We start from the raw sequence: 576,716 nt of genomic DNA on the forward strand, positions 1-576,716 counted from the left end.
TTCCATTGTTACTCAGAATAGCAACTTGGTTTCATAAATGCTTCTGGGCTTTCTGAGACTACAATTACACAGCTGAGCAGCTTTTCTTTGGGATATCTGGATCTTTAGCATGAGATCAAAATTCCAGATGTAAAGTGTAAGTAACCTATGGACAGACATGCTTTACTCCAACCTTCTGCCTCACAGATCTGAGAACATGGAGAATCAATCAAGGAACAATAACGTGAGCTTCACTACACACTGTGGGGCCAATAATCCTCCAGTCTGATTGGCAACAGGTTGGGAAGTTGCCAGACTGGATGGCATGACAGGATTTCCAAGGGAAGGGAGAGGCCACTTCCATGTCTGGACAGGAGTTTCTCCGATGCACAACATATTAAGGAAATACCACATACTTGGATATGACCACAATCCTCTAGAAAGCTGATAATAGCCATCAGCGGGGCATGTCCATTCCCTGAAAAGCCTTGGTGGTGGCCAGCCGGATCAGCTGCTTACCTCTGCTGCCCCATCACCTGGGAAAGGTTGGATTGCTCTTCTCTCAACCCTGCCTGATGAATTCCTATTCATCCTCTAGGTGTAACCGCAAAGAAAAGACTTCCCTGACCACCCAATTCAAATTCAAATTAGGCCTCCCCTACTATTTCTCTCAGAACACCCTGTTCTTTCCTTTCATGACAATCACAACTAGCATTCAAATAGTTGTGTCTTTAACTTTTAATACCTGGCTCCCCCAGTGCACTGCAATCACCATGATGCAAGGACCATATCTAGCTTGTTGGTCACTATTTCCCAGACTGAACACAGTGCCTGGCATATAGTAGGGGTTAAATAATCATTGAACTAATCAATGAAAACGCTACCATTTCACATGCTCACGTCAAGGAAAGAGCTTCGGAGTCAGGCAGACCTGGACTACATCTATTGTATCTGTAATTTACTCTGTGTGACCTGGGCAATTTATTTCATGTCTCTGAACTTCACTTTCCTCATCTCTAAAATGGGGAAAAATAATACTTAATAGGGAGATATTATATATACACAGTATCTGGCACAAGGTACATAATGAATGAATGCTTTCTGTTGGTTCCTTCCCACCCACAATCATCACGACTATTAGACTGTTTTATAGAGTTATTTGCAGTGAGGAAGCAAAGTCACAGAACAGTTAAGTAACTTGTACAGCTGTGGCTAGCAGACAACACTAGAATCCTGGTCTCTTGGCCCCAATTTGTGCAATTTCTAATATACGACACATTATTTTTCATAGTTCACCTTCTGATTGCAATTGCATTAAAGAAGATAAACAGAAATGAAGGAAACATCACAAACACCATCGGAGTAGACACAGACCTTAGGGTGTATTTGAAATGAAGCTTTGACAGGTAATAAAAAAGTTTGGTGACCTTGAGCTATGCAGACAGTTCTCAATGTACTTCCACAACTGAAATAGCTAACATCAGGATCTGTGGATGCTTCATTGCCTCTTCCCAGGAAAATGAAAGGGTTTTTTTTCAATAAGTCAAGCTTGTTCAATTTAATTTTATTTTTTTTAGACACACTTATAGCAGAACAAAAAAGAAAACCAAACAGGCAAAACAAGCAAACAAGACACTTGGCTGACATTTCATTTTCTATTGTCTGCTTTTGCAGTTACAAAATTAAAAAAAAAAATCTATAGGCAATAATAAAAGTCTTGGAGACTGATTAGCAAAAATAACAATTCTACCATAAACAGATTTTACACACAAGAGGTCAATTTCATAAATATTAGTAAAAGCTTTATGTGCGTTTGTTTTTTTTTACCACTTTTATGATATACCCCAAGCCAAAATCAAAGCTGTGTCCCAATACTTATGTGTAAGGGAATCCCTGGCATATTTGTTGATAATAATCACAACCTGGAAATAAGCTGTGATGCTTTGGAGGTTTTATGAACCCCCAAAACAGATTATGTTCTTAAAACATGAATTCATTCCTGTGGGTGTAGACCTGTTATGAGTGGGACCTTTTGATTAGGTTATTTCAGCTGAGGCATGCCCCAGGTGGGTCTTTATCCTGTTACTAGAGTCCTTTATAAGAGAATGACACTCACACAAAAGAGAGAAAAAGACACAGAAGGTCAGAAAGAAAGTCTCAGATGGAGCAGCCAGAAGCTGAAAGCAATGAAACGAGGGTGAGAAGGACCAGCAGGTGCCATGTTCCCTCCCATCTGACAGAGGAGTTCAGGTATCATCTGATAATGCCTTAATTTGGACGTTTTCATGGCCTCAGAACTGGAAGTTTATAAGCTAATAAATCCCCACTGTTAAAAGCCAGTCCATTTCTAGCATTTTGCCTCTTGACAACTTTAGCAAACTAGATACAAGCTATCAAAAATGGTATACATAAATCACGGTACACATTGGAATGCCAGATAAATGTTAAATGATGTGGTGGCAGCACATTGACATGAAAAGATGCTTATGGTATATTGTAGAACGAGAAGAAACAATTTGAAATGTATATATTTCATAAACAGCGTATATTGATAAACAGCGTGAAATATATACATATATATACAGTGTACATATATACATATACCACAAATGTACACCAAAATATTAAAAGTGATTATTTTCTTGGTTATTGGGAAACTGTTATGATTTTTCCTTGTTATTGTTTTCTATAATTTCAGCATATATATATATATATATACACACGAAAAATATTAGGGGAAATCTTTGAGACAGTTGACCCAGGACAGTAGATGTGCATTAGAAGACCCACTGGTAAATAAGAAACAGGATCCAAGCGAACCTCAGCTTGCACAAGGTGAGCAAACAAATCAGGGTGCCAACTGTCCACAGTGTATCTTTAACATTCTGCATTTTGCAGGGCTGTGGGCACTGACCCTTTAGAGCCACCACGTCTGGCTTCTTAAAGAGTATCATGAACATTTTTGTGGGCTGCTGTACTTAACAGTGGCTGGGAAAGAAAGGAAAGATCATCAACAATTAAGTCCTGGCTGTAAGCCAGGGTGCCACATTTAAGTTGGCAACACCCACTCTGATCTAGAGCAGATGACTGTGGAAAATACCTGACCTTCTTTGAAACTGATTGACTTCAATCCACCTCAGTGATTGCAGCTTTTTTTTCAGCATCTAAGTTTTAGCCACTAAGATACATTGATATGGGGGAGACACAGAAATAGAAGACATGATCTCTGCTTTTGAAGCTCACAATTACACAATCCCCATGTGGAGACAATGCATCAAAACAGGAAAAGTTAAGTAACAAAATCTGGCATCATGTGGTCAAACATAGTATCTGTTTTAGTAGTCTTTGCTTCTGGCTGCCCTATGACCATTTGACAACAATTTGCATTCCTTTCTTCCTTCTCCCGGTATTTCTTTGGCGCATGTGATATCTTTCCAGATAAGCTGTAAGCCTCTTAAGGCAAGAGCTCTGTACTCTCTTCCAGATGATCCAATGCAATTTTCTCATAGGCTTAAGGAAAAGAATAACCACTATGAAACTATGTAACCAGAGGGAGAACAGGCTAGAGGAGGGAAAAAGGCATTTGGGTCAAACCAATTTATATTCTCTTGCAAACTGAAAGATGGTGGTGTGAAGGTTATGTTCTGGTGTCAGCTTTGTCAGGTAATGGTGTCCAGTTTTCTGGTCAGGCAAGCACTGGCTAACCATTGCTACAAAGATATTTTGTGGCTGGCTAACAAACTGGAAGGCTGGTTTATTAAATCATCAGTCAGTTGATTGTAGCTGTGGCTCATTACATACACGATCGACTAAGGGCGTGTCTACTGCAATAAGATAATTTAATCAGTTGAAGAATTTTAAGGGAGAAGAGAGACTCTTCACTGTTTCTTCACCAGCAAACTTCCTGTGAAGTTTGTCGAGACCCCTCATTGAAGCTGCCAGCTTCACAGCCTGCCCTACGGATTTTGACTTTGGCATTCCCACAGGTGTGTGAGACACCTTTATAAATCTCATATTTACAGGTATCTCCAATTGGTTCTGTTTCTCTAGAGAACTCTGACTAGTACAGGTGACAACAATGACAGAATGAGCAGGAAAAATGATGGTGGCTCCCACACTGCACCAAGCATCTCCATTCAGGCCCCACCTTCTCATACCCAAACAATTGCAATAGTGTCCTTGCTTTTTAAGTTTTTAACTTCTTCCAGTCCAGACTCTGCATCAGCCATAGGAAACTTTCAGAAATGCAGATCTGATGGTGTCCACTATTGTCCCCATTTAAAATTATCTTGATATTGTGCAAGGCCTTTATAATCTACCCTGACTTTACTTAGCAGCCTTTTATCCAGCCAAATAATCCCACGTGCCCCATATGCCAGTTATTCTGAACACTTGCAAGTGTCTGAATGGAGTATAATCTTACTCGCTGTTGAATTTTTATTTAAATACTGTTCTTACTTTGAGTAATGCCTGTTTCAGTTCTTTCTCCCCTCAAATAAAGAACTAGAGAAAAAGATTAAAATAAGAAAAATAAAGTCAGGTCCTTTCATTCTTCAAAATACTGTTAAAATGTTATCTACTCGAATACAGTTCAAATGAAACCTTCCCATAGTAGTTATTGATACCCAACAAACCACCTCATAACTTAGTAGCTTAAAACAACAAATATTTATACAACTCTTGATTCTGTGGGCCAACATTTTGGACTCAACTGGACAGGTCTTTTGATCTTGGTTGGGCTCATTCACACACCTGAAGACAGATGGAGGTCACTAAGGTGGTTCAGGTTCAGGAGTGAGCTAATGGTTTGCATGGCAACCAGGGTTGACTAAGCCCCAAGCTTCTCTTCCTCCAGCAAGCTAGCCTGGCTTGTTAGTATGGCAGGCTCGGAGTCCAAAGGAGTGAGTGGAGATATATAAGTCATCTTGAGGTCTGGGCTTAGAATTGGCATACCATTATTTCTGCCACATTCTGTTGGCCAAATCAAGTCACAAGTTTAAAACAAGTTGCAAGTGGTGGGAAAATGGACTTTACCTCTTGATTAAGACTTCTGAAGTCAAAATACAAAGGGCAAGAATTTTAAAAATGAAGAATTTTTTTGTCACTTTAATAAAAATCATGTTTACTGAGATATTATTAACATGTAAAAAAATTCACATCTTTTAGTACATAGTTCTGAGTTTTGAGAAAGGCACTCTATGGTAGATTGAGTTATGTGCTCCCCTAAAAACACGTTCTTAATCTCATTCCTGTGAACCCATCATAAATAGAACTGTTTGAAAATTTTATTTTTCGTTAAGGTGAGAACAACTGACTCACAATGGGTCTTAATCCTATTTCTGGAGTCCTTTGTAAACAGAAGAATTTCAGGCATAGTCAGAAAAAGCCACAGGGAAGAGCCAAAACCTGGAAGTGAGCAGGAACCCAGAAGAGAATGGAGAGGACATGCTGTGTGACTGGAAAGGTCAGGAACCCCAAAGCCTGCCAACAGTCAGAATATGACTGACCTGGGAAGAAGCAAGTCTTCTAGCTTCTGAAACCGTGAGCCAATACACTCCTGTTGCTTAAGCCAACCCATTTTGTGTATTTGTCATAGCAGCATGGGAAACCTAAGACACATGCTGTATTAGCTTCTGGGCTGCTAAAATACCATACAGTGGGTTGACTTAAACAATGGCAATTTACTGGCTCCTGATTTTGAGAACAAGAGAAGTCCAAAATAGGCAACAGCAAGGCAACACTTTCTCCCTGAAGACTGTGGTGTTTTCTGGGACTGGCTGATAGAGACCCTTGACTTTTTCTCATAGGGCAATGCACATGGTGGTATCTTCTCCTTTCTCTTCCAGGTTCCATTGGCCTCCAGCTTCTGGCTGCTCTCTTGTGGATTCCCTCTATATTCAATTCCCTTTGCTTATAAGAACTTTTCCAATTCTACACTGCCTTGATTACTGTCATTTATAGTAAGTTCTTCTATTTCAAACTTGTTTTAGTTATTCGAGCTCCTACGCATCCCTCTTCTTACACTGGATTTAATTTTTCTGTTTTTTAAGATGGAAATTTATATCACTAATTTGAGACCTTTTTACTTTTTTAGTATAAGCTTTTAATACTATAAATTTCTCCCTAAGCACTATTCTAGCAGCACCCTACAAATTTTGACATGCTAAATATTCATTTTCAGGTAATTCAAAATATTTTCTAGTTTATTTTGAGACTTCCTCTATAACCCGGTGAGTTTCTGTTAAGGATTTTTAGTTTAATTATGTTATGGTCAGAGAGCATGGTTTGTATGATTTCAATTATTTTAAATTTGTTAAAGTTTGTTTTATGCCACAGAATATGGTTTATCCAGGTGAATGTTCCATGCATATGAAACAAATGTGTATTATGATATTGTTGGATAGCATATTCTAAATCAATTAGGTCTGGTTGTTTTATAGTGTTGTCCAGTCCTTCTTTATCCCTACTGAAGTCCAGTATAATTGTTCTATCAATTTCTGAAAGCAAAGTGTTGAAGCTTCTAAACATAATTACAGATTTGTCTATTTACCTTTTCAAATATATCAATTTTAGCTTCATGTATTTCAAAGGTCTTTGTTAGGTTCATTTGTATTTAGAGCTGATATTGTCTTCTGGGTAAATTGACACAACTATCTTTATCTTCCTCTGTACCTTTGGTATTATTCCTTATTCTGAAGTCTACTTTGATATTAATTGTGGTAATTTTTGAAGTTTACAAGTCAACAAGTTATAAGTTGTACAAGTCAACAAGTTATAAGTTGACTTATTTTCTCCTTTTCTTCATAGGTACTTATTTATTCATAATCCTACCCTAGAAAGTGCCATATAGAAGAAAAGAATCTTGAGTTAGGTACTGAAAGCAGAGGTGCTTACCAGGTGAAACATGACACTGGAAAGGAGGCATTTTTGGGAAATGAACCAGTAGTCTGAGCCAAAACCAGAAGGTGTGAAATAATACACCTCATTAGGGAAAGCATAAGTATTGAGGAAAGCTGAAATAACAGTGAGAAAGGGTGTGGCCAGAGACAAAGTGGCAGTTAATAAACTGTGTCCAGATTTTGTTATACCCTACTAAGATTTATAAAAATGGGAAATAAAAGTTTTTAAATGAGGGCGGGCCGCGGTGGCTCAGCGGGCAAGAGTGCTTGCCTGCCGTGCCGGAGGACCCCGGTTCGATTCCCGGCCCCAGCCCATGTAAAAAACAAACAAACAAACAAAATATAATAAAACAAGAAAATGTTTAAAAATGTTTCCCTTCCTTCCATCCTTCCTTCCTTCTCTGTCTTTCCTTCCTTTCCTCCCTCTCTCTTAAAAAAAAAAAAAAAAAAAAAAAAAAAAAAAAAAAAATTTTTTAAATGAGAGAGAGTCATGATCAAGTTTTCATTTTAAGACTATCACTCTGACAGAAATGTACATGCTAAATTTATAGGAAATAAGGACAGGAAAACTCAAAATAGATGAATACTGTAATGTGGCATTGAAGGATGATGAGAGGCTGAACTAAGATTATAGTAGCATCAGAGATGGAGAGAATACCAAGTGTTAAAGTGATAAAAATATTGATTTTGATGACTCTTGGGGCTTTGCACAGAGAAGGAGACTAGGAGAAATCTAAGGCTGCTATTTTGTGTAACAATGTGGCATATGGTGTACTCATTGTGAAAGGGTCACCGAACATGAAGTTCTTGGTGGTGAAATAGAAGAAATGCACTTACAGATATTTAGGTCTGGGGTAGGCATGGGAAATCCAAGTCTAGAGGGATACTCAGTAGTCAGCGGAGACATTAGTAGGAAATTCATGAGAAGGCATCTTAGAATTGCTGTGGAGATGAATGAGATCACCCAGGTGGCCTGAAGAAAAGAAGGAACACAAGGCAGCCTGGGATATAATAAGATGGAATAAGTGTCAGTAGAGGGGTCTGAGAGGAATGGTTCAGAAAGGCAGAAAGAGAGCTTTTTGAAATGACTCTGAGTATTTGCTACTCTGCCTTATAGTTCATTATTTCCCACCTGTGCTGAGTTCTTTAGCATTAAGAACCATGTCTGAGTTATCTTTATGTCTTCAGTATCTAGCACAGTATGTCATTCACAGATGCTCCATGAAGTTTCCAGTAAAAAAATACAGAAGGGCCCACATTTTAGAGAAGACTTATGAGCATTCAAACAAAAGTGGTGAAAATGTTTTCACAAGGCTGCTGGAATAGTAGTTGTCAAATTTTCTCTGATTTAAACTAGGTAAACATCATAGAAATTGGTCTTTAAGGAGTTGATTTGTAGAAAAGCAAGAAGCCCAGGACTTTGGAACCACTGGCTTGGGAATCTTACTAACCCTCCTCACTAACTATTTCAGCTTGGGCCAACTCAGTTCTCTGAAGCTTAGTTTTCTCATCTCCTAAATGGCATTAGGAAAAATAACCTCTATTTTGAAATAACACTGCAAAGCATTTAGCATAGTTAGTGATAACGATGATAGATATTTTTATCATGCTATCAAATATAATTCACAAATTTTATGGGTTAAAAAGCAACAATGTGTGTGGCCTCATAGAAGAAGCTGAATCAGACCTGTACTGGGGACTCTAACATGCTTTGTTGTAGAAAAGTTGATCTGCTGTCTTTCTCTCATACTAGACTGTGAGCTCCCCGAGGGCAGGAATTGTGTCATTAAATGCAGAGTTAACTTTATCTCTGCATCTCCAGCCGCTATCCCTTTAAATGTTTACGGAATAGAAACATGAAAATCAGGGCCTTTAAACAGTATTTAGGAGACATCCCAGTTTGGAGAACTTTATTCTGATATCATAGAAAACCAAATAAAGGTAGCTCAACTAGTTACTACATGAGGCAGGAGTTTGTTCAGGTCAGCACTATAAGAACTGATGGTTTAAATGCCTAGGAAAAGCTCTCTGAATAGAGGCTGGATTTTGCACATAGGCTTTATAATGTCCACATGAATGTGTCCATAAATAAAATTGAGAATATCCCCACCAAGCCAGTTAGGAATTCAGGCATGTCATTATAAAAAAACAAAACATTAATCTTTTTGACTTCCAAACACTACCATAAAACCGTTGAAAATTAAATCACTCCCTTTTGATTTCTTGGGGGTAAAAGTAGGGGCTAAAATCCAGACCATGGTCCAGAAAAGTCCTGAAACCTAGAGGGCCCAACCTCTCCAGAACATCAGATAGTTCCATCTCCCTACCCCATATTAGTGACAGCCCTTCCAACCTGAAAAAGTTAGAATGGCCATAGCTCAAATATCCCTAAAGAATGGGATAGAAAGGTCAAAGGTGATGGTGAAGTTATACAGAAAAGGTAGGGTTTAACATATGAGTACATTGCTGAATCATTATATTGATATTTCTTCTAGTCTCCTATATCTTAGAGCATCTAAGAATAAAAACCTAATATTGTGGAATTTTAACCCATACCAAACTCTGAAATATGTTCTACAACTAATTGTTGTGCTGTGCATTGAAATTTATTGCTTTTTTGTATAGATGTTATTTTTCACAAAAAAAAAAAAAAACAAAGACGATTGTGATGACGAAAGGAATATTTATTCCTTCTAGCCTCCAATGTTCTGGAACAGCTGGAAGAAAAAAATCTGAGATGAGGTATGGTAGCCCAGGGCAAGTTCTTGGATCTGTCCTGTAACAACTTGTTGAAGAGTGCTTTGAAAACTATTGCTTTTTTCCTTTCTTTGCTTTGTATATATGTTATACTATACATTAGAAAAATCCAGGCCACGGGGTACTGTCTTGCAGATGGCATCAGCCACATGGAAGTGCTCTGCCATTTGTAACCCGTGGCCTTCATCAGCCCTGTATCTTGCACTCCTTGGCCTGGCCTGCAGGGCCCTGCATGATCAGCCCTGCCAAACTCTCCAGTTCTGTCTGGAGCTGTCATCACCTTGCCCTTTGTTCTTAAGGCACAATGAACTCCTTACTGTTCCTGGAACACTCCACTCTCACAGCCCATAAGACATTCCAACTCCATCTTTGGGACCTTTGTAATGAGTTTTCCTTTTGTCTTGAAGAATCTTTTTGTTCATCACTTCACTAAAGTGAAAGTGATGGAGAAGGAGTACAAAATAAACTTAGATAGAACATTAGATCATGTGTCATCTATTCAGCCACACTCAGCACTGAGATAGCAATCACAGTCCCTCTTGTCAGATACAGAAACAAACAAAACACACAATTGCAAAGAGGAATTTAAAAGAAACAACTCAAAATAGATGCTAATTTTTTTTTCTTAAAAATTATAAGAATATATTTTCTCCTGCATTTGATAATGTATTTTTTTAAGTCAGGGTAATGGGATCTGTGTTACAGGTTTTTTTGATGACTGGAAAATTTGAACTGACTTCTAAAACTGGCATTCCAGTACACGTAAATAATGTTACTTGATAATAATTTTCTGTACTTTAACTGGCTTGAAGTACAGAAAATGCAAAAGCAGAAAAACTTATTTAATCATTTATGGGTTTAATGTAAATGTAGGTACATGTTAATACTGTATTAACATATATCTACACATGCACATTGAATAAACACACAAACATACAAGTCATGCTGTTCTAGTTTGCTAGCTGCCAGAATGCAATATACCAGGAACGGAATGGCTTTTTAAAAGGGGAATTTAATAAATTGCTAGTTTACACTTCTAAGGCTGAGAAAATGTCCCAATTAAAACAAGTCTATAGAAATGTACAATCAAAGGCATCCAGGGAAAGATACCTTCATTCAAGAAGGCCGATGAAGTTCAGGGTTTCTCTCTCAAGTGAGAAGGCACATGGTGAACACAGTCAGTTTCTCACTCGTCTGGAAAGGAACATAGTGAACATGCTCAGGGTTCATCTCTCATCTGGAAGGGCACATGGCGAGCATGGCATCATCTGCTAGCTTTCTCTCCTGGCTTCCTGTTTCATGAAGCTCCCTGGGAGGTGTTTTTCTTCTTCATCTCCAAAGGTTGCTGGCTGGTGGACTCTCTGCTTCGTGTGGCTATGTCATTCTTCTCTGCTCTCTCTGAATCTCTTTCATTCTCCAAAATGTTTCCTGTTTTACAGGATTTCAGTAAACTAATCAGGACCCACCCAAATTGGTGGAGACACATCTCCACCTAATCCATCTTAACAACCACTCTTGATTGAGTCACATCTCCAGGAAAATGATCTAATTATAGCTTCAAACATACAGTACTGAATAGAGATGAGAAGAAATGGCTGCCTTTACAAAATGGAATTAGGATTAAAACATGGCTTTTCTAAGGTACATAAATCATTTCAAACCAGCACACATGCTATGACAGGTCTGACTAACCTGGCCTGTCTACAGATTTAACAAATCAGTATCCAGTGTCCCAAAGTATAGTATAAAATGTTACTAAGAGAACAGGCATTGGAGTTGGAAAAGCAAGCATAAGTGCCTGAGCTCACCATTTCCTAGCATGTTATGTCAAATGCCTTAGTTCCTCAACTGAAATAGTATTTTGACAGTATTTACCACCAGAGCTTATTAAAATATTATATGAGATAATGTATGTATATCACATAGCATGGTATCTGGGGGAGTATATGTTTCAAATGATTATTACCCTTATTATTGTAAAGTTTTAAAAATGAAATAATAACTATCATTTTTATGAAATTTGAAATAATTTATCTCTGTGATTTAAAAGATGGAAACTATTGATACCATAAAGCTTATAAAAAATTTCAGGAGGACTTCCTGGAAGATGGTGGCTTAGTAAGACGTGCGGATCTTAGTTTCTTCTCCAGGACAGCTACTAGGGGAGTAGAAACGATACAGAAAGCGCCCAAAGCCACAACAGAGATAAAAAAGACAGCGTACCCCATCCTGGAACGGCTGGCTGGCTGAGAGAAGCAGCTCGGGTGAGATCGCCGAGGCGTGTGGGCCTCACCGGGCGGGGCGGGAAGCGGCCGGAGTTACTCCCTTCCCCCTTCCCGGGCTGGCTGGGAGAATTGGAGAGGCGGTCCCCTGAAACCAAGGCGGCTGGCGCCCACACCACGCGCAGCCCCCCGGACCAACTGAGAGAATTGGATCAGAAATCCCCAGGCCGCGGAGAACGGTGACGGGTGGGGGAGGCCCCTTCCAAACCCGTGACTCCCGGGGAACGTGCACTCTCCCGGGCGGGCCGCTGCCGCTGGCGTCCTCCCGCCACGCTTGTCGCCCCAGGCCGACTAGGAAATTCGGACGGGCTCTTTCCTGGGCTGCGTTCGGACCCCGGGCCGGCTCAAGCCGCTTCGGCTAGCGAACCCCCCAGACGGCGAGAGTTTTCCAAAGTTTAAGGTCCCACAGCACCTTTTACTGGTGGGACCCGCTGACAAACGTGTGCCACGAGCGCCACCTACTGGGCGGGATAAGAAAAACAGAACCCAGAGATTTCACAGAAAAATCTTCCAAACTTTTGGATCCAAAACCCAGGGAAATCTGTCTAAATGCGCAGACGCCAACAGAAGATAACGGATCACGCTCAAATAATTGAAAATATGGCCCAGTCAAAGGAACAAACCAATAGTTCAAATGAGATACAGGAGCTGAGACAACTAATGCTAAATATACGAACAGAAATGGAAAACCTCTTCAAAAACGAAATCGATAAATTGAGGGAGGACATGAAGAAGACATGGGCGGAACATAAAGAAGAAATAGAAAAACTGAAAAAACAAATCACAGAACTTATGGAAGTGAAGGACAAAGTAGAAAAGATAGAAAAACAATGGATACCTACAATGATAGATTCAAAGAGAGAGAAGATAGAATTAGTGATTTGGAGGATGGAACATCTGAATTCCAAAAACAAACAAAAACTATCGGGAAAAGAATGGAAAAATTTGAACAGGGTATCAGGGAACTCAAGGACAATATGAACCGCACAAATATACGTGTTGTGGGTGTCCCAGAAGGAGAAGAGAAGGGAAAAGGAGGAGAAAAACTAAAGGAAGAAATTTTCACTGAAAATTTCCCAACTCTTATGAAAGACCTAAAATTACAGATCCAAGAAGTGCAGCGCACCCCAAAGAGATTAGGCACAAATAGGCATTCTCCAAGACACTTACTAGTTAGAATGTCAGAGGTCAAAGAGAAAGAGAGGATCTTGAAAGCAGCAAGAGAAAAACAATCCATCACATACAAGGGAAACCCAATAAGACTATGTGTAGATTTCTCAGCAGAAACCATGGAGGCTAGAAGACAGTGGGATGATATATTTAACTTACTAAAAGAGAAAAACTGCCAACCAAGACTCCTATATCCAGCAAAATTGTCCTTCAAAAATGAGGGAGAAATTAAAACATTCTCAGACAAAAAGTCACTGAGAGAATTTGTGACCAAGAGACCAGCTCTACAAGAAATACTAAAGGGAGCACTAGAGTCAGATACGAAAAGACAGAAGAGAGAGGTATGAAGAAGAGTGTAGAAAGAAGGAAAGTCAGGTATGATATATATAATACAAAAGGCAAAATGGCAGAGGAAAATATTATCCAAACAGTAATAACACTAAATGTTAATGGATTGAATTCCCCAATCAAAAGACATAGATTGGCAGAATGGATTAAAAAACAGGATCCTTCTATATGCTGTCTACAGGAAACACATCTTAGACCCAAAGATAAACATAGGTTGAAAGTGAAAGGTTGGGAGAAGATATTTCATGCAAATAACAACCAGAAAATAGCAGGAGTGGCTATACTAATATCCAACAAGTTAGACTTCAAATGTAAAACAGTTAAAAGACACAAAGAAGGACACTATATACTAATAAAAGGAACAATTAAACAAGAAGACATAACAATCATGAATATTTATGCACCAAACCAGAATGCCCCAAAATACGTGAGGAATACACTGCAAACACTGAAAAGGGAAATAGACACAAATACCATAATAGTTGGAGACTTCAATTCCCCACTCTCATCAATGGACAGAACATCTAGACAGAGGATCAATAAAGAAATAGAGAATCTGAATATTACTATAAAGGAGCTAGACTTAACAGACATTTATAGGACATTACATCCCACAACAGCAGGATACACCTTTTCTCAAGTGCTCATGGATCATTCTCAAAGATAGACCATATGCTGGGTCACAAAGCAAGTCTTAACAAATTTAAAAAGATTGAAATCATACACAACACTTTCTCGGATCATAAAGGAATGAAGTTGGAAATCAATAATAGGTGGTGTGCGAGAAAATTCACAAATACCTGGAGGCTCAACAACACACTCTTAAACAACGAGTGGGTCAAAGAAGAAATTGCAAGAGAAATTAGTAAGTACCTCGAGGCAAATGAAAATGAAAACACAACATATCAAAACTTATGGGATGCAGCAAAGGCAGTGCTAAGAGGGAAATTTATTGCCCTAAATGCCTATATCAGAAAAGAAGAAAAGGAAAAAATGCAGGAATTAACTGTTCAATTGGAAGAACTGGAGAAAGAACAGCAAACTAATCCCAAAGCAAGCAAAAGGAAAGAAATAACAAAGAGCAGAGCAGAAATAAATGAAATTGAAAATATGAAAACAGTAGAGAAAATCAATAAGACCAGAAGTTGGTTCTATGAGAAAATCAATAAGATTGATGGGCCCCTATCAAGATTGACAAAAAGAAGAAGAGAGAGGATGCAAATAAATAAGATCAGAAATGGAAGAGGAGACATAACTACTGACCTCACAGAAATAAAGGAGGTAATAACAGGATACTATGAACAACTTTACACTAATAAATACAACAATTTAGAGGAAATGGACGGGTTCCTGGAAAGACATGAACAACCAACTTTGACTCAAGAAGACATAGATGACCTCAACAAACCAATCACAAGTAAAGAAATTGAATTAGTCATTCAAAAGCTTCCTAAAAAGAAAAGTCCAGGACCAGATGGCTTCACATGTGAATTCTACCAAACGTTCCAGAAAGAATTAGTACCAACTCTCCTCAAACTCTTCAAAAAATTCGAAGTGGAGGGAAAACTGCCTAATTCATTCTATGAAGCCAACATCACCCTCATACCAAAACCAGGCAAAGATATTACAAAAAAAGAAAACTACAGACCAATCTCTCTAATGAATACAGATGCAAAAATCCTCAATAAAATTCTAGCAAATCGTATCCAACAACACATTAAAAGAATTATACATCATGACCAAGTAGGATTCATCCCAGGTATGCAAGGATGGTTCAACATAAGAAAATCAATTAATGTAATACACCATATCAACAAATCAAAGCAGAAAAATCACATGATCATCTCAATTGATGCAGAGAAGGCATTTGACAAGATTCAACATCCTTTCCTGTTGAAAACACTTCAAAAGATAGGAATACAAGGGAACTTCCTTAAAATGATAGAGGGAATATATGAAAAACCCACAGCTAATATCATCCTCAATGGGGAAAAATTGAAAACTTTCCCCCTAAGATCAGGAACAAGACAATGATGTCCACTATCACCACTATTATTCAACATTGTGTTGGAGGTTCTAGCCAGAGCAATTAGACAAGAAAAAGAAATACAAGGCATCAAAATTGGAAAGGAAGAAGTAAAACTATCACTGTTTGCAGACGATATGATACTATACGTCGAAAACCTGGAAAAATCCACAACAAAACTACTAGAGCTAATAAATGAGTACAGCAAAGTAGCAGGTTACAAGATCAACATTCAAAAATCTGTAGCATTTCTATACACTAGTAATGAACAAGCTGAGGGGGAAATCAAGAAACGAATTCCATTTACAATTGCAACTAAAAGAATAAAATACCTAGGAATAAATTTAACTAAAGAGACAAAAAACCTATATAAAGAAAACTACAAAAAACTGCTAAAAGAAATCACAGAAGACCTAAATAGATGGAAGGGCATACCGTGTTCATGGACTGGAAGACTAAATATAGTTAAGATGTCAATCCTACCTAAATTGATTTACAGATTCAATGCAATACCAATAAAAATCCCAACAACTTATTTTTCAGAAATAGAAAAACCAATAAGCAAATTTATCTGGAAGGGCAGGGTGCCCCGAATTGCTATAAACATCTTGAGGAAAAAAAACGAAGCTGGAGGTCTTGCGCTGCCTGACTTTAAGGCATATTATGAAGCCACAGTGGTCAAAACAGCATGGTATTGGCATAAAGATAGATATATCGACCAATGGAATCGAATAGAGTGCTCAGACATAGACCCTCTCATCTATGGGCATTTGATCTTTGATAAGGCAGTCAAGCCAACTCACCCGGGACAGAGCAGTCTCTTCAATAAATGGTGCCTAGAGAACTGGATATCCATATACAAAAGAATGAAAGAAGACCCATCTCTCACACCCTATACAAAAGTTAACTCAAAATGGATCAAAGATCTAAACATTAGGTCTAAGACCATAAAACAGTTAGAGGAAAATGTTGGGAGATATCTTATGGATCTTACAACTGGAGGCGGTTTTATGGACCTTAAACCTAAAGCAAGAGCACTGAAGAAGGAAATAAATAAATGGGAACTCCTCAAAATTAAACACTTTTGTGCATCAAAGAACTTCATCAAGAAAGTAGAAAGACAGCCTTCACAATGGGAGACAATATTTGGAAATGATATATCAGATAAAGGTCTAGTATCCAGAATTTATAAAGAGATTGTTCATCTCAACAACAAAAAGACAGCCAACCCAATTACAAAATGGGAAAAAGACTTGAACAGACACCTCTCAGAAGAGGAAATACAAATGGCCAAAAGGCACATGAAGAGATGCTCAATGTCCCTGGCCATTAGAGAAATGCAAATCAAAACCACAATGAGATATCATCTCACACCCACCAGAATGGCCATTATCAACAAAACAGAAAATGACAAGTGCTGGAGAGGATGCGGAGAAAGAGGCACACTTATCCACTGTTGGTGGGAATGTCAAATGGTGCAACCACTGTGGAAGGCAGTTTGGCGGTTCCTCATAAAGCTGAATATAGAATTGCCATATGACCCAGCAATACCATTGCTGGGAATATACTCAAAGGACTTAAGGGCAAAGACACAAACGGACATTTGCACACCAATGTTTATAGCAGCGTTATTTACAATTGCAAAGAGATGGAAACAGCTGAAATCTCCATCGACAGAAGAGTGGCTAAACAAACTGTGGTATATACATACGATGGAATATTATGCAGCTTTAAGACAGGATAAACTTATGAAGCATCTAATAACATGGATGGACCTAGAGAACATTATGCTGAGTGAGTCTAGCCAAAAACTAAAGGACAAATACTGTATGGTCCCACTGATGTGAACAGACATTCGAGAATAAATTTGGAATATGTCCTTGATAACAGAGTCCAGCAGGAGGTAGAAACTGGGTAAGATAATGGCCAATTGGAGTTGAAGGGATACAGATGGTATAACAGGACTAGATACAAAAACTCAAAAATGGACAGCACAATAATACCTAATTGTAAAGTAATCATGTTAAAACACTGAATTAAGCTGCATCTGAGTTATAGGTTTTTGTTTTGTTTTGTTTTGTTTTGTTTTGATTTTACTATTATTACTTTTATTTTTTTCTCTATATTAACATTCTATATCTTTTTCAGTTATGTTGCTAGTTCTTCTAAACCAATGCATATGTACTAAGAAATGATGATCATGCATCTATGTGATGATGTTAAGAATTAATGATTGCATATGTAGAATGGTATGATCTCTAAATGTTGGGTTAATTTCTTTTTTTCCGTTAATTAAAAAAATAAAAAAGAGAAGGGATAATTGGAGCTGAAGGGATACAGACTGTACAACGGGACTGGATATAAAAACTCAGAAATGGACAGCAGAATACTACCCAATTGTAATGCAATTATGTTAAAACACTGAATGAAGCTGCATGTGAGGTATAGGTTTTTTGTTTTTTTTGTTTGTTTGTTTGTTTGTTTTTCTTTCTATTATTGTTTTAATTCTTATTCTGTTGTCTTTTTATTTCTTTTTCTAAATCGATGCAAATGTACTAAGAAATGATGAATATGCAACTATGTGATGTTATTAAGAATTACTGATTGTACATGTAGATTGGAATGATTTCTAATTGTTTTGTTAATTTTTTTTTAATTAATTAAAAAAATGCTAAGCAATAAAAAAAAAAATTTCAGTGATTAAACAGAAAAGAAGCATGATAAATAACAAGTGCACTTCTGTTTTATTTCCAAAGTAACATCTTACTTGAATATGGCTTAGACTTTGATGACCTCTTTTAGAAACAGGAAATATTTGTTAAACCTCATTCTCTTAAAAAGAAACACCACAAAGTGCAAATGGAAAAGAAAATGAACCTTCAGTTTAGAGATGGTAGATTGATCAAATGCATCAGTCACTTCTCTAAAGCAAATTAATTGTGTGAGGACATAAAGCCAATCCAAAAAAGAAAATGGGAAACAATATAGAAAACACAAAATTTTGGAAGCTGGAAAACTGTTAGACGAGTTAATTAATACAGAGGATACAAAAATATAACAGCTAAGCTATCAGTGGGGAAAGCAATATACCCTGCAAAACCTCTAAAAAGATGGTAAATCAGTGGCAACTTCCTCTAGAATAGGAATAACATGAGATTAATAATAAAAGGACTGCATGAAAATATGTTTAAAAACCAGATATGTGGACTTGCGGGAAGATGGCCGACTAGACTAGCTCAAGCTAGGCCCTGCTCCATGGAAAAGTTAGAGAAGGGACAGGAGGGCCACCGAGGTGGCAGTTCAGGAGTGAAGCTGACCTGGGAGAGCCTTCTGCACCACATGGGCAGCCCTGGTTGCAGAGGCCGAGAAACTGAGAGGCAGAAAGCTGGAGCCTGGCGCAGAGGCATGGAGCAGTGGAGTCTGCGGGAGTGCACCAATGGGAGCACGGGACTAGGAAGTAAGCCAGGCCAAGTTCCTTGGGCATGCTACCCTCACCAGCACAGCCCTGTGACCAGTAACTCACCCCACACCCCACGCACCTGAACCCTGTCATCTGCTCCCATTCCCTGTGCTCCAGGTGACCCCATCCCACCAGCCCCCAGTGCATATACCTGCTCCCCACCCCCACCCCAAGTGCAGCCCAACCCACCTCTCCTGCACTCCTCCCGAGCACCAGCTCCCCGTCTCTGTTCCCTGCAGGCTGTTGCCAGCGCATAAATATTACGGCCACTAACCTCCACACCCAGGCTACCTCTGCCCCCACCCCCACCCCTGCCCATAGTGTCACACAGCCTCACTTTGCCAGCCTGAGCTCTGCACATCCGTTTACAGTAATCCCAAGCCCACACACGTGCACAGGTCCCCAATCACATATTTCAGGTCTGGGAACCACACTTTACAGCAGTCCTAAAACTGTGCATGCACACAGCCCTCAGCCTTACTTCCCAACTCTGAGAAAGTGCTGACCTGTGCAGCTGGGTCACATCTGCCCCCAATCCGTGAAGGCATATTGCCAACCTGCTGCCACAGCTGTATGCGTGCACACAAAGGGCCCCATGCCTTAAACCAGTGCACACCAGGGTTATGCCTCCCAGACCAGTGCACCCACACAACTACATCCTCCCTGGCTGCTGGGCACCTACATTCACAAGTATCAGTGTAACATCCCCAATGTGCACCTATACCTGCCCTGAAACAAATCACCGCACTGAGTGCCCACCCCATGCCCTCCTACCTGCTTTACAAACAACCATCCCACAAACACAAGGCCTTATACTACTGAAAGAAATCTACTCCCAAAGTAAATCAATCAAGACATTTACATGCCATGAAGACAGGAGAAGATCACTAAGCATATCATAATGCAGACAGATATAGCCCTGCCCAATGACTACATTAAAACAACAGAGGAGACACAGCTGTTGGAACAATTAATCAGATGTTCATACAACTCTACTTAATAAAATGAGTGGGATAGCAAATAACATAAAAGAGATCAAGAAGACAGTAGAAGAGCATCATAAAGAGGAAATTGAAAAAATAAACAGAAAAATAGCAGAAATCATAGAGATTAAAGACTCTGTTGACCAAATAAAAAAACATACCAGAGGCACACAACACCAGATTTGAAGAGACAGAAGAAAAAGTGATATAGAGGACAGGATAAGAGGTACACAACAACAGATTTGAAGAGACAGAAGAAAGAATAAGTGATATAGAGGGCAGGATAACTGACTTCAAAGACTCAAAACAACAGATGGCAAAAAAAAAAGATGGAAAAAATTGGATGGGAACTCAGGGAAATGACAGAAAAAACAAAGTGCACAAATAAAAGAATCATTGGTGTCCCAGAAAGAGAAGAGAAAGAAATAAAGGGCTGGGAAGAGTAGTTGACAATATAATGGGGGGATACTTCCCAACCCTCATGAAGGACATAAATATACAAATCAAAGAAGCTCAAAGAACTCCAAACAGAATAAATCCAAATCAGCTTTCCCCAAGGCACATACTAATTAGTCTGTTGAATGTTGAAGAGAAGCAGAAAATCCTGAAAGCAGCAAAAGAAAAACAATCTACTGCATACAAGGGAAAACAAGTAAAACTGAGTCCAATCTACTCAACTAGTACCTTGGAGGTGAGAAAGCAGTGGTATGATATATTCAAGATCAGGAAAGAGAAAGACTTCCAGCCAGGAATTCTGAACCCAGCCACATTGTCCTTCAAAATTGAGGGAGAGATTAAAGCTTCCACAGATAAAGAGGTCCTGAAAGAATTTATGAACAAGAGACCAGCCCTACAAGAAATACTATAAGGAGTTCTGCCAGATGAAAGAAAAAAAAAAAAAGGGACAGGAGAGGGAGGTCAGAGGAGGGCACAGAATTAAAGAGTAATACTAAGGGTAATCCAAAGAATACAAAGAGAAAGAGGGGAAAAAATATATATAGTGATCTGCCAAATAAAATTTAAAAGATTAGATAGTGGAATCAAAAAACACATATTCTGTAATAAATTTGAATGTTAACAGACTAAACTTATCAATTAAGAGATACAGATTGGCAGAATGGATTAAGAAACATATAGCATAATCCAAGTATATGATGCTTACAAGAGACTCATCTTAGACAAAAGGATATGGATGAGCCTTCAGGACATAATGCTGAGTGAAATTAGCCACACACAAAAGGATAGATACTGTATCTTTTATGACCAGCATAAAGGTATAATCAGAAGCTTATAGTACAAAATATAGGGGACTTAGAGATACATAGAAGCTAGAGATGGGTGAACCGTTAGCTAATGAGGTTGAACTCCAATGTAAGGGAATAGATAGAAGCAAAGGTGATTCCCTAGTGGGTCTAGAAGTAATATTACCATATTGAAGATGAACAAGATTGAAAGGGGTTGTATAGACCTATGTGTCTCACTGATTCACACTAGAAATATGAATTATTTCTAAGAAGAATTACTTCAAAGATATGATTCTTGTATAAAGAGGGTTTGAGTCCAGGGTGCAGGGGGAGGACTGCTATTGCATACTATGAGCTATGTTCAAAAGAAAACCATCAGCACTACCACAGCAATACCAGAGGTAGATGACGGGGTGAGGGACAGGAGTTAAGAAGAGGTTTGGATTTCCATTTTGGCAAGGGTGTGTTTGTTGGTTTTTTTTTCTCTTGGGAAGAATGGGATTATCTAGAATTGAGGGTGTTGATGGACTGTGGACTTTGGGTCTTCTACATAATGTCTGATGAATGCAGGTGGTGGAAGGATGCACTGACAGAGAAGTAGATTGGCGAACGATGGTGTATACTTATGAACGAAGGTTGTGCTGCTACAAAAAGCAAAAAAATTTTGAGGCATACTACGATGTGAATGAACATGTGGAACATTTGGTAAGACAAAATAAGCCAGAAACAAAAGAAAAAGAATGGTATGGTCACCTTTAGAAAATGCTTATGAGAAAACAGGGGCCTCGATTGTAAACTTTTAGAGCAGACACAGTAAGTCCTGAGTGGTGATTATTATTTCTGGATTTTGAGAGGCTGTTTTATATATAACCTGATATTTAGAGATAAGAATGAAGCTGAACAAATTGGGGTTAAAGTAATTCAGAACATAGGAGTAAGGAAGAAAGTGTCTGTATTTTAGAACCATAATACTCTTTAAGACCGATGGAAGAAAGGTTTATTTGGTCTGGAACTGAAATTTTCTGTAGTGCATAATCTAATTCAACTTATCTGTATAGCTCATTTGAACAATTGAATCAAATGGAGCCCAGAATAAGAAAGAGGTCCTTTAATTTAGTTACTTCTGGAGGACCTCTTTTGTTGCTCAGATGTAGCCTCAGACTCTCTTAGCTGAACTCTGTAAGTGAAATCATTGCCTCCCCCTTACATGGGACATGACATCCATGGGTGAAAGTCTCCCTGGTGATATGGGAGATGACTCCCAGGGATGAATCCAGACTTGGCACCATGGGATCAACAATTACATGCTGACCAAAAAGGGGAAAAGAAGTGTAATTAATGAAGTATCAGTGGCAGGGAGAGTTCAAATAGAGTCACGAGGCTACTCTGGAAGTTGCTCTTACACAAGCTTCAAGTAGACCTTGCTACCTATCATAAGCTGCCAACTCCCAACCAGCACCATTCCAGCCAATCCTAAAGAATTACTAGGACAATATATAAGAATCCACAAAGGTTCCATGCACTAGAGCAACTTTCCAGAGAGCTACAACCTCCAGATGGGACCCTGGTTCAGATAAGCCCTGAAACCTAGCCCAGCCTTTCTGGAATATCAGATCGTTTCATCTCCTTACTCCATACTAATGACAGAGCCTTTCAATATGAAAAATTTAGAATGCCATAGCCCAAACAATCCAAAAGAGAGGTTTGGAAAGATCAGAGGTGATGGTGGAGTTATACGTAGAAGATAGGATTTAACAAATGAATATGAATGCTGAATCATTAAATTGATATCTCTTTTACTCTCTGGTATTTTAGAGCAGCTAGAAGTAAAAACCTAAAATTGTGAAATTGTAACCCATGTCAAACTCTGAAATATGTTCTATAACTGATTGTGGTGCTGTGCTTTGAAATTTATAGATTTTTTGTATGTATGTGATTTTTCACACAAAAAGAAGGAAAAAAAGTCTATTGTGATGATAAAATATTTAAGCCCTCTAGCGTTCTATACTCTGGAGTAGCTAGAAGGAAAAATATGAGAGGATCATATGGTAGCCCATGACAAACTCTGGGATCTGTCCTGTAACCACTTGTTGAAGAGTGCTTTGAAAACTATTGCTTTTTTATTTCTTTGCTTTGTATATATGTTATACTATGCAATAAAAAAAGTTAAAATGTGTTTGGAAAAAAAAAAAAAGGCCAGTCATGTGCACTGAGAATCTTCTTCACACACACCAAAAAGGTTAAAATAAAAAAATCAGGTAATGGGCGGGCCACAGTGGCTCAGCAGGTAAGAGTGCTTGCCTGCCATGCCCGAGGACCTGGGTTCGATTCCCAGTGCCTGCCCATGTTAAAAAAAAAAAAATCAGGTAATAATAATTATTGGTGAAGATGTAGAGAAATTGGAATCCTCATGGATTACTGGTGGTAATGCAAAATGGTGCAGGCACTTTAGAAAACAGTCTGAAAGCTTCTCAAATGAGATTTAACATAGAGTTACCATATGGTCCAGTGATTCCTCACTTAAGCATATACCCAAGAGATATAAAGTTATATGTTCTCACAAAAACTTGCACACAAATGTTAGTAGCATCATTGTTTGTAATAACCCCAAAGCTAAAACAACCCAAATTTCCATCAACTAATAAATGGATAAAATGTGGTGTATCTACACAAGGTGGTATTATTCAGTCATAAAAAGGAAAGAAGTACTAAAACATGCTACAACATGGATAAACCTTGAAAACATTATGTTACATGAAAGAAGCCAAATACAAAAGACCAAATAGTATGTGATTCCATTTACATGAAATATCCAGAAAAGGAAAATTCGTAGTGATAGGCAGATCCCTGGTTGCCTAGGGCTGGGGGGGAGGATGGGAGCAATGGGGATGTCTGCTAAAAATATTGGGGTTTCTTTTGGGGGTGATGAAAGTGCTTTGAAATTGATATGGTAATGTTTCACAACTCTGAATATACTCAATATTGCTGAAGTATATACTTTAAATGGGTGAATTTTATGGTGTGTGAATTATATCTCAATAAAGCTGTAAAAAACACACACACACAGTTTTACCTCAGTCACATTCCCCATAGTGCACAGTGTGGTGACCACCCCTCACTTTTCCACCCCATGTAAGGCTGGTAGTCTTTCTCTAGAGGGAGTAAAAGAGAGTCCCTGCCCTGTGCAGGTATGGGCAGTAGGATTAGACTAAAATTTCTGAACTGAATGTGAGACTTTGGGACTTCTTCCTTTTGAGTCCAGAAAGCCAGCAAAAGTTTATCCTCTATGTAGAATATAGTAGAGCATTCTCAGAGAATGTGAACAGCTGAAGTGAATAGGCCTGAAGACCTGCACATTTTCCCAACAGATAGGTCAGTAGGACCTTTCTCCAACAAACCATTCCTCTAGTTTTGCGACAGAGGTTGAGTTCATTGAGCCTCAGAGTCAATGAACTCAACTCACGTGCAGAGCACTCAGTTACCTTTTTGGTGCCTTACTCTGAAACAGATAGCACAAACAACCAAATATGCAGAAAAGCCTCTAATGTGAAAGCAGAGACCCAAACAAATAGCCAAAAGAGAAGCAACTTGGAGGAAATAGATACTACTTGTGAAGAAGGAAGTCAAAGTGGAAAAAGGACTAATGTTAATATAAGAAATATGTGAGAAGATATTACATGCATGAAACAAGAATATGATACTATTTTTTAAATATTCACCTGTAGCCATATATATGATAAAAAGGAATGAGCTATCAAGCCATACAAAGACATAGTGAATCTTAAATGTATATTGCTAAGTGAAAGCTGCCCATCTTAAAAGGCTACATACTGTATGAATTCAACTATATAATATTTTGGAAAAGGTAAAATTATACAGACAATAAAAAGATCACTCATTGTCAGGTGTTAGGGAAGGGGAGAGTATTGAATAGGTGAAATATAGGGGTTTTTTTAGGGTGGTGAATCTATTTTATATGGTACTGCAATGGATTCATACACTATACACTGGATACATGACATCATGCATTTGTTAAAATGCATAGAATTTGGGCAGGCAATGGTGGCTCAGTAGCAGGGTTCTCACCTGCCATGCCGGAGACCAAAGTTAGATTCCCTGAGCCTGCCAATGTCAAAAATGAAAAATGCATAGAACTTTACAGCACAAACAGTAAACCTTAATATGTACAAATTTTATAAACTATTTGTTTGGTTGAGGGATTCCAGGATGGAATACAGAATGTGACAAAAAAAAAATCTGTCTTACAAATGTATAGAAAAACCTCACTAAAGAGGTTGGGGCAAAAAATCCTGACCTAAATAATTTTGGAAATGGAGTCTTTAAGACAAAAGACAAAAACTGTACATAAACACTGTACTCTAGCAGATAAATTTGTTTTCCATGTAGGTATGGAACAATTCTGATACTGCTATATATTTATAATTAAGGAAACAGATGGCAGATGTTGGGATCCAAATATCTCACTATAGTAGTGGGAGTATACAGATGAGCAATGGAAGGAGTTTAGAATAATCCATGTATACACACATATATTTCCTTGCTCTTCAGCTAAGAGGACATGAGGCAATAATACCCAAGGACCAACCACAAACTCATCTCCCTTATCTTGATTTCTAATTCTGTTCCCCAGTAAGAAAGAGCAGGGCTCCTTGAAGTAATGGCTAATTCTAGAACCGTGGCAGGAAATATGCAATATGAGCCTGGTGCATCTTATAATACCAGAATGTAAGGAAGTGCTCAAACAAGCAGTGATGGGGGTATGTCAATTCTACATAGGAGCCAACTGAAAGAGCTTCCAAGAGTCATAACTGGAACAATTTGAGTAACAAAATAAGTAAACCTGTATTGGATTATAAACTAAAGAATAAAATAATAGCCCTGAATCTATACTGATATAAATAAATTATTGAATAAATGGCAAAGAGAACACAAATCTCTCAGGCAGCGGAATTAAAAATAACCTATGTACCTGGTCATTCCTGGAAACTTTATGTGACACCTGAGAATCAGAGTTAGAATTCTGAAGCTATGAAAATCAGCATTAACCCATACAGGAAATGTTTAAAAAGTTGGAAAAGGGATCAGACTTCAACTAAAGATATGAATGAAGCTGATCTGGATAGGACTAAGATAAATCAGAATAATGGGTAAAAGATGATTGTCGTTCATATTTTAAAACTTTAAATTCTGTGTGAGACCAAAGGGAGAGATGTTTGTTTGGTGGAAAATTTATATTTTGGGTAGCACATTATCTAATTTAACTTGCATGGTCAGTTTAGTTGAACACCATAAGTACATGGAATCTTGTGGTTTGTTCAGGTTAGTGTGATGCCCCAATATATCCCAGAGTAATTTGGGCAGAGAATAAAAAAGTACTTGCAAAATTCCCTTGGAGGACTCAGAAGAAAGGAGGAAACATTCAACTTCCCCATCTGGGGAATTCCTCATATTCCTTCAAGCAGTGGGTACAACCAAATAAATAGGCTGAGTCTTTGATCTTGAGGTTAACCCCTATGAAACTTATTCCTGCAAAAGGTAGGTTAAGCCTACTGAAAATTGGGCCTAAGAATCACTGCTGGAGAACCTCTTTTGTTGCTCAGATGTGGACTTTCTCTAAGCCAACTCAGCAGGTGAACTCATTGCCCTCCCCTCTACATGGGATATGACTCCCAGGGGTATAAATCTCACTGGCAATGTGGGACAAAAATTCTGGGTGAACTTGGACCCAACATCAAGGGATTGAGAAAGCCTTCTTGACCAAAATGGGGGTAAGAGAAATGAGATAAAAATAAAGTTTCAGTGACTGAGATATTTCAAACAGAGTCTAGAGGTTATCCTGGAGGTTATTCTTATGCATTATATAGATATCCCCTTTTAGTTTATGGTGTATTAGAGAGGCTGGAGGGAAGTACCTGAAACTGTTGAGCTTTGTTCCAGTAGCCTTGTTTCTTGAAGATAATTGTATAATGATACAGCTTTCACAACGTGACTGTGTGATTGTGAAAACCTGTGTCTGATGCTCCTTTTATCCAGAGTATGGACAGATAAGTAAAAAAAATATATGGATTAAATAAATAAATAAATAATAGTGGAATTAAGGGGTAAAATAAATTGGGTAGATTGAAATATTAGTGATCAATGAGAAGGAGGGGTAAGGGGAATAGGATGTATGAGTTTTTTCTTTTTATTTCTTTTTCAGGAGTGATGCAAATGTTCTAAAAATTATCATAATGACGAATACACAACTATGTGATGATATTGTGAGCCATTGATTGTACACCATATATGGACTATATGTGTGTAAAGATCTTTCAATTTGGCTTTTCAAAAGGGGACTTTATTAAGTTGCAAGTTTACATGTTCTAAGGCTGTGAATACGTCCAAATTAAAAATTAAAAATATTAAAAAAAATAATTTATGTACATACTCTGCCCTCAAAGAGGTGGAGTATAACTCATACTCCTTAAGGATGGGCTGCACTTAGTGGTTTCCTTCCAAAGAGTACATTATGGAAAGAGGTGGGGTGGGGGGTTAAATGGGAGAGTAGGTTTATGGTGGGAAAAACTGACAAATATTACCTCAGTCAAGTGTCAAGGTTAACATCAACAGTGATGTCATGTTGGTAGGATATGATGGGAATGGCTCTTTACCCATGTGGTCTTTCTCCACAAAATCCATAACTTCAATATAACCATGAGAAAAACATAAGACAAATTCCAGTGGAAGGGCATCCTACAAAATACTTGACCAGTGCTCCTCAAAACTGTCAAGTTTATAAAACATGAAGAATAACTGAGAAACTATCACAGGTGAGAAGTGCCTAAAGAGAAATGATGACTAAATCTAATATAGTAACCTAGATGGGATCCTGAAACAGAAAAAGGACAGTAATTAAAAATTGAGGGAGCATGGGTGGTTCAGTGGGAGAATGCTGGCTTACCTTGCAGGAGGCGTGGGTTTGATTCCTGGCCCATGTAGTCAAAAACAAACAAACAAACAAACAAATTGTGTACTTTAGTTAACAATACATAATGTATCAATATTGGTTCATTAATTATTCAAAACGTAGCAGACTAAAAAATTGTGTGTGGGTTATATGGGAACTCTATACTAGCAACACAAGACTTTTCTATAAAATGAAACAATTCTAAAATTAAAAGTTTATTAAAAATAAAAGAAGTATATGGTATTCAAAAATCAGAGAACAAACAAGAACTCCTGATATTAAAAAAAGGAAAAAATTTTAAAACATCTGATGATATAGAAGATTAAATTGAAAAAAAAAAACTCCTAGATTGTAGAACAGAAGACAAAGAAATGGAATATAAGAGAAAGAAGATAAGCAAAAATTTTAAAATAAAATAAAGAAGTTAAGGAAATTAAAGGACCAGTCAAGAAGGGCCAATTTTAAATAATCAGAGTCACTGAAACAGTGGCTAAAACAGGGAAATGAAAATCACCAAAGAGGTAATTCAGGAAACTTTTCTAGAAGAATGCTCTGAGTTCCAATCTGCTTGGGGAAAAATAGACTACAGTAAGGGAATCACCACCATGAAATTTCAAAATAATGGGGATAAAAAAGAAGGTCAAATGAGCTTCCCAAGAGGGGAAAAAAAACAAACCTAGTTTGATAAAATCAGAATGACATCAGGTTTCTAAACAGTAATGCTGGCAAACACAAGGAAGTGAACCAATATAACAAAAATTCTGAGGGAAAATTATTTCCAAACTAGAATTCCATACTGGGCTAAACAACCTATTTATTGTGTAACCAGACATAGATGTTAACAGATAAGTAGTATCTCAAAAGTTTACCTCAGGCATCCCCTTTCAATAGCCATTTACAGGACAGTCAACCAAGAAAATGGAAAAAAGAATTTTGTTCTTATCCAAGTTGTTATCCAAGAAACATGAGATCCAGTTTAAAGCAGTAGAAAGGAATCCCCCAGAACGGTGTTAAAAAGGGGGAACCCAAGACAACAGCAATGGAGTAGGTCTGAAGATCAACCAATTCATATTATAGCTGGTCAGAATGCTCTGGGAGAAATATCTCTGAGAATAGGAAATTGATAGAATGCCAGTTGTGTTAGAATACACTGAGAAGACATTTACACAACATTTACACGGATTTATTTGGGGATAAATCAGTGATAAAATAAAACAAATTACAAAGTGCAAAATATCAGTTGATGAAAACTATAATCACTACCAAAAAACACAATCATTAACTCCAAGAGGAAATGAAACAATTTTCAAGAAATGAAATCACTAATCATGGTATATTACATGATTCAATGTACAATCACATTTAAAAAAAATGATTAGCCTTTATTTTTTAGAGCAGGTTTAGATATACAGAAAAATTAGCAGCCATATTGCACCCATATACCACCCTCTTCCCACAGTTTCTCCTATTAACATTTTGTATTAGTGTAGCACATTTGATACATTGATGAACCAATATTGATATATTATTAACTAAATACCATAGCTGTGAGTGGTGAGAGGAGACAGCCTTGTCTTTCTCTTGATCTTAAATGAAAAGTATCCAGTTTCTCACAGTTAAGATGTTAATTATAGGTTTTTTGCAGACTTTTTTTAAAAAAAAAATAAATTGAGGAAGTTCTTTATTCCTAGTTTCCCAAGATTTTTTATTGTGAATGGGTGTTGGATTTTGTCAAATGCATTTCTACATCTATTAATTTGATTATATTATTTTTCTTCTTTAGCCTGTTGATGTGGTGAACTACATTAATTGATTTTTTTTTTTGCATGGGTAGGCACTGGGAATCAAACCTAGGTCTCCAGCATAGTAGGCAAGAACTCTGCCACTGTGCCACAATTGCCCGCCCCATTAATTGATTTTTGAGTGTTCAGTCAGCCATGCATATTTGGAATAAATCCCACTTGGCCATGGTGTATAATTCATTTCATACATTGCTTGATTTGATTTGCTAATACTTTGCTGAGTTTGATAGCATTTCATAGTTATAATTATACAACTCTAAGTTATGAGCTAACCAAAATTATGATATAACAATATTGGGAGTATAGGGAAATAGGAATTGTGCTATATATTCAAGTTAGATCTTCACTTTCAATAATCGATCTCAATAGATATTGTGAAAGGGAGGGAGCGAGGGAGGGACTCATTCTAAAGATTTGACCATCAAATTCCATTAATGTTATAAAGGGTAGACAACTTTTCCAAGTAGCATCTCCAAGTGGACACTAAAATATTACAAGTAAGACAACAGTGCTAGTTCTATATGATTCTTGTGACAAAGAAACACAGCTTCCCTGAGAGGATATCCCTGCTTCTTGAGAATAAGTTAAGAAATCCATTTTTTATATTTTTCCATAAAATACCTGGCTTCAAAAGAGAAAGAAAAATGGGCATTTATGCCATAATATAGGCCAGGCACTTGCATATATGTTATCTTATTCAATCTTCTCCAACTGTGAAAGATAGGACTTTTCATTCTTAATTCAGAGAAAAGTTACATAAATAATGTCCAAGATCACAGAGTATGTACTAGATTTTCAATGAGTATTTATTGAAAATAAAGAAAAGAATGAATAATTTAAACACAAATAGCATGCTTTACATCCTTAAAGTGTGGAAATACATAAGAAATACAATTATTAATTAATCAGAGAGTTCAATTATTGTTCAATGTTCACTGGAATTATCAGACAGGCTTCAGTGAGGAGATGAGAGTTGACTTGAACTTTGAAGTATGGACAGAATGTAGATAAATGGCTAGAAGAGAACAGAACATCTCAGGCAGAGGCAGCTAAAGGCACATTCACTAAGGCAGGCAATAACACAGTTGCATAGAAAGTCAAGTGAATTAAAGCACTATTCCCAGGAGGCTTTCAACTCTAAATATTTTTGTATAATATATACAAGCTCTGCCATCTACATCTACTAAGTTTATGGGTCTCAAAGTTAATTAATTTTTCGATATAGTAACAAACATGGAAATCTCAGAATTTAAGAACTAGGAGACTTTATTGCAGATAGGTTAATAAAATTTCCAGAATAACACACAAGTTGCAGAGCTGGGATGTGAACAGATGTTTCTGGTTTCCAAGTTCTGTATTCTTTTTACCTATGTGGTTTGATTTCTTATTTACAAATAAGGAACCAATGTCAGGAGATGTTATTGTACATAGTTTTTACTAAAGAATTAATTTGGTGGGGTTTTTCTATTCCGATTTCTTTAAAAATACACATATAAAAATATGTGATAACAGAATACAAAATATATTATACAAAAACTAGACCAGGGAGGAAGATGATGGCTTGTTTATGTTAACTTTGAGTTGCTACTACATAAGCTTTGGATTTCCAGGACACTTTTCTCATCTCAGGAGTTTCTCCAAATTCTGGAGAAAACCACTTGGAGTTTTGCCAGATTTTGCATAACTGTTTATATATATGTTTGTGCGTATTCTACTTCGCAAGCTGCTGGAATGTGATATACCAGAAATAGAACGACTTTTAAAAAGGGGAATTTATTAAGTTGCAAGTTTACATGTTCTAAGGCTGTGAATATGTCCAAATTAAAGCCTGGCTTTAGAAATGTCCAGTCTAAGGCATCCAAGAAAAGATACCTTGGTTCAAGAAGGCCGATGATGTTCAGGGTTTCTCTCTCAACTGGAAGGGCACATGGCAAACATGACGATGTCTGCTAGCTTTCTCTCCAGGCTTCTTGTTTCATGAAGTTCCCCAGGGGGCATTTTCCTTCTTCATCTCCAAAGGTCTCTGGCTACATGAGTTCTAAAGCTTTTTCCAAAATGGTTCTCTCTTCAAGTGTTCCAGTAAGCAATCCCACCTTGAATGGGTACAGACACATCTCCTTGGAAATCATCTAATCAAAATTTACCTTCCACAATTGGGTGGACCACATTTCCAAGAAAAGAATCAAAAAGCTCTCACCCAGCAATACTGAATGAGGATTTAAAAACTTGGCTTTTCTGGGGTTCACAACAGATTCAAACCAGCACAGTATGTTTATACTAATTCCAAAGATTCCTTTTCTCCTCCAGTTATGTGGTCACGTTGTGAATCATCCCTTTGACAGTAAGATATTAGGTGTATGCATTTACTCGGCTTGATAGTTTAAGTTACCCTCGAATCATTTACTGTCTTTGAAGATTTAGACTTAAAAGAAAAGATAGGGCCTTCCTTAGTCACTCCCATGCTTGGAGATATGCCTGATCTCTACCTTTACCCCCTACTTTTCAGTTCATTAGACACCTGACAAAGTCCAGGCCCAGGAGTTACCGAAATGTAGAAATGATGAAGAAAGGCAATCCAATCTTACAGGAAGAAAATATTTTATATCCTTCCCCCTGACTTTTCCTAGGAATTAAGGAATAGTTTCTCTTTTTATGAACATATTACCCACTTAATTTGGGTTAATGCTCTATTTTTCAAAAAATAAAAGCGAGTCTGTTTAGTCCTTTAAAAAGATGACAAAATCCTTTGTAAAAGATATACAGGGCGGGCCACTGTAGCTCAGCAGGTAAGAATGCTTGCCTGCCATGCCCGAGGACCCAGGTTTGATTCCCGGCGCCTGCCCATGTAATTAAAAAAAAAAAAAAGATATACAAACATTTTCCAAACTATTCTCTTCTTAAACACAATAGTTGTGATGAAGCACAATAGTTGTGATGAAAGAAATAAGAAAAAGAAAACTAAAAAAATCAAAGAAGGATTCTCATTGCCTAAGTTTTTCAAATGGTTAAGAAAGCAAGCTAATAAGAAAACTCGGACAAACTTAAGTTGAAAAAATACATTTTCATGTTTAATGAAATGTGTTTATAGGAGAGTTTTATTTTATTATTGAAAAATTTTAAAGTGTACATGTACTTTGCTTCAAATTTCATCTTTTTCATCTATGTCAATCGCTCTTATTTATTATGTATCTATAATATGCGGAGCTCATATTCCTTCATGGAAATGCCTAATACAGAAAAATTTTAAATGTTGACTAGCTTCTACTAGTATTCTTCCAGTGAACTGACAAATTAACAGGACTATAAATTACAGTTTACAGTTTGTAAGGTTAGTAGGAAATGCCACTTGTAAGTCATGTTTATGTGGCAAGTTGGGCATTCTATTCTGCTCCCTATAGAGAAGCACTAGGGCATTATCTGACAAATATTCTGTGAAAGTATTTTTTCATTCTAACTTCGAAATCGGGGCATTTTATTCTGCTCCCTATAGAGAAGCACTGAACATTTAGCAAATTGAGGAATTAATTCTGTTAAGTCTTGTTTAAGCACGTGTTTAAGGTCTTGATCCATCACCCATGTTCACAGGATGATCCTTTGTTCTTGGAACTTCCTCCCCTTCCTCCACTCCCTACGACAGAGAAGTGGAGAAAAATATTCAATGGTGAGTATTAGTATGCTGCACACTACAAAGCATTTAACCAAAGGAATAAGAAACGAATGAGTTTGCAAGGGAAAGTGTGTGACAGCCACCGTGCTGTATATTACCAAGCTGCTCAGACATCCTGTTTTAGGACAGCTCTGTTATAGAGAAGAAAGTCACCTACTGATGAAAGTGAACTTGGGAAGATTTCTATTTCAGTATCCTTTCTTCTTGAAGTATCCTGTCCCCTGTCCCCAACCCAACTTCACTTCCCAATTACAGTAATTAAAAAGGAGGACGTATCCCAGTGGAATGCTCCTTTGTTTGGAACTTCCTTACTAGAAGTTTATTGTTCTTGTTTTTTTAAAGAACATATCACCCTTCTTGCCACATAAACATGACTTACAAGTGGCATTTCCTACTAACCTTACAGAAAATGTTTTTATATTTCTTTCTGCTAGTGAGAAAGATTTATCAATATCCATTAAAATAAAAAGACACATATCCTCTGAACTAGTTAAATTTGGAGATTTAACCCAAAGAATGAAACATCAGTAGATATGGACACACAAGCATGTATATCGCAGCATTATTTGAAGTGCTCCAAATGGAAACAAAACAAATGCTCACAAGTGGCTAAATAATGTTACATTCAAATCATGGAATATCATACTAAATGTAAAAATAAGAACTCAAGATGTACCCAAATGAATTGGAGAGATTTCCATTGTGCATTATTGGGCAAAAAAAAAAGCAATATGCTTAATAATATGGTTTCATTTTAAAAATCAATGATCAAAAAACCCGGCACTTAATCCTGACCAAAAGAGGGAAAAAGAAGTGTAACAAATAAGGTATCAGTGGCTGAAAGAGTTCAATTAGAGTTGAGAGGCTACTCTGGAGGTCACTCTTACGCACGCTTCAGTTAGACATTATTATCTATCATAACTTGCCAAACCCCACAAAAACCATTCCTGCCAATCCTAAAGAACAGCTAGGGTATTATATAAGAGTCTATAAAGATTCCATGCACTAGGGTAACTTTCCAGAAACCTACAATCTCCAGATGGGTTCCTAGACCAGGTAAGTCCTGAAACGCAGAGGGGTCAGCCTCTCCAGAACATCAACTAGTTCCAACAGTCCTTCCAACATGAAAAAGTTAGAATGGGCATAGCCCAAATATCCCTAATGAGTGGGAGAACAATAAAAGGTGATCATGGAGTTAAACAGAGAAGGTAGGCTTTAACAAATGCATGTGATTACTGAATCATTACATTGATATTTCTTTTAATCTCCAGTATTCTGGAGCAGCTAGTAGTAAAAACATAAAAATGTGGAATTTTAACCCATATGAAACTCTGAAATCTGTTCTACAATTAATTGTTGTGATGTGCTTTGAAATTTATTGTTTTTTTATATATGTTATTTTTCACAAAAAAAGAAAAAAGTTGTGATGATAAAATAAAAACTTGTGGGCGGGTGATGGTGGCTCAGTGGCAGAGTTCTCACTTGCCATGCCAGAGACCCAGGTTCGATTCCTGGTACCTTCCCTACGCAAAAAACAAACAAAAACAAAAAAAACCCTGCACTTATATATGTATGTAAGTATACGTATGAATAGGTATGCAGAGAATTATATAAATATAGAGAAAAAATAGATGAATACACGTTAGACTGTTAATATGGATTAACATAGAAATAGGGTATAAATGGGCTGAAATGATGGAGAGCAGGGGATGATATTTTTTTTAATTTCACTATGAAAGCATGCATATGATCACGTGTGCATTATCTAAAACTACATATGTATATACGAATAAATAAAGATTAAAAAATAAAGGCTTAGTCAATGATACTTCAAATTTGTATGAATCTATAATAATCTATCAATAGAAACCAGAGATTAAAATAAGAAATAAATCATCTCAAGCAATTAGCTCTTATAATAAAAAAGATATTACTTAGTATACTGTAACCATACTTTAATCTTCACAGTATGTGTAATCTTCACATTTTAAATTTCTAATGTTCATAAAAGCATTATTCACAATTGCCAAAAGATGAACATAACCCATGTGGCCATTGAATGGAATGAATGAATGGATAAATAAAATGTGGTAAATACATACAATGGGATATTATTCAATTGTGAAAAGCAATGACATCCTGGTGAAGTCCTGATACATGCAACAACATGCATAACCTTGAAGTCATTATGTTATATGAAATAAGCCAGACACAAAAGGACAAATATTGCATGATCTTACTGATTTGAAACAATTATAATAAGCAAACTCATAGAGTCAAATCTAGACTATAGGTTACCAGGGTGAGGATAGGGAATGGGAAGTTAAGGCTTAAAATGTATGGGGTTCCTGTTTGGAATCATGGAAATCTTTAGGTAATAGATGGTTGTACAACATTGTGAACACAATTAAAAGCACTGAAATATATATATATATGAATATTATTTAAAAGGGAAATGTTAGCTTGTATATAAATAGTAACAGAAGAAATTAAAAAAATAATCCATAGAACTACACTACACAAACAAGGAAACCTAAGTTAAGCCATGGACTTTAATTAATAGTACAATTATAAAAATGTGCTATCATCAATTGTAACAAATGTTCCCTCAATGTAAAGTATAGGTGGTGGGGAGGTGTATAAAAATCTTATATTTTATGCATGATTGTTCTGTAAACCAACAATTTCTCTAATAAAAATATAAAACATTTAATATCTCTGATGGTAAAATCTTTACATTTCCATTAGATACCTGAAATATATAACTTCCATTTTATAATTCTGCTATCATTTATTGAGAATTGTGCAGATACTTTGCTAATTAGTCATTTAATCTTCATGCTCTGAGGGAGACATGCTATTTCTTATTTCATAGTTGCTAAAATTCAAAATTAAAGGTGGTAAGTCATCCAAAGTTACCCAGGTAACAGGTGGTAGACCTATAGTTAAAATCCAGATATGTCTGACTCCAGCATCCATACTCTCAACCTAGAACCTTACTTTGGGATGTTGGCAGAACATGACCCTCCCTCTTATAAGGATACTGAGATTTCAGTGTGCACACATAGACATTCTAGGACTACCTCCGTGTTTCATGATCCTTAATCACCATCTGCAAAGTTCCTTTTGCCATGTAAGACAACATATTCACAGGTTCTGGGGATTAGGGTGTGGGCATCTCAAATTGAAGTTTTTACTATTTGCTCATTCACTATGTTGTTGCTCCAAAATAAAAAAATCTGAAGAAATTTTGAAAAGTCAAAGGCATACAGCAGTTCAGCTTGAATCAACAAAAGTGGAAATTTATTTTTATCTTTGCCAAGAAGTCCTCCACATTAGCTTTTGATAATAGTTGAGAGCAAGGGGAATGCTATGTCCCTATTTTTAAAAAAATATAACAACAAACACAAACATTCTTATGATCATTCTGTTTTACATATATAGTCAGTAATTCACAATATTATCACATAGTTGCATATTCATCACCATGATCACTTCTTAGAACATTTGCATCAATTCAGAAAAAGACAACAGACAAAAATTCATACATACCATACCCCTTACCCCTCGCTTTTATTGATTACTAGCATTTCAATCTAAATTTATTTCAACATTTGTTCCCCCTATTATTTATTTTTATTCCATATGTTTTACTTGTCTGTTGATAAGGTAGATAAAAGGAGCATCAGACACAAGGTTTTCACAATCACACAGTCACATTGTGACAGCTATGTCATTATTCAATCATCATCAAGAAACATGGCTACTGGAACACAGCTCTACATTTTCAGGCAGTTCCCTCCAGCCTCTCCATTACATCTTGACTAGCAAGGTGATATCTATTTAATGCGTAAGAATAACCTCCGGGATAACCTCTTGACTCTGTTTGTGCCATTGACACTTTATTTCGTGTCATTTCATTCTTCCCCCTTTTGGTCGAGAAGGTTTCCTCAATCCCTTGATGCTGAGTCCCAGGTCATTCCAGGATTTCTTTCCCATGTTGCCAGGAAGGTCCACACCCCCGGGAGTCATGTCCCACATAGAGAGGGGGAGGGCAGTGAGTTTGCTTGTTGTGTTGGCTGGAGAGAGAGGGGAATGCTATGTTTTTTATCAGCTATTTTTAAAGTTTTGTTATATGATTTATTCCTGGTGATTTTCAAGAAGTAGAACTGATCTCCTTCTCACCCTCATCCCTCTCCTTCCAACACACCGACATCTACTTTACAATTACATTCAAATGTGTATTGTGCTTCAAGGTAGTAAATTGGATAGATCAGGCTCTTACTTAGTCTAAGGATGTTACCTTTATTGTAAAAACATAGCTTCTTTTATGGAATTGCCTTTAGAGATAGTTAACCAGACACAGGAAAACACGGCTGTTATTTTAAGGTCACAAGGCACTTTGCCTGCTCTGTCTTCTTCCCTTCCCTATTGTTTTCATCCACTTAGCTTCATCCTCACTCCTTCCTCTGCCGGTATTAGTGCCAGAGATCTGTGAGGTTGAGAAGAAGGAGGCCTGGGGGCTATCATGTGGCTGGGAAAGGGGCAGGGAATGCCTCATGCAGATCACACAGTAACAGACATAGTAGATAGACGTAAGTTTGAGTGATCCAATCTATTTCAAATATTAAGTAATGATATTTGATAATTTTCTCAGTGTCAAAGTCATATGGCATTAAAATAAATCTATAATGAGAAATGTATATAATGCAATCTAAATTATTAATTCCCAATGTAAATATTATTTTAAATATATAAAATATTCTCAGTCAAATAGACTTTTAGATGTTTTCTTTTGGGGCAGGGGGTGTGGGGGCATTGGAGCAGAGGCTGGGAAAACACTCCTGCACTGATTCTTCCTAAAGGAGGTTTCAGTGTAGAGGCTTTCTTAGAACAGGTCTATATTTCAAACCTTTACAATTTCAGTAATGATAGTTTATTATTTAGGTACATGAACAGCTGAAGAAAATATAGATAATGGAATTATGTGAAATATTTATACCATATAATATAGGATGCAAAATGCTTTGCATATTGCAGTTATTAAATGTAAATATGATGTAAATATAATTCACAAATTCACTGACATTTTTACTTATTGAATTTACAGAATATTTGGTCAGATTCTTTCAGATTCCATTCATAAGAAAGTATCTAAAATATTCCTGTTAAATATATACTTTCCATTGGGCCAATAAAAATTACTCTTAACAAAATATGTCTATTACTTAAGAATAATTAAAGGATGTTGCAAAAAGTTCTACTTTAGTTGTAATTTCATAAAAGAAAGGTTTCTCTTTTTTTCCCTTATAGGACACACTTCCTCTGTTTAACAAAACTGCCAATTGTCTTCCGGTGGTGGCTCATCCTCCTGCTGTAATCAGAATAAAAAAGCTCTCAATTCTAAATCTTTGCAATCTAATATATACCATGAGCCACATGTTGCTATTGAACACTTGAAATGTGGCTAGTCCAAATTGAGATGTGCACTGGATTTGAAAGACTGATGAAAAAAAGATGACGTAAAATTTCTCATAATTTTTTATTGGTTACATGTTGAAATTGTTTTATTTCAGATATATTGTTGTATTATTAAGCTAAAATCACCTGTTCTTTTTACTTTTTCAACATAGGTGCTAGGAAATTTAAAATGACGTATTTGGCTCACATTTGTGGCTCAAATTATATTTCTGTAGACAGCACAGGACTTTTTTATATCACCAGGGCAGTATAGTCTCAGGATCAGATAGCATCACCTCTGAATATTTCAATCAACCTTTGAGATATGAAAGACTGAGGCCAGGATTCCAACTCAGGACTGCTACAACAGGAGCTCAACGTTGAAAGATTTCTTCCCCTTAAAAACTAAAAACAAATATTAAGTGTAAGAGTAATTCAATTCCCCAGTAAACTCTGTACTGCAGTAATATTGTATATACATTTCCTACCATTGTTCTGTGGTTTGTAGCCATTTTCTTTGTACACTCACTTTACTTCTTTTTAACATTTTTTTATTGTGAAAAATAACATATATACAAAAAAGCAATGAATTTCCAAGTATATTTTAACAAGTAGTTATTCAGCACATTTTAAAGTTTGATATGGGTTACAGTTCCACGATTTTTCATTTTTTCTTCTAGCTGCTTCAAGACACTGGAGACCAAAAGAAATAGGAATATAATAATTCAGCAATTACAGCCATTTGTTAAATCCTATTTTCTCTGTTTATACTCTTCCTTCTCTTTTTGTTTCTTGTGAAAAATAACATATATACAAAAAAGTAATAAATTCAAAGTACATTGCAAAAATTAGTTATAGAACAGATTTCAGAGTTTGGTATGGGTTACAATCCCACAATTTTAGGTTTTTATTTCTAGATGCTCTAAGGTACGAGATACTAAAATAAATATCAATGATTCAGCAATCATATGCGTTTCTTGAACCTGACCTTCTCTGTATAACTCCACCAACACCTTTGATCTTTCTATTCCACTCTTTAAGGGTATTTGGGCTATAGCCATTCTAACATTTTCATGTTGGAAGGGGCTGTCAATAATATGGGATAGGGGGAGGGAACTAGTTGATGTTCTAGAGAGGCTGGCCCTCCTGTTAGGACTTATCTGGTCCAGGGACCTATCTGGAGGTTGTAAGTTTCTGAAAAGTTACCCTAGTGCATGGAACCTTTGAAAAATCTTACATAATGCCCTTGGTGTTTAGGATTGGCAGGAATGGTTTTGGCTGTGGTTTGGTAAGCTATGACAGTAGCAATGTCTAACTGAGGCTTGTGTAAGAGTGACCGGCAGAGTAGTCTCTCAACTCTATTTGAACTCTTTCAGCTACTGATACCTTATTTGTTATACTTTTTCCTCCTTTTAGTCAGGATGGCATTGTTGATCCCATGGTGCCAGGGCCAGGTTCCTCCCTGGAGGTCATCTCCCATGCTGGAAGGGAGACCTACATCCCTGGATTTTCCTTTCTTCTACAAATTCTCTCTTCAAGGATTATTTATCTAGCATCCAAATAACCTGAACACTAACTGCCATTTTTTTTTAATATTATACAAAAACAATTGATAATTATGTGGTTTTACAAGATTCTGAAGTTACCTTCTGAATCATCAAATGTTAAAGTAGGTTTCCTTAGAAAGTATGTTTTATTGCATTCTAATTCTTTGACAATCAGTCTTTAAAATATTCTCGGTTACTCAATTAATCAGAATATGGACCTAATCAGAACATCTTGCTCCCCAGCAGTGCTGAATAAAGAATGTATCACAAGATTTTTGTTAGACTTTAATATAAATTATATTTTCTCACACTAAATTTCTTCTCAAATATTAAATTTTAAAAAGAGGTAAATCAGGTAATATAACTAAAAATAACCATTATATTCTCACTCTAAGAATCAACTGTTATTATATACAATAATGCCCTGGGAAACATGACTTGATGCGTAATCTGGTCAAACTTTTGTAAAGGAACTATGTGTGAATGAGTTGTAGTATATTTGTGTATTAAAGTATCTTCAATTCATAATACTTTTAAAGCATTATCCATTTAGTGCTCTTTTTAAAAATTGAGATATACTTCACATACCATAAAATTCACTGATTGAAAGTGTAATTAAATGGTTTTAGCATAATCATAGAGTTGTAAACCATTAACACAATCAATTTTAGAAATTTTCATCACTCCAAAAAGAAATTCCATACTTCATAGATATCACCCACAATCTCTCGTCTACTCCATCCTTAGGCAACCATTAATCTAATTTCTCTCTCTATGGATTTGCCTATTCTGGGTATTTCATATGCATGGACTCATATAACATGTGGCCTTTTGTGTCTGGTTTCTTTCAATTAGCATAATGATTTCAAGGTTATTCCATGTTGTAACATGTCTCAGTAATTTCTTTTTGTAGCCAAATAAAGTTCCATTGTTAGGGATTTACCACATTTCATTTATCACTTCATCGGTTGATGGACATTTGGGCTGTTTTCACTTTAGGCTATCATGAATAATGCTGCTAAAAACATTCATGTACATGTTGTGTAAACATATGTTTTCAGTACTTTGGGATATACCTAGGAGTGGAATTGCTAGGTTATGTGGTACCATTTTAAACATTTTTAGGAACTTTCAAAATGTTCTCCAATGCAGGTCCCTTGCCCTTTAAAGTTGATTTAATTCTTAAGAGTTACTGGTTGTGTCCATCCCACCCCAAACTACTTCAATTCAATAAGCATTCACTCAGAGCTTATGTGCCAGGTGGTCTGCTTAGCAGAGAAAATAGAGATGACTAAGACATCAACCCTGTCTGCTCTGAAGCCCATGGTATGGTGAAAGACCTCATAGTATGGTAGAAACAAGTAAAAAGTTCTTCCTCCCACCTGGCATCTGCCTTAATAAGGAAGGAAATATTTGTGGCCTAGCAAGTATTGGATGATAGGATGCTCAGATGACTCTGGTAGTTTAAAATCACACAACCAATATTCAGAAAATGCTAGTTTGGGAATTTTTGTTGTTTTTTGCTGCTGCTTTTTATACCTTTACATGAGGCTCAAACTAATTCTACTTTAGCTGTTACTAAAAATTATCTACACCTATTGACACTTTATGGGAAGTTAGTTATGGCCCAATTTTCATTATACAGTCATCCCAGCCACAAATCCTCTATCACAGCCTGACACATAGGGATCTTTGAGATGATTCCGATAGCCAAAGGCAAGCTAAAACTCCCTAAGCCTCTTGTAGAAACTGAAGAGATGCCTAGGGAAAAGAATGAAGAGTATACAAAAAATTTCAGTGAAAGTGATATCATAAAACGCAAGGGAAGAGAATGTTTCGAGAAAGATATAGTTAATAATGTTAAACACTGCATAGAATTTTTACTAGAATAAACCAAAAAGGGTCCACAAACTTAAGTAATTATCACTGGAGATGTTATTAAGAACAATTTCAGTGGTGTACAGGGAGCAGTAGGTAGAAAAGAGGACGGGATGTGAAGCAAACTATCTTTTAAAATTTTTGTGAAAGTAATGGAACAGATGGACATGTTTCTATGTTGAGAGGAAGAAATTAATGGAGGAAAGGCTAAAATGATAGGAGAAAGAGAGTAAGAGAGGTTCCTCTGGAATGGATATGATAAGCAGCAATGGAGTAGAGTTAACCTTGGACAAGAGAGGGGATTTCTCTAAGAGGAATTTAAGACATGTTTCTGAGAGAGAAGAATGTATACCAATGCAGAAGTTCAGGTGCATGAATTCGTGATGGAGAAGAGTTAAAGAAATATAATAACTACTCCTTTGTATAGCACTTTATATGTTAAAGCAATTTTATACTCTTGATGTATTTGAGTCTCATATTTACCCTGAAAATAGGCTCAAGAAGACCGAATGACTTCCCCGAAGTCTTGCAGCTAGTAAGCAGCAGAGGTGCTTCTTCCAACACAAAATCCCGGGCCCTTTCACTTATGCCACATGCCTCAAAAATTATGTAGAAGCAGGGGAGTAAGAAGGTGAAGGGACTATGGGAAGTGTGACAAGCTTGGCAATATCAAGGAACATATCTCTTCCAGTAACTGAAGGAAATTTTTGCAGATATTAGATTTCTGTGGTTACTTCAATAAAGAAAGGTTAAAGAATGTTTTCCATATGTGTGATGGGTGCTTTTATCAAGACGGATAAAATAGGCATAAAGTCATCTTATTAGAATTCAGGACAAATGGTCTGACTTATATGGTGGTCTATTTCTCTGTAGTGAAGACCACTGAGGCCATTCTGTTAGAATTAACTCAGCATGCAATATCATGACACAAAATGGCTATTACTCAAATAAGATAGACAAAATATATAAACACAATAGGCCATTACTGATAAGAATACATCCGATTGCTGGTGACTTAATCTTCTCCATTGGGATGCGAAAAACAATTCTTACAATTGATAATTTTTGAGGATTCTATCTGATGCAATGTTTCTTAACACAACACTCCACTTCAATTTTGAATGTCATCAGTCAAAATCCCAGGGAATTCTTCTACTGGAATGCAAGTGTACCCCAAACAGAATAGATCCAAATAGACGTACTCCAAGACATTTACTAATCAGAATGTCAGAGGTCAAAGAGGAAGAAAGAACCTTGAAAGGAGCAAGAGAAAAGCAATCCATCATGTACACAGGAAGCCCAATAAGACTATGCGTAGATCTCTCAGCAGAAACCATGGAGGCGAGAAGAGTGGGATGATACATTTAAATTATTAAAAGAGAAAAACTGCCAACCAAGAATTCTGTATCCAGCAAAATTGCCCTTCAAATATGAGGGAGAACGAAAACATTTTCAGACAAAAAAATCACTGAGAGAATTTGTGACCAAGAGACCAGCTCTGCAAGAAATACTAAAGGGAGCACTAGAGACAGGTATGAAAAGACAGAAGAGAGAGGTGTGGGGAAGGGTGTAGAAAGGAAGACTATGAATAAATGTAAAAAGAAGGAAAATCAAATATTTTGATTTGGTAAGATATTGGGTAACTGGAGCTGAAGGGATACAGACTGTGCAACAGGACTGATATAAAAACTCAGAAATGGACAGCACAACACTACCTAACTGTAATACAAGTATGTTAAAACACTGAATGAAGCTGAATGTGAGAATGATAGAGGGAGGAGGTCTGGGACATAAATGAAATCACAAAGAAAGATAGACAATAAAGGTTGAGATGGTATAATCTAGGAATGCCTAGAGTATATAATGATAGTGACTAAATGTACAAATTTAAAAAATGTTTTTGCATGAGGAAGAAAAGGAATGTCATTACTGCAGGGTGCTTAAAATAGATGGTAATTAATATTTTTAAAATTTCGACTTATGTGTGAGACTAAAGCAAAAAAATGTTTATTTGGTACAAAATTTATATTTTGACTAGTGCATCTCCTAATATAACTTATGTAGATAGTTGGCATGGAACTTTGGGTAGGACGTGAGATTTTGTTGGTTTGTCCAGGTGACGCCCTGATGAATCCCAGAGTGATCTGATCAGTGAGTGGAAAAGTATTTGCAAAGTCCCCTTTTGGGGAATGGTGAGAATGGGTGAAAATTTAACCTCCCCAAGTTGAATTCCTGATATTCTCACAAGCAGTGTGGACAACCAAATTTATAGGCTGAACCCCCAGTCTTGGGGTTTGTTCACATGAAATTTAACCCCACTTAAAATTAGGCCTAAGAGTCACCCCCAAGAGAACCTTTTTTGTTGCTCAGATGTGGCCTCTGTCTCCAGCCAATACAACAAGCAAACTCACCACTCTCCCTTGTCTATGTGGGACATGACTCCCAGGGGTTCTTCCTGGCAACGTGGGACAGAAATCCTAGAATGAGCTGAGACCCAGCATCAAGGGATTGAGAAAACCTTCTCAACCAAAAGGGGGAAGAGTGAAATGAGAAAAAGTGTCAATGGCTGTGAAATTCCAAACAGAGCTGAGAGGTTATCATGGAGGTTATTCTTACGCATTAAGTGGATATCACCTTGTTATCCAAGATGTAATGGAGAGGCTGGAGGAAACTGCCTGAAAATGTAGAGCTGTGTTCCAGTAGCCATGTTTCTTGATGATGATTGTATAATGATATAGCTTTCACAATGTGACTGTGATTGTGATAACCTTGTGTCTGATGTTCCTTTTATCTACCTTGTCAACAGACGAGTAGAACATATGAAATAAAAATAAATAATAGGGGGCGGGCCATGGTGGCTCAGCAGGCAAGAACGCTTGCCTGCCATGCCAGAGGACCCAGGTTCAATTCCCGGTGCCTGCCCATGTAAAAAAAAAAATAAATAAAATAAAATAAAGCATGTTTCTAAAAATAAATAAATAAATAAATAAATAAATAAATAAATAATAGGGGGAACAAATGTTAAAATAAATTCAGTTTGAAATGCTAGTGATCAATGAAAGGGAGGGGTAAGTGGTATGGTATGTAAAATTTTTTTTCTTTTTGTTTTTGTTTTATTTTTCTGTTGTCTATTTCTGAATTGATGCAAATGTTCTAAGAAATGATCATGATGATGAATATGCAACTATGTGATGATATTTTGAATTACTGATTATATATATAGAATGGAATGATCATATATTAAGGATGTTTGTGTTTCTTTCTTGTAATTTTTTTAATTAATAAAAAATTATTTTTAAAAACATTATCTTGAAATTTATATTTAAATCATTTAATATGCTCTTTTCAAAAATTCTTATCATCATTTAAACCCCAAGTCTTACTAAGAAGGTAATTGAGAGAGACAGCCATAATATTTGCAGTGTTCATTGAGGTCATTGTTGAGGAAAGTAGATGGCAGCACACAGTAATGTTATGCAATAACTTAGGAATCAAAAATCTCTGCGGTATCATTAGATCAAAGAACAAATTGCAAAGGAAATCAGTAAACACCTTGTGATGAACGAAAACAAGAATGCAATATTTCAAAATACATGGGATGCAGCAAAGATAAAACTCAGAGAAATTCATAGCACTAAATGCTTACATTAAGAAAGAAAGAGCTAAAATCAAAGCCCTAAATGCACACATAGAGGAGCCAGAAAAAGCACAGCAAACTAAACTCAAAGCAAACAGAAGGAAAGAAATAACAAAGATTAGCATAGAAATTAATGAAATAGAGAATAATAATAATAATAAAAACAGCATTAATAAAACCCAAAGTTACTTCCTTGAAAAGATTAATAAAGTTGACAGATCCTTAACTAGACCGACAAAAAAAAAGAGAGAAAAGATACAAATAAACAGAATCAGAAATGAGAGGTGGGAGCATTACTACTGACCCCATAGAAATAAAAAGGATCCTAAGAGAATACTATGAACAACTGTATACCAACAAATTAGATAATGTGGATGAAATGGACAAATTCCTAGAAACACATGAAAAACCTACACTGATTCTAGAATAAATTGAAGATCCTGACTAACCAATAACTAGTAAAGAAATTGTATCAATAATCGAAACCTCCACAAAGAAAAGCCCAGGACCCAGAAGGCTTTACAGGTGAATTCTACCAAACATTCCAAGAAGAATTAATACTATTCCTGCTCAAATTCTTCCAAAAATTTCAAGAGGAGGGAACACTCGCTAATTCATTCTATGAGGCCAGTATCACCCTGATATCAAATCCAATAAAGATACTATAAGAAAAGAAAATTACAGACCAATTTCTCTTATGAATATAGTTACAAAAATCCTCAACAAAATACTTGCAAATAGAATTGAACAGTACATTAAAAGAATTATAAACCATGATCAAGTTGGTTTTATCCCAAAGTTACGCAAGGATGGTTCAACATAAGAAAATCAATTAACGTAATACACCACATTAATGAAGCTAAAAGAAAAAAATACATAATTATCTCCACTGATGCAGAAAGGCATTTGACAAAATCCAGCATCTTTTCTTGATAAAAACACTTCACAAAATAGGAATAGAGGGAAACTTCCTTAACATGATAAAGGGCATATATGAAAAAACCAACAGTTGCCATCATACACAAGAGTGAAAGACTGGAAGCTTTCCTTCTAGGATTTGGAACTGGACAAGGATGCCCACTATCACTGCTGTTACTCAACATTGTATTAGAATTTCTAGCCAGAGCACTTAGACAAGCAAAATAAAATGCATCCAGAATGGAAAGGAAGAAGTTAACCTTTCACTATATTCAGAGAGTCTATAGGTAGAAGGTACTGAAAAATCTACCACAGAGCAAATTCAGCGAGGTGGCAAGGTACAAAATCAACACACAAAAATCAGCAGAGTTTCTATACACTAGTAATGAGCAAGCTGAGGAAAAAATTAAGAAAAAAACACCATTTACAACTGCAACTAATAGAGCCAAATTATCGTGAAGTAATTTAATAAAGAATGTAAATGTCTTACACACAACTGCAAAACTTCGCTAAAAGAAATTATAAAATATCTTAATAAATGGAAGGACATTCCATGCTCATGGATTGCAAGACTAAATATTGTTAAGATTTATACTCAAAATGATTTCTAGATTAAATACAGTCCCGATAAAAATTCCAATAACCTACTTTGTAAAAATGGAAAAACTAATTATCAAATTCATTTGGAAGGGAAGGGGCCCCACATAGGTAAAAACATCTTTAAAAAGAAGAACAATGTTGGAGGACTCACTGACTTTAAAGTTTATTAAAAGTGACAGTGGTCAAAACAGCATGGTACCAACACAAGGACAGATATATAGACCATGTAATAGAACTGGGAGTTCAGAAATAGACCTTCACAAACTACAGACAATTGATTTTTTTTTTTTATGAATTCATTAATTATTTATTTTACTTTAAAGCTTTAACACATAAAAGTAATTAACTTTTAGTTTTAAAAATAGTTGGTCGAACTGATGGGGGGAGAGAGAGAGAGAGAGACAGACAGAGAGAGAAAGGGATAGAGAGAGAGAGAGAGAGGCAGAAAAGGAGAGACAGAGATAGGGAGACACAGAGACACACACACAGAGAAAGAGAGGCTGAGAGAGAGAGAAAGGGATAAAGAGAGAGAGAGGTAACACAGAGAGACTGAGAGAGAGAGGCAGAGAGGGAGAGAGTAATGGAGAGAGAAAGATAGAGAGACAGAGACAAAGAGAGAAAGAGAGAGAGGCAGAAAGGGGGAGAGACAGAGAGAGGTCGAGAGAGAGATAGGGATAAAGAGAGAGAGACACACACAGAAAGAGAGCCTGAGAGAGAGAAAGGGATGAGAGAGAGAGAGACACAGACAGAGGCAGAGAGGGAGCGCAATAGGAGAGAGAAAGAGATAGAGAGACAAAGAGAGAAAGAGGCAGAAAGGGGGAGAGGCAGAGAGAGGGAGAGAGACAGGGATAAAGAGAGAGAGGGACAGAGAGAGAGAGCGATGGAGAGAGAGAGAGAGAGAGAGAGAGAGAGAGAGAGAGAGAGAGAGAGAGAGAGAGAGAGGTAACACAGAGACTGACAGAGAGAGAGAGACAGAGACAGAGAGGCAGAGTCAGAGAGAGAGAGAGCAATGGGGAAAGAGAGACAGAAGAAAGACAGACTGAGCGACACAGAGAGACAGAGAGAGACAGAAAGAAAGAGACAGACATAGAGAGACAGAGAGGAAGACAGAAAGAGATGAGAGAGAGAGAGAGAATTATCAAAATGCAAAGTGACCCACCACAGTGAACTAGAAAGAAAAGTATCGGGCCCAGACTGAGAATACATTCCATCTCAGGAAGGAAAATCACCAACTTTAGCAATTGCATGAAATGTAAATTGACATTAAATAGTGGAGGTGGAGGCCTGGGCCTTGCCAGAAGTATCAGACAATTGATTTTTAACAAGGTTGCTAAGTTCACTCAATTGGGAAAGAAGTGTCACTCCAACAAATGGTCTAGGAGAATCAGATATTTATATGCAAAAGAATGGAGGAGGATCCCTATCTCACACTACATACAAAAACTAACTCAAAATGGATCAAAGATCTAAATATAAGAACTGTGACTTGGGGCTGACATCATGGGATCAACAATGCCAACCTGACCAAAAGGGGGTAAGGAAGTATAACAAATAAGCTGTCATTGGCTGACAGAGTTCAAATAGAGTCAAGAGGCTACTGTGAAGGTCATTCTTATGCGTCAGTTAGACATTACTACCCATCATAGCTTGCCAACCTCCAACCAAAATCACTCCTGCCAATCTCAAAGAACACCAAGGGCATTATTCAAGATTCTGCAAAGGTTCCATGCACTAGGGTAACTTTCTGGGGGCCTGCAACCTCCAGATGGGTCCCTGGACTGGTTAAGTCCTGAAATGCAGAGGGGCAAGCTTCTCCAGAACATTGGGTAGTTCCATCCCCTTATCCCATATTACTGACAACCTCTTCCAACATGGAAAAGTTAGAATGGGCACAGCCCAAATATCTGTAAAGAGTGGGAAAAGGATCAAAGGTGATTGTGGAGTTATACAGGGAGGATAGGGCTTGCTAAATGAGTACAATTGCTGAATCATGATGTTGATATTTTTTTTAGTCTCCAGTATCTTAAAGCAGCTAGAAGTAAAAACCTAAAATTGTGGAATTGTAACCCATACCAAACTCTGAAATCTGTTCTACAACTAAATGTTGCAATGCACTTTGAAATTTATTGCTTTTTTGTATATATGTTATTTTTCACAAAAAAGAAAAAGTTGATGGCAATGTTAAATGCACAGCTATATGATGATACTGTGAACGATTGATTGTACACTTTGGATGATTACATGGTATGTGAATATATAATACATGTCAATAAGAATGAAAGAAAAAGAGCTAAGACTATAAAACTCCCAGAAGAAAACGCAGGGGTGCATCTTCAGGACCTTGAACTTGTGTCAGCTGATAATTTTTTAATACTTGACACCCAAAGCACAAGCAACGAAAGAAAAAACAGATAAATGGGATCTTTTCAAATTTTGTGTATCAAAGGACTTTATCACAAAAGTAGAAAGACAACCTACTCAATGGGAGAAAATATTTGGAAACCACATATCTGACGAGTGTTTACTATCCCGAATATATAAAGAAATCCTACAATTCAACAATAAAAAGACAAAAAAAATCAATTTGAAAGTGGGCAAAAGACTTGAATAGACATTTTTCCAGAAGGGATATACAAATGGCTAAACAGTACATGAAGAGATGCTCAACAACACTAGCTATTAGGGAAATGGAAATCAAAATCACAATGAGATATCATTTCACACCTACCAGAATGCCTACTATTAAAAAAAAAAACAACAGAAAATACGAGTATTGGGAATTAGGAACACACATCCATTGCTGGTGAGAATAAAATGGTGCAGCCACTGTGGAGGACAGATTGGCAATTCCTCAGGAAGCTAAGTTAGAATTACCATATGACCTGGCAATGCTTCTATTAGGTATATACCCAAAAGAACTGAAAGCAGGGACTTGAACAGATGATATCTGCACACCAATGTTCACAGCCTCATTATTCACAACTGTCAAAAGATGGGAAGCAACCCAGGTGTCCATCAACCAATTAATGGATAAACAAAATATGGTATTTACATACAATGGATTATTCAGCATTAAAAAGGAATGAAGTTCTGGTTTATGCAACAACATGGATGAACCTGAAGACATTATGTTGAGTGAAATAAGCCAGACACAAAAGGACAAATATTGTATGATCTCAATGATATGAAATAGAATAAGCAAACTCGTAGAGTTAGAATCTAGCATATAGGTTACCAGGGGCAGGGTTGGAGGTAGGGTATGGGGAGCTAAAGCTTAATTTGTACAGAATTTCTGTTTGGTTGATTGTAAAGTTTTGGAAATGGATGGTGTAATGGCAGCACAACATTGTGAATGTAATTAACAGCACTGAATTATACATGTGAATGTGCTTAAAAAAGGGAAATTTTAGGTCACATACATGTTACTAGAATAAAAATTAAAAGATAAAACATAACACCATATTTATAACACAGTGAACCCTATTGTAAATGATGGACTGTAGTTAATAGTACAATTATAAAAAAAAATCTGTGTGGTAAGGCAAATCTGCTTTAGAAATAAGTCTACACTCAATGAAAAGGCATTAGTCCACAGAAACTTTGAATCTTTATTTTTTTCTGGAGCTTTTTTAATTTTTGTTGAGGCAGGGACCTCCTTTGAGGTGACAGTAGTGAGTGGTTTTGTAAGCATTGACTTGCTTATCTTTTTTTTGCCTGACGCTCACTTCAATAAGCTCTGAATGTCTCAATGACCAGTTCTTATGATCTACCTGGCCACTTCAAGTATAACTTGTGCCTTAGGAAAAGGGAACAAGGCAACTAGTCTTTTATAGCTTCACCAAACCCCCTTCTATGACTTTGATAATCCTCGCAGGAAAAGGAACTGAGCCAAGGAAGAGCTTCAAAGGTAGAGGTCTCCAGGCGCGTAGGGCAAGACTGTAAATGTCCATCTGGACTTCTGATAACCACATGATTAAGGGACAAGAGCTGTGTGACATTATGAAGGCAGAAACTCTAGTACACTGCAGGGATGCAGGCTTTATCCATCCATCTACTGTTTGGCACTTTTGTTATTTCCTCCCAAGGGATGGTTGCTTTTCTCTGTAGGCTACATGGGAAGTTAGAGAAGCTGGAAAAGCAATTTATTTTCTTTTCCTCTCCTTCTTAACCATTTCCCCTAATCCTGAGACACAAGGTCCCTGCTTTGTCCTTGGCAGTGGGGGATGGGGGTGGGGATTGTCAGCCTCTAGAGCAACTTCCCCCAACCCTTCCAGTAAACGAAGAGAAAGTTAATTTTAACAAGAAGCCAACTAAGAATCCAGAGAAGTTTTTTAAAATGAACAATATTTTCCTTTGATTAAAATGTCAAGTTGAGCTTATGCACTGTATCATATATTTTCACTTTCATGTCAGTCTGTACTTTCTCTAACAGAATGAGTTTATCTGTTGAAAATGACAACACAGAAAATGAAATAATATTTCAGTTTGGTTATTTAGCCCAAATAGAAGCTATTGTCTTCTAACCTTAAATGGCTAGTTTGGTAATAGTTCTTTCTTGATCCTATGCCAAATATAATTTTAACTGATTAAATCTGCCTTTATTCCTTCACGTTACCATGTTGTAAGAATATGTTTTACAGCAAGATTCAGAAATTAAGAAATTTTGAAAGCCTCATTTCAGTTTTTATATTTCCCTTATAAAAAGCTTATCTAGTGTGTCTGAACCTCTTTTAGGTAGTAGAACACTCAACTAATGACTCACGTTTCCTCCAAATGCTCTTGTGCACACAGCTTCTACTTTATGTGTAAATCACTCTGAGTTGGAGGAAATAGAGAAAATGAAGAAGTTTTGGAACAGGATTACCAAATAGGTTATTCATGTAGGTTATTCCTATTCCTTTTAAGGCAATAAGTCAGATTTTCAGAGCAGTCAATCATCACAATACATTATGAGAACATATTGAGGAAGCACAGTATAATCTAATATTTAAAAAAAATTAACATTAAACATTAAGCTTCTATTGCTTATTCCAAAGCTATAACAAGTATTTTAAAAATGCTCAGATTTTCAGAGCAGTCAATCATCACAATACATTATGAGAGAACATATTGAGGAAGCACAGTATAATCTAATATTTAAAAAAAATTAATATTAAACATTAGGCTTCTATTGCTTATTCCAAAGCTATAACAAGTATTTTAAAAATGAAATTTTAAAGTCAGATTTTTATTTTTTTAGTACGAAATACCCTAAATATTCTTAGTTAAAACACAATAAAAGTTTCCAAAAGTAATGAAGTTTGGTTTATTTTTAAAAGAAATTAAAACAAAATAGTGCATTGTCAACCTAGATACGGGCACTCTCGCCACCTTTCCGAGAGCAATGTGTTAAAAACCTTAGACTCTATACATTTTGACCCATTCTTAAAATTACATATTATTTCATTTTACAGATGAAGAAACAGAAACTTAGATTAAGTTACTTCCCAAGTTCAAATAACAATTTAGCAGCAGAGATAGTATTCAAATCTATGCTTCTCTGATTCAAAGCTTACACTTAATTCCTATATTATAAAGTTCACTCAACAATATTGGATTTGTTTTTAAAAAGTATATCCATAATGGAATGATATGCAGCAATTAAATATGCTGTTAGTACAAGCATATTAAATGATGAGATCATAAATAGTAAAAGTAAGTTTAAAAATATGATTTTAATTTTATTAAAATATATAAACATTTAAATAAAGCAGATATATGTGATAGATATTCAGATGTGTATCAAAAGAGACTGGTGAGATTATAGGTAACTTCTTTTCTTCATTTTGTTTATCTGTTTTTCTAAATTTTCTTTTTTTTGCATTAAATGTTTTCCTAAAATGTCAAATTTCAGTTCTCCACCTTAATCTGTAATTTTAAGACACAATCTACTTTCATTTAAAAAGGTACATGAAAATGAAAGATACATCAATTTAAAAACAGAATACTTCAGGGGGGTATAAGGGAGAATTCAGTGGTAGAATTCTCGCCTGCCATGCAGAAAACTCAGGTTCAATTCCCAGCCCATGCACTCCACCCCACCCCAAATCAACAAATGGTGCTGCAATAACGGGATATTCACATGGAAAAAGAAAGAAATGTGACCCCCACCGTATCACACACACACACACAAAAATAGATTTCTACAATTCTATAGGGGTCCATTCTTGATTTCTTTTTATTTGAAAGAAGAAACACTATAATTTATAGCAAAAGGAAAGAACAACAGACATACTGGGCTGGGACAGCAAGTGTCCCTGGGGTTACCACCAACTGGCCTTTCATCTGTAGGGTGAATGGCTTTACCCCACACTCTAATCCTGGCACTGAATTTTGCACCTTAACATGAGAGAAGACTACAGTCCAAAACAGAGACTCCCAAGCTGGTGAAAAATAGTGTCAAGAACTCATGTTTATTTATTGATAAAGGATAAGGATAGGAAAAACACAGACTTCCTAACTTTCCCATGTTGATCTTTATTAGTAAAACTGCTCAGCATGTTTATTCAGTCTGCAGCTTCTTTCCACGTGACTTACAAGGTGTTATTTTAACACGAATGGAACTCACTGAGCGATGCGACTAACTGAGGTTCATGCAATTATTAGCCATGAGTTCTAGCCCAGCAAAGAGAATATATTCTTGGTAGATTTGTTAAAAGGCTCTGAGAGGAAGGAAGAGACTTAAGTGAGAATTTCCCTCAGATAACAACATTTTAGTTTAAAGAAATCCTGCTTAGTTATAGTCCCCAAATATTATATATGAATAATTTAGAACGAAGTTGGAACCTTGCATTTTTTAAAAGAAATTCTCAATGTTTTGTTTTCCTGCTAAACTCCCCATTGTCATAAGGCAAACACATTTAATACATTTAATGGATAAGCTAATCCTTTTACTCTTCTTTCTGGGTAAGACTGGTTGAGTTTTAGTTAGAGCCAATGACTGTTGAGTTCTCTTACTACAATACAAATCCTTGTTTTATTACAATATATATTCTTTCCACAAGTTAAAGTACCAGCTACTTTAAAGACTTTACTTGAATTTGTATTACTTTTCTACGTATATGTACATCATAGATAATTTTGAAAATATCAAAAAGCACAATGAAGATTAAAATCACCCACGATCCCACCACCCAGAGAAAACCCCTATTATTAATAGTAAAAATTATTTGGGAAGTAGTTTGAAAGGGTACAGTAAAAGGACTATAACATTTAAATAGAAATAGAAGAAAAAAAGAAAACAAAGACATTTGAATTCTCTTTGAAATAGTGGAAATAAAGATAACTTGTTCACAAATATGTTTCCCTTCCTCTTTGGAATTATCTGAGAAGTAGAATCAGTGTAATTAATAAACTGTGAGAGTCAATTCTCTAGCCTAAATCAAATACTCACTTATACCTGTGGTGGTCACTGTATAGAAAAGGAACATTTTCCAACCATCAGGCATTTGCAGAAAAAGGCTCCAAATCACCAAATTATGGTGACACATGAATGAACAAAGGGTTAGGCAAACTATCATCAAAATCCATTACTTACTTCTACTGAATTTCAGATTTCATTCTCCTTAATCCCCAAAAGAATAAAGATAAAAAATTGCTATTTTTCTTGTGGCATTTATATGTGATAAATATTTTGTGCTCCTAATTTTCAAAGAAAACATACAATCATGGGAAAAGAAACCCATGGTTGTTAGAAAGGGACATACTCAGGAGTCACCTGGAGAAGGCCAAAAAGCTATCGAACAGATTTGAGAAGATAGCATTTTTTTAGTCTATAAAAGATATTTAGTTTCAGATCTATTTCTCAGAACACAAGTCTCCTGTGACTATGAAAATAAGGGTTCTGTGAACAAATATGTTTGGAAAATGCTTTTTAGTAGATACTCCTCTTGAGCTTATTGCTCACTAGCATATTAAGGGCTCTGAGCAGTCAAGGAGAAAGAAAACAATTTACCTTTGTTTCAAACAATGCTTCCAAACTTATTTGAACATAAATCCTTTGGTATTATAGCACCTATTAATAACCTGAGGAACTCAGAATCCAAGGAATGCATTTCAGGAAGGTCATTAGCCTTATTAGTGATCCATAGTTCACCAAGATAAACAATGCTATATTTAAACTTACACAGACTCAAGGTGAATGATTTATAGTGAGAAATATTTACTTATAGAAAGCAGAATGCATGGGTGAATTTTACAGTATGCAAATTAAATCTCAATAAAGCTGGGTTTTTTTTTTTTTTTTTTAAGAAATCAATATGCTTGTGCTTCAGATATACTGAGACGTAGAGTTAGAGTTACTTGGTGAACAAAAGATCATAGCAAAAGGACTGTTTGAAAGAAAATTTTTGCTGGCCAAAATGACTAATCTCTGGCCCACAAGGGGCAATATATCTTTAGAATGTTTTCCAGATTCTGTGCTATAATGTTTTCCAGATTCTGTGCTTCTCTTCTCTCAACAATGCTGGATAAATACTATACAATTCTATCCCTTCTAGCTTTTCCTTTCAAACATTCTGGGTAAAACTTATAAATTAATCCAATTAAGTTCTCCTAACAGTATAAGAAAGTGAATTCAGACTCCAGGGTGAGAATGAACAGCAGCAGTCATTGTCTAAACAGGCCAGCATTAGCAAAGCATTTTTTAAACCTCATGTTTTTCCTGACATACATATATGACAAAATATTTTAAAAAGGAAAAGATAAAGATGTTTTAATTGCAAATCTTTAGAAATAACATATAAAGAATATGTGTTATATATATATTTGTAGTCTTATATGCCCTAAAACACATCAAATATACCCTACTTGAGAAATCTCAAAGCTAAACATCTCTCTTCTAAGAACAGATATAAAAATTGACAAGATAGATACAAGCACTAAAATCAGAACCACACTGTAAGCTTTCTTACTAAAGCTGACAGATAAAAGAATGATCTCATTTGCTACCATAGATTATACTAGCCTAAATGAAGTCTCAATAGTCATTTTATCTCAGTTCTTTTAGACATTTTTATCACCCCTAAAAACAAATACAGATATCATAAAAAGAAAACGACAATTTTATTCGCAAACTGTTTAATGAACTATTATGCTAAAAATATCAATCTTTAAAAATGTATAAGGCCAAAATAATTATGGCATTAAGAAATTTTAAGTAAAAGTTTCAAAGATAAACTACTTTTAATAGTCATTTTCAACAGTTTAGCAGCAAGAGGTTACTTCCTTAAAGACCAGCAACTGTTTTAGATTCAGTTTCTGCTAGTGCTATGCAGAGCATCCACGATGGTTTTATTGTATTCTGCAATCTGCTTGGTCACATTCTTCATAACTGGCCGGTAATCACTCTCTTGACTCTTGGTTGCTATGTCTAATTACGTGAGTTAGGGGGAACACTGTCAGTAAAAACATTAATCTATTATGGCCCCAAAAGGAACTGAATCATGCTGATATTTTTCTTACTGAAAAACGAAGATGGTAAAGAAATAGTACAATTAAAAAAGATTTTTTCAAAAAATATATTTTAACAAATTAAGAATCAATTGAAAATCGAAAAGACCAAGCAAAACTCATTTCAAAATATTTACTTTTAGTACAATTTTTTTTACATTTAGTATACTATGCATCGCAATCCAATTCTGGTCTTAGAATAATCTAATGCTCAGAAGGACACTGGACTTCAGCAAATTGTGATTGTGAGTCTTCCGTTTTTAAACTAAATTTCACTGCCTCTGGGAACAGACCCTTAAAACATCTGGAGGTAAATGGAGTCCATGTTGTCTCTGAGCTATAGTGATAAGAATTCTATATACATCCTAATTCTTGTAGAGTGGAAACTATGTTTTATTCATTAATTCCCCACATAGTTTAGTGTTTTGCATATATTAGCAAGCATTTGATAAGTGTGTTAAATTGAGTTTCACTTGAGTAAAGAAATTCTTACCAAAAAAAAAAAAAACTCAGTCAAATTCATTTGCAGCTTTTTAAAGGATACACTCTTTCATCACAAAGTTATTTTGCTCATGGTGTTGCCACTTCCTCTCCAAATTTGTAAGCTAAAAACACAAAAAAGTTAATATCCAAATTAAAAACATTATACACCCTTTAAGAGAATAAGAAAAAATTAAATCTCATCAACTTCAATTTCATTGAGATAAAGCCAAGACAAACAAAAAATAAATTGAGGAAAGATAAAACACTAGTAAATACATTAATAAATACAATGTTGAATTATATAATAGGCTTTAATTATACATTTATTTCAATTAGAAAATATTTATTATATGAATGAACATGCCAACTGAAAGGCAATTTATGATTTTTTCCTTTTCTAAAAGAAATTTAAAAAGAAAAATGGTACATTATAGGAATATCTCCTAGAAATCTGTAAGTCTAATGCCAGAAATGTAATATATATTCTAACACTGACAAAGGTTCAGCTGTATAGGAGAAACTTCCTTATTTCCAGGGCTAAATTTCCTGTCTAGTTCCACAAGCTGTGATAAGAGCAGAGCTGCAGTGTAAAGATTATAAGAGGGTTGGTAAAAAGTTGGCACTGTTACAATAATTTCTGCATCAACAGGAAGCTAATGTGGATATTATATTGATGGTTGCTTCCTGAGAAGACAATTTTACTGTTATAGAATTAAACTGTTTTTATGATTTAATTAACCTTGTAACTCTGGGTTACAGTCTTTCTTTTTTAAGATGCACCTATTTCTTTTTTTTCCTAAGCAAGGGGCCATGTGAAAAATGAAACACTAAAATAATGTTTAGGCTGTACTTTTCAAAGACCTTAAAAATCAGGTAACTTGATGCAGCAATAATAATTCTTTATACTATTATACTAAAATTATTTTCAGGGTATAAGTCTGGTCTTGGGGTAGCTTCCAATTCCATTGCTTCCTCCAAAGAGATAACTCTAGATAGTAGAATGATCTGTAACTAATTAATTATGTAAACTGTATCTGCTATGAATTAACACTACTAAATCATATCTAGCACCTTCAGACAGGACCTTGAAGTTAGGAGGGTCTTAAGGAAGTAGTCAGCACTTTTTGGCAGTAAATCTTCAATAACCTTTTACAAAGTCAAGTACCAGATTATTTTCTCTTTGTCTCATACAAAGAGTTGGCCTTCTTATAATGCAGCCAAATTCTTAGGTACTGTATAAATAATGCTAAAACAGCAGTATCTATTTATGCCAGATGGTCAAATTCCTTCAAGTTATTATGGTATTTCAAATGAAAATTTCTAGAATAAATATAAGTAGAGAGGTTACAATTCTACTTGTATGGTAGAAACTTATTTAAGGTCTAACACTAACTTTGAAAGATAAATAAGGTTACAGCAAAATTTTTTTTCAAATTTATTGATATTTATATCATTGTCTTGCTTTTGAACCTCTAAGAACATTATGAAACACAAACTAGTTTTAGAAAATCTGTTTTTACCCACAAACTTATTTAAAGAATCTGTTATATACAATTACTTACAGTTTTCAAAAACTAGTCTTTAAGAAAAGCTGCAAAAAATAGGAGACCAGGATTTGATTTTTATCAGTTGGGATTCATAAAAGGCAACAAGTATTATGGAGGATTATAAGTTTTGACTTATGCTATGATTTCTTATTATCAATATATGGATTTTAGAATACGATTAGTACCTAATGTGCGAAAAAAACAAGGTAATCATTGACTGGCTCTAAAAAATGTTTGTCTGGTATTTTTCATTTAAGTATCTGCTCAGTGGAAGAAGAAGGCCAATATTCCATGAGAAATGTCAATTTTTTTTTCTAAGAACTATTTAAGACAATGACTTCACCAACTTTTACTTACGGTTCTTCACTAGCACCCATCATCACTCTGTTTAGAGTGGATTATGTTAACACTTTCAAGTCTATAGCTAGGTTTGTATATTATGAAATAGCGACAGAATAACTGATAAATCTGAATTATGTAGAGCAGTGATTTCTAAGCTTATAGCATAAGACTTCACCTCTTTGAAAAAGAATATAAAGTACATCTTTTTTTAATGGAGAACCATGCAGTGTTTATGTCATAAATATATCATCAAAAGAGAAAAGAGGCTGAAAGCATTTAAGAAAATAAGTATTTAAAGACCATATGCATAGTATGATTTCATTTTTTTGAAAAGAATACACTATGTATGTCTAATCACAAAGGAAAAATGTCTGCAAGGATAGTATACCAAAACATTAATATAAGTTATTTCTGGATAATAAGAAATCAAGTGGCATTATTTTTTTCCCCACCATAATCACAGTACTATAGAAAAAAAAGGACATTTTTAATATATTTAATATTTATAAATCAGAGTTTAGAATTGCTAAAATAGATTAATTAGATATGGGAATGGCTGATCGTTTTCATATGATTTTGAAATGATTTTGAAATTGATTTTGCTATGATAAAACACTTCATTCAACAATCCAACAAATTCCAACTGAACACTTACTATGTGCCTACCACTTGCACAATGCTGGGTATAGAGTGAATGAGACAGACATCGTCTCTGTCCTCACAAAGCTCACAAACTAGAAGACTTCAGGCACCATTCAGGTATTTTCCAATGTGATGAATGATATTAAAAAGGGGGTGTTGGGTATAAGTATGTGCAGCCTGAGTAAAAAGCCATAGACTTGAATCAAGATGTTCATGGATAAGACTGTTCTTTTTTATTTGAATAATCTTAAAACTAGAAATAACCTAAATGCCCAACAAAGGAACCAGTTACATAAATTAGACTATGTCAATGTAATCAAATATTATATAGCTATAAAGCATCATATTTTAAAATATATCCATTGACAAGGGAAACTACTTACAATGTATAGTTAAATGATAAAAGCAAGCTTAAATTACTATGTGGAATATAGTGTCATTTCTGTAAAATAAAGAAAAATAAATGTATATTTATGTATATGTACAAACGTGTGTGTACATATAACACACCCAAACAGACTAGAAGGACCCAAAGCAAAATGACAAGAGTTATTTCTTCTGGGTGTTGAGATATGTATGCATCCTTAGTGTTTATTTTCTTTCTTTGTGATTTATAGATTTCCTAACCTTCTGCATCAGAAGTGCTTTATTTTCAATTGTTTTGGAAAGCTATTACCCAGCGTATCATAATGGTTGTGCCTAGAACAATACATAGCAGATAGCAGGCTTTTAATATAGGTTTTTAGAATACAGGAGCTAATTCATTCTGAGTGAAGGTAATAAAGAATATGGCTTTCTACCAAGCCAAAAGAACCTTGGAAGGTATGTAAAGTGATTAAAAAAAAAAAAAAGCATTTTTTCGGGGTGAAAAGAACAGATCAAGTAGTCTTTGATAATAATGAATTCCAAAAGGCATTATTTTTCTTTTTACCTGAGAATGTGTCTCATTTTCTTGCAATTGTGTTTTTAGTGTCTCATATTCTATGCTTAGCTTCTCCATGATTTTCTTAAAGGCATTTCTGCGAGTTGATAATACTGTTCTCTCTTGATGTAGTTTCTATACAGACCCAAATAGAAGTAAATAACAGACTTCAGCAAATATCTAGTAAATAAATGCAAATTGTATTTGACTTAAATAATTTCAACAACCATATTATGATAAAATTCTACCCAAGCCATAAGCACCTTTTTTTTTTTTTTTACATGGGCAGGCAAACCATAAGCACTTTAAAACATGTTTGTAAAAATATCCTTAGAATTGTAATAAGCTGTGTTAATATTAACTCTGTTAATGGTGCCATATCTATCCCACATCCCACCAAATTTTTAATTATAAATGTACATGACAATTAAAAGCCAGTGACAAGTTTTGACTAGGGAAATATCATAATCAAATCTGTATTTTACAAAGAAAATATTTGGTGAAATGCTTTATACTAATCAATAGCTTATCCCTTGCTTTTCAATTTTGGTTTAAAATTTTAAGTCACTCTAAATTCCTAATATATGAATATATTTATTCATTTTTCCTAGCTTAGATATCAATCAACTGAAATACATATTCAATAGACCATAGATATATATTAAATTTGATTAAGAAAAAACTATTTGAATTGTAATGTTGCAAGACACTATTTAGTATTTACCTTTTTCTTCTCTTCACCTGATGATTTCAAAGCAGGTAAATCACTGTATGTCTCCAGATCAGTTGTCATTTGTTTAATTTTACTTTTTAGAGAATGCTGTTCCTCAGTCATCTTACTTTCTAGAAGCTCCATTTTCTGTAGATCCAACTGTAGCCGTTGACTATCTGAAACAAAGGAATTAAATAATAAAATTAATAAAAACCTTATTGCTTTAATAAAGGAAATGCAATGCAACCACTGAAGACCATGTTTTAGAACAATATCCACAAAAGTAATATACATACACTGTAAACAGTGAGATAATATGAAGATGAATTAAGAAAAAAAAAAATTCTCCCATTCTTAGGTAGCCAATATTATCTGATGTATAGTAGCCACACCTATTTCCCTGCTCATACAGACATATAAGAAGACCATACATAAGGCTTTTTTCCTCACTTAATATAACATGAGATAAAGACTCATTATTTTAAATAGAGGCATAATAAACACATAGTTATGTTAAAGAGAAGTTACAAAGCATTATATATATTTTGAGCACAATTTTATAATTATATATACATATGTGTATAAGGCTCATTCTTTTCTTTTTTTTTTTTTTTTACTTTTTAGGATTCCCTCAAGTATGAATCTTTGGTAATAAATTTTCTCAAATTTGTCTGTCTGAAAATCACCTTGAATCTTTATATTTTGCTGACCATAAAATTCTAGGTTGCCAGTTATTTTCTTCCAACTGTTTTAATGACATTATTCCATTATCTTCTGGCTTCCCTAATTTTATTGACCATTTAGATTTTAGTCTACTTTTCTCATTTGTGTGTACTCTGACAATTTTCTCTGGTTAATATTTGATTTATTTTTGTCTTTGGCTCTTTGAACTGTTTTTTTTTTTTTTAACGTTTTTATTGTATTGTATAAGATATATACAGAACAAAGGAATAAAAAACACTAGTTTTCAAAGCACTTTTCAACAAGTAGTTGCAGGACAGATCCCAGAGTTTGTTATGGGCTACATTCTAGTTTGCTAGCTGCCAGAATGCAATATACCAGAAATAGAATGGCTTTTAAAAAGGGGAATTTAATGAGTTGCTAGTTTACAGTTCTAAGGCCGAGAAAATGTCCCAATTAAAACAAGTCTATAGAAATGTCCAATCTAAGGCATCCAGGGAAAGATACGTTGGTTCAAAAGGGCCGATGAAGTTCAGGGTTTCTTTCTCAAGTGAAAAGGCACATGGCAAACAGAGTCAGGGTTTCTCTCTCATCTGGTAAGGCATATGGTGAACATGGCATCATCTGCTAGCTTTCTCTCCTGGCTTCCCTTTATGAAGCTCCCCGGGAAGTGTTTTCCTTCTTCATTTCCAAAGGTTGCTGGCTGGTGGAGTCTCTGCTTCTCGTGGCTATGTCATCTTGCTCTCTGCCAATCTCCTGCCTTCTCCAAAATGTTTCCTCTTTTATAGGATTCCAGTAAACTAATCAAGACCCACCCGAATGGCTGGAGACACATCTCCACCTAATCCAGTTTAATAACCACTCTTGATTGAATCACATCTCAGGGAGATTATCTGATTACAGTTTAAACATACACTACTAAATAAGGATTAGAAAAAATGGCTGCCTTTACAAAATGGGATTAGGATTAAAACATGGCTTTTCTAGGGTACACACCCTTTCAAACTGGCACAGCTACCGTACTATCCTCTCAGATTTTTCCTCCTAACTGCTCCAGAATATAAGAGGCTAAAGGACTTAAATATATTTTTTTTATCCTCACAATCAAATTTTCTTCTTTCCTTTTTTTTTTTATATAGATCCACATATTTATTATACCCAACATAGTAACACTATCCTATCTTATATTTTTTATATTTAATAAATAACATGATGTATTTTGTTAAATACAGCCTTCATTAAAACATAGATACTGAAATATACTGTTTTCTCAAAATTAGGTTATTCATAATTTAGAACGCATGAAGAAAATCAATTACTTTATTACTAAGCTGCTTAGAGAAAGGTTTGTTTCGCAAAGTTATCCTACCATATGTATAGGCTCATGAGATTTATCAGAGCGCTGGGTTGCCTGCTCTTTATTCCAAGCTTTTCTGGGCTGTCTATTATTGCCATACTAATATGCTCTTTGCTATCATTCATTGCCTAATCTTTTTTTTTATTAATTAAAGATAAAAAGAAATTAGCCCAACATTTAGAAATCATTCCATTCTACATATGCAATCAGGAATTCTTAATATCATCACATAGATGCATGATCATCATTTCTTAGTACATTTGCTTTGATTTAGAAGAAGAACTAGCAAAACAACAGAAAAAGATATAGAATGTTAATATAGAGAAAAAATAAAAATAATAATAATAGTACAAAAAAAAAAGACAAACAAACAAACAGACAGACAAAAAAAACCCTATAGCTCAGATGCAGCTTCATTCAGTGTTTTAACATGATTACTTTACAATTAGGTATTATTGTGCTGTCCATTTTTGAGTTTTTGTATCTAGTCCTGTTGCACAGTCTGTATCCCTTCAGCTCCAATCACCCATTATCTTACCCTGTTTCTAACTCCTGCTGGACTCTGTTACCAATGACATATTCCAAGTTTATTCTCGAATGTCGGTTCACATCAGTGGGACCATACAGTATTTGTCCTTTAGTTTTTGGCTAGACTCACTCAGCATAATGTTCTCTAGGTCCATCCATGTTATTACATGCTTCATAAGTTTATCCTGTCTTAAAGCTGCATAATATTCCATCGTATGTATATAACACAGTTTGTTTAGTCACTCCTCTGTTGATGGACATTTTGGCTGTTTCCATCTCTTTGCAATTGTAAATAACGCTGCTATAAACATTGGTGTGCAAATGTCCGTTTGTGTCTTTGCCCTTAAGTCCTTTGAGTAGATACCCAGCAATGGTATTGCTTGGTCGTATGGCAATTCTATATTCAGCTTTTTGAGGAACCGCCAAATTGCCTTCCACAGTGGTTGCACCATTTGACATTCCCACCAACAGTGGATAAGTGTGCCTCTTTCTCCGCATCCTCTCCAGCACTTGTCATTTTCTGTTTTGTTGATAATGGCCATTCTGGTGGGTATGAGATGATATCTCATTGTGGTTTTGATTTGCATTTCTCTAATGGCCAGGGACATTGAGCATCTCTTCATGTGCCTTTTGGCCATTTGTATTTCCTCTTCTGATAGGTACCTGTTCAAGTCTTTTTCTCATTTTGTAATTGGGTTGGCTGTCTTTTTGTTGTTGAGTTGAACAATCTCTTTATAAATTCCTGATACTAGACCTTTATCTGATATGTCGTTTCCAGATATTGTCTCCCATTGTGTAGGCTGTCTTTCTACTTTCTTGATGAAGTTCTTTGATGCACAGAAGTGTTTAATTTTGAGGAGCTCCCATTTATTTATTTCCTTCTTCAGTGCTCTTGCTTTAGGTTTAAGGTCCATAAAACCGCCTCCAATTGTAAGTTTCATAAGATATCTCCCTACATTTTCCTCTAACTGTTTTATGGTCTTAGACCTAATGTTTAGATCTTTGATCCATTTTGAGTTAACTTTTGTATAGGGTGTGAGATACGGGTCTTCTTTCATTCTTTTGCATATGGATATCCAGTTCTCTAGGCACCATTTATTGAAGACACTGTTCTGTCCCAGGTGAGTTGGCTTGACTGCCTTATCAAAGATCAAATGTCCACAGATGAGAGGGTCTATATCTAAGCACTCTGTTCGATTCCATTGGTCGATATATCTATCTTTATGCCAGTACCATGCTGTTTTGACCACTGTGGCTTCATAATATGCCTTAAAGTCAGGCAGTGCAAGACCTCCAGCTTCGTTTTTTTTCCTCAAGATGTTTTTAGCAATTCGGGGCACCCTGCCCTTCCAGATAAATTTGCTTATTGGTTTTTCTATTTCTGAAAAATAAGTTGTTGGGATTTTGATTGGTATTGCATTGAATCTGTAAATCAATTTAGGTAAGATTGACATCTTAACTATATTTAGTCTTCCAATCCATGAACACGGTATGCCCTTTCATCTATTTGGGTCTTCTGTGATTTCTTTTAACAGTTTTTTGTAGTTTTCTTTATATAGGTTTTTTGTCTCTTTAGTTAAATTTATTCCTAGGTATTTTATTCTTTTAGTTGCAATTGTAAATGGGATTCGTTTCTTGATTTCCCGCTCAGCTTGTTCATTACTAGTATATAGAAATGCTACAGATTTTTGAATGTTGATCTTGTAACCTGTTACATTGCTGTACTCATTTATTAGCTCTAGTAGTTTTGTTGTGGATTTTTCCGGGTTTTCGACGTATAGTATCATATCGTCTGCAAACAGTGATAGTTTTACTTCTTCCTTTCCAATTTTGATGCCTTGTATTTCTTTTTCTTGTCTAATTGCTCTGGCTAGAACCTCCAACACAATGTTGAATAATAGTGGTGATAATGGACATCCTTGTCTTGTTCCTGATCTTAGGGGGAAAGTTTTCAATTTTTCCCCATTGAGGATGATATTAGCTGTGGGTTTTTCATATATTCCCAAGGCTCATTCTTTCATTGAAAAGTATCGAGCATTTACCATGTGCTAAGTGCTGATATTATGGAAATCAAAACAAAATATTCATTGAAGTAGCTATATTCTAGAGGTAGAACCACACAATTAAATAAGCACTTAGAGTAAACTGGAAAACTATGAGGAAGAGTGCTAGAGAGCATCATAAATAACAGCACAGGCAGAGGACAAGAGAGTTCTCTAAAGACACAGAAAGACACAGGTAGACAGAGGACAAGAGTTCTCTAAAGACTAAAGATTAGTCTTTTAGCTAAGCCTTAAGGATGGAAATGAAGCAAAGGAGAAGGCAAAAGTTTTCCAGAGAAAATACTCAGCATATGCAAATCAAGGTCAGAAACCACAACATCTTGGAGCAAATAACAAAAGTTCAAAATTACTATAACTCAGAATTCAAAGGAGGAGGTGGTATGAAAGAAAACCAAAAATGTAGAGAGATTTCAACTAATGAAGGGCTTTTACGTCCTGACAAGGAGTCTTACTTTACCCTAAGGGCTACGGCAAGTCATCAATGAGTTTTAAAAAGGACTGTGGCATGATTTGTTAAAGTTCACTTGTTGCAATATGGACAATTGATTCAAGTAGCACACTAGATGAAGGAAGATCGGTTCAAGATTAATTCAATGACCTAGGCAAGAATTCCTGGACTAGCTTCATGACTTTGGGGATTTTTTTTTCATTAAACAATATTTATTGAATGTTTCTATGTACTAGACAAAGTTCTAGGCATGGGGGTTACAGCAATGAACAGAGCATATGAAAATCCCTGTCCTTTCAGAACGTATGTTTCAGTGGAAGAAGCTACATATATAAAATACATATCTATGTCAGATGAAAATACGTATGAGGAAAAAAACAACATAGGGGAAATTGGGAGGGATTCAAGAAATATAAGGGATTTCAGATTAACAAAACAGGTTGGAGAATGCTGGGTGCAGGGGCTGAGCAAGGAGGAGTCAATGAAGATCCAACTTCCAACTTGAGCAAATGAGTGGATGGAGTGTAGAAAGAAGTATAAATTTTGTTTATGGGAGGGGGTGAGATGATGGGTGAGGTCAGTTTAGAGTATGTTGAGTTGAGGTACCTTAGAAACATCCACATAGAAATGTCCAAGCATATGAGTCTGAGGCCAGAGGGAAATGCATGTCTGAAGATAGAGATTTTTAAATCACCAGCATAGAAATAGTAACTGAAGCCACAGAAGTGACTGAAACCATTGAGAGAAGTTGAGTTCATGATAGAACCTGGAAGAATATCATTCTTAAAAAATAAATTGACATAAAGGAGACCACAGAGGAAAATAGGAAATGAACAGAAAACTAAGAGGTGAATCAGAGGCCATGGTGAGGGAAAAAAAAAAAAAAACATTTCAAGAATAAAGAAGTGGTTTGGAGATCTCAAAAAAAAAAAAAAAAAGACCATGCAATGTATGTTGGATTTGCTGGTGAGGAGGTTGCTGTTCTGTTGAGAGTAAATGTAGTAGAAAGATAAAGAGATCAGGAGTGGAAAGAAGGTTTTAAGAAATAAGACTGTGAAACTTTTGAAAGGACAGATGATAGCTCCAGATAATACCCAGTGAAGCCTTTCTGTTTTTCTCAAGATTTGAGAAAGCAAAGAAAAAAATAAAAAGATTTGAAAGATAATACTAACATTTTAATATTAATGAACTCTTAGTTGTGGAATTATAAATGTTTTAAATTTTTATTATTTTCTATATCTTCCTCTATCATGAATATGAATATTTCCTATAATCAGAAAATATTTGAAACAATATTCCTTTTTGATAGTATTATATAATCCCTATCTTTCCACTTCAGAGACTTCCTAGCTTTGTGATTCTAACTTTAAAAGTCCTTTTTTAAAGGGAGAAAAAGTTAAAGAAAGAAACCAGTACTACTAAGTACCTAAATGTACCTCGTTTCATATGCTATCTGATTTACTTTTCTTAACAGCCCTAGGAGTAAATGTTATACTCATTGTGAATGTAGAAAGAAAAGCTTAGAAAGTAATTTGCCCAAGATCACACAACCAGTCAGTGGTGGAGTCGGGCTTTCAGAACTCAGTGACACGATCCATCTATATAAAATGTTCATTTTAAAGATAATCAATGTTAGTACACAATTAAAAAACAAAACAACAACAAAAAAAACCTCTCTGAGCAAGCCTGAGTTATGGGAACAGGAATAATAATACTTAGTCAACTTTTCTATTTCAGGCTTTTTTCCCCCTGGCATCCCTCTTTGTTTTGATTTCCTTATAGCTTACTGAAGTCAAATCCGATTAGTGCTAACTAAAAAATGGATACTAAAATGGAATTATTATAAATGAGTATCCTGCATATTCAGATTAAGAAATCTGAATTCAAACGTGCCTTGGCTGGTTTTAACTCTCCTGTGTTCCTTAGATTAGGCAGTTATAATTCTATCCAGTATTATATAGAGAGATGAAGTCATATAGAGATGTTTCCATCTTAGAACTTTTTGCCCTCACTTTCCCTCTATTTTAAACTAGGGATATGAACTCCCTCAGAAATATATGGTGGTATTTCAGAGTAATGAAAGACATGAACATCTCCTTCTTACTATTTAGAAATTTAAGGGTAAGATGGTCTTATAACAAAATAAACATATCTTGGTTACACTATGAAATTTTTGTATGAAATGTGTATGGCATTTATGTACAGAGGCCTTTTGGTTTCTTTATATACAGTTTAAAAAAATTATTTTTAATTGTTTTACAATCTGTGCCTAGTCACTAATGGGAAAATAAAGTACCACATTGCTACTAAGCCTGTCTCTTCTATGTATGACATTGGAAAGATTATTGATTAATATATGCTTTGAAGGTGATGTTATATAAAAATCTCATGTTCAAGAAATGGAGGATCTCTATTCATGAATACAATGATTATTACATGAGTATAAAATATCAGATTGTATAAAAGAGTGCTTCCAGTTATTGATTTAAGAGAGGAGATGGTTATTCAACATCTAATTATTTAAGTTGGTTGGTATAATTGAACCAGTATTTCTTGAATAATTCCTTTTATCTTTTTATCCCTTTATTCCTATGTACATCTCAAATATATGTCAGGATTTAAATGCTGTTGAAAGGTTTTGTTTTGTTGGGTTCATGTCTCTACTAGAGTTAGGAATAGTTAAGATGAGAATCAAAGTGGTGAACAAATCGTGAGGCTTACGGTATTTTAACTCTCTGAACAGGAAATGTGCTTAGCTTGTAGATATTTTGACTGGTGAAATTAGCTATATAAATATAATTGCAAACTTAATTTTAAGATCTATTAGGGAAATAGATTTAGGAACTATACAAACTTTTTTTTTAGAGGAAGGGAGAACATGATTGGTTGACATAGGGTAAAGTTTATCTTCCTTTAACAACAGGCCCTTATGTAAAACTTCTCCAAGGGAAGAGACAGGAAGAGGATGTAGTCAAGTTCCTTCTGATATGCTAGGAAGTTGTGAAGTTTACCAAACAGTGTGTACATAGTGGCAAAATCTCAGAAGGAACCACTCTGAGCTAGGGAAGTATTTCTGAAATATTCTGCCATTAGCACATCTGTTTACTACCTGGAGTTTCCTTTCTAAAAACATAAATAAAAACTACTGCTGACAGATTCCTTGCCTCTTCACTGATGCATTACAACATTTCTCAACATTTAAAAAATTATCACCCTCCTAAGGAGCCCTTTTTATTCTTTTTATCCCTAATTGTCTCCCCCTGCCATGAAATTTTTATATGAAATATACACTGTATTTATGTACAATGGCCTTTTGGAGGGCCACAAACCATTATAATAGCTAAGATGTTTTTCATTCACACCCCCCCCACCCCGCCACCAGAACCAATGTGGTCCTCTCGGGGGCGACACTGCCTTTTTAAGAATGCATTCTAAACACAGAAAATCAGGTGAGTTCCAATTATAACCTCAAGGGTAGAACTTCACAAATAAAATATGCTAATTCTGAGTTTGAGAAGCAATTCATAAAAGAGGAATTTAAAATCCATTATCTCTAAAGCTGAATAAGAATATTTTCAAACTTCTTATGGTGATTCCCAGACATAAGATATTTCTTGGTGGTGGGAGATGATATCAGGGAAAGAGAAAGGAGCAATTTATGAGCTTGGCTTGAATTGACACTTAAAAATCAAAGGTTTCAAGCCTTAAAAAGAAAAATTTTCAGTAGAATGTTTATCATAGTAATAAATTGATTTTTTTTTTTAATTTCTGAAGACAGCAATTTATTTTTATGCAGTTGTTTAAATTCATTGTTAAAAAATGTTCAAAAACTTCTGGGCCAAGATGGCGGCTTAACAATGTGTGCATTTTAGTTCATCTCCAGAACAGCTACTAAATAACCAGGAACAGTACAGAACAGCTCCTGGGGCCACATCAGTGACTGGACACACAGCGTACCCCAGTCTGGAACAGCTGGACCGCTACAAGTTCCCCCAGAACTGTGATTCCCCAAGCCTCAGCAGCTGGTGCCCCTCCCCCACAGGCTGCTTCCCAGAGGGGAAAGGAAAGAGACTTTACCAGCAGCAGGGGCTGAACCCAACCAAATGTCAATTGTGGAATTAAATAACAAATTCTGACTATTAAAATTAGGCTCCCTGTGCTCGCTTGGGCAGCACATATGCTAAAATTGGAACACTACAGAGAAGATTAGCATAGGACCCTGCGCAAGGATGACACGCAAATTCGTGAAGCATTCCATATTTCTGCACTGGGCCACTTCTGGGTGGGGCAGCAGGTTCCAGCTCGGCTCTCACAGAATGTAAAAATAACAAACAAAAGTTCTATTAAATTCAGTTTTCTGTCTTAAAAAAAAAAAAAAGGAACCCAGCTCAGGTGAACCTGGTCAAAGAGGAGGTTGCTCATTTTTGCCCCAATACCAAGGGGGCAGGGCTGACGGAAAAAGGAAAAAAAAAGAATGAAACAGAGGTTCTTGTGGCTGTGTTTCTACAAAGGCTTGACTGCCTTTGGATACAGCAGCAGGGCTCCTCGGGCTGCAACTGCCCCAGGCATAGGCAGAAACAAACTCATTTGAGGGCTTGTCTGGAGACTGTGCCTTCCCCAGGGAGGGGTGAAGCCCAGCTCAGGTGGAATCCCTCTCTCAAGGAATTCAGACACCAGGGCTTGGTAATTTGAAACCATTAAAACCAGCCTACAACCTCTCCTCTGTCTCCACCACGCCCCCAGTAGGGACAGTCTGCCAAAGTTAAAGGTACCACATCATCTTATGCTGGTGGGACCTACAGCAGACAAGCGCCACATACTGGACAGGATAAGAAAAACAGAGTCGAGAGACTTCACAGGAAAGTCTTTCAACCTGCTGGGTCTCACCCTCGGGAATAACTGACGCAGGTGACTCTTTCCTCCTGATAGGAGGCCAGTTTGGTTTGGGAAAATCCAGCTGCAGTCTATAATACCTAAGTAGACCCTCCTAAGTGTGGGGGGGAAAAGGCACCATACAAGCAAGGCAAGAAATAAGAAAACAAGAACTGAAAAATTCTTCTCTGTTAAACAAAACTTAAGCTAGAGATCCAGAAAAAGCTGAACTGAATGTCAAAGAACAGATAGACAACAAATTCATCCAGCAAGAAAACCCTAGGAAAAAGAAGTGAAAGCAATCTCCAGAATAAATTAATTAAGGTAATTAAATGCCTAGATGCCAGCAAAAAATAACAAATCATACTAGGAAAATTGAAGATACAGCCTAGTCAAAGGAACAAACCAACAATTCAAATGAGATACAGGAGCTGAAACATTTAATTCAGAATATATGAACAGACATGGAAAACCTCATCAAAAACCAAATCAATGAATTGAGGGAGGATATAAAGCAGGCAAGAAATGAACAAAAAGAAGAAATTGAAAGTCTGAAAAAACAAATCACAGAACTTATGGGAATGAAAGCCACAGTAGAAGAGATAAAAAAAACAATAGAAACCTACAATGGTAGATTTCGAGAGACAGAACATAGGATTTCTGAACTGGAGGATGGAACATCTGAAATCCAGCAAGACAAAGAAAATATACGAAAAAAATGGAAAAATATGAGTAGGCACTCAGGGAACTGAAAGACAATATGAAGCACACGAATATACGTGTCGTGGGTGTCCCAGCAGGAGAAGAGAAGGGAAAAGGAGGAGAAAAACTAATGGAGGAAATTATCACTGAAAATTTCACAACTCTTATGAAAGACTTAAAATTATAGATCCAAGAAGTGCAGCGTAATCCAAAGAGAACAGATCCAAATATACGTACTCTAAGACATTTACTAATCAGAATGTCAGAGGTCAAAGAGGAAGAAAGAACCTTGAAAGGAGCAAGAGAAAAGCAATCCATCAAGTACATGGGAAGCCCAATAAAACTATGCATAGATCTCTCAGCAGAAACCATGGAGGCGAGAAGACAGTGGGATGATATATTTAAATTATTAAAAGAGAAAAACTGCCAACCGAGAATTCTATATCCAGCAAAACTGTCCTTCAAAAATGAGGGAGAAATTAAACCATTTTCAGACAAAAAAATCACTGAGAGAATTTGTGACCAAGAGACCAGCTCTGCAAGAAATACTAAAGGGAGCACTAGAGACAGGTATGAAAAGACAGAAGAGAGAGGTGTGGGGAAGGGTGTAGAAAGGAAGATTATGAGTAAAGGTAAAAAGAAGGAAAATTAGATGTGACATATAAAATCCAGAAGGCAAAATAGTAGAAGAAAGCACTACCCGTGAAGTAATAACACTAAATATTAATGGATTAAACTCCCCAGTCAAAAGACATAGACTGGCAGAATGGATTAAAAAAACAGGACCCATCTATATGCTGTCTCTACTCAAAGGACATGAGGGCAAGGACACAAACGCACATTTGCACACCAATGTTTATAGCAGCATTATTTACAATTACTAAGAGATGGAAACAGCCAAGATGTCCATCAACAGACGGGTGGCTAAACAAACTGTGGCATATACATACGATGGAATATTATGCAGCTGTAAGACAGAATAAAGTTATGAAGTATGCAAAACATGGATGAACCTTAAGGACATTATGCTGAGTGAGACTGGCCAAAAACAGAAAGATGAATGCTGTGTGGTCTCATTGATATGAACTGACATTAATGAATAAACCTGGAACAATTCGTTGGTAATGTAGACCATCAGGAGATAGAAATAGGACATTTGCACACCAATGTTTATAGCAGCATTATTTACATTTACCAAGAGATGGAAACAGCTAAAATGTCCATCAACAGATGGCTAAACAAACTGTGGCATATATATATATGATGGAATATTACGCAGCTGTAAGACAGAATAAGTTATGAAGTATGTAACAACATGGATGGACCTTCAGAACATTATGCTGAGTGTGATTAGTCAAAAGCAAAAGGCAAATACTGTATGGTCTCACTGATATGAACTGACATTAGTGAATAAACTTGGAATATTTTGTTGGTAACGGAGACCATCAGGACACAGACTAGGGTAAGATATTGGGTAACTGGAGCTGAAGGGATACAGATTGTGCAACAGGACTGAATATAAAAACTCAGAAATGGATAGTACAACACTACCTAATACAATTAAGTTAAAATACTGAATGAAGCTGAATGTGAGAATGATAGAGGGAGGAGGGCTGGGGCATAAATGAAATCACAAAGAAAGATAGACGATAAAGATTAGATGGTATAATCTAGGAATGCCTAGAGTGTATAACGATAGTGACTAAATGTACAAATTTAAAAAATGTTTTTGCATGAGGAAAAACAGGAATGTCATTACTGCAGGGTGCTGAAAATAGATGTAATTAATATTTTTAAAATTTCAACATATATGTGAGACAAAAGCAAAAAATGTTTATTTGGTACAAAATTTAGATTTCAACTAGTGCATCTCCTAATATAACTTATGTAGATAGTTGGCATGGAGCTTTGGGTAGGACATGAGATTTTGTTGGTTTGTCCAGGTGATGCCCTGATGAATCCCAGAGTGATTTGATCGTAAGTGGAAAAGTATTTGCAAAGTCCCCTTCGGGGAATGGTGAAAATTTAACTTTCCCAAGTTGAATTCTTGATATTCTCACAAGCAGTGTGGACAACCAAAGCTATAGGCTGAGCCCCCAGTCTTGGGGTTTGTTCACATGAAACTTAACCCCACAAAGGATATGTTAAGCCTACTTAAAATTAGGCCTAAGAGTCACCCCCAAGAGAACCTCTTCTGTTGCTCAGATGTGGCCTCTCTCTCCAGTCAACACAACAAGCGAACTCACCATCCTCCCCCTGTCTACATGGGACATGACTCCCAGGAGTGTGGATCTTCCTGGTAATGTGGGACAGAAATCCCAGAATGAGCTGAGATTCAGCATCAAGGGATTGAGGAAACCTTCTCGACTAAAAGGGGGAAGAGTGAAAAAGGCAAAGTGTCAATGGCTGAGAGATTCCAAACAGAGTTGAGAGGTTATCATAGACGTTATTCTTACGCATTAAGTAGATATCACCTTGTTATCCTAGATGTAATGGAGAGGCTGGAAGGAACTGCCTGAAAATGTAGAGCTGCGTTCCAGTAGCCATGTTTCTTGATGATGATTGTATAATGATATAGCTTTCACAATGTGACTGTGTGATCAATGAAAGGGAGGGGTAAGGGTATAGTATGTAAATTTTTTTGTTTTCTGTTTTTGTTTTATTTTTCTGTGGTCTTTTTATTTGATGATGAATATGGAACTATGTGATGATATCATGAATTACTGACTATATATGTAGAATGGAATGAGCATACATTAAGAATGTTTGTGTTTCTTTCTTGTAATTTTTAAAATTAATAAAAAATCTAAAAAAATGTTCAAAAGGCACTTTAAAAATTTTTTTATTAATAAAACCAATCAACATACAATATGAACATTCATTTTTCATCACATAGAGAGGGGGAGGGCAGAGAGTTTGCTTATCTTGTTGGCTGAGAGAGAGAGCCACATCTGAGCCACAAAAGAGGTTCTCTTGGGGGTGACTCTTAAGCCTAATTTTAAGTAGGTTTAGCCTATCCTTTGCAGGGTTAAGTTTCATATGAACAAACCCCAAGATTGGGGCCTCAGCCTATTGCTTTGGTTGTCCCCACAGCTTATAAGAATATCAAGAATTCTCCACTTGGGGAAGCTGAATTTTCCTCCTTTCTCACCATGCCCCCAGGGGGACTTTGCAAATACTCAAAGAGCATTTTTAAAAACTTATTTAAAAATGCACTTTTCTGAGTTTAAGGTGATCCACTTAAAATAAGCAAGTCACGGGACATCTTTTAAACCATTCATGACAGTATCATCTTACAAAATTTTGGGTTTTTTTTCTTGGCTTGTATCTTTTTTTTTTAATGTTTCTTTTTATTGTGAAATATAGCATACATATATGAAAGCAATAAATTACCATGTACATTTTAACAAGTAGTTATACAACAGACTTTAAAGTTTGGTATGGGTTGCAGTTCCAAGATTTTTCATTTTCTCTTGTAGCTGCTTCAAGACACTGGAGATTAACAGAAGTATCAATATGATCATTCAGCAGTCATACTCATTTCTTAAATCCTATCTTCTCTGTTACACTCCTCCTTCTCTTTAAATAACATATATTCATAAGAGCAATAAACTTTAAAGTACATTACAACAATTAGTTTAGAATAGATTTCAGAGTTTGGAATGGGTTACAATCCCACAATTTTAGGTTTTTATTTCTAGGTGCTCTAAGGTACTGGAGGCTGAAAGAAATAAAGCATAGTGATTCAGCACTCATACTCATTTGTTAAGCCTGACCTTCTCTGTATAACTTCACCATCACCTTTGATCTTTTTCCCACAATTTAGGGGTATTTGGGCTATGCCCATTCTAACTTTTTAATATTGGAAGGGGCTGTTGATAATATGGGATAGGGGGACAGAACTAGAAAATGGTCTGGAAAAGCTAGCCCCTCTGTATTTCAGGACCTATCTGGTTCAGGCACCCATCTGAAGGTTGTAGGTGTTGGAAAGTTACCTTAGTGCATGGAACCTTTGCAGAATCTTACATAATGCCCTAGGTATTCTTTAGTATTGGCAAGAATGGTTTTGGTTGGGTTTGGCAAGTTATGATAGGTGGCCATATCTAACTGAAGCATGCATAAGAGTGACCTCCAATATAGCTTCTCAACTCTATTTGAACTTTCTCAGCCACTGATACGTTACGTCTTTCCCCCCTTTTTATCAGGATGGCTTTGTTGATACCACAGTGCCAAGGCCAGGCTCATCCCTGGGACTCATCTCCCATGCCGCCTGGGATACATTCATCCCTGGATGTCATGTCCCACATAGGGTGGAGGGCAACAGTTTCACTTGCAGAGTTCGGCTTAAGAGAGAGAAGCCACATCTGAGCAAAAAAAGAGGTACTCTGGAGGTACTTATTCTTAGGCATATCTACAGGTAGGCTAAGCTTCTCTGCTACATACATAAGCTTCCCAAGAGCAAGCCTCAAGATCCAGGGCCTATTGATTTGGTAGTCCCTAATGATTGGCACAGTATCTGGGGTTTCCCCAGTGGTAATGTTTAATAGTTTCATAATGAATATACTGAATTTTTGTCTCCACTAATATCAGTTCTTATTCTTTTTCAACTGTACATTTCAGGAGAAAACATAAATGGCTAGATTTTTAAAAGGAAATGTAAAACAGAGTATAAAAGTATGGAAGGAATACAAAGTTCAGATTATTTAATTTGGTTCCTGGTTCTTACCATTTAAAAAAATGTATGTTTTTTGACAGCCAATATATAAAGACAGCTTAAAGGAGGCAAAAATCTGTTGAATTAATATTAGCCTCAGGTAAATGAAAAACTTAGGTACTATGGTATAAAACAGAAAACAGGTTTTTTAGTTGGAATAATTAAACCAAAATTATTCAACTTGTTAAAAAAGAGAAAATAAGAATTTTAAAATACTCATGGTCAATCCACAGGCATAAATCAAGGTTAGAATGTACTTCCTCTAGTTGCCTGACATATAATTCAGAGACACAAATAACACCATGGCAAAAAAACTCTAAACAAATCTGAACAAATCTTATTTCAAATAAGAAAATATACTTAAATGTATAGAATAACAGCAATTATCCACTTATATCCCCAATCTAAATTCAATGATACATTGTTATCATTCTGTATGAATCTATATGTCCATAATCCTGTATCTGAAACTCTCAGGCACTTATGTTTTAGAATTCAGGATTCTTTGAAGTTTAGAAAATATACTGTTATATACTGATTATTACATAACTCTCCTAACAGGGTCTGAGGCAGCACCCTATAATCAAGTATTCTGCAGCAAAAAGTATGAAAAATCACACTAGGGGGGATAATTAAAGACTATAAATAGTCTCATGTCAGTTCAGGTCAGGTTATGTTTTGCTGCCAAGATCTTTTTGGATTTTAGAATTTCAGATAAACTACTGTGGATTCACTATTCCATTTCAAGAATCTTTTAACATTCTTAAGTTAATAGATCCTAAGTAACCTTTCATTTCCCATAATCTCACTCACTGCCAGTGAGCAATTCCAAGAAGACAAATAAAAGGTAGCTAATTCAAGTAACCACACACCAATATCTTCTCATTAAATAGCACCCATAGCTAGTATCAACTAGTGCAAAAACCAAAGACTCCACATTAAATTTTTATATGATTTTATCCTAGGTTCTTTATGCTTAGCCTTATATACATACATATGTTTCTAATCTCTATCTGCACTGTACAAACAGCAGCCACTAGTCACATCTGGCTTTGAGCCCTCAAAATATGTCTAGGTTTGAACTGAGATATATTGTAAGTATAAAATACCTCGTTAATAACTTTTACATTTATTACATGTTGAAATGATAATAGATATACTTATTTAAATAAAATATATTATTAAAATTCATTTCATCTGTACCTTTTTACTTTTTTAATGCGACTACTTGAAAATTTAAAACTATATATGTGGTTGCATTATATTTCTACTGGACAGCTTTGCTCTACTCTCATGCTAGTGAGCATGGCTGAAACTAATTAAAACATTATCTCATCTAGGATACCTCCCCTGACTGGGCTGGATATGTGTCCTATGAATTTCCATTACACCTTATGTTTACCTTTATCATAGCACTGATTCATTGTATAATAATTGGTTATTTGCTGGTTTGCAGGTTGAAAGGTTGTTTTTCATTTTGCTTTGTTTTGTTTTTGTTTTTTTTACCACTGTATGACCAGATTAGTTATAGCACAAGTATGGAGCAATTATTCAATAAATGTTGTGAAATGAATGAAAACATCCCACTGTGACACAAATAATAAGTAAAAAGAAACCGTTAAAATTCTGAGACTAAAAATGATCAAGACAATTGGCAATTTTAATTTATACCCTCAATCAAATGCCTTAAAAAAATTAAAGAGAATAATACTAATAAATATTTTCAATTCCTCTTTACTACAGAAAAAGAAAAATAGAATATTAAAAATCTATATTCTTTTCTTACCTGAAGTCAAATTCCTAGCTGTACTTTGTGATTTCTGCATTTCAGTAGATTTGAAATTGAGGTCATCCTGCATCATTTTTAGCTCTTGATTGGTAATAGAGGATATCTGTTTCATACGATTTATGTTCTGTATTTGCAGAGAAATAAAAATGGAAAATATTCTAATAACAAACTTGCAATAAAATTCCTGAAAAATAATGTTAAAGGATGGATATTTTGAATACATCATTCACTATAGACGTTTTATAGTTGAATACAGCAAGATTCCAAGTCAGGCTGCCTCAGAAAGTAGAGACTAAATTAAAATTCAGAACTGCTTCTTTTTCATTTGTTTTATGTCACTGCAGAAAAAATTCAACTACACTATTTTAGGAACTGATTTGGAGCTTTCAAATGCTTAGAATCTTGAAAAGGGACATGTATTTTTCTTTCTACAATGCCACACAAAGTGGATTCTCAATCAATAATGAATCCAGATAGTCATTAGAAATATCTACAAGAAAAAGAACCTCCTTGAGGCTTTTCTGACCTTCGAAAGTAGTGCTGAATTGGACTGAGAGATTTTAGGTATACTACAAATAATCATTTTTGTGTTCTGAGTATAAAGTATATAAACATCTGGCTATGTTCCAAACCCAAACAGAAATTTCTTCCTTCTCCATTATTTTGTAATATCTCTGACATTTCCCCCCTTCATGAATACTGTTATTGAAGGAAGTATGCAGCTTCAAAAGCTTTGTGTATCATATATTTTTAAAAAAGAAAGCTTTTGTGTTAAAGCTGAGTATTCATACAAAACTACAGTTTAGTTTTCTTCCTGCTAAAATAATGTGGATTAACTTCCGGAGAAGATGGCGGCTTAGTAAGACGCGCGGATCTTAGGTCCTCCTCCAGAACAGCTACTAGGGGAGTAGAAACGATACAGAACAGCTCCCAGAGCCACGACAGAGATCAAAAAGACAGCGAACCCCATCCTGGAACGGCTGACTGTCTGGGAGAACCAGCTCCGGTGAGATCGTCGAGGGGCGCGGGCTTCCCCGGGTGGGGCGGCAAGCGGCCGGAGTCCCTCCCTTCCTCCTTCCCGGGCCAGCTGGCAGAATTGGGCAGGTGGTCCCCTCAAGCCACGGCGGCTGGTGCCCCCACCATGCGCGGCGCCCCGGACCAACTAAGAGAATTGGATCAGAAATCCCCAGGCCGCGGAGAACGGTGACCTGGGGGGGCCCCTTCCAAACATGTGACTCCCCGGTCCAGCTGGGAACGGTGCACTCTCTCGGGCCGCACCCTCCCGCCATGCTTGGTGCCCCGGGCCGACTAGGAAATTCAGACGGGCGCTCTCACGGGCTGCGGCGGCCGGCGACCCTCCCCACTTTCGGACCCCCAGGCCAGCTGGCACTCTTCCAAGCCGCTTCGGCTGGCGAACCCCCCCCCCCACGGCGATAGTTTTCCAAAGTTAAAGGACCCACAGCACCTTTTACTGGTGGGACCCGCAGACAAACGTGTGCCACGAGCGCCGCCTACTGGGCAGGATAAGAAAAACAGAACCTAGAGATTTCACAGAAAAATCTTTCAACCTGATCGGTCCAATACCCAGGGAAATCTGACTAAATGCCCAGAAGCCAGCAGAAGATAACGGATCACAATAAAAAAATTAAAAATATGGCCCAGTCAAAGGAACAAACCAATAGTTCAAATGAGATACAGGAGTTGAGACAATTAATGCTGAATATACGAACAGAAATGGAAAACCTCTTCAAAAACCAAATCAATAAATTGAGGGAGGACATGAAGAAGACATGGGCTGAACAAAAAGAAGAAATAGAAAAACTGAAAAAACAAATCACAGAACTTATGGAAGTGAAGGATAAAGTAGAAAAGATGGAAAAAACAATGGATACCTACAATGATAGATTTAAAGAGACAGAAGATAGAATTAGTGATTTCGAGGATGGAACATCTGAAATCCAAAAGGAAACAGAAACTATAGGGAAAAGAATGGAAAAATTTGAACAGGGTATCAGGGAACTCAAGGACAATATGAACCGCACAAATATACATGTTGTGGGTGTCCCCGAAGGAGAAGAGAAGGGAAAAGGTGGACAAAAACTAATGGAAGAAATTATCACTGAAAATTTCCCAACTCTAATGAAAAACCTAAAATTACAGATCCAAGAAGTGCAGCACAGTCCAAAGAGATTAGACCCAAATAGGCGTTCTCCAAGACACTTACTAGTTAGAATGTCAGAGGTCAAAGAGAAAGAGAGGATCTTGAAAGCAGCAAGAGAAAAACAATCCATCACATACAAGGGAAACCCAATAAGACTATGTGTAGATTTCTCAGCAGAAACCATGGAAGCTAGAAGACAGTGAGATGATATATTTAAATTACTAAAAGAGAAAAACTGCCAAACAAGACTCCTATATCCAGCAAAATTGTCCTTCAAAAATGAGGGAGAAATTAAAACATTTTCAGACAAAAAGTCACTGAGAGAATTTGTGACCAAGAGACCAGCTCTGCAAGAAATACTAAAGGGAGCACTAGAGTCAGATACGAAAAGACAGAAGAGAGAGGTATTGAGAAGAGTGTAGAAAGAAGGAAAGTCAGATATGATATATATAATACAAAAGGCAAAAGTTAGAGGAAAATATTATCCAAACAGTAATAACTCTAAATGTTAATGGACTGAATTAACATTTAATTAATCATCAATGGACAGAACATCTACACAGAGGATCAATAAAGAAATAGAGAATCTGAATATTACTATAAATGAGCTAGACTTAACAGACATTTATAGGACATTACATCCCACAACAGCAGGATACTCCTTTTTCTCAAGTGCTCATGGATCATTCTCAAAGATAGACCATATGCTGGGTCACAAAGCAAGTCTTAACAAATTTAAAAAGATTGAAATCATACACAACACTTTCTCGGATCATAAGGGAATGAAGTTGGAAATCAATAATAGGCAGAGTGTCAGAAAATTCACAAATACGTGGAGGCTCAACAACACACTCTTAAACAACAAGTGGGTCAAAGAAGAAGTTGCAAGAGAAATTAGTAAATACCTCGAGGGGAATGAAAATGAAAACACAACATATCAAAACTTATGGGACGCAGCAAAGGCAGTGCTAAGAGGGAAATTTATTGCCCTAAATGCCTATATCAGAAAAGAAGAAAAGGCAAAAATGCAGGAATTAACTGTCCACTTGGAAGAACTGGAGAAAGAACAGTAAACTAACCCCAAAGCAAGCAAAAGGAAAGAAATAACAAAGATTAGAGCAGAAATAAATGAAATTGAAAACATGAAAACAATAGAGAAAATCAATAAGACCAGAAGTTGGTTCTATGAGAAAATCAATAAGATTGATGGGCCCTTATCAGGATTGACAAAAAGAAGAAGAGAGAGGATGCAAATAAATAAGATCAAAAATGGAAGAGGAGACATAACTACTGACCTCACAGAAATAAAGGAGGTAATAACAGGATACTATGAACAACTTCACGCTAATAAATACAACAATTTAGATGAAATGGACAACTTCCTAGAAAGGCATGAACAACCAACTTTGACTCAAGAAGAAATAGATGACCTCAACAAACCAATCACAAGTAAAGAAATTGAATTAGTCATTCAAAAGCTTCCTAAAAAGAAAAGTCCAGGACCAGACGACTACACATGTGAATTCTATCAAACATTCCAGAAAGAATTAGTACCAACTCTCCTCAAACTCTTCAAAAAAATCGAAGTGGAGGGAAAACTACCTAATTCATTCTATGAAGCCAACATCACCCTCATACCAAAACCAGGCAAAGGTATTACAAAAAAAGAAAACTACAGACCAATCTCTCTAATGAACATAGATGCAAAAATCCTCAATAAAATTCTAGCAAATCGTATCCAACAACACATTAAAAGAATTATACATCATGACCAAGTAGGATTCATCCCAGGTATGCAAGGATGGTTCAACATAAGAAAATCAATTAATGTAATACACCATATCAACAAATCAAAGCAGAAAAATCACATGATCATCTCAATTGATGCAGAGAAGGCATTTGACAAGATTCAACATCCTTTCCTGTTGAAAACACTTCAAAAGATAGGAATACAAGGGAACTTCCTTAAAATGATAGAGGGAATATATGAAAAACCCACAGCTAATATCATCCTCAATGGGGAAAAATTGAAAACTTTCCCCCTAAGATCAGGAACAAGACAAGGATGTCCATTATCACCACTATTATTCAACATCGTGTTGGAGGTTCTAGCCAGAGCAATTAGACAAGAAAAAGAAATACAAGGCATCAAAATTGGAAAGGAAGAAGTAAAACTATCACTGTTTGCAGACGATATGATACTATACGTCGAAAACCCGGAAAAATCCACAACAAAACTACTAGAGCTAATAAATGAGTACAGCAAAGTAGCAAGTTACAAGATCAACATTCAAAAATCTGTAGCATTTCTATACACTAGCAATGAACAAGCTGAGGGGGAAATCAAGAAACAAATCCCATTTACAATTGCAACTAAAAGAATAAAATACCTAGGAATAAATTTAACTAAAGAGACAAAAAACCTACATAAAGAAAACTACAAAAAATTGTTAAAAGAAATCATTGAAGACCTAAATAGATGGAAGGGCATACCGTGTTCATGGATTGGAAGACTAAATATAGTTAAGATGTCAATCTTACCTAAATTGATTTACAGATTCAATGCAATACCAATCAAAATCCCAACAACTTATTTTTCAGAAACAGAAAAACCAATAAGCAAATTTATCTGGAAGGGCAGGGTGCCCCGAATTGCTAAAAACATCTTGAGGAAAAAAAACGAAGCTGGAGGTCTCGCGCTGCCTGACTTTAAGGTATATTATGAACCCACAGTGGTCAAAACAGCATGGTATTGGCATAAAGATAGATATATCGACCAATGGAATCGAATAGAGTGCTCAGATATAGACCCTCTCATCTATGGACATTTGATCTTTGATAAGGCAGTCAAGCCAACTCACCTGGGACAGAATAGTCTCTTCAATAAATGGTGCCTAGAGAACTGGATATCCATATGCAAAAGAATGAAAGAGGACCCGTATCTCACACCCTATACAAAAGTTAACTGAAAATGTATCAAAGATCTAAACATTAGGTCTAAGACCATAAAACAGTTAGAGGAAAATGTAGGGAGATATCTTATGAAACTTACAATTGGAGGCGGTTTTATGGACCTTAAACCTAAAGCAAGAGCACTGAAGAAGGAAATAAATAAATGGGAGCTCCTCAAAATTAAACACTTTTGTGCATCAAAGAACTTTATCAAGAAAGTAGAAAGACAGCCTACACAATGGGAGACAATATCTGGAAACGACATATCAGATAAAGGTCTAGTATCCAGAATTTATAAAGAGATTGTTCAACTCAACAACAACAAAAAGACAGCCAACCGAATTACAAAATGGGAAAAATACTTGAACAGACACCTCTCAGAAGAGGAAATACAAATGGCCAAAAGGCACATGAAGAGATGCTCAATGTCCCTGGCCATTAGAGAAATGCAAATCAAAACCACAATGAGATATCATCTCACACCCACCAGAATGGCCATTATCAACAAAACAAAAAATGACAAGTGCTGGAGAGGATGCGGAGAAAGAAGCACACTTATCCACTGTTGGTGGGAATGTCAAATGGTGCAACCACTGTGGAAGGCAATTTGGCGGTTCCTCAAAAAGCTCAATATAGAATTGCCATACGACCTAGCAATACCATTGCTGGGTATCTACTCAAAGGACTTAAGGGCAAAGACACAAACGGATATTTGCACACCAATGTTTATAGCAGCATTATTTACAATTGCAAAGAGATGGAAACAGCCAAAATGTCCATCAACAGATGAGTGACTAAACAAACTGTGGTATATACATACGATGGAATATTATGCAGCTTTAAGACAGGATAAACTTATGAAGCATGTAATAACATGGATGGACCTAGAGAACATTATGCTGAGTGAGTCTAGCCAAAAACTAAAGGACAAATACTGTATGGTCCCACTGATGTGAACCGACATTCGAGAATAAACTTGGAATATGTCATTGGTAACAGAGTCCAGCAGGAGTTAGAAACAGGGTAAGATAATGGGTAATTGGAGCTGAAGGGATACAGACTGTACAGCAGGACTAGATACAAAAACTCAAAAATGGACAGCACAATAATACCTAATTGTAAAGTAATCATGTTAAAAACACTGAATGAAGCTGCATCTGAGCTATAGGTTTTTTTTTTTTTACTATTATTATTACTTTTATTTTTTTTCTCTATATTAACATTCTATATCTTCTTCTGTTGTGTTGCTAGTTCTTCTAAACCGATGCAAATGTACTAAGAAATGATGATCATGCATCTATGTGATGATGTTAAGAATTACTGATTGCATATGTAGAATGGTATGATTTTTAAATGTTGGGTTAATATCTTTTTTCCATTAATTAATAATAATAAAAAATAACGTGGATTATTAGTCTGCTCTTAATGTAAAGTTTTTAAAAAAGTTTTGCTTAACCTTCTGAGTACTCTGCTTACAAAACAAAGATCTTACATTGGAATAATATCCTTGGCCTTCTCCTCCTTCATTTCAGAAGACAAGTCTTCTCACTGTTAAGGGAAAAACTATTACAAATAATTTGTTCTTTCACCTTGTGTTAGGTGTTCTTTCACCTTGTGCTGAAATAGTTTAACTTATTGCATAAGAGGTGTTTGGGAAGCATAAAAAGGATTTTCTATCCTGTTGTTGGTTAAAATCGTATAGGAAAAATATTATTCATATATTTAGAGATTGTAAAAAATTCGACACTGTTCTCACTGTCCATGTTATATGCTGATACTAATCTGTATGATATCAAGCAGCAGTATGGTGTTGTTAGTCATGGTTTTAGTTATTCTTAAAAGGCTATGTAGCATAGAAACAGCCAAATTGTCACTTGCACTGCTTTGCTCTAATGCTTCTCTAAAAGTATATGGGTTAGCTATAGGTCAGAGCTCCATCTCTAAAAAGGAAAAACTTAAAAAGAAAATTAAGACAAATATATATATTATATTTTATCTGTTAAATAACTCTGGCAAATGGGTAAAAGGGAAACAGAACAAAACCTCTGCTATGGTTTCTTAATATAAAACGACTGTCTAATGTTTTTAACTCTGAAAGCAGCTTCATTTAAAAATGCTTATAAAATTAAAGCTCAGATTACATTAACTGCTATCTTTAAAGTTTGAAATGCTTTGCTCTTTATATAACCTAGTAGTTTCTGAAACTCTGAATAATTGTGTGACACCTGAGACTCAAATTTAGTTCTCCAGCTCTGAGAATCAGCATAAGTCCATATAGCAACATTTAAAAAAAATGGAGAGATCAAACTCCCATTAAAGATTTGATGACTGATCTGGTTACAACTAAGGTAAATTAACATACCTTAAAATATTGTCTGTATTTAAACCTTTAACTTTTGTGTGAGACAAAAAGAAAAATGTTTATTTTGTCCAAAATTTACACTAATTTAATCTGTCTCGTCAGTTAAACAGCCTAATAATTCAGCTTTATGTGATATACAACCTGGAATAAAAAACAAAATTTTAATGTTCAATACAACCTAATGCTATGCACTGATGCATTTCAGAGTATTTTGGCAGAAAATGAAAAATGGTTTGCAAAGTCCCTTGAGGAGACTGAGAAAAATAAAATAATTAAGCTTTCCCACCTAGGGAATTCCTGACATTTTCTTAGGCAAGAGGGGCTCCCAATTTAAAAAGCCAAGGCCTCAATTTTGAGGCTTGCCCTTATGAAACTTAATTTCTATAATAGTAAACTGAACTACTTAGGCTTAGTCCCTTAAAGCCATCTTCAGAAAATCTCTGCTATTTCTCAAATGTGGTATCTGTCTAAGCCAAACTCTGAGTTTCCCCCTCAACATGGGACATAATTTCCAGGTGTGTAATCCTGGTCCTGGCAGCATGAAATATAACTAGCCCTGGCATTGTGGGACACTGGCCCTGGCATCACAGGACATAGCTGGCCCTGGCATTATGAGACTTAAGTTCCAAGGATGAGCCTGGCCCTGGCATCGTGTATTAGCAGACCAAAAGGGGGTAAAGAAATCTAATTTCAATGGCTAAGAGATTTCAAATCAAGTCAAGAGGTCATTTCTGGTGGTTGCTCTTATGTAAGTTCCAGCCAGATATGGCAAACTGTCACAATATGGTAAACTCCAACCAACAGTGTTTCTGGAAACCCTGAAAGATATCCTGTGCTTTGTAAAATTTTACTTACTAAATTTGTTTCTCAGAGACTTGAAACCTTCAGATTATTCCAATGCCAGAGAAGCTCTCAAACTGAGAGATACTAGACTCTCAGTTTGTCCAGTATTTCATTGTTACATCCCTTTGCTCCTTAGTAACAATGCCCCTTTTCAGTCTTGAAGCAGTTAGAGTCATCCAGCTATCCATCAAGATTGAGAGATAATTATCAAATGAGAAGGAGGAATGGTAACTGAGAAATTAGGACTTAAGGGATGATTTTGATTACTGAATCATATTCTTCTTTGCTTACTGGGATACTGGAGTAGACAGAGGGGAATACTTGAAATCCCTAAACTATAATTCAGCTGCCCTAATATCTGAAATGACTGTAAAAGCCCTTATCTTGTGCCTTTGGGTCTGTAAAAGCTGTTACTCCCTTTATCATTTTCTCGTAGGGCAAAGGCCCTAACGCTGATGAAATCAGCCCTGGACATTTGTAAATCCTTATCAGGTAGATTCTGCTATTGAAAGATAACTTGTCTTCCTTCCTTTTGGCTTATACCTTTAGTACTTAAGTGATAGCTCTACTCCCCTCCTTTCAGCTTATGTTCTCCTACTGAAATGATAATGATAACACTGTCTCCTTTTGAGCTTTGAACTTGCTATATGAAATGACCTCATCTCCCCATACTAAAATAAAAACTTGAAACCCCTAAACTTTGGGAGACAGATTTTGGGCTGCTAGGCCATCTGCTCTCCTACTACGTACCTAGTAATAAACTCCTTCTTTCTTTGGAAAAAAAAAAAAAGAAGCTCTTCTATTTACAATGTAAATTACACTATAAAAATAAACATGGAAAAAGAATGAAATGTGATGCCTACCACACAGCATACTAATATAGCAAAACAAAAAAAATGAGCCTTTAAAAATATATTATTTACAATGTAAATTACACTATAAAATATATAACATTTTTAATATACTATACTGACATTTTTTAATGTCTAGATTTTGAAATTATCTGTGCTAGTATCATATCTACAAGTTCAGAAAGACTAACAATGGAAGAAAACCACTCTGAATTAATGCCTAGTTTTACTGTTGAATATTGATGCTACATGTATGTCATACTTTTCAACTATAACCCTATTAACTGACAGTTTCTAGAGAGATACAAATTAATAACAAAGAATAAAATAACAAGCAAAGGAAATTTAACGTAAATAGATTAAATGAGCAGACATAATGGTGACACATTCCATTTACTGTGCTGTATTTGGAAAGGTAGTCACAGTAAAAACAACCCGGACACCAAGTGCATGGTACTTACTCACCAAGCACATGGTACTTACTCGACTACAGTGCTCCAAAAGTGCAACAATGTTGACTTCTATCTTTGCCTTCCTTTCCAGTTCTTGATTCTTAGTTTCCTCAAAAGTCTCAATAAAAGCTGTCAATTGAAAAACATGATTAAGTGAGATTACTTACTGTTCATATAGTTAGCACTATAAATTCTATGATTGCCTTAAGAATACCTTTTAGAAATCAATGCAAATATAAATTTAAATTATCACTGTTAAATTTTTTTATTAACCCAAGGGTAATCTACTCAATAAGAACATTTCTATGTACTTTCAAACTCCTAAAGCCTAATTGTTATGCTCACAACAATTTTAGATAAACTAAAATTTACAAGTAAAGGCTCAGACGTAACAGCTGATAAAATAAAGATCAGAATAAAATGTCTTCACATAGGATATCCTTGATGTATCTACAATTATTAACATAATAATTAGCCTCTAACTTCACTTATGAAAATACTTCTAAATACCTATATGATCTGAAAATTAGTATTTTACATATAGTGCTGCATTAATCTCAACTAAATAAATGGAATAATTTAATCAAATTATAAAAATTTGAATAAAGCCTCTTTTTTCTTGTCTAATATAGAACGAGCCCAGAATTTGCTTTACATTCTTGAAAGTATTGCTATGGCTCTTCCCAAAATAAAAACTTCCCAAAAAAATAATTTTACTTTTAGTATGAAATAAACATAAATATGGCTTGTAGTTTGTAACGGATTTTCATTAGTTTCCACCCCCCCCATTTACACTTTATAATATACATTCTAATTGAAATGGTCTTCAAGAATATATTTTTTATTTCAATATGGTGACAGATGACCACAATGGACATTTTAAAAGAAGACAGAATTTCTTTTAAAGTTGTCTTCCTTCAAGATCTTAACACATCTTAGCTTTGAATTTCCTGCTTCTATATCTGTTGGTCTTATATTAAGTGGTCATGTAAAATTTTTACACACAAAGGCATAAATGAACACTGCCTTTCAGAGGTTATTTGTTAGAAAAACAAACCATAATGAACATTTGGGAAGGATTCTGGGATAGGTGACCTTCAATTCTATGAGTCTGTGGTAACACAGGAATTACTTTAATTCATTCAGTAAATATTTATTAATGATAGCTAAGTGCCAGATGCCATACTACATGGTATTCAGGGATTGCCAATATTTTGGAGCTGTGAAATATCATTCCTTGGTTTTACACCTTATAAGGATTACTTGTTTATTTGTTATTAAATAATGAATTAATTGGGGAAGAATTTTTGATACTTGCTGAAATTTCAAAGAAATCTTGTGATGTTGTGAAATCAGTGTTCGGCAATTAACTGCTTTATAACACGCCTCCATGAAAGTAACATTTGATCTCCAGAACTTGAGAGTCCACAAAATAAATGATAAAGGAAACGAGGATAGATGTCAATTTTGAAAATTCTCTGAATGTACAACATAAGTTGAAATGAAGATCTATTCATAAAGTCAAGTTGAGATTTTTTAAAAAGTAAATGAAGGGTGCACGGGTGGTTCAGTGGAAGAATGCTCGCCTTCCATGTGGGATATCTGGGTTCGATTACTGGACTATGCACCCCCCAAAAAAGTGAATGAAAAGTGTAAGAGAAGGCAACTAAAGTTGTGGTTGGTGACAGAACAAAGTAACAAGGTCTGAGGTGAGGGCTAATGAATAATGAGATAAGGATTATGAAGTTTAAAAAGAGTGAAAGATATTAAAGGTGAACAAAGTGATACATGTAAAAAAAAAGCATTCAACAGTCAATTAGTGGTCTACAAATTCTTTCTATATAGACTATGAATATGAATATTAGGCTTGACAATCAATCCCCAACATACAAACACGTACATACACAGGTCTTCCCAGAATTCTCTATCCATGCTGAAATTATTCTAGATATTTAGCAATTATCTTCAAGGTAAAATGTTTTGAATGCTCAAATTTCTATATTTAATACTAAACATTATATCTCCCCCAAAGGAGATCTATGATTTGGTATAAATAGACAGTAATCTGAGAATATATTATCTTTACATCTATAAGATTAAAACTTACTGTCCATATTTTCCTCCCTTTTTTTTAGTTCCTTATACTTCTGATTCATTTCACCTATAAAAAATACAAAATAAAACATTACTTTAAAAAAACTCCAGATACAGTACTCTAAATTAGAAAGAAATATATTTTAGTTTTTCTATATGCCATTAGGAAATGAGTATTCAATGTTTTCAATCAGGAAAAATTCACTCATATTGAATTACAGAGTCTTTGAAAACATCTATATACGTGTGCCTTGACTATTTGGAGGGAAAAGAAGACAACTGGAAAGGATTTAAAGGTTTTCCAATACTTATCTATTTCAGACTTAACTTGGGACTATTCACCCAATGCATGAACACTACTGGTGATGGGAAATATTAAGTTCTCATGCAAGTCTGTTCCATCTTTGAATAGGTTACAACAGCAAGATAGTAGAGCGACTTTACTCACAGAGCGCAAAGTCTAATGATTTAAAATGAAAATGTATTAAGTGCTAGCATAAGAAAACATACTGCAAAAAAAAAAAAAATTACAAGAAAACATACTGCAATAGGAGCACACAGCAAGGCAATTAACCTAGTTTGAGGACCTAGGGAAAATTTCCCTAATGAAGTAATATTAAAGATGCAGTATAAAGAATGGGTAAGAGTTACTTGATTAAAACATAGGAGGAGGGATTCAAAGCCAAAGCATTAAAAATACAGGGCTCTGCAAGTGAGAATGAATATGGTAGTGGCACAAGGAATCAAAACAGTGCTATGGCTGAGTGAGAGAATGCATTTTGTGAAAAAATGGCACAAAAATGAGGCAGGTTATGAAAGATATCATAATATCTATGTTAAAGAGTTTAGAACTTTCTTCCAAGGTCAATAGCAAATTTGAAGAATTTTAATCAAGGGAATCAAATGCTCGGTTTGCATTTTATAATGACCTAACTTACAAAGATCTTTATTAAAGTTAATTTAGAGTTCAAATTAACTCTAAACCTGTCTCACCAAGATAGTTTGGCAGTGAATCAAAAGAATACTTTTGAATGTTCTTGAGAAAATTCTAATAAATGTCACACCCCTCACTATTTTTTAAATAATTACACTGAGAAATCTCCGCACACATACAGTTCATCCATAGTATACAATCAATGGCTCACAATATCATCACATAGTCGAGTATTCATCACTATGATCATTTTTGGAACATTTGCATCACTCCAGTAAACGAAATAAAAAGAAAAGAGAAAAAACTCATGCATCCCATACCTCTTACCCCTCCCTCTCATTGACCACTAGTATTTCAATCTACCCAATTTTTTTAACCCCTTATCCCCCCTATTATTTATTTTTTTTTTATCTTTAATTTTCTACTCATCTATCCATACCCTGGATATAAGGAGCATCAAACACAAGGTTTTCACAATCACATGGTCACATTGTAAAAGCTATATAGTTATACAATCATCTTCAAGAATCAAGGCTACTGAAACAAAGCTCAACAGTTTCAGGTACTTCCCTCTAACCATTCCAATACAACATAAACCAAAAAGGGATATCTTTATAAAGCATAAGAATAACCTCCAGGATAACCTCTCAACTTTGTTTGAAATCTCTCAGCCACTGAAAGTTTATTTTGTTTCATTTCTCTGTTTCCCCTTTTGGTCACAAAGGCTTTCTCAATCCCATGATGCTTGGTCCTGACTCATCCTGGGAGTCCTGTCTCACGTTCCAGGGATATATTTACATGTCCAGGGATATTTATATATGTCCTTGTAGAGGGGACAGCAGTGAGTTCACATGCCAAGTTGGTTTAAGAGAGAGGCTACCTCTGAGCAACAAAAGAATTTTTCTGGGGGTGACTCTTAGGCATTATTATAAGTAGGCTTAGGTTGTTCTTTGCAGAAATAAGTTTCATAGTAACAAACCCTTGTTGGGGCTCAGACTATTGAATTGGTTGTCCCCACTGCTTGTAAGAATATGAGGAATTCCCCAGATGGGGAAGGTGAGCATTTCCTCCTTACTTCCCAGACTCCCAAAAGGACTTTGCAAATACCTTTTATTCTCTGCCCAAATTATTCTGGGTTATAAATGTGGCATCACACTAATCTGTACAAACCAAAAAGATCTCACAGCTTATTCAAGATTCCATGTAATTACGGTATTCAAATAAACTGACCATACAAGTTAAATTAGATAATGCACTACCCAAAATATAAATTTGGTACCAAATAAACATCTCTCCCATCTGGCCTCACACAGATGTTGAAGTATTAAAATATGGATCATAACATCCTTTATCCTGTATTCTGATTTATCTTAACCCTATCCAGATCCTATTGACATCTCTAGTTGAAGTCTGATCCCTTTTTCAACTTTAATAGTTGCTGTATGGGGTAATGCTGACTTTCATAGCTTTAGAGCTCTAACCCCAAGCTTCAGAGATCACATAAATACCCAAAGTTTCATGAAACACAAATAACTCAATACCTCAGAATTTAGAAATAACAGCTATAACTCGAGAATATATGTGAGTGCTGTAAAAGCTTACTCTAGGATCCTTTACAATAAGTCCCAATCTGATAACCCATGCTCTCGACTTCAATTCTCCAAGTCTGTATATTATAGTTAGTCCATATGAGTGAGGCATGATAATATTTGTCCTTTTGTTTCTGACAGTTCAACATACTGTCCTTAAAGTTCATTCACCTAGATGCATGCCTCACAATTTCATTTCTTCCTGCAGCTGCTCAGTCTGCTGTATGTATACACCATAGATCCCCTCTTCCATTTGTCAGTGGTTGTACCCCTAGGCCACCTCCATCCATTGCAAATAGTGAACACTGTCACCATAAACACCAGCGTGCAAATGTCCATTCATGTCCCCATTCTCAGTTCCTCCAGGTAAATGACTAACAATGAGACTGCAGGATCATATGGCAACCCTATCCCTAGCCTCCTGTGGAATCACTACACCTTCCTCCAGAGAAGCTGTGCTGCTCAGCCTCCGTAGTAACAGTGAATAGGTACATCTCTTTCTCCACATTTTGTCTAGAACTTGTTTCTCTCTGTTCATTTTCAAGCAGTTTTATTCGCATATCATACAATCTAACCTAAGTAAATAGCCATACCTTTGCCACCATAATCTATGAGGATATTTCCTTTCCTTCTGCAAAGAATCCATATCCCTCCTTTATATCACCACTTGTTGACATTTAGTTTTGGCATAATGCCTTTGTTACATTCAGTGGAAACATATTACAATGTTACTGTTGACTAAGGACCCTAGCTTGGATTGATTATATTTTTTCCTGTGTATCATCCCATTTTCAACACCTTGTAATGCTGACATTCATTTGTTCTCTCTCATGCAAAAAACATTCTTATATTTGTACATTTAATTACCATCAATGTCCCCTCCAGGCATTCCTAAGTCTTTACCCTCTATCTTTTCTTCTGGTGTCATACGTGCCCCTAGCCCTTCTCCCTCAACCATACTCACCTTCAGCGTCATTCAGTGTCCTTATATTACTGTGTTCTTCACATCATTCAGTGTCCTTATGTTATTGTGCTACCATCAGATAGTATTGTGCTACCCATTTCTGAATTTTTTTTTACAATCAATCCTGTTACACATTCTGTATTCCTTCAGCACCAAATGCTCAATTTCTATCCTCTATCTCCTGATAACCCTTGATCTTAACTCTCAAAATTGACTCATTAATGTTAATGCATATTAGTGAAATCATACAGCATTTGTCCTTTTGTTTCTGGCTAATTTCACTCAGCATAATGTCCTCAAGGTTCATCCACACGCTTTATTACATGCTTTGACTTTATTCAGTTTTACAGATGCTTAATAGTCCATTGTTTGTATATACCATAGCTTCTTTAGCCACTTGTCCATTGATGGATATTTGAGTTGTTTCCATCTCTTGGCAATTGTGAATAATGCTGCTATAAACATCAGTGTTCAAATTTGTGTCCTTGCCTTCAGTTCCTCTGAATATATATCAAGTAATGGGATTGCTAGATCATATGGTAATTCTATACTTAGCTTCCTGAGGAACCACCAAACTGCCTTCCAGAGTGGTTGCACCATTCTACATTCTCACCAACAGTGGATAAGTGTGCCTCTTCATCCAAATCCTCACTTGTTGTTTTCTGTGTTTTTGATAAAGGCCAATGTAGCAGGTGTGAGATGACATCTCATTGTAGTTTTTGATTTGCATTTCCCTAATAGCCAGTGAAGTTAAGCGTCTTTTCACGGTCTTTTAGCCATTTGTCTGTTCCTTTGAAGCATACAAGTGTTTAATGCATATATCTCTTTCTTTTTTCAGTGCTTGTGCTTTGGGTGTAAGGTCTAGAAAACCATCTCCTATCACAAGATTTTTAAGATATCTCCCTACATTTTCTTCTAAAACTTTTATGGTCTTAACTCTAATGTTTAGGTCTTTGATCCATTTTGAGTTAATTTTTGTATAGGGTGTAAGATATGGATCCTCTTTTATCCTTTTGCATATGGATATTCAGTTCTCCAAACACCATTTATTGAAGAGGCTGGTCTGTCCCAGGTGGGCTGGCTTAACTGCCTTATCAAAGATCAATTGTCCATAGATTAGTCTATTTCTGAACACTCAATTCTATTCCATGCTGTCAGCATATCTATTTATGCCAGTACCATGCTGTTTTGACCACTGAAGCTTTGTAATATGCTTTAAAGTCAGGTAGCATAAGACATCCCACTTCATTTTGCTCCCTCAAGATAGTTTTAGTTATTCAGGGCACCCTGCCATTCCAAAAAAAAAAAAATTGGTTACTGGCTTTTCTATTTCTGCAAAATAACTTGTTGAGATTTTAATTGGTATTGTATGGAATCTATAAATCAATTTGGGCAGAACTGACATCTAACCTATAGTCTTCCAATCCATGAATACAGTATGCCCATCTATTTTTAGGTCTTAGAATTTCTTCTAGTAATTCCTTGTAGTTTTCTGTGTACAGGTCTTTCATATCCTTAGTTAAATTTATTCCTAAATATTTGATTCTTCTGGTTGTTATCTTAAATGGAGTTTTTTTTCTGGATTTCCTCATAAGATTGCTCATTACTAGTGTATAGAAACACTACTGATTTGAGGTGTTGCTCTTGTAACCTGCCACCTTGCTGTGCTCATTATTAGCTCTAGCAGCTTTGCTGTAGATATTTCAGGATCCAGAAGATCTCCTATAATCCAGAAAAACTCTACCGCCATTGTGTAGATGCAGTTCTATTTCCCCTTGATAGTCAAGATCAATCACCCCAAACAGAACAGTAATCCCCTTTTGTGCCTGTTGATTCAGTGGCATAAGAAGCCTACATGGCCAGGTGGCAGTCTTAACTTCCAGTTCAATGGAATCATTGTTTTGTCTCCTGGTAGGAGAACTCCTCCTTTTGGAACTAAGATCTGTAGAGAACTAGCCACAAGTGGCTAGTTCTTAAGGTGTCAGGGACAGGAAGCAAAAATTTTCCTTGTGGATCACTAAGGGTGACAGTGAGAAGTGCCACTCCAATTTCCCCCCTTGATTCCTAGACCCTTGAATCATGGCTATCGGAGAAATAGCACCACAGAGTACACACCGATTCAGAATATACACAGCCTCCTGGAGAACATCGCCCCAGCCCTGCAAGGTATTGCCACCTAGTTGGCAATGTAATTGGGTCTTCAAAAAGCAACTGCACGGTTCCATCAATTCAGATGCCTCTAGATGATGGAGAATATGGTAAAACCAGAGAATTCCATGAGCACGTGCCCATTCCATACTTCATTTGCTATGAAGTGGATTCCTTGATCAGAAGCAATGCTGAGTGGAATACCGTGACAGTGGATAAGGCATTCTGTAAGCCCACAGATGGTAGTTTTTGCAGAAGCACTGCATGCAAGTAAGGCAAACCCATATCAAGAGTATATGTCTATTCCATTAGAATAAATTGTTGCCCCTTCCATGTTGGAAATGGTCCAATGTAATCAGCCTGCCACCAGGTAGCAGGCTGATCACCTCAGGGAATGGTGCCAGATTGGGGGCTGAGTGTGGGTCTCTGCTGTTGGCAGATTAGGCACTCAGCTATGGCTGCACACAGGTTGGCCTTGGTGAGTGGAAGTCTATGTTGCTGAGTTCACGCATAACCTCCATCCTACCACCATGCCCACTTTCTTCATGAGCCCATTGGACAATAGCAAGACTGGCTGAGGAAAGAGGATGACTTGTATTCAAAGAACACATCATCTTATCCACTTGATTATTCCTCTGCTGAAGTCACCCTCTGGTGAGCATTCACAGGGGACACAAATATCTTCAAGTTCTTGGTCCACTCAGAAAGGTCTATCCACATCCTCTTCATCACCAATTTTCCAATTATGTTCCTTCCAAGTCCCTGACCACCCAGCCAAGCCATTAGCAACGGCCCATGAGTCAGTATACAAACCCACTTGTGGCTAGTTCTCTGTCCAAGCAAAATGAACAATCAGGTGCACTGCTCAAAGTTTCACCTACAGGGAGGATTTCCCCTCACCACTGCCCTTTAAGGACATCCCAAAACAGTGTTGTAGTGCTGCAGCTGTCCACTTGTGGGTAGTCTCTGCTTATCGTGCAGAACCATCTGTAAACCAGGCCCAAGTTTTCTCTTCCTCAATCAACTCACCATAAGGAATGCCCCAAGAAGCCATAGCTCTAGTCTGGGAAAGAGAAGGTAATGTGGCAGGAGTGGGGGCCATGGGCATTTGGGCCACTTCCACATGTAACTTACTTGTGCCTTCAGGTCCTGCTGAAGCCCTTTATCTTGTATACTGTCTCCATTTTATGATGGAGTGCTGTTGTGCACACCCAACTTTATGGCTTGCTGAGTGAGACAAAACCCAGCTCATGATGGGCAACTCAAGTCTCAAGGTAACTTGGTGGCCCATGGTTAAGTGTTCAGTCTCAACTAAGGATGAGCAGCAGGCTAAAAGCTGTTTCTCACAAGGAGAGTAGTTATCTGCAGCAGATGGTAAGGCTTTGCTTCAATATCCTAAGAGTCTACGTTGTGATTCTCCTATAGGGGCCTGCCAAAGGCTCCAGATAGCATCCCTATTTGCCACTGACACTTCCAGCACCATTGGATCTGCTGGATCACATGACCCAAGTGGCAGAGCAGCTTGCACAGCAGCGTGGACTTGAAGAGCTTCCTCTTGTTCTGGTTCCCACTCACAACTAGCAGCTTTTCCTTGGTCACTCAGTAAATGGAATGGATTAGGACACCAAAATGAGGAATATGTTGCCCCCAAAATCCAAAGATGTCAATTAGGCGTTCGGCTTCTTTTTAGGTTGTAGGAGGGGCCAGGTGCAACAGCTTATCCTTCACTTTAGAAGCGATATCTAAACATGCCCCACACCACTGGATACCTAGAAATTCCACTGAGTTGGAAGGACCCTGTATTTTTGTTGGATTTATCTCCCATCCCCTGACATGCAAATGCCTTACCAATAAGTCTAGAGTAGTTGCTACTCAACTTGCTTACTAGGTCCAATCAACATGATATCATCAATATAAAAACCAGTGTGATATTTTATGGGAGGAAGAACCAATTAGGTGCCTCTGGACAAGATTGTAAGGTAGGGCTGGAGAGCTGATACACCCCTAAGGCAGGACACTGAAGGTATACTGCTGGCCTGGCTAGCTGAATGCAAATTATTTCTGGTGATCCTTACTTACAGCAATTGAAAAAAAAAACATTTGCCAGATCAATAGTTGCATACCAGGTACCAGGGGATGTGCTGATTTGCTCAAGCAATGATACTACATTTGGGACAGCAGCTGCAACTGGATCACTACAATAATCCACTGTCATCCTCCAAGACCCATCTGTTTTCTGCACATGCCAAATAGGAGAGTTGAATGGGATGTGTTGGGAATCACCATTCCTGCATCTTTACAGTGGCACTAATCTCTGCAATCCCTCCAGGAATACAGTATTGTTTCTACTTCACTACTTTGCTACAAAAGGGTAGTTCCAGTGGCTTCCACTTGACCTTTCCTACAATAATAGCTCTCACTCTTTGAGTCAGAGAACCAATATGGGGATTCTGCCACTTGCTGAGTATGTCAATTCCAATTATACATTCTGGAACTGGGGAAATGATCACAGAATGGGTCGTGGGACCCACTGGACCCACTGTGAGCCAGACCTGAGTTAAAATTCTATCAATCAATTTACATCCATAAGCCCCTACTCTGTGGACCAGAGTAACGTTTTCGGTCTCTCAGAATTAGTATCACTTCTGAGCCAGTGTCTAATAATCCCCCAAACACCTGATCATTTCTTTTTCCCCAATGCACAGTCACCCTGTAAAAGGTCATCATAGGTCGGGAATCCTGGAAGGAAGATTAACATGTAAATTTTGAGCAGTGTAAAGGGTCCTTCCCAATGGGTACCTGGCCCTCCCCTCACACAAGTGGGTCTCAGTCTGTAAACTGTCTCAAGTCTTGGAATTGATTAAGGGGCCATGATTCTCTGGTTTTGTAATTCAAGTTAGATTTCTGTTCATTTGACCTAGAATTCTTCTGCTTATACAATTCAAACAAGAATTTAGTAGACTGGCCCTCTATTTTACTTCTAGGTATCCTATGATCTACTAGCCAATGCCACAAGTCTCTGCAAATCAGATTTTGACAGACACTTTGAGTCTGCTGTCCATTCTAGTGGCCATGCCCACCTTGTCTATGATGATTAACTGTTATCACATGGCTTCTACCAACTTGAGATCTGGTCATGACCATTCTGTTTAATGATTCCAGACTGTGACAGCAATTCCCACAGTAATATCTGACCTACAGACAAGGGCAACTATAGAGTTCTTCAGGGATGATGGAGCTAGTCTCACGAATTCTGGTGAAAGATGTGTCCTCTGGACATTCCTGGGATATGGGAGCAGGCCTTACATGATAAATCCACTCTACCATTCCAATCTCTCTAAGTGTCTAGATCCCCTCAAATACATTATACCAGGGCAGTTCTGGCGTTTTGACCTCAGGTAATGTTGGCCACCTTTTGATCCATGTTTCAGTCAACCATCCAAACAAACTGTTATGCCCTTTCTAACCTCTCAAGCTACAACACTGAATGGAGAATCTCTGCTTAGTGGGCCCAGATCAATACATTCAGCTTGATCCAATTTTATATTCCTCCCACATTATCTTATACCCTCAATATCTATTCCCACACATATTCCCCCGATTTCTCTCTATACAGATCAGAAAACTCCTGCAATTCTTTAGAAGTATAGTATACCTCCTCATGGGTCACACTTTGTACCTCCCCTTCTAGGGCCTGTTGGGACTTTAGTCGAGTTATTGGTCTTGAAGAAAAGAGGGGTGGTGGGAGTGGGTCATGAAAACAAACAGAAATGTCTTCCTAGCCAATTACCGAGGCATCCTGTTGTTTCATCTGTAAAATAGGATTAGTTGCTCCAGGCAGAGAAGTGAGGGCTGTTTACCCATGAGGGCTGTTTCCCCACAGGAGGTGGTTTAGCAAACACTGAAGGGTTAACCTTTTTAGGTGGAGGTTGGATGGCAGACTGGAGGCCAGGAAGCTGTTTCCTCAACGTAGGCTGGAGGTCCAGAAGTTCTTTCCTCAGGACAGTCCATTACAGGTCTTTCAAGCAAAGGCTCAGGAGATTCCAAGGATTCCAAAAAGCTCAGGAGATTCCAAGGATTCCATCTCCCCATCGTTATCATTATCAAGCCATACATTCCCATTCCACATTTCAGAATCCCATTCTTTTCCAATCAAAGTTCTTACTTCAACAGCAGACACCTGGCAAGGTTGAGATTTTAGTTTTCATTGTAAATCTGCTAATCGCACAATGAGAGTCTGTATCTGGTTTTCAGGGACAGAATATAAAATTTTCTTTCAAGGCACACGTGGAAACTTTTATATCATTCACAGGATGCTTAAGTTGCAAATTTGAAGCCTTCAGATCATCACTGTATCCTTTCCCTCATCATGTATCCAGTGTATCTAACAACAACCAACATCACTATTCCTCTTAATCACACAAAACTCTGTAGAGGTGTTAAAAACACTCTCATCCAGAGCCTTGCCTCATATAGGTGTACAATTAGCAGAACTTAATGGTGATATTCTGCATTTCTCTCTTGCCAACTCACCCTATGGACTGTCAGTGCCATCTTGATTATTGGAAAGAGTCATTAGTGCCTCTGAGTCTAATCAGAGCAGAAAACCAATTGTAAAAACCCATTTTTAAGATTCTCTTTCTCAAAAACAACTCCTGTACTAAGCTGTATTAGTCAGGGTTCTGTAGAGAAGCAGAGCCAACAGCAGATGTCTGTAAATATGAGATTTATAAAGGTGTCTCATGCAACTGTGAGAATGGAAGAGTCCAAAATCTGTGGGGCAGGCTGTGAAGCTGGCACTTCTGATGAAAGTTCTGGACAAACTCCACAGTAGAGATTCATTAGCTGAAGAAGCAGTGAAAAAGTCTCTGGTCTTCCTTCAAAGTCTTCAACTGATTGTATTATCTCATTTGTAGGACACATACCTCAGTTGATCACGGATATAATCAGCCACAGCTGCAATCAACTGACTGATAATTTAATATACCAGCTTTCTGGTTTATCATGCAGGTACAAAATATTGTGGATATTATAAAAAGGACACCGTTACTTTCTTATATTCTCTGCTACGACCAGCTAGTGTTCTTCTTACCCTACCTGACCCCACATGGGTGTCTTTTAGACATTCTCTAAATGAGCTCCAGTTTTTATTCTTTTTTAAGTTTAATGCCAAGTAATTTAAGGCTCCAAGAAAACTATCACTTCTCATAGTGACATATACTTCTGTTAATGCAACCTTTTATTTCAGCTATACCGGAGGCTATATCACATTAACTAACTCATACTGTACTACTATTGAAACACTCATCTAAGATTTTCTCATGTGTTAGTAAGCTAGAACACTTTCCCCTCCCTCATTCCTACTTCAATTTTACTTAGTTTTGGGGTCCTATTAGATTCCATCTTGTTACATTCAGCCTCTCTCTCCCACCTACTTTCCATACAGCATTAAATAAGGAAGCATTAAAGTAATATATTAAATACTACCAAATTGGTACACTAAAATAAATACACTTAAGCCTAATGTTTTAAACTAACTTTTGGCTAAGGGCTTCACCCCACTTACCAATCACACATTCTCTGCAAAATATTTTAAATTTTGGCAGGAAAGTTTCTTTATAGGTCAGATAACTTTATTTCTCAACACTAGAGGTAACTTTTAAATAAAAATCCTTTAGCTATATAAAAGTTAAATTTTTGCCACAAAGCCTTCACATTTCTGAAGAAGAAAAAAGTTCTATGTTGAAGCTTGTTTTAACAGAGTAATGCTACTAAAATCAGATGTCATAATTAGTGTCCTTGGCAGTTCTAAATACACATAAGATCCTTAATTCTTTTTAAAACCAGTGTTTCTCATATTTTTGTGTGCACCAGAAGCATCAGGAGGGCTTGCTGAAACAAACTGGTGACCTATTCTCAGGGTTTCAAATTAGGTAGGTCTTGGGTGGGACCCGAGAATGTACATTTCTAGCAAGTTTCTAGGTAGCACCAATACTCCTGGTTCAGGGATACTACTTCCAATGAAAGTATTAATGAAAGACATAAAGTGGAATTTAACCAATTTCCAAATTTAATAATGAATATTCTTCTTCACTGATATGTATCGGGAAACTACAAAACAGCCATAGATACATACCATTTGAAATCTCAGATAACAGAAAATAACTGATTTTGAAATTGAAAAAATTAGATTGTATCCGGGGAAAATACTGAAGGGGAAAATTATTCAAGTTTCAGTTTATAAAGCAATAGCATCAATAATAACAGCAAATAGCTAACATTCATTGAGTACTTTTTAAATTGAGCACTGTTCTGAGATTATATATAGAGGTATCATTCATAGATTTAATCCTCACAATAACCCTAAGAGGTAGTTACTATTATTATCTCCATTTTAAAAGATAAAAAAAAAAGATAAGGGAACTTAGTTACAGAAAGATTAAGTAATACGTCCAATTTCAAATGGCCTGTAAAGGAGCCTAACAAGGATGTGTCTCCAGACATTCTGCCTGTAGGACCTATATTTTTAAACTAAACTGTTCTGGCTTTTAAAAATTTATTTACTTGACATAACCAACACATAAAAACTCCTAACTCAGGTCTTGGAGCTCTGATTATGATTGAAATATCCTACAGACCAGATAAAGAAAAGTGTTGTGTTTTGTATCTTATTATTCTTGAAAGAAGCATATAAAGTCATGAATAAGTTGCCATGAATTCACCCAGAGTTTAAGAGAGTAAAACATACACAACGTTCCTATAATATTTTATGTGTACTTCTACTATAATACGTATATATTACATTATAGTAGGTAGTTGTTTACCTATGGTGTATTCACAATCACATGTTACTCAGTTTTACGATCTAATCAATCTTTGGGAAGACACTGAATTCTGTGAATAAAGAAATAACTTCTAGTGAGATATATGACTGTGAATATTTTTACTACTTTATTAATTGTATCCCTCCATCCCAGTCTGTGTAATTTGGACTCACAGAAAATTAGCCCCACCTTGTGGATCACAGTAGTACTACAAATTCAGGCCTTTGAGAACAATTACAAAATTTTAGAACTGGTAGAGATGTGTATATTAGTTTAACTGAAAACACTAAAAACATTTCTGATAGCCAGGATGGGGGGGGTGGGGTGGAATAACTCTCACATACAGTTGTTCCTTTTTTTGGAAAGAAATTGTGCAAAATCAATCAAAATTGAAAACAGTCTTCTATTCAAAACGTCACTTCTAGAAATCTATACTATAGAAATACCCTGATTAACAAACATGTCTGTACAAGATTATTTATTGTAGCATAGTTTTTGGTAGTGAAAAACTAGAAACACCCTAAAGTCAAAGAGGATACAATGGAATATTATATAGCAATAACAAAAACAAAGACAGCTAACAGTTATTTCGAGTGCTTAATATGAGCCAGGCACAATCCTAAATTTGGCTTCAGAGTCCCTGACTTGTATGTTCTTCTACACCATTCTCAGTATGAAGTATTCACTTTCATATGGAAGAATGTACATTACCTATAAAGGAAAAGACTCAAGTGAAGAAGACCTATATAGTGTTACTTCAGTACTGACAATGTTTGCATATTTATAGGAAAAAACCTAAGAGGCTAAACATTAAACTGCAGTGATTCTCTTTTAAGACTGGGTTAATGTGAGGAAAAAGGAGGTTACTTTTTATTTTATATACTTTTGTATTGCTAGAACTTTTCACATAAAGTAAATACCAAATTTGTATACAAAAAAAGCATACGTTTTTTAAAAATAAATTAATCTGGGTCTTTAACAAATTGAGGAAAAACTTTTTAAAGCAGGAAGGAACATATGCTGAGGCTAACTATATGGTTAATAAAAGCACCTGAGGACATTCGAGAATAAACTTGGAATATGTCATTGGTAACAGAGTCCAGCAGGAGTTAGAAACAGGGTAAGATAATGGGTAATTGGAGCTGAAGGGATACAGACTGTGCAACAGGACTAGATAAAAAACTCAAAAATGGACAGCACAATAATACCTAATTGTAAAGTAATCATGTTAAAACACTGAATGAAGCTGCATCCGAGCTATAGGTTTTTGTTTTGTTTTGTTTTGTTTTTTACTATTATTACTTTTATTTTTTTCTCTATATTAACATTCTATATCTTTTTCTGTTGTGTTGCTAGTTCTTCTAAACCGATGCAAATGTACTAAGAAACGATGATCATGCATCTATGTGATGATGTTAAGAATTACTGATTGCATGTGTAGAATGGTATGATTTCTAAATGTTGGGTTAATTTCTTTTTTTCCGTTAATTAATAAAAAAAAAAGCACCTGAGAATCATTTGAGGAAAATGACAAACAGTAAACAAAAACAAAACAGTAAAATGGAGTATATTTAATATGACTAAAATTCTTAGAGATTTTTGTTAAGCAAAGTGAGGTTTATAATTGGTCATTTTTTGGTAAAGATGGAAGATTGAATATGCACATCTAACTTTTATTCTTCTCCAAAACCAACTAAAATTATAGTAAAAGAAGTGTTAAGAGATAAAAGCTCCCAATAATACAGAAAATAGAAGAGGAAACAAAACAATATAATTTAGAAACTGGAAGCAGATGAACAACTGGTAACAAACTTAGTACATGTAAGAAAGCCTAAACCTAAGCCAGCATAGGGTAAAGCTGAGACCCAATTTCAAGAGGCTCCAGCATTCATACTACTTTGCATAGGAAATTAATCACTTATTTTGTGCTCCCATTCCATGACATATTTTGCTATGCTTTCAATAGCAACACTGTGTTCTTCTTCATATTTATTTAATCTGAGGTTGTAAAGAGCATAGTAAGGGCCTGATTTGAGCTAAATGGATCAAAGAGCATTATTTACTTGGAGTAACTTCAATATGAACTATAAACCTTCAGGGATTAATTTGTGGCGAGAATAAAAAATTTCTTAATCAACAATTACCTTATCAAAAACAAAATTACTTAATCATATGTTAGAAGTAAGACTTGGGGGCAAAAGGTTTTTTTAAAAAGTGATATTCTCTGCTGAGTGAGAATACAAGCTACTGTTGTTTATGCTGTCTGCTCTCATTGGGGCAATAATTTTTTTATTACTTTACCTCACACATATAGAAGCATTTTAACAGCAACATTTAAACAAGTATTCAGTAGTTGGCAATTCAACTGAGGGAAAATCAGGATGGGTTCAAGCTTTTCTGAAAACTAGCATGGCATCAACCTATACTGCTCTGCTTACTAATGATGCACTGTGCTGGTTTGAAAGGATGTATGTACCCTAGAAAAGCCATGTTTTAATCAAAATCCCATTTCATAAAGGTAGAATAATCCCTACTCAATACTGTATGTTTGAAACTGTAATCAGATCATCTCCCTGGAGATGTGATTTAATCAAGAGTGGCTGTTAAACTGGATTAAGTGATGACATGTCTCCACCCATGTGCGTGGGTCTTGAGAAGTTTCTGGAGACCTATAAAAGAGGAAATATTTTGGAGAATGAGGATTCAGAGAGCAAAGCAAAACGATACAGCCACAAGAAGCAGAGTGCACTAGTCAGCGACCTTTGGAGATGAAGGAAAATGCCTCCCAGGGAGCGTCATGAAACAGGAAGCCAGGAGAAGAAGCTAGAAGATGAGGCCATGCTCACCATGTGCCCTTCCAGATAACAGAGGAACCCTGACTGTGTTCACCATGTGCTTTTCCAGATGACAGAGAAACTCGGACTGCGTTTGCCATGTGCCCTTCCACTTGAGAGAGAAACCCTGAACTTCATCAGCCTTCTTGAATCAAGATATCTTTCCCTGGATGTCTTAGATTGGACATTTCTATAGACTTGCTTTAACTGGTACATTTTCTCAGCCTCAGAACTGTAAACTAGCAACCTATTAAATTCCCCTTTTTAAAAGCCATTCCCATTTCTGGCATATTGCATTCCAGCAGCTAGCAAACTACAACATGCACAGTCTGCAACAAAATTCTGACCATCTAACTTTTACTACAGCTATTTCTCACCACTTCTAATTAGCAAAAAATAATTTCTTCCCAGCTAAAATACAGACTGTTTTTTCAATTTTTAAATGGTACATTTTTAAACAAATAACTTTAGAACTCACATAATAAAATTACCTGATCCATCAATAAAGTAAAAACTACTATGTGGGATGAAGCCTAGAAGACATTTAACATGAGAGAATGAAATTATCCAGTAGTATTAAAAGAGTAATGATGCTTTTTTATAATGAACATTTTCTGTTATGAAATTTAAAAAAAAAACACTTACAGAGGCTAAGGAAAGTATGTTTTTTGGGGGGGCACGTGGTCCAGGAATCGAACCCAGGTCTCCTTCATGGAGACCAAGCACTCTACCACTGAAACACCATGCACCCATAAGTAAAGCTTTGAGAGCAAAGAAGCCCAATTAGAATTAATTAAAAGTCTAAGTTTATTATAGGATTTTTTCTGCTTTATTCTACATTGGCACAGAAACTAGTAACTTAATATCCATGAACAATTAAGACTTTCATAGAATAGCCAGTGATTTTATTTAGTAAACGTTGGAGCTGATTATTCAATGTAATTTTTGGAGAACTATAATTTAAAGAACCTGTTAAAATGAATAAACGTGATACACTCAAGGAGGCTGCTGGATTACAGGGTCACTATTAATATCTAGTAGAGAATACAACTTTACCCAACCCAGTATTCTAACAATACCTTTCAATTTAGGATAAATTATGTACTATTGTAAAAGCGTATTTGAAAACTGAGAGTCAGGACAACTACTAAGTCAGACATGTATAAACATCACTTGGTTTGTATGCTATCTTAACTAGAACCACTTCAAGGTAAAAGGTGGTCCAGCTGGATGATGCACAGAGGTGGCATTAATGGATAGAAATCAAATAGCATCTAAGAAATGAATAAAATGGGACAAAGATGGACTAAAGTCAGAAGGCAGAGCTAACAAAGGACCAGAGAGACAAACCAGCTTGATTATCTTCCGTATCCTAAGGAATAGATTATCCACAATCTTGAGTCAAGGGATTGCTGAGAATGCAAACGTAGATAAGAATTCACCACTCTCCTGGAAAACATGAATCTAAGCTAGAACTGTTATGGAATAAAAACATTACTAGCCATACAAGTTTTCTATGGGTAAGAGTCACACACCTGTCTTAAGAACTAGAGGGGCCCCAAAGCAACTAGAGTTCAGTTTTTACCTTTAATTTCACTTCCTTCACAAACATTTACTGAGTGCTTACTTTTGCAGGTATTGTTTTGATGAAAGGTGTTGCCAAAGTATGATAGCCTGTGTCCTTGAAAACTAATTGTAATATAAGGTGGTCAATGCAGTGATTCATTTATGCACAGGATGTTCTAACAACACGGAGTGGGGCACAGCTAGCCCAGCCCAGAAACATGCAGGAAAGGAACTTAGGGTTATAAGGCTGAATGAGAGGATATCTGAGTTAGATGTTAAAGGATAAGAAGCTAGCCAGGAAAATGATATTGAAAAGAACACTGAATACGATGAAACAAATAGTAAGATCAAATGTTTGGGGCATGAAACAGTTTGCTGTATGGCAAAAGGGGTGTAATATGAGAGTACTACAAGTACATTATCATTATTATATATTAGAACATAAGGATTGAGGTGGTGAGGAGTGGAGAGGCTGAAGACATAGAGGCCAGACTACAGGGATTATAGGGACTAGTGTGTCATGCAAAAATTATTGACCTTTTTATTGTAGGTCATGGGGAACCACTGGTAATCAAGAGTATGACAGAGTCAGAATCACACTGTACTAATACACTCTGGCAACACTGTGGTGGATGAAACAACAGAGCCCACAAAGCCAGATACCTCTGCAGATGAAAGAAAACACCTGGCCGGGAAGCTACTGAAGAAGCTGGGAGAGAAAGCTAGCAGATGTTGCCATGTGCCTATACAGCTGACACAGGTGTTCTGGACCCATCGGTCTTTCTTGAATCAAGTTATCTTTCCCTGAATGCCTTAGTTTGGACATTTTCATGGCCTTGGAACTGTAAACCTGCAACTTAATAAATTCCTCCTTTTTTAAAGCCATTCTGTTTCTGGTATATTGCATTCTGGCAGCTTTTATAAACTAAAACAAGAGGTTACTGTAATAGTTCTGGCAAGAAATACTAAAGTCCTGAATTAGCAAGTAAACTTCAGATCCATGTTCTCAGTCTCTGACTGAAGAGGAGACTGTAACATTCGAGAAGATCGTGAGATACATCAGGGAGAACCTTCAGCTGCTCATAAATAGGCCCAATGGCACATACTGTTTCAGGGGTGAAAGAGTCTACTACATGAGTGAGAATATCCTGAAGTTGGCTGCCAACATCTCCAGTGACAAGCTGGTATCGCTAGGAACCTGCTTTGGGAAATTCACTAGACCCACAAATTCCAATTGCACATCACATCTCTGGATTATCTTGCATCCTATGCAAGTATAAAGTCTGCATAAAGCCTGGAGCAGAACAGTCTTTCTTGTATGGGAACTGTATGTTAAAATCTGGTCTGGGTCAAAATACGGAAAATACTTCTCAGTATCACAGAACGGTGGTGTACTCCATGGCAGACATCCCTTGGGGTTTTGGAGTGGCAGCAAAGTCTACACAAGACTGCAGGAAAGTTGATCCCATGGTGATTGTGGTTTTTTCACAAAGCAGTCATGGGAGAATTTGTGTGACATGAAGAATCACTGACTTAAAATGGAATCATCACGAGGACATAAAGCTATGTGGAAAGGCCTAAACTTGTTTCCTGTGTCTGCATAAGTTCCATTATCGTGTTGAGTTTTGTCAACACTGCACCTCTTCAGGGTCTTCTTATTTTAATATTCTCTGTTACTGGCAAGTGCAGGCTGAATTCTTAGTGTATTAGTTAGGGTTCTCTAGAGAAACACATTCAACAGAAAACATTCGTAAATATAAAATTTATAAAAGTGTCTCACGTAACCGTGGGAATGTTGAGTTCAAAGTCTGTAGGGTGGGCTGTGAAGCTAATGATTCCAATGGAGGGTCTGGATGAACTCCACAGAAGAGGCTCGTCGGCTGAAGCAGGAAGAGAGCCTGTCTCTTCTGAATCCTCCTTAAAAGGCTTCCAGTGATTATATTAAGCATCACTTATTAGAGAAGACACTCCCCTTGGCTGATTGCAAGTGGAATCAGCTGTGCATGTAGCTGATGTGATCATGCTTTAATTCTATGAAATGTCCTCATAACAAAAGACAGGGAGCACCTGTCCAACCAAACAGGTACCACCAACTGGCCAAGTTGACACATGAACCTGACCATGACATTTACTATACAGAAATGGTTCAAATAAGGAGTTTGTGTTTGTGACTAAGCAGAATACCATGTTTTATATTTGAATCAGAGAGTTTCCTGTTCTCAGTAACAGGTTCTAAATCTTTGGAACCAAGGATGAGACTAGCTTATTAGTGTTAAATAGCTTATTGTTATCTGTGATTAACACCTTGCTTTCCAAACTCATGATAATGCAATGGATTTTCTACCTTATTTATTAATATTGTGAAAGAAAGAAAGATATTGCTATATCAGAACACTAGGCCATACCTGGGGTTTTAAAGATGAGATTTAGCTAAATTTTAAGGGAAATTTATTCTGCTATTTTACAAAATGGTAAGTGCTGTATGGTGTGGGAAAAAGAAACCTGGATTCAAGCCTCAGTTCTTGAAAAGTCACTTACAGTTTTATGCCCTAGGATGAAATTATTCAATTTTTTCTAAGCTTCATTTTCTACTTCAGTGAAAAAAACAGCCTCAACTGTCAACCTAAGAATGGTTTCGAGAATTAGAGATCCATGATTGTAAAGTATCTAGCACAGTACCCTGATGAATGATGGGTGTTCAATAATGGTAAGAATTATTTTTATATTGCTAAAAAAAACAAAAAACAAAAAACAAGTAACCTTCAAACACGTAACCTTCTAACAAAAACTCCTTGGGTTGTTGCACCAATAATCCAGGATGGTAACAGTATAGCAGGACAAAACAACTAATTCCCTAATATATATAAATGCCTTTTGCCACTATTAAACTGCACTATAGAATGTCTTTTTCTATATTAATAAAAAAGGACAAGGGAAGATTAAAAACCAAAAAAAGAAAAAGCAAGTTAAAAATCAAAGCATTCTATTTATTTTAGAATATTAGCAATAAACAATAAATTATTGCTCAAAAATTAGTTATTTTATGGTATAGAAAAGGAATGCTATTATAAATTTAAATTAGGAAGAAGAAAATTATTTAGAATATAACATATGAAACATCAAAAATAAAGAACATTATAAGATTCCTCAGAATAGTTTCATAGACATTAACAAAGAAAATCTAGAATACTAGACCTATACAAGTTAAAAGCAATAAAATAATTTATTAAATAAAATGACCCTAGTCTCAACAATTTATTGGAAGCCTACCTCAATATGCACATCATTTAATATTCATAAAACTTAACAAAATAGGATTATTGCATTCATTTTGCAAATAAGAAAACTAAAGCTCAGTTAAGTCATACAAAAGCTGGTAGGCGGGGGGGCCAAGATGGCGGCTTAGTAAGGTACGTGCGTCTTACTTCCTTCTCCTCCAAATCAACTACTAGGTGAACTGAAACAGTGCAGAACAGCTCCCGGGGCTACGGCAGGGAATGGACACACAGCGTACCCCAGTCTGGACTGGCTAGTCTGACTGCGAGACTCGGCTGCGGTGAGATCCCCGAGCAGCGCGCGATTTCCCGAGCAGCGGCAGCTGCGGCGGCCGGAGCTACTCCCTCCCTCCTTCCCGGGCCGGCTGAGAGTCTCGGAGAGGCAAGTTTCCCAAGCCGAGGTGGCCGGCGCCCCTCTTTTGTGGGCGGCTTCGAGTCTTGGCTTCGAGTCCACGGCTACGAGTCTCGGATCAGAGGGCTATCCAAGCCGCGGTGCCCCCCACCCCCCCACGGGCGGCTTCCTGGTTCGGTGGGAAATTCCCCAGGCCGCGCCGGCCGGTGACCGACGCCCCTCCCCCGCGGGCGACTTCCTGGTCCGGTGGCGAATTCCCCGGGCCTGCTGCAGCCGGCGACCAGCCACAGGGTCCCCTCAAGCCGCAGCAGCTGACGCCCCCACCACGCGCGGCCCCTGAACCAACGGAGAGAATTGGATCGGAAATCCCCAGGCCGCGGAGATCGGTGACTGGGGGGGATCCATTCCAAACACGTGAGACAAACGTGTGCCACGAGCGCCACCTACTGGGCAAGATAAGAAAAACAGAACCCAGAGATTTCACAGAAAAATCTTACAACCTTGTTGGGTCCGACACCCAGGGAAATCTGACTAAATGCCCAGACACCAGCAGCAGAAGATAACGGTCCACGCTCAGAAGACTGAGAATATGGCCCAATCAAAGGAACAAACCAATAGTTCAAATGAGATACAAGAGCTGAGACAACTAATGCTGAATATACGAACAGAAATGGAAAACCTCTTCAAAAACCAAATCAATAAATTGAGGGAGGACATGAAGAAGACATGGGCTGAACAAAAAGAAGAAATAGAAAAACTGAAAAAACAAATCACAGAACTTATGGAAGTGAAGGATAAAGTAGAAAAGATGGAAAAAACAATGGATACCTACAATGATAGATTTAAAGAGACAGAAGATAGAATTAGTGATTTGGAGGATGGAACATCTGAATTCCAAAAAGAAACAGAAACTATCAGGAAAAGAATGGAAAAATTTGAACAGGGTATCAGGGAACTCAAGGACAATATGAACCGCACAAATATACATGTTGTGGGTGTCCCAGAAGGAGAAGAGAAGGGAAAAGGAGGAGAAAAACTAATGGAAGAAATTATCACTGAAAATTTCCCAACTCTTATGAAAGACCTAAAATTACAGATCCAAGAAGTGCAGCGCACCCCAAAGAGATTAGACCCAAATAGGCGTTCTCCAAGACACTTACTAGTTAGAATGTCAGAGGTCAAAGAGAAAGAGAGGATCTTGAAAGCAGCAAGAGAAAAACAATCCATCACATACAAGGGAAACCCAATAAGACTATGTGTAGATTTCTCAGCAGAAACCATGGAAGCTAGAAGACAGTGGGATGATATATTTAAATTACTAAAAGAGAAAAACTGCCAACCAAGACTCCTATATCCAGCAAAATTATGACAAGTGCTGGAGAGGATGCGGTGAAAGAGGCACACTTATCCACTGTTGGTGGGAATGTCAAATGGTGCAACCACTGTGGAAGGAAGTTTGGCGGTTCCTCAAAAAGCTGAATATAGAATTGCCATACGACCCACCAATACCATTGCTGGGAATCTACTCAAAGGAATTAAGGGCAAAAACTCAAACGGACATTTGCACACCAATGTATATAGCAGCGTTATTTACAATTGCAAAGAGATGGAAACAGCCAAAGTGTCCATCAACAGAAGAGTGGCTAAACAAACTGTGGTATATACATACGATGGAATATTATGCAGCTTTAAGGCAGGATAAACTTATGAAGCATGTAATAACATGGATGGACCTAGAGAACATTATGCTGAGTGAGTCTAGCCAAAAACTAAAAGACAAATACTGTATGGTCCCAATGATGTGAATCGACACTCAAGAATAAACTTGGAATATGTCATTGGTAACAGAGTTTAGCAGGAGTTAGAAACAGGGTAAGATAATGGGTAATTGGAGCTGAAGGGATACAGACTGTGCAACAGGACTAGATACAAAAACTCAAAAATAGACAGCACAATAATACCCAATTGTAAAGTAATCATGTTAAAACACTGAATGAAGCTGCATCCGAGCTATAGGTTTTTGTTTTGTTTTGTTTTGTTTTGTTCTTACTATTACTACTTTTATTTTTTTTCTCTATATTAACATTCTATATCTTTTTCGGTTGTATTGCTACTTCTTCTAAACCGATGCAAATGTACTAAGAAACGATGATCGTGCATCTATGTGATGACGTTAAGAATTACTGATTGCATATGTAGAATGGTATGATTTCTAAAAAAAAATGGACAGCACAATACTACCTAATTGTAATGTAATTATGTTAAAACACTGAATGAAGCTGCATCTGAGCTATAGTTTTTTTTTCTTATATATTTTTGTATTTTTTATTTTTATTTTTTCTCTATATTATCATTTTATTTCTTTTTCTGTTGCCTTGCTATTTCTTTTTCTAAATCGATGCATATGTACTAAGAAATGATGATCATACATCTATGTGATGATATTAAGAATTACTGATTGCATATGTAGAATGGAATGATTTCTAAATGTTGTGTTAGTTAATTTTTTTTAATTAATAATAAAAAAAAGCTGGTAGGCCTTTAAATGACTTTGTAAGGCCATTAGTAGTTATATGTAAACGAAACTGTAAGCATTGCATAAGAAAATTTTTATTTCATAAGTGCAGCACTTCATATCAGAATGCCAAGCTTAAGCTTGGGCAATGGAAACAATAAGACTTCTGAGTCAGAGACCTTGGTTCAAATCTAGACTTTATCACTTATTAGATAATGTGGGAACTTGAGTAAATTACATAATATCTCTGAATCTCAACATCCATAACAAGGAGTTAACAAGGCTTTAAAGATTCTTACAGAGATTGTGAAGTACTCAACCCAGGTAAGAATTCAATCAATGGCAGCTAATGTTATTATTCACAAATCAAGAAAAAATACAAATAAAACTAATACAACACCAGAAAAAGTGAAATAAAAAAAACCATTTACGAATAAAACAATTACTCCGTTCACTGGATTCTTTATTCAGAATAGGTACACATGTACACAGTCACTATTTATAATAACATACTAACTCATAAGAATATACAGCCAATTCTTGATAGTCCAAAAGCATATTAATTTGTTTGCAGTTAAACTACGATTAAAGTGCTGCATGGAACCCATTTTTCTCTCCATCATTAGACAGAAGCTGGTTAGCAAATTATTATGCCAACCCATTCTCTCAACAAGCATACACTGTAGTTCAAGAATCTCCACCACAACATTTCCACTTGTTCACACCCCAAGCTCCCACAGGTGTTCTTGACCCTGACTTAGGTCTTCAAATCCCACTGTCAAGAAAGTTGGGGGCAGATCAGAATAATCAGTATTTGCTATCTGCTTTTTATTATTATTCCTCCTGGGAATTAATTCTTTCTGGGTTATTTTTGATATTTGTGCCTTGATCCTCACTTCACAACTCTACCAGTTACTCTAGTTAATTAAAAGTTCACCATATTGAGGAAATATAATTTAGGAATATATATGAACTTTAAATCATTTGACTTCAGTTTTGTTAAAAAAAATTGCCTTGCAAGATCAAGTAAATCCATCAAAATTGAAACCTTTTGCATCAAAGGACACTCTGAGAAGAGTGAAAGAACAATCCTGAGAATAGGAGAAACATTTTTTTTGAATCATGTATAAGAAAAAGGGCAAGCAACCCAATTTTAAAATGGGCAAAGATTTGGACAATGAATAAAGGAATATCTGCAAAGTACCCTTGGGGGAATGGGGAGAAAGGGGGAAAATTCAACTTCACCATTTGGAGAATTTCTGATATTCTTTCTCACAAGCAGTGGGGACAACCAAATCAATAGGCCGAACTCTCAATCTTGGGGTTTGCCCTTAGACACTTTATCCTGCAAAGAATAGGCTAAGCCTACTTAAAATTAAGCCTAAAACTCACTCCCAGAGAACCTCTTTTGTTGTTCAGATGTGGCCTCTCTCTCTCTCAGCCAACAAGGCAAGTGAATTCACTTCCCTCCCCTGCTATGTGGGACTCGACTCCAAGGGGTATAAATCTCCCTGGCAACATGGGACAGAAATCCTGGGATGAAACAGGACCCAACATCAAGGGATTGAGAAAACCTTCTTGACCAAAAAGGGGAAGAGAGAAATGAGAAAAAATAAAGTGTCAGTGGCTGAGAGATTTCAAACAGAGTCAAGAGGTTACTCTGGAGGTTATTCTTAATTCATTACATAGATATCCCATTTTTGGTTTATGGTATATTGGAGTGGCTAGAGGGAAGTAACTGAAACTGTAGAGCTGTGTTCCAGTAGCCTTGTTTCTTGAAGATGATTGTATAATGATATAGCTTTTACAATGTGACTGTGTGATGGTGATACTCCTTTTATCTAGGGTATGGACAGAAAAGTTTAAAAAAAGGATAAAAAGTAAACAAATAATAGGGAGAACAAAGGTTAAAATAAATTGGGTTGATGGAAATGCTAGTGGTCAATGAGAGGGAAGGGTAAGGGGTATGGAATGTGTGAGTTTTTTCTTTATTTCCTTTTCTGGAGTGATGCAAATGCTCAAAAAAATGATCATGGTGATGACTACAAAACTATGTGATGATAATGTGAACCACTGATTGTATGCCATGTATGGAATGTTTGTATGTTAATATTATTTGTATGTTTGTATGTTCAGTTTTACCAATAAAAATATTTTTTAAAAACAAGGAAAGGACTTGAATAGATATTTCTTCAGAGAAAATACACAGATGGACAATAAGCAAGTGCAAAGATGCTCAACATCATTAGTTGTCTGGGAACTGTAAGTCAAAACCTCAATAAGATACTACTTCACATCTAACCAGGATGGCTACTACTAAAAAACTTGTAAAAATTTTTTAAAAAGGAAGAGTAAGTGCCCACAAAGATGTGGACAAACTGGAATTCTTATACTTTGCTCATGGGAATGTAAAATGCTGCAGGTGCTACAGAAAAAATTTCAGCAGTTCCTCAATAAGTTATACATAGAATTACTATATGAGCCAACCACTTTACTCTTAGGTATAAACCCCCCCAAATGAAAATATATGACCACTCAAAAAACTTGTACATGACTGTTAATAGCAACTCTGTTCACTATAGCCAAAAGTAGAAACATACCAAATAGTCAGATGAATGGATAACAAAATACGGGTATCTATACAATGGAATATTGTTCAGCTATAAAAAGTAGTGAAGTATTAAGGCATGCTACAACATAGATGAACTCTTGAAAACATGTTTCTTGAAAGAAGCTAGGTACACAAGACCACATATTCTATGATTCCATTTATAAGAAATATCAGAATAGTCGAATCCATAAAGCCAGAAAGCAAACTAGTTTGCCAGGGGCTGGAGTGGGGAGGGTAGTACGAAATCACTGCTTAATGGGTAGATGAAAAGTGATGGTGAAAAAGTTATGAAACTAGATAGTAGTGATGGTTGTACAACACTGTGAATGTACTTAATGCCAATGATTTGTACACTTTAAAATGGTTACAATGGTAAATTTTATGTTACACAAATTTTACCACAATTTAAAAAAATTGAATAAATTCTCATCATTAAGCAACCATTTCAAGTTTTTGTTCATTTAAAGTAATTGTGTTATTACTACTTATAGAATTTAGCATATATTTTGGGAGCTAAAATGAATAACACTGTAAAGAATTAAATAAACATGCATGAAATGGCAGCTTAGTGAAGTATGGAGTTTAGTTCGTTCTCCAGAGCAGCTAGGAAATATTCAGGAACAGTACAGAACAACTGCTGGGGCCACATCAGTTACCGGACACACAGCATACAGCAGACTGGACATGCTGGACCAGCTCCAATCCCACCCAGAACCTTGAGTCCCCCATGCCTGGAGGCCAACATCCCTCCCCCACAGGCTGGTTCCCAGAGGGGAAAGGAAAGAGACTTTACTAACAGCAAGGGGCTGAGCTCAACCAAGCTCCAACTGTAGAATTAATTATCAAATTCTGACTACTTAAAATAGGACCCCAGCTTAGCTAAACCTCAAATAAAAGCTAAAGGTACTAGTTTTTGCCCCAGTGCAGAGAGGGCAGGGCTGATGAAATAAAACAAAACAAAAAACAGAGGTTTTTTGGATCAGACAGCACAAAATACTTGAAAAGTCTGGATCCTAAAAAAAAAAAAAAAGACAGAGCACACAGGACCTGGAGATACACAGAGTAACATACCAACTTAAGATCTTGATTAACAAACCTGAGGAATGGGGGACCTGTTCTGAAAAGGACTTTTTTTTTCTTTGTTTCTACAGCTTAACTGCTCTCAAGCTCCAGCTGCCCAGGTAAGGGTGGAATTAAGTTTGTCTGGGAGACAGAGGCTAGACAGGTGAAAGGAGGTAATTCCCCAGAAGCTGTGCCTTTCCCAGAAGAGGGGTGGGCCCAGCTCAGGTGGAATCCCTCCCTCAAGGAATTCAGACCCTAGGCACTGGAAAACTGAAGCTATTAAAGCCAGCCTACAATCTCTCCTCTGTTTCAATCACATCCCCAGCAGAGAGAGTCAGTTGAACTTAAGGCACAGCATTAAGTTTATGCTGGTGTTACTCACAAGCAGACAAGCACCATATACTGGGCAGGACAGGAAAAGCACAGAGTCTAGAGGCTTCATAGAAAAGCTTCAACCTGCTGCATCTCACCCTCAGGGAAAACTGATGCAGATGACTCTTTCCTCCTGAGAGAAGGCCAGTCTGGTCTTCTGGTCTGGGAAAATCTGATTGGAGTCCATAATACCTAAGTAGACCCTTCTAAAAAAAAAAAAAAAAAAAGCACCACACAGGTAGGGCAAGAAACAAGAAAACAAGAACTGAAAAATTCTGATTCGTTAGACAAAATCTATGCTAGAGGTCTAGAACAAGCTGAACTGAATGTCAAAGAACAGAGAACAAAGCCATCCAGCAAGAAAATCCTAGGTAAAAGAGTGAAAACAATCTCCAGAATAAACTAACTAAGGAAATTAAATGCCTAGACGCCAGCAAAAAATAACGAATCATATTAGGAAAATTGAAGATATGGCCCAGTCAAAGGAACAAATCAACAATTCAAATAAGATACAAGAGTTGAAACAATTAATTCAGGATGTTCAAACAGACATGAAAAATCTCATAAAAAATCAAATACGGCGGGCCACGGTGGCTCAGTGGCAAGAACGCTTGCCTGCCATGCCAGAGGACCCAGGTTCAATTCCCAGTGCCTGCCCATGTAACAAATAAAAAAAATTTTAAAAATCAAATAAATGAATTGAGGGAAGATATAAAGAAGGCAAGGAACAAACAAAAAGGAGAAATCTAAAGTCTGAAAAAACAAATCACAGAACTAATGAGTATGAAAGGCACAGTAGAACAGATGAAAAAAACAAAGGAAACCTACAATGTTAGATTTCAAGAGGCAGAAGAGAGGATTAATGAACTGGAGGATGGGACATCTGAAATATGACAAGCAAAAGAAAATATAGGGAAAAGAATGGAAAAATATGAATAGGGACACAGAGAATTGAATGACAACATGAAGCACATGAATACGCGTGTTGTGGGTGTCCCAGAAAGAGAAAAGCAGGGAAAAGGAGTAGAAAAACTAATGGAGGAAATTATCACTGAAAATTTCCCAGCTCTGATGAAAGACTTAAAATTACCGATCCAAGAAGGGCAGCATACTCCAAATAGAACAGATTCAAACAGACATTCTCAAAGACACTTACTAATCAGAATGTCAGATGTCAAAGAGAAAGACAGAATTTTGAAAGGAGCAAGAAAAAAGCAATACATCACATACAAGGAAAGCCCAGTAAGACTACGCACAGATTTCTCAGCAGAAACCACAGAGGCAAGAAGATAGTGGCATGATGTATTTAAGGTTCTAAAAGAAAAACTTACCAAACAAGAATTCTATATTCAGCAAAACTGTCCTTCAAATATAAGAGGGAGGTTTAAACATTTTTAGACAAAAATATCACTGAGAGAATCTGTGACCAAGAGACCTGCTCTGCAAGAAATACTAAAGGCAGCACTAGAGACAGATACAAAAAGCAGGAGAGAGAGATGTGGATAAGGGTGTAGAAATGAAGACTATCAGTAAAGGTAAAAAGAGAAAAAATTAAATATGACATATAAAACCCAAAAGGCAAAAGGATAGAAGAAAGTACTGCCCTTATAGTAATAACACTAAATGTTAATGCATTAAACTCCCTAATCAAAAGACACAGGCTGGCAGAATGGATTAAAAAACAGGACCTATCTATATGCTGTCTACAGGAGAAACAGTTTAGACCCAAGGACAAACATAGGTTGAAAGTGAAAGGCTGGGAAAAGATATTTCATGCAAGCAACAATCAGAAAAGAGCAGGATTAGCTATACTAATATCCAACAAATTAGACTTCAAATGTAAAACAAAAGAGACAGAGAAGGACACTATGTATTCATAAAAGGAACAATTCAACAAGAAGACATAACAATCATAAATATTTATGCACCAACTCAGAGTGCTCCAAAATACGTGAGGCAAACACTAAAAAGAAAAATAGACACATCTACCATAAAAGGTAGAGACCTCAATTTCCTGCTTTCACCAATGAACAGAACATCTAGACAGAGGATCAATAAAGAAATGGTAGTATTTGAATAATACAATAAACAAACTAGACTTAACAGACATTTATAGAACATTATACTCCACAATAGCAGGATACACCTTTTTCTCAAGTGCTCACGGATCATACTCAAGGATAGACCATATGCTGGGTCACAAAGGAAGTCTCAATAAATTTAAAAAGATTAAAATCATATAAAACACTTTCTCAGAGCATAAAGGAATAAAGTTGGGAATCAACAGGTAGAAAGCCAAAAATTCACAAATATATGGAGGCTCAATAACACACTCTAAACAACCAGTGGGTCAAGGAAGAAATTACAAAAAAATCAGTAAATATCTCGAAGCAAATGAAAATACAACATGTCAAAATTTATGGGATGCAGCAAAGGCAGTGCTAAGAGGTAAATTTATTGCCCTAAATGCCTATATCAAAAAAGAAGAAAGAGCAAAAATCGAGGAATTAACTGTTCACTTGGAAGATCTAGAAAAAGAACAGCAAACTAACCCCAAAGCAAGCAAAAGGAAAGAAATAAAGATTAGAGCAGAAACATATGAAATTGAGAATATGAAAACAATTGAGAAAATCAACAAAAACAGAAGTTGGTTCTATGAGAAAATCAATAAAATTGATGGGCCCTTAGCAAGGCTGACAAAAAGAAGAGAGAGGGTGCAAATACATAAAATCAGAAATGGAAGAGGAGACATAACCACTGATCCCGCAGAAATAAAGGCAGTAAGGAGAGGAAACTATGAACAACTTTATCCTAATAAACTAGACAACATAGGTGAAATGGGCAATATACTAGAAAGGCATGAACAACCAACACTGACTCGAGAACAAATAGGCGACCTCAACAAACCAATCACAAGTAAAGAGTTAAATAATAAACCTAAGGTATTTAAACAATCTCTGAGATTCCAATTATTACAGCATCAATAGTACTATGTAACTGTTAATCTACATTATTAAAATACCAGAAACATTACCTTGGTGTTCCTCTAAATCCATGTCAAGTTGTCTAATTTCTTCATTAAACTGATTTATTTTTTCTTTTATATCTGTTAACCTGTTGAAAATAATGAACTTATGACAGATAATGTGGACTTTCAGTAAAACCATTTAATAATGATGTTGGGAATTCTTTTCTCAGTTCATTAACAGTATCTAGAAACAGAGATGCCCTATTTTAAGGACAATACTACAAATTTAAAGAGGATATTCTTCCTTTGACCTCTTTTTATTATTCATAGAGCACAAGTATGCATATTCGAACATTAGGTTGCTTAACTTCAACAGCAGGACCTTCCCCATCCTACTTTTGAATTTGACTTGCTATTATTAGGAAAGTAAATAATCTATAGGAACCTTCTTTTGGTAGATTTGTATAAACTAAAATAAGTTGGCAAATTAGTCTCAAAAATTAGAAAATAAAGAAAAATCAATCACTGATAGAAGATCATATGATTTAAAAATTTAACAAAAGTAATTACAATTACCTAAAGCTACAGTAATTAGGATAGCAGAGTACTGAAATAAGGATAGGCACATACACCAATGAAATAGAATGAAGAGTCCAGAAAATAAACTCATACATCAAGGACTGGGAGGCCTGAGATGACTGGAAAGTGAATAAGAGGAACAGGGTTTCTTATTAGGGTGAATGAAATGTTCTAAAATTGAATGTGATGGTGTTGCACAATTCTGTGGCTACACTAAAAGTCACTGAACTGTACATACTAAATGGATAAATTATATAGTAGGTAAACTATATCTTAGTAAAGTCATGGAAAAAAGCAATAATACTATGCAGTAACTCAACTACACACTCAAAAAATATTTAAACTTGTAAATAAGAAGATTGAAAGCTACATCAGTATTATCAGTGAGAACCATGGAAAGTGTGGCTCTAACGATATGTACCTCACACATTTAGAATGTAATTTAAAAAATGAGAAATGGATATAACATAGTCAAGTAAAAAAGTACTTACTGTCTCTCCATGCTGGCTATTTCCTGGTTATCTTCTTTAACCTATAAAGGCATTAAAAATAAAACAGTGTTTATAGAATAACTTATTAGACTTTCTTAAAGAGAATTTCCTTCTAAGGTATACTGAACAAAACTGTTAAAATCTACTCCTTTTATTGAAACCTATTTCTTAGAATTTAATCTCTGATGATAAGGAAATATCACTAAGGAACTGTTCATGGATTCTTCCCTTCTTCCTCAAAGGAAGGGTTGTGAATTATAGACCTATCTGTAAGGTTTAGGAGGCAAAAGAGAGAAGAGGCAGACCAAAAAACCTTAGAATGAGTGAGCTGATTCCTGCGCTCCCCAGCAGAGCTCACAGAACTCCAGGTAGAGTTGTGAGCTCGCCGCTGGGTCCTGGTGCAGGCAGTTTTTAAGCAAGGGGATTAGGTGACATCTAGAAGGGGTGGGATATTTTACACAGCTCATGATGACCTTCCCTGATCCCCCAACCTAACACTATCCACATGTACAATCAGGCTAACATATCTTCAGGTCTCAATCAATTTATTTAACCATCTAGGAATTCTAAAAAAAACCCAGTTAAATATGAATTTCAGATAAAAAAAATTACTATAAACATATCCCATGCAATATTTGGAATATATTTATCCATATCTATACTTATACTACTAAAAGATTATTCACTGCTGATTTGAAATTCAAATTTAACTTGGCATTCAGTATTTTATCTTGCAATCCTACCCCCAAATCATTCTTCCTTCTCCCAACTCTATCTCTTTCTGGAACGTCAGATATTCTTGTACCTTTCTGAAATGATTTTAATAGTTTAATAGCCCTTGAATTGATTCCTCGGGTTCTTCCATATCCATTGGGCCATTTGTAGGTTCCTGACTGGAGTTGTTTGCAAATGTATATGCAGTTCTCCTAAGGTCCCTATAGTTAGGGTGTCTAAGGATGAACAATAACCTAACTATAATTCACAGTTACATTAAACCCAGGCTTGGGGTAGTAAGAAAACTACTGAATACATGTGAAATGACTTTGTGACAAACTATGATTTCAGAAGACATTTGAAATCTTTTCCCTTTAGCCAGACATTCATAGTACGAAAAATCACCAAAAGTTATTAGTCTTCCGGCACTTAATGTTTTAGACACAAAGTACAAAACAAAGAATAGAATATCATCTTCAATAAGATTATCTAACTATTTAATGACAAATAAAGACGTATTTTAAGTTTTCTAATATGGATCTAAACCATTAAAAAATAGCCAAAATATGTACAAAGGTCATATAAAATGAAAATCTAAGCCAAAAAAATCAGCTTATCTGAGAAAATGATTTTTAACTAGATTTTCTTCATCAAATATTTCCTTAGTTTAGGTGAAATTAATGTCATTTTTTTAATAATAAATTTATTGTCTGATTTCAATTTATATACTTTAAATAAACAAAATAACACATTTACTAAATCCTAAAATATTAAACTTTGTTGTTTCTACCTGCTTAAGCAATCTCTCTCTCTCTTCCATTGGAGATCCCATACTTTTGTCTTCTGCAATCATTTGATCTCGATGGGACTCCAACTCATAAAGTTTTTCATGCAGCAATATAGCCTCCTGTTTTACCTGGGAGTGTGCTATTTCCTGCAGAGAACAAAAAAGGAAAAAATTTAATTACTACTTTATCAAAAATTATTCTCAAATAGGTTTAGTTTATAAGAATAAGGACAAATTTAAACCACTAGCACCTTTAAATACTTTACTTAAATAGAAGTATCAAATACCTATTGTATTCAATGCTACATAGCACATTTCTAAACTGAAGAGTCAAAATAAATTCCTGAAAGAATAAGCAAATTCAGAGTCAGAAACTAGAATACAGGTTACCATGGGGCCTGGTGAGGTTAGGGAATGGGGAGTTAATGCTTGATACAGGGTTTCTGTTTGGGGGGACGGAAAGTTTTGGTAATGGACGGTGAATGAAGGCAGCACAATACTGTGAATGCAATTAACAGCACTAGATTATATACTTGAATGTGGTTAAAGGGAGAATTTTAGCTATATACGTGTTATGAAAATAAAAATTTTAAAACACATAGGACTGTACAAACAGTGAATTTCAATGTAAACTATGGGCTACAATTAAAAGTATAATTATAATATTGTGTCATTAGTTGTAACAAAGATACCACACTAATGCAAAGTGTTAATAATAGGGAAAACTGTGTCTATGGGGGGAAGCAGTTTGTGGAAACTCTTAGTTCTGCATGATTTTTCTGTAAACCTATAACTTTCCTAATAAAAATAATTTTTTTAAACAATTATGGTATACTTTCTTAAGCTATTTTCAACCTAAGATTTACAAGCAATTTGTAGTCTTAGTTTATTTTATTTTCCAAATATAAGATCTGAACAAAAATAGGATATCTCTATCAATGGATGGATAATGAAAAAAAGAAAATGTCACAATGCATGTAAAAAACCTTTAACTACGATGTCCAATAGAGTTTAAATAACTGATCTTTGGAGGGAAAATATTTTCCCCCTCAAATGGGTAATATATATATATATTTTTTTCCATAAATAGAATAGTTATTGTGCATTCACCGTTATTCCATGTTCACAAAGAGAAAATACGAAAGAACATGATCAAAATTTTATGAGCTAAGCAAAAAAGGTAAGGATGGAAGTGGTGATGATGATGATGATTGTTCTAGTTTGCTAGCTGCCGGAATGCAATATACCAGAAACAGAACAGCTTTTAAAAAGGGGAATTTAGTAAGTTTCTAATTCACAGTTCTAATGCCAAGAAAATGTTCCAATTAAAACAAGTCCACAGGTATATCCAATCAAAGGCATCCAGAGAAAGATACTTTGGTTCAAGGCCGATGGTTCAGGGTTTCTCTCTCAAGTGAGAAGGCACATGGCTAACACAGTCATGGTTTCTCTCTCGGCTGGAAGGGCACATGGCAAGCATGGCGTGATCTGCTAGCTTTCTCTCCTGGCTTCCTGTTTCATGAAGCTCCCGGGAGACATTTTCCTTCTTCATCTCCAAAGCACTGGCTGATGGACTCTCTGCTTCACGGTGCTGCAGCATTTCTCTGCGCTTTCTGAATCTACCTCATTCTCCAAAATGTTTCCTCTTTTATAGGACTCCAGAAACTTATCAAGACCCACCCAAATGGGTGGAGATATGTGTCGTCACCTAATCCAGTTTAACGACCACTCTTGATTAAATCACATCATACAGAGAGATGATCTGATTACAGTTTCAAACATACAGTATTGAACACGGATTATTCTGCCCTTAGGAAATGGGATTTATATTAAAACATGGCCATCAACAGACGAGTGGCTAAACAAACTGTGGTATATACATACGATGGAATATTATGCAGCTTTAAGGCAGGATAAACTTATGAAGCATGTAATAACATGGATGGACCTAGAGAACATTATGCTGAGTGAGTCTAGCCAAAAACTAAAAGACAAATACTGTATGGTCCCAATGATGTGAATTGACATTCGAGAATAAACTTGGAATATGTCATTGGTAACAGAGTTCAGCAGGAGTTAGAAACAGGGTAAGATAATGGGTAATTGGAGCTGAAGGGATACAGACTGTGCAACAGGACTAGATACAAAAACTCAAAAATGGACAGCACAATAATACCTAATTGTAAAGTAATCATGTTAAAACACTGAATGAAGCTGCATCCGAGCTATAGGTTTTTGTTTTGTTTTGTTTTTACTACTATTACTTTTATTTTTTTCTCTATATTAACATTCTATATCTTTTTCGGTTGGGTTGCTAGTTCTTCTAAACCGATGCAAATGTACTAAGAAACGATGATCACCATCTATGTGATGATGTTAAGAATTACTGATTGCATATGTAGAATGGTATGATTTCTAAATGTTGGGTTAATTTCTTTTTTTCTGTTAATTAATAAAAAAAAAAAGAAAACACGGATTTTCTAGGGGACAGACATCCTTTCAAACCAGCACAGAAGGGTAATCTGGCAATCTTACATTTCAGAAATGTACACCTTTATATTATGATATATAGCATACACACTCATGTAACTGTGCATAAAATATATTTTCATTGCACTGTTTAAAATTCAAAAACACTATAAATGACTACCTACTCATCTACAAAACTGTACATAATTATACAGTGTACTTTCAAAGGCAGTAATTCAAAAAAAGGAAAATCTCTAAGAACTGATATGAATTAATATTCAAAACACAATTTTAGTTAGGCCTAAGAGTCACCCCCAAGAGAACCTCTTTTGTTGCTCAGATGTGGCCTCTCTCAGTCAATACAAGCAAACTCACTGCCCTCTCCCTCTCTACATGGGATACAACTCCCAGGAGTGTGGACCTTCCTGGCAGCGTGGGACAGAAATCCTAGAATGAGCTGGGACTAAGCGTCAAGGGATTGAGAAAACCTTCTTGACCAAAAGGGGGAGGAGAGAAATGAGATAAAGTGTCAATGTGTGACTGTGAAAACCTTGTGTCTGATGCTCCTTTTATCTACCCTTATCAACAAACAAGTAAAACATATGGAATAAAAATAAATAAGAGGGGGAACAAATGTTAAATTTAGATTGAAATGCTAGTGATCAATGAAAGGGAGGGGTTAAGGATGTGGTATGTATGAATTTTTTTCTGTTGTCTTTTTATTTCTTTTTTGAATTGATATAAATGTTCTAAGAAATGATAATGGTGATGAATATGCAACTATGTGATGATACTGCGAATTATTGATTATATATGTAGAACAGAATGATCATAAATTAAGAACGTTGTGTTTTATTTTTTAAAAAAATTAAAAATAAATAAGTAAATAAATTAAGTGTCAATGGCTGAGAGATTCCAAACAGAGTCCAGAGTTTATCCTGGAGGTTATTCTTACGCATTAAATAGATATCACCTTTTTAGTTAAGGTATAACAGAGAGGCCAGTGGGAACTGCCTGAAAATGGAGAGCTGTGTTCCAAAAGACATGTTTCTTAAAGATGATTGTATAATGATATAACTTTCGCAATGTAACTGTGTGACTGTGAAAATCTTGTCTGATGCTTCTTTTATCTACCTTATGGACAGATGAGTAAAACATATGGATTAAAAATAAATAAATAATAGAGGGAACAAATGTTAAAATAATTTAGTAGATTGAAATGCCAGTGATCAATGAAAAGGAGGGGTTAGGGGTATGGTACGTATGAATTTTTTTCTGTTTTCTTTTTATTTCTTTTTCTGAATTGATGCAAATGTTCTAAGAAATGATCGTGATGATGAATACACAACTATGTGATGATATTGTGAATTACTGATTATATTTGCAGAATGGAATGATCATATGGTAAGAATGTTTGTGTTTGTATGTTGGGATATTTAATAAATAAAAGAAATTCTTTAAAAATACAATTTTAGATAAAAAAATAAAAACTACAGAACAGCATATTCAGTATGATTCCCACACCAGGTTTTGTATAACTATAAAACTGAGATAGGTTTCTACAACTATAAAACTGAGATAGGATTATAGGATTGTTGTGAGGATTAAATGACAATGTTGATGATAAACGTAAAGACCTTTAAAAAGCAAACAGTAAACACTCAATAAATTTTAAGAGTAGTTCTGTCTAGTGAGAGGGCAAGAGACAGGCATTTTTACTTTTTATTTCATTCAATTTTTAATGCCATAAACATACTTTGTTTTGTGAATTAAATTTTTAAATAAATAAATAAGAAAACAAATACAAGCATTTACATCCTTAAAGTGAGAAAAGTGATCTCTCTTCCTCTTGATTTGTTTTTATTTTTACAGTCTTTCAAAAATATGTCTTTAAATTAACATTAGATTTTAGAATGCCATAGCAGGGCAAAATAATTTATTTTGTATACAGCAGATACTCAATAATTGAAGTAATTGTTTCTCAAACTAGGACATTTGTGATCCAGAATGTAAAGAAAAATTACTGAACTGTTAATAAACTACTAAATAAATTATGTGCTTGAGTGAGTTTTATATATAAATTTAGCAGAATTATTTTTTGTAGCTCCCAAGAAAATTCTTATTTGATTCTATACTTACAGCTTCCAGGCTCTCTTTTTTCATGTTTAGTGAATCTAGTTGCTGTTGAAGTGTATCTAATTCCTAAGAGGAAAAAAAAGTAAATATAAATGCAAACTACATTAAGAATAATTTGTTTCTCTGTCCCTTAATCTTTCAAATATGGATATGACAAAGCAAATTTTGCAAACATCTCCAATTTGTAGCTTGCATTTTAACTAGAATTTATTAATACCTCACATAATTTGTTTTTGCTGCTTTCTTACATTCCTCCTAAAAGCTTTGCATAATCTACCTTCAGAAAAATTTTATGAACCTATTCAAGGTATCAGACCTATCCACAGTGAATCACCACTACTTTCTGAGAACGTTAAATTATAAGAAGCCTTCATATTAATGATGTCACTGTTGAAAGTCATAATTTTTCATTTTTATTTTTTAACCATGTTTTCATACCTCTCGCTTTATTTCTTTTAGGGCAAAGACCTATGGCAATATACTTGGATCAGTCCTAAGACAAGATTAGTTTTGTTATACTAAACTGTCAGTGAAGAGACATCTGAGAAACTAAATTATATTCATCACTGGCACTTTGGGGCCTAATTCTCTGCTGATCATTTAATTAAGGGCAATCTGGACATGAAAGAGGACTAACTTACAAATCTCACTGAGTCACTATCATGGAAGATCGGAAGAATTCTCAATAACCCCTCAGAAAGTACCCAAATTGCTTATTCAAGCAAAATGATTAGAGGACAATAGCTGTTCAAGTCAGGGACCCAGAAAGTAAAAGATTTGCTGCTTATTAGGCAGGAAGGAAAAGGAAAGAAGGTAGCTATTCATATGGTTCTAGTCTATGAGGCCTTTTAATGTTTCCATTTAAGGTCCATAAAAAATGAAAGTGTCCTCATTTTTCTTTATGACATACAAAAAAAAAAAGGATGTACAGAATAAATTTTAAAAATATAGTAAAATCTAAACATATATATAGGAATCATCTAAGTGAAGACTTCGATCAGAGGGTCTGGGATGGGGCCTAAGAGTCTGCATTTCTGTCAAGCTCTGAGGGGATACTGATAGGCCACGTTCAATCATACTTTTAGTACCAAGACATTTGGCACATAATAGAAATTGTTATTACCTGCAACAATTTCTCATTTGCAGTTTTCATCTCTACGTACTTGAGTTGTTTTTCAGGAGACATATTTTTGACAATGCCATCTGCTGCTTGCTTTTCCTGTTCAATTTCTTCTTCTACATTTCTAATTTGTTTTTCTTTTCTGAAATTAAAAATATGCAATGTTTCTCTTGCCATTTAGAGGAGAAAAACATCAATTATTTTTACTCAAGTTCCAGTCTCAATACTTTCAGTTAAAGTTACTAAACCATAGTTTGTGATTCAAAAGTCTTTATTTTTTTGTGCAAAAAAAATTATATTTGGCTTATATGAAATTTGCTTGGCCCCCTTCAGCACACATTACTTTATGTCTTCTGCTCCAACCTTAAATTCTTCTATTTCCTTACTTTCCAATTCATTTTACTAAGAGAACACAAAGATTATCACAGAAAATCCTTAAGTCCTTGTATATATGAGAATATATTTGCACTTTTTCATAGTTATACTCCCACAAAAGACAAATAAATTTTAGAATAGCAGTTTTCAACACCCTTTAGCCACATTCTTCTTCAAACAAAAGAACTCTTGTGTGGAAGTCTACCATGTAAGTCATATAATGCAATGCAGCTCTGACTGACTTAGAGAGTAGAGAGATCTGTGGTGCAATTTGATTAAAAAAACCACAGCTTTAGATAAATAATATAATTTGCTTAAATTCTCTTTTACCTTCTCTACTTAAAATGGATAATACGCCAGTTATTGCTATATTTTAGCACTGCAAAATTATAAGCTAATAATCACTAAAAACATAATTGGAACATTAGAAATCTAATCATATAGAAGTAGAAAGTGAAATTAATTATGAGCAATAACCATCTTTATCATATAATCGTAAGATATACATTCAATGTAGCACTTTTTACCCATGAAAAGCTAATTATATAGGAAAAAAAATTCTGAAAAATAGTAAATAGATAAGATACCACTTATCATACAAATATTTCAAGATTCATTTATAAAAAACTTGCTTGTACATAAATTTCCAGTCCTCAAATCATAAATTTCTATTTGAGACTTCTATTTGGGTCTCAAAACCAAATATTTAATCTCTTTCATTTCAAGATATTAACTTCGTAGATAAGAATTCTCAGTCATCAGCTATGTCCCAGAGGTACACATATTTCCCATAAGTCCCCTATAAAAACTCATACCCTATTACTAGAGTAAGATAACTAAACTTGGAAATTTTCCTACAAGTAATATCCTATAACAACCAAAAAAGATTAATATAAGTAAGCAACCTGGAATTTCTATTTATTTTTGTCTCACTGTTGAGAGGGGGTGATATCTTCACTTTGAGCATCAATTACTGTAGTATAACAAATGTGTTTGTTGCTGCTACAACTCACACAAGTATATGCAATCATAGCACAGTAGCAGAAAAAATCATCTACTTCAATCTCTTTGATTCACAGATCAAGGATACTGAGGCCCAGAAAAGTAAATCTTTTGGAACTAACTCATTCTGAACCTCATGATTATTCATTATGAACAATGAATCTTCATCCACATTTCTACCTAATATGACTATCAGAGTTACATGGGAATTTTTGTTATATATTATTCTACTTTACAAGGTGAAAACTGCAGCATAAGGAAGTCAACTGATTTTCTGGCGGCTACATAACGGCCAAATGTCAGGTCTTTTAAAGCTCTGTCATAACTTAAGGCTGTCATAAAATCACCAATGGTGGTATCATAAAAATGAGTAAATATCAAAGCTGGAACTCAATGAAATATAAAACTTGGTGGTATCTTTTCAATTTGAATCTTATAGAAATTTTCAGGATTCACACTTAATCCCTTGGGTAATATTGTACCTTTTAAAAGCACACATTCTCAATATTATACATTTAAATGCACAAAGTAAATTTGTTATTATTTAAAATAAATTTTTCAAGAGCAAGAAACAAAAAGATTAAGCATACCACTATACTGGTTATACTAAAAAAGTCAAAGATGACTTTAAGAAATGATTCTTCTAGTCAATCTTTTGCTAAGGAAGTCTAGCCTTTTTTTTTTTTAATCAACTATTCATTGGGTACAAAGGTTAAAATGAGTGAAATGCAATCATATGAGTTACTCTTTTTTTTAATGGCGTAGAAGAAACTAATAGATTCCTTTAGCATACCAGAACAGAGGGAAAAGAGAAAGGTAAGATCTTATATATCTATAGGCTTTTTTTGTAGCAAATCATAATTAAGCTTAAGACAGAGGAACAGTGCTTTGTCTAAAGTGATGAAATAAAGTGAACCTAGGATATGGCTAAAGATTCTTTCGCAAATAAAGTTATATTACAAAGAAATTACTTTTCTCTTGGAAAAAAAGAGTTTTTATCTAACCAATCAAAAGTTTTATTTTCAAGTATGTTACTCCTAGGACATTATATGAAATCACCTTAATTTAAAAACAAATCTGTAAGATGGAAAAAGATTGGACATCAGTTGATAATTGTTAAGCAGGCAATGAGCATTCTCCGTACTTTTGTTTTCCTTGAAATTTCCATTATAACATGTTAAAAAAATTTTTAATTTTATAAAATGCTTACACTTACAGACATGAAGCTCGCTGTGAATTATTAACATCTTAGTTACAGTGTAATTCCATTATACTGAATTCTGGCATAAATACCTAAATATTTAATGGTAAAACTACATATTTATTTTCATTTAATAAAATCAATATATGTGCAGCATCTTTTTATTTCATAGCATAAAATAGTCACATAAAGGAAATAGCCAAAATCCCTAAGTAATTTGTATTTGAATCTGTATTTAAAAGAATAGTTTATTTTTCAAAATAGACCATTTTCTTTTGTGTAAACTTTTCTTTTTCTTTCATATAAGTTGTAAGCTATATAAAAGAGTACTTAATTTTGTGAAATAAAAGAAACTGCTATTCTATTTGTTCTCTATTTTTATTAGTTCTCAAGTTATCACTAAATTCAAATCCAAATATTATTTCATAACAAATTTCAAATTGAGAAAAAATTTCAAAGAATTCTGAAGCAACAATCACTGCCTTTAAAGAAACAAACAAAAATCCTTTTTATACAGGGAAAATGGACTCAAGAACAATTTCTGCATAATTTACTGGCTAGCTGTTCTACTAATTGGATTTCCATAGGAGATCTGGTAATGCTAGCAAATGATTATGTCTAGAAATTTATCCATTCAGTGTTATAATGAAAAATCCACCTTTTCTCTCAATCTTTCCCTTCTCAAAAGTCACATATATATATGAAAACTCCCACGGGTATGTGGCTCAATCCATATATTTCATGGTTTTAGATCTAATAATTCTTTGGATCATTTAACAACTTTCTTGTACAAAATCTAAATGAGCTAAGTATCCTGCTTCTAACTTTAAAATTTATCAAGTAGAAAGAAAAAAAAAACCTTTTCTAAAAATTGTAATTTTATTTCTTTTTGCACACTAGTGAAAAAAAATTATTAAACAGACGATAAAGATAATAATTTCCACAGAGGTTCACAGTCCTCTCTCATGTCTGTTACCTTCCTCAGCTGTCCCTACTCCATCCTCAACTCTTTACCTGAATCCAGTTAAATTTCTTTGTAACATATATGCTTCCTTTAACTGTTCCCATTCTATTTATTTCTCGAAAAAATGACACTTCTCCCTTAGTCACCTCTCCTCAACCATATCTGCATCCCAGGATTAAAGACCTCAGTAACAACTTCATTATACTACGAGAAATACTGAAACAAATCATTAAAGAAGCTTCACACCTATCCCTACAGATTATTAAACACAAGTAAACTACCCTTTGTAAATGACTTAGGCATACCCCTTTTATGAAATAGATGTGAAATAGGTGATAGCTTGAACTCATTCCTGGCTCTAAAAGGGTTTCTATCATGACTGTATCCAAGTTGGGTCAAATCAGGGACAGCAATTTTTTATTTGATTTAAGTATGGAAAGGAACAGGGGTTAAGAAAGTGGAAGTGGATAAACTTAAATAGATCAAGAATTTGAAGGCTACCAGGAAGTTGACTAGAATAAACCAGTACTGAAATAACAATAAATTCCTTGTTGCTAGTAAGGCAACAGACTTTAATACACTGAAATGAGTCTTGCTAATAACTCTATTCTTCTACTTTCTGCTCTGATGGAATAATTTTTTTATTAATAATAAATAAGCAACTAATTGTAACACTGCTTTTAGGTTTCAAAAGACTAAAGTTTAAAGATCCCAAAGGATAATGACAGACTATTTACATCCTCTCAAACAGATCAATTTGTTTGAAGCAAGGTTTCTAATGTTAACCCTGAGAAAACAGAGGAAAGAAAAAGAAACACACTGAAATTGGGAACACCTGGCATTCCAGAAGTAGAGAAGGAGGAGCTGAAACATAATTAAAAGTCTTCCTTTCTCTACCTAGCCAGGTAAAGTTCCTCCACTACTTGAGCTGAGGACTAGAGGATTTTTTCCTCTGGGGAGAATAAAACAAATGGAATCCAGGCACAAATGAATAGAGGGATATTGTTCTAAAACAGGGAGATTAAGTTAAAATTAACATACTAACTACAGTAATAAACCCATCTTTAGAGTCACCCGGCTCTCAGAATGGGCTACCAGGCTTTATCTGTGCAGATAGATTAGAAAGCCACTCTGGGAAATCAAACAAGGCAAAGAGAAATGATAAAAACATGACATTAGGGATTCTTCCAAGAAAAGGGTCCAGAGAGTTCACCTTACAGTGAGGCCTACAGTCAACAAAACCCACACAAATGCAAAATTTTCAATCAACTTTTTAGTTTCCCACTCTTATACATTAACCCAAAACCAAATATTAAAACATATAGGGAACACCTCTGATATAAAAGACACGGGCCTAAATAAACTGGAAAAGCAGTATCTGAGGACACAGAGACTATTCAAGTATTCAAGGATAAAGCAAACGACAAAGAGAGAGACTGGGAAATAAAACAGGCATGAAAAAAGATACTATTAAAGTAATCAGAGAACAAAAAGAGCTCTTAGACAAAAATTGAGAGGAAAAAGAAACTTAAAGATAAAGTCGATGCTGTCCCCCAGAGAACAAAGCAAAGCATACAAAGATGAAAAGTAGGAGAGTAAATATAGAAAATCAGAAAATCACTCCAAAAGAGCCAACACCCTATTAAGGAAGTTCTAGAAAGAGAAGAGAGATTTTAAAAAAAGGAAGAAGAAAATCACCAATATCATTTATGAAATAATTCAGAAAATTTCCCAGAACTAAGGGACATAGTTTCCAGGTTGAAGTGACCTACCCAGTGTCCAGCTTAACAGATATAAACGGATTCTCATGAAGACACAGTCATAAAATTTCAGAATATTGATCCTAAAAGCTTTGGGGGTTAGGAAGAGGCAGATCACATTAAAGGATAAAGAATTAGAAGTGTATAGTTTACACTTCTTAATCATAAGACAAGAAACCAAGACAATGGGGCAATATGACGTTCATTTTGAGAGGAAAATTATTTCCAATCTAGAATTGCATTTCTAGCTAGAGTATAATCCAAGACCTCGAAAAATTTCTCTTCTATGCATCTTTTCTCAGGTATCTACTGGAGAAAGCTCCATCAAAACAAGACAATAAACTAAGACAGGACATCTAGAAATTGGTAATTCAGTAATAAAGGCAAAAGGGAATCTACCATGAGGGTGAAGGGAGACTGGAAATCAGTAACTAAAAGGTTTAGAGATCAGCTTATACAGATTACAACATGGCAGTAGGCTCTAGGAAAGACTTCTTCAAGTAGATGAAACTGATTAAATATTTTGTATGCACATACTATGAAGAATTTGGGTTTAAATTCATGTTAAAAACAGAAAACATAGTACATGAGAAAACAGTACAATTAATTTGGAGGGAAAAAAACTGTGCAGGAACAGAAAAGTAATGTTACATGATTCAGTTACTGATTGCTCTTAAACATCTGTGACATTACAAAACTAAAATGCTGATCTAATCAAAATTACACATAGCTATGAAATGAGAATGAAAGGATAGGAAGTATTCATTTAATGTGCTGAAGATATAGGTATGTCGTGTTTGAAAGAGCTGAAAAGATACCTTCCATGGCTGTGTATCAACAGAAAATATTAATAGGTTATAATTAAAAGTGAAAATTTAAGAAATTACAGGATAAGTATATACTTAAAATGCATATATACCAAAAAACCCAAAACATTTACAAACTAAAAATTTAAAACAAATAAAAATATTAAAAATATATACACACATAAATATATATTCTTCTAGACTTTCTTCTGTGCATATATATTAAAATTTTTAAATGTACAATCACTTTAATTATTTTAAAACTCCTGTCAACAGTTCTATGAACTAGTAAAAGCCACCCCTAGAAAAAATATTAGTTTCCCATCCTTCAAATCTTTAGCTTAAAATCAGAGTGTAGGAATGGTGAAGAGCCCTATGCTTGTCACATATATTACGGATTTTAAGAAAAAAACAGATTTAGAAGGTGTAAAAAAGGAAATCAAAATGTCCTTATTAATTGCTAAAGCTCTAGTTACCTATTGAGATGAAAATACTCTCTTTTCTATCAGGCCTGCAATATGAAAATCATATGCATCACAATCTTGTTTTGGCCCCTCTCCATGCTATTATTATCAGTTGAAAGCCAGACTTCTAAAACAGTAAGTCTTTACAATCAAGGTAATAAAAATTTTATCAAAGTTAAACTTTGTGCACATTTAGTAAAATATTCCACAACAACAAATAAAAACAATAAAAATCAAGTTACTGACACTAATTCTTTAGTTAGCTATGTATATTCAAAATCAGATTTCTGAGTCAGATTCAAATTTGACAAAAGCAATCTTTACTTTTTAACTGTGAATTCTTTAAAAGTTTATTATAAGGAGAAATCTGTAAATTTTCACAATAAACTCAGAGGTTAATTTCAAGACATAAAAATAACATTTTAAAAAGGAACTTTTTAAAAAAAAATCACATATTTATGAGGGAAATTATTATTGTATGATTATTATTATTGGAGATATATTTTAACTGAAAAAAACAGTCAAAACAGGAACTATTTCTTTGGATTTTTAGTCACATAAAGGCATTTCTTCAGGTTGTCCGGCTCTTTTTCAATACATGGCTCAATTTCTATTACAAGATAAATATTTCCTTTGAAAACACCAAACACTGACTGTTAACCCATTAGAGCTATATATAAGATATAATTTCTTAATTATTTAATAGTCCTAGATATAGCATTGGTAGCTCTGCTAATTAAAAAAATTACATATTTTAAAATAATTGCCTCATAATAAATGCCAATCTTGTGCACTGGATATTTAATAAGGTAAAAGAATTATTACTTACCATTTATTTCCACATATATAAATGGGAATATATCAATATTCTTTCTCTTTGTAATGATTATGTAATAACTGCTGGAAGATACCTATATGCCAAAGTAGAATCTCCTTGCTCAATATTATGTATCAGAATTTCCTTAATCATTTTCCATCCCAAGAAAGAAAGAAAAACATTGCTCTATTTTTTTCACACTATAACACCAAAAATTTAGACATCAGATTTTTCTCCAAAAAAATCTTCCAATGCTTAAGTGCCTGAACATAAAATTTTGGAAAATTCTGTTGATATTTTTCCTAATTAATGCGTTTCTAATTTTGTTCTTTTTTAGGAAGTCAAATGTAATTTCACTGAAAAGAATTATTCTTTGATTCCAGCTGATATCAATAAATATGTTACTACACTTGATCTCAGTTATAACCAAATTACTCTGAATGTCACCGACATAAGTGTCCTACAGACATATTTTTTACTCACTGAGCTCTATTTTATTAAGAACAGTGTTTTTATCTTATATAGTAACAGTTTCAGTAACCTCTCTAATCTAGAAATTTTAAATATCTGTAGAAATTCCATCTATATAATTCAAAAGGGTGCTTTTGAAGGCTTACATAAACTGAAACAGTTACATCTCTGTAAAAACAAAATATTTCAACTGAATCCTGACATATTTGTGCCTCTAAAATACCTGATACTTCTGAATCTGCAAGGCAATGTGATAAGCTATTTTGATGTTCCACAACTATTTCATCTGGAATTAATAATTTTATATGGAAATCCATGGAACTGCTCTTGTAGTCTATTCAATTTGCAGACGTGGCTCAACACTTCAAATGTGACACTAGGTAAGCTATCATAATTTAAATTAATCAAAACCAAAATGTGATTAATCTTGTTGTTTCACCCCAGAGAAACCCCTCATTTCATATTTAAAGAAAGAAAACTATCCCTGATTAAAGGAAACAGGAAGAAACAACGAAAAATAATTGCTGTATAGATGCCTTTCTTCCCCATCCCCAGGAAAAAAAAAAGAAATAAAAATGTTTTATGTGTGTGAGATGATTCTGTCACCTCATGTATTAAACTTACAATTTCACTATATAAGACTGTTTTCTTCAGATACTTTCCCCATTCTCTGAATAACCTGCTACACAAAAGGTGAAAAGAGGTACCTTACATTGTCAACTGCAAACCATGTTCTGCCTGAGATCCACGTTTTAACTAAAATCTTAACCACAAAATCTTTACGACACAAGCTAAACAATAAAAAAACACTGCATTTAAACTATACTTAAAAAATAACAATAAATAAATGAGAACGTGAATCGTTCCTTCATTATATTGCACGGCAAACACAACTAGTTTCTTTTCTTATAATATATATAATAATGAGAAACAGCTATGTCAATAAAATTCAAGATACAATTAATTATAATATAAAATCTTGTTCATTCTTATTCTCTAAAATAATTTATTCTTTCTGATTCACCAGAAAATGAGAACATCACCATGTGTAACTATCCAGATATCCTGAAGAGCTACAGTATCAAAACAGCACCTTTTAAGGCTGAATGTGACTCAAAATTTCCTTCACCTATAACTGAAGATCTTTACAGCCATTTTAAGTCCACTGGCAATTGGACAGTTAACAAGTCTTTGAACTTAACAAATGCAGGTAATGTACTGATTCTGAATATTAAAAATCACTAAAGATATCATACTAAATAAACCAAGGTAGTTCTCATCATTTTTCTTCACTTTAAATTTATAAAATCAATGTGAAAGAACAATTCCTCCTTTCAGTAAAAGATTTACAAAACACTGCCTTTCCAAACTAGTCTGTTAGTTATCAGCCAACCACCACTGTGTAAATTATTTAACTTCTCTGAGCCTCGGTTTTAACTAGTAAAGTTAGAATTCTTAACTGGCATAAACACTGTATAGGTGAGTAGATAAATTAGCAAAGACAGTTATTTTGAGAAAAGATATTCTTTCAACAGACTATAAAATATCTTTTATTTATTGTAGCTTTAGTAACTTATGCCTTAAAAAATGCTGTGATGTATGTTTTGGGATTATTAGGGCATGTTGCTTTAATTTTGTTAATTTAACAAAATTTTCACTCTCTCTCTCTCTGTATTCTACTTAAGGACATGAATCTATTGGAAAAAGTTGGACTTTTCTTGTGGGTGTTGTCGTTACCGTATTGATGACCTCATTCCTCATTTTTATTGCTGTCAAATGCCCAATATGGTATAATTTTCTACTTAATTATAATCATCATCGCTTGGAAGAGCATGAAGCAGAAACCTATGAAGACAGTTTTACTAGCAATCCAAGTTCTCTTTCACAGACATTAGATACAAACTTTGAAGAAGCTACAGTAATATTTGAACAATTACATTCATTTGTGGTTGATGATGATGGATTTATTGAAGACAAATATATAGATACCCATGAATTACATGAAGAAAATTAATTTCTTTCAAGGTCTGATTCTTAAAAAAAAGTCAGTCCACTCACAATTTAGACATAGAGATTCTGATATGTGCATACCACATTATAGCTAGCAGACATTCATTTTAATCATAATACACATAAATACCCCCAAATTATGTTTTTCTCATTGGTATTGAGCAAGCAGGTTCAAATACAGTAACTGACACTTCCTGATAACTAAGAATTACATGATTAGTCTTCAATATTTTCATTACTATTCTCAGCAGTCTTCATGAAACTAAATGTACTAGTAAGAAGTCCCAAAGTAACTTATTTATTAATTAAAATGAACTGATTCTCATAGTAACTCAGAAATTTAAATGTAATAAATATTAAATTATATTAAAGTTCCAATCAGTGAAAAAATAAAGGTTTTTGGTTTTATATCATGAGTCAAAATGAAGAACAGTGATAGTTTAAACTGACAATACACTAAAATTGATTTTATGCTAACAGAGTAAATTTAAGACTTAGAAAATATATATTTTTTAAATGGTTCCTGAGCCAGCACAACAGATTACCTTAAAATTTAGCAACCTTTAAAGCACAGACACAATGTTCAGGCATAATCCTTAGTGAGTTACTAATGATTTTGGTTATAAAGAAAGGCTTTCATTATAACACATGATTGCCATATTGAAGAGGATGGTGGCCTCCAGAATGAGTATCAGACGTATCTATGAACCTTCTTTAAAAAAAAAATACATATTTTTGTCTCTGTCTGGGTGATTTCTAATAAAATCGATCAGGGCTGTGGCTAAGGCATCTTCATTTGGTCTATGGACAGTTGTTTGGGATCTGGTAGTTAAGGAAATGTCTCCCAAATCGTTTTCCTAGAACACTACTTTCCCAAGATATTCAGAAAAACTCCAGAGGGAAAAAGGTTCATGGCCAAATGAAAAAAAAAAGGGTTTAAACAAAGTGGAAAGATATTCTTTTACATAAGAGTTTTATAAGATACTAAGCAAGACCGCTCTCTGATCATTCAAGAGAAAAGTATACTATTAAGTACTTTTCAAATCTATTTGTCAACAAAACTCTTTCTTTAAGGTACACCTACTAAGAGCTCATAGCACAATAACGGTCCCAAGAATATAGTTTACAAAAAACTGGCCTTGAAATTAAGACCTTGAATTAAGACACACCTTGTCTTGAATTAAGACATACCTTGTACCAGTACAAAGTAAATTATCTGTCAATTCTTTATAATCAATTAGCTATAATCATAATTTTTTAAACTTATCAATGCAAACTGCAGCAAAATCTATAATACTTTCCTAATGTGTGGGAAATTAAGTATATTTATCCACATCTGAATGCTGAAACATAATCATGGATGAAATAATACGATGTCTGGAATTTTCTTCATCACTACAAGGAGGAAAACCATAGCTAGAGGTGTGCCTGGAGGAGGACTAGAGATGAACTGATAGTACGTGGGGGTTGGAAGATGGTACACTGGGGTATTTTATACTATTCTATTTTTCTATATGTTCAAATTTCTCTATTATAATGTTTTTTAATTGTTTATTTACTAATGATATCTTAGAAAAGAAAAAAATGTAGATCTATGTAATAAACCATAGAACAGTCATTTAAAAAAGTCATGCAGAAAAAGAAAAAAGTCATGTAAATCGTAAATTCAGTCTAAGTATGTAATGAGGGAAAATTAAAAAATGGTTTAGGATGATGGGCCCTGTAAAACAGAAAAAATGACTCATATTTATAATGCATATTGCCTGTATGTATAGAAACATGTTTTCAATAAGACATAAATAATGCTTTGTCTAATACTTCCTAATAGATAGTATCAGCTATACTTTATTGTTTTAAGTCTCAATAAGAATGAGACAAAATTACAAGAACATATAGGCATAATTTTCTAAGTAATCTACCATTTCTCAAAATACAATTTCTTAATTATAATATGTGTGCTGGTTTGAAGTTGTTATTTACCCCAAAAAATGCCAAGTCCTTTTAATTCATTCCTGTGGGTGCAGACCTACTGTGGGTGGGACCATTTTGATTAAGTTGTTTTAATTGATATGTGAACCACCCAATTCAAGTTGTGTCTTAATCCTTTTTACTGGAGTCCTTTATAAGAGAATAACGAACAGAAAAAGCTGAGAGAGCTCAGAAAGAGAAAAGCCCTGGAGATGCTAAGAAAGGACACACAGAAGCTCGGAGAGGAGGCCACTGGAATCAGGAGCTGAAAGCAATGAAACCTAGGAGCGAAGGACCAGCAGATGCTGGCCATGTGCCTTGCTACCAGAAAGAGGAACCCCAGATGCCAGCAGCCTTTCTTGAGAGAAGGTATCAATCTGTTGATGACTTAACTAGGATATTCTCATGGCCTCAGAACTGTAAATTTGTAAACTAATAACCCCCCATTTGTAAAAGCCAACCCATTTCTGGTGTACTGCATGCATTCTGGCAGCTTAAGCAAACCAAAATAACATGCAAATATTAACATCTGAGAAATGTAATAAAACACAATAAACATATGAATAAGCAAAGACTATTACCTAACTACACATATTCAAGAGTCTCTTATAAACTCACACTTTTAATATTAAAGTATAGATTGGAATACTTTGTTTAGTATTCTGACTAAACCAAGAAAAATGGCTTTAAAATTATAGTTACATGTTTTAAAGGATGACTGATTTTGATTAATAAACTAGAAAGTACAGACATAAGAATTTGAATTGAAGAAGTAGTTCAAGCAAGCACATGAAATTGAATTAAAGCAGGGTGTATTTTTGCATTAATATATAAAGCTATACAGTATAGCCAACTTATTATGGATAGATGCTCCACAGTAAACCACACTAAATGGTACTAAAAGAGTGAAAATAATTTAGTTTTACATGTGCCTTCTTAAGACACAGCTTTTCTTGCTCCCATTGAAAATTTAAAGTTTTGGTAAATCCTTTTTGTTACTGAGATGTTGAACATCTGATTAACATGAAATAATTCTTTCCTTGTGCTGCATATAAAAGAGAACTTCAGAAAAACAACTTTTGTTCTTAGTTTAAGTTTTTGCTTAAACAGGCAACATATTTCACTCAGAAAAACTCAATTACAAACTACAAATATTAAGTTTTGAAATTGGTGATATTTTCAGGACAGACTACCACATTTTAAGAATTTTTCCTCAATAAATAGCCCAATTTTCATAAAAAAGTATTACATTCTTAAACTTAAGATCTGGGAATTATCTTTCTGGATGAAATATCTGAAAAACATGCATCTAAAGTATTTATAAATCTGACCTGAGTATTATATAACTTTGTAAACAAATGATGACATAAATGAAGACTTAAATGTTCTAAGCTTCATAAGGTCTTCAAGATTTATGGCTTTCGTATATCTGTTCTTTAGGTGTATCTAGCAGATAATCTTGTAAATATTAAATGATAAATCTTCACTAAATGTTTAAAACCAGAATTGCAAAGAAAAGGAAAGTTTTAAAGCAAGAGTTAGCCCACTTACTTGAATGGCATTTTCTCTGTATATTTCTTTCAGTATTTTCAACTTTCTAGAACAATATTTTATACCAGCATCAAATTATAGATGGAGAAAAGGACATTCCTTTGTTTTTAACCAGCAGAAGAATCAAAATATTTACTTTTCAATGCTTTACCACTATATTTTAACATCTTCTTCATCAAACATCAACTGGGGTGCAAGGGTAGTTCAGTGGTAGAATTCTCGACTGCCATGTGGGAGACCCAGATTTGATTCCCAACCCACACACTTCACAAACAAAAAATTGAACAAATGTGCTACAATAAGGGGATACTCACATGGAAAAAGAATGAAATGTGACCCCTATCATATAGTATACAAAAAAACCAACATTAAATGTACTATATGCCAGTTAATAACTTACTATACCCAGTTAATAACTGGGTGCTATAAAATTTAGGTAATTTTGGCTAATTAATATACTTGATCTCAAGAAGATCAATATTATTAAAAAGTTTCTGGGACAAAAAGTGCTCATGTGTGTGTGTATAATGTATGAGACAGCTCATCCTCTATCTTTATTTGCATTGCCCTTAGACAATATTTAATAAAGGTCTAAAATGATGAAGAATTATTATGAACTACATGAAATCTGCTTACTATCTTTGTAGGCATTACCGTCACTACTACTGTATTACCAAAGCCAAGGACAGTTGGTATTTGGTCTTTAGCCAGGTTGTATGTACAGACACACAAATAATCTATATATACGATATAGATTTATAATGTAACTATGTATTATTAAGGTTAAGGAAATAATGTAAATCCCCAATGACTAATAATGACTAATAATGTGCTTTTTATTAGAATAGTGCTGAAATCACGTAATTCAAATTTGTTAAAATACAAAGTGTTGGAGATGAAGATGTTCTTATCCACCTTAGATTTGAAGCACCTAGAAGCTGAAATTCTATTTATCCATCTATGTAGTATTAATATTATTCTTTGTGTAGGATTTAAGTACTTAAATGTTTTATTAATGGTAAATGAAGATTATAGATGTATAAACAAAATCTGTAGTCCAAATACCCAGCTTTTTTAAATAGAAGAAGACAACATGGAAAAATAATTAAGAACATTTGTACTGGAATAAATGAGTCAGAAGTTAAATAATTAACAAAGCTCACTTGTTAATCTGCTTGATATTTTAATATATAATACTTACGTCTGTCTTTCAGTAAAAATGATATCCATGCTTTGTGTTTCTCGATCATTTTGAGCTTTGAGCTAAATAAAAGTTAACCATAGAAGTTAGTTGGAAAAAACACCATTAAACAAAACTATTTAAGGGTTATTATTCTGGTTATAAGCTGTATGAGAAATTATTATAATAACCTAAATGCCACATTAAATTTTTTTAAAAAAATACAATAATTGTTTCATTTAACAACCCACACAACATTAGATAAAGAGGAAAATTATTTTTCAAGGTTTCATAACCTCTCCCCCCAAATATTTCTTTTTATTTATTTATTTTTTAATCTTTATTTTCTTTTTTTTTTCTCCGCCAAAATATTAATTTTAGTGATCAGTCAAATAATGTATCATAAACTTATATAAACAGCATTTTACATATTGGGTGTTCAATAAATTTTTGGTCATTAATATGCTGAATTTAAACCCAAGACAAGTTTTATTCTTAAGTCATTCAGGATTTTACATGAGTACACCTAGTTGCTGCTATTTAAGCATACACAGGCAAGAATTTGGATCTAATTCAAGTAACTTACAAAACACATAAAGAGTTTTTATTTTACATCTGGCACTAAAAATACAGTGTTTAATTTGTGAATTCTCCTGAATTCTAAAGCTAAGAATAATTTTACTAAATTATCATGATTTTAGAACCCCAACTTTGGGAAAGAACGGTCAAATTACAAATTCTATGTTTTTTTATAAAACCATCTTTGATCATGTAAATAAATAAATTTATTTATATTATTATAAATAAATAATAAGTTTCATGTTGTATATTTTGTTATTAATTTTCTTTCAAACATTTATAATCCAAATAAGCTAGCTACTAACATATTTTATTATTTTCTACCAAATAAACTAAGAATATTGAAACCAAATTGTTATTAATCGATAAGAAATTTGTATTATATTAAACATCATATTACGCTTCATATTTCTCTTCTTATGAGAACTATGTAGAGTTGTCCTTTATCTTCATTGAATACTTAGCTTCATTTGCACAAAAATTAAACCAGAAATACTATAAACTAATGTATACACACAGAAATGCAGACGACACTTTCTAACTAACACTGTGTTACACCAGTTCAAGTGGAGCTCTCTAGACAGATACTAAGCATCTCTGTGAAAAGACACTTGAAAAAACCAACAAATAGGAGAAAAATTTTAATAAGCAAATGAAGGAATTCAACTATAATAGTATTTAGGACCAGAGTAATATCCATCTCTAAAATTCATAAGGTTTTAGCAAACTATTTCTAGATATAAATGTTTTGTTTCAGAGGATATGATTTATGTAGATCTATGCTTATATATAAAAATTTTCTTACCATATTGTAATCATTCATTACTTCTTCCATTTCAGTATTGGTATTAAGTTTATCTACCAACTAAGACAAAAATACAAGAAAAAATTTTATTAGTTTTTACAAAGAAGGCCCAGAGAAGACGAAAGTTTTAGTAAAAATCTCTCTTAATCTCTTTCTCTTTTAAAGAAGAGAGGAGTATTAACAGATTTATAAGTTTATAACAGTGAAAATATAAAAAGATTATCTTAGTCTTCTAAAAATAAAAATAAAAAAGTCAACAGGGCAAGGCACAGGCAAAATGCTAGTAAGTCTACTAACATTTGAAGGAAATAATAGTAACAGCTAACATTTTTTGAGTATTCACCTTATGCCAAACACTGTTCACAGCACTTTATATGTATTAATTCATTTAATTTTCACAGTTACTCTATGTAATAGATATTACTGTCCACATTTTATAGATGAGAAAATTTAGTACAGAATTTTAACAGGAGGTCTATTAAAAACAAATCATTTGGGTGTTATTCGAAAGCATTGAGCTTTATTAATTTGATATGTATTGGTATATCTCACATTTTACTTGTGATATAATCACTAATAAAATCTAACATTTATTAAGTGCTTTCTATGTGTTAAGATACCTAAGTAATTTTTCTATATCAGGTACTAACTCATAAAACCTAAAAATAACACATTAAATGTTATTAATATTTTTATACTAAAATAAATTGGTCAATGAATTGCAGTATAACTAAAAAACTCTTTCACCTAATGTCATTTCATATTTTATGAAAACTATTTTCCTCACATTTAGTACAGGACATCATTAACCAAAGAAAATCCCACTAAATATTAGGCTCTATAAAATGTTAAGCTATAAATTACGTAGTCTAACAAATTTGAGAATTACAGTAGAAGTATAATGAGCAGAATTTTGTTTATAAGACAGTATTATAATATCAAATTGGTATATCATAATGTACCTAACCATTATGGTTGAATGTTTCTTATTTTTTTCTCACAATCAGAATACCTAAATTAGGAATGGTGAGATAAAAGTCTGTCACCTTCATTAAATCCAGAACCCACTTGTTATTAATTGAACAACACTTTCTACAAAGATATGTTCAAATCCTAAATCCTACTCCTGTGGGCATGAAATCATCTGTAAATAGGATCTTCAAAGATCCCCTACTAAGATAAAGCCAAACTGAATAAGAATGGGCCTAATTCAATGACTGTAGTCTTTGTAAGTAGAGGAAATTTGTAAACAGGAGGAGGAGCAGGGGACAGAGAGGACAGATGGCTATGTGACAAAGGTAGAGACTGAGTTATAGATTGCCAGCAAGCATCTGCAAGAGCACTACAGACTTCAGAGAAAGGATGATACTGTCAACACCTTGACTGTGGATCATTAGTATACAAACTGTGAAACAAATTCCTATTGTTTAAGCCAACCAGTCTGCGGTATTTGTTACTGCAGCCCTGGCAAACTAAGAGACTTTTGCTGCCAAAAGTATCTATGAATCTGGAAGAACGAAACTTCTGACACCAGAAATTTTCAAGAGGCTAAATCAACCAAAGAATTGAGGTAATTATCAACACTGCCAAGGTGGCAGTTTCTTCTAAAATCCACACTAGGAAGCATCCACATATATCAATAGACTATCCATGTATAGGTAGAACTATATTTTGTTATGAACTCTATTCTGATAGAATGCAAATATTTTATTTGAATGAACCATACAGATAGAGGCAATCTGCTTTTAATTCTTACTTTTTTAAATTATGAAATATAACATACATACAAAAAAGCAACACATCTCCAAGTACATTTTAATAAGCAGTTATAGAACAGATTTTCAAGTTTTGTATGGATTACAGTTCCATTTTTTGCTTTTTCTTCTAGCAGCTCAAAAACACTGGAGACCAACAGAAATATCAATATAATGATTCAGCAGTCACACTCATTTGTTAAATCCTATCTTCTCTGTTATACTTCTCCTTCTCTTTAAATAACATATTATTTTAAAAATGTAAAAAGTAACATACACACAAAAGCAAAAAATTTCAAAGTACATGCAACAATTAGTTGTAGAACAGATTTCAGAGTTTGTATGGGTTACAATTCCATAGGTTTTTATTTCTAGCTGCTCTAAGATACTGGAGGCTAAAAAAAATAGTATAATGATTCAGCACTCATACTGATTTGTTAAGCCCAACCTTCACTGAGTAACTCCACCATCACCTTTGATCATTCTCCCTCTCTTTAGGGGTATTTGGGCTATGCCCATTCTAACTTTTTAATGTTGGAAGGGGCTGTTGATCATATGGGATAGGGGGACAGAACTTGTTGATGTTCTAGAAGGCTGGCCCCTGTGCATTTCAGGACTTATCTGGTCCAGTGACCCATCTGGAGGTTGGAGAGTTATCCCAGTGCACAGAAACTTTGTAGAATCTTATCTAATGCCCTAGGTGTTCTTTAGAAAGAATGGTATTGGTTAGAGTTTGGCAAGTTATGAAAGATAGCAATGTCTAAGTGATCTATGCACAAGAGTGACCTCTGCTCTTATGCAAGCTTCAGTTAGATATTGCTACCTATCACAACGTGATAAATCCCAACCAAAAGCATTCCGGTTAATCCTAAATAACACCTAGGGCAATACATAAGATTCTACAAAGTTCCACGCACTAAGGTAACTTTCCAGAAACCTACAACCTCCAGATGGGTCCCTGGACTAGATAAGTCCCGAAACCTAGAAAGCCCAATCTCTTCAGAATATCAGCTAGTTTCATCTCCCTACCCCCATATTACTGACCTTCCAACACGAAAAATTTAGTATGGCCATAGCCCAAATACCCCTAATAAGTGGGAGAGAAAAATTAAAGGTGATGATGGAGTTATACAGAGCAGCTAGGATTTAACAAACGAGTATGACTACTGAATCACTGTACTGATTTTCCTTTAGTCTCCATTATCTTAGAGCAGTTAGGAGTAAAAACCTAAAGTTGTGGAATTGTAACCCACCCAAACTCTGAAATCTGTTCTACAACTAATTGCTGTGCTGTGCTTTGAAATTCATTGTTTTTTAAATATATGTGTTATTCTTTACAAGAAAGAAATAAGGAGGCCAATGTTCTGGAACAGTTAGAAGGAAAACTCTGAGATGGTCTGGTAGTCCATGACAAACTTTGGGATCTATCTTATAACTACTTGTTGAAAAGTGCTTTGAAAACTATTGCTTTTTTTTTCTTTGCTTTGTATGTATGTTGTATGTACAATAAAAAAAGGTAAAAAAAAAAAAAAAAAGAGTGACCTCTAGTGCAGTCTCTCGACTCTATTTGACCTCTCTCAGCCACTGATACCTTATTTATTACACATCTTTTCCCCCTTGTGGATGGCATTGTTGATACCATGGTGCCTGGGCCAGTCTCATCCCTGAGGGTCACATCTGATGCCACCAAGGAGACTTTCATCCTTGGATGTCATGTCCCACATAGCGGGTAGGGCAACAGTTTCACTTACAGAGTTGGCCACAACTGAGCAACAAAACAGGTCCTCTGGAGGTGACTCTTAGGCATACCTATAGGTAGGCTAAGCTTCTCCACTATATACATAAGCTTCACAAAAGTAAGCCTCAAGATCAAGGGCTTGGCCTATTGATTTGGGTGTCCCTAATGTTTGGCACAGTATGTGGGGTTTCCCTGGTGGTAAAGTTTAATAATTTCATAATTTTTCCCCCATCCCTCAAGGAATTGTGCCAATACTTTTTGATTATATGCTTAATATACTCTTAATGTAATGCTGGAAGACAGGCATTACATTAAGCTATACAGAATTAAAGGCCCTCATTTTTATTCTGGGCTCCCTGTGTATGGATTTTTTAAATGATCTATCAAGACAAAGTGAGTTATATTACATGCTACAGAAAACTTAAGTTCTGGGCATAATAAAACTATCTTCTTTTGGTATCAAAGAGTAGGTAAAACACACAGATGGAAATAATGTACCTTTTTAAAGAAGCAATATGTTAGTATACAAGAAATTTTATCTACTTTCAAAATTACTTTATTGTTTTGACATTCTTAAGGGTAAAAGCAAGTGTTTGTGTTTATTAGTAAATGCATATATATTTATATATATTTTTTTAAAAGACTGGAAGAATACATATCAATCTGCTGAGCCAAGTTATTTTGGGGGAGGAAAATGAAAGAGAAAGGAAAGTATCAAATTATTTTCTGCACTTATTTTTGTTTGAATATTTCACATTAAGTATATATTCATGTATTATTTGGTATTTAAAATAGTAAAATTTTTAGGTGTCAAAAAGCATGAAAATATACCAAAAAATTTTCTAAGAAAAGAGCAAATACCATGTTGTAGTCTGCCAATTGTCCTTGAAACTCTTTTATTTCAACAGCTAAAGTCTCAGCCCTGCAACACATAAATATATCATAAGCAGATACAGTTATGAACAATGATAGGGACGAATTCAGTATTAAACACACCTGTAACACACTAAATGTCATTCATTTGAAAAAGGATTTTGCACCTTTTAACTTCAAAATAACTCACCTTTTTTCATATGACAAATATACTGAATTCTCTTGATTGTACATTTCTATTTCTTTCTGAAGTTTATTAATTTCGGTTGTAAGTTCACTTATTTTACTTCTAAATGAAAGGAAATAAGAAAGTCATAAATACTTCCAATCCATAAAAAGGACTTTTTCTAATAAAATAAAATTTAAACTCATCACAAATGTGTAACAATGATAAAAAGAATTTTATGAAATTTTACACACACACAAAAGAAAAAAGTTTGACTAATTTGGTCAAGAATAAGGTATACCCCATTCTATTATATTCAATTGATGAAACTGATAGACCTTCAGAAAAAATGAAATGGGTCAGGAATGGAAACCTGGTTAAAGTGGTATGTATAATCCACCATAAACAGGAGCAAATGCCTAACTGTCACGCTTCTAGCTCCTGCTACCCTCTATGGCAGGATTTCTCAACAGTACCACTACTCATATTTTAGGCCACTGAATAATTCTTTATAATGAGGGCCTGTCCTGCACAATGTAGGATTATGACAGCATGCCTGGTCTGGATGCCAGTTATGCACTCCCCAGTTCTGATAACCAAGTGTCTCCAAAAATAACAAAGTGTTCCCTGGGGGCCAAAATCACCATGGGTTGAGGAACACTGCTCTATGGTGAAACAATTAAAAAAAAATAAGTAGCACTATTCTTTGATACAAAAGCACAAATCCTGAAGAGAGATAATGTAATAATCATAAACAGCCTATTTCCTTTCTTCCTTTTGATCAAAAAGCAACTGGATAACAGAGATGTTATGTAACTAATGGCCTCTGTCTTTCTTATCAAGTTTTGAAGACAGATGGGGGTAAACCTACACTTCTGTTTCTTGCATTCCAGGAGTCTGAGAATTAAAAGGATCCAGGTAACTAAGAAAAAAATAATCAAGGAGTAAGAAAGAAAACAAAGCTGACCATGATAGCAGAATGGCTTAAATGCAACGGAAATGAGAAAGAAGATGTAGATAGTAAGGTAAAAAGAAAATAATGCAAAACAGGAAAAAAGAAATAGGATGTTAGGACATCTGAGTGTCAAGATGAGTCAAGAAAATGAGAAGAAATTCTTAGTTTAGAGCAATATACATAGGAAAATATAATAAAGCTCATGACTCAATTTAAATTAGGCCACATTTGAAGTGATTGACCAGATACATATTTATGTAAATTCTATACTGAATTCATTTATCATAAATAAGTATATACATTTTTCCTTTCATATTAGATGTAATTGGTGACATTTCAATGATATGAATCTGACATTTCAGAATTATTAGTGAATAAAACATAAAATACTGTTCTTAACATTAGATTAAAAAGTGAACTTGAAATATATAGCTAATGTGCATGAAAGCACATAAAATTAAGAATCTGAGATTAATCATATTATCACATCTATTTTTCAACATAGCAAACTAACAGGAAATTATATCAGAAAACAAAATACTTCTTAGAAATAACAGATATTTCATTACCTAACTGGCATCATAACTAAAACTTTGTGATCACCCATTGAAAAGATCTGTTTATTTAACATACCTAAGAAGCCCAAGATAATAAGACTTGTCTAAAATTTGCCTCTGGGGACCTAAAAAAAAAAAATGTTAAAAGTGTCAGTGCTAGTATTCTGTTTGAAAATGTCACCAAAATGCTTTTCTAAAACTCAACCAGAATTACACCCCACAATTCTCAGACAATCTTCATGAATGTCCCAGCAAATCAACCAAGAAGATCACGGAAAAGGAAAAGACAATTTATGCCTTAGAATCAGGACATAACGGAAGCTCAAATTAAGACCATATAGATGGGACTAGAGGTGGGACTGTTAACAGTAGACTATAGAGCAGGCTGACTGAACAGATATTGAGTCTAAGAAAGTTTGGAATAGTGCTGTCTAAAAGAATTTTCTGCAATGATGGAAACATTCTGTATCAGTGCTATACAATAAAATAGCCACATATGACTACTGACCACTTGAAATTTGGCTGTACATTGGGGAACTGAATTTTTACTTTAATTTAAACCAGCTTAAATTTAAGTAGCCACATGTGACTAGTGGCTATTATATTGGCTAATGCACATTTAGACTGAACTTCTCAATGCAAACAAGAGATTATGATTTTTCATAACTTGTTGCAGAGACTTTTTAAAAACATGATCTTACACTTCAGTAGGACCAAGAGAGTATTCCTAGAGTTAATGTTGCAAACTTTCAGAAAGACGAAATGCCCTGAAAAGTGTGAGAGGTAAGGCTAGGGAGTATTGACTATGAGGTCTATACTGAGAAGATGAAAGGAATTTCCTTAATTAGCATAGGACATAGGGTACCAGAACAAACAAGAACAAAAGTTGCCACAGGTAGAGAGGCACAGTGGTAACAATCAGAACTCTTTCAAATAAGTCTTTGAAGTATATTAGTAGAAACTATCATAAATGCTATTAGTTCTTTTTTGAAGAATTGAATACAGTAATAAGCATTTGAAGGAATTCCATAGACTTTCAGTAAGTTTCTACCCTTAGTATTTTTAATAAATAATTTTTAAGTCTAAACTACTGTATAATTTTGCCTCATTTTTCAAAATATGGATAAATATTAAGCATTTCTAAATAGTCAATTGTCTTTTATTTGTTCTGCATCTCTCATTATGCTTCTTGTTGAGTATTTAGAAAAACGTTAACACGGTTCAGTATATGTTGTTATTTACAAATTTGTACTGTGGTAAATACAAATCAAAGCATAGTGAACTGTTTAGTTTTCTGAGTTACTGACAAATGATTTACTAGGCATTTAGTAAGCTAAATGGTATTACAATATAAGAAACTTTAAGACTCCTGAAATGCCTGACATACTATATTATACTATACTATATTATATATTTTAATACTTATATAGTATTACATAACTTTTATATATATTATAAATACTGTATATAGTATTACATAATATGTTTAAACTATTTTTATTGTATAATATAACATATATAAAAAGCAAAGAGAAAAAAGCAATAGTCTTCAAAGTATTCTTCAACAAGTGATTATAGGACAAATCCCATAGTTTGTCATAGGCTATCATACCATCATCTCAGATTTTTCCTTCTAGCTGCTCTGAAATACTGGAGGCTAGAAGGAATATATATATATTTTTTTTTATCGTTACTTTTTTTTCTTTTTTGTGAAAAATAATATATATACAAAAAAGCAATACATTTCATTTCACAGCGCAACAAATAGTTATGGGACAGATTTCAGAGTTTAGAATGGGTTACAATTCCACAGTTTTAGGATTTTACTTCTAGCTGCTCTAAGATACTGGAGACTAGAAGAAATATCAATATAATGATTTAGCAGTCCTACTCATTTTCTAAATCCTACCTTCCCTGTATAACTCTACCATCACCTTTGATCTCTCTCTCTCTTTAAGGGTATTTGGGCTATGCCCATTCTAACCTTTTCATGCTGGAAAGGCTGTCAATAATAGGGGTAGGGAGATGGAACTAGCTGATGTTCTGGAAAGTCTGGCCCCTCTAGATTTCAGGATTATCTGATCCAGGGACACATCTGGAGGTTGTAGGTTTCTGGAAAGTTACCCTAGTGCATGGAACATCTGCAGAATCTTACATATTGCCCTAGGTGTTACTTAGGATTGGCTAGAATGGTTTCCCAGTTGGGGTTTGGCAAGTTATGATAGGTAACAATATCTAATTGAAACATGGAAAAGAGTGACCTGCAGAGTAGCCTCTCAACTGTATTTGAATTCTCTCAGTCACTGATACCTTATGTGTTACACTTCTTTTCCTCATTTTAGTCAGGATGGCATTGTTAATCCCACAGTGCCAAGGCCAGAGTCATCTCCCACGCCATGCAGAAGACATTCACCCCTGGATTTCATGTACAACATAAGAAGGAGGACAATGATTTCACTTGCAGAATTGGGTTTAGAGAGAGTGAGGCCACCTGTGAGTAAAAAAGAGGTCCTCTGGAGGTGACTCTCGGGCACACCTGTAGGTAGGCTAAGCTTTTCCACTATATACATAAGCCTCACAGGAGCAAGTCTCAAGATGAAGGGCTTGGCCTATTGAATTAGGTGTCCTTAATGTCTGACACATTATCAGGAGTTTTTTTGGTGTTAAGTTTCATAGTTTCACATTTTTTCTCCCATCCTTCAAGGAACTTTGCTAATACTTTTTGATTATCTGCATAATACATTCTGGGCTTTATCCAGGCATTACATTAAGTTTACAGGATTAAAGGTTTTCATTCCTATTCTGGGTTCCCTGTGTTTAGATTGTTTAAATGATCTATCCGGATGGTTGGGTTAGATTATGCGCTACAGAAAATTTAGGTTCTGGACAAAATAAACCTTTCTTCCTTTGATCTCAAAGAGTACATGAAGTTCTAAAATATAGTCAATGTCTTCCTTACCTTATTTTTTGAATTACCTTAATCCTGACGTGATCACCTTCGTTCTTATCTCTAAATATTAGGCTCTACATATATAAAACAGCCTCTCAAAACCCAGAAATAATTATTACTACTACGGACAAAATGTGACTGCAACAAGAGCTTACAATCTAAGCCCCTGTTTTCTTATAAACATTTTCTAAATGAAACCATACAATAATTGTTGTTTGTTTCTGGCTTATTTTGCCTCACCAAATGTCCCACAGGTTCATTCACAGTGTTGCATGCCTCAGAACTTCGTTCCTTTTTGTAGCAGCACAATACCTAATCATATAATACACCATCATTTACCAATCTACTTTTCAGTCAGTGCATCCTTCAGTCTACTACATTCCTTAGGCATCATGTATAATGTCCAAAGTTCACAGTCCATTAGCACTCTCAATTTTAGATAATTTCATTGTTCCCAAGAGAAAGATAACCAATAAAGACACTCTTACCAAACAGAAGTCTACACTTTCCCTTAATTCTTGTCCCTTCCCCCATTATTTACCTCTAGTGTTGCTGTGGTACTACTGATGCTTTCCTGTTAGAAAATATACCATAGCATGCAACAGCAGTTTTCCCCCTACACCCTGAACTTAAACACTTTTTGTACAAGAATCATACCTCTGAAGTACTTCATGCAAGGACTTATTTATATTCGTAGTGCTAATCAGTGGAACCCATAGTCTATACAACCCCTTTCAATCATGTTTACCTTCAATATGGTACTATTACTTATAGACCTACTAATGAACTGCCTTCACTTCTAATCTGTTCCCTTACATTTGAGTTCAACTTCATCACTAATGGTTCACCCATCTCCAGCTTCTATGTATCTCTAAATCCTCTATATTCTATATTATAAACTCTGATTTTACCTTTACCATGGCCATAAGAGTGGAGTCATACAGTATCTATCCTTTTGTGTCTGGTTTATTTCACTCAGCTTTATGACCTCAAGACTCATCCATCTTGTCATGTCTTCAGAACGTTATTTCATCTTACTGCTACATAAGATCCCATCGTATGTTTATGCCACATTTTGTTAATCCACTCGTCTGTTGATGGGCACTTGGATTGTTTCCATCGTTTGGTGACTGTGAATAATGCTGCTATGAACATCAGTGTGAAAATGTCTGTTTGTATCACTGCTTTTAGCTCCTCTGGGTATAAACCGAGTAGTGCTATTGCTGGGTCATAGGGCGACTCAATACTTAGTTTCCTAAGGAACCACCATTATGCATTCCCAGCAGCAATGCATAAGTGTGCCAATTTCTCCACATCCTCTCCAATATTTATCGTTCCCTGTTTGTTTAATAGCAGGCATTCTTATAGGTCTGAGGTAGTATCTCGTTGTAGTCTTGATCTGCATTTCCCTTATAGCTAATGAAAATGAGCATCTCTTCATGTGCTTTTGAGCCTGCTGTATTTGTTCTTCAGAAAAATGCCTATTCTTAGCTCTAGCCCATTTTATAATTGGGTTGTTTGTTCTTTTGTTGTTGAGCTGTATGATTTCTTTATGTATACCAGGTATCAAATCTTTCTCCAATGTATGAGTTCCAAATATTTTCTCCCATTAAGTTAGCTGCCTCTTCACCTTTTTGACAAAATCTTTTGAGGTGCAAAAGTATTTGACTTGAAGAGTTTCCATTTAGCTATTTTTTCTCTTGTTGTTTGTGCTTTGGGTGTAAAATTTAAGAAGCTACCTCCTATTATTAGGTCTTGAAGATGTTTCCCTACATTTACTTTTAGAAGCTTTATGGTACTAGTTCTTATATTTAGGTGTCTGACCTACTTTGTATAGGGTAAATTTTGTATAGGGTGTGAGTTAAGAGTCCTCTTTCATTCTTCTGGCTATTGTCTCCCAGACAGACTTACTGGAAAGCCAATTTAGTGGATTTGGAGGCCTTGTTAAAAATAAGTTGACCATAGATTTGGTGGTCTATTTCTGCACTCTCAATTCAATTCCATTGCTCAATACTTTTCTTTGTGTCAGTACCATGCTGTTTTGACCACTGTAGCTTTATAATAAGTTTTAAAATTAGGAAGTGTTAATTTTAAACTTCATTCCCACTTCATTCTTCTTTTTAGGATACTTTTAGCTATTCGAGGTCTCTTTACCTTCCAGATGAATTTGGTAACTAGCTTTTTCAAGTCTTTAAAGTAGGTTGTTAGAATTTTTATTGGTACTGAGTTGAATCTGTAGATCAGTTTGGGTAGAAATGACATTTTAACTATATTTAACCCACCTATCCATGAGTAGGGACTGCCTTTCCACCTAATCAGATTTTCTTTGATTTCTTTTAGCAATGTTATCTAGTTTTCAGTGTACAAGTCCTTTATGCCCCTAGTTAAGTTCATTCCTAGGTACTAGATTCTTTTAGTTGCCATTTTGAATGGAATTTTTTCCTTAACTGACTCTTCAATTGCTTGTGTATAGAAATGTTACTGATTTTTGCACATTAATTTTATATCCCACCACATTGCTGAATTTGTCTATTGGATCAAATAGCTTTCTTATAGATTTCTCAGGATTTTCCAACTATAGTATCATGTCATCTGCAAATAATGAAAGTTTTACTTCCTTTTTCCCCATCTGGATGTCTTTTATTTCTTAGTCCTGCCTGTCTACCTCTACCTTCCAGTACAATGTTGGATAATAGTGATAGAGGGCATCCTTGTCTAGTTTCCAACCTTAGGGGGAAAGCTTTCAGTCTCTCTCCATTGAGTAGGATGCTGGCTATGGGTTTTTCATATATGCCCTTTATCATATTGAGGAAGTTACCTTTGATTCCTATCTTTTGAAGTGTTTTTATCAGAAAAGGATGTTGGATTTTGTCAAATGCTTTTTCGGCATCAACCTAGATGACCATGTGATCTTTTTCCTTTCAATTTCTTAATGTGCTGTATTATATTAATTAATTTTCTTGTATTGAACCATTCTTGCATTCCTGGTATAAACCCCACTTGGTCATGATGTTTAATTCTTCTAATGTATTGTTGGATTCAATTTGCTACTAGGTTGTTGAGTATTTTGGCATTCATACTCATAATGGAGACTGGCCTGTAGTTTTCCTTTCTTGTAGCAACTTTACCCGGTTTAAGTATTAAAGTGATATTAGCTCCATAAAATGAGTTAGGTAGTGTTCCTTTTTCCTCAACTTTTTGGAAAGTTTGAGCAGGACTGGTGTTAGTTCTTTCTAGAATGTTTGATAAAATTCCCCTGTGAAGTCATCTGGCCCTGGACTTTTCTTTGTAGGAAGATTTTTGATGACTGAATCTCTTTACTTGTGATTGGTTTGTTAAGGACTTTCATTCTTCTTGAGTCAGTGTAGTTTGTTTGAGTGTTTCCAGGAATTTGTCCACTTCATCTAAGTTGTCTAGTTTGTTGGCATGTAGTTGTTCATAGTATTGTCCTATGCTTTCTTTTATTTCTTCAGGGTCTGTGGTAATGACCCCCTCTCATTTCTGATTTTTTTTTTTTTTTTTGCATCCTCTTTTTTTGTCAGTCTTGGTAGTGGCCCATCGATTTTATTGATTTTTCTCAAAGAACCACTTTTGGCTTTATGAATTCTTTCTATTGTTCTTTTGTCCTTCCATTCATTTAACTCGGCTTTAATCTTTGTTATTTCTCTTCTTCTAACTGCTTTGGGGTTAGTATGGCTGTTCTTTCTCAAGTTCCTCCAGGTGAGCAGTTAAGTTCTCGATTTTCGCTCTTTCTTGTTTCTTAATACAGGCATTAAGGGCAATAAATCTCTCTCTCAGCACAGCCTTTGCTGCATCCTGTACATTCTGATATGCTGTATTCTCATTTTCCTTTGTCTCCAGATAGCAACTGATTTCTCTAACAATTTCTTCTTTGACCCAATGGTAGTTTAAAAGTGTGTTATGTACGCTTCATATGTTTATGAAAGTTCTCATTCTTTGGTGGTTATTGATAGCCAGCTCCATTCTATTGTGATCAGAACAGGTGCTTTGAATAATTTCGATATTTTGAATTTATAAAGACCTGATTTGGGTCTCAGCATATGATCAATCCTGGAGAATGTTCTATGAGCACTACAGAAGAATGTATATCCTGGTACTCGGGGTATAATGACCTATATATGACTGTTAGGTCTAATTCATTTGTCAAGTTGTTTAACTTCTCTATTTCCTTCTTGATCCTCCTTCTGGTTTTCTACTATAGAGGAGAGTGGTATATTGAAGTCTCCTGCTATTATTGTTGAAACATATATTACTCCCTTTAGTTCTGCCAATGTCTGTCTCATGTACTTTGGGGCTCCTTGACTGGGAGCATAAACACTTATGATTGTTATTTCTTCTTGGTGAATTGTTCCTTTTATTAATATATAGTGCCTTTCTTTGTCTCTTATGATGTCTTTACATTTAAGTCTATTTTGTCCAATATTAGTATACTAATACATAGTATAGTATATATTATTATATCGGACTCCTGCGTTCTTTTGGTTACAACTTACATGAAACATCTTTTTCCATCCTTTTACTTTCAATCAATATGTATCCTGGTATCTAAAATGAGTCTCTTGCAAGCAGCATAAAGCTGGATTATATTTCTTAATTCATTCTGCCAATCTGTATCTTTTAACTGGAAAGTTTAGTCCATTAACATTTAAAGTTAATACTGAAAAGGGTTTCTTAAATCTATCATCTTATCCTTTGGATTTTGTTTGTCCCATCTATATATATTCTTTTTCCCTCTATCTCTTTTTATCCTTTAAGTTACCCTTACTTGTACTCTTCAAGTCTCCAGACCTCCCTCTCCTGTCTTTTTTTTTCCCAATAAGCAGAGCTCTCTTAAGTATTTTTTGTAGGGCCAGTCTCTTGTTGATAAATTCTTTCAGGATCTGTTTGTCTGTGAAAACTTTAATCTCTCCCTCAGTTTTGAAGGACAATTTGGCTGGGTACAGAATTCTTGGCTGGAAGTCTTTCTCTTTCAGGATCTTAAATATATCATATCACTGCCTTCTACCCTCCATGATGCCAGCTGAGTAGTCTGAATTCAGTCTTATGTAGCTCCCTTGTATGTAATTGATTGTTTTTCTCCTGCTGCTTTCAGGATTTTCTGCTTCTCTTCACCATTTGACAGACTGAATTGTATGTGTCTTGGAGAAGGTTTATTTGGATTTATTCTGTTTGGCATTTGTTGGGCTTCTTGTGTCCTTTATAAGGGTTGGGAAGTTTCCCCCAATATTTCCTCAACTAATCTTCCTAGCCCTTTACTCTTCTCCTTCTGGGACATCAATGATTCTTATATTTTTGTGCTTGTTTCGTCCATCATTTCCTTGAGATCCAGTTCAAATTTTTCCATCTTTTTTGCTACTTGCTGGGGTTTTTTTTGTTGTTTGTTTTTTTTAACATGGGGAGGCACCGGGAATCGAACCTGGGTCTCCGGCATGGCAGGCAAGAACTCTGCCTGCTGAACCACCATGACCCACCCACCACTTGTTTTGAGTGGTCGAAATTAGTTGTTCTACTCTAGTTCGCTTATTCTTTCTTCTGCCTCTTCAAATATGCTGTTGTGTGTCTCTAGTATATTTATGATTTTGTCTACAGCATCTTTAATCTCTGTGATATATGCTATTTTTCTATTTATTCATTCCAATTCCTCTTTATGCTCTCGTAGTGTCTTCTTGATCTCCTTTATGTCATTATTCAACCCCCTTATTTTACTTAGTAGAGTTATATGAACATTTTTAATGAATTGTTCCAAAGTCTGTGTCTCCGCCAGTGTTTTAATTTGGTCATTAGGCTGGGCTATATCTGTCTGCATCTTGATACGCTCAGTGATCGATCTTCTACTGTCTTCCAGGCATGCAAATATCTTGATAAGTTTACTTTGGAGGTTGATTCCCTTCAATAGTCTAAAGCTTTGTATTTACAGGATGGATGTGGAGCAGGATGCAGGGTGCGGAGTGGGGCACAACAGTGATGCATTGCTGTGCATATCTAGGCACAGGTTGGGGACGCGACACTGGTGCCTGTGAGCATGAGGTGTAGGTCTTAGAGTTACAGAGGTGAGGTGCAGGGCCTGTAGGTATGTGGTATAGTTCAGGCAAACACTAGGGTGCAGGAACGGGGGTAGCGTTGGGGACACAGAGGTAGAGTGCTGTGGGATCCATAGGGCCCTGGATGCAGATATTGGAGTGTGCAGGGGTGGTCACAGGGTTTGAGGGATGTGGGTGGGTGGGTGGGATGGCGTCGGCCCCAGGTATGGAGAGGGCTGGAGCAGGTGTTCACGTGTATTCAGGGTGGGGTCTATATAGCACAGATGCGCACAGGAGTACCTGCCAGGTATAGGAACAGGGCGCTTGTGCCCGGGGGCGGGGGTGACATGTTTGCAGGGCTAGGGGTTGGGGTACAGAGTAAAGAAGTCGGTGCACAAATGTGAGGGTGCCCATCGATGGGGAGGATGTGGTTGTGCAGGTACACGGGTCTGGGGGGCCTGGTGTATGCTGGTCTAGAGGGCAGGGCCCTTATGTGTGCATGAGCAGAGTGGCAGAGCTCAGTGGCAGCAGGCCGGAGTTGTACCTGTGGGTGTGGCCCAGATGCATAGGTCAGCAGTTGCCCAAAGCTGGGGGGTGTGAATGGGGGAACATGTACGTCCATAGATCTGGGTGGGCCATAAACTGATGTACACATGAGCAGAGCCCAGGGTGGGGTTGCACAACAGTAAGAGTCGGGGTCAGGTGTAGCTTGGGTATGAAGGTAAGCACCTGCAGCCTTCATGTGCTGGCAACCGCTTGCAGGAGGCAGGAAGGGAGAGGTGGGTCTTGGGAGGGCTGGGGCAAGACTGCTATTATGCAGGAGATGTAGGTTGGGCATGGGGAGGGTGCGGGGGCATCTGGAGCAGGGGTATAGGTCATGGCATTCAGTGCATGGGGTGTGGGGTGAGTCACGGTTTGTGGGGCTGAGCCGGTAAAGGAAGCACATTCAAGGAACGTGGCTTGGCTTATTTTCTACTCCCAGTCTCCCCATGTGCACTCCTGAGGGCTCCAGGCTTCCGTGTGGAAAGGGGCATGCTAGGCTGCTTGCACCAGCTGGATGGTCTCTGGTTCTCCGTGTCTCAATTCTTCACTTTTGCAACCAGGGCCCCCCTATGTGGTACAGAAGACCCTCCCGGGTCACTTACACACTGGAATCACCATCTCAGATGCCTTCCCATCCCTTCTCTAGCTGTCCCTTGGAGCAAGGGTGAACTCGATCTATTCTATTCATCCATCTTCCAGGAACTTCCCTCTACATAGTATATATTATATTCAATTTTGTATGGAGAATATCTTCATGCCAAATAAATCATTTGTCAATAACACATTAAACAAAAAACTTCATAAAACAGTTCACCATATTTGGTTTATATTTACCACAGTACAATTTTTTTAATAACAACATAAAGTGTACCTGTTATACCTTTCCAAATACATAGAGAAGCATAATGAGAGATGCAGAACAAATCTGTAAGCCTCATTTCCTTACTTAAGCATTACTATGGAGTACTAAATATTACAAAAAGGAACATATCTTCACTTTTCTGATAAGTACACAAATATTTTGAGTCATTTTGATATTTAAAAAATCATAAAGTTTATAGAATAGAAATCTAATTTTCAATCCTGAGTGTTTCTTCAAATTATTTCAAATTTCTTCAAGTTCTAGCAAAGTTACATGTTCGGAAAAATGAACATCAAAATGACTCCTATAAGTATATAGCTTTCTAGTTCACAAAGCATTTTCACATTCATTCTCTCTTTAACCCCCAAAACAATTTTGTGAATCAAGGAATAAGGAATGAATAAAACAGCCTCTTTCATACCATAATACTGATTTAGTAATATAATTCTGTACTATTTCTTGTACAAAATATTCTCATCTTAAAACAGATACCTTTCATCCCAGTTTTCATTCCACTCAAACCTTGCTGTGTTACAGGACGATCTGCAACTTTGATTTGAGAAGAAAGAACTCCTCCTGTCCCTATGGGACCACCACGAGAGCCTGGTCTTGCTGTTCCAGGTGGCATCTAAATGAAAAACAAGATTTCCCCTGTATTAAGCTGGGAAAATCCCATACCTCCATTATTGTAAGACTGCAAAGAGTATTTTAAAAAACAATAAAATTCTGCACAATGTATTGAATATTCCTTATATTGTCTGAATGTCTGAAATAATAAATAATATTCACCACTGCTAACTAATAAATTTCTTTAATATTTAAAATTCTTTGTATATATTACAAAGCTACAGTGGTCAAAACAGCATGGTACTGGTACAGGATAGATGTACTGACCAATGGAATCGAACTGAGAACTCAGAAAAGAGTCCCACATCTATGGCCAATTGATTTTTGACGAGGCTGCCAAGTAGACTCAATTAGGAAAGAATAGACTCTTCAACAAATAGTACTGGGAGAACTCGATATCTAGATGCAAAAGAATGAAAGAGGACCCCTATCTCACAGCATATTTAAAATTAACTCAAAATAGATCAAGCCCTAAATAAAAGAGCCAGGACTATAAAACTACTAGAAGAAAATGTAGGGAAGGATCTTCAGGATCTTGTGTTAGGCAATGAGCTTTTTATACTACACACCCAAAGCACAAGTAACAAAAGAAAAAAACGGATAAATGGGACTGCCTCAAAATTTAAAATTTTTGTACATCAAAGCACTTTAAAACAGAAATGAAAACACAACCTATTCAATGGGAGAAAATATTTGAAAACTACATATTTGATAAGGGTTTAATATTGAGAATATATAAAGAAATCCTACAACTCAATAATAAAATGACAAAGAATTCAGTTTAAAAACTGGCAAAACATTTGACTAGACATTTCTACAAAGAGGATATACGAATGACTAAAAGCACATAGAAAATGCTGAATATCACTAGCTATTTGATTGCAAATCAAAACCACAATGAGGTATCATTTCACACCCACTAGAATGGTTACTATTTTAAAAAAAAACAGAAAATTACAAGGTTAGAGAGGACATGGAGAAATAGGGACACTCATTCATTGTCGGTGGGAACATAAAATGTGCAGCTGCTGTGGAAGACAGATTGGGAATTCCTCAGGAAGCTAAGTATAGAATTACCATATAACCCGGCAACGCCTCTACTGGGCATATACCAAAAACGATGGAAATCAGGGACTCGAACCGGTATTTGCATACTGACATTTACAACAGCGTAATTCACAATTGCCAAAAGATGGAAGCAACCCAAGTGTTCATCAACCAACAAATGGATAAAGAAAATGCGGTATATACACATGATGGAATATTATTCAGCCATGAAAAAGAATGAAGTCATGATGCATGTGACAACATGGATGAACCTTAAGAACATTGTACTGAGTGAAATGGTAGACAAAAGGAAGAATACTGATTGATCTCACTGATATAAACTAATTATAATAAGCAAACTTATAGAATTAGAATCTAGAATATGTTACCAGGGGATAGAATGGGGTAGAGAATGGAGAGTTTATACTTAATTTGCACAGAATTTCAATTTAGGTTTATTGTAAAGGTTTAGAAGTGGATGATGGTGATGGTAGCACATTATTGCGAGTATAATTAACAGTGCTGAACTATGTACGTGAATGTGGTTGTAGGGCAAAGTTTGGGGTCTTGTATGTTACTAGAATGAAAGAAGATAAAACATGGGAATGTATAACACAGTGAACCCTGTTGAGGATGATGGACTGGAGTTAGTAGTATAAGAGTGTCTTTCATGAATTATAACAAATATACAACATTAATTGGTGTTAACAAATACACAACATTAAAAAGGTGTTAAAAACAAGGAGGTATATAGGAAAAAATACATCTAAGGTAAACTATGAACTGTAGTTAATATGGCTAATTTAATATTCTTTCATTAGTTTTAACAAAGGTACAACACTAATACACAGTGTCAATAATGGAGGGTATATGGAAATGCTATATTTTCCACATGATTTTTCTATAAACCTATAACCTTTCTAATTAGGAATAATAATTAAAACATTTTAAGTATAGACATTATTTATAATACCCCAAACTGGAAAGGAGCTAAATGTGCACCACAGGAAATGGTTAAATAAGTTAAAAAAACAAAAGTAGTTTACAAAACATTATTTATGATTCCATTTTTTCAAAACAAAAAAAGTCTAGAAGACCATACAGAAAAATAGTAATAGAGTTATCTCTCTACATAATGAGATTGTAGTTGATTTTTATTTTGTTCTTTATAAAATTCGGTGTTTTCAGCATTATTTTGAGTATATATAACTTTAAAAATCAGAGGAAAAATAAGAATTATTTTCATTTAAAAAAAAAGGGATAGAATTCCACCCACAAGATGGCCTGTAAATGTTAAAGGGCTTACATAATTCAGCAAGCATTACTATTATTGCTGATTCTCTACATGATTCTCTACTTCAGGCGTCCAAATTACAATATAACATTATTGTGCCTGAGGAAAGGATAAAAAGGTTTCTTCTCATCATTTCATAAAATATGTACAGGTATGGGAAAGTATAAAAACCTGAAACTATTCTAAGATATCGCTCCCTTCTCTATTTATCTTTCTTTTCCCCTTTTCCATTCTTTTCTCCACCTCATCAGCTCCCCCGCCACTTCTCTCCCAAAAAGCAAAGAAGTAATATGAGAATGTGGTAGAAGTTTATTAGATACTGGTTGGCTACAACCATTTCTATTCAATTTTACATATTGTTAATCTTGTTAGCTTACAGTCTCTAATCCTATCAATTTAAACAGCATTTAAGTGATTCTGAGAATTACTTGGGAATTAAAAAAAATTTTTAATGCAATTCCATTTACTGCTTAAAAATATGGAACACTTCATGAATTTGTGTGTCATCCTCGTACAGGGGCCATGCTAATCTTCTCTGTATCGTTCCAATTTTAGTATATGTGCTGTCGAAACAAGCACTAAAAAATTTCTGAGTTTACAACAGTAATGCATTCCAGAGAATAATGACACAGGGACACTGTCAACTACAAATTCTAAAAAGAGTTCAGAATTATCCTTAGTGATCCTTGGGAGAGAATGCTACCTTTCCCCCTAGTTAAACTCTGAATAATTTCCTCTTCAACTATATGTAAACATAATTCTTGCATCTACTTAAATAACTGTGCTATTATTTTTTCATTTGCTAGATGAAACCATAGAGAAGAAAATAAAAATTAAAACTGTACACATTAAATGTATAAAGTTCTTATCTGAACAACAGAAATGTTTTGGCAATAGATGGTGGTGATGGTAGCATAACATTGTGAATGTTAATTAACAGAATTGAAATAGATATCTGAATATGATTAAAAGGGGAAACATTATTGTATATATGGTAATGGAATACAAATATTTTTAAAAATCCATGAACCTGTACCACACAAATAATAACCCTAAGTTAAATCATGAACTGTAATTAATAGCACAATTGTAAAAATGTGCTTTCATCAATTTTAACAAAGGTATCATACCAACACAAAGTATTAATAATAGGGTTGGGTTCTAGTTTGCTAGCTGCTGGAATGCAGTATATCAGAAACAGAATGGCTTTTAAAAACGGGAATTTAGCAAGTTACTAGTTTATAGTTCTAAGGCTGAGAAAATATCCCAATTAAAGCAAGTCTATAGAAATGTCCAATCAAAGGCACCCATCCAGGGAAAGATACCTTGGTTCAAGAAGACTGATGAAGTTCAGGGTTTCTCTCTCAAGTGAGAAGGCACATGGTGAACACAGTCAGGGTTTCTCACTCAGCTGGAAGGGCATATGGCAAGCATGGCGTTATTTGTTAGCTTTCTCTCCTGGCTTCCTGTTTCACGAAGCTCCCCGGGAGGTGTTTTCAATCTTCATCTCCAAAGGTCGCTGGCTAGTGGACTCTCTGCTTTGTGGTGCTGCAGAATTCTCTGCTTTCTCTGAATCTCCTTCATTCTCCAGAGTGTTTCCTCTTTTATGGAACTTCAGAAACTAATAAAGACCCACCCAAATGAGTGGAGACATGCCTCTATCTAATCCAGTTTAACAATCACTCTTGATTAAATCGTATCTCCAGGGAAATGATCTGATTACAGTTTCAAATTTATAGTATTGAATAGGGATTATTCTACCTTTATTAAATGGGATTTAGATTAAAACATGGCTTTTCTAGGGTACATACATTCTTTCAAACCAGCACAGGTGGTACATGGGAATCCTGTATTTTATGCATAAAGGTTCTGTAAATCCACAATTTCTCTAATAAAAACAATATTTTAACTGCACACATTAAAAAGAGTGAAGTATATTTTCAAACTTCAACTTCTGTGCAAGACCAAAGAGAGAGATGTTTATTTGGTGTAAAACTTATATTCTGAGTAGTACATTATCTAATTTAACTTGCATGGTCATTTTACTTGAACACCATAATTATACAGAATCTTGAATAGGGTATGAGATCTTGTTTGTACAGGTTAGTGTGATGCCCCGATATAGCCCAGAGAAATTTGGACAGAGAATAAAAAATATTGACAAATTTCCCCTGAGGGACTGGGGAGAAAGGAGGAAATATTAAACTTCCCCATCTGGGGAATTCCTGATATTCTCATAAGCAGTGGGGACAACCAACTCAACAGGTTGAGCCCTTGTTCTCAGGGCTCACCCACATGAAGCTTATTCCTGCAAAGGAGAACCTAAGCCTACTTATAATTATGCCTAAGAATCACCCCAAAGAACCTCTTTTGTTGCTCAGATGTGGCCTCTCTCTAAGCCAACTCAATAGTTGAACTCACTGCCCTTTCTACTACATGGGATCCGACTCCCAGAGGTGTAAATCTCCTTGGTAATGTGGATGCGTCTTGATTGTTTTACTGGTGTCCTATAAAAGAGGAAACATTTTGGAGAATGAGAGATCTCTGAGAGAGCAGAGAATGACATAGCCACGAGAAGCAGAGTTTACCAGCCAGCAAACTTTGGAGATGAAGAAGGAAAACACCTCCCGGAGAGCTTCATGCAACAGAAAGTCAGGAGAGAAAGCTAGAAGATGACGCCATACTTGCCATGTGCCCTTCCAGTTGAGAGAGAAACCTTGACTTTGTTCACCATGTGCCTTCTCACTTGAGAGAGAGACCCTGAACGTCATCAGCCTTCTTGAACCAAGGTATCTTTCCCTGAATGCCTTTGATTGGACATTTCTACAAGCTTGCTTTAATTGGGACATTTTCTTGGCCTTAGAACTGTAAACTAGCAACTTATTAAATTCCCCTTTTAAAAAGCCATTCCGTTCCTGATATATTGCATTCTGGTAGCTAGCAAACTAGAACATGTGCTAACAGAATAAAGGGACAACAAAGAAAAATCTCATAGTAGAGAGGATTTTCAACTTCTACAAGAACACATACACAAACATTAAATTGATTTGTTTTAAACTTACTCCAGTTGCCACTCGAATATTTCCTGATGGGGGTCGTATTCCAGAAGGAGGTCTTCCTAGTAATCCAATTCCACCTCGTGAAATGGGGCGAGCTGCTGAAGATTTGTGATTACTGGCCATTGCTTGTTCAATTAACCACTGTTTGGAAAAAAATATTTTAAATTCTCCTTTGATTCTTCTCTTCCCTCAAACGTTTAATTCATGGTGAATTTTCTTGCAAACTGCCATTCCAGGTACTTGGAATGAACTAAACCTGCTCAAATTTTATTCATATTTGACATTAATGTTCCATTTAGAACCATGAGATCATTGATTACAGCATGTGTTCCTCATCTTCCTATTATCTAACCAAAATTTAGGCCCCTGTAGGGGGACTTCCGGAGAAGATGGCGGCTTAGTAAGACACGCGGGTCTTAGTTCCTCCTCCAGAACAGCTATTAAAGAAATAGAAACGGTACAGAACAGTTCCCAAAGCCACGACAGAGACCAAAAAGACAGCGTACCCAATTGTGGAAAGGGTGAGCCGGCAGGGAGAATCCGCTGCGGTGAGATACCCGAGGGGCGCACGCTTCCCCGGGCCGGGGCGGCTGGCGGCTGGAGTCCCTCCCTCCCTCCTTCCCGGGCTGGCTGGGAGAATTGGACAGGCGGTCCCCTCAAGCCATGGTGGACGGCGCCCCCCCCCCCATGCGGGGCCACCCGGGCAGGCTGGGAGAATTGGATACGAGGTCCCCTACCCGTGGAGGCCGGCGACCGGGGTCCCTTCCACACACGTGGCTTCCCGGTCCGGCTGGTAATGTTGGACCGGCATTCCCCCAAGTCGTGGCGGCCGGTGCCCCACCCCACGCTTGGCTCCCCGGGCCAGCTGGGAGATTTGGACCAGCACTCCCCCAAGCTGCTTCGACTGGCGACCCTCCCCCACAGCGAGTTTCCCAAAGTTAAAGGAGCCACAGCATCCTTTACTGGTGGGACCTGCAGACAGACGAGTGCCACGAGCGCCACATACTGGGCAGGATAAGAAAAACAGAGCCCAGAGATTTCACAGGAAAATCTTTCACCCTGCTGGGTCCCACACCCAGGGAAACTGATTAAATGCTCAGACACCAGCAGAAAATAACAGAACACGCTAGGAAAATTGAAGATATGGCCCAGTCAAAGGAACAAACCAATAGTTCAAATGAGATACAGGAGCTGAGACAACTAATTCTCAATATACGAACAGAAATGGAAAACCTCTTCAAAAACCAAATCAATAAATTGAGGGAGGACATGAAGAAGACATGGGCTGAACAAAAAGAAGAAGCAGAAAAGCTGAAAAAACAAATCACAGAACTTATGGGAGTGAAGGACAAAGTAGAAAAAATGGAAAAAACAATGGATACCTACAATGATAGACTTAAAGAGACTGAAGCTACAATTAGTGAACTGGAGGATGGAACATCTGAATTCCAAAAAGAAACAGAAACTATAGGGAAAAGAATGGAAAAATTTGAGCAGGGGATCAGGGAACTGAATGATAATATGAAGCGCACGAATATACGTGCTGGGGGTGTCCCAGAAGGAGAAGAGAAGGGAAAAAGAGAAAAACTAATGGAAGAAATTATCACTGAAAATTTGCCAACTCTTATGAAAGACATAAAATTACAGATCCAAGAAGTGCAGCGCACCCCAAAGAGAATAGACCCAAATAGGCGTTCTCCAAGACACTTACTAGTTAGAATGTCAGAGGTCAAAGAGAAAGAAAGGATCTTGAAAGCAGCAAGAGAAAAACAATCCATCATATACAAGGGAAACCCAATAAGACTATGTGTAGATTTCTCAGCAGAAACCATGGAAGTTAGAAGACAGTGGGATGATACATTTAAATTACTAAAAGAGAAAAACTGCCAACCAAGACTTCTATATCCAGCAAAATTGTCCTTCAAAAATGAGGGAGAAATTAAAACATTCTCAGACAAAAAGTCACTGAGAGAATTTGTGACCAAGAGACCAGCTCTGCAAGAAATACTAAAGGGAGCACTAGAGTCAGATACGAAAAGACAGAAGAGAGAGGTATGGAGAAGAGTGAAGAAAGAAGGTAAATCAGATATGATATATATAATACAAAAGGCAAAATGGTAGAGTAAAATATTATCCAAACAGTAATAACACTAAATGTTAATGGACTGAATTACCCAATCAAAAGACATAGACTGGCAGAATGGATTAAAAAACAGGATCCTTCTATATGCTGTCTACAGGAAACACATTTTAGCCCCAAAGATAAACATAGGTTGAAAGTGAAAGGTTGGGAAAAGATATTTCATGCAAATAACAACCAGAAAAGAGTAGGAGTAGCTATACTAATATCCAACAAATTGGACTTCAAATGTAAAACAGTTAAAAGAGACAAAGAAGGACACTATCTACTAATAAAAGGAACAATGAAACAAGAAGACATAACAATCATAAATATTTATGCACCAAACCAGAATGCCCCAAAATACGTGAGGAATACACTGCAAACACTGTAAAGGGAAATAGACACATATACCATAATAGTGGGAGACTTCAATTCACCACTCTCATCAATGGACAGAACATCTAGACAGAGGATCAACAAAGAAATAGAGAATCTGAATATTACTATAAATGAGCTAGACTTAACAGACATTTATAGGACATTACATCCCACAACAGCAGGACACACCGTTTTTTCAAGTGCTCATGGATCATTCTCAAAGATAGACCATATGCTGGGTCACAAAGCAAGTCTTAACAAACTTAAAAAGATTGAAATCATACACAACACTTTCTCGGATCGTAAAGGAATGAAGTTGGAAATCAATAACAGGCGGAGTGCGAGAAAATTCACAAATACGTGGAGGCTCAACAACACTCTCTTAAATAACGAGTGGGTCAAGGAAGAAATTGCAAGAGAAATTAGTAAATATCTTGAGGCGAATGAAAACGAAAACACAACATATCAAAACCTATGGGATGCAGCAAAGGCAGTGCTAAGAGGGAAATTTATTGCCCTAAATGCCTATATCAGAAAAGAAGAAAAGACAAAAATTCAGGAATTCACTGTCCACTTGGAAGAACTGGAGAAAAAACAGCAAACTAACCCCAAAGCAAGCAAAAGGAAAGAAATAACAAAGATTAGAGCAGAAATAAATGAAATTGAAAACATGAAAACAATAGAGAAAATCAATAAGGCCAGAAGTTGGTTCTATGAGAAAATCAATAAGATTGATGGGCCCTTAGCAAGATTGACAAAAAGAAGAAGAGAGAGGATGCAAATAAATAAGATCAGAAATGGAAAAGGAGACATAACCACTGACCTCACAGAAATAAAGGAAGTAATAACAGGATACTATGAACAACTTTACGCTAATAAATACAACAATTTAGATGAAATGGACGGGTTCCTGGAAAGGCATGAACAACCAACTTTGACTCAAGAAGAAATAGATACCTCAACAAACCAATCACAAGTAAAGAAATTGAATCAGTCATTCAAAAGCTTCCTAAAAAGAAAAGTCCAGGACCAGACAGCTTCACATGTGAATTCTACCAAACATTACAGAAAGAATTAGTACCAACTCTCCTCAAACTCTTCAAATAATTCGAAGTGGAGGGAAAGCTACCTAATTCATTCTATGAAGCCAACATCACCCTCATACCAAAACCAGGCAAAGGTACTACAAAAAAAGAAAACTACAGACCAATCTCTCTAATGAATATAGATGCAAAAATCCTCAACAAAATTCTAGCAAATCGAATCCAACAACACATTAAAAGAATTATACATCATGACCAAGTAGGATTCATCCCAGGTGTGCAAGGATGGTTCAACATAAGAAAATCAATTAATGTAATACACCATATCAACAAATCAAAGCAGAAAAATCACATGATCATCTCAATTGATGCAGAGAAGGCATTTGACAAGATTCAACATCCTTTCCTGTTGAAAACACTTCAAAAGATAGGAATACAAGGGAACTTCCTTAAAATGATAGAGGGAATATATGAAAAACCCACAGCTAATATCATCCTCAATGGGGAAAAATTGAAAACTTTCCCCCTAAGATCAGGAACAAGACAAGGATGTCCATTATCACCACTATTATTCAACATCGTGTTGGAGGTTCTAGCCAGAGCAATTAGACAAGAAAAAGAAATACAAGGCATCAAAATTGGAAAGGAAGAAGTAAAACTATCACTGTTTGCAGACGATATGATACTATATGTCGAAAACCCGGAAAAATCCACAACAATACTACTAGAGCTAATAAATGAGTACAGCAAAGTAGCAGGTTACAAGATCAACATTCAAAAATCTATAGCATTTCTATACATGAGCAATGAACAAGCTGAGGGGGAAATCAAGAAACGAATTCCATTTACAATTGCAACTAAAAGAACAAAATATCTAGGAATAAATTTAACTAAAGAGACAAAAAACCTATACAAAGAAAACTACAAAAAACTGTTAAAAGAAATCACAGAAGACCTAAATAGATGGAAGGGCATACCGTGTTCATGGATTGGAAGACTAAATATAGTTAAGATGTCAATCCTACCTAAACTGATCTACAGATTCAATGCAATACCAATCAAAATCCCAACAACTTATTTTTCAGAATTAGAAAAACCAATAAGCAAATTTATCTGGAAGGGCAGGTTGCCCTGAATTGCTAAAAACATCTTGAGGAAAAAAAACGAAGCTGGAGGTCTCGCACTGCCAGACTTTAAGGCATATTATGAAGCCACAGTGTTTAAAACAGCATGGTATTGGCATAAAGATAGATATATCGATCAATGGAATCGAATAGAGTGCTCAGAAATAGACCCTCTCATCTATGGACATTTGATCTTTGATAAGGCAGTCAAGCCAACTCACCTGGGACAGAACAGTCTCTTCAATAAATGGTGCCTAGAGAACTGGATATCCATATGCAAAAGAATGAAAGAGGACCCGTATCTCACACCCTATACAAAAGTTAACTCAAAATGGATCAAAGATCTAAACATTAGATCTAAGACCATAAAACAGAGGAAAATGTAGGGAGATATCTTATGAAACTTACAATTGGAGGCGGTTTTATGGACCTTAAACCTAAAGCAAGAGCACTGAAGAAGGAAATAAATAAATGGGAGCTCCTCAAAATTAAACACTTTTGTGCATCAAAGAACTTCATCAAGAAAGTAGAAAGAGAGCCTACACAATGGGAGACAATATCTGGAAACGACATATCAGATAAACGTCTAGTATCCAGAATTTATAAAGAGATTGTTCAACTCAACAACAACAAAAAGACAGCCAACCCAATTACAAAATGGGAAAAAGACTTGAACAGATACCTATCAGAAGAGGAAATACAAATGGCCAAAAGGCACATGAAGAGATGCTCAATGTCCCTGGCCATTAGAGAAATGCAAATCAAAACCACAATGAGATATCATCTCACACCCACCAGAATGGCCATTATCAACAAAACAGAAAATGACAAGTGCTGGAGAGGATGCGGAGAAAGAGGCACACTTATCCACTGTTGGTGGGAATGTCAAATGGTGCAACCACTGTGGAAGGCAGTTTGGCGGTTCCTCAAAAAGCTGAACATAGAATAGCCATACGACCCAGCAATACCATTGCTGGAATATACTCAAAGGACTTAAGGGCAAAGACACAAACGGACATTTGCACACCAATGTTTATAGCAGCGTTATTTACAATTGCAAAGAGATGGAAACAGCCGAAATCTCCATCAACAGAAGAGTGGCTAAACAAACTGTGGTATATACATACGATGGAATACTATGCAGCTTTAAGACAGGATAAACTTATGAAGCATGTAATAACATGGATGGACCTAGAGAACATTATGCTGAGTGAGTCTAGCCAAAAACTAAAGGACAAATACTGTATGGTCCCACTGATGTGAACAGACATTCGAGAATAAATTTGGAATATGTCCTTGATAACAGAGTCCAGCAGGAGGTAGAAACAGGGTAAGATAATGGCCAATTGGAGTTGAAGGGATACAGACGGTGTAACAGGACTAGATACAAAAACTCAAAAATGGACAGCACAATAATACCTAATCGTAAAGTAATCATGTTAAAACACTGAATGAAGCTGCATCTGAGCTATAGGTTTTTGTTTTGTTTTGTTTTGTTTTGTTTTGATTTTACTATTATTACTTTTATTTTTTTCTCTATATTAACATTCTATATCTTTTTCGGTTATGTTGCTAGTTCTTCTAAACCAATGCATATGTACTAAGAAATGATGATCATGCATCTATGTGATGATGTTAAGAATTAATGATTGCATATGTAGAATGGTATGATCTCTAAATGTAGGGTTAATTTCTTTTTTTCCGTTAATTAAAAAAAAAAAAGATAAGGGATAATTGGAGCTGAAGGGATACAGACTGTACAACGGGACTGGATATAAAAACTCAGAAATGGACAGCACAATACTACCCAATTGTAATGCAATTATGTTAAAATACTGAATGAAGCTGCATGTGAGGTATAGGGTTGTTTTTGTTTTTGTTTTTTTTTTTTCTTTCTATTATTGTTTTAATTCTTATTCTGTTGTCTTTTTATTTCTTTTCCTAAATCGATGCAAATGTACTAAGAAATGATGCATATGCAACTATGTGATGTTATTAAGAATTACTGATTGTACATGTAGATTGGAATGATTTCTAATTGTTTTGTTAATTCTTTTTTAATTAATAATTAATAAATAAATAAATAAATAAATAAATAAATAAAAAGCTGAATATAGAATTGCCATATGACCCAGCAATACCATTGCTAGGTATCTACTCCAAGGACTTAAGGGCAAAGACACAAACGGACATTTGCACAGTAATGTCTATAGCAGCGTTATTTACAATTGCAAAGAGATGGAAACAGCCGAAATGTCCATCAACAGAAGAGTGGCTAAACAAACTGTGGTATATACATACGATGGAATATTATGCAGCTTTAAGACAAGATAAACTTATGAAGCATGTAATAACATGGATGGACCTGGAGAACATTATGCTGAGTGAGTCCAGCCAAAAACTAAAGGACAAATACTGTATGGTCCCATTGATGTGAACGGACATTCGAGAATAAACTTGGAATACGTCATTGGTAACAGAGTCCAGCAGGAGTTAGAAACAGGGTAAGATAATGGGTAACTGGAGCTGAAGGGATACAGACTGTGCAACAGGATTAGATACAAAAACTCAAAAATGGACAGCAGAATAATACCTAAGTGTAAAGTAATCATGTTAAAACACTGAATGAAGCTGCATCTGAGCTATAGGGTTTTTTTTTGTTTGTTTGTTTTTTACTATTATTATTACTTTTATTTCTTTTCTCTATATTAGCATTCTATATCTTTTTCTGTTGTGTTGCTAGTTCCTCTAAACCGATGCAAATGTACTAAGAAAGGATGATCATGCATCTATGTGATGACGTTAAGAATTACTGATTGCATATGTAGAATGGTATGATTTCTAAATGTTGTGTTAATTTCTTTTTTTCCGTTAATTAATAAAAAAAAAATTAAACACTTTTGTGCATCAAAGAACTTCATCAAGAAAGTAGAAAGACAGCCTACACAATGGGAGACAATATTTGGAAACGACATATCAGATAAAGGTCTAGTATCCAGAATTTATAAAGAGATTGTTCAACTCAACAACAAAAAGACAGCCAACCCAATTACAAAATGAGAAAAAGACTTGAACAGACACTTCTCAGAAGAGGAAATACAAATGGCCAAAAGGCACATGAAGAGATGCTCAATGTCCCTGGCCATTGGAGAAATGCAAATCAAAACCACAATGAGATATCATCTCACACCCATCAGAATGGCCATTATCAACAAAACAGAAAATGACAAGTGCTGGAGAGGATGCGGAGAAAGAGGCACACTTATCCACTGTTGGTGGGAATGTCAAATGGTGCAACCACTGTGGAAGGCAGTTTGGCAGTTCCTCAAAAAACTGAATATAGAATTGCCATACGACCCAGCAATACCATTGCTAGGTATCTACTCAAAGGACTTAAGGGCAAAGACACAAACGGACATTTGTACACCAATGTTTATAGCAGCATTATTTACAATTGCAAAGAGATGGAAACAGCCAAAATGTCCGTCAACAGATGAGTGGCTAAACAAACTGTGGTATATACATACAATGGAATATTATGCAGCTTTAACACAGAATAAACTTATGAAGCATGTAATAACATGGATGGACCTAGAGAACATTATGCTGAGTGAGTCTAGCCAAAAACTAAAGGACAAATACTGTATGGTCCCACTGATGTGAACCGACATTCGAGAATAAACTTGGAGTATGTCATTGGTAACAGAGACCAGCAGGAGTTAGAAACAGGGTAAGATAATGGGTAATTGGAGCTGAAGGGATACAGACCGTGCAACAGGACTAGATACAAAAACTCAAAAATGGACAGCACAATACTACCTAATTTTAATGTAATTATGTTAAAACACTGAATGAAGCTGCATCTGAGCTATAGTTTTTTTTGTTTGTTTGTGTTTTTTTGTTTATATATATATATATTTTTATTATTTTTATTTTTTTCTCTATATTATCATTCTATATCTTTTTTCTGTTGTTTTGCTAGTTCTTTTCCTAAATCGATGCAAATGTACTAAGAAATGATGATCATACATCTATGTGATGATATTAAGAATTACTGATTGCATATGTAGAATGGAATGATTTCTAAATGTTGTGTTAATTTTTTTAATTAATTAAAAAATAAATAAATAAATAAATAATAGGGGGAACAAATGTTAAAAATAAATTTAGTTGAAGTGCTAGTGGTAAATGAAAGCAAGGGGTAAGGGGTGTGGCATGTATAATCTTTTTTTTGTTATCGTTTTATTTCTTTTTCTGTTGTCTTTTTTATTTTTTTCTAAATCGATGCAAATGTTCTAGAAATGATGAATATGCAACTATGTGATGATATTAAGAATTACTGATTGTATATGTAGAATGGAATGATATCTTAATGTTTTGTCTGTTAATTTTTTTTAATTAATAAAAAAATTACAAAAAAAAAAATTTAGGCCCCTGTAGTTACCTGTCTCTCCTGTTCTCTCATCCTATACCATGGTTTAAATTTTCTCTTCTCTGACATATCCAGTGTCTTCTTTCTTTCCCAATCTTTTCTCTGTTCTTTCTGTTTCATGGCTATCTCCCTTATATTCTCAGTCTTATCAAATACTTTAACTCCTTGCCTTAACAGAATTCTGATTTTCCCCTGACAGAGTGAAAGCTGTTTCTAGCTTACTGTCCCACAATTTAAAGCAAAGGAGATGTACTCTCTATGCTCCCTAGTGTCACCTTTGAAACATTCTTCTCTGTCTTTAAAAATAAATAATAAACAAACAAACAAATAGGACTCTTTCTTTGAGGACCAGGGAATGCAACCCTGTATTTTTCATGGCTGCTGTTACCTAGTGACCTCCTGATCACTTTTTAAATCTTTATTAAGGTCCTTTACCTAGTGTTTGTACCTTTTAAATCTAGTTATTGTCTTTTTACCCCAAGTCCCACCATCATCATAGACAATTTCAATATCTAACATTCTAGCTTCACAGTTCCCTGACCTCAATTTCAGTAACCATTTTAACTTCTTTTCAGTCTTTCTTAGCCAGGGTCAGAACCTGAAGCTAGTTTACCACCTGGAATTGTTTCATCTCAAACATCTCAACTGGAATAAACTGTTCTCTTACCTTAATCTCCTCTCCTTCTACCTTTTTCCCAGCTTTATTTCCTCTACACCTACCTTTAACCACTTATTTAATTCAACTATTTTTTCTCAGTTTATCAGGCCCCTGATAAATAGATATCATTTAACATTTTGGCTGATAGAGTATTTTTCAAATTGTGGATTATGCAGGTCATATGCTTCAGACATGAAACAGAATACAAAATATAAGAGTTTACTGCCCACAGGAAGGGCAAATATTGTTTCATTAAATTTTTGTTTCAGTTGCATTTATATAAATTCACATGTATGTGCATACTGGGCTGTGAAGTAAAATATATATCCTATTGTACGTCACACTAAAAAGAGTTTTAAAGATATGCATCTAGACAGAGACTATGCAGACAAAGAGAAGAGTGTCCAAGACTCTGCCTGGAGGAATGTCAAGGCATACAAGTCAGATAACTGAGGAGAAATTAGCACAAGAGAATGAAAAGGAAGTTCCCCAGAAACCAAAGAGGAAAACTAGGAGCTTAAGTCAGAAATGCCAAGACAAGCAAGGAATGATCAACATACCATTTACTACTGAGAATTCAAGAAAGATGAAAACCAAAATGTCCAATAGAATCCTCATCCAAAAAAGCTGTTTGTGACCTTGGCAAGAGCAGTTTCAAAGACTCCCTACTTTCCCTACACTAAACTACTGTCTCATAAGTACCCTCAACTAATTTGTACACTTGAACTACTCTCTAGTGTACTGGTCGGTACTGCAGACATAGAAAGGGGGGGAGAAATTTAAAGAAAAACAACAACAACAAAAAACACAGAAAACATTTAGTAGTAAAATCAGAAGGTCTATGTGATTAATTATAAGAAATGAGCCAGAGGGAGAAATCAATGACAAAGTTGCTGACTTGTGGGTCTAGGAGGTGGTACAAAGAGCAAGAGCAAATTTGGGGTGATGATAACGAGCCTATATCTATATGTATTTATTTTGAGACATCTGTGTATATCCAAATGGAGATGTCAAGTAATTATTTTGATATAAATACCTGATTTTACTACTAAATGTTTTCTGTGTTTTTTTTTTGTTGTTGTTGTTTTTCTTTAAATTCCTCCCCCCTTTCTATGTCTGCAGTACCGACCAGTTCAGGGCCTCAGTGATTCCAGTGGGTTATCACACCAGCCTCCTCACTGGTCCCCTTGCCTGACAAAAAATCATACCTGTTATCTTCTATAGAAATCCTTTCATGAACATCCATAACCACCCCCACCTTCTTCAATTTGTGTTTACAGACCAATCCTATGTGTTGCCAACCTGTGTATACCTCTATCCATACACATCACACCAAATGAAATTATCTGCTTAAGTATTTCTCTATCTTGAGGGCAAGAGATGGATTGTATTCTTTTTTTTTTTTTTGTATGCTGTATGGTGGGGATCTCATTTCATTCTTTTTCCATGTGAGTACGCCCTTATTGCAGCACCATTTGTTGAATTTTTGTGTGGTTAGTTTTTCATTTGTTCGTTTGCTTGTTTCTTTGGAGGTGCATGGGACAGGAATGGAACCACGTCTCCTGCATGGCAGGCAAGACTTCTACCACTGAATTACCACATTCATTTTTATATTCCCAACATTTACCTCAGTGCCAGGCAGAAACTTTATTTCTTTTTGTACCTTTTGAATTTCCTCCCACATGAAGGTATTGCCAATTAACAACAAAATTATATATATTAAATTGTTGAAAACAAAACAAACCATTTGTTGAACTAAAATAGTTTACTGCTATACCCCATGACCCTTATGCTCTGGCTTTTCTTGGCATTCCCTCATAGCCATTTCTTGGATTGCTTCTATTCGCTCTACAAACTTGCACCCTTTCTTATAACTACACTATTGTGATGATACATAAATCAATGTTTTCAGTTCTGTCCTTTTAACGGGACACCAATTCTGAATTTTCAACTTTTACTGGAAGTTTTTATATAGAAGTCTCAAAATCACCTCATACTGAGTATTTCACACCAAATTTATAATATTCCCATTCGGAGTAGCTCCCTGATTCTGTTTCTGCTTTGAGTTCCGTAAACAAAGAGAATTATTTCAAACGGAAAGAGAGTTTCAATGAAATTGCTCTCTGAAAGAAGACAAGATCTATGATCAAAACAGTTTCTCCAAGAAAAATCTGCTACAATAAATCTTTGTGTTCACTGGAATTAGCCACTGTTAAGAGAGCTTTCCTGATAACTTCAAGAAAATGTACAAACACAGAAACGCTAAATTAAAACTCTTCATTCGATTTTGTCACTCCTTTACTACAGTGGAGAAAAGGTTGGCATTAGATCGCTCCCAAGGGAAAAAAGGAAGGGACACTAGTAATAAACATGCCAGGAGCACCGGGATTGTTCGCGCTACACGGAAAGGCAGCCTGGCCTCTGGTTCCAGAAAGATTAAGGTTCCAACTCTCTGCTACTGGCTGCATAATCGAAACACTCGCTAAACATCTCAGGATCTGTTTCTCATCTGTAACATGGAAGTATGTCAACGGAACCCTTTATTTTCCCTAAGCCGGCCATTCAGAGTGAAAAGTTGCTAAGTCCGTCCAACAGGCCAACGGACAGAAATCCAGTATTTGGGGATTTGAGTAAATTCCCTCGGCCCAGAGACTTCTGATGCTCTTGGATCCTTCCCGCCATTTCGGTTTAGCGGGTCTCCTCAGCCGGGTATCTGCAAGGTCTTTGCGTACCCTTTACCCGACTGGAGTTGGGAATCTCCTTCCTCTGGCGAGGGGCACTAGGGTTATAGCTAGGGGCAGAGGAGTTAGAACTTGTTTTCTTCGGGGCTTTATCAGCACCCCTAAGGTACGATAACCAAAGCAGGAGGAAGAGAGGAAGAAATGGAACCTGGGACTTCTCACCTCCGCCGGCGCGGAAGGAGAGCGGTCGCACGACTCGGGGACGCACGAACCTCGATCCGAAGCCGCCACAACGGTTGAGCCCACCAGCGGCTGCAGCTAGCCTATGGGCTACTTTCCTGGATCAGAAGGCCTAAACCCGAGCAACGGCGCGCCGCCGCGTCTCCCGGCAACAGGGGCGGGGCCAGTAGGACGTTCCTTCTGGCTGGCCAATCGTCCGCCTCCGGCTCCGGGTCCTAACTAAGGGAGTGAGAGAAAAATGCTGTCGCGAGAGTTGAGAACTATCGTTTGCCTAGGACTGTTTTCTGAAAGATGTGAAAAACCGCGAGTTAGGTAGAAAATGCAAGGTAACTTTTAGCTGAAGACTTTGGTTTTCTAAGAATTCACAGCACCCTTTTTGAGTGTTGCAAGATAAGTCTCTGGAGTGTAACTGACCAGAATTCACTTTAGCAAGTTTTATTATATCGCCATGTAACCTGCCTCACATATGCTACCGTGTAATGGGTTAGACTTTTTAAAGACTTGTTTTAAGTTATTCCATAATAGGCAGTATTGTATAGTCTTTTTGCTCATATTATTGATAGTTTTTACTTCTGTTAGGACAACAAGACGTTTTACACAGTTCAGTATTAAGTATCGATGCAGTTCTGGCAGCTTTCGTTTTGTTCTTTATTTCAGTTTGGATGTTGCACATGTTTAGGCTTCCGTTCAGAGTAAGTTGTAGTTTATGTGTTCTTCCAGTTTTCATATAAACAGAGTTTAAATGTTATTACAGCTATAATCATCGCATGCATAAATATTGTTTGGGTTTTTTTTAATTTTTCACTTGCATGCATTCTTTACACTCGGATTTTTCTTGTATGCCTGCTTCTAAGGAGTTTAAAATCAATACAATACAAGATGAAAAAATGTCATATGATTGAGTTATCCCTTAAAGTTTTAAAACGTTTTCATGTAATCCCATTTGTGCCTAAAATATTTGTAGTGTCTTACTCACTGTCTTACTCTCATCCGTTTGATCACATTGTGGCTAAACTTTCCACCTGTGGCAGAGTTCCTCCACTCTTCCTACTATAGGAAATGGAAATAACTAATATTGTCATTCTCCGTCTTCCTTGTAACAAGGGCAAGGGCACATTGTTTACTAGACTCTCCAGTCTGATCTGATGCACCCATTCGGGACTCGAACAGGAATCTGAAGATAACCAGAACCAAAACTTCAGGGAGTTCATTTAAGTAAGGGTGACAGTGGCAAGAACTACATCAAGCTTCCAAGTTTGCAAAGCTCTAGCAGCAGCAACCGTGTCCAACATCCGTGTTTTGGTGCAGTGTTTGTGCTCAGGGCTTTGTAAGGAGCAGGGCCTCTAGGCTGTTTCTTGAGCCCTCCTGGAGATTCTGTGAGCTGCTTAAATTCTGTTGCAACTAAGGATCCTGACAGATATAACCAATGAAGTTGACAGAACAGATGCTATTATCCTGGTTTTAAAGAGGTTAAATGATTTGCTTAAAATCACTTGGTGAATAAGTAGTGATTCCCTTTACCATAGTCTTTTCATAATGAAAAAGGAATAAAAAATAGGAATCTATTACTCCTTTTAGCCTTGTAGCCTCAGGATAGGCACCATATCTTATTTAACTTTAGATAAATTTTGGTTAGTCTTTCTTGTTTTTAATATTCAGGGACTAAGGCCACATTAAATAATTGGAGGTTTATTGTAAGGGTACTTGTGTGCTTAGTTCCTTACTCTCTCTAGGCCTTTGCACTGCTATTCCCTTTCCTGGGATTCTTGTCCCTCTGCTTTTCACTGCCAAAGTCCTGTTCATCCTTCAAGTCCCAGCCCAAATGCTTCTTCAGGAAGATCTTCTCTGGCGCTCCGGACTAGATTACTATTCCAACTCCCCCTGCTCCCCCAGTATATATCCTCAAAACATCCTGTATTTTTCCTACATAAAAACCGTTATATTTTACAGTTACATATTTTTTGTCTCTCCTTGCTTATTATCTTTTCAGTAAGACTGGGCATTCATTGAGAAAAGGATCATCTTTATTTTATTACCTCAGTACTTACCAATGTCTCTTGTAGTACTCATTAAATGAATAGACTCAAAGACAGCAATTAAATCAAGGGACCTATCACAAATGGTTAGGCACCTGAGTCCTACAGAGCTTCCAAGTAGTTTTGGAATTGGAAAGAAGTTCAGTATCCAAGGCTAGGCACCACCCTCTTTTATTGGGGGTTAATTAATGCCTGCTGATGTGCCAACTCCTTTTTTTTATTTTATTTTTTTTTGCTTTTTTTATTGTAATATTCTGGCTACCTACATCTTCTAGTCTATATACATATTTTATCTTAAGGCTTCTTGCTATTCATAATGTCTGCTTATTTATGATTGCCACTTAACACCTCTGCTGTTTCATACTATTTATGAATTACCTTCTCTCTGTGGATCTTTTGGTTTCTATTTCCTATTGCCAGGTTCTCCTACCACATTCAAATTTCTGAATGAGAGAAAACCTGATTCAGCCAGTTAATTGCAGCTACTTTATAAGCCACTAATCTTGTTGGACCATTGATAATTTATCTACCTCTGGTACAGTAAATGTCTGAACAAGAAGAGATTATGCCTAAATTAACAGAAGAAAAATGTTAACCAAGTAACATAAAAATGCGTTTGCAGCAGGCTTACAGAATTTTTAGAGTATACAATTTGAGGAATGACTTCATTAAATTATTCTAGGTTGATAAAAAGATGACCAATTGGTCATCTTAATAACATCAAGACAATCTAAGTCTGTCTAGGTTCCATAGGCTTTGAATACCTATAAGAAAGGTTAATGAGCTTACTGTTGAATATTTATATCAAAGGAAAGAAGATATTAACTACACTGATGGCAGTGACTGAAAAAACTGCTATGAAATTTGTAAATGCACATGTCCTTTGGTCCAGCAATTCCACTTCTAGGAAATTAGCATATATTCATACTTAATTTATACATACACTGTACACACACATGCACACTAGATTATTTGAGTAGTGCTTGCTATAGCAGAAGACTGGGAAAATTTAAGAACACTGATTAAATAATGCCTTAGTCATAAAATTACATACTATTTGGCCATTAACCTAGATATATAGCTAAAACAAAATGAAGAACAGTGTATAGAATGCTAACATCTTATTGCATCCTGCATAAACACTCTTTGAGAAATATATAAGAAATTGATAACAATGGGTGCTTCCAGCAAGAAGAACTGGGTGGCTAGGGATGGAAAATTTACGCTGTTTATCCATTAGATCTTTTGAATTTTAAACCCAAGAATATATTATGACTACTTTCAAAAATAAACATTATTTTCAAATGTTGATGGACTGAGGGCTTTTTTTAAATTTTTGAATGTTGATGGATTGTTGATGGACTGTGGACTTTGGGCCCTCTATGTGATTCCTGATGAATGCAGGTGGCTGAAGGATGCACTGATGGAGAAGATGGGTGAACGATGGTGTATACTTATGAACGAAGGTTGTGCTATTACAAAAAGGAAAAAATTTGTGAGGCGTGCAATGATGTGAATGAACATGTGGGACATTTGGTGAGACAAAATAACCCAGAAACAAAAGAACAAGAATGCTATGGTCACCTTTACAAAATGCTTATAAGAAAACAAAGGCCTAGATTGTAAGCTTTTAGAGCAGACATAGTAAGTCCACAGTGGTGATTATTATTTCTGGATTTTGAGAGATTGTTTTATATATATACATACATATATATATATATACAATCTGATGTTTAGAGATAAGAACGAAGCCGAACAGGTTGGGGTTAAAGTAATTCAGAACATAGGGGTAAGGAAGATAGTGTTTATGTTTTAGAATCACACATAATCTTTGAGACCATTGGAAGAAAGGTCTGGAACTGAAATTTTCTGTAGTGCTTAGTCAAATTCAACCTATCTGTACAGCTCATTTGAACAACTGAAACACAGGGAGCACAGAATAAGAAAGAGGACCTTTAATCCTGTATAGATTATTGTAATGACTGGATACATCCTAGAGTATATTAAGCAGATAATTAAAAAGTATTGGCAAAATTTCCTAATATAACTTATATGAACAGCTTAATTGAACACCATAAGTACATGGAACCTTGAGTGGGACATAAGATTTTGTAGGTTTGTCCGGAGTGATGCACCAATAAATCTCAGAGTGATTTGAACAGTGAGTAAAAAAGTATTTGCAAAGTCCCCTTGGGGGAATAGTGAGAAAGGGTGAAAATTCAACTTCCCTAAGTGGAGAATTCTTGATATTCTCACAAGCAGTGGGGACAACCAAAGCAATAGGCTGAGCCCCCAATCTTGGAGTTTGTTCACATGAAACTTTACCCCGCAAAGGAGAGGTCAAACCTACTTAAAACTAGGCCTAAGAGTCAGCCTCAAGAGAACCTCTTTTATTGCTCAGATGTGGCCTCTCTCCAGCTAACACAACAAGCAAACTCACCGCCCTTCCCTTCTCTACGTGGCACATAACTCCCAGGGGTGTGGACATTCCTGGCAATGTGGGACAGAAATCCTAGAATAAGCTGGGACTCAGCAGCAAGGGATTGAGAAAACTTTCTTGACCAAAAGAGGGAAGAGCAAAATGAGACAAAATAAAGTGTCAGTGGCTGAGAGATTCCAAACAGAGTTGAGAGGTTATCCTGGAGGTTATTCTTATGCATTAAACAGATATCACCTTGTTAGTCAAGATGTAATGGAGAGGCTGGAGGGAACTGCCAGAAAATGTAGAGCTGTGTTCCAGCAGCCATGTTTCTTGAAGATGATTGTATAATGATATAGCTTTCACAATGTGATTGTGTGATTGTGAAAACCTTGTGTCTGATGGTCCTCTTATCTACCTTATCAACATACGAGTAAAACATATGGAATAAAAATAAATAATAGGGGGAACAAATGTTAAATTTAGATTGAAATGTTAGTGATCAAGAGAGGGAGGGGTAAGGGGTATGGTATGTATAAATTTTTTTCTGTTGTCTTTTTCTTTTTCTGAATTGATGCAAATATTCTAAGAAATGATCATGATGATGAATATGCAACTATGTGATGATATTGTGAATTACTGATTATATATGTAGAATGGATTGATCATATGTTAAGAATGTTTGCATCTGTTTTTGTTATATTTTTTATAAAAGTTTTTAACAAAAAGATCAGTTCTAGCTCTATTATATTCTAGTTCTGAGATTTGTAGAAATTAACAAACATCCAAATGAGAACAAACAAAGGCTATTTATTCAGAGCTTGCTATATTAATACAGTTAGCCACTATCGTCTGCATCTGACAGAGACTTAAAGGCAAGCAAAGAAGTGGGAAAGCTTTTACAGTGGGGAAAAAGGGGATGACTTCAGACTTCATGTATACCCTGCTTGGAGCTGTTGACATGGGGAAGCTTGAGGCAGACTAACTAGAAGTGGGTTAGAGGAGCATATTTCCTTTTCCTGGTTGGTCTTAAATTTGAAGGGGGAGGGTGTGTGTGTGGTACAGACAGATGACGAAAGTCACAGGTGTCAATTAAATCCTGGCTATTTTGGGGTCAATTGTTACACTGATTATGATTTGATTTCCTAAGAAGTATGCTGTAGATAATGGCCAGTGTTTTGGATCAATTGTTATATGTAGTTTACCAGACATTCCAGGTTATTTGTATATTCAGTATCTCAGACTTAAGAATGTTGTTTTTTTAGCTGCAATTTAACCAATAAATTTTATAGCCTGCTAACCATTTATGAGGCAAGGTCTTCATCTGTTAAATGGGGATAATAATGTGACCTACCTAAAAGGGGTATTGTGATACCTGCATAGTTACGAAAAATATTCAGTATAGTCCTTTAGCTGGAAAATGCTCTGTATAGTCTTCAGTAGCTAGAAAAGTGTTTATTATGATTACTTCACTCAAGCAGTCTTGACTTATTTTAAGCCTAAAGGCCCTTGTTGAAATAGCTTGCTGTTGATCTAATCTTAAAAGTTAACTCTCCCTTTCCTTTTCTGTTACGTTAATAAGATCCTCTCCAGCTCTATTTGCAGGGATGAAACACCTTATGGACTTAATTAGCACCTTCCTCCCTTTGAAGGTCAAGATCAAAAGCCTGAATAGTCAACAAAAAGAGAATATGTTGACCGAATAGCTTTTCCTCTGCTATTTTCTTACTTTTTAAAAAAATTAATTTATTTTGTATTATCAAAACAAGACAACATACAAACATGAACACTCTTAACATACAAACATTCTATGTATGGTGTACAGTTAATGGCTCACAATATCATCAACCAGTAGAATGTTCGTCACCATGTACTTTTTTTAGAACATTTGCATAAAAAGAAAAAAAGTAAAAAACTCACACATATTCACACACCCCTTATCCCTCCCTCTCATTGACCATTAGTATTTCCATCTACTCAATAGAGTTTCACCTTTGTTCCCCCTATTATTTATTTTATTTTTAATCCATACTTTTTACTCATCTGTCAATATCATAGATAAAGGTTTTCACAGTCACATAGTTACACTGCAAAAGCTATATCATTACACATTCATCTTCAAGAAAGATGGCTACTGGAACACAGCTCTACAATTGCAGGTGCTTCCCACTAGCCTCTCTAATACACCTTAAACTAAAAAGGGGATATTTATAAAATGTGTAAGAATAACCTCCAGGGACTTCCGGGTCAAGATGGCAGCTTAACAACGTGCGCATTTTAGTTCATCCTCCAGAACAACTACTAAATAACCAGAAACAGTACAGAACAGCTCCTGGAGCCATGATAGTGACTGGACACACAGCGTACCCCAGTCTGGACCAGCTGGACTGGCTGCGAGCACTCCCCAGAACCGTGAGTTCCCAAAGCTGCAGCAGCCAGTGCCCCTCCCCCACAGGCCACTTCCCAGAGCGGAAAGGAAAGAATGTTACCAGCAGCAGGGACTGGGCACAATCAAACGCCAATTGTGGAACTAATTAACAAATTCTAACTATTAAAAATAGGCCCCCAGCTTAGGTGAACCTGATCAAAGCGGAGGTTGCTCATTTTTGCCCCGGCGCCAAGGGGACAAGACTGAGAAAAAGGGGGGGGGGAAAAAAGAAGGAAACAGAGGTTTTTGTGGCTGTGTATCTACAAAGGCTTAACTGCCTCTGGATACAGCGGCAGGACTTTTCAGGCTGCAACTGCCCCAGGCATAGGCAGAAGTGAGCTCTTTTGGGGGCTTATCTGGAGCTTGTGCCTTCCCCAGGGGAGGGGTGAAGCCCCACCCAGGTGGAATCCCTCCATCAAGGAATTCAGACACCAGGGCTTGGTAATTTGAAGCCATTAACACCAGCCTACAACCTCTCCTCTGTCTCCACCACACCCCCAGCAGGGAGAGTCTGCCAAAGTTAAAGGTACCACATCATCTTATGCTGGTGGGACCTGCAATCAGACAAGCGCCACATACTGGGCAGGATAAGAAAAACAGAGTCCAGAGACTTCACAGGAAAGTCTTTCAACCTGCTGGGTCTCACCCTCAGGGAAAACCGATGCAGGTGACTCTTTCCTCCTGAAAGGAGGCCAGTTTTGTCTGGGAAAATTTGGCTGGGGTCTATAATATCTAAGTAGACCTTCCTTAGTGTGTGTGGGGAAAAGGCACCACACAAGCAGGGCAAGCAACAAGAAAACAAGAACTGAAAAATTCGCCTCTGTTAAAAAAAAAACTTAAGCTAAAGGTCCAGATAAAGCTGAAAGGAATGTCAAAGAACAGATAGACAACAAATTCATCCAGCAAGAAAACTTTAGGAAAAAGAAGTGAAAGCAATCTCCAGAATAAACTAATTAAGGTAATTAAATGCCTAGATGCCAGCAAACAATAACAAATCACACTAGGAAAATTGAAGATATGGCCAGTCAAAGGAACAAACCAACAATTCAAATGACATACAGGAGCTGAAACAATTAATTCAGAATGTACGAACAGACATGGAAAACCTCATCAAAAACCAAATCAATGAATTGAGGGAGGATATAAAAGAAGGCAAGGAAAGAACAAAAAGAAGAAACTGAAAGTCTAAAAAAACAAACCACAGAACTTATGGGAATGAAAGACACAGTAGAAGAGATGAAAAAAACAATGGAAACCTACAATGGTAGATTTTGAGAGACAGAACATAGGATTTCTGAACTGGAGGGTGGAACATCTGAAATCCGACAAGAAACAGAAACTATAGGGAAAAAATGGAAAAATATGAGTAGGGACTCAGGGAATTGAAAGACAATATGAAGTGCATGAATATACATGTTGTGGGTATCCCAGAAGGAGAAGAGAAGAGAAAACGAGGAGAAAAACTAATGGAGGAAATTATCACTGCAAATTTCACAACTCTTATGAAAGATTTAAAATTACAGACCCAAGAAGTACAGCGTACCCCAAAGAGAATAGATCCAAATAGTCATACTCCAAGACATTTAATAATCAGAATGTCAGAGGTCAAAGAGAAAGAGAGGATCTTGAAAGCAGCAAGAGAAAAGCAATCCATCACATACATGGGAAGCCCAATAAGACTATGCGCAGATCTCTCAACAGAAACCATGGAGGCGAGAAGACAGTGGGATAATATATTTAAATTATTAAAAGAGAAAAACTGTCAACCAAGAATTCTATATCCAGCAAAACTGTCCTTCAAAAATTAGGGAGAAATTAAAACATTTTCAGACAAAAAAAATCACTGAGTGAATTTGTGACCAAGAGACCAGCTCTGCAAGAAATACTAAAGGGAACACTAGAGACAGATACGAAGACAGAAGAGAGAGGTGTGGAGAAGAGTGTAGAAAGGAAGACTATGAGTAAAGGTAAAAAGAAGGAAAATTAGATATGACATATAAAATCCAGAAGGCAAAATAGTAGAAGAAAGTACTACCCATGCAGTAATAACACTGAATATTAATGGATTAAACTCTCCAATAAAAAGACATAGTCTGGCAGAATGGGTTAAAAAACAGGACCCATCTATATGCTGTCTCTACTCAAAGGACACGAGGCCAAGGACACAAATGGACATTTACACACCAATGTTTATAGCAGCATTATTAACAATTACCAAGAGATGGAAACAGCCAAAATGTCCATCAACAGACAGTTGGCTAAACAAACTGTGACATTTACATACAATGGAATATTATGCAGCTGTAAGACAGAATAAAGTTATGAAGTATGTAACAACATGAATGGACCTTAAACACATTATGCTGAGTGTGATTAGCCAGAAACAAAAGGACAAATATTGTATGGTTACACTGATATGAGCTGACATTAGTGAATAAACTTGGAATGTTTCTTTGGTAACAGAGACTATCAGGAGATAGAAATAGGGTAAGATACTGGTAATTGGAGGTGAAGGGTTACAGATTGTGCAACAGGACTGAATATAAAAACTCAGAAATGGACAGCACAATATTACCTAACTGTAATACAGTTATGTTAAAACACTGAATGAAGCTGCATATGAGAATGATAGAGGGAGGAGGGCTGGGGCATAAATGAAATCACAAAGAAAGATAGATGATAAAGATTGAGATGGTGTAATCTAGGAATGCCTAGAGTGTATAATGATAGTGACTAAATGTAAAAATTTAAAAACTGTTTTTGCATGAGGAAGAACAAAAGAATGTCATTACTGCAGTGTGCTGAAAATAGATGGCAATTAATATTTTAAAATTTCAACTTATGTGTGAGACTAAAGCAAAAAATGTTTATTTGGTACAAATCAATACTTTGACTAGTGCATCTCCTAATATAACTTATGTAAATAGTTGATTGAACACCTTAAGTATATGGAACTTTGTATAGGACATGAGATTTTGTTGGTTTGTCCAGGTGATGCCCTGATGAATCCCAGAGTGATTTGATCAGTGAGTGGAAAAGTATTTGCAAAGTCCCCTTCAGGGAATGGTGAGAACGGGGGAAATCTCAACCTCCCCAAGTTGAATTCTTGATATTCTCACAAGCAGTGTGGACAACCAAAGCTATAGGCTGAGCCCCCAGTCTTGGGGTTTGTTCATATGAAACTTAACCCCACAGGGGATAGGTCAAGCCTACTTAAAATTAAGCCTAAGAGTCATCCCCAAGAGAACCTCTATTGTTGCTCAGATGTGGCCTCTCTCTCCAGCCAACACAGCAAGCAGACTCACCACCCTCCCCCTGTCTACGTGGGACATGACTACCAGGGGTGTGGATCTTCCTGGCAGTGTGGGACAGAAATCCCAGAATGAGCTGAGATTCAGCATCAAGGGATTGAGAAAAACTCTAGAATGAGCTGAGACCCAGCATCAAGGGATTGAGAAAACCTTCTTGACCAAAAGGGGGAAGAGTGAAATGAGACAAAGTGTCAATGGCTGAGAGATTCCAAACAGAGTCGAGAGGTTATCCTGGAGGTTATTCTTATGCATTAAGTAGATGTCAACTTGTTATCCAAGATGTAATGGAGAGGCTGGAGTGAACTGCCTGAAAATGTAGAGCTGTGTTCCAGTAGCCATGTTTATGATGATGATTGTATAATGATATAGCTTTCACAATGTGATTGTGTGAAAGTGAAAACCTTGTGTCTGATGCTCCTTTTATCTACCTTGTCAACAGATGAGAGGAACATATGGAATAAAAATAAATAATGGGGGAACAAATGTTAAAATAGATTTAATTTGAAATGCTAGTGATCAATGAAAGGGATCAGTAAGGGGTATGGCCTGTAAAATTTTTTTTTTCTGTTTATTATATTTTTCTGTTGTCTTTTTATTTCTTTTTCTGAATTGATGCTAATGTTCTGGAAAATGATCATGATGAATATGCACTATGTGATGATATTGTGAATTGCTGAGTGTATGTGTTGGGAATGTTTCTTTCTTGTAATTTTTTTAATTAATAAAATTTAAAAAAAAAGAATAACCTCCAGATTAACCTCTTGTATCTGTTTGAAATCTCTCAGCCCTTGATACTTTATTTTGTCTCATTTCTATCTTTCTGATTTTTATAATGAATCCTGTTACAGAATCTGTATCCCTTCAGCTCCAATTACCCAAAATCTACCCTATTTCTAAATCTTGATGGTCTCTCTTTCTAACTGAAATTCTCCTAGTTCATTCATTAATGTGAGTTCATATCAGTGAGACCATACGGTATTTGTTCTTTTGTTTCTGGCTAATCTCACTCAGCATAATTTCCTCAACGTCCTTCCATGTTGTTACTTGCTTCATGACTTTATTCCCTCTTATAGATGCATAATATTCTATCATATTATTCTATCATAATATTATCATATATATATACTGCAGTTTGTTTAGCCACTCATCTGTTGATGGACATTTGGGCTGTTTCCATCTCTTGGCAATTGTAAATAATGCTGCTATAAACATTGGCATGCAAATGTCCATTTGTGTTCTTGCCCTCATGTCCTCTGAATAGATACCTAGCAATGGTATTGCCGGATCATATGGCAGTTCTATACTTAGCTTCCTGAGGAATCGCCAAACTGCCTTCCACAGCATTTGTACCATTTTACATTCCCACCAACAGTAGATAAGTGTGCCTCTTTCACCACATCCTCTCCAGCACTTGTCATATTCTGTTTTATTGATAATGGCCATTCTGGTGGGGTGAGATGATATCTCATTGTGGTTTTGATTTGCCTTTCCAAATAGCTAGGGAAGCTGAGCATCTTTTCATGTGCCTTTTAGCCTTTTGTATTTCCTCTTCTGAGAAGTTTCTGTTCATGCCTTTACCCATTTTGTAATTGGGATGTTTGTCTTTTTGTTGTTGACTTGAACAATCTCTTTATATATTCTGGATACTGGACCCTTATCTGATATATCATTTCCAAATATTGTCTCCCATTGTGTAGGCTGTCTTTTTACTTTCTTGATGAAGTTCTTTAATGCACAAAAGTGTTTAATTTTGAGGAGTTCCCACTTACCTATTTCTTTCTTCAGTGCTTGTGCTTTGGGTGTAAGATCAAGGAAACTGCCTCCTATTATAAGATTTAAAAGACATTTCCCTATATTTTCTTCTAAAAATTTAATGGTCTTTGATACAATGTTTAGGTTTTTGATCCATTTTTTAGTTAATTTTTGTATAGGGTGTGAGATATGGATCCTCTTTCATTCTTTTGCATGTAGATATCCAGTTTTCCAGGCACCATTTATTGAAGAGACTGTTCTATCCAAGGAGAGTTGGCTTGACTGCCTTATTAAAGATCAACTGTCCACAGAGGAGAGGGTCTATATCTGAACACTCTATTCTATTCCATTGGTCAGTATATCTATCTTTATGCCAGTACCATGCTGTTTTGACCACGGCAGCCTTGTAATACACCTTAAAGTCAGGCGTATTTTTTTTCTTTAGGATATTTTTAGCTATTTGGGGCACCTTGCCTTTCCAGATAAATTTGCTTATTATTTTTTCTGTTTCTGAAAAGTAAGTTTTTGGGAATTTTAATTGTTATTGCATTGAATCTGTAAATCAACTTAGGTAGAATTGACATCTTAACTATATTTAGTCTTCCAGTCCATGAACATGGTATGCCCGTCCATCTATTTAGGTCTTCTGTGATTTCTTTTAGCAATTTCTTGTAGTTTTCATCATATAGGTCCTTTCTATCCTTGGTTAAATTTATTCCTAAATATTTTATTCTTTTGGTTGCAATTGTATGTGGAACTTTTTTCTTGATTTCCCCCTCAGATTGCTCACTACTTGTATATAGAAACACTACAGATTTTTGAGTGTGGACCTTGTAACCTGCCACTTTGTTGTACTCATTTATTAGCTTTAGTAGTTTTGCTGTGGATTTTTTGGGGGTTTCGACATATAATATCATATCATCTGCAAACAGTGAGATGTCTTCCTTTCCAATTTTGATGCCTTGTATTTCTTTTTCTTGTCTAATTGCTCTGACTAGAACTTCCAACACCATTTTGAATAACATTGGTGACAGTTCACATACTTGTCTTCTTCCTGATCTTCAGGGGAAAGTTTTCAGTTTTTCCCCATTGAGGATGATATTAGATGTGGGTTTTTCATATATTCCGTTTATCATGTTGAGGAAGTTCCCTTCTATTCCTATTCTTTGAAATGTTTTCAACAAGAAAGGATATTGAATTTTGCCAAATGCCTTTTCTGCATCAATCGAGATGATCATGTGGTTTTTCTGCTTTGATTTGTTGATATGGTGTATTACATTAATTGATTTTCTTGTGTTGACCCAAACTTGCATACCTGGGATGAATCCTTGGTCATTGTGTATAATTCTTTTAATGTGCTGCTGGATTCGATTTGCAAGGATTTTGTTGAGGATTTTTGCATCTATATTCATAAGAGAGATTAGTCTGTAATTTTCTTTTTTTGGTAGTATCTTTGTCTGGCTTTGATATGAGGGTGACATTGGCTCCATAAAATGAGTTAGGTAGCCTTCCCTGCTCTTCAATTTTTTTTGAAGAGTTTAAGCATGACTGGTATTAATTCTTTCTTGAATGTTTCGTAGAATTCACATGTGAAGCCATCTAGTCCTGGACTTTTCTTTTTTGGGAGTGTTTTAATGACTAATTCAGTTTATTTACTTGTGATTGGTTTGTTGATGTCATCTGTTTCTTCTTGAGTCTATGTTGATTGTTCATGCCTTTCTAGGAAGTTGTCCATTTCATCTCCAATAGCATAAACTTATTCATAGTATCCTCTCATTACCTCCTTTATTTCTGTGGGCTCAGTGGTTATGTGTCCTCTTCCATTTTTTACTTTAGTTGCATCCTCTCTCATCTTCCTTTTGTTAACCTTGATAAGGGACCATCAATCTTATTTTCTCATAGAATCAACTTCTGTTTTTTTTTTTTCTCTCTATTGTTTTCATGTTCTCAATTTCATTTATTTTTGCTCTAATCTTTGTTATTTCTTTCCTTTTGCTTGCTTTGGGGTTAGTTTGCTGTTCTTTCTTTAGTTTTTCCAATTGAACAGTTAAATCCTCGATTTTTGCTCTTCTTTTTTTGATAGAGGCATTTAGGACAATAAATTTCCCTGTTAGCTCTGCCTTGCTGCATCCCATAAATTTTGATGTTGTGTTTTCATTTTCATTTGCCTCAAGATATTTGCTGATTTTTCTTGTAATTTCTTCCTTGACCCACTGGTCATTTAAGAGTGTGTTGTTGAGCTTCCATATATTTGTGAATTTTCTGGCACTCTGCCTATTATTGATTTCCAACTTCATTCTTTTGTGATCTGAGAAAGTGTTTTGTATGATTTTAATCTTTTTAAATTTATTGAGACTTGCTTTGTGACCCAGCATATGGTTTACCCTTGAGAATGATCCATGAGCACTTGAAAGAAAGGTGTATCCTGCTGTTGTTGGGTGGTAATATTCTCTAAATGTCAGTTATATCTAGTTCATTTGTTGTATTATTCAAATTCTCTGTTTCTTTATTGATCCTCTGTCTAGATGTTCTTTCCATTGATGTAGTGGGGAACTGAAGTCTCCAAATATTATGGTAGATGTGTTTATTTCTCTTTTCAATGTTTTCAGTGTTTGCCTCATGTATTTTGGAGCATTCTGGCTTGGTGCATAAATATTTATGATTGTTATGTGTTCTTATTGAATTGTTCCTTTTATTAATACATAGTTTCCTTCTTTGTCTCTTTTAATTGTTTTATATTTGAAATCTAATTTGTTGGGTATTCGTATAGCTATACCTGCTCTTTTCTGATTGTTGTTTGCATAAAATATCTTTTCCAAACCTTTCACTTTCAACCTACGTTTGTCTGGGTCTCAAATGCATCTCCTATAGACAAGATACAGATAGGTCCTGTTTTTAAATCCATTCTGCTAGTCTATGTCTTTTGATTGGGGAGTTTAATCCATTAATATTTAATGTTATTACTGTAAGGGCAGTGCTTTCTTCTACCATTTTGCCTTTTGGATTTTATATGTCATATCTAATTTTTCCTCTTTTTACCTTTACTGATAGTCTTCATTTCTACACTCTTCTCCACACGTTTCTCTGCTGTCTTTTCCTATCTGTCTCTAGTGCTCCCTTTAGTATTTCTTGCAGAGCCAGTCTCTTTTCACATATTCTCTCAGTGACTTTTTGTCTGAAAATATTTTAATTTCCCCTTCATTTTTAGGACAATTTTGTTGGATATAGAATTCTTGTCTGGCAGTTTTTCTCTTTTAGTATCTTAAATATATCATACCACTGTCTTCTCACCTCCATTGGTTTCCGCTGAGAAATCTACGCATAGTCTTATTGAGCTTCCTTTGTATGTAATGGATTCTATTCTCTTGCTGCTTTCAAATTCTTTCTTTCTCTTTGACATTTGACATTCTGGCTAGTAAGTGTCCTGGAGTACATCTATTTGGAGCTATTCTGTTTGGGATACACTGCACTTCTTGGATCTATAATTTTAAGTCTTTCATAAGGGTTGGGAAATTTTCAGTGATAATTTCCTCTATTGGTTTTTCTCTTTTTCCCTTCTCTTTTCCTTCTGGGACATCCACAACACATATATTAATATGCATCATGTTGTCATTCAGTTCCCTGTGTCCCTGTTCATATTTTTCCATTCTTTTCCCTATATTTTCTTTTGATTGTCATATTTCAGATGTCCCCTCCTCCAGCTCACTAATCCTATCTTCTGCCTCTTGAAATCTAACATTGTAAGTTTCCTTTTTTTTTTAAATCTCTTCTACTGTCCCTTTCATTCTCATAAATTCTGTGATTTTTTTTCAGACTTTTGATTTCTTTTTGTTCATCCCTTAACTTTTTTATATTCTTCTTCAATTTGTTGATTTGATTTTTATGAGGTTTTTCCATGTCTGTTCGTACATTCTGAATTAATTGTTTCAGCTCCTGTATGTCATTTGAATTGTTGGTTTGTTCCTTTGACTGGGCCATATCTTCAATTTTCCTAGTATGTTTCACTATTTTTTGCTGGTGTCTAGACATTCAATTTCCTTAATTAGTTTATTCTGGAGTTGTTTTCACTTTTTTACCTAGAATTTTCTTGATGGATGACTTTGTTGTTTATCTGTTCTTTGACATTTAGTTCTGCTTTATTCTGGACCTCTAACTTAGGTTTTGTTGTTTAACAGATCACAATTTTTCAGTTCTTGTTTCTTGCCCTGCCTGTATGGTGCCTTTTTTTCCCCCTTAGGAAGGTCCACTTAGGTATTATTGACCCGTCAGATTGTCCCATACCAGACTGGCCTCTTCTCAGGAGGAAAGAGTCATCTGCATCAGTTTCTCCTGAGGATGAGACCCAGTGGGTTGAAAATCCTTCCCAGGAAGCCTCTAGACTCTGTGTTTTTCCTGTCCTGTCCAGTATGTGGTGCTTGTCTGCCTGCAGGTCCCACCAGCATAAAGTGATGAAGTTAAGTACCTTTAACTTCAGCAGACTCTTCTTTCTGGAGCATGGTTGATACAGAGAAGAGATTTTAGTCTGACTTTAATGGCTTCAGTTTTCCAGACCCTGGGGGCCTTAATTCCTTGGGCGAGGGATTCCACCTGTGCTGTGCCCCACCCTCTCCTGGGGAAGGCACAGCCTCCAGGGAATTACTTCCTTTCACCTGACCAGCCTCTTTGCCTCTTAGATAAATTTAATTCCACCCTTGCCTGGGGCAGTTGTATCCAAAGAGCAGTCAAGCCATAGAAACACAGCCACATAAAAGAAAACAAAATATAATCCTTTTCAGAGCTGGACCCCCATTCCTTGGGTTTGCCAGTCAAGACCTTAAATTGGTATGTTACTCTCTGTATCTCCAGTCCTATGTGCCCCCTCCTTTCCTTCAGGACCCAGATCCTTTCAAGTATTTTGTGTTGTCCAACCTGAAAAGACCTCTGTTTTTTCTTTTTTCTTTTTCGTTTTTCTGATAGCCCTGTCCCCTCTGTGCCAGGGCAAAAACCAGCAGCCTCAGCTTTTACTGGAGGTTCAGCTAAGCTGAGGTTCTATTTAGTAGTCAGAATTTGTTAATTAATTCCACAACTGGAGATAAGTTGAGCTCAGCCCTTTGCTGTTAGTAAAGTCTTTTTCCCCTCTAGAAGCCAGCCTGTGGGGGAGGGTCACCGGCTGCCGCAGCTTGGGGGTCTCATGATTCTGGGTGGGATTGCAGCTGGTCCAGCTTGTCCAGGCTGGTCACTGATGTGGCCCCAGCTCTTGTTCTGTACTGTCCCTGGCTGTTTACTAACTGCTCTGGAGGACGAACTAAATTCCACACCTCACTAAGCCACCATCTTGGGCCTAACTCCTATTTTCTTGTTGTTCTAGTTTGCTAGCCATCAGAATGCAATATACCGGGACAGGAATGGCTTTTAAAAAGGGAAATTTAATGAGTTGCTAGTTTACAGTTCCAAGGTTGAGAAAATGTCCCAATTCAAGCAAGTCTATAAAAATGTCCAAATTAAGGCACTAAGAAGAGGCCACTTTCACTCAAGGAAGGCTGTCGAAGTTCAGAGTTTCTTTCGCAACTGTAAAGGCACATGGTGAACATGGCTACATCTTCTAGCTTCCCCTCCAGGCCTCTTGCTTCATGAAGCTCCCCTAGGAGCATTTTCCTTCACTTCAAAAGGTCGCTGGTTGGTGGCCTCTGTAGTTCTAGTGTCTCTGCTGCTCTCATCATTCTCAAGCTTTCTCCAAAATGCTTCCTCTTTTAAAGGATTCCAGTAAGGTAATCAAGCCCCACCTGTAATGGGTGGAGTCACCTCTCTATTTAAAAGTTAATACTCACAATTGGGTGAGTCACATCTCTGTGGAGATAACTTAAACAAGTTTCCAACGTACAGTACTGAATAGGGATTAGAAGAAACTCTTACTCCCACAAGATTGATTAGATTAAAACATGGCTTTTCTAGGGTACATAAATCCTTTTAAACTGGTACATTTGCTTTCTTTCCTTTTCCTCCCTCCCTTCCTTCCTTCCTACCTGCCTCACTCCCACCCTTCCTCCCTTCTTTTTTTTTTCTTTTCCCTGCTTTCTTCTTGATCCTGGGTATTTCTTTGTCTGTATAGGGTTATAAAAGCCAAAACTGGTCTTGGAAAAAAATATCTCCTCCAGTTCCTCCTGTAATAAAACACACCTTCTCACCAAAACAAAGAAACTTGTTTCTCTGTTTGATGCAGGATCAGGTGGGCCTAACTATTGAAAACCTCATTTTCTGATGGTAACAATTCTAAGGATTAAATGAGAGACTGTGAAAATTGCCTTTACACTAAATACTGTACAAAGTGGAAAACATTTGCTGAGGACTTGTTATGTGTGAGTCACTAAACTGGATGCTGCGAATTCAAAGGAAAGAAAGCCATTACTGATCCTCAGAAAAATTTAGTCTGATAGGAAAGACAAAGACAGAAATGAATGTATTAGAATACAGTAAATGCTATAACAAAGATACAGGAAATTAGATTGGGTTCCACAGAGAAACCAGAAGGAACCATATGATAATTAAACTGGTGTTGAAATAAGCCAGGTAGAGAAAGAGTGGCATTCCAGTTTAAAAAAGAGAAAAAGAGGATGTACAAAGAGCCTGGAGACATGAAAGAGCATAATATGCTTAGAGAATGGGAGAAATTTAATGTGGCTGGGATAAGGGGTTCAGTAGAGAAAATGGAGGGAGATGAATCTAGTAAAATATTTGGGGAGATAGTGTTAAAGGTCTTGTATACTGTTTAACATAAGAATGGGCAGACATGAGAAGTTATTGAGAAGAGAAAAATTAAATTTAGTTTCTAGAAAGATAATCTTATTTTAATGTGCAGGATTGGTTGGAGAGAAGGGGCAGAAAGGCTAGAGAATGTTGAAATAATTCAAGAGCTAGAGAGTAGTAAAATAATTGACGCAAGAGATAACCAAGGAAGATTTTTGATAGCTGGAAATACAGGTCTGGAGGTATAGCTTTAGAATATGCAAAGTAGTAAATGGTCTACCCAGGGAGAGTAAAATGACAGAAGTTAGGTAGTAAAAGGTCAACATTTCAGAGTTCACGTCAGAGGAACAGAAACCAAAGTAGCAGTGGGCTGCAATCTAAAGAAGTTTCAAGAAGGGAAAGGTCAGAAAAGTGCGTTGGATTTAGTGATTAAGAGGGGTTTGTGGAGAAGTGTACTTGAATGCAAGAGAACAGTGGACAGAATGGTAAGTGGAAATTGGAAATATGGAGACAGGTGATGTATATTTTCCCTATTTAGCACGGTCCATTAAGCAGCAACATTTACTGAGGCTGGTTAAAAATATATATTCACAGCCCGGTGCAGGTTTACAAAATCAGTGTCTGTATTTTAATAAGCCTCTAGAGGATTTAAGCCTGCACATTTGAAAAGAACTGGTGTCTACTGCTGAATTATTCTCTAAACTTGATGGAGGGCAGAAAATGGGATAACAAAGCTGTACCGGTTTGAAAGTATCATGTACTCCAGAAAAGCCATGTCTTAATATTGATTCAATCTTGGAGGAGGAGGGGGCAGTCATTTCTTATAATACTAATTCTCTATTGTACAAAATTCTCTACTTCTGATTTGATTATCTCCATAGAGATGTTACATGTCTAATTGTGGAGATGTGACTCCACCCATTCAAGGTGGGTTTGATTAGTTTCCTAGAACTCTTTAAAAGAGGAAATATTTTGGAGCAATTCAGAAATGACAGAAGCCTCAGAACTGACAGAGAAAGCAGATGTAGATGCTTGGACAAAAGTTGCTTCAGAGAACAGAGATACAGATGTTTGAAGATGTCTGAAGTCCAGCAGACATCATCATGCAATATTAAGCAAGTCAGAACCTAGAAAGAGCCAAGGGAACCCAAGAGATGAAAGCCAGCCCCAGAGAAGCAAAGTGAGGAACCCTCAGAGGAACAGAAGCTGAAAGCAACAGAGCCCAGGAGCAAGGGACCAGCAGATGCCAGCCTCCTGACTACCAGCTGACTTAGGTGTCCAGACACATCACCTCTTATTGGTGCCTTAATTTGGACACTTAAGACTTCCTTAGAACTGTAAATTTGTAATTTATTACATTCCCTCTTTAAAGGTCATTCTGTTTCCGATTTATGAGTTCGGGAAGCATACAACTAACAGAAGGCAAGCGATTAATGGTTCTCAAGATTTCTCGTTGTAACCGAAAAGCAACGTTTAATTAGTGACAATTTCTGTAAGACAGGGAGAGAAGCATTGGGGAAACCGAACTAACCAAATAATCTCACTCCGCCACTCCGCGGTACGCAGCGCAGGACCCCAAGATTTAAAAGAGCGGAACTCGTAGCTCCGGATGCGTATGCCCTACCAGCGCGTGGCATTGTGGGATCTGTAGTCCTGGCTCGCGATTTACAACAAACAGCGCTGCTCCGGGTCGGGAAGGACCCCGGGCTTGGGCGTCTAGGCTGGACAAACAGTGACCTCATCTCTTCCTCCGCTGACGGTCCCAAGCTCTGGAGAGAACCGAGCCTCAGACGGGGGCGCACACGCTTTGCGTCACGGAGGACTGAGGCCGACGATAAATTCCGGTGTGCATGTCAGGGTTGCTGTGTCACTGGGCCTATTCGAGGCGCCCCCTTCCCGCTGCCCTTCCGCACCGGCTTTCGGTCTCTTCCGGTCTCCACCGCCCTCACCTGCAGCTCCCTCTCCCACTGCTGCTCGGCGCAGGCCCGGCATCCCCTGCGGACTGATCTCGCGCGTTATCCGGACCTCGCGGTGCGGGACCGAAGCAGGCCATGGCGAGCGGGGCCGCCAGGTACCGGCTGAGCTGCTCGCTCCGGGGCCACGAGCTGGACGTGCGGGGCCTGGTGTGCTGCCTCTATCCGCCGGGGGCCTTTGTGTCCGTGTCCCGAGACCGCACCACCCGCCTCTGGACCCCAGACAGGTGAGCGCTGCGTGTCGAGCTGCCCCAAACCCTGCCCTCCTCTCTCCTGTCCTCTCCCTCTCTCCTAAACCAGTAAAGTTTCCTTTGCCTGCAACTTGCTCCCTCCCAGGTTTGAGAGCACTGGCTGGCTGAGCATGCAGTGTAAGAAACCAGCGAAATTTAAGTGGATAGATCACATTAGATGGGGGTACCAGAGACCTGCCTTCTTTTCCTAACTTTGCTACTAACGAGTGGGTGTTCTTGGACGAGCCTTTTATTTTGGGGGGCCTTATTTGAAAGTGAGGGACTTCTGGGTTGTGAGCTCCCAAATTTCTTTTAGAGTCGAAGATTTATTGATGCCAGGTGATCCTTCCAAAATGAAACTTTGTGAAAACCCCCGGCATATAATTGCCTCTAGAATTTTTTCTGCAGTTTCCTCTCACATTTAATTTTTGAAAACCTTAGTTGTCAAAAACTGCATTGCAAAAAGTTGCATTGTCGCTTCTAGGTGTGCAGGTGAGAGTATCTTAATCTGGATTTTGTGATGGGCTTGGGAGTAGATGAAACCCTTGAAATATTATGAATATGTGGGGATGTGCTGTTTGCTTGAGAGTGTCCCTTGCTATTAAAAGATTGTTGAAGACTTCGGTGAATCAAAAAAGCTTAACTGCTCTAGTCCAGGTCAGGTTAAGAGGTTCAGCCCTTATTTGGCTGACGGTTGTTGGAAATTTAAGATATAGAAGGCAGATTTTAGTTCAGGGGAAAAAAAAAGAGGTGAACAACTAAAATTGGCATGAGTTACTTTGTCATGTAGCAAATCTCCCGTCACTATAGAGGTTTCATTAAAGGTCACTCAGCGTTTGTGAGACCTTTAATGAGTTCAGCTGAAAACGTCTTCATTGAATGTCTCTTATTTCCTCGTTTTGAGATGGCGACAAGAAATAATAAGATACATAAGGTCCCTGTGTTTATGGGGCTAGCGTATGGTTTGGTAGGGGAAAAGGATCAAAAAACAAGCAAATAATAGTTATAGGTTGACATATATACTTTGTAGAAAACAAATATATCTATAATTAAGGATGCAAGTCTCTTTAAGCTAGCACCTGAAGGATGAGGTGGAGCTGATCATGGAAGTGAGAATGGGGAGAATCATTATGAAAGAGCACTTTTGACAGCAGTAGCAAACATGGAAATATCAGATTAGGAAAGAGGGAAGTTCCTGTGTGACTGGAGGGAAATGAATGGTGAGGTGAGGGCAGGTCTTAGAAGCTGGCAGGAACCATGTCATGCCATAGTATGGGGACTAATGGGAGGGAGGAGAGGAGTATGTAAGGGGAAGCCTTCAAAGAGTTTTAAGCAGGGAGCAGCATGATCTAATTTACCTGCTGAAAAGTTTCTGCTAGCTGCTGGAAGTGTAGAAGCAGATATGTTTGGAGGTTTTTTGGAGTGAGTGCGTCCAAGACATGATTGTAGACTAAATTAGCATTATAGAACAGACTCCTGTATTGAATTGGACAAGATGACTTGTAAAAGTCTCTTCCATTCCAACTCTAAGATTCTATGATATTCCAAACCACTAGTAATACCAGTACCTAATTTTTTGTGTGTATTTGAATACAATTATTAATTAAACATGTACTTTTGAAATTGAGCCTAGTAAAAGAATATTTAATAACAAAGAATGCCTATTGTAGTTGATTCCTCTCATTAAACTTTTACATATTTCGTGGTACTGTGCTAGATTGACAAAGAGTTTAAATCACTGAAGTGGTTGCATTTACCAAGGACTTGAGAACTTTCAGCTGAAATGAGCCTTTATTTGCAAATTGGTTCTTTTCATTTAATTAGTATTGTTTGTTTGTTTTAGTTTTCAAAATTCATTCCTGTATTTATTGTACTAACACCTACTGAAAGCCTGCATTGTATCAGGCACAGTGCTAGATAGTAGATGATGTGAAAGTTAGCAAGATAAGACTTTTAACCTCATTTCCAACTGCTCAGGTTAAGAAGTCTCAGAGTCCCTGGGTAATGGACGGCTTGTGCATCCCATCTAGAGTATCCTAATCATATCTTCAGTGTTGTGACAAGTGTCATCAAGACGATAGCCTGACAATTTTTATTTCATGTTGTATTAATAAAGTTGATGATGTCCTATAAAATGTTCGGAGACAAGTAGTAAATGAAATTTGTTTTCCTATGTATATTGTTGATGTGTTTCTAGATCAGGGTAGTAAGTATAGGGATGAACTGGGAATGATGGAATTTGGTTTCAGCAAAGCAGAAATAGTCTATTCTAGGATAGACTAACCTGGATACCTAGTATTGCATAAACCACTGAAAACCCAAACAGTCTCTGAACTTCCAAAGTTCCTTCAGAATGGAGAGACATAAGTTTTTTTTTTTTTTTTAATTAACGGAAAGAAAAAAAAATTAACACAACATTTAGAAATCATTCCATTCTACATATGCAATCAGTAATTCTTAATATCATCATATAGATGTATGATCATCATTCCTTAGTACATTTGCATCGATTTAGGAAAAGAACTAGCAAAACAACAGAAAAAGATACAGAATGTTAATATAGAGAAAAAATAAAATAATAATAATAATAATAAAAAATAAAAAAATTTATATAAAAAAGGAAAAAGAAAAAACAAAAGACACAAACAAACAAACAAAAAAACTATAGCTCAGATGCAGCTTCATTCAGTGTTTTAACATAATTACATTACAATTAAGTATTATTGTGCGGTCCATTTTTGAGTTTTTGTATCTAGTCCTGTTGCACAGTCTGTATCCCTTCAGCTCCAATTACCCATTATCCTACCCTGTTTCTAACTCCTGCTGGTCTCTGTTACCAATGACATATTCCAAGTTTATTCTCTAATGTCGGTTCACATCAGTGGGACCATACAGTATTTGTCCTTTAGTTTTGGCTAGACTCACTCAACATAATGTTTTCTAGGTTCATCCATGTTATTACATGCTTCATAGGTTTATTCTGTCTTAAAGCTGCATAATATTCCATCGTATGTATATACCACAGTTTGTTTAGCCACTCGTCTGTTGATGGAGATTTCGGCTGTTTCCATCTCTTTGCAATTGTAAATAATGCTGCTATAAACATTGGTGTGCAAATGTCCGTTTGTGTCTTTGCCCTTAAGTCCTTTGAGTAGATACCTAGCAATGGTATTGCTGGGTCGTATGGCAATTCTATATTCAGTTTTTTGAAGAACCGCCAAACTGCCTTCCACAGTGGTTGCACCATTTGACATTCCCACCAACAGTGGATAAGTGTGCCTCTTTCTCCGCATCCTCTCCAGCACTTGTCATTTTCTGTTTTGTTGATAATGGCCATTCTGGTGGGTGTGAGATGATATCTCATTGTGGTTTTGATTTGCATTTCTCTAATGGCCAGGGACATTGAGCATCTCTTCATGTGCCTTTTGGCCCTTTGTATTTCCTCTTCTGGTAAGTGTCTGTTCAAGTCTTTTTCCCATTTTGTAATTGGGTTGGCTGTCTTTTTGTTGTTGAGTTGAACAATCTCTTTATAAATTCTGGATACTAGACCTTTATCTGATATGTCATTTCCAAATATTGTCTCCCATTGTATAGGCTGTCTTTCTACTTTCTTGATGAAGTTCTTTGATGCACAAAAGTGTTTAATTTTGAGGAGCTCCCATTTATTTATTTCCTTCTTCAGTGCTCTTGCTTTAGGTTTAAGGTCCATAAAACCGCCTCCAATTGTAAGTTTCATAAGATATCTCCCTACATTTTCCTCTGTTTTATGGTCTTAGATCTAATGTTTAGATCTTCGATCCATTTTGAGTTAACTTTTGTATAGGGTGTGAGATACGGGTCCTCTTTCATTCTTTTGCATATGGATATCCAGTTCTCTAGGCACCATTTATTGAAGAGACTGTTCTGTCCCAGGTGAATTGGCTTGACTGCCTTATCAAAGATCAAATGTCCGTAGATGAGAGGGTCTATTTCTGAGCACTCTATTCGATTCCATTGGTCGATATATCTATCTTTATGCCAATACCATGCTGTTTTGACCACTGTGGCTTCATAATATGCCTTAAAGTCCTGCTGCGTGAGACCTCCAGCTTCGTTTTTTTTCCTCAAGATACTTTTAACAATTCGGGGCACCCTGCCCTTCCAGATAAATTTGCTTATTGGTGTTTCTGTTTCTGAAAAATAAGTTGTTGGGATTTTGATTGGTATTGCATTGAATCTGTAAATCAATTTAGGTAGGATTGACATCTTAACTATATTTAGTCTTCCAATCCATGAACACGGTATGCCCTTCCATCTATTTAGGTCTTCTGTGATTTCTTTTAACAGTTTTTTGTAGTTTTCTTTGTATAGATGTTTTGTCTCTTTAGTTAAATTTGTTCCTAGGTATTTTATTCTTTTAGTTGCAATTGTAAATGGAATTTGTTTCTTGATTTCCCCCTCAGCTTGTTCATTGCTCGTGTATAGAAATGCTACAGATTTTTGAATGTTGATCTTGTAACCTGCTACTTTGCTGTACTCATTTATTAGCTCTAGTAGTTTTGTTGTGGATTTTTCCGGGTTTTCGACGTATAGTATCATATCATCTGCAAACAGTGATAGTTTTACTTCTTCCTTTCCAATTTTGATGCCTTGTATTTCTTTTTCTTGTCTAATTGCTCTGGCTAGAACCTCCAACACGATGTTGAATAATAGTGGTGATAATGGACATCCTTGTCTTGTTCCTGATCTTAGGGGGAAAGTTTTCAATTTTTCCCCATTGAGGATGATATTAGCTGTGGGTTTTTCATATATTCCCTCTATCATTTTAAGGAAGTTCCCTTGTATTCCTATCTTTTGAAGTGTTTTCAACAGGAAAGGATGTTGAATCTTGTCAAATGCCTTCTCTGCATCAATTGAGATGATCATGTGATTTTTCTGCTTTGATTTGTTGATATGGTGTATTACATTAATTGATTTTCTTATGTTGAACCATCCTTGCATACCTGGGAAGAATTCTACTTGGTCATGATGTATAACTCTTTTAATGTGTTGTTGGATTCGATTTGCTAGAATTTTGTTGAGGATTTTTGCATCTATATTCATTAGAGAGATTGATCTGTAGTTTTCTTTTTTTGTAATATCTTTGCCTGGTTTTGATATGAGGGTGATGTTGGCTTCATAGAATGCATTATGTAGCTTTCCCTCCACTTCGATTTTTTTAAAGAGGTGAGGAGAGTTGGTACTAATTCTTTCTGGAATGTTTGGTAGAATTCACATGTGAAGCCATCTGGTCCTGGACTTTTCTTGTTAGGAAGCTTTTGAATGACTGATTCAGTTTCTTTACTTGTGATTGGTTTGTTGAGGTCATCTATTTCTTCTTGAGTCAAAGTTGGTTGTTCATGCCTTTCCAGGAACCCGTCCATTTCATCTAAATTGTTGTATTTATTAGCATAAAGTTGTTCATAGTATCCTGTTATTACCTCCTTTATTTCTGTGAGGTCAGTGGTTATGTCTCCTCTTCCATTTCTGATCTTATTTATTTGCATCCTCTCTCTTTTTCTTTTTGTCAGTCTTGCTAAGGGCCCATCAATCTTATTGATTTTCTCATAGAACCAACTTCTGGTCTTATTGATTTTCTCTATTGTTTTCAATTTCATTTATTTCTGCTCTAATCTTTGTTATTTCTTTCTTTTTGCTTGCTTTGGGGTTAGTTTGCTATTCTTTCTCCAGTTCTTCCAAGTGGACAGTTAATTCCTGAATTTTTGTCTTTTCTTTTTTTCTGATATAGGCATTTAGGGCAATAAATTTCCCTCTTAGCACTGCCTTTGCTGCATCCCATAGGTTTTGATATGTTGTGTTTTCATTTTCATTCACCTCGAGATATTTACTAATTTCTCTTGCAAGTTCTTCCTTGACCCACTCGTTGTTTAGGAGTGTGTTGTTGAGCCGCCACATATTTGTGAATTTTCTCGCACTCCGCCTATTATTGATTTCCAACTTCATTCCTTTATGATCCGAGAAAGTGTTGTGTATGATTTCAATCTTTTTAAGTGTGTTAAGACTTGCTTTGTGACCCAACATATGGTCTATCTTTGAGAATGATCCATGAGCACTTGAGAAAAAGGTGTATCCTACTGTTGTGGGATGTAATGTCCTATAAATGTCTGTTAAGTCTAGCTCATTTATTGTAATATTCAAATTCTCTATTTCTTTATTGATCCTCTGTCTAGATGTTCTGTCCATTGATGAGAGTGGTGAATTGAAGTCTCCAGCTATTATGGTATATGTGTCTGTTTCCCTTTTCAGTGTTTGCAGTGTATTCCTCACGTATTTGGGGGTATTCTGGTTTGGTGCATAAATATTTATGATTGTTATGTCTTCTTGTTTCATTGTTCCTTTTATTAGTAGATAGTGTCCTTCTTTGTCTCTTTTAACTGTTTTACATTTGAAGTCTAATTTGTTAGATATTAGTATAGCTACTCCTGCTCTTTTCTGGTTGTTATTTGCATGAAATATCTTTTCCCAACCTTTCACTTTCAACCTATGTTTATCTTTGGGTCTAAGATGTGTTTCCTGTAGACAACATATAGAAGGATCCTGTTTTTTAATCCATTCTGCCAGTCTATGTCTTTTGATTGGGGAATTCAATCCATTAACATTTAGTGTTATTACTGTTTGGATAATATTTTCCTCTACCATTTTGCCTTTTGTATTATATATATCATATCTGATTTTCCTTCTTTCTACACTCTTCTCCATACCTCTCTCTTCTGTCTTTTCGTATCTGACTCTAGTGCTCCCTTTAGTATTTCTTGCAGAGCTGGTCTCTTGGTCACAAATTCTCTCAGTGACTTTTTGTCTGAAAATGTTTTAATTTCTCCCTCATTTTTGAAGGACAATTTTGCTGGATATAGGAGTCCTGGTTGGCAGTTTTTCTCTTTTAGTAATTTAAGTATGTCATCCCACTGTCTTCTAGCGTCCATGGTTTCTGCTGAGAAATCTACACATAGTCTTATTGGCTTTCCCTTGTGTGTGATGGGTTGTTTTTCTCTTGCTGCTTTCAAGATCCTTTCTTTCTCTTTGACCTCTGACATTCTAACTAGTAAGTGTCTTGGAGAACGCCTATTTGGGTCTATTCTCTTTGGGGTGCGCTGCACTTCTTGGATCTGTAATTTAGGTCTTTCATAAGAGTTGGGAAATTTTCAGTGATAATTTCTTCCATTAGTTTTTCTCCTCCTTTTCCCTTCTCTTCTCCTTCTGGGACACCCACAACACGTATATTTGTGCACTTCATATTGTCATTCAGTTCCCTGATCCCCTGTTCGAATTTTTCCATTCTTTTCCCTATAGTTTCTGTTACTTTTTGGAATTCAGATGTTCCATCCTCCAGTTCACTAATTGTAGCTTCAGTCTCTTTAAATCTATCATGTAGGTATCCATTGTTTTTTCCATTTTTTCTACTTTGTCCTTCACTCCCATAAGTTCTGTGATTTGTTTTTTCAGCTTTTTTATTTCTTCTTTTTGTTCAGCCCATGTCTTCTTCATGTCCTCCCTCAATTTATTGATTTGGTTTTTGAAGAGGTTTTCCATTTCTGTTTGTATATTGAGAATTAGTTGTCTCAGCTCCTGTATCTCATTTGAACTATTGGTTTGTTCCTTTGACTGGGCCATATCTTCAATTTTCTGAGCGTGATCCGTTATTTTCTGCTGGCGTCTGGGCATTTAATCAGATTTCCCTGGGTCTGAGACCCAGCAGGTTGAAAGATTTTTCTGTGAAATCTCTGGGCTCTGTTTTTCTTATCCTGCCCAGTAGGTGGTGCTTGTGGTGCTCATCTGTCTGCGGGTCCCACCAGTAAAAGAGACTGTGGCTCCTTTAACTTTGGAAAACTCTCACTGTGGGGGAGGTTCGCCAGCCGAAGTGGCTTGGGGGAGTGCCAATACGAATCTCCCAGGTGGCCCGGGAATCCGCGTGTGGGGAGGATCGCCGCCCTCCGCGACTTGGGGGAGTGCCAGTCCAAATCTCCCAGCCGGCCCGGGACGCCAAGCGTGGCAGGGGGGCACCGGCCGCCACGGCTTGGGCTCGTGCCTATCCAACGTTCCCAGCCGGACCAGGAAGCCACTTGTGTGGAAGGGACCCCTGTCGCCGGTCTCCGCGGCTTTGGAGACCTCCAATCCAATTCCCCCAGCCGGAGAGACACTTTTTAATTGTACTTTGAATTCAGTCAGTTAATACGACATTGTTTCAGACTGCTTCAGGCCTCTATAAACCCTCTGAAATAAACTGAATTTCCACAGTCTGTAACGGACCTACTTTAGGGTTGGATGAGGTAAAGTAAGGCTTCAGCAGCTTTGCCTTTTGAAAACAACCCAGTTAAAGACACAACATAAGATTTCAGGTCATGTGTTGTATATTCCCTGAACATACCAAGGCTGAAAATGACCTCTCCTTAGTCAAATAGTTCTGTGAGATTTTTTGTTTGTTTGTTTTTTTTTTTTGAGAAAACAGCAATTCCCATCTCATCCCCCATTTCCTTTCTGGAAGGTAAACATTTTCATCTAATTATTTTTGCATTTTACTTCCATGTCTATATATAGAATGGTTGTGTGACTATTTGTTTTTCTTTTTTTCCTTTTATAATTATTAGTTCTTACTATTTAATGTGAAAATTTACATGTCTTTCTGCCTTCCACACACCTCCATCACACATGCATCTTTTCTGTGCCCTGATCCTTATAATATAATGTAGCTCAACGTAATTTTGACTAAACCATTATGTTGCATTTGCCTAATTATGATTGTGTCAATTCTGTCTATACTTAGCTGCAGAACAAGCTATGGTAATTTTTCCTGTACATTTAATTTAATCCAATTTTATTTAATTTTCCCTGAAACTATTACCTTATTTTTGTTTTTCTAATTTGCTGATTTTCTATATATTTGTGTATTTATCATTAATTGAACTTCAAATTCTTTGCTAGTTGTCTAAATTTCCACTCTAGGCATTTGAACGTATCAACTATCTTACAATTTCATCCAGACTTTAGACTTAGTCTTTCTGTCCCTGATAAACAGTAATCATGGAATCTCTCTTCATCCTCATTTCTACTATCAACATCCTATAACTGTAACTTCGTCTTTGTTGGTTTTGTCATTGCCTTTTTGAAGCAGATCCTCTGGGAGCTTCCTGAAATATTGACAACTTATATATTAAGACCTTGTAAATCTAAAAATGCTTTTATTCTGCCTTAGTACTTAAATAATAATTTGAATAGTTATAGCGTTCTGATTTGAAAATAATTTTCTTTCAGAACTTTGAACTCATGCTCCATTGTAATTCTAGCATCTGGTGTTGCTGTTGAGAATTCTGAAGCTGTTTTGAATCTTGACCTTTTATTTTTTTATTTTTTCTGTCTGTTTTCAGGCCCTAACTAGTTAGTCCTTTTAATCTGAAAACTGATGTCAGTGAGTTCTGGGAAATTTTCTTAAATAAATTCCTTTGTTTCTGCCTCTGCATTTTCTCTGTACTTTTTTTTTTCTGAAAGTGTTTTTATCTGCATGTATGTCCTATTTTTATAAATCTCACTTTCAATCTTTTTTCCTATACTTTCTGGGAGATTGCCTTGCTTTTTGTAAAATTGTGTTCTTTTATGGTTACAGTATCTTCTTTTATATCCCTAAGGATGTTAATGACATTATTTTTAAGTTAGTTTTTCTATAAGTTGTTCTAGTTTGCAAGCTGCTGGAGTGCTGTATACCAGAACTGGAATGGCTTTTTAAAAGGGAATTTGATAATTTACAAGTTTGCAGTTCTCAGGAAGGGAAAGTGTCCAAATTAAGGCACCAACAGGAGAATTACCTTCACTCAAAAAAGATGGATGGGTCAGGAGCACCTCTATCAGCTGAGAAGTCACGTGGCTGGCAACTGCTAGTCCCTGGCTCGTGGGCTCCATTGCTTTCAACCTCTGTTCCTGTGAGGGTTCTTCACTTTGCTTCTCTGGGCTGGCTTCTTTCATCTCTTGGCTTCCCTTGGTTCTCTCCAGGTTCTGGCTTGCTTAACATCTCATGGTGATGTCTGCTGGGCTCCAGGCATCTCCAAATATGGATGTCCCTGTTCTCTGAAGCAGCCATTCTCCAGGCATCTACATTTGCTCTCTCTGTTGGCTCTGAAGCATCTGTCATTTCTCCAAAATGTTTCCTCTTTTAAAGGACTCCAATAAACTAATCAAGACCCACCTGGACTGGGTGGAATCACAGCTCCATCTAATCAAAATGTCACAGACATAATTGGGCACACCACATCTCTAGGGTGATAATCTAATGAAAATTCCCACCCTATGGTATTGAATGAGGATTAAAAGAAATGGCTGTTCCCACAAGATTGGGTCAGGATTAAAACATGGCTTTTGTGAAGTACATTATACTTTCAGACCAGCACATTCCATCCTCTGAACCACTCAAAAAGACATGTTTTTTTTCCACATACAAAATTCATTCATTCCATCACAATATTACAAAGGCCTTAAACCATTTCGGTTATAATACAAATCAAAATCAATACAAAATCTCATCAAAGTTTGTTACAGGTATGTCTGTTCTAAGGCAAAATTCTCCACTGGGTCTGGACTTGTGAATACAAAACAATTTATTTGTTGCCAGTATATAAAGGAGAAACAGTCATAGAATACATGTTCTTATTGCCATGGGGAAAAATCAGATCCAAACAATTCTGAAAACCTTTGGGACAAAACTCCATTGGATTTCAAAGTTCAAGAGCCACTTATCCTTGCAGCTTTAGAAAGCGGCTGTCCCATCCTTTCAAAGGGCCTGTGCAATGGCCTTATTCTCTCTCCAAATGTTCGGGTGAGTTGCAACACTAGGGCTTGTTGGGGGACCACCTTTTTCTCAGCTCCACCCTCTTCATATATTGGGGCTGCATCCAGGCTCTCTGCAATCTTGGGGCACATGCTCAAGCCCCCCAGAACAATGGGGTGGCAGCCTGGCTCCCCCCAATCCTCATTTTATGTGCTCCTCTCTCTCTGAGTCTTGAGGTGGCACTACTCTTCCTGAACAATGAAGCAGCAGGGCCACCCTCTGCTTCCAGGGCAATTGCACCCTCTCCGTATGTATGGGTAGGTCCACTCTCCTGGCTGAGGTTTCCTGGTTCCTCACCTTAGTTTCCATGATTTTGCCTCTGAAGCCATTTTTACTTTGCTTGGTCTGTTTTCTGTCCTTTTTGGTCCAGATGGGGCAGTGGTTCTGTTTATATAGATCCCACAACACTCTTGGTTTTCTATACAGTATACTGGGATCAGGCCCATCAGACAAAAGGATTTTCCACAGATCCTTTCTGGATAACTCCATCTCCAATTCATACTTGTCCTGTGATGGCTGACTACTTCCATGATTGGATAAATCCTCATGTGGGGCCCTATTCACTGAAGTCTCACCTTCTGGAAGCCCAGAATTTTCTAGAACACCAATTTTTATTTTCTTTGTATCCAAGAGTTCAATTCTCAACTTATCTCTTTCCTCTCGCATTTTACTGTAAGCTTTAAGGAGCAGCCACACTGCATTTTCTACATTTGTACCAATAGTCTCTTGAAAGAATGCTAGGCCTTTTCTATCAAGTCTATCACATTTCTTCTAGAATCTTCCCCTTATCCATTTAAAAAGCTGCACTAACATGTTTGGTATTTGCAAAGCACAGTAGCATCCTATTTGTCTGGTACTAAATCTGTATTAGTTTTTTAAATGCTGCCATAATGTAATATACCTGAAATGGAATGCTTTTAAAAAGGAGAATTTATTAAGTTGCAAGTTTACAGTTCTAAGGCCATGAAAATGTCCAACATAAGGCATCAAGGGAACGATACCTTAACTCCAAAAAAAGGGCCAGCCACCCCCACTCTACTCAATACCTTAAATATTTTTTCATTAGTTCAGGAAATACTTAGTGCTTACCACATGTAAAACATTGTGAAAGGAACTAGGGAAGATGCAAAGAAGAATCAGATATGGATTCTGCCCATAAGAACTTTACAGACTACTACAGAGTTGATTACAAGCATCCATACTAGGAAGTACTAAGGGATACATAGATAGATTTAATGCTTTACATTTATAGATTTTTGAACATATCCTGTCTTTTACCTTTTTTTAAAAATCTAATTATTGATAAATGGTTTCTAAAAGCACGTTTTAAAGAAATGAAACACTAAAACAAAAGTAGAGTTAAAAATAGTAACTACCACATATCTTCCTTTGAAGGTTTTTTCACATGATTCAACTTCTGACTGCTTCTTAAGACTTTAAATTAGTCTTCCTTACTCTAGTTCCTACCTCTTTGTCCATTTCTAGTAGTACCTAGTGCTGCTATTTTTTTTCCCTTAGTTTTTTATTTTGAAATTATTTCAAACTTACGTGACAGGTACAAAATTAATAGAAAACCAATACGAAGAACACCAACATACCTCCCCAATTTTAATAGTTTGCCACATTTGCCATGTCATTCTATCCATCCATGTATCCAACCAGCCATACATCTATTTATCTATTTTCTAAACATTATGTATCATAATCCTTAATACATAATAATACCCAAAACATTTCCTAAGAACAAAGATAGTCACTTATGTAACTACCTTAAGTATGGTTATCAAGAAATTTAACAAGCTTATGGTTTGTATTACAGTTTTTTCATCTGTCCCAAAATTGTCCTTTTGAGCCTTTTCTCCTATATTTCAGATCTCATTCAAGATCATGCATTGTATTTAAGCTATTTCTTTTTAGTTGCCCTTTTTTTAAATTATGAAAACATTTATACAGCATAGACTTTCTCATCTCAGTTATTCCTAAGCATACCATTCAGTGGAATTAATCACATTCATAATATTGCATTAGCTTGGCCAACATCCATTACCAGCGCTTTCCCATGACCCCAGATAGAAACCTTATATCCACTATGCTTTACATCCCAAATCTGTAACAATCTTGTTGGTCTGATACCAACTGAACTTCAATACCATATACAATTATGTTCCGCAAACTCCTGTATCCCCTCACCTTTCTGTAGTTCTTTTCACAAATTGCGTATTTATACGTTTTGAGTCCCAGACCATTGATTTATCATTATGTTTTATGAATTTGCATTTTAAATCTTGTAGGAAGTGAAAAGTGGAGATATAAACCAAAGCTACATTTGTACTGGCATTTATATGTACCTGTGTCATTATCTGATACTGGAGATCTTTATCATGAAGCTCCTTTTATTGTCTAATGTCCTTTCCTTTCAACCTGAAGATCTCCCTTTAGCATTTCTTATAGGGCTGCTTTAGTGGTGGTGAAGTCCATCGGCTTTTGTTTTCTGGGAATGTGTTAATATCTCCCTCATTTCTGAAAGGCAGTTTTGCCAGTTATAAAATTCTTGAATATTATCCCACAGTGCCTTCTTGCCTCCATGGTTTCTGCTGAGAGATTGGTACTTAGTCTTTTTGAGGCTCATTTGTATATGACATGCTGCCTCTTGTGACTTTCAGAATGAATTTTCTGTCTTTGGCATTTGACAATCTGATTATAGGTCTTGATATGTGTCTATTTGGGTTTTTCCTGTTTGAGGTTTATTGAGCTGCTTAAATGTGTATAATCAGGTATCATTAAATTTGGGAAGTTTTCAGCCATTATGCCTTTGAAAATTAACTCGGCCCCTTTCTTTCTTTTCTTTCTAGGACTCCTACAGTGTGTATATTGGTACCCTTGTTGGTGTCTACCCGTCTCTCAGGCTCTACTCACTTTTTTCATTCCTTTTTCTTCTACTCCTTGGACTAATGGTTTCAGTTGTCTTATCTTCAGATTTATCAATTTTTTCCTCTGCTGGCTCCGATCTGCTGCTGAACCCCTCTAGGGACTTTTGTTTCTGTAACTGTGGTCTTCAGCTCTGGTTCCTTTTCGTGATTTGTCTGTTGATATTCTCTTGTGTCATCTGTTTTTTATTTCCTGATATCCTTTAGGAACTAACTAAAGTTAGTTAAACAGACTAAAGTTGCCATTAGTTCTTTGTCCATTTTAATGTTAGCATTTGAACACATTTAGGACACATCTTTGGTATGTCCCAGATCTGGTCCTCTTTATTAATGGTTCTAATGCTTTCTTCTTCTTTGTATGAACTATAATTTCCTGTCTCTTTGTATGTTTGTAATTTTTTTGTTGAACCCCCAACATTTTTTTCCTTATTATTATTTTTTAAAATATTTTTAGTGAGAAAACAACATACAAATACAAACATTCTTAACATATGAACATTCCATACTTGGTGTACAATCAGTGGCTCACAATATCATCTCATAGTTGTGTATTCATCACCATGATCATTTCTGAGAACATTTGCGTCACTCCAGAAAAAGAAAGAAAAAGAAAAAGAAAAAAACTCATGCATACCATACCCCTTACCACTCCCTCTTATTGACCACTAGTACTTCAGTCTACTCTATTTATTTTAACATTTGTTCCCCCATTATTTGTTTTTTTATCCATATTTTCATTCATCTGTCCATACCATAGATAAAAAGAGCATCAGACACAAGGTTTTCACAATCACACAGTCACATTGTGAAAGCTCTATCATTATACAAGCATCTTCAAGAAACATGGCTCCTGAAACACAGCTCTACAATTTCAGGCACTTCCCTCTAGCTACTGAACACACCTTAAGCTAAAAGGGGGAATATCTGTGTAATGTGTAAGAATAACCTCCTGGGTAACCTCTTGACATTGTTTGAAATTGCTCAGCCACTGACACTCTATTTTGTCTCATTTCTCTCTTCCTTTCAGTTAAGAAAGCTTTCTCAATCCCTTGATGCTAATCCCAGCTCATTCTAGGATTTCTTTCCCATTTTTGCCAGGGAGGTTTACACCCCTGGGAGTCATGTCCCATGTAGAAGAGGGAATGGCAGTGAGTTTGCTTTCTGTGTTGGCTGAGAGAGAGGCCACATCTGAGCAACAAAAGAGGTTCTCTGGGGGTGACTCCTAGGCCTAATTAAGTAGGCTTAGCCTTTCCTTTGCAGGGATAAGTTTCATGTGAACAAACACCAAGATTGAGGGCTCAACCTATTGATTTGGTTGTCCCCACTGCTTGGAAGAATGTCATTCCTGACATTCAAATGGGAAAGTTGAATTTTCTCCCTTTCTCACCATTCCCCCAGGGGATTTTGCAAATACTTCTTTATTCACTGTTCAAATCACTCTGGAATCCTGGACATTTTGATATTTTAATATGTTCTCTTTAGAATTTAGTATCTGAGGTGTTTGTTCCTTAAGTTTGTATCTATTCAGTGTTGTACAGAGTTCATTGACTGCCAGGAACTAACAACAACAATTAAAAAAGGAAAACAGAAAATGCCTTCCCTTTCTTTGCCCATTGGCTTGAACAGGTGCTCTTATTCAGAGCTCAGTGGCCTTAATAATGAGTTTTGAGAATGGTCTGAGGCAAAAGCACAACATCCCCCCAGTCTCTTCTGCACGTGGACCTTGTCTAGGTATGTGTATGTGGCACTAGGAATTCCCCCATTTACATGGATACAAATATCCTTTTTGCTGTAGGAAACAGTGTTTCCTCAGGATCCAGGGTGCTTCAGTTTATGTCCCAACATGGCACTCCTTTGCCCCAGGCAGCTGAACTTTGACAATAATGTGACGTTGTTTGGAAAGCTCTGTGAGCAGCCCTAGGTGCGAGGCACAGACATACATGCACCCATGTGTTCACAGGGATTACTCTGTTCCTTCTGGAACCAGTATCAGGGAACCTCACTGGAAGCACAGCCTGGGTCTGTGCTATGCAGGTAAGGGAAGAGGAGAGGGATCAGCAAGCATGCTGTAATATACTGCTGTTTTTAATTTTCCTTTTTCTTGATTCAGCTCACCCTGTTATTGCAAACCTTTAACTGTTCTCTGGAATTTTGAGAAAGATGTTCTGCCGGTTCTTGCTGGTTGTTCAGAGCTTCTGTGGAGGGACGGATCCCTCAAACATCTCACTCTACCACCTTGGTTGGTTTGGGGTCTTGCTGATTATTTAACCTTTTGGGAACTCACTGGTAAATTGGTTCTCCATTTTTCTTGCAGCCTACTGCTAAAGTCCTTCACTACTTTTCTGTCAGCTTCCAGTATTCTGTTCTTTTCTCACATTCACTCAGGGCTTATGCCTTTCTTTTTTTAAAAAATTTATATATGTATATATAAATATATGTTTTATTTGTGTATGTATAGATACAGATATAAAATTGTTCTAGTGGGGTTTGAGAAGGGAGCAGAAACTGATAATTATGTTCAACCTTTATCTGGGAGTCTCATCTCTTTCTGTGAACTTGTTTTATTTCCTGCAACTAGATTTTAAATCTTTTGATCTAGCTTGAGTTAGTAGTATAATTCTTTATATCCCTCTCAGCTGTTAACTTAATGCCTGTTCTAGTTTCCTAGCTGCCGGAATGTAATATATTAGAAATGGAATGGTTTTTAAAAAGGGGAATTTAGTAAGTTGCAAATTTACAGTTGTTAGGCTGTGGAAATGTCTCAATTAAGGCAAGTCTATAGAAATGTCTGATCTAAGGCATCAAGGGAAAGATATCTTGGTTCAAGAAGGCTGATGAGGTTCAGGGTTTCTCTCTCAGCTGGATGGGCGCATGGTGAACATGGGAATGCCTTCTCATTTCCCCTCCAGGCCTCTTGCTTCTTGAAGCTCCTCCGGGGCTTTCTCCTTCTTCATTTCCAAAGATCTCTGGCTGGCGGACTGTCAGCCTCATGGCTCTTCCATGATTCTGCAGCGCTCTCCTTGTTCTCAAAAGGAACTCTCTCTCCAAAATGTCTCCTCTTTTATAGGATTCCAGTAAACTAATCAGGACACATCTCCATCTAATCAAGCTTAATACCCACAATTGATTGAGTCAAATCTCTGTGGTGATAACCTAATCAAGTTTCCAACCTATGCTACTGAATAGGGATTAGAAAAACAGTTGTTCTCACAAGATTGGTTAGAATTAAAACATGTCTTTTCTAAGGTTCATAAATCCTTTCAAACTGGCACAATGCCTTCCACATAATACCATACTTGTAAGGCAGTGAGGCTAAGTGACTGTTGTGTATACAGATTGTTAACCATTCTAATCCCAACACAGTTGTTAATATACTCTTTGTCCCTTGCAGCATCCATTTTTTTTAAGTTAGTTGTTTTTTTTTAATTTTTTATTTTTATTGACAAACCAACATACAAACACATTCTTAACATGCAAAATACAGTATCATCACATAGTAGTATATTCGTCATCCATGATCATTTTTTAGAATGTTTGTATCACTCCAGAAAAAGAAATAAAAAGAAAATAGAAAAAACTCATACATACCATACCCCTTGCCCCTCCCTCTCACTGACCACTAGTATTTCCTTCTACCCCATATATATATGTGTGTGTGTGTGTATATATACACACACTTCTTTTTTTTCTCCATGAGCAGGCACTGGGAAATGAACCCAGGTCTCTGGCATGGTAGGCGAGAACTCTGCCTGCTTGAGCCACTGTGGCCCACCCCCAATATATTTTAACCTTTGTTCCCCCTATTTTTTTTCTATACCCCTTACCACTCCCTTTCATTGATCACTAGTATTTCAGCCTACTCAATTTATTTTAATATTTGTTCCCCCTATTATTTATTTATTTTTAATTCATATTTTTTACTCGTCTGTCCATACTGTAGATGAAAGAAGCATCAGACTCAAGGTTTTCACAATCACACAGTCACGTTGTGAAAGCTATATCATTAAACAATCATCTTCAAGAAACATGGCTACTGAAATACAGCTCTACAGTTTCAGGCACTTGCCTCTAGCTTCTCTAATACACCTTAAACTAAAAAGGGGATATCTCTGTAATGTGTTAAGAAGAAGCGTCAGGATAACCTCTTGACTCTGTTTTAAATCTCTCAGCCACTGATACTCTATTTTTTTAAATTTATTTACTAATTAAAAAAAATTAAGAACAAACATTAACATATCATTCCATTTTACATATATAATCAGTAATTCTCAATATCATCATAAGTTGCACCTTCATCATTTCTTAGAACATTTGCATCAATTCAGAAAAAGAAATAAAAAGACAACCGAAAAAGAAATAAAACGATAACAGAAAAAAAAAAGATTATACATACCATACCCCTTACCCTCACTTTCATTTATCACTAGCATTTCAAACTAAATTTATTTTAACCTTTGTTCCCCCTATTCCTTATTTTTATTCCATATGTTCTACTCCTCTGTTGACATGGTAGATAAAAGGAGCATCAGACACAAGGTTTTTACAATCACACAGTCACGTTGTGAAAGCTGTATCATTATTCAATCATCATCAAGAAACATGACTACTGGAACACAGCTCTACATTTTCAGGCGGTTCCCTCCAGCCTCTCCACTACATCTTGAATAAAAAGGTGATATCTACTTAATGCGTAAGAGTAACCTCCAGGATAACCTCTCGACTCTGTTTGAAATCTCTCAGCCATTGACACTTTGTCTCATTTCACTCTTCCTCCTTTTGGTCAAGAAGGTTTTCTCAATCCCTTGATGCTGAGTTTCAGCTCATTCTAGGGTTTTTCTCAATCCCTTGATGCTGAGTCTCAGCTCATTCCAGGATTTCTGTCCCATGTTGCCAGGAAGATCCACACCCCTGGGAGTCATGTCCCACATAGACAGGGGGAGGGTGTTGAGTTTGCTTGTTGTGTTGGCTGGAGTGACACTCTATTTTTGTCTCATTTCACTCTTCCCCCTTTTGGTCAAAAGATTCTCTCAATCCCTTGATGCTGAGTCCCAGCTCATTCTAGGATTCTTGTCCCATGTTGCCAGGGAGGTTTCTACACCTGGGAGTCATGTCCCACATAGAGAGGGGTTGGGCAGTGAGTTTGCTTGCTATGTTGGCTGAGAGAGAGAGAGAGAGGCCACATCTGAGCAACAGAAGAGGTTCTCTGGGGGTGACTCTTAGGCCTAATTTTAAGTAGGCTTAGCCTACTTAACCTTATCCTTTGTGGGGATAAGTTTCATATAAACAAACCCCAGAATTGAGGTGGAGCACCCATTTTTTATATATCCTGTATTAGTCCTTCTTTTGCATGTTGGGAGTGATTGATATTCACTAGTACCAGTTAATGCTTCAAAGTGTGAAAGTGTCCTCGCTGTGTTTAGGGCTTATTGATAGAGGACTCCATTATTTTAATTGCATGAAAGTTTTCACTTAACAGGGATTTCTTAGGGTAGAAATGAAAACTGAGAAAGAGAAAAAGCTACTCATGATATTTTGGTTTATTTCCTTTTCCTTCTACTTAATACAGGTAAATATGTTAATGTTAAGTATATAATTAACATACTTTTATCAAAAAAACTCTAATTAAACTTCTCCTAAATTGATGTAAACTTTTGTAGCAGGTAATGAAAATCAGCCACTTATTATTTAATTTAAGGCAATGCTTTCTTAAAAGAATATGTATCACCTGGGTTCAATTCTGGACCCTGTTCCTCAAAATATATATATGTACTCTATAATACAGATTGTTTTGGCAGTTTGTCCTGGGTTAAGTCAAGGGACAAATGTATATCTTACTAATTATTATATATTTTCAGTCCTAACAGGGGCTTTACAGAAATGCACTGTATGAGTGGCCACTCCAATTTTGTATCTTGTGTATGCATCATACCATCAAGTGACATCTATCCTCATGGACTAATTGCCACTGGAGGAAATGACCACAATATTTGCATTTTCTCACTGGACAGTACTGTACCACTTTATATACTAAAAGGCCACAAAAATACCGGTGAGTACAACGCTTTCGTTGATAATTTTCTATTTGCAGAAATTTTAGCCTTTTAAAAGTAAAATTCATATATGCATTTTCTCAAGTGTTTATTTTGTTTTACCTGTAGCTATGGCAGGATAGTTTGAACCTTTTTTGTATCACTTTTAGTCTGTGAATTCTAGTAGTTCTCTATTACAAATGCATCATTGTCAGTAAAAGTTGACATATGTATATGTAAAAAGTGGTATTCAGTTATAAAGGAAGTAACTGATTTTGATTCTTCAGCTGTTTTGTGCAGGGAACTTATTTATACAGAAAAACTAAACGTATTACTTTATCTTTTAGCTGTAATGTCCGTATTTATGGAGCAGATTGACAATCCAGAAGAAATGTGTTTAGGGCTTTGGTATCATTATTGAAGAGTAGTCAATACTAGTGAATGTCAATTTCTGTGATTTGTGTACATCCGTAGATATTGTGATATTCCTGAATTTGTGTATACCTTAATAGTTCTTTGTTATAAAATGTGCTTTATCAGTGCAGTGTGTATACTTTTTTGTTTTAATAGTTTAATAGTTTGGGTTACACATAAGAATATAATATGGCCCATAAATGTTGTTCATTTAATCCCTTTAAAGAGTTTCTAAATTTTGTGTCTGTGTGAAATCTTCAATGCAAAGATAGATAGATTTTTTAAAAAATTTGGAAACCATAGAATGTATAGAAATGTAGAGACATGGTATTCCATAATTAATTATTTTTTTGTTGTTGTTGTTTTTTCTCTCTTTTTTTTATTAATTAAAAAAAGAATTAACAAAACAATTAGAAATCATTCCAATCTACATGTACAATCAGTAATTCTTAATAACATCACATAGTTGCATATTCATCATTTCTTAGTACATTTGCATCGATTTGAAAAAGAAATAAAAAGACAACAGAATAAGAATTAAAACAATAATAGAAAGAAAAAAAAAAAACAAAAACAAAAACAAAAAACCTATACCTCACATGCAGCTTCATTCAGTGTTTTAACATAATTGCATTACAATTGGGTAGTATTGTGCTGTCCATTTCTGAGTTTTTATATCCAGTCCCGTTGTACAGTCTGTATCCCTCAGCTCCAATTATCCCTTCTCTTTTTTTTTTTTTTTTTAATTAACGGAAAAAAAGAAATTAACCCAACATTTAGAGATCATACCATTCTACATGTGCAATCATTAATTCTTAACATCATCACATAGATGCATGATCATCATTTCTTAATACATATGCATTGGTTTAGAAGAACTAGCAACATAACCGAAAAAGATATAGAATGTTAATATAGAGAAAAAAATAAAAGTAATAATAGTAAAATCAAAACAAAACAAAACAAAAACCTATAGCTCAGATGCAGCTTCATTCAGTGTTTTAACATGATTACTTTACAATTAGGTATTATTGTGCTGTCCATTTTTGAGTTTTTGTATCTAGTCCTGTTACACCGTCTGTATCCCTTCAACTCCAATTGGCCATTATCTTACCCTGTTTCTACCTCCTGCTGGACTCTGTTATCAAGGACATATTCCAAATTTATTCTCGAATGTCTGTTCACATCAGTGGGACCATACAGTATTTGTCCTTTAGTTTTTGGCTAGACTCACTCAGCATAATGTTCTCTAGGTCCATCCATGTTATTACATGCTTCATAAGTTTATCCTGTCTTAAAGCTGCATAGTATTCCATCGTATGTATATACCACAGTTTGTTTAGCCACTCTTCTGTTGATGGAGATTTCGGCTGTTTCCATCTCTTTGCAATTGTAAATAACGCTGCTATAAACATTGGTGTGCAAATGTCCGTTTGTGTCTTTGCCCTTAAGTCCTTTGAGTATATTCCCAGCAATGGTATTGCTGGGTCGTATGGCTATTCTATGTTCAGCTTTTTGAGGAACCGCCAAACTGCCTTCCACAGTGGTTGCACCATTTGACATTCCCACCAACAGTGGATAAGTGTGCCTCTTTCTCTGCATCCTCTCCAGCACTTGTCATTTTCTGTTTTGTTGATAATGGCCATTCTGGTGGGTGTGAGATGATATCTCATTGTGGTTTTGATTTGCATTTCTCTAATGGCCAGGGACATTGAGCATCTCTTCATGTGCCTTTTGGCCATTTGTATTTCCTCTTCTGATAGGTATCTGTTCAAGTCTTTTTCCCATTTTGTAATTGGGTTGGCTGTCTTTTTGTTGTTGTTGAGTTGAACAATCTCTTTATAAATTCTGGATACTAGACGTTTATCTGATATGTCGTTTCCAGATATTGTCTCCCATTGTGTAGGCTGTCTTTCTACTTTCTTGATGAAGTTCTTTGATGCACAAAAGTGTTTAATTTTGAGGAGCTCCCATTTATTTATTTCCTTCTTCAGTGCTCTTGCTTTAGGTTTAAGGTCCATAAAACCGCCTCCAATTGTAAGTTTCATGAGATATCTCCCTACATTTTCCTCTGTTTTATGGTATTAGATCTAATGTTTAGATCTTTGATCCATTTTGAGTTAACTTTTGTATAGGGTGTGAGATACAGGTCCTCGTTCATTCTTTTGCATATGGATATCCAGTTCTCTAGGCACCATTTATTGAAGAGACTGTTCTGTCCCAGGTGAGTTGGCTTGACTGCCTTATCAAAGATCAAATGTCCATAGATGAGAGGGTCTATATCTGAGCACTCTATTCGATTCCATTGATCGATATATCTATCTTTATGCCAATACCATGCTGTTTTGACCACTGTGGCTTCATAATATGCCTTAAAGTCAGGCAGCGCGAGACCTCCAGCTTCGTTTTTTTTCCTCAAGATGCTTTTAGCAATTCGGGGCACCCTGCCCTTCTAGATAAATTTGCTTATTGGTTTTTCTATTTCTGAAAAATAAGTTGTTGGGATTTTGATTGGTATTGCATTGGGTAGGATTGACATCTTAACTATATTTAGTCTTCCAATCCATGAACATGGTATGCCCTTCCATCTATTTAGGTCTTCTGTGATTTCTTTTAGCAGTTTTTTGTAGTTTTCTTTATATAGGTTTTTTGTCTCTTTAGTTAAGTTTATTCCTTGGTATTTTATTCTTTTAGTTGCAATTGTAAATGGGATTCGTTTCTTGATTTCCCCCTCAGCTTGTTCATTACTAGTGTATAGAAATGCTACAGATTTTTGAATGTTGATCTTGTAACCTGCTACTTTGCTGTACTCATTTATTAGCTCTAGTAGTTTTGTTGTGGATTTTTCCGGGTTTTCGACGTATAGTATCATATCGTCTGCAAACAGTGATAGTTTTACTTCTTCCTTTCCAATTTTGATGCCTTGTATTTCTTTTTCTTGTCTAATTGCTCTGGCTAGAACCTCCAACATGATGTTGAATAATAGTGGTGATAGTGGACATCCTTGTCTTGTTCCTGATGTTAGGGGGAAAGTTTTCAATTTTTCCCCATTGAGGATGATATTAGTTGTGGGTTTTTCATATATTCCCTCTATCATTTTAAGGAAGTTCCCTTGTATTCCTATCTTTTGAAGTGTTTTCAACAGGAAAGGATGTTGAATCTTGTCGAATGCCTTCTCTGCATCAATTGAGATGATCATGTGATTTTTCTGCTTTGATTTGTTGATATGGTGTATTACATTAATTGATTTTCTTATGTTGAACCATCCTTGCATACCTGGGATGAATCCTGCTTGGTCATGATGTATAATTCTTTTAATGTGTTGTTGGATACGATTTGCTAGAATTTTATTGAGGATTTTTGCGTCTGTATTCATTAGAGAGATTGGTCTGTAGTTTTCTTTTTTTGTAATATCTTTGCCTGGTTTTGGTATGAGGGTGATGTTGGCTTCATAGAATGAATTAGGCAGTTTTCCCTCCACTTCGATTTTTTTGAAGAGTTTGAGGAGAGTTGGTACTAATTCTTTCTGGAACGTTTGGTAGAATTCACATGTGAAGCCATCTGGTCCTGGACTTTTCTTTTTAGGAAGTTTTTGAATGACTAATTCAGTTTCTTTACTTGTGATTGGTTTGTTGAGGTCATCTATGTCTTCTTGAGTCAAAATTGGTTGTTCATGTCTTTCCAGGAACCCGTCCATTTCCTCTAAATTGTTGTATTTATTAGCGTAAAGTTGTTCATAGTATCCTGTTATTACCTCCTTTATTTCTGTGAGGTCAGTAGTTATGTCTCCTCTTCCATTTCTGATCTTATTTATTTGCATCCTCTCTCTTCTTCTTTTTGTCAATCTTGATAGGGGCCCATCAATCTTATTGATTTTCTCATAGAACCAACTTCTGGTCTTATTGATTTTCTCTACTGTTTTCATATTTTCAATTTCATTTATTTCTGCTCTGATCTTTGTTATTTCTTTCCTTTTGCTTGCTTTGGGATTAGTTTGCTGTTCTTTCTCCAGTTCTTCCAATTGAACAGTTAATTCCTGCATTTTTGCCTTTTCTTCTTTTCTGATATAGGCATTTAGGGCAATAAATTTCCCTCTTAGCACTGCCTTTACTGCATCCCATAAGTTTTGATATGTTGTGTTTTCATTTTCATTTGCCTCGAGGTATTTACTAATTTCTCTTGCAATTTCTTCTTTGACCCACTCGTTGTTTAAGAGTGTGTTGTTGAGCCTCCAGTTATTTGTGAATTTTCTGGCATTCCGCCTATTATTGATTTCCAACTTCATTCCTTTATGATCCGAGAAAGTGTTGTGTATGATTTCAATCTTTTTAAATTTGTTAAGACTTGCTTTGTGACCCAGCATATGGTCTATCTTGGAGAATGATCCATGAGCACTTGAGAAAAAGGTGTATCCTGCTGTTGTGGGATGTAATGTCCTATAAATGTCTATTAAGTCTAGCTCCTTTATAGTAATATTCAGATTCTCTATTTCTTTATTGATCCTCTGTCTAGATGTTCTGTCCATTGATGAGAGTGGGGAATTGAAGTCTCCAACTATTGTGGTATTTGTGTCTATTTCCCTTTTCAGTGTTTGCAGTGTATTCCTCACGTATTTTGGGGCATTCTGGTTCGGTGCATAAATATTTATGATTATTATGTCTTCTTGTTTAATTGTTCCTTTTATTAGTATATAGTGTCCTTCTTTGTCTCTTTTAACTGTTTTACATTTGAAGTCTAACTTGTTGGATATTATTATAGCCACTCCTGCTATTTTCTGGTTGTTATTTGCATGAAATATCTTTTCCCAACCTTTCACTTTCAACCTATGTTTATCTTTGGGTCTAAGATGTGTTTCCTGTAGACAGCATATAGAAGGATCCTGTTTTTTAATCCATTCTGCCAATCTATGTCTTTTGATTGGTGAGTTCAGTCCATTAATATTTAGTGTTATTACTGTTTGGATAATATTTTCCTCTGCCATTTTGCCTTTGTATTATATATATATCATATCTGACTTTCCTTCTTTCTACACTCTTCTCCATACCTCTCTCTTCTGTCTTTTCGTATCTGACTCTAGTGCTCCCTTTAGTATTTCTTGCAGAGCTGGTCTCTTGGTCACAAATTCTCTCAGTGACTTTTTGTCTGAGAATGTTTTAATTTCTCCCTCATTTTTGAAGGACAATTTTGCTGGATATAGGAGTCTTGGTTGGCAGTTTTTCTCTTTTAGTAAGTTAAATATATCATCCCACTGTCTTCTAGCCTCCATGGTTTCTGCTGAGAAATCTACACATAGTCTTATTGGGTTTCCCTTGTATGTGATGGATTGTTTTTCTCTTGCTGCTTTCAAGATCCTCTCTCTCTCTTTGACCTCTGACATTCTAACTAGTAAGTGTCTTGGAGAACGCCTAATGGGTCTAATCTCTTTGGGGTACTCTGCACTTCTTGGATCTGTAATTTTAGGTCTTTCATAAGAGTTGGCAAATTTTCAGTGATAATTTCTTCCATTAGTTTTTCTCCTCCTTTTCCCTTCTCTTCTCCTTCTGGGACACCCACAACACGTATATTTGTGCGGTTCATATTGTCCTTGAGTTCCCTGATACCCTGTTCAAATTTTCCATTCTTTTCCCGATAGTTTCTGTTTGTTTTTGGAATTCAGATGTTCCATCCTCCAAATCACTAATTCTATCTTCTGTCTCTTTGAACCTATCATTGTAGGTATCCATTGTTTTTTCTATCTTTTCTACTTTGTCCTTCACTTCCATAAGTTCTGTGATTTGTTTTTTCAGTTTTTCTATTTCTTCTTTATGCTCAGCCCATGTCTTCTTCATGTCCTCCCTCAATTTATCGATTTCGTTTTTGAAGAGGTTTTCCATTTCTGGTCGTATATTTAGCATTAGTTGTCTCAGCTCCTGTATCTCATTTGAACTATTGGTTTGTTCCTTTGACTGGGCCATATTTTCAATTATTTGAGCGTGATCCGTTATCTTCTGTTGGCGTCTGCGCATTTAGACAGATTTCCCTGGGTATTGGATCCAAAAGTTTGGAAGATTTTCCTGTGAAATCTCTGGGTTCTGTTTTTCTTATCCTGCCCAGTAGGTGGCGCTCGTGGCACACGTTTGTCTGCGGGTCCCACCAGTAAAAGGTGCTGTGGGACCTTAAACTTTGGAAAACTCTCGCCATCCGGGGGGTTCGCTAGCCGAAGCGGCTTGAGCCGGCCCGGGGTCCGAACGCAGGGAGGGTTGCTGGTCGCCGCAGCCCGGGAAAGAGCCCGTCCGAATTTCCTAGTCGGCCCTGGGCGACAAGCGTGGCGGGAGGGCGCCAGCGGCAGCAGCCCGCCCGAGACAGTGCACGTTCCCCGGGAGTCATGGGTTTGAAAGGGGCCTCCCCCACCCGTCACCGTTCTCCGCGGCCTGGGGATTTCCGATCCAATTCTCTCAGTTGGTCGGGGGGGCCGCGCGTGGTGTGGGCGCCAGTCGCCGCGGTTTCAGGGGACCGCCTCTCCAATTCTCCCAGCCGGCCCGGGAAGGGGGAAGGGAGTAACTCCGGCCGCTTGCCACCCCGCCCGGTGAGGCCCGCGCGCCTCGGCGATCTCACCCGAGCTGCTTCTCTCAGCCAGCCAGCTGTTCCAGGATGGGGTACACTGTCTTTTTTTCTCTGTTGTGGCTTTGGGCGCTTTCTGTATCGTTTCTACTCCCCTAGTATCTGTCCTGGAGAAGAAACTAAGATCCGCGCGTCTTACTAAGCCGCCATCTTCCCATAATTAATTATTATATAAAAGAATAATATTATGACCCTTCTTCACAATATTTGTACCTAGCTTCAAGAATTAACAATGCATGCCCTCTTGTTCATTTCCCTCCACTTCTAATATATTATCTTAAGAGAAACCTTGTGTATCATGTAATTTCATTTGTAAATACTTCCAGTATGTAGCTCTAAAACATGGGTCAGTAAACTTCTTTTATAAAGGGCTTAATAATGAGTACTTTAACCTTTGCAGGTGACACAGTCTTTATCACAGCTTTCCAGCTCTTCTGCTTTAGAAAAGAAGCCCATAGACAATAAATAAATGAACATACCTATGTTTCAATAAACCTTTTTGGAAATTTGAATTTCATAAAATTTTCATGTCAAGAAATATTCTTTTAATTTTTTTTCTTAATCATTTAAAAATGTAAGCACTATTCTTAGTTTGTTGGTTTGTACGAATGTAGGCAGCCACAGCCTGTAGTTTGCTAAACCCTCCTCTAAAAAAGTTAGGAACTTAAATAAATTTTTTTTCCTTAAAAAAAAATAACCACAATATCATTATCACACATAAAACAAACAAAACCTAATTTCATATCAAATATCCTGCAAATGTTCGGATTTATATAGTTGCTCATAATGTTTTTTTTTTACTATTTGTTGGTTTTGAATTGAAATCCAAACAAGTTCCACATATCTTTTAGCCTTTCAGTGTGTGTGGTTTTTTTTTTGTTTTTTTTTTTGCAACCTTATAATTTGACTTAGTCTGTTTTGCCTGATATTGCAGCTCTTTTTTTGGTTACTGTTTGCATGGAATATCTTTTTCCAGTATTTCAGTTTCACCTATTTGTGTCTTTGGGTATAAGATGAGCCTCTTGTAAACAAACAACAAATAGTTGGATCATGCTTTTTTATAAAATCCTGTCTACCAATCTGTGTCTTTTTGATTGGGGAGTTTAATTCACTGACTTTCGCTGTTATTACTCTAAAGCCAGTACTTATTTCAGCCATTTTGTCCTTTTGTTTTTATATCTCTTAATTTTTTTTTTTTTTTGTCTCTTTCTTGATTGCAATCTCCTTTTCGGTATAGTTGATCTTCTGTGATATACCTGACTGATCCTTTCTCATTTCTGTTTCTGTATATTTTTAAAATACTTTCTGTCTAGTTACCCTGGGGTTTATATTGTACAACCTGCAATAAGACCTACAACATCACATCCCTTGTATGTGATGAATCACTTTTCAATCTTGCTGCTTTCAGAATTCTTTCTTTGTCTTTGGCACATTCTGATTATATGTGTATTGGAGTAGGCCTGTTAGGATTATTCTGTTTGGAATACATTGTGCTTCTTGGACATGTATATTTATATCTTTCATAAGAGTTGGGAAATTTTCTGATGTTATTTCCTGAAATAGTTTTTCTACCCCCTCTTCCTTCTCTTTTCCTACTAAGATACCTATGACATGTGTTTATGTGCATTGTGCTGTCACTCAAATCCCTGAGGCATTGCTCATTTTTTTCTGCTTTTTTCTTTTCTTTTTTACATCTGCTGTTGTATGCCTCTAGTGTATTTTTTTTATTAGTTTTTTTTTAAGTATAATTTTATTGTGATATTCTCACACACTTTCAGTTTGCTTATGCTTCCAGGATGCAATGTGCCAGAAATGGATTTGCTTTTATAAAGGAGACTTACTAAGTTACAAGTTACGATTCTAAGGTGGTGAAAGTATCCAAATTGAGGTAGCAAAAAGAGGATACCTTCACTCAAGAAAGGCTGATTATGTCTGGGGTTCCTCTTTCACATGGGAAGGCACATCTGCTGGCCCTTTGCTTCTGAGTTTCATTGCTTTCAGCTCCTGGTTCTAGTGGCCTCCTCTCTGAGTTTCTGTCTCCAAGCATTTCCAAGTGTCTTTGTCTGGTTTCACCTCTCTGCTCTGTGTGTTGGCTCTCCAAGCATCTGTGGTTTATCCAAAAGGTTCCCCTTTTACAGGGCTCCAGTAAGTGGATTAAGACACAACTGAATGGGCAGGTCACATCTCCATGGAAACACCCTAATCAAAGGGTCCCACCCAACAATAGATCTGCCCCCAGAAGATGGAATTTGAAGAACTTGGCTTTTGTGGGGGTACATAACAATTTCAAATCAGCATACAAACCATACAGCGTATCCGATGTATACAGTCAGTGGTTCACAATATCATCACCTAGGTATGTAGTCATCAACAGTATCATTTTTAGAACATTTGCATTACTCCAGAAAAAGAATAAAAAGAATAAAGAAACACTCCTGTATTATTTTGTTAGTGTTGCTGGAATGTAACATACTAGAAATAGCTTGGCTGTTATAAAGGTAATATATTGAGTTACAAATTTACAGTTCTAAGGCCATAAAAAAACCAAACTAAGGCATCCAAAGAAAAATGCTGTGCTGGTTTGAAAGGATTTATGTACCCTAAAAAAAGTCGTATCTTAACCCTAAACAGTCTTCTAGGAGCATCTGTTCCTTCTAATTCCTATTCAGTATTGTAGATTACTAATCTGACTTGGTTAGATTATGTCCACAGAGATGTGATTTACCCATTTGTGGCTGTTAACTTTTCAGACTTTCCATTTCTTCTTTTTATTCATTCCTTGCCTTCTTCATATCCTCCCTCAATTCATTGATTTGGTTTTTGATGAGGTTTCCCATGTCTGTTCGTACATTCTGAATTAGTTGTTTCAGCTCCTGTATCTCATTTGAACTATTGGTTTGTTCCTTTGACTGGGCCATATCTTCACTTTTCCTGGTGTGATTTGTTATTTTTTGCTGGTGTCTAGATGTTTAATTACCTTAATTAGTTTATTTTGGAGATTGCTTTCACTTCTCTTACCTAGGGTTTTCTTGATAGATGAATTTGTTGTCTATCTGTTCTTTGACCTTCAGTTCAGCTTTTTCTGGACCTCTAGCTTAGGTTTTATTTAGCAGAGGATAATTTTTCAGTTCTTGTTTTCTTGTTTCTTGCCCTGCTTGTATGGTGCCTTTTCCCTCCCCACCCTTAGGAGGGTTTACATAGGTATTATAGACTCCAGCTGGGTTTTCCTGGACTAAACTGGGCTCCTATCAGGGGGAAGGAGTCACCTGCATCAGTTTTCCCTGAGGGTGAGACCCAGCAGGTTAAAAGACTTCCCTGTGAAGTCGCTGGGCTCTGTTTTTCTTATCCTGCCCAGTATGTGGCATGTCTGTCTGCCGGTCACACCAACAAAAGATGTTGTGGCACTTTTAACTTTGGAAGACTCTCCCTGCTGGGGGCGTGGTGGAGATGGAGGAGAGGTTGTAGGCTGGTTTTAATGTCTTCAAATTGCCAAACCCTGGGGTCTGAATTCCTTGAGAGAGGGATTCCACCTGAGTTGGGCTTCACCCTCCCCTGGGGAAGGCTCAGGTGGGAGACAGCCCTGAAAGCAGCCCGTTTCTGCCTATGCCTGGGGCAGTTGCAGCCCGAGAAGTCCCACCGCTGAATCCAGAGGCTGCCAAGTCTCCATAGAAACACAACCACCAAAGTCTCCGTTTCCTTCCCTTTCCTCTTTTTCTGTGAGCCCAATGAGCAAACTCTGCCTTGACCAGGTTTAGAGTTTCTTTCCTTTCCCTCTGGGAAGCCGCTTGTGGGGGAGGGGTGCCAGCCTCCGGCCACCGCAGCTTGGGGAACGCACAGTTTTGGGGAGGCTTGCAGCCGGTCCAGCAGGTCCATACTGAGGTATGCTGTGTGTCTGGTCACTGATGTGGCTCCGGGAGCTGTTCTGTACTGTTTCTGGTTATTTAGTAGTTGTTCTGGAGGACGAACTAAAACACGCACATTGCTAAGCCGCCATCTTGGCCCCTCCTCTGGCTGTTAACTTTTGAATAGAGGGAGGTGTGACTTCACTCATTCCGCATATGTCTTGATTAGTTTACTGGAATCCTTTTAAAGAGGAAGCATTTTGGAGAGTCCCTCATGAGAATGATGACTGAGCCCTGGAGAACCACGAGAACCCAGGCAGCCAGAGACTTTTAGAGATGAAGAAGGAAAATGTCCTGGGGATGCTTCATGAAACAAGAAGCCTGGAGTGAAAGTTAGCAGATGTTGCCATGTTCACCATGTGCCTTTCCAGTTGAGAGAGAAATGCTGAACTTCATCGGCCTTTCTTGAGTGAAGGTAACCTGTTGATGGTGCCTTAATTTGGACATTTTTATAGACTTGCTTTAATTGGAACATTTTCTTGGCCTTAGAACTGTAAACTAGCAACTTACTAAATTTCCCTTTTTAAAACCCATTCCATTTCTGGTATATTACATTCTGGCAACTAACAAACTAGATTAGATACCTTGACTCAAAAAAGTCTGCTGGGAAGGCATGTGACTGGCATTTGCTGATCCTTTGGCTCCTGGTCTCAAACAGCTTCCCCAGGGATGTTTTCTATCTGCAACTCCAAATGTCTCTGTCAAGACCCACTTTGGTTGGGCAGAGTCACACCTCATTCTAATCAAAAGACCACACTCAAAATTGGGTGTGTCCCATTTCCATGGAAACAATTCAGCCAAAGTTTCTACCCTACAATATTGACTCAAGATTAAAGGACATGGCTCTTCTGGGGTACATGACACCTTCAAACCAGCACAGCCCCTTACATCCCCTATCCCTTACCTTTCCCTCTTATTGGCCACTAGTTTTGCGATCTACACAGTTTTAAGACTTATAGTAGAGGTAGGTTAACTAAGACAGTATAGTGTTAATCAGTGTGTTTTAGTTTGCTAATGCTGCTGGAATGCAATATACCAGAAATGGGTTGGCTTTTATAAAGGGGATTTATTAGGTTATAAATTTACAGTTCTAAGGCCATAAAAATGTCCAATCTAAGACATCTAGAGAAAGATAACTTGACTCAAGAAAGGTTGATGACATTGGAACACCTCTGTCAGCTGGGAAGGTGCGTGGATGGTGTCTGGTGCTGTGTTCCCAGTTCTGTTACTTCCTGTTTCTGATTCCAGTGGTTTTCTCTCTAATCATCTGCTGGCCTTCACTTAGCTTCTCCAGGGCGAAACTCGGTTCTGGCTTGTTTGGCATCTCATGGGAGGGCATGTGGTACCATCTGCTGGGTTCTGCATCTCCAGTGTCCTTGTCTAGTTGTCTGCTCTGTCAGCACTGCAGACATCTCCAGTTGTCTGAGTCTGTGTCAGCTCTGGTTACTTTCTAGCTTCTGTCAGCTTTCTCAGCTCCTGGCATCTCTTCGGGCTTCTACATTTCCAAATGTCTGTGTATGTGTCTGCGTCTGCGTCTGCATCTGAGGCATCACAAAATGTTTCCCCTTTTCAAGGACTCCAGTAAACTAATCCAGACCCTCCTTGAATGGGCAGCGTAATATCTCCATCTAATCAAAAGGTCATACCCACAATTGGGTGTGTCGTCGCCATGAAAGTAATCCAATAAAACTCACACCCATAATTCAGTGGGTCAATCTCCATGGAAACAGCTTAATCAGAAATATCCCACCCAACCATAGGTCTGCCCCTACAAGATTAGATTAGGATAAAGAACATTTTTCTGGGGTATGTAGCAGTTTCAAACTAGCACATAGTAGAACAAAACAAAACATACAGAAGTAGGTACATATAAACATGGGCAAATGACTTTTTTTTTGACAATATAGTTATAGTCATTATTGAAGATCAGGGCTCCTGTATAACAGTCAGCTACTTCAGATATTTCCTTCTGGGTGTTCTAAAACACTTGACTCTAGAAAGAAATGTCTAAATATTGAGTCACTTGTCATAGTCAATTGTTAAATTCTAATTTCTCGGTTACACCTTGTGCTTTTTTGAAAGTGTTGTGTACCGCAGAAAAGCTATGTCTTTTAATCCTTTCATTCCCATAAGTTCTGTGATTTGTTTTGTCAGACTTTCGATTTCTTCTTTTTGTTCATTCCTTGCCTTCTTTATATCCTCCTTCAATTCATTGATTTGGTTTTTGATGAGGTTTTCCATGTCTCTTCATACATTCTGAATTAATTGTTTCAACTCTTGTATCTCATTTGAATTGTTGGTTTTTTTCCTTTGACTGGACATAGCTTCAATTTCCCTAGTGTGATTTGTTATTTTTTGCTGGTGTCAAAGGCATTTAATTACCTTAATTAGTTTATTCTGGAGATTGTTTTCATTTCTTTTATCTAGAGTTTTCTTGCTGGATGAATTTGTTTTCTTTCTGTTCTTTGACATTCAGTTCAGCTTTTTCTGGACCACTAGCTTAGGTTTTGTTTAACAGAGGAGAATTTTTCAGTTCATGCTTTCTTGTTTCTTTCCCTGCCAGTATGGTGCCTTTCCCACCCCACCCTTAGGAGGGTCTACTTAGATATTATAGACCTCAGCCGAATTTTCCCAGACCGAGCTGGCCTCCTGACAGGAGGAAAGAGTCACCTGCATCAGTTTTCCCTGAGGGTGAGACCCAACTGGTTGAAAGACTTTCCTGTGAAGTCTCTGGACTCTGTTTTTCTTATCATGCCCAGTATGTGGCACTTGTCTGCCTGCAGGTCCCACCAGCATAAGATGATGCGGTCCCTTTAACTTTGACAGTCTCCTTGCTGGGAATGTGGTGCAGACAGAGGAGAGGTTGTAGGCTGGTTTTAATGACTTCAAATTACCAAGCCCTGGGGTCTGAATTCCTTAAGAGAAGGATTCCACCTGAGTTGGGTCTCACCCCTCCCCTGGGGAAGGCACCAGCTCCAGACAAGCTCTCAAAGAATCTTGCTTCTGCCTGGGGCATTTGCAGTCTGAGAAGCCCTACCGCTGTATCCAAGGGCAGTCAAGCCTTTATAGGAACACAGCCACAAAAACCTCTGTTTCTTGTGTTTTTTTCTTTTCCCATCAGCCCTGCCCCCTTAGCACCTGGACAAAAATGAGCACCCTCCGCTTTGACCAGGTTCACCTGAGCTGGGGGCCTATTTTTATTTTTATTTTTTTTTATTTTTTATTTTTTTTATTTTTTTTTTTATTAATAAAAAAATTAACTAACACAACATTAGAAATCAATCCATTCTACATATGCAATCAGTAATTCTTAATATCATCACATAGGTGTATGGTCATCATTTCTCAATACATATGCATCGATTTAGAGAAAGAAGTAGCATGACAACAGAAAAAGAAATAAAGTGATAACACAGAGAAAACACAAATAAAAATAAAAAGTACAAAAATATATGAGAAAGAAAAAAAAAAACAAAAAAAAACTATAGATCAGATGCAGCTTCATTCAGTGTTCCAACATAATTACATTACAGTTAGGCAGTATGGTGCTGACCTTTTTTTTTTTTTTTTTTTTTTAGACATCATACCATTCTACATATGCAATCAGTAATTCTTAACATCATCACATAGATGCATGATCATCGTTTCTTAGTACATTTGCATTGGTTTAGAAGAACTAGCAGTGTAACAGAAAAAAATATAGGATGTTAATATAGAGAAAAAAATAAAAGTAATAATAATAACAAAACAAACAAAACAAAACAAAACAAGAACCTATCGCTCGGATGCAGCTTCGTTCAGTATTTTAACATGATTACTTTACAATTAGGTATTATTGTGCTGTCCATTTTTGAGTTTTTGTATCTAGTCCTATTGCACAGTCTGTATTCCATCAGCTCCAATTACCCATTATCTTACCCTGTTTCTAACTCCTGCTGAACTCTGTTACCAATGACATATTCCAAGTTTATTCTCGAGTGTCGATTCACATCATTGGGACCATACAGTATTTGTCTTTTAGTTTTTGGCTAGACTCACTCAGCATAATGTTCTCTAGGTCCATCCATGTTATTACATGCTTCATAAGTTTATCCTGCCTTAAAGCTGCATAATATTCCATCGTATGTATATACCACAGTTTGTTTAGCCACTCTTCTGTTGATGTACATTTTGGCTGTTTCCATCTCTTTGCAATTGTAAATAACGCTGCTATAAACATTGGTGTGCAAATGTCTGTTTGAGTTTTTGCCCTTAATTCCTTTGAGTAGATTCCCAGCAATGGTATTGCTGGGTCATATGGCAATTCTATATTCAGCTTTTTGAGGAACCGCCAAACTGTTTTCCACAGTGGTTGCACCATTTGGCATTCCCACCAACAGTGGATAAGTGTGCCTCTTTCACCGCATCCTCTCCAGCACTTGTCATTTTCTGTTTTGTTGATAATGGCCATTCTGGTGGGTGTGAGATGATATCTCATTGTGGTTTTGATTTGCATTTCTCTAATGGCCAGGGACATTGAGCATCTCTTCATGTGTCTTTTGGCCATTTGTATTTCCTCCTCTGAGAGGTGTCTATTCAAGTCTTTTTCCCATTTTGTAATTGGGTTGGCTATCTTTTTGTTGTTGAGTTGAACAATCTCATTATAAATTCTGGATACTAGACCTTTATCTGATATGTCGTTTCCAAATATTGATTCCCATTGTGTAGGCTGTCTTTCTACTTTCTTGATGAAGTTCTTTGATGCACAAAAGTGTTTAATTTTGAGGAGTTCCCATTTATTTATTTCCTTCTTCAGTGCTCTTGCTTTAGGTGTAAGGTCCATAAAACCGCCTCCAATTGTAAGATTCATAAGATATCTCCCGACATATTCCTCTAACTGTTCTATGGTCTTAGACCTAATGTTTAGATCTTTGATCCATTTTGAGTTAACTTTTGTGTAGGGTGTGAGATATGGGTCTTCTTTCATTCTTTTGCATATGGATATCCAGTTCTCTAGGCACCATTTATTGAAGAGACTGTTCTGTCCCAGGTGAGTTGGCTTGACTGCCTTATCAAAGATCAAATGTCCATAGATGAGAGGGTCTATATCTGAGCTCTCTATTCGATTCCATTGGTCGATATATCTATATTTATGCCAATACCATGCTGTTTTGACCACTGTGGCTTCATAATATGCCTTAAAGTCAGGCAGTGCAAGACCTCCAGCTTCGTTTTTTTTCCTCAAGATGTTTTTAGCAATTCGGGGCACCCTGCCCTTCCAGATAAATTTGCTTATTGGTTTTTCTATTTCTGAAAAATACGTTGTTGGGATTTTGATTGGTATTGCATTGAATCTGTAAATCAATTTAGGTAGGATTGACATCTTAACTATATTTAGTCTTCCAATCCATGAACACGGTATGCCCTTCCATCTGTTTAGGTCTTCTGTGATTTCTTTTAGCAGTTTTTTGTAGTTTTCTTTATATAGGTTTTTTGTCTCTTTAGTTAAATTTATTCCTAGGTATTTTATTCTTTTAGTTGCAATTGTAAATGGGATTCGTTTCTTGATTTCCCCCTCAGCTTGTTCATTGCTAGTGTATAGAAATGCTACAGATTTTTGAATGTTGATCTTGTAACCTGCTAGTTTGCTGTACTCATTTATTAGCTCTAGTAGTTTTGTTGTGGATTTTTCCGGGTTTTCGACGTATAGTATCATATCGTCTGCAAACAGTGATAGTTTTACTTCTTCCTTTCCAATTTTGATGCCTTGTATTTCTTTTTCTTGTCTAATTGCTCTGGCTAGAACCTCCAACACAATGTTGAATAATAGTGGTGATAGTGGACATCCTTGTCTTGTTCCTGATCTTAGGGGGAACATTTTCAATTTTTCCCCATTAAGGATGATATTAGCTGTGGGTTTTTCATATATTCCCTCTATCATTTTAAGGAAGTTCCCTTGTATTCCTATCCTTTGAAGTGTTTTCAACAGGAAAGGATGTTGAATCTTGTCAAATGCCTTCTCTGCATCAATTGAGATGATCATGTGATTTTTCTGCTTTGATTTGTTGATATGGTGTATTACATTAATTGATTTTCTTATGTTGAACCATCCTTGCATACCTGGGATGAATCCTACTTGGTCATGATGAATAATTCTTTTAATGTGTTGTTGGATACGATTTGCTAGAATTTTTTTGAGGATTTTTGCATCTATATTCATTAGAGAGATCGGCCTGTAGTTTTCTTTTTTTTTTTTTTTGAGTTTATATATTTATTAAGCTTTATAAAAATGTATATTTAGTTACCATCATGAATGAAGTCTTTTTCTTTTTTTTTCTTTTTTTTTTTATTAATTAAAAAAAGAATTAACAAAACAATTAGAAATCATTCCAATCTACATGTACAATCAGTAATTCTTAATAACATCACATAGTTGCATATTCATCATTTCTTAGTACATTTGCATTGATTTAGAAAAAGAAATAAAAAGACAACAGAATAAGAATTAAAACAATAATAGAAAGAAAAAAAACAAAAAAAACAAAAACAAAAAACCTATACCTCACATGCAGCTTCATTCAGTGTTTTAACATAATTGCATTACAATTGGGTAGTATTGTGCTGTCCATTTCTGAGTTTTTATATCCAGTCCCGTTGTACAGTCTGTATCCCTTCATCTCCAATTATCCCTTCTCTCTTTTTTTTTTTTTTTTAATTAACGGAAAAAAAGAAATTAACCCAACGTTTAGAGATCATACCATTCTACACATGCAATCATTAATTCTTAACATCATCACATAGATGCATGATCATCATTTCTTAGTACATTTGCATTGGTTTAGAAGAACTAGCAACATAACCGAAAAAGATATAGAATGTTAATATAGAGAAAAAAATAAAAGTAATAATAGTAAAATCAAAACAAAACAACACAAAACAAAACAAAAACCTATAGCTCAGATGCAGCTTCATTCAGTGTTTTAACATGATTACTTTACAATTAGGTATTATTGTGCTGTCCATTTTTGAGTTTTTGTATCTAGTCCTGTTGCACAGTCTGTATCCCTTCAGCTTCAATTACCCATTGTCTTACCCTGTTTCTAACTCCTGCTGAACTCTGTTACCAATGACATATTTCAAGTTTATTCACGAATGTCCGTTCACATCAGTGGGACCATACAGTATTTGTCCTTTAGTTTTTGGCTGGATTCACTCAGCATAATATTCTCTAGGTCCATCCATGTTATTACATGGTTCATAAGTTTATCTTGTCTTAAAGCTGCATAATATTCCATCGTATGTATATACCACAGTTTGTTTAGCCACTCTTCTGTTGATGGAGATTTTGGCTGTTTCCATCTCTTTGCAATTGTAAATAATGCTGCTATAAACATTGGTGTGCAAATGTCCGTTTGTGTCTTTGCCCTTAAGTCCTTTGAGTAGATACCTAGCAATGGTATTGCTGGGTCGTATGGCAGTTCTATATTCAGCTTTTTGAGGAACCGCCAAACTGCCTTCCACAGTGGTTGCACCCTTTGACATTCCCACCAACAGTGGATAAGTGTGCCTCTTTCTCCGCATCCTCTCCAGCACTTGTCATTTTCTGTTTTGTTGATAATGGCCATTCTGGTGGGTGTGAGATGATATCTCATTGTGGTTTTGATTTGCATTTCTCTAATGGCCAGGGACATTGAGCATCTCTTCATGTGCCTCTTGGCCATCCGTATTTCCTCTTCTGAGAGGTGTCTGTTCAAGTCTTTTTCCCATTTTGTAATTGGGTTGGCTGTCTTTTTGTTGTTGAGATGAACAATCTCTTTATAAATTCTGGATACTAGACCTTTATCTGATATATCATTTCCAAATATTGTCTCTCATTGTGAAGGCTGTCTTTCTACTTTCTTGATGAAGTTCTTTGATGCACAAAAGTGTTTAATTTTGAGGAGTTCCCATTTATTTATTTCCTTCTTCAGTGCTCTTGCTTTAGGTTTAAGGTCCATAAAACCGCCTCCAGTTGTAAGATCCATAAGATATCTCCCAACATTTTCCTCTAACTGTTTTATGGTCTTAGACCTAATGTTTAGATCTTTGATCCATTTTGAGTTAACTTTTGTATAGGGTGTGAGAGATGGGTCTTCTTTCATTCTTTTGCATATGGATATCCAGTTCTCTAGGCACCATTTATTGAAGAGACTGCTCTGTCCCAGGTGAGTTGGCTTGACTGCCTTATCAAAGATCAAATGTCCATAGATGAAAGGGTCTATATCTGAGCACTCTATTCGATTCCATTGGTCGATATATCTATCTTTATGCCAATACCATGCTGTTTTGACCACTGTGGCTTCATAATATGCCTTAAAGTCAGGCAGCGCGAGACCTCCAGCTTCGTTTTTTTTCCTCAAGATGTTTTTAGCAATTCGGGGCACCCTGCCCTTCCAGATAAATTTGCTTATTGGTTTTTCTATTTCTGAAAAATAAGTTGTTGGGATTTTGATTGGTATTGCATTGAATCTGTAAATCAATTTAGGTAGGATTGACATCTTAACTATATTTAGTCTTCCAATCCATGAACACGGTATGCCCCTTCCATCTATTTAGGTCTTCTGTGATTTCTTTTAGCAGTTTTTTGTAGTTTTCTTTATATAGGTTTTTTGTCTCTTTAGTTAAATTTATTCATAGGTATTTTATTCTTTTAGTTGCAATTGTAAATGGGATTCGTTTCTTGATTTCCCCCTCAGCTTGTTCATTACTAGTGTATAGAAATGCTACAGATTTTTGAATGTTGATCTTGTAACCTGCTAGTTTGCTGTACTCATTTATTAGCTCTAGTAGTTTTGTTGTGGATTTTTCCGGGTTTTCGACGTATAGTATCATATCGTCTGCAAACAGTGATAGTTTTACTTCTTCCTTTCCAATTTTGATGCCTTGTATTTCTTTTTCTTGTCTAATTGCTCTGGCTAGAACCTCCAACACAATGTTGAATAATAGTGGTGATAGTGGACATCCTTGTCTTGTTCCTGATCTTAGGGGGAACATTTTCAATTTTTCCCCATTAAGGATGATATTAGCTGTGGGTTTTTCATATATTCCCTCTATCATTTTAAGGAAGTTCCCTTGTATTCCTATCCTTTGAAGTGTTTTCAACAGGAAAGGATGTTGAATCTTGTCAGATGCCTTCTCTGCATCAATTGAGATGATCATGTGATTTTTCTGCTTTGATTTGTTGATATGGTGTATTACATTAATTGATTTTCTTATGTTGAACCATCCTTGCATACCTGGGATGAATCCTACTTGGTCATGATGAATAATTCTTTTAATGTGTTGTTGGATACGATTTGCTAGAATTTTATTGAGGATTTTTGCATCTATATTCATTAGAGAGATCGGCCTGTAGTTTTCTTTTCTTGTAATATCTTTGCCTGGTTTTGGTATGAGGGTAATGTTGGCGTCATAGAATGAATTAGGTAGTTTTCCCTCCACTTCGATTTTTTTGAAGAGTTTGAGGATAGTTGGTACTAATTCTTTCTGGAATGTTTGATAGAATTCACATGTGAAGCCGTCTGGTCCTGGACTTTTCTTTTTAGGAAGCTTTTGAATGACTGCTTCAATTTCTTTACTCGTGATTGGTTTGTTGAGGTCATCTATGTCTTCTTGAGTCAAAGTTGGTTGTTCATGTCTTTCCAGGAACCCGTCCATTTCCTCTAAATTGTTGTATTTATTAGCGTAAAGTTGTTCATAGTATCCTGTTATTACCTCCTTTATTTCTGTGAGGTCAGTAGTTATGTCTCCTCTTCCATTTCTGATCTTATTTATTTGCATCCTCTCTCTTCTTCTTTTTGTCAATCTTGCTAAGGGCCCATCAATCTTATTGATTTTCTCAAGGAACCAACTTCTGGCCTTATTGATTTTCTCTATTGTTTTCATGTTTTCAATTTCATTTATTTGTGCTCTAATCTTTGTTATTTCTTTCCTTTTGCTTGCTTTGGGGTTAGCTTTCTGTTCTTTCTCCAGTTCTTCCAAATGGATAGTTAATTCCTGAATTTTTGCCTTTTCTTCTTTTCTGATATAGGCATTTAGAGCAATAAATTTCCCTCTTAGCACTGCCTTTGCTGCGTCCCATAAGTTTTGATATGTTGTGTTTTCATTTTCATTCGCCTCGAGGTATTTGCTAATTTCTCTAGCAATTTCTTCTTTGACCCAGTCGTTGTTTAGGAGTGTGTTGTTGAGCCTCCACGTATTTGTGAATTTTCTGGCACTCTGTCTATTATTGATTTCCAACATCATTCCTTTATGGTCCGAGAAAGTGTTGTGTAAGATTTCAATCTTTTTAAATTTGTTAAGACTTGCTTTGTGACCCAGCATATGGTCTATCTTTGAGAATGATCCATGAGCACTTGAGACAAAGGTGTATCCTGCTGTTGTGGGATGTAATGTCCTATAAATGTCTATTAAGTCTAGTTCATTTATAGTAATATTCAGATTCTCTATTTCTTTGTTGATCCTCTGTCTAGATGTTCTGTCCATTGATGAGAGTGGTGAGTTGAAGTCTCCAACTATTATGGTATATGAGTCTATTTCCCTTTTCAGTGCTTGCAGTATATTCCTCACGTATTTTGGGGCATTCTGATTCGGTGCGTAAATATTTATGATTGTTATGTCTTCTTGTTTAATTGTTCCTTTTATTAATATATAGTGTCCTTCTTTGTCTCTTTTAACTGTTTTACATTTGAAGTCTAATTTGTTGGATATTAGTATAGCCACTCCTGCTCTTTTCTGGTTGTTATTTGCATGAAATATCTTTTTCCAACCTTTCACTTTCAACCTATGTTTATCTTTGGGTCTAAGATGTGTTTCCTGTAGACAGCATATAGAAGGATCCTGTTTTTTAATCCATTCTGCCAATCTATGTCTTTTGATTGGTGAGTTCAGTCCATTAATATTTAGTGTTATTACTGTTTGGATAATATTTTCCTCTACCATTTTGCCTTTTGTATTATATATATCATATCTGATTTTCCTTCTTTCTACACTCTTTTCCATATCTCTCTCTTCTGTCTTTTTGTATCTGACTCTAGTGCTCCCTTTAGTATTTCTTGCAGAGCTGGTCTCTTGGTCACAAATTCTTTCAGTGACTTTTTGTCTGAGAATGTTTTAATTTCTCCCTCATTTTTGAAGGATAATTTTGCTGGATATAGGAGTCTTGGTTGGCAGTTTTTCTCTTTTAGTATTTTAAATATATCATCCCACTGTCTTCTAGCTTCCATGGTTTCTGCTGAGAAATCTACACAAAGTCTTATTGGGTTTCCCTTGTATGTAATGGATTGTTTTTCTCTTGCTGCTTTTAAGATCTTCTCTTTCTCTTTGACCTCTGACATTCTAACTAGTAAGTGTCTTGGAGAACGCCTATTTGGGTCTAATCTCTTTGGGGTGCGCTGCACTTCTTGGATCTGTAATTTTAGGTCTTTCATAAGAGTTGGGAAATTTTCAGTGAAAATTTCTTCCATTAGTTTTTCTCCTCCTTTTCCCTTCTCTTCTCCTTCTGGGACACCCACAACACGTATATTTGTGCGGTTCATATTGTCCTTGAGTTCCCTGATACCCTGTTCAAATTTTTCCATTCTTTTCCCTATAGTTTCTGTTTCTTTTTGGAATTCAGGTGTTCCATCCTCCAAATCACTAATTCTATCTTCTGTCTCTTTAAATCTATCATTGTAACTATCCATTATTTTTTCTATGTTTGCTACTTTATCCTTCACTTCCATAAGTTCTGCGATTTGTTTTTTCAGTTTTTCTATTTCTTCTTTATGTTCAGCCCATGTCCTCTTCATGTCCTCCCTCAATTTATCGATTTCATTTTTGAAGAGGTTTTCCATTTCTGTTCGTATATTCAGCATTAGTTGTCTCAGCTCTTGTGTCTCATTTGAGCTATTGGTTTGTTCCTTTGACTGAGCCATATTCTCAATCTTTTGAGCGTGGACAGTTATCTTGTGCTGCTGGCGTCTGGGCATTTATTCAGATTTCTCTTGGTGTTGGACCCAGCAAGGTTGTAATATTTTTCTGTGAAATCTCTGGGATCTGTTTTTCTTATCTTACCCAGTATGTGGCGCACGTGGCACACGTTTGTCTCAAGTGTTTGGAATGGGTCTCCCCCAGTCACCGATCTCCGTGGCCTGGGGATTTCGGATCCAATTCTCTCCGTTGGTTCAGGGGCCGCATGTGGTGGGGGCGTCAGCTGCCGCGGCTTGAGGGGACCCTGTGGCTGGTTGCGGGCCGCAGCGGGCCTGGGGGATTCCCCACCGGACCAGGAAGCCTCCCGTGGGGGGGGGGCTACCGCTGCTTGGATAGCCCTCCTATCCGAGACTCGTATCCGCGGACTCGAAGCAGAGACTCGAAGCCGCCCGTAAAAGAGGGGTGCCGCCTGCCTCGGCTTGGGAAACTTACTTCTCCAATACTCTTAGCCGGCCCGGAAAGGAGGGAGGGAGTAGCTCGGACCACCGCAGCTGCCGCTGATCAGGAAATCACGCGCCGCTCGGGGGTCTCACCGCAGCCAAGTCTCGCAGTCAGTCTAGCCAGCCCAGACTTTGGATAGCCCTCTGATCTGAGATTCGTAGCCGCGGACTCAAAGCCGAGACTCGAAGCCGCCCGCAGAAGAAGGGCGCCACCTGCCTCGGCTTGGGAAACTTGCTTCTCCGATACTCTCAGCCGGCCCGGGCTGGGGGCCTATTTTTAGTAGTCAGAATTTATGAATTAATTCCACACTTGAAACTTAGTTGTGCTCAGCCACTACTGCTGGTAAAGTCCCTTTCCTTTCCCCTCTGGGAAGTAGCCTGTGGGGGAGGGGTGCCTCCCCCCACGGCTTGAAGAACTCATGGTTCTGGGGGGGCTTGCAGCTGATCCAGCTGGTCCAGACTGGGGTATGCTGTGTGTCCAGTCACTAACGTAGCCCCCGGAGCTGTTCTGTACTGTTCCTGGTTATATAGTAGGTGTTCTGGAGGACGAACTAAATCCCACACCTTGCTAAGCTGCCATCTTGGCTTCGGGTCTTTTAATCCTGATTTAATATTGTAGGGGGAGACCTTTTGATTACATTGCTCCACAGAGATGTGACATGCCCAATTATGGGTATGGCCTTTTGATTAGGTGGAGATGTGACTCCATCCATTCAAGGTGAGTCTTGATTAGTTTACTGGAGTCCTTTGAAAGGGAGACATTTTGGAGAAAACCCAGTTCCTTCAGAGCCAGTAGAGATGCAGACATTTGGAGATGCTTGGAGGGTCAACAGAGAAAGCAGATGCTTAGACAGGGACGTTGGGGATGTAGAGCTCAGCAGACATTGCTTTGTGCCTTCCCGTAAGATGCTAAGTAAGCCAGAACCTAGAGTTTTTTGTGTCCTAGAGAAAGTAAGTGAAGGCCCACAGATTCTTAGAGAGCAAACCACTGGCATCAGAAACTGGAAGTCATGAAGCCACATATAAGGACCAACAAATGCCAGCCATGTGCCTTCCCGTGTGACAGACATTGGCCTCTCTTAAGTCAAGGTACCTGTGCTGGTTTGAAAGGATATATGTACCCTAGAAAAGCCATGTTTTAATCCAGATACCATTTTGTAAAGGCAGCCATTTCTTCTAATCCCTATTCAGTACTGTATATTTGAAACTTCCATTAGATCATCTCCCTGGAAATGTGACTAAATCAAGAGTGGTTGTTAAACTAGGTGAGGTAGAGACGTGATTCCACCCATTCTAGGTGGGTCTTTATTACTTTATTGGAATCCTATAAAAAAGGAAACATTTTGGAGAAAGCAGGAGATTCTGAGAGAGCAGAGAGTCCACCAGCCAGCAACCTTTGGAAATGAAGAAGGAAAATGCCTCCCGGCGAGCTTCATGAAAAGAAGGCAGGAAAGAAAGCTAGCAGATGACGCCGTGTTCGCCACATGCTTTTCCAGGTGAAAGAGAAACCCTGACCATGTTCACCATGTGCCTTCTCACTTGAGAGAGAAACCCTGAGCTTCATCGGTCTTCTTGAACCAAGGTATTTTTCCCTGGATGCCTTAGATTGGACAGTTCTATAGACTTGTTTTAATTGGGACATTTTCTCAGCCTTAGAACTGTAAACCTGCAACTTTAATTAAATTCCCCTTTTAAAAAACCATTCCGTTTCTGGTATATTGCATTCTGGCAGATAGCAGACTGAAATAGTACCTTTATCTGGATGCCTTAGTTTGGACATTTTTATGGTTTTATAACTATAAACTTGTAACTTAATAAATTCCCTTTTAAAAGCTGTTCCATTTCTGAAATATTGCATTCTGGCAGCATTTAACAAACTAGTACACACCTCCTTCCTCTCATTTGATCTTTCTCTAAATCTTCTAGTGTAGAAGTCTTGTAGGTGGAATCTTTTGGTTAGGTTATTTCAATTGAGATGTGCCCCACCCCATTCATCGTAGGTCTTGATCCTTTTACTGGAGTCCTTTATGAGAGGATAAAAGAAAAAACCCACAGAGATATAGAGAGTTGAGCTGAGAGAGGGAGCCAGTGAAGTCAGAAGTTGAAAGCAATGAAACCCAAGAGTGAAGGACAAGCATAAGCATGTCATGTGCTTTCCCATGTGACAGAGGTGTCCTAGATGCTGGCACTTTTCTTTAGAGAAGATAGCTTCTTAATTTGGGCATTTTCATAGCTTAAGAAATGTAAATTGTAATTTAAATCCCATTATAAAAGCCAATCCATGTCTGATATACTGCTTTTTGGCAGCTTTAGCAAACCAAATCAGATTTTGGTATCAGAGGTGGAACAATATGACATGCAAATACCAAAAAGAGCTGGAACAGCTTTATAAATGGATGAGGGTAAGATTCTAGAAGAATTGTGAGATGCTTGATAGAAAAGGCCTAGATTGCTTTGAAGAGACCGTTGGTAGAAATATGGACACTGAAGGTATTTCTGATGAGACCTTTGATAGAAATGGTGAATGTAACATTGCAAACTGAAAGAAAGGCAATCCTTATTTTAAAGTGGCATAGAATGAGACAAAATTGAATTCTGATGTTGGATGGAAGGGAGAATTTGAAAGTTGAATATTTAGCTGAAGAGATTTCAAAATCACATGTGGAAAGTGTATGCTGGCATCTCCTTGCAGCTTATAGCAAAATGTGAGAGGAAAGGGATTACTTCAGAGCTGAACTCTTGAATCCAAAGAAACCAGAAATTGATGGTTTGGAAAATTCTGAGCTTTTAGAAAAGCGAGTCCCCTGAAAATAGTGTCCCCTGTGAGGATTTTACTGCAGTCCAAGTCAGGCTTGGAGATAGAGTTATTCAGAAAGGATTTGTGGAAAGTCCTGTTGTCTGACAGGTTGGGACCCTTGTGTGCTGCATGCAAAACCAACAAGTCTGTTGTGGGATCTATATAAACAGAACCACTGCCAGTCTGAACTAAAAGAGACAGATTGGAGGAAAAATGACTGCAGTGGCAGAACCGTGGAAGCTAAGGGATTCAGCCCAGGAGAGCAGACCCACCTGTGTGTGTGGAAAGGGTGCATTTGCCTTGGAGTTTGCCGAGGGCCGGCCTTCTTGCCCCATTGTTCAGGAAATGTGCTGCCAACCAGGGCTCTCACCTGCCTGGGAAATTGAGGAGAGCTCTCCTCAATTTCCTACTGATCAGAAAGAGTGCTACTGCCCCAGTATTCACAGAGATTGGAGCACGTTCTCTGGGGACTGGGGAGAGCCTTGCTCCCACCCCAGTGTTCTGAAGGGTTGAACGTGTGCCCTAGAGATGGCCTAGAAGCCAACCACCACCCCAGTGTTTGAATTTGGCTGCTACCCGATGCTTGAAGAGGATGAGTCTAAGAAGATGAACATGTCCCAATGTTTGGAGATGTTGGAGCTCTCACCCCACTGTTTGGAGAGAACATGGTTGCTGTGCAAGCCCTTGGGAATGGGTGAGCTGCCACTCTCAAGCCCTGAGGACTAAATGTCATCCTATAGATGACTTGCAGACCTGGAAATCTAATGAAGTGTGCCTTACAGGTTTTCAAAGCTGCTTGGGAACCATGACCTCTGTTTTCCTTGTAATATCTCCCCTATGGAAATAGGAACATTCACTGTATGACTTTTCCTCCTTCGTATATTGGAAGCGGATGACTTGTTTAAGTTTCATAGGTCCACGGTTGGAGGAGAATTTTGCCTCAGGACAGACCATGCCTGTAACTGATTTTTTTTTTAATATGGGCAGGCACCGGGGATCAAACCCGGGTCTCAGACATGGCAGGCAAGAACTCTTCCACAAAGCCACCGTGGCCTGCCCTGTAACTGATTTTGATGAGACTTTTTACTTAATACCATTGCTGAAATGATTTAACCTTTTATGATATTATGATGGTATGAATGTATTAGGCTTATGGAAAGAGCATGTCTTTCTGGGGTCCAGAGGGTAGAATTTGTTAGGTTGAAGTTGTAATATACCCCTGAAAAGTCCATGTTCTTTTAATCCTTTTATATGGTTGCAGACCTGTTGTACATGGGGACCTTGTAGTTAGGTTATTTCAATAGAGATGTGCCCCACTCCATTCAGGGTCTTAATTGTTTTACTTGAGTCCATTATGAAAGGGTAAAAGACAGAAAAAAATCCAGAAAGGTATAGAGGAAAAGCTCCCTGAGGACCTGAGAGAGGGAGCCACTGAAGCCAGAAGCTGAACAGTGAAACCAGGGAGAAAAGGACCAGCACACACCAGCCATGTGCCTTCCCATGTGACAGAGGTGTCCCATATGCCGGCAGCCTTTCTTCAGAGAGGGTATCTTCCCATGGATGCCTTAATTTGGACATTTTCATAGCCTAAGAACTGTAAATTGTAAGTTAATAAATCCCCATTGTAAAAGCTAATCTATTTATGGTATGTTGCTTTCCAACAGCTTTAGCAAACCAAAACAGTATCTATTTCCTAAATCTCCTGTTCTTATCGATTAAAAACAAAAACACTTATTTTGTAAATTAAGCTTGAAACACTATTATCTATTAAGTTAGGAAATACATGGTATGATGTACGTTTTTAGAGTTAAATTATTCCTTTCTTAGAATTAATGTTATCTGAAAGAAGGTAGAAATTTAAAAAATTTAACTGTCCCCCCAAAATTTGAAGTATACTGGTTTTGGGCTGGTACATGAAAGAGGTATTAATAATGCAGATCAGATGATTGTATTTAGTGACATTATGGGCACTTGAGTTTAAAGTTATAAAAAACATACACCCACAGCCCTGAATAATGCATTAGCTGTAAGTCGGTTTGAAAAGCTATTTTATTTATTTGAAAAACAACTTTTCACACATGGAAAAATTCCCTTGTGATTTATTTCAACATCTGAACGCATCATATGTTTATTTGTACAATAATCTCAGTCTTTGTCCCTGTGACTAAGCATGTGTCATGTATTATGGACTCACAGGAGAAGTCTTCTGATCTCATTACCAAGACTGATTAGGCTTTTTCTCAGAGTCTAGTTTTATTTTTCGTCTTGAAGATTAAAGTAATTTAATCCCTCTGAACCTTAGTCTCCTCATCTGTTAAATGGAAATAATAACTTCTAGTTCCTAGAGTTCTTGTGGGATGTAATGCACTTTGTATGGTGTGTGCACTCACTAACTCTTAGCTATTCTTATTTAGTTAAGGTTCTATCTTCTGCTTTGCAGAGCCTCAACACCAGCTCAAATTCACATTATACATTTTATGTACTATTCCTGTTATTTTCTCCTTTCCTCCTCTACTAAAATTTTTTTTTCTTATTATACTTATGAAAGTCACTTTAAATTTCCCAAGAACAAATTAGGTAACAAATAAAGGAAATGTTTATATAAATACTTTTTGATGTGTGTATATGTATGTTTTATTAGAGAGGTTGTAGGTTTACAAAAAAATCAGTGGAAAGTACAGAATTCCTATGTACTCCTCCAGTACACACAATTTTCCCTAATATTAGCACTTTGCATTAGTGTGGTAACTTTGTTGCAATTAATGAACAATATTAGAACAATTATACCATTAACTATAGTCTATAGTTTACATTAGGACTCATTGTTTGTGTTATTTGGTGCTATGTGTATACTTTTTCAAATTTTTATTGTAATATATACAATAAAAAAATTTCTCCTTTTAACCATATTCAAATATATGTGTCATATTAATTACATTCACAATATGCTATCATCACCATCATCTTCATCAAAGCTTAGCTTTAAAAATTAGTCTCATCAAAGTAAAAAATTATTTTCCTAAAGTTAATGATCCCCTTTTTCTCCTTTCCACAGTTTGCTTTGTAACTATACTTGATTTTTTACAAATGCTGAAACAGATCCCATCAGTTTTTTCAAATATTCCAACTTTAATGAGTCAAGATAGGCTAGGTTATGATGTAATAACAAATAATTCCCAACTTTTCATGATATTTCTTTACCTTACATGTTCAACGTAGATTTTGTAAAGGGACTCTGCTCGTCAGTATCTCAGGGAACCAGCCAATGGGCGCCTTCCTTCTACAAGCCTTCAGTGGTGGTTATAGCTGTGAAAGGTTAAAGTAGTTAGTCAGTATTGACTCTTAAGCATCGGCATACAAGTGTCACCACCATTTCTTCTGTTGACTAATTCAGGTATCATCAGTGTGCCTAACTTCAGATGGAGCCTGTAGGTGTCATTCTACCTATCATGTGCCTGAAGAATGAGTGCTAAAAATACTTGGTGAACAGTATTACTACCAAAATCTGCTTTCTGGTTACCAGTTATTCAACTTAATCTCCCTCCTGCAGAAGAATACACTCATTTCCCTCCCAAAGTGAGGCAGTTCAAAAGTCCCATCCAGTTACAGTATCGAGATCAAAGTTTAGAACCTCTGGGTGATGCATAGTATTCTAAATACCAGGATTGTAATTCTCAGATGTTTCTGCATCAAGTCCAGGTATAGTTCCTCTTAAATTCAGAGATTTGTAGGTTAAAACACAAGCTATTCTCTCTCTCATATACCCCAATAGATAGTTGTGAAACAGGGACAGGATACTGAACACAAACGCTCCCATTCTGAAAGGGAACAATGCAAAATAATGTTTCTAATGTATAGCTTTTCTGAAATGCAGATGGGTAGCTATTTCAAACATACACACACATGCCCAAACACACTCAGAGTGGGGTATTTCTTGTGACAGGTTCTCTAGTCCCTGGGAGAGGTTCCCCAGTCTATCTTCCTAGCTCTTCTTTGGTTCTCTGAGAAACTCTTATTTATTTATTTATTTATTTATTTTCTATTATTCTCTTAGGTTACGTTAAAGAATATTCATTCTCTCGAGCAGTATGCAAGTTCTTTAGCTTGCTTTCTGCCTGTGGAAGCTTGGTTAATTTTACGTCATGAACACTCACAGACTTGTAGTTCTTGGCATTATAACTTTCTTAAGAACTTGTTAGATCTTTTGTTTTTAACCTATTTAATTCCAGTCTGATCTCTTTGTCAGTACCCTCACTTCTACTCTAAATTTGCTATATTCCTTCCTTCCCTCTCTCCCTACCCTCTTCTCTAGAGTTCACTGTAAATACTATGAGCCTGTCAGGCTTCGGTGGGAAAACTGCACCTTTATATTCTTTTCCCTGAGCCATTTCATCTAATTGAAAGGAAAATTTTCTTTGCTTGGCAACATTTGAAATCCATTTGGAAGTTTTAACATTGTGTATGATGGTGGTGCTTTTTATTTGTTTCCTTGTTTCATGGTTGAGTTTCCTTTGCTACTGAAAGCCTTCTTAGCTTTATATTTTATCATTTTGGGCTGAGAAGCAGTTGGCTTTTTCAATTCTGCAATTCCTTAAATTTCTGGACTATATCCTTTCATTCCTGCTTAAGAACTAACCTGTTCTAGATCTCATCTCACTCTTTCAGGACTTCTTTAAATGTAGTCACTGGCAACCACCACATATATTACTAAAGTCATGTTTCCTCACCTTTTCTTGGAGCTACCAGATCATCGTGACCTGAGTTGTTGTAAGCAGTTTACAAACTGTTCCTCCCTGTATAATAAGGATCACTAGCCATCCATTTTCTGGTAGTGATCTATATTCATCACCTGCCCATTAAGCCAGTGCCTGGATTTGCTATCAATTTCTGAACTAGTCAGGTGGGCTCTGTGACACTGTGGTAACAGACAATGCCAAAATCTTAGTGGCTTAACACAATAACATTTGCTTTGCTTTTTACAGATCCATTGCAGCACAGGAGGGAACTCTGCTCCTTGTAATCAGGGGTCCCAGCTGATAGAGGCTTCATTTCAGCATGTGCTCTCATAGGTAGGGGAGCAGCCAGAAGGGAGTCTGACTAATTTTTGCTCTAGTCCTTAAAACTTATACTTCGAAGTCATATACGTTATTTCTGCTCGTGTTTCAATGCTAAAATAAGTCACATGGCCATACCTAAAACTGTAAGAGATGGGAAGTGCGATCCATTTGTGTAAAAGGTAGAGAACAGAAACTATTTTATGAACGTCACAAATGGCTATCATACATCAAAATATTTATCTGTTCCATGTTTTTCCTGGAAATTCCCCTCTTTGTAACCTTTTTTTTTTTTTTACATATTTTAAAATTGTGAAATATAGCATGTATACAAAAAAGCAATGAATTTCAGAGTACAATGTAACAAGTAGTTATAAAACAGATTTCAGAATTTGGTATGGGTTATGGTTCTACAATTTTAGGTTTTTCCTTCTAGGTGCTCCATGACACCAGAGACTGAAAGAAATATCAATGTGATGATTCAGCGTTCATACTCATTTATTAAATCCTGTCTTCTCTGTCATAACTCCTACTTCTCTGATTCTTTTTCTAACCTTTAGAGGTGTTTGGGCTGTGCCCATTCTAACTTTTTCATGTTGGAACGAGGTGTCGATAATATGGGATAGGAGGATGGAACTAGTTGATGTTTCTGGAGAGGCTGGCCCCTGTGGATTCCAGGACCTATCTGGCCTAGGAACCCATCTGGAGGTTGTAGGTTTCTGGAAAGCAATCATGGTGCATGAAGCTTTGGTAGAATATCTGCGTGCATGAAGCTTTGGTAGAATATCTGCGTGGACAGGAATGGGTTTTGTTAGGGTTTGGCCACCATGGTAAATAGCAATATCTAGCTATTTACTTACATAGAGTTGCCTCCAGAATAGCCTCTTAACTCTAAACTCTTTAAACTCTTTCAACCTTATTTTGTTAAATCTCTTTCCCCTCCTTGTAACCCTTTAACCTATTGTTGGCTTGGTGCTCCTGGGCTGGATCTAAAGATGTCATTTTAGATTCCCCTTTGCCAGTCCATTTCCTAGATTCTTTTTATCATTCTTAATTTAGTCATTCTTTTTAGAATAGTATATTTTTCGCAGTTTCCTACGAAGGGTGAGATATAGGAATTAGATATATTTTGATTTGCAAATTGGAAACTGGCTTTGTTCTTATCCTTGTACTTGATTTTTAATTTGGTTAGGTATAGAAGGCTGTGTTGAAATAATTTAATCTCCAAATTTTGAAGGCATTGCTGAAGTATTGCCTTTTTTTTTTGTAACCAACCTCATTTCATTTTAATTTTATTAATGTCACACTGAAAGGGTAGAACCTTGAAAAACAGAATCAAATGGCATTATTACTTACTAAGACTAACATAAGCTACCACAACCAGAAGCCCTTGCTGAATCTGTAAGATATACAATTGAAGTATTGCCTTTTAATGTATGGTGTTGCTATTGAGAACTTTTATACTGTTCTGATTCCCCATCTTTTGTACGGAGAAATCTCATCCCTTTCCAGATTGTTAGAATCTCCACTATTTCTAGTATTGTGAAATTTCACAATGCTTGTTTGTCTCTGTCTCTTTCTTTTACTTTTCATTGTGCTGGGCAGCTTGTGGGTTCTTTTAATCTAGATATTCATGTCTTTCACTTTTGGTTATTTTTGTCTGCCTGCCCTCTTCCCCTTTTCTCCTCTATTATCTCTTTCTGAAATTCCTATTAGTTAACTTTTCTTTCCCATTTTTCATGTCTTTGCCTTTTGGCCTAATTCCTAGGGACTTTTTTCAATTACTTTTTTTTTTTTTTTTTTTTTGGTGTGGAGGGGCCCTTCTATTTTTAACATTTATTTTTCTTGTTTTCACATTATTTTTTATATAGCTGATCTATTTACAGATATTATAGTTGAACGTTTTTTTCTTTCTGAAATTAGATTTGTTTCCTCTGAATTCCCCAAAGCTCACCCTTTCTATTTTTCTTTCTCTGTTTGTTTTTTTCCTATCATATTGAAAGCTTTTATCAGATGGTTGTAGTCCTAGATTAGCTGTTCATATTAAGAATAAAAGTCAGAATATTCATTGGAATTTTTTTAGCCTACGTAGATGGAGTTTGGTGCACTGTGGGCTTTATTATGGCTTGAACAGGTGGTGTTCTGACCCATTAGGTGGAAGATGCTGTCAGAGTATCTGGAATTTCTTAACATTATTCAGTCCTTTAGAGAAGAACCCTCTCACCTCCTGCCAGGGCAGGGAGGAACATATTAGCTGCTGGTATTGTGGGTACGGGGTGTCTGTCAGTACCAATATTCAAATGTAGACTTTCCGCTTACTCCTTATTTGATAGGGCACCTTACTCCAGCCTTTTATATTATGCTGGAAGCCTGAGCCTGGAAATTTTACTTCAGTTCCTTGAGAGAACAGCCTCCAGTCTCCTACAGCGAATGGGTTGTGACTTTGTAGGCTACAGGAAGAGATCTAGGGTTTCATTGTGTTGTATACAGATTTTCAATCACTCACCTCGTTTTTCAAGTTTTTTCCTTAGCAAAGGCACCTAGTGGCAGGGCTCAGAGCCTCATGGGAGGTCTGTGGGACCTTTTTTTTTGCCTCTAGTCCCTTCTCTGTGTGTGTTTAAATGATAACTTCCTCCTTTTACTAAGTCAGTTATGTCATTTTCTTGTTTGTTTGTCATTGTAGATTAATACTATTTATACTTTACTATGAACAGTCTGCCATTTTTCACCAGAATTGTCTTTGTTGTCTTGTTTTTAGATCGTTTCATATTTATAATTTTTAGCCTGCATAATCTTCTATCAGTATAGTAAGACATTAATTAACCATCCATTACTGTTGAAAATTTAGCTTGACTCCATTTTTTTTGTCATTTTAATTAAAGTAACCCAAAATACCGCTATAAGCAGTGTTTCAAAATTATATTATCTTCATATGGTAATTTCTTTGCTGGAAGGGATTGTGTAGCTCTTTATGGATGTGGAATCGAGGTTAATTTACATACTTTTGGGCACACAGCTCATAAGTGGTATAACTAGGATTTACATCTAGGTGGCAATCTGGCACTAGTCTGTCCTCTTGACCACTGAACTCTGCTGTACCTCCAATGAGTTAAACCTTTTGGCTAAGATACTGTTACTTGAAGTGTTTTTCAAATTGCAATGCTTTATTCACTATTAAAAACTAGCAAGGTGAACATTTTTTGTATAAGAAAATGTGTTAAATAATGTTTTTTTTTCCCTAGTTTGTAGTCTTTCATCTGGAAAATTTGGAACGTTGCTTAGTGGCTCGTGGGATACCACAGCTAAAGTCTGGCTAAATGACAAATGCATGATGACCTTACAGGTAGAGTAGTTCTATGTGAATATTCTAGATGATAATAATTAAATTTAAAGATTCTGTGGCTACTTAGATTGATACCCTTTTTATTCATAGGGTCATACAGCTGCAGTATGGGCAGTAAAAATATTACCTGAACAAGGCTTAATGTTGACTGGATCAGCAGACAAGACTATTAAACTGTGGAAGGCAGGAAGATGTGAGAGGACTTTTTCAGGTAAGATCAGACTACATAACTTTTATAATCTCAGAATTTATTATTTACACATTTTTTCCTCAAACATTTGGAAGCTTGAAAATAGTATTTGAAAGATATCAGTGTACTTGAACCACTAAATTTATATGAGTATAATATTTCTGACAGTTAATATTCCATATCTTTTTAAAAGATAAATAGAGGGACCTCTCATAAAACAAATAGCCATCTGATAAGCTATAATATGTGTATGTACTTTTATGTATTACATGTATGTAATTTTGGGTGTGCAATTATGTTTTTGGCTGTCGTTTTAATATATTCAGCCTGAAACTTCAAAGTATAATCCTTACTGATAATGGATTAGTATTGTTATCTTTTGGAGGGAAGCATCATTAATGTTTTTAGTATTATTGAATTCTTTTGTTTAATTGTAACAGATTTCATGCTTTGCTTATGCTGTAGTTAATGGTGGCTAGACCTGTTAAGCCCCAGTTATAAAATAACTTTTATGCTAACACATCTACTACCTAATAGTAATATCACTGAGTTTACTGGGGGCAGGGCAGCCCTTAACTTTCTGGTGTGTATCTTTTTTTTATTGTTCTTCTCTTTTTATTTTCTCCTTTAAAGTTGATTATAACCGTGAATTATACTGAAAAAAGTCCCTTTGTGCGGATAAAGTTATTGGTAAAGGGAAAAATGGATGAATTAAAACCAAGCATTTCTCTCTTACCTCTTCAGTATATGCAGTATATCTATGCATTGTCATTATTAGTCTTTGATAGCTAATCTAAATCAATAAATAGTGAGCATGGAAATATTTTTTACTTATGCTTTTATTAAATCACAGGATTCAGAAAATATTTGTCTTTTAAAAAAATTGTGGTGACCCCTTCTACAGTGCCTCAGTTTATATAAAAGAAATGAAATTTTGCCAAGTTTTTGAAAATATTTAAAATCCTTTGGTAAATAATATATATTCTTCCCCGTTACATAATTTAGACCCTAATGGACATTCATTCCATAAAATTTTGCTTTTTTAAAATGTGTTAATAATTGATTGTTGCATCATTTTAACATCAGCAAATGCTGATATACGTTGTGACATGTTATCATTGATATAGTACCAGTATTTGAACTCAGTTGATCAGAGGAATGGAATTCTGAAGCAGGAAACTGGAATTCTAGATTTAACCTGGTCACTAATTGTGGGGTTTTGGATAAATTAACCTCTCTCAACCTTATCTTTTATATCTAAATAAAATTTGCTTATCTATGATAAAGGTTTGTATTTCAAACTTAAATATTTGGAATCTTTTTGTAATCTTAATTTTTATTGGTTTTCTCTAGTGCTTTATAAATATTCATTTCAGTATCATGAGGGAGAGTTTTAGGGGCTATTTACTCTTGTATATTTGAATATTATATATTTGATGAGTTATTCTTGTTATCAGGAAAGAAAAGTTGAAAATTAATTGGCAAGTGAAAACAAAGAATTGTTAGATGAAAATTATGTTTCTGGAGGATTTGGAGAAAGAATTTAGAGGCAACATGATAAATATAAAATAACTTCTCAGGGCTGGTGATGAAAATATTGCCAGACCTAAGCTACAAGTTTTGTTACCAGGCCTTTCTACAGAAAAATATGATTTTCTCTAATTTGAAAATAAGTTTTAACTACTCACTGATGTTTTATATATATATATATCAGTGAAATATATAGACCCATCAACCAAATAATCCATTTTATTAATAAGTGTTATTTTTAACATAGGACATGAAGACTGTGTAAGAGGCCTGGCAATTTTGAATGAAACAGAATTTCTTTCCTGTGCAAATGATGCTAGTATTAGAAGGTGGCAAATCACTGGAGAGTGTCTTGAAGTATATTATGGGCATACAAATTATATTTATAGTATATCTGTCTTTCCAAATTGTAAAGGTAAGATTATTTCATGCTATGTCTTTAAAATAATGTATTGAATATATTCTGTACCATTCATTAGAGTGAGGGAAGCAGGGATTACTGATTACGTAAATGGATTTATCATCTGTGAATTGAATAATTTAGTAACTTCATTTCATGAATATGTTTTTCCTAAAGAAGGAAATTGTATGGTCATCTTTATATTTAAATTAATTGGTTGTATAGTAAAAAGATCGTGGGTGTCTGAGGAAAGGTTTTGTATAATGTAATGGTGCAAGTTATGGTATATATAAGATATGGAATGTATGTGAAGGGAATTCTTGCTATTGTTTATGGTGTAAATGAAAAATGTGTAAAATTTAAAACTGTAATTTTAAAGTTTGGGGGTTTAAAAGCCTCAGGGTACCTATCTAGAAAGATGATATGTGTAAAGGTATTTAATTTTATTTATTCAAACTAATTTTTCTCACATTCATTAATTTTAGATTTTGTGACAACAGCAGAAGACAGATCTCTGAGAATCTGGAAACATGGGGAATGTGCTCAAACAATCAGACTTCCAGCTCAGTCTGTATGGTGCTGCTGTGTGCTAGACAATGGTGATATTGTGGTTGGTGCAAGGTATTTATATTCTAATCAATCAATCAACTATTTACTATGTGTCTAGTCCTTGATAGGTACTATAGTAGACAGACAAAATCAGGTGCACATTTTTACTAGTGCACAGAACAGTAGCAGGTGTAACTGCTTTTACATTAATGATACATGATACATTACATTAGTACTGAAAGTTGTGCAGTTGAAAGATCAAATACAGAGGAAGTTAGAGACAATAGAGATTGATGTAGGTAAACTTTCTGGTGGAGAAGAAAACTTATGCTGGATTTTGAAAGTTAATAAGAAAGGAAATGAGAATTTTTGTTAAGGAAACTGTAAGTAAGTATGTGACAGACTGTGCTGTGTGTAGGAGATGAAGGAAAAGAGTAGAGGACTAATTCTGGAAAATAGTGAATAGTTAGGTTGTTGGGCAAGATGATTTAATTATGGAGAGTCTTGAATGCCAGGCAATTGTTAGATTTGTTTCGTGGCCTGATGAACCTATTGTATTCTTGTATTATAAGCAAGAAATGCTGTGATTGAAACAGAAGTTATGCTTTATTAAATATGTAAGTTGGCTTTAACTAGTGATAACAAATGGACAGAAAAACAAACTAGAAAGCAATTGTAATAGGAGTGTGAAGTTATGAAATTTTGGCTTTATGCAGTGGCACTGCATAAAGAAATAAATGCATGAGATAATTTAGAGGAAAAATGACCAGAAAGAGGATGAAAGAGAAGGTTAAACATACAAACTTTGATAATTGGAAGTTCTCCACTAATAAAAATGGAGAAGTGAGAGAGAAGGGTTTGGAACTTCAAGGGATGACTTCAGTTTCGGACTTTCTAAGATCTAGAACAGGGGAACAGTGGGTCCCAGATACTTGAAGTGGAGCCTAGTATAAGAACTGAGATAGAAGATGAAGAGTTACATAAAACTGTCCAAGTCAACCAGCAGAACACCTTTCTCTGAGGATAAGAAATAAGAAAAGGAGGAACAGGAAGTAAAGACTGAATTTTTTTTTAACTGTGAAAAATAACAATGTATACAAAAAAGCAGTACATTTCAAAGCACACTGCAACAATTAGTTATAGAACAGATTTCAGAGTTTGGTGTGGGTTGCAGTTCCACAATTTTAGGTTTTTCCTTTAGCTGCTCCAAGATACTGGAGACTAAAAGAAATGTCGATATAATGATTCAACAGTAATACTCATTTGTTAAATCCTATCTTCTCTATTACAATTCCACCCTCTCCTTTGATCTATTTCCCAGTCTTTAAGGGTATTTGAGCTATGTCCTTTCTAACTTTTTCATGTTGGAATTGGAAAGGGCTATCAGTAACATGGGATAGCAGAATGGAACTGGTTGATATTCTGGAGAGGCTGGCCCTCTGGGTTTCAGGACTTATCAGGCCTAAGAACCATCTAGAGGTTGTAGGTTTCTAGAAAGTAATTATAGTGCATGGAACCTTTGTAGAATCTCAGATAAGCCCTAGGTATTCTTCAGGGTTGGCAGGTATGGTTTTGGTTGGGCTTTGGCAAACCATGATAAATAGCAGTATCTAGCTGAAGCTTGGAATTTGAGTAGCCTCCAGAGGAGCCTCTTGACTTTATTTGAACTTTCTCAGCCACTGATACCTTATTTGTTATAATTCTTTTCCCCCTTTTGGTCAGGAAAGCATTGTTGATCCCATGGTACTAGGGCCAGTCTCATCCTGGGAGCCATATCCCATGTTGCCAGGGAGACTTTTTAAAGACTGAATCTTATGATATACTCTGGATAGAGAAAGAGAAGCCAATAGGACAATAGATCCAAACAGAGCAAGGAATTAGGGTGTTGAAATTCAGGGAGATGGAGAAGGATAGAGTTTATATGTAGATTATCGTCAGTATCAGAAAGTAATTCAGGGATCAAGAAGTTGAAAGTTAGAAAAGCTTTTGGGGAAGGGGTAAAGAGTGTGGTATGTGTGAGTTTTTCTTTATTTCTTTTTCTGGAGTGATGTGAATGTTCTAAAAAATGATCATGGTGATGAATACACAACTTATGTGATGATATTGTGAGCTATTGATTGTATACCACATTTTTGAGTTCTCAAAAAATTAATTAATTTAAAAAAAAAGACTTTTGGATTTTGTCCGAAAGATGTTTAGTGACTTTTTTTGACATCATGTTTGGTAGTGAATGACAGAAAAGATAAGAGGAAATAGATCAAGGGTTGTTTGAGGAAATAGATGAAGAAAAGGATTGTAGACTATACTCTGATATTGCAGACAAGAAGGGAAAGAAGGTAACAGCTAGAACGGTAATGGTCTAATAAAATGGAGGCTGAAATGGGGGGTTGATTTGTTGGTTTAGTTCTTTTTTTATTTCTTTTATATGCACATTTGAAGTTAAAAACAAACCAACTGAAATGGTAAAATTGATGTTTGCAGAAGGTTAAGAAGGAAGCACATTTCTGGTATTATTAGGTAGGTTTAATATGGTCAAAAATGACTAACCTGCCCCCTCACTGCCAAAATTTAGAAATCATGGGAATCAAGTCATTTTTCTGAGACAAAGGTGGATGGCTATCATCTAGTCCAAACGCGAGGCATTTCTTTTTTTTTTGTTTTCTGGATTGAGGTCACGTCACTAGTCAGTGGTATGGTAATGAACAGATACTGAACATCTTCTGTATTATAAGGGTTAGGTTGGGTTTTTTATCTCTTTCTATATAAGCCAGGCCACTGTCCTATGTTATATAGTAAAATCTATATAATATTTTCTTTAAAAGTATATGGTGTGTCTCTAGATTTTTATAATGGTAAATATCTAGCTTTGAATTGAAAAGAGCATTAAATATATATTTCTTTATCCTTTGCCAGTAACTTCTTAAATAGTCTTTATCCTCCCTGTGCTTTGTTTTAGAAAGTTATAGAGGGTAGAGTGTGCTGAAGTCAGCATAGTACTATATTTGTCAATAACTGTATTTGTTATATTCACAATAGATTGCTTTGAGTCTTTCAGGTATAATAATAATATTAATACTATGACAATATCTTTTAAAATTAGTTTGTTTTTCCTTATAGTGATGGTATTATTAGAGTGTTTACAGAATCAGAGGATCGGACAGCAAGTGTGGAGGAAATCAAAACTTTTGAAAAAGAACTCTCTCAAGCAACCATTGATTCCAAAACTGGTGATTTAGGAGATATTAATGCTGAGCAGCTTCCTGGGAAGGAACATCTGAATGAACCTGGTAAATATTTCATTGTATCTAGTATTTGCCTTTTTTTTTTCTTTCCATATTTGTCTTTGGAATAATTAAATGATTTTTAAGCAAGAATTGTTTTGCTAATTATTCAGTATTATTTTCACTGCCAGGTACTAATTTTTCAGGATTTTTATTATCACACATAACCACTATCAATGTGACTGTTCTTATCTGTCTCACAGTTTAGACAGAAATCTTTTTATTTTTTTAATCCCCCAACACTCATACAAAAGAGGTACTTATAAGTCAGTCATTTAATACTTTTTGGCTGATTGGATTACCTGAGAGAATTTTTGTAGACTAAAAATAAAAGTGAGTTTAAATAAATCAGTATTTGCTTAATGAATTGGAGATCATTTGAGTTTGAAATCAGGGAACAGTTGTCTCAAAGGAAATCTAGTATTGGATATATTACTGACTCATTATGCCAGTGAATCTCCAAGTATGTTGTGTGGACTCCTGAAACATCTGAGAGCCTTTCGGCATGTGGACTTAAGTCCATGAAGTCAAAACTCATTTTATAATAATACTAAGATGTATTTGCCTTTTTTACTGTTTAACATTTGCACTTATGGTGCAGAAGCAATGATGGGTGAAACTGCTGTCCCTTAGCACACAAAGCATGAGTTGCCCTTAAGACTGTCTTTAATCAGGCAGCAAAAATTGTTAATATTATTACATCTTGACCCTATAATATCTTTTTAATATTCTGGGCGATAAAATGGTAAGGACAGATAAAGAAAAACAACGTGCCATGGTGTCTCAAGGAAAAGCATCCATGCAGTTGTTTGAATTGCACGCTAAACTAGCACTTTTTCTTATGTAATGCCATTTTTATTTGGAAAAATGACTTATTTTTTAGGCTTGGATATTTGGCAGACATTTTTTGAAAACCAGCAAAGTGAGCCTGTCACTTAAAGGAAAACAACTGACAGTATTTCCAAAGATAAAATTTAAACTTACAGTTAAAAATGGGAATTTTCACTGGTAGAATTCTCGGTTGCCATGCCAAAGACCTGGGTTCGATTCCCTGTGCCTACACATGCCAAAAAAAAAAAAAATGCTGACATTTTGCAGAAATTGTATCTGCAAGTGAGTTTGACAGCTTCTCTGTACTCAAATATCACTCTGAAGAGATCAGAGGAAGTACTAACGATTACAGTTTTTAAAATATTGAATAATAAAATATGTAGAGACATGGGAAATTTGCAGAACTCGCGAACCAGTATTTCCCAAATGTGAAATGTCACAAAATCATGCCTGGCTAAAAGATACATTCAAAATGCAAGATAGACCAATGGGTTTCAGTGCAATTGAGCATAAAAAATTCATTGATAAGGTTTCACATTCCACATTGTAACTTTTAGGAAACTATCACTTGTAGAATCCACGCTTATCTGAAAAGGCTATTAAATTAATCCCCTCTTTTTCAAAAACATACCTGTGTGGGTCTAGATATTCTTCATGTATATCAACCAGAACAACAAATTGTAATAGATTGGATACCAAGATAGATATCCTAATCTGGCTTTCTTCTGTTAAGCAGTACATTAAAGAGATTTGGAAAAATGTAAGAAAATGCATCTTCTCACCAAAATTTTTAAAATCTAGTTTTTTTCATAAAATGTTATTTAATATGTAATAAATTTATTATTATTTTAAATGAATTAAATATTTTTTAAACTCAATTTTAATTTCAAATACATTTATTCAAACCAGTAAATATAACTCACATAGACAAAAGCTCTTTGAATTTTCAGTAACTTTCATAACTATAAAGGGATCTCGAAACCAAAAAGGATCTTGAAAATGAGCACCACTGTATATACCATGTTTTTAATATTCTTATAATTCCTAAGAATGTAGCATTTTGTCAATATATAGACACTAAACAAATATTTACTAATCACCAACTGTTTGCCAGAAATTGTTTAGGGGAATGTAGAAGATAACAAAAGGGACACAAATCCCAGTTCTCATAAATTTATAAGCTAGTAGGGAGAGAGAAGATAATTAACAAGAAAATGTATCATTATGTCTGATAATGATAAGTACTATGGGAAAAATAAAGCAGGATTCCGGGCTAGTTTGTAATATTAAAGATAATGATTGGGGAATTTGTGATACATGGGATAGCACTAGGTACTATAGCAAATAAATGCAATCTCAGTGGCTTAACACAAGTTTATTTTTTGCGCATTTAAAGTTCAGTTGCTGGTAGACATGGTAGGTGTGTGTATGTTTGTGGAGTAGTCCTGCTCCTTATAGTTATTCATGATCACAGGCTGTAAATAAAGCCACCACTTCATCATATATTTCCCCAGCCAGCAGATGGGAAGGAGAGTAGAGGGTGATAGGCTAGGCATGTAATTGGTATATATCGTGTATACCCAGATTCCACTGACTTAGTTGTGTGACATCAAGGAACTTTAAAATACAAGGGGGCTGAATAATGTAGTCTCTGGCTGGACAGCTGCAGCTCTACCTTATGGAATAGGAACATGACTCTTTGGAGGACAGCCTACTGTCTCTGGCACTGAAGACCTTGCTGGGACCAGGTGAAATCTGAATAAGTTGTTAAGGAGTCAAGGAAACAAATCCTGCTGAATCTGGGTGAAAAGCATCTAGGTCAGAATAAAGAGCAGTGGCACCATGGCGGAAGTGGTATGGTGGTAGGAGGGAAGGGAAAGTAGGAGATGAGTTCAGAGAGAAAATGGGGTTGGTGGTAGGCAGATTATATTGGGCATTTGTATGCCACTCCAAGAACATTGGCTTTTACTAAGAGTAAGAGGGGAAGCCACTGAATAGTTTTTTGTTTTGGGGGTGCATGGGCCCAGAATCAAACCTGGGTCTCCTGTATGGCAGGTGAGTATTCTACCACCGAAGCACCATGTACCCTTCACTGAATAGTTTTGAGCAGAGGAGCATCAGGACTTACTTGAGCTATTGCCAGATTCAGTATAGACTATAGGGGGCAGGGATAAGAAGCTTTTAAATTACCCTAATGAGAAATAATGGTGACTTGTTCCCAGAGGGTAGCAATGGAGATAATAGTAAGAATAGGTAGTTATTTAGATATGTTTCAAAGGTAGAACTGATAGAATTTGTTGAAGGATTGGCTATAGGGTTGAGAGACAGTGAAATCAGACTCTTACCCTTTTTGACCTGAGCAACGGAAAGAATGGAGGGTCATTTAATGAAATGAAATGTGATCCTAGGAGATAGTAATATAAAACTTTATTTTCTATGGGCCATTTTCTTTGTTATGGAATTTAGTTTTTTTTTTTAATCTTCATTTATTTAATAAAATTTCCTTTTAAGCCTTACTTTCTTTCTGTAGAATTACGTTCTCAAATCTTCTGTTTAATAACATTTTCTTTTAAACAAAAATGCATATTCTCTTTACTGTGTAAATTCTAATATTAAGAGTTTTCTGTCTAAATGTTTTTGGATTTCACTGCAATTTTACCTTTCCTTCTTAAATTTCTTATTTTAAGGTACTAGAGAAGGACAGACTCGTCTAATCAGAGATGGGGAGAAAGTCGAAGCCTATCAGTGGAGTGTTAGTGAAGGGAGATGGATAAAAATTGGCGATGTTGTTGGCTCATCTGGTGTTAATCAGCAAACATCTGGAAAAGTTTTATATGAGGGGAAAGTATGTCAACTTTTACTTTCTAATTACCATTATCTTAAAGCATTAGGTAAATTAAAGGTTTTCTTTTCTCTCTTCCCCATGCCAATAAAAATTCTTTGGTGTTTTGACATTAAAATACATTCTGTGGGGAAAATTCTCTCTTCTGCCTGTCTTTAAATAATTAAAAAAAAAATTCCTTTCCATTTGGGAATGCTGTATTTAATAGCCAAGTAAGTTGTTGGTTGTCTTTTAGTAGTTACCATACAAAAACCATTTCTAACTATTTTGAATTAGGAACTTTTGTCCTACCTTTCATCTTATAGGTAGCCTGGCTATAATTCAACTCAACAAAACATGAGGGAGCCTGCAAGGCAGTGTTTACAATGCCAGTGTGTTTTGGTGAGCAGGGCATGATAACAGCTAGTATTTTTGGCTTTGAAATCAACCAATTGGAAACTCTCTTTTGGTCTTAGCCTTAATATAGATATAGACATACCTCTCTTTATTGTGCTTTGCAGACAATGCATTTTTTACAAGTTGAAGGTTTGGGGCAACCCTGCAAGTCTACTGGTACCATTTCTCTAACAGTATATGCTCACTTTGTGTCTCTGTGTCATATTTTGGTAATTCTCACAATATTTCAAACTTTTTATTATTATTATATTTGTTATGGTGATCTTTGATGTTACTCTGTACTTGTTTTGGGGTACCACAAACCATGCCCTTATAACCTGTGAACTTAATCAGTAAGCGTTGTATATTCTGACTGCTCTACCAACAAGTTGTTCCCCTGTCTTTCTCTGTCTCTTCTGGCCTCCCTATTCTCAGAGAAACAATACTGAAATTAAGCCAGTTAATAACCATAGCTATAGTGTCCTTTAAGTGTTCAAGTAAAAAGTAAAGAGTCACATGTCTCTGATTTTAAATGAAAAACTAGAAATTAACCTTAAGGAAGGCATATCAAAAGCCAAGATAGGCCAAAAGCTAGGCCTCTTATGTCAAACAGTTAGCCAAATTGTGAATGCAATGTAAAAGTTCTCGAAGGAAATTAAAAGTGCTACTCCAGGGAACACATGAATAATAAGAAAGCAAAACAGCCATATTGCTGTACGGAGAAAGTTTTAGTGGTCTGTATGGAAGATCAAAACAGCCATTCTAGTCCCTGAATCCAAAGCCTGATCTGGAGCAAGTCCCTAAATCTGTTCAATTCTGTGAAGGCTGAGAGAGGTAAGGAAGCTACTGAAGAAAAGTTCGAAGTTAGCAGAGACTGGTTCATGAGGTTTTATGGTGTTCCCATAACATCAAAGTGTAAGGTGAAACAGCAAGTGCTGATATAGAAGCTGTGGTTATCAAGAAGACCTAGCTAAGATAATTGATGAAGGTAGCTACACTAAACAACAGTTTTCAGTATAAATGAAACAGGGTTCTATTGAAAAAAGATGTCATCTAGGACTTTCATGGCAGTAGAGGAGAAGTCAATGCCTGGCTCTTCAAAGCTTCAGAGATCAAACTGACTTTCTTGTTACGGGCTAATGCAGCTGGTGACTTCAAGTTGAAACCCATGCTCCCTTATCATTTTGAAAATTCTAGGGCCTTTAAGAATTATACTTAATCTACTCTACCTGTGCTCTATAAATGGAAAAACCTAATGACAGCACGTCTTTTTACAACAGGGTGTGCTGAATATTTTAAGCTCACTACTGAGACCTCAGAAAAGATTCCTCTCAAAATATTACTACCTAAAAACATAAGGGTAAGGAAGACAGTGTCTATATTTTAGAACCACATATACTTTGAGACCAATGGAAGAAAGGTTTATTTGATCTGGAACTGAAATTTTCTGCCATGCATAATCGAATTCAACCTATCTGTATAGCTCATTTGAACAATTGAAACACAGAGAGCACAGAATGAGAAAGAGGTCCTTTAATCCTGTATAGATTATTGTAATGCCTGGAAACATCCTAGAGTATCTTAAGCAGATAATCAAAAAGTATTGGCAGAGTCCCTGAGGGGGCGGAGAAAGACTATGGAACTATTAAATCTTACCATCAGGGAACCCCCTGATACTGTTTCAAACTTTAGGGACACCCAAATCAATAGGCCATGCCCTTGATCATGAGGCTTACTCTTGTGAAAGCTTATGTAGGTAGTTGAGAAGCTTAGACTACCTATAGGCATGCCTGAGAGTTACTTCTGGAGAATCTCTGTTGTTACTAAGATGTGGCCTCAGTCTCTCTAAGCCCAACTCTGCAAGTGAAATCATTGCCCTCCCCACTACGTGGGACATGACATCCAGGGGTGGAAGTCTCCCTGGCCACGTGAGAGATGACTCCCAGGGATGAATCCAGACCTCCATGGGATCAACAATTACATCCTGACCAAATGGGGGAAAAGAAGTGTAACTGATAAAATATCAGTGGCAGAGAGAGTTCAAATAGAGTCAAGAGGCTACTGTGGAGATTGCTCTTAAGCAATCTTCAGGTAGACCTTGCTACCTATCATAACCTGCCAACCCCCAACCAGGACCACTCCAGCCAATCCTAAAGGACACCTAGGGCAATTTATAAGATTCATCCAGGGTTTCAGGCACTAGAGTAACTTGCCAGAAACCTACAACCTGGGTCTGTGGTCCAGATAAGTCCTGAAACTTGGCCCAGCCTCCCCAGAACATCAGATAGTTCCATATTAGTGACAGACCCTTCTAATATAAAAAAAAATTTAGAATTGCCACAGCCCAAACAACCCCAATGAGAGGTGTGTAAAGATCAAGGTGATGATGGAATTATACATAGAAGGTAGGACTTAACAAATGAATATGAATGCTGAATCATTAAATTGATATCTCTTTTAGTCTCCAGTGTTTTAGAGCAGCTAGAAGTAAAAACCTAAAATTATGAAATTGTAACCCATGTTGCAGTCTGAAGTATGTTCTACAAGTAATTGTGGTGCTGTGCTTGGAAATCTGTAGCTTTTTTGTATATATGTTATTGTACACAAAAAAAAAAGGAAAAAAAGTCGATTGTGATGATAAAAAAGTATTCAAGTCCCCTAGCCTCCTATATTCTGGAGCAGCTAGAAGGAAACATACGAGAGGATCGTATGGTAGCCCATGACAAACTCTGGAATCTATTCTCTGTCCACTTTTTGAAGAGTGTGGGATCTAACCTGTAAACACTTTTTGAAGAGTGCTTTGAAAACTATTGCTTTTTAATTTCTTTGCTTTGTATATACGTTATACTATACAATAAAAAAAGTTTAAAAAAATATTACTGCCTAAGGGAAAAAAAGTTACTGCTTATTGACAATACACTTGACCACTTAAGAGCTCAAGAGCTCTGATGGAGATGTTCAAGAAGATGAATGTTGTTTTCATGCCTGCCAACACAACATCCAGTCTGCAACCCATGGATCACAGAGTAATTTTGGCTTTCATGTCTTATTTTTAAGAAATACATTTTTAAGAAATGCATGGTTATAGCTGTTATAGATAGTCATTCCTCTGATGGATCTGGTTAAAGTAAATTGAAAACCTGGAAAGGATTCACCATTTTAGATGCCATTAAGACCATTCATGAAACATGGGAGGAGATCAGAATACCAAAATGAACAGATGTGGATGAAATTATTACAACTCTCATGGATAACTTTGAGGGGTTCAAGATTTCAGTGAAAAATGTAACTGCAGACGTGATGGAAATAGAAGAGAGCTAGAATTAGAAATAGAGCCTGAGATGTGCCTGAATTGCTATAAACTCATGATAAAACTTTAATGGATAAAGAGTTGCTTCTTATGGATGGACAAAGAAAATGGTTTCTTGAGATGGAGTCTACTTCTGATGAAGATCCTGTGAACATTGTTGCAGTGACAACAAAGGATTTAGTTTATGAGGTAAACTTAAGATAGAGCAGGGTTTGAGGATCGATTCCAATTTTGAACAAGCTGGGTGGTAAAATGCTTTTAAACAGCATCACATGCAACAGAGAAATCTTTGTAAAAGGAAGAGTCAGTTGATGTGGGCAAACTTCATTGTCTTCTTTTAAGAAATGGCCACAGCTACCCTGACCTTCATTAACATCCTTCTTGATCAGTCAGTAGCCTAGCCATCTACAATCAAGGCAAGACCTTCCACCAGCAAAAGGATTCCAACTCACTGTAGGCTCAGGTTATGGTTAGCATTTTTTAGCAGTATTTTAAAATTAAGCCATGTACATTGTTTTTTTTTTAGACATAACACTTTTACATAATTAATAGACTACAGTATAGTGTTAACATAACTTTTATATGTACTGGTAAACCAAAAAATTCATGTGACTTTTTTCATGTGCAATATTTGCTTTATTGTGGTGGTGGGGAGCTGAACCGACAATATCTCCAAGGTATGCCTGTAGCTATAATACACACACACAATAAAGTAGATAAATAAAATACTTATTTTGGAGAACCTCTTTTGTTGCTCAGATGTGGCCTTTCTCTCAGCCAACATGACAGGCAAACTCACTGTCCTCCTTCTCCCAGGGGTGTGGACCTTCCTGGCAATGTGGAACAGAAATCCTAGAATGAGCTGGGACTCAGCATCAAGGGATTGAGAAAACCTTCCTGACCAAAGGGGGAAGAGCAAAATGAGACAAAATAAAGTGTTAATACTAGCTGAGAGATTCCAAACAGAATCGAGAGGTTGTCCTGGAGGTTATTCTTATGCGTTATATAGCTCTCACCTTTTTAGTTAAGGTGTAATGGAGAGGCTGGAGGGAACTGCCTGAAAATGTAGAGCTGTGTTCCAGTAGCCATGTTTCTTGAAGATGATTGTATAATGATATAGCTTTCGCAGTGTGACTGTGTGACTGTGAAAACCTTGTGTCTGATGCTTTTATCTACCTTATTGACAGATGAGTAAATCATATGGATTAAAAATAAATGAATAATAGGGAGAATAAATGTTAAAATAAATTTAGTAGATTGAAATGCTAGTAATCAATGAAAAGGAGGGGTAAGGGGTATGGTATATATGAATTTTCTGTTTTCTTTTTATTTTTCTGAATTGATACAAATGTTCTAAGAAATGATCATGATGAATATACAACTATGTGATGATATTGTGAGTGATTATATATCAAGAATGGAATGATCATATGTTAAGAATATTTGTGTTTGTACGTTGTTATGTTGAATAATAAAGAAATTTAAAAAAATACTTATTTTGCAGCATATCTCAAAGTAACTGTAGGTGGTCACTGTTAACTAATCTTTATGTAAAGAATAGGATTGCATTTTGGAGAAAGTCTCTTATTAAAGGACACAATAACATCTGTATTATTACCTGTATGTCATTTGAGATATATATAAACAGCTTATTAATCACATCTTCTTTTTATATTTCTATTAAAGGAATTTGATTATGTTTTCTCAATTGATGTCAATGAAGGTGGACCATCATATAAATTGCCATATAATACCAGTGATGATCCTTGGTTAACTGCATACAACTTCCTACAGAAGAATGATTTGAATCCCATGTTTTTGGATCAAGTGGCTAAATTCATTATTGATAACACAAAAGGTCGCATGTTGGGACTTGGAAACACCAATTTTTCAGATCCGTTTACAGGTAAATTAGGGTTTGTGGTAGGTTTATGTGCTTCTGTCAGTGTTGGTTGATTTTTTTTTTTTTTGTATGCTGTATGTCAGGGTCACATTTCATTATTTTTCCATGTAAGTATCCTGGTATTGCAGCACCATTTGTTGAATTTTTTGTTTGTTTTGCTGCATGTTTGTTATTTGGAAAGTGCATGGACTGGGAATTGAATCTGGGTTTCCCGCGTGACAGGTGAGAATTCTACCACTGAACTACCTTTGCCCCCTGCTGATTTTTTAATGTATTTAAAACTCCTATATGAATAGCCATTTAAATAAAAATAAAGATCTACAATAGTGTTTTATTTTCCATTCATATTTTTAAACCTCTAATTATGTAGTAATTCTGTATTTTATAGAAATAATTATAAATTTTTCTTTCAAAAAGTAAAGCCCTACTGTAAACCCAGTAAAATGAAGAAAGCTTAAAGAATTTCATTTTTTTCAAATAAAAAGAAATTTGTATGTTCTTTTATAATTGCTGTTTTAAATGCATATAGATAAAGATATAGATATAGATATATTTGATGACATTTGGCAAATTGAAATTCTGTCTTTTCATGAGACCAAATTGATTAGTTGTGTATCAACTCTAAGCTAAAGTGTGGGTAGTTTTAGTGTCTTGTGGGACAGAGGACAGGTATAAAAGCAGCTCGCTGTCTGGAGGTTTAACAGTTGCTGCTTTTTTGCTCTTCCTAAACTCTAACTTTAAGCATCTCTACACATAACTTTTTATGGACAGCTCAACAAAACAGTATACTCATACCACCCATTTGTAAACAGAGAAATGGTAATCTGTTTCCTTTGTAGCTCTCATCCCATTTGTAGTAGGTTGTAAGCTTCTGTAGACATAAATAGTCTTGTAAACAGTCTTGTTCCCTGCTGGATCCCCAGCACTGACTGCACTATTTTAAATTAATGATCCCAGGGGTTCTGTAAAAGATTAATATTTAAAGCCTGTAGTTTTGATAACAATGGCAACAGCAGAGAACCTAAGGAATTTGTATAGACACAGGAAAAAGATATTATTTAGGTCAGAGACCACCTGCAATTCTGTTTGTATATTGTAATTTGTAGCTATTTTTATCTTTAAGTTCTGGGCTAAGAGATAATTAAGTACTAAAATTAAAACAAAACTTGAAAAAATCATTGAAATGTTAGTTTCTTCTCAACTGTAAGAATTCTCATTATAATTTTTTCATTCTTTCATCTGTAACCCATTTTTCTGCTTTTCTCCAAGTGTAGAGTCTTACGATAAACATTGTGATATTTATCAACTTCAAATTTTGGTGCACCTCAGCTTTCCCTCTATTTTGTATGTACAGGTGGTGGTCGGTATGTTCCAAGCTCTTCAGGATCTTCTAACTCACTGCCTGCAGCAGATCCTTTTACAGGTGGGATGAAGTTTTGATTAATATTTTTCTCTTACTAAAAAACATTTTGCATTATATGGCTTTATATTTGGGAGATATCATCCAGTAACTGAAGATTCCCTAATCTATATTTCCAATTTTGATGTATCTCCTTTTCTTTAACTTCTCATTTTGCTTTTTCCTGGAGTATTTTTGTAGACTTCTCCATGGCTTTTAAATGGCATATTGTTAGAACTCATCATTTTCTTCAGTGGTCTTTCATCAGAGCAGAGTAGTTAAGAGCATCGGTTTAGAGTCAGACAGATCTTGGTTCAAAATGTGGCTCTACCACTTACTTGCTGTGAGAAATTGGCAAGTTACTTAACCACTCTGAGCCTATTTTTTTTATCTGTAAAATTAGATAATAGGGGAACCCATCAACCAAGAGACATACCATGAGTGCTATCACTGGTGAGAAGCTACAGATCACAAGCAAAGAAGGAGCCATGTGAGTCCCTGATATTGGATGGAGCAGTACAGTCAAGAAGTCTGCGTAGGCATACTTTGACTTAGAATGGAAGGAGACACTCCACCCAACTATCCAGAATTAGTCTTCCTAATCTAAGTTATTAATGGCCTTCATGAAGCCTTTGAAGTGTCGGTGTATCTCTTCAAAGTGAGTTTATTAACCAAGGTATGCATGCCTCTCAACGTCAACAATACTGGAAAAAAATTGCCAGACTTGGACTTTAATGCTGCTGAAGAAGTCTTTATTTTCAGAGTAGCTTTGGCATCTTGTATGATGCTACTGTTGCATGTTCAGCCAAAATGTCTGGAGTATATATCCAACTTGGGAAGAGATTCTCACCCTTCATAGCATCCAGTGGCCTTGCAAACTTACTACAGTGAGCTACAAAACTGACAACTTAAGTCCTCTCCCAACCATAGATTGGATTAACATGCAACATTGGACTGGGGTCATGGAGTTGCACATTGTTCTTGGTGAGCTTCCTTTCTCCTGTGAATGAATTGGCCCAGATACAAATGATTTCACACTGTGCATTGATCAGTATACTAAAATAACCAACTATCAAGTTAAATGCTGTGATGGTATAATGACTGTTAGGGAAGTCTTTGGTGACATAATGCAATTTGAAATGGTAGTAAGGATCTGAAAAATAGGTAAGATGATGAATTTATCTTTATCAGCCTGATTAGGCACAGTGATACCATGAAACTTAAATCCAGCGTGGTATCTAAATTTCTCAATGGAGGCTTTTTTTTCTGGAACAGGAAGAACAATCAATATGAACAGAATCAAGAAAACTCTTGGGGCCACCATAACCGGAGCATGTCTCACTGTTGCAAAGTGTCAACAGCTCTCAAGAGATACAGTGATTATGGAGATGTGCATGCTAAATGTCCTAGGGAATTATACATTCATTGGTTAGGATAACTGAACTGCACTATTAAATAAAGTGGATTTTAAATGATATAATGTTTGTAAAGTGTTTAGCAAAATGCCTGGAATATATTTTAGCACTCAATATGTATTAGCTACTGTTGATGTTGTTTTCTATAGTTACCAATGGCACTGGGACCTGAAACTTACCCCATATAGTTTGAAACTTGAGGTTCATTTTAATTCTTTTATTTTCCCCCTTCATTAATTTATGTTGTTCTCAAACTTCTAACGTGCATTAGAATGATCTGGAAAGGTTTTTAAATTACTTAACCCAAGGCTCTACCCTCAGAGATTGTGAATTACTAGGTTAGTGAGAAACTTAAAATACTCAATGCTGGATCCCACCTCCAAAGTTTGATTAAATGATCTTGGGTATGGTTTGCTTATAGGTATTTTTGAAAGTTCTCAGTTTATTTCCAAAAAGTGAAGCCAATTTGGAGAACTACTAGGTTTTGGGTGGGTCCTGGGAATCTACATATTGAACAAGTGGCTCTCATTCGGTTGGTCTAAGAACCACATTTAGAAAATGTCAGACCTCACTCTGCCACTTACTGGCTTAGTGCCCTGGGTGAGTTATTCAGCTCTCCGTTTCTAAAATATCAAGAATAATAATGTTACCTAATTAATATTTAAAGTAAGTATGGGCATATAAGATGCTTAGCATATTGGCTGGCATTTAGTAAAACCTCAACAAATGTACCTCACTAATTAATTATATTAATTAATTCTCTTTACATCTGAGGGTTTTTTGTTTGTTTTTTCTTAGCATTGTTTGCCTTTCTTTGTATGCCCTGGACCTGTTATACCAATTCCTAGATTATGTATTTGTAGAGGTTGGAACTATATCTCACCTTTCATCTTCCCACAAAGACTTATCTTTGTGGGAACACCTCCATATTCTACTGAGCCTCTCTCCACACTTGTTTTCAAAGTTCCTTTTTTTTTTTTTATTTTCACTGGAGAAGCAGCTGCAAATATAATCTCAAATGTTAACGGACTATTATTATAGTATCCTTAACTCTTGCCTGTCTCTTATTTTCTGATTCAGTTTACGTGCCAGCAAGAATTACTCGTCTTATCTAAAGCTAATCCTATTCCTTTACTTTAATATGATAATGTTCACATTTTCCTATTCTGTAAACTTTTAAATATCTTTCACTCTAATTTATTAATGCTTTGTAATTCATTAAATTTCTGTAATTATAATGTGTAGGGCATCTAATATTTTTATTGTAAGTTCAGAATTACTTTTTAGCTAACATTTATTGGACATTTGGTGCATGTCAGCACTATTTTAAGTATTTTCATGTATTAAAAAAATATAGTGCATTTATTATACATATAAAGATGGCAGTCTAAAATATAAGTAATTCTAAAAATAAGATATTCTTTATAAAGAACTTTATAATTTGTAGTTACGTATTCTTACTTGGAGTATTATTGAATTTTAGGAAGTGGTCGTTATGTGCCAGGCTCCACAAGTGTGGGAACTCCCATGACTGGAGTTGATCCATTTACAGGTAAAATACTTTTTGGCTTTTCCTTAGATTTTTAAAATTCAGTGACCTTTTCAGTGTAAATATTTTAAGAAAATTTGTATCATTTTCCTGCTTGAGGACTAATTACATAATAAAGACCAAGTTTCTTAGCCTGGCTGTAAGAGTTTTCTCAGAATTGTCTCACTGCTGCACATGAGAATCATCTAGGGAGCTTAAAAAAAAAAAAAAAAGGAATCCCACCCTCATTCCCAGAGATGGTCACTTGTTCTAATTGCTCTGAATTGGTTTTTGGCAAGAGTAGTTTTATAATTTTCCCATATACTTCTAATATATACAGCCAGGGATGAATACTGTTGTTCTACTTACTGCAGTAAGGCTGATCTCCTTTCTAGCCCTGTGTAATCTGTGCTTATTCCAACCTCTCCTCTTTAATTCTTAGTATGTTGAGAATGTTACTCAGTACATTGCACGTTGTTCTCTTTAAGAGAACCCAAAAGCATTTGCTTTTATGACTTAGGTCGGGGATTTTGGGTCTCCTGAGCCACCAGTTTTTGTTTATAGTTTTTGTTTTTATCTTTAGTATTAGAGCCTGACACGTTTATTGTTGAATATATAGAGACATATTTTCTTCCGTATTAGCTTTCAGTAAAATGCAGAGCTAGATTTGTGGTCCATTTCTTGGTAACAGATATCTTGGCATACTTCCCCTGCTTCATTATTTTATAATTTAAGGAATATGTACAAGAGAATATATGTATCATTATTTAAGTTAATAAGCATAATAAATAAACACCCACAAAGGTACCACTCTACTTAAGAATGAATTTGGCATGTGATTTTTTTAAGCTATTTTTTAATTGCAAAAGTAATATTAATTGGCAGTATGGGAGTATAACAGTGATTAGAATTATATGGACTCTGGAGTGAGGCTACTTAGATTCAAATGTCAGTTCTGCTACATTTTAGCTGTTTGACCTTAAACAAGTTATTTGTCCTATCTGTGCTTCTGTTTTTCTTAGAGTTGAGATATATCTACTTCCTAGATATTAAGAGTCTAAAATTGCAAAATTTATATAAAATCGCTTTGTATATAATCAGTGCTTAGTGATTGTTAGCTATACCCTGATGTGTTGTAAGAGTCTAAAGTTACTAGTGTTCCCTCACATTTTTCAGAAGTTATGATCTTCAGTGGTTTGGTGGGAATATTGGACCTTTATTTACCTTAGTCCAAGCTATTGTCATCTCTCACCTAGACTAATGAAATAGCCTCCTAATCGGTTTCTCTGTGGTCCACACTCTGCCAGTGATCTTTTTATAGTCTAACTATATGCCCTCTCTTGAAGCCCTTTAATGGTTTCCCATTGAATATTTTCTCTTGCCTTACATCACAGTCCTCTGTGCCTTTCTTCTGCCCAGCCATATGGCTTTGGTCAGTTTTCTTGAGCATGCAGTGCCCTTGTTTCTTAGGAGCCTATGTATAGCCTCTTTCTGGGAATACTTGCACTTTTTACTTAGTTCTTCAAACCATAAAATACTTTTTCTTTCCTTCTTTTTTTCTCTTTTATTTAATTTTATAATTCTTCTTAAGCGAACTCTGTTAAACTTTTATGGACACCCACATATACCCCTTACTAGATTACCCACTTTATTATAACTCTTGTTAAACCCTTTACTTTTCCTTCAGAGACCTTTTCGGTACTTAATTGTTTGGATATTTGATTAGCATTTGCATTATCTTCACCACAACTAGACTTTAAAGATTAGGAGTGTAGGCAGCATCTGTTGAGCTCATCTTTGATCATGTCAACATATAAATATTTTATGCTTTACAAAAAATTAGAATTCATTTTGTGCATTTACCTCATTACTTACTTCATCTTCCTTTATCCTCCATCTTCTGTTTCACGCTCAATATACTCAGATGATTAAAATAAATATTTTATTCAGATCTTTGCAAAATATCTTAATTTTATGTTTGAACAAAATGGGGTATAAAATTAGGATTTGAGGTGCAAGTAAGATATAAATTAGATTTAAATTGTGCTTTAGTTTAAGCATCTTCATTTCACTGAATATTGCTTAATTTTTTTCTTTTTTTTGTTCAATATCAGATATTGAGTTTTGGTTGTTATAATAGGTGCTTAAGAATTTAAAAAGTAAAGTAAAGACTAGGATTCCTGTCCTTCAGGAATTTACAATTTGGGATTGTAAAAATACACAAATTGAGTGGAGGAAATGACATAAAGCATACTACATCATTTGGGATAAGCAGAAAGGACATGAGAAGGAAGAAGAGATCAGTATGTCTTAGAGAAGATAGGTATTAAATATTTCATAGTTCTTTTGTATTCTTTGATGTTTTTAAAAGATCAAAGCTTCAATGTTAAAAAATGTAAAAGTATAAAATATGAGATGGAAAGACCTTGTTTAAGTTCCCATTCCAAAACTAGAGGTTATTATTGTCAACAAAACATAAATCTTATGAATGACTTATTCCTCCCCCAGTCCTTTTTTTTTTTTTTTTTTGAGCTTGCTTGTTATTTTATTGCATGGACTGAGTAGTTACATATCTCAATAATTGTGAAAACAAAGTTATACAATTTTTAAAAAATCTTATTTTTGACCATTCTATGATTTTCATCATCTTCTATTCTGTAAATAGGAAATAGTGCCTACCAATCTGCTGCATCTAAAATGGTGAATATTTATTTCCCTAAGAAAGAGGCTGTCACTTTTGACCAAGCTAACCCTACGCAAATATTAGGTAAGTGTATTTTAATTAAATAGCTTCTTACATACCCACAGATTGTTCAAGATGCTCTCGTAGTTGTTTCTCCTCCTAATATTTTGGAGCTGAGTGCTTATATGAATAGAGACTTCTATTGCGGTATTGTGTAACTGTGACAACTACAGATACACAGTCTGATAATCGACCCTTAGTACTTTTTAAGAAGCCTTATAATGAGAAAAAAAATAAAGGGGAAGATATACAAATTCCATCCCAGAAGCACTTAATGTTTTTAGTGGGAAAAAACTAATGAAAATTGTTTTAAATTCCTAGGGCTGTTATAACAAATTACCGAAAACAGCGTGGCCTATAAAAAGAGAAATTTATTGTCTCACAGTTCTGGAGGCTAGAAGTTTGAATCAAGGCATCAGCAGGGCCATGCTTCTTCTTGAAGTCTATAGAATTCTGGAGGTTTTTCTCGAATAATACCTGGCATTCTTTAATTTGTGGCATAACTGTCTCTTTTTCTATCTTCTCCATGTCCAAATTTCCTCTCCTTATTAGGATATCAATCACACTGGATTAGGGTCCAGCCTAACCTAGTTTGGTTTCATCTTTAATAACATCTTCAAACATCCTGTTTCAAATAGGATCACTTTCATGGGACTGCCATTTAGGACTTGAATATATCTGCATGGGGGGGACACAATTCAATCCATTGTGAGTGGGCAAGGCATTTAAAAAACAAAGCTTAAAAAATTAATAACCCTTAGAAGTGATAAAAGACTATCTTAAGTTGTCTATATAAAATGAAAATGCTATGTTAACTTTGTTCTGTTAATTTGTTTTTCTCAAGATAAATGAAGGTTTCTTTTTGAACCAAGAATACTGCTAGCTCTTTTTTTTTTTTTTTTTTTTTTTTTTTTTTTTTATTAACGGAAAGAAAAAAAAGAAATTAACACAACATTTAGAAATCATACCATTCTACATATGCACTCAGTAATTCTTAACATCATCACATAGATGCATGATCATTGTTTCTTAGTACATTTGCATCAGTTTAGAGGAACTAGCAACACAACAGAAAAAGATATAAAATGTCAATATAAAGAAAAGAAATAAAAGTAGTAGTAATAGTAAAAAACAACAACAACAAACAAACCAACAAGCAAACAAAAACAAAAAAAAAACCCTATAGCTCAGATGCAGCTTCATTCAGTATTTTAACATGATTACTTTACAATTAGGTATTATCGTGCTGTCCATTTTTGAGTTTTTGTATCTAGTCCTGTTGCACAATCTGTATCCCTTCAGCTTCAATTACCCATTGTCTTACCCTGTTTCTAACTCCTGCTGAACTCTGTTACCAATGACATATTTCAAGTTTATTCTCGAATGTCCGTTCACAACAGTGGGACCATACAGTATTTGTCCTTTAGTTTTTGGCTGGATTCACTCAGCATAATATTCTCTAGGTCCATCCATGTTATTACATGGTTCATAAGTTTATCTTGTCTTAAAGCTGCATAATATTCCATCGTATGTATATACCACAGTTTGTTTAGCCACTCTTCTGTTGATGGAGATTTTGGCTGTTTCCATCTCTTTGCAATTGTAAATAACGCTGCTATAAACATTGGTGTGCAAATGTCCGTTTGTGTCTTTGCCCTTAAGTCCTTTGAGTAGATACCTAGCAATGGTATTGCTGGGTCGTATGGCAATTCTATATTCAGCTTTTTGAGGAACCGCCAAACTGCCTTCCACAGTGGTTGCACCCTTTGACATTCCCACCAACAGTGAATAAGTGTGCCTCTTTCTCCGCATCCTCTCCAGCACTTGTCATTTTCTGTTTTGTTGATAATGGCCATTCTGGTGGGTGTGAGATGATATCTCATTGTGGTTTTGATTTGCATTTCTCTAATGGCCAGGGACATTGAGCATCTCTTCATGTGCCTCTTGGCCATCCGTATTTCTTCTTCTGGTAGGTGTCTGTTTAAGTCTTTTTCCCATTTTGTAATTGGGTTGGCTGTCTTTTTGTTGTTGAGTTGAATAATCTCTTTATAAATTCTGGATACTAGACCCTTATCTGATATGTCATTTCCAAATATTGTCTCCCATTGTGTAGGCTGTCTTTCTACTTTCTTGATGAAGTTCTCTGATGCACAAAAGTGTTTAATTTTGAGAAGCTCCCATTTATTTATTTCCTTCTTCAGTGTTCTTGCTTTAGGTTTAAGGTCCATAAAACCACCTCCAGTTGTAAGATCCATAAGATATCTCCCAACATTTTCCTCTAACTGTTTTATGGTCTTAGACCTAATGTTTAGATCTTTGATCCATTTTGAGTTAACTTTTGTATAGGGTGTGAGAGATGGGTCTTCTTTCATTCTTTTGCATATGGATATCCAGTTCTCTAGGCACCATTTATTGAAGAGACTGTTCTGTCCCAGGTGAGTTGGCTTGACTGCCTTATCAAAGATCAAATGTCCATAGATGAGAGGGTCTATATCTGAGCACTCTATTCGATTCCATTGGTCGATATATCTATCTTTATGCCAATACCATGCTGTTTTGACCACTGTGGCTTCATAATATGCCTTAAAGTCAGGCAGCGCGAGACCTCCAGCTTCGTTTTTTTTCCTCAAGATGTTTTTAGCAATTCGGGGTACCCTGCCCTTCCAGATAAATTTGCTTATTGGTTTTTCTATTTCTGAAAAATATGTTGTTGGGATTTTGATTGGTATTGCATTGAATCTGTAAATCAATTTAGGTAGGATTGACATCTTAACTATATTTAGTCTTCCAATCCATGAACACGGTACGCCCTTCCATCTATTTAGGTCTTCTGTGATTTCTTTTAACAGTTTTTTGTAGTTTTCTTTATATAGGTTTTTTGTCTCTTTGGTTAAATTTATTCCTAGGTATTTTATTCTTTTAGTTGCGATTGTAAATGGGATTCGTTTCTTGATTTCTACCTCAGCTTGTTCATTACTAGTGTATAGAAAAGCTACAGATTTTTGAATGTTGATCTTGTAGCCTGCTACTTTGCTGTACTCATTTATTAGCTCTAGTAATTTTGTTGTGGATTTTTCTGGGTTTTCTACATATAGTATCATATCGTCTGCAAACAGTGATAGTTTTACTTCTTCCTTTCCAATTTTGATGCCTTGTATTTCTTTTTCTTGCCTAATTGCTCTGGCTAGAACTTCCAACACAATGTTGAATAATAGTGGTGATAGTGGACATCCTTGTCTTGTTCCTGATCTTAGGGGGAAAGTTTTCAATTTTTCCCCGTTGAGGATGATATTAGCTGTGGGTTTTTCATATATTCCCTCTATCATTTTAAGGAAGTTCCCTTGTATTCCTATCTTTTGAAGTGTTTTCAGCAGGAAAGGATGTTGAATCTTGTCAAATGCCTTCTCTGCATCAATTGAGATGATCATGTGATTTTTCTGCTTTGATTTGTTGATATGGTGTATTACATTAATTGATTTTCTTATGTTGAACCATCCTTGCATACCTGGGATGAATCCTACTTGGTCATGATGTATAATTCTTTTAATGTGTTGCTGGATACGATTTGCTAGAATTTTATTGAGGATTTTTGCATCTGTATTCATTAGAGAGATTGGTCTGTAGTTTTCTTTTTTTGTAATATCTTTGCCTGGTTTTGGTATGAGGGTGATGTTGGCTTCATAGAATGAATTAGGTAGTTTTCCCTCTGCTTCGATTTTTTTGAAGAGTTTGAGGAGAGTAGGTACTAATTCTTTCTGGAATGTTTGATAGAATTCACATGTGAAGCCGTCTGGTCCTGGACTTTTCTTTTTAGGGAGGTTTTGAATAACTAATTCAATCTCTTTACTTGTGATTGGTTTGTTGAGGTCGTCTATTTCTTCTTGAGTCAAAGTTGGTTGTTCATGTCTTTCCAGGAACCTGTCCATTTCTTCTAAATTGTTGTATTTATTAGCGTAAAGTTGTTCATAGTATCCTGTTATTACCTCCTTTATTTCTGTGAGGTCAGTAGTTATGTCTCCTCTTTCATTTCTAATCTTATTTATTTGCATCCTCTCTCTTCTTCTTTTTGTCAATCTTGCTACGGGCCCATCAATCTTGTTGATTTTCTCATAGAACCAACTTCTGGCCTTATTGATTTTCTCTATTGTTTTCATGTTTTCAATTTCATTTATTTCTGCTCTAATCTTTGTTATTTCTTTCCTTTTGCTTGCTTTGGGATTAGTTTGCTGTTCTTTCTCCAGTTCTTCCAAGTGGACAGTTAATTCCTGCATTTTTGCCTTTTCTTCTTTTCTGATAAAGGCATTTAGGGCAATAAATTTCCCTCTTAGCACTGCCTTTGCTGCATCCCATAAGTTTTGATATGTTGTGTCTTCATTTTCATTTGCCTCTAGGTATTTACTAATTTCTCTTGCAATTTCTTCTTTGACCCACTTGTTGTTTAAGAGTATGTTGTTGAGCCTCCATGTATTTATGAATTTTCTGGCACTCCGCCTATTATTGATTTCCAACTTCATTCCTTTATGATCCGAGAAAGTGTTGTGTATGATTTCAATCTTTTTAAATTTGTTAAGACTTGCTTTGTGACCCAGCATATGGTCTATCTTTGAGAATGATCCATGAGCACTTGAAAAAAAGGTGTATCCTGCTGTTGTGGGATGTAATGTCCTATAAATGTCTGTTAAGTCAAGTTCATTTATAGTAATATTCAGGTTCTCTATTTCTTTATTGATCCTCTGTGTAGATGTTCTGTCCATTGATGAGAGTGGTGAATTGAAGTCTCCAACTATTATGGTATATGTGTCTATTTCCCTTTTCAGTGTTTGTAGTGTATTCCTCACGTATTTTGGGGCATTCTGGTTCGGTGCGTAAATATTTATGATTGTTATGTCTTCTTGTTTAATTGTTCCTTTTATTAGTATATAGTGTCCTTCTTTGTCTCTTTTAACTGTTTTACATTTGAAGTCTAATTTGTTGGATATTAGTATAGCCACTCCTGCTCTTTTCTGGTTGTTGTTTGCATGAAATATCTTTTCCCAACCTTTCACTTTCAACCTATATTTATCTTTGGGTCTAAGATGTGTTTCCTGTAGACAGCATATAGAAGGATCCTGTTTTTTAATCCATTCTGCCAGTCTATGTCTTTTAATTGGGGAATTCAGTCCATTGACATTTAGAGTTATTACTGTTTGGATAATATTTTCCTCTACCATTTTGCCTTTTGTATTATATATATCATATCTGTCTTTCCTTCTTTCTACACTTTTCTCCATGTCTCTCTCTTCTGTCTTTTTGTATCTGACTCTAGTGCTTCCTTTAGTATTTCTTGCAAAGCTGGTCTCTTGGTCACAAATTCTCTTAGTGACTTTTTGTCTGAGAATGTTTTAAATTCTCCCTCATTTTTGAAGGACAATTTTGCTGGATATAGGAGTCTTGGCTGGCAGTTTTTCTCTTTTAGTAACTTAAATATATCATCCCACTGTCTTCTAGCTTCCATGGTTTCTGCTGAGAAATCTACACATAGTCTTATTGGGTTTCCCTTGTATGTGACGGATTGTTTTTCTCTCGCTGCCTTCAAGATCCTCTCTTTCTCTTTGACCTCTGACATTCTAACTAGTAAGTGTCTTGGGGAACGCCTATTTGTGTCTAATCTCTTTGGGGTGCGCTGCACTTCTTGGATCTGTAATTTTAGGTCTTTCATAAGAGTTGGGAAATTTTCAGTGATAATTTCTTCCATTAGTTTTTCTCCTCCTTTTCCCTTCTCTTCTCCTTCTGGGATACCCACTACACGTATATTTGTACGGTTCACATTGTCCTTGAGTTCCCTGATACCTTGTTCAAATTTTTCCATTCTTTTCCGGATAGTTTCTGTTTCTTTTTGGAGTTCAGATGTTTCATCCTCCAAATCACTAATTCTATCTTCTGTTTCTTTAAATCTGTCATTGTAGGTATCCATTGTTTTTTCCATCTTTTCTACTTTATCTTTCACTTCCATAAGTTCTGTGATTTGTTTTTTCAGTTTTTCTATTTCTTCTTTATGTTCAGCCCATGTCTTCTTCATGTCCTCCCTCAATTTATCGATTTCGTTTTTGAAGAGGTTTTCCATTTCTGTTCGTATATTCAGCATTAGTTGTTTCAGCTCCTGTATCTCATTTGAACTATTGGTTTCTTCGTTTGACTGGGCCATATGTTCAATTTTCTGAGCGTGATCCGTTATCTTCTGCTGGCGTCTGGGCATTTAGTCAGATTTCCCCGGGTGTTCGACCCTACAGGTTGAAAGATTTTTCTGCGCAGTCTCTGGGATCTGTTCTTCCTATCCTGCCCAGTAGGTGGCACACGTGGCACACGCCTGTCTGTGGGTTCCACCAGCGAAAGTTGCTGTGGGTCCCTCAACTCTGGAAAACTCTCGCCGTAGGGGAGGCCCGGCAACCGAAGCGTCCCGGAAGAATGCCAGCCGGCCCGGGGTTCCAAACGCGGGGAGGGTCGCCGGCTGTCGCAGCACAGGAGAGCGTCCGGCCAAACTAGCTAGTCGGCCCGGGGCACCAAGCGTGGCGGGAGGGCGCCAGCTGTCGCAGCCCGGGAGAGTGCACTGCTCCCAGCCGACGGGGGAGTCACGTGTTTGGAAGGGATCCCCCGGTCACTGTTCTCTGCAGTCTGGGGATTTCCGACCCAACTATCTCAGTTGTTCCGGGGGGCCTCGTGTGGTGGGGGCACCAGCCGCCGCGGCCTAAGGGGACCGCCTGTCCAATTCTACCAGCTGGCCTGGGAAGGTGGAAGGGAGGGACTCCGGTCGCTTGCTGTCCCACCCAGGAAAGCCCGTGCCCCTTGGTGATCTCACCGGAGCTGGTTCTCCCAGATAGTCAGCCGTTCCAGGATGGGGTACGCTGTCCCTTTGATTTCCCTCGTGGCTCCGGGAGCTGCTCTGTATTATCTCCACTCCCCCAGTAGTTGTTCTGGAGGAGGAAAGGTGAGGGCGGCAAGGCTGTCGAGGCTGGTGGCGGAGGAGCACGGTGAAGGCGGGGGAAGAGGGCACCGTGTTGGTTGGAGAGCAGCCGGAGCAGGAGGGGGAGGAGGGGGGTAGGGAGGTCGGGCGGCTCGGCTGCTGCGGGGCGCGTGCGCCGCGCGGCGGTCCGGCGGAGAGAGAGAGGGGGTAGGGAGGTCGGGCGGCTCGGCTGCTGCGGGGCGCGTGCGCCGCGCGGCGGTCCGGCGGAGAGAGAGAGGGGGTAGGGAGGTCGGGCGGCTCGGCTGCTGCGGGGCGCGTGCGCCGCGCGGCGGTCCGGCGGAGAGAGAGAGGGGGTAGGGAGGTCGGGCGGCTCGGCTGCTGCGGGGCGCGTGCGCCGCGCGGCGGTCCGGCGGAGAGAGCTCTAGCTCTTTTTGTCACAAGATATTATGATGAGAATTAATTGAGATTACATAACATATATACATGAATATAAGGCAAGGGCATTTGGTCTGTATTATTATGCAGTATTATCTTTATTAAAAAATCACTCATGGGTGTTTTCTTAATCACTTTATTTTGCACAATAAATTTCTAGCCTTTTTTTTTGCATCCTTTAAATAAACTTTTTTTTCATTGGTCTGTTAATCTTAAAGTTTTTGAGGCAAAAGAATAGACAGGCCCATTTATGATAGGTAAAATTTTATCTATCTTAAAATTTTGTGATGGGAATTGGGAGGTTTTTTATGTTTTAGATAAAGATTTTTGAGCTAACAGTGTTAGCTGACTCAAAAGTGGCACTGCTGATGACAGGATGATGCTATATAAATGCAAATGAAAGGATTGAAAGAAATTGTTTCATGAAATGTGAACATGAGGGGGAAATGCAATATTTCTACTAAATATGTTTGAAAAATAATATTTAAAATATGCATATGGAACTAAATATTATAATATTTAGTTCTTCAACTATTTCATTAACAGCTAAAGAAGTTGACATGAGGTTGGCCAAAAAGTTGTTGTAAATATTCTCATTGAGAAAAATGGGGGTTTGACTTATACTTGGGCATATATAGCATATGACATTGCTTTGAAAACCATTCAGAATATGAAATCCTTCAAAACTTTGTTCAAAGCAGAAAATTTCAGAAGTTCTTAGAAAATAACTGGTTAAATAAAAATGATCATAGTAACCTTTCTGTTACTATAGTATTCAGCTTAAAGTTACTCACAGACCAGGATAGTTTATGATCTTTTATATATGCTGTGAAAAGTCTTAATGTCCCATAGTGTTAATGGTGGAGTACTCTTATTGAAAATTTTAGCATTTATATGTTATCTCCCAATTATAATTAGGAAATTCATAGTTTGGTTTTGGGTTCCAGGTAAACTGAAGGAACTTAATGGAATTGCACCTGAAGAGAAGAAGTTAACTGAGGATGACTTGATATTTCTTGAAAAAATATTGTCTCTAGTATGTAGTAATTCCCCAGAGAAACCCTCAGCACAGCAACTTCAGATTTTGTGGAAAGCTATTAACTGGCCTGAAGGTACATAAACACATCTCAAAATGTTAACTATAAATTAGCAGGAAGTATATCTTTTAATTTCTATCAATTAACTGATGTTTCTAGATTAAATAAAAACTAACATAGGTTCTAATTTACATTGTAAAAAACTTCACAGAAAGGATTTATTATACCACTGTAATGTGTAATTTTTTGGTCACATGCCTTATGAGAACCTGAAGGTGATACAATGATCCCCATACATGTACCATTTTGTATACTGTTTCAGAGCATTTGTAGATCCCCTGCAAGCCATCCAAGAAGTTCTTTGTAACATACAAACCCAGAGCTATAAGCACATGCTAAAAGTGTGTGTGTTTTTTTAGTTGTCACTTAATTCTTTTTTAATTCCAAAAGTGTCTTTTTCTCCCAGTAATTTTCATGTCACCAATTTATTGGCGAAAACGTCATTTGTCCTACAAAATGCCTCACAATTGTGGATTTGACTGATCACTTAATGTTTTCTTTTATCTCTATTTCCTGCTGTTGACATAACTAGATTTTGGCTCAATTTTTTTTTTAGGTGAAAATACTTTATAAATGATGCCACATGTTACCTTTATAGCACGTAATAGCTGGTTGTCTCACTTTTAGTGATGCAAACAATCTTTAGTACATTTGTTAGATGATGTCTACCCATCCCAGCTATTATAAAGCTTTCCTCCATCAACCTTCAAGTAACCTATCAGCATTTGTTAACTAGACTTCTTTAATATAGAATTTTCTTTTTCTTTTTTTTTCACATGGGCAGGCATTGGGAATTGAACCTGAGTCTCCGACATGGCAGGCGAGAACTCTGCCTGCTGAGCCACCATGGCCCACCCTATACAGAATTTTCTGTCTTTGACTCTCTCTGTTCTACTTGTAAGCTTGTTAAAAACAAGGTCCCATCCCATTCATTCCACAAGGATTTATTGAATACTCAGTGTATACCAGGCTATTTGATAACCTTAGAGGAATTTCCCTTATTTAAAAGTTTGTATAAACTTGAGGAAATAAATCCAGTCTATATAAATATAAAACATACACACATTTTGCAAAATAGGCATATCATTTTTCAGTTTCTAAAATGTTCATGTATTAATTTTGTAGCAGGAATATAATATCCTTAAAAATTAAAAAACCAAGTAACTGTCATAAAGAATTTTCATAAACATTAATGAATTTTTCTTTTTAACAGATATTGTCTTTCCTGCACTTGATATTCTTCGGTTGTCAGTTAAACATCCCAGTGTGAATGAGAACTTCTGCAATGAAAAGGAAGGGGTTCAGTTCAGCAGTCATCTTCTCAATCTTCTGAACCCTAAAGGAAAGCCAGCAAACCAGCTGCTTGCTCTCAGGACTTTTTGCAATTGTTTTGTTGGCCAGGCAGGACAAAAGCTCATGATGTCTCAGAGGGAATCACTGATGTCCCATGCAATAGAACTGAAATCAGGCAGCAATAAGAACATTCACATTGCTCTGGCTACACTGACCCTGAACTATTCTGTTTGTTTTCATAAGGACCATAACATTGAAGGGAAAGCACAGTGTTTGTCAGTAGTTAGCACAGTCTTGGAAGTTGTACAAGATCTAGAAGCTACTTTTAGACTTCTTGTGGCTCTTGGGACACTGATCAGTGATGATTCAAATGCTGTACAATTAGCAAAATCTTTAGGCGTTGATTCACAAATAAAAAAGTATGCCTCAGTATCAGAACCAGCTAAAGTAAGTGAATGCTGTAGACTTATCCTAAATTTGCTGTAATTCTTGTAGCAAATGGGGAAGGGAGATTTTAAATTGATTAGTGGGTTTTTTTTTTCACGTTTTACATGACTGATCACAGATGATAAAAACTGTGGATAAAGTAAAATTTCAGATCTTGTAAAGTGGGGGGCGGGGGGAACAAAGGAGAAATAAAAAACTTTTTTTTCACTGATTAAGATTTTCTTGCGTGGTATGGGTAGGTTTTCAAGAGTATAGAAGCAAATTAAGGAAGAACTATAAACAACTTCACAAAAACTACATGGCATTCTGCCCTTACCTTAGCCACTCAAGAGAAGACGTGGACTTTTATCTATATATCCTGCCTTTACTACTTATATACCCCCAAATATTAATATTTGGTGATTGTCTTATTTAACTTCTGATCTAGTTATTTTGTTTGCTGGATTCTTTCAATAGCACTGATAAATTTCAAGGTCCTGTTTTAGGATACTTCAGAAGTTTTAAGAGGTTAAGTTAGTTTTAAATTATTCCATATATTGAAAAGATATAAAATAACTTCTTAATTTGTTATGTGTAAATAGAAAGTATATCTGCCTCATTTTTAGATGTAGAGAAAGAATAAATTGCTAAGTCATGAATCATTTCAGACATATGATGCCCCAAATTGATTCCAAGATTATGATTCATGTTCTTTGGAGTCTCACTATTTAAGATAACTTCATTTTCCATCATGGTTTTGATATTTGATTGCTTATTTTTGGTCATTTCCATTATTTCAAAGGAAATATGGAAAGTTTTGAATTTTATCAAGCAGTTGTACAAGTAATAATATATCAGATGACATTATTTGCAGGGTTAGAGCCTGTCATGTGAAACTAGTATTTTTGAGCCCCTAGATGATCCAGGCACTATACTAAAAACAGTTTTTTATTTAATCCTCAAAACCCCTTTAAGTGAAGAATGGGTAGTATCTCTATTTTGAGAAGTAAAGAAAATAGGATGAGTAATAATAGAAAAAAAGAAAAATAAAGCCAAGAGTGAGGTCAGTACTCAAATTGCATGCCATATTATATTTCCAACAGAGGGGACCACAAATTCATCTCTGAACATCCTAGCAGCTGATACAAAGGAGGAGGCACACCATTAATTACCCAACTTGTGTCTAACTCAATTTCTTGAGAAGCATAACTTTTTATAAAATTGGGGAAGATCTTACGGATTCTCGCAAAGATGACCATACCTAACAGTGTACATCTCAGCATTATGATGTATATAACCAAGAGTTTCTTGGCTTAATATCAGATTAAGAAGAACAAGTTTCCCCCAATTGGGGAGGAAAAATTGCCATTGCCTGGATTAATCGAAGGGAAAGCTTTTGGAATATCAAAAGGAAATTAGAATATAAAAAGGAGATATATATTTTGTCAAATATTAAATTACTAGTTCCCTGGTGTATTCTTGGACTATATATTCTGTGTGCTGCTTAAGTCAGGAACCCATGTTTTACTTCTGCTGAGTAGGAATTTAGGGGGTGTTCTAGTTTGCTGACTGCTGGAATGCAACATACCAGAGATGGATTGGCTTTTAATAAAAGGGGATTTATTTCATTAGTTCTTCAGAGGAAAGGCAGCTAACTTTCAACTGAGGTTCTTTCTTACGTGGGAAGGCACAGGGTGATCTCTGCTGGCCTTCTCTCCAGGCCTCTGGGTTCCAGCAACTTTCCCAGGGGTGATTTGTTTCTTCATCTCCAAGGGCCTGGACTGAGCTGTGAGTGCTGAGATGAGGTGATCTTAGCTGCTTGGGCTGTGCTATGTTGTGCTGTCTCATTTAAGCACCAGCCAGTTAAGTCAAACATCATTCATTGCAGCAGGCACACCACCTAGCTGACTGCAGATGCTCATGTCCACAGCAACAGAACTAGGTACCTTCACTTGGCCAAGTTGACAACTGAATCTAACTACCACAGGGGGTTAAGTCAAAGTTAAATGGCAAAACTAAGAGTTTAACCCAAGTCAGTCTGGTGCCATTACAATACATTGCTTTCTTGTTAACATGCCCAGTATGGCATTCAATTGTAAATACACGTGTACTTACCTTTGCAATATCTGGAGACACTAGTGATTTTGGATAATGGAAGGACAGATAGCCTTGGTTAAAAATATGAGTTCACTTTTCAAAATGTAGGGGGTGGCAGAGTATAAACACTGTGCTTTCTATTAGTGTACAAGTCTCTGACAGCTTTTATTATATCACTAATTCATGTTTATGAAAAAAAATTACAAAATACAGTTTAGCAAAAGAAAAAAATACAATTCTAACAACATAAATGTTAAATAGTGGGTTAATGGGTATTAGACTTTACTTTCTTAGTTAAACATTTTTCCATGATTATCTTGAAGGTTTTTTCCTGAATATAAAAGTAATGCACACTTATTTAGTAAAAAACAAAACAAGCCGCCTCCCACATAGTAAATAAAAATTGCCTGTAATCCCACAATTGTTTTTTAAACATTTTTTAAATTTTTAAAATTTTAAAACCATTTTTATGTTTTAAAACCATTTTAAAAATTTTGTAGCATAGCTAGCCATGTTTATAAAAATGTATTTTGTTTAAAAAAAAGGATCAAATGATATATACTGTTCGCTAACCTGGGTTTTGATTTTGTTTTGTTTTTTTTAATTGATAAATCTTAACACCCAAACATTCCATACATGGTATGCAAACAGTGGCTCAGAGTATCATCACATAGTTGTGTATTCATCACCACAATCATTTTTTAGAATATTTGCATCATTCCAGAAAATGAAAAAGAAAAAACTCATACATACCATACTCCTTACCCCTCCCTCTCATTAAACACTAGTATTTCCAACTACCCAATTTACTTTAAACTTTGTCCCCCTATTATTTGTTTACTTTTTATCCATATTTTTTACTCATCTGTCCATATCCAACATAAAAGGAGCATTAGACACAAGGTTTTCACAATCACAGTCACACTGTAAAAGCTATATTGTTACACAATTGTCTTCACGAATCAAGGGTACTGGAACATAGCTCAACAGTTTCAGGTAGTTTCCTCTAGCCACTCCAATACACCATAAACTAAAAAAGGATATCTATATAATGCATAGGAATAACCTTCAGGATAACCTCTTGACTGTTTGAATCTCTCAGCCACTGAAACTTTGTCTCAGTTCTCTCTACCCCCTTTTGGTCAAGAAGGCTTTCTCAACCCCTTGATGCCAGGTCCTGGCTTATCCCGGGATTTCTGTCCATGTTGTCAGGGAGATTTACTCCCCGGGAGTTGTGTCCCACGTAGGGGGAAGGGCAGTGAATTTACTTACCATGTTGGGTTAGAGAGAGAGGCCACATCTGAGCAACAAAAGAGGTTCTCTGGGGTGACTGTTAGGCCTAATTTTAAGTAGGCTTAGCCTATACTTTGCAGAAATAAGCTTCACAGGTGCGAACTCCAAGATCAAGGGCTCAGCCTATTGATTTGGTTGTCCCCACTGCTTGTAAGAATAGAAATTCTTCAAATGGGGGGGGGGGGGTTGAATATTTCCTCCTTTCTCCCCTGTGCCCCAAGGGGACCTTGCAAATACTTTATTTACTGCCCAAATTACTCTGGAATATATTGGGGCATCATCATAACCTAGACAAACCAACAAAGTCTCATGCCCTATTCAAGATTCCATGTACTTATGGTGTTCAACTAAACTGACCGTACAAGTTAAATTAGCAAATGCAGTACCCAACATATAAATTTTGCACTAAATAACATCTCTCCCTTTGGTTTCATACAGAGCCTGAAGTTTTAAAATATGGACAACATCATCCTTTACCCTGTATTCTGATTTACCTTAGTCCTATCTAGATCAGTTTCATTCATATCTTTACTTTTTCAACTTTTAAACAGTTTCTGTATAGGGGTACTGCTGACTTTCATAGCTTCAGAGTCTAATTCTGAGTCTCAGGTGTTACATAAATATCTGAAATTTCAGAGAATGACCAGGTTATAAACAAACAGCTCAGTATCTCAGAATTTAGAATTAACAGTTACAACTCCTGACTATATGTGACTGCTACAAGAACTTACAATCTAGGACCCTTCACAACAGGCCCCAACCTGATAACCCATGCTCTTGACTGCAATTCACCAAGTTTTTATATTATAGTTAGTCTATATGAGTGAGGCATGATAGCATTTGTCTTTTTGTTTCTGACAGTTCATTCAACATACAGTCCTTAAGGTTCACTCACCTAGTTGCATGCCTCACAACTTCATTCCATCTGCTCAGTAGTCCACTGTATGTAAATACCATAGTTGTCTTCCATTCCTCAATCATTGTACTTTTAGGCTGCCTCCATCCATTGTGGATTGCAAACTGCTGCCATTAACACCAGTGTGCAAATGTCCATTCGTGTCCCCACACTCAGTTCCTCCAAGTATATACTGAGCAACAGGGTTTTAGGATCATATGGCAACCCCACCCCTAGCTAACCTCCTGTGGAACCACTACACTGCCCTTTGGAGGGCCTGCACCTCTCAGTTTCCCTACTGACAGTGAATAGGTACATCTCTTTCTCTACGTGTTCTCTAGCACTTATTCCTCTGTTCACTTTTAAACAGTTTTTTACACATCATACAATCCAACCTAAGTGTGTAGATATGCCTTCAACACCATAATCTATCTGAAGATATTTCCTTTCCTTTCACTAAGAATGCACCCCCCTTTCCCATGTCCCCCGCCTGTTGACATTTAGTTTTGGCATAATGCCTTTGACTAACCTGGTTTTTAAATTTAACATATGTAGTATGCATGCTTCCACTTTAATAAACATAATATTCTGCATTATGGATACACCTATTTCATAATATTAGATGTTAAGTTTCCAATTTTCTGCTGTTAAGCAGTACTAGAGCTGGTTCTTGAAGCTAAATCTTCACAATTTTCTTCTACTTCCTTAGGGTAAATTTTATTCATGGACTTGGAGGGGTTAAACACTAATGTGCTTTTTTTTTTACTTTTGATACACATTGCCAAGTTACCTCCAGTGGTACAACTGTTGGCATTAAAGTAGTCATACTGTACTTCAGATACCATTGCCTTCAAAGAGCTGTTACTGTTTACAATTCATAATTATCTTCCCTCTGTTGTTTTTAAAATGAGTATTTCACTGTTGTGGCTGTTAAATGGCTAGCCAAGTTTATAACTAAATAACAGTGACATGAAATTCGTATCTATCTCATAACCTCAAACAATGGAAGAAGTATAACTAAAAATGGATTTTTTATGAAGATAATTCTAGGGGTAAGACTTGGATGCAGGTTTCTGAGCAGTTATTACTGTTTTTTATGGTTATTTTACAATGAAATGCTAAAATGCACAGAGGGACATTTGTAATGTATTCTTTCTAGAGATTTTGAGATGTAAATCATTCACTTGAGATTAAGAAGGGATATTCAAACTTTTAAAATTCAGTGTATTTACTTGTAAAACGTTTTTCTTTAGAAAATTATACCGTGTAGTTGTGATTATAAATATAATTTTTTTTTTTGGTGTGGGCAGGCACTGGGAATCAAACCCGGGTCTCTGGCATGGCAGGAGAGAACTCTGCCTGCTGAGCCACCATGGCCCACCCTATAAATAAAATTTTGAAATTGATTTTTTTCATTTACCATAATCATGTGGGCATTTTCTATCCTCTGCCTGCTCCCCCAAAGTTTTTAATGAAATGTTCATACACAAAAAAAAGTTGAAAAAGTACAGTGAACTCACGAACCCACCAACTAGATTCAACAATTCTTAGCATTTTGCCATATTTATTTTGTCTATAATTTTCACTTTCTTTTGAAATTAAAAATAAATTGCAGGGCAGTGCAACAGTGGCACAGTGGCAGACTTCTCACCTGCCATGCCAGAGATCCGGGTTTGATTTCCAGATCTTGCCCATGCCAAAAAAAATAAAGATAAAAAAATAAACTGCAGATATCATCATGTTAATCAGCTGCACACTTCAATATGTATTTTATAAGATTAAGAACATTTTAAGGACATTCTTTAAAACCACAATTTCCTTATCATGTATAAGAAAATCATTTTATAACATCTTATTACAGCCCATATTCAAATTCCCTCATTGACCTAAGAATGCCTTTTATAACTTTAAAAACCAGGATCTAATCAACGTTTTAGAATTGTATTTAGTTATTTGGTTGTATGTCTCCTTGGTCTTAATCTAAAATAATTCTCACCTTTTTTTCGGTTTTTAATACCACTGACTTCATGAAGAGTTTAGACCAGTCCAGAATGTAACAACATATTCCTAAAAGCCATCTTTATTACTTATCTTTTGCTGCCTAACAAATTATCCCAAAATTTAGAGGCTTGAAAACCACACACATTTATTATTTCACAGTTTCAGTGGGTCCTGGCACAGCCTAGCTGCTTCTTGTTCTTCATTGTTCCATCTGAGGCTGAGGCTGCCATCAAGGTGCCAGCCAATGCTGGGATCTCATCTGAAGGTTCAATTGGGAAAGGATTCATCTCAAATTCACTGAACATAGATGCTTAGATCTTTTTTTGGGTTGTTAGACTGAGGAACTCAGTTCTTAGTTGGCTATTGGCCAGAGGCTACCTCAGTTTCTTGCCATGTAGACCTCCCCAACATGGCAATCTTGATTCATTAAAGCCTATAAAGAAGAAAGTCTGCAGACAGGACTGAAGTTGGAACCTTTATGATCTAATCACATGAATGACATTCCCTCAATGTTGAGGTATTCTAATCACAGGTTGAAAGCAAGTGAGTGGATTATACAAAGGTGTGAATACCAGGAGACATGGGGATCACTGGGGGCCATTTTATAGTCTCTGCAATGCCTCTTATTGCCTATGAACTGAAAGCTAGGTTCAGAGACTTTGTTTGATTGAAATTAAACTATTTTGGTAAGAATATTTCATAAGTGATGTCTGCTTGTTATTTTGACTTGATTAGCAGTATCTCTAAGCTTTCTTGTTCTTCATTGTTTTATATGAGGCTGCCATCAAAGTGTCAGCCAAAGCTGACAAGGCACATAAGGAGAATAAAAATAGAAGGCAGAGGTGCAGTTGGGCTTCTCTTTGTCATCTCTATAAGATTGAGAACTTTTTAAAAAAGTGTTTTTGTTCCTCTCTATTTTTTCTACCTTCCTGTAGAATGATCCTCCAGAGTGACTAACAAGTTTTATTTGTTTAATCATTGAAATTAAGGGTGCTATGTGCTTGTTTTTCTGGTGTACTAAAAAAAGAGGATCTTGACTTTGAGGGCAACAAATAAAAAAATCCAGTACCAATCGTGGACAAGTGTATTACCTTCAGAATAAGTTGGATAATAAAAGATTTAAAGAGGAGAAAGCTGACCAAGGCCCTTTTTAAAAGTAGGTAGGCCTCATCCTAGGCTCAAATGAGGTCCTAGGGTCAAACACACATTTTAACAAATCAGAAGAATCAAGTGTCTGAATGGCAGTGACATTTACAACGGATTTAACATTATATTGCATTATGTAGCAATGTCAGTGATTTGCAACTGGATTTAAATCAAACATAAACCAGAGAGGTAGCAATGCAGAGGACAAATTTAAACTAGGTAGCATTCTTTATCTTCATTATCCCTATGGGGTGGGTACTGTTAGTTATCTACAGATGAAGAATCTGAAAGAAAGACAGAAACTGAAATATCTAGTGTCTCTTTACAGAGTCAAAGAGAAGTACTGATTTGTTCCAGTATTGAAAGTAAATGCTCTGTAGGGAGAATAGGGGGTTACAATGGAAGAAGCAGTTAATTTTAGCAGGGTTGAAAATGAAAAAAGACATTAAAGGAGAATTGATATGTAAAGTAGTATCATTGCAGGAAGATAAAGAGCAGGTGGAGGATATATTTCTAGGAGAAAGATGTGGAGTTGATGATGTGGTTCAACTCATGGAAGATTTTACATGTTGTATTAATTAGGACCCTAGGTTGCAAGTGACAGAAAATCAACTTGGGTTAGTGTAACAGAAAAAATAAAAGAATTATTCACCTACTGTTTGAAAATAACAGCATCAGGACTTTGTCTAATTTAGTGTCTTTTGTTGGCTTCATTCTCAGGATCTTTCACTAGACAATGTGGCAACTAGCAGCTATAAGGTAATAAATTTCATCAAGATGAAAGTTCTGATCTAGTGTCTGTTTACAGTCAAAGAAAAATACTGATTGGCTCTAGCATTGATGCATGCCTATTCCTGGCCAATCATCATGATCAATGATGAGTTTGCTGAGACCAATTATGAAAATGGCATATGAATCCCAATCTCTGTCCACCTTCTCATATATTTTTCTAGGACAGCAAGGATGTCCTGCATCTGAAGTCCATAATAACATTTAATGCTAGGCTTCTACAATATGAGGTTGGACCATGTGAAATTGTTAAAATTCACCCAGTTTTGACCAACAAAAATGGCAGTTTCACATGGTTCAAACTAAATAGACCCTAAGCCACCTTGTGCTGTCTCTTTGACACGTTTTCATCATGAGTCAAAGTCCTTTCCCCATCCTCCGCAAAGCAAAACTCATGTGAACTTACTTTCTACTAGAAAGCAATGTGCACCTATGGTTCCAAAGTCCACTTGATTGTCAGTGTCATATTAGCAGTAAAGTCTCTCTGCTGTATTAAGAAGGAACACTGGACTAGTCCCAGAAAACCTCCTCCTGGCCTTATTTATTAAAGACTAGTTTCCAGCATTAGTTTTAGCAACTACTTTCACTTCCATGATTCAGTGAATTCATATAATGCTAAATAAATCACTTTCTCCATCTGAAACCTCAATCATCCACTCAATCATGCAGCCATTCATTCCACAAAGTTTTAAGAATCCACTGTGCCAAATTTGTATCAAGGATATTTGGTATTGGGAACAAAGAATTGAACAAAACAGAGTCCTTGCTTTCATGGGGCTTACATAAGTGGAAGGTGACAGATAATTAAATAAAGGTGCAAAGGAGTTGAGAGTGAAGAAAAATAAAGGGTAAAAAGAATAGAGAGTACCAGAGTCAGTGAAGAGGAAACACTTCCTATAGTTTAGTTTCTTATTGTCTGTCTCCCTCCACAAGAATATAAGTTTATGAATACATGGATTTTGCTTATTTTGCCCCCATTTCTATTGCCAGTGGTAGAACAACCCCTATGTGGCCCAGAACAAGTATATGGGAGAGTGAACAGAGACTGGGATTCATCTGCCCAATTCAATAAATACTTTTCAGCAAAATACAGAGCAATGCCCTGCCTTCTTGTCCCAACAGAACTAAGAAAGCTATTTGACAGAGAGCTGCAGAAGGAGGTGGAAACCTAGAAGCTTCTCAACTGATTTTATAAGGGAATACTATGCAGCCACAAATTAAACAACTAGCTCTACCCAGGTTGACATATATTTTCGGTTTCAAAAGTTATGTTATTAATTTTGCGTATTCCATCTGTGAACATGGCACTCATTCATTTCAGGCACGATATTTAATGAGGCCAATGAGGAATATCTGAGCACACCAGTAGGCTCAACCTGAACATTTACCTTGGAAGGAAAGCTGAGGATAAGAATTGGGAGAAGAGATAGCTGTTTTCCGAAGGCTGGAACAGCACCTGGTTTGCTTTAGGCACTATTCAAATAGTTGAGTGACTGAGATAGGTAGACAATGTAGTCAAAGAGAGGCTCCTTATTTTTTTTCTATCACCCCAACCAAAGGGACAGGACTAGTAGGTAGTTTTCCCCCAAGTTCTACCTTTTGCCTTTGGTAGCAGAAGTCCTCTGCTGAGACCACTCCCAGACAAAGACTGAGATTTTTTATGTGTTCTTGACCCCTGAATTTAAAACCTGCCTCCAGCTAGATCCAAAAATTCATAAAATTTAAAACTTACAAAGTCATTACCGATAATCAATTTTCAAGAAATAACTCAAGTCCTTTTCTTTTCTCTTTTACATGAGGGCAACACATAATCTCCAGAAATATTTCCTTAATTCTCTTCTAATCTCTTGGGTCCCCTACACTCACATGCTGCTTTTTTTCTTTTGCAAGTCTTGCTTCAACCTCTTTAGCAATCCCTTCAGTTTCAAACTCTTGTTTTCTTCTCCTTAAAAAACAACAGGAATCGGTCTGAAAAGACACTTTTGGAGGAGGAAGAGAAAAAATATAAGGAACACCCATATATCCCCCTCCCCAAACATAAAAAATTAATGCAAATTTACAGACCATAGATTGATTTCAGTAGATAAATGGCTAAATTTATCACACCACTTGATGAGGAAATAGTGTTCCAACCAGTGTGAAAGTAGTCAACATTGTAAATTAAAATGCAAGAATATTAAAACTCTAATATCATATATTAGAACAAATTTTTAAAAAATTTCAGCGTGTGGGTATACGGGTAACTTCTTAAATCCGCCCAGTTCTTCAAAAGAATCCAATTAAACACAACAAAAAAGATCACATGCTGATGCCTTCTGATCAGCTTCTTTCTGGGATACAAAATACCACAAAGGCAATAAATCCTTTTCTTAAGCTAATTATAATTAATCTGAAAAGCGAAAGACTCTCAAACACCAGCATTTGAATATTAGTTAAATAAACTGAGGAATAATACAATGGAATATTAGAGCCAAATGCCTTCGGAAATAACATTTCATGCCTAGAAATTAAGTGGGCGGAAAACAAGGAAGCCCACTTATGCCCGTACAATTAAAAAAAAAAAATTAGCCCAGACGATGTTAGAGATGAAACTTTTTTCCTAAATTATCTTTATTTTTATAAGGTCATAAATAAAAACAGGCAGACAAATGAAAATGGAGAATCAAAAACTACATACTTACGTTACTGTGCATTTTTATATTAGTAAATACTGTAAAACAGTATCGATAAGAGGAAAAGCAACGTCAATATCAATAAATATAAGTAAAGCAAAAAGCACCCAGCCAGCTTTTTCAAGCAACCTTCGCGCCTCATAGAAGCTGCTGCATTGGCCCCCGCTCCACCCGCAGAAACGCCTCAGGGTGTTCTGCGACCGGACCGGACATGACGCATCAAGCTGCGACGCCAGCGCCCGCCGTCTGACGACGCGGTAGCGAGGCTTCGGTTACTCCAGAGACCGCCGACTCAGCCCGGATGGTTGCGGCGGGAGGATCATGACGGGGAAGAAGTCTTCCCGGGAGAAGCGGCGCAAACGAAGCGGTCAGGAGGCGGCCGTGTCGCTCGCGGCCCCGGACTTGGTACCCGTCCTCGCCACCTGCGGCAGTGGAAACACCAGCGGCTGTGGAAGTACGAGCGGCTGCGGGAGCGTCAGCTGCTGTGGGAACACCAGCTTCAGTGGAAGTGTCACTGGCGGTGGCAGCGGCGGCAGCTGCTGGGGTGGGAGCAGCGTGGAGCGCAGCGAGCGCCGTAAGCGGAGGAGCACCGACTCGTCTTCCAGCGTCTCCGGTTCCCTGCAGCAGGTGCGTGCGCTCCCCTCTTGTCGCTCCCCGAGGCTGCTGCTTGTTCGGAAGAAGGCGGGCCACCAGCGGGACGTGTCGGTGGGTTGGGGCGACGAGCGTGGCCAGTGTTAGCTCTGCGATCCCAAGGTTTCACCCTTGCTTGAGGTTCATGCTCCTCGGCTCCCCATTCTTCCTTTTCTTGAACTTCATAAGTTTCTGGATTTGCTGATCAGCTCACTTTTACTTTTGGCCTCTTCCACCTTTCTAATTTCTTAAGTCTCCTGAAGAATATGGATCCGGAGCTAGCATTCAAAGCCCCTGGAAGCCAGACGCTTTACTTCACTTTTTAGATAGATAATTAATGCCACGTTATAGATAAGAAAATTGAGTCCCAAAGAAGCCTATCCAAGATCACAGAATTTGTCAGTAGTGCCTAGATTTGAAAATAGATAATCTGACTGTAAAAGCCGTGTTCTTTGTGCTCCATCAAGCTGCTAAGATAACACAGCTTTATTAAAATTGTTTGTTTATAGTTTATTAGAAACATATGTATTCATGTGTCTTCTAGAATACACGTTTGAACAAAATCCATACACTGTAGAAATAAAGGGAAAAGCATGAAAGTCTTTTTTACGTGCTTCCCGATCAATCGTTTGATAGTCTCTTTCTTTTCATAAACCATTGTGGAGATACTTGTATTTAAATGCATACATTTATGCTTTATTGTGACCTCCATTCCCCAATTAAATTGGATAATAGTATTTTATTGTTGGCATGGGGATCTTCCTATGTGGCTACCTTATTTTTTTTTTTAGTGATTGCATGGTATTTCCATCATATCTTTGTTGGTGGATATTTAGGTTGTTTCCTGCTTTTTGCTGTTACAGGCAATGTGAAAATGAGCACCCTCTTAACATAGCTCTTGTGCAAGAATTATTTAGAATAGTCTCAAATGAAATTGCTGTGTCAAAAGGTTTGCATTTAGAAAAGCTTGGTCGGTATTAACAAACTGTTATATAAAAAATGCTTCATTGATTTATAGTCCAAACAATATGTGAGAATACCTAATTCTTCAAATCTTCACCAACATTCGGTGTCCATTTTTTTAAAAATGTGCCAGCCTGATGGGTGAAATTAACATTGCATTTGTTTTAATTTAGATTTCCCTGATTAATAGAGTGAACATTTTAATAGTTTTATGTATCATTTGATTTCTTCTTATATAAATTACCTGTACACATCCTCTGTCATTTTTCTATTTGGTTGTTTTCATAAATTCTTGGTTTTAATCCTTTGTGTAGATACATTCCAAATGTTATAACTTTTAAGACAGAGTACTGAAGCTTTTGATTTCTTTGAGTCAGACATAATATTATTTTCCTTTGTCTTCTGAATATTGTGTTTTGATTAGGTAGGTCTTGCCTACTCCAAGATTGTAAAACTATTTCATATTTTCTTCTAATACTTTGTAACATTTCATTTTTAAGTTGCATATTGTGGAAGTATACAAGGCCATCAGTGCCATGCATTACCAAACCATTCCCATCATCTGTTTTGTTTAAATAGTAACTGCTCTAGTGGGTATGAGATGGTATCTCCTTGAGGTTTTGATTTACATTTCCCTCATGGCTAATGATGAGCATCTTTTCATGTACTTTTTGGCCATCTGTATATCTTCTTAGGAGGAATGTCCGTTCAAGTCTTTTGCCAATTTTTTTTATTGATTTGTCTTTTTCTTGATGAGTTGAAGGATTTCTTTAAACTCTTACTAGATATGTAGTTCCAAATATTTTCTCCCTATATATAGGTAGACATTTTACTTTCATGAAGTCTTTTGGGGCACAAACATTTTTAATTTTAATGACGTTCCCATTTTTCAAATTTTTTTGTTGCTTGTGCTTTGAGTGTAAAGTCTATGAAACCAGTCCCTAACACAAGGCCTTGAAGATGCAGCCCTACATTTTCTTCTAGCAGTTCTATAGCTCTGGTTCTTATGTTTAGGTCTTTGATCCATTTTGAGTTGATTTTTGTATATGGTGTGAGGTGTACAGGTCCATCTTTTCCAAATGGACATCCAGTTTCCCCAATACCATTTGTTGAAAAGACTATTCTTTCCCAGTTGAGTAGTCTTTGCCCCCTGTCAAAAATTAGTTGACCATAAATGTGAGGGTTGATTTCTGAGCTCACAGTTCGATTCCATTGGTCTGTAAGCTGCTTTGATTACTCTGGCTTTGTAATAAGTTTTAAGATTGGGAAAGTGTCTAACTTCATTCTTCTTTTTGGCTTTGGCTGTTTGGGTCCATTACCTTTCCACATAAATTTGACAATTGGCTTTTCTATTTCTGCGAAGAAGGCTGTTGGAATTTTGATTGGGATTATGTTCAATCTTCTTTTCATTCTGGGGCTCCCATAATGCATATATTGGTATACTTGGTGGTATTCCAGAGGTCTCTTAGGCTGTTTTCACTTTTTATAATTCTTTTTACTTTCTGCTCCTCAGCTTGACTTTTGCAATTGTCTTGTTTTCAAATTCACTCATACTTTCTTTTGCCAGTTCCAGTCTGCAATTAAAATGCTCCTGGGGGGCGGGCCACGGTGGCCACGGTGGCTCAGCAGACAAAGTTTTCGCCTGCCGTGCGGGAGACTCAGGTTCGATTCCTAGTGCCTGCCCATGCAAAAAATAAAATAAAATAAAATTGAAAAAATGCACCTGAGAACTTTTCATTCCAGTTGTTTTGGTCTTCAGCTTCAGTGGTTCTGTCTGGTTCCTTTTTAAAGTTTCTATTTCTATTTTTTTTACTTTTTTTTTTTTTTTTAATAATATGACATATATACAAAGCAAAGAAAGAAAAAAGCAGTAGTTTTCAAAGCACTCTTCAACAAGTAGTTATAGGACAGATCCCAGAGTTTGTCGTGGGCTACCATACCATCATCTCAGATTTTTCCTTCTAGCTGCTACAGAATATAGGAAACTTAAAGGAATAAAATATTTTTTTATTATCACAATTGTTGTGGTTTTTTTTTTTGGTGAAAGATAGCATATATACAAGAAAGCACTACATTTCAAAGCACAGCACAACAATTATTTGTTGAATAGATTTCAGAGTTTGGTATGGGTTATAATTGCACAACTTTAGGTTGTTACTTCTAGCTGTTCTAAGATATTGGAGACTAAAGGAAATATCAATTTAATGATTCAGTAATCATATTTGTTTGTTAAACCCTACCTTCTCTGTATAACTCCACCATCACCTTTGATCTTTCTATTTCACTCTTTTGGGCTATAACCATTCTAACTTTTTCACGTTGGAAGGGTCTGTCAGTATATATATGGGGTAGAGAGGTAGAACTATCTCATATTCTGGAAAGGCTGGACCCTCTATATTTCAGGACTTATCTGGTCTAGAGTCCCAGCTGGAGGTTGTAGGTTTCTGGAAAGTTACCCTAGTATGTGGAATATTTGTAGGATCTTGTAAATTGCACTAGGTGTTCTTTAGGATTAGCTGGAATTGGTGTTCTTTTGGTTGGGGTTTGGCAAGTTATGATAGGTAGCAATGTCTAAGTGAAACTTGCATAAATGTGACCTCCAGAGTAGCCTCTGGACTCTCTCAGCCACTGATACTTTATTAGTTACACTTCTCACCCTCCCCCACCCGTTTTTTTATTGTATGTCTATGGTGGGTTCACATTTCATTCTTTTTCCATGTGAGTATCCTGTTACTGCAGCACCATTTGTTGAATTTTTTGTTTGGTTGTTTGTTTTTGTCGGTTTCGTTGTTTGTTTGAGAAGTGCAGGGGCTGGGAATCGAACCAAAGATAATTCTACCACTGAGCTACCCTCGCACCCCCCTTTTCTCCCTTTTGATCAGGATAGAATTGTTGATCCCATGGTGCCAGGGCTGGACTCAACCCTGGAAGTCATCTCCCACACTACCAGGGAGACTTTCACCCCTGGATGTCATGTCCCTCGTAGGGTGGAGACAATGATTTCACTTATGGAGTTGAGCTTAGAGAGAGTGAGGCCACATCTGACGACAAAAAAGGTCCTCCAGAAGTAATTCTTACACATACCTATAGGTAGGCTCAGCTTCTCCACTACCTACATAAAATTTCAGTTTCTTAGTTGACATTCTCGTATTGTTCATTCATTGTTTTCCTTATATCCTTTAGTTCTTTTTCGGCATTTCCCTTCATGTCCTTGAGTATATTGAAAATCATTTTTTAAAAAGTCTTTGTCACCTTCTTTGTCCTGTATGTCCGCAGTCTGGTCTTCTAGGTTGGTGTTTTATGAATTTTTTAATCTTTTTCCTTTGACTAAGCCATTGTGTTTTATTGCACCTGTACATTTTAATATTTTCAAGTGTTAATTCTGGAATTTATTCTCTGAGAAATCTGCTGTTTGAATTTGTTACCATCTGGTGATATGACAGAGATGTTTTGACTGTCAGCCCTCCTATCAGGAAGGTCCATCCAAGGTGAATACAAAGTCTTGGGTCCTCCCTGTCTTTTCTAGTCTTGTGTCTTGTTCTGTGCTTGTGCTTGCTAATGGCCTTAGGAGTTAGCCTGTTAATGGCAGTTTGAATGCCCCCTCTCTCTCCCAGGAGACATACATTCTCTCTTTCTCCAGTGTCCCGTTGCTGGACTTAAGGCACGTAAGCCTTTACCACAGTCCCTTTGTCTCATTAATTTCTTACACTGCTTTCTCATCCTGAGCTACTTTTGCCTGACGGCAAATTCTGAGAGGAGAGTAGAGGGCGCTGGCGAAGAGTTTCCCAAGTCAGTCTTTCCCAGCTGGAGCAAGGCCAGGGACCCACAAAGGGAGCCTTGGCAAGCTACCAACTGCAAGAGAGGATGAAAGAGGGAACGAGAAGAGTCCAGGAGCTTTTTCCATGGCACCCCAAAGCTGCCCAGCAAATGCACTCTTCAGCTATCCTCTGCAGTTCTGAGGAAGCTTATTGTTTTTAAACCTTTTCCACCCTTCGGGTTGGAATAATGTCCACCTTCAGAACTGTGTCCCCAGCTATAAGAAGCCAATCCAGAGCTGTGCCCTCTGATCAGCAGTTGGCTTGTGCCCACCCAGATCTTGAGGAAGTGGGATTTTATCTCCTGTTCTGGCACCAGCAAGCTACTACAGGGACTGGACCTCATAGCTGCCTGCTGCAATGGTGCAGGATGAGTGAAGACAACCTTGCAGTTAGAGAGAGCAATTTACTAATTTTTACCATAACTTAGCAGCCTCTTCTTCCTGCTCTCTACTGGATGCTATACCATGTTCTGCTGGACTCTGGAGTTTCAAAATAGTTGGTTCTCACAATGCCTGTTTAATGTTTTCTGGTGGAGGGACTGATTCCTCAAGCTTCCTTCTCTGCCATCTTCTTCCAGTCCCTCTCCCTGTTTATTTTTAAGTTGAGATGAGATATACATACCATAAATGAACAATTCAATGGCAGTTAGTATGTTTCCAATGTTGTACAATCACCATCTGTATCTAATTTCAAAACACTTTCATCACTACCAAAGGAAACCTGTACCCAATAAGCAGTTGCTTTCCATTTCTCCTCCCCCTAAGCACTAATGTGCTTTCTGTTTTTATGATTTACCTATTCTGAATATTTCCTATAAATGGAATCTTATATGACCTTTTGTGTCTGGTGTCTTTCAGTTAACATAATGTTTTGGGGGTTCATCCGAATTGTAGAAATGTGTCAGTTCTTCATTTTTGATTGTTAAATAATATTCTGTTATATGAATGGACCACAATTTTATTTGGTTGATTTCTACCTTTTGTCTATTGTGAATTATGGAGTTGATTTTTTTGTAATATCTATATTAGTTCATGTAATCCTCTCAAAAATCCTGCAGTATGGGACTAAATTATTATACTTTTGTAAACTGAGGGCGAATATATTTGCCAGAGTTGATATAACTATTAAATCAACACAGCCAGAGATGTGAATCTAATATGTCTGATGCCATACCTTGTGGTTTAGACATTATACTTTTTCCTGTTATAGCATGCACTGGGTAGTTAAATAAAAAAAGAGTTATCCTCAAGAAGTAATCTAATGGGGAATTCATGTATCAAAAAATTATGGTATGCTGCAGTACATGCATACAACCCTCTCTATGCTACTAGTGTAGTTTAAGAATCATTATTACAAGGAAAAATATTTAATAAAGAATCCACTGATTTTAATAGGGCAGAGACAAGTTCTTGAGTGGGAGTTTAAGGACAGAATACATCTAGTTTTATGTACTTTGTACATATTATAAAATTATGCCAATGCGCTCTTACCAGGGAACCAGGAGACTTTCCCTTTGCTAAATTTATGCCCTTAAGCTGTTAAGACATGTATTCTGAGCCTAAGTTTTTTCATATTTAAAATGGGATCCGCTATTAACTGTGAAGACCCACTGAGCGAAAAACAAATTGTATTTTATTTTATGGAATGCTTACATTCTGTATAATCCAATTTCTCGTTACAGAACGGCAGTCAGATGTACATGTAAAGTTTCACCAAAATTTAATTATCTTACCTGTTATGTAACTGATCTGATACTTGAAATAAATCACAGATCAAGACAAACAAGGAAATGTTTGATCTGAAGTTAACACTCCTGTAGACTCCCCCAACTGAACCTATCATTAATAAATTACTTTGTGAGTCATTAGAACACGAGTTGACACTCTTATTTTTTTCAGTCTAATTATGATAATATTCTTTGAAATTGACCATTTTAATTCAAATTGAAATGGTCAATTTCAAGCAGTTCAAGAATTGCTTTTTAAAAAATTCCATGAGAATATAAAACAAAGAAACTAACCTGAACTATATGGTCAGGGAAGATTTTCCTGAGGAAATGACTTCTGAATTCATATGTGAAGTGTCTGAATTTGTTAATTATGGAAATGTACTGTGGTAGGGGAAAGGGAGAAGAAATACTGTCCTAGGCAGAAGGACAATATATACACAAGCTCTGTCTCTGAGGTGAATGGAGGAGATGGCCACTATTTGAGTAATTCAAAGATGTTTTTTGTGTATTGATCACAAAGAATGAGCAGAAAGAATCAGGTAGGCCCTATTATTCTGAGAGCCGTGGAAGTCATTGAAATGTTTTAAATGGAAAGGATGCATTTCCATCTTGTAAAATTCATTCCGGTCACAATATACAAAAGAGAGACCTCAGTTTAGTACAGTTAATCCACTTAATTGATTATAAAGGCACTCTAGACAAAAGATAATAGAGCATGGACCAGCATTGTGGCAATAGATTTCAAGAGACTGGATAGATTTGATAGATGGGAGATAAAATTGATAGAATGCATTCAATTCCTGAAAGTAATTGGCTACTTTGAATATGTTTATATATAACAGTTTTTAAAAAGCTCTCTTAAGTAGTATTACTGTGTAGTAGTTGTGATATGTAATTTTTTGATGCTATCTAGTCCATTTCTTTATATGAATTTAAGTAAAATAACAATGCATGTATAAACTTGGATGATTGGCCAACTGGAGGAATACCCTAATTCTTCAAAAGTCTGTAATTGTAGGAGAACATTCAATATTAATATTATCGCTTCCTCTTATATCAGTTTGCTGAGTTAATTGCTGTGTGAAGGTTAAAGATCAGAGACTGTCTGCAATTACATTTCTTACCCCTGGTTTTCGACAAATAACCTGTGCAAACAAGAATTTAGAAATGTTTAATAAGAAGAATATATTAATTATGACATATTTATTCTATTACAGTTTAAATAGTATTAATTAATTGTATTTTTAAATCTCTTTTAATTTTAGGAAACCAAATATCTTTTGCCGTCTTTGGAAAAAGAATTATTTTTGGCAGAGCACAGTGACCTTGAAGAAGGTGGACTGGACCTGACTGTATCATTAAAACCAGTTAGTTTCTATATATCAGACAAAAAAGAAATGCTTCAGCAGTGCTTCTGTATCATAGGAGAGAAGAAGTTGCAGAAGATGCTTCCTGATGTGTTAAAGGTATTTCAGTATATACATTATCAGGCAATACGTATAAAATACATCCTTTTTTTACTGTAATCATTTCACATAATGCGACTTATAATTGGATATTTTTAAATAGAACAAGCTAGGCAAAAAGAAATTAAACAGGGATTTTGAGAACTGTAAACAGCCTTCTGTATTTAAGATTTTACCAAGAAAAAATGGCATAGTTTACAGTATAAGGCAGGAATTTTATTGACCCAGTGGAAATAATTCGATTAAATGCAGGTAATAGTAGTAACTAAATTAGAAGTTTAATGAATTTTGCTGGTGCTTTAAGAAATTTTATTATAATATACTGCTGTGTAACAATACTCAGTGATGGTTGGTAATAGCTTGATTTTCATTAAATTCAGAAGGGTTTTCATATATTTATTTTTGAAATTAATTAATATTAATTTTGAAATTAATTTTAAGTCCAGGATTATATATCTAAGAAGTATAGCACTGGAACATAAATGTTTATACCCTAAGATGAATTAAATCACATAAATAGACTGCTCTTAAAAATATCTCCTGGCACCTGACTTACTCTTTGATTTGCTTTTTCATAATAAACATGATTTTATGTATTCCCACTGTATTGGTACAAAATGTTTACATGGTTTTTTTTTTCATGGGCAGTCACCGGGAATCAAATCCAGGTCTCCCACATGGCAGGCAAGAATTCTGCCACTGAGCCATCATTGCACCTCCCTGTTTACAAGTTTTTTTAAAACATCTTTTTTATTTTTTTATATGCTATGCAGGTGGGGGTTGTATTTCATTCTTTTCCCATGTGAATATCGCATTATTACAGCACTGTTTATTTATTTTTTTTTTTTTCAAGTGCATGGCTAGGAATCGAATCTGGATCTCCTAAATGGCGTATATTCACATGTTAACTAGCAGTTTGTCAGATTTCCTCCCATGAAAAGATTTATGTGAATCTACTTAAGGCTTAAAATTTGAATTTTTTTGTATGATTGCAGCTTTTTTGTTTACATTGAAATTGTATTACATCAATGCATTTTAAAAATGTCATTTCCTTTAGAACTGTTCAATAGAAGAAATTAAAAAACTATGCCAAGAACAATTAGAACTCCTGTCTGAAAAAAAAATCTTGAAGATTCTTGAGGGTAAGAATACATATGTCTATTTCTGCATTATGGTAACTTATTAGTTGATACTGTATTCAATATAAACACTTTTCTATTCTGTTTCTTGCTTGGCTATGGTTGGGTAATCATTGATGAGTATTTTTACTTTCTATTTATACTGATAAATATAGTTTACATACCATAATATCATTCAAGAATGGATCAGGTTATGCACATTTTTTTCCAAATCAAAGTTTGTAGATAAGAGCATAAATTTGTGCATAGTAAAAAGTAGTTGTTGAGATGACAAAGATTTCCCTTAAAATATGTATTTTACTTGCTGCTTTATTTTCTTCATAGATTTACGTTACGAGTCACATACTATTTCTGCTCAAAGATGACCCAAGTGCAGAGTTAGAATTCTTTGCAGTTTGCTAGTGTTTTTCTTTTCTTTCTTTCTTTCTTTTTTTTTTTGGTGCATGGTCCAAAAACAAACCCAGGTCTCCCGCATGAAAGGTGAGTTTGCTGACATTTATATGTCTGCTTTGTGATACTATTATTTCTAGAATTTTCGATTTTCAATCATGAGATCTTTTTCTAAATGTTTTTTTGAAACATTGCCATGACTTCTACATTAGTGTCAGAGGAAAAGGAGCAAAAAATAAAATGGAGACTTTTAATTTCTAGAACTAGCTTCCTTTTAAAACGTTGAATAGCTTAATGGAATTTTGTCACTCTGGCAATAGATGTATACATGTGTATACTCTATATACATACATACGTTCTTACGAATGTATATATTTATATAATAGATTAAGGGGCAACAATCAAAATATCTAATAAGGTATTTAAAAAAACAATTTTAAGTATAGGCGATTTTTAAATTAATTTTTAGATTTTTTAAAAAAATATAACAACAAACGCAAACATTCTTAGCTTATGATCATTCCATTCTACATATATAATCACTAATTCACAATATCATCACGTAGTTGCATATTCATCATCATGATCATTTCTTAGAACATTTGCATCAGTTCAGAAAAAGAAATAAAAAGACAACAGAAAAAAAATCATAAATACCATACCCCTTACCCCTCCCTTTCATTGATCACTAGCATTTCAATGTAAATTTATTTTAACATTTGTTCCCTCTATTATTTGTGTTTATCCTGTATGTTTTACTTATCTGTTGATAAGGTAGATAAAAAAAGCATCAGACACAAGGTTTTCACAATCACACAGTCACATTGTGAAAGCTATATCCTTATACAATCATCTTCAAGAAACATGGCTACTGGAACACAGCTCTACATTTTCAGGCAGTTCCTTCCAGCCTATCCATTACATCTTGACTAACAAGGTGATATCTGTTTAATGCGTAAGAATAACCTCCAGGATAACCTCTCGATTCTGTTTGGAATCTCTCAGCCATTGACACTTTATTTTGTCTCATTTTGCTCTTCCCCTTTTTGGTGGAGAAGATTTTCTCAATCCCTTGAGGCTGAGCCTCAGCTCATTCTAGGGTTTTTCTCAATCCCTTGATGCTGAGTCTCTGCTCATTCTAGGATTTCTGTCCCACGTTGCCAGGAAGATCCACACTCCTGGGAGTCATGTCCCACGTAGAGAGGGGGAGGGCAGTGAGTTTGCTTGTCTTGGCTGAGAGAAAGAGGCCACATCTGAGCAACAAAAGAGGTTCTCTTGGGGGTGACTCTTAGGCCTAATTTTAAATAGACTTAGCCTATCCTTTGCAGGGTTAAGTTTCATATGAGCAAACCCTAAGATTGGGGGCTCAGCCTGAAGTATAGGCAATTTTAAAATATAATATTTCAGTTATGAAGTTCCTTAATCTACATCACTTTCAGTGTAATGGTTAAATCATTTTGATGTTATTATAAGCAAGCTTTCATACTGTTTGTTTCATTTTCTAGGTGACAATGGTATGGACTCTGACATGGAAGAGGAAGCAGATGATGGCGCTAAAATAGGATCTGATTTAGTCAGTCAGTAAGTTAAAAGCTTTCATTTTCATTTAAAAATTTCTTCTTTTTCCTTTGGTGATTTCTTACCTCAATCATGTGATTGCTTTACTGTTTTTAATTATATAAAATAATTCATTGTACAGAATTGATTTGTTTACTTATGGTGACCTAGGGTCTATAATGATTGGTCTTTTTGGTATATATTATAATGGAGTTAATTCCTTTTAATATTAATGTGGTTTTTTACATACGGTTCTAGGAAAATCGGGATTTCAACATGAAGCAGATTCATATCGCTCGCTATGTATTGGGCACTGTGCTTATAACTTTGAATCCTTTTTCTTATTGAATACTTCTACATCTCTATTAATGTTAGGTGATGTTAGCCTCATTTCACAGATAAAATAGGTATATATAATTTGATAATTGTGATGGTAAAATTTGCTTCAAGTTTTGGGAAGCTTACTAGTCAAGAAAAACATGCCAATTATTTTTCCTCCTAGATTTTTCTGCCCTGCCACTGTTCATCAAACTTTTTCATGCTAATTTTAGCATCTGTTGAGGAATTTTGCCTTAAACATTTCTTTAGTGATTGTAAAGACTGATTGGCATCTCTTTTTGCAAAGTTCTCTTTGCATAGCTAGGCACTTTTCCTGAACAATTAAAAAGATTTTGTTTAAAGAAAAGTGGTAGCAGAAATAAAAAAAAATTGTCAGAGGCAGTAGTATAAATAAGAAATACATGCTGAATCTGAAATCTTGACTTATTTTTCATTTCTAATAGTCAGAATGTTGTTGATAAGTCTCATCAAAAATGGACCATTTAATTTCGTGTTATAACTGTAGAGAGCATCAAATTGCCCACTTGTACTGAAACTTTGAAAAGCTCACCAAATTGCTTGTCTGCCTATACTCATCATACTGTTGATGCTAATCATCACATACATCATACCTGAGAATGCCATCAGGTAATTTATACTTAACCATCAAGTAGAAAATGTACATATCTCTAAACATTCTTACTTTTCTTCAAAATACTTAGCTTTAAAACATTTGTTAGTATAATCATTTATACTACTGTAGTTCAGCTAGTTTAAGCATTTACAGTTTGTCACTTTTTAGTACTTTTAAAGTTTCTTAAATTATCTAAATTGGTCATTTTGCTTCCTGCTGCTACTTACAAGATTCCTGTTTCTCAGTGTGTGCCCATGTAAAAAAAATGAATCCTGAGTTGGCATTTTTCTTGATTGCACTTACTTTCCTAATCTATTTTTCCCAGTTTGGGACCATCATCCAAGTTCTTTATTTTTTACACCTGAACACTGCAGCTACTTTCTCTTCAGTTAAAAGCCATTAAATTGCAGATGATCACTTACAGTAGAAATTTAATTATTTTACAAAATTACAAAATAAAGTGTTTGACTCCTGACTCGTTTTATTTAAAATGGTGTATAGATTCAAAATGATTCTTATGAAGAACCCATTTTTACAATATGGTTGTAAGACTGTTCTCATTTATTTTTAATACAGCAAGTGAGTTGGTTGAATAATCACAAAAATTAACAAATTGTCATGATGGCTACTAGTGGAGTTTAAAAGTCCTAGATCATTGTGATTCTTTTCAGTTACTTTAGAACATAGGCTAAATTTTTAAAAAACCGTATGTCTTAACTAGAAGATGTCGGATAAAATGCCAATAGCTTACACTTATTGATCATTGTATGCCAGACACTTTAAAAGCATTTTTTGTGCATTTATTCTCATTAATTTCATACGACATCCATTTTATAAATGGAAATATAAGGCCCAGAGAAATTTATGTGCCTAAATTCATAGAAATGATATAAAAGTTGAAAGCATTGTTATGAATAGACTGCTGGCTTTCATATAAATGGACCTGGTTTTGAAGGCTGTTTTTTTTGAATCACTTAACTGTCCCAACATCACTTTTTTCATCTGCAAAATGGAGATAATCCCTGCTTCATAGGATTGTTGGGATTAAATGAACTAATGAATAGTCTGTTATTAATATTAATGTTAGTTATCAGTTGGGGAGATACAGTACAATGTGAAGCAGTGAAGATGGAATAGGATGCTAATGTGGAACAATGGTGACTTTAACTTGTGTTCCTAATTCCCCCCACCCCACTTCCTCTTTGGATCAATAGTTATCAACTAAATGATGAAATTAGAAGAGCCAAGAAAGAGGGATGGAGGTTTTGAGTTATTTTTATTTTTATTTATTTATTTTTTAATATTTTTATTGTTGAAAACTTAACAAACATTCCATACATGGTATCAATCAATGGTTCACAGTATCATCACATAGTTATGTATTCATCACCATCTCATTTTTTTGAGTATTTGCATCACTCCAGAAAAAGAAAGAAAAAAGAAAAAACTCATGCATACCATACCCCTTACCCCTCCCTCTCATTGATCACCAGCATTTCCATCTATCCAACCTTTATCCAAACCTTATTTTAACCTTTGTTTCCCCTATCATTTGTTTATTTTTTATCCATATTTTTTACTCATCTGTCTGTACCCTAGATAAAAGGAGCATCAGGCACAAGGTTTTCACAATCACACAGTCACATTGCAAAACTTATATCATTATACGATCATCTTCAAGAAACGAGACTGCTGGAACACAGCTCTACAGTTTCAGGTACTTCCTTCCAGCCACTCCAATACACTATAAACTGAAAAGGGGATGTCTAGATTGTATGTTAGAATAACCTCCAGGATGACTTCTCGACTCTGTTTGAAATCTCTCAGCCACTGAAACTTAATTTTGTCTCATTTCTCCCTTTCCCCTTTTGATCAAGAAGGTTTTCTCAGTCCTTTGATGCTGGGTCCTGTCTCATCCCAGGATTTCTGTCCCACATTGCCAGGGAGATTTATACCCCCGAGAGTTATGTCCCACATAGGGAGGAGGGCAATGAGTTCACTTGCCATGTCAGCTTAAAAAGAGAGAGGCCACATCTGAGCAACAGAAGAGGTTCTCTGGGGGTGACTCTTAGTCCTAATTTTAAGTAGGCTTAGCCTGTCCTTTGCTGGAAAAGTTTCATAGGGGTGAACCCCAAGATTGAGGGCTTGACCTATTGATTTGGTTGTCCCCACTGCTTGGGAAAGTATCAGAAAGTCTCCAGATGGGGAAGTTGAATATTTCCCCTTTATCCCCATTCTCCCAAAGAAACTTTGCAAATACTTCTTTGTTCACTGTCCAAATCACTCTTTATTTATTGGGGCATGACACTAACTTGTTAAAGCAACACAATCTCATGCCCTATTCAAGATTCTATATACTTATAGTGTTCAACTAAACTGATCATACAAGTTAAATTAGGAAGCACACTACCCAGCATATAAATTTGCACCAAATAAACATCTCTCCCTTTAGTCTCACACAGAAGTTGAAGTTTTAAAATACAGATGATATCATCCTTTACCCAGTCTTCTGATAAACCTTAGTCCTACCCAGATCAACTTTGTTCAAATCTCTACTTGATGTCTGATCACTTTTTCATCTTTTCAAACAGATCATGTATGATGTACTGCTGACTTTCATAGCTTCAGAGTGCTAACTCTGAGTCTCAGGTGTCACATAAATACCCAAAGTTTCTGGGAAGGACCATGTCAAACAGCTCAGTATCTCAGAATTTAGAATTAACGTTATACCTCCTGAATATATGTGACTGCTGTAAGAGCTTACAATCTAGGACGATTTACAATAAGCCCCAGCCTGATAACCTATGCTCTGAACTTTGGTTCACACATTTTTATATTATAATTAGTCCATATGAATGAGGCATAATAATATTTGTCTTTTTGTTCCTGACATTTCATTTAACGTACAGCTCTTAAGGTTCATTCAGCTAGTTGCATGCTTCTTGAGTTATCTTTAAATGTCCAAGGACGAATGCAGGTAGGGAGCTTCATTTTCTTTGGTATTGAGCAAAAATCTAAAGCCCCAGGTAGTAAAGGCCTTTCCTCAAAGCCTTATGAGGCTACCTAAGAGGGTCTAAATGACTGAGTTTTTAGATTTGAATATGTGATACCTTTCTACTTGCTTTGTACTTAGAGGGACAGTTCAGTCCTGTTTATCCATATAGAGGGAAACTGAACTGGTGGTGAACCTTCCTGTGCTTCAGCAGAGGGTTGTATTTGTTAACATACTTGGTGTTGAAAATTCCCATGTCTGCTGGTACCTATTGGTTTTTGACTCTGTAATAGGCACCAGTAGCTTGGCCTGTCTGGATGCTGAAGAAACATTAATCTATGAGTAGACAAAGAACAATTAAAGAAATTCATTAACTTGAAAGAGGAAGCTTGAGCTGAATAACTAAAACAGACAGCTTCTGTTGATCACAAAATTAACAGACTGTTGGGAAGAAAATTTACAGGTAATGAATACTCTCAAAAAATGCAATTAGAGCACAAATAAAATTTTCAGGAACTAAAAAGTTCTAAATTTCCAAGTTCAATAAATAAACTGATAAAGAGATTACCCATGACTGAGAATCAAATCATTGCCAGAAAAATCAAGTTGAATGACTAAATACAGAGTAGTTATAGAAAGAAACCACCAAAAATGTAAATCCCACATGTAGTTCATGGAGAACTTGGAAGGTGGTTTTAAGAGACCTGTTATGCACATCCTGGAAGTTGTAGAATGAGAAACAAATGGGCAAAAGAATTATTAAAGAAATGATAGGATTAAATTTTCCTGAGTTAAAGGCTTAAGACTATGTCAAGAATAATGAGAAAAAACCTATAACCATATATGTTCTGATGAAATTTCCTGTTCAAGCTTTTTGAGAAACTTCAAGCTTACCTTAAGGTTGAATGAATGATAAAAGGAACGTCCACATACCCATCAATTAAATTCAGCAATGTTAACCACTTGCCATATTTGCTTTGTATCTTTCTTTGTATTTGTCATTTTTCCCCCAGAACCATTTACAGATAATTTGCAGATACCGTGAAATTTCATGCCTAAACAATTCAGTATTCACCTCCTAAAAATAAGGACATTATCCTACATAGCCACAATATTATCACCCTTAGGAAAATAAAGAGTAATTCAAATAATACCATCCAATATATAGCCCATATCAAATTTCCCCCACTAATTCAAAAACTCTTTTATAGTATATTTATTTATTTTAATTGATTCTGATAAAGGATCTAGTCAGTACATGTGTTCCATTTGATTATTATATTACCTTTCAATCTAGAATACCTCTCTCTGACTCTCTTTTGATTTTCATGACATTGATTTTTTTATAAAGTTTTGACCAATTGTTTTTTAGAAAGTCTCACATTTGGGATATAAGTGTTATATTATTTCCTTGTGGTGTTACTGAACTTGTCTTTCTTTCCTGTATTTCCTATAAATTGGAAGTTGGGTTTAAAGTTTATATTAACTTCAGTTTAAACTTTTTTGGCAAGACTATATAATAGATTGGGTGACCTTATAATTTATTTTTCCAAATCATGACCCAGGATAATAGTCATAAACTGTGTGATCACTCTATTCATGGCTGGTGTACTGCTTGTTGAATCACATAGGAGGCACATGATGTCGTTTGTCACTATTTGTGTGGCAGAGTTTGACCACTTAAAGAATCCGGTTCAAATTTGGGACTCTTACCAATAAAGGGAAAATGTAACAAGCCATTTGACTAAAAGAACAGTTTATAAAGGAGTTACATTTTATGTGAGGATTTAGAATAAGACTTACAGTTGGTTTTTTCTGACTTTCTTTTTATTGTATTATAACGTGTATACAAAGCAAAGAAAGAAAAAAGCAATAGTTTTCAAAGCACTCTTCCACAAGTAGTTATAAGACATATCTCAGAATTTGTCATGAGCTACCATACGATTCTCTCAGATTTTTCCTTCAAGCTTCTCCAGAATTATAGGAGGCTAGAGGGAATAAATATTTTTTTATCATCACAATCAACTTTTTTTCTTCTTTTTTATGAAAAATAACATATATACAAACAAGTAATGATTTCAGCACAACGTTTAGTTATAGAACAGATTTCACAGTTTGGTATGAAGAATTTTGCTGGAACCTAACCAAAGAAGAAAGAATTTTGCAGACTTCCATCCCAGCATTGCAAAGCTAAGTATAAAAGGAAAATTTACATACAATAAACTGGCTCAAGAACTTAGTTCACATCTTAAGGAATTAGAAAAATAACAAAGAAGAGAGTTTGAAAAATGAAATAAGAAATGTAAAAGTTGAAACAAATGAAGTAGAAAAAAAATTTGTAAAGACAAATCTATAAGCTTGGTCTTTGTAAAGATAAGTAATATCGATGAATTCCTTTTGGGTCTCATTAAGGAAATAAATGGAGATCAATTGTAATTGAGATTCAGGAGGAAGAAGGAGATATGTGTAAGCTTAGAAGAATAAGTTCCTATATGTCCACATTGTTTTAACAAACTTGAAGATGACAGGAGATTTCCTAGCAATATACAGATTAACCAAATTGATACCCCCAAAAGTAGGGAACCTGAAGAGTTTAACATGAAGAAATGAGAGATGATAAAAGATGTACTTTTGAAAAAAAAAAAACACCAAGACAACATAGATTCATGACTGAATTATTATTTACATGAGTCAATACGTATATCTTACAAATAATAAAATGTTCAATAAATGCCAGCAAACAGATGACAGCTGTGTTATCTAAATTAGTCCAGCCATTAGGAAAAGCTAAAAATTTCTTCAGTTTGCTTTATGATTTCAGCATAATTTTAATACTATATGTATTAGTTTGCCAGTACTGTTGGAAAGCAATATACCAGAAATGGAATGGCTCTTAAAAAGGGAATGTAATGTTTTAAGTTCACAGTTTTAATGCCATAAACATGTCCTAGCTAAGGCATCCAGAGAAAGGTACATTGGCTTAAGGAAAGCTGATCTGGGAAGGCATGAGACTGGCATCTGCTGGTCCTTGTTTCTGGTTCCATTGCTTCCAGCTTCTGATGCCAGTGACTTTCTCTGTAAGCATTTGTGGGTCTTCACTTAGCTCCTCTGGAACTCAGCTCTGGTTTCTGACATACTTAAGTATTTAATGGGTAGGTGCATGGCAACGTCTGCTGGGCTCTGCCCATGTCTAGGCATCTGCTCTCATTGTCGACACTCCAAACATCTCCAAACACCTGTCTCTGTCAGCTGCGAAGCAACTTTCTCCAAGCATTTGCATCTGAGGTTTCTTCAAAATGTTTCCCCTGTTAAAGGACTCTAATAAACTAATTAAGACCCACCTTGAATGGGTGGAGTCACATCTCCATGTAATCAAAAGGTCACACCCAGAATTGGTCACACCACATCCCCTATGGAGATAATCTAATCAAAAGCTTCCACCCCAGTAATACTGAATCAGGGTTAAAAGGAACAGCTGCCCCCACAAGATTGGGTCAGGATTGAAACATGGCTTTTTGGGGGGTACATAATAGTTTCAAACCGGCATACTGTATGTCCAAAAAATAGTGCAAAAAAATACATGTGAGCATTGTAGGTCATCTCTTTTTTGTTTTTCATTTTTTTCAAATTGTGAGATAAAACATATATACAAAAAACAATACATTTCTAAGTATACTTTAACAAGCAGTCATAAAACAAACATCAAAGTTTGGTATTGCTTATTGTTCCACGATTTTTCATTTTTTCTTCTAGCTGCTTCAAGACACTGGAGACCAATAGAATTATCAGTATAATGATTCAGCAGTCATACTCATTTGTTAAATCCTGTCTTCTCTGTTATACTCCTCCTTCTCTTTAAATAACGTATATACATAAAAGCAATGAATTTCAAAGTCCTTCACAATGATTAGTTGTAGAACCAGTTTTACAGTTTGGTATGGGTTATAATTTCACAATCTTAGGTTTTTATTTCTAACTGCTCTGAAGCACTGGAGGCTAGAAGAAATATCAGTATAATGATTCAGCAGTCATACTCATTTGTTAAACCTGATTTTCACCTTTGATCTTCCTCCCATTCTTTAGGGGTATTTGGGCTATGCCCATTTCAACATTTTCATGTTGGAAGGGGTTGTCAATAATATGGGATAGGGGGATGGAACTAGTTGATGTTCTGGAAAGGCTGGCCCCTTTGCACTTGAGGACTTATTTGGTCCAGACCCATCTGGAGATTGTAAGTTTTAGAAAGTTACCCTGTGCATGGAATCTTTATAGAATCTTAAATAATGCCCCAGGAATTCTTTAGGATTGACAGGAATGGTTTTGGTTGGGGTTTGGCAGATTATGATAGGTGGCAATGCTTAACTGAAGTGTGTGTAAGAGTGACCTCAGGAGTGGCCTCTCGACTATTTGAACTCTCTCAGCCGTTGATACCTTATTTGATAGACTTATTTTCCCCCATTTGTTAGGAAGGCATTGTTGGGGCCATGGTGCCAGGGCCAGGCTCATCCCTGGTAGTCATCTCCCACACCATCAAGGGAGATCCTCATCCCTGTATGTCATGTCCCATGGAGTGGGGAGGGCAGTGGTTTCACCTGCAGAGTTGGTCTTAGAGAGAGAGAGAGAGAGACCACATCTGAACAACAAGAGAGATCCTTTGGAGGCGACTCTTAGTCATACCTATAGGCAGGCTAAGCTTCTCTGCTATATACGTAAGCTTCACACGAGCAAGCCTCAAGATCAAGGGCTTGGCCTATTGATTTGGGTGTCCCTAATGTTTGCCACAGTACCTGGGGTTTCCCCAGTGGTAAAGTTTAATAGTTTCATAATTTTTCTCCCATCCTTCAAGGGACTTTACCAAAACTTTTTGATTATCTACTTAAAATATTCTCTGGGATGTATCCAGGCATTGCATTATGCTGTATAGGATTAAAGGCCCTCGTTCTATTCTGGGCTCTGTGTTTGGATTGTTTAAATGATCTATTCAGACAGGTTGATTAGATTATGTCCTACCAAAGATGTAGGTTCTGGACATAATAAAACTTTCTTCCTTTGGTCTCAAAGAGTAGGTGAAGGTCTAATGTCTTCTTCCCCCATGTTTCGAATTACTTAATCCCGACCCAATGGGCTTCATTCTTATCTCTAAATACCAGGTTATACAAATACAAAACAGCCCCTCAAAATCTAGACATAACAGTTACAACTCCAGGCTAAATGTGACTGCTCTAAGAGCCCAGAATCTAGGCCCCGTTTTTCTTTTGAGTTATTTTCCAAATGAGATCATACAACATTTGCTCCTTTGTTTCTGGCCTATTTTACATCACCAAATGTCCCACCGGTTCACTCAGTTCATTGCATGCCTCACAACTTTGTTCCTTCTTATAGCATCACCATGTTCGATCCTATGTTTACACCACTGTTTGCCAGCCTAGTTTTCAGTCAGTGCATCTTTCAGAAACCTCCATCTACTGGGCCTCATATATAATGTCCAAAGTCAACAGCCCATCAATACTTTCTATTTTAGATAATTTCATTGTTACCAAGAGAAAGATAGCCAATAAACACACTCTCACCAAACAGAAAATCTAAAACTCCCCCTAACTCTTGTTCTTCCCCCTGTTATGTACCCCTGGTATTGCTATGGTACTGTTGATATTTTCCTGTTAAACATAGTCTGTAGCATGCAATAATGTTTTCCCCTCTATATCCCAAAATCATGTATTCTTTTTACAAGATTCTAGGCCATCTCATTTACGAAATATAGTTAAAGTGGTGCCCAGAGGAAAATTTTACCCTTAAATATATGTTACTAATCCACAAAGAATTCAAACAAGTGAACTGAAGTACCAAGTTCAAGAAATTAGAAGATTAAAGAACAAAATAAATCCTGGAAAACAAAAGGATACAACTAACATCATGCTTAACTGAAAACCCTGGGTGCTTTCCTAAGATCAGGAATAAAGCAAGAATATCTAGTCCCCCATCCCCCTTCCATATTCAGCATTTGCTGTAAGTCTTTGCAGGTGGAGTAAGGTAAGAAAAAGAAATAAAATGCATACAGATTAGAAAGAAAAAAATAAAACTGTCCCTTAGATGATAATTTGACGTGACATGTCAGATGATGTGATTGTCTATATAGAAAATCACAAGGAATCTACAAAAAATCTCCTGGAGCTAATAAGTTTAGCAAGGTTGTAGTATACAAGGTCATCACTAAGAAATCAGTCTTATTTCCATATATTAGCAATGTAAAATTGGAACCAAATGAAAAACGATATCACATAAGCTCCAAAAATATAATACTTAGGTATAAGTCTAAAAAAAACACATGTAATGTTTGTTGAAAACTATAAAACTCTGATGAACGAAATCAAAGAACTAAATAAATAGATACATATTATGTTCATGATTAAAAGACTCAATATCATAAAGATTTCATTTCTCCCCAATTTAACCTATAGACACAATACAGTTCCAGTCAAAATCCCAGCAACATTTTTTGTAGAGATAAGCTAATTCTACAATTTATGAGGTAAAGTAACTAAATAGATACATCATCTTAGACTTACCATAAAGCCATATTTATCAAGACCGTGTGGTATTGGTGAAGGGATGTATAGACAGAGACTAATAGAATGGAAAAAGAGAATCAGTAAATATATACACACAAATATGGCCATAATTTTTGCCAAGGTGAAAACCAGTTAAGTGGAGAAAGAACATTAAATAAATGGCATTGGAAAATTGGATATTCAGATGCTAGGAAATGAACCTTGTTCTAAACCTCAATCCCTATACAAATGTAAACTCAAAATGAATCATGGATCTAAATGTAAAATATAAAAATTCTAACACTTGTAGGAAAAAAACATAGAAAATCTTCATGACCTGGGGTTTATTGTTAGACATGACATTAAAACCATGATCTATAAATAAGAAAGTAAAAAATAAGATTTCATCAGAATTCAGAACTTCTGCTATGCATAGGAAGGACACTTGTTAAGAGAATGGAAAGATGAACTATTTGTAATCACTTTGTTTATCCTGATATATTGAAGTCTAGTGAAAATAGGTAATGATGAATGTTTTGTTAGTGGTAGTAATAGAGGCCTGTTTTGCTGTTTTAGAAGTCCCACACAAGCTCCCTTGAGCATGCTTTCTGAACCCTCAGCAAACGCTTGGTATGTCTATACTTTTACATCTTTTCAGGTATATTATATATCATATTATCGAGTTATATTTTGAAAAACTTGCAGTTTGTGATATGTCTGTATATAATTAATTGCCTATTCTTTGTATTTTCCGTTAGACTTGAACTCCAGTAGAGCTTCACTTATTTCTGTCTTGTTTCCATGATATCCCCATTGCTGAGCTCAGATTAAAGAGTAGATTCTTAATGAAAAGGTGTTGAACAAATAATGGATCAAACAAGAATGAACTATTGAATCTTATTTATTTTTAATTTTTTAATTGTATAATATAACATATATACAAAGCAAAGAAAGAAAAAAGCAGTTTTCAAAACACTTTTCAACAGGTAGTTACAGGACAGATTCCAGAGTTTATCGTGGGCTACCATACAATCCTCTCAGATTTTTCCTTCTAGCTGTTCCAGAATATACGAGGCTAGAAGGCATAAAAGTTTTTTTTTTGTCATCACAATCGAATTATTTTTCTTTTTTAGGAAAAATAACGTATATACAAAAAAGCAATAAATTTCAAAGCACAGTACCACAATTAGTTGTAGAACGTATTTCAGAGTTTGATTTTCACTTCTTGCTGCTCTAAGATACTGGAGACTAAAAGAGGTATCAATTTAATGGTTCAGCAATCATGTTCATTTGTTAAATCCTATCTTCTCTGTGTAACTCCACCATCATCTTTTCCTATCCCTCTCTTTAGGGGTATTTGGGCTATAGCCATTCTAACTTCATGTTGTAAGGGTCTGTCAATAATATGGGGTAGGAAGAGGAACTATCTGATGTTCTGGCAAGGCTGGGTCCTCTTAAGTTTCAGGGCTTATCTGGTTCAGGGACCCATCTGGAGGTTGTAGATTTCTGGAAATTTACTCTAGTGCATGGAACCCTTGTGGAATCTTATATATTGCCCTAAGTGTTCTTTAGGATTTGGCTGGAATGGTCCTGATTGGGGTTTGGCAATTTATGATAGGTAGCAATGTCTAACTGAAGCCTGCGTAAGAGCTACTTCCAGAGTAGCCCTTTTGACTCTATTTGAACTCTCTTTGCCACTGATACTGTGTTAGTTCTGCTTCTTTCCCCACTTTTGGTCAGGATGGAATTGTAGATCCCAGGTGCCAGGGCTGGACTTATCCCTGAAAGTCATCTCCCATGCTGCCAGGGAGACTTTCACTCCTGGATATAATGTCCCATGTAGGGGGGAAGGCAATGAGTTCACTTGCAGATTTGAGCTTAGAGAGAGTGAGGCTACATCTGAGCAACAAAAGAAATCCTCTAGAAGTAACTCTTAGGCATACCTACAGGTAGGCTAAGCTTCTCTGATATCTACCTGAGCTTCACAAATGAGCTATGGAATCTTAAAGGCTGAATGAAAGTACCAGTCCTTAAAGGTCATACATTTTGTTTCCATTTGTATGAATAAATTCACATTGTGTTAACACTAAATTTGTGTTAATTGGTTGCTGTGGCAATATGAAACTAATATAACGTAATTGATTAAAGCCTACACATACACAGATTGGTTTCCTAGGACCACAGAAATGTTTTATTTGACCTAAATAATGTTTAAAAAATTTTGAAATGGTTTATAACATTTAAAAGCCCAGTGATATTATAACAAAATCTGAATGTCTGAGTTTTTTGAAAAATCAGGTCAACTTTTCCTGGGAAGGCAAAAAAGTAGTTAAAGCTGAGTGCAGCTGCTTTCTCTTTGTATGGGATGTGTATTTTAGTGTTCTACACAGAACTCTTGCCTGAATATCTAATGTACAATATATCTATAAAAGGAGACTTTGATTGAAGGGAAAATACAGAACGGCCAAAGATTGGCCTTGGAAACAGTTATATCAGTTTGTTAGCTTCTTGTCAGATGACATGTATGCCTTTATCATTTTATCCCAATTTTAATGAATGAAAATAGTTTAAATTTATTTATATCTCTACATAAAGGGATCTATGTTATTAAAAGTTCATGAAAATTTTTGACTTATTCTTTCAGTGGGAATTCTGTGATCCTTACATTTTTTATCAGAAAGGACATAGCATTAATAGAATTGTCTCAGAAGCTGTAAAGTGACAGCATTCTATGTGAGATACATATATATAAATATTTAATCCCATGAAGATTTTTTAAAATTTTTATTAATAAACCAATCAACATACAATATGAACATTCTTTTTTTATCACAGTTGTATAGTCATCATCATGATCATTTCTTAGAACATTTACATCAATTCAGAAAAAGAAATAAAAAGAAAACTGAAAAAAATTCATACATACCATACCCCTTACCCCTCCCTTTCATTGATCACTAGCATTTCAATCTAAATTTATTTTAACATTTGTTCCCCCTATTATTTATTTATTTTTAACCCATATGTTTTACTCATCTTTCCATAAGGTAGATAAAAGAAGCATCAGACACAAGGTTTTCATGATCACATAGTCACATTGCGAAAGTTATATCATTATACAGTTGTCTTCAAGAAACATGGCTACTGGAACACAGCTCTACATTTTCAGGCAGTTCCCACCAGCCTCTCTGTTATGCCTTAACTAAAAAGGTGATATTTGTTTAATGTTATTATAAGAATAACCTTGAGGATAACCTCTGGACTCTGTAATCTCTCAGCCATTGACACTTTATCTCATTTCTCTCTTCCCCCTTTTGGTGGAGGAGGTTTTCTTAATCCCTTGGTGCTGAGTCCCAGCTCATTCTAGGATTTCTGTCCCACTTTGCAGGAAGGTCCACACCCCTGGGAGTCATGTCCCATGTACACAGGGGGAGGGCAGTGAGTTTGCTTGTCATGTGGCTGAGAGAGAGAGAGAGAGGCCCCAATCTGAGCAACAAAAGATGTTCTTTTGGAAGCGACTCGTAAGCCTAATTTTAAGTAGGTTTAGCCTATCCTTTGTGGTGTTAAGTTTCATATGAACAAACCCCAAGATTGGTGGCTCAACCTATTGCTTTGGTTGTCCCCACTGCTTCTGAGAATATCAAGAATTCTCCACTTGGGGAAGTTGAATTTTCCCCCTTTCTCACCATTCCCCCAAGGGGACTTTGCAAATCCTTTTTTTTATTCACTGTTCAAATCCTTCTGGAATTTATCGAGGCATCACTCTGGACAAACCTACAAAATCTCATGCCCTACTCAAGGTTCCATATACTTATGGTATTCAATTAAGTTGTCCACATAAGTTATAGTAGGAAATACACTAGTCAAAATATAAATTTTGTACCTTGTAAACACTTTTTGCTTTAGTCTTCACACATAAGTTAAAGTTTTAAAATATTAATTACCATTTTCAACACCCTGCATTATTGACATTCCTTTCTTCTTCCTTATGCAAAACATTTTTAAATTCATACATTTAGTCATTATCATTATATACTCTAGGCATTCCTAGATTATACCATCTCAGTCTTTATCGTCCATCTTTCCTTCTGATTTCATTTGTGCCTCCAGGCCTCCTCCCTCTATCATTCTCACATTCAGCTTCATTCAGTGTTCTAACATTATTGTATTACAGTTAGTGTTGTGCTATCCATTTCTGAATTTTTACAATCAGTCCTGTTGCACAATCTGTATCCCTTCACCTCATATTACCCAGTATCTACCCTATTTCTATCTCCTGATTCACCCTGATTATTTTGAAGCAGATCTTCATCCAGGTACTTTTAGTATATGTGCTGCCGAAGCAAGCACTTCACCCAGGTACTTTTAAATGTGTTAGCAGACAGGTACCTTCCTAGAACCTGTAGAATATTCCTAAGAATGTGAAGCAGTAAACTCAGAGGTCCCAGATGGATCTTTTTCATTCCAATCAAGAGATATGATCTCCAGCGGTGTATCTCTATACAAAAAATGTCTGTATCCTTTAAATATAGAAACCTAAAATTTTAATTGTATCTTTTATCTTTTTCCTGTCAGTCAATTTACTGCCTCATCCTGCTGCTTAAGCACTGGGTTAGTTGATAAGCAGGTATTTTTCCTTTTCTCTACTCACCCCCATCACTTTTGTTGGCAGTTTTTCTCTTTTAGTAATTTAAATACATCACCCCACTGTCTTCTTGTCTCTATGGTTTCTGCTGAGAAATCTATGCATAGTCTTATTGGGCTTCCCTTGTATGTGATGGATTGCTTTTCTCTTGCTGCTTTCAAGATTCTCTCTTTCTTTTTGACCTCTGACATTCTGATTAGTAAGTGCCTTGGAGTACATCTGTTTGGATGTATTCTCTTTGGGGTACACTGCTTGGATCTGTAATTTTATGTCTTTCATTAAGAGTTGGGAAATTTTCAGTGATAATTTCCTCCATTAGTTTTTCTCCTCCTTTTCCCTTCTCTTCTCCTTCTGGGACACCCACAACATGTATATTCGTGCACTTCATATTGTCATTCAATTCCCTGGGCCCCTGCTCATATTTTCCCATTTTTTTCCCTATATTTTCTTTTTAGCTTGTCGGATTTCAGATGTTCTGTCCTCCAGTTCACTGATCCTATCTCCTGCCTCTCAAAATCTAACATTGTAGGTTTCCATTATTTTTTTCATCTCTTCTACTGTGCCTTTCATTCCCATAAGTTCTGTGATTTGTTTTTTCAGACTTTCAATTTCTTCTTTTTGTTCACTCCTTGCCTTCTTTATGTCCTCCCTCAGTTCATTGATTTGGTTTTTGATGAGGTTTTCCATGTCTGTTTGTATATTCTGAATTAATTGTTTCAACTCCTGTATCTCATTTGAATTGTTGGTTTGTTCCTTTGACTAGGTCGTATCTTTAATTTTCCTAGTGTGATTTGTTATTTTTTGATGGCATCTAGGCATTTAATTACCTTAATTAGTTTATTCTGGAGATTGTTTTCACTTCTTTTATCTAGAGTTTTCTTGCTGGTTGGATTTGTTGTCTGTCTATTCTTTCACATTCAGTTCGGCTTTTTCTGGCCCTCTAGCTTAGGTTTTGTTTACTAGATCAGAATTTTTCAGTTCTTGTTTTTTTGTTTCTTGCCCTGCCTGTATGGTACCTTTCTCCCATGCCTTAGGAGGGTCTACTTAGGTATTATAGACTCCAGTCAGATTTTCCCAGACCAAACTGGTCACCTCTCAGTAGGAAAGAGTCATCTGTGTTAGTTTTCCCTGAGGGTGAGACCCAGCAGATTAAAAGGTTTTCCTATGAAGTCTCTGGACTCTGCGTTTTTCCTGTCCTGCCCAGTATGTGGCTCTTGTCTGCCTGCAGGTCCCACCAGCATAAGATGATGTGGTACCTTTAACTTTGGCCGAGTCTCCCTGATGGGGGCATGGTGGAGACAGAGGAGAGGTTGTAGGCTGGTTTTAATGGCTTCAAATTGCCAAGCTCTGGTATCTGAATTCCTTAAAGGGGGGATTCCACCTGAGTTGTGCTTCACCCCTCCCCTGGGGAAGGCACAGGCTCCAGCAAGCCCTCAAACGAGCTTGTTTCTGCCTATGCCTGGGCAGTTGCAGCCTCAGGAGCCCTGCCGCTGTATCCAAAGGCAGTCAAGCCTTTGTAGAAGTACAGCCACAAAAACCTCTGTTTCTTTTTTTTTTTCTTTTTCCCTTAGCCGGGGCAAAAATGAGCAACCTCTGCTTTGACCAGGTTCACCTGAGCTGGGGGCCTATTTTTAGTTGTCAGAATTTGGTCATTCCACAATTGGCATTTGGTTGGGCTCAGCCCCTGCTGCTGGTAAAGTCTCTTTCCTTTCCCCTCCGGGAAGCAGCCTGTGGGGGAGGGTGCCAGCTGCTGAGGCTTGGAGAACTCACTGTTCTGGGGGAACTTGTATCCGGCCCAGCTGGTCCAGACTGGGGTACGCTGTGTGTCCGGTCACTGATGTGGCCCCAGGAGCTGTTCTGTACTGTTCCTGGTTATTTAGTAGCTGTTATGGAAGACAAGCTAAATTGCGCACCTTGCTAGGCTGCCATCTTGGCTCTCCCCGACATCATTTTCTTAAAAGTTTCTGTTAAATCATTGATCTGATTCTTTGTATTAATTACCCTTTCCATTTCATTTAAAAAATAAATTCAGTAATGTTCACAGTATACTAAACTAGTTTTAATAGCTGTCGTCTTATGTGCTTTTAGACTTCTCCCATGATTTGAACTATTTGCTTATCAAGAGTCACACATATGTTTCCAATGTGATTATTGTAATTATATAATTTAGTTAAATATACAAACAGATGCAATATTAATATTTAAAGAGTAGTTGGCTAAATAAAATACTTTGGGAAAACTCAAAATTGAATTGCTAAAAAGTTATGGACGCATTAGCTCTGGGAAGCAATGATAAAAGATTAGGGAAATTGCATGAATATAGAGGGTTTTCTTTTTACACTCAGATTTTTGTGTTTTAAGTAAGCCAGAACTAGAAATGTGGGGTATATGCTTCATCAGTGTGGTATAATAGGAGTAGAATGAGATGGAACTCTATTCTGTGATTCATATTAAAGATAAGGCTTTGGCTCCATATCTAAAGATTAATAATAATGATGAACATTTCTATGTTTTGTTAACCTAAAATGATCAAATTATATTGTGGTTAAACTATATTGTGATTGAATTAAATTATATAGATCTGTAATTTAAATTTTTCCCTGTTAGAAAAATTTCAGCTAAGTAACGTTATTTGCCTGAGTTGGATAAAAGGACTTTAACTGTATCAGGTTTTTTGTTTATTTGTTTTTGCTTTTTATTATGAAAGCTGTCAAGCATGTAAAAAAGTAGAATGAAGTGTATAAAGAACCCCTGTATACTTACTGCCTAGATCTAGCAGCTGTAATACTTTCCCACATCTGCTTTTATTTATTTATTTATTTGTATTCTGTATGTCTGGGGTCACATTTCATTCTTTTTCCATGTGAATATCCCCATATTGCAGAATCATTTGCTGAATTTCATTTTGTTTTGTTTTGGGTTTTTGTTTGTTTGCTTGCTTGTTTGTTTGGGAGTACATGGGCTGGGAATCGAACCTGGGTCTTCTGCATGGCAGGTAAGAACTCTACCACTGAATTACCCTTGCACCCCCTACTTTTGATGTATTTTAAAAATAAATTGCAGTTAGCTTAATTCTAAATATTTGTGTTTGCATTTCTAAAAAACAAGGACATTTTCCTAAGTAGCCAAAATATTATAACACTTAACAATATTAGCAGTAGTTGTCTAATATCCTGTAATATCTGCTTCATATTAAAATTTTCCTCAATATCCCCAAAGCGTCTTTTATTGTTAATGATCTTGACTTGTTGAGAAAACTAGGTAAGTTGTTCTGAAAATGTCTAACTTTCAGGCTTTTTCTGATGGCTTCTTCATGGTGTTGTTTGACTTGTTTCTGTATCTGCTGATATTCTTGAAAGCTGAAATTTCTTAATTAACTTTTTAAATCAACAAGTGTATTAGTATGTTATTGCTGCTGTAACAAATTACCGCAAATTTAATGGCTTAAAACAGCAGACATTTATTCTCTCATGGTTCTGAATACCAAAAGTCCAAAATCAATTTCACTGAGCTGAAGTCAAGGTGTTGACAAGACTGGGTCTTTATAGGACCCTGTGGGAAGAATTCATTTCCTTTCATTTGTTGGCATTTAGTGCTACCTGAATTCCTTGGCTCCCGGTCTTTGGAACAGTTCCAGCCTCTGCTTTCTTCATGATAGTTTCCTTTGTTTCTGACTTCTCTGTGTCCTTCTTACAAGGACCATTGTGATTACTTTGGGCCCACCAGTATAATCTCTCCATTTCAAGATCCTGAATTTAATTACATCTGCAAAATCCTTTTGTCCTATAAGGTAACATGTTCACAGGTTCCAGAAATTAGGATGTAGCCATATTGGAGGGGCTACTATTCAGTCTACCCCAATAAAGAAAAGTGTGAAGCTGAAGATAACTCCTGCTGACTCAAAACAAAACAAAAGGAAAACAAAAAAAATCTAAAGTAATATGTATATAACTAGTAAGAAAACTCAAGCATTACACAAAGGTATTAAATAGGGGGAAAAAGCCTCTTTTTACCTCTTCATCCAACCCCATCCTCTTCCTATCCTTAACCTTTCTCCAAAGCAGTCCTTATAAACTTTTTTTATGGCATGGTCCCCTTCTGATGTCTGTGGACCCTTTCAAAGTAATGTTTTTTGTTTAATTTTTTAATCCTTGAACTAAAATAAATAGATTCACCAAGGAACTAAATTATATTGAAATGGTTAATAATGTGAAAATATTTTGTGATTGTCATGTGTACTTATTAACAAATTAACTAATAAAATCTCGCAACAGTTCCAGTAACTTCCATAATTTTAAAATAGTGGTTATCATAAACAATATTTTGGATATTTGCAACAACGATTATAGTATGATGTGAAAATCTGTGATTTCTTTTGATGATAGAAATACAGATGCTGCTAACATCTAAGAGAAATGCTTAGTTTTGATTAGATTTTAGTGAAAATGCAGGTATAATTTTCCCTCATCTGTGGTAGTCTGACTAAGACTACCCAAGAGCTATCCAAGTCCTAATCTCTGGAACCTGTGAATATAAATTTGTATGGCAAAAAGGGACTTTGCAAATGTGTTCAAGTCAAGAATCTCAAGATGGGGAGATTATCCTTGATTATTCAGGTGAACCCTAAATGCAGTTACATGCATCTTTATAAGGAGGAGGTGGAGAGAGATTTGACATAGACAAAAAAGATTTCTGTTTGACAGTAGCAGAGGGAGGCAGAGTCAGAAAAAGGTTGTTACCCACTGGCTTTGAAAATGGAGAAAGGAGCTTTGAGCCCAGGAATAAAAGAGAATGCAGCTCTTGATACTGGAAAAGGTAAGGAAATAGATTCTTTCCTAGAGCCTCTGGAAGGAACCGTATGTAGCCATACCAATATCTTGATTTCACCTCAGTGATACTGAATTAGGATTTCTGGCTTCCAGAACTGAGAGAGTAGGTTTCTGTTGCTTTAAGTCACTAAGTTTGTGGTAATTTGTTGTAGCAGCCATAGGAAAAAACTACACCATCCAAGTTCACATACCACATGATTCAATCCACAGATTCTTTGTTTTAGGGGATCAAGGGGTAGGGATGATAGACAGTACATAGACCCATATTAAGGACCCCCACGTGTATATATGGGTATAAATAATTTTTAGGTATTGCTACTTGGAGAGCTATTTTTACAAGTAGTAGAATGACTGTATAAATGTAAAGAGTGCAGAGTTAAATTGCTTGTATTTTTAACAGAACTACATAGCTTACTGTTGATCTTTTGCAAATTACTTAACCTTCCTGGGTCTCAATTTCCTCATCTGGAGAATAGGAATAATACAAATACTATTTACCTCATAGGATTGCTAAGATGATTAGTGAGAAGATGCTAGTAAAGTGCTTAGAACAATACCCTTCACATAGTAAGTACTTAACAGTGCTATCTGTTATTTGCATTGGAATTTTAACCTTACATTGATGAGTATTGGAAATTTTCCCTGCTCTCATTTCCTTTTATGTTATGAAAGCCTAAAGAAAATAGCAAGATAATTCTTTGTGAGTTTTAATTATTCTTTACTGTTACTGCTTTTTAGAAAAACAATAATTCATTATTTGCTAGTGTCATTTTTTCCCCTTTATTACATAAAGGAAACAATAGTTTAAATTAAGAGAAAGTTAATGTATATATTATTTTAAAGCATAAAAAGAATTTTCTCATAAATTTAGGTCAGTTTGTTATATTGGCATGATTTTCTGTGAGCCCAGTTCTCATATATATATATATATATGAGTTGACTGTGTTTCTACCTGGTAAAGGCTAAGTTGCTTATCTGGGCCCTACTTAGGTGCTTATATAAATTGCTATCAGGCTATAATGCTTACGTAGATTGTTTTACATAATAGGGGAATTTATCAGAAAACCTTCACAGAAAGTTTCACTGATTATTGACAGCATTACAACGTAATTCTTTAATAGGACTCCACATTCAACCTGCATGTTTCACTTTTTTGTTTTGTTTTGTTTTGTTTTTGGCATGGACAGGCTTCAGAAATCGAACCCAGTTCTCCAGCTTGGCAGGCGAGAATTCTGCCACTGAGCCACTATTGCCTGCCCATGTTTCACTTTTAAATGCACATATAAAGTGATCTCATGCCAATTTTTAAAATTGAAAAAGACTCAAAAGTAGGAATATAGCGGTAGAGCAAAGGGGAGATACTCACCTCTTTCATTCCCTTTAATCACTTTTAAATAGAATAAAGCCCTCTACTTAGGGAATTGTCTATTTATGAAAACTTGGAATTGCGTTGGGACAGTTTATGCAACAAATCTTTAGAGAATCTTGCATCAGAGTAAATGTACCTTTTTTATTATATAGTTCTGTGAGTTTGGACAAATGGATACAGGCATGTATCTACCATTTCATTTATGATATGGAACAGTTCATCCCACCAGAAATTCCCCCCATTTTCCTTTGTAGTCAGCCATTTCTCCCATTCCCAGCCCCACACAAGTACGATTTGATTTCTGTCCCTATACTTTTTCCTTTTCTATAATGTCATATAAATGGGATCATACCATATATAGCCTTTTGAATCTTAACTCCATTGTGTGGGTGTAGCAGTTTGTTTACCCATTCCTCAGTTGAGATACTCTGATGGTCCAGATATTGACCCCCAAAGATGTCCTCATACTAATCCCTGGAATCTGAGAATATGTTAGCTTACATGGCAAAAGGTACTTCACATATGTGATTGAGGCTAATAAGCACTTTAATATGGAGAGATTATATCCTGGTTGACTCGATCGTTGTGATTATGTCCAGGTTCACTCAGTCTCATATGCGTCCTTAAAAGTATAAGAGGAAGGCAGAATAGTGAGGGAGATGAGACTTGAGGAGAACCTGGCCTACTCTTAAGGATTTTGAAGATGGAAGCCAAGAAATGCAGCCTCTAGAAGCTGGGAATGACCCTCCACCTATAGCCAGCAAGAAAATAGGGACCTTGGATGTACTCCTAATTTAGTTGTTGGAACCAAATTCATCCAACAACCCATGCGAGCAAGAAATGGATTCTCCCCTAGACCCTTTAAAAGAAATGTAGTTTCAGACACCTTGATTTAAGTCTGATAAGACCCATACTGAACTTCTAATATACAGAATCATAATATAATAAATGTGTTGTTTTAAGCCAGTAAATTTGTAGTGATTTGTTAAGGAGTAATAGAAAACTAATATAGGAACATTTAATTTATTTCCAGTTTTTGGTGAGTTCAAAGAAAGACACCATAAACATTTACATAAAAATATATATATGAACATTTTACTTGGCAGTGTTCATTTTCATTTTACTTGGGCAAGTACCTAGGAGTGGGATCGCTGGGTCATATTGTAGTCTTTATTTAACTTTATAAGAAACTTCCTGTTTTCTGGAATGACTCCCAATTTGTATTCCAGCCAGCTGTGTATGAGAGTTCCATTTGTTCTGCATCATCACTAATACTATATATGAGCATTCCATTTGTCAGTTTGATTTTATGTGTATTTATGTTTACACTTTCTAGTGTATATACAGTGGTATATCCTTGTGATTTTCATTTGTATTTCCCTAATAACTAATGATGTTTAACGTTACTAATGTGTTTGCCATCCATTTATCATCTTTGGTGAATTGACATTATATTTTTACCTAATTTTTTAAAATTTGGGTTGTTTTCTTATTGTGATTGATAGCTCACTCAACAGTAGTTTTAGAAGAACAGAACTCTTAATTTTGTTGAAGTTCAGGGTCTTGGCCCAGCCAGGGCTTTCCAAGGAAAGACCAAAGGAAACACCAGGCAGGGCTGAAGCATGTACTTTATTAAGGGAACTTACGTAAAGGAGAAATTAAACAGCTCAGAAGGCAGCTGTTCAAAGTGTGGACGCAGCACTCTGCGACTAGGCAAGAATTAGCAGGGCCAGTTCTCCCGGCCAAACAAAGGCATTCCATTGAGTATGAGAACATGGGTAACCTGAGGGACTTGCTTGGTAGGTAACAGTAACATTTCAAGATTCTCAGAAATAGACCATCTGCACATTCTTTCCTCCCTAGGGAGGCCTGCTAAACTGACTAACTGCAGGCTGCTGTATGCTCAAGTTTCTCAGAATTTTAAGGAACTACCTGGGCCCTGGGCTCCTACATTCAGTTTATCAATTATTTTTATTTATAGATAGATCATGCTTTTAGTGTCATATCCAAGAAGTCTTTGCTTTAAATTGTATCACAGATCTCTGAATTCACATGTTAATTTTAGTTGTACAGTCTAAATGTAGGAAAAATTAGATAATATAGATTTTAAAATTTTGAACTGTTTCTGGGACTTTTTTGACTTCCTATAACTTGGATGTGAAAGCATTAGCTTTTTGCTTTTTAGCCACAAGGTGGTGTACTACACCTATAATCTGAAATTGTGTTGGCGACTTTGTTGAGCAGCCTGACCAAACCCAACTTAAGATAAAATAAATAGAATGTTATACAATCCACTTTGGACACTAAAAGCAGATAGTCTTTGTAGGAGGATTTGGTTTTATTTGAAAGGGTTTTGAGAAGCTTTTATAGGTAGGCTAGTTTTTCCATATTATTAATTAAAAATTTTTAAACATTTTTTTGTTGTGAAATATTTAACATTTTTTCTTTGTCTTTTATAACTTTGATATGAAAGCAAATAAACAAACAAACAAAACCCCTAGCTTTCTCCCCTCTTTTTAAATAGAAAATTCCTCATTTTCATCTTGGGCTTTTCTGATGTTTCCTCATGATTAAGCAGTATATTCTCAGCCAGAGTATTGCCTAGGTGATGTTGTACCCTTAGGGTATTGTGTATTACATATGTCCGTCTGCTTTTTAATGGTGATATTTCATTATGTTGCTGTGTAGCAGCAAACAAACATTTTCTCTAAAGAAAGATACTTTGAAGTAGATTAATGCTCCCAATAGGTGAAATCTAATTTGACTGCAAGGCTTGAGATAGCATATTTTTAACTTTATTCCTTACAAAACTCTTAATGTACTATATTGGCATTTAATCTGCCCTTGAATCGCCAAGGAGTATTGTTGATGTCCTCTTTGGGATCTTCTAATGAATTTTTCTGGCAAAAGAATGAAATCTGAGTAGATGACACTAGACAGAAAGAAGTATTAGAAAACTGAGGTATTTCAGTTATAAATCTCTTAGATGTTATAAGTAAAACTAAATCCAAACCGTTTCATAGTCTGTATTTGAGTTTGTGCTTGTATTAGTAAAGTTTAATACAAACAAAACATATGAATAAATAAAATATTTAAGTGCCAATATATTGAATGGAAACAATATGTAAACTTCTCAAGGAAATTATCACATCTTCCAGCCCCACCCTTTGGTTATTTGAGGGATTTGTTACTGTTGACTAAATAGTTATGAGTAGGAAATTTACTAGATATTTCTAGTATGCTAATGTTAGGGTGTGCATAAAATTCTCATAAGGTAATAAGTACCTATTTTTAAAGTAAATGGTCACTTATCTCACTTGAATATTAATATTTGTTACATTAATATGTATATGGCCTAATACTCTCTAAGGTAGAACATTAGTTTATAGCTTTTGCAGAACAGGGCAAATTGAAATATTTTTGCATATTGCACTTTTCCATTTACTTTGGTTACATATGTATATTGCATATAAAATATGTATGTCCCATAGACAGTAGACATCAAAGCAGTTGAGATATGAAATTAGATGAATATAAAATAATTTGAATGCCAAAGTACCCATTAAATTTAACAGTTGAATTTGGAAAATTATTGGATACTGCTGTGAGTTGTGATTTTTTCCTTCATCTACCCTGCAGACTTTTGGGAGGGAAAAGAAATTACCTCCATTTTCCTTCCAGGTCTATCCCTTGATTTTGCAAAGAAGTATGCCACTTAAATTGGTAAATGTAGCTGCTGCTTCTGATACCTGTATGTATGTTTCTGAGTGTCCAGAGAAGATTAAGTTGAATTTTGGAAACTTATAAGAATTCACTGTATCTTCCCAAGTACCTAACTTAATTCTAAGAACCTGAACAGTAGATATTATTTAATTTACTATAGTTTTAAAATTTTTTAAAGTTTATTTATTTTTATTCCTCAGACAAGAAATCTGTATAGATTCTACTTCATCCCTGAAAGAGAATAAGCAGCCTGAAGGTTTGGAGTTAAAACAAGGTATGGATCAAGAACTTAATTTTGTATAACATTTATCTGAAGATCAGAGGTATTTTATCACTAATAAATTTTCACAATGTTCCAGCTTACCCCTATTTCACATAAAGGGAAACAGAAAATAATTTGTTTTTTCCAAGACCAAAAGAGTCCAGAATATATTCTTCAATTCAACATGTCCTTTAACCACTGGATTTTACTCTGACAGATTCCAACGGAAAATCATCTTGAATAGTTTTAGTTCAGTAATCTCTGCTATACATATCCTGAAATTGCAGGATACTGGAGATATGTTAACTGGGTAGCTTTAGATTGTGTGGGGGGAAAGTGATAAATTTTATAGGATAACTTTTTTCTTTCTTTGCAGAGAAATTTTGCCTTGTTAATAATGCAGATTTTTCTGATGGTTTTGAAAATGCTGTTATTTTCAAAAGTCTTATGTTAGACGCATAGATAGCAAGACAAAATTTCTTTGTACTTCTGATACATAAACTTATATTCATAATTTCACTTGCATATATTTGTTATATACATACATACCTGCTATGTACACATCATTATAATATAATGTCATAGTATGTTTTTAGTTCATATTGTACTCTCTCACACTTCATTTGTAATTGGGTAAATTGTTTCTTCCCTTTGAACCACAAAAATAGGTAGTGTGGAGATTATGCTTTTAAATCATCTGGGGAGGAGTGAATGTCATATAAAATGTAGAAAAAGCTGGAATGGGCAGATTTATTTCAATTCTAAGGGGAAAAGGAATGGAAATCATATTGTGCAAATTAGCTGGTGCTGCCACTCAAGGGAAGATATTTTTCTTTTCCCACATTCACGTACCTGGAATTAAAGCTCTTTGCAACTCCCTTTGCAGTATCAACAGCCTGTTTTGCTGTGCTTTTCAGCCAAGGAGGCAAAGAAGGAGAGCAAAAGATCTCAGAGTGGCCAGTTGTCACAAAGTTGAGACCTTTTATGCATAGGAAAGTATAAACCATCTTCAGGTTCTTACCTAGAAATCAGTAACATCAAGGATACACACTGATGGTGTCTTTAAGTTATAGCAATCAGAGGTGAAAAAACGTAAGATCAGAACACAGCAGTACCACTGTGTAATACAAATTATTCATGCTTATATTCTGACTAACTGTAGGAAATTGTTAAATTCCAACTCTTTTGTTTAAGAAAGTAGGAAAAAAGCTAAAATCTTTTAGAAAGCTGTCTATAAAAAATGATTAAAGCATAAGAAGTTTTATTCTATAAAGGGTTAAACAAGTTGTCTAGAAGATTCATTTATGTAGAACATGCCCCTTATAATCCAGATAAATATTTAATATTGCTGAAATCTGAACCAGATAGTAATTTCCTTGAAGTGGTGTGAGAAGCTGAGGTACACCAGGAAATAGAAATCCTGGTAAAACTCAATAAAGATTGTTACCTTTTTTCTAATGATCTAATATTGTCTATTTTTAATGTGCAAAACTTTCAAAATCAATTTAATATTATCTCTAACTTTTCTTGCATAACCAGCTGCTATTCGTGTTTACAGTGAGCTTAATAAAAATGTAATATAATGCTCCTTATGTTTTCTGACATTTTATTTAATGGCTTGACCATTTAAAAGTCTTCATTGAAACTTACTTAATATTGACATAAGCTAAGTCCAGTAGACCGATATATAAAGCAAGATAGAATTTTCCCTTTCTTCTTTAAGAATAAAATACATTTTATTATATAACCTGTTATTGATGTATGATATTTATAGGTTTTTTTAAATTATGCTTCCAGTTCTTTGAGCTTCCAAAAAATTAACATATTGAAAAGTACTGGCTATAAGTTAAATTGAAATTTGAATTACCTGTATAGTGCTTGTTGCACTTTAGATACAAAGAAAACATTTTAAAAATTTCAAACAAATCTCTGCTAATCTTAAGGAATTTGCTTCCTAAAAACTTTATAAAGTAAGTAGATTTACTCAAGACATTCAGCAACATATTGGTTCATGTTTAAATTATCACCTTAAAGTTTATATGTGGTGATATGTATAGTTTTGCAAGATTTTCTCCTTTGTAACTACAAGAAGTTACGTTATTATGTTTACATCCCTCCTTGGGAGTTGTCAAGAGTAATTTTTTAAGCAATACAGAGAAATAGCTGAGAGAAGTATGAATATTTGGGTTAATGAGAAAAATTAGGGTTTATAATAGTTATTTTAAACTGTTTGGAGGACTATCAAATAGAAGAGGGATTAGGCTTGTTCTTTATGGCTCCCAGAATAAATTAGAACCAGTAAATAGTTATCATTAGACAGATTTTGGTTCAGTTTATATATTTCAAATAATTAGAAGTATCAGAAAATACAGTGGGCTGCCTTCTGAGAAATTCTGTTGAAGACGTTCAAACGTAGGTTGCATGAACAGCCACTTGATGGCATTGTTGTAGAGCAGATTTAAACAGATATTGGATGATTGGCCTGGTTTGCGAAGGTACTTTCTAGTTAGCAGATTTTATAAAGACCAGCACCTAGTGCAGTGCACTAGGGTGGAGTGATTAACTGTTTTCTTAAATTGTTTAATGGAAGCAGAGTGAAAATGTACAAAATTTTTTTTCTGTTATCTCTAGTTTTTTTTTGTCTACTAGGGAATTAAATGTGACTAAATCTGTAGGAGATTGTTAAATTAAGTTCTAATTCTTTTGCTTAAGAAAGCAGGAAAAAAGATTTTAAAACAGAGAATGAATGATAGCTTAAATAGTTATCTTGTTGACAAGGGCTTCAAGAATTTGAAAGATAGACTATAGTAGAGGAAAAATGTTTATTGCCAGTGGTTTAGTTATGTGATAGAAGCTAAGAATGGACATTAAATATTTTCTATGGGCTTCTTTCAGGCTTTCATACCAGTGGTCACCAAATTGTGATTGTGCACACTACAAAGGTTTACAGGAAGAAAATACCAGAACTTCTAAAATAAAAAAGTAAATATAAACAAATTTGTTTAAATCTCTCCCTTTCAAAATTTCTCATCAAATATAATTGTAGTAGTACGTATTAGTTTGTAAGTAAATTAAAAATATATACTGGGATTCATACTTAAAAATATTTTTGCTGTTAGGGGTTATATAGATCAGGAAGTTGAGACCACTCTTTTAGACAGTTAATTTATCATTTAAAAAAATTGTCGTATGAGAAAGTTTGCCATTATTTAGCAAAGGTATTAGGAATAAAATTATATGAGACCATCTGAATCCTGAATCCTCAAGGTGATGGTTAAGTAGAAAAATCCAACTATCTTTTTATTGTTTTAAAGTCGTACTGCACTGGGAGAAGCAAAGGTGCATTAAGTACAATAAAAAAGAATTAAACAATGAATTTGCAGCTAAAAAAAAAGAATTGAGTTTTGCTAAAATGAACTGCACAATTGCCGCTGAAGAAATAAATACAAGCTTTCAAAATTAAAAAGATGAGAAAAATGCCATCAGAGAGTTTTATTGCTTTGTAAAGGAAGAGAAAATGAAGATTATCAGCTATTTAAGCAGCATTTGTTGGCCAGGAGGTTTACATGGCTGCCATAGAAATCTTGAGCTTCGAAAGTGATCTTTGGGCTGCTTTCTCCTCTGAAGGCTTAAATTTCAGATCTGAGTGTTAGGGAGCTGTGGAGGACACTGAAAAGAAAGAGTTAACAAGTCTGCCTGGAATTGAAAGTAGAGAAATATACATGCCACTGATTTGTTTTAAATGTTTGTGTTTTAACTCCTTTCTTCTTAGCCCTTGATTATCTCCTTGACTGACTCTAACAAACAAGTGTTCACCAAATGCAGCATCAGAACATAAGTTCAAGTTCTATAGAGGATTTTGTAAAAATTTATTCTGGAGAAACATCCAGTTTAGCAACTGGTGAAGTAGTATTACATTACCATCAGTGCTACTTAAGGATTTGCATTTCTTACCTTACTCCTTTGAGCCTTTTCACAAGTTATTACAAGCAAATGACACTAAACAGGATCTTCCTGGCTTTTTAATTTGTCTCTTTCAATATGTAGTATTGAATGAAAGGGTGAAAATTACATTTTGTATGGCAGATTAGCCCATACTGTTTCTGTACCTTTTAAAGGCTCCTCTGTTGCATTTAATTGTGAGACTTTCTGGATTAAAAAAAAGGTATACTGGCAAGGTCTTTGAATGCATAATGCCCTGCATCTGTTTTACTGAGAATGAAATTATGAGAGATTTTATTTAGTATTTTCAGAAGAATGTTTATTTCCATGTTTCTTTAAATTGTACCGATTTTAAACATTTTCTCCTGTGATATATTTCACAGGACCCTTTTAGGGCAAGTACTTTGTGAATTACATAGTCCAAACCTTCTTCAAATGCTTTGATCTCTGTCTTAGTTTGACAGGGCTGCTATAACGAAGTACCACATACTGATCGGCTTAAACAACAGGAATTTATTATCTCATACCTTTGGAGGCCAGTAGTCCATAATCAAATGACATACTGGTGTTGGCTTGCTGGCAGTCCATAACTCAGTCTTTGCCTCCATCTCATGACCATTTGTCTCTTTCTATCTCTTACTCACTCTGTGCCCAATTTCCTCAGCTTATAAGACTCCAATCATTTTGGACAAAGGCCCACCCTGATTCTTGAAAGATCCTATTTACAAATGAGTTCACATCCATAGTGTTAGAAAGAAAGCCATACCTGAAAGAGAATAAACACTTACCTGATTGTGGAGAAGTAAAGAATTTATTAACAATCTTGCAATAATGGGCATGCACCCAAAAAATTGTGGCTAGCATCCTGAGCAACAAAAAGCAGTAGTATTTATTTCCTAAGCCTAGCACACAGGTCCCTCACCTTTTCTCCACTGATTGGATACACCAGAGGTTTACAGCCTATCCAGATAGTCTAATTAATTACACTTTACAGTTCAGTGACCTTGGCTGTTACTCATTTAAACTCATTTCTACCTATTTGGCGCCAATTCTAGGCTTGCGTCACAGGCTCTCTCCTTTCCCTACCTGCAAGACCAGTTTGAGCTGTTCTGCAGCCCTTTCCTGTGCCATCTTTTGTGAAAGCTAAACTGAGTTTTAGTCTTACAGTAGAATCTGGGCTTAGGACTTGAACATAATTAAATCCATAGCAAACTCCTTTGTTTTTGTTTTTGTTTTTTCTATATGGAGTGCTTTGCAAATTTACATGTCATCCTTGCACACAGGCCATGCTAATCTTGTTTATAGTTTTCCAGTTTTAGTATATGTGCTGCCAAAGCAAACACAACACTTTTTAGTCATCTGTTTTCATCTAGTTCATTAGGAAATGTACCTCCTTACATAGGAGGGCTTCTACCAAAGGAAATATTGTAAATCCTAGGGCTTGAATTTAGGTTTTGTTACCAATACCTGAATTCTTTCCATATACTACAACATAGTTTATAATTTAATTAGCAATTTTTGTTGCCACAACATGTAGTTGATACACACTGAGTTTACAGATAGCAAAAACATTTATTTAGTTAATTTATTTATTTCTGTGTCTCCTACATCTTTGTTAATATGGCCTTAAGGGACCTACAATAAGGTACATTCAGCCTGAATCAGATTGAATTCTAATTCTACCTAATTAGACATAGGTCTAATCTATGGTCATTATGGTTCTGTTAAGATCTGGAAGGCAGTATAGAATGTTTGCATAGATTTTGAAAGTATGCTTGGGTTTAAATTCTGTTACTGGTACTTACTAGCAATTGGAATTGGGGCAAGTTACTTAAGCTCTCTGTTCCTTAGTTTCCTTTTTTATAAAGTGGGAATCATAAATATGAGTGCCCATTTCATTGGCTATAAGGATTAAATGAGTTAATATATTTTGTGTTTTAGAGAAGTGCCCTAGTACATAGTAAAACATTCAGTAAATATTAGCTCTTATAATTATTTCTATCATCTTTAACAGTTGTCATTACTGTTTTCTGCCTCATCATCTCAGTGTCTTTCCTGGCTGTCTCCAGTTGGTAAAAGTGCCTCTTTATTTTGAAGTATGGTCTGTCTTTATATAACCTCTACACATTGGTCCTTCTGTGTCTTTTGGATTATAGAATATGAGTTTAGTATCACCTCTAAATGACAGCTCTTCAAATCTTGAAGCTGATTCCTTTGTCCAACAAGTGCTAGGCACCAGGGATAAAAACAACTTGGCTGACAAAGGAAAACAGATGTATAAATAAATTTTTCATGCCCACCTTTATCAGAACCTGTGTATTTTCCTTCCTCCCTGTTGTAATGCATGAATCCCTGTGCTGCTAAGACCAGTCCCTCCATTTGTATACTGATCCTGTGCCTCCATGCAGTTATTTCATCTCTCTCCCTAATCACTTTCCTTTTCTCTTGTAAATTCTTGCTATCAGCTAATTCACTGATCATTGCTCAGTTATCATCTTGACTTACTAATAGCCATCGATTATAACTGCTTTCTTACACTTTTTTTATCCCCTGGTTCTTCCTTTTCATTCCCCTTTTCCTATTCCTGACTTTTAAAGGGTGAGTGCCTCAGGTCTCTTTTATATGAACTTTTTCTCTTCTTTTCATTCCTAGGTGGTGATCTTATAAGTTTCAAGACCGTGTACCAATTTATATTTGCAATTTAGACTGCTTTTCAAAACTTGCATATCCAATTTCCTTATTAGATGTCTAATAAGCATCTTAAAGTTAACATGTCCCAGAGTAAATTCTAGATCCTCTATATCCCCACTCCTCAAGCAACAAACAAAAATCCTTGCTTTTTCTGCAGTCTTGCCCACCTCAATAAATAACAGTTACGTTCTTCAGAGTGTCTACGCCAAGAATCTTGGAATCATTCTTAAAAAAAATTTTTTTTTTAATTTTAAAAAACTTTTTATTTTGAAATAATTTCAGACTTAGTAACAGGACAGTCGCAAAATAATACAAACCCCGTACAGAGAACTTCAGCCTAGCTAGACCCTGCCAAATACACAGATTCACCAATTTTAACATTTTGCCACCTTTGCTGTATCATTCTCTCTGTACCTCCCTCCTTCCCTTCTGAACATTTGAGAGCAGGTTGCGCACATCATACTCCTTGAACACGTTGTATTTCCATATGCATTGCAGACAAGAATATTCACTGTGTACCTTAAATTTAGTTATCAAATTTAAGAAATTTAATATTGATTTAAAGCCTAAAGTCGGTACTCCGGTTTTTCTTATGCTCCAATAATGTTCTTGTGAGCCTTTCTTTGCCATTCTTAGATCTCATCTAGTGTCATATATTGCATTTAATTGTTTTTTCTTTTTTCGTCTTCCCATCCCAAACATAGCATTCAGTGGGATTAATCATGTTCACAATGCTTTAGTACCCTCACCACCATCTAGTACTAGAACTTTCCCAAGCAGAAACCTTACACTCATTTTGTATTAACCCCCCATTACCCCTGCACTCCACCCCTAGTAGCCTGTACTGTATTTTCTGTCCTTGGAATTATTCTTGAGTCCTTCTTTTATTTCTTTCATCTCTGTTTTCTCTTTCAGCTGTTGAGTCCTTCTTTTATCTCTTTAATTTGAAAGCTCTACTTTCAAAATATTCAGAATTCAGCCACTTTACACCTCTTCTTCTCCCTATTATCTCTTGCCTTGTTTCTTCCAGCATCCTGATCCCCCTTTTTCTGTTCCTGCTCCCTTTTAGTCTGTTTTCCATACAGCAGTTTGAATGATTCCTTGAAAATATAATCATGTCACTCTTCTTGTCAAAGCACTCCGATAGCTTTCCATCTTACAACAAAAACAAGTTCTGAAGTCTTTCCTTCCTATGGCAGTAAAGCTTTGTATGATAAGGCCTGCCACTCTCCTTCTTGCTCATTCTGTTTCTGCCTCACAGCCTTTGTTTAGCACTCTCGGTACTCTTGGGTATCAGGGACTTTGCCTTTGCTTTTCACTCTGCCTACATGTTCTTATCCCAGATAATCATATGGGTCTTCCACACATCATTTAGATCCCTGCTCAGATGTTACCTGATCTGTCTAAAATGGTTAGCTCTGCTTTTTTTTCAGAGTTTACGAACCTCTTAATAAATCTAGAATTTTATTGGGAATTTTGTCATTTACCGTAACTGTGGTTTTGTAGAACTAGAATTATGTTCTATCCTGTGTCTAGTTTACAGAATATTTCAGAATAGAAATAGAAATACATCAGTTGTGACTACAAGATTTACACTCATTTATGCCAGCTGTGTATTGTTGTTTAGAACAAGCTACTTGTTTTTTTAAGACCAAGCATCTCCAAATCTGTGAAGAATTCCTAGCCTACCTCACCCACCTCTTCTCTCAGTATCCCCCTATTATATGATTGATTAATTCATATCTCTGTCGTCTATTTACTTCTATTATAACATTGCCCAATAATTAATAATTGTTTTTAATTCTGCAAACAATTATTAGTACCTGTTTTAGTTTCATTGGCTGCTCAGGCCAATACCATGCAGTGGGTTGGCTTAAATAACAGGAATTTAATGGCTCACAGTTTTGAGTCTTGGAGAAGTTCCAAATCCAAGTCATCATCAAAGTGATCCTTTCTTTCTGAAGACTGGTGTTCTGAGGATGGCTGCTAGTGATCCTTGGTTCTGGGCTCCTCTGTTACATGGCAGTGCATGTAGCGGCCTCTCCTGGCCTCTCCCTTCTCTTCCCGGTTTTGTTAATCTTCAGTTTCTGACTGTTCCTAGTGTGGCCTTCTTTCTCTCTTTCATTCTGCTTATAAAGGAATGAAACCCATCCTGACTGAGTTGAACCATACCTTAACTGTAATAACCTCATCAAAAGGTCCTATTTACAGTGGGTTCACACCAAAGGAATGAATTAAGTTTAGGAATATGTTTTTCAAGGGCACATAGTGCCAAAGATATTTCTATTTGTTTACATGACTGTCCCTTTAAATGGAGAGCTGCTTCAGGACACATGATTATGTCTTGGGATCCTTTAAATTTTTAGTACTTGTCCACAGGGGTACTCATTAAATGTTTTGAATGAGTAAATGAATGGGTAGATGAGTGAAAAGAATTCCTTTTTTCCTGTTCTACCTTTTCCAATATATACATTATGCATACTAGAGAAGATGAAAGCAAAATGAAGTATTGATTTCTTTCATCTATTATTCTACTACTTACCCCAAAAAGTGTGTTGCTTCCAAGCTTATTATTCTTTCTGCTCTTAACAAAACAATGTTTTTTGTTTTGTTTTGTTTTGTTTTGTTTTGTTTTTGGTTTGCTTAGCCCTTACCTTTGTTTATATTACTTTTAAATATTCATACCAGTTTTTCATATTAATCATTATTTATGTACCCTTTGTAAGATATGTAGTCATCAACAGAGACTCTTCTATAGCTTACATTTCTTTGGATATTTCCTCATTTGGATAATTAATGTTTGAATAGAGTTTTATTTTTGAACATTTTTTGTACTCTTAAACGACCCTTCTCCATGATATTACACTTTTCTCTGACCAGTTCAGAAACATACAGGAGCTTTTTACTCTCTTCAGTTGCATTCTCACCTCTAGTATCATGAACTCTAAGATGACAGAGTTATTTTTTCCAACGGTTCCCACTGTTGTCATTTCACATATTTTCTTTTGTAGAAAGAATTAGGTGAAACTGGCAGTTCTCATTATTATTTTTCCTACTTCTTCAGTCAAACTGTTACTGTTTGTAATGTTAGGATCTCTAAATGTCTTATGAAATATACTGTCACTTTTTTGCCTAGTGATAATGACTAGCTGCCTAATGATGCTATATAAAATGTATGGTAACATTAACTAAAATTAGAATCAAATCCTAACTATCTTTTTTCTTAGCTGATATTTATGTTTAAACAAGCAAAAGCAGTGCCACAGAAATATGACAGTTTTGGGAAGTAGATAATGAGTTTGAGCACACCTTCCTTGGATGGGCAGATTGTGTAGTAATATGTTACTAGCAGAATTTATTAGTAGGTGCTCAATAAATGTCAAAATAATTATATTAGGTTGATGTTGAACTTTATGAGTTGTTCGTCCTTATCTCTTAACTTTAAGTTGCATATTTAAATATCTTCTCTTTCTGCTCTATATTTTGGAAGATTTCCTCAACATTATTTTCCAGCAGCCATTGAATACATTCTTTTGATAACCATATTTTTAAATAACAACAGTTCTTCTCTGGTTATTTTTTATTGTAACCTATACTTGTTTTATGCCTGCTGTGCTTACTGTCTACTTCAGTCCTTTCTAAGGATACTATATAGAGGCCTACCCTGCTCCCCCCATCCCCAGCGGGTTATCTTCTGATCCCTTGAGTTTTCTCTCTGTTTTAGTTTGCTAGCTGCTGGAATGCAATATACCAGAAACAGAACGGCTTTTAAAAAGGGAAATTCAGTATTTTGCAAGTTTACAATTCTAAGGCCAAGAAGATGTCCCAGTTAAAACAACTCTATAGAAATATCCAATCTGAGGCATCTAGGGAAAGATACCTTGATTCAAGAAAGCCGATGAAGTTCAGAGTTTCTCTGTAAAGTGGAAAAGCACATGGCAAACACGGTTAAGGTTTGTCTCTCATCTGGAAAGGCACGTGGTGAACACGGCATCATCTGCTAGCTTTCTCTCCTGGTTTCCTGTTTCATGAAGCTCCCCGGGAGGCATTTTCCTTCTTCATCTCCTTCTTCATTGCTGACTGTTGGACTCTCTGCTTCATGGTGCTGCAGCATTCTCTGCTCTCTCTGAATCTCCCATTCTCCAAAATGTTTCCTCTTTTGTACGACTTCAGAAACTAATCAAGACCCACCCAAATGGGTGGAGACATGCCACTACCTAATCCAGTTTAACAACCACTCTTGATTAAATCGCATCTCCAGGGAGATGATCTAATTACAGTTTCAAGCATACAATGCTGAATAAGAATCAGAAGAAACGGCTGCCTTTACAAAATGGAATTAGGATTAAAACATGGCTTTTCTAGGGTACATACATTATATCAAACCAGCACACTCTCTTTCTTCCTTTGTTCATCTTGGCCCTTCATTTACTGTAGCTGGCTTTTGTTGCTGGTTTGGATTTCCTCAGCAGTTGTTCAGATATATTTCACAAACAGATTTTCTTTTTAATATAAGTGGAGGGGTGGGCCTTCTGGTAGAGTGCTTGGGCATTTTGGTGGGGAGGGAAAGAAGGAGAGGTTCAATTGGCTCAACTATTCTGAATGCATTTAATTTTAATTATCTTGCTCTTTGCTCCACAGCCAACTCTTCCTTGATTACAAGACTCTCTAAGAAAGGTATACACTTACCTGTGGTGTCTTTGGCTGTGGTTTGCTTTGCTTTCATATTTTTGTCAATTTAATCTTGTCTACTTACATTTTGTTAAAACTTTTACAGAATTTCTGATCTTCAATGTTACCCTTTCTTGTTATCTAACACTATAATTTCATTTTTTCTTTTTAAACTGTTGCATTCTTATAAAACATTGAAGAAATACAAATGGGAAATACATTTTCTTCTATTTTCCTCCCCAGAATTAACCAGTATTAATAACCTAAAGTACTTATGCTAAATTTTTTACAAACATGAATAACATCTTTATAATTGCACTATTAATTATAACGCACTGTTTACAAGAGGTCTCACTGTTTGTGAGTACAATGTTTTTTTTCTTTAACTTTTATTCTAGTAACATATATACAACCTAAAATTTCTCCTTTTAACTCCATTCAAGCACATAATTCAAAAAACATAATTACATTCACAATGTACTACCATCAGCCACCATCCATCACCAGAAATTTACAATCAACCCAAATAGAAACTGCAAAATTGATGCATTAACTCCCCATTTCCTACCTGCTCCCCCACCCCCGGCCCTATATTCTAGATGCTGACTCTCTGAATTTGCTTGTTTTAATTATTTCAAATTAGTGATATCATACAAAATTTGTCCTTGTATGTCTGGCTTATTTCACTCAACATGATGTCTTCAAGTTGATCCAGGTTTTGTGTGTATCAGAACTTCATTCCTGCTTAAGGCTAAATAATATTCCATTGTATGTGTATACCTCATTTTATTTATCCATTTGTTGATTGATAGACATTTGGGTTGTTTCCATGTTTTGGCAATTGTGATTGATGCTGCTTTGAACATGAGTGTGCAAATATCTGTTAAGTCCCTGCTTTCATTTCCTTTGCATATGTATCTAGAAGTGGGATTACAGGTCTGTGGTATTTCTATACCTAACTTTCCAGGGACCACCAAACTCTTTCACAGTGGCTACACAATTTGACATTCCCACCAACAATGAAGAATGTTCCAATATCTCTACATCCTCTTCAACACTTCTAATTTTCTGTTTTTTGTTTCGTTTTGTTTTTAGTAGTAGCCATTCTAGTGAATGTGAAATGATATCTTACTGTGGTTTTGGTTTGCACTTCCCTGATGTCATTTGGTAGCCTATCTTTTCATTTGATAAAGTTCCTTGATGGGCAAAAGTTTTTAATTTTGATAAGGCCCTACTTAGCTTTTTTATTCCTTGTTGCTTGTGCTTTGGGTATAAAATCTAAGAAACCGTTACTAACACAAGGTCCTAAAGATGCTTTCCTATATTTTCCTGTGGGAGTTTTAAAGTCCTGGTTCTTATATGTAGGTTTGATCCATTTTGAGTTCATTTTTGTATATGAACTCAAATACAAAATATGGATATGAAGGGTCCCCCTTCATTCTTTTACATGGAGAGATCCAGTTCCCCCAGCATCATTTGTTGTGGGTTTTTTTTTTAAACCAATTTTTGTCCTTTATCCCTCCCCCTATTATTTATTTTTTTATCCTTATTTTTTACTCGTCTGTCCCTACTCTGGATAAAAGGAGCATCAGATAAAAGGTTTTCACAATCACATGGTCACACTGTAAAACCTATATCATTATACAATCATCTTCAAGAAACATGGCTACTGGAACATAGCTCTACAGTTTCAGGCACTTCCCTCTAGCCTCTCTAATACATAATGCTTAAGAATACGCTCCAGGATAACCCTCGACTCTGTTTGAAATCTCTCAGCCACTGACACTTTATTTTGTCTCATTTCTCTCCCCTTCTGGTTGAGAAGGTTTTCCCAATCCCTTCATGCTGAATGCCAACTCATTCTAGGATTTCGGTCCCACATTGCCAGAAAGGTCCACACCCCTGGGAGTCATGCCCCACATAGAGACAGGGAGGGCAGTGAGTTTGCTTTCCATGTTGGCTGAGAGAGAGGCCACAGCTGAGCAACGAAAGAGGTTCTCTGGGGGTGACTCTTAGGCATAATTAAGTAGGCTTAGCCTGTCCTTTGTGGAGATAAGTATCATGTGAGCAAACACCAAGATTGAGGGTTTGGCGTATTGATTTAGTTGTCCCCACTGCTTGCGAGAATATCAGGGATTCTCCAAATGGGGAAGTTGAATTATCCCCCTTTCTCTCCATTCCCCCAAGGGGACTTTGCAAATTCTTCTTTATTCGCTGTTCATACCACTCTGGGATTTATCAGGGTATCACAGTGCACAAACCTACAAAATCTCATGTCCTATTCAAGGTTCCATGTACTTATGGTGTTCAGTTAACCTATCCACATAAGTTATATTAGGAAATGCACTGGTCAGAATATAAATTTTGTACCAAATAAACATTTTTTGCTTTAGTCTCAACTAGAAGTTGAAGTTTTAAAATATTGATGACCATCTATTTTCAGCACCTTGCAATACTGACATTCCTTTGTTCTTCTTCATGCAAAAAGGTTTTTTTATTTGTACATTTAGTCACTATCATTGTACAGTCTAGGCATTCCTAGATACCATTTTAGTCTTTATCGTCTATCTTTCCTTCTTGTTTCATATATACCCCCAGCCCTCCTCCCTCTATCATCCTCACATTCAGCTTCATTCAATGTACTTATGTTATTCTGCTACAATCAAGTAGTGTTGTGCTATCCATTTCTGAATTTTTATAATCAGTCCTGTTGCACAGTCTGTATCCCTTCAGCTCCAATTACCCAATATCTACCCTATTTCTGTCTCTTGATGACCTCTGTTCTTAACTGAAATTTTCTAAGTTCACTCATTAATGTTAGTTCATATCAGTGAGACCATGCAGTATTTGTTCTTTTGTTTCTGGCTAATCTCAGTCAGCATAATGTCAAGGTCCATCCATGTTGCTACATGCTTCATGACTTTATTCCCTCTTACAGCTGCATAATATTCCATCATATGTATATACCACAGCTGCTTAGCCACTCATCTCTTGTTGGGCATTTGGGCTGTTTCCATCTCTTGGCAGCTGTAAATAATGCTGCTATAAACATTGGTATGCAAATGCCTGTTTGTGTCCTTGCCCTCATGTCCTTTGAATGGATACCTAGGAGTGGTATTGTTGGATCATATGGCAGTTCTATAGTTAGCTTCCTCAGGAACTGCCAAATTTCTTCCACAGCAGTTGTACCATTTTATGTTCCCACCAACAGTGGATAACTATGCTTCTTTCTTCAGATCTTCTCCAGCACGTGATGTTTTCTGTTTTATTGATGATGACCATTTTCGTGGGTGTGAGATGATATCTCACTGTGGTTTTGATTTGCATTTCCCCTAATAGCAGGGAAGTTGAGCATCTTTTCACGTGCCTTTTAGCCATTTGTATTTCCTCTTCTGCGAAGTGTCTGTTCATTCCTTTTGTCCATTTTGAAATTGGGTTGTCTGTCTTTTTGTTACTGAGTTGAACATTCTGTTTATATATTCTGGGTACTAGACCCTTATCTGATGTATCATTTCCAAATATTGTCTCCCATTGTATAGTACCTTTTTACTTTCTTGACAAAGTTCTTTGATGCACAAAAGTATTTGATTTTGAGGAGTTCCCATATATTTCTTTCTTTCTTCAGTGGTCATGCCTTGGGTGTAAGATCTAGGAAACTGCCTCCTGTTATAAGATTAATATTTCCTTACATTTTCTTCTGAAAGTTTTATTGTGTTAGCTCTAGTGTTTAGGTCTTTGATCCATTTTGAGTTAATTTTTGTATAGGGTGTGAGATATGGATCCTCTTTCATTCTTTTGCATGTGGATATCCAGTTCTCTAGGCACCATTTATTAAAGAGACTGTTCTGTCCCAGGGGAGTTGGCTTGCCTGCCTTATCAAAGATCAATTGTCCATAGATGAGAGGGTCTATTTCTGAACACTCCATTCAATTCCATTCATCAGTATTTCTTTCTTTATGCCAGTACCATGCTTTTTTTTTGCATTGGGCAGGCACCAGGAATCGAACCCAGGTCTCTGGCATGACAGGCGAGAACTCTGCCTGCTGAGCCACTGTGGCCCGCCCAGTACCATGCTCTTTTGACCACTGTAGCTTCGTAATATACCTTAAAGTCAGGTAGTGTGAGACCTCTGACTTCATTTTTGTTTCTCAAGATATTTTTAGCTATTTGGGGTACCATGTCCTTCCAGATAAATTTGGTTATTGGCTTTTCTATTTCTGAAAAGTAAGTTTTGGGTATTTTAATTGATATTGTATTGAATCTGTAAATCAATTTAAGTAGAATTGACATCTTAACTATATTTAGTCTTCCAATCTATGAACACAGTGTGCCCTTCCATTTATTTAGGTCTTCTATGATTTCTTTTAGCAATTTCTTGTTTTCTTTGTATAAGTCTTTTGTATCCTTAGTTGAATTTATTCCTAAATATTTTATTCTTTTGGTTGCAATTGTAAATGAAATTTTTTTCTTGATTTCCTCTTCAGATTACTCATTACTAGTGTATAGAAATACTGCAGATTTTTGAGTATTGACCTTGTAACCTGCCACTTTGCTATGCTCATTTATTAGCTCTAGTAGTTTTGCTGTGGATTTTTTGGGGTTTTTTACATATCACATCATCTGCAAATAGTGAGAGTTTTACTTCTTCCTTTCAAATTTTGATGCCTTGTATTTCTTTTTCTTGTCTAATTACTCTGAACAGAACTTCCAACACAATGTTGAATAACAGTGGTGACAGTGGACATTTTTGTCTTGTTCCTGATCTTAGGGGGAAAGTTTTCAGTTTTTCCCCATTGAAGATGATGTTAGAGGTGGGTTTTTCATATATTCCCTTTATCATGTTGAGGACGTTCCCTTCTATTCCTATCCTTTGAAGTGTTTTCAACAAGGAAGGATGTTGAATTTTGTCAAATGCCTTTTCTGCATCAATCGAGATGAACATGTGGTTTTTCTGCTTTGATTTGTTGATATGGTGTATTACATTAATTGATTTTCTTATGTTGAACCATCCTTGCATACCTGGGATGAATCCTACTTGGTCATGGTGTATAATTCTTTTAATGTGCTGCTGGATTCAGTTTGCTAGAATTTTGTTGAGGATTTTTGCATCTATATTCATAAGAGAGATTGGTGTGTAATTATTTTTGCTTGTAGTGTCTTTGTCTGGCTTTGGTATGAGGGTGATATTGACTTCATAGAATGAGTTAGGTAGCCTTCCCTCCTCTTCAATTTTTTGAAGAGTTTGAGCAGGATTGGTACTAATTCTTTCTGGAATGTTTGGTAGAATTCACATGTGAAGCCATCTGATCCTGGACTTTTCTATTTTGGGGTCCTGTTAATGACAGATTCAATTTCTTTACTTGTGATTGGTTTGTTGATGTCATCTGTTTCTTCTTGAGTCGATGTTGGTTATTCATGCCTTTCTAGAAAGTTGTCCATTTCATCTACATTTAGCATAAAGTTGTTCATAGTATCCTCTCATTACCTCATTTATTTCTGCAAGGTCAACAGTTATGTCTCTTCCTCCATTTCTGATTTTATTTATTTGCATCTTCTCTCTTCTTTTTGTCAGCCTTGCTAAGGGTCTGTTGATTTTCTCAATGAGCCAACTTCTGGTTTTGTTGATTTTCTCTGTTGTTTTCATGCTCTCAATTTCATTTATTTCTGCTCTAATCTTTATTATTTCTTTCCTTTTGCTTGCTTTGGGGTTAGTTTGCTGTTCTTTCTCTAGTTCTTCCAAGTGAATAGTTAAATCCTCAATTTTTGCTCTTCTTTTTTGATATAGGCATTTAGGGTAATAAATTTCCCCCTTAGCACTGCCATTGCTGCATCCCATAAATTTTGATATGCTGTGTTTCCTTTTCATTGCCTTGAGGTATTTATTGATTTCTCTTGTAATTTCTTCCTTGGCCCACTGGTTGTTTAAGAGTGTGTTGTTGAGCCTCCATGTATTTGTGAATTTTCTGGCCCTCTGCCTGTTACTGATTTCCAGTGTCATTGCTTTATGATCTGAGAGAGTGTTTTGTATGATTTTAATCTTTTTAAATTTATTGAGACATCCTTTGTGATCCAGCATAAGGTCTATCCTTGAGAATGATCCATGAGCACTTGAGAAAAAGATCCATGAGCACTTGAGAAAAAGATGTATCCTGCTGTTGTGGGGTGTAATGTTCTATAAATGTCTGTTTAGTCTAGTTTGTTTATTATATTATTCAAATTCTGTTTCTTTATTGATTCTTTATCTAGGTGTTCTGTCCATTGATGAGAGCAGGAAATTGAAGTCTCCAACTATTATGGTAGTTCTCTTTTCAGTGTTTTCCTCATGTATTTTGGAACACTTTGGCTTGGTACAGTCTCCATGTAAACAATCTAGACAAGGGTTTCCACCCTACACTATTGAATCAGGCTTAAAGGGCATGGCTTTTCTAGGGTACACAACACTTTCAGACCAGCTTATATGTCTTATATCTTTTTTGTCCCTCTTTTTTTAATTTCAGCCTCCTTTTCTATATAGTTAATATTTTGTGATGTTTCTGAGTGATCCCTTTCTCATTTCCACTTCTATATATTTTTAAAATATTTTCTTTGTAGTTATCCTGGGATCTGTATTTTACAACCTAGGTCTGTAGCCAGTTAATTTGAAAAATACCACCTAACTTCAACAGCAGAGATGTTCTCTTTTCCCATATCCCTCAGTTTCCCCTCTTTATGTTGTTTTTTTTTACTATATTACCTTATCAGGAAATACGGCTATTTCTTATTCACTTGTATTCTAATTCTTATTGAAATTAAACAGTAGAGTTATATATTGAGGATACAGTACTATTGGGTTTTACATGTACCCATTTGGTTACTTTACTGAACTTCACATTGCTTCGAGCCTCTTTTTCCTTTCTTTTCTTTGCAGAAAGTTCTTGGAGCACATGTCTTTTGTTGACAGACTCTCAGTTTCTATTTATCTGTGAATATTTTATAAGCCATCCATCATTTTTGTGTCCTTTAAAAATGTTTTCATTTTTTTGCAGGATAAAGAATTTTGGGCAGGCAGTTTTTTTTTTCTCTTTCATCACCTTAAATAGATCATACTACTTCCTTTTTGCCTGTGGTTTCTGATGAGAAATCGACATTTAGTCTTATTGAGGATCCCTCATAGGTGACAAATTGCTCTTCTCTTGCTAAGCAGCTTTAAGATTTCCCTCTTTGGCATTTAACATTCTGATTAGTATATGCCTCATGAGTAGGTCTGTTAAGCTTTATTCTGTTTGGAGTATATTGCCCTTGGACATATATAAGAGTCGGGAAATTTTTCATAAGAGTTGGGAATTTTCAGCCATTATTTCCTCAAATGTTCTTTCTTCCCTTTTTCCCTTCTCCTTTTGGAACTTCCATGGTGCGTTTGTTGATATGTTTCATGGTTTTGCTCAAGACCTTGAGACTGCTCAGTTTTTTTTTCCTGTTCTTTTTTCTATCTGTTCTGACTGTATTACTTCAGTTGACATGCCTTTTAGTTTGCTGATTGTTTATTCTGCTTTTCAAATCTGTTGTGGTATGCCTTTTGTATATTTTTAATCTCCATTATTGTGCCTTTCATTCCCATAATTTATTTTTCTTTTTTAAACTTTCTAATTCTTTTTGCTCACACATTGTCTTCCTAATATCCTCAGCTCTATATCCACCATTAGTTTTTTCTATCCATATTTTACTCCATCTCCTTGAATTGATGTGAGAGAATTTTTTTAACTTTTTTGATTAATTGTTCCTAATTATGTGTCTCCCCCGAAGTTTTAATTTTGTTCCCTTAACTGAGCCATATCTTCTTGTTTCTTGGTCTGGCATGTAATTTTTTGCTGGTATCTGGGTATCTGATTATTTTGATGTGCTAACTGGAGGTCAGTTTCTTCCTTTTGCATAATGTTTTATTGTATACTGAGTATGTGTAAAGGTTCCTCTTTGATGCTTGATACAGTTTACACTAGACCTTTAGAGTAGCCCGCATTTAACTTCAGATTTTCTCAGTTATTCTACACCTGATACTTTCCCTAGATATGTGGTACAGCTGTCAAGATTGCCCTTTTTATGTGCAATAGTTTCACCTTCAGGAGAAAGCTTCCTTTCCTCTGTTCCTTCCTCAGGAATCCTGATCTGTTTGGTTTGTTTTTGTGCAGAATTTTCTCCCCAGCTCCTATGATTTATTTAGCTTCCGTCCCTCACTCAGCCCAGTTTTCATTATACTTTTCAGTTCTGGATCACCCCCTGTTTCACTACAGTTCAGTTCCCTCCATACCCCCCCCCCTTTTTTTCCCCTGAGGCTTTTCTGCCTCCATTTACTTCACCATTATGATATCATAACATTCAAAAAAGGTCCATTTTTTTGTTTGTTTACATGGGCCCGCAATTGAAGACCAGGGTGAGTGTGTGCACGTCTTACCAACAGTTTTACTGCAGTCTCTTTTACTTCCTGAGGGCCCTTTTCTGTGTACTCACTTGCCAGTTGCTTGTGTTCTACCCTGTCTCTTCAGTCTTGGGTCCCTATGCTTGGATATGTGTGGGTTTCTAATTCGCTGCTGTGAGTGACTCTGTGATCTGAATTCATGGCAGGAGGTCCCCTGGCCTTGCTACCTCTGTGCAACTCCTAAGCTTTCCTGGACAGATTGAGGGGAGGAGTCTGGACTGGCAGGTCTGGGTCCTAGATCTCCTATGTTTTTTTTTGTTTGTTTTTCTTTGATTCAATGTTTGTGGAGTCCTTCAGCAGTATATCTTCCTCCAGAGTTCCAAGCAAGTGAGATTTGTCCTTTTATTAGATGTTTCTGAGGGGAGAATTTTCCAGGGGATGTTTTAAGTCTCCGTGTTGATGATGTCACCTAATTATGCTTTTTTAATCATGAGTATGATTATTACTCTTCAGCTTACATTTTTTACTTAATGTTTCTTGGTTATTTTTCTATCTTACCAATCTATTAACTTTATTTCAGCTAGATAAAACCCTGTGTTTTGTACTAGTGGATTAAAAGTAATACATTTATGTTTTAATTTGCATTTCCCTGAATAGAAGTGAAATTGAGCATTTTTTTCATGTATTTATTGGCCCTTTGTGTTTCATGTTCTGTGAATTCTTGACCCATTTTTACCCTTTGCTTATGGTTTTAGTTGTTGCTTAATGTTACCTAGACCTCTGTCTATTCTTACGTTCATCCTTTTTAAAAAATGCATTTTGCTAATAGTTTCTTTTCATTTGTCCTTGTCATGATTTTATTTGTGGTGTATTTCCTTTCTCCAATGTCTTAAATTTTTTATTTGGCAAAATCTCTTAAATATTTTTCTTTGTGGATTCTCTATTTTGTGATTTACTTAGGAAAAACTAATGTTTCTTAATTTTATCTCAGATATCTCTTCTCTCACTTTAGTAGGTTCTTGGCAAGGTATTGAAGTAGGTATGTGTGCTTAATTTGCCATCTTAAACAGGGCTTTAGAAGGTATTCCTATTCTCCCTGTACTATGGGTCAGCTTAATTTAATAATTCACTCTCAAGAGATTTCACAGGAATGCAGTATCGCATAGTATTAAATATGCTTTCATTTTGTTCATTAGAACCATTTCTGATAGGTTGATTTATTAGCAAAATAGAATCTCAAGGTTTAAGGATGTCAACATAATGTATTTGAAATTTTTTTAAATTTGATAACTTGAAATATTTTGATATGATTAATAATTCTTGCATTTTTTACTTACTTTCATTGTTTTATTTTTAAAAAGTTAAATTTTTATTTAAAACTTTTATTTTAACACAAAGCAAACTTAAGCATAAAATAGTTTTCCATTACCAAGCTGAGAGAACCCCTATAGCCCTCATGCATTGAGCATTGTTGTATATGATAATAAGAATAAGGGACTTGCTTTTTAGTTTTCCTATTGCATGTACTAGAAGTATATTATTTTTAAAGTGATGGAATCCTGTGTAGGTGAATTTTTTTTTCCTATTAATTAAATGGATAAGACGTGTTGGGTGTTCTATTTATTTGCTGAATATTTTGCCTTTATGGTTTTATCCCAAGTTCATACCTATGCCTCTTGAATTATATAAACAAATATTTCTCTGATAAATTACTCCATTTATATTTGCCTATGTCAGTGATAAATTTGGGTAGTTGATTGATTCATTTTGCTGTCTATATACTTACAACCTAGATGGATTGGTTTGTTATTTTAGAACATGTTTGCTACTTGGGTGCAGGGTTTGACTGAAGTGTGACTCAAGTTGGTAGCAGGAAAATGAAAGAAAAGACAAATATTGAAATTATATAAACCAGGGGAAATGTAATAAAATGTGCATTGGTGTTTAGTTGGTCAGGGGATCAACCATAAAAAAATGAATGCTCAATAACTCTCTGCATTCTTTGTTACTTTTTAGTTGAAAAAAAAATTAACTATATGTCTTCCTGTCACTATTGCCTACCCAAGCTCTTTAAAATTAATTCCTTGAATTTTTCTCATATGTTATTTGCTCCATTTTTGCTTCTGTATTGCTTTTCTCTGAAGTGCTGTACATGGCATGTAGTATTAATGGAAATTTGTCTTACTGAATATATAAAGAAGCAGAATTAATGTAAGGAATATGACAGATGCTCTTATTTTCTTAACATTACCTTAGTTATTTTGCCGCTATATGACATCGCTAACTTGGATTGAGTTTTCTCCTTGCTCTCTTCCCTGAGCCACTTTTGATTATGTCTTATAGTTTCTAATCTGAATTTTTATTTTTTATCATTTTAATTACATTTTTATTTATTCTACATTTATCTCAGACCCACCTGTCTCTCATTTTCCTTGATGGATTTCAATAACTTAGTTTAATATTAAACATGCCTGAAACTTTTTTTTTCTTTTTTTTCTTTAGGCCTTTAGAAAAGCTAAAAACAATTAAATGGGGTTAAAGCCCTTGATCTGTGGCTTGCTCTTATGAAACTTATTTCTGTAGCAGAGAAGCTAAACCTATCTTTAATTATGCCTGAGTTTCTTCCAGAGAAACTCTTTTGTTGCTCAGATGAGACTCGCTCTCTCTCTCTAAGACCAACTCTTCAAGTAAAATCATTACCCTCCTAACTATGGGATGTGATGTCTAGGGATGTGAGTCTCCCTGGCAATGTGGGATATGACTCCCAGCGATGAGCCTGGCCTTGGCACCATGTGATAGACAACACCTTCATGAACAAAGGGGGAAAAGAAATGTAACAAAATGAAGTATCAGTAGCTAAGTGTTTAAATGGAGTTGAGAGGCTATTTTTGTAGGCTATTCTTATGCAGACTTCAGCTAAATGTTGCTAATTGCCAAGGTTTACCAAACCCCAACCTAAACCGTCCCTGTTAGAGCCCTGGATGTTCTTTATCTGAGATCCTGCAAAAAGTTGCACGCGCCAAGTTTACTTTTCAGAAACCCAAAACCTTCATATGGTTCTTAGACCAGATAAACCCTGCCCCTAGAGGTGCCTGTCTCTCCAAGAGTATCAATCAGTTCCATCCCCCTATCCCATATTATTGATACCCCTTTTCAACATGAAAAGTTTAGAATGGGCATAACCCAGACATCCCTAAAGATTGGGAGAAGGACCAAAGGAGAAGGAGTTATAACAGAGAAGTTAGGATTTAACAAATGAGTATGACTGCTGAATCATTATATTGATATTTTTTTTAGTCTCCAGTGTCTTGGAAACTTAGAAGAAGAAAACCTGAAATTGTAAACTGTAACCCCTACCAGACTGAAATCTGTTCTATAACTAATTGTTAAAATGTACAATGAAATTTATTGCTTTTTTGTGTATATTTCATGTTAAAAAAAAGTCTTTAAAAAATTAAATGGAGTTAGTGCTTTTGTAAAGCACAGCATTCATCTTTAGTTCACAGATTGATAGAAACATTTTAAATTTCCCTTTTTTTGAGATTTTTACCATGTGGTGCCATTTGATTATTTCTAATTGTTTTTGAAGCAGTTTTTGAACATAACTTTGTAAAAAAATATTTCTGATGCTTTATTAAAATAGATAGGACTCTGACTGCTACCTTTCTATTACTGATAAGGTTTTATTCAGAGGAGTTAAAATAATATACTTTGTTGGCTGATTTGTTACTCTTATTCAGACTTTTAAGCCCATGTAGAAACTTGAAGATGTTCCTATGATTGTGGAATTCTCATGTAATTTCAATGGGTATTTACCATCCCCTGAAAATAAATGCGTACACATATACGGACACATAGAGTGGGGATGAAAAGGGATAGACTATGACCACTCTGAAATTTTAAGTAATTTCAGTGAGCATTTTAGGGTAGAGTTACTTCTTTAGAAAGTGTGCAAGTTTTGCCTCTTCCACTTTGAGTCATAATCAATAGAAAACCCTAAGACCAAGGATGAGAGTGAATTATCTTTGGAAATATATTCATATGTTTGCAAATAATGCTTTAAAAAGTGATTCAGTAGAATGAATAAAACTGAGAAATAGTGAAAAGCCTTGAAGTATAACCTAGATCTTCAAATAATTTTTCATGTCATATTGTACAAGTCACTTGTTTTTTGCATTTGTGATATAAGGTCTTTGTTCTGTACTATTTTAGATGTGTTATTATACAAAGCTTTGGCATCTGTGATGCAGTTATAACGAACAGGTGAAATCTGTGAGTGTATTGAGCAATACTTTGTTATGGAGAGCTCAGTTGTTTGGCTTTTGGATAACTGTACATGTAAACTGAGAATACAAAATATATAGAACAACATTTCTTCCATGATAGAATATGTATAGTTTCTGATATAAAAATAGAGAAAGCTTAGGCCCCCTTCTGCTAACTAAAAAAGTTTGAGACAAACTCAGAAAAAAAAATTTTTTAATCTTCATCTATATATTTTTTCCATTGAAACATTAAGAGGGTGTATATAAACATTTTGATCCTGAATCTCTGGTGCTGATAGTCTTATAAAATAAGGATTTATTATCAGAAACTCAGGGCAGAGAGATTCTTTGCTGTGATTACTTTGGTGTGTGTGTGTGTTGTTAAATAAGCTAGTATAAAAAAGCTTAAAAGAATGATCTGAATTAAGTGAGAGTCTATAGCTCAACAGTTCTTAGCCATTTGAAAAGGATTTGAGAGCTCTGACCTCCTTCCCAGAAAAAGAAAGTAAACATACTATACATTCCCATTAAAAAAAAAAAAAAATCTATGTACACTGATGTGTCTCTTGTTGGAAACTGCAGGCTTGTGGTGTGTGGTGACATGACAGTGACATCCAGCTAAAAGATTTACCACATAAGTCTTCAGGATCCACTAGTGTAGAATCTTTACTTATTTCAAAAGAATATCTCTAAGTTTAGTTATTATTTTTATTTATCTGAATATAGATTCAAAGAAAGTTCATTTTATAGAAATGTAGCTACTTCAGATTTTATGATTTAGCATATACTTGTGTTATTACACACCAGTCTCTGGATACAAGATAAGTTAGCTTCACTTTTAATGCATGGACATTACAAATGTATTTCTTTTCTCTAGACAGTCTGTTGCTAAAAAGGTTGCTTGGTGAAAAAAAAATAATAGAGCATGGATTTGCTTGCTTGTAACTTATCTTTCATTATCTACTGCTTCTAACAGGACATTTTTTTAAAAATTATTATCCAGGTGAAGAATGTATTAAGTAAAAGATAAGTGGTAGCTATGTCTTAGGAAGAAAAAAAAGGGGGAAATAGTTTAAAGTATTAAAATTTTCTACGTTTTTATTTAGACTGAACTTCTTGTCATAGAGATATTTCAGGACGAGTTGCCTGCTTTTTTACAGAAGGAAATTTCTGAAAAGTTAAGAAATTGGCACCAATTCACATATTTGAAGGCAAAGTAAGAATTAGGACTCTGGTATCCTGACTTTCTGACCCTCTCTCACTGCCTACCCACCCAGTTTTTTTTTTTTTTTTTTTTGCTCCTGATTTTTTATCAGCAATAACCTGTAGTCTTAAAAACAAATAATAGTTTCAGCAACTTATATATGCTTTGCACAACCTGCAGGTTTTCATTCAGAGTCAGTGGGTACAGATTTAGAATTTTGTATTAAAGCCTACTAGAAACTAAAAGTAACTTTTCAAGGCTAGCTATGAACAAGTTAGTACTTCTTTTCTTGAATTTATTTCCATCTCAAGCTATAAACTTATAGATAAAAATCAGTATTCATTTTCCTGTAATTTTTCTTTTTGCTTCTTTGAATAGTTGCTGCTTTGGGAAAATATATAAAATATTCTTTGGCATCAATAATTAAAATTGCAGCTTTTTTCCTACAATTTTCGTTTTTTTGTTTTGTTTTGTTTTTGCTTGGGCAGGCACTGGGAATCGAACCCAGGTCTCCGGCATGGCAGGCCAGACTCTGCCTGCTGAGCCACCGTGGCCCGCCCACAATTTTTGTTTTTGAATGCAAAAATAGTTTGATTTTTTCACTTTAATGTTGGTATAGGATTGTTATTTGAATTGTAAGGATAGGAAAATCAGTCAAGGTCATTGAATTGTCTGTTAGAAAACCAATGAAGTAGAATTATTTTGTCCTTTTTCCATATTCTGTTATCAGAATTTTTCATCTATCAGTCTCTGTTTTTTAAATAAGTTCCCCCTCCCTCTACAAAATAGCTAATAATTTAGGGATCATTACTTATATATATATATAAAAGATTTAAACAATAAGTAAGTTGGAGGTATAAGTGAATACTCCATGTTATAAATGACATCTGGACTTATGTAATGTTCAGAGCCAATGTGGTTGAGAGCCATTATCTGCGTTTATATTCAGTTATAGAAGTTTTATTACAAATGCATTTTTAAATAAATTATGGTATACTAACTTTACTAGTTAAATTTCTCTTGATGAAAACTTATTTTATCTTAGAAAATGGTCTTAGGCATTCTCCTTTAATTTATATATTTGGAACAAAGTGTTTTAAAAAGCATGTGAAGGCGGGCCGCGGTGGCTCAGCGGGCAAAGTGCTTGCCTGCCGTGCCGGAGGACCCCGGTTCGATTCCCGGCCCCAGCCCATGTAAAAACCAAACAAACAAACAAAATATAATAAAAACAAGAAAATGTTTAAAAATGTTTCCCTTTCTTCCATCCTTCCTTCCTTCTCTGTCTTTCCTTCCTTTCCTCCCTCTAAAAAAAAAAAAAAAAAAAAAAAAAAAGCATGTGAAAAGTCTTGGGGTAATTGCAATACATGTGGTGTCCAGGTTACCCTTGATATTCTTCCTTTTTTTTATAGTCTATAAAACAAGGTATTTTAAACTCCTTCTGGAAGTAAAATTTACTTCTTCAATAATAAGCAATCATCTATTGAAAAGGTTTCCGCAATCAGCTTTCATTTTGTAATACAGAAGCTTCACTGTGATATAAAACTTATGACATATATTTTTTTTTTTTTTTACATGGGCAGGCACCGGGAATCAAACCCAGGTCCTCTGGCATGGCAGGTGAGCATTCTTGCCTGCTGAGCCACTGTGGCCTGCCCTTTTATTTTACTTTTTTTTTTTCACATGGGCAGGCACCGGGAATCGAACCCGGGTCCTCTGGCATGGCAGGCAAGCATTCTTGCCTGCTGAACCACCATGGCCCACCCAATTTATGACATCTTTATTAGGAAAACAGATCATGGAATTACATGTGATGAAATAAATTTTTTGTTTGTATGTTCTGTTAAATTAGAATGAAAAATATATTAAAATTTACATTAAATGAGATCTGTTTTCCAAGTTGAGTGAGTCATAGACAGAGGGACTGGGATGAGGATTATAAAATATGTTTAGGACTCCATGGAGGGGTGGGGTCAAAACAGCACTTTAATCATAAATAGAAAGGAAATTTTTGTCAGGGCATTTGGATTACATGGTTCTTTCCTGTTTTTTGTTTGTTACAGGCAAAGGAGAAGATAGTGATGTACTAAGTATAAATGCAGATGCTTATGACAGCGACATAGAAGGACCATGCAATGAAGAAGCAGCAGCTCCTGAAGTCTCAGAAAATATAGTCCAAAATGAAGCTGATCAGATAGATGACCTGGAGAAGGACATTGAGAAAAGTGTAAATGAGATTTTGGGACTGGCAGAGTCCAGCCCAAAGGAAGCCAAAGCAGCCACCCTGACTGTACCTCCATCAGAAGATGTTCAGCCTTCTGCACAACAGCTGGAGTTGCTAGAACTTGAGATGAGAGCAAGAGCTATTAAAGCTCTAATGAAAGCTGGTGATGTGAAAAAGCCAGCTTAGTTATTTAATTTTAATTTTAATTTTAGGTGTGTTTGAACAAAGCCACATGTTATAATTTTGTATCTAAAGTTTATTTTGAATCTTATATGACATTTTTCATGTAACCCTTATTAGGTAAACTGATCTTAGGATATTAGGCCTAAAATACCTATGATTGTTTTTTATATTATATATATATGTGTGTGTGTGTGTGTGTGTGTGTGTGTGTGTGTTACTGTTTGATGAATTCATGACAAATGTAGTTGCATAGTCAGGATACTTGGTTAGTTGAGTTCTTACTTTGTCTGCAAATTAATATCTTAATAGCCATTAGCAAAGAGTCACAGTATTTTTTTTCATTTTGAAATGTTTTGGCACCAAATCTTAAGGCTTAAGAAAGATTGGCCAAGCATGTTCTGCTTAAGGCTACCTATATTTTACAATAGAATATTAAATTATTGTTCCTAGAGTTAACAATTTAAAAATTTTAGTTTTGCTTAAATGCACTTTTAAAATATGTACTGTCTTAAAGATGCCTTCTGTGGGTGTGGGTTCACTGGTTAAATTGAGTGACTTTTTTGTTATTATTATTATAAGGCTTGGAGATCTGAAATGACCTAGGAGAACTTTTTTTTAATAAAAGAATAAAAAACTTAAGGCAATTATTAGTGATGTAGAATCAATTGCCCAAGTTTAATATAGCAGACAAGGCACACTAACAGGTATTTGATACTGTTGGACATGATGTTTGTTTTTTCTAGAAAAGTGGTATTTTTCAGTTATATTCCAAGCTTCCAGGAAAAAGAGATTCTTTTATTGTACAACATTTCACCTTATATTTTTGCTTGAAAATCTGGTGTACTATAACTCCATGAATCAAAAATAATAAAGACTATCATTCTGGAACTGAAGGCTTTTGATACGTTTCCAAAAATGAAATTAATTTCAGGGACCTTTGATAAGTTGATGTCATAACTAATGTAATTTTGAATAGTTTTTACAAATAAACATTCTGCCATAATTAGGGATGTTTCCCTCCCTTCTCACTAATTGCTGTTCTTTCACACTAAAATAGGTAGGGAGGCTTAATGTAAAATAAACTAATTTTTTGTCATCTTTTTCTTTCTTTTGAATATAAATTTAGAACTGTTTTTATATTTGATTATAAATATAGGTCATTTTATTTATAAGCCATGCTGTACTGATGTTGTATGAGAATTTTCCTTATGTACAAAACTACTAGGGATTGTGTTTTGTGACTTTATGTTAATTTTATTAGAGGGTTTCATATGGAAATAGAAGGCATTTATTAAACATTGGAGTTTAAACATTTATTATAAATTCATTTTTTGTTTTCATTCTTCATCATGCCTTTCCTTCCAGTTCTTTTCCTCCCTGAACATTTATAACGAAACACAAAGACCTATATCATTTTGAAATGCTTCTCTTGGGCTGATAAACATGGATATGACTTAAATAGTGAGTTCTCAATGTTACTCACTAAGATGAAAAAGTATTGATTAATGAAAATGTGTTTTATTCTGATTTAAGTTAAGTTAAAATAATGAAAAAAGTGCAGAATAAGCTATTGCTGCTTACTAATTATAAAATGCAGTAGCTGGCATTTGTGTAATCAAACTTATAGCAGATTCCCAGACCATGCACCCAAAAAAGAAACTTATAGCAATAATAGGAAGAGGTCTGAGTGCTACAGTTGATTAAAGTCACTACCTTTATGAAGGATCGTTTGTTCCATTCACTGAGCAGAATGGATGAAAGGACATTTGACCGGAGTAGATATGTGTGAGGTAGAATGAGCTGAACAAATTAGAGACTACTTAGATTCCTACCTTGGAAAACCAACATTTTCATTCTTTTTTGTTCTTTTTTTCATGTTGAAAGACTTGAGAGATTTTTGAGAATGCATGGCGCTAGAGAATAAGTTTTTTTTTTAATGCCTAATACCATATATTGATCTGAAACTAACATTTAAATCAACAGCTCACAAGTGTTTATTGAGTGCCTTTAAAGTATTCAGTTTTGTTCATAATCTTGAACCCAGGGATCCTAAATGTAGATTTTAGCATGGAATAGATTGATTAATAAAGATATGAGTGCTGGTAACTTGTTATGCCTAATTCCTTGTCAGACTAAGGAAGCTTTTTAGGCAATGTTTGCATAGTAGCTAAATCAAAAGAGGAAAGAAAAAGATGACCACCTAATTTTCCATTTAACCTTAAGCAAGCCTGATGTTTGACTAGGAAAGTGACCCAAATCTTGAATGATAGCTGCAACTGATGATGTCTTCAGCCTTAGTAGTGTGCACTTGTCCCAAGCACTAGTCCTTAGTCCTTAACACTAAAAGATGTTCCTACTAATCCATACACTCAGGTATATCCTAAAAGCCCATCCAGGTTACTAGCATAACTTAACCATTATGAAAAAACCATAACTGATAACCTTGCATATATCCACAGTGGCATACCCCAAAGCTTGAACTGCAGGCTGACCTAAGTCTTGAGAAATATCCTGTGATCCTCCCAGGAACATCATAAGATAGTTTTGTGAAGAGCTGTCATACATGCATTTTCTGATCTGCCTTTCTATATTGCAGGAGGCTCCCTGTCTTACAGGAGGATATCACTTGCAGTTTTCCCATCTGCCTCCCTAGTTCCTGTCATGCATGTTTTTTTTTCTATCTTTCCCATATTAGGGCATAATTCCAGACTGTACTACTGCTTAGCTGCATCATGGCATTAGTATCTCTTCAAGAAAGTGTCCCCTTACTCATGTTGCCTTGTCATCTAGCCCTTGTTTTGTTTTTTTGGTGTTTGAGTTTTTATTTCATAATCATAGACTTAACTGCAATCTAGTGTTGGAAGGGGAGGATAATGTACAACCAAAGAACTGCAACAAGAGCACAAAGGTGACAGGATACCGAGAGCAGAGCAAGGTGGTATGATGCTCTCCTGAGCTACAGAAAAAATGGTCTGATGATTAAGGCAAAGCACAAATCGAATTTATTAGACTTGTCCACAGTCAGAAATGGTGATCTTTTTACTGGTCTTGCCATTCCTGGACCCAAAGCACTCATAGCTTCCACATATCCATGCCCTCTTTCACCTTGCCAAAGACCACATGCTTGCATCCAATCACTCAATCTTAGCAGTGCAGATAAAAAACTGGAACCATTTGTGTTCGATCCAGCCTTGGCCACGGACAAGATGCCAGGACCTGTAAACTTTAGGATGAAGCTGTCATCAAACTTCTCCCTGTAGATGGTCTTGCCACCAGTGCTATTATGACCTATGAAGTCACCACCGTGGCATATAAACCCAGGAATAATTCTTTGAAAGCAGTAACCATTATAACCAAATCCTTTCTCCCCAATATTCAGAGCATGAAATTTTCAGCTGTCTTTGGAACTTAGTCTGCAAACAGCTCGAAGGAGATGTGAACCAAAGGCTCGCTGCTCACAGCCATGTTAAAGAACATAGTGGGGGTTGGCCCTGGCTGCTGATGGGACTGCGGTGGCTGGTGGCAATATCTACAAGTCCTTTTTTGAGGCTGCCACTTACAAGGGCTATGGGGAGCTAGCATCCTTGAATACTCTTTTTCACTGTATATGTAAGTAATAAAACAGACTGAATCTAAAAAGGGTTCTTTTTTTTTTTTACTTGCTAGATCTGTCAGGCCTTGCTTGGTCCTTGCCTTGGCTTTGTGCTTGACAGTTTCACGGCTCTAACATTTTACCTCTTTTGAGGTGAATTTTAGTGTTGGTTGTCAAATTTTCTTCCACTTCTTGCCATCTCTCTTTCAAGTCTATTTTTATTTGTTTTGCTCTCTATCTTTGATGTTCTTTCCAGTTTTCTTAAATCTTTCGTTATGGTTTGTTGCTTTCATGTCTGAGAAACATACTAAAAAACAGATTAGAACTCCAGTGTTTATGGATGAGGCTCATTAATTGATGAAATTGACTTTTCTCCGGTTGGCTGAAGATGTCTACATTTCATTACGTAGGCTCCCACTTACACTCATGGTTTTACTAGACTATCTTATCCCTTAACTCTGCCTTTGTACACCTGAGTTCAGGTTCTCATGCTCCGATTTTGTCATAGTCTTCTTTAGGGTTGGAGAATGGGGAATCCTCTTTGTGTGGAGACCAGCTTTCATGTTTTGCCTCTGCACCCTGAATCTGGAGAAACCTGGAGTCTTCATTATTGAGCCTTGCTAAGGTTCAACAGTTTAGAAACAAGTTGATTTTTAGTTTCATCTTTTTGTAAGCACTTAGACTTCAAACTTCATCTGCTAAATCAATTCCACTAATTTGTTTGTGTTCCAGCTTTCAATGTTCCTTGACCCATCTCTGTCATCTCTAAATGGGTTAGCCCTTTTAATCTTTTGTCATTTTAATTGGCTTTCATAAGAGAGCAGTGGGACATGTGGTGTTCAGCATATCATGTTCAAGCAGAAGTAACCTGATTTTTAAACCTATTTATTTTTGCTTTTGTCAATCATGTTTAAAAAATTTTTTTTTTCTTAATCCTAGTTTGGTGAGATTAATGTAGTAAACTCTTCATTGATTCCAAGTAGAAAGAATGTGAGAGAAAGAGTAGGAGCATTATCAGCAGACTAGAATCACTGAAACCTGAGGCTGACAATGACACTTTTGCCTGTGGGTAGCCATGCTTTTTTTTTTTTCATTCTTTCACTTCAGTAATTTTTACTAGAATGTGTCTTCGTGTTGGTTGAACAGTGCTGATGTTTTCAATATGTGGTATACTCTTTCATTACGTAATTTCACATCTCTTTTTAAATTTCAAGAACATTTCCTTGAATTTAAGTATTTTTTCCCCTTTCTTTGACTTTGTTTAGGATTTCATCTTATTCATTCATGTTGAATCTTCTTTGCCTGTCACTGTACGTCACTTTCTTGTGAATCCCTTTTTCTTTTTTCATTTTGAATTTTAAAAGTTTCCTTTTTCACCTCTTTCTCTTAAATTGCCTATTGTTTTATTCATTCCTGTGTTCTAGTTTAGTTTTTGTTTCTGAAATTATTTTTTTTCTTTCATTTGTAATCTTCCCTGAATTGTCACTTCACATCAAAATCTGATTTGTATTATTCTTTTATGTCTTGTATCATTTTCTCAATGATTTATTTCAGTTTGAAATAGAGGCTATCAGTTTTGATATATTTTGTTCACCTGTTATCATTAGGGACAAAACCCGTCTAAGTTTCGGCTGCTGTCTCACATAAGCCTGCATTTATTATCAGATCCAGAGGATGCCCAGTTGATATCCCTTTGCTTTTACCTCAGAACGGCTGATAACATGAAGGTCTGTTAGACCTGTTGTTAGTGGTTTGTTCTCACCTGCCTATATTTTAGGGTTTTGAGGTTACCTTGCACTTAGTTTTATTTTAAATGTTATCCATGTTTTTTGTTTGTCTGTTTTTCTTTCTATGAACCTTACTGAAAAGATAGGTCAATGTCATTAATAGCTATAATCAATTGTTTCAGTATTAAACAGATATAATAACTTATTTGTGGGATTTTTCTATTGGTTAATATGGGAGAATATAATATCAATTATCAATAAGATAGCAAAATAAAACCTGGTTATAGAGTCCTATAGTTTATTCATGATTATATAAAATTTCATGTTTATTTCTATGTCAAATCTGCAATATGTGGAAAGAAGAAATTATCTTACTTACAGCCAAATTTAAATGTTAAAACAATGCTTTCTTTTTTTTTGGTTTCGTGTTTTATAGTTATTTCCGTTAACATTAAAATATGTAAACAGAATACTTATGTATTCTGAAGCATGTAAACAGGTTTTTTTACACACAAGTTAATCAAACTGCTGCTGTAGTCACAGGGGGAAGAATCAAAGACTATAAGTGTAAATATTGCATGGTTATTAAGTTGTGGAGGACAAGTAATCATCCTTGTCTTTTTTTAAAATACATATCCATACAGTTGACTCTTCTTTTTAAAATATACTATAGGCAGTCGTCTTTTTCCACCTAATCTGTTGACTTCTGTCAGAATCTAACTATGAATTTTTAACCTATGTGACAAAAATCAGTCTTAAATAACTTATTACTTCCCATGTTGAGTAAATAAAAACAACCTTAGTTATAGAATATTTGCATCAATATGCAACAAGTTAAAAACTTAGAAGTTTTCATGTTTCCACTTTTGTGTTAATAATTGTTCATTAATGTTAATAGATTTTTTAAAAGCCTACTAGCCTTCAGCGAAGGATAGGCATTCACTGGTAGTTATTTTCTGAATTACAAAAGTGATGTTTATTAAGTGCATTGTTTCGATTTAAGAACACTTAAATTTAGGTCTTCCTGAAAGTATTTAAACATTGTAAAGTCATCAATTCATATTGTATGAATTGGTTTAAAATTATCTACCTTTATTAACTAGATTAATATCAGGAAATAGAATAGTGATTGCCTGGTAGGAGAATGAATTTTGTATTACAGCTTATGTAGCTACCAGATATATAGGGAGTTGAGAGGTATAGCTACCCAAATTTAACTTGTTTGATGTGTCTGCCTTACCTGACAAACCTTTATGTAAATTTTGTCTACTATACTTTACTTTTTCTCTTTCACCTCACTCTTTACTCTTTTCTTTGGCTCTTCTACCATTTTCCTGCCCTTCACTTTCTTCCTTAACTGGCCACTATTTGAGGCAAAATTTATTTTTTATTCTTTGTTGTATTTTCAGCCTATCCACTTAAAACAAAAATAAAACTGGGCTGGCCACGGTGGCTCAGCAGGCAGGAATGCTTGCCTGTGATGCCAGAGGGCCTGGGTTCGATTTCCGGTGCCTGCCCATGTAGAAAAAAAATAAATAAAAAATAAATAAAACTAGGTGTCATAAAATTTTGTATTTGAGTCTGTTTCTGATTTTTTAAAGTATATAAATTGGGAATTTTATAATCTTAAAACCAAAGAAGCAGAATTTTTTATTAGATAGGCTAATAAAGATCTAGTTCAAAATACCAAAAAATTGAAATAGTCAAAGTGAAATATTGTAAAACATTGTATGTAACAAGTATGTTATTATAACTTATCTGAAAGAGTTTAATTATATTAATCAAGAAGTCACACTTTATTAGCCATAAGTTCTCTATCTTGGGCTTCCTCACAATTCAGTGTAGTATTGCAATCAACGCCTCCTCTATATGCCTAATTTAAAATTTCTCAGTTTTATTTTCCTGAAAGGAGAGCTCTCAAATTATATTTTCACAATAGTTCCTTAAACATTTAAATTTAACTAAGAGGGATAAATAAGCTTCCTTTGTTGCAAATGTTTAATAAACAACACAAACAAAATAATCAAAACACAATAAAAAATGTTCTTTTACTGTTTGAAATTTGTCATTTTTTTTTAAAAGGATGGAGTAGGGAAGAAGAGAGAACATCAGATTTTTATATTTAATTGAACTAGCAACATGTGATGACAAGTAATAAATAACGGCAGTTCAGAGTGACTAAATAAATTGGTTTCCATAAGCAATGATTCATCTTCTGTCTTTCATTGTCATTAGGCTAGGAGACAGCTTCTTTATGTAGGTTTATAGGTGAACCATTTGATAGTGTAACAATTCTGTTTCTATTTCTGTAATAGAAGGTCTATTACCTCCTATAATAGTAGTTGCATTTAAAAATATTTCAACGCAATAATTAAGTCTTCATTTGCTTGTTCATTTACTTAAAAATTTTGTGAAGCTGTAATTGCTCAGTCTTTGTAGCCCTTTACGATATTCTGGTAGGATCATGCTGTGTTCTTGTGGTATAGTTTGGAGGAGCGGTGATAAATGAGAAAGTTCTATTTGGTGATCAACATTTATATAAGTGTCAGTTAATTTGGTGAAATATATGATTTAAGTTTTTTTCAATAAGCTTTACTTTAGAGTAATTTTAAATTTATAGAAAAAGTATGAAGACAGTAGAGTTCCCATTTTTCTCCTCCCGGTTTCCCTAATGTTAACATCTTATCCAACCTAAATGGTACATTTGTTAAAACTGTGACATTAGGATTGGCACATATTATTAACTGTTGCTTGTAGGTATCTTTTCCAGCTCCTACCCCTCCCCAGTTACTTACTTTCATGCCCTCTCTTTTACTATTTGAGTATTTTTTAGATTGCTACTTTAATTTATCTTTGGCTTTTAGCAAACCTCTGCAATATTTTAGTTGTTGCTCAAGGCATTTCAATATATATCCTTAAGTTTCCACAAAAGCTAATATGGTATCATTCACATGAAATATAAAGAATTTGTAACCATATAGTTCCACTAACTCCACCCCTATTTCAACTGTTCTTTGTATTTTAGTTGCTAATGCATTACAGCTACATATTTTATAGCTCCCACAAGATAATATTAAAATTTTTGTTTTAAACAGTATATGTTTTGTAAATAAATTAAGGTAAAATTAGAATTTTACATTTACCTGTATTACATACAGGTAAATACATGCAGGTAAATATAAAATATTAATTTCTTCCCAAAGATCCCAGTTTCTCTGGATTGTTTCTTTCATTTTAAGAACTTCTTTAGCATATCTTGTAGTGCTGGGTAACTAATGAATACTAGTGACTAAAATTAGTTTCCTTTTATTTTGTCTTTTTTAAAAACTTTATTGAGTTATAATTGACATGTAATGATCTGCATATATTTAAAGTGTATAATTTAATAAATTTGACATAGGTATATACTTATCACCCCCCAAATTTTCTAGTGTCACATTGTAATCCATCCCACCTGGGGACTGTCCCTTCCCACCCTCCCATCAACCCCATTCACAGATAATCACTAATCTACTCTATCACTATAGACTTAATTTTTGACAGTTAAGTAAATGGAATCATGCCATATGTTCTCTTTTTTTCTAGCTTTTTTCACTCTGCATAATTATTCTGAGATTTATCCATGCTATAGCTTGTGTCAGTGGTTGATTAATTTTTCTTGTTGGGTAGTATCATGTTGTATGGATATACCACAGTTTTTGTTCACCCATTGATGGGTACTTGGTTTGTTTTTAACTCCTGGCTGCTATACATAAAGATAGTATGAGTGTATACAAATCTTTGTAAGGATGTATACTTTCATTTTCCTAGATAAATACCTATGAGTGAAGTGTCTGGATTGTATCATAGATAAATGTTTTAAGTTTTTAAGATATTGCCAGACAGTTTTCCAAAAAAGGCTAAACCATATAAATTCCTACCAGCAGCATATGAGACTTACAGTACCTTCTTAACCTTGCCAGCACTTGGTGTGGTCAGTTTTTTATAGTTGTTCTTTTTTGTTTTTGTTTTTTTATTTTTGAAGTACTTGCAAACATACAAGCTCCTTACAGAGAACTACAACATACCTCTACCCACCCTCCCACAGATCCAACAATTTTAACATTTTGCCACATTTGTCATATCACTGTCTTCATCCATCTGTCTGTCTGTCCTATTAATCCATTTTCTGAACATTTGGGTATAGATTGTGTACATCATGCTCCTTGAACATTTAATTCTGTCACGTACATTTCCTAACAACAAGGATATTCACTTATGTAACCATCTTAAGTGCAGTTATCAAGTTCAAAAGTTAACATTGATATAAAGTTTTATAGTGTATATGCCAGTTTTTCATATGTCCAAATAATGTCCTTTTTAAAAATGTATGTTTTATATCTCTTCTTTTTAAACACAATTTTATTCACACACAATACAACCCATCCTAAATCTACAATCAATGACTTTTGGTATAATCACATAGGTATGCATAGTCAAGAGGAGACCATTCTCTTTCTCCCTAAAAACAAAAAAATCCGATACCTCTTATATTCCCCTATTTTTGACATTTAGCTTTGGTAAATAGCCTTTGTTACAATCAATGAAAAAATATTAAGTGTTACCATTAACCATAGATTTTAGTTTGCACTCGTTAGGTTTTTTCCCTCTACAACCCTATTATTAACACTTTGTAATAAGGTCATACATTTGTTCTAGTTCATGTAAGAACTTCTTACATTTGTACAATTAATCACCGTCATCATCCACTCTAGGTTTCTCTAAGTTATACAGTTCCAGTTTTTATTCTCTAATTGAGCTTCTAGAGGATACATGACTGTAACTTTCCTCTTTCAAACATATACTCTGCTTTCTTAATTACATTTACTGTATTGTGCTACTATCTCACAGTATTGGGCTATCCATTTCCAGACATTTACAATCAACTTTATTAAACATTCTGTACTTCTTAAGCATAAATTGCCAAATCTCTACCCTCTTTCTATCTCTTAATAACCTATGCTATTGAATTTAATTTTCAGAATTTGCTCATTATGCAGTATTTGTCCTTTTGTTTCTGGTTTATTTCATTCAACATAATGTCTTCAAGATTCATCCATGTATTGCATGCATCATAACTTCACTCCTTCTTGCAGATGCATAATATTCCATTGTGTGTATATACCATAGTTTTTCATACACTCATCAGTTGATGGGCATTTGGGCTGTTTCCATTTATTGGCAATCATGAATAAAGCTACTATAAACATCGGTGTGTAATTGTCTATTTGTGTCCCTGCTTTCAGTTCTTCCAAGTAAATACCTATTGTTCTAGTTTGCTAGCTGCTGGAATGCAACAACCAGAAACAGAATGGCTTTTAAAAGGGGGAATTTAATAAGTTGCTAGTTTACAGTTCTAAGGCTGAGAAAATGTCCCAACTAAAACAAATCAATAGAAATGTCCAATATAAGGCATCCAGGGAAAGATACCTTGGTTCGATGAAGTTCAGGGTTTCTCTCTTAAGTGGAAGGGCACATGGCAAGCACAGTCAGAGTTTCTCTCTCATCTGGAAAAGCACATGGTAAACACAGTCAGGGTTCCTCTTTCATCTGGAAGGACACATGGCGAACACGGTGTCATGTGCTTGCTTCTTCTCTTCTGGCTTCTGGTTTCGTGAAGCTCCCCGGGAGGCATTTTCCTTCTTCATCTCCAAAGGTCGCTGGCTCGTGGACTCTCTGCTTCATGGTGCTGCAGCATTCTCTGCTCTCTCTGAATCTCCCATTCTCCAAAACGTTTTGTCTTTTACAGGACTCCAGTAAACCAATCAAGACCCACCCAAATGGTGGATACATGTCGTCACCTAATCCAGTTTAACAACCACTCTCATCATCCCGGGAGATGATCTGATTAAATTTCAAACATACAGTATTGAATAGGGATTATTCTATCTTTATGAAATGGGATTTTGATTAAAACATGGCTTTTCTAGGGAGCATACATCCTTTCAAACCAGCACACCTAGTAATGGGATTACTGGATCATATGGCAATTCTATACTTAGCTTCCTGAGGAGCCAACCAACTGCCTTCCAGAGAAGTTGCACCATTCTACTTTCCACCAACAATGAATAAGTGTACCTATTTCTCCACAGCCTCTCTAACACTTGTAGTTTTCAGGTTTTTTAATAATGGCCATTCTAGTAGGTGTTAAACCTATCTCACTGTGGTTTTGATTTGCATTTCCCTAATAGCTAGTGATGTTGAGCATCTTTTTTTTTTGGCATGGGCAGGCACTGGGAATCAAACCCTGGTCTCCAGCATGGTAAGTAAGAATTCTGATGCTGAGCCATCTCTTCTCCTTCTGGGACACCTAAGACATGTACATTTAAGCAGTTCATGTTGTCATTCAATTCCCTGAGACATTGCTCAATATTTTCCCATTCTTTCCTCTATCTATTCTTTTGGTTTTTTATTTCTGAAAAGTAAGCTTTTTGGATTTTGATTGATATTGTGTTGAACCTGTAAATAATTTTTAGTAGAATTGACATCTCTACTTAGTCATCCTATCCATGAACATGGTATGTCCTTCCATCTTTTTAGGTTTTTCTTTATTTCTTTTAACAATTATTTTGTAGCTTTCTGTATATAGGTCCTTTACAACCTTGGTTAAATTTATTCCAGGATTTGATTCTTTTGATTGCTATTGTAAATGGAATCTTTTCTTAGATTTCTTCCTCAAATCGCTCCTTACTAATTGCGCTGGTTTGAAACTGTTATATATCCCAGAAAAGCCATGCTATTTTAATCCAATCTTGTGGGTGCAGACTCACTGCGGGCAGGACCTTGTGATTGGATTATTTCCATGCAGATCTGGCCCTGCCCATTCAAGGTAGGTCTTAATTAGTTTATGGGAGTCCTTAAGAGAGGCAACACAGAGAGCAGAGAGATAAAATGTCAAGACATAGACATTTGGAGATGCTAAACTAGGAGATCAATCTACAAAGACCAGAAAAAATACTGTGTTTTTCTCTTTTGGTAGCTCCTGGCATTCAAGGAAAGCTCTGCCATAACACCATTTAGATACAAGCTGTAGGAACAGACACCTCAGAGTCCTAATTCTAGTGATAACATAATAAAATATCAAACTGTCGAAGTTTCAGCAAAAGATTATACAGCATACAAAGAAACAGGAAACAGTAGCCCAGACAAAGAAGATTAAAACATGAGAAACTGTCAATGAGAAGGACCAGACCTGGGAGAAACTGGACAAAGACTTTTAAAAATGGGTTTTAAAGTATCTGCAAAGTCCCCTTTGGGGAGTGGTGAGAACGGGGAGAAATTCAACTTCCCCTAGTTGAGTTCTTGATATTCTCAGAAGCAGTGTGGACAACCAAAGCTATAGGCAGAGCCCCCAGTCTTGGGGTTTATTCATATGAAACTTAACCCTGCAAAAAGTAGGTCAAGTCTACTTAAAATTTAGGCCTAAGAGTCACCCCCAAGAGAGCCTCTTTTGTTGCTCAGATGTGGCCCCTCTCTCCAGCCAACACAACGAGCAGTATCACCGCCCTACCCCTCTCTACGTGGGACATGACTCCCAGGAGTGTGGACCTTCCTGGCAACATGGGACAGAGATCTTGGAATGAGCAGAGACTCAGCACCAAGGGATTGAGAAAAACCCTAGAATGAGCTGAGACTTAGCATCAAGGGATTGAGAAAACCTTCTTGACCAAAAGAGGGAAGAGGGAAATGAAACAAAGTGTCAATGGCTGAGAGATTCCAAACAGAGTCGAGAGGTTATCCTGGAGGTTATTCTTATGCATCAAGTAGATATCATCTTGTTATTCAAGATGTAATGGAGAGGCTGGAGGGAACTGCCTGAGAATGTAGAGCTTTATTCCAGTAGCCTTGTTTCTTGAGGATGATTGAATAATGATACAGCTTTCACAATGTGACTGTGTGATTGTGAAAATATTGTGTCTGATGCTTCTTTTATCTACCTTGTCAGCAGATGAGTAGAACATATGGAATAAAAATAAATAATAGGGGGAAGAAATGTTAAAATAAATTTAGTTTGAAATGCTAGTGATCAATGAAAGCAAGGGGTAAGGGGTATGGTAGGTATAATCTTTTTTTTTTTCTTTCCTGTGTTCATTTTATTTCTTTTTCTATTGTCTTTTTATTTCTTTTTCTGAATTAATGCAAATGTTCTAAGAAATGATGAATATGCAACTAAGTGATGATATTGTGAATTACTGATTATGTATGTTGTTTTATTTTGTTTCTTTATTTTTAATTAATAAATAAATTTAAAAAATAAAATAAAAATGGGTTCTAAATATGCTCAAAGAGCTAAAGAGAAACATGGGAAAAAGAACTAAGGGAAGTCAGAAAAATGATGGCTGAACACAAAGAGACTATCAATAGAATGATGGAAATTGTGAAAAGGAACCGAACAGAGTTAAAGAATAGTAAAAGAACAGCAAAAGGAATAAAAAATATGATTTGGTTGGGATCTTATAAGGGAGGAGTGAAGGCTCTAAAGGACACATTGGGAAATATGAAGAAATTAGAATGTAGACTGTAAGCTTCATGTCAATGTTAAATTTCTTGAACTTGATAACTGCACTTAAGGTGGTTATATAAGTGAATATCCTTGTTTCTAGGAAATGTAAATGGCAGAATTATGTGTTCACAGAGCATGATATATGCAGCTTACACTCAAGTATTCAGAAAATGGATTGATAAATAGATAAACAGATAGGTGAATTAACTTTGATAGAATAATACACTAATTGTGGTAAAGCCTTAAAATTTGTGGATCTAGGTATCTGGGTGGGGATAAGGTATGTGTAGTTCTCTGTATGGGGTTTGTATTATTCTTGTAACTGGTAAGTTTGAAAGCGTTTCAAAATAATTTTTTTTGATCAGTTGTATAGGTGCATAAGTCCAATTCTGGACTCTATCTTGTTTGATTGATCTGTCTTACTTTTCTGTTTTAAATTAGTGCCACACTATTTTGTGTGTTGTAACTTTGTAAAAAACCTTGAAATCAGGTAGCGTTAGTTCTCCAACTTTTTTTTCCTGTATCAAAGTCATTTCTAGACACTTTGCATTCTAGACCCTTTTCATTTCCATACGAATATTAGAATCGGTTCGTTGAATTTTACCAAAAAAAAGGAGCTGATGGAATTTTGATTGAGACTGCATTGAATTTATAGAGTAAATTGGGAAGAATTGCCATCTTCACAATATTGAGTCCTTACATCCATGAAAGATGGTTTACTTACCCATTAGTTCTTCCTTAATTTCTCTCAATAATGTATTATAGTTTTTGGTGTATCAGTTTTTCACTTTTTTTTTCAGATTGATCCTTAAGTAGTTCATATATTTGATGCTCTTTTTTTTTTTTAACATTTTTCATTGTGAAATATAGCATATATACAAAAAAAGAAAAAGCAATAATTTTCAAAGAACACTCCAACAAGAAGCTGTTGGAGAAGCCATAAAATATCACCAACATGGCTGCCGTGGCTGTTGCAAGGCAACACAAAATGGCTGACCTTAAATCTGCCCTCCGCCTTAGCAACAACGGTGACCAATCCCAGCTTGACACGTGTCCCTGCATGCTCCCAGCCTATATAAGCCTGTGCACTTCCTCAATAAAGCGGGCGCCTTCCACTCACCCCTGAGGGTTGTCTCCTGAGTCGTGTGCTGTGTGCTCTGTGTCTGTGTGACTGACTCAGTACGGCCACTTACCCCCAGCCATCAGCTAACCAGCCATCAGCTACCCAACAAGAAGCTACAGAACATATTTCATAATTTAGTATGGATTATCATTCCACAGTTTCAGGTTTCTCCTTCTAGCTGCTCCAAAACACTGGAGTCCAAAAGAGATATCAATATAGTGTTTCAGAAGTCATACTCATTTGTTAAATCCTATCTTCTCTATTATAACGTCTAGCTCTTCTTTGACCCTTCTCCCAGTCTATAAGGATCTTTGAGTTATGCCTTTTCTAACTTTTTCATGTTGAAAAGGGGTGTTGAAATTATGTGATAAAACTTATATTAAGATAGTTTGACCCAGGTTTTCTGCTTGATTTTATTTTTCTGGCTTGTTTATTTTTGTTTTGTTGTTGTGTAACCAATTATCCTTGTAAATATCAAGTACCTTCAAAAAAAAAAAGTAAAGAAAAGGGATGTGTATAATATGGGATAGGGAGATGGAATTATTTGATATTATTGGAGAGGCTGGCCACTCTGGGTTGCAGGGCTTATCTAGCCTAGGAACCCTCTGGAGGTAATGTGTTTCAGGAAAGTAAACTTAGTGCATGGAACTTTTTTTTTTTTGGTAATAGTAAATGATTTATTAGTACTGTCATTATCCTTGTTTCTATGTTTCCCCAAAGCATCATGTTCACAGTAAGAAGAGCTGCACCGGAAGCATAGTTGGAGCAAAAGGGGTGTGTGGAAGATGGACCCAGCATCCACTGTCATGCTTGTAAACTGCATCCTAGGAAATAGCTGACAGCTGGGAGTGCATGAAACTTTTATAGAGTCTAGCTAGAGTCCTAGGTGTTTCTTAGGGTAAACAAGCAGGATGTTGGTTGGAGATTGGCAAACTGTGGCAGCTAGCAATATCCAGCTGAAGCTTGCGTAAGAGTAGCCTTGAGAATGATAGAGGGAGGAGGGCTGGGGACATACTGGAATCAGAAAGAAAGATAGATGTTAAAGATTGAGATGGTATAATCTAGGAATGCCTAGAGTGTATGATAATAGTGAAATGTACAAGGTACAATTTTAAAAATGTTTTTGCATGAGGAAGAACAAAGGAATGTCATTATTGCAGGGTACTGAAAATAGATGGTAATTAATATTTTAAAATATCACCTTCTGTGTGAGACTAAGCAAAAAATGTTTATTTAGTAGAAAATTAGTATTTTGACTAGTGCATTTCCTAATATAACTTATGTCGATAGTTTGATTGAATGCCATAAGTACTTGGAATCTCAGGTAGGACAAGAAATTTTGTTGGTTTGTCCAGAGTGATGCCCCGATGAATCCCAGAGTGATTTGATCAGTGGGTGGGAAAGTATCTGCAAAGCCCCCTTTGGGGAGTGGTGAGAACGGGGAGAAATTCAACTTCCCCAAGTTGAATTCTTGATATTCTCACAAGCAGTGTGGACCAAAGCTATAGGCAGAGCCCCCAGTCTTGGGGGTTGTTCATATGAAACTTAACCCCACAAAGGATAGGTCAAGTCTACTTAAAATTAGGCCTAAGAATCACCCCCAAGAGAGCCTCTTTTGTTGCTCAGATGTGGCCCCTCTCTCCAGCCAACACAACGAGCAGTATCACCGCCCTACCCCTCTCTACGTGGGACATGACTCCCAGGAGTGTGGACCTTCCTGGCAACATGGGACAGAGATCTTGGAATGAGCAGAGACTCAGCACCAAGGGATTGAGAAAAACCCTAGAATGAGCTGAGACTTAGCATCAAGGGATTGAGAAAACCTTCTTGACCAAAAGAGGGAAGAGGGAAATGAAACAAAGTGTCAATGGCTGAGAGATTCCAAACAGAGTCGAGAGGTTATCCTGGAGGTTATTCTTATGCATCAAGTAGATATCATCTTGTTATTCAAGATGTAATGGAGAGGCTGGAGGGAACTGCCTGAGAATGTAGAGCTTTATTCCAGTAGCCTTGTTTCTTGAGGATGATTGAATAATGATACAGCTTTCACAATGTGACTGTGTGATTGTGAAAATATTGTGTCTGATGCTTCTTTTATCTACCTTGTCAGCAGATGAGTAGAACATATGGAATAAAAATAAATAATAGGGGGAAGAAATGTTAAAATAAATTTAGTTTGAAATGCTAGTGATCAATGAAGGCAAGGGGTAAAGGGTATGATAGGTATAATCTTTTGTTTTTTTTCCTGTGTTCATTTCATTTCTTTTTCTATTGTCTTTTTGTTTCTTTTTCTGAATTAATGCAAATGTTCTAAGAAATGATGAATATGCAACTAGGTGATGATATTGTGAATTACTGATTATGTATGTTTTATTTTGTTTCTTATTTTTTAATTAATAAATTAAAAAACAAACAACAACAAAAAAGAGTAGCCTTCATAATAGCTTCTTGACTCTATTTAAACTTGCTTAGCCATTGATCTTGATTTGTTACCTTTTGTATTAGCTAGGGTTCTCTAGAGAAACAGAATCAACAGGAGATATCTGTAAATATAAAATTTATAAAAGTGTCTCATACAACCGTGGGGATGTAAGAGTCCAAGATCTGTAGAGCAGGTCATGAGCTGGCAGCTCCAATGAAAGACCTCAATGAACTCTCAGGAGAGGCTGTCTGGATGAAGCAGAGTTATTGTCTCTTGAATCCTCCTTAAAAGCCTTCTGGTGATTAATTTAAGTGTCACTCATAGCAGAAGACATTCTCCTTAGCTGATTGCAAATGCAATCAGTTGTGGCTGCAGCCAACGTATCATGATTTAAGTCCGTGAGATGTCCTTATAGCAACAGACAGACCCGCACTTGCTTGACCAGACAACAGGGCACCACCACCTGGCCGGCCAAGTTGACACATGAAGTTGACTATCACACCTTTCTTTTCCCCATTTTGGTCCACGAGCCATTATCAATCCCACAGTGCCAGGGCCAGGCTCATCCCTGAGAATCATATCCCACATTGTCAAGAAGACTTTCACCCCTAAACATCATCCCCCCAGGGAGGAAGGTAATGATTTTCCTTGCAGAGTTGGGCTTAGAGAGAGGCCACATCTGAACAATAAAAAAGGTTTTCTGTAAGTAACTTTTAGGCATAATTATAGGTAGTTTTAGCTTCTCCACTACAAAAAAAGTTTAATAAGTTTCATAAAGGAGGCCTGAAAATCAAGGGCTTGGCCTGTTTTCTTGTGAGTCTCTAATGTTTGAGAGCACCAGGGATTTCTCAGACGCAAAAGTTTAGCAGTTCTATAATTCCTCTCCATTCCATCAAGAGACTCCACCAAAACTTTTGTTTTTCCTCCAATCCATCAAGAGACTTTACCAAAACTCTTAATTATTAGCTCACCATAGTCTGGGATGTCTCTGGGTATTACATTAAGCTATACAGAAATACCAAGCCTCATTCCCATTCTGGGTTCATGTGTTTGGGTTGCTTAAATGAGCTACTCAGACAGTTTGATTTAGATTGTGTCTTAGAGAAAATTTAGGTGCTAGACACAATAAACCTCTCTGCCTTTAGTCTCATGAAGTAGGTGAAGCTCTAGGGTACATACACTATCCTCTTTTGCCCTTTATTCTGATTTATCTTAGATCCAACAAGATCAGCTTCGTTTTTATCTCTAATTGAAGTCTGGTCTCTTTTTCAGTTACTTAACCAGTTATTGTATGTAGCAATATTAACTTTCAGGGCTGTAGAGCTCCAGCTCTAAATCTTAGGTGTCACAGAGGTACTCAAAGTTCCAGGGAAATACCAGCTTATACACATTTAGCTCTGTGTCACAGAATCTAGAAATACACTTAAAACTTTGGACTAAGTATGGCTGCTATAAGAGCCTACAATCTAGGCTCCAATTTTCTTATGAGTATTTTCTAAAAGAGAAAATTTGTTATATAGCACATTTGTTCCTTTGTTTCTGGTTTATTTTGTACAACACATTGTCCCCAAGGTTTATTCATTTCATTGCATGTCTTACAATGTCATTTCTTTTTGTAGATGCACAGTATCCCTTCACATATATATATCACAGTTCACCTTTTGGCTTCTCTGTCATTGTAGCCTTTGGCTGGTTCTATCCATTGGGCATCATGGATAATGTCCAAAATAAACAAACCATGTATTACAGTGTTCTCATTTGGTTTCATAATCATAGCACTCTCAATTTTAGAAAACTTTCATTGGTACAAGGAGACAAAGGAGTGGGCCACAGTGGCTCAGTGGCAGAGTTCTTGCCTGCCATGCTGGAGATCCCAGGCTCGATTCCAAGTGCCTGCCCATGTAAAAAAAGACAAAGAACCAATAAATACAGCCTCACCAAATCTCAAAATCCAAATGTTCCCTAATCTCTTGACTCCCCCCCCCCCCCAATTATTTACTCCTGGTATTTCTGTGGTACTGTTACTGTCTTCCCATTAACTATAGGCCATAGAATGCAATATTAGTTTTCTCCCTATACCTTTCTATTAATTTGATGCTCTTTTAAACTGTATTGTTTTTTAAATTTCAAGTTCTAATTGTTCTTTGCTAGCATACAGGAATACAATTTTTTTTTATTAGAGAGGTTATGAGCTTACAAAACCATCATGCTTGCAATACAGAATTCCTATATACCCCCTATTATTAACAACTTGCTTTGGTCTGGTGTAATTAGTTTTTGTATGTTGCTCTTGTAACCTAAAACTTTGATGAACTCAATAGTCCTAATAGCTTTTCTGTAGATGCCATTAGATTTTCTACATAAACACTCATGTCAACTGTGAATTAAACAGTTTTAGTTCTTCCTCACCAGTTATAATGACTTTTGTTTCTTTTTCTTCTTATTCCACTGGCTGGAACCTCCAATACAATATTTTCTATTTCATTGATTTCTTCTGTGATCTCTATTACTTACTTATTTTAAACTACTTTGGATTTCATTTACTTCTTTTTCTAATTTCTTAAGGTGGGAATTCATGTCATTGATTTAAGACCTTCATCTTCTCTATTACAGGCATTTAGTGAGATAAATTTCCTTCTGTATACTGCTTTACTGACAGCTCACAAACTTTAATATGTTGTGTTTTAATTTTCATGCAGTTCAAAATATTTTCTATGGGTTATTGAGCTATGGGTTATTAAGAAGCATTCCTCAGTTTCCTAATATTTGGGAATTTTCTAAAGATCTCTCTGTTATGGGTTTTTAATTTGCTTCCATTGTGATCATAGGACATTTTTTAAATAACTTGAATCCTTTTAAATTTATTAAGATTTGTTTATGATCCTGAATATGTTCTATATTTTTTAGTTTAATATGTGCACCTTAAAAGTATGTGTATTCTGCTGTTGTTAGGGAGAATATTACATAAATGTCAATTAGGTCAGGTTGGTTGATATTATTGGTCAAATCTATATTCTTTTTATTAATGCAATTTTATTGTGATATATTCACAGACAATATAATCATCTAGTATACAATCAATGGTTCACAGTATCATCATATAGCTTTGCACTCAGCATCACAATCAATTTTAGAACATTTTCATGACTCCCAAAACAATAAAAATTAAAGTAAAAGTAAAAAGTAACACCAAAGCTTCCCATACCACCTATCCCCCCTATTATTTATTTATTTTTGTCTTTATTTTATTACTCACCTCTAGATGAACTGGATGAAGGGAGTGCCAGTCACAAGTGTTTCACAATCACATGGTCACTCCAAAAAGCTATATATTTCTACAATCATCTTCAAGAATCAAGGCTACTGGATTACAGTCTAATGGTTTCAGACATTTTCCTCTACTACTCCACCAAGAACTGAAAAGGGATATCTAGATAACGCATAAGAACGCCCTCCAGAATGACTTTTCAACTCTATTTGAAAGTTTTCAACCACTGAAACTTTATTTTGCTTAATTTCTGTTCCCCATTTTTGATAAGAAGTCTCTCTCAATCCCATGATGCCAGGGCCAGGCTCATCCCTGGGAGTTGTGACCCATGTAAGGGGGAGGGCAGCGAGTTTACTGCAGGGAGAGAGAGGGGCCATCTGAGCAACAAAAGATGTTCTCTGGTGGTGACTCTTAGGAATAATTATAAGTAATTATAAGTAATAATTATAAGATTGGGTGCTTGGCCTATTAAATTGGTAAACCCCAAGACTTGCAAGAATATCAGATTTTCCCCAGGTGGGGAGATTTAATATTTCCACCTTTTCCCCAATCTCTCAAGGAAACTTTGCAGATGCTTTTTCATCTTTTGCCCTGATTACTTTGTGGTGTATTGGAGCATCACACTAACTCACACAAACCAAGATCTTATTCCCTATTCACATTTCCATGTAATTATGATGTTCGAATAAACTGACCATACAAGTTAGATCAGATAGTGTGTTACAGAAAAAAATTTTTTTGTACCAAATAAACATCTTTTCCTTTGATCTCAAAAGAAGTTGAAGTTTTAAAATATAGTCAATATCATCCTTTACTCTTTATCTGAATTACCTTAGTCCTAAACAGGTCAGCTTCATTTATATCTCTAATTGAAGTCTGATTTTCAGCTTTTCTAACAGTCACTGTGTGGGGTAATGCTGACTTTCATAGCTGCAGAATTCTAGCTCTGAGTGTCTGGTGTTACATAGATACCTGAACTTCCAGGGAATGATCATGTTATTCACAAAGAACTCAGTATCTCAGAATTTAAGAATAACAGTTGCAACCCAGGATTAGATGTGACTGCTGTAAAAGTTTATAATCTAGGAACCTCTACAATGAACCTTCCCATGATAACCTATACTTTTGAATTTAATTCTCACAGTTTTCACATTATATTTAGTCCATATTAATGAGGCATTGTAAGATCTGTCTTTTCATTTCTGGCTTATTTCATACACCATACTGTCTTCAAGATTCATTCACTTGGTTGCATACCTCACAACTTCATTCCTTCTTGCAGCTGCTCAATATTACTTGTGTGTATATACCACAGTTCACTCTTCTGTTCATCAGTTGAGGTACCTTAACTCCATCCATGCAAATCGCTAATACTGCCACCATAAACACCAGACTGTGAATGTCTATTTGTGTCCCTGCTTTCAGTTCTTCCATGTATATATCTAATAATGGGGTTGGAAGATCATGTGGCAACTTTATACTTAGCCTCCTGTGGAACCAACTCACTGCCCTCCAGAGGGGCAGCACCATTCTACTTCCCTACCAACAATGACTAGGTATATATTTCTCTCCACATTTTCTCCAGCTTTTGTATCTTTCTGCTCATTTTAAAAATAGTTTTATTTACACACCATGTAATCCATTCTAAGTAAACAATCAAAAATTCCTGGCATAATCACATAGTTATGCATTCACCACCACATTCTATATGAGGACATTTCTATTGCTTCTACAGAGAAAGAAGAGGAAAAAATGAAGAATAAAAAATAAAATAAAAAGGAGAAACAACACCACCAAGAATCTCATACCTCTCCCTTTATGCCCCTCTTTTTGACATTTAGCTTTGGTATATTGCCTTTGTTACATTTAATGGAAGTATATTACATTTTTAGCACCTTGCACTGTTGATATTAATTTGTTCTTCCTTATGTAAAAGCATTCATATATTTGTACATTTAACCACCAAAACTGTCCACACTAGGTTTTGCTAAATTATACAGTCCCAGTTTTATGCTCTGTCTTTCCTTCTGGCGTCATACATGTCCCCGTCCTTCCACTATCTACTATACTCACATTCAGCTTTGTTTATTATACTTACAATATTGTACTACCATCACAGAATATTGTGCTATCCATTTCTAAATCTTTACACTCAATCCTGTTGAACATTTTGTACTCCTTCAGCATCAAATGGTCAATCTCTCCCTCCTTCTATCTCCTGACAGCCTGCGTTCTCAACTTTAACTCTCAAAGTTTGCTCATTAATGTTAGTTCTTATTAGTGAGACCATTCAGTATTTGTCCATTTGTTTCTGGCTAATTTCTCTCGACATAATGTCCTCAAGGTTCATCCACATTTTACATGCATCATGGCTTTATTCTGATATATCATATCTTATTTTTTTCTCTCTTTTTCCTTTACTGATATTCTTCATTTCTACACTCTTCTCCTGACCTCTCTCTCCTGTCTTCCTATGTCTGTAGTGCTCCCTTTACTATTTCTTGTAGAGCAGGTCTCTTGTTCACAAATTCTCTCGGTGTCTGTCTGTTTGAAAATATTTTAAATTTCCCCTCATTTTTGAAGGACAGTTTTTGCCAGATATAGAATTCTTGGTTGACAGCTTTTCCCTTTCAGTATCTTAAATATATCATACCACTGCCTTTTTGCCGTCATGGTTTCTGCTGAGAAATCCACATATAGACATATTAAACTTCCCTTGTATGTAATGGATCACTTTTTACTTGCTGCTTTCAGAATTCTCTTTTTGTCTTTGAATTTGGCAGTCTGGTTAGTAAGTGTCTTGAAGTATGTCTATACAGATCTATTCTGTTTGGAGTATACTGCACTCTTGGATCTGTAATTTTATGTCTTTCATAAAAGACTGGAAATTTTTGTGATTATTTCCTCCATCATCCTTTCTGCCTCCTTTTCCTTCTCTTGTCCTTCTGGGACACATATTTACACAGTTCACATTGTCATTCAATTCCCTGAGACATTTCTCAATATTTTTCAATTCTTTCCTCTATCTATTCTTTTATATGTAGGATTTCAGATGCCATACCCTCTAGTTCACTGATCCTTACTTCTGTCTCTTTAAATCTGCTGTTGTAATTTTCCATTGTGTTTTTAATCTCTTCTATTGTGCCTTTCATTTCCATAAGTTCTGCTATTTGTTTTTTTCAAACTTTTGGGTCCTTCCTTATGTTCACTCAATGTCTTCTTTATATACTTCATCTCTTTTGCTATATCTTTCCTCAACTCCTTGATTTGATTTTTGAATTGATTTAGCATGCTTGTTCAAAAATCTTTGCTTCAATTCCTATACCTCCTTTAAAGTGTCAGTTTGTTTCTTTGACTGGATCATATCTTCATTTTTCCTAGTGTGACTCATAATTTTTTGCTTGTATCTAGGTGTCTGAGTTCCTTGATTTGTTTATTCTGGAGATCATTTTCACTCTTTTACCTAGGATTTTCTTTTTGGTTGGCTTTGTTCTGTATTTATTCTTTGGAATTCTGTTCAACTTATTCTAAACCTCTAGCATAGCTCTGTTTAATGGATCAGAATTTTTCAGCTCTTTTTTTTTTCTGGTTCTTGTTGGCTCTGCCCCAACTCACCCTCAAAAACTAGATACCCATGCAACCTGCCTCAGGAATGTCTCCTTTAATTATCTCAACGTTAACTAATAAGTGACTTTAATTACATCTGAAAGGTCCCTTCATCTTTGTCATATGACATAATTATGTAAGTGAAATCCCATCACATTCACAAATTCCAGCAAGGGATTATACAGGATTTATATACTAAGTGGTGGGAATTTTAGGGAGGTTTTTAGAAATTTCCCTAAATTTCCAACCCTAACTGTGGATTTATTTATTTTTTCATTGCTATTCTTATAATTTTTTCTTTCAACTATTTCCTAAGGGGGTTATACAAGGGCATGAATAACAGGAAGTGAAACCCTCTGGGTGCCATCTTAGAAGCTGCCTATCACATTGGTCTTTGGCTATGTATAAAATTGGATTTATTTAATGTGCACACTAGAGTTTGCCTTCAACGTAGATTTTCCTCTGGCTGGCTTACTCAGACTCCTATAGGGTGTTTCTCTAATCTTAATGAACCCAAATCCAAACATATTCTCTGAAGGTGATCTTAAGCTTTGTCTTTCCACCTTCTTCCTCCATATTTTTTCCTCTCTTTGCCTTATATAGCAAATGCTATTTATTTTGTATGATATATTGTCCGATTCTGGAGTTATACTAACTTCTGTTTTTAGAAGAAGTGGAAGTAAAATGTTAATTCACTTATCCATCTTTCCTTACACAAGAGAATACTTGCCTATGCAATAGCTTTAGTTATTGGGGCTGTTAACTGGTAGTTTGTGTCACCGTATTTCTTTTTTAACAGTGCAAATGATAAATTGTCAGGTTTTTTTTCAACTATTTCCTCAAAAGGAGGTAATTGATGCTGCTAGTATTTTTTTTTTTTAACAAATGGCTTTAAGGCCTTCTTCACCAGCAATGAAATACTGTATGGTTTTCTGTTCTCTTGTGGTAGTGACTTTTAAAAAGTGTTACAATGATGATAGACAAGTTCTATCATCATTGCAATTGGCAAAGAAGAATTATTGGAGAATAAATGCATAATTCTATGCATGACTGTTTTCTGGTTATAAAATAATGTTCCCTTGTATAATATTTAAATAACAGATGCAGATGGTTAATAACTCCTATTTACAACCACAAAAGTAAAGTAAGTTTATTTTTTAAAGTTTTTATCAAATGGATAATGTGGGCAATTAATTTGTTCCTGTCTTTTCATTGGGAACAAATTTTAAAGAGTATAAAATATTTTTAGAAGTGATTTCTCAGTCATAGAACATAGTTTCTTATTTTGCTTCTCATTGATACTGTTCTTTTCTTGTTGGAAATGCTAAAGTATTGAACTACTACTTTTCTGTAAATGGTGATCCTACCTTTTACACAGGAATAGATTTTGTGACAAATCACTATCAGTCCTTATTTTAACTCTAACTGAAAGAGATAAAGTTCCTAAGAATTTATTATATATGCCTTGCTACTGAAAAAAATACATACCCATCAGTGCTGACTGGTAATTTCTGAAACACAATGCCACAGCTCTTCATAAATAACAGAGCAACAGAATCAGAGAATTCAGCAGAGATGAATCTCTAGATGGATGAGTCAGTCTATAAGCAAATAGCTATTCACCTCTTAATTTTTTAGACTACTCTATGTGATTTCTAATTCAGACCCTTAGATTTGAATGAGTCCTTAGAAATCAAGAAATTTTTAATAGACTAAGGTCAGCAACTGAGCATTCCTCTGTGGAATACATCCTACTTTTAGTGAGAAACAGGGAGAGACAATGCCCCAGGAGTTTCTGTGCCCCATCTAGAACTCAACTCCTTAACTTAGAATTTAATAGAAATTGCCATATCTGTTTAATGAGTTGCATTTGACCCTGATGTCATGGGATGAAAAAGGTATATGGGTTTCATCTGTGATCTGCAGAGTCCTGCCAATAAAATATTTGTGCAACCTTGTAGTTTTATTTTTGACATCTTTATGAGACTGGGTTATGCAGTGTCTTTGCTATATATATTTGTCAATTAACCTATATAAAAGCATAACCTTGGTAGCCAAAGACATTTCTAGCCCTTGCCATGTTCCTCCAGTAACTCTGCCACAGCAACCACCTAATTGCAGCTGCTTGATAGATAACTTGCCTATTACTCTCTGTTTCCCTATTTGGAACCTGCCCAAATATCCCAAATCTATAAATGAACAAAGAAATTATCTAAAAGCAAGTGAATATGATTTGGATTTTCAAGTGAGACATGAATCCAAACAATTCTTTATCCTTCACTTAGTAAGGGATGAGGTGGCCAGAGATGTTTAAAAATGCTCTATGACGTGCCATCAGGTATCATCCCAACTTTCCAGCTAATGTAGGCAAAGGGGTAGATATAAGTTTGAAAATAGAGTGATATTAAAAAGCCACAGTTTTAATAGTCTTTATATAGTGCTTGTCTCATTGCAGTGTCTTTAATAGCCATTTTTGTTTTACGGGGAATGCATAGTTTGGGAATCAAACCTGGGTCTCCTGCATGGAAGGTGAGCATTCTACCACTGAACCACCCATGCACCCTTAATAGCCTTTTAACATTTAAACAAACTGAGGTATTTTTAAACAGGATTTTTGTTTCAATATGTCACTTGGCAGTGTCCAAACTATTAGGGGGATGTGTTTAATTTAGGATGGATAGCCTTGGAAAAAGTTGTAAAATAAGCTAAGTGCCTTTCTGGCAACTCACCATCTCTTTTGAAGGGCCCTTCTTTACTGAAGGACCTTGTACTGGCCAGAAAGAGGAAAGCAGTCCTCATCCATACAAAGAATAGTAGAGACTTACTATGTTATCCATGGCAAGAGCAGTAGCATTTTAGGAGAGAACCAAGGGAAAGGGCAATGCTTAGCAATAGAAATAATGTTAATAATAAACTTGTGAACAGTGATTGTTATCTCCATTTTATAGGTAACCTGAGATGATAAATGCTATGTCTATGACAACACACACAAAAAAGCAGAACTAAGATTCATCTGTCTGATGCCAAAGCCAGGGCTCTTTCCATGCAATGATTAGGCAATGATTAGGGCATTACTGCAGGACACAATTTTGGAGTTGGAAATCTTCAATTCCTCAAGCTGTGCAGAAGCAAAATCAATTCTGAAACCAGAGGCTACACTACACCAATATTTTCCTGGGTTTAGACTGTGACTAGGTTAAAATGTATGCTAGAGTTCAAAGCCAGTAGTAAAAGACAAAAAAATGCCTTGATAGTGACAGGTTTCCTCTGCTCACTAGAATCACATTCTAGGAAAGTGCCGTGCCCATGGACCATTGACCACTTTGCCCCTGTTTGAGCCTGACTGCTCTTGGTGTCTGTAAGTGTCAGGGGACCAGCATCTCCCTACTTCAGTAGCTTCAAGGAGGGGTGAGAGCATCATTCCTCATTAATAGAGCCCTGCATTTTCCAGCTGTGCTCCAGTGGTATTGTAGTCATGATTATAGATGTCCATGAAAGAGTTCCAAATGAAGTGGAACTCTTCATTTAATTGAGAAGTGATGCAAGGACAGGGAGTTGGAAGCTCTTTATGGGACTCCAATGGGTTCACACCCATAGGAATGTTTTAAAATTAAGAACATGTTTCTCTGGGGTATGTACAGCTTCAACCATCACAGCCCACCCTCTGAACCTCAAAAAGACATGTTCTTTCAACATACAAAGTACATTCATTCTATCACAATATCCCAAAAGCCTTATAGTTATTTCAATAACATAGTACAAAGTCTCATCAAAATTAGTTTTGAGTGTGGTCTATCCTAGGGCATAATTCCCTTCCATCTGTGAAACTGAAAGCTAGAGAATGAGTTATCTGCTCCCTATATATAATGTAAGGACAGGCATAGGAGTTTATATTAGTGAGGGTTTTCTAGAGAAACAGAATTGACAGGAGATATCTATAAATATTGTGAGATTTTTATAAAAATTGTCTCACGTGACTGTGGGGATGTAGGGAAAGCTGTGAGCTGGGTACTATGAAGGCTGATTATAGATGTCATTAGCACAGATGCAATTAACTTACTGATGATTTAAGGCCACAAAATGTCCTCACAGTAACCCATCAAGCCAGTGGTCCACCCTTGTTAACTTGGCAGTTATATACATCTCTTTAATTTCTAAATAAAAACAATAACAGTCAAATTTTCACCTAACGGTACTCAACTGTCCACCATACAACTGGAAACACACTAACTCTTCCCAGAATAGGGTGGAAGTCCTCAGGTATTTTTCACACTTTGAACTTGATATCCAATAACTTAAATACTATGACACAAAGCCAATACAACTTACATCATATGATAAGGGATAAGATAGGGAAGAAAACAAAGATATTTCCTTTATGCATATGCACAACATACTCATAACAAAACAAGGAAGAAATATTCATAACCATCACAATCCTTATTTCTGTAACTAGTGACATGGTTGTAGTTCATATTTTTAACTACCTTCTTCCACTACCCATTCCATATTCCCTTTACCCTCAGCAAGTGCCTCAGTTGGCCATGATTCTTTGCCTGGTGGGGTGACCCAAACTTTCATTCCTGAAGATTCTGGACTATTGGATTGGGTTGTTGTGGTTTTCCATTTGACTTTAACCACAGGGTATTTTAGTACTAAGAGAAGCCCTAGGGTATCTCTTTTATTCCAGGCAAACTCTTCTTTACCTCCATTTTGTAGTTGCAGTCCTATTTTCCCTTGATAGTCAAGATCAATCACACCAGCCAGTAAGATTGATTCAGAGGCATGAGGAGCCCCAAGTGGCCAGTTGGCTGTCTTAGCTTCCAATTCAATGGAACCATTTTCATGTCTCCTTGTGGAAGCACTCCTCACTTTGGAACTAAGATCTGTAGCCCAGTAGAGTTTAAGATTACAAGAATAGGAAGCAAAAATATTTCTAGTAGATCACTAGGGGTAATAGTGAGTGGTGCCACCCCCATTTCCACTGTTTGATTCCTGGACCTGTGAATCCTGACTAAGGGAGAAACAGCCCCACAGATGGGGCACTGATTTAGAGCATATAGAGCCTCTGGAAAACATTGGCCCAGCCCTGCAAGCTATTGCCACTAGTTGGTGCTGTAACTGAGTCTTCAAATGGCCATTCCAACATTCTATCAATGCAGTTGCTTCGGGATAATGGAGAACATAAGACCAGTGAATTCCATGAATATGTGCTCATTCCCACACTTCATCTGCTGTGAAGTGGGTTCTCTTAAATCATAAGCAATGCTGTGTGGAATACCATGATGCTGAATAAAGCATTCTATAAGTCCATGGATAGTCATTTTGCCAGAAGCATTGCATGAAGGGAAAGCAAAAGCTTATCTGGAGTATGTGTCTATTTCAGTTGGAACAAATCACTGCCTCTTCCATGATGGAAGTGGTCCAATGTAATCAATCTGCCATGAGGCTGTTCTCCTTGGGGAATGGTGTCATATCAGGAACTGAATGTGGGTCTCTGCTGCTGGCAGATTGGGCACTCAGTAGTAGCTGTAGCCAGGATGACCTTGGTGAGTGAAAGTTCATATTGCTGAGGCCATGCATAACCTCTGTCCCTATCATTATAGCCACTTTTTTCATGAGCCCATTGGGTAATGACAGGAATGGCTGGGGACAGAGGCCTACCCTCTCCTAGTGGGTGGAATTTCAAGTGATGCATCTTTGATTGTTCATGATTCTTGGAAGGGAAACTAGTCAGAGGTGCGTCCACAAAACAGGGCATTTTACCCACTTTATTATTAAAATTTTTCTCTGTTGTAGTCGTTCTCTGGTGAGCATTCACATAGGACACAAATATCTTCATGCTTTTTTTGTTTGTTTGTTTGGCTTTTTAGAGAAAGGAATTTATTGCTTAATATAATTGAAAATCCTAGGTGGTAGTTCTGAGTTTAAGCAAATCTGAATCTAGCAGCTCAACAATGTCACAGAGAACTGGTTTATTTCTGTCTCTCACCTTTGCTTCCCTCTGTCTTGGCTCTATTAGGTGGGAGTTTTCTACCAAGATGGTTGCTAGAAGCTCCAGATTTAGATCTGTACAATCCAAGTCCAGCATAAACAATACTGAATGTCTCCCTTTCAAAAGATCTAATTTTACATCCGAAAGATTTTCACTAGTTCATCCTTGAGCCATCAGTTTAGCCAGAGAAATGCATTGTTCTGATTGGCCAAACCTTTGTCAAGTGCCTGTCCCTGGAGCAGAGACGGTAGAAATACCATGCAAACCATATGGACTGAGAGTGGGAAAGAGATGATTCCCCAGAGGAAAAAATGGTTGTTATTGTCAGAAAAAAAGGAAATAGATGTAAAATAAAACCACAGATGCCCATTCTAGTACTCTTGTTTTAGCTGCCCTATTTCTATACACGACCATTTCCCTCATATCTTCAATTTCAAAATCTCACTAAAAATCCAAAACATACTCATCTCCTTCCCATAAGGAGATAACCCAAATCTCATCCTCTTCCCGCATCCCCCCCTAGTCCAGCACAACTGAGTGAGGTTAACTCTTTTGCCACGTCAAGATGGACCAGCACCAAAGCCCAAAATATGTTTATCTACCCCCAACATAGCCAAGAAATATAAAATTGTGGAGAGAGAATAGATAGGGGTAATAAAAAGTTCTATTTGGAAGAGAACTTAGTAGCCACAGGTCACATCTTTCTGAACAAGAACAGTAAAACTGTTCTGCTTCTGAGCAATTCAAATAAGTGCCAAGGAAGGGAAGGCATTAAAAACTTCCCTCTTTTCCCTAGGGTGTGTGGCAGATGCATTTTACATTAGAATAGTTGTCCCTTTCCACAGGAAATATATTACAGCAGTGCTTGGGAGGGGCCCTGGGATCAGACTTCTCCCAGGTCCCAATCATATCTCCTGCTACTGTTCCCAGCTCCCTGAGACTTTGTGTGCATTAACTGTAGCTTGTGACTGAAAAGTCAACGTTTCAAAAATATCAGCTGATTTCTAATCAGGGAAACAAACAAACAAAACCACTTTAAATATTCCAAGTGTCAGAGAGACTATAATGTAAGGAATTGGCTACTTAGGTGATGGAGAGCTGAGATGCTAAATAAGAGATGGTCAGGCCACCAGAGATGAGCAAAAGCATGAAGCCACAAACCCTCCTAGGATAAGAGGACAAAGATTAGGGGCCAGGATTACTAAGCAGATAGCGAAACACTGGCATCGGGTATGAGCTAGATCCAGTAAGAAGAGTCAGCTGCCAATGGAGATGCCTCTCAAGGCATATAAGGAGAAGAAGGAATACACTTTTCCCCTCCTGCCTTTAACTTTCCAGGCTTGCCTCTCATTGTCTGAACCTAGTTGCAGCTGGCTCACTCAGAAGCCAGGAGAACACAGATTGGAGGGCGTGTGCACAGAGATCAGAACAGAAAAAGCACAAGAAAGGGATCTGCCAATAAACACGCCCAGGTCTGACATGACATTGTATTAGTTTCCTAGGGCTTCTATAACAAATTACAGCAAGCTTGGTGGCTTAAAACAACAGAAATTTATTCTCTTATAGTTCTGGAGGCCAGAAGTCTAAAACCAAGGCATTGTCAGGGCTGGCTCCTTCTGAAGACTCTGAGGGAAAAACTGTCCCATGCCTCCTCCTTAGCTCCTGGTAGTTACAGCAATCCTTGGTGTTTGTTGGCTTGTGGATGCAGCATTTCAATCCCTGCCCCCATCTTTTTTTAAATTAGTTTTTAAGTTCTAAAAAATATAACAACAAACACAAACATTCTTAACATATGATCATTCTGTTCTACATATATAATCAGTAATTCACAATATCATCACATAGTTGCATATTCATCATTATGATCATTTCTTAGAATATTTGCATCAATTCAGAAAAAGAAATAAAAAGACAACAGAAAAAAATTCATACATACCATACCCCCTACTCCTCCCTTTCATTGATCACTAGCATTTCAATCTAAATTTATTTTAACATTTGTCTCCACTGTGATTTATTTTTATTCTGTATATTTTACTCATCTGTCGATAAGGTAGATAAAAGAAGCATCAGAGACAAGGTTTTCACATTCACACAGTCACATTGTGAAAGCTATATCATTACAATCATCTTCAAGGAACATGGCTACTGGAACACAGCTCCACATTTTCAGGCCCTTCCCTCCAGCCTCTCCATTACATCTTGACTAATGAGGTGATATTTATTTAATGTGTAAGAATAACCTCCAGGATAACCTCTCGACTTTGTTTGGAATCTCTCAGCCATTGACACTTTATTTTATCTCATTCCACTCTTTCCCCTTTTGGTCGAGAAGGTTTTCTTGATCCCTCGATGCTGAGTCCCAGTTCATTCTAGGATATCAGTCCCACGTTGCCAAAAAGGTCCACAACCCTAAGAGTAATGACCCATGTAGAGAGGGGGAGGGTGGTGAGTTTGCTTGTTCTGTGGGCTGGAGAGAGAGACCACATCTGAGCAACAAAAGATGCTCTCTTGGGGGTGACTCAGGCCTAATTTTAAGTCGGCTTAGCCTATTCTTTGTGGGGGTAAGTTTCATATGAACACTCCCCAGGACTGGGAGCTCAGCCTATTGCTTTGGTTGTCCCCACTGCTTGTGAGAATATCAAGAATTCTCCACTTGGGGAAGTTGAGTTTTCCCCCTTTCTCACCATTCCCCCAAGGGGATTTTGCAAATACATTTTACTCACTGTTCAAATCATTCTGGGATTTATTGGGGCATCACTGTGGACAAACCTACAAAATCTTATGCCCTACTCAAAGTTCCATGTACTTACGGTGTTCAATTAAGCTGTCCACATAAGTTATATTAGAACTGCACTAGTCAAAATATAAATTACCAAATAAATATTTTTTGCTTTAGTCTCACACATTGGTTAAAATTTTAAAATATTAATTACCATCTATTTTCAACACCCTGCAGTATTGACATTTCTTTGTTCTTCCTCATGCAAAATGTTTTTAAATTTGTACATTTAGTCACTATCATTATACATTCTTGGTATTTCTAGATTATACCATCTCAGTCTTTAGCATCTATCTTTCTTTCTGATTTCATTTGTGCCCCCAGCCCTCCTCCCTCTATCATTCTCCCATTTAGCTACATTCAGTGTTCTAACATAATTGTATTACCATTAGGTAGTATTGTGCTATCCATTTCTGAATTTTTCTGTATCCCATCAGCTCCAATTACCCAAAATCTTACCCTATTTCTATCTCCTGATGGTCTCTGTTACCAACTGAAATTCTCCAAGTTTCTTCAGTAATGTCAGTTCATATCAGTGAGACCATACAGTATTTGTCCTTTTGTTTCTGGCTAATCTCACTCAGCATGATGTTCTTAAGGTCCATCCATGTTGTTAAATACTTCATAACTTTATTCTGTCTTACAGCTGCATAATATTTCATTGTATGTATATACCACAGCTTGTTTAGCCTCTCTTCTGTTGGTGGATATTTTGGCTGTTTCCATCTCTTTGCAATTGTAAATAATGCTGTCATAAACATTGGTGTACAAATGTCCGTTTATGTCCTTGACCTTATGTCCTCTGAGTAGACAGATACCTAGCAATGGTATTGTCGGGTCATATGGCAATTCTATACTTAGCTTCCTGAGGACCTGCCAAACTGCTTTCCACACACTCCCACCAACAGGGAATAAGTGTGTTTCTTTCTCCCCATCCTCTCCAGCACGTGTCATTTTCTGTTTTATTGGTAATGGCCATTCTGGTGGCATGAGATGATATCTCATTGTGGTTTTGATTTGCATTTCCATAATAGCCAGGGAACTTGAGCATCTTTTCATGTGCCTTTTGGCCATTTGTATTTCCTCTTCTGAGAAGTGTCTGTTCAAGTATTTTGCCCATTTTGTGACTGGAGTTTTCAACATATAGTATCATATCATCTGCAAACAGTGAGAGTTTTACTTCTTCCTTTCCAATTTTGATGCCTTGTATTTCTTTTTCTTGTCTAATTTCTCTGGCTATAACTTTCAACACAATGTTGAAAAACAGTGGTGAAAGTGGACATCCTTGTCTTTCTCCTGATTTAAGGGGGAAAGTTTTCAGTTTTTTCCCATTGAGGATGATGTTAGCTGTGGGTTTTCATATATTCCCTTTATCATGTTGAGGAAGTCCCCTTCTATTCCTATCCTTGGAAGTGTTTTCAACAGGAAAGGGTGTTGAATTTTGTCACATATTTTTCTGCATCAATCAAGATGAACATGTGGTTTTTCTGCTTTGATTTGTTGATATGGTTTATTATATTAATTGATTTTCTTATGTTGAACCATCCTTGCATACCTGGGATGAATCCATCTTGGTCGTGGTTAATAATTCTTTTGACGTGCTGCTGGATTTAATTTGCTAGAATTTTGTTGAGGATTTTTGCATCTATATTCATTAGAGAGATTGGTCTGTAGTTTTCTTTTTTTGTAATATCTTTGTCTGGCTTTGGTATGAGGGTGATGTTAGCTTTGCGGAATGAGTCAGTTAGCTTTCCCTCCTCTTCAATTTTTTTTTTTTGAAGAGTTTGAGCAGGATTGGTACTAATTCTTTCTGTAATGTTTGGTAGAATTCACATATGAAGCCATCTGGTCCTAGACTTCTCTTTTTGGGGAGCTATTTAATGACTGGTTCAATTTCTTTACTTGTGTTTGGTTTGTTGAGGTCGTCTATTTCTTCCTGATCAATATTGGTTGTTCATGCCTTTCTAGAAAGTTGTATATTTCATCTACATTGTTGAGTTTATTAGCAGAAATTTGGTCATAGTATCCTCTCATTACTTTATTTCTGTGGGGTCATGGTTATGTCCCCTCTTCCATTTCTGATTTTATTTATTTGCATCCTCTCTCTTCCTCTTTTTGTCAACTTTGCTAAGGGTCCATCAATCTTATTGGTTTTCTCATAGAACCAACTTCTGGTTTTGTTGATTTTCTCAATTGTTTTCATGTTCTCAATTTCATTTATTGCTTTTCTACTCTTCATTATTTCTTTCCTTTTGCTTTCTTTGGGGTTAGTTTGCTGTTTTTTCTCTAATTCTTCCAAGTGGACAGCTAATTCCTCAATTTTTGCCCTTTCTTCTTTTTTGATATAGGTATTAGGTTAATAAATTTCTGTCTTAGCACTGTCTTTGCTGCATCCCATAAATTTTGATATGTCGTGTTTTCATTTTCATTTGCCTCGAGATATTTACTTATTTCTCTTGTAATTTCTTCATTAATCCACTAGTTGTTTAAGAGTGTGTTGTTGAGCCTCCATATAGTAATGAATTTTCTGGCATTCTGCTTATTATTGACTTCCAACTTCATTCCTTTATGATCTGAGAAAGTGTTTTGTATGACTTCAATCTTTTTAAATTTATTGAGACTTGCTTTGTGACCCAGCATGTGGTCTATCCTTGAGAATGATCCATGAGCACTTGAGGAAGGGTGTATCCTGCTGTTGTGGGGTGTAATGTTCTATAAATGTCTGTTAAGTCTAGCTCATTTATTGTAATATTTAAATTCTGTTTCTTTATTGATCCTCTGCCTAGATGTTCTGTCTATTGATGCAGTAGGGAATTGAAGTCTCTAACTATTATGGTAGATGTGGTTATTTCTGTTTTCCGTGTTTGCCTCATGTATTTTGGAGCATTCTGGCTTGGTGCATAAATATTTAGGATTGTTATGTCTTCTTGTTGAACTGTTCCTTTTATTTATACATGGTGTCTTTCTTTGTCTCTTTTAACTGTTTTACATTTGAAGTCTAATTATTGGATATTAGTATAGCTACTCCTGCTCTTTTCAGATTGTTATTTGCATGAAATATCTTTTCCCAACCTTTCATTTTCAATCTATGTTTATCCTTGGGTCTAGAATGCGTTTCCTGTAGACAGCATATAGATGGGCCCTGTGTTTTAATCTGTTCTACCAGTCTATGTCTTTTGATTGTGGAGTTCAATCCATTAAAATTTAGTGTTATTACTGTATGGGTAGTATTTTCTTCTACCATTTTGCCTTTAATATTTTATATGTCATATGTAATTTTTCTTCTTTTTACCTTTACTGATAGTCTTCATTTCTACACTCTTCCCTACACTCTCTCTCCTGTCTTTTCCTATCTGTCTCTAGTGCTCCCTTTAGTGTTTCTTACAGAGCTGGTCTCTTGATCACAAATTCTCATGGTGATTTTTTTGTCTGAAAATGTTTTAATTTCTCCCTCATTTTTGAAGGACAATTTTGCTGGATATAGAATTCTTAGTTGGCAGTTTTTCTCTTTTGGTAATTTAGATATATCATCCCAATGTCTTTTCGCCTCCATGGTTTCTGCTGAGAAATCTACACATAGTCTTATTTGGCTTCCCTTGTATGTGATGGATTGCTTTTCTCTTGCTGCTTTCAAGACTCTCTCTTTCTCTTTGACATCAGACATTCTGATTAGTAAGTGTCTTGGAGTACATCTGTTTGGATGTATTCTCTTTGGGGAATGCTGCACTTCTTGGATCTGTAATTTTAAGTCTTTCATAAGAGTGGGAAATTTTCAGTGATAATTTCCTCCATTAGTTTTTCTCCTCCTTTCCCCTTTTCTTCTCCTTCTGGGACACCCACAGCATGTATATTTGTGAACTTCATGTTGTTATTCAATTCCCTGAGTCCCTGCTCATTTTCCAATTCTTTTCCCTATATTTACTTTTGCTTGTAGGATTTCAGATGTTCTGTCCTTCAGTTCACGAATCCTATCTTCTGCCTCTTGAAATCTAACATTGTAGGTTTCCATTGTTTTTTCATCTCTTCTACTGTGCCTTGCATTCCCATAAGTTCTGTGATTTGTTTTTTCAGGCTTTCAATTTCTTCTTTTTGTTCATTCCTTGCCTTCTTTATATCATCCCTCAATTCATTGATTTGATATTTGATGAGGTTTTCCATGTCTGTTTGAACATTCAGAATTAATTGTTTCAACTCCTGTATCTCATTTGAATTGTTGGTTTGTTCCTTTGACTGGGCTGTATCTTCAGTTTTCCTAGTGTGATTTATTATTTTTTGCTGGCATCTAGGACATTTAATTACCTTAATCAGTTTATTCTGAAGATTGTTTTCACTTCTTTTACCTAGGATTTTCTTGCTGGATGACTTTGTTGTCCATATGTTCTTTGACATTCAGTTTAGCTTCTTCTGGACCACTAGCTTACGTTTTGTTTAACAGATCAGAATTTTTCAGTTCTTGTTTTCTTGTTTCTTACCCTGCCTGTATGGTGCCTTCCCCCACCCCCAACACCTTACGAGTGTCTACTTAGGTATTATGGACCTCAGCCAGATTTTCCCAGACTAAACTGGCCTCCTCTCAGGAGGAAAGAGTCACCTGCATCGGTTTTCCCTGAGGGTGAGACCCAGCAGGTGGAAAGAACCACCTATGAAGTCTCTGGATTCTGTGTTTTTCCTATCCTGCCCGTATGTGGCACTTTTCTGCCTGTGGGTCCCACCAGCATAAGGTAATGTGGTACCTTTACCATCAGCAGACTCTCTGAGCTGGGGACGTGGTGGAGACAGAGGAGAGGTTGTAGGCTGGCTTTAATTGTTTCCCTTTTCCAGATCCTGAGGTCTGAATTCCTTGAGGGAGGGAATCCACCTGAGCTGGGCTCCACCCCTCTCCTGGGAAAGGTACAGGCTCCAGACAAGCTCTCAAACAAGCTTGTTTCTGTGTATGCCTGGGGCAGTTGGAGCCTGAGAAGCCCTTCCCCTCTATCCAAAGGCAGTCAAGCTGTAGAAACACAACCACAAAAAAAGAAACAGAAAAATCCTTCTCAGAGCAGGACCCCCATTCCTCAGGTTTGCCAATCAAGAGCATAAGTTGGTATGTTGTTTTGTGTACTTTCAGATCCTATGTGCCCTCTCCTTTCCTTCAGGGCCCAGACCCTTTCAAGTATTATGTGCTATCTGATCAAAAAAACCTGTTTCTTTTTCTCTTTTTCCATCAGCCCTGCCCCCTCGGCACCAGGTCAAAAATCAGCAATCTCCCCTTTGACTCGAGGTTCAGCTGAGCTGGGGACCTATTTTTAGTAGTCAGAATTTATGAATTAATTCCACAATTGTAGCTTAGTTGTGCTCAGCCCCTGCTGCTAGTAAAGTCCCTTTCCTTTCCCCTCTGGGAAGTAGCCTTTTGGGGAGGGGCACTGGCGACCACGGCTTTGGTAACTCACAGTTCTGGGTGGGCTCGTAGCCAATCCGTCTGGTCCAGACTAGTGTATGCTGTGTGTCCATTCATTCACATGGCCCCAGCAGTTGTTCTGTACTGTTCCTGGCTATTTAGTAGCTGCTCTGGAGGACGAACTAAATCCCACACCTCACTAAGCCGTCATCTTGGCACTCTCTCTCCCTGCCTCCATTTTAATAGTCATCTTCATGTTTTTTGCCACTCAGAAAGTTATATCCACATACCTCTTCCTCAACTTGTTTGTCACCAATTTTTAAATTGTGTTTTTTCTAAATCCCTGACTGTCTATCCAAACCATTGGCAATAGCCTGTGAGTCAGTATAGAGATGCACCTCTAGCCAGTTCTCCTTCCAAACAAAATGAACAGTCAGATGTAAAAATTCCACCCACAAGGAGGATTTCTCTTCATCACTGTCCTTCAGGGATGTCCCAGAAGGAGACTGTAGTACTGCAGCTATCCACCTGTGTGTGGTACCTGCGTATCGTATGGAACCATCTGTAAACCAGGTCAGAGTTTTCTCTTCATCTGTTAACTGATTGTAAGGAAATCCTGAAGAGGCTTGAAAAGAGTTCTGGGCTGGAAAAGAGAAGGTAGGTGGCAGGAGTGGAGGTCATGAGCATTTGGGTAACTTCCTCATGTAACTGTGCTTTTAGGATTGGCTTGAGCCTTATCTCATATAAACCACTGACATTTTGTAATGGAGTGCTGCTGTGCTGTTCTTTATGGCTTGGATGGACATACAACACCCAGCTCATGATAGGCAACTTAGGCCTCATGGTGACTTGGTGGCCCATTGTTAAGCATTCGGTCTCTACGAAGGCTCAGTAGCAAGTCAAAAGTTGTTTCTTAAAGGGAGAGAAGATATCTGCAGAAGATAACAAGGCTTTGCTCCAAAATACCAAGGGTCTCTGTTATGACTTTCCTATAGGGAGCCAGCATCACTATTTACCACTGACATCTCCAGCACCATTGCATCTGCAGGATCATATAGCCCAAGTGGCAAAGCAGCTTGCACAGCAGCCTGGATCTGTCACAGAGTTCTTCTCGTTCAGGTCCCCACTCAAAACTAGCAGTTTTTTAGGTCAGTCAGTAAATGGGCCAGAGTAGCACACCCAAATGAGGACTATGTTGTCTCCAAACTCCAAAGAAGCCAACTAGGCATTGTGCCTCTTTTTAGGTGGTAGGAGTGGCCTGATGCAACAGTATATCATTCACCTTAGAAGGGATTTTTCAAAATGCCCCACACCACTGGACACCTAGAAGTTTCACTGAGGTGGAAGGCCCCTGTATTTTTTTTAATTTATCACCCATCCTCTGGGTGATAAATTATCACCCATAATTCTAGCATAGTTGTTACTTTTTGCTTACTATGTCTGATCAACATGATATCATCAATATAATGGACCAGTGTGATATCATGTGGAAGGAGAGAAGATCAAGGTTGCTGAAGTCTAGATTATGACATAGGGCTGGAGAATTGATTTGCTCCTGAGGTAGGAGAGTGATGGTGTCTTTACTAAGAGCAATTGAGAAAAAAATATTTGCCAGATAAATAGTTGCATACCAGGTATCAGGGGATGTGTTGATTTGCTCAAACCATGACACCCATCTGGAATAGAAGCTGTGATCGGAGCCACCACCTAGTTAAGTTTATGATGATCCACTATCATCCTCCAAGATTCATCTGTTTTTTGCATATGCCAAGTAGGAGAGTTGAATGGGGATGTGGTGGGAATAACCACCCTTAAGAGTTGCAGTAATCTCTGCAATCCCTCCAGGAATCTGGTATTGCTTCTAATTTACCATTTTGCTAGGTAGTGGCAGTTCTAGTGGCTTTCACTTGGCCATTCCTACCATGATAACTCTCACTCCACAAGTCAGGAAACAAATGTGGAGATTCTGCCAGTTACTGAGTATGTCTATTCCAATTGTGCTTTCTAGAACTGGGGGAATAACTAGAGAATGGGTCCAGAGACTCACTAGACACACTGTGAGATGGACCTGAGCTAAAACTTTATTCATCCCTGACCTTCATAAGCCCCTCTTCTGACTAGTGATTTAAGTCCACAAAATGTCCTCTCAGTAACCATCAAGCCACTGCTTGCTTAACCAAACAGCTGGACACCAAAACCTGGCCAAATTGACACATGAACTTAATCATCACACATTCCCATTTCCATAAGGAGAAACTGGCAGGAAAACAGGGGTCATGGATCCCCAATAATTCAGAAACCCAGCAGGACATATTCCATTAGATTTCAAGGTCTGGGAGTCATCTATGGAAAAATGTTTTGTCCTCTAGTCTTGATGAAGCAGCCACCCCACCCTTTCTAAGCACTTGCATCGTGACTATGTTCTCCCCAAATGCTGGGCTGAAGGCTCCACCCACTCCAAGCACTGAGGCAGCAACCAGATTCTCCACCATTCCCAGGCCACAAGGTCCACCCTGTCAGAACATTGGGGAGGCAGAATTCTTCCTGAATAATGGGGCAGAAGGCCTTCCCTCTCCAAGCACCAGGACAGACTCCTCCTTTTCACATGTAAATGTCAGCCCACTCTCTTGGCCTGAGAAAGTGTCTTCAGTTCAGACCTCGGCTTCCTTGGTTCAGCCCTTAAAATTATTTTTCCTTCAATTTGTCCCTTTTAGTCCAGGCTGGCAGTAATTCTGTTAATACAAATTGTGAAAGAAACTTGTGTATTTTGCAGTTAGTAAAAGAGGGTCCAAACCATCAAACAATAGGGCTTTCACAGATCCTTCCTGGTCAACCGTACCTCCAATCCTGACTTGCACTGAAATGGGGACTGGATCCATGCTCAGTTAAACCCTCATATGGAGCATTATTCTCTGGGGATTTCTTTGCAGAAATTCAGAATTTTCCAAATTGTAAAATTCTAGTTTCTCTATGTCCAAGAGTTCAGTTCTCAGCTTATCTCTTTCCTCTTGCATTTCACTATAAGCTGCATGTAGAAACCAGGCTGTACTTTCCAAATTTAGCTTGAAATTTTCCTCAACTAAATATCTAAGCTCATCACTTTCAAGTTCTACCTACCACACAACACCAGAGGTCAATTTTGCCATGTTCTTTGCCACTTTTAAAAAAAGGATCATCTTTTCACTTCCCAGTGCCTGCCCGTACCAAACAACAACAATAAAAGGATCACCTTTCCTCCAGTTTCCAATAAAACATTCATTTCTTCTAAGGATTCATCCATATTTCTACCAAGATTATCTTCAAAGCAATCTAGGTGTTTTCTATCAAGCACCTCACAATTCTTTCAACCTCTACCCATTACTCAATTCCAAAGCTATTTCCACATTTTTAGTATTTGCAATAGCAGCACCCACTCCTGGTATCAAAATCTATTGTATTTTCCTAGGTTGCTTAAAGCAAATACCATGATATAGGCTGGGTTAAACAATGGGAATTTATTCTGTCACAGTTTTGAAACCTGAGAAAAGTCTAAATCAAGTCATCAACATGATAACGCTTTCTACCTGAAGTCCTCCATTACATGTCAAGGCACATAGCAGCATTTGCTGGCCTCTCCCTTCTCTTCCAGGCTTCACTGACTTCAGCTTCTTGCTTCCATGGCTTTCTCTCTCTGCCTGAATTTCATTCTCTTATAAGTTATTCCAGTAATAGAATTAAGACCCATTGTGATTGAGTTGGGTCACGCCTTAACTGTAGTTAAGTTATAAGGTCCTACTTATAACTCATCATAAGGTCCTACTTACAATGGGTTTGTAATCCAAAGGAATGGATTAAATTAAAGAACATGTTTTTCTGGGGTGCATACAGCTTCAAATCAGTACAACCACCCTGCCTACATTTGGTGGTGTCAGTTTCTTGAATTGTAGTCAATCATCTGGTGGATGTATACTGGTGTCTCATTGAATGATGTTGAGCACTTTCTCATGTGCTTATTGGCTATTTGTTTATCTTCTTTTTTGTCTCTTCATATTATTTGCCCATTTTTAATTGCATTGTTTGTCTTTCTTTTCTTGAGTCTTAGGAGTTGCTTGCATATCCTAGATGCCAGTTCTTTGTCACATCTATGTTGTGTGAATGCTTTCTCCAAGTTTGTAGCTTTCATTTTTTAAATGGTGTTTTTTCTTTTCTGAGTTTCTTCATGAGAGTTTATTTGCTCTCATAAACATTTTTTTAAACTTTTTTAATTATGAAGTATATATACAAAAAAAGCAGTAAATTTCAAAGTATATTTGTAATAAAGAGTCATAGAACAGATTTCAGAGTTTGGTATGTGTTACAGTTCCACAATTTAAGGTTTTTCCTTCTAGCTGCTCTAAGACATTGGAGACTGAAAGAAGTATCAATATAATGATTCAGCAGTCATACTAACTTGTTAAATCCTAATTTTCTCTGTTATGGCTCCTCCTCCTCCTTGGATCTTTCTCCCAATCTTTAGGTGTATTTCTTTCATTCTATGTCCATTCTAACTTCTTCATATGGGAAAGGGGTGCCATAAACATGGGATAGGGGATAGAACTAGTTGATGTTCTTGGAAAGGCTGGCCCCTCTGGATTGCAGGACCTTTCTGGCCAAAGAACCCATCTGGAGGTTGTAGGTTTCTGGAAAGCAATCCTAGTGCATGGGACTTTTGTAGAATCTCAGATAAAGCTGTAGGTCTTCTTTAGGGTAGACAGGAATGGTTTTTGTTGGGTTTTGGCAAATCCTGGTAGTTTGCAATATCTACCTGAAACTTCTATTAGAGAAGCCTCCAGAATAGCATCTTGACTCTATTTGAACTCTCTTAGCCACTGAAAGCTTATTTTGTTACATTCTTCTCCCCATTTTAGTCAGAAAGGCATTGTTGAGCCCATCATGCCAGGGCCAGCTCATCCGTGAGAGTTATGTCCCACATTGCCAGGGAGACTTTTGCCCCTGGATGTCATATCCCATGTAGGGGAGAGGGTAATGATCTTACTTGTAGAGTTCGGCTTAGAGAGAGAGATATGCCACATCTGAGCAACAAAAGGAGTTTTCTAGAAGTAACTCTTAGGTATAACTATACATAGATGTAGCTTATCTGCTACAGAAATAGGCTTCACAAGAGCAAGCCTCAATTTCAAGGGCTTGTACTAAACTTGGTAGTCCCTAATATTTGAGACAGTATCAGAGGGTACACTGGTGGTAAAACTTAGGAGTTCCGTATTTTTTTCTCCCATCCCTTAAAGAACGTTGCCAATACTTTTTAATTATCTGCTCAGCATACTTTTTAATTATCTGCTCAGCATACTCAGCATACCTGTATCCAGGTATTACATTAAGCTATACAGAATTACAAACCCTCATTCCCATTCTGGGCTCTGTGTGTTTGGGTTGTTTAAATGAGCTATCGAGACAGTTTGAGTTAGATCATGTGCTACAGAAAATTTAGATTTTGAACAACCTAAACTTCTCTTCCTTTGGTCTCATGCAGTATGTGAAGTTCTAAAATATTAACAATGTCCTCCTTACCCCTGTATTCTGATTTACCTTAGTCCCAATCCAATTTTCTTCGTTCTTGTCTCTAGCTGAAGCCTAATCTCTTTTTTGGTTTCTGTAACAATTGTTGTATATAGCAATGCTGACTTTCAGAGCCACAGAACTTTGAGTTTTAGGTGTCACACAGGTGGCCAAAGTTCCAGGGAGATACCAGGTTATACATATATAGCGCAACATCTCAAAATTTAGAAATAACATTTACAGCTCTAAACTAAATGTAACAGCTGTAAGAACTTACAGTCTAGGCCCTAATTTTCTTTTTTATTTTATTTTATTTTATTTTACATGGGCAGGCACTGGGAATCAAACCCAGGTCCTCTGGCATGGCAGGCGAGCATTCTTGCCTGCTGAGCCACTGTGGCCCGCCCGGCCCTAATTTTCTTATAAGTATTTTCTAAAAGAGACCATACAATATTTGCCCTTTTGCTTCTGGCTTATTTTGCACCGCATAATGTCCCCCAGGTTCATTTACCTCGTTGAATGCCTCATGATTTCACTCCTTTCTGTAGCCGCACAATATTTCATCATATGTATACACTACAGTTTGCCAGTCACTTCTTATCAATGTATCCTTCAGCCAGCTCCTTCCATTGGGCATCGTGTACAATGACCACAGTCAATAATCCATGTCTCATGTTATCCTCATTGAGTTGCATGACCATCAATATTTTCAATTTTAGACTATTTTCCTTGCTCCAGAGAGAAAAGTAACTGATAAAGACACCCTCATGAAATAGAAAATCCAAACCTCCCCTTAATTCTTGTCCTTCCCCCACATTTATTTACCCCTGTTATTGCTGCAGTCCTGTTGATATCTTCCTGTTAAATATAGACCATAGCATACAATAGTAGTTTCCCCCTTACACTCTTGTATTATTTAGTCTTTGTATATGACTCATACCTTTGAAGTAGTTCACGCAAGAACTTATGTATATTTGTGGTGTTTATTGGTGGGATACACGGCTCTACATAACCTGTTTAAATCATGTTCACCTTCAATATGGCAATATTACTTTTAGAGCCTTTAATAGTGTCTTTTGATGAGTAGATATTTCTAATTTTGATGAAGTTTAATTTTCCATTTTTTCTTTTATGGCTATTGCTTTTGGTAACCTAAGAAATCTTTGCTACCTGCAAGTCATGAACATATTCTCTTATGTTTTCCTCTAAAAACTTTATAATTTTAGCTTTGTGTTTAGGATATTTTGCCTTTTCACCAATTTTCATAATATTTAAGGAATAGATCTTCTAAACAATACAAAATATTACTCAGTTAAAATTGCTTTTAACTATAAACAAATAAATGTTTAATCAGGTTATGAGAATCCTATTACAGCATCATTCCTGAGAAAATATATGCAAAAATGGGATTATTAAAAAGACCAGACTATCATCCGCATTGCTGTTTTATTTTCAAGCATGTAATTTAAGAATAAAAAAGGATTATCCAATTAAAGAGCAAAAAACTTTAAAAAGGTGCTTTAAACAGACATTCTTTCAATTAAAAGAAAAATCAACACCTCTCTGGATTTATATGGAATGGATTAAGAGCCAGGAGAGAGAAAGTAGCATCCACACCTTATGCTTTGGTCTCCTGGCACATGGAATTTAGAAGGGAAAGGAGAGCAGAAACCACATCTTCCTTGATTATGCAGCAGAGTGAACCTGTCTTCTCAAGGTTCCTGGTTTTCCTTCATTCTGTTCCCTTCAGTCGTACACATTCAGATCTGATAGTCAGAGGATGGCTCTGGCCACCTGGCTTCAGGCAAAGATGTTAACTTCTGTTCCCTGACAAGACCCAGCTACCAGCTGTTAAATAGGTAGAGGAATCTGACACACGGAGGAGTGAGCAGACCATCTGATGTTATCCAACAGAGGGCAGTGGCTCATTTAAACTCTCACAAAACATTTGCTCTGAAAATGGATTTTCGGAAACTTTCCACTTAAGTAACTGTGGATTAACTTTTAGTGAGGCCAGCGTAGTGGAAACTAAGCAGACTGTATAACCACAGACTGCGGGGCAGCCGCACATTGTCACGGCTCAACCTAAATTCACTGCAAATTACTTCATGTGAAATTGGTAACTGGATTCTAAACTACGCATTTTGTAATGGCTGGAAATGCTTCAAGCGTTTGGCCGTTTGTTCACCTTGTTTGAGCAGCACACCCAAATAGGACAGAATAGTTTTGCTGAACCAAAGTGTACTTGTCTAAAAGATTAGGCTGGTACTTTTGAAATATTCTCCAAACTTAGACAAGGCATAGAATGTTAGTGATATGGTTTTATGCAATCCTATTAGTGATAACATTCCACATTATTGTGCCTTCCTCAAAAGATTTTTTTAAGAACTTAAAATAGTTTCTAATATAAAGGTTATATTATCAACAAATGCTAGTTTGAAAGAACCAAATAGGATTTTGAAGATTACTCTTTAACAATGCCTTAAATTTTTATCTCCTTGCCCATTCCTCATTGCTTTCTTTCTCAAGACATTATGGTTTATTGTGTCTCAACCAGGTACCTTGCATGTGATTTACACAGTGAATGGCCCTGCTTTTGGAGCAAGTTAATGATATAATATCCCCATTTATATTCAGAGCAGTCAACACTTTCTAGCTTTCAGAATAATAAAAGCACCTGCATTTAATATACATGGAAGAATGGGAAGGCAAATAGCAGATAAGGCACAATCAGGTAAGTGTAATCAGATAAAATATCACAATATTATAGTAGATCAGCATCTGGTAATGACTTGAATTTTGAAAGACTGACAAACAGCATGGCCTAAAGCAGCCAGGCATACCTCATTCAGAGCAACTCTTCCCAGAGCTGATTGCTCCTCTCATGTGTTTTCTGGCAGATTAAGCAGATAGAGTTTCTTTTAACTCTTCTAGAACTGTATTGTGCTAGTGGAAAAATGCTGGCAATATTTCTTTTGGGCCAAGATCACAAACAAAAACAATGTATCTAAAAGCAAACCGTGCGTCTCCCAGCCGTTATCTCAAATTGATCCAAATCAATTTTATTAAAAAAGCAAAATAAGCTTGCGGTGCTAGGCAGAGCTTTCATTTCCATCTCTGTACTTGACTACATGGTGGTGACATTTTATATCATAAAATATTAGGTGGTAGCCATTGGGTCATAGGAAACAGACTTCTCTCTGAAAGTTTCTTTATTTTGGACCATTGGCAGCTGGTAAACGTGGCTGTATTTCTTCGTGTTGTCTGAGCCCTAATATAGCAGAATCATAAGGAATGGGAATAGAAATTGTTCAGATCTGCAAAAATCAGAACTGAACAAACCTAGTTTGTATAGTGGAAGTGAACAGTTTTCTTTTCCTTTTAAATTAGTTGTTGCAGCCGAGGTATTGCTTCAATTAACCGTCACTGGGGCCCCGGTGCAAACAGGTGACTGAGCAGACACATGTCTGGCCCATAATCTGCCACAACATTGGCCTCTCTAACCGCAGGGCCCCAGATTCTTCACAAAGCATTTGGAATCAGTAGCTTTGGGGTTTCTTATCCACAATATTGGAGTTGGACGTGATGTCCAGACAATTGAATTGACTGCTCCATCTCCTAAGAAGGGCTATAGTCTCTCTTGTTTCTCAACACTTAACGCTTTTCTTTGCTGTTCTAAGGGTGACAGTTCAAAGCACCAGCCAAGGGACAGGGCCTGTGTTTGAATGAAGCTCCTACGGATATGAGTATGAAGGAGATGAAATAACAGTTCATTGCGTTTAGAACAACTCTGTTTATATGAAGATGACTTTCTCATAATATCTGTCTCTCCACCCAATTGTATTATTGTGGCAAAGTTATAAGACTGAGACAAAGAGAGCACTGTCTGTCCGGAATGATTCACAGAAAGAGTATTAGTTGGTCAGTCTTCCACAGAGCAGACACCAACTGACTGGAGCCTTGAGAGCCAAGGCTCCTTCTCATCCACACCACGGCACCACCCATCCCTGCCACACCCATTTAAGGCTTTTAGAGGAAGAGATCAATCAGAACCAAAATTGTTTGTGTCAGGAATTCAGTTGTAAAGTAACAAACAACTTTCACAATGCTTATGTGTCAGCAATCTCTTGGGGCTTCCCTTTACGTTCTCTACCCTTGCGGTGACATGGATTTCGGAATGATGAATTGACCCATTAAGGAGCTTCCTTCACCCAAGAAGTTTTCATTTATATTCTGAATTCTAAATTAATTTCAGAAGATTTCTAACCCCAAAAGTGGAAAGCAAGAAGGAGTTTGTGGCAAATCAAGGATTAATTATAACACCCTGTTTCCAGAGTATCACATTTTATGTAATGTTTTCTTTCATAGAAGTCACCATTGTCTTTTTTGGGGAGGTGGGCTGATATTTACATTTTATAGTTGAAAAACTGTGAACTCCTTTAAAGTTATGAGAAGCGATTGGGATCAGCAAGTTAAACATGAACTGTCAATATTGAAAATTGAAAACACCTCCTCAATAGGGTGTTTTCGCTGTTGTTTTTTTTTTGTGTATGTTTAAGTTGTGGATTAAGAAAAACAATCTCAAAGGAGCCTGCTTTATTTATTCTTTTAACTTGTCATTTTGTTAGTCTAGGCCATGAAGAACCAGAGTAGTTAAAAAAGAGAGGTACTGCTATCTGCCTTATGGTGGAGACAGCCTTAGGGAAAGCACGATTAACGCTATTTCAGCTGTGAGATTGAAAATATTTGTTTCTGCCTGAAGCCACATTAAGAGGTATTTCATCAGTGGTGATGGTGATAATGTGATTAACCTAATCCTTGTATCCCTGCTTTTCTTGTCCATTCTTAAAAGCCTTCTTTTTGGAGGGCTAGTTTACTATAGTAAGTAGTAACACAGTAACACAGTTATCTGACGTATTGATTCATCTGAATTATTTCAATATAGGAATGTAATTGGGCATGAAGCACAAGCTTTTCTAATTTAAGACTATGGTTTATAGCTTTTGCCACTGCCATCACATTTTGGGCAGATGAAGTACTGATCTCTTAGAAATGACAGCAAGCAACAGGTTGAAGAGAATAAAGATTGGAGAAAAGTGGGTGTGATGGGATAGCACCGTCAGGTTCCGGGATCGGCTCTACTGCGGCCCATTCATAGCTCAAGTGCGGGCCTTGGGGCACCGCATTGTGGGGCCTGGGCTATACCGGGCCACCATCTGGATGCCATCGAGGAACCATCGCTGTCATTTCAAAAGTTAGGAGCATTGCTTCACACCAGCCGAAGCTGTAGATTGGCCGCATGAGCTGCTGAGGTGCCGTCAGAACTTTATCTCCAAAGTGACGCACAAATGGTCCAGCTGCTAAAAACATTCCTGAAGAATCATGTAATTGAAGACATCAAGGGAAATGAGGGTCAGGAAGACTTTGAAGACAACTGCCATTTGTACAGATCACCTCCTTCCTCACCCCTGAAACCATATCCAAAGCAGCCCCCATACCAAAAGGATGAATATTTCCAGAATGGAAACATCCCCCTGAAGGCACTACACAAGAGAACATCTCACCCAGGCCAGTTATGATGAATTCTGAGATGTGGCATAAGCGTCACAGTATTGCCATTGGACAGGTGCCAGCTTGCCGTCTTGTCCATCGCAGACAGCTGACAGAGGCCAATGTAGTAGAGGTATGGAAGTCTATGACATCTTATTTACAGAAAATCCTTGACCTAGATTCCTCAAAAGAAGTTTTGGATACCAAACTTGTCAACTCCAAGTTCATCATCCATAATGTATATGGTGTTAGCAAGCGGGGAGTTGTTATCCTTGATGGCAAGTCAAAAGAACTTCCTCATTGAGCACCGTCAGCTATGAAGTGTTTGGCAAATTGGCCTAATTGTTCGGATTTAAAGCAGCCTGTGTACCTAGGATTTGAAAAAGATGTCTTTAAAACTATAGCAGATTACTATGATCACTTGAAAGAGCTTCTGCTTACATTCATCTTCTTGATGCTTTTGTCAGTGTAATAGGTTTGCTACAGAAAGAGAAAATGGCTGTTAAAGCATTTCAGATATGCTGCCTCCTCCTACACTTGAAAATAGAAGAAAGCTACGGCTGTCATTGAGGATGATGGCAAGGATCTGTTTAGATAAAGAGATGCCACCACTGTGTGATGGTGTTGGCACCCGAACACTGTTGGTTCAGACATTTTCCTGTTGCATCTTGTGTTCCAAAGATGAAGTGGACAAGTAGCTGCTAGATTGGTGACATTTTTGATGGACAGTCACCAGATTCTGAAAGTTCCTTTGGCCTTGCAGACCTCTATAGAGGAGCATGTGGCTCTACGACGAAGAGCCCAGATAAAATACCCAGGAGCTGATATGGGTATCACTCTATCTGCCCCATCATCTTGCTGTCAAATTAGTCCAGAAGAATTTGAGTATCAAAGAGCATATGGTTCTCAGGAACCTCTGGCAGCTTTATTGAAGGAAGTTATAACAGACAACAAACCCTCTAGCAAGGAAAAGAAGAAAAAACTGAAGCAGTTTCAGAAATCCTATCCTGAAGTCTACCAAGAACGATTTCCTACACCAGAAAGTGAAGCACTTCTATTTCCTACAAAACCCAAACCACAGCTGCTGATGTGGGCACTGAAAAAGCCTTTCCAGCCATTTCGAAGAACTAGAAGTTGTCGGATGTGGTCCTTCTAGAGTCATTAGAGACCTCTCTTGCTGTTTTTGAGTGAATGAGTAACCATTTTTAATCACTTGGGTGATTGAAAAAAAAAGTACATAAAATATAGACTACTGCAATATAGCAAAGATTGCCTGACTTTTAAAAAAATGTTGAGCCATTATAAGTAATTTAATAAAACTCGGTGCTATTTTAAGTGTAAAAACCATTTTAAAATTATGCATCAAATATATAGTGGTAATGTTAACATGTTTATAATTGTTACAGAATTTCAGAATGAAGCATTTTTATCTGTTGCTCTTTTCATTGTGTTTATTAAAATAATTGCATATATATCCTAGTTATTAATGGCTTTGCTGTAACTAAGTCTTAAAAATAGTGTATATACTTGAATAAGAAAGATATGGGTACTGTGATGCTATTAACTCATAGCCAATTGTGATTTGTTTTGTGTAAATTCTGTTTTTTGTTGTTGCCCAAAATTCTTAATATTTTCTATTTTGATGGCTGCATCTTTTATTGCAGATATGTTGGATACTGTGTTAGATTTTGCTAAGGTTGATTCTTTCATAACATATATATTAATTGGTATAAATGCTATAAGCGGAGTCAGTTCTCATCTGCCTACAGTGATGTAATGTCTTGCCTGAAGATGGAAAGCTGGACTGGATAAATTCTTTGGGCTCTCTAGGACCTATGATTCTGCGTCAAATCTTTATTATTTTTGTGAAAAGTGCAAAAAGGTTAAGTAAACTGAGACTTCTTCCCTTTACCAATGCTTTTTTCCCAACTCCCTCATCCTTCTGAAAGTAAATGGAATGTAAATACTGTTTAAAAGAAAAGGTGGGTGTGATGGTACTCACCCTGAAAGGATAAGAGTCATTATCCCCAGAGAGAATCTGTGATTACTTCTTAAGAATTGCATGTACCGCTTTTTTATTCCTGTGTGTAATTCGCATCAAAGATTTAGGTGACCAAAAAAAAAAAAATGTTTTTAACTGTGGAATCCACAATTAAATAAGAACTTTAAGAACCACCCAAATAGTACAGAAACCTTCCTTTTTTCTGTTAATGATGGAAATTTTGGAAAAGCATAAAAAAGAAATACTGCTGGTTATTCACTGCAAATAACATTTGATACCATCTTTTAGGCACATGCCAGTATGCATCTTTTTACACTCTCAATTTTTTAAAAACAAAACTAGAATTTTATCATAACTCAGTTGAAAATTTCCCTTTCCTTTAAACCATGAGCATGACATAAATTTTTTTCAGAATTAATCTATCATAAATAAATTATAAAATATTCTTTAAAAATAAGTTTTTTACTGGTTATAAAATATTCAAAATAAGAATGGAACATAATTTAGTAAACATTTCTCAATCAAGCACAGACTGATATCTTTTCCTTTATAAAATAATGCTGTAATAATAATAATAAGCACACTGATTGTTAGCATTGCATGTTCACCACTATATATGTACCAGATACTGTGCTAAACTCTTTTTTCATGTCACTTAATCCTCATTAAAAAATTCTTGGAGATCGGAGCTGTTATTCTCACCATTTATAAGTCAGGAAACTGAGGTCACACAAGCTAGTAAAAAAAAAAGCTATAGGCTTTATCATTATTTTGTAGACCCATACCTCCCCATAAATTTTTTAATATACCTCTGGCTATTTCTTTGGAATAGGTTTATGGAGGAAGAATTAGTAGATGAAAAAAGCATGAAAAAGGATTAAATGTTATATTAATTTTAGCAATTACAATCTTGATTCAAAACAGCTGTCCTGAAGACATCTTTTAGAATTTTAACAAATTTCTAAGTTCAGAAAGATGAGAACACAATGCATAACAGAATATATAAGAGCAGACTTTCTTACATGGATATTGAAAATAAATGCTGGATGAGCACATTCTGAACTGTGGAAATCCACTCTGTAAGTGGTAATTTAGGATTACATTTGTGTGAGTGATAAATGAATGTATGATAATATAAGTCAAGAAAGAATCCTCATGTTAAATTTTACTATGGGGATGCAATCAACAAAATCCAGAGTGCAGGAAATTTTATGTAACAAAAAGCTAGTTTCTTCAAAAACAACCAAAAAATGGCAGAAAAATTAAAAAATTTAAAAATATAAAAAAGGAAAGGAAAACTTATGATTAAAAGAGAATTAAGAAAATGTGATTTTTTGCATGCCTTTTGGTCTCAAGATTATGGCCACAGGAATATTAAGGTCACCAAGAAGAAATTGGAGGTTGCCAGGGACTTGTTTCCAAGTCTGACTGAGAACTCTGACATTTAGAAATAAATAACAAGATGAGTATTTAAAATCGTTATCTTTTCCAAAAAAAAAAAAAAAGAGAGAGAGAGAATTAAGAAACACCAATCAAATGGGGACCTTATTTAGATCCTAGTACAAACAATCCTCCTGTTTAAAAAAAAAGTTGAGTCAATCAGGGAAGCTTGAACATTGACTAGCTATTTAATGATATCAAGAAATTGTTAATTTTTAAGATGTGATAATGGTATTGAGTTATTTTTTAGAGCTACATGCTGAAATATTTATAGGTGAAATGATATACAACCTGGGATTTGTTTCAAAATAATCCTTGGGGATGGAGTTTGAGTAGAAAATGAAATGTATGAAAAAAGATTTTCAAGTTGATAATTGTTAAAGTTGGGTAATGGGTACATGCGAGTTCATAAGATCCTCTCTACTTTTCTATATGATAGAAATTTTTCATAGTGAAAAAATTTTTTAAATGTCACTGAGAGGAGGGAAACATTTGTTCTTAGTTAGCTACCCTTCTTAGTTACCTTTTCAACACTATTTGAATCCTGTACTCTGAGCCTTTGTTAAATACAGACCTCCTCAAATTTAAACTTGGTTCATTTTAAACTTCTGGAATTAGAAAAGCTTAGATCCACATGCATTTCAGTCTTGCTACCGGTTCCTAGGAAGTCATTTAACTTGACACTTCAGCCTTCTCATTTCAAAAGTGAGAACATATTTTTATGTTAGCTTAATAATCTACTCATTTCTTAGCTAAATTCTCTAGAAAATTTTCAGAAGATTTTGTCATTATGTGATGGGGCACAATTGTTCAATAAATTTTTACTATGCAAACATTATGAAAATACATACATAAGTAGATTTCTGAGGGGCCAACGTGAATAGTTGGGGATGACAAATTGTAAATATCAAAAATGATTAGTGGAGAGAGCCATCTGAAAAAATAGTAACTTGGCTGAGTAATGAGACTTATAATTAACATATCTTACAAATATATCAATACTATAGCTCATCATGTCTTTGTTCCTCTCCAAAATAATGACAGTCACCAGGACCCTATTAATATTTTAATAGTCTAATAGGCACAGACAAGCTTGCAGCAGAAAAGAATGTAAATCAGTGGTCAGGGTTGCCAGGCTATCTCGGGAGAATCTGCGAGGTGGATGCACTAAGTCTTATAAAGCTCTGTTAGGTTCTTCCCAGGGTTAATTCTCATATCAGCAACCAGTTTCAGAAATGCGCTCCTTTTCATCAGAAGGATAAGCTGGTACAAGGCAAAATTCATGGGCTGTTTAGTATTCCTTATGTTCACTATGTATTAGAATAAATACTAAGGTCCATGCCAGTGTGTAACCTTAAATGCTTTTTATCTGGATAATGGTAAGAACTCTTAGAAAAAATATGTATTTGGGAGTTGGAAGAAATAGATTTTCTCTGACTTAGCATTGGCAATCTTCTTGCTCTAATCATCTCCAAATTAATACTCAAGAGAAATGATATAATATACAAGGGCTACTTTGAGATACTTGAAAGAATAAAACTGAATGAAATAAGGAGATCAGGAAAGCACAACATTATTAAGTAACATAGATAAAGTGTGGAGCATGGCGCCTAGACTGAGTAGGACCTCAACAATGTCAGCTTACCTCTCTTTCTTGCTTCTGAGAGGCCCATTTGTGCATGGGCCTGTATTTGACCTTCCAGTGTTTTTTTCACAACTCATTTGGCAACGCTCATAAAATTGTGCTCAGAGTGAACTTTGCCCATGGAAGATATATTAATAGTTCCTTCCTGTAATAATAAGTCCATACAGATACTGGCAGAGGTTGCTCTTTATAGAAGGAGGGTCTGCCTCTCTTGGAGGCTATTAATCTGTGCCTCATCATTGGGTAGTTATGAGGGATCATTTGTTGGAGGCCATACGGAACCAGAGAGATCACATCACAAAGAGTAAGTGTTTTTCAGTTGAAATTTCTAATCTAAATACCACAACTAATCTCTAAAGCAAGGGGTTGGGTGGAGGTGGGGAGTAGAAAAGAAGCATGATTCCAGAAAAAAAAAAAGGGTGGGGTGGTTCCTAGGAAGCCAGAATCTGTATGCTTGGCCTGGGACTAACACCCCAAACGTAGGTTTGGTAGCAGCTGCTGGAATCTGCACGGGACCAGGAATTTGTTCTGTCATTACATCTTTATTCTTCAGCCAGCATCAACTCACTTTTAGTTGCCACATTATAGTTAGAGCTCAGAGATAAGGAATAGATTTTTCTGTCTTTTTATATTTTTTCTTACAATTTTAAAGAGATTGGGTTTGTATTTTGGTCTTGAGTCCATTGTTGGTTTGCCTGAGAAGGATTTTTCTCTCCACAAGCCCCACCCAGCCCCCACCCTTATATTTCATGCTTGCTGCATTTTCTAGTAATTTTCACCATTTCAACCTCCACCAGCATTCACTAAACAATAATATATGTACCAGATACATATTATTGGAACTGGTCACCTTCAACTGTTGAGCAACCCTTTTTCCTCAGGTACTACTCCAGTGTCACTTCTCAGTGACATTTTCTCTTCCTTCTCAAGTACAAGGAACTCTATCCTCTTTAATCCCATAGCACACTGAACATTAAAATGTGTTTTTTACAGGGATATACTTATTTGTAGTCATGCTGCCCTTCTTCAGTGGATTGCAGGCTCCTTGATCACAGGACCTGTGCCATTCATTCTTTTCTTTTTTAGGTGGGTGGTCCAGGAATAGAACCCGGGTCTCCCACATGGAGCCATTCATTCTTAGTATACCTGGCACATAGAAAATGCCGATGAATCATTTTTTTGAGCAAATGTTCAATATATTCTCTTTTGTTACATGCAGCAAAATAATTTAAGGTTAGCAGGGAGCTTCTGATGTGACAGTGAAAAAAAGTTCATATTTTATTGTATGTTTTGAGACATGGAGGACCATACATGTTTAATAAATGTGGATAAAAATGAACTTACCAGTGGTAATGGGATGGAACGACCTGGAGGACGGCATAAGGTACAACAAGAACACTGGTGACAGGGTACATAAACCAGTGTCCTGTGCATTAATTAGCCATAGAACTTGACCATGGCATCTGGGGCTTTCATCTTTATAGGCCTAATTTTCTCATCTTGTAGAATGGAGGGGGAAACTTTGAAACTCTATCATGAAAATTCTGGTTAGGCATTGTCTATCACTCTCAAGGACACTCTTGTCCCGTATAAAAGGACTTGAATATTTCTTCTTATCTATCCAGATTTGGGCTCCTCTTGGTAATTTATTTTGTTCATGCTCATTTTCCTCTTCTGATTCTGTGTGCTTTGCCCTGAAGCTTCAGAGTAGTTTGGCCAATGTGTGGTATCATATGACTGTCACCTTCTCCCTACAGGGTGGGTGACCTTCCTCACCTCTCTACTTCCCACTTCTCCCTCAATGCACCAGCCCCTTGTACAAGTCTCATCCCTTCTCCATCTGGCCCTCATCCCCAAATGGCCCAGATATGATTTTAAGGCCTCATTGCATTGTGCCCTATTTTCATTTGTGGTGCCAAGGCCATATTACCAAAAAAGTTTCCTGCTGTTTTCCCATCCACTCATGTCCTTTTTTCCCTGTGTTCTCATAACTCCCTCACCTTTAATACAATAATAGTAATAACCACTGTTTATTGAATGTCTACTATGTGCCAGGTATGGATAGATATTTGCTTACATCTCTAATCCTCACAGCAGCTCTGAGAGGTATTTTATTTTAATATTAGAGATGAAGAAACTGATTCTCAGGTCATTTAAATAACTTGTCTGGTTTGGTCTGATTCCAAAGCCAGTGCTACCTCTACTGCATTATGCTACATTTCAGCATATGTAGGCCCATATCCATTTTTGTTGTTGTTATTGTTTTGTTCATGTCAGTTTTTTATTGGTTTCAGAAATAATGTTATGTCATCAATAAAGAAAAACATTTCACTACACTTTTAGACATCAATTTGCTATTTATTTTTCTTTACATTTTCTTCTATTCTTACATTGACACATTTTAAAGCTTTTTTATTATGAAATATAACATATATACAAAAAAGCACTAGATTTTAAAGTACATTTGAACAGGTACTTATAGAACAGAATTTAAAGTTTGGTATGGGTTACAATTCTGTGATTTTTCATGTTTCTTCTAGCTGCTCCAAGACACTGGAGACTGACAGAAATATCAACATAATGATTCAGCAGTCATTCTCATTTGTTAAATCTTATCTTCTCTGTTATGTTTACACTTTCTCTTTAAATAACATATACACATAAAAGCAATAACTTTCAAAGTACATTGCAATGATTAGTTGTAGAGCAGATTTCAGAATTTGATATGGGTTACTGTATTAGTTAGGGTGCCCTAGAGAAACAGAATCAACAGGGAACACTCGCAAATATAAAATTTATAAAGGTATCTCACATAACACTTTGGGAACAGAGTCCAAAATCCTCAGGGCAGGCTGTGAAGTCGATGATTCAAATGGAGGGTCTAGATGAACTCCACAGGAGAGGCTTGCCAACCAAAGCAGGAAGAAGAGCCTGTCTCTTCTGAATCCTCCTTAAAAGGCTTCCAGTGATTAGATTAAGCATCACTCATTGCAGAAGACCCTCCCCTTGGGTGATTATAAATGGAATCAGCTGTGGATGCAGCTGATGTGATCATTATTTAATTCTATGAAATGTCCTCATTGAAACAGATAGGCCAGCACTTGCCCAACCAGACAAACAGGTACCACCACTTGGCCAAGTTGACACATGAACCTGACCATTACAGTCCACCCCTATATCACCTTAAACCATACCTAATTTCTAAATAAAAAAAATAAAACACACATTTTTTTTTTCACCTAACAATACTCAACTGTCCTGCATATAACTGTAAACACATTAAATCTCTCCAGAATAGGGTGCAAGTCCTTGGGTAATATTCATTCTTAAACTTGATATCTTACAACTTAAATAGTATAATGTGAGCAAAACAGCATTACAGTCCTTGTTTCTATAACTGATCCTGTGGTCATAGTTCATATTTATCACTACTTTCTTCTATTACCCATTCCTTGTTCCATTTACCCTCAGCAAGCACTTCAGCTGGCCTGGTTCTTTGCCAAACCTTCATTCCTGACATTTCAGAGCCATTGGTAGTCCTTCCTGGATTGGGTTGTTGCAGTTTTCCATTGATTTCAATCACAGGGCATGGTAGTATTAAAGAACACCCTACGGTTTCTCCTATATTCCAAGAAATCTCTTACCTCCATTGTGTAGTTGCAGTCCTATTTTCCCCGATAGTCAGGGTCAATCACCCCAGCCAATAATGTAATCCCTTTCTTGGCTAGTTGATCCAGGGGTTGAGTAGCCCAAAGTGACTAGTTGGCAGTCTTAGATTCCATTTCAATAGAATTATTGCTGTTTCTTCTGGTGGAAGCCCTCCCCCTTTTGGAACTGAAATCTGTAGACCAGCAGAGTTCTCAGGGTCGCAGGGACAGGAAGCAAAAATTTTCGTAGTGGATCACTAGGGGTAATAGTGAGTGGCACAACTCCCATTTCCACCCCTTGGTTCCTGGACCCATGGATCCTGGCTATGGGAGACACAGCGCCATACAGCGGATGCTGATTCAGAGCATATACAGCTTCCTGGAGAAGATTACCCCAGCCCTTCAAGGTATTGCCACCTAGTTGGCACCATAATTGCGTTTTCAAAAGGTCATTCCACCATTCTATCAATCCAGCTGTTTCTGGATGCTGGGGAACATGGCAAGACGAAAGAATTCCATGAGCATGTGCCCATTCCCACACTTCATTTGCTGTGAAGTGTGTTCCTTGATCAGAAGCAATGCTGTGTGGAATACCATGATGATGAATAAGGCATTCTGTAAGCCCACAGATGGTAGTTTTGGCAGAAGCATTGTGTGCAGGGAAAGCAAACCCATATCCAGATTATGTATCTATTCCAGTTAGAACAAATCGCTGCCCCTTCAATGAAGGGAGTGGTCCAATGTAATCAACTTGCCACCATGTAGCTGGCTGGTCATCTCAGGGAATGGTGCCATATTAAGGGGCTGAGTGTGGGTCTCTGCTGCTGGCAGATTGGGCACTCAGTAGTGACTGTAGCCAAGACAGCCTTGGTGAGTAGAAATCCATGTTCCTGAGCCCATGCCTAACCTCCATCCCTACCACCACGACCACTTTGTTCATGAACCCATTGGGCAATGACAGGAGTTGCTGGGGAAAGAGGTTGATGGTATCCACAGAATGGATCATCTTATCCACTTGATAATTAAAACCTTCCTCTGCTGAAGTCACCCTTTGGTGCACATTCTGTCATGGGACACAAATATGTACATGTTTTTAGCCCACTCAGAAAGGTCTATCCACATACTTCTTCCCCAGACCTCTTTGCACCAATTTTTCAATTATGGTCTTTGCAAGTCCCTGACCATCCACCCAAACCATTAGCAACAGCCCATGAGTCAGTATACAAACGCACCTCTGGCCAGTTCTCCTTCCAAGCAAAATAAACAACCAGGTGCACTGCTCGAAGTTCTGCCCACTGGGAGGATTTCCCCTCACCACTGTCCTTCAAGAACACCCCAAAAAGGGGTTGTAGTGCTGCAGCTTTCCACTTTTGGGTGGTACCTGCATATTATGCTGAACCATCTGTAAACCAGGCCCGAGTTTTCTCTTCCTCAGTCAATTCACTGTAAGGAACTCTCCAATAGTTCATAGCTCTGGTCTGGGAAAGAGAAGGCAATGTTGCAGGAATGGAGACCATGGGCATTTGGGCCACTTCCTCATGTAACTTACTTGTGCCTTCAGGACCTGTTCTGGCCCTATCTCATATATACCATTTCCATTTTACAATCGAGTGCTGCTGCACACATCCAACTTTATGGCTTGGTGGGTCAGACAACACCCAGCTCATGATAGGCAACTCAGGTCTCATGGTAACTTGGTGGCCCATGGTTAAGCATTTTGTCTCTACTAAGGCCCAGTAGCAGGCCAAAAGCTGTTTCTCAAAAGGAGAATAGTTATCTGCAGCAGATGGCAAGGCTTTGCTTCAAAATCCTAAGGTTCTGCATTGTGATTCTCCTATAGGGGCATGCCAAAGGCTCCAAACCACAGCTCTATTTGTCACTGACTTTCCAGCACCATTGGATCTGCTGGATCATATGGCCCAAGTGGCAGAGCAGCTTGTGCAGCAGCCTGGACCAGTCACAGAGCCTCCTCTTGTTCAGGTCCCCACTCAAAATTAACAGCTTTTCTGGTCACTTTATAAATGGGCCAGAGTAGCACACCCAAATGATGAATAAGTTGTCAACAAAATCCAAAGAGGCATTGTGCCTCTTTTTTTGGTCATAGGAGGGGCCTGATGCAGCAACTTATCCTTCACCTTAGAAGGGATATCTTGACATGCCCCAAACCCCGGACACCTAGAAATTTCACTGAGGTGGAAGGCCCCTGTATTTTTGTTGGATTTATCTCCCATCCTCTGACATGCAAATGCCTTACCAGGAAGTATAGAGTAGTTGCTATTTCTTGCTGTCTAGGTCCAATCAACATGATATCATCAATATAATGGATCAGTGTGATGTCTTGTGGGAGGGAGAAATGATGAAGCTCCCTGCAGACAAGATTATGACATAGGGCTGGAGAGTTGACATACCCCTGAGGTAGGACAGTGAAAGTATATTGCTGACCTTGCCAGCTGAAAGCAAACTGTTTCTGGTGGTCCTTACTAACAGCTATTGAGAAAAAAGCATTTGCCAGGTCAATAGCTGCATACCAGGTATGAGGGGATGTATTGATTTGCTCAAGTAATGATACCATATCTGGGACAGCAGACGTAATTGGAGTTAGCACCCATCTGTTTTCTGCACAGGCCAAATAGAAGAGTTGAATGGGGATGTGGTGGGAATCACCACCCCTGCATCCTTCAAGTCCTTAAGAGTACAGTAATCTCTGCCATCCCTCCAGGAATCTAGTATTGCTTCTGATTTATTATCTTGCTAGGTAGGGGCAGTTCTAGTGGCTTCCGTTTGGCCTTTCCCACCATAATAGCCCTCACTGCATGAGTTAGAGAGCCAATGTGGGAATCCTGCCAGTTGCTCAGTATGTCTATTCCAATTATACATTCTGGAACTGGGGAAATAACTACAAAATGGGCTCAGGGGCCCACTGGACCCACTGTGAGGTGGACCTGAGCTAAATCACCATTGATCATCTGGCCTCCATAGGCCCCCACTCTGACTGGTGGACCAGAGTGATGTTTTGGGTCCCCTGGAATTAATGTCACTTCTGAACCAGTGTCTAATAATCCCTCAAATGTCTGATCATTTCCTTTTCCCCAATGCACAGTTACCCTGGCAAAAGACTGTCGGTCTCCTTGGGGAAGACTTGGAGGAAGATTAACAGTATAAATGTGGCAGTGTAACAGAGTTCTCCCCCAAAGGAACCTGACCTCCCCTTCATTCCAGGGACTCTGGGTCTGTAAACTGTCTCAAGTCTGGAAATTGACTAAGGGGCTGTGACTCTGTGTTTTTGTAATTCAGGTTAGACTTCTGTTCACTTGACCTAGAACTCTTTTGTTTATACAGCTTGAACAAGAATTTAGTAGACTGCCCTAGGTACCCCATGATTTACTAGCCAATGCCACAAATCTCTATGCATCACATAATTTTGGCTCCTGCTTTGAGTTTGCTGTCTATTATAATAGCCATGTCTACCCTGTCTTTGGTGATTAAGTGCTGCCACCTGGCTTCTGCCAACTTGGGATCCTGTCATCCCCATTGTGTTTAAGGATTCCAGCTCAGTGACAGCAGTTCCTACAGTAATATCCGACCTACAGAGAAATGCAACTACAGAGCTCTTCAGGGATGATGATGTTAGTCTCACAAATTTATTTCTCACTGTTCTGGTAAAAGGTGCATCCTCTGGACATTCCTGGGGTATAAGAGCAGGCTTTGCATGATAAATCCATTCTAACATTCCAATCTCTCTAAGCCTCTGGATCTCCTCATCTACTTTATACCAGGGCAGTTCTGGCATTTCAACCTCAGGTAATGTTGGCCACCTTTTGATCCATGTTTCAACCAACCATCCAAACAAACTGTTAATACCTTTTCTAACCCCTTGAGCTATAACATTATGCTTAGTGAACCCATATCAATAAATTCAGCCTGATCCAGCCTTATATTCCTCCCACTATTATCCCACACCCTTAAAATCCATTGCCACACATATTCCCCTGATTTCTGTCTATATAAATTGGAAAACTCACACAGTTCTTTTGGAGTATAATGTACCTCCTCATGTGTGATACTCTGTACCTCACCTTTAGGGGCCTGTTGGGACTTTAGCATAGTTATAGGACTGGAAGAAATGAGGGGTGTGGGGGTGGTGTCATGAAAAAACTTAAAAATATCTTCCAAGCCATTTGCTTCAGGGCATTCATTTGTAGTTTCATCTGGTGAAACAGGATTAATCACTCTAGGGCTAATCCCTTCAGTAGGAGATTGGGTGGCCAATTCCTCAAGGCAGGCTGGAGGTGGGGGGCAGTTATGTCCTCAGGGAAAACTATTACAAGGTTATCTAGAGAAGACTCAGCATGACCTAGGGTTTCAACCTTACCCCCAACATCATTATCAATCCATATGTCACCATCCCATTTTTCAGGGTCCCACTCCTTTCCAATCAAAGCCCTCAATTTAATGGCAAACACTATGCAACATTGAGATTTCAGTTTATGTTGAAAGTTGCTACTCTAACAATAAGATTCTGAGTTTGATTTTCAGAGATCTCAAGTCTACGGCTACAGAAAATAAGATTTTCCTTCAGGATACTCATAGAAACTTCTTTCTTTAATCTTTAAGATTCTGTTTCTTAAGAACCACTCCTGGTACCAAGTTGTATTAGTTAGGGTTCTCTAGAGAAACAGAATCAACAGGAAACACTCGCAAATGTAAAATTTTTTTTTTTTTTAAATATCTGGAAAATTTATTCTGTAGCTGATCAGAACAGACATTTGGTAAATGCAAGTTAAGAGGCTGGTTTTCAATGGCAGTTAGTAGAGTTGGCATTTTGTCTCTAGAGCTGTGGTGAGGATTTGCTTGACCTCATGAGTACAGAAATGAGGTGTTTACCTCCCCTGCAACCCCAGGAGAAAACATAAGCCTCTTTTCTGCCTCCCCCAACTACCAACACTCATCTCAGTGCTTTGGCAGGCATCCATCAATGATACATTTTCAAAGAGAAGCATTTGCATATGTTATATTCACCATCCCATGAGTTCAGGGTAATGAAGACTGTAAGAGGGACTTGATTTTCAGTTATTGTCAGAGCAGGCATGTTATATTTTATATGTCTATTAAAAATCCCTTTATCAATCTTCACTACAACCTTATTGTTCTAGTTTGCTAGCTGCCGGAATGCAATATACCAGAAATGGAATGGCTTTTAAAAGGGGGAATTTAATGAGTTGTTAGTTTATAGTTCTAAGGTTGAGGAGATGTCCCAATTAGGCAAGTCTATAGAAATGTCCAATCAAAGACATCTAGGGAAAGATATTTTGGTTCAAGAAGGCCAATGAAGTTCAGGGTTTCTCTCTCAGTTGAGAAGACACATGGTGAGCACAGTCAGGGCTTCTCTCTGAGCTGGAATGACACATGGTGAACAGGACACATGGTGAAGGACACATCTGTCAGTTTACTCTCCTAGCTTCTGATTTCATGAAGCTCCCTCGGAGGCATTTTCCTTCTTCATTGCCAAAGGTCACTGGCTCATGGATGCTCTGCTTCGTAACTATGTTATTCTGCTCTGCTCTCTCTGAATCTCTCATTCTCCAAAACGTTTCCTCTTTTATAGGACTCCAATAAACCACTCAAGACCCACCCAAATGGGTGAGTCTTCGCCTGATCCAGCTAAACAAACAGTCTTGATTAAATCACATCTCCAGGGAGATGATCTGATTACAGTTTCAAACATACAGTATTGAATAGGGATTATTCTGCCTTTACAAAATGGGATTTTTTATTAAAACATGGCTTTTCTAGGGTCCATACATCCTTTCAAACCAGCACACCTATGAAGCTTTTTAGTGAACTGAGTCTAGTTATGTGTGTAGTTTGGTTGCTGGTTTATATATTTTTAAAATACATTTCTAAATTTACTTTATAATGTATGTATAAATTGTAGTTAAATATCTTTCTGTTATTTTTTTCTCTAATTCACATATCACATGATTTCTCCTTTGAAAGTATACAGTTCAGTGGTTTTCAGGAGATTCACCGAGTTGTGCAACATCACCATTATCTAGTTCCAGATTATTTGCTGTTTTTCTTTTGTTTCAGGATGAGCGTTCAGTGTCTCCATGGTGCTCTATTTATTTGGCATTGCTGTGTGTGTGGCAAGGGAAGGGGACCGGGCAGGTTAAAAGGAGAGTGGAGTAGAAGGCAGGCATCGTTCAGGGTATACAGATGAATATTAGGTCCTTTGACGTATTTTATCTCCTTTGACCATATCTTTTACCCGGGATAGTGACCGTTATTGTTCCATCTGGCTGCAGCGACTCTCTCACAGCTTCCCTGCTTGGCTGCAAGCTGGAACAGTGTTGGAGAGGGAGGAAGCTGGGCTTCCCAGTTTCCCCACCATGTGCTCCTCACAAGAGGCATGCTCCACAAATCCATGGACTGGCTTTTGCAGGATATTTCTTTTGAATGCTCATTTTTCAAGCTTCCAATTTCCCGGGGCCATGGCCTCCTGGTCTTAGACCTTCACAATCATGCCTCCTGCAGCTTTAAAGGCCAGAAGTCCAAACCAAGGCTTGGCTAGAAGATCTGCTCCCTCCTGGGAGTGGTAGCGTTCTCGATGGTGACCTCTGCTAACGGTTGGGTTCTTCAGCTGTCCCGCCACGCTGCGGTGAAAGCGCCTTTCCTTTCTAGGTTCTCACTGGCTTCCGCAAATATAAAATTTATAAAAGTGTCTCACATAGCACTTTGGGAACAGAGTCCAAAATCCACAGGGCAGGTTTTGAAGTTGATGATTCCGATGGAGGGTCTGGACGAACAGCACAGGAGAGGCTTACCAGCCCAAGCAGGAAGAAGAGCCTGTCTCTTCCGAATCCTCTTAAAAGGCTTCCAGTGATTAGATTAAGCATCACTCATTGCAGAAGACCCTCCCCTGGGGTGATTACAAATGGAATCAGCTGTGGATGCAGCTGATGTGATCATGATTTAATTATATGAAATATCCTCATTGCAACAGACAGGCCAGCACTTGCCCAACCAGACAAACAGGGACCACCACTTGGCCAAGTTAACATGTGAACCTGACCATGACAGTTACATTCCACAATTTTAGGTTTTTATTTCTAGCTGCTCTAAGGTATTGGAGGCTAAAAGAAATATCAGTACATTCACACATGTTTTAAAGAGTTATGCTCTTAACTGGATGTAGTCCTTATTTTAAAAATAATTCCATAAACATTTTCTTTGTTGCTTACTTCTATATTACCATTTGAATGACTGCATTATTTTCATCAGATTGGTTTAAAATAATTTATTTTAAAATTTTGCTACTGAGGAACATTTAGATGATTTTCATTTTGTGCTGAGACGAATTGCTATAATAATGATATTTATGCACTTTAAAATTTATTATGATAACACTTAGGCTTTTAAAAACTTTTTTATTATGGAAATTTTGAAATATTTACAGGAGAATCATAAAAGGGACATTCATGTACCCATCATAAAGCTTCAACAATAATCAACGTTTTGCCCATCTTGTATCATCTAATCCTCCATTTTCTTTCTTAGAGACTTTTAAGTAAATTTCAAGTATCTTGACATTTCACTTATAAATATTTCTAGACAGACTTGTAACTGATAAGAACGTTTTAAAAATCAGAACCACTATGCTATGTTCATGCCTAAAAATCTCTGATGTTATGTAATACTCAGCCCATGTTTAAATTTCTTTGATTGGCTCAAGGGGGTCTTTTGACATTTGGTTTGTTCAAATCAGGATCCCAACTTGGGCCACACATTGCAGTTTGTTGTTAAATCATTAAAGTTTTATTCATTCTAAACAGCACACACACACACACACACACACACACACATACACACATTTTTTAAAGCCATCAATTATTTGGAGAAAGCAGGAGATATGCTTTATAAAATGCCCCACATGAGAAGTTGATTGTTTGATCCAGCTATCATTTGACTTCTTTCTCTATTCCCTATATTTGCTTTAATTGGTAATTAGATGTAGTGGGGACTTAAGACTGGTGGTTCAATTTCTAAGGAAGAACATTATGTAAGTAGGGTCCCATTCATTTTGAGATCAAGCTCAGCATATTTCACAGAACATTTTACCAGGTCATAACTTATCTTTTTTTTGTTGTTGTTCTGTTAGAAAGTCTCATTAACCAATTCCCTTGTGGCCCTTCAACCTCAGTAAAAAACTAATTTTGATAGTGTAGAAAACTCTTAGAGGCCCAAGAAAAATCTGTCTTTGATAGGGAAATATCTAAGAATTAAGAAAGGATGCTTCAACCTTAGACATTGAGTGTTCTGGTTCACAGGTTGTGTCTTTAATGGAGCAAGCATGACCAGTTGTGTTAATGACTTTATGGGTCAGGGAAGGGCTGAGAGATACAACCTGTTTTTCTGCCTCTATGCTCTTTGAGCTCAGAGTGGTTTAAATGAGATTTCTCTTTTTGGAGTGCTAATGTGGAAGGCCATCATAAAGCAGTAAGCTCTACTGAGTCTGATTCCATCAAATTGAATACCTAGGCTTGATGAGGGAGCCATGATCGGTGCAGGGGAATGGGCAACTTTCTTATTTCCCTAAACCACATTCCTCCTGTATTTTAGATGTAGTATTTGGGGCATCTCTTCAAGGCCACATAATGCCTACAGTCCTACCCAACAGAGCAAAACAATGGCCGTGATAGCAGACTACCAAAATTGTCCAGGGATTGAGGGAGGCAGAACAAGTCTTCTTTCTCTCTGGTCTCAAGAAGCATAAAGCAGTGTAAAGAGGATTATGACTTCGTAAAATGTTCTGAGAAATATGCTGAGCTTGACTCAAATTGAAGAGGACCCTGCTTACATAATGTTTGTCTTTCCCTTTAGGTCATCAGATAAAGTCAGAACTCCACAAAATAGTTTTCTAGACCTTTCTAACCCACGGCATCTTCACATTCTATAGGTAAAGCCCCCAGCATCTCTGTATAAGAAGACATAGATCCCACTGCCACCGTCTCTGCCCTCCCTGTGACTGGAAATGCTGGGTGGAGGTGCTGCTATAAATTTCAAATATATATCAGAGGTAGTTATGATATTGCGATAATAAGAACATTGATAGATACAGATCATGACAGTAGCTTCAGAGTGAAAAGGGCTGTATTGTGCCTTACATTAACAGCATTTTCTTTTGAGATTGATGGCAGGTATCTGATTTTTTCTCTTTTATCTTGTTGGACAGGTTATAGAATGGGAACTTTGAATTTTGACTTTGAGCTGTAGGAATATGGAGATTTTCCTGATTCTTTTTAGTTTCTGGTGGTTCATTTATTTTATTCATTGCCGTTGTATGGCTGAGAATCTGAAAGTAGAAAAACAGACTTGTCATTAAGCCATCTAATCCCTAAAATCCTAGTTTAAAATTATTTTCAGCAACTTGCTCTTTGACCAGTTTAAGCTTAAGTATTAACCATTCTTTCTTCTTCATTTCTCTTAATACTCGGCTTTGCCATGTATTAACTAGTACTGATAGTCCTTCTCGTGCTTCTGCTTTTTCCTAATTGTCCCCAGGTATGCCTTTTTAAGACGTAGTAACTAAAATTTTTCTCCTTTTTATTTAACCTTTAGAATACTTATAAGATTTTAGTTGACTCTCTGGTAAACTGCTCTCTTTTTTGCAGAATTTGTTCTTTGACCATCTGATTCTTATTATTACTCTTTTGAGAGTTCTCTGATGTGTATGTAGTGGGTACAGATAATGTAGGCGCAAAGAGTAATGTGAGTACAGACAGTAATGTGAGTGCAATGACTAATGTGTGTGCAATAGGGTATTGGTAGCCTACCATAAACGAGAAGGAAGAACAGTGTCCTGTTTCTTTTGGTTTTGAACAAATCATAAAAGTAAAAAAAATGTGAAATTGAAAGAAAGATGTTCCTTCAGCCTTGTGTTTATACAAAGAACTTGTTTTTTTTTTTTTTTTTTTTTTTTTTTTATTAACGGAAAGAAAAAAAAGAAATTGACACAACATTTAGAAATCATACCATTCTACATATGCACTCAGTAATTCTTAACATCATCACATAGATGCATGATCATTGTTTCTTAGTACATTTGCATCAGTTTAGAGGAACTAGCAACACAACAGAAAAAGATATAAAATGTTAATATAAAGAAAAGAAATAAAAGTAGTAGTAATAGTAAAAAACAACAACAACAAACAAACCAACAAGCAAACAAAAACAAAAAAAAAACCCTATAGCTCAGATGCAGCTTCCAAAGAACTTGTTTTAAAGATCTTTTTAAATATTATTGTTCATTATTTCTCAGTGGTAGTAAGACCAAGGCTACAAAATGTAGTGTTAATTAGACTAGCCAGTAATTTGTAAGTTAAGCATACTTATAAATCACAAACTGAACGTCCTCAGTGGGAGGCAACCATATCATGGCTCTAAGAGTCAATCATCGTATTTTAGAGATAAAAGGGGAACCTAAGAAATCAGATTGTTTAATGCCCTTGCTTTGGATGTGATGAGACTGAAGGTCCTGAGTTTTTTTAGATGACATGACCACTTAGTCGCTGAGTCTAGTTCAGTTTTCCTTTCCCTAATTTAGTCAACACTGAGTAGGGATGATGAATATTTACCTTAGGAACTATTAACTACTAATTTTCGTTTGCACAAGTTTTTACCCTTTCTATCATGGATTATTTCCTTTTCGGTAAATGTTAGTTTGATGTTGGACATCACCACTTAATATTGTTATTGGATAAACACCAACATATCAACATGTGAAGGCCCTCCAATAAGATGCCAGACTATGAAGCCTTTTGCTGTCCTATTGAAATTGTAAAAACAGTGACTATCTCCATTATGTTGCTTTTCTGAGTTTGCATCAGCCTTGAAAATATACATGTTCAACACAGCAGAGAGGAGAAAAAGATCCAAGTTATAAAGGAAGAATGTTGGTAATTATTACCAAAGTCAATCACAAGCCTTTTCCATCTCAGACTCTCAAGATAGAAAATATAAAAATGGTCACACCTAAAGCTGACAATCAGTTTCTGACTGGAGACCTAGTATGCATGGACCTCTTTTTCAGAAGAGGGAAGTGTCCCTCTCACACCTTTTTTGAGTTCTTATTTGTATTTTGTCTTTTCCTTTCAATGTCTTCCATTTATTTATTCTTATCTTCTGGTACTCTACCTCTGCAAAGAACCCTTGTGTGACTGACTACACGAGGTCTCATGGACACACTGTCCCTTTGTTTTTGCCTGCTAATTTGCTATATTCTGGTCTATCCCTGTGAATATATACAATTTGTAAGATGATTAATTGGTATGTACTACCCAGCACTGTGTAGGTCATACTCATTTCCTTCTATTGTATAAGCAGTTCTAGCTTCTAAGCAAAGAAGGGAGTAAATTTCTGTATATATGAAAGAAGTTAAAATAAAAAAGCTTGACTATCAGATATGATTCAAATATGCTGAACACACTAATCCATTGTTTGATTTAACTGGGTCTGCAAGAATTAATCTTAATCATGTTTATTCTGTTAAAAATATCAACAGTTAAAAATTGCATCTTATTATTAAACACGGGTTTGGAGCTGCGATGTAATCTCCTAAATGAAGGAATAAAAAGAAGAGTGGGATGAGTCAGCTAACCATTTTTCTTCCTAAAAACTTGAAATAAATGGAGATCAGGAATGCAAGACATCTTAAATAAATCAGAGGTCTTATGACATTTCTAATATTTTATTTTAAAAATTTTGATTTGATTTATCTATTTAAAATAACTAACAAGGTATTCTCTAAGTGCTGAAACATAAATTATAAACATGAACCTTGATTTATGTTAATAGTGGATAATATGTGAGACACTGCAAGAGATCACAGATTTTGCAATATTCCTTGAGTTGGGGGGATGGAATCACAGAAAAGTACTGAAAAAAGTGCTGCCTTAAGCTCCAATTGTTGATATATAGATGATGGCTGTCTCCTAAGAAATGATATAATTCTGATGATGTGAACTTTCGCTTTTATTCCAGACACCTCCAGATTTTAGTGAAATCTGTTTGACAGTTCTGAGTGTCTCTGTGATGGATCAGAAACATTCAGATCTCTTCAAGGATGGCTTGGAGTAAAAAAAAAAAGTTATTTTCTGCATAGCTAAGTACTGGCTGTCTCTAATCTCTCGCAGTAATGTTTACATTTTTATATTCCTCAAAGCACTTTCATCTTCCCCTCCTCCTTGCCCCTCAGTGACACCCACTGTCAAGTCCCAATTCTGTGTCAACCCAGCATAGGCCTCTCTGTTTTATATCTGGGATGTCACCCATTACCAGGGAGAAATCACACGGCTGTGCAAATTGGCACTGTGCCACACTTTCTGTTCCAGTCTCAGGAGCTTTGTAAATATTGTCCTCCGTGCCCTGACAGCCTCTCCCTGTTCTTTGCCTGGTTGCCCCCTTCTGATCCTTTAGTCACGCTTTTAAAATCACTACCTCAGAGAACCCTGGTGGATCTCCCGATTGCCCTGAGTCCTGCTCATTTCTTTCACGACAATTTGCACACTTTATCAGTCTTTATTTAGCTATCACCTGCTTTATTGTTTGTTGCCACAACTAGTTTCTCGTGCCCAAGGACAGTATGTGTTTTGTTAGTTACTGTGGTTTAGCACCTGCTGGCAGGTAGTAAGCACTCAGGAATACATTCATATAAATGAGTAAATTGTAAGATTACATTTGGAAAAAAAAGAGTTCCTTAACAAAAAGTCTAAAAAACTCTGCTTTTAATTAATGTGGCCATAGCCCAAGAGATGTCCTGATACGTGTCAGTTTGCAAACACACCATTTAAGTAAGCTTTTTATGTGTAGTTAACCAAACAGACTCTTGTGTTCTGAGTTTGGAATGTGTAGCACTTGCTGATCCTTTTCAGTGCTGGTTCCCAGCCTTCCTTTGTCTGCAGGGGCCCACTTCATGGCCCTAAGAACACGTGTTCAGGGCTGTGTGTGGTTCCCAGAGCCTTGACCGTCCCTGCATCTCTTTCTTTACTCAAGAACCATACTGGAGTGCAAGTGAGTGAGTGTGCGAGTAGGCTTTTAGATTACCTTGCATGTATTCTGTGTTGTTTTAAAAAGCAGAAGATAACCAATTCCACTTTTTAAGGTTTTTTTTTTTAATTTTAGTAGTAATGAATTGCTACATACCTCACAACCAATCAAAACATATCAGTATATAATGATGTGTGATTTTAAATTATTGATTTAAGATAAAATCCCAAACCACTGGGAGGAATTTTATGCCCCATGTTACTTATGGGGAAGAAAGTACATGTAGTTGAGAGTGCAAAATGGCAAGCATACAGGGGAACAATTTATGGAAATAATAATTGTGGTAATGCCTAAACTGCTACTTGCAAGGTATTGCTTCTGAAGTTCTCACTCATACATCAACATAAAGTGATTATTATTTAGTTTGAACTATATGAATGCATATTAGATGAATTTTATAGGGTTCACACTAATTAATATGTTAATATATCATTTCCTTCATTCATCTAAAATGTACTGGGAGATGAGCTATTAGCTCTTGCAAAAAGAAAAGTATCAACATAACAGTGGGACAAGTCCCACAAATCAATGAACCTGTCAATCTTGGCAGCGAGCTCCTGTGTGCCCTTTACCTAACTTCCCTTAATGTTAACATCCTACCTAACTACGGTACATTTATCAAAACCAAGGTATTAACATTGGTACATTAATGCTAACTAAGGTACAGTCGTTATTTGGATTTCACCAGTTTTTCCACCAATATCCTTTTTCCATTCCAGGATGCACTATGGGGTCCTGGATACTACATTTCATTTAGCAAATGTATAAGCCATAAAAGTAAGGGATAAAAAACCATTTTATCCATACTCAGATATAACTGCTATTAATATGATACATTCTTTTCTCACACACACATAAATACACACTATACATATTTCAGTCCGACTGCATACATAATTTTAACCTTTTTTTATCATTTAACAAATCACAAATATTACCCTACACTATTAAATAGTCTTTGAAAACTCTTGTAATGTGTGCATAATTTTTACCATATGAATATACTAGATTATTGAGCCTTGTTTCCATTTTTTCCTCTTACAAATGACATTGTGATGATTTTCAGTGTACATGAAATTTGTGCAATTTTCATGTTTTGGAGGTTCATCCCAAGGAAGAATATATAATGCCAATATTCATGGATCTCAGCCCTTTATTGTATTTTTTAATTCAAGAGTAACATATTTAAATATACTGAAATCTCTAAAGTTGCAAATGAAAATCTTCCCACTCCCTAGTTGACTTATTTCCCTGAGGAAAAGAAAGTATTCTGCAGTTTCTGGCTTTAAACTAGAGTCTGTGTAACTGAAATTATTAGGGATGTTTCTAGCACTCCATGTAAAAATGTAGCTTCAACTATGATCTTTTCATAAGTGTGCAAAATTCCAAGGATTTTTCAGGAAGAATACTCCAGTCCCATTATCTTTTGATTTGTGGTCAGAGTATTGCTTGGGCATTTCCTGTGGTTGTGGTTGACCATTTTTGTTTAGAGAATTTTACTGTTCATTTGTCTGTCACTTAGGAGTCAGCTTCATTGCTAGGTGCCAATTATCAACCCCAGGGAAAAAGAATCCCCTGATTATTCCTTGTCTTCCAGAATAGATAATTCAACTGATTCCAGGACAGTAAGTCTTACAGGGACAAGCCCCGTGCTGTGATCAGATGGCACTGTTGTTGGTATTAGGCAATATCAAGGAGACATCTTGGAACCTCTGTCTCTCACAGCCACAATCCACAGTTGCTGTGGCTCACTGTTGATCCAAAGGTTCTGCTGCCAGGGAACGGAGCGTGCTTTAAAAAGTGTGGTCTCTAGTGTCAGTCAGGCCTGGGTTCAAATTCTGGATCCAAACCTGTCTGTTTGCCAGGCTGCCATGACAAATATCATACAATGGTTCGACTTAGCAACAAGAATTTATTGCTGATGGTTTGGAGGTCAAAATCATGGTGTCAGTAAGCCTTATGCTTTTTCTCGGGAGTCTGTGGCATTCTGGCACTGGCTTGGATCAATCCTTGGGTTTCATTGGCGTGTATCTCTGATTCCTGTCACATGGTGATTTCTCTCTCCTTGCATCAGCTCTTCCAGTTTCCACTGGCTTCTGGCTTCTGTGGGAAACCATCACCACGATGAAGATAATGAGCATATTCACCACCTCTGTACGTTTTCTCGTGTCCCTTTGTATCCCTTTCTCCCCCACTCATCTACCCATGGGTATCTAGACACTCCTCTCCTGTCGTAATAGATTTGTACGCATTTTCTAAAATCTTATGTAAATGAATCACATGGCATGTGGGTTTTTTCTTTTTGGCTTTCACTCAGCAAATTATTTTGAGATTCATCCATGTTGTAACGTGTATCAATAACTCATTCCTTTTTATTCATTTTTATTCCAAGAAGCTCTGGGTACAGAGTCAAAGAGACAGTGGCTAAATAGACTTAGGTATTCTGTTTCCTTTGGTATGAATTTCTCATTGTGAAAAAATAAATTGATATTCTGGTTCTATACATTAGTTTCTTTAGATTATTTGATGTGTGATATGGATTCATTCTTAGGACACCGACAAAATGCAGTTTCTTAGTGTGTGCTACTGAGAACCATAGAAAACTTTTTCTTATTTTAAAAATTTAACATACAAATATACAAACATTCTTGACATACAAACATTCCATACATGGTATACAACCAGTGGCTCACAATATCATCACGTAGTTGTGGAATACTGTTTTTTTTAACAAGTCTTTGATTTTTCTTTTTTTTTGCATGGGCAGGCTCCAGGAATTGGACCTGGGTCTCTGGCATGGCAGGTGAGAATTCTGCCACTGAGCCACTGCTGCACCACCCCTTTGATTTTTATTATTCAAAACAGTTTCATATGTTTTTATTTAACTTTCTGACTCTGCTTGTGCCTTCAACACTTCCACAACAATTTTCTGCTCCTCAATTAGGAAAACATGCTTGGTCCTGTCATGGACATATTTAGCATACATGGAACCACCATAGGCTCTGCCAACATGTTTTTTTATTTTAGATAACCTCATAAGAACCTTAGGACCTTCTTGGTATAAAGGTAAACAATTTTATTACCAGGGGTCTGGGACAGCCTAGCGTTTTTGGGAGAAGTATTGCAGGGTAGGCTACGATGGCACGTCAAATGCTAGACCATTGTGAATGGCTCTAGGTGCCATCCCTGGAACCACAGTATACTTTTAAGGAGATGAATATCATACTGTGGAGCCATTTTGAAAGAAAATTGTGGTGACCATGTATAATCTGCCTTGAAGGCCTCCTTAGAACTTAAGCTTCCATTTCTTCCCTTTGAATTTCTGTAGCTACTTGAAATTCTTCTGAATATCAGTAGTTGCTCTAAATTATTAACCAGGTTTAGCCACCTGGTCTCTGTCTGACACATGACCGCCCACTACTGGGAATTTCTTACCTTATGTTGCCTTCTCTAACAAAAGGTTGTCAAGCCTGTTTCCTTCAAAGACTTCTCTCCTTCCTACATCTCTTAGAGAAACGCATGTATCATTTCTCCTTCCTCTGCTGTCCGTGGGTAAAAATATATTATACACACAGTAGAAATAACACATTAGCAGTAGGGTTGTTGTCACACTGCCTGCTGATGAAACATCTTTTTTGAAAGGGACTCAAGACACACAAAAAAGCAAAGTTTTAATTAAAGATTATAATTATACAAAAACATGGATATTTACAGATTTTAAAATCTTACCCCAGAAGTTGAGCACTCCTTGAGTGCAGAGAAAGTTGTGGATGAAATTGTGTTCATTCATTCCTTGGGAATTGTCCATGGACATATATTCCATCAGTTGTGGTTAATTGCCCTATCAGCACCAAGATGAACTTGGGATTCAAGTTTATAACCATTCAAATGCAATCACTCTAAACCTATCGTGGTCCTGACTTGTACTTTCTCATTTTCACTGATGGGACCATTTTTTAGCAGAGCGTGCTATGTGAACTGGTTGAATGAAGTGCCATGAAAGTCTTTAATAAATTATAGGTGGATTTATGGGTTCTGCTCAGTGTCATGGTAGGCTGGCTGAAATGAAATGAAATGGTACATATTCATCCAGAAGGTCCAATGCATCCTAGTCATTAGGGAAAGGAGATTCACAAGTAAATCAGAATCTGTAAAGCAGAAGCTGTTTTTTTCTTTTCACCTTCATGTGCTTCACGGACAATTGTCCTTAGAATTGGGGAATCCCATCATAGTTAACGTGACATTCTTTCGAATTGGTTACTTAAGAAAACTTCTTCAGAGAACCCCAATATACTTTCTGCAAAATCATAGCACTGAGAGAACCCTAATAGTCAGCCCCAGTCTTAAAACAGGAAAGTGTCAAAGCAATCCAAGATGGATGGGACTTATTTCTATGCTTAACATTTCTAAGAGAAGATATTTCACAACTTCTTTTGTGGCAAGTGTTCCCCAGCATGTATTACTTTCACTACCTCCAGTGTCCTCAGTTAGGAGAAGGAGGCGATGACTGTGGATGAAATGTCAGAGCTGTTGCTGAGCGAGGCCACTTGCCACTTCTAGGGATGCCATTGGTTTTATCAGGCCATTGGGACTTTCCATCTTTTGTAAATAAACCTTTTGTGAGCTCTGCTCATGAGGAATAAATGTGAAGATGAATGAGAGTTAGGTTCTAAATTAAAAAGCAGTGTTTCCTTAAATTGAGGCCAGTGTTAGCAGAAGCAGTGGAGTTTGGAAATTACTGCTGAAATAGCTGAGATTATTAATGGAAAGTTCAGAAACCCTGGAGAATATATACACATTATGCAATATATGTACAATAATATGTATATGAAGGGAAAGAACTGCTGTAGCTGCCACCGAAAGCAGTTAAATGGACCTAATTTCTAATTGGATGATGCAATGCATTATGTCTCTCCTTCTCTGATATGGAGTTTCTTTTCCAGCCCTCTGTTTGGTATGATTAATTCCTAACGTTGATATATGCTACATATCCTCATGGAATTTGGTTGTTCAGTTTAGGTTGCTCAAGCCAGGGATGTAAACAATCACAACGTCCAGCTAATGACTAATGTTTTTGAAGCAAAACAGTGATGTGCTTAGCCAAAAGAAAATACTTCTCTTCCCGTTATTCTTTGTGCTGGTTTGAAAGGAAGTATGTCCCCTAGAAAAGCCATGTTTTGATCAAAATCCCATTTCATAAAGGCGGAGTAGTCCTTATTCAATACTGTATGTTTGAACTGTAATCAGAACATCTCTCTGGATGATGTGATTTAGTCAAGGGTGGCTGCTAAACTGGATTAGGTGACGACATGTCTCCACCCAATTGGGTGGGTCTTGATTGGTTTATTGGAGTCCTATAAAAGAGGAAACATTTTGGAGAATGGGAGATTCAGAGAGAGCAGCACCACAAGCAGAGAGTCCACAAGCCAGTGACCTTTGGAGATGAAGAAGGAAAACGCCTCCCATGGAGCTTCATGAAACAGGAAGCCAGGAGAAGAAGCTAGCAGATGACATGTTCGCCATGTGCCCTTCCAGATGGGAGAGGAACCCTGTGTTCACCATGTACCTTTCCAGATGAGAGAGAAACCCTGACTGTGTTTGCCATGTGCCCTTCTGCTTGAGAGAGAAACCCTGAACTTCATGGGCCTTCTTGAACCAAGGTATCTTTCCCTGGATGCCTTTGATTGGACATTTGTATAAACTTGTTTTAATTGGATATTTTCTTGGCCTTGGAAGTGTAAACTAGCAACTCATTAAATTCCTCTTTTTAAAAGCCATTCTGTTTCTGGTATATTGCATTCTGGCAGCTAGCAAACTAGAACATTCTTCTTCTAGAAGATCACTGAGAAGACTGGTATTTAATTTTGGAGGGGACTAGAAGAGCTTCCAGTAGATAGTAAAAAGTACAAAGAAAGATAGTCAAGAAAATGCACAGACTCCTATTTATTGGCAAAAATGATATTACTGCTTTGTGCCTAAAAAGATTTGTACAATGTTTCCAATTACCTAGGAGTCCATGTGTTTTCTGGTGCATTTCTGTGGCAATCCTACACTGTGTGGACAAACTAGCAATATCCTATGCATGGTGTTCTAGTTTGCTAGCTGCCAAAATGAAACACATCAGAGAGGGATTGGCTTTTAATAAATGGGGATTTATTTCATTAGTTCTTCAGAGGAAAGGCAGCTAACTTTCTTCTGAGGTTCTTTCTTACGTGGGAAGGCACAGGGTGATCTCTGCTGGCCTTCTCTCTAGGCCTCTGGGTTCCAACAACTTTCCCTGGGGTGATCTCCAAAGGCCTGGGCTGAGCTGTGAGTGCTGAGATGAGGTATGCTGAGCTGCTTGGGCTGTGCTACTTTGCGCTCTCTCACTTAAGCACCAGCCAGCTAAGTCACACATCATTCATTGCAGCAGGCACACTTCCTAGCTGGCTGCAGATGTAATCAGCAACAGATGAGACTCACGTACCACTGGCTCATGTCCACAGCAACAGAACTAGGTGCCTTCATCTGGCCAAGTTGACAACTGAATCTAACTACCACACATGGGATGGAATTGTCTCTCATCTTTCCTAATAAAATGAATCTGGACATTTGTTAGGGGTGTCAACTCTGAAAGCAGTTCCATGCAAGCATACAACATTGCTTTTAAGGGACTCCTGAGAAAATATCACACAAGAAACTGTTTCCTCATAGAAGGGCTAGAAAAGCCATTTTCAAAGATATTATGATGTGTAGTGGCCTCTCTGCCTGCAACACTTTCCTCTTACTTGGCTACCTGCAAAATCCTTATCAGATATCAAGCACAATTCAAATGTCTCTGTCCTCCCTTTCCTATGCAGCATTGCCCTTCCTCATGCCCTTAGTATATTTAATTCTTGCCTCACTTAAAAGACATTTCACATTATCTTACCAGAGGCAGTAGAACAAGTTTTTGTGGGCGTACTATATCCCATGAGCTGTGCTAAGTGCTTTAAGGGTACATCTTTATTACCACCTTATTTCTGTTTTAAAGATGAAGAAATAAGATAGTGCATGAAAAATGGTAAGTACCTGGCATGGAGTAAAAACTCACAGTAAATTAATAGAAGAAAATCATATTATGTTTGTGCATATTGATCTAATGGCCCTCAAAAGAGTACTTGGTGCATTGTAGGTATTCAGTAAATCTTGGATGAGGTGTGTGAATCTTCCCTTCGAGTTTGGAGTAGAGCAAAAGAAGTTCAGATTAAATAGAATGCAGTGCTTTATATCTTTTATAAAGTATTTTTCTAATTATAAAAATATAACAGAAGTCCTTTGGAGGAAACTAATGCTTCTTGTAAGATAATATATAGAAGAATTAATACTTTTCACAACCATCTATCACCCAGAGACAATAATTTCCCTTCCAGTCTTTTCTCTATTCATTTTTACTCTGAGATTTTACAGCTTCATATTTTACATTTGTGCTATTATAATATCATTTTTTCTTGCCATCACAAATTTTATAAACTTCATTTCTAATTTATATATATTTATAGATATTTATTCATCCATTCCTTTCATGCTAAGTATTTAGGATGTTTGCAATTTTTTCAGGAAGAAAATCTGCAATGAACATCTTTGGGCATGTGTAGGTCTTTGTGTGTGTGTATTTGTTTTTATTTATTTATTTATTTATTTTTGCATGGGCAGGTACCAGGAACCGAACCCAGGTCTTTGACATTGCATGACAGGCAGGAATCCTGCCCCTGCCCTACCATTGTCTGCCCCCTTTGTGTATATTTTTGATACTAATTGTTGGTATAGGAATTTCTAGAATGGAATCAGTGATCAATGCTTTTAGGCTCTTTTTATATATTGCCAGATTGCACCCAAGAGAGGGTATACCAATTTGAACTCACATCAGCTGTGTCTCATGACACATAGCATCATCATTAACCCTTACATGTTTGTTAAGTTGATGGTTTTAAAAATGACATTGAGCCAGACTCACAAGACTATATATTGTATGATTCTATTTGTAAGACATTCTGGAAAAAGAAAATTATGAGGGAAAAAAATTGGATCAGTGGTTCTAGGATCTGTGGGTGGGAGAAGGAATTGACAACACAAGGGCTTGAAGGAACTTTTTGGAAATTATGGAAATGTTCAATATTTTGATTTTGGTGGTAGTTTCATGACTGTATATATCTGTAAAAACTCATTGAACTGTGTACTTGAAATCAGTGAATTTTACTGTGTACAATTATATCCCAATAAACCTGACTTTAAAAATTGACATTGATGGGATATAGGAGCCAAGTTGGTGGCTTAGTGAGGTGTGGGATTTACTGTGTCCTCCAGAGCAACTAGTAAATAGCAAGGAACAGTACAGAACAACTGCTGTGGCCACATCAGTGACCAGACACACAGCGTACCCCAGTCTGGATAAGCTGGACCAGCTGCAAGCCCACCCAGAACCGTGAATCCCCCAAGCTGCAGCAGCTGGTGCCCCTCCCCTACAGGTGGGTTCCCAGAAGGGATAGAAAAGAGACTTTACTAGCAGTGGGGCTGAGTGCAACCAAGCTCCAATTGTGGAATTAATTAACAAGTTCTAACCACTAAAAATAGGTCCCTAGCTCAGCTGAACCTTGAGTAAAGCTGAGGTTCCTGGTTTTTGCCCCAGTGCAGAGGGGGCAGGGCTGACGGAAAAAGAAAAATCAAAACAAAACAAAAGAAACAGAGTTTTTTTTGGATTTGAAAAGGTCTGGGGCCTGAAGGAAAGGAGGGGGCATGTAGGACCTGTAGATACACAGAGCAATGTACCAACTTAAGCTCTTGATTGGCAAACCCAAGGAACAGCATCCTATTCTGAAAAGGATTTATTTTTCTCTCTTTTTTTGTGGCTGTATTCCTATGGCTTGACTGCTCTTTGGATACAACTGCAGGGCTTCTCAGGCTCCACCTGCCCCAGGCATGGGCAGAATTAAGCTTGTTTGTGAATTTGTCTGGAGCCTGTGCCTTCCCCAGGAGAGGGGTGGGGCCCAGCTCTGGTGAAATCCCTCCCTCAAGGAATTCAGACTCCAGGTTCTGGAAAACTGAAGCGATTAAAGCCAGCCTACAACCTCTCCTTTCTCTCAACCACATCCCCAGGGAGAGTCTGCTGATGTTAAAGGTACTGCATCACCTTATTCTGGTGGGACCCACAGGCCGAAAAGTGCCACATACTGGGCAGGATAGAAAAAACACAGAGTCCAGAGGCTTCATAGGAAAGCCTTTCAAACTTCTGGGTCTCACTCTCAGGGAAAACTGACCCAGGTGACTCTTTGCTCCTGAGAGGAGGCCAATTTGGTCTGGGAAAATCTGATGGGGGTCTATAAATACCTAAGTAGACCCTCCTTAGGGGGGAAAAGGCACCATATAGGCAGGGCAAGAAATAAGAAAACAAGAACTGAAAAATTCTGACCTGTTAAGCAAAACCTAAGCTAGAGATCCAGAATAAGCTGAACTGAATGTCAAAGAACAGATAGACAACAAAGTCATCTAGCAAGAATATCCTAGGTAAAAAAGTGAAAACAATCTCCAGAATAAACTAATTAAGGAAATTAAATGCCCAGACACCAGCAAAAAAGAATGAGTCCTATTAGGAAAATTGAAGATATGGCCCAAAGGAAAAAACCAACAATTCAAATGAGATACAGGAGTTGAAATAATTAATTCAGAATGTTCAAACAGACATGGAAAACCTCATCAAAAATCAATTCAGTTAATTGAGGGAGGACATAAAGAAGGCAAGGAATGAACAAAAAGAAGAAATCAAAAGTCTGAAAAAAACAAATCACAGAACTTATGGGAATGCAAGGCACAGTAGAAGAGATGAAAAAACAATGGAAACCTACAATGTTAGATTTCAGGAGGCAGAAGATGGGATTAGTGAACTGAAGGACAGAACATCTGAAATCCTACAAGCAAAAGAAAATTAGGGAAAACAATGGAAAAATATAAACAGGGCCTCAGGGAACTGAATGACAACATGAAGCACATGAATACACATATTGTGGGTGTCCCAAAAAAAAAAGAGAAGGGAAAAGGAGGAGAAAAACTAATGGAGGAAATTATCACTGAAAACTTCCCAACTCTTATGAAAGACTTAAAATTACAGACCCAAGAAGTGCAGTGTACCCCAAACAGAATAGATCCAAATAGACGTACTCCAAGACACTTACCAATCAGAATGTCTGATATCAACGAGAAAGAGAGACTCTTGAAAACAACAAGAGAAAAGCAATCCATCACATACAAGGGAAGCCCAATAAGACTATGCATAGATTTCTCACCAGAAACCATGGAGGCAAGAAGACAGTGGTATGATATATTTAAGATATTAAAAGAGAGAAACTGCCAACCAAGAATTCTATACCCAACAAAATTGTCTTTCAAAAATGAAGGGGAAATTAAAACATTTTCAGACAAAAAATCAGAGAGAATTTGTGATCAAGAGACCAGCTCTGCAAGAAATACTAAATAAAACACTAGAGACAGATAGGAAAAGACAGGAGAGAGAGGTGTGGAGAAGAGTGTAGAAATGAAGACTCTCAGTAAAGGTAAAAAGAAGAAAATTAGATATGACATATAAAATCCAAAAGGCAAAATGGTAGAAGAAAGTACTGCCCTTACAGTAATAATACTAACTGTTAATGGATTAAACTCCACAATCAAAAGTCATTGACTGGCAGAATGGATTAAAAAACAGGGCTCATCTATATGCTGTCTACAGGAGATGCATCTTAGACCCAAAAATAAACATAGATTGAAAGTGAAAGGTTGGGAAAAGATATTTCATGCAAGCAACAATCAGAAAAGAGCAGGAGTAGCTATACTAATATCCAACAAATTAGACTTCGAATGTAAAACAATTAAAAGAGATAAAGAAGGACACATGTATTAATAAAAGGAATAATTCAAAAAGAAGGCTAACAATCATAAATATTTGTGCTCTGAGATACATGAGGAAGCACTGAAAAGAGAAATAGAAACATCTACCATAATAGTTGGAGACCTCAACTCCCCACTCTCATCAATGGACAGAACATCTAGACAGAGGATCAATAAAGAAACAGAGAATTTGAATAATACAATAAATAAGCTAGACTTAACAGACATTTATAGACCATTACACCCCACAACAGCAGGATACACCTTTTTCTCAAGTGCTCATGGATCATTTTCAAGGATAGACCATATGGTGGGTCACAAAGCAAGTCTCAATACATTTAAAAAGATTGAAATCATACAAAACACTTTCTCAGATCATAAAGGAATGAATTTGGAAATCAATAATAGGTAGAGGGACAGAACATTCACAAGCATATGGAGGCTCAACAACACACTCTTTACCAGCGGGTCAAGGAAGAAATTACAAGAGAAATCAGTAAATATCTCAAGGCAAATGAAATGAAAACACAACATATCAGAATTTATGGGATGTAGCAAAGGCAGTGCTAAGAGGGAAATTTATTGCCCTAAATGCCTATATCAAAAAAGAAGAAAGGGCAAAAAAGAAGAAAGAGGAATTAACTGTCCACTTGGAAGAATTAGAGAAAGAACAGCAAACTAACCCCAAAGCAAGCAAAAGGAAAGAAATAACGAAGATTAGAGAAGAAATAAATGAAATTGAGAACATGAAAAGAATTGAGAAAATCAACAAAACCACAAGTTTTGATTTCTTTAATTTTTAAAGCAAAGCCTCATAATAGTAAACTTGGAAATACTGAAATAATTTTTAGTAAGTTCCACTTCAGTTTCTCTTAGGAATTCATGGATGTGATCTGGGCCTTTACAAATGAACAAAAGAGGGCAGACAACAGTGGCTGAGTTCTTGCCTGACATGCCAGAGACCCAGGTTCGATTCCTGGTGCCTGCCCATGTTAAAAACAAAAAAGAACAAAAGAAAGCAATTCCTCTGTTCTAGTTGTCGCCCTTCCTGAAAGAGGCTCATCAGGTTCATCTTCCCATCCTGATGGGCTGAGCAGACCCAAGCCTGTGCTTGCGGTCTAAAAATCACCATTCCTCTTTCCGCACCATCGCAGCAGTAATAACTGTTTAGGCACAGTGGCCTGCTAAATGATTTACATAAACAGAAATAGAATAAAATTCTATTAAAGAGAAACTTCATTCAACATTTCCCTCAGACCTCCAGTTTGGAAGATTTATTTTCTCTTGATTTATTCCATGTTTGGATTGAGGAAAAAATATAACTTTATTAATGCATTTCAGTGAATAATTTACCGAGTAAATATTTACTCAGTAAATATTTATTGAATGATTACTATGTGACTGGTCCTTTGCTAGATGCTAGACATACAATAAGACTCAGTTTGTGCCCTCATAAAATTTACTGTCTATTTGTGGGAACAGAAAGTGATTTAAAATATTTAAATCATTAAAATATTTGGAAATTATGATGAGAGACTTGAAAGGAAAAAACAGGGTGTTGTCCCCTTGCTACAAATGGGAATGTGAGGAGCGCAGTGTTCCCCTCTTCTTACTCCAGTCCAAGGAGTTTTATTTGCATCAGCTTCCAATACATTTTCACATCTGGAAAGATAGCAGCAGAAGAAAAAAGTATACAAACAAATGGCCTATGGAAATATAAATAAAGGCTAGAAACCGGGTTAGCTTGGGCAAGCGATTTAGTCTCTCTGAGCCTGTCTCCTCACTTATATAATAAGATAAATTGTCCTAGGGGTTGCTGTGAGAATTAGCAAAAATACATGAATGAGAGGCAGAAGAGATACTGGCCAAGGACTTAAAATAGTGCCTGGTTCATGGTAAGTCCTCAGTCGAGGTTGGAGTCTATTGTCAGGCGCAGGTCCTAACAGTAATATGAGTAGCTCTTCTTATATACTATGCCCATGTGGTCAGATCACCCTGGAACAGCCATAACCTTGGCACTAGGAATCCGAAGAACAGGGATGCAAAAACTTCTAACACCAATTGCAATACAGTTCTGACTCCACCCAGAGTTAGTTCAGACTCCACAGATGAAGGGCAAATTCTATAAGATTGTCCTCATTTCAGACACCAGCTGCAAGTTCTGGTTCCCAGGTCATCTGCATTTCTGACTAACTTGACTACAAATTTGGGGGTTCCCACCACTCCCTCAAGTTTGCTAATTCACTAGAACAAGCAACTCACAGAACTCAAGAAAAAGCTGAAGTTTTAGTATAGCAAAAAAAAGGGATACAGATCAAGACCATCCAAAAGAAGAGACACGTAGGGCGAGACCCGGGAGGGTCCCTAACACTCCCATGGAGTCAGGATGGGTCAACCTCCTGGCACATTTATGTGTATCACCTGAGCTTCAGAGCCCAGAGTTTTACTGGGATTTCATTACATGAGCATGATTGATTGAATTAATACCCATATGATTGTACTCAATCTCCAATCCTCCTCACTGAAGGTCAGGTTGATGTGACCTCACTCAAGCTCCAACCCTCTAATCACATGGTTGGTCTTTTCTAGCCTGGGAAGCCCCCACCCTGAGACTGGCCCCACCCTGAATCATCTCATTAACCCTATCAGGTGTGGTCCAGAGGGCCCACCATGAATAACAAAGGCATTTCTAAATCCAAAGATTTAGAGAATATCTCCCAGGAACTGGAGTCAAAGGCCAGCCAAGTTCTTTATTTTATGACAAGGGACGTGGTGCGAAGAGAGAAATGTGAGCCGTGCAGTGCAATAAACTTCCTGTGTAAAAAGGGTCAAGGATCTCATCTCAGTGCCAACCCCATTTGCCTTTCCTTGCTTTACTGGGAAGAATGACCTTGAAGGAGGGAGAACTGCACTCTGAGTAGATAGAACAGCTTTGGCTACAGCCCAGCTCTACCACCCAGAGGAGAGCCCTCTGATCTCTTGAATGATTTAGCTTTATTGCCTATTGCCTATCTCTCCAAATTGCCTTTAGGATGAATGTCCCAGCCAGAACCTATATAGAGGACACTGGCTTCCTGAGTACCTTGTGAGATGCGGATACTCTTTTCCTTTGTGAAACATCCTTCAAATTGACCATTAATGGAAGCTGTATTTTGCACCTTACAAAAAGGAAATTACACTGCATTAGAAGTTCTGCACTCTGGCTAAGGCAGTGAATTAGACGAGGGATACAGGCTGGGGTGCTTTCCTACTGGGCATAATACCCAATTTATTTTCATTTACATTAATTTCTCTACATCACTGACTACAAGAGGCATTAAACTGTTAAATGCAAGCAATTCCCAATGGCTCAACACAAATAGAAATGTTTAATGAATAATAATAAAAAAGGAGCCTATGGATGAAACCAATATGCAAAATTGTAAGAGTATGTTAATCAACGTTTCCCATTGCATAGGACATGACATTCTTTTCTTTCTTTTTCTTTCTTTCAGTTTTCCTTGAAAAGACAAAGCAAATACATTTAAATGAAACACTGAATAGAGTCCTATGGTATTGGTAACACAAATAATAAAATACCTGGATATAAGTGCCTTTTTCTGCATGAGAAAAGATTAAAATCCTACTACCTCTCTGCTGCAACGATGGAGCAGTTGGACTGCTGGCATGAAAAGGATTTTAATTTATGCATCTCATCTCAGTATCAATTACATCTACCTGATGTCTTCCCAGCTTCGTTGGCCTGTTAGTAGGGAAGTCAGCTTAGAAAAAAGAAATGATGGCTTTGCAGGGGAAGCTCGTCAACACCTCATTCTAAACCTTCTGGTTTCTTGGAGTTACTATGACCAGGCGCAGAGTCGTAAAGTCTCAATTAAACTGTTCCCACCCCCCGCCCCAGTCCTCCCCTCCCCTCCCCCCAACAACACTTTATAGTGTGCTGTAGTGAGAAGAGATTTGCTGGTAAGAGAAATCGAGGTTGGAATCCAGGCTCTCTTCTCCGCAAACAGTGTGACTGGGTGAAATCATGTTAACAGCTCTGGTCTTCAAATTCCTTACCTATAAAACTAGCAACAAAACCCTGTCTTCCATGGGTATTTCTAAGATTCTGGTAGTAAAATTCAAATAATAAAACTAGAGAGAGGAGGGAAAGCAGCTGAACATGAACAGTGGTTTGTTTTTCCTCCCTATTCTTTACTTTTCCATATTTTATACGAGCAGCATCTTCACTGGGGAAATTACTGTGGAAAAAACCTCACGTTGTTCCTTTGTTTGAGCTCACACAGATTGTAATAGTATCTACTGAATAATAGTTCTTGTTCCTCTGTCCTATCCAATCTTCCTTTCTTGCTTCCTCTTTTGAAAAGAAAACAAATACTAGTTTTATTTGTATTAGTTTCTTATTGCGGCTGTAAAACAAGTTCCTGCAAATTTAGTGGCTTAAAACAAGACAAATTTATTCTCTTACAGTTCCACAGATCAGATTTTTGAAATGAGTTCTATGGGACTGAACTTGGAAGTGTCAGCAAGGTTGGTTCTTTCTGGAAGCTGAGGGGAGAATCCATTTCTTTGTCTTTTTAGCTTTTAGTGGCTGCCTGTATTCCTTGGTTTGTGGACCCTTCCTTTAGCTTCGATGCATGTCACTCTTGTTCCTGCTTCCACTATTACCTTGCCATCTTCCATATAAGGAGCCTTGTGATTCACCCAGATACCTCAGGACGATCTCCTCATCTCAAGGTTCTTAATCGCATCTTTAAAGTCCTCTTTGCCATATAAAGCAACGTAGTCACAGTTTCTCGGGGTGTGGACATAGGGACCTCTGGGGGCAGGGGACCTACTGCATTGGGCTTATATAAGAGATGAGGGATCAAAGAAAAACTGGACACGGAAAAAATAACAGCAAAGTCCTTATTAATGTGAATTAACAACAACAACAAAAAGCCTTGTGTATAGAATATCTGTTTTCATTCTTACAGATTGGAACTTCACTGGACCAAGTGTTCTGGCAGAAATTACAAGGTGTTTGGGTCTGGTGTGAAGTGTTCTGTTAAAAAAATTTGCTTGTGAGGTATGCAACTAGGTGAAAGAAAGGTAAGGACTGTTTGTTGAATGAAATGTCAGAAACAACAAAAGACAAATATTATCGTGCCTCAATCATATGGACTAACTATAATAGAAAAACTCAGTGAACTGAAGTCGAGAGTATGGGTTATCAGGTTGGGGCCTATTGTAACGGTTTGTAGGTTCTTACAGCATCACATCTACTCAGGAGTTGTAAGTGTTATTTCTAAATTCTGAGATACTGAGCTATTTATATGTAACCTGGTTGTCCCCAGAAACTTCAGGTATTTATGTGACACCTGAGACTCAGAGTTGGAATTCTGAAGCTATGAAAGTCAGCATTACCCCATACAGGAACTGTTTAAAAAGTTGAAAGGGGGATCAGACTTAGACTAGAGATACGAATGAAGCTGATCTGGATAGGACTGGGGTAGATCAGAATAAAGGGTAAAGGATCATATCATCCATATTTTAAAACTTCAACTTCTGTATGAGACCAAAGGAAAAGATGTTTACTTAGTGCAAGATTTATATTTTGGGTAGCACATTATTTGATTTAACTTGTATGGTCAGCTGAATTTAACACCATAAGTACATTGAATCTTGAAGAGGGCACGAGATCTTGTTAGTTTGTCCAGGTTAGTGTGATGCCCTGATATATACCAGAGTAATTTGGTCAGTGAATAAAGAAGTATTTGCAAAGTCCCCTTGGGGGACTGGGGAGAAAGGAGGAAATATTCAGCCTCCCCATTTGGAGAATTCTTGATTTTCTTGCAAGCAGTGGGGACAACAAATTCAATAGACTGACACCTCAATCTTGGGGTTTGCCCCTATGAAACTTATTCCTACAAAGGATAGGCTAAATCTACTTATAATTATGCCTTAGGGCCACCCCAAGAACCTCTTTTGTTTCTCAGATGTGGTCTCTCTCTCTCTCTCTAAGCCATATTGGCAGATGAACTCACTGCCCTCTCTTCTATGTGGGACATGACTCCCAGGAGTATAAATCTCCCAGGAAATGTGGGACAGAACTCCTAGGATTCTCTGGAACCCAGCATCATGGCATTGAGAAAGCTTTCTTGACCAAAAAGGGGAAGAGAGAAATGAGAAAAAATAAAGTTTCAGTGGCTGAGAGATTTCAAACAGATACTAGAGGCTATCCTGGAGGTTATTCTTATGTACGATATAGATATCCTCGTTTAGTTTATAGTGTATTGGAGTAGCTAGAGGGAAGTGCCTGAAACTGTTGATCTGTGCTCCAGTAGCCTTGACTATTTTTTATTTGTTTATTTTTTTGCATGGGCAAGCACCGGGAATCAAACCCAGGTCTCTGGAATGGCAGGTGAGAATTCTGCCTGCTGAGACATCGTGGCCTGCCCCGGGAGCCTTGATTCTTGAAGACCATTTTATAATGATATAGCTTTTACGTTGTGACTGTATGATTGTGAAAACCTTGTGTCTGATGTTCCTTTTACCGGGGGTATGGACAGATGAGTAAAAAATATGGATAAAAATAAATAAATAATTTGGGGAAAAAAAGTTAAATTGGGTAGATTGAAATACTAGTGGTCAATGAGAGGAAGGGGTGAGAGTTATGGGATGTATGAATTTTTTCTTTTTATTTCTTTTTCTGGAGTTATGCAAATGTTCTAAAAATATTCACGGTGATGAATACACAACTATGTGATGATATTGTGAGCCACTGGTTGTACACCATGTATGGACTATATATGTGTGACTATTTGTCAATAAAAGTATTTTTTTTAAATTAAAAAATTTTACTATACATTAAAATGAAAAGCTATCAAGATGCTTCTCTCAAAATTTCTAAAATTATTATTGTTTCTTTGAAATGTCAATTCTTACTGTTAAAATATACCAGAAAGGCTTGTGTCAGAAACTGCACCTTGATGCAAATGCAGCCTGTTTTCTCCAGCATGGTGCTAAGATGTGCCAAGAATGATTTTTTTAAAAAAACCAAAAAGGTTCAAATTATATTTTTTGTTATAAAAATGCCACAGTTTATTAAACTAACTTCAGGAATGGATATAATCATATTTTATCTATTATTAATGAGATTTTTTCCTTCATGTGATCATTATAGGAATGTGCCTTACATCTCACACAATAACAACCTGAAATAATGAGTTGCCAGCATGATATTTTCTTTGTGGTGAGGCATACCTATAGGGTTGAATTTCCTTTTTCTTATAAAAACAACAATATACAGTAAAATTTTAGACAGACAGGTGTAAGTTTTATTTTTAATATAATGATTCCTGCTTAACGTCTTTACAGTTAAGATTTGCTGCAGAGCCAACACAAAAAAATGATTTGCAAACTGCATTTTACTACCTATACTGATGATCCCAGAGTCCTAAATACTCATGTAACTTTCTAAAACATACACCACCGTGTGTGTGTGTATGAGAGAGAAAGAGAGAGAGAGAGAGAGAGAGAGAAAGAGAGAGAATCAGAGATGTTTCTGCTTATAGATTGATTTAAAGAATTCTTTTTCCTCATATACAGCCTTTTAACTGCAATCACTTTCCTTCTGTAAGACATAGGTTCAGAAATGACATACATCAAACCTTTGTGACCAGAGGCAGAAAAAGATCCCATCCTAAATATTTTAGCTTCCAATAGCATCCTTTTTCAGCAGGTTTTTAGAAATGGTTGTACTAAGGCTTGCCCATGAAATGCTATTTAATCCTTAATGGAGTCAAATTTTACAGGGAGCAGTCACCTGGAGACCAGCTTGGGCAAACTGAAGTGTCAGAAATGAGAGTGAATGCAGAAAAAAGGGATGAGACCAAGGTATCTGAGCACTTGACAGCAGGAAAATCAGTTGGAAAAGTTCAAAGTTGGTCAATTAGAACCTTCATTCTTCAAATGATTGTTTCCCTTAATTCCACCACTCTCTCCCTTTACGCCAGGCTCCACCTCCTCACAATCTGCTTCCTCCCAACTCTGCAATGTGGCTTTCATTCTACTGCCTTGGTCTCTGAACAGTTTCCAGTGGTCTCTGCCTTGAATTTTATCTCTCTGTGGCATTTGGTGCTGTTGACCAGTTGCCGCTTCTGGAGACACCCTCTCCTTTAGCTTCATCAGCACTGGGCTTTCCTGGTTCTTCATTTGACCTTCTTGCTTTGCTGGGCAGGATCCTTTGTCTCCAACCACCCCTGAAAGGTCATCATTCCCCAGGCTTCTCTTCTTGGCCAGCTTCCATGATTCCATGATTCTTAAACTCAGATATTGAGAACTCCCAGGTCTATATTTCTAAACTCATTCTTGCTAATGAGATTAGGACCTGAATTTTTTACCCATTTGCTGGATAGCGCCACGTGAAAATTCTAGCAGCATTTCAAACTGTACAAGTCCATTGTTCATTTTGTTCATTTTTTTTGTTCATTTTTTTGTTCATTTTGTTCATTGGCTTCTCTCCTCTCTCCTTCTCCTGTCTTCAACTACTCTGCCCTTGCTGTCCCTCTTGGCTAATGGCATCAGATAGCCTCTAACTTCTTCACTCTGGACACATCTTTGTCTCCCTTTGCAATTCCTGAATTTTGCACTTTCTTGTTTTCTCAGGTAACTTATGTCTATTCTGATGTCAAAAGTAACTTCATAAAACACTGGTTGAATCAGTACACTCCTGTTAGCACTATTTCACATAATAGTTGCTCAGTAAGGGTTGCTTCGCTACTTCCTTAACCTTAGTGGATTTATCTGGTAAATTAAAAGGTTTAGACTACATAGTTCTAAATTCCTGCCTTTATCTGATATTTTATCTGACTCTAAGAAATAAAGGATGGAATTTTTATTGGGGATTTTCATTTGACTTCTGCCTGAAAACCTTATCACTAATCATTCTGGGCCCAGGCCAGAACCCTGTAGGACCACTTTCTACAGGGTAGACTATTTGAAACGTCTTCTTCCTAACTATAAAATAAGGAGGTTGAAACAGTAATCTCTAAAGGCCCATTCTTCTTCTAAAACCTCCCTGTCTCTTTGGACCATCATTTATAGGCTGAATTGGGATTTTAAAATGCTTTCTCTCATAGAATTGCATACTTCTTTGTGTGTGTGTGTGTGTGTGTGTGTATTATGGTTTTTCTTTGATGAGGACATGTCTCTCAGATCTCTAACTTCAGGGAGCATAATTGTCCAAGGCCGCAGCTGCAGGCTTCTAAAATTCATTCCTGCATTTTTGCGAGGCCACAGGCTGCAGCCAGCTAGTGACTGAGTGTGGCAGGGATACAAAGCAGGTTCTTTCCTGGGAGATGCAAGACTCCACTGACCGATGACTTTGGCCCCAGTGGCCTTGCTGAACTTGTCTTTGAACTGCACTGCAGTCTAAAATGCTTCCCCTCAATCTTCCTTCCTCCTCTTTTCTTTCATTCTGGGTCAGACCTGGGCTACCTTCTGACAGCTTTCCCAGCCTCTCCTGGCTCCCTCCCCATTTTCTCCCACAGGAGGTTACCCTAATTAAGTCCTCCCACACCTTGCTGTCTGCTCCTTGGATGACCTCAACTAAAACACAATCTATATATGGTGTAATAAGAAGTCCACTTTCTTTTTATCCTCAAGGAACTAGAAAACTTGGTCTAGTTTTAGCATCATCTGTACATCTGCAACCAGTCCCTCAGATTCCTTTTTCCATAGCACAAGCATCCATTCTCCTTTTCCTAAAAACCAGCAAAATGTTTTTCCCTAAATGACAAAAGTACATAACATTCGTGGAAAATATACATATGTTGAAAGAAGAAAATAAAATTATCTATACAACCATAACCCTTACACACTGACTTCTTGCAGATCTCTTCTATGACAAATTGGAAATTCTTATATAGTAATAACAAGTAAAAGTTGATACATATAGTAGTTTAGTGGGGAGGCTGGAAAAATTTTCCTATCAAGGGACAGATTAGTAAATACTTTGGACTTTATCAGCCATAGGGTCCCTGTGTCAACTTTTCAACTCTGCCCTGGTAGCGTGGCAGCAGCCATAGACAATACGTAAATGTGAGCCTGGCTGTGTTACAATAAATGTTATTTACGAAAACTGCTAGTGAGTTAGATTTGGCCTTTTGTCTACCAACCCCTGATTTAGTAAAAGAAAAGGTCTTGTTGGAAAATTTAATCTGTGGCTGAAAGGCATTTTCAGATCCCATTTTAAGGACCCACAGGAACCTGTGGAAATTAACCCAAGAACTTTAGTAAAGTGGCAGCTGGAGCACAGGGCCCTTGACATGACAAGGGGGTTCCCAGGCAACAGAGAACAGTGAGGAATCTGCCAGCAAGATGCTGATCCAGCCACGTCCTAAAATGTATGGGAGGCTCCTGTTTCTATGGAACTTTTCCCGGAAGGACTATCCATGACTTTAAGTTGGAATGACTAAGCTGACAGCTAAATTCTGATCTTTTGCTGTTGTCAAGCATGAGTTAAGTAGGTTCCAAACCCTTCCTAATGTGCTTTTCCCATTTAATTTTGTGGCTGCATAAACTTTCATAGCAAATAATGAGTCAAGGCTGCAGCCCAAATGTTATGGACTCTTTATGTATCTGGAGAGCCTGCAGAGTGAGGCTCTGCATTCTAATGACCTGTTTAACCGGGTACTGGCTGGGCAGCTGGGCCAAGCAAGCTTGTTTTGGCTTGAAGAGGGATTCTACAGAATGCAAGGGGAACCCACCAGAGAGTTCCTTGGCCTCGCTGCTGCCCTCCCCTCTCTATGGACATGCTTTTCCCCAAGATCTGACAGCTGCTCCTCTTGGGTCAGAGTGAATTTGTCCCTCAGCTCGAATTCTGACTCTGGCTGACTTTACTTGAGTGTTGAAGGATAAATTCCTACCTAGGAGTCCTGTTTTCAACATCCACACTTGATATCCCTATTTGTCCATGGAAATGAACATTGACTACCCATTTTCTGGCCCATCTGCTGAGATGGCACTGTGCCTGACTCCTGGCAAGGCAGGCATGCTCCAGAGAGCTGAGGTTTAGTGTGTTCAGAGGGATGGCTATGAGAGGAAGAGGGGACTGGGAATAGAAAGGGAAATGCTGCTGTAAGTTGCTTTTTCTTGCATTGTGCTCACCCACAGACTCTTGGCCTCATGTCAGCTGACTCCTTCCAGGAGTCAAACCCTTTAAAAAATCCAGACATGAGAACTACAAGTCTGCGTCGCTGCTTGGAGTTAACAGAGTGAACTGAATGTTGGAATCCGGTTTCAGTTCTCTCCTCAAGCATAAACATCTAGAGAAGCCATCACTCCAGATTTGGTTTAAGATAACACAGACTTAATTGTAAAAAGCAGTTTGCAAAATGATATAGCATAGTATTACCCCCTTAATATAAAAGGTGGGTAGTAGGATTATAGGCGATTTTTTGAAAATTTGTTTTTTATTATGTGCTTTTACATTTTTTCTACAATAGATAGATGGGTGACAAAGAAGTAAAGCAAAACAAAAACACCCATAAAATATTAGGTAGTATGAAAAGACTTTACTGAAAGACTCAAACTTTGGCCTCAGGAAGAATTTCCAAGCTCTCTGTAAAATGTCTGGGTGGGTGTTGGCAAAGTCGAATCTGGTTCTTCAGGAGAAAAAGGAAAAAGGACCTGGAAGCAGAGGGATAGTGCAGTGGCCGGAGCAGAAGAGCATGCAATGCTGATTCTGAAAGAGGAGGGGGCCCAGGGAATAGGAGCAGAGCCAGACCTCTGGAGAGTCAGCAGTGTCTGCTCCTCTGAGAAGCCTTCCCTTGTTGCACCCTCCTTCCCCATCCCCAACCCCAGCTGTGGTCATTTGAATTATATACCCTAGAAAAAAACATGTTCTTAGTCCTGTTCCTGTGAGCGTAAACGCATTTGAAATAGGACTTTTGGAGATGTGGTAAAGGCATGGCCAAGTGAATCAGGATGGGTTCTCGATCCTGTGATTGGAATCCCTATGAAAGAGAAAGCCATGAAAAGAGCCAGAAACTGATGTCCACAACCCGGAAGAGAAAGGAGAAGCCATTGCCATGTGTGGGGAAAACCAAGAGGTTGAGGATTGCAGGCCAAGTAGAATGCTAACGAACTCTCTCTGAAACCGTGAGTTAAGTCAGGTGTGTTAAGTCAGTCCGTGTCATAGTATTGCTGTAACAGCTACGAAACTAAGACACCAACCTTCTCTGGAAGAGTTGGTTGTTCCGTTTCCGCCTCCACAGAAAGCTTTTGCAGGCTGCTATGGGCGCAGACTTCCCATTGTATGTAGAGCCCATTGATACCTTCCATTCCCTCCCTCGAAGGGGTGCCTGGGTTCTGAGGAAAGGAATTATCCTGTTAGTGCTTAGAAGAGAACCTGGTTCATGGTGAGTGTCAAAATAAATCTCCTTCTTTCTCCAGCCAGAACACTAATTTTTATAGATGTAGACTGGCAAGAGGTGGAAGAAAGAAGAAAAATGGCGTGATAGCAACAGGTTGTAGTCCAAGGTGATGGAGAACTATCTACCACAAATTACTGAATCAGAATCTTTTGGGATGCTGAGCCAGGAATCTATATTTTTAATAAGCACCCTAGCTGATTCAGATTATCAGCTAGGATTGGGGACCACGGACAACATGATTTATCAGGTCTCTTCCTGCTCTAAAATTAGATAATACCCTGTTACCCCTCTTAGCCGTGGTGTTCCTATGAAATCCTTGGATGTTTCCCGTTTAGATGGAAAATAGACTTGATGTTAGGCATGGGGTCATTAAAGGATTCCACATGAAATAGCGAGTTAAAGCTTAAGGGGTTTGTTGCTAGAAAAGAATAGATTGACGGCAAAGGGAGAACAGGCAGGTGGGAGCCAGCGAAACCTGCTAGCGAAAGAGAAAGGAAAAATGGCTCCAACTCTCTTTCTGTCAGCTTGGAAAAACCCGCCAAGAGGGGTGGGGGTAACGTGGGGCTGCAGGCATCACCTGGCGATATCAGGCTGGTGCAGATCATGACTTCACCCTCATGGTTATCTCGTCTGGCCTCTGGCGGGTGGGATGTTGGCACGTTTATGCTCACTCTCTTGCTCACTATCTATCAGGTCCTGTGAGAGGAGCTGCTGAGGGAGAGACACTGAAGGGCCCCATGTCACAGAACCCATTTTGTGTGTTAAGGTTGATTTTCTGAGACCTGACACTTTCAAGACTGGCTCATTGTAAAATTCTCACTATTGGAGCCAGAATAGTATAGCAAATTGTATCTATTAACTGTGGTTTTCTTGTTTTTTTTTTTTTAGTTTGTGCGGGGGGGAAATGGGAGCCCCCCGCCCCAGCACACCTTAAGTACTTTGCTACCCCATTGTCTTTACTCTGCAACTTTGCTGTTGATTTTATCAGCATAAAATGCAAATCTAGATAGAGTAATACTAGCTATAGTTTATTTTACCAAAAAGTGTTCCTGGCATTCTTTTGACAATATTGCATTTAATTCACCATAAATCTTGCAAGATAAGTATCTACCTCGTATGTTACAAATAAGAACATTAAGTCATGGCTTGAAGAACTTGCCTAAGATCATATGGTAATATGAATCTCTATTTGTACGCATACAATAACATCAGAATTTTAAGTCTAAATGAAATCTGATCCAATGCCCTCATTCTCCAGATTCATAAATGGGGCTGAGAAGTTGTGTCTAGCAAAGGACCCAGGATGGCCCTGGGGTCAGAAACCCTGTCCCTTGACTCCTACTCTAATGTGCATGGAGAGACTCCCTAGACATTCTTTCCTGTCCTCTAAGCTAGGCTGTGAACTTCCTCTGGGTAGGTTCTCATTTTATGCCTCAGTATCCTATTGCGTCTGACATGTAGTTAGGTATATAATAGGTGTGATTGTGAAAGGGAGTGCAGATGAGAGGAAGGAGGAATATCTGATTTGCAGGAAGACCCCTCTCAAAGAGTTTAATTTGTCTCTATAAATGCAAGTGGTAGTAGTTTTTCCTATTAATATTGGATTTCTTCAGACCTCTCTCCTAGAAGGAAAACACACCAATCTCAAGGAGAAGACCGATTCCACATCGCAGGCGAATGCATTGCTGGTGAGTATTTGGTGAGGGGCAACAGGAGACTGGAATTAGGGTCAAGCTGTTGGCCCAGAAAAGTTTATATCAAATCACAAAAAGAGTCCAGAAGTTATGATATTGTTGTATTCCCATTACACATCAAACCTGAGTCCAGCCTAAGAACATGAAATCATTTCTTTGGAGACAGAAAACTGTCCATGATGCAACAGGTGGGAAATAGCTTCATAATTTTCAGATGAGTCTACTTTCTTTGCTAATGTCTCACTAATTATCATGTAGCTTTAACATTGAGCCATAATTATTATCAGTTAATTAGACCTTAAAATGTATCTTTGATAACATCTTTGACATTTAATTATGTAACTGGTAACTTATGAGTGTTACTGAGAGGATATATGACTTCAGTAAAATGTAATTAGATCCCATTTTTGTTTCTTGATATTGATATTGATTGCGATAATAGTTGTAGCTTTTACAGTTTATATGGAGGTGGTCACATTAAATTGATAGTCTATAAAACAAATGCGCATCTTAAATATTTTTAAAGCATATTAAAAAGGGAGAGGCTGTGGGGAAAGGCAGAGTGAATCATCAGTCTTGATGTCATTTAGCAAAAGTTCACAATAAATAAGTTGCCACTTTCAAGTCAGCTTTTTACCCGAAAACAAATAATACCGAAAAATTTACATCATAAAAAATTAATTCCTACTGTTGGAAAGGAGCGAACAAAACTACCAAACTGTTTTCAACATTATGAAAGTAATAAATATATTTGCCTCAAAATGGTTTGCACATCGACTCTTATTTTAAATGTACTAGTGTATATTGAGGAAGGGTGTGGTTAGTCTTTTGTAAAATGAAGAGTCTCTTTTAAAAATAATGTGTTTAATTTCCTCTTTGTAGGAGAATCAGAGCTCAGCTAGACATCAGGTCTTTATCCAGCATTGGCTAGTGGGTACTAAGCTTCTTGAGAGCAAAGCTCTGCCCCTTTACAATTTAGTATTATTTACAAATTCTGTGTGGTGGTTTGTACATAGCAGGTATTTAATATTCTTTATTTGTTGAGTGAGTGAGTGTGGGGGAAATTTAAGAGACTCTCTACACTTTTGCCATGCTATGGGGACAGTGAAACGTGGATTAAGAAAAGAGCTTAAGATTCTATGTGAAAGGAGACTTAGAGCCTGGTGAACTGGTGGATTCTCCAGTACCAAGGAACCTGTGGATGTACAAGGAGTAAGTACAGAATAGGGAGGAAAACTTGGACAGCACGACCAGCTATCACAATAAGCTATGTGCAACATATTTAGATCTGAATTTATACAACTAATCTAAGACAGGTAGTTGGATTGATTTATATAGTTTTAATTCCATGCCCTGATCTGTAATAAAAATGTAATAAATTAGTTGAAATTTTAGGTTCTTTTTGAAATGTAGCACAGATGAGGACACTCATTGTGTAAAGCCACAAAGAATGAAAGAACATTTCTGAAACCACAGAAGTGTGCTGCATCAATCATTAACTGAGAATTTTGCAAACACAGTTCTCACGTTTAAATTCAGATTAAATAAGAAGACATTAAAAACATATTTTTGATAGTTTTGCTGTTCACAGAATAGCAACTACCTCGATGTCTAAGTAGCCATCCATGTTCCTTCCAAGGACAGTGTACGATGACACTTAACTGCTTTTCTACTTTTTTTTGTTTTTCTTTTTATAAAATGAGTTTTCTTATCGAATCCAAACTACTTTGATTTGAATATTTGTGTAAACCAATTTTTTTCCCCTGAAAACAGTGGTTCTTGCATAGAAAGAAAGAATGGGGAAGTTGGCACACCTGCACAAAGAGCTGTGTCCTAATCTGCAGGGTTTAGTGGGAAAGAAAACTAGTCAAGAGAATGAGGGAGCCTAGTAGTGTGATCTCGGACAACTTATTTAACATCTCTGAGACTATATTGTCACCTGTAAAATGGGGCAATTAATACCATAGGTGCAGGGTTTTTGTTACAAGAGAATATATTTGTAAAGCATATACCACCTAGTTGCTGCTTAATAAGTGGTAGTTAATTTTCCTTTTATAATTGTAAGGACCCAAGATGCAAATTGCAATGCCAGTAAAAAGGGAAACAAACTGATTTAGCAATGGGTAATATAGAGAAAGAAATAAAATCAGAAAAATGACATTGTTTAGCTCACAGAGACTGTAGATACACTTCAGAAAAGTAGTAATTGTGTTTAGCTGAAGCAACTCAAGTAAGGAAGAAGGGAGTGATATGCAAAGGAACCTGGACCAGAGACAGGAGATCTGGGTTCCAGCCCTATGGCTTCTCTGGATTGTGTAATTTGAGACAAATCACTTAAAGATGAATCACTTAATCTCTGAAATTCCTTCCAGAGCTACTCAAGGTCTTTTAACAAAAGTCCTAGAAATGAGAAGAGTAGAGTTTGGAATCAAACAAAAGGAGATCTGGTTTTTAATCTCAAGTCTTTGAGACTGTTTCTTTCTATAAAATGGTATAAAAGTCTGTGTTTTGGTGGGGTTATGGAGAAGAACACATAAAGTAATGTATGAAAAGTACCTTACACAATGTGTTTAGCGCTCCTTCTCTTTCTCGAAATATCAGGCTAAGTCACAGTAACATGTATGCAGTAGGCCTTCAATAAGTGTAGGGTGATTAATGAAGATGTCCTTTGTTTCTCCAAGGCCTGACATGCCCAGAGAGCGCTCCCTTCCAGCCTTTTGTGGGACTTTGCCTGCCATGTTCCAAAATTCCTTCTACTTGTGTATTCCCAGGTTAGACAACCAAAGCAGAGCATCGCCTGAAGAAGGTCGTTTGTTACCTGAAAGAGGTAAGAGAGTTTAGGGGTATTTGTGTGTGTGTAGATTTTTTACTATTTTGTTCAACCAGATTAGTCCAAAAAAGCAGTTTCATAGGAAAATAAAGAAACATTCCATAAGAGAAGCACTAGAGTGCAGTAGGAGGCTTAGAGTCAGCTATGCTTGATTTTAATTTTTTTGTTCTGTCCACTTAATCTTTCTGAGCCTCAGTTTCCTCAAATGTAAAATAGACCTAATAACAGTTTCTATCTCATAGCATTATTGTGGAGATTAAATGAGGTGGTATTTGTGATGCTTCTTGTACAATACTTGGCATGAAATAAATGCTTAATAAATAGAAATAAAAGGGTCTTTAAGATCATTTCAGGCCAAACATACTTTTATAGATGAAGAAAGTGAGGCTCAGAGAAAGTGAGGCTCAGAGGAATTAAGTACCTCAATCTAAATTGCTGCACCAAAGGAAAAATAGGTTCTTGGTCTCCTGAGTCCCAAGTCCAGGACTCTTTCTACTTTACCATCCTTCCTAAGTTATTATTTAAGAATTGTTGTGACATTCCCTAAGTCACTATTTTTATTAAATACATGTATCATATTTTTGAGGAATTTTCTAGTCACAATGCTTAGTAACTGGGAATCCTGAATGACAAAAAAATAAAACTGCTTTAGATGGTACTTAAGATTTTATCAAGACAGAAGTAAGAGAATTAAATTCTTTTACAAAACCTGAGTGCCACCCCTGGTGCTGGGGCTATGTAATTACATTTCATTGAAGTTTTGCCCATTTGTGTCAAATGTTGATAGAAATTAAACAGTAGTCCCCCTCTCCCCAAACAAAACTTCCATGCACATTATCTGGATAGGAAATGGGAAGTTACAATCCAGCGACTACGTAAAGCATACAAAATAGATAGCAGAGTCAGTCACCTTTTAATAGAAAGTAATCCATTTCTGAGAAACCATCACCAGCAGTTTGGCACAATTGAACTTCGTCTTTAACCTTTTGCAATGATTTATGTGATTAGGCCACTGGAGGAAGTGGTTTTCAGCAGCCTGATTAAAACACTTTGAGGAAATAATTTCTATCTTCAAGCACCTTGCATGCAGTTTTTTTTCCCCAAGTGTTTGTACTTTCTCATCAAAGGGAGAGCCAAGAAGTGGAGAATATTATCTTTAAATATTGTCTCAGACAAGAAATGAAAGATCACAAAACAGCACAAACTCAGGATACTGGTCTTTAGGAGACCTGTGCAGCGTGGTTTCTTGCCAATAAACCCCAGGACTGGGTGTGTGCTAATTCAGCATTTCCCATATTTGGGAATTTCACCCACCTATAAGGAATTTGTTTTTATTTAAAGTTAGGAGACCTACCAAATTTTAAATTTTACCAAGCAACAACTTATGAGAAACAAAAACAAAAATGCATGATCATCATCCATTCAGAACCAATAGGAAGGACATAATTTTATAACAACAGACAATTTTATCTGAGAAAATACAATTATTGCGTTAGTATTTGTTTTTATTCATTTGCCAGAAGGCAAAATTGGGCTATGGACCAGTTTTAGACTTCCAAGCTATTTCAGACTAATTCTAGACCAAAAAATTCAACTCTATTTCTATATTTGCCACTGTACCTCAAATTATGTCCAGAGGTTCCCAAATAGTCTTCAAAATCAGTGCATTTTAAAAGATAATACGTATTGTGCTACAGTTTGGAGAGTAGCTAAGAATAGTGAGATTTGCAAATCCAAGATTCTTAGTTATCACTCTGAACTCTGCCTGTACTTTGCCATTTTCCTCTGAGAAACAAAATCTTGTTTTGTGGGAATACTGCCCCACAGTATGTTATACCCCAATGAAAAAGAAAAGAGATTAGGTTCTTTCTGGAGAGAGTAGGTTGTGGGTGACCTATCTGAGTTCACTGGCTCACTGAACAGTGATTAACATTTAAAATGTATGCAAACTAAACTCCTAATTAAAGTCCAATAATGTAAGACTTTGAACCTATTCACTGGCTTTGGAAATAATCACAGATGCCAACAGCTTATCATGAAAAAGTCATTATGGAAAATGACCAACTCCCCCACCTTCTTTCCATAACTGCAAAAATGATTCTCCATTGCAAGGATTTGCAAATTGTGCATGTTGCTGAGTCAGATGTCTCCTGGAAGCTGTAATTGTTATGCAAATTATTTTTGTTATAGGAAGAATACAATTTATAGAGGTCCTATCATATGTGAATTTGTAAGCACAGGTCAAATCCCAGGACAGTGGACACTGGTGTTCATCTGAGGGGTCATCAGGAACTCCTAATGACAGTTTGGATGTGGCAGTGATGAAGGTTGAGTGAACTTTCCTCCCACCCCTTATTCTTCCTCCCTTGCTTTGCTAATTCTTTGTGGGAGAGTAGATATGAGACACAGATGGGAAAACAGAGAAAGCTATTGAAACCCAAAGGATGTCAAAGGACAGAAATATTCAGAAACCAATTTTTAGTTGCAGACTGAAGAACTAAAGTCAATTTATTTGCCAAAAATAGAGAGAGGATCCAGATAAGAATTGAAGATTCTCAACATCAGTGCAGGAAAAAGGGAAATGTGGAGAACTGACATTGATTGTGCACTTGCTATGTGCCAGAGACTCTAGTGGGTATGTTGCCCATCTTCTCGTTTGACCAATATGATAGTTGATGAACTATATTGTGTTATTTTACAGGTGAGGAATCTGAGGTTCAAAGAGGTTGGTGAATATTAATAAGGTTCTAATGTGTTAGAGTTAAGCTTCATCTCTAAATTTATCTAAGTTTATCTGATTTTATGACTCATGGCCTTTTCCACTTCTAAGCTGCCTTTCAAAATGACTCAGAAATGGACTTTCAGGAAATATGATTTCAGAGCAGTGGTTTCACTTTGCTATCTACCTGGACTTCAATGCTGCAGAGATGATGCGGCTACATCAGCTGTTTGTTGCAGAAGCAGCTACTGACTGAACTAGTGCACCATGAAATGAGATGCAATGGAATGCATGGTTTTAAAAAGTGCTAGAGGGTGCTTTTCCTTGTGGTTCCTCAAGATGTCTCACCATACTTTTTGTGTGGTAGTTGGATAAATGAGGTGGGTAATTCAATGTTACTTGCTCTAGTATATGCTGAAATGGAGTCAGCAAATGAAATCATTTTCACCTTTGCCAAATGTGCTCGTTTGAAAGGATGTGTGTCCCCTAGAAAAGCCATGTTTTAATCTAAATCCCATTTCATAAAAGCAGAATAATCCCTATTCAATACTGTATGTTTGAACTGTAATCAGGTCATCTCCCTGGAGATGTGATTTAATCAAGAGTGATTGTTAAGCTGGATTAGGTGACGACATGTCTCCACCCACTTGGGTGGGTCTTGATAAGTTTCTGGAGTCCTATAAAAGAGGAAACATTTTGGGGAATAAAAGAGATTCAGAGAGAGCAGAGCAGAATGACATAGCCATGAGAAGCAGAGTCCACTAACCAGCGGCCTTTGAAGATGAAGAAAGAAAATGCCTCCCAGGGAGCTTCATGAAACAGGAAGCCAGGAGAAGAAGCTAGCAGATGATGCTATGTTCGCCATGTGCCCTTCCAGATGAGAGAGGAACCCTGACCGTGTTCACCATGTGCCTTTCCACATGAGAGAGAAACTCTGTGTTCACCATGTGCCTTTCCACTTGAGAGAGAAACCCTGAACTTCATTGGCCTTCTTGAACCAAGGTATCTTTCCCTGGATGCCTTTGATTGGACATTTCTATAGACCTCTATGGACATTTTATTGGCCTTAGAACTGTAAACTAGCAACTGATTAAATTCCCCTTTTAAAAAGCCATTCTGTTTCTGGTATATTGCATTCTGGCAGCTAGCAAACTAGAACACCAAATAATTCGTTTGATGGAGAAATTTAAGAAATTCAGGTTACTTCTTTGAAGGGCTGATTCATGAATACAAAACAGTGATTATGATCTATGAGAGACACATGTTTCCCTTCTACTCTTTGTCCCTTTGTCTGACCCAGTAGGCTTTGCACAGATATTTGTGAGGCCCAGCAGAAGAGTACAAATGGGGGTTTGATACTATATGTTAGTGTGAATCAAGCTATTAAATATGACCTCTCCACTTTGCAAATGTACCTATGTGCAAATGTAGACTTCTTGGACACCTGTGGAATGAGATGTAAAAGGACAGCAGGCTCCAGCTCTTTGGCAATAGCCCATACCACTTCTCTTTCCACCCTTCTGCATTGTAAGGGGTCTTAGAAGCACACGTCGGTGCACCCAAGCTATGAGTTCAAGCTCCATTCACCCCCCAGGTGTAGGGCTGTGAATCCTCATGGTGAAGTCAGTACTCTGGAGGAAAGAGTTAGGGAAGAAGACTGCACTGATCCTAGAAGTACTTCTGGGGAAATTTGGGCGGGGGCTTCTTGGTCTCTGGAATCCAGAAGGTTGTTTAAAAGAGAGGTTTTGGGTCCTAGACAGACATGTCCTCTTGGTCACATGGACTTTTCACCCCATGGGAAGGTTTGTGGCCAGAGGGGGGCTTGACAGTGGTTCCCTTTAAAGCACAAAACCGCAGCAGGCCCCTCTTGCTGGATCTAAGAGTGATTACTATTGTCCATGCATAGGGAAAACAAGGGCAGCCTGAAAGTGGGAAGCAGGAGCTCAGTCTCTTTTTGTTGCAGTTTGATCACAGGGTAAATAGTCTTCAATATTAAAACAAAATTTTATGTATATTTATCTTACTAATTCTTCAAGGGTAAAAAAATTGTATATATTTTTTATTAAAAATTGACATTTTAATGATAATTTTTAAAACAAGGAAAACACTCAACAATCCTGTCACTTTTTAAAAGTAAACTTATTTTCAATGTTCCCTCTTGTCTTGGTCCACACACACACAAATCTTTTTTCATTAAACTTTTAATTTTGGGATAATTGTGGATTCATATGTGGTTGCAAGAACACACACAACTTTTAGATGTTTAAATATAATTTCCTTTGAGGAGTCCAACTCCTGGCTAAAAATCTGTGTGATTTTTTTAGCCCCAACCATAGGCAATTACAAAAGTTTCGCCTGACACAACTCAGGGTAAAGCTGCCCTCACCATCCAGACTTGGTGCAGAGCCGGTGCACTGCGGTCTCTGTGAGGAGCTGCAGTCAAGAACTCAGGCCCTGCCAGCTGCTCATGTTCGTATTCTCATCTACATGCCTAGCCCAGGTGCCTCCCTATCAGGGAGTTTAAAACCAAGGCCTCCCTCAGGCATCTCTACTGAGTTCTCCTTACCCGGGAGAGAAGAAGAGACCTTGCAGATATCTTTCTCCACTCTGCCTTGGTACTTTTTTTTTATTACAAAAGCAGTGCATGCTTCATGAGAGAGCTTGGAAGCATACGCACATCCATGTACCACAAATCCCCTGTAGTTTCACTCCTGGGGTGACGTGATAGAGGCTTTGCTCTTTGTTTCTTTCAGCTCTCATCCTAGCGATGAATGTTTTTTTCTGGAAGACCTAATTTAAGTAGGAGAAATTTTCTGTTATTGAGGTGAGGTTATGTAGTTACTGACTTGATCATTTCTTGCTGTTTTCCTGTATCTTCTCTTTGCTCGTCTTTTAGTCATTTCACTGTACTATTCAGGGACAAAAAAGGAAAAAAGGTATGCTTTGCTTCTAACTTAGGGCTTGGACCATGGAACCTAACACTGTAATAAAACTAACACTCTGATAGTCTAGATCTATTAGTACTCTAATAAATAAAATAATAAGGCTCAGACGGGAGGAGGGGCAGCAAGATATGTCAGGGAGTGTGGACCGTTATTAGTACTTGCAAATATCATATAAGTAGGTAGTGAGATGACCTGCTCTTATAACTCCCTGTTTAAAGGCTTTTACCACTATTCTAAATGAAAAATTTGATTTCAGATTGTTTACCAAGTAGTTATACAAAAAATATTTTCTACTTCTCTCCCACAGAATACTTAGTCATAAAATGACTATTAGACTTTATGCATAAAATTACTTACTGCAACATTAGTAAAAGTATAGAAATAGCCTAAATACTCAACAGCAGGGGAATAAATTAAGTAACTCATGCAATATTATGCAACCATTAAGATATTTAGGAAGATTTTTGTAGTAATTTTGAAAAAGTTTTATTTTACTATGAGATGTAAGAAAAAAAAGATTCAAATTATATAGACAGAGTACAATGATTTAAAACCCAAAAATACTAAGCATAGAAAAAAGATGGAAAGATTATTCTAAAATGGTTTTCTTTAATGAGTTTTTTCCTCTTCTTCTTACTTTTCCGTATTTCCCAAATATATATTTTTAATGTCCCAAAATGGATTTGTAAACACTTCTTTGACAGAAAATAATTATATTTACTTAAATAAAGAAACCTGGGAGAAATAAATGAATATTGCCAATTTTGAATGACCTAAAATGATTTAGTTGAATATAGATTATATGCTTAATATTCAATAAGTATCATATTAGTGAAATGAAAAATTTTTTTATTGATTTGAGTTGTCCTCTTTGCTTCTACTTGCATTTCTTTCTTTCTTTTTTTGCATGGGCAGGCACCAGAAATCAAACTCCTCTGGCATGACAAGTGAGAACTCTTCTCTGCTGAGCCACCGTGGCCTGTCCCCTGCATTTCTATTTTGAGCATTAATTTCTTTTTTGTAAATAATCACATGACTGCTGCTCTAGGGTAGTTGACTTGATCCATGGCCAAGGGAAGCTCCATTTAGCAGAGAACAAGATCCCGGATGTGTGTCAGAAATCCGGCTTCGATTTCCAGCTCTGCCACTTTCCACCTGGGTGATTACGGTAGGCTTTAAATGCCCCTCCCCCCAACGATATCCATGTCCTAGTCCCTGTAATTGTTAGTGTTATGTTATATGGAAAAGGTGTCTTTGCAGATGTGATTAAAAGATTTTGAGATGGGGAGATTATCCTGGTTTATATGGGTGGGCCCTAAATGCAATCACATGAATCCTTTAAAAAGGGAGGGTTAACATATGCAAAAAAGAAGGCAATTTGAAGAGGGAGCAGAGATAGCCGTGATGCGGCCACAAGCAAGGAATGCCATCAGCCACCATAAAGTACAAAAGGCAAGACGCTGCTTCTCTCCTGAGCCTCTGGAGGGAGCATGGCCCTGCTAACACCTTGATTTCTGGCCACTGATACTGATTTTTGACTTTTGGTCTCAGGAATGGTGGGAGAATAGAATTCTATTATTTTAAGCCACTAAGTTTGTGATAATTTCTTATAGCAGTCACAAGAAACCAAAACAGTGATCTTGAGTAAATCACTGTGGTTCAGTTCTCTCATTTGTAAAATAAAAATATAATAATAATAACAATACCTACTTCACAGGGTTATTGTGAAGTTTAAAGTTATGTGTATGTATTATGATGCAGAGAAATATATACAGATAAACTTAAATTTGCACAATAACCCTGTGAGATAGGTACTAATCTTATTTATTAAAATACATAATATAGGGCTGCACGGGTAGTTCAGTGGTAGAATGCTTGCCTTCCATGTGGGAAACCTGGGTTTGATTCCTAGACCATGCACACAAAAAACAAAACAAAACAAAAAACCAAAAAAAAAAAAAAACCCCATAATATATATTAATTATGAGTGTATGTTTCTCTTGAACGTTCTACACACTCAAATGCTCTTGAAAGTAGAGGATTCAAGCCCTAAGAGACGTAGGCGATGGCAGTACCAAAAGTTGGAAGGAACTTAGGTCTCTAAGTCATAATGTAGAAGAAAGTCACACATTGTGTGTTCCATGCAGTGGGAACACCTGCATGGGAGTGACATATGAATACAAGCTTATTTCTCACTCCTTATTGTGGTAAGCTCTTGATTTGGTAGCTTATTATTACAGTAGCTACTATTGCCCTAACGAATATAACTATAGAGTTCTTAGCATTTGCAGAAAGAGAAAGGTCACCAGCCAGCTTCTGGGCTTTTGTCTTGTTTGTGGAAAAGTCTGTTAGGAAAAAAATGTTGGTGCCATACCTGATAACTTCGATTTTGAAGTCATTGGAAGAAAATGAACACAGCATCCATAAAGGCTATTTTCAAAGAGTCACTTTTCTGATTCCAGTTGCATTCTAATTAATATCATGGAGTGTCAGCAGACTAAGTAAGGAGCAATTATGAGCTATCAGATTCTGAATTTAGGAGGGAAGTGATGGTATATTGTGCATAATTCTTGCATCATTAAAAATTAAATCCCATAAGCATAATGACTCCAACATCAGGCTCTGACAGTATCTGCAGATGATAAACCATGGTATATAAGACAACAATTTGCTAGGTAGTATAAACATTTAATACCTAATACCTAAATACCTAATTCTGTCTAAATACTTTCTGTATTTAGAAAGCATCTCTTTATAAAATGCAAACTGATGTTTTTATAAAATTGTTTTGAGTTGCCATTTAGCAGAAGAAAAAGAATACTTACTGTGTTGGGTTGAGTAGTGTCCACACAAAACTTATGTCCACCCAGAACCTGTGAATGTGACCTCATTTAGTAATAGGATCTTGATGTAATCAAGTTAAGATGAGGTCATAATGGATTGGGGTGGGCCTAAATCTGATATGACCAATATCCTTATAAGAAGAGTGAAATTTGGTCAGAGACATGGAAAGCAGAAGCTTTTGTGCAAACTGAAACAGAAATTGGAGTAATACATCAATAAGCCAAGAAATATCAAGGATTGCCAACAGCCGAAGAGAGGCATGGAACAGATTCTCCCTTACAGTCTCCAGAAGGAACACTGATGACTCTTCAATTTTGGATTTATGGCCTCCAGAACCATGAAAAATTTACATTTTTCTTTGTTTTAAGCTATCTAGGTTGTGGTGATTTGTTACCCACACATAGAAAACTAAGTTACTTAAAGGTGATTTTCCTTTTATCCATGGATTCAATCTTTGGATTCAAGTCCATAGATGTTGTATTAGTCAGGGTTCTCTAGAGAAACAGAGCCAACAGGAGATATCTGTAAATATAAGATTTATAAAAGTGTCTCAAGCACAGTGGAAATGTAGGAGTCCCAAATCCAAGGCTGTCAAATTCAATGAAGGGTCTAGACAAACAAGAAGGAATGAAAATTCTCTCTTCTCCTTTAACAGTCTTCAACTGACTGGATCAAAGTCAACTGATTGGACTATCTTGTTGTGGGAGATATGCCCTTAGTTGATCGGAGACATAATCAGCCACAGCTGCAATCACCTAACTGATGATTTAATAAACCAGGCTTCTGGTTTATCAACAGTCATGAACTATCCTTGTAGTAATGGTTTGGCCAGTGCTTTCCTGACCAGACAACTGGGTACCATTATGTGGCCAAGTTGACACCAGAACCTTACCATCACAGTCTACCTCTTGTCAACCTGGCGGGTACACACTTCTCCTTGAAACATGCTTAGTTTCTAAACAAAACACGATAACAGATATATGTTTCACCTAACAATACTCATCTGTCTTGCATATAACCAGAAATGCACTAAATCTCTCCAGAATAGGGTGCAAGTCCTTAGGTAACATTCACTCTTAAACTGATATCCTATAATTTAAATACTTTAACATGAACAATACAAATTATGTCATATGTTAAGAAGAAAACAAGATATTTGCTTTGTATACAAATGCAAAACAAATATACTCAAGACAGGAAGGAAACATTCAGACCATGATGGTCCTCATTTCTGTAACTGCTCATGTGGTCATAGTTTGTATCTATCACTACCTTCTTCCACTACCCATTTCATGCACCCTTTACCCTCAGCCATCATTTCAGCTGACCATGGTTTTTTGCCGGGTGGGTTGACCCAAATTTCATTCCTGAAGTTTCTGAGCCCTTGGCAGTCTTGCCAACAAGATTGGGTTGTTACAGTTTTCCATTGACTTTAATCACAGGGCATGATAGTACTAAGAGATGCCTAGGGGATCTTCTGTATTCCAGGAAAATTCTTCTTTACCTCTATCATGTAGTTGCAGTCCTATTTCCTCTTGATAGTCAGGATCAATTCCCCCAGCCAGTACAGTAATCCCCTTCCTTGCCTGTTGATTCAGAGGCATAAGAAGCCCAAAGTGGCCAGGTAATAGTCTTAACTTACAGTTCAATGGATTCATTGTTGTGTTTCCTGGGAGGAGCACCCTTTCTATTGGAACTAAGACCTGTAGAGCAGCAGAATGAAAGTTTCAGGGACAGGAAGCAAACATTTTTTTCTAATGGAACACTAGGGGTGATAGTGAGTAGTCCCACTCCCATTTCCACTTCTTGATTCCTGGACCTGTGAACTCTGGTTATGGCAGAAACAGCACCATAGAGTGGATGCTAATTCAGAGCATACAGAGCCTCATGGAGAACATTACACCAGCCCTGCAAAATCTTGCCACCTAGCTGGTGGTGTAATTGGGTCTTCAAAAGGCCAATCCACCATTCTATCAACTCAGCTGCCTCTGAATGATGGGGAACATGGTAAGCCCAGAGAATTCCATGAGTATGTGCCCATTCCCACACTTTATTTGTTGTGAAGTGGGTTCCTTCATCAGAAGCAATGCTGCGTAGAATACCATGATGTGGATAAGGCATTCCATAAGTCCATGGATGGGACTTTTGGCAGAAGCATTGTGTGCAGGGAATGCAAGTCCATATCTAGAGTATGTGTCTATTCCTGTTAGAACAAATTTCTGCCACTTCCATGATGGAAGTGGTCCACTGTGATCAACCTACCACCAGGTAGTAGGCTGATTACCTTGGGGAATGGTGCCATGTCAGGTGTGAGACTCTGCTGCTGTCAGATTAGGCACTCAGCAGTGGCTATAGTCAGGCTAGCCTTAATGAGTGAAAGTTCATGTTGCTGCACCCATACATAACCTCCAACCCTATTACCATGCCCACTTTGTTCATGAGCCCATGGGACAATGGCAGGAGTTCCTGGGGAAAGAGGATGACTTGTATCCACAGAAAGGGTCATCTTATCCACTTGATTATTAAAGTCTTCCTCTCCTGAAGTTACCCTCTGGTAGCATTTACATGGGAAACAAATATCTTTATGTTTTTTGCCCACTCAAAAAGCTCTATCCATACACCTCTTCCCCATGCCACTTTGCCACCGATTTTCCAATTGTACTTCTTTCAAGTCTCTGACCATCCAGCCAAATTATTAGCAATAGCCCATGAGTCAATGTACAAATGCATCTCTGGCCAGTTTTCCTTCCAAGCAAAATGAACAACCAGGTGCACTGCTCAAAGTTCCACCCACTGGAAGAATTTCCCCTCACCACTGTCCTTCAAGGACATCCCAGAAAGGGATGTAGTGCTACAGCTGCCCACTTTCAGGTGGTATCTGCATGTTGTACATAAACATCTGAGAACCAGGCCCAAGTTTTCTCTTTCTCAGTCAACTGACTTTAAGGAACTCCCTAAGAGGGATAGCTCTGGTCTGGGAAAGAGAAGGTGATGTGGCAAGAGTGGGGTCCATGGGCATTTGGGCTTCTTCCTCACCTAACTTATTTGTACCATCAGCACTTGCTCAAGCCCTATATCATCTATACCATTTCCATTTTATGGAGTGCTGCTGTGCACACCCAACTTTATGGCTTGGTGAATCAGACAACACCCAGCTTATGATAGGCAACTCAAGTCTCATGGTAACTTGGTGGCCCATGGTTAAGCATTCAGTCTCTACTAAAGTCCAGTAGCAGGCTAAGCGCTGTTTCTCAAAAGGAGAGTATTTATCTGCAGTGGATGGCAAGGTTTTATTTCAAAATCCTATGGGTCTGTAGTGTGATTCTACTATAGGGGCCTGCCAAAGTCTCTAAACAGTGTCTGTATTTGCCACTGACACATCTAGCACTGTTGCGTCTGCTAGATCATATGGCCCAAGTGGCTGAGTAGCTTGCACAAAAGCCTTTCTTTTTTTTTTTTTTTTTTTTTTGCAAAAGCGAATATTTATTTTTTAAAAAATGTATATACATTGCCATACAAATTTATCACACTGGAGCAGCTCTTGGCTGGCCTCAGGAACCTTCCAATGAGCCTTCCTTTATAATTGCCTGAGGAAGATTTCGGGCAAGAGCAAGTCTCAGCATCTCCACCTTGGTGGTCTCTATGTCATCATCCTGGAGCTGGGGGCCATCAGGCTCTGCACACCCTGGTCTCCCTGAGGTCAAGTCCTCAAGGACTCTCAAGTCACAGAGCCTCCTCTTGTTCAGGTCTCCATTCAAAACTAGCAGCTTTTTGGTCACTCAGTAAATGGGCCAGATTAGGACTGTGTTGTCTCCAAAATTCAAAGAGACCAACTAGGCATTATCCCTCTTTTTTGGTTGTAGGAGGGGTCTGGTGCAACAGCTTGTCATTCTTAGAAGGGATAGCTTGATATGCCCCACACCACTGGACACCTTGAAATGTTAGATGGAGGGTCCCTATATTTTTGTTAGATTTATTTCCCATATCTTGACATGCAAATGCCTTACCAATAAGTCTCGAGTAGTTAATACTTCTTGCTCACTAGGTCCAACTAACGTAATATCATCAATATAATGGGCCAGTGTGATGTCTTGTGGGAGGGGAAAAAAAAATCAAGACCCCTGCAGACAAGATTACGACATAGGACTGGAGAGTTGATATACCCCTCAGGTAGGACAGTGACAGTATATCACTGACCTTGACCTTGCCAGCTGAAAGCAAACTGTTTCTGGTGGTTCCTACTGACAGCTATTGAGAAAAAAGCATTTTCCAAATCAACAGCTGCATATGAGGTACCAAGGGATGTGTTGATTTGCTGAAGCGATGATACCGTATCTAAAACAGCAGCTACAATTGGAGTCATCATCTGGTTAAGTTTTTAATAATACACTGTCATCCTCAAAGACCTATCTGTTTTTTGCACAGGCCAAATAGGAGAATGGGGATGTGGTGGGAATAAGCTCCTACTCTGGTGATGAGAGTGATGTTTTGGGTCTTCTAGAATTAGTGTGACTTCTGAGACTGTCTAATAATCCCTGAAATATCGAACATTTCCTTTGCCTCAGTGCACCCTGGTAAAAGGCCATAGGTCTCCTTAGGAAAGGCTGGGAGGAAGATTAGTAGTGTAAATTTTAGGCAGTGTAACAAGGTCCTTCTCCAAAGATACCTGGTGCTCCTCTCATTCAAGGGACTCTGGGTCTATAAACTGTCTCCAGTTTGGGACTTAAGGGATTGTGATGCTCTGTTTTTTGCAATTCAATTGACTTCAGTTCATTTGACCTAGAATTGTTCTGCTTATATAGCTCAAACACGAATTTAGTAGACTGCCCATTTATTTTACTTCTAGGTACCCTGTGATCTACTAGCCAATGCCATAAATCTCTGCCAGTCAGATTATTTTAACTGCTGCTTTGAGTCTGCTGTCCATTATGGTGGCCATGCCCACCTTGACTGTGGTAATTAACTGTTGCCACATGGCTTCTGCCAACTCATCCCCATGTGTTTAAGGACTTCCGCTCAGTGACAGCAGTTCCTCCTGTAATATTTGCCCTAAAGAGAAGGGTGGCCACAGAACTCTTCAAGGACAATGGAGCTATTCTCACAAATTTATTCCTCAAAGTTCTGATAAATAATTTGTCCTCTGGACATTCCTGGGGTATCTGAACAGGTCTCCTATGATAAATCCACTTTAACATTCCAGTCTCTCTAAGCCTTTGAATTCCTTCATATACATTATACCAGGGCGGTTCTGGTATTTCCACTTCAGGTAGTATTGGCTACCTTTTGACCCATGTTTGAACCAACCACCCAAACAATCTGTTAACTCCTTTTCTAACCCCTGGAGCTTTTAACATGGAATGCAGTATCTGCTGAGTGGGCCCATGTCAATAAATTCAATTTGATCCATCTTTATATTCCTTTCACCATTATCCCACACCTTTTATATCCATTCCCACACATATTCCCCTGATTTCTTTTTTATATAAATTGGAAAACTCATGCAGTTCTTTTGGAGTGCAGCATATCTCCTTATGGGTCACACTTTGAACCTCACCTTTAGGGGCCTGTTGGGACTTTAGCCTTATTATGAATCTTGAAGTAAAGAGGGCTGGCTGGGTGGGTCATGAAAAGAATTAGAAGTGTCTTTCAAGCCAATTACCTCAAGGCATTCTGTTGCAGTTTCATCTGGTGAAATAGGATTAATCACTCCAGTCAGAGGAGTGGGGACTATTTCCCCAGGGGATGTGGCTACAGGTTTAGCAGGCACTGAAGGGTTAATCTCTTTAGATGGAGGTTGGATGGCAGACTCCTCAGGGCAGGCTAGAGATTGGGTGGCTGTTTCTTCAGGGCAGATCCTTCCAGGCCTATCTCACAAGGACTCAACAGAATCCAGGGTTTCCATATCCCCACTGCCATTCTTATCAACCCAAATGTCCCCATCCCAAGTTTCAAGATCCCATCTTTTCCCAACAAAAGTCCTTACTTTAACAGCAGATGCCCTGCAAGGTTGAGAATTCAGTTTACATTGTAAATCTGCTACTCACACAATAGGACTCTGGGTCTGGTTTTCAGAGATCTCACATTTATGACCACAGGAAATAAGATTTTCTTTCAGGGCACATATAGCAGCTTTCATGTCTTTCAGACGGTGCTCAAGTTGCAAATTTGAGGTCTTCAGCCCATCCTTTTCCCTCACAACTGTATCCAGTGTATCTAAGAACAACCAGCCAACATCATTATACATCCTAACTCCACAAAACTTCATTAAGGTGTCCAAAACACCCTCACTCAGAGTTTTACCTCGTATAAGCATACAATTAGCAGAATCAAATGGTGATATTTCGTGTATTTCTCTTGCCAACTCACTGCATGGACTGTCAGTGCTATCTTGATTAATGGAAACAGAGTCATTAGTGCCTTTGAATCTAACCAGATTAGAAAACCAATTGTAAAACCTCTTTTTTAAAAAAATTTCTACTCAAAGTCTATTCTTTCTCAGACATTATATTATCAAGATGTTAAAAATATTATAAAGCCCCAAATTACAAAAACATCATTCAGTAATATATCTTATATTCTGATGAAACCACTGCATACGAAACTTAAAATACCGTGCCACATTTAAGTTGTAAAAATAAAAGAGGTTATTTGTTAAAAATACAATTTCAGAAGCCACCTTACTTAGGGAAAATGGCAGAATAGGAGCGAGATCTTTTAATTCTCTAGACAAAAGAAGCATAGTTAATAATAGTAATAACAACTATCATTTATTGATTACCTATTATCAGCCTGTGCTTTAAACGTAACATCTCTAATTCTTAACCATTATCCTGCAAGTAGATAGTATTACTTCTATTTCAAAGATTTTGAAACTGAAACTCAGAGCACTAAAGTTAATGTTCTGCTTTTATTTCCACTTGAAAACACTTGGAAATCTCTTGTCCTGAAAAGATACATAAAAATGCAATGTAGAATATAATTTATTAGATAATTTCAAATGCACACATGAGCTGAAGATCAAAATAAGGGAAATTTCCAGGCATCCAAATCAGACGAGAAACAACCGTGAGTGAGAGCTGGAGCAATATGGCCTACAAGTTAAAGACCTGGTGCTTGATAAATATCCAGAAATGAGTCCCACTGAATAGTGTACTTGAAGCAGACTTGTATATTTCCCCCAATGTTGAAACTGACAGCTGTTACAAGTTCTCGTCCCCACTCTCTTAAATGATTTCTATAGCTTTTCTTCTTTCCTTAACCTTTTACCCTCCCTTTCTCCATTCCAAACACTCCACTTTGCTTGTACTTCCTTGACACCTACCTCATCTTTCTAGTATCAGATCTAAAATGTGCACCAGTGAACATGTGAACACTGCTTCCACTGCCATTATGACTGAAGAAGTACTTGTATCTAAGGTCTAGTATCCAACTGTTACTTTTGGTCATGTCCTTCTCACTACCACAGTAATTGTTCTGCAATTGTTCCCTCTTTCTCTGAGACATTTATTTCTCCCTTTCTCTCACTTCTATTATTCATATCAACTTATAAATGAGTATTGAAATTGCCCACTCTTTAAAATATGTCCACCTGTAACTTAAAATTTCCACCTTCACTACTGTGCTTTACAATTGTGTCTCTTGAAAGAGGTATCTAAAGTCATCATCTTCATTCCTTACTTCCAATTTTTTCTTCTTCCCACTTTAATCAGTCCTTTCTCCCAAACACCCTAGTAATAGCTGTAGTCATTTTATCAAACTTAATGGTAAAAGTCCATTTTTAAGATTCTGTTTCTCAAGAACCACTCCTGGTACCAAGCTGTATTAGTCAGGATTCTCTAGAGAAAGAGAGCCAGCAGGAGACATCTATAAATATAGGCTTTATAAAAGTATCTCACACAGCCATGGGAATACAAAAGTCCCAAATCCGTAGGGCAGGCTGCGAGGCTGGCAGCTCTGATGAAGGGTCTACACAAACTACCCAGGAGAGGCCACTGACTGAAGAAGCAGTGAAGTCTCTCTTCTTCCTTAAAAGTCTTCAACTGATTGGATCAAACCTGATTGGATTATTTTGTTTGTGAGAGACACACCGTTAGTTGATCAGAGATGCAATCAGCCAGAGGTGCAATTAACTGACCGATGATTTAATAAACCAGCCCTCTGGTTTATCAAGTCACGAAATATCCTTGCAGTAACGGTAAGGCCAGTGCTTGCCTGAGCAGAAATCTGGTCACCATCTCCTGGTCAAGTTGATACCAGAACCTAATCATCATAGACATATAGGATGAAATCTATGGATTCAACTCCATGGATGTGTAGGATGGGCTGTTATGCAGAAAACTTTCACAACTTTTCCATTTCATGTAAATATCTTAATGAGAAGAGCATGGATTTTGTTATTAAACAAATTTGTTTGAACCTTCGGTCCAGTTCTTACTAGATGTGTGAACTTGAGTTATTTTCTTAACTTCCCACATCCTCAGTTTTGCATCTGTCAAAACACTATCTTGTCTCATAGAGTTCTTTTGTGGATTAAATGAGATAACGTAGTCGAAGCACTAAGCCTGGATGTAGTACACAGGAGACAATAAATGTTAGTTCTCTTCTTCTTTATCTTTTCCATGTCATTGAGCTTTCTCCTGAGGAGAGTACCTTAAAATGAGATTTTGTTGCTACTGCAACAAGTCAAGCTCATGAGATAGCAACAGTAGGGATCAAAACCTGGTAGATTGAAATCTCCCAGAGGCTCTTGAAGACCTACCTCTGAGATCTCTGCTTTTTTTTTTTTTTTTGCAGCTTCATTCAGTGTTTTAACATGATTACTTTACAATTAGGTATTATTGTGCTGTCCATTTTTGAGTTTTTGTATCTAGTCCTGTTGCACAGTCTGTATCTCTTCAGCTCCAATTAACCATTATCTTACCCTGTTTCTACCTCCTGCTGGACTCTGTTACCCATGACATATTCCAAGTTTATTTTCGAATGTCCGTTCACATCAGTGGGACCATACAGTATTTGTCCTTTAGTTTTTGGCTAGACTCACTAGCATAATGTTCTCTAGGTCCATCCATGTTATTACATGCTTCATAAGTTTATCCTGTCTTAAAGCTGCATAATATTCCATCATATGTATATACCACAGTTTGTTTAGCCATTCTTCTGTTGATGGACATTTTGGCTGTTTCCATCTCTTTGCAATTGTAAATAACGCTGCTATAAACATTGGTGTGCAAATGTCCGTTTGTGTCTTTGCCCTTAAGTCCTTTGAGTAGATACCCAGCAATGGTATTGCTGGGTCGTATGGCAATACTATATTCAGCTTTTTGAGGAACCGCCAAACTGCCTTCCACAGTGGTTGCACCATTTGACATTCCCACCAACAGTGGATAAGTGTGCCTCTTTCTCCGCATCCTCTCCAGCACTTGTCATTTTCTGTTTTGTTGATAATGGCCATTCTGGTGGGTGTGAGATGATATCTCATTGTGGTTTTGATTTGCATTTCTCTAATGGCCAGGGACATTGAGCATCTCTTCATGTGCCTTTTGGCCATTTGTATTTCCTCTTCTGGTAGGTGTCTGTTCAAGTCTTTTTCCCATTTTGTAATTGGGTTGGCTGTCTTTTTGTTGTTGAGTTGAACAATCTCTTTATAAATTCTGGATACTAGACCTTTATCTGATATGTCATTTCCAAATATTATCTCCCATTGTGTAGGCTCTCTTTCTACTTTCTTGATGAAGTTCTTTGATGCACAAAAGTGTTTAATTTTGAGGAGCTCCCATTTATTTATTTCCTTCTTCAGTGCTCTTGCTTTAGGTTTAAGGTCCATAAAACCGCCTCCAATTGTAAGTTTCGTAAGATATCTCCCAACATTTTCCTCTAACTGTTTTATGGTCTTAGACCTAATGTTTAGATCTTTGATCCATTTTGAGTTAACTTTTGTGTAGGGTGTGAGATATGGGTCTTCTTTCATTCTTTTGCATATGGATATCCAGTTCTCTAGGCACCATTTATTGAAGAGACTGTTCTGTCCCAGGTGAGTTGGCTTGACTGCCTTATCAAAGATCAAATGTCCGTAGATGAGAGGGTCTATATCTGAGCACTCTATTCGATTCCATTGGTCGATATATCTATCTTTATGCCAATACCATGCTGTTTTGACCACTGTGGCTTCATAATATGCCTTAAAGTCTGGCAGCGTGAGACCTCCAGCTTTGTTTTTTTTCCTCAAGATGTTTTCTGCAATTCAGGGCACCCTGCCCTTCCAGATAAATTTGCTTAGATCTCTGTATTTTAAGTCTGTTACTGGAGCTACAAAAAAACAGCCTTTCTGGAGTTTGTTAAGATTTCCATGGGAGAAGGAGAATCACTGACATTTATGCTTTTGGTCTGCTTTTCTCTGGGATGTAACCATAGTTCCTTCAGTACTGAGTTTTTTTTTTTGTTTGGGTTGGTGCATGGTCTGAGAATTGAACCCAGGTCTCCTGGGTGGAAGGCGAGCATTCTACCACCGAACCACCCATGCACCCTCCTTCAGGATTGATTTTAAGCTTCCAAGGAAATAAAATGTAACTTGTGTCTGAGACCACTCAGAGCATTAGGGCACATGCTAATGAGAATAAGACCACCGATTTCATCTTGTTTCTGTTGTCCTAATCTGTGATTGGTCATCTCATAAATGTGCATTTTGGGACCAAGTTGGGACTAGGAGAGAAGTTGTGGACAGTGACCATTAATGGTGATGAGATGACTTCTATCTTGAATGGGTCTTGTGGCTTTTGTGACCCTAAACAAATGACTGCTGAATTCCTCAGGTATTCTTATTGTGAATAGGATCAGTCGTATTCATGTCTTGTCTTATTCATGTCCTTCCTCAAAAATCCTTAATTAAACCAAGCTACCTGCATAGTACAGTGTCATTAATAATCTTGTGTCTGTCCTCATACCTGCTGCATGGCAGTGGGCAATAATGCTTGTCTATTTGTTATGAGGGGAGGTGTCTTGGTGTTGTGGAAATCTCTGACTTTAGAATCAGAAATCAAACCTTAGTGTACTTAACTTTGCCGGACTTCAATTTCCTCATCTGTAGAATAGTATAATGATACCTAATTTGTAGAGTGATTTTGAGGATTAAACTGAGTAGCATGATAAATACTTGTTATTGAAATTAAAATAATTTTGCTTTTGCTTTTTTTATGACAAATGTAGAATAAACCAGATACATGGATAGTTTGATAAAGCTGTATATAAACACTATATAGGTAACCAATAGATATTACTTTTTTCATTCCTTTACATGCCAAACTAAAAGTCCAGTAATGTAAAGAATGAGTGTCTAGTGGTTTGGTCATGAGGTAGTTAATGAAGAATTGTATTGTGCATGCAGAATTTCTCTGTAGCATCCCAGCAGCTTTATATATTTCAGGGATTTCTAATATTTTCTGGTCTATTGAAAATTCTCCTTTTTGTTTTAATGCATGCCATATACATATATTATCTTTACTTTAAAATCATCAATTCTTTCTTAATATTTTTTGCTTAAAATATTATATTTTTATGACAATTATATTGGTGAATTTATTATTTAAAATAAGGGCTAATTTATACAATGTTTGTTCATTTTTATCATGCTACAAAACTGACACACAGTATATGAAGTTCACTCTTACCACTTGAGGACTCGTCTATCAGTTTTTCTCGAAGTTTCTAACATATGGGGGCATCCAAAACATATTTAGTTATAAGGTAGGATTTCCTTCAGCATTCAGGAAAATGTGTCTCACTTAAGGCTGAACCTTTTACTTAAGAGTTTCACAGCTTCTGGTAGCTGTGGTAATGTTCTTTCGTTTACAAAATGCCGCAATTTAATTGTAGCCTTACCAATGACCATGAATGAAAATAGATGCAGACTGTTAAAAGCTGTAATAGTTCTTCTGCATGAATTAGATGATGAAAAAATGTAAAGGGGAGACAGGATCACAATCATTTAAAAAAATCAATATTTGACAATATGAAATTTAGTAAATTTATGATTTTCCTATATATCCTGTACATTTTATGCATTGTTAATGTTTAGAATGATACCAGCACAACAAAGTGTAACTATCATCAAATATTTGAATTACTTTAGTGTTCATGTTAAAAATCAAAGACGTAACTTCCCTAATGTAGTTCTGTGTCAAATGGCTTGGTTTGGTTCCCCAATGTGAGGTTAAAACTTGTTAAATTCAAGCATAACATTTAGGAGGCATGCAGGCTCACTTATTAATGGCCACTATTTTCCATAGTTATCAAAATATTTTGGATCAACTGGGAAATAATTATTTTTTGAAAAACATCTATTGTTTTGACTTATAAGGTGAGGGAGTGAGCCGTGTCTTCAGTCTACTATCCTGAAGCTGGAAGTACCATCCTTGCTTTCTTAAAATTTCAGTACACTTTTGCTGGGTGATGTTTATAAGTGGAGCTTTTTATAATGAAGACTGTGCTGCAAATGTTTTCAACATCTTAGCTTCTCCTTCTGTTACTTGTGTTTCCTCTCAGTTCAGAAGGCCATGAGCGGTAGTGCTAGGTCACTGTGGTGCTCAGCAGCAGCCATGGATATATTTAAAGTTTTATTTATACAGCATGAGATGGAAAGAAAAATAGAAAAATTACACATCACAGCTAATTGAAATAAGAAATAATGAAATGGTGCTCTCCAGGTATTTAAGATTTAGATGAAGACTCAGGAGTTTCCAAAGTGCTTTTATTGCAGAAGATAAAAACAAGCAAGAACATTGGCTGGAGTTTCAGGGGATATAAACTTCCCCATTCTGCCATTCCCACTTGTGATTTGGCCAATTTACTCTCTGTCTGGGCCTTGGTTTCATCATCTGCAAAGTGGCGATGATGATGGGCCATTGAAACAGGTGGTTTAATTATCTTATTCAGGCCTGAGACAATTAGGGTCAGAACCTAATCACACTGTGACTCCATCGACTGTTTGAGAAATGCATAGCCAGAGGTTTAAAAACAGACTTCCATGGAAAAAACAAAAGATAAATCCAGGATATGAGGTTTACTTTTGTTTTACGAAGAGGGACTGAGGGTTGAACTTTAGAAACCAAAAATGCAGTAACATTTGAGTAGGAATATTAACACAGAAGTATAAAACTGGTGAAAGTTCAGCAAGACCAAATGAGAGGAATAGAGATCAGTCACACTGAACCATAGACAAATGGGGTGAGTTAAGCTATTACGGAACAACTTAAAAAAGTCATATGGAATGAATGCCCATATGTAATAGTTTCTGTCTGCCTCACAATCTTTGTAGTAATAGGTAGATATAAATAGACTGATTTTTTTAAATGAGGGTAACAAATATTTTATATATATATATGCCACACAGAGATACAGAAGCTATAATTTTTTACCAATAACTGAATATATATGCTTTGTTCATGCAGAGATTATGCCTCATTGCCTTATATATTGATCATATTTAAAATAGAAAGCAGTGTTTTTGAGTGAAAGAGGGTAAGAGATGAGGACACTACCGTATACTTTTTTTTTTTTTTGTATTCTGTATGGGGGGGTCACAGTTCATTCTTTTTCCATGTGAGTATCCCATTATGGCAGCATCATTTGTTGAATTATTGTTTGGTTGGGTTTTTGTTCGTTGATTTGTTTGTTTGTTTTTTGGGGAAGTGCATGGGCTGGGAATTGAACTGGGTCTCCTGCATGGTAGGTGAACATTCTACCACTGAACCACCCCACACCCCCACGGCCTTACATCTTTGACTACCTCATATTTTTTGTGTCTTTGAAGTTTTGTTTTTATATTACACTATTAATTGAGAAAGTAGAACAGAAAGGTGAATATGACACAAGTTTATTCTTCCTTGCTTCAAAAGCTAAAAGCCAAGAAAAAGTTGGAACATAAAACACTGATGATTGGAAATGGAGATTTCATTCATTTATTCATTCAGTGAAAATTTATCAAGGTCCTACTGTGAATCATCCTCTAAAACATAGGCATTACAAAGAAAAAGAGGAATTTGATTCTGATAAAAGACATGTATGACTTAATGTGGAACGATTTTACCCAGGTGTGAGAATTCCAAGACTCAAGAGAATGGGTGTAGGGAGTGAGGGGTAAAGTGAAGCTGGGTAGGGGAATGAGACAGAAAAAAATGACAGCACCAGCAGCCATAGAAGAGATGTAGGGATGCCTTAAAGAAAAAATGTTGTGAGCATTGGCAAAATAACTAGATGAGAAGATAGGCTGCCAGAAAGCAGGGGAAAAGAATATGGTTAACATAAAAATGTATTGACAGGATTGAAGGATTATTGTGATGATTGCGACTGGAATTAAGGCATTGTAGAGGAGCTAAAGGGACTATCTGAGAGCTATAATTGGCACAATATAAGTTGTCAAGAAGGATAAAGAATGGATTTATTCTCAATAAGGAAATAGCGTAACTCTTATCTGTTGTAAATGTGGAGGAATTCAAATCTAATCAAGGTGAAGGGGAAAGACGCTTATGTGTAAGTCACTTGATACACATTATCTCATTAATCCTGACTACTCCGGGATGTTAGACCCATTTTGCATAAAGAGAAATGAAAGCTCAGAAATTTTAGATACTTTGCCAAGGTCACACAGCTGGTAAGTGGAGCTGGAATTGCAATCTATGTCTATCTGATATGAAATAAAACAAGAGTGTATCAGTCAGGATCCAGCCAGGAGACTGAAACCACACCAATTAATTTAACAGAGTTTAATATATAAAATTGTTATTAAAGATATTAAAGAACTGGAAAGGCAAAAGTGAACATTAAGGCATCACAGAAGTAGAAACTTCAGGAAGTGTCTACTGGCTCTTGCGTTGAGGAAACACAGGCTAGAAGTATCAAAATTTAGAAGCCTGGAGAAAGGGCTTCCTAGGGCTGGGAACCAGTCCTCCCGGGATGATGAGTTGCTTGTTGGTGCTAGTGTCTCTGAGAATGCAAGATGAGGCTGTTCCTGCAAGTGTAGGAAAAACTGCACACTGGAATCTATTGTTGCAACTAGAACAGGTTGCTTCTGCCAGGATAAGAAGTACTGCAGGTGACACGCACAGGAATAGGAAGCTCATAGGATGAGCAGGTCCCTTCTTCTTCTACCAGCTTTTCAGTCTCCTTAGTGCTTCCGAATGGTGGAGTCTAAGAGGGAGGAGCTGGCAGAGGAGTTCTAGCCCCAGGACTGCAAAGCTGAGTATAGAAGACAACACTGTAGCAGGATACATGGCTTGGTGATTGGAACAAAAAGGGGATGCTCAGGAATATAGTTTTACTATTTTTCCACTAAAACAATTCTGAAGAAAGATATGCTTCCCAGAAGGAATGGAAGATTTAAATTTTGGAATTGGAGAAAGGGGCTTGATAACCACATTTCCCTAATTTCTGCAAATTAATGTAAAAATCTAAACTACACAATATCTTTGCAAGAAATACAGCTTTAGAATTTTCAAGTACGTGCACAACTGCTTTAATTGGACCTTAAATAAACAAAAATGCATATTAATTGTCCTGTGCAGTGAGGTAGGAAAAGACGATTAATTGTTAAGCTACCGAAAGCTCTGTTAATAGGACAGAAGGACAATTAGCTTTAAAAGCTTTGCTTGGAATGTGCACTTTTTTTTTGGCCGTGTTTCTCTTCAAAAGAGAACAGACCAAACCCTTTTCTATAAGTGCTATACTTGTGAAAAAGCAAATGCTAAACAGGAATTAGGACAGAAAATGCATCCCCAAGGCCCATGGGAATGACAATTCCTGGTTAACTGTAAAAAATGGAGAATGTAATTGAGACAGATGACCAGATTTAGGAAAAATAAACCTCACCATTAAAATCTAATTAAATATTTGCATTTCAGCATTAAGTTTCTTCTCAAAAGTTTTGTGAGCAGCAGGGTGACAGTGAGGATTATTGACTGTAATTTGCTCAAGTTTTTTAAACTAAATTAGTTTTGTGCAATGTATGGAAGGTTTACTGAGCTGCACTTACCCGGTGGCTGCTTTATTATTCTTTTAAAGTGAATCATTTATAACTGTTCTCAGAGATCTTTTATCAGCCACTTATCTCCTTCAACTGGACTTGTGACACCAAGGGATAAAATGAATTGCTGGCTAATATTGTGAGAATTAATCAGACTATAACAGCAGGAGAGTAATGACTTACTTACAGTTAGATATTTGCATTTGGCAGTAAACTCACAACAAAAATATAAGCATATTTAATATTTGGGTTTGTCCAAATATTCATTTTATATTTTAATTTTGGGTGATTAACTTATCTGAGGCATTTATTCTGGGAAGAAAGCTTTTATTTGACAAAAAGATTTTTTTTTTTTTCATTTTGCAGTAACTTTGAATCAAATCCATCTGGTTTCCTTAGATTTTTTTTTTCTCTTTGGAATGATGAAGTGAGCCTTTTGTCCCTCATTTCACCTTCCTGCAAAGTCTGCTGGTTTTGTTTAGTTCTCTTTGTTTCCTCTCTGTCTTTTCCACTTTGATTTCCAGACCCTTGGCCCCAGAATAACTTATAAGAAAGCAGCAGCAAAACCAAGACCGAGGTGGAGGAAATATTCCTGCTGCTGTTTCATTGGAGGGATTTCATACATTGCCCTCTCACTCTCCTTAAAGCCTGGCATTTTCAAATATTAGCAGGTTCTTGATTGCTATATAAGCAGTGGAGAAAGGTATACAATAAAAAATTATTTCCTAATATGAATCCACTGAATCCAATGCTTTGGGGAGTATTTCCTATGATCAAAAGTCACTTTCTTCAATTTGTCTGTCCTTAGCTGGCATGTTAATGGCATCTATTATTGTTCAGTTCTGATAATTCTTAGAAATGTAGATGCCTTCCTCAATAATTATAAGATTTTTTTTTTTGGCATTTGCTGGATATATGCTCAGATAGATACCATATGTATATGTGAATGTACTTTTTCATACAAACACATTCACAAATTGTTTAAAACCCTTTTAGAGGTGAAATCGTGTGGTGCAAAGCACAAAAATTTTGGACTCAGAGAGACCTGGATTTAAATTGCATTTTCATTCCCCTGATGGCTATTTCCTGATCATGAGTTCACCTCTCAGAGCCTTATTTTCCTCGTGAGTAAAATGAGGATAATATTAACTACCTTATAAAGTTATGAAGATTAGAGATTGTAAATGAAAAATATGTCACACCTGCTCAACAAATAATAGCAATGACTATTTCTATTATCAGTGGAAAGTCAGCGCTTTTGAGAATTCTTGTATTTTCAGGATACAGGTAAGAATAATAGGCTGGAGAATCCCCTGGGTTGTAACTCTGAGAAATTTAATTTCTCAGATTTGTCTTTGGATGGTGCAGCACCAACCAAATTGAGGGAGCTCCCAAGAGAATCTTGTGCATCTTGATTTTTGGTTTGTCTGAAGTCTACTATTCTAATTTGTAGAACAGTACGCTGTCTCTCTTCATAAACTCCTCTAGGAAAGAGTCCATCTTAGTTTCCTTTATATTTGTAGAGCTGGCACATAGTAAGTACTTAGTAAATGCTGAATAAATTGTATGAGTATGGTGCAGCTTTCTATCTCAAGCCCTCAGATGATATCATACTCTTCCAAGTTTCCTCTCATTTCTACTTGGCTATTTTGCCAACAAACTGCTCCTTTTGTTTAGAATTTGATCCAGAGTAGGACCCAGGGATGGCAGATAGATTTCATCTAGGGAACCAATTCGATGGGGAGTGGATACCTGTATTACCCAATCTCCAATCTGAAAGAATTTCAGTCAATTAGTGGTGACTGTCATATACGCTGGAGTGTGGAGCAAGTATATCAAATATTAGCTCTCCTACTGGAGTTACTTCTTTGACCTGTTGGGATTTAATTTATCTTTGAATGTTTCCCTTGCATTCTAAAGCCTAGCTGTCTAGTGGGGAGGTTGTTTCTTCCTCCAACCTTACCGGAATGTCACTGCAGTAAAGACTGACCTTCTTGACACATGAGGAGAGAAAAGTAGTCTTGAAGTATCCTTGCTACATTTAGCCAGTGGCTGGGCAAATGTCCTACATGTCAGGCCAGTATCTGGTTAAGTCTGAGTGAGCATCATACTACCTACAGTCTGTTCCTAAGAGTGAGAAGGAAACGTCCAAGGTAACAGCTGAGACAATGACAACACTCATTTTTAGCAAATCCTGGGCTTAATTTGTAATTTTCACTCAAAATCCTTAGTGATATTGATAGGTTATCTCTCTGACCATCCATTTTCTTTAATATGGGAATAAAACTGTCAGACTTATCATAAACACAGTGGAAATAAAGAAGGAAATTTTTGTTATAGCATAATTTGAGGGACACATTATTATTGAAAATAACTTATTATTTAAAATAAAAATAACCATGTTTACTGTAAAAATTACAATAATACAAAAAAAAAAGAAGCAGAAATCAACTCAAATCTCATTACCCAGAAATGAGTAGGGTGTAACATTTTAATAAACATCCTTCCAAGAGGGTGGTGCAAGGGTATCTCAGTGGTGGAATTCTTGCCTGCCATGCGGGGGACCCGGGTTCAATTCCTAGACTCTCTACTTCCCCCAAAAATAAATACATAAAAAAGCCTTCCAAGAATCTCTCTTTTATAAATAGTCTTCTATTTTATATTCATCAGGTAAATCATAGGATACCAACAATTTTGGTGACCTATTTCATTTAACCAACTGTATGTTTGTGGACATCCTTTCATGTCAATAATTTTAAATCTACATGGCAGTTTAAAAACTTTTCATTATGAAAATTTCAGATATATACAAAAGCATTCATTATATTTATCCTCCCTCCAGGCACCTATTATTTAATTTTATTTCATCTATACCTTTCTCTGATTCTACTCCCACTCTACCCCATTACAAGATAATTTTAAATTAAGTCCTAAACATCTTTTCCTTTTATCTGTTAAATATTTCAATACTGACGTTCTTTTGTTTGGCTATTCCACAGTTTAGTAACCTGGCCTGAACTGATGACACTTTGATTGCTCTCTAGTTTTTTACTAAGCATCCATCTTTTCAATCCTGTGCAAGGTGGCTGGGTCAAAGGGATTTACATTTTCCAATCTGAGACACATTACCAAACTACCACCTTGAACAAGTATTCTAATTTACACTTCCAAAACAGTTTATGAGTAGGCTTCCAGCAACTCTGGAATTTTATAGCTGATCTTTGCCAATCTGGTAGGTGGGAGATATTTTTTAAATTGATATTTCATCAATGAGTAGAAGTATTTTTTTTTTTTTAAAGAAAGAACATGCCACAGTATTGGAAATACAAGGGAAGAAGGGATAGGAATATTTGAATGCTGAGACTCAAAAGCCATTTAGATCAAATCATTTCAATGAATACCACTTGTATCAAGAAGTTCAGGGGAAAAGCACTAGAGAAATGCTATTAATCTTCTATATGTAGGTTATATACATTATACTGTAGGATGCTTATAGTAGAAAATGAATGCCCTGCAGATCAGGGAAATAACCTCTTTAAGTTTTGGTAGACAATTGTAACAAAATGTTCAATCTGGAGGAATTATTGCCCATTGGAAGTCACTTCTTTAACCAAGGGGCAATACTTTTTCCAATTACATATATCACAGCCAGGGTGTTGGTTAGGCTTTTGTTCATTTTGAAAAAAGAAAAAAGGACCATTCTAGATATTCTCCTGTCCCACTTACCATCAGTCAGATCTATCAAGTTAGCTAAGAGTAATATAGGGCTTGACCAATTCTCAGGCTAAAAGTCATAGGGTCTTTAGAATCTTCAAAAAAGGATAGGTTAAGACTTTAACAGAGTCATGCAATGTCCCATATTTTACCTTCTGTCCCATCAATAACCTATATTTAAAATTACATCATTTTTGCTTTTTAATAATCAAAACATTTATGCATGTTTATTTATAATATTTGAATAAGATACTCTTATAGTAGAAAGTGAAAGACTTCTCATCTGAGCCAGAAATAATTTGGAATATATTTTCCCAGTTTTTCTCTATGCATTTATAAACAAAATGATTATTATTGCTTTTTTTCCCTACAAAATTTGCTTTTCTCACATATTTACGTATCTTGAACAATTTTTTATGGGAATTTATAAAGATCTACTTCAGTCATTTTAGCGGCTGCAATGTTTGCCACTGTAGGGAAGTATCTATTTCCTATTGATTTGGGTTGTTATTGATTTTTCACTCCTGCAAACAGTGTTTCAGAGCATACATCATCATGTAGAATTGCTCATTTATGCAGGTATTTCCATAGGATAAATTCTTATAAACAACTGGACCAAAGGATAATGCATAGGGAAGATGGTGGAGTAGGAAGCTTCCAAGATCTATCCCTCCACCAGAACAACTATTAAACAGGCAAGGCCTGTCTGAATCAACTGTATTAAAGCTCCAGAGTCCAGTAGAACACTGCACAGCATCCACGGAAGAATAGGAGGAAGAGGCTGGTAAACTCTGCTAAATACCAGTAAATGCTCTCTCTGTGCAGTGGGTACCAGTGCCCATCCCCCACTCTAGAGCACACAGCAGTGGGGTCCAGCCCCTCACATAGATGCCGGAGCCAGAAAGGGACATAAAAATCCACTTCCCCAGATATGGGCTTGGCGTGGTCTTATCATGGATCACTACATTTGATTAGCTACTTTAGATCAGTGGAGCCCCAGCTCTGAGGACAGACATTGTTCCAACCTGCCCTGGGCAAAAAGGTGGAGGAGATTCAAAGATAGTTTGCTTACTCAAAGCTGTAGAGGGCAGTTAAAAGTCTGCATTTTCTGGGAATAGGCCAAGAAAGCATTACTTTGGGGAGCTATGGAAGAAGCTCCTCATGCCCTTCCTGAGCTTTCCCTTATCCCTTATCCCTTATCCAGGACAGTTTGGAGTGACCAGTGCTCCCTTTGAGGATTGCTGGACTTGTTTTGTTTGGAAAACACTGACCTAGGAAACTCCTCTATGGCATGCTCCTCCTCCCAGAATTTACCATTAGGCAAAAGCAGCATGAAAGAAAAGCTGTGCTAGAAACGATTGAGGTGGATTGCCTAGGGCAAATGTTTATCTTTTTTAAGTTTGGCAGGGGAACACCCAAGAGATGGAGAAGGTCAGAGAAAAAAAATGAAAGGATATCAGTAAAACAATGAATGAACAATATGAGGATCTCAATAAAGAGATAGAAACTTTATAAAGGAACGAAACAGAGCTACTGGAATTGAAGATCAGTAGCTGAGTGGAAAATTTTGAATAACTGATATGAAAAATTCCCAGGATGGTTCCACCAGCAGATTGGAGCTGGCAGAAGAAAGAATCAGCAAACTCGAAGACAAGACAATTGAAATGAGTCAGGCTGAGGAACAGCAAGGAAGAGAAATTAGAAAAAGTGGAAATAGCTTAACATAACTCTGGAACACCATGAAGCATGCCAATATATGTATTATGGTGGTCCCAGAAGGAGAATAAAGACAGAAAAAGGCAGAAGGAATACTGAAAGGAGTAATGAAAGAAAACTTCCCAAAGTTAGTCAAAAGCATGAATATGCACATCCGAGAAGCACAGAGAACTTGAAACAGGATAAACTTGGAAGAAATATAAGCCACATTTCATATTGATCAAACTGTTGAAGACAAAGAGCAAAGAGAGTTCTGAAAGGTGGTTCAAAGTGGTGTAAAGAAATAAGAACCTCTGGTAAAGATAACCATTTGGATAATTACAAATGCCAGTACTAGTGTATTGTAATTTTTGGAATGTAACTCCACTTCTTACTTCCTTCAGATGCTAAAATGTAATTCATAAAAAATAATGGTAAATCTATGGTTTGAGATACACAATATACAAAGATATAATTTGTAATAAATACAAAAAAGTGGGGGGAGCAAAGGGGTATAGAAACAACATGTGTATACTATTGAAAGCAAGTTAGTATCAGAGCAAATATGATTGTTATATATGTAAGATGTTAAATTTGAACCCCATGAAAACCACAAGGAAAATATGAAAAATATATTTAGATAAAGAAGAGAAGGAACTCAATATAGTACAATACAAACATCATGAAATAAAATATGAAAGTAAGCATTAATAGAAGAATTGAGGGACAAAAAAGATGTAAGACTTAAAAAGCCTGAATAGAAAAATTGCAGAAGAAAGCTCTGCAGTGTCAGTAGTGACTTTGAATATAAATAGATTAAACTCAAGTCAAAAGGCAAAGATTGTCAGAATGGATGAAAAAGCATAGTCCAAAACCATGCGGTCTGCAGTAGACACACCTTAAATTCAAAGACTCAAGTTGAATGAAAGTGAAAGGATAGAAAAAAATATGTCATGCAAGTAGTAACCAAAAGTAAACTGGTATAGCTATACCAACATCATTTAAAATATAGTTTATATAAAAAATAATTGCGAGGGACAAAAAGGGTCACTATTTTGATAAAGGGGTCAATTCAACAAGAAAATGCAACAATTATAAATATATATGCATCTACTAGCAGAACTCCAAAATATAGGAAGCAAATACTAACATATTTGAAGGGAGAAAGTGATGGTTCTGTATCAATAGTAGAAGATGTTAATATACCATTTTCAATAATGGATAGAACCTCTAGATGGATGATCAATAAGGAAATGCAAGACTTGAAATGATACTCTAAACCAGCTAGAACTAACAGACACATAAAGAACACTTCACTCAAAAACAACAGAATACACAGTCTTCTCTCATACAATGAGTGGTTCTCCAGGATAGAGCATATCTTAGGTCACAAAACAAGTCTCAATAAATTAAAATAACATGGGAATAATATGATTTATCATAAAATATCAAAAAATCTAGAAATCAATAACAGAGGGTGAAGTGGAAAATTCAGAACTATGTGAATTTAAAAACAAAATACTTTTAAACAACAAATGAGTTAAAGAGGAAATCACAAGGGAAATTAGGAAATATTCTGAGGTGAATAAAAATTAAAATACAATATACCAAAGCATGAGATGCAGCAAAGGCAGTGCTGAGAGGAAAATTTATAGCCCTAAATGTTTACTTAAAAAAGAAGAAAGATTTTAAATCAGAGTTCTAACCTCTGATTAAGTAAAAAATACTTTTTGTTTTCATTCAGTGAAGAGGAGGGAACACTTTAACTCATTCCATGCGTCCAACATCACCCTCATGCCAAAACCAGACAAAGATACTGCAAGAAAAGAAAACTACAGTCCAATATGTATTTTGATATACATGCCAAACCCCTCAACAAAATACTAGCAAACTGAATCCAACACCATGTTAAAAGAATTATACACCATGATCAGGTAGGTTTTATCCCAGGTATACAAGGGTGGTTCAACTTAAGAAAATCAATTAATGTAATATACCACATTAAGAGGATGGAGGAAAAAAATACATTTGATCATCTCTATTGACACAGAAAAGGAATTTAACAAAACCCATCATTTTTTCTTGATAAAATCACTTGGAAAACTAGGAATAGAAAGATGAATCTTCAATACAATAAAGGGCATGTTGAAGATCTCACAGTTACCATTATACTTGATGATGACAGATTGAAAGCTTTCTCTCTAAGATCAGAAATAAGACAAGGATGTCCACTGTCACTACTGTTACTCAACATTGCACTGGAAGTTCTAGCCAGAACAATTAAGCAACAAAAATAAATAAAAGGCATCCAAATTTGAAAGGAAGAAATAAAACTCTCCCTATTTGCAGATAGCATGATCCTATATACAGGAAGTCCTGAAAATATCCTCAACAAAACTCATAGAGCTAATAAATGAATTCAGCATAATGCTGGTATATAAGTTCAACACCCCCAAATTAGTAGTACTTCTATACACTATCAATGAACAATCAGAAGAAGAAATCAGGGAAAAAATCCCCATTTACAATAGCAACTAAAAGTATTGAATATCTAGGAATAAATCTAACCAAGGATGTAAATTATTTGATTGCTAAAAGAAATCAAAGAAGCTCTAAATAAATAGAAGAGTGTTCTTTGTTCATGGATTGGAAGACTTAGTATTCATAAGATGTTTACCCAAAACAACTTACAGATTCAACACAGTCTCAATCAAAATTCCTCAACTTTCTATGCAGAAATAGAAAAACCAATCATCAAATTTATATGGAAGGGTAAGGGACCCTGAATAGCTAAAGCCATAGTGAAAATGGAGAGAAATAGAGGACTCATACTTCCTGATCTTAAACCTATTACAAAACTATAGTAATAAAAACAGCATGATATTGGCACAAGGTCAGACATATAGACCAATGGATTCAAACTGCACATTTCTGGCCAACTGATTTTTGCAAGAGGGCAAAGACCACTCAATTGGGAAAGAATAGTCTCTTCAACAAATGGTGCTGGGAAAACTGGATCTCCATTTGGAAAAGAATGAAAGCAGACTCACCTCATTTCTTATTCAGAAATTAACTAAAAATGCATTAAAGACCTAAATATAAGTGCCAGAACTATCAACCCTCTAGAAGAAAATGTAATGATGCCTCTTCAGGTCCTTGTGTTAGGCACTTGTTTCTTAGACTTTACAACCAAAGCATAAGCAATAACAAATAGATAAATGGGAGCTCATCAACATGAAAAATGTTTGAGTATCAAAGAACTTAATCATGAAAGTAAAATGACAAACTACAGATTGGGAGGAAATATTTGGAAACTACAATCAAATAAGGGTTTCATATATAGAATATATAAATAAGTCCTTCAACTCAACAAGAAAAATACAAACAAAACCAAACAATAGTCATTTTTCTAAAGAAAATATATAAATAGCCAAAAAGCAAGTGAAAAGATGTCCAACATCATTAACCATTAGGGAAATATATATCAAAACCACAATGAGCTATCATTTCATACCCACAGGAAAGCCTATTAAAAAAGTAGAAAATTACAAGTGTTGGAGAGTATGTGAATAAATAGGAACACTCGTTCATTGATGGTGGGAATATAAAATGGTGCAGCCACTGTGGAAGACAATTTGGTGGTTACTCACAATGTTAATTGTAGAATTTCTTGGTATATATGCAAAAGAGTTGAAAGCAGGGACCCGAACAGATATTTGCACATTAATGTTCATAGCGACATTATTCAGAATTGCCAAAAGATGGAATTAACCAAGGGTCCATAAACCAATTAATGGATAAAAAAAATGTGGTATATACAGACACTGGACTATTATTCATTCTTAAAAAAGGAATGAGGTTCTGATACATTTGACAACCTGGATGAACCTTGAAGACATCATGTTGAGTTAATGGACAAATGTATGATCTCACTGATTTGAAATAATTAGAATCAACAAACTCCTAGAGTCAGTATCTAGAGTATAGTTTACTAGTAGATGGGATGGAAGTAGGGAATAGGACATTAAGGCTTTAAAGGTGCAGGTTTCTATTTAGGAAGTATTTTGGTAATGAATGGTGATGATGGTAACCCAACATTGTGAATGTAATTAACAACACTGAATTATACATTTGGATTTGGTTAAAAGGAGGAAATTATAGGTCGAATATATGCTATTAGAATAAAAAATATATATATTTTTAAAAAAGGGTAAAACTACTTTAAACTTAGGTAGATTCTGTCAGTTTGCAGGCCAACAACATGGTGTTCCAAGTTGTACTCTCAGTAACAATGTATCTGCATCCCTAATGTCATCATCATCATTAGTATTATTATTATTTTGTAGAAAACTTCTTTGACTACATGAAACAAAGGCTCCTAGAAATCACTAAAGATTTCAACTCTTGGTTCTGGGAGATACTTTACATTGATTGTCATTCTTTTTGCACAAGGGATGCCTTGGTCCTGTAGACACTTTATAAGACAGAGGGCCTAGGAGATCTCTCTTACCACCTGCATGACATAGGGACATTACGATTACAGGAACTGATCTGTGCTAGGTCTAACGTGAGTTTCAACAGCCTAACAACCCTATATTTTGTACTCTTGTGCCCCTGTGAACTACTCTTGGCACAGAAACTCTTTCGCTCACAGATTGTGTAATAAATAATGATAACACACCTTTATTGAGAGTCTGCTATGTGCTTGGCATTATGCATATTCTATCCAATTTAGTTCTTGGGGCAAACCTAAAATGTCAGTATAATTTCACCCATTTTACAGATGGGGACTCTAAGAGTTGATGAAATTTCTCACCAAACTTGACAAATTAGGATTTATAGTCATTATTGAGGGTTCACGGGTGGTTCAGTGGTAGAATGCTCACCTTTCATGTGGGAGACTCAGGTTCAATTCCCAGACCATGCACCTCCCCCAAAATATGTATAGTCATTATTGAAACCCATACTACTGTGGGGTTTTGTTCGATTATTCCCCTAGTTAAACTTATAGAAAAGGATTTGCAGGATTAAACAAGGGGATATATAATAACTGATTGTCCTAAAATGGTTTCTATTAACCATACTCACTTCCACTGTTAAAAGTTCCAGAAAATACTTTGGAATCAGAAATAACTAAGTGCAGAGATCAGACACTTTCTAGCTGTTTTAAATTTGGCCAGTTACTTATGCCTGAGTCTCAGCTTCCTTGTGTCTCAGATCTACTAACAATGCTTATCTCAAAGGGTTGTAAATAAAGTGAGATCACCTGTATATATAAAGGATCCAGAAGAGTGCTTGGCACAAACAGCACTCAATATGTGATAGCTACTGGGTCTATAGAAAATTACAGCTCTGGGAAAGAAAGAAGAATAATTTTTCATCCTCATAATAATGAAGCTTTTCCAGGCTTCTGGTGTGATGAACTGTCTAATGCTCTTTTCCATGAGGAGATCTTAGAAATTGCCTTCAACGAAGACCTAAGGTCTGTCTACACATGCCTTTGTATTATATATCCTTGCATGGAGGTCCCCCAGGTATTTCTCTCTTTCCATCTTATTTGTCAGATTTAATGTGGCCAGGACAACATCCTGTGTGTCCTTAACGGCCAGGTTTAAGAATGCTTTTTCTTTTTATAACATAAGGCCTTTAAAGGGTGCTCGTGATCTATAATCTGGAGCTGTTTCATGAAGTCCTAGATCACTTGCAGTGAGATAAATTGGACCCACATAGAGCACATTAAAAACAGGGACATCTGCACAGCTTTCCCCTAGTGCTTTATAACTGGTCTCTTCCTTTTAAATCCACATCTGTTATATAGCTCCCAAGTAAATGGCACACATTTTGCTTAAAGACAGGACAGACTGTAAGGACTAAATTTTATTTTTTCTGACCATTAGTGCCTGCCATCAAACAGATTGTGAAAACGCACACAGTTTTGAGCTGTAAGCAGGCATTTTGTATGCATCCCCACAAGGAAGACAACTCATTCCCCTTAAAAATATGTGTGTGTGTATAAATTTATTTGTTAATATACATACTTGCTTCTTTATGTAGGTAATATTTTGAGATTTGTAATGGAGAAATTCATTGTGAATTTATATTGCTATATGACTAAAAGGGATATTTTTTTAAACTACATTTTTTTCAAGAATGGCAGGGTCTTAATAATTGTTGAAGCTGGGTGATAGGTATATGTGGGATTATTATCCTCTTCTCTCTTCCTTTTTCATATTTAAAATTTTGCTTAATAAAAATGAGATTAAAAAGATTACATTTTGTGTGTGCCAAAATATAGCCTATTTCACTGTACTCTGTCCACAGCGGAACACATAAAATTCCACATCAGACTGAGAAAAAGATCCTTGGAGCTTAGTGTAAAATGAAATGACTGAGAACAGCCAGTATTTCTGTTGGCCTTTGATTAGCATCAAGTGTTTTTGTGGCATTACAATCTGACTGCTACAGAGAGGGAAATTTTCTTTGAATTGTAAATGTGCAACATAAGAATTATTTTAATCCCATTCTGTGCTTTTGTCTTTTGATTATTTGAGATTTCAGTCTAAAGTCCCTTTCACCCTCTTACCCCTTTTAAGGGCTGCTTAACTTTTTGAGTGATACAAATCAGACCCAGAACATGAGAATTAACATTAGACGACCTGGTTTTTGAATCTCTGTTCTGTATAACCTTGACAAAAATATTTGGTCTCTTTGAAAGTCCATTTTCTCATATAGAAAGTTGGCATAAAAATATTCTTCTAGGACTTCCATGAAGATTAAAATAAAGAGCAAATAAAAACATTGTTCTTCAAACTGTAAACTTCCCTGCAGGAGAAGAATACTGTGATTGCATCTGAGAAGGGATGCTCTAGTGCCTTGGAGAATAAGAACTCTGTGCACCCAGAACAGAGACTATACACAGGGTCAGACAGTATCCTTTTCCCGTCTGGAACAATGCTGGGGGAAAGGATAGGATAACCTCATTTATATCAATTAGTGTTTTTCAAACATGAACATGCCCTGGGGAGCTTTTTAAGCTGCAGTGTCCCAGACCCATCCCTGGGATGCTAATCTAGAAGGTCTAGGGTGAAGGTAAGAATCTGGATATTTCCAGTTTTAAAAAAGATGCTAGAAGAAGGACGTATTTAACCTTAAGGAATAAGTCACAAGAGATGAAATGCCAGAAGGCAGCATAGGGAAGAGTTTTGTGTGGGCTCTCCCCAGGGTCCTTCAATCTGCACCCCACAAAAATCACAACTAGATTTCAGTAGAACATCTTGGCTCATTTCTTGTATGTCTGCATCACATTAAAGCCTCTCCAGGTGATTTTGCTTCTATGTGTATCTTTCTTTAAGGGAATGTTGTGCTAGAGACTCTATTTGTATTTTCTGAGTTATTGTGGGTGTGATTATTGTTTTGTCAGAAAACTATAGCTTTTTGTTTAGATAATTGACTTTAGTGGGTTTTGTTGCATTGTTAAATGTGATTTTTATTCAGACTTAGGGCTGAAATATTTCCTGTGGGGAACACATCTTTGGCTTTGTAATGTAAGTCAACGGAAAAATAGGTTTTGATTAAAAGAAAATTGCTTTATAGTCAATTTTTTAATAAGAATTGGAACAATTGCATTAGGTGAGATTGCCTTGTATGCCTACTCTCCAAATGTTGTTTACTTTTTACAATACAACTATTATTCAGTGGTCTCCTTATGCTTTTACGTTTGCCTTCCCTATTCAGACTAGTACAGTTTGAGTTCCTAATTATGCAATATTTAAGTCAAATAGTATGAATGATATAAAAGTGTTTTGTATCAGTTTTATATAGTATTATAAAAATTTAGGAGATTATTAATATTACTGAGTCCCCTTTCCTCTTCTGCATCCCATCTGCCCGGCCTGGGTTCTCAAGAGGTTTGGCATGAAGGATATTCTGCCTAAATCCACATTATTCTCTGCCTAGATTCCTCCTTTCTCTGGTAGGTCGAGGCAGGCAAATTAGAATGTAATGTTAAATTTCCTTTATTCTGCCTTTTAGAAATTCAGGGCCAGAAGGTGGGGCTGAAAATGGTAAATAGGCTGCAGAAGAGGAAGGAGACTCTGTAATAATAATTTATTAAATTTTTATAATACTGTATAAAACTGTTACAAAACATTTTTATGTCATTCATATCATTTGATGTAAATATTGCATAATTAGGAAATCAAACTGCACTTTCAGTTTGAAAGTAGATATAACTGGAGAAAAGCATCTTGCCTGGCTATTTTCCTTAATGCTAGTTTCAAGCAGACAACTGAGTTGCTTTAATCCACATACTAGATTTTGGTGATGAGCTCTTCACAAGTTCTTTTTTTTCACATGGGCAGGGACTGGGAATTGAACCTGGGTTTCCAACATGGCAGGCGAGAACTCTGCCACTGAGCCACTATTGCCCGCCCCACAAGGTCTTTAAAACAGCAAAAAGATCATGTTTTCTTCCCTCTGTTCTGTCTGGCCATCAGGAAAGTGAGTCTCTCTAGGTAGCTCACATTAAAGGAACTTAGTGGAAGAATTACTTTCAGAAGTATGGGCAGGGTTAGACAAAGAATGACGCCCAGATACTAGCAACAATGGGGAATTACTGTCAGCTGTGGCAGATTGAGTTATGTACCCCAGAAAAAAACATTTTTAATCTTAATCCATTCCTATGGGTGGAACCCATTGTAAATAAGACCTTTTTATTATTATTATTTTGTATGCTGTATGATGGAGGTCGCATTTCATTTGTTTTTCCATGTAAGAAACTCGTTGTTGCAGCACCATTTATTGAATTATTTTTTGTGTTTTTGGTATACAGGCTGGGAATTGAACCAAGTCTCCCATGGCAGGCAAGATTTCTATTAGTGATCTATCCTTGCACCCCTAAATAAGACCTTTTGAAGACGCTATATTTAGTTAAGGCGTGACCAGCTGGGTCTGAGAATGGGTCTTAATCCTAGTACTGGAAGCCTTATAGGAAAAAAAAAAAAGCCAGGGAGAGTAGCTGAAAGCCAGAAGTCAATGGAACCTGGAAGAGAAAGTAGAAAATATCACCATGTGACCAGAACATGAGGGTTGCTGTCCAGCCAGAATGCTACTTATTCTGGGAGGAAGCAAGCCTTCTAGCATCTGAAACCATGAGCCAATCAATACCCTTTGTAACCCATTGTGTGGTATCTGTCTTAGCGCCCTGGAGTCTAAGACACCATCCAGAGGGCCAAAGAAAGAGAGAAGAAGATAATGTTGTGATAGTCCAGCAATACAAGAACAAGAGGAGGTGCTACGTGGTTGAAATTGTGGTAGTGGAAGTATATAGAAACAAAGACTGAAGCAGGCAAACCTGGAAGAAATACTTTAACTTTTCTTCTGTACTGTCCACTGATCCCTTTCCATTGTCTTCTATTGGCTGTATCCAACTAGAAGCCATTTATCGAAGGAGACCTGATGAAGCCATCAGTAGGATTAACTTCCAGGAACACAAAGCAGAGAAAGGAAGGGGCTAGAATGTGGCTGGGGAGAGTTGATGAAGGGTAACCAACATGATTGTGTGTTAGCACCAAAGAGTTTTCCCCATTCTTCCTTAATATACTCTATCTTTATTTCCCTTTCTGCTTCAAATCTCCCTTCTGCTTCTCATGAGATAATACTTTCTATTTTAATGCAATGCTTTGTGATTTTATTGACCCTGTAAGCAAAAGTACTTTTGGCTGTAATATATGAGCATGTTAATTGATTTGAGAAATATTAAATGATCAAGTCTTTTCAAATGAACAAATTGGAGTTGGGGAAATTCTACACGAAATGAAAACATTTAATATATGAGTTTGTGTACTGGATTACCAGAAAGAAAACCTGGATAACATATGTTGTTGTGTTATTGTTATGTGTTATTGTGTTACTGATCACGTGGTGTATAACAGACTTTATCATTAATTGCTTACAAATGAGTAAGGCTTTTTCTAAGCGAGCATGTCAATGTAGGTCTTCTGATCTCAGAGGCTTTTTGAGATTGTGATTTTGATGTGGCTCCTTTGACTGTGGTACATTATTATTCACTTTTATGCCTTTATTATAAAAATTATTAAATATGCAAACCATTTGGACCCCACACCTGAGCCTCATCTTCTTGCTAAAGCCACTCCCAGGTAGGTATTGTAGTGAGGGTGAGAGAGGAAATGAGGAAAGGGGAAGTGTCAAAGAAACAGGGGTCTATTTAAAAAAATCCATGGCATCTAAATGGCAGTGGCAATTGGCCAAATAAAAATATGCTGCTTAAAAAAAAGTGCTGCTTATTTGCACATTATTCTCAACTCTAAATTGTGTGAAGTTCAGCAGAAGTTGAGTTTAGGCGCAACATGTAAATATAAACTGATTAACTGCTAAAAAACTTAAGTTTCATTGGTTTTAGTGATACAACTTGCGCCAGTTAGACAATTTGGATTGAAGGAAATGCAAGAGTCTGCAGCATTTGACACAACTAGAAGTAGGAGAAGAAATATGATGATTGACTGTGATAGTGGTGGGGGTAATGGCAGGCATGGAACACAGAAGTGCTAGAACAGGTGATAATGAGGGGTGAACATGGCGGTGGTGAAACTTGGTGCATGGTGGAGGTGATGATGGAAAAGAGCATGTGGGGATGGATATGGGAATATGGTGGTAGAAGAGCTGGTGACGTTGGTTGTGAGCCTGATAAATAACGGTGGTAGAGCAGTGATGGTGTTTTGTGGTGGTGGAAGCAGCAATGGAGAGAGAGGAAGACAGTAAGTTAGGAGAAGAGCTGATATTGGGGTGAGGATGTTCATTGGGGTGGAGGAAGTCGTGGAGGTATTAATAATTCCAAAAGTGATGGTTGGGCTTAGAAGCCATGAAGCTTTATGAAGAAAGGCAGTGCCACATGACCTTTAATTTTTTTTTTTTTTTGGTTGAAACAAATAATGAAGCCTAGTAAATGTACTTGTAGAGATATTTGTCAAACTAAGCACTCACTTTGCAGATGCTCTTTAAGCTCTTTCTTAATTACAGATATTAGCACCATGCTGTTCCAAAAAGCACCACTCTTGTCAATTTCAACATAGTGTACAAGTTTTTCTAATAAATATTATTCAAACCCAATTATTGGAAACTTTTAGAGTAAAGCTGGATTCTCTTATTCAACCACAATATACTTGAAATTTGATTTTTATCTTTAAAGTAATGCTATTTAGCCAAGGATTATCTTTTATGTCTGTTTGCAAAACAGCTAGGAATGTAGCTACTGCGATTTGATATTTGTCTTCCTGCACCTGACTACGAAGCAAAATCATTTCATTTGTAATCAACAGAATGTACCTCCATAAATTAGCATAAACATATACTACTGAAAGGCTGAATCTACAAGCCTGACCTTCTAGCAGATAGAATATATAATCTTATTTTTGGATAGACAAGGATTTTCTTTACCTTTCTGGCTGTATATTTGTATTAAACAAAACTTCTCAGAATAACATTTTCCTTTTTCGTCATTTAAAGTAAGTCTCCCATCCTCCCCTGGCAATAGGGGACATTCTTCCAGCTATGAGAACTATATTTGAGTAAAAAGACCAGCATGAACCATGCTCAGCAAACTTGTGCTACTTAAACAATTAAAATATATTTTCCTATTTGTTATAGTTAAGAATGTCAGATACAGATAATATATTTAATATCCATGAATTACATTTATTGAATATATGCTGTGTGGCAAGCACTTTTTTTGTTCTAATACTCTCCCCATTCTACAGATAAGCAGAATGAGGTTTAGGGAGATTGACATCCCAAATCATGATGGTAAGTGGCTCAGCCCGGATTGGACCCAGGTGTTTACTGGAATTCACACTCTTAACCATTATGGTATGCTGCCTGTCAGGTTTCTGCCAATGTGGAATTTAGTTCAACTTTCCTCTTTCTACTTGGAAAAACCAAGTCAATTCATTATTTTCATGTCCCAAGATTTATTATTATTATTATTATTATTTATATGGGCAGGCATTGGGTTTTGAAACCACGTCTCCAGCATGGCAGGTGTGACCTCTGCCACTGAGCCACTGTTTCCTACCCAATTCATTATTTTTAAAACACCTGGATTTATTGAAGAAGAGCAAGGATTGCCTTTCAGGAGAAATGAAACCGTATGGAGATTATTCTTTTTTTCTTGTTACTAGAAAATATTTATTTAAGTGATGAGATTAGACTGGAAGTCAGAAGTCCTGGGTGCTAATCCTTGTTGTGCAGTGTATCAGCCCTGTGATCATGTTCTAATTTCTTAATCCCACACAGTCTTGGTTTGAAGATTTCCTCAACTGATAAATAAAGAAAGAATTTGCCATACCCATCTTAGTGATAACTCTGTAAAGACGAAACCATCCTGAGTGACTCTGAACTGGACTTCTGCAATGGCACAATAATCAGTTTCCCTTACTCTGATCTCCCCCTTGCAAAACTCTTCTAAAGCACAGTGTTAACCATGCCTCTTGTTTGCTCAAAAAACTTCTTTATTTAACCCATTGCCTACACCGTAAAGTAAAAGTGCTTACTTTCATATTCAGGGTCCTTCTGCATCTGGTCCGCGCTAGCCTTGCAATCATATCTCTCACTATTCCCCTTCATGGAGTTGATCTGCCAGTTAAACAGAATTATTTGTTGTCCCATTATTCTTTATCTTCATGCCTTTGCTCACACATTGCTTCATGCCTTGAATTGCTTGTCAAGTACTTAAATACTTATTGAATACCTGCTGTGGATAGGGATGCTGGGCTGAAGGGAGTAGGATCTCTTCTATTTTGATTCTCATCTGAATTGCTGGCTGGTGAGTTTTTCCTTAACCCCAGTATCACCTGGCCTTGGCTATCACTCTCCTTTGTCCAGGGTGAACTTCTAGCACGTTTCAGAGCTGGGCTTATTTATGATGGGTGGTTTGAGAATTATGGGAAATTTCCCTAATGGCAAGAAGTGAAGATAACTGCTCCTTGTTTGAGGGGATGAATCCAAACTGCAAAAGACCAAATATCTGCTATTTAATGAGAAAAATAATAGCTGAAGTGAGCATCAAGACAATTGGTGTGATGTGTTATTTCAGCAAAAATGTGAGAGTGAAGACTGCTAAAAGAGGATAAAAGAAGGAACAATACATTGTCTACTTTATTTGGGGAAAAAAAGGAAAATGAAGTAACAATAGTTGAAGTGTTATTTTAAATGCATCCTTTTTATTTTAAAGAAGATGATGACTATTTTCACTCTTTTATGGTGAAAAGATGGCTTTATACTGCCTTTTTTTGACAGAGCATTGATCCTCCTTCTCTGGAATTGGGGTATGAAATTAATCTAGACTCTTAATTGCATTGTGTTTGTGTTAGAATGGGCAAATTGCTTCCGATGTAGCTGTTACTGAGACTGCTGTTATAGCTCTATACAATAAAACTTCATTAGTGACATCTTCATCCTTAGGAGACCAGCTGAATTATTTCTCACATCTCAGTGGGTTCATTCCATCCAGGTCATGGAAAATTATGAGACTGATTTTCACTTTCAGTGCATTTCTCTCTCTTCTTCTAAGTCCTTTACACACAGTTGCATGTGAGAATGGAAAGAGGAAGTATCCAGGAAGGTTTGAAAGAGAAGGAAGCATTAAATGCAAAGTTTTGAAGATGATCTGAACTTTTCTCAATATGTTAACAGTGTTCTATCAGAGTCCAGGGAACAGGATGCCCTTAGTGTCTGTTCTAGTTTGCTAGCTGCTGGAATGTGATATACCAGAAACAGAATGGCTTTTAAAAAGATGAAACTTAGTAAGTTGCAAGTTTACAGTTCTAAGCCCATCAAAGTGTCCCCAGTTAAAGCAGGGTTATAAAAATGTCCAATTTAAGGCATCAGGGAAAGATACCTTGGTTCAAGAAGGCCAACGAAGTTCAGGGTTTCCCTCTTAATTGGAAAGGCACATGGTGAACATGGCAAAATCCATCAGCTTTCTCCCCTTGTTTCATGAAGCTCCCCCAGGGGTGTTTTCCTTCTCCATCTCCAAAGGTCTCTGGTTATGTGGGCTCTCGTGGTTCTTGTGGCTCTGTTGTGGCTTTCTCTAAAGTAGTTCCTTTTTTTATAGGGTTCCAGTAAGCTAATCAAGATCAACCTGGAACGGGTGGGGTCACATCTGCATCTAATCAAAGATAATACCCACAATTAGGTGAGTCACATCTCTGTGGAGGTTATCTAATCAAGTTTCCAACCTACAGTGCTGAATAGGGATTAAAAAAAATGGTTGCTCCACAAGTGGCTCAGGATTAACACATGGCTTTTCTAGGGCACATCATCCTTTCAAACCGGCACACTGTCTGACTCAGCAGTTAGAGTTTGGTGTTATCTGATATTAAAATGTACATTTCATAATGACTTACAATAATACTAAACACTTTATACTTATTTTAAAAAGTACTATCTATTGCATACTATGATGTTTTAGTGCCTTTTCTAGTTCTTATAACAACTCTTCTGTGCAAATATTATTATGCTCATGTTACAAATGAGGAAACTGAGGATTGGAGAGAAATAACATTTCTCCAAAGAGAGTGCTAGTTAAAGGTTCCAGAGTGAGTAGTTGGTAGGGGCATGATTAAAACCCAGCCTGTACTCTTTTCATTCTACCGCATGGCCTAATGCCTTGGATCCTGTTCTTACAAAGCTACTTTTGGAATATAAGTTAGATTTTCATGTTACTTTACTGCAGGAGCTCAAGCATACAAACCTTCTAATTAAATCTTTTTCTTTGAAAATTAGGACAAACTTCTTTAAGCGAGAGCCACTTATGGGCTTGATTAGTATGACCCACTATTTCCAGGTTTCTGAGCATCTCTTGGCATATTGAAAATTGAACTTGGTTGCCTATCTTACTTTGCTAGAGTTGCTGTAACAAAACTAAATGGTTTAAAACAGTAGTAATGTATTGTTTCACAGTTTTAGAGGCTAGAAGTCTGAAATATGTAGGGAGAAATCCTTTTTGCCTCTTCCTAACTTCGGGCGGTATGCTGGTGATACTTGAGCTTCAATATCTGCCTGGTTGTCAGATGGCATTCTACCTTGTGTCTGCCTATCTGTGTCTCTTCACTCCTCCTTAAAAATGACACCACTGATACTAGATTAAGGGCCCAGTATAGCCTCATTTCATTTTATTTTTAATTTGTCTAATTCTACCTATAATGACTCTATTTCCAGATAACTTCACTTTCTGATGTACAGGAGATTAGGATGTCAACATATCATTTTGCAGGACATAATTCAATCCATAGGAATCTGCCCTCTGGCCATTCCCAAATTCATGTCCTTCCCATGTGCAAAATAGATTTGTCCTATCACAGAATCATGAAAGTCTTAAGCCATTACAGCATCAACTCTAAGTCCAAGACTCATCTAAATCAGTTATGGGTATGATCCATCTTGGGCAAAATTCCTCTCCGTCTTTGGACCTGTGAAACCTAGACAATAAATTTTCTCCTTCTAAAATACAATAGTGGGACAGGCATAGGACAGACTTTCTCATTCCAAAAGGGAGAAATTGAATGGAAAAAAAAGGGGCCACAGGTCTTAAGCAAGTCTGAAAACCAGCAGAACAAATTTCATTAGATTTCAAGGTCTGAGAGTAATCATCTATGGCTTAATGTTCTGACCCCAGGACCCTCTGGGGACTGCTGGCCCAACCCTCCCAGCCGATCAGGGATAGTGACCCACCCTCCTGACTCAAAGATGTCCCATCCACCCAGGCCTCTGTATCTGTGGCTTTGCTTTTGAAGTCATTTTTTTTTTCATCTCCTATTGCTTCTCCTCCCTTTCAATCCAGGATGACAGTATTTCTGCTGATATTTAATTCTCAAAAATTGTGTTAACCTTGCATGCAGTTCACAGGGCTCCCAGCCATTAGACAAGTACATTCTCCACAGATCTTTTCTGGAAAACTGCATTTCTGTTTTCCTGACTTCTGCTGAACTAGTTGACTGGATTCATGAGTCACAAGATCTTTCTGGGATAATGAATTTTTATTCTTGGTTTCTGCTGAGATTGGATCATAAGCCACATGCCTAATCTCTTTAGCAAATGGTGTACAACCATAGCTGTGCCAGTTTGAAAGGATGTATGCACCCTAGAAAAGCCATGTTTTAATCTTAATTCCGTTTTGTAAAGGTGGCTGTTTCTTCTAATCCTTATTCAGTATTATATATTTGAAACTGTAATTAAATCATCTTTCTGGGGATGTGACTCAGTCAAGAGTGGTTGTTAAGTTGGATTAGGTAGAGATGTGTCTCCACCCATTCGGATGGGTCTTGATTAGTCTACTGGAATCCTATAAAAGAAGAAATGTTTTAGAGAATGTGGGAGATTCTGAGGGAGCAGAATGACATAACCACAAGAAGCAGAGTCCACCAGCCAGTGACCTTTGAAGTTGAAGAAGGAAAATGTTTCCTAGAGAGCTTCATGAACCAGGAAGCCAGGGTAGAAAGCTAGCAGATGATGCCATGTTTGCCACATGCCCTTCCAGCTGAGAGAGAGAAACCCTGACTGTGTTCGCCATGTGCCTTTCCACTTGAGAGAGAAACCTTGAACTTCATCAGCCTTCTTGAATCAAGTTATCTTTACCTGGATGCCTTAGATTGGACATTTCTATAGGCTTGCTTTAATTGTGACATTTCCTTGACCTAAAGACTGTTAACTTGCAATTTATTAAACTCCCCTTTTTAAAAGCTGTTCCATTTCTGGTATATTGCATTCTGGCAGCTAGCAAACTAGAACAATATCCTTGTCCCCATTTCCAGAGCATACCATCTGGATAAGTGGGGAATTTTCCAGAATATAAAGTGCTGATTCACAGTATATTCCTCAATTTATATCTTTCTTCTTGCATTTTACTATAAGTAGCAAGAGAAACCAGGTTGTACTTTCTGCATTTTGCTGAAAATCACCTCAGAAAACTATCCAATTTCTGCCTTTCACTTGATATCAGAACACAAATCTTCCAAGTTCTCTGCCACTTCATAATAAGGATTGCCTTTCCTCCAGTTTGCAATAACGCATTCATGATTTCCTTCTAAGGCCTCATCAGAAGCACCTTTAACATCCATGTTTCTGCCAACAATATCTTCAAGGCAAGCAAGGTGTTTCCTATAAAGTGCCTCAAAATTCTTCCAGCCTCTACCCATTACCAATTCAAAAGCCACGTCCACATTTTTAGGTTTTTATTACAACAGCAACCCATATACCCGTTACAAAAACTGTCTTAGTTTCCTATGGCTACTATAATGAAGTCCCACAAACTGGTGGCTTAAAACAACAGAAATATCTTGTTTCATGCTTCTGGAGGCTAGAAGTCTGAAATCTGTAACGTAGAATCCTTCCTTGCATCTTCCTAGCTTCTGGTGGTTTGCTGGTAATCCTGGAGCTTCAATCTTTGCCTCAGCCATTATGGGGCATTCTTCCAAGTGTCTGTATGTATCACCTCCCCCTTCTTGTAAGGACACCAGTGACACTGGATTAAGTTCTGTCTGGCCCTGAACCTAAGGAATAGGTTCTGCCAAAGTTCAAACACTGATTGCCACATGGGAGAGTGAGGCCACCTTAGACCTTCTATCCCGGCTGACCCTTGAGTTGTACACAGCTGCATAAATGACTACAGGCAAAAATCAGCTGGATCAACCCAGAAATCATGAAAAATACAGTCACTATTCTTAAGGAATTCCGTTTTGAGGTAGTTTGTTACGCAGCAAAGGACAATTGATAAATTGTTTCTCTGGTTCCAGTAACTCTTATCCTACTTCTCCAGCTAAAAATAAGGAGTTTGAACAGGAACATCTGGAAAGATGTTTTTAGTGCTAAATGCTAGAGAAGAGTGAGGAAAAACATAGAGGTGATAATAACACAGAAGCCGCCTACCGGCTAGAATAGAATGTGTGAAGAAAATTCACCTGGCTGGAGCAGACTCTTTAGGAAAATGATCTTAATCTAAAAAGGTAAATTAGGACCAGATTGAGGAAGGACTCGCATGCAAAAGTGGTGAATATTCATTTTACCTGTTAACCTATGAAAAGACTGTAATGAAAAAAAAAGTGGAAATGAGAACTTTAGATTTCATGGACATTACTGAAGGAGCCTGACATGGCTGATGAGATCTGAGGGTGGAGCACAGATATCTGTTGGAAAACATACACTTCTTGGCTTCTTTTTTGGTTTGGGGTAGAGCTCAAATTGCATGTTGGTGAACCTTGGAGAACCTGAATTGTAGAGACTAAAAATTCCCCATCAAATTCCCCCAAAGTGAAGTTTTGTCAAAAAAATCAGCAAGACAAGCTGCTTCATCCCATGAGTATGCTAACCACCATATAGACACCATCTGTGTATAATGAGGTAGCACTCTTGCAAGGATTTTTAACTGCATTATTATTCTGCCTGTTGTCTGGACTTGGTTGTAATTATGATTTTTCATTTTTTAGAAGAGCCATGGGAAATAAATGCTTATAAATATAATAATTCATAAGAGAAGATCCAAGCCATAGGGAAAAGTAAAAATCAGCTATGAATGAAGCTTACATTGTTTTAGAAGTAGTGCAATATTGACCATTGTATAAAAGGGAAGTTTTTAGATGGTCCCAAGACTAGCTACTAAAGTCTTCTGAGAAGGGACTTTTCTTATACTTCACTGCCAGCTTTCTACTCTGTTTGTCTGCCCTTTATCTTGGATGTGGAGTTGCTAATCTTATTGGTCAGATTTTATGACACTGATTAGGCTACATTTATTGAGTCCAGTGTGCATCCCTACATTAAAAGATCATGCACATAAGTGTGAATCTCTTCTGTTTTCATTTTCTATGTGGCTTCAGGGCAAAAAGACCAGGCCACCTCCTGATGGTAGAAGCCAGGTCACCCAATATTCTGCACTTTCCTCCTACCTGTGTGTACTTGTAAACACTGAACTTTTCAATTTCCTTTTTTTCCCACATGGCAGACTGCAGGTTGGACTTGACTTTGGAGATTTCTCCTAGGCTCCTGTATCCAAGCCATAGGGTTCCTACTCATTTTACCAAAGGGCTTTGTATTGGGGGTTGGGGCCCAAGCCCAAAGAAGAAAGACACATGCCTTTGCTTTCTTTTGCCATTAACATAACTTCAGATATAATATTAGAACCCAACAGGGAGGTAGGTTAAGAGTTGGGTAATGTCATCTAATGGCATGCAAATCTCACTCTTATCTCTAATAGATAACAACTGCAACTGGAATGTGACTTTCACAATTACTGAATGAATCCAAATCCTTGTGAGGAATAATAGTCTTCACTCCCCTGAAGTATCATCTTTTAGAGGCACCAGCCATAATGATGGTTCCTGTACATTGGGAATAACCAGTAGTCACAGTTGGCCAGGCCAGGAGAGGGGATCAAGCTGCATGCAGTAAATGTACAAAAAATAATGACTAATTTTCTTCCTTTTATCTTTTATGATGCTTTCTAAGGCAAGTAATAGAGAATCCAAACTCAACCAACTTAAATAATAAGGACCATTTTTTACTCATAAACAAGAAGTTAGAATTAGGCAAATTCCAGGGTTGGTTAATTGAATGTCTTAATAACATCACCAAGGACCTAGATTCTTTCCATTTGCCCATTCTGCCATCCACAGCGTATTGGTTTTTGTTGTCAGGCTTGTCTTCTAATATGTGCCATCTTTCTGCAGCAGCTCTAAGCAGGGTCTTTCCAAGGACAAGAAGAAAGAAGAATCCTTCATTATGGCTCTCTTGAAGACTGAGGAAAATTTTTCTGGAAGCCCCCTACAGAACTTTTCTCCTATTTCATGACTAGAATTTGCATTTCTTAAGTACTTGGCTGCCTGAGAGCCAACCCAAATTACAGTTTTGTAAAGAAAGGGAAAAGGGGAAGAAGGGCTGTTCAGTGAGTAACCAAGGGTGTCTGCCATAAGTGATGACCATGGCATGTATATCAGTCACTCAGTAAAACTTGGCAAGGCTAACCCTAGCACAATTGTGAAGCCAGAATCTGCTCTTTCCCTAACTAGGAGGGTTGTATTAGTTATCTATTGTTGCTGTAATATAGTACCATAAAGTAGTGACTTAAAAAAACACAAATTTATGATGTTATAAATCCAAAACAAAGTTTTGGACATAAGTATAAAATGGATTTCTCTGGGTGAAAAATCAAGGAATCAAGGTGTTGGAGACAGAATTTTGGGTGGATAGGCTATCTGATCTGTTACACGCTTAACAATAAACTCCTTCTCTCTTCTAAACCCTGATATCACAGATTGGCCTGTTATGTGCATCAGGCAGAGAACACTGCATTTATTCGGTATCAATCTGGTGACTCTGGTGGAAGTAGGTCCTTAAGAAGTAAAGAGTCTGACTGCCCGAAGTTTTGGAGCTCTGGCAGGACAGGAAAGCGTGGTAATTGGGCCTTTTGTGGCCACTAGACTCTTTTAGTCTAGAGGCTTAGCAACAAGGTTTTTTCCTACTCTGCTGACACTCCAGACCCTTGACGCCCTAAAACTTCAAAGAGAGAAACAGTTTCCAATTCCAGGTCTGGACATCTGACTGGCTTCCAGGAACTTTGGGTATCTTTGTGAAACTGCGAATCACACTCGGAGTTCTCCAGCTCTGGAAGTACTAAAGGAGCAATATTACCCCATACAGCAACTGTTAAAGAAGCTGAAAAATGATTAGACTTCAATTAGTGATGTGAATGAGGCTGATCTGGTTAGGACTAAGAGACGTAAAGCCTCTGGATTGTTCCTATGGCAGTTAAGCCCTGAGACTTGGAGGATCAGTCTTTCCAAGAATGACAACCAGTTTCATTCCTCTACCCCATAATGTTGTTGCTAATTTTCAGCATGAAGAAGCTGGAGAGTTGTTGCCCAGATATCCCTCAAGATTGAGGAATGAACAAAAGCAAAAGGGAAGAATTAAAACTGAGAAAATAAGAATTTATAAATGATTATGATTACTGAATCATTTTATATAGATTTTAGATGTTCTTCTTTTCTATATTGTTGAATAGCCAAAAGTTAATACCTGAAATTACAGAAATTCAACTAATCTCAGTCCGGCTTATACTTACTATTGTAATGGTTATTCTAGCCTAGACTCAGCTTTATTTATACTTACTATTTTAATGGTCAAATTCTCATTTAGTCTCAGCCCTGTTTTTACTTGATGTTTTACTGATAACAACTCCAACTCCCCTTGTTTGAATCCATAAAACTCTGAATTCCTTAGCCTCAGGGAGACAGATATTTGGGCTGATAGGCCGTCTGATCTCCTGCTTCATGTATGGCAACAACCTTTTGAAAAGAAATTGAGATGTTGGCAGATCTGCATTCCTGCTGGAGACTCTAGGGAAGAATCCATTTCCTTGCCTTTTCAAGCTTCCAGAGGCTACCTACATTCTCTGGCTCATGACACCTTCAAAGCCAGCAGCACTGGACTGAATCTTTCTCACTCTGCCCTCTCTTTGATTCTTTCTCCTCTAGCTCCCTTCTTCACCAAGGAACCTTGTGATTATATTGTATCCACTTGGACAATCCAGAATAAGATCTCTATTTCCAAGTCAACTCAGTAGAAATCTTAATTCCATCTGTAACCTTAATACTCCTTTGCCATGCAGGTTAACATATTAATAGGATCCAGGGATTAGGGCACAGACATCTTTGGGTGGGAGGCATTATTGTGCCTACCACAGATTCTGTTCTCACCCCCCAGATGCCCAGGGCCAACTTAGATTGTCTGTGAGAATGAGCACAGCCTCGCATGTTTGAATCTCAGCTTCTCCACTTATTGGCTATATGTACTTTGGCAAACTATACAACTTCTTTAAGATTTAGTTTCCTCATATATAAAATGAAATTAATATTTAATTCAAAGGGTGGTTTTAAGAATTTGGTGAGACTATTTATATAAAATGCCTATCAAAGTTCGTAGGTCAGAATATAGTCAATAAGATTGCATCATTGCTATTCCTTTCATTTCTGAGAGCCTATAAATATTATATAATCATTGCCTCTATTACTTGAGGCGTGCATTCCAATCCTAGTTCTAGCCATGTAATAACTGGCTAGTTATTAAACCTTCTGAGATGAAATATTCTTGTCTGTAAAATGGGAATAATAAACCCTCTTCATAGGGATTTGGTAAAATAAAATAGCATGTATTTATCGCGTAGCAAAGTGCCTGACACATAGCAAATCATCAGCTATGTTCAGTTTGCTTCCTTTTCTACCTTATTAAAGCCTGTTTTTATGAAAGCGTCAAAACTCATTCATACCAAGGCAGTGGTTCTCAAACTATAGCGCATGCCGGAATCATTTAGAAAACTTGTGTAAAATAAAATGTCTTCAGTGCAGGGATGCTTCAGTGGAAGAATGCCCACCAGCTACGTGGGAGACCTGGGTTGAATTCTCAGCTCGTGCATGAAAAAAAAACCCAAGCAATTTTTCTTGGTTGCTACTTCAGGCCAACTGAGTCAGGATTTTGGGATGGGGAGAACAACTGCATAGGAGTCATATGCTAAAACATAAATAACTGGTCCAACTTTAAAGTATTATCTTTCACAGATACATTTGAATTTTGACATTGAACAAAACATCACATTAATAGTTTAACTATGAAATTTCAAGCATCATCCAGCAGGTAGAGGAAGTATTTTAAGGGGAATAGACCTTGCCAGTACTTTCAAACTGTAACATATAAGAGAGGAGATAGAAAACCAGTGGTTAAAATGAGCTATTTAGACTTCTGATGCATTCTTCCACGTTAACTTTGACCTCATTATCATGGAAAGTGGGAAAGCATGGTAAAATATATGGCATCTAGATTTCATATAGATGATCTCTGTTGATGCTTCTGTGTTCTGTGATAAAACTACATCTGTGTTATCTTGGCATGTTCTTCATTCTGACCAAACTATCAATATTTTATGGTGCTTTATGTGTCTTTCCATTAATGATGTTCTCATCAGTGAAGCGAATGAAAAAGTAAGGAAAGATGCCAAATGGCATTTTCCATTCCATTTTCCACTTTGCTTATTCCTTGTTGATATGCAGGCTCCTCTTTTATTCCAGTTGATCTCCACCCAAATAACAACTTCACTTTCAATAGGTAGCTCTGCAGTAATGCTTCTTTTTCTTTTCTTTTTTTTTTTTTTTGTTATCAGAAATATTCAGTGCAAAGGAACAAGTTGCAATAAACCAGATAATATCTAATAGACATTTTCTCAGGGAAATTGTGGCAAAAGAGAAGAAATTTAATCTATGCACACTATTGACTGCTTTCTTTTTTCTTCTGAGATGGAATGGGAGGCAAAAGTGTGACCAGGGACAGAGATTCGAAGCTGCACTGATGGAATTCCCAGATCCATAGGATCAGAAGGGATTCTTGCTATTCAGTTATGCTTGGCTGAAGACAGTACATTTTCTTCTATGATGTATATGTCACTTTTCATTAATTCTGAGAGGCCTGCTCCTTTAGGAACCAGGATAAACAGAGTAGTATATTGGATTAGATCTCTACCGTGAATAAATTTATTTTCTAGCAAGTGTAAAAAATGAGCAAGGCCAAACCCCCCCAGAGCAGAAAATGTCACAGTGATTGCTAATACATTACGGCACAGAGAAAGGCCTAATAAAACCCCTATTAGGATGTCATACCTGCTTACGACTGAATTCTCCAGAAAGTTTATTTGATATGTCTAAGCCAATTATCAAAGTCTTAGTGATAAGAAGTAGCTCACTGGGCCTGAATGTGTCAGAATAGAATGACTAAATTGTGGGAATTCATGGGCCTCTGCTTTGAATAATTAACTTGGCTCTTTGTAGAATGCATATACTTTGGAAACTAATTTTCTCTTTGCACAAAGCATTTTGTCCTTGTGCTGCCTTTGAAAAGTAAACTGTTTAGCTGTAAAGTTATTCCCTTTTTCATTATAATTGTCTTGAGCTTCAGGCCCGTCTTTCAGCCCCACCTTTCCCCTCGCTCTTTGTCTTTGTGGCATCATTCTAACCAGACTGGTGTAGCCTTCAACCGGAAATAAGATGTGTAGTGATGACATTTCCTCTAAATGGAACACAAGCATTCATTGATATAGTGGCTTGTCTGTTTTTGCCTTTTGCTATGACTAAAACATCAAGTTTATTTTTGAAGGAGTTGAAGATTTTCTTTTAGCAGGAAATAAGAAGTGTTGATTGAATAAATAATTCTATAGATAAAAGTCAGAATTGATCTAAATCTATTTGGAATTACAAAGCTATAATGATTTGCATCAAACCAGGCAGCCAGTTTGCAATCAACAAGCAAATCAAAGGGCCTCTTCTCTCCCACTGATTTCATTAAATGAGACAAAGGGATTCCTTGTTTGGCAACGGGTAGATAAGTATTTTTCAATCAGTGGGTTGTGATATGCCTATCTGTAAGTGGATGGGTGAGTTGAGAAGTCTCTTGTTCATTCTCTTTCTCTTTCTCCCCCCACCCCTCTTCTTTCTCATTCTCTCTCTCCAGGGACGATTTACGGTTGATTTCATCTGTGTTTTGCATTGACACCATTCCCCTTGAGATCCCTTCACTTCCCTAATAAAGGCATACCTTGCATCTTTGGAGAGCTATCAGTCTACTACCAAGAAAAAAGAATTACCAGGAAGCATGGCTAGAAACCGTTAGGAAGAAGCATTCTGCCACATGCTTGCATCATGATCTAGGAACTGACATTTCTTCTTTCTGCACCTGTATTATTAGATACTTGCAGTTAATACCTGGTGCCTGTATTCCTGGCATAGGTCATGAAGATTAATGAGAATTTAAAATTATTTGGAAGAAACATACTGTAGTATGTAGTCTCAAGTACCATTTATGGACAATTTATTCCCATATAATAGAAAAGGTTTCTTCCAACTCATTCTAAGAAACCTGTTTAAGATCACCAGCTTTCTCCCAAAGGAATTGAGTTACTTAGCCATCATGCCTTCATTTTGTCCCAAACAGGAAGCTTCCAATAAAATCTAATAGGAATAATTAAATTTTACCTTAAAATAAATGACAAGTAAATCAAAGATTCTGTAGATGGCTACTTTTCCTTCGTATCCATGTGTATAATCAAGAATGGCGATGGGGTGCAGGGATGGTTCAGTGGTAGAATGCTTGCCTTCCATATGGGAGACCTGGGTTTGATTCCCAGACCATGTACCACCCCCCACCCACCCCCCAAAAAATAGTGGCTATGAAAATGGCTTAATACAATGGAATTTGCATTGAGGCTAGTCATTGAGGTAATAATCTCTACGGGACTCAATCCTCAGTACTCATAATATTTACCTGAATGGATTTGTATACAAGTTTACATGGAGGAAGCATGCCAATGCCCACCTGCTTCTCTCCAAGGTCTATTTCAAAATGTCCTATTGATACTTTAAGGCTTTCTGGGAGTAACAGATTTTGCACTAGTTTCTTCTATCTAACAGCGCTCTTTGCTATGACCAGTGAATATTATTAGATATCCCTCGTAAAAAGAAAAAAGGCAGTGGGCAGAGGCCTCTGGACTCTTAACCACTGATATCTGTATCTGCTGGGATAATCCCATAGGGTGATTCTCAAGGAGAATAAAAATAAAAGCAAACGCTTGAGAATAAAATTATCCCCTCTCATTTAAAAATATGCTTTTGGGAAGAGGATGGTGATGATCATAAAAGGCAAATAAATGATGATAAGATGTCACAACTCTAAAAATGATTAAGAATCACTGCTCTGAGAACTTACAATCTAAAGAAAGTATTCCACATCTGTACAAGTATCTCTTATACATATGCTAATCAGTTCCAGGGATAATTTTAGCTTTTGGTTTGTTTTCTTCCTGTCATTATTTTATGTTCCTATTTGCTAGACTTCATATGCACATCCGGGAGTAACACAATTGCTTATCCTTCAACTTTGGAGGAGTATGGTGGGAATATGTAATAGTCCTTACACTAGACATTTTTCTTCATGAAGTGTAATTTGGTGAGTGCATTTGAATAATAAGAAGGTTTTTGGGTGAATGGAAGAAATCAGGGAATGGATTTGTATCTCCAGTTATATTAAAATGTTTAAATATGTCTACTCATAATGACCTACAATTCTTTCATCTCTTCTCTAAATGGGTTGTATTAAAATGAAATACTTGAAGTGTGGCATTGCAGAGGATTCATGAGCCATTTAGTTTTGCTCTCTCTCTCTTTGTACCTGCAAATAGAGAAATGCTTCTTTTCAACTGTGGTCTCTAAAAAGACCATTTCTAAAGTCATCCTCAGAGGCTTATAAGACTTTTTGCTAAAAACTGAAACACCCCAACCAAATTCTTTTGAACAAATAGCCACTAGAATGACATTCAGACACACAAATTCATGTACAGACTCCTGCCCTTTGTGTAACACAGACTGAGCAGTTCTTCTCTCCATCAGACCTCTTTTCCCTAGGCCTCCTCCCCAGGAAAACCAACCTCACCCTCCTAGATTTTTCATCTTTTGCTTTATTGATTCCTTTAGGCTTTCAGCATCACATTTATTTCATGTTTCCTGACCTCAGTGCTCTCCATTTTTCTGACTTGTTTCCTACTCTAGGTATTATTTCATATCCTCTGTCCAGCTGCCCCCTCAACTCTTGTACCCCTGGTCTTCTGGCAGAACCATAACTTCCACTGGCAGAACCTAACAGGAAGCTGGAGAGCAAGGGGAACCATAGATTTAGTCCATGTGGGTTAGTCTCCCAGGTCACTGAGCAGGCTAGAAAAGGGTGCAAAGGAATCTGGATAGGCAGGCAGATAATAACTAGCATGGAAGGCAAAATGCCTTGCATATAGAAATGATTATTCTTTGGACATTTTGTCCACTCCTGCTTTCACGCACAAAATTCTAAGCACATTTCTTTTCCTACTTTTGTTTTATTTTGTTTTTAGTTAATGTTTCTCAAAAGACACAGTGCTCTGAGTATGTAATAAATGATTATTATCTTAAGACTCTCAGATATTCAGACCTTGACTAAAAAAGGAAACTTTTATGCTTCCCTATCCATACTCAATGACTTCCCTTCCTGAGGGTCAGTGCTACAGCATCTTTCTAAAGTAGCTGTCTCAGTGAAAAATCACTTAAAGACATGTTGCTGTTGCTGTATAAGACCCTCATAGGGTTTGGGCAAATAGAATATACTTGGAGAAAGAGCATGCTCAGTGATCCCGGGAGATGAGGGTTATCGTTTCTGTGATGTGTACCTCTCCTGCCCAAGAAATGCTGACTGGAATTATTTTGACTTTCAGTTTTAAGACTTTTCAAATATATCTTCAGATGAATAGATTTGACATACTGGATCCAAACTTCCATAAAACTCCAACTTTTTCTTTATGTGGATTATTTTGTTGTAATTTCAGTTTGAATTTTCTGAAAGTATCGAGTTGTCAGAATTTTCTATGAAGTGGCTTGCTTAATTGTAATCCACTAAAAGTTTTTTGTTTCTTTTTATTTGTTTTCTTTTCAGTGAGTCAAATGTTAAGATCATTGGAAAATAGGAAAGGCCAGTGGTGTGCTTGTTAGAGCAGGCACTGCATTCTAAACTAACCAGATCTTGCTTTAGTGTCTACGTTTTCAAAGGCTGTGAGTGCTTAGGTTGACTAGTGAGTTCCTTTGTTCTTTGAAAAAATTAGGTCTTCAGAATTTTTATCTTGTGTTTTGGATGAAGTTTTGATATCTAACAAGGAAAAACTTTAGATACAAGTTTAGGTTACATGGCCACATGTGACTCAGTTATGGAAAGCATATCCCTCTACCCCCTCAAAAAAAAAAAAAAGGAAAACCTGAGAAAAATTGTATGTATAATATTTTTGGAGTTTGACATTTGTATTTGCAATTTATTGCATTTAGTTTGTTCTATTAAAATAGTTTGTTTTATCGCAGTTATTCCTTTTTACTTTGAAGATACAATTCTTTGTGAAATCCTAACTAGGCTCTGTATTTTATTTTATTCTATACAAATTGGTCAAATATTGCTTTACAAAAGATGGCCTAAGGAATATATGCTTTATATGATAATGCAAAGATTATTGGAAGGAAATCCTGTTATAATACAAAGAGTGGGAGATAAGCCAGGTATTAGTGGTAAATGTTAACCACACCATATATAATCCATGTAATTCAATTTGGAAGACATAATTTGACATATGATTCAGCTGAATACATGTTATATTGGACAGCATTGGGTTGGAATGTGGTAAGATGTTGGATTTTTGCCTAACAGTATTATCTTGCAAAGCTTCAGGGTTCCACTTTGTGCCGGTCCTCAGAAAATCAGACCTAGAGTCTAATCCTTTGTGGGACATACAAATGATGTGGCATTAGAAGAAAGCTGGTAAATTCACAGAGTGGATTTTCCTGCTCTGTTTAAATTAAATCCAGATCTTCTATACTTATTAAAAAGAAGCTCTTTTACCCTTTGGAATCAAATGTAGTCTTAGCTGTTATCTTTGTGGGATCTAAGGAAGCATGGCAAATTCTCAGCCCATTTTCTTCTTAAAATGTTTTTGAATGTATGTTTTTAAAAAACAAATATGACAGACTGTACAACAGGACTGGATACAAAAACTCAAATGGACAGCACAATACTACCTAACTGTAATGTAATTATGTTAAAGCGCTGAATGAAGCTGCATGTGAGAATGATAGAGGGAGGAGGGCTGGGGACATTGTAAAAAGGGATTTTATAAAACTTAACAGTAGCTAATTTTTCTTGCTTAATTTAGCCATTTAATGATAGAAATATCCAGAAAAAGCATTTGTGTCATTTTATATTCACTGCTATGCATTTGGTGTGAAATAAGAATTGTAAAGAAAAGAGTTATGGGCCCCATCAGGCTAAGAAAAACAACTCGGGACTTCCCAGGGGCGGTTATCTGCTTCTTGCATAAAGCAACTCCCATGACTCATGCGCGAGGAATGCTTGTTGTAAAAATGTTCATTAACTACTTCCTGCATGAAGCAGCACCTGTGCCCCTTGCTCAACCCTCACCCCCCCTCATCCTACCCCTTAAAAGCTTCCCCAAACCCAGGCTCGGGGCTCTCTGTTCCTGCGTGTTCAGTGAGCCCCACGCATGTGTGGTAAATAAACCCCTTGTGTGTTGCATGAGAGAGCATCTCTTGGAGTCCTCCTTTGCGTGGCGAAACTCTCGAATTCTTACAGAGGGCTGGGGACATAAATGAAATCAGAAAGAAAGATAGATGTTAGAGATAGAGATGGTATAATCTAGGAATGCCTAGAGTGTATAATAATAGTGAAATGTACAATGTGCAAATTTTAAAAATGTTTTGGCATGAGGAAGAACAAAGGAATGTCATTATTTCAGGGTGCTGAAAATAGATGATAATTAATACTTTAAAATGTCACCTTATGTGTGAGACTAAAGCAAAAAATGTTTATTTGTTACAAAATTTAGATTTTGACTAGAGCATTTCCTAATATAACTCATGTAGATAGTTTGATTGAATGTCATAAGTACTTGGAATCTCAGGTAGCACATGAGATTTTGTTGGTTTGTCCAGAGTGATCCCCTGATGAATCTCAGAATGATTTGATTAGTGACTGGAAAAGTATTTGCAAGCCCCCTTCGGGGAATGGTGAGAGTGGGGAGAAATTCAACTTCCCCAAGTTGAATTCTTGATATTCTCACAAGTAGTGTGGACAACCAAAGCTATAGGCTGAGCCCCCCGTCTTGGGGTTTGTTCACATGAAACTTAACCCCACAAAGGATAGGTCAAGTCTACTTAAAATTTAGGCATAAGAGTCACCCCCAAGAGAGCTTTTGTTGCTCAGATGTGGACTCTCTCTCCAGCCAACATGACAAGTAGTCTCACCACCCTCCCCCTCTCTGGATGGGACATGACTCCCAGGGGTGTGGACCTTCCTGGCAACGTGGGACAAAGATCCTGGAACTAGCTGAGACTCAGCATCAAAGGACTGAGTAAAACCATAGAATGAGCTGAGAATTAACATCAAGGGATTGAGAGAAACATCTTGACCAAAAGGGGAAAGAGTAAAATGAGACAAAGTGTCAATGGCTGAGAGATTCCAAACAGAGTCGAGAGGTTATCCTGGAGGTTATTCTTACACATTAAGTAGATATCACCTTGTTGTTCAAGATGTAGTGGAGAGGCTGGAGGGAATTGCCTGAAAATGTAGAGCTGTGTTCCAGTAGCCATGTCTCTCGATGATGATTGAACAATGATATAGCTTTCACAATGAGACTCTGTGAATGTGAAAACATTATGTCTGATGCTCCTTTTAGCTACTATATCAACAGAAGAGTAGAACATATGGAATAAAAATAAATAATAGGGGGAACAAATGTTAAAATAAATTCAGTTTGAAATAGTGGTAAATGAAAGCGAGGGGTAAGGGGTATGGTACGTATAGTTTTTTTTTTCTCTATTATCATTTTATTTCTTTTTCTAAATTGATGCAAATGTACTAAGAAATGATGAATATGCAACTATGTGATGATATTAAGAATTACTGATTGTATATGTAGAATGGAATGATATCTAAATGTTTTGTTTGTTAATTTTTTTAATTAATAAAAAAAGTTAAAAAAACAAAAACAAATATGATATTGTCACTGCGTAATTAAAAATTGGATGGTGAAGGATTTTAAAAATAATTTCTCATTAAAGAATTGTACTTTTCCAGGTGTCATTGATCTTTACTAGTGAATATCTGCCTCTGACAATTAGATGATCACTGCAGTGCCAATATGAAGTCAAATTTACAAATGAAAGATGGAAGTTCAAAAGGTGGAGAGAAGAATAAAATATAATGAATAAATAAGAAGTTTCTTAGGTTTGATTCCTAAACATTTATTTATTTCTGTAAGAACTGTATATAACTACAGTGTAAGTCAAATGAATGATGCCAGAACACTCTTTAAAATCACAAAATGTAGCAAGAAAAAGAAATTGCATTGTCTTGAGGGACAATGCTTCAAACAAACGAGAGCACAAGGGCCTTCAAATCTGGAAAGGTCATTCCCAGCAGTAATGGTGGTGCTAAATCACCACCTCTCTTATTTTTTAATAACCTCTCCAGTACCCAGAAGTTTTTGTAAATCCAAAATGCTGTTTGTTTACTTAAAGAAGGTCATTATATGAGGATTCTGCACACATCCCTTAACAAATCCAAGACAATCTTGCTTAGAGCCTTACGGAATATTTTCCTTTTAAATCTGCAAGGAGATGCAATGGATCAAGTTTCCTTTTTCCTTTTCCTTGGCATCTGAGGTCAGTCCAGAGTAGCATGACCTACCCTCTACTCAAACTAGTCACCTTAGCACTGAATTTCAATGAGATAGCCTGCCAGCATTTAGGAGGGTTAGTCTCTTGCTTTTGCTTGTGCCCTGTGGTCTACATACCTGCCTGAGATGAGTCATGTGGTATTACTCATGGGAGCGAATAGGATTGACCAGCAATCCCATAGTATTCAGAGCTCAGTTTGACCCATTACCACAAAGGATGGCCAGGATGGCCTGTGCTTCTTTGGGTTAAGGCCCATAATTATGGGTTATCTTTGTAACCACAAGTAAGCAGCAGGCACTCATCAAATCTTTGTTGCATATATTAATGAATGGTAATGGAGCTTCCTCAAAGTGTGACAAACCCTTTATAGCCTTTATAAATGTTTTAATTTTACATGCAATTTTATGATTATTTGACTGATATGTCTCTCCCACTAGACCAGTGGTTGCTAACCTTGGCTGCACTTTGGAATCACTTGGGGACTTATAAAAAATATTTCTACATGGGCTTCATTCCTTCGTTGGTCTGAGGTCAAACTGTGCATTAGGAGTTTTAAAAGCTCCCCAGGTGATTCTAATATGCAGCCAAGGTTAAGAACCTTGTAGAAATAAGCTCCATTAGTCATGGAGTACATCTTCTACCCACCATTGTATTTCAGCACCTAGTTCAAGGCCTAGCGCCTAGAAGGTGCTCAATAAATGACTGAGTGAGCAAGTTGGAAAACTTGTCTTCTGACTCTCCAGGAGGGAACAATAAAAAGGGATTAAATGAATAGGCTCTTTCTGAAGATGGTTCCTGTATGTTACCTGCAATCAAACTCAGATGGCCACAGCATGGTCTTAAAAGACCCTGCCCTGAAACACCCAGTGATCCATCCCCTCAGGGAATGCAGGTCTCCCAATCCCTTGGGATTTTAGAGGCTGCAGTTTACACTGGTCTTGTTTAGGAGAGATGGTTAAACAGACAAAACTCTAGGAGAAAATAATTTTTGAAACTCAGAGCTCTTTCTTTAAAGTTCTAATCAGAAGGAAAATTTTAAAATGTGGAGATTTGGTGTGAAAAACCGCCTGACTGTTAATTAGGTGAGCAATAGGAGGGAAAAAAAAGAAAAAACAAAAAAGGGAAGTGGTATCCTCAGTAAATGAGGGGAAAAGCACTTGCACAGTAGTAGACCAGCAGGTAATTGAAAGATGAGAAAAAATGAGCCAGGGAAAATTCAGGACTAGGGTTACATGATTTACTAAGACATGCAAATTTTCTAAGAAGAAGTAGCTGAGGTTTTATTTTTTACAGTGTCATCTGGAATGATTGAATTTAGGTGAAGTATAGTGCATTTGGAAAGATAAAGTTTCTTTTCAAGAATCTTGAGATTCTAAGCAGAAATGTGGATTCTTATCCCTCTCCAGTTGACAGTTTTGCTGGGTGACCTTGGAGTCCTATCCTCCCCCTTGGCTGCTTTGCCTTCAGGACACCTGGAAATGTTAAATCGGGTCCATGCCTTAGCCCTTGTAGCTGTCCTTGTGAAGAGAAGGCAACCGTGTGGAAAGCTCTGGGATGAGAGGTGGCTGCCAGGGGTCACCTGCTGCAGAGACTTACCTGCCACTTCAGTGTGAAAAGAATTTCAACTCAGAATGATGCTTTTGCCTCTACAGCCTATGAAGAAGGGTTGTCACTTCAAGAGGCCAGCCCCCAGCCAGCTCTCCCACCTTCCTCATCTCCCTCAGGAATGTGGGAGGAAGGTTAACCAGGCAGTGTTTCCTTATCATTGGACAATGGAATCGAGTCTCATAACTGAAATGTCAAGTCCCTTGGAGTCATATCATTCAGTCATCCCCAGTTAATTAGTTGATAATTAACTGTTATTAATTAAACTCTTTATAGTTATGGGATATAAAATCGTGTATTTCCTTAAATACTTCTATGAACACAGACTTCATTTCTTCTTAGTTTTCTTGACAATCAAGATTTTTTTTATGGCATTCTAATCATGGGACCCTTTACCTGAAACTCTTCACCTATGCATGGAATCCAAAATCTTAGCAAGGGTGATATTGAAAACGTTTAATAGCTAGTATAGCATCCAAAGGGACACTGATGTAAACTGGAAGACTCTTGGAGGCACCGGTCCCGGGCCTTACTCTTTAGTTGCTGGATCATGGGGAGGTCTGAAAGAGCCAGTAGAGAGACAGTGTGTCTGGAGTGGAGGATGACAAGCATGGCCCATTCCAATTGATGTAGAAATATTTTGACTCTGTAACAAGACACTGTAACTAACTGAAAATAATTCCACCTTATTACTAGACATACAAGGTTCACTATCATCTAGTCCTAAGTCTAGGTCTCCAGCTTATCTCCTGTTTTTTTTTCTCCTTTGTACTTTGAATTCCAGCTTTGTAGAACTAATTGAAATTCCCTGAACATGCTAGACAGTATTCCATCTTCCCGCGCTTGCACATACTATTTCTTCTCCCTGGAATGCTCTTCTCCTTGTTGAATTCCTAAAAACCTCTCTGTTCTTCCTTCCATACCCTGCTCAGTGCCCCTTACTGAAAGTGTTTGCCACTGCCTCCTTTTCGTCTCTGCATTCTTCATTTGTGCCCCTAGTATGTTACCTATCACAATGTAATGCAATATAGTTATTTATTTATATATCTAGGTTTCCACTAGACTATGAACTACTTTCAGGGCACAGATTAGAAGTGTTTTTCACAAGTGTATTGTAGGCACTTGATAAATATTTGTTGAATAAGCGAATGAATTTTCTATAAAAATGGTTAGCCTTCTCTTGCAGGAATATTGCATACAGCTGAGAGCTCCCATTTACTTTTTCCTCAGCTTTATCTTATGCAAGTTAAACAACATTAAGTCTTCTGATCTTTCTCCAAATGACTGTTTTTTTTCTTTCTCATCAACTTTGCGGAACCTTTTTGGCCTTCATCTATTTTCTCTCATCATTTAACAAGTGTGACAGCCAGTACCGGATGCAGAGCATGTTTCAGATGGAACCCAAGAATAAAAGATTGGAAGGCCTTTTTTGGAGTCCTTGCAAGTCACATTCCTCCTTGGCCATTCCACAGCCATTTGCCTTTCTTTGCTGATGACAGTGCTTCCTCACTGTGAATGATGCTGGAAACTCAGCAGGTTTATTCTGACCCCTACTAGGTTTATTCACAACTTGGCCCTTGGTTCTCCCTTCCCATACTACATTTGTCCTTATATTTGTCTTTTGTCCCCAAATACCCCAATTTGATCCAGCCTTGTTTCTTTGGCTCTTAGAGGGTATGTATCCTTTTTGTCAAGTTCATTTTGGATTTTAGTCCTGTCTTTCAGTGTTAGCCACCCTGTCTCACTTGTCTCATCCTTGGATTTGAGGAGCTTATCCTTGAGAAGTAGTCTGTTGAATGGATTGACTAGAAAACAGTAGTAGCTGTAGCTGCAGAAGTCTCTGCAAAGGTGGAAGGTAGGCTATTGGTTCCAGTAGGAGATATGCACAATATGTCCACAGAGGCAGTAAAACTAGTGAAATGTTGCCTTCCTACCCATTTTATTGGTAAAGCAATTGGGGCAAAAAAATACGTTGTGATGGCAAGGAGGTTGGAGAGCACAGGTAGAAGGTACAGTGGTCGGCACATCAATACTCAAGCCTTGTTGCCTCAGCTTGAAGTAGTTCTGCCACTTCCACACTCTGTGCCTCTGGTCTTGTCATTCAAATTTTTGGAACCTAAGTATTTTCGTCTGTTTAATGGTGGCAATTATCACATGTACTTCATGGGGTTTTTAAAAGAATCGAGTGGCAGAATGCTTAATTATAAAGCACTTAGCACTATTTCTGTCATGTAGCAAATGCTCAGTAAAAGTGAACTGTTATCAATTAAACTCTTTAAAGGATGAATTTACTATTGATTTTTCAATAGGCATCCTTGTCTGGATTTGGATTTCCTCCTCCCTCCTGGTTTAGCTGTATCTTTAGCTAGCAATCTTAAGCTAGTTCATGTCTGTGTCTAGAAAAACAGGGATTCTGCAAGGCTTTTCCAGAGGGGCGGGGGAGCTGGGGATTGGAGTAGGACACCTGAGCTCAGCTACAGCCCTCTCTTTCCCATCCACTAGAGTAAGCTCATGTTTATCTGTTTTACACATTTGGCTTTCACGTGAGTGTTTGCCTAAAGAAAGGGCTGAAGTTAAAGGAAGGTGGAAAATTCCCTTTCAGCCTGAAAAATCAATGATAGTAAATGTAGGGCATAATGATAATTTGATTTCTACCATTGTTTTGTGAATTCTGAATTAATGATTTGGGGGAATTACAGTACAAGTTGCCTCATCCAATGATATAATAATCAAATAAAATAGATTCTAATCCTTTAGTCAGCTTCTCTCAGTTGTTCTTTGTCTGCTTTGAGAGAACTGTCAAATTGAATTTGCTGTCCTTTGTGTTTGCCAAAGTTTATTATTTCAATTTACAACAGCAGAGATGTTATAACCTGGTCTTTTCTGTACTCTGTTGTGTTAGCTCTGATATCGTGCCAATCTGCACGAGAGAGTAATTATGGAAGGATGGGCTTTCCTTTGCTTTCAGAAAACAACAGGCAGGTCTTTTTGATGTCTAGAAGGGTTGTATATTGGAGCCTGAAGGCAGAATTGAGACTGGGGGATTTAGTCTGCTTTTCTTATTCATAAACACCTTAAAAAAAAAAAAGTCTGACAAAGCACTATCTAAATATTTTCAAAAGCCACAAATTAGGCTAATAACAAGTAAAAATACCAGGCTTGATTGATTTTAGGGACGAGCCTTTGAGAAGAGAGGGTTAAGATCAGGCTCTAAATGCGTTTAATTCATTAACCGTAAAGCAGGCAGAATTGAGTTTGTAATATCAGTGCATACAGGAAAAGATTCAGAATGCAAATTAAAAAATCCCATGGGAGTCTCCTGATAATGTCCACAATCTGTTCCCTAGCGACTTCAGTCAGATTATCTACTGTCTTTAAACAGGGAAGGAGATTAGGCTCTTCCATTCCCATCTGTAGTCTGACATTGAACCCTAATGTTTAAGTTTAGCGGTGTGATAAAAAATTAAGTGAACAGGGGGAAATCACTCCTTGAAAGACATTTAAAAGGGATAATGATAATAAATGCTTGCTGTAAAAATTCTAACAGTGCAAAAATTCATAGTAAAATTCCGGGTTTTCTCTTTCTAATTCCCTGTGTCCCGTTCCTTGAATTAAGCACTGTTCTGGTTTGCTAGCTGCCAGAATGCGATATACCAGCAACGGAATGGCTTTTTAAAAAGAGGAATTTGATAAATTGCTAGTTTGCAATTCTAAAGCTGTGAAAATGCCCAAATTAAAGCAAGGCTATAGAAATGCCCAATATAAGGCATCCAGGGAAAGATAGATACCTTGGTTCAAGAAGGCTGATGATGTTCAGGGTTTCTCTCTCAACTGGAATGGCAGATGGTGAACACGGTGATGTCTGCTAGCTTCCTCTCCAGGCTTTTTGTTTCATAAAGCTCCCTGGGGGGTGTTTTATTTATTCATCTCCAAAGGTCTCTGGCTGCATGGGCTCTGCAGTTCTTTCCAAAATGGTTTGCTCTCAGAGAGCTCCAGTGAGCAACCCCACCTTAAATGGGTGGAGACACATCTCCATGGAATCCATCTAATCGAAAGTTGCCACCCACAATTGGGTGGGTCACATCTCCACGGATAATTTAAAAATTCCCACCCACCAATACTGAAAGAGGATTAAATGACATGGCTTTTCTGGGGTCCACAAATTCAAACCAGCACAAACACCAAGAGTAGCTGAAAGTGGATCCAGTCAGATTTTTCTTTGTATAGAGTAATGTGTACATATATATACATACACACATCCATATAGATAAATATGTAAAAATATATACATATACACAGACACAGACACATACACATATATATGGTTTAAGAATACAAATGGGATTTTTAAAATTTAGTTTTAAATTTTTGATATTTTTTCATGTCAATAATATAGATTCACCTCATTTTTTCAGAAGAGAAACATGTTCTAAGGGGGCTTTTTAAATACCTTTAGACTTTCAATAAAAGCCCGGACAACTAGCAGAGAGGAAAGGCTTCTACCACTACCCTGCAGTCAGTGTCTTCTGCCCCTGATCACTGGACCTTGGGAAATGTAGAAGTAGCCTTGGGCATGGTCGAAAAGCGACGTCTCCTGTTTATCAGGCTCAGGCTCCTGTTGCGGAAGAAAATGACTCCCCAGTCAAGTTGGTTTTCTGTCCATCAAATTGCACCCACTTCCCTTTGGGAAATAGGGGCACCCTGGTGTGACTGAGGGCAGCATCTGTCAGAGCTGTGGGGCAGAGGGAACCCTTCTTCCACAAGGCAGCCTCGCCCATCAACTTTTCTCCCGTTAGTTAGCAGTGCTGGGTTAAGTGAGCCATCAGTGGAGCAGGCGGGGCTGATTTGTTGATATTCTGGACTAGCAGGGAAAGTTCTTAAACTAATTCATTTAAGATAAGGGAATGGCTTCTCTTCAAAGGCAGGGCCAAAAAGATCCTCCACTTCTCCGCAAGCCTGTCCAAATTGTCTGCCAACCACTCGAGGATGAAATTGAGTCTAACACTACAGCGTGTATTACTAAGAGCAGACTAGCCGGTAAATATTTAAAGGGTCTAAGTTAAGATTCTCCATCATTTACCTGCATTTTGTTTGGATGACAAGAAGTGGCAGAGTGCACTGCAAAGTGAGATTAGGTGCTTGAAATGCGGCTGCAGAGATTAAATGCATATTTCCTGAGGTGCCCTTCATTGTGGGGAAATGGTAGAGGACAGATTTCCTAAAGGGTTTTCCACTTGGCTGCATGATTAAGTGTTCAGGGAACTATATAATTGGCAATATACTTTTTATATTCCTGTGTAAATAATTTCTTTATTTAAACTTCACAATGTATAATATTTAAACACTTGTCAAGTAATAACTCACTGGTGGCAGAAAATTCCAAAAGTCTAACAGCGGGATTAGGATGTTATGGCTGGAGCTGATTGATCTCTACAGTTTTCTTGAAGAGGAATCTTACCACAGAGGTATAATTTGTGAAATAGAACCACACAGTCTCAGTAATTTGAGCAGTTATGTGGGGAACTCTGAATCCATCTAAAATTGGTCTGTTTTTATTTTTTTTTAGACTGGGTATAAAGGATGTTTTAAATTCATGTACTGTGGTCAGATTTTTTTTTTCTAGTACAAGTCAAATAATGGAAATATATGGCCCCACCCTAATCTGTGAGATCTGTCACGGGTTTAAGCATATTGCCCACCTATTGAGACAGTCCCAAAGTCATTTGTGTAAATAATAACAGAAAAGAGCACTACCAATTCATCATGCATGGGGACCTATTGTGATGGAGGAATTTACTAGGAAATCGGTATTTGTCATCACGTTTGTCATGGTTTATAAATCCCAGCCTAATTTACAAGGGTTTAAGGCCTTTCACCCAAATATAAAACGTGACCCATTAAAGTTAACGAGCCTTCTTTACCTGGACTCATCTTTTAAATTTACCATGTGATTAAATGTAATAAAAGGGAGATGGGGGGCATTTAAAGTTCATGGGAGAGTGCTTTGGGTGAGAGATGAGAACCCCAGGATATGCAAAGAATTCTGGGACTAGGAAGAACTGGATCTGCAAGGGACAGAAATGAAAGGCACCAAAGGGATGGAACAGATTGTCAGTCATAACTTTGATAGAATATTGCTAGGTGAATATTTCAGAAGGATGGAGATTAGGAGTAGATGCAGATGGATCTGAGTAGAATGGAAGAGATACTGAAGTTAGAATATAACGCTGCAAAATGGATACATGATTTCTAATTGTATTTGGGGAGAGGGAGAGAAAATAATTATTGATTGAAAATTTGATCAAAGCCCCAGCTTGAGATCTTATTTCCAGCCTAACCACCAAACTGTTATGATTGAGACAAATCATAATAAAAGACTACTTAGAGAGATGAGTGATTCAGAGGGAGATCACTGGCCAGCTGAAAAGAAAGGAAGCAACTTGGCTCACTAAATATTCCCTTTGAATTTGGAGTTTGCAGATGAATGATCGTGTAGTTTACTTATCAGTATAGAAGATCAGGTACCCACATCTCTGTAATGGATATTATAGGTTATTGAGTCCTAAGGAAAACCCATATAAGCTTCAGGAAGGGATCATGTCTGTCTGACATAGTGGCTCTAGCACCTAACTCTGTGAGCGCTCGGTCAACATTTGTTGAGTTGAATATGAAGCACTTTACCTTTTATTTCTCATATAGAGCATCAATTTAGAAAATATACATGTCTTGATGAAGAATACCAAGACTGGAGGAAATGTTCTAAAGCAAAGCAAAATGCTATGATGGATGGCTCAGGGAGTCCACACCAAAAAATCAAACGTGGTTTGAAAAATGGCGTACTGGTGCCTTTTTTTTTTTTTTTTTTTTGGTATGCTGTAGTTGAAGTCACATTTCATTCTTTTTTCCATGTGAGTACCCTGTAATTGCAGCACCATTTGTTTGTTTTTTTGTTGGTTTCTTTGTTTGGGAAGGGCATGGGCCAGGAATCGAACCCGGGTCTCCCTCATGGCAGGCGAGAATTCTACCACTCCACTACCCTCACACCCCCTGGGATACTGTTATCTTTTAATAAAACTTTAAATAGTTGCACTATCTTATTTGTAATAATTTAAAGTGAATGAAGTTATATAAAACTGTCTAACAAATTGCAAGTGCTCAGACATGTTAAGTAAGTGCAAGAAAAAGGCTCTTTACTGAGTGGTGCTTATTTCCTGTATAATCTTTCTAATGAAACTATTCCCAGGGCCTGGGACTTGGGGGCTGGTATCCATCCTTCATTTTGTTGATCAGGAAGCTATGAACAGAAGAGAGTGCTATGACTATTTGTTGGAGGTCCTGAAACTAGAAACCAGGTTGCCTTACATCCAGACTTGTGCTCTTTTTACTCTTCTAAAAATTTGAGGTCAACTTTGGCATTATATTTTAAGTGAAAGGAGAAATTTAACTGGTGAGCTGACACAAAAGACAATTAACAGAATCATGTAGGAGGAGAAATATAACTTGAAGAAAAGAAAAGACTCCTATTTATTCATTGTTCCTTTTGGTAAATTGCACTACATAGTTTTACAGTTGACAAAGCTCTTTCACATGTATCATTTCATTTGATCTGCAAAACAAGCTTGGCAAGGCAAGAAACACCTTGATTAAATAATTTATCAGAGATCACCTGGCTGCTAAATGGCAGAGCAGAAACTGAATGAAATATTCAGTTCATTCAATCAACAAACCGTGCGCCTATTATGGACGGGTGCTATATTTAATCTTGGAGACAAAGTGTGGACAAAGAGAGAAAACCAGCAAGCAGAAAAATTACTATTGTGATTAAGTGCAAGATAAGAAAAGTGCAAAGTGCAGTGAGAATTTTTAAGAGGGTCCTAACTTTGACTGAGGGGTGGGTCTTGGATCTGGAAAGGCTGGCCAGAAGAAGTGACATGTAAGCTCCCAGATCAGTGTCCTAGCTCCTCGTTTCAGAGTTCAACACCAGTGGGTCTTACACCCTAGGCAGAGAACTTGTTCTCATTTCTAGCAGAAATGAGAAACATAATGAGAGGCTAGTGTGTTTTTCATCAAGCTAAATTTATTTAAATTGAATATGTCTTTTTTTTTCTGAGATTGTCTTTCCTTAAAACAATTATTGATATGGTATACAAAAAAAATTTCAACGAATTATGTGGAGGTATAAATAGCTTTTAAATTCTTCATCAGTCTCCCCAGTTTTATTGAAAATCTTTTTTCACTAATGAAATATCAGTCTGGGAACCAGTGACTTATATACTGTTTTGCTTCCTCTTCTCCCTTTTTATTTTATGGATAAAGCAAAGACATTTGCTTTGACTAATCTAGGAAGTCAGAGGAAGTACCTTGGAATTTATGTGTGTGATGGGATTAAAGATAATAAGGAGACAAGCAAACTCAGAAGCCTGTCATTTCAGGAAATGAGAATAAGCAGAGAATTTAAACTTGTTATTTTGTGTATTGGCTAGGAATTACCCTAGCAAGCTATTAAGTCAACCTTTATATAGATGAGGGTGAGAGACAGGGCAGGAGAGCCAGTTGAAAGTGAAGGCTGCTCTGACAAAGAGAAGGCACAGGCTAAATGGGGTGGGAAGAGAGAGAGGTTTCTTGATCCCAGTTGTTCTTCCTGTCCCGAATTTCTTTCTCTGTCTCTCCTCTTGGCTTTGCTTGTATCTGTCAACAGATTCTGTTTATGCCTTAGCTTTGTTCAAGGCAGTCGAGCTGGCAGAGTGCCCTCCCTTATTGGAATGTGTCATGGTGCAGAGGGTAAAAACAATCGATGGCCCTTCCTGTCCCCCACTCCTCCTCCTGCCCTTATAAATACTTTTATTTGCATTCTGTCACTGGTTGTGGCTTATCCCTTTGCATTCGCCCTTTCTAGTTGAAAGTCATTAATCTGCAAATGCAACTAATTAGCCCTTCACTGTTCCAGGAGCAGAAAACCCTGTTCACTCATCCTCCTAGTTTATTGGATGCCAGAAAGTGTACACTTAAGGATCAATGGATCTCGCTGATAGAAGGAGTGCTCTGTATAATTACACAAATGGCTATAAAACAAGAATTACACTGAAGGCCTTAAACCTGACGCAGAATGGTGCAGTTACTTAAACCCAGGATTACATTTCTTATTTTTTAAACTAAGTTGTGCCCATTCTGGGAGGTGAGCCATCTCGATCCATCTTCTTGAAGAGTGAGCCACACAAAATTAGGTGAAATTGGGTACATTTCAGCCCTGACATTTTTCTTTTTGGAGAGAGGTTGAACTCAGGACCTCAGGGTTGCTATAAGATTGAAAAGGCCAAATCACTTTATCTTCTTTTTTTTTCCAAGGAAGGGCAAAAAAGATCTCTCAACTCTAAATAAAATAAGAACTAAAATGCTTATACCTAGCCTTTTTTTCCCTTAAAAAAATATGTCATTGACTAGATACCACCAGCGAATCCTCCTAATTTTCTCAAAGGGTAATAATTTTTCTATAGAGGTAAAGATGTTAAAGTAAGAGAGAGGCACTGTACCATTGGGAAGCCAGATTGAATAAGCATTTTAAGCCAACAGAAAAACATCCTTCCTAGTCAGGAACATAGTGTTCAGTTCTGCTGTGTGTGTGTACACACGTGTGTTTGTGTGTGATTACTAGCATTTTGTCTGTGTGTATGTGTGTGCAGGCTCATGAAGATGTACTTTTCACCAAAGACATTAAGGGAGAAAAAAATGCTTATATTACCTGGTAGCCTTCGGGGAGAGTCATTGGGCAACTGGGGTAGTTGCATCCTGCTGAGAACAGAGCAGGTGTTAAAGAGGACTGCGGTTGTCAGTGGCCACGGCTCTCCAGTGCCCCAGGATCCATGGCATCAGTAGAAACTATGTGTGGGTCTGTGCAGTGTGCTCTGCAGCTGTCCTGAGCTGGATCCTTTTCAGCTCTCATCTCAGAAATGGGATTCAAGATGTTGGTGCAGCACTAGAGAACTCATTGTCTTTATCTTTGCCTGGTGGTTACTTTGCATAAATGAGTAGGAGCATTGAAATGAAGAAGTAGAATTGTTTTCTTGTCTTTGTCAGAATATTCACAATGTTTTCAGAATAGCTAACAAAGTTTACATTCCTCAAATAGCATCTCTTTCTCTTTGAAAAAACATTTTAAAATCATTTTTCTCTCTCCCTTTCTCTTTCTCATGTCCGCATGTACACGTACGTTCAGGGATACAAAGGCAGCGATAATAAACACATTGTTACAGATCCATCTCCCTCCTCCCAACTTAGCATTTCTCTAACCTTACTAGTTTCCAGAGAGGCATTATTCTAGCAGAATGAGCCTACTTTCTTCTTGAATGCATCATTTAATGTAGTGGTGCTTAACATGTTTTTGTGCCTCAAACCCTTTAAAGAATTGCTGTCACAATAAGCTTTCTTCTCCCCAGAAAAATGCACATACCACTTATGCAGTTTTGCTTTTGATGTGAAGGAATTCACAGTCCCTATGAAGCAACTTCCAGGCTTCCTGGAGTACATGGTCCTAGGTTAAGAATCCATGGTCAAATACAAATACCTGTGAAACAGCTGGAGAAATTAAAGCATATGGTAAGACCTGTGAGCACAGGTGTTGCAGATTCCCAACAGGACTACTGGTTTATGGTAATGACTAAGATTCAGTCTCTGGAATTAGGAAGACTTGAGTCTATTCCTGGTTCTTCTACTTAGTTGCTGTGTGATCTTGGAGAAATTATTTAATCTCTCTAGGCTTCAATTTCCTTACTTGTGAAAAGAGGGCAATAGCATCCACTTCACTGGGTTGGTGAAATATGGAGCGGGTTTGGCATGTAGTCAGCCCTCAAAAATACTAGTGATTGTTTTTGTTGTTAATAAGGAGGAGAGCATTCAGACTTGATAAAGGTAGGACAACCTTTCTTCCCTTGCTTGTGAGTTACCATTGCCATCCTCAGGGAAATAGACTATTGGACATTCCTAAATGCCCCTCTCCTTTAAAAAAAACTTCTATTTAGCTACTAAGACACCTTATTTGAGGAGAAAATATACTTTTAAACTTTGAAAAGCAAAGACATCCATTTTTTAAACCATGTTTTGGTTCATGCAGATTTGAGATGACAATTGGACCATGGAAATCAAAAGATGAAATGTTTAAATAGTTACCTTGTGTGCAGTGTTTATCTAGATCATTCCTCAACGGAGGCCTGATGTTACCTCTTCCACTTCCTTTACCCATGCATCAATGCTCACCATAAGCTCTTTGGTCTCTTCTCCTGGCCATTCCCTTTTCTTAATTCTTTATAATTGGCACCATTCTTTGTTTAATTCTGGTCAGTTCAGCTCAACAAGCAATAATTGAGCATCTTCTATCTCCCAGCCACTGAGCTATATATTAGGAAAATGGAAATGAAAGAAATATAGTCCTTCACCTAAGTTTCAGAGTTTGAGTTTTCTAGCTCTGAAAGTCAGCATTACTCCATATAGCAATTGTTGAAGAAGATGGAAAAGAGATCAGACTTCCATTAGCGATATGAATGAAGCTGATCTGGTTAGGACAGAGGTAAATCAGAATCCAGGGGAAAGGATGATATTCTTTGTATTTTAAAACTTCAACTTCTGTGTGAGACCAAAGGAAGAGATGTTTATTCTGTCCAAAATTTAAATTTTCTGTAGCACACTAATTTAACCAGTTTGACCAGTTTATTTATACAACCTAAATCTGATGATTCTGTAAAGCTTGATGTAATACCATGATGCAGTCCACAGTATTTTGGGCAGATAATTAAAAAAATATTTGCAAAGTCCCTTGAGGCACTGGAGAAAAAAATGTGGGACTATTAACCTTCTCAACCTGAGAAATTCGTGATATTCTCTCAAGTACTGAGGACTCCCAAGTTAACAAGCCAAGCCCTAGATCTTGAGGCTGGTCCTTATCAAACTTATTTCTGTAATGATAAGCTAAGCCTATTTATAAACACACCTAAGAGTCACCCCCAGAGAACCTATTTTGTTCTGTTTTGTTGCTCAGATGTGGCCTCTCTCTAAGCCAAACTCCGCAAATAAACTCATTATCTCCCCATACATGGGACAAGAGTGTGAACTTCCCTGGCAAGGCAGGATATGACTCCCAGAGATGAGTCTGGTGCTGACATCATGGCATCAAGAATACCTGCTTGACCAAAAGAGGGGAAAGAAATGTAACAAAATAAGGTTTTAATGGCTAAGAGATTTAAATTAGAGTCAAGAGTTCACTCTGGAGGTTACTCTTATTCAGGCTTCAGCCAGATATTACAAATTGCCACAGTATGCCAAAACCCAACCAACAGTATTCCTGAAAATCCTAAAGAAAACCCAGGGCTCTATCTAAAACTCTATAAAAGTTTTACTCATTAAGTTTATTTTTCAAAAACTTTAAGTCTCCGGATTGACCCTAGGCCAGATGAGTCCTGAAACACAGAGTTACCAGTCTCTCCCAGAACACCAACCAGTTGTATCCCCCACCCCATAATCCCCCACCCCTTTTCAACATGAAGGTAGAATGGTCATTGTCCAAATATCCCTGAAGATTGAAAGAATGATGAAATGAGAAAGAGGAGTCGTAACAGAGAAGCTAGGGTTTAATGAAGAATTACGACTACTGAATCATTATATAGATATTTTGTTTTAATTTCTAGTGTATTAAAACAGCCAGAGGGAAATATCTGAAATTGTGGAACTGTAACCCATATAGTAACTGTAACCCATACTATGTTTTGAAATTTGTTCTCTAAGTACTTGTTAAACTGTACTTTGAAATTGATCACTTTTCTGCATATATATTATATTTCACAATAAAAAGTGTTAAAATAAATATAGTCCTTATTCTTGGACGTACTTGAGGGTCTTATAGTCTATTTGGTATAGCAGTGCATCATCATCATCATCATCATCATCATCATCATCATCATCATCATTGTAGCTACTGTTCATTGAGTGCTTACTCCATCAAACATTGTGCATTTTACTTTACTGTAGATCCTTTTCCTAGAATTATCCCAATTTTTGCCCCAATATCACAAACTTTTATTTGCTATCTTTAGCCCCACCCAATAGTTCTTACTTCTCTCCTTGATAACCATTCTTAGTTTCTGCAAGATTTTCTTTTGGTCAACCACTAATGCTTGTAGCCCTAAAGCCTTCCAAAGCCTGGGCATGGCTGTGTTTTCCACCCTTTCTAATCCTTGAAACTAAAAATTGATATGGTTTATGCTCAGCAACTCAATGGCTGGCCAGTTTTCAGGCTTGGGTAACTTGGAGTTGTTCCAGGTCAGATTTATGAGCTCCAGATATGGCTCATATAATTACAGACCCCAGAAATATTTTGATTGCAACAAAGAAGTAGAGTTGACCTGAATGCCCATCCAGAATATGGTGAAGCCCTGTAATTTATGACTTCACTAACTTTATAAAATATGACATTAAAACCTCAGGTGGCGTTAGAAAGCAATACCTAATATTTTGCAAAATTGAAGGAACTACTAAAAGGAATCTCATTTACTTTAATATAGTACTTACAATAGGCTGTAGCTATGCAATTAAGGGGTCTCGATACAATATGAAGATATTGGTTATTCATTGATTTGTTTGATCTAAGCAATGCCTTACATCTTGATGTTTGTAACACACAACCTGTTTAGCATAGAGTAGATCAGGGTCTCCCAAACTTTCTGTGGAAGTAAACGTTTTGTTTATTGGAAACCCTGAAGCTGTCCAGTCAGGGCTGGAGCAGGTTTCAGGTGCTGGGATTCAGTCTAGGGAGAGGACAAGAGTGCTATAGTGAAGGAGGGAGTAGGAGTTGTTGCCCCTATTAGTTTGTGTTACCCTTCCTGATATGAAGGCGCTTCTGGTGTTCTACTGCTGTACTTGCCTGCAGTGTCTAGCGATGAATCAGAGAACTTCTACAAGCATATCAAAAGTATAAGGGGCATTACAATAAGAACTTCTAAAAACAACAGGTTTATATTTGAGCACTTAATATGTATTGTGTACTTCGCTAGGTATTTTGCATACATGATCAGTCTCTGTCTTACTAAGTAGTTAACACAGATATTCACATTTAACAGTTGAGTGAATTGAGGGCTGAAGAGGTGAAGGAACTTGGTCAAGGTAATACTGCTAAGGGGAGGCATACTTTTGGGTTTTGTCACAGAGCATTTTTATTCTTGACTGAAAGCTTTTGAAAAAAGACATGATTCCCATCAATTTCTTACCTATTTAAAACAACTTTTCTGTATTCAGTAACAGTTCTACTTTTCAGGGGCTGCTTTCATACTCCTCAGCAGTGTGGCTGGAACAGGTTTCGAGATTAAAACAGTCTTTTCTGTTTGCAGAAATGGCCCAGATTAAAAATACTTGAATGTCACTGAGTTGCAATAGACGCAATTGAAAAAATGTCATCCCTCTTGCCCTGTCTTTAAGTGTAATGATTAATGTACCATTGCAGGATGATCTATGTGCCCATAGATTACTGCCTGAATCACTGTGTCTACTTATGACTTATTGTTTGCCTGAGACCACTGAACATTTTATTTAAAGATAAGTGAGGGATTAAAGCACTTCCCTCTCTTCCTGGCCAGAATTTTTTTAAAGAAAGAAAGAAAAAACAAAAACTATGGAGAAAAAAGACTGCACTGGTGCTCAGTGGAAACTAAGCAACTAGAATAAAATCGATCACTTGTGAGTGAGGCATATGAAAAATTTAACAAATGCTTAATGGTAAACAAACTCAAGAAATTGTGCTGTGATAGATACTTGATACTATCATACATCAATATTGGTCTTACATCATAGGACCATGGACATCAGTGTCTAAGCAACTTCTGTAATTTTATAACACTCTTAAAAAGTAACTTGAGAAGAAACAAGTGACATCCAGGTACCCAAATTAGTGGAATTGAAAAATTATATATATATAATTATATATATATATATATATAAAACTGATCCAGCTCCATTTTGTGATGCTCTCCGTTCACATCTTTCAGTAGTGTTTTTTCCCCCACTGTAGCCAAAGAAAGGAAAAAGCAAGCTGGTCTTTTAAATTTATTGCATTACATTAGTTGCACTATAAGATTCTTTGAAGATGATTGTCTTGTGGATTCTAGTTCCAGATCAGTGGACATTTGGCTGGAAGGATTTATATTGTGTGCTCAGAGAATGGAGCCTTAAATCAGTGTTACTGTGGGCTGCAGAGGGTTTGGTTTTTACAACTACAATAACTAACTCACTGGGGAAGTGTATGTGTGACCCTTTCCCGATATTCCAAGGGAAGTGTGTGTTTGATCATCATTGCTTTAAATTCTAAAAAGCAATACATAGAAACATTAGCTTTCATATGGCCACGAGTTTGTTTCACTTGGTAGAAGAGATTTTATATAGAGGGGAAATAGTTGTATTAGTTTGTAATTTGTGAGAGAATTGAACTTTTGATTCCATGGGGAAGAATACTTGGATTGAATTATATCAGGTTCAGGGGACATTTTAAACAGAAACCTGCCTAAATCTCCTCTAACATTTTTATTTTTCTGAAAAAGGCTTTTTCTAAAAGTGATGGTAGAAATATTCTCCAGGAAAGACCAGAGAGTATAGATTTATGTTCATCCATTCATTTATTTGTTCATTTATCCAACCATTTATTCTTCAAATGCTTAAAGACCCATGGAAGCCAGGCTCTGCCTTTTAGGGACTCATATCCTGGTGGGAGAAGGCAGATCTGGAATAACTCCTTAACATTCAGCCTGATAAGGAACAAGACAAAGACACTACAAAGTGCTTTGGGAACACAGAGGAGGGAGAGATGACCCGCCCAAAGGGAAGGCACACCCTTGAAAAGGGGAGAAAAGATGGCAGATCTTGGTTCCTAATGAGTTCCTAAGAGTTAGGCAACTACAGTAAATCTGTGAGTTGTGGATACCTGGCAGTGGGCGTGTAATGTGAACTAGATGTGGAAATTCACAGGAACTTAGCATCGAAGGAACCTTCAGAATTATCTGGTCCGGTCTCCTCATTGCAAGAGTCCCTTCAACAGCCACCCTAGCAGTGGCCTTGAATTGAATTCCTTCACTTCCTTACAGGTCAGCCCCTTCCACTGAGGGACTGAAGTCTGCTGAGCATTTTTCTTCTTCTTTTTTTTTAAAATACTGGTTCTGTTACAGCTGTGTGGTACAAATCAAGCAAATGTTCTCTCTAACACAACAGCCTTTTAAAGGCTTATATTAAATTTTGGTCAACTAAAACTTGTGTCTTTCTGTTCATACAAAGGCTTACAAAATCTCTTCTGCATTCCATTTGTGCAATTGATCGTTTTTGAATCTAAAAGTAGGACTTAAAATTTCGCTTATTTGACTTTGCTGTAATATTCCAGCTTAAAGACGATTTTAAACCTTCCTGACATCTCTCGTATTAACTATTCTGCCCCAGCTTGAGCTATCTGTGAATTTGATTAATATGTTGCCTGTGTTCATCCAGATCATTGATAAGAATGTTAAAGGAAGTAGGGGGGAGGACTGAGCCGTAGAGGTTGCTACAAACCTTCTTTGGAGTGTGATGGCCTAACCAGCCATGAGTTAACTTAACCACCAAGCCCATCACATAATGTTATAGGTAGGATGACCATATAATCTAATTTGCTCAGGAGAGCATGGGCTTATTTGGTTAAGCTCTAGGTTACACCTTTCTTTTTTTTGGCATAAATACCTCCTCTTTTCACTCTCAAAACTATTCTGATGGAAGATTGTTAATAGTACAATTATAATAATATTCTTTCATTAGTTATAACAAATGTATCACACTACTGCAAGGTGTTAATGCAGGGGGAGCAGTATGGGAGCTCTATTTTCTGTATGATTTTTCTAATAAAAATAATTATATTAAAAAATTCTGATTTGGCTGATGATCATCATTATTACCCTAATTGTCAGAGACCTCACCAAATACTTGGGGGAACTCAGAAAAACAGTATTTTTGGGAGGTCTATTGACCTTCCAACCTACCAGCCCCATAATACAATGAAATGAGATCAGTTTGCCAAATTCGTTCTCCATCAGTTCATTCCTCATTGTATTCATGCATGTTTCTAATTGTTTGAAAACCCCCTAAAGTTTTTTTTTCCTATGGGAATTAAATTTACCAGCTTGTGATTATAGTTTTTATTTATTGTGTGCTTACTATAGGTTAGACATTTGTCCAAGTGCTTTACAAGTTCTACCTTATTTAATTATCATCATAGCCATATCATATAGAATTAACACCCATAATTTATAGATAAAGAAAGTAAGCTATAATAGGTTAAGTAGATTTCCCAAGGTCTCAGAACCTAGTAAAAGGTAGAGACAGAATTCAAATCCAGGCAGTTGGATGTCACAGTTCTTATTGTGTCCAATAATTTCTAGAATTTAGACTTTTCATCACTTGAAATCTGTGACAACAAAAAAATAAAAATCAAGAAGCTGCCTCTTCTATCAGATCCTCCTCTTTTCAAAGGTACCCCTCCTCTCAGAAAATCATTTAAAGTCAGGCAGTAAAGTTAAGGTAATATAAATTTTGTAGGGTGCTAGCAGGAATTGATGGAATCACACAATTTAAAGGACAAAGCTAAGGGACACCCCACAAAGCTTTTGATGAATGGGCCATAAAATTACTCACAGACCACTGTTGATACAGAGACATTCTTCCAGCCCTTGAACTTCCCTGGCTCCTAGATTGGTTTACAGCATTTGCTATCACTTTTCTTTGTGCCTGGGGGAGAAAAAGACCACCAAGGGCCCACAAGCCTATTCTGGGTCATTTCTCTCAGAACAGGGATCAGTTTCATATTGTGAGAGTGTATGTACATAGATGTGCAAACAATAGCAAAATATTTCTAAGTAAAATAAAATGTCCCTGAGCCATTTCAATAATTTTGTATTCTTTTACTTTTTTTTGCAATGTTCTCCATATAGAGGTGTTCAATAAATGTTTGTTAAATGAATGAACAAACTTCCACAGCAGTGCTCAGCAATTTAGGAGCGAGAAAGGAAGGAAGAATGGGGTATATCTTCATCATAAGGGCCCTTTGTCTTTTTTGCATTTTTGGTTCAAAATGCTCAACTCTGTGGTTTCTTATACTCAAAGACTTCCTGGATGTCACTTTTCAGTGAAGGGGCAACCCTATCTCACTTTTTCCGTCACTCCATGAAATATAACTTATTTATTATGCTATGTTAATGAACGTACAGCCAGTGGTTTAGAATGTGCCATGCTCTGTGAAAGGCAGAAAGAAAAGGGCCCTATAAATACAAAGAATTTGGACCAGAAAACATTTTATTGTGACTCATTCTTTTCTTAAAGACAGTAAGCATGATGAATTTCTCTTTGCAACTGAATTTATGAAGATAGATGATTCTGTTTGTGGCTATTTTAACTGGGTTTGCCTTGTGTTCTGAAGCAGAGTAGCAAACCCATACAAATACATTTGTTGCTGTCCCTAATGATAGGATACCATGTCTTATGCATGCCTGAGTGAGACTTAAGAAAGTGACCTTGAGTTTTATCACAGGGATATAAAAGAATTCAGCAGATCTATATGTTTCAGTAAGAAAAGCCCTGGTATTTTCTGTAAGGGAAGCCTTGGACTGCCTCAAATCCTGCTTCCCCTACAACTTTTTTTTGTACTCTGTTCAGTCGGACAGAGAAATCTTTTGCCAAGACTGTTTCAAATACCAATCCAGGAAATTGATGGCACAGCTTTGTACTTGATTCTCATACATTTAATCCACACTTTGGCTTTCTGCTGAGCCGACACAGAAGGGAAAAGTAAAAGTGTGTGTGTGTTTGGGGGGGATGGAAGGTTTCTGAGTGCAGTGTTTAAATGTCTTTTTCACTCAGAATGCCGTTCAGGCCTGAATGCACATGCACAGCCACAAGAGGGAATCGGCTCCACTCTGCTAACGCCGGCCGCGGGTATCACTGGCTATGCAGGTCACAGAAGAAAGCCATTCTGCGTAGCTCTAATTCCGTCAGGATCATTTACCTTTTGAAGGATAGAAAAGAACGAATTGAAGTTCAAAATCATCAGCCTTATTTGGCTTCATCCAAGATTTATGGCAGCTGTTTTCAAGGGCAACTGAAAAAACCAACTGCGGAATTCACATCTGTACCATTTCTTGTCTTCCAATATTTTATTAATGTTACGATTAGTCAACCTCTGGGGACATTAAAATTAAACAACCTCTCTCCCTCCTCTATATTGATATGAGAGCATATATCAATAATCGCTATATTTAACTCTCATCTGTATTATACTTTTTAGGATTAGCTTCTCAGAAGCGTACAGTTAGCTTACTATTCATTTGCCAAAGGTTATTATAATGTGAGATCTGTGTCTTTGTGATGTCAAGAGCATTAAACTTTGAAATAAATTGTTAATAATACAGTACCCATTATAGCCAGTTTTGGACTTGAATTCCTTTTTTTTTTAAGCAAACATTTGAGGGATATTAACCGACATTTGAGATGAAGATATATTGTCCTTAATTTAAGTGCCTTGATGTGCAGCAAATAAAACCCACATATATGTATATAATATATATATATAAACCAACCAGGAGGACATTTGTTTTGATCTCTGAGTAAGAAAATAAGGTTGCTTTGGTTTCTTTAGATGCTTTGATTAGTTTTGACAGAAGAAATATATCTCACATCCATATGATAAAGGACTTACAATATAAGGGAGGCTGATACAGTGGCTCACAAATTATCCTGAGGATCAAGCACAGGGGACAAAAATTGATAAGGCAAATTAGTTTTCTATTTGCAAGATGTTCAAGAGCTCTAAGCTTCTCTCTTCATGGTAAAGTACTTATACTTAAAGAAGTTCTGAATATAGTAGCTTCTACGGATCTTTGTAGTGTCTCTTATTATTTACGACAACTGAATTCAGCATCAGCCTTTCTCAGCTGGGTCTGACAATGTCTTGGCTTTTGGTTGCTATGCTCCTGGTCACAAGAAAAGTAAAATGTCAGATATCAAAGGGAATGAATATGAATTAACTAAATAAAATCTAATTTGTGGGAAGTGCTTAGTATTGAATGATTAGAGGTTGCTGGAATGAATAAATGTGAGAGATTTAGGTTCAAATCCAAGTTCTGCCTAATTGCCTTGGTGGCAGTGGGCAGGTTGCTTAACCTCTCTGATGTGAATGAAACTCAATATCCTTTTTTCAAAATGGAGATATTGATAGTTCTCTCATAAAGCTGCTTTGAGAATTAAATGGTTTAACGTATTTGTTAGGGGTCTGGAACAGTGCTTGATGCATCGAAGGAATTGTATAAATGTTGACTCTTTTTCCCTCAAGTATTCCTTAATAGGTTTTAATTTGATTTCATAAAATTGTAATAAATATCCATTTACCTTTGAAAGTGCATTATTTATGTGAGAGGCTCAGAGAGAAGGTTAATGGCATGAAAATTACTCCTGGGTATTGTCGTGTCTTATGGGTATTGTGCCTATATTTCATATAGACGTAAAATAGAGTTAAGGAGTGCGAGAGAAAGAGCACACAAACAAGCTGGGTATATTCCTAGGGGCATGTGACTTAATTGGGATGCACAGGTATTGGAATGCAGTCTGCAGCCCGATACCATCGTTCTATCTTGGACTACTTCTCCGTCTTCCTCCGATGCCTCCCTTTCTTTGGCTTACCCGACTCTTGTCACATTAGGCCTCTTAATAGTTCTTAGAACATGCTATGCTCCTTCTGCTCTGAGGGATTCGTACTTACTTTTTTTTTAATGCCTGGAATAAGTTTCCTCCTGCTCTTAGAACTGTTAACTTTTCATCTTAAATATTAACTTCCCTGAGAGGCTTTCCCTGATCATCCTAGTTATGGTGGAGCTGTGAAGTCAGAGATAGTGCCATCTTGCAGCGCTCGCCCACCCGCCTCCTTTTCGCCTCTTGATTTTTTTTTTTTTGGATGCATGGTCCAGGAATTAAACCCAGTTCCACCCGCATGAAAGGCGAGCCTTCTACCACGGAACCACCCGATGAGCCTCACCTCTTGCTTTTTTGTGTACAGGTGTTTGGAATGTTTCCATTTGTGCTTGCTTGCATGCAAGTGTTCAGTATGTTTTTTATTTCCCAAGAGTAAGCAGGCGGCCAGGGAAGGCATTAAATCTTAACCAGTCCCAGCTGTTTGCCGGGCACAGAAGTTGTTCATTGGCCAAGCAACCACCCCCCCCCAACCCAGTGTATAAAAGGCGTCGCTCAGGCAGCGCAGGTGTCCCTCATCTCCAACGACAAGGGAGGTACGCAGAGATGCTGGGCAGTTGGCGTTCTTGGGGGACAGGCCAAAGTGGGCTCGTTTTCCCTGCTTTTTGGGACCTTTTTCGCTGTGTAAGTAAAAAAAAAAAAAAAAAAGCCTGGGTTCCCCTGATGCACTGTAAAGCCACTTGACCTGCGGGGATCCTCTCACACCACTTTCTGTTTATTTCCCCCCACCCTTTATCTAAAGCAGACTTCTTGTGTTTATCATTTGTCTTCCCGTACCTGTCTTCTTCCCTGCTCTAGCTACCATGTCTAGTTCAGTACACAACGCAGAGTAGGGATTTAATGATGATATTGCTGCTGAAATAGCTCCTTCTGTGTGCCAGTTGCTGCTCATTACAAATGTGCGCTCGTTTGAAAGTCTCTGAGTTGGGTACTGCCATTTTCCCATGACAGGTATGGAAACTAAGATACAGGCCGTAAGTGGGTTGCCTAAGATAAGACAAGTAGTATATGAATATATGAATGGATGCATGGATTTTAACCACTAGAGCAAAATCCCTTTCTACCTAGGATTTCATTGAGACTTTTTTGTTTTTGTAACAATTAGGACATTTTCTTCATTTGAATCTACAAATGATTTTAGTTTCCTCTTCATCTCATTCCTCCCCTCCCCCTCCCCACACCTCTCTGGATTGTAAGTTGGCATTGATTTCCATGCCAAGGAGAGATGGGGACTGAATTTTATCTTGCTAAGGTCACTTGTATAAGAAAATATTGTGGTGCTTTGAAGTTTTGGGGGAATCACCTGAAAGACCTTAGTAAGAGGTCTGTAAACTCAAATTATGGTAAACTCAAATTATCTAAGTCTGATAAGAACACATACTCATCAACACCTTAGTCATGCAAAGTAGTAGTCATAGGATGAAATGCACATTTCCCAGATTAGGAAAGTTTATTTACTACTAAAATAGTTTTCATTTTCCTAGCAGATACAGACATAGAACGGATCCATGTCCCTTTGTTTTTATACCGAGTGCCTCAGACCTTGTTTTACCTTTATTGCAGCCTTGATGCTTTTCCTTGGCCACCAGCCACTGAACTATGTGGCATAGGGCATCCCATGGAATGCCAGTTGTGTGGACCGTGGCCTGTACTGTCACAAGCTGAAAGGTCATTGCTGGCTCTCAGTGCTGTGGTCCTGTCATCCCCTCCCTTATTTTGTTTTATCAGAATGATAGCTTGAGGGTGGGTCCACCTCGCCTAAGGAAAAATCCCAATGTGTGGACTTTATGGCAGTCATTTTCCACCCTGAAGAATTTTTTTCTTTTTATTTCTAAGTTCTAGGTGAATGACTAGACGTATGGCTAAATAGGGTGCTCATTTAAAAATAATTATAACTTTATTAATTATAATTGTATACTCTATAATTGTGAAAATGTATAATTTTAATTTGAATTCTACTATATCAATAAATTTATTCCACAAATTTTTACAGTGGGCCTACTAAGTGCAAGACACTTGTCTAAAGATTAGCATTATAAGGATGTTGAGCAAAACCCAACAGGTCCCTACCCCCAGGGAGTTACACTGGAGAGGCAGGCAGCCTACCCAGTGAGTAGGTAAGTATAAAATTGTGACTCTATTAAGACATACAAAGGATAAGGTGTTTACTTCGGGAATTGATTCTTGTCAGGAAGGTTAGGGAAGGCTTCCCTGAGGAAATGAGTTAGAGCTAAGCTAGGAAAGATGAATAGCAAGTAAATAGGCTGAAATTTTTGAAGTGTGCTGTCCTTTTTTCAAGGAGGGTTCATACCCCTTATTTTCATTCTTCCACCAGCCCAGTGAGTCCTTTCACTAGGTGATGACTCCAGAGGACTTTTGTGCCTTGCTCCGGATTACACAGCCAACAAGAGGTAACTGTGCATGAGGAGCAACTTTTTTTTTATTTTTTATTTATTTTTTTTATTTTTTTTTAATAATTTATTAACTAAAAAGAAATTACAAGAAAGAAACACAAACATCCGTAATATATGCTCATTCCATTCTACATATATAATCAGTAATTCACAATATCATCACATAGTTGCATATTCATCATCATGATAATTTCTGAGAACATTTGCATCAATTCAGAAAAAGAAATAAAAAGGCAACAGAAAAATAAAATAAAAACAGAAAAAGAAAAAGAATTTTTACATACCATATTCCTTATCCCTCCCTTTCATTGATCGCTAGTATTTCAAACTGAATTTATTTTAACATTTTTTCCTCTATTATTTATTTATTTTTTTTCCTGAATCTACTATGTGCTTTTATTTTTTTATCCAATTTTTAAAATTTTTTTTAATTAATCAAAAAAAAAGAAAAGAAATTAACACAACATTTAGAAATCATTCCATTCTACACATGCACTCAGTAATTCTTAGTATCATCACATAGATGTATGATCATCATTTCTTAGTACATTTGCATCGATTTAGGAAAAGAACTAGCAAAACAGCAGAAAAAGATATAGAATGTTAATATAGAGAAGAGAATTAAAATAATAATACTAATAATATATATATATATAAAAAAAGGAAAAAGAAAAAAACAAAAACAAAAGATACAAACACACAAACAAACAAACAAAAAACCATATTTCAGGTGCAGCTTCATTCAGTGTTCCAACCTAGTTACATTACACTTAGGTATTATTGTGCTGTCCATTTTTGAGTTTTTGTATCTAGTCCTGTTGCACAGTCTGTATCCCTTCAGCTCCAATTACCCGTTATCTTACCCTGTTTCTAACTCCTGCTGGTCTCTGTTACCAATGATATATTCCAAGCTGATTCTCGAATGTCGGTTCACATCAGTGGGACCATACAGTATTTGTCCTTTAGTTTTTGGCTAGACTCACTCAGCATAATGTTCTCTAGGTCCATCCATGTTATTACATGCTTCATAAGTTTAGTCTGTCTTAAAGCTGCATAATATTCCATCGTAGGTATACGCCACAGTTTGTTTAGCCACTCGTCTGTTGATGGACACTTTGGCTGTTTCCATCTCTTTGCAATTGTAGATAATGCTGCTATAAACACTGGTGTGCAAATGTCCGTCTGTGTCTTTGCCCTTAAGTCCTCTGAGTAGATACCTAGTAGTGGTATTGCTGGGTCGTAATCCATTCTGCCATTCTATGTCTTTTGATTGGGAAATTCAGTCCATTACCTTTTAGTGTTATTACTGTTTGGATAATATTTTCCTCTAATATTTTGGCTTCTGTATTATATATATCATATCTGATTTTCCTTCTTTCTACACTTTACTCCATACCTCTCTCTTCTGTCTTTTCGTATCTGACTCTAGTGCTCCCTTTAGTATTTCTTGCAGAGCTGGTCTCTTGGTCACAAATTCTCTCAGTGACTTTTTGTCTATAAATGTTTTAATTTCTCCTTCATTTTTGAAGGACAATTTTGCTGGATATAGAAGCCTTGGTTGGAAGTTTTTCTCTTTTAGTAATTTAAATATATCATCCCACTGTCTTCTAGCTTCCATGGTTTCTGCTGAGAAATCTACACATAGTCTTATTGGGTTTCCCTTGTATGTGACGGATTGTTTTTCTCTTGCTGCTTTCAAGATCCTCTCTTTCTCTTTGACCTCTGACATTCTAACTAGTAAGTGTCTTGGAGAACGCCTATTTGGGTCTATTCTCTTTGGGGTGCGCTGCACTTCTTGGATCTGTAAATTTAGGTCTTTCATAAGAGTTGGGAAATTTTCAGTGATAATTTCTTCCATTAGTTTTTCTCCTCCTTTTCCCTTCTCTTCTCCTTCTGGGACACCCACAACACGTATATTTGTGCGCTTCATATTGTCATTCAGTTCCCTGATCCCCTGCTCAAGTTTTCCCATTCTTTTCCCTATAGTTTCTGTTTCTTTTTGGAATTCAGATGTTCCATCCTCCAGTTCACTAATTGTAGCTTCTGTCTCTTTAGATCTACCATTGTAGGTATCCATTGTTTTTTCCATTTTTTCTTCTTTGTCCTTCACTCCCATAAGTTCTGTGATTTGTTTTTTCAGATTTTCTATTTCTTCTTTTTGTTCAGCCCATGTCTTCTTCATGTCCTCCCTCAATTTATTGATTTGGTTTTTGAATAAGTTTTCCATTTCTGTTCGTATATTCAGCATTAGTTGTCTCAGCTCCTGTATCTCATTTGAACTATTGGTTTGTTCCTTTGACTGGGCCATATCTTTAATTTTCCGAGCGTCATCCATTATTTTCTGCTGGTGTCTGGGCATTTGATCAGATTTCCCTGGGTGTGGGACCCGGCTGGTTGAAAGGTTTTTCTGTGAAATCTCTGGGTTGTTTTTATTTTCCTGCCCGGTAGGTGGCACTCGTGGCACTCGTCTGTCTGCGGGGCCCACCAGTAAAAGATGCTGTGGCTCCTTTAACTGGCCAGTCCGAATCTTGCAGTCAGCCCGGGAAACCGCGCGTGGAGGGGGTCGATCGCCGGCAGCCGTGGCTTGGGGGACTCAGGTCCAAATTGCCCAGCTGGCCCGAGATGTCAAGCGTGGTGGGAGGGCCCCACTATCCAACGTTCCCACTCAGACCGAGGAGCCACGTGCGTGGAGGGGACCCCAGTCGCCAGCCGCCCCGGCCGGAAAACGCGCGCCCCTTGGATATCTCACCGCAGCGGATTCTCCCTGCCCCTTCAGCCGTTCCAGAATGGGGTACGCTGTCTTTTTGGTCTCTGTTGTGGCTCCGGGAGCTGTTTCGTATTGTTTCTGTTTCTTTAGTTGCTTTTCTGGAGGAGGAGCTTAGACCCGCGCGTCTTACTAAGCCGCCATCTTCTCCGGAAGTCCGAGGAGCAACTTTTTTGATTCTTAAGAAATGTGGGCCACAGATTTAGGCCCAAAACATATTCCTCTGATTATTATTTAGGCAAGTTAATTTACCTGTGTGCATTCTCAGTTGTAAAATGGTGACTATTAATATCTACTTCACAGAGCTATTAAGAGGATGAGGTCAGATGGCATCAAACCTTAGCAAATATTTGTTCTTTTCCCTTAGTTTTCTTCTTTTGTGACTTCTTTTTCTTGATCCACAATTCCATCCTTGGTATGTTCTGCAGGAGAGAGGCACCCATACATCCTTCAGGGTTTGTAATAGGGGTGAGTTCTTGTAAATCACCCCAATATTATATATGTATATTAGTTCTGGGGAACTTGATATGAATACATGCACTTAAAGTAAATGCAGTCCTTCTAAATGATCAAAATGGGACCTTGTGTATTTATTCTTCGATAGCTAAAAACAGAACGTGCCAGGTGCAGAGAGTTAGACCGCCAGTGTAGCTAATGCATGCTGTCTCACCCCTAGGGTCAGAGCAGCACCCAACATTTTTACTTTAGTTGACTTGGACAAGCTCACAGTTGAATTAATACTTAATTGTTGTAACTGGCTCATTGCAGCTGTCTGGTATAACTACTTCTCTTTAAAAGTACTTTTGATGATTAAATTTGTCTAGAAAATGTGGGTGACAACTGCTTTATAGATGTTGATTAAATAAGAGAAGTAAATAAGTGAAATATGTGAAAGTATCCTTACTGTAAAATGACAGTAGATCTGCTCATGGTGTCTTGGAAGGATTAAATAGGATACTTTTTGTAAAATGCTTAGCACAGGGCTCAGTAGATGAGAAATGTTGGCTACTATTATTATGGGCCAGGTATTTTGTTAAGTGCTAGGGAGTCTAGAAAGTGAGCAAGAGACACGTGTGGGTGCACCTGTGGGGCTGTGGATAACACGAGTGTGTTTGGGATGTGCTGGGAGGACAGTGCAGGAGCCAGGGTTCAAGTGCAGTCCTGAGTTCTGAAACAGCATTGACTATCTCTTGGGTAAAGGGTGTTAACTCGTCTGAGTGGTATCCTCCATCTGGAAAGTCCATGGGTAATGTTTCATCCTCTCTTGAAGAGACTTTCAGGACCAAGTCTGTAATAATTTTTCTTTCTTCTTTCCCCTCACCTTCAAATATTCTACATGGTTAGTTTTTCTGCAAACCCCAAATGACTGCAAATCATTTTACAGAGCTGGATTTTGTGGATAAGTTTTTGATGGATGGAGTTGAGCTGCAGAGCTTTGATCACTTGCGATGTTGCTGAGGCAACCTCTAAAGGGGGTGGAGCCTGCGAGAGTAGAATGAGACTTGGCACTTGTGATGTGCCCATGAAGGAAAAATGATGGCTGAGGAAAGGGCCAGAGGATGAGGGTTGTATGTAAGAAGTGGGAGGGAGACACTTAGGAGGCCGCTAGAGCATCATACCTGACAAGAGGAAGGGGGCTGGAGTGACGGCTGTTTGATGGAACTGTCAGGGAGAATGACTGGATACTGTGCAGGAAGTGGGCAATTTTACTGCTTGGAAGATAAAATTAGAAAGGTCACTTGATATGAGTAAAATGGATTAGAGACCTGGGGGAAGAGGGCCTCATGGTAACCTAGAAACTAGATATGCTTTTCCGAGGTATGACGTTCATGTAAACCTACTATTCAGCAGATTGCTTAATGATTCCCTGGACGCTGTTAATTATCAAATGATGGTGCAAAGAGATGACAGGTGAGGAGCAAAAGATTTAAAAGAATTGTAATTGAGTATTTATTTACTTAAACAAAAATGACTGAACTGTGTAAGACTTCTAATATGTTAGCAATTGAGAATGAAATCCATCCATACACCCTTTGCTCCCTTGCCTTCACCCCCTTCCTCTCCCACTAATCCCCCAGGGTGTTTGAGTTGTATTTCTACATTTGCAACTAGTCTTGATCATTTCAAGGGTGCTCTGTAAACAGCCTTAAAATATGACTAAAAAGTTAAAAAATTAGAGATCCAGGAGAAAGAAAAGGAATTGGTCATCCAAACACGAAAAGGAGATTTTCTTTATATATGTATTTCTTCTCTTCATTTACACTGAGTACAGAAAGCAGAGGTTGAGACATTGATTAAGCATAAGGACATAATTCTGCCTACGAATGGCTATTATATATTGAATTAAGTCTCTAGGAATGGTTTCCAGAAAAAAAAAAAAAAAAGGCCTTGAAAATTGGATTGCCATTCTTGTGTCAGGCCTGCTTTGTGTGGTGCTGCATGAAAACAAGTGACTGATGACTTCTTAAATCCCTCACAACCACCGTTTCTTCAAAGCAGTGCTGTTGGCGGCAGCACTTGACTTAAAAGCCCTCCCACCCACCATCCATTTTGTTGCACAGAGTGGAGCTAATCCTAGACCGCCCCCCAGGCCTCTTCCTGCTCATCGGCTCTCTGTGACAGGTGAAAGACGGAGAAAAACAGCTGGTCCGGCGTGGGGGGCGCGGAGAACAAAAGGCCCCTCCTGGAGGGGCTCCCTCTAGCCGAAAGCAGGTGGAGTCTTCGTGTCCACAAATATAGAAGTCAGCTTAAAGCCCCATCTCGCCGCATGCACCTCTGCTGGGAAGGAAAATGGGGCGGCAAGGGCATTCTTTTTCTTGAGTACTGTTTTGGAAGAAAAGAGTGTTGGAGTTCTGAAAAATACTCTAAGGCCCTGAGTGAGGACGGGCTTGCTTTCGGGGTTGGGAAAGGGCGCAGCCGGACTGGTGATGGTTGCTGGATCCACAAGAGGGCGCCCGGACGTCTTCATTCTTCGTTTCTTCGTTTCAGTCTTGAGGAAAAACTTGTTCAATCAAATCAAGGCACAGAAGCGGAATCTTGACTTAGGATATGAAGTCAGCGCTCCACATATTATGGAAACTGTCTCGAAGTACATGTTATCAGGCTTTAAGCCGAGTTGTCATTTATATCGTTATTATTAATTGGGCATGCCTGTTCCTCCCTGGTTTCCTGCTTCTGTCTCAGGCTGAACCCCTTTAGGCATCACTCGGGCAGGCGGCATGGGAGAGGTGGAGCAGGGCTTTCCAGCTAGCTGCAGTGCTGGACAAGGTTTGTTGAAATTTCCAGTCTGTTGGAGGACAAGTTTATAAAACACAATAAAAATGAAGAACTAGAAAAATAGTCATATATAAAATACCAGCTCAATTTTATTTGTAAATTCAGCAGACAAAACTACATTTTTAAACTTTTTTATTGTGAAATATGTATACAAAGAAAAGAAAGAATAAGTAATAATTTTCAAAGTACCCTTCCACAGGTAATTACGGAACAGATTTCAGAGTTTATTATGGGTTACCATGCCGCTATTTCAGATTTCTCCTTCTATCTTCTCCAAAACACTGGAGGCTAAAAGAAATATCAATATAGTCAGCAGTCATGCTCATTTAAGTCCTAGTTTCTCTGTTATAACTCCTTCTTCTCTGATCCTTCTCCCATACTATAAGGATCTTTGGGGAATGCTGGTTCTGACTTGACGAAACTGCATTTTAATAAAGATAAAACAAAAGTAACATTGGAAAACAGATTTTTAAAAACTTGTTCATTAAAAGTGTGCAGCTAGGCAATTAATACAAAGAATCACTATTACACCTATAAACTTGTTGCCTCATAATCATAAATAAATAGCAGTCTTCATTGCACATATTAATGAGCACATTTTGAATTTACAATGTATATAATAAAAGTTTTTGATGCAAGCACATGAACTTGTTATTTATGTAATCTAGGTTGGATTGTTGGTAATACTTACAGGAGGTACTATACATCTAAGCTGTTTCTATGTTTTGTATTAACATTCATACATATACAAAATAGGATATGATAAACTTATTTTGATATAATTGAGAGATAAGCAAACAGTCTCTGATTTTGCTTTTTCTTTCCTTTTGTCACTGGTCCATGAAAACTTATTTTTTCTGTTTCTGTGTGCCTCTCCCCCAGCTTCCATGTGCTTTTACTTCTAAGAGCTAGCACCTGTGACTCTCTGGGGTTAGCTTTCAGAAAGCAGGAAGTGCCTGGGAGGTCCATTTCTTCTCCCAGGGAGGCTCTGGTCAGTGACAAGTGTAGCTGTGGAAATGCTCCAGCTTCCTTCAAGTTTGGGTTATTTGAGGTGTAATTGACTCTCAAAAGTGCTGCCCTCCACAGGACAAGCCTTGCTTGCCTTCTTCCCTTTCTCTGTCCTCCTTCCCCTCTCCATTAGTTGTCCGTTTCCTACCCCCTCCCCCATTACTTCCTTAATAAGCCACTTGCATATATATAACTCCTTAGTCTCAGTGTCTGTTTCCACGGAACCCAGCCTGAGGTAGTATCAGATTCAGAGTACTTTAGAAATAGGCATGACAAGCCATAAACACATCTTTTATACAGTTCAAGTCTTTTCCTCTCAGAGATATGGATGTCTCAATGTTGGCAGTGTAATCCAAACCACCATTTCATGAAATAAAGAAATCCAATTTAACTTCATTAGCTTCTTAGAAACCAAACTAGGCAGAGAAACTTGATGTACCAATTTTCCTGCCATGTATTTGGAACACTTGATAAAGATATATACTTTGTTTTGTATAGGTTTGTTTGTTTTCCTCTTTGATTTCAATTAATCTAAATCCCATTGTTTACCCTCTGAGAAGACAATGTAAAAGCTTCCTTCCTCTAAAGGTTTGAGGTGTGATTAAAGAGGTTTTAGGATTCTTTTCCTCTGGATATATTAAAGCATTGCATATATATATATATAATCTGTTTTAGATTCTGCTCTCCCAAAAAAACAACTCTGTGATGGCTGCTTCTCATCTAACTTTTCTCTGAATTAAACAATATGACAAAACAAATTCAAACTAATTTGGAGAAAGGCTATGCTGAATTAGTGAAAATGACTAGAGAACAGTAAAAATGGAGAACAGTTTTATCATAAAGTACAAATGTGCTATAATGTCAGTTAACCTTTAGACACCTTTTTTTTACTAGGCATTTGCATTATCTTATTTAATTCTCAAACCCTGAAATGAGGTATTTTTCTTTCATTTCAAGAAAAAATAGATGAAGCTTTGAGAGATTGAATAACTTGTTCCATGTTTGCAGTTACTAAACAGTAGAGTTGGTATTCGACTCTAGATCTGTCTACTGAGCCATGCTGCCTGTACATTCAACAAAACTAGCTACCTGAATATTGGTGTACCTCATCAACTTTAAGGGTCAACTATTTGTAAGTAATGTACTCATTTGGTATGCGTATTAGTTTTCCAGGGCTGCTGTAACAAATCAACATAAGCTGGGTGGTTTAAAACAACAGAAAAACATCCTTTCACATTTCTGGAGGCTGGAAGTGTGAAGTCAGGATGTCCAGTGGGCCGTGATGTGACTGAAGGCTTTAGATGAGACTCTGTCCCAAGCTTCCCCTAGCTGCTGGTGGTTGCTGGCAATCTTTGGTGTTACTTGGCTTGTAGCTGTATCATTCCAGTCTCTGCCTTGATCTTCACCTGGCCTCCTTCCTGTGACTGTGGCTATGTGTCTCCAAATACCTCTCTCCTTAGGAGGATACCAGACATTGGATTTAGGGCCCACCCTAATCATAGTTGAGCTTATCTTAATTTGAGTAAATCTGTAAAAACACTGTTTCCAAAAAAAGGTCACAATCGCAGGTGGGGATTGGGTTTAAAACTTCAACGTATCTTTTTGGAGACACAATTCAACCCACAAAGGTAAGCAAACAGTACTATCAAAGTGATTGTAGTACTTCAAAGAGAAATGACAAATCTCCCTTGCAACAATGCTTAATAACAATAACTAGTATTTATTGGTTGTGTCAGGCATCTTGAATCCATGTCTGATGTACTCTTCTGAACAATACCAAGGCAGTTACGATTAGTCTTATTTCATAGGTCGGGCAAATAGAGAGGCACAGAAACTTTAGATAATGTGTCCAATGTCACAAGGATAGTAAATGGAAAATGGGGTTTTACCCAGGAACCCAAACTGTCAGGTCAGCAGAATAAGCAGGTGGGAACAAATAAGATTGAAATTAGGACTTAATATATTTTGTTCCTTTGTGATGTCAAAGTACCTCTACAAAAAAGAGGATACAAAATCAGAGGTATGATAGTAGCTTGGCTTGATGTTAAAGGGGTGCTTTTGTTTTTATTTCACCATATCAGTTCTCTCCCCAGCTTTGGTTCCCTCCCTACTGTTCAGCTGTAAACAAACTACTGTTGACCTTTTTGGATGGGGCAACTAAGAATTTCAGAAGGCTCATCATAGCCAGGTGTTTCACTGCACCTGGTGTGTCTGTTCTACAGAGCAAAGGGATTCACAGACAAACACAACAGGACTCATTGTGCATCACACAATTAATCATTCTAGGTTTCTGATTTGTTTCTTGAAACTTGCTATGTTCCTGTAATGGGAAAAAGACAGCTCCATTCATCACACTGCACCTCATGCTGCTCCTCGGCACCTCCCCCAGGTCCCTCACTCTCCCGAAAGCTCCGACAACATCTGTTTCCAGGACTTTCTTCATGTTCCCTATTACTCTCACCTTTTCCACATCCTGCTCTTAAGCTCTCCTATCGTGACTGAAGACTAAAGGCCAACATTCTCAATGGGGATGAACGGTCAGCATGTTCATTTCTTATGGTGCCATTCACAGTTCTTTGTCAGTGATTACATTTGTGTGTGTGTGTGTGTGTGACATATTGCCTGATGTTACCAAAAGACCATTGGACTGGGAAACAGCTGTGCTGGAATTTTGTTTTTGTTCCACTACTAATGATTTATCTGGGCTTGGGCTAGATACTTTAGCTCTCTGGGCTTTCATTACATCATTTAACAAGAAATCTAGCCCAGATCTGTGCCTCTCAATTTTTGATGCACATTGGAATCACATGAAATGCACAAAATACTGATGCCCAGGTCATACTCCAGACCCAATCAAATTAGTTTCTCTGGAAGGGCAGGTATCCTGGCATTAGCATTCTTATTAAAGCTCCGTAGCAGACTTAAATACTCACTCAGATTTGAAAACCACTAGCCTAGATGATCTCTAAGGAAACATTAGTCTTTATAGGTGTGTGTATGGTGTTTTTTTTTTTTTCTTTTAAGATGGGAGAAATAAGGTCACAGTTTTACAAAAGTCAAAAAGATTCAGTAGCAGGGGATGTTATGCAGAAGAGGGATTAAATTTAGAAGAAGGAGGGGTAGATTGCTGGATCTCTGTCGTTGGTCCTTGAAAAGGCAAGAGGCAATGCGACCTAGTGGTCTCCTGGGGGCGTGGCTTTAGATAGGTGCAGGGGAGAGTGTGCTGATAGGTGGAGAACCAGATTCTGTGGGCACAGATGTTGGTAGATAGGTGGATGGCTCTGCTGGAAGGCCATGGAAGTGTTCTTCTAATTGCTTAATTCTTTTTTTTTTTAACTGAGGGAAAAACAGTCATTAGAATGGATGGGATAGGAAGTGTTGGAAGTTTGAGAAGCAGGGGAGGTATGAAGACCCATCTATGTGGGTGGGAGAGGAAATCTGTTACAGGGTTAGGGACGTGTAGTATGATTTCCGGGAACATAAATGGTCCATTTGAGGATGGTGGTCATGAATTTAGAGCGAGTGAGACCAGTCAGTATTTTTTGCAGGCTGGCCGTCCTACTGAGTTTGGTCAGACATTGTAAAGCTGTCAGAATCTCAAAATACTGATTTCTTTCTGCATCTCAGCTGCTATGTTCTGCCCAATCTTGGTCAGTAACTTTCTTTGCACTATTTGGAATAGTTACTTCTTTCAAATACTGCCTTATCTGCCTAGAGCTGGCTGCTGGCTGACCTGAATTTTTGAGGACTCATTCTACCTCCAGAGTCACTCAGAGCTGAGTTCTAGAAGGAACTGAGCAACTATACCATGCAAGTGAAAGATTGATAAAGCAATGGCTAGTCAGCTAGAAGCATGAGCAAGAGAAGCTGTCTAGGAATCTTTTTTCTCAAATGAAACAAGGCTTTCATGGGACAATCGCCGTAATTTTCCTCTTCTTTTGACATGGAAATGCCATGAGGTTTACAAATAGTTAAGTCATGCATACAAGATGAGATAAAGTTTTAATTGGATTAAGGTAAATACCTTTCGGACTGCTAAAAATAATTTAAAGTGGTAAGTGATAAATGTAAACTAGGTCATCTAAAGTAGCAGACTTTTAGACTAAGTTGAGGCAAGAGGCAAACTTCAGGCCTCCATAATGGCATTTTTCAGAGACAGTGGAGTCTGAATAAATGATTTTTTTTTTTTTTTTTACCTTATTCATTAGCCTCACTTCAAAGGGATCAAAGGGATCGGGAAACTAAGAGCCAGCAGGTGATCAAGTAGGAGTATTTAGAAAGAATGAAATGGAACTGTGCTCTTCTTATTGAATAGGTTCTGCATAATATCTTTGGATTTTGGCATTGAAAAGTGAAAGGAAAGAAGCCCTACCATTAGTTCGGCAGATTTATCAAGCTGAGTTATGCCAGTTGTATTATGCCTTTTCCAAGAAGACAGTAGAGCTTGTGAAACTTAACAGTGTCTGTCACCACTTGACATATTGGTTAAAACAAAAGCAGATTGAGGAAATGACTCACAATAGTTAATTGTTTCAATAGTCAGTCTTTCTCATCTGCACAGTGTGCTGAATTTGATGTCTACTGGGAACTTTGTGGAAAATTAATGCACCACGTTTTTTTCAAGAAGCAGGCCCCATCTTGGCTTTTTCAGTAGCTTCATGTCAGTATCTGAAATCTTCATTTTATCTCCTTTATAGTTTCAGTAAGAGTACAGTATGTCTTAAGGAATGGGTAAAGAAAAGCCTAGGCATTTGTTATAAAAAAAAAATCAATGAATGATGACTCAAACTTTTTTTTCACATAAGATATGGATTATGTATTTTGGCCTTGATAAACTCAAAGGTAAAGGGAAAATTGTTCATTATTTTAAAAGAACAAAATTCAGGATGATCCATGCAGAAAACATTCATCTTCTGCTATCACATGAATACACAACACATCTAGCTTCAGAATCTATGATGCCACTCAATGAAATTTATCATTTTTGATGGAAAACCATTAATTTACACTAGTTGTGTTGAATGTATAGCCCTGTGTTTTAAGTTCACCTATCATAGATTGAGGCTGTCTCCACTAAATTCTTTGATATTCCCCATTTAGAAATGCAGCTCATTATTAGTAATATCCTGATTTATTTGATTGTATTAGTCAGGATTCTCTCGAGAAGCAGAACCAACAGGAGAGATCTGTAAATATGAGATTTATAAAAATGTCTTATGCAGCTGTGGGGACATGAGTCCAAGACCTGTAGGGTGGGCCACGAGCTGGCAGCTCCAATGAAAGTCCTCAGTGAGCTCCCAAGAGAGGCTGGGTGCCTGAAGCAGAAAGAGATTCTCTCTTCTGAATGCTCTTTAAAAGCATTTGGGTGATTAGATTAAGCATCCCTCTTTGCAGAAGATATTCTCCTTAGCCATGGATGAAGCCAATATGCTCATGTTTAAGTCCATGAGATGTCCTCACAGCAACAGATAGGCCAGTGCTTGCTTGACCAGACAACTGGGCACCATCACCTGGCCATGATGACCATCACACCATCATGTGAATTTTTTTTTTTTTGAATGATGTAGAGTATTGGGTTAGATGATTCCTAATGTCAATGCTCCAACATTTCAGAATTTCACAGTGATAGGCATTTTCAGAATCTGTTGCCATGGTTTTGGTTATACCTCCCTGTCCACACGGCAGAGCAGTGGATTCTGCCTCAAGCCTCCAATGGAGTGTTCTCTCTCTGTTCCCAGAAAAAGGCAAGTGCTCTTCCTGTTCTTGGGAAGGTTCTACTGGAAACACACCAGGCTTCAGAGGAGCATTTTTGCAAGATATGGGAGTACTGTGATCCTGCTGCATGTGGGCTAACAAAACAGTTTGGCAACTACTTCCAAGTTTTTGCATTCTGCTGGCAGCTGCCTTGCTAAGGGCAGAGCCATTGCTATAATGCAGCCACAGTCTCCTACCTGATAGCCCAGCATTTGAAAGTTGTTTTGCTAGTTTCCCTTTAATCAGATGACTTTAAATGGGCAATAAAAAAGGCAAGTTGCTCATGGTATACATTTATTACACCAATGTCTTAGGTAAATCCCTCTCATTATGTCTTATCCATCACTAGACCCTATATCCCCAATATGCCTTTGTATTAAGATTCTCAAAAATACTCAAGAAGAAATTGTAGTACAAAATAAAGTATCCGTGTTGACCTGGGTACAAGATTTAAGAAAAATTCTGGCAGATCCTAGAGGTTTGTGGGGTCACTTTGGGGTTTGCTTCATAATAATCATTAGGCTAATGGGATTTTAATTGAGTGATATTAGAACATTGACAAGCTAGCAAGACCTTTGTAATATCTGAATTTCCCGAAATTGTATGAATAAGACCTTGCTATCTTCATAGATATGTTAAGCATAATGACAGTGCCTTTATAGCTAGTCTAGCAATTTCTAAGGCATGTGTGAACAACGCATTGACGATTGCTTTTGCAAACACTTCTCTGAGCTTTATTCCCATGAATATACATGTGATTGAATATTTATATAGAACTACATAGAAATATAAGTACTGTAAGGCCAAAGATAAAAGAAAATGAGTATATGCAAGACACTGATTGATTTAAAAAGAAAATCCATGGAATTCATCCAAGGTAACTGTTTTATAATGAAGGCTATTAAGGTTCCCCAAATTAAAGGTGTGTTCATTTCACAATTATAAGGTATCATCCTTTGTCATTAACTTGCCCATATTCCCATTATTTTCTTACAGAATATAATATACCAATATCGTTTTTGACAGAGCATTTGCATGTAGAATTCAAAAAGGCTGTGCAATAGGAATTAATTTTTCAGTTGAAGATTTGTTTAGTTGGGAAGCCCGGAAGTGGGCTTTTGACATTCCTAATGTAGGACGCCCAGTGTGAGCCCAGACCTGCTCTGGGAATTTACTGGACTTGTCCCTAGGTGTGCCATGACATGGCCTAGTGCAATGGACATGGGCTCCTGCTAAGATGTAAGTGGTACTTCCCCTGGAAATTCTGCTAGGGGTTGACAGCCGGGAAAACTTGCCCTCAGTCTGAGGCAACGTGCTCACAGTTGAAGAATATGTATTCCCAGCTTGGGGAAATTTGCCACAGAATTAGAAGTATCATCAACATTTAAAATTTTCAGAATGGTAAAAGAAGGTGGTTAGGGAGGTAAGGTCAGGGTGTGGTGAGGATAATGTCCAGCATCCCTTCTGTATGCCCTGTCTCACTGGGTCACGTTTACATCCCCTGGACTGTGAAGGACTCCAAAATCTAAAGCAAAGAGATACATAGCCCTCATCAGACACAGTGTAAACACTGCCTGCTTTTTCTGTAGAGAGGCTTCTGTATATGCAGTTGTGCCCCAGCCTAAGAGGGCTAGTGTTCATGGGTAAACTTGCAAACCTAGAAGTATCCCATTCTTGGAGATGCCTGTAACTCAGTGTCCATTCCTCAGGCCGATATCAAGATCGAACTGTTATCTTTGCTACATGAGACCTAATTTTTTTTTTTTTGCATTCCATCTAAAATTGCCACAAAGTAGAAACAGTGAATCAGAAAGAGCATTAGTGAAATAATTTTGCCAAGTAGACAGATGAGAGCTGAACTTTTTTCTTGCTGTAACTATGAATTCCTGTTCAAACTGCTTCACGTGACAGTGGCTTCCCCTCCTAGATTTATATTAAGCTGAGCAAGCAATTCTACTGAAATTAAGCCCACATATAAACAATAGAATCGGACAGCTCAATTTTGGTCTTTAACTCCATTACAATTTCCCTCCTCCTCTACTTTACTACAATTTCTGATTCTTCTAACCTGCTTTTATATTGAACTTCACATTTGTGCAAGGGCATGCCAAAATAGTATTGGTATATATTGATTGCCTTGTTGGGAAAAGTGCTGAATTCAAGTTTGAAGTGTGTGCAATTGACCAAACTTTTGGAAATGAAGAAAATGGAGAGAGTATTTAAAACCCAGAAATCATGATTGCATTTCTTTTATCTTTCCTCTGTTTTGGTTGTTCTAGCATGAGGAAAGTGAGATCTGAGTACCAAAGAGCAGTTAAGGTAGGTGTATAATCTGCATGAAATGGAGAAATGAGACGAAGTTATGGCAGGCTGATAGTACCTTCCAAAGAATTTCCCAAGTTCTAGCATCCTGCAGTCCTCAGTCAGAAGAAATAATGAAACTTGATTAAGAACATAAGGGTAAAAGAGGTTAAGGAGTAAGGGAGGGCCCTTATGAGGTGCTCAGCAGTTTGAAGCTATATGTAACATATTTTTTTTCCCCCTTAGAATGAAAAAATAATATTTATCACGGGATTTTAAGTGATCTGGCTAAGAGCAAAACTAGTCAGAGATGCCTGGAAGATGCAAGCTGCGATTGTAAAGATTCAAAAGTGAACAGGGCATAGAAGGGCAGGGTCGCTAGGGATTTGGGGAAAGACCAGAATAGTTTTGGGGAAGAGTAGGATATATTTGTAATTTGTCAAGTGCTGTTAATTATATAACGCTTTAATATAATTCAGAATTCCATTTGTATAATAACTCTGCTTTAGAGTACAAGTAAAACACAGGAAAATACGGATTAATATAGGCAGAAATCAGATTATAATTGGAATTTACAGCTTTCAGACAAGAAACTTCGAAAATTCAAACTCCAAATAACCATTGCCAAACATTTATCCATTCTATTTTTAGAAATCATACTCTTAATTGCCTTGAAAATGACATAATTTCCTCTGAAAATCCTTAATGAATTTAGCTATTTTGAAAAAAAGGCTGTGGAAAAGCAAGACTACATATGTGGAGGACCATGGGCGAAAGCTGGAGAACACTTACAGGCGTGTAGACTGTGCTTATTCTGCATTCAGGGAAAGAGCTGGCCCACGAGGGACAGAGAAGCACATTTAAAATAATGCCTTTAATATATTATGAGCAGGGAGATTTTCCTCAGTGTATCTCTTATTATTCCATTTCTTTTTCTTGGCTGATGAATATGAAGCAAAAAAAGAAAGCATTGCTTTTATGTTTTAATTTCCCAGCAGCACTCTTTATTGGAGACAGTAATTAATGCAAATTATTGGCTAAACATTTTAAAGTTTACATTAGATACCTTAATCCATATTTCATAAAAGAAGCATACTCTGCCTGAATGAGTGTGTGTCACACATGCAAGCTATTTCCCTGGAACCACCCAACTGTGTATGTGATGTCTAAAGCATGGGGCCCTATAGCAAATAGATTATTTTCTTTTTTCCTGCGGCACAACTTCAAATGTAATATTCACCTCCTAAGTAGGCTTAACTACTAAATCCATTTATATTTCAAAAAAGAAATAAACCAGACAGTATATTTGGCTAACAAAATTAGGTGTTGAGCTACTTAAAAAAGAAATCTTGAAGAAGATGATTAGATTAGATGGGCATGGTAAATAATATTTTGTAGCATGACTCGTACAACTGTTATATTATAAAATTAGGGTTTCTTGTAATTCTTCATTTTATAATTGAGCATAACTATGAAGAACATTGAATTCGGCTAGGCAATCTAGGAAAATGAAATTCCTGTCCTTGTTTAGCTGTGAAACATTTTTTTAGAAAGTAGAGAATATTCTGCCCAGAAGAATTAAATGTGAATTATTCTATGATACAATTTTAGAATAATTTAGTGATTTCCTAAACTTTTCCCAGATTAGTTCAAATCTCGACTCTTAAACTAAAACAACTCATCAGAACTATACCATAAAATATAATGTTATTTGCTGCAGTTTACAAAAATAAATGAAAGGATTTGTGGCGCAACAGAAATAAGGGTAGGAGGCAGGGAAAGGTGGTGGCATAGGGAGGTATGGAATTTAGTTAGTCTTCTAGAGCTGCTGGAAAATAGCTAGGATCTGTCTGGAAAAACTGGAGGACATTTGCGACTGAACACATCATCACACACCAGTGAGGAGTGACTGGAAGGGTCAGGATGACAGTACGGCATTAAAAATGAAGCCCCCGACCTACAGACACTGACACCCTCCCCCACTGACACAGCAGGCTGCTACAGATACTTCCCCAAGGGAAAAAGAAGCAGATTCTACTAGGAGCACGGGAAGGTAGCTCACCTAAGGTGCAGTTGTGGTTTTAATTAACAAATATGGACTGCTGAATACAAACTCCGATCACAGATAAACCCAGAGAAAATAGGGAAATAACCCTGAGGTCTCTTTCTCCCAGTATAGAAGAAGTAGGATGAGGAAGAAAAAACAAAAGAAGTTAAAAAAAAAATCCAAAGGCTCCTAGAGTCAGCTCAGCTCAGAATACTGGAAAGGGGTTGTGCCCCTTTATAGAGCTGGTTACCCACTATGACTCTTGACTGGCAAACTTTGGGGGCTAGGAACTGACTCTGAAAAGGGATTTTATTTTTTTTTCCTCTCTCTTTTTTTCTCCTTTAAAAAAAGAATTCTAAGTAGCTTGTTAGAGAAAGCCTAGGCATTTTCAGTTATCAGCACTGACCCAGGCAAGGACAGAGTTAAGATAGTTCTGAGAAAAAGTAACAAGTCAAGTGAAGGAGATGATTCCCTAAAGGGCATATCTTCCTCAGGAAAAGGGGGTGGGATGTGGCTCAGCTTAAGTGGCAGCCCTCCTTCAGAGAATTAAGACCCAAGGCTCTGGGAATCAGAAAGAAATAGCTTAAGCTTGCTTACCACCTCAGTCTGTGTCTTAACCACACTCCTGGAACACTGAGAATTAAAGCCTCCACACAACTTGTGGAGGGGCCAGTGGGGAGCTGCAGGCTGACAAGTGCCACCTGCCATGAATGTTAGAGAAAGCACATAGTCTAGAGCTCCACAGGAAAGTCAGACAACCTACTGAGTCTCATCCTCAGGGAAACTTGATACTGATGGCACCTTCCTCCTGAGACCTGGCCTGCCTTGTCTGGGAAAATATGATTGGGGTCAATCATTTCTGGGGAGACCCTCCTCAAAAGGTTTCATATAGGCAGGGCAAGAACCAGAACTACAAGAGCAGAAAGATTCTGAACAGTTAAGTGCAAGATGTGCTGGGGGCCTACAATCAGTTCATCTGAAGGTCAAAAGAAGACAAAGCCAACTAACAAGAAACCCTTGATAAAAGAGTGAAAATGACCTACAGAATAAACTAATCAAGGAAACCAGGTGCCAAGACGCCAATGAAAAATTATGAGTCATTACTTTGAAAAATGTACATGCATCCTAAAGGAACAAACACTTCAAATGAGATATAGGAGTTGAAACAACTAATTATGTTCGTTCAAACATGCTAAATGAAGTAAATCAAGGCAATGATTTGAAAGATGTGGCAAAAGAGCTGAAGGCTACAGAGAAGACATTGGGTGACCATAAAGGAGAACCAAAAACTTGGAAAAAAAATGGCAGAACTTATGGGAATGAAAGTCTCAATAGAAGAGATGAAAAACACAATGGAGACTTAAAAGAGCAGAGTTGAAGAGGCAGAAGAAAGGATTAGTGAACTAGAGGACAGGATATCTGAAATCCTACACACAAAAGAACATATAGGAAATAAATGGAAAAATATGAGCAGGGTTTCAGGAAATTACAACATGAAGCATACAAATATACATTATGGGTGTTCCAGAAGGAGAAGAGAAAGGAAAGGGGGAAGAAAAAATAAGGAGGAAATTATCACTGAAAATTTATATCTCTTGTGAAAGACATAAAATTACAGATCCAAGAAGTGCAGAATACTCCAAACAGAATAGATCTGTATAGACCTACTCTAGGACACTTACTAACGAGACTGCCAATTGTCACAGAATTCTGAGAGCCACAAAAGAAAAGCAATCTATCACATTCAAAGGGAGCTTGGTAAGACTGTGTGCAGGTTTCTCAGCAGAAACCATGGAGGCAAGAAGGTAGTGGTGTGATATACTTAAGATACTGAAAGAGAAAATTGCCAACCAAGAATTCTATACCTGGCAAAACTGCCCTTCAAAAATGAGGGAAAGTTTAAAATGTTTTCGACAAACAGTCACTGAGAGAGTTTGTGAATAAGAGACCTGCTCTGCAAGAAATACTAAAGGGAGCACTAATTACAGATAGGAAAAGACAGGAGAGAGAGGTCAGGAGAAGAATATAGAAGTAAGGCCTATCAGTAAGGTTAGAAAGAGAAAAAACATTATATATAAAATCCGAAAGACAAAATGGTAGATGAAAGTGCTGCCTTTACAGTAATAACATTAAATATTAATGGATTAAACTCCCCAATCAAAAGACATAGACTGGTAGACTGGATTTAAAAAAACAGCAACCGGACTCATCTATATGCTGTCTATAAGAGACTCACCTGACCTAAGGACAAAAAAATTGAAAGTAAAAGGTTGGAAAAATATGCTTCATGCAAACAACAACCAGGAAAGAGCAGGGGTGGGTATAATAATTAATGACAATTAGACTTCAAATGTAAAAGAATTAAAAGAGGCAAAGAAAGGCACTATTTATTAATAAAAGGAACAATTCATCAAGAAGACTAATAAACAAAATATTTATGCACTGAGCCAGAATGCCACAAATTACATGAGGCACACACTGACAACACTGAAGGGAAAAGTAGACACATCTATAATAATAGTTGAAGACTTCAATACCCCGCTTTCATCAATGGATAGAACACCTAGACAGATGATCAATAGGGAAACATTTTGAATAATACAATAAATGAGCTAGACTTAACAGATATTTATAGAACATTACGTCCCACAACAACAGGATACACATTATTCTCAAGTGCTTATGGATCTTTCTCCAGGATAGACTACATGTTGGGTCACAAGGCATGTCTTGATTCATTTAAAAAGATTGAAATTATACAAAACACTTTCTCAGATCATAATGAAATGAAGTTGGAAATCTATAACAGGTGGAAGCCTGGAAAGTTCACAAATATATGGAGGCTAAACAGCATACCTTAAACAACCAGTGGGCCAAGGAAGAAATTACAAGAGAAACCAATAAATATCCTGAGGTAAATGAAAATGTAGACACAACATATCAAAACTTATGGAATGCAGCAAAGGTGGTGCTGAGAGGAAAAGTTATTGCCCTGAATGCCTATATTAAAAAAGAAAGAGAAGAAATCAAGGAATTGACTGTACACCTGGGGAACTAGAGAACAACAAACTAACCTCAAAGCAAACAAAAGGAAAGAAAGATTATAGCAAAAATAAATGAAAATGAGAACATGAAAACAATAGAGAATCAATAAAACTAGATGTTCATTCTTTGAGAAAAATCAATAAAATTGACGGACCCTTATCTAGGCTAAAAAAAAAAAGAGATACAAATAAAATCAGAAATGGGAGAGGGGCATACCCACTGACGCTTCAGAAATAAAAGAGATAATGAGAAGATACTATGAGCAACTAAATGGTAATAAACTAGATTAAATAAACAACTTCCTAGAAAAGCATGAACAACCAATCTTGACTTTAGAAGAAATAGACAGCTTCCACAAACCAATCATTAGTAAAGGGATTGAATTAGTTATCAAGAAGCTCCCCCCCAAAAAAGTCCAGGACCAGATGGTTTCACATGTGAATTCTACCAAATATGCAAGAAAGAATTAGTACCAATCCTGCTCAAACTCTTCAAAAAAAAATTGAAAAAGAGGGAAAGCTACCTAACTCATTCTATGAAGCTAACATTACCCTAATCACAAAGTTGGCCAAAGATACTACAATAAAGGAAAACTACAGACATATCTCTTTAATGGATATAGATGCAAAATCCTCAGCAAAATACTTGTAAGTCAAATCTAGCAGCACTTTAAAAGAATTATACACCAGGACCAAGTGGGATTTATTCCAGGTATGCAAGGTTGGTTCCACATGAGAAAATCGATTAATGTAATACACCACATCAATAAATCAGGTGGAAAAACCACATGACCATCTCAATTGATGCAGAGAAGGCATTTGACAGAATTCAACATCTTTTCTTGATGAAAACACTTCAAATGATAGGATTAGGGGAAACTTCCTCAACATGATAAAGGGAATACTTGAAAAACCCACAGCTAACATCATCCTCAAGGGGGTAAGACAGAAAGCTTTCCCTCTAAGATCTGGAACAATACAAGGATGCCCACTGTCACAGTTGTTATTCAGCATTGTATTGGAAGTTCTAGGCAGAGCAATTAGACAGAAAAAGAAACACAAGGATCCAAATTGAAAAGGAAGAAGTAAAACTCTCAATGTTGGCATATGACATGATCTTATTTGTAGAAAGTTCCCCAAAATCTACAGCAAAACTGCTAGAGCTAATAAATGAGTACAGCAAAGTGGCAGGGTACAAGATCAACATTCCCATATCAGCAGTTTTTCTATACACTAGTAGTGAACATTCTGAGGAGGAAATCAAGAAAAACAAATTCCATTTACAATAGCAACCAAAAGAATAAAATATTTAGGAATAAATTTAACCAAGCCCACAAAAGACCTATACACAGAAAACTAGTAAAATAAATTATTAAAAGAAATAAATGAAGACCTAAATAAACGAAAGAACCTCCTGTGTTCATGGATTGGAAGACTAAATATAGTTATGATGCCAATTCTACCAAAATTGATTTATAGATTCAATATAATACCAATTAAAATTCCAACAACTTTTCAGGAATAAAAAAAAACAACCAAATTTATTTGGAAGGACAAGGTGCCCTAAATAGCTAAAAATATCTTGAGACAGAGGAAAGAAGAGGGAGGTCTCACACTACGTGACTTTTAAGCATATTGCAAAGGTACAGTGGTCAAAACAGCATGATATTGGCATAAAGATAGATATACTGACCAATGGAATTGAAGTGAGTGGTCAGACTAGACCCTCTCATTCATCTGATCTTTGATAAGGTGGCCAAGCCAAATCACATGGGACAGAGCAGCCTCTTCAATAAATGGTGTTTGGAGAACTGGATATCCATATCCAAGAGAATGGAACAGGACCTATACCTCACACCTTATACAAAAATAACTCAAAATGGATCAGAGGCTGAAATATTAGAAAGACAATATTTTAGAAGAAAAGGAAGGGATATATTTTATAGATCGTGTGATAGGTGGTTTTCTAGACAAGCAATGAAAAGAGAAGTAGATAAATGGAATGTCCTCAAAATTAAACACTTTGTCAGGGAGGTAAAAAAGGCAGCCTACGTGATGGGAGACAATATTTGGAAACCACATATCAGATAAGGCTTTAGTATCCAGAGTATATTAAGAGCTCCTGCAACTCAACAACAAAAAGACAACCCAATTAAAAAATGAACTGGAGACATGGACAGATATTTTTTAGAAGAGAAAATACAGATGGATCAAGACCATAGGAAAAGATGCTCAACCTCACTAGCTATTAGGGAAATGCAAATCAAGACCACAGTGAGATACCATTTAACACCTACTAGTATGGCCATTATCAAGAAACCACTGTTGGTAGGAATGTAGAATGGTGCAGTTGCTCGGGAAGGCAGTTGGTACTCAGGAAGCTAAGTATAGAATTGACAAATGATCCAGCAATCCCATTAATCGATATAGCTGGAGGAACTGAAGGCAAAGACACAAATGGATGTCTGCACACTGATGTTTATAGCAGCATTATCTGTGATTGCCAAAACATGGAAACAACTTAAATGTCCATCTGTGGGTGAGTGGCTAAACAAACTGGTATATACGTATGATGGAATATCACATGACTATAATACAGAATAAAGCCATGACGATTGTAACGACATGGATGAAACTTGAGGCCATTATGCTGAGTGAATAAGCCAGAAGCAAAAGGACAAATACTGTATGGTGTCACTAACATTAATGAGTGAACTTTGAGAGTTAAGTTTAAGAACACAGGTTATTAGGAGAGAGAAAGAGGGCAAAGATTGGACATTTGGTGCTGAAGGAATACAGGATGTGCAACAGGACTAATTGTAAAGATTCAGAAATGGAGAGCTCAATATATTTGATGGTAGCATAATATAAGTACACTGAATGAAGCTGAGAGTGAGTATGGTTGAGGGAGAAGGGCTAGGGGCAAGTATGACACCGGAAGAAAAGATAGAGGGTAAAGACTTAGGAATGCCTAGAGTGGACAATGATGGTGATTAAATGTACAGATATAAGTGTTTTTGCATGAGGGAGAACAAATGAATGTCACCATTGCAAGGTGTTGAAAATAGGATGATATACAGGAAAAAATAAAATCAATGCAAGCTATGGTCTATGGTTAGCAGTAACATTGTAATATGCTTCCACTGAATATAACAAAGGCAATAAGCCAAATGTAAATGTCAGTAATCTGGGGATATGGGGGAGAGGTATGGGATTCTCTGCAGAAGAAATGGAAATGTCCTCATATAGATTGTGGTGGTGAAGACATTGCCATGTGATTATACCAGGAGCCACTGATTCTTTTGCTTAGGTTGGATTATATGATGTGTGAATAAACCTATTTAAAAATGAACAGAGAGATCCAAGTATGGATCTTTCCCCATGGAGAAAACGTGGGAAGAGATGTACCTAGTCACCATTGGTAGGGAAGTAAGAGTAGTTCCACAGGAGGTTAGGGATGGGGTTGCCAGATAATCCCGCAACCCTGTAGTTAAGTGTATGTATGGTAGTACTGAGAGATGGACATGAATGGACATTTGCACACTGCTGTTTATGGTGGCACTGTTTGTGATTGACTGGCAATGGATAGAGATGGTCTAATGGTACATCAGCTGAGGAATGGAAGAAGGACCTGTGGTGTCATCATGCAATGTACTATTGAACTGCTGCAAGAAGGAAGTGAGTGAGGCATGCAATGAGGTTGTTGAACCTTGAGAACAGTATGTTGAATGAAATAAGCCAGAAAGGAAAAGACAAATATTATATCCCCTCACAAATATGGGCTAACTATAATGTATAGACCATGAGAATTGAATTTGAGAGCAAAAGTTATCAGGTAAAGGCCTATTGGAAAGGCTCCTAGATTATAGGCTCTTACAGAAGTCACATCTTTTATGAAGTAGTAACTGTTATTTATAAATTCTAAGATGCTGAGTTATTTGTGTTTAACCTGGTCATTCCCTGGAATTTCGGGTATTTGTGTGACACCTGAGATGCAAAGCTAAAGTTCTGCAGCTATGGAAGTCAGTATTACCCTATACAGCAACTGTTTAAAACACTGAAAAAGTGATCAGACTTCAATTAAAGATACGAATGAAGCTGATCTGGGTAGGACCATGGTAAATCAGAGTAAAGGGTAAAGGATGATATTTAAAACTTCAACTTCCATGTGAGACCAAAGGAAAATAAATTAATTTGGTGCAAAATTTATATTTTTTGTAGTACACTATTTAATTTAGCTTGTGGTAAGTTCATTCGAACACCGTAATTACATAGAGCTTGAGTAGGGAATAATATCTTTTTGGGTTGTACAGCTTGGCGAGCTTCCCTGATACATCCTAGAGTAATCTGGATAGAAGATTAAAAAGTAATTGCAAAGTCCCCTTGAACAACTGCAGAAAAAGGTGGAAATATTAAACTTCCCCACCTAGGGGAAGCTTGATAATCTCACAAGCATTGGGGATAGCCAATTTGATGGGCCAGGTCCTCCATTTTGGGGCTTGCCTTATGAAACTTACTCCTGCAGAGGAGAATCTCAGTCTTCTTATGATTTTGCTTAACAGTCACCCCCAGACAATCTCCTTTATTGCTCAGATGTGGCCTCTCTTGGCTAAGCCTTCCCTGCTATGTGAGGCATGATTCCCAGGACTGTAAATCTCCCTGACAACGTGGGACATGACTCCCAGGGATGAGCCTAGCCCTGCCATTGTGGGATTGAGAAGGCCTTCTTGACCAAAAGGGGGAAGATAAATGAAACCGAATAAAGTTTCGGTGGCTGAGAGATTTCAAATAGAGTTGAGAGATCATTCTGAAGGTTATTCTTATGGAGTATATAGATATCCCTTTTCAGTTTTTGGTATATTGGAGTAGCTAGAGGGAAATATATGAAACTGTTGAACTGTAATCCAGTAGCCTTGATTCCTGAGGATGATTGAGTAACTATGGGGCTTTTAAGGTGTGTTCATGTGATTGTGAAAACCTTGTGACAGACACTCCCTTTATCCAGTGTATGGACAGATGAGTAAGAGAAAGACAAAAAATAAATAATAGGAATTGGGACTGTGTTTTGGGTGTTCTTTTTTGCTTTTATTTTTGAGTAATGAAAATGTTCAAAAATTGATGATGATGAATGCAGGTATATGATGATACTCTGAACCACTGATTATACACTTTGGATGATTATATGGTATGTGAATATATATATATCTCAATAAAAAAAGAAAAATAAGGGTTGAGGCAAGTGGGCAAGCTGTTCTAGTAGACATTCAGATAATTAAAAATATATTTCAAATACCTACTGATCAGTTGAATGCAGCAAAGAATTTTAGATAGCTGCTGGCAATGGGGGTGATATAGCAAGATAATTAAGACTCAGTATCTCCTCTCAAGTCATTTATAGTCTAGGGTGTTTGTGTGTATTTGTATGTGATAGGGTGTAGGCAGGAGACGGGGCAAGTGAGTGGGGAGAATTACTAGAAATCCAGAAATAGCAGTATTGCAGTATAGTGAGGTAACTGGTACTTGTGTATAATAAGGTAACAGTTATTTCTACTGTGTCAGGAGGTTCAAATAAAATTTTGATTGCAAGATAATATTAAGAGATCGGTCTTTGTTTTCCGTAGGTCAGGATGGTAGAGAAGCAGGTATTGGAGAGAAACAGAACAACAGGAGGAAAGATATAGAGGCAGGAAAGTGCTGGATGTCTTCTGGTTTGCATCAGGGAACAGAGTGAAGTGACTTGAAGGGTAGATTTGTATCAGCTTGGAATATCAGTAAGAGGTATTTTACATAATCTCATGGGTGAAGGAGATATTAAAAAAAATTTTTAAACAGAACTACATACAAACACGAACATTCTTACCATATGATCATTCCATTCTTGGTATATAATCAATAACTCACAATATCATCACATAGTTGTATATTCATCACCATGATTGATCTCAGAACATTTACATCAATCCAGAAAAAGAAATGAAGAGAAAAAAGAAAAAAATTCATACACAGCATACCCCCTCCCTCTCCCCTTACCGATCGCCAGCATTTCAATCTACCAACTTCATTTTAACATTTATTCCCCCTATTATTTATTTTTAACCCATATGTTTTACTCATCTGTCGATAAGGTAGATAAAAGGAGCATCAGACACAAGGTTTCCACAATCACACAGTCACATTGTGATGAAGGGGATGTCTTGAAAGAGTGTGAGCAGGTCAGTAGCATAATAGGACTTCAGAAAATAAATCTGGCAGAGGTGCTTAAGGTAGAACAGTTAAGAAATTACTTTACTAGTCTGAGAATCTTAATTGGGGAGGCAATGAAGAGGTTAAAAAAGGCAATGGCAAATATGAGTACCACTGTTGGGCAGGAATCTTCAGGGCTTGCATTTCTTTGGGCACCAAGGGTGATGGGTGAGGAAGAGCACAACATCAAATTGGACAGAGGTTAACATTAGTGAAAGCAGGGCCAGGAGTAAGAGTAAATGGACTTATTATTTTGGACATGTTGAGTTTAAAGTGGCACTGAGAACGATGGATGAATACTTGAATAGCAAACAGTTTAGAATTCAGCCCTAGATATCAGGTCTAGAGTTTGGGGCCAAAGACATAATTTGGAAATTTTTTTGCATAGACCAGGTAGTTAAAGTTGTGGAGATGAAAGCATTCACTCAGGATGAGAGCACCCATGTGAACTAATTATGTACCCAGAGGAGCAGCCTGCAAGACAGACAGAGAAAAAGTGGTTAGGGAAGCAGGAAGATAGTTCAGTGTATGGGAGGGGAGTGCTTTTAGAAGGAGAGGCAGAGGCCGAATACTGTGGGTGGTTGAGGAGAGAAGGAGGGAAATACCATAGTTTCAGTAGAATGATGAGGGTTGAAACCAGTTTACAAGACCAAAGGAAAAGATGATTGACTGGGAGATGAGTAAGTGGAATCAGTAGAGGAAGAAAGATTAGCAACTGACCTAAAATGGTTTCAGAATTAGTGGCAACAGTGATAACGATGTTAATGCATTCTGAAGATTGTGGGATCCAAATAGTTCTTGAGTTTGAACTCTGTGGAGATGGGTGAGAGAGGAATTTTTTAAATCATTTTTTAAATTGTGAAATATATATACAAAAAAAGCAATAAATTTCCAAGTACATTTTAACAAGGAGTTATAGAGCAGATTTTAAAGTTTGGTATGGATTACAGTTCCATGATTTTTCATTTTTTCTTTCAGCTGTTTCAAGACACTGGAGACCAGCAGAAATATCAATATAATGATTCAGCAGTCATACTCATTTGATAAGTCCTATCTCTTCTCTGTTATACTCCTCCTTCTCTTTAAATAACATATGTACATGAAAGCAATAAATTTCAAAGTACATCACCACAATTAGTGGTAGAACAGATTTCACAGTTTGGTATGGGTTACAGTTACAAAATTTTAGGTTTTTATTTCTAGCTGCTCTAAGGGGCTGGAGGCTAAAAGTAGTATAATGATTCAGCACTCCTATCATTTGTTAAACCTACCTTTTCTGTATAACTCCATCCTCACCTTTGATCTTTCTCCCTCTCTTTAAGGGTATTTGTGCTATTTCCATTCTAACTTTTTCATGTTGGAAGGGGCTGTCAGTAATATAGGATAGGAGGATGGAACTAGTTGATGTTCTAGAAGGGCTGGTCCCTCTGCATTTCAGGGTCCAGGGACCCATCTGGAGGTTGTAGATTTTGGGATGTTACCCTAGCACATGGAACCTTTGTAGAATCTTATATAATGCCCTAGTAATTCTTTAGGATTGGCAGGAATGGTTTTGGTTGGGGGTCGGCAAGTTATGATAGGTAGCAGTGTCCAACTGAAGCATGCATAACAGTGACCTCCAGGGTAGCCTCTTGACTCTATTTGAACTCTCTCAGCCACTGACACCTTATTGTTACAATTCTTTCCCCCCTTTTTGTCAGGATGGCATTGTTGATCCCATGGTGCCAGGACCAGGCTCATTCCTGGAGGTCATCTCCCATGCTGTGAGGGAGACTTGCAT

At 36.8% G+C, this 576,716-nt stretch overlaps 4 protein-coding genes, 1 long non-coding RNA gene, 3 other non-coding genes and 2 pseudogenes across 16 annotated transcripts; 6 read left to right on the plus strand and 4 right to left on the minus strand.

Moving 5' to 3' along the window:
* Positions 1-53,424: 53,424 nt before the first annotated feature.
* IFT74 (intraflagellar transport 74) lies at positions 53,425-180,203 on the minus strand. 5 transcript variants are annotated; one of them, XM_077148000.1, is made up of 20 exons: positions 180,070-180,203; positions 167,363-167,500; positions 161,825-161,960; positions 151,013-151,061; positions 149,449-149,547; positions 149,247-149,307; positions 144,894-144,953; positions 143,531-143,592; positions 128,944-129,082; positions 127,824-127,886; positions 123,219-123,362; positions 121,715-121,755; positions 120,711-120,790; positions 90,644-90,697; positions 88,568-88,665; positions 78,913-79,039; positions 61,774-61,937; positions 61,059-61,184; positions 57,658-57,718; positions 53,425-57,033 (listed from the first exon to the last, which is right to left on the minus strand). In XM_077148000.1, the coding sequence occupies exons 2-20, from the start codon at positions 167,480-167,482 to the stop codon at positions 56,915-56,917; spliced, it is 1,803 nt and encodes a 600-aa protein (XP_077004115.1). In that variant the 5' UTR covers positions 167,483-167,500; positions 180,070-180,203; the 3' UTR covers positions 53,425-56,914. The 5 variants fall into 5 exon arrangements, with proteins under 5 accessions (XP_077004115.1, XP_077004114.1, XP_077004116.1 ...); XM_077147999.1 differs by having other exon boundaries at positions 180,020-180,193; XM_077148001.1 differs by lacking the exon at positions 180,070-180,203 and adding an exon at positions 179,849-180,003.
* Positions 70,995-71,102, plus strand: LOC143675209 (U6 spliceosomal RNA). Its single transcript, XR_013171452.1, has one exon. It is a non-coding gene; the product is annotated as a U6 spliceosomal RNA (small nuclear RNA).
* On the plus strand, positions 91,253-109,026 carry LOC143674467 (60S ribosome subunit biogenesis protein NIP7 homolog pseudogene; annotated as a pseudogene).
* On the plus strand, positions 131,029-140,702 carry LRRC19 (leucine rich repeat containing 19). 2 transcript variants are annotated; one of them, XM_077148004.1, is made up of 5 exons: positions 131,029-131,133; positions 135,558-135,647; positions 136,667-137,180; positions 137,828-138,010; positions 138,486-140,702. In XM_077148004.1, the coding sequence occupies exons 2-5, from the start codon at positions 135,567-135,569 to the stop codon at positions 138,812-138,814; spliced, it is 1,107 nt and encodes a 368-aa protein (XP_077004119.1). In that variant the 5' UTR covers positions 131,029-131,133; positions 135,558-135,566; the 3' UTR covers positions 138,815-140,702. The 2 variants fall into 2 exon arrangements, with proteins under 2 accessions (XP_077004119.1, XP_077004120.1); XM_077148005.1 differs by lacking the exon at positions 131,029-131,133 and having other exon boundaries at positions 135,288-135,647.
* LOC143675143 (U6 spliceosomal RNA) lies at positions 164,773-164,879 on the minus strand. The gene has a single exon (XR_013171387.1). It is a non-coding gene; the product is annotated as a U6 spliceosomal RNA (small nuclear RNA).
* Positions 180,204-180,219: 16 nt separating the features above from the next.
* PLAA (phospholipase A2 activating protein) lies at positions 180,220-287,970 on the plus strand. Of its 3 annotated transcripts, none has more exons than XM_077147998.1 (14): positions 180,220-180,363; positions 220,544-220,737; positions 255,155-255,255; positions 255,346-255,466; positions 257,223-257,390; positions 257,861-257,996; positions 261,042-261,211; positions 264,724-264,881; positions 270,250-270,469; positions 271,821-271,889; positions 274,764-274,832; positions 277,474-277,575; positions 285,874-286,038; positions 287,237-287,970. In XM_077147998.1, exons 2-14 carry the CDS (start codon positions 220,566-220,568, stop codon positions 287,800-287,802), a joined length of 2,217 nt encoding a protein of 738 aa, XP_077004113.1. In that variant the 5' UTR covers positions 180,220-180,363; positions 220,544-220,565; the 3' UTR covers positions 287,803-287,970. The 3 variants fall into 3 exon arrangements, with proteins under 3 accessions (XP_077004113.1, XP_077004111.1, XP_077004112.1); XM_077147996.1 differs by lacking the exon at positions 180,220-180,363 and adding an exon at positions 200,348-200,906; XM_077147997.1 differs by lacking the exons at positions 180,220-180,363; positions 257,223-257,390 and adding an exon at positions 200,348-200,906.
* A 10,873-nt stretch (positions 287,971-298,843) lies between these two features.
* On the plus strand, positions 298,844-364,104 carry CAAP1 (caspase activity and apoptosis inhibitor 1). The gene is made up of 6 exons (XM_077148006.1): positions 298,844-299,262; positions 307,041-307,241; positions 308,299-308,383; positions 310,276-310,351; positions 335,586-335,659; positions 362,873-364,104. The coding sequence occupies exons 1-6, from the start codon at positions 298,957-298,959 to the stop codon at positions 363,217-363,219; spliced, it is 1,089 nt and encodes a 362-aa protein (XP_077004121.1). The 5' UTR covers positions 298,844-298,956; the 3' UTR covers positions 363,220-364,104.
* On the minus strand, positions 340,826-340,932 carry LOC143675314 (U6 spliceosomal RNA). The gene has a single exon (XR_013171547.1). It is a non-coding gene; the product is annotated as a U6 spliceosomal RNA (small nuclear RNA).
* Positions 364,105-412,405: 48,301 nt separating the features above from the next.
* LOC143656389 (DEP domain-containing protein 1B pseudogene) lies at positions 412,406-413,891 on the plus strand (annotated as a pseudogene).
* A 16,729-nt stretch (positions 413,892-430,620) lies between these two features.
* LOC143660682 (uncharacterized) lies at positions 430,621-470,969 on the minus strand. 2 transcript variants are annotated; one of them, XR_013164179.1, is made up of 5 exons: positions 470,899-470,955; positions 470,448-470,570; positions 467,695-467,918; positions 457,686-457,820; positions 430,621-430,821 (listed from the first exon to the last, which is right to left on the minus strand). It is a non-coding gene; the product is annotated as an uncharacterized LOC143660682 (long non-coding RNA). The 2 variants fall into 2 exon arrangements; XR_013164178.1 differs by lacking the exon at positions 470,448-470,570 and having other exon boundaries at positions 470,899-470,969.
* Positions 470,970-576,716: the final 105,747 nt, after the last annotated feature.

The sequence above is a fragment of the Tamandua tetradactyla genome, chromosome 2 (genome assembly GCF_023851605.1).
Source record: "Tamandua tetradactyla isolate mTamTet1 chromosome 2, mTamTet1.pri, whole genome shotgun sequence".
NCBI classification, from domain to species: Eukaryota; Metazoa; Chordata; class Mammalia; order Pilosa; family Myrmecophagidae; genus Tamandua; species Tamandua tetradactyla.

What these genes read in the sequence shown, in the direction of transcription:
- LRRC19 (XM_077148004.1), top strand. Translation starts at nt 135,567, where the DNA reads ATGAAAATCATATGCATCACAATCTTGTTTTGGCCCCTCTCCATGCTA. An exon ending in AAAGCCAGACTTCTAAAACA is followed by an intron (nt 135,648 to 136,666) that starts GTAAGTCTTTAC and finishes GTTCTTTTTTAG; the next exon opens with GAAGTCAAATGTAATTTCAC. An exon ending in TTTGAACTTAACAAATGCAG is followed by an intron (nt 138,011 to 138,485) that starts GTAATGTACTGA and finishes ATTCTACTTAAG; the next exon opens with GACATGAATCTATTGGAAAA.
- IFT74 (XM_077148000.1), bottom strand. Translation starts at nt 167,482, where the DNA reads ATGGCCAGTAATCACAAATCTTCAGCAGCTCGCCCCATTTCACGAGGT. An exon ending in AAAAAGAGAGCCTGGAAGCT is followed by an intron (nt 123,363 to 127,823) that starts GTAAGTATAGAA and finishes TGTTCTCTGCAG; the next exon opens with GAAATAGCACACTCCCAGGT. An exon ending in TAACTTTGTGATGAAAGAGT is followed by an intron (nt 57,034 to 57,657) that starts GTATCCTTTAAA and finishes TCACGTAATTAG; the next exon opens with ACATAGCAACCAAGAGTCAA.
- PLAA (XM_077147996.1), top strand. Translation starts at nt 200,758, where the DNA reads ATGGCGAGCGGGGCCGCCAGGTACCGGCTGAGCTGCTCGCTCCGGGGC. An exon ending in AAAAGGCCACAAAAATACCG is followed by an intron (nt 220,738 to 255,154) that starts GTGAGTACAACG and finishes TTTTTTCCCTAG; the next exon opens with TTTGTAGTCTTTCATCTGGA. An exon ending in TGTCTTTCCAAATTGTAAAG is followed by an intron (nt 257,391 to 257,860) that starts GTAAGATTATTT and finishes CATTAATTTTAG; the next exon opens with ATTTTGTGACAACAGCAGAA.
- CAAP1 (XM_077148006.1), top strand. Translation starts at nt 298,957, where the DNA reads ATGACGGGGAAGAAGTCTTCCCGGGAGAAGCGGCGCAAACGAAGCGGT. An exon ending in TCTCCGGTTCCCTGCAGCAG is followed by an intron (nt 299,263 to 307,040) that starts GTGCGTGCGCTC and finishes TTTTAATTTTAG; the next exon opens with GAAACCAAATATCTTTTGCC. An exon ending in AATCTTGAAGATTCTTGAGG is followed by an intron (nt 308,384 to 310,275) that starts GTAAGAATACAT and finishes TTCATTTTCTAG; the next exon opens with GTGACAATGGTATGGACTCT.